The 576,716-nt window shown below is 40.1% G+C and overlaps 14 protein-coding genes and 2 long non-coding RNA genes across 27 annotated transcripts in view; 6 read left to right on the top strand and 10 right to left on the bottom strand.

The window, feature by feature from the left end:
- Positions 1 to 5,806: 5,806 nt before the first annotated feature.
- Positions 5,807 to 6,771, top strand: LOC129771432 (uncharacterized). The gene is made up of 3 exons (XR_008742372.1): positions 5,807 to 5,925; positions 5,986 to 6,135; positions 6,202 to 6,771. It is a non-coding gene; the product is annotated as an uncharacterized LOC129771432 (long non-coding RNA).
- Positions 6,772 to 26,646: 19,875 nt separating this feature from the next.
- On the bottom strand, positions 26,647 to 50,294 carry LOC129766359 (uncharacterized). The gene is made up of 2 exons (XM_055766881.1): positions 50,009 to 50,294; positions 26,647 to 32,060 (listed from the first exon to the last, which is right to left on the bottom strand). The coding sequence occupies exons 1-2, from the start codon at positions 50,292 to 50,294 to the stop codon at positions 26,647 to 26,649; spliced, it is 5,700 nt and encodes a 1,899-aa protein (XP_055622856.1).
- A 94,884-nt stretch (positions 50,295 to 145,178) lies between these two features.
- Positions 145,179 to 147,633, top strand: LOC129771543 (probable arginine--tRNA ligase, mitochondrial). Its single transcript, XM_055775293.1, has 5 exons — positions 145,179 to 145,331; positions 145,389 to 146,207; positions 146,260 to 146,581; positions 146,641 to 146,992; positions 147,085 to 147,633. The coding sequence occupies exons 1-5, from the start codon at positions 145,287 to 145,289 to the stop codon at positions 147,236 to 147,238; spliced, it is 1,692 nt and encodes a 563-aa protein (XP_055631268.1). The 5' UTR covers positions 145,179 to 145,286; the 3' UTR covers positions 147,239 to 147,633.
- Positions 147,224 to 233,260, bottom strand: LOC129771544 (28S ribosomal protein S9, mitochondrial). 2 transcript variants are annotated; one of them, XM_055775294.1, is made up of 8 exons: positions 232,875 to 233,247; positions 232,611 to 232,820; positions 232,377 to 232,550; positions 228,754 to 228,839; positions 228,446 to 228,690; positions 228,270 to 228,385; positions 147,452 to 147,614; positions 147,224 to 147,392 (listed from the first exon to the last, which is right to left on the bottom strand). In XM_055775294.1, exons 1-8 carry the CDS (start codon positions 232,941 to 232,943, stop codon positions 147,301 to 147,303), a joined length of 1,155 nt encoding a protein of 384 aa, XP_055631269.1. In that variant the 5' UTR covers positions 232,944 to 233,247; the 3' UTR covers positions 147,224 to 147,300. The 2 variants fall into 2 exon arrangements, with proteins under 2 accessions (XP_055631269.1, XP_055631270.1); XM_055775295.1 differs by lacking the exons at positions 147,224 to 147,392; positions 147,452 to 147,614 and adding an exon at positions 191,466 to 191,609 and having other exon boundaries at positions 232,875 to 233,260.
- LOC129771541 (transient receptor potential channel pyrexia-like) lies at positions 147,481 to 175,792 on the bottom strand. Its single transcript, XM_055775291.1, has 4 exons — positions 175,333 to 175,792; positions 174,560 to 174,907; positions 154,575 to 166,168; positions 147,481 to 147,614 (listed from the first exon to the last, which is right to left on the bottom strand). The coding sequence occupies exons 2-3, from the start codon at positions 174,667 to 174,669 to the stop codon at positions 163,345 to 163,347; spliced, it is 2,934 nt and encodes a 977-aa protein (XP_055631266.1). The 5' UTR covers positions 174,670 to 174,907; positions 175,333 to 175,792; the 3' UTR covers positions 147,481 to 147,614; positions 154,575 to 163,344.
- Positions 191,864 to 194,995, bottom strand: LOC129771542 (transient receptor potential channel pyrexia-like). Its single transcript, XM_055775292.1, has 2 exons — positions 194,838 to 194,995; positions 191,864 to 194,783 (listed from the first exon to the last, which is right to left on the bottom strand). The coding sequence occupies exons 1-2, from the start codon at positions 194,936 to 194,938 to the stop codon at positions 191,993 to 191,995; spliced, it is 2,892 nt and encodes a 963-aa protein (XP_055631267.1). The 5' UTR covers positions 194,939 to 194,995; the 3' UTR covers positions 191,864 to 191,992.
- Positions 233,261 to 242,622: 9,362 nt separating the features above from the next.
- Positions 242,623 to 251,022, top strand: LOC129768634 (uncharacterized). Its single transcript, XM_055770389.1, has 4 exons — positions 242,623 to 242,969; positions 243,027 to 248,252; positions 248,314 to 249,520; positions 249,971 to 251,022. Exons 3-4 carry the CDS (start codon positions 248,698 to 248,700, stop codon positions 250,522 to 250,524), a joined length of 1,377 nt encoding a protein of 458 aa, XP_055626364.1. The 5' UTR covers positions 242,623 to 242,969; positions 243,027 to 248,252; positions 248,314 to 248,697; the 3' UTR covers positions 250,525 to 251,022.
- LOC129768635 (uncharacterized) lies at positions 250,896 to 252,522 on the bottom strand. The gene is made up of 3 exons (XR_008741703.1): positions 252,343 to 252,522; positions 251,799 to 252,271; positions 250,896 to 251,717 (listed from the first exon to the last, which is right to left on the bottom strand). It is a non-coding gene; the product is annotated as an uncharacterized LOC129768635 (long non-coding RNA).
- Positions 252,523 to 267,369: 14,847 nt separating this feature from the next.
- On the top strand, positions 267,370 to 272,799 carry LOC129766360 (uncharacterized). Its single transcript, XM_055766882.1, has 4 exons — positions 267,370 to 270,171; positions 270,236 to 271,772; positions 271,818 to 271,943; positions 272,024 to 272,799. Exons 1-4 carry the CDS (start codon positions 267,370 to 267,372, stop codon positions 272,797 to 272,799), a joined length of 5,241 nt encoding a protein of 1,746 aa, XP_055622857.1.
- A 24,776-nt stretch (positions 272,800 to 297,575) lies between these two features.
- Positions 297,576 to 354,883, top strand: LOC129771292 (probable glutamine--tRNA ligase). Of its 3 annotated transcripts, XM_055774780.1 has the most exons (4): positions 297,576 to 297,864; positions 298,297 to 298,471; positions 298,595 to 300,107; positions 354,020 to 354,883. In XM_055774780.1, the coding sequence occupies exons 3-4, from the start codon at positions 298,601 to 298,603 to the stop codon at positions 354,826 to 354,828; spliced, it is 2,316 nt and encodes a 771-aa protein (XP_055630755.1). In that variant the 5' UTR covers positions 297,576 to 297,864; positions 298,297 to 298,471; positions 298,595 to 298,600; the 3' UTR covers positions 354,829 to 354,883. The 3 variants fall into 3 exon arrangements, with proteins under 3 accessions (XP_055630755.1, XP_055630754.1, XP_055630753.1); XM_055774779.1 differs by lacking the exon at positions 297,576 to 297,864 and having other exon boundaries at positions 298,466 to 298,503; XM_055774778.1 differs by lacking the exon at positions 297,576 to 297,864 and having other exon boundaries at positions 298,467 to 298,509.
- On the bottom strand, positions 309,246 to 311,162 carry LOC129771293 (uncharacterized). Its single transcript, XM_055774781.1, has 2 exons — positions 310,481 to 311,162; positions 309,246 to 310,438 (listed from the first exon to the last, which is right to left on the bottom strand). Exons 1-2 carry the CDS (start codon positions 311,150 to 311,152, stop codon positions 309,494 to 309,496), a joined length of 1,617 nt encoding a protein of 538 aa, XP_055630756.1. The 5' UTR covers positions 311,153 to 311,162; the 3' UTR covers positions 309,246 to 309,493.
- Positions 354,884 to 367,108: 12,225 nt separating the features above from the next.
- On the bottom strand, positions 367,109 to 370,063 carry LOC129766361 (uncharacterized). The gene is made up of 5 exons (XM_055766883.1): positions 370,011 to 370,063; positions 368,913 to 369,822; positions 368,064 to 368,825; positions 367,667 to 367,906; positions 367,109 to 367,423 (listed from the first exon to the last, which is right to left on the bottom strand). The coding sequence occupies exons 1-5, from the start codon at positions 370,061 to 370,063 to the stop codon at positions 367,109 to 367,111; spliced, it is 2,280 nt and encodes a 759-aa protein (XP_055622858.1).
- An 11,417-nt stretch (positions 370,064 to 381,480) lies between these two features.
- LOC129769796 (uncharacterized) lies at positions 381,481 to 390,835 on the bottom strand. 3 transcript variants are annotated; one of them, XM_055772269.1, is made up of 4 exons: positions 390,731 to 390,835; positions 390,382 to 390,643; positions 390,102 to 390,315; positions 381,481 to 390,045 (listed from the first exon to the last, which is right to left on the bottom strand). In XM_055772269.1, exon 4 carries the CDS (start codon positions 387,235 to 387,237, stop codon positions 385,621 to 385,623), a length of 1,617 nt encoding a protein of 538 aa, XP_055628244.1. In that variant the 5' UTR covers positions 387,238 to 390,045; positions 390,102 to 390,315; positions 390,382 to 390,643; positions 390,731 to 390,835; the 3' UTR covers positions 381,481 to 385,620. The 3 variants fall into 3 exon arrangements, with proteins under 3 accessions (XP_055628244.1, XP_055628245.1, XP_055628243.1); XM_055772270.1 differs by having other exon boundaries at positions 390,725 to 390,770; XM_055772268.1 differs by having other exon boundaries at positions 390,382 to 390,773.
- Positions 390,836 to 397,646: 6,811 nt separating this feature from the next.
- LOC129766362 (uncharacterized protein K02A2.6-like) lies at positions 397,647 to 401,504 on the bottom strand. The gene is made up of 6 exons (XM_055766884.1): positions 401,319 to 401,504; positions 399,678 to 399,975; positions 399,012 to 399,569; positions 398,714 to 398,961; positions 398,150 to 398,559; positions 397,647 to 398,103 (listed from the first exon to the last, which is right to left on the bottom strand). Exons 1-6 carry the CDS (start codon positions 401,502 to 401,504, stop codon positions 397,647 to 397,649), a joined length of 2,157 nt encoding a protein of 718 aa, XP_055622859.1.
- A 10,047-nt stretch (positions 401,505 to 411,551) lies between these two features.
- Positions 411,552 to 413,037, top strand: LOC129770658 (DNA-directed RNA polymerase II subunit GRINL1A). The gene is made up of 2 exons (XM_055773618.1): positions 411,552 to 411,763; positions 412,186 to 413,037. Exons 1-2 carry the CDS (start codon positions 411,630 to 411,632, stop codon positions 412,997 to 412,999), a joined length of 948 nt encoding a protein of 315 aa, XP_055629593.1. The 5' UTR covers positions 411,552 to 411,629; the 3' UTR covers positions 413,000 to 413,037.
- The window catches only part of LOC129770657 (protein unc-79 homolog), a 200,732-nt gene continuing 37,044 nt past the window's right edge, over positions 413,029 to 576,716 (bottom strand). Inside the window, exons 8-28 of one of the 7 annotated variants that reach the window (XM_055773611.1) lie at positions 568,974 to 569,069; positions 568,782 to 568,917; positions 568,513 to 568,560; positions 558,877 to 558,917; positions 541,512 to 541,629; positions 537,590 to 537,932; positions 537,362 to 537,534; positions 536,747 to 537,307; positions 536,619 to 536,690; positions 529,534 to 529,682; positions 528,710 to 529,477; positions 528,182 to 528,653; positions 527,460 to 527,950; positions 527,067 to 527,402; positions 526,830 to 527,008; positions 521,637 to 521,791; positions 521,250 to 521,581; positions 520,807 to 521,187; positions 520,510 to 520,688; positions 466,416 to 466,848; positions 413,029 to 413,389 (exon numbers count right to left, since the gene is read on the bottom strand). In XM_055773611.1, coding sequence (XP_055629586.1) covers positions 413,096 to 413,389; positions 466,416 to 466,848; positions 520,510 to 520,688; positions 520,807 to 521,187; positions 521,250 to 521,581; positions 521,637 to 521,791; positions 526,830 to 527,008; positions 527,067 to 527,402; positions 527,460 to 527,950; positions 528,182 to 528,653; positions 528,710 to 529,477; positions 529,534 to 529,682; positions 536,619 to 536,690; positions 536,747 to 537,307; positions 537,362 to 537,534; positions 537,590 to 537,932; positions 541,512 to 541,629; positions 558,877 to 558,917; positions 568,513 to 568,560; positions 568,782 to 568,917; positions 568,974 to 569,069 — 5,757 coding nt within the window. In that variant the 3' untranslated portion in view covers positions 413,029 to 413,095. Of the gene's footprint in view, positions 413,390 to 466,415; positions 466,849 to 520,509; positions 520,689 to 520,806; positions 521,188 to 521,249; positions 521,582 to 521,636; positions 521,792 to 526,829; positions 527,009 to 527,066; positions 527,403 to 527,459; positions 527,951 to 528,181; positions 528,654 to 528,709; positions 529,478 to 529,533; positions 529,683 to 536,618; positions 536,691 to 536,746; positions 537,308 to 537,361; positions 537,535 to 537,589; positions 537,933 to 541,511; positions 541,630 to 558,837; positions 558,918 to 568,512; positions 568,561 to 568,781; positions 568,918 to 568,973; positions 569,070 to 576,716 lie in introns of those variants that run through there. The other 6 variants (XM_055773610.1, XM_055773614.1, XM_055773613.1 and 3 more) reach the window with 6 other exon arrangements.

Genomic DNA, 576,716 nt, shown 5'->3' on the forward strand with positions numbered 1-576,716 from the left:
TAGACTTCCAATTTGGCTGAAGAGTGGTTTTAGCAAGTTGGCCCACCTTAGGATATACTTCTAGGCGCCTTGGTGTGGACCAAGGCGCCTCTATATATACCAGGTGAAACAATCATATGAAATGCACTTTCAGCCATATCGGAATTGCTGTCGGTATTGTTTACAAACAGCATCAGCACGCTGCCGGCGGCTTTCTACAAACTACTACGACGCTCATTCGAACGATGCCTACTATGTTCGGCTTTCGCGAATTTATGTGAAAAAGAAGGGATGATTTTGTAGAATTTCATTCTCATTCCCACTACAATCACATGTGGAAATGCAAAAATGGCGTATCCTAGCAATAACAAAACAAATAACCCCCGCTCCACAAACCGTAATCCCCTTCTTCATGAAGTGATGATGTTGTTTCACCTGTTATACATTGATATAAGCGCCTTGGTGTGGACCAAGATGTCTGGAATAAAGGTGTGACCGTGTCGTCAATAAGTGCGCGAGGGGAAACGATATAAATATACAGAGGACTGTGGAAAGGGATTTGACTGCAAATAGAGATGTCTAAATTTTTCGTTTATTCAATTGTCGATTAATCGTGGGGTCATTTTTAAATATTCGATTCATTCGAATAATTGTTTTTCAGTATTCGATTAACCGAGCGAATATTTATTTCTGGGAGGCGATCTAGCGTAGTGGTAACATCCATGCCTCTCACGCTAAAGGTCACGAGTTCAATTCTCACTCCCGACATTCTTCCAAAAATGGAAGTAAAAAGTGACGAACCAGCCAAATGAGTTGAAAATCACTATAATACAGATACAAAAAAAAAAAAAATATTTATTTCTTGTAATCAAAAAGAACAGACATATTTGTAATAAAAAAGTATGATGTCATAATTTTAAAAGTTACATTAAATATAATTTTGAAATAAACATAGTGCAGAATAATTGTTTTTGAATGAAATGGTACTTTAGTATATTGATAAATTTACCATTTCATGATTTTTAACTTCATGATTTTTAACAACAACATAAAAAATTTTCTGTTCAAAATTACCTGTTCTTTGAATGTTGAATGAAATAGCTGATTTGTTTAAATATTTCTGTTTGGTCCTTATAGCTACTAGTTCAAAAGAGGTACATTTATAGAATCATTGACCACTAGTATGGTATATTTTCCTCGGCACTCTGAATTTGAATACTACTATTTTAGAACGGGAGCTGAGACCACCTTCTTTAAGTCCGCATTTTACTCCTGCAGACCCTAAATTCTTCTTCCCAGTCTCCTCCAGCACCAGGGAATAATTTTTATGGTTCAACCGTAAATGATTTAGCATATCCGAAGAATTTCGACGAAACACCATGACGGTTAACACTTCTATACTCGCGCATAGGTCTGAGAGTCCAAGAAATCAATAATTCGTTCATTTCTCAGCAAAACATCAACACTACGACATTGCGATTCTCTCTAGCTTCGTCATTCGTTGTTCATCATCGTTTAGCGTATCGTATAAGTTGGTACGAAGGGGACGTATGCCACTTTATCACCACCTTCGGTCTGAGACACCGACGCGCGTACAGTACCTATTTTAGAATATTGTTCAATAAAATGTATAAATAATGTCAGTGGCGTGGAATATTTATTAAATATAATGCATAATATCATTTTCGAACTATTCTTATTTGATTTTAGTCCTTTTGTCACCGGATTGAACGGATTATTTGTCGATATACTCGCCGTTAGATTCATACGTGCAAAAGTAAAGTACAAATGTTTGACATTCGTATAGTTGTTCACTAAATATAATGGTCACGCATATACACACTTGTGAAATAAATGCACTTGCGGAAGAATTGTAAACTGTGAATTATAAATTAATCGGTGGTTTATGGTTATTTTTACAGTTGCAGCTTCGGGTTTTTTCTATAATATATGAGCTGAACAATATCGAGGATAAAACAAATCGCAGGAAGTTCCTAGAAATCCTTTTATATCATCTTTTATGCCCCATCAAAAACAGGCATTAGGTTTTTGTTAACCAAGAACACAGAAACAAAAAATATTAGATATAGGAAAACTTGAAATTCCAGAAACCTTACAATCGAATAATTAACCGACGTCTCTAACTGCAAAACGCGGGAAAAATACCTCCATCACCAACCGACACCGAAAGTCGATTTATTCTCTTGAGCTGAAACATATAAGATAGAGTATATTACAAACCTAACTTTAACCGTAAAAGACTTACCTTTCAACTTTTCAATGCTCTTATGCCCACCAAAACAATACCACACACAAAGAGCAAAAAAAAGATATTGCAAAATATTGCAGATTGTTTACATACAAAATCCAAGATGGCTGAAAGGCCTTTCTCATAAGTCGCGCTCACGATAGATACAATACGGTAGCGCGACTTATGAGAAAGGCCTTTCAGCCATTATGGATTTTGTATGTAAACAATCTGCAATATTTTGCAATATATTTTTTTTGCTCTCTGTGTGAGGTATTGTTTTGGTGGGAATGGAAGCATTGAAAAATTGAAAGGTAAGTCTTTTACGGTTAAAGTTAGGTTTGTAATATACTCTATCTTATATGTTTCAGCTCAAGAGAATAAATCGACTTTCGGTGTCGATCGGTGATGGAGGTATTTTTCCCGCGTTTTGCAGTTAGAGACGTCGGTTAATTATTCGATTGTAAGGTTTCTGGAATTTCAAGTTTTCCTATATCTAATATTCTTCGTTTCTGTGTTCTTGGTTAACAAAAACTTAATGCCTGTTTTTGATGGGGCATAAAAAGATGATATAAAAGGATTTCTAGGAACTCCCTGCGACTTGTTTTATTGTCGATATTGTTCAGCTCATATATTATAGAAAAAACCCGAAGCTGTAACTGTAAAAATAACTATAAGCCACCGATTAATTTATAATTTACAGTTTAAAATTCTTTCGCAAGTTCATTTATTGCACAAGTGTGTATATGCGTGACCATTATATTTAGTGAACAACTATACGAATGTCAAACATTTGTACTTTACTTTTGCACGTATGAATCTAACGACGAGTATATCGACGAATAATATATGAATCCATTCAATCCGGTGACAAAAGGACTAAAATCAAATAAGAATAGTCCGAAAATGATATTATGCATTATATTTAATAAATATTCCACGCCACTCACATTAATTTATACATTTCATTGAACAATATTCTAAAATAGGAAAAAAAGTCACTTGTCCAAAAAAGTTACTCCTTTACGCGCGTCGGTGTCTCAGACCGAAGGTGGTGAAAAAGTGATTTAGGTCCCCTTCGTACCAACTTATACGATACGCTAAACGATGATGAACAACGAATGACGAAGCTAGAGAGAATCGCAATGTTTTCTGAGAAATGAACGAATTATTGATTTATTGGTCTCTCAGACATATGCGCGAGTACAGGAGTGTTTTTTTTTTCCAAAATATATTTTTTATTAAGGCACATGTGGCGTTAGCCTGACGGGGCCGGGAGTCCAATATTTTGACAATTTTTGTCTTATAACTATGTTAGTAATATGTAACCGATTACTCGCGGTTGGCTCGAGGTTAGTATTACAAGTGTTCTCATAATTGGTATGTTGCAGTCTTCGATGCTCTATACGTGTGCCCGACACGGGCTACTTCCTATTGGGATGCAGCTAACCATTAATCAGCAACGCTCCCTAGTCTGTACCCCATATCTAGCGTGGTGCGTCTTTCTCGACTCGAGGAATCCAGGATAGAATGGTCACTAGCCGGCGCAATCATCAGTTCGTGTAGAGTTGTCATGAGCGGTACAACCTTTGGCTCTTGTTGAATGATCAGTGGACTGCACAACCTTCGGCCCGTGCATCTGTAAAGAGTGTGTGTATGTATTGCCGCGACTATGTAAAAGTTCATCGATCGGATAGGAGGGATATGAAACGGGGACACAACGAAGGAAACATCATTAAACGTTGACATCGGCGTTTCTGAGGAACAGGTATAGATGAAGCAGAAGATCAGGATCCCGGCTACCTAAGATATCCCGGACGGGGATATCCGATTTTCTGCCTTGTGCTCTCAGTGCTCTAGAGAGCTGAGAGCGAGCAGCATGGAACCGGATACACGACCAGACAACATGCTCGATGTCGTGGTAGCCATCGCCACAATCACAAAGATTGTTTGCTGCGAGCCCAATGCGATAGAGATGCGCGTTTAGGTTGTAGTGATTGGACATAAGCCGAGATATCACGCGAATGAAATCACGACCTACATTCAATCCCTTGAACCATGCACTCGTCGAGACCTTAGGGATAATCGTGTGTAACCAACGACCGAACTCATCTTCACTCCACATGCGCTGCCAACTAACGAGTGTGTGCTGACGAGGAATCTGAAAAAAATCATTATATGCAATTTGCCTTTCAAAACGTGTGCCTTCTGAAGCGCCCACCTTAGCTAGCGAGTCCGCTTTCTCATTCCCCGGAATCGAGCAATGAGAGGGAACCCATGCTAAGGTAATCTTGAATAATTTTTCGACCAAAACACTCAATAGATGTCTTATTCTTGTTAGGAAATAAGATGAGCGTTTATCAACCTTCATTGAGCGGATTGCCTCTATTGAGCTGAGACTGTCTGAAAAAATAAAATAATGGTCGATGGGCAGTGTTTCAATGATCCCTAGAGCATAGTATATCGCACCCATTTCTGCGACATACACGGAACAAGGATCTTTGAGTTTGAAAGAGGCACTGGAATTTTCATTGAAGATGCCGAAGCCAGTGGACCCGTTTATGTATGAACCGTCAGTAAAGAACATTTTATCAGATCCAACTTTCCCATATTTTTCCGAAAATATCGACGGAATAACATTGGAGCGTAGGTGATCTGGTATTCCATGGATTTTTTGTCGCATGGACAGATCAAAAATGACAGAGGAATTGCAAAAGTATGGGAAGCAAACTTGGTTGGAGATGCCTGGTAACCGTGTTAACCGTCATGATGTTTCGTCGAAATTCTTCGGATATGCTAAATCATTTACGGTTGAACCATAAAAATGATTCCCTGGTGGTGGAGGAGACTGGGAAGAAGAATTCAGGATCTGCAGGAGTAAAATGCGGACTTAAAGAAGGTGGTCTCAGCTCCCGTTCTAAAATAGTAGTATTCAAATTCAGAGTGCCGAGGAAAATATACCATACTAGTGGTCAATGATTCTATAAATGTACCTCTTTTGAACTGATAGCTATAAGGACCTAACAGAAATATTCAAACAAATCAGCTATTTCATTCAACATTCAAAGAACAGGTAATTTTGAACAGAAAAAATTTTATGTTGGTACAATAATAATATTGTGCATCATTCTCATTGTGCACTTTTTTTTTCAATCGTCCTCAAAATATCATGAAATGGTAAATTTATCAATATACTAAAATACCATTTCATTCAAAAACAATTATTCTGCACCATGTTTATTTCAAAATTATATTTAATGTAACTTTTAAAATTATGACATCATACTTTTTTATTACAAATATGTCTATTCTTTTTGATTACAAGAAATAAATATTCGCTCGGTTAATCGAATACTGAAAAACAATTATTCGAATGAATCGAATATTTAAAAATGACCCCACGATTAATCGACAATTGAATAAACGAAAAATTTAGACATCTCTATTTGCAGTCAAATCCCTTTCCACAGTCCTCTGTATATTTATACCGTTTCCCCTCGCGCACTTATTGACGACACGGTCACACCTTTATTCTACACATCTTGGATACAATACGGTAGCGCAACTTATGAAAAAGGCCTTTCAGCCATCTTGGAATTTGTATGTAAACAATCTGCAATATTTTGCAATTTCTTTTTTTTTTGCTCTTTGTGTCTGGAATTGTATTGGTGGGAATAAGAGAATTGAAAAGTTGAAAGGTAAGTCTTTTACGGTTAAAGTTAGGTTTGTAATATACTCTATCGCATTATATGTTTCAGCTCAAGAGAATAAATCGACTCTCAGTGTCGGTTGGTGATGGAGATATTTTACCCGCGTTTTGCAGCTAGAGACGTCGGTTAATCGTTCGATTAATTCAAATAATCGAATATCTGTAACAGTAATTTTATACCAAATAATGAAAAATCAAGGTATGAATACATCGAATAATTATCAAAGTAATCGCGATTAATGAAAAAGGGAACCATTTTTTTCAGAAAATACAGTGTAAAATTTGTTTAACCGTCATGGTGTTTCGTCGAAATTCATAGAATATGCTAAATCATTTACAGTAGAAGCTTGATTCCTAGGTGGTGGAGGAGACTGGGAAGAAGAATTCAGGGTCTGCAGGAGTAAAATGCGGACTTGAAGAAGGTGGTCTCAGCTCCCGTTCTAAAATAGTAGTAGTCAAATTCAGAGCGCCGAGGAAAAAATACCATACTAGTGATCAATGATTCTATGACCAAGCAGAGATATTCAAACAAATCAGCTATTTCAACAAACAACATTCGAAGAACAGATAATTTTTGAACAGCTTCGCCGTCCACCTCCTCCAGCACGTTAGGCAACGATGTTGTCTTGTCGATGTTCTCACGAAAAATGAATGTGTCTCACCACCAGAATATCGCTTAAGTATGCTTTTTGTGTGTGATTGAATCGAGAGAAGGTGTGGTTTACGATGGCAATTTGGAAGGCAAACTAGAGGGGAATGAACTCTCTGAGCTCGGAACTTTCGGCGACTGAGCAATAATCGATTGCGGGCGCATACAATATTGGATACGGAAATATCCTACTGATGGGGAAGAATAATCTTCTGAAGCTATCCTGTTAATTGCGATTGATTGAAAAACCACAAAACCAAATGTATTTGATCACAGTGTTACATGGAAAGAAAACATTCAAATAAACTCTTTCACATGAATATATTTTGAAAATGCCCAAAGGAACTGGCAGATTATTTTCAGTAACGATTAGATATTTCCACATTTTCCTCGATACTGGAAGCCCACCAGTGGTTAATGCCAACTCGATAACCACCTGTTAATAGCACTTGATTGAAACATATTTGGTCACAGCGTTACATCGATAGAAAACATTCAATTAAACTCTTTCACTTGAATATATTTTGAAAATTCCCAGAGGAACTGGCAGATTATTTTCAGTAACGATTAGTTATTTCCACATTTTCCTCGATACTGGAAGCCCACCAGTGGTTAATGCCAACTCGATAACCACCTGTTAATAGCACTTGATTGAAACATATTTGGTCACAGTGTTACATGGATAGAAAACATTCAATTAAACTCTTTCACATGAATATATTTTGAAAATTCCCAGAGTGTGGAGTCATGCCTCTTGGCGAAATAAATGAAGTAGCACAGCTCTATCATAGTGACAGCACTGGACGGAATGGCAGCACGGCGAGAGAGAGAGAGAGAGAGAGAGAGAGAGAGAGAGACAGAATAGAAATGCGCGACGTTGAGCGTGGAGGTGGAAAATAGGGAGAGTGAATGAACCAGTGAAAATTGATTGAGTAGTTATTATTGAATCTCGTGCAGACCCTACAAATTGGCGACGAGGACTGTGGAATCACGGTAAGGATTGGATACAATACAATTTTATCGTGAATATGAGGAAAGTATTGAAAAATATTTCGAACGATGAATTGGAAAATGGCGTTTTTTTCTTCTTCATAAAACGTCCACGGCTGCATGTCACATGCAACCCATGTAGTGCTGCGGATGGTAGTATTGGTGCAATGGTCTCAGTTGCAGTGCTCACAGATGCAGGTGACTTAAATTGTGCTGACTGTTGACATTGTTTATGTTGGAGTTGGGCGATTGGTGGCAACCGATATGGGAACGAATGTTCTGTAAAAAGAATGCTGAGTGCTTGACTTGAGTATTATATGCTGGTAGTACGAACCGAGCATAAGATTCAGTAATTGGGATTGTTTCAAAGAGTGATGAAGGATAATATGTTGGAGTATGTACCTGTTAGAAGAACAGGAGGGGAACAAAAGAATTTGTTCCCGGGCTCAAGCGTATTTATGGTTGTATCTGCCTTTCTGGCAAGAGGACAATATGTTGGAGTATGTACCTGTTAGGAGAACAGGAGGGGAACAAGAGAATTTGTTCCCGGGCTCAAGCGTATTCATGGTTGTATCTGTCTTTCTGACAAACGAATAATAAGTTGACGTATGTACCTGTTAGAAGATCAGGAGGGGAACAAGTGAATTTGTTCCCGGGATCAAGCGTATTCATGGTTGTATCTGTCTTTCTGACAAACGAATAATATGTTGACGTATGTACCTGTTAGAAGATCAGGAGGGGAACAAGTAAATTTGTTTCCGGGCTCAAGCGATTTATGGTTGTACCTGCCTTCCTGGCAGGAGGTGATTAATTCACGGGTGCTTCAAAAAAACTCGAAGAGCGTGCCTGTTATATGAACAGGAGGAGAACACAATCGAATTCTCGGGACGATCTATTGAACGTATAGAACGGATGTACCTGTTGTCTAACAGGAGGTGAACTTGTTTTAGTTCACGGGGCGCATATTATTGTTATACGTATATTTGTATATTGAAGATAAATCAGGGTTACAGAGCAAGTCACGCGGGAGGCTAATTCAGATTTGTAAAAGGAAGGACGGATAATTTTGTTGTTGCACTGGAAATCTAACAGATGTCGCCCACCTACCACTGGCTCTGAACGCATTCTTCGAACTGTATAACCAAGACTGTTTATCGAGATACAAGCTAAGATAAGTGAAACAAAAGGAAGGGGAGAGACTCGCTGATTTCGTTTTGCGGTTACGACAGCAGATATCCGATAGATGTTTCGCCAAGTATTCAGAAGACGTGAAGGCCACCTTGGTGGAGATATTCCCAGCCGATGCTATTATCGAATCACAGGAAATGTTGCGTAGAATACTGCAACAGGATTGTTCTTTCGCGTCATTAGGTGCATTGATAGGGATAGAAAATCAAGTAAAAAGTTAGACGAAAAAACAGACAATGCGGAAGTTAACCAACAGGTTCTTATAGTGAGAAAAACCTGTCCCGAGTTTCAAGAGAAGTTTTCAACATGCAAATGAGGTTAAGTGTAAGTTCGAGGACAAGAGTGGATACAACTGCTACAACTGTGGACGTCGGGATCAAGTTTCAACATCTGAAATGACCAGCAAAAGTCAAGGTGTGCCATGCCTACAAACGGGTTAGATACTTCGAGTCATAGAGTCGTTCCCGAAAATTGAATTAGACAATGAAAGTATATGTAGTTATGGAATCAGAAGCTGATTCTGAAGATAGCCGGAAAGTCGCTCCTGTTGAATCAACATCGGAAACTTATACGTTTCAACCAACGTTGTTTCATGTGATATTGGAGGCGTTAAACTAAATATGCTCGCTGACTCCGTCTCTCATGTGAATTGGGAGCAGCTTGAAACAGTGAAACATAGCTGTTATCAATGCGCCAAGGGCAGCGAAAGGGTGCTTAGAATAAGGTAACGCGAATCCTTTAACAATCCTCGGTATTTTTGTGACGGATGTTAAAGTTGAATTAGCTCCGGAATCCAAAGATACAACAACGTTTATTACTTGCAATGGACTTTTCCGTTTCAAACGGGTTGCTTTTGGATTAGTTATAGCTTCTGAACTGTTCCAAAAGATCATGAATAAAATATTAGTTGGGTGTGCAGGTACGTGCAGGTTTAGGAAACTACTTAAACAAATGTTTGTCTAATTTGGTCATACTAGACGAACCTTTACGGAACCTCACAAGAGAAGATTCAATCTTTCCTTGGACCAATGAACAACGAGAGTCTTTCGAGCGTATTTTAATCTGCAATGGCCAATAGCCAAAATGTGGGTTTCTTCAATGGAAAAGACCGTATCGAAGTAATGATTGACGCAAATCCAACAGATCTCAGGGCATTCCTGCTACAAATTGATGTGCCAGGGTGCAGTTGAATTGTACACTGTGCATCCAAATCGCTAACGGACAAGGATGTTTTGTCACGACTGGGCACACTCATATTACTCTTATTTTCCGTATAGAAACCAACAAGTTTTGTTATTGCTATGACGTTCTCCTTAAAACCGACAGAATTGTAATACCCACAGTATTACGAAAACGGGTATTGCGTGTTGTTCACCCTTCGGAATGCACATGATGAAATCACATCTGCGGAGCGCTGTATGGTGGCCAAAATTGGAAGGTGAATGGTGGAAGAATTTGTTAATAATGTCGTTCATGTACTTTGGTTGCTGCTCCTGAATCGTGTCGATGGTCCGAAAGAAAATGCCCTATGGACTCTGGGAAGAAATAGCGGAGGACTTATGGGGACCTCTACCGGACGGTCAAACGCTTTTTAACGTCGTTGACTATTACATTCGCTTCATTGAAGTATGTGAAATAACGCAAACTACTGCAAGGGAAACCATCCTGCTACTTTCGAGAATTTTGACCAGCTACGGTGTACTACTGGCAATACCTCACTGGTCACAACAAAACCGTTCCATACTGAACAGATTAAAGATTGCTCAGGAATTGGGACAAAAATGGACAAGGTCTTGGACTAAAACATATTGTCGTACCCCTCAACTCCTCATTCGATCACTGGTCGGTCTCCATTTGACTTGATGTGTGGAAGGAAAGTGCGCAACAGATTTCCTCAAGTTCCTCGCGAAGTTCACTGGGACGAAGAAGGTAGTGATTTCGACCAGCTTGAGAACATAAACGCCAAGGATTATCTTCCACACCAAAAATAAAAGAAAAAGGGGGATTGTGGAGTCATGCCTCTTGGCGAAATAAATGAAGTAGCACAGCTCTATCATAGTGACAGCACTGGACGGAATGGCAGCACGGCGAGAGAGAGAGAGATAGAATAGAAATACGCGATGTTGAGCGTGGAGGTGGAAAATAGGGAGAGTGAATGAACCAGTGAAAATTGATTGAGTAGTTATTATTGAATCTCGTGCAGACCCTACACAGAGGAACTGGCAGATTATTTTCAGTAACGATTAGTTATTTCCACATTTTCCTCGATACTGGAAGCCCACCAGTGGTTAATACCAACTCGATAACCACCTGTTAATAGCACTTGATTGAAACATATTTGGTCACAGTGTTACATGGATAGAAAACATTCAATTAAACTCTTTCACATGAATATATTTTGAAAATTCCCAAAGGAACTGGCAGATTATTTTCCAGCAATGATTAGATCTTTCCGGAACTTTCTCGATGCTGAATGGCATCCAAACGGAAAGAGTTCTGCGCGTGTATGTGTCGATCCTTCGCCGTCCACCTCCTCCAGCACGTTAGGCAACGATGTTGTCTTGTCGATGTCCTCACGAAAAATGAATGTGTCTCACCACCAGAATATCGCTTAAGTATGCTTTTTGCGTGTGATTGAATCGAGAGAAGGTGTGGTTTACGATGGCAATTTGGAAGGCAAACTAGAGGGGAATGAACTCTCTGAGCTCGGAACTTTTGGCGACTGAGCAATAATCGATTGCGGGCGCATACAATATTGGATACGGAAATATCCTACTGATGGGGAAGAATAATCTTCTGAAGCTATCCTGTTAATTGCGATTGATTGAAAAACCACAAAACCAAATGTATTTGATCACAGTGTTACATGGAAAGAAAACATTCAAATAAACTCTTTAACATGAATATATTTTGAAAATTCCCAAAGGAACTGGCAGATTATTTTCAGTAACGATTAGATATTTCCACATTTTCCTCGATACTGGAAGCCCATCAGTGGTTAATGCCAACTCGATAACCACCTGTTAATAGCACTTGATAGAAACATATTTGGTCACAGTGTTACATGGATAGAAAACATTCAATTAAACTCTTTCACATGAATATATTTTGAAAATTGCCAGAGGAACTGGCAGATTATTTTCAGTAACGATTAGTTATTTCCACATTTTCCTCGATACTGGAAGCCCACCAGTGGTTAATACCAACTCGATAACCACCTGTTAATAGCACTTGATTGAAACATATTTGGTCACAGTGTTACATGGATAGAAAACATTCAATTAAACTCTTTCACATGAATATATTTTGAAAATTCCCAAAGGAACTGGCAGATTATTTTCCAGCAATGATTAGATCTTTCCGGAACTTTCTCGATGCTGAATGGCATCCAAACGGAAAGAGTTCTGCGCGTGTATGTGTCGATCCTTCGCCGTCCACCTCCTCCAGCACGTTAGGCAACGATGTTGTCTTGTCGATGTCCTCACGAAAAATGAATGTGTCTCACCACCAGAATATCGCTTAAGTATGCTTTTTGCGTGTGATTGAATCGAGAGAAGGTGTGGTTTACGATGGCAATTTGGAAGGCAAACTAGAGGGGAATGAACTCTCTGAGCTCGGAACTTTTGGCGACTGAGCAATAATCGATTGCGGGCGCATACAATATTGGATACGGAAATATCCTACTGATGGGGAAGAATAATCTTCTGAAGCTATCCTGTTAATTGCGATTGATTGAAAAACCACAAAACCAAATGTATTTGATCACAGTGTTACATGGAAAGAAAACATTCAAATAAACTCTTTAACATGAATATATTTTGAAAATTCCCAAAGGAACTGGCAGATTATTTTCAGTAACGATTAGATATTTCCACATTTTCCTCGATACTGGAAGCCCATCAGTGGTTAATGCCAACTCGATAACCACCTGTTAATAGCACTTGATAGAAACATATTTGGTCACAGTGTTACATGGATAGAAAACATTCAATTAAACTCTTTCACATGAATATATTTTGAAAATTGCCAGAGGAACTGGCAGATTATTTTCAGTAACGATTAGTTATTTCCACATTTTCCTCGATACTGGAAGCCCACCAGTGGTTAATACCAACTCGATAACCACCTGTTAATAGCACTTGATTGAAACATATTTGGTCACAGTGTTACATGGATAGAAAACATTCAATTAAACTCTTTCACATGAATATATTTTGAAAATTCCCAGAGGAACTGGCAGATTATTTTCAGTAACGATTAGTTATTTCCACATTTTCCTCGATACTGGAAGCCCACCAGTGGTTAGTACCAACTCGATAACCACCTGTTAATAGCACTTTTTTTTTTTTTTATTTAATCGTTTATTTTTACAGGCTCAGTTACATAAGTTTAAAGGAGCCAAACTCCTATCTGTATAGTTACAAGTATACATAAACATTTTTTATTAATTCTAATGTTAATGAGGTAGAGAACCGATTACTCGCGGCTTGCTCGAGTTTAGAAGGGTGACATTTTGTTTCAGGAAAAGGATGGGATATAAGGATATGTTGACAATGTTCACACTCACATTCGCACTCACATTCATCATACTCAATTCTTAAGCCTATCTTATATCTAACATGTATTTACATTTCACCTTATTCTATTGTTAGTAAGAAGGGATTTGATTTCTCGCGAAGGAAAAGGAAAAGGAGAATATAAGGATATAAGGACAATCACACACGAAGATCGATAGCTTTTAGGAAGACATATATTTGGGACATGTAATCAAGGTCTAACCGAGCCAACACATCTCTCACCGGCACATTGGGCTGCCTTCCTCTAGCCCGAAGAGAGTTTTCTAAATTCGATCTGGCAACAAGATACTCCTCGCACGACCAAACAACGTGTTCGATGTCGTGGTAACCTTGGCCACAAGCACAGATATTGCCATAGGCAAGATTAAAACGAAAGAGTAGCGCGTCTAACGAACAGTGATTGGACATGAGTCGAGAGAAGGTGCGAATAAAGTCCCGACTTAAGTCCAGACTTTTGAACCATGGTTTGAGGCTAACCTTAGGGATAATCGAGTGGAACCACCGACCCAATTCATCTTCGTTCCACTTACGTTGCCAGTTAGCGATGGTATTTTTACGGACTAAAGAATAAAATTCATTGAAAGCGATTTGACGCTGATAAATATCGCCTTCAATTGCACCTACCTTTGCTAATGAGTCAGCCCTCTCATTACCCGGAATTGAGCAATGTGAAGGGACCCAGACAAAGGTAATGACATAACAGCGTCTGGTTAAAGCACTCAAATTTTCTCGTATTCTCTCAAGGAAGTACGGCGAGTGCTTTTCCGGCCTCACTGAACGGATAGCTTCGACAGAGCTAAGACTATCCGTTACAATGTAATAGTGTTCAACAGGTCGTGAGGCGACGCTGTCCAGCGCCCAATGTATTGCTGCCAATTCAGCAATATACACAGAGCAAGGATTCTGAAGACTGTGGGAGGTGCTAAAAAATTCGTTGAACACTCCAAATCCTGTGGACTCATTCATAGAGGACCCATCAGTAAAGTACATATTATCACAATTGACACGCCCATACTTTGCATTGAAGATCGTAGGAACGATCCCCGATCGATGATAATCTGGAATTCCATGGATTTTCTCCTTCATGAACAGATCAAAATGTACAGAGGAATTGATGTAGTCAGGAAAACAAACACGGTTGGGAGTATACGAAGAAGGATCAACCTGCATGGAGATGAATTCATGATATGAGCTCATGAATCCTGAATGAAAATTTAGCTCGATAAGCTGCTCAAAATTTCCGATCACCAATGGGTTCATAACCTTACACCGGATGAGGAACCGAAGCGATAATAAATTGAAGCGATCTTTTAGTGGGAGTAGGCCTGCCAAAACCTCGAGACTCATGGTATGCGTTGAGGGCATACATCCCAACGCAATACGGAGACAAAGATACTGAATTCGCTCGAGTTTAATGAGATGTGTTTTGGCAGCTGATTGAAAACAGAAACTGCCATACTCCATCACTGAGAGAATAGTTGTTCGATACAACATTATAAGATCTTCGGGATGGGCTCCCCACCAGGTGCCGGTAATTGTACGGAGAAAGTTTATTCTTTGTTGGCATTTTTTACTCAGATACCTAATATGGGCCCCCCAAGTACATTTGGAGTCGAACCAGACCCCAAGATACTTGAATGACATAGCATGAGTGATCGGTTTACCCAAAAGTTGAAGCTTTGGTTTTGCTGGTCTATGCTTCCTAGAAAAAACCACCATCTCTGTTTTCTCCGTGGAGAATTCGATCCCTAGCCCAATGGCCCAGGTTGAAAAATTGTTCAAAGTATCTTGTAAGGGTCCTTGCAGGTCAGATTCGTTTGATCCTACGACAGACACCACTCCGTCATCTGCAAGTTGTCTTAGGCTGCAATTTTGTGTAAGACAATTGTCGATGTCGCTTACATAGAAGTTGTACAAAAGGGGGCTTAAACATGAGCCCTGGGGGAGGCCCATGTAGGAGACCCGATTTACTGTCGAATCCCCGTGAGAAAAGTTCAACTGTTTCTCACAAAGCAAGTTATATAACATATTATTCAATAGAGGCGGCAGACCCCGAGAGTGTAATTTGTCTGACAGGACCTCTATTGAAACTGAATCAAAGGCCCCCTTTATGTCCAAGAATACTGAAGCCATTTGTTTTTTTCCGGCGTAAGCCATTTGAATTTCTGAAGAAAGCAACGCAAGACAATCATTCGTCCCCTTGCCCCTGCGGAACCCATATTGTGTATCTGAGAGTAAGCCATTCGTTTCAACCCAACGATCAAGGCGAAACAAGATCATTTTCTCCAACAATTTCCGTATACAAGACAGCATTGCTATTGGGCGGTACGAATTGAAGTCGGACGCGGGTTTTCCGGGTTTTTGAATAGCTATAATTCGCACTTGTCTCCAATCATCTGGAACAATATTATGCTCCAGAAACCGATTGAATAAATTCAACAAGCGATGTTTCGCCACATCAGGGAGGTTTTTTAACAAGTTGAACTTAATTCTATCCGTTCCTGGAGCCGAATTGTTACAAGAAAGGAAAGCAAGAGAGAATTCTACCATCGAAAACTCAGAATCAAGATCGCACCTATCTTGTGGTATATCTCGAACAATTTTTTGCACAGGAACGGAATCGGGACAAACCTTCCGTGCAAAATTAAAAATCCATCGATGTGAATATTCTTCGCTTTCATTCGATGAAGAGCGATTTCTCATGTTTCGAGCCACTTTCCATAAGTTTTTCATTGACGTTTCTCGTGACAAACCTCCCACGAAATTTCGCCAATAAGCACGTTTTTTCCCTTTGATCAAGTTTTTAAATTGATTTTCAAGGTCAAAATACGTTTGAAAATTCTCAATGGTTCCACGTTTCCGAAAAGCTTTAAATGCGTTCGATTTATCCTGATAAAGCTTGGAACATTGGCTATCCCACCATGGATTGGGAGGCCTTTGACAAAAAGTGGAGCCTGGGATGGGTTTCGTTTGAGCGCGAACCGCGCTGTCATATATCAAACGAGAAAGGAAGTTATACTTCTCCAATGGAGGCAAACCATCTCTGGAATTGATGGCTAGAGCAATTGCGTCCGCATATTTTTTCCAGTCAATGTGTCTTGTGAGGTCATATGCCATGTTTATAGATTCAGAAGAATTCGAACCAATGGTGATGGAAATTTTGATTGGCAAGTGATCACTACCGTTGGGGTCCTGGATTACATTCCACTTGCAATCTAACGATAATGAATTCGAGCAAAGCGAGAGGTCAAGAGCACTTGGGTTAGCAGGAGGTTTAGGAACACGTGTTGTTTCCCCAGTATTCAAAACGGTCATATTGAAGCTGTTACAAAGGTCATATATCATCGATGAACGATTGTCGTCGTACTGTTCCCCCCAGGCAGTTCCGTGAGAGTTGAAGTCTCCCAAGATCAATCGTGGCTCAGGAAGGAGTGAGCACATGTCAACAAGTTGCTTGCGGCTAACCGCAGCTCTCGGAGGCCAATACAAGCTGACAATACAAAGGTCTTTGCCTCTGATGTTTGCATGACAAGCAACAGCTTCGATCCCCCCAATAGGTGGAAGGTCAATTCTAAAAAATGAGTGGCACTTATTGATCCCCAATAGCACCCCTCCGTATCTGTCAACACGGTCCAAGCGTATAATATTAAAATCGTGGAAAGAGAGATCATCTCGCGAAGAAAGCCAAGTTTCGGACAGAGCAAAAACGTCACAATTGAAGTTATGAATTAAAAATTTGAATGTATCCAATTTAGGGATAAGACTACGACAATTCCACTGTAAAACAGTGATATCTCCGACCTCTCTATTTGAATTAGACATCAAGAGAGATAATCATTGCAAGGAGGGGCCATGTTTGCATCAATTGTTGCAAAATTGTCTTTAATACTGGAAGCATTGAAATGACAATGGTTCTGATGGAGTCGGAAACATTAAAACACTTGAAGATTTGGTCCAAAAGATCAGACAACTTTATAAATCCCGATTGGGGAGTTGAGCTGGACGGAAAAATAGGGACATTTGGGGTTTTTGATGTCCCCTCGAGTGCTGGGTCGTTCGAAGGTGAACTATTCCCACGGAAGCCAGGAGGAACCTGATTTTGCTTGTCCGCTGCACTCGATTTTTTAGGCATGCTAACAGGAGGTATAACCGGAGGGGCTTGTCCTTGAACTTTGGGAGTGGTCACATTTTTGCGCCGGGGATTCCCTTGGAAAATGAACGGTGTGCCCCCGTTAGCTGTGTCCGCTTCCATTTCGTCAACGGGCAACGTGGCGAAGACATTTTGTGTGATGATTGGTTGTTGTTGTTGGGCCAGTGGAGAAGCGCCCTTTAAAATATCCGCAAAAGTGCGTTTCGAGCGTTCCTTCAAAGAGCGCTTCTGTTTCTCCCAGCGACTCTTGTAAGTTTCACAAACTGAGAGCTCGTGTGGGGATCCCCCGCAATATGGACATTTATGCTCAGTCGCACTGCAGGATTTCCCCTCATGTTGCTCTCCGCAAGTGGCACAGCGCTCCTTGTTGGCACAATAATCTGAAGTGTGACCAACTGACTTGCATTTTTGGCAAGTCATGGGCTTTGGCACGAAGAGTCGCACAGGCAGTCTTAATTTGCCCACCATGACGTAGTCAGGGAGAGCGGAACCAGCAAAAGTTACTCGAAACGAGTCTGACGGCGTGAATTTAGTTTTTCCCTTTTCTTGGGATACTTTCCCTAGTTGGCGGCTGTCCAAAATTTTAACGCTCACCAACGGGAGTCTTTTAAATTTACCAACTCCTTCCTTTATCATTTCACACGTCAGACCCGATTCAGTTATCACCCCCGAGATTTCTACGTCATGGGACGGCACGTAGACACGATACTCTCGGGAGAATCTCTCGTCGATCACAACTGCATTTGCGTGTTTCCGATCACTCACGACAACACGCAGTTTGTTCGGTCTAACCTTAGAGATTTCGACCACGGAGGAATAATATCTTGCCAGATCTTTCGAAACCTGAATGACATTGATGGATTTTCCGTTCGGTTTGGGCCGGAAAAAAACAACCCATGGGCCAGCTCCAGGTGAATCTTCTGGATAGACCTTGACACGAGGAGAGGAAGCAACTGAGGGGGAGGTCGAGGTCGATTGTTGAGCGGGAGCGGGATCAGTAGGGCTGGGAGGCAAGTTCGGGAGTTGAGCGGAAACGGGAGCGGGAGAATGAGGGGGTGAAGAGGAAAGGTTTGCAAATTTTCTTGAGGGAGGCTTGTTGAGGTGAGTTAACTCTTCCTGTGAAGAGACATCTTCTGAGGGGGGAACGCGTTTAAGCGACTTCCCAGCACCCGTAGCTGGGGAGGGGGAGACAGTGGATTCGATATCCATGTCAACGCTTTCTTCCCCTTCTGCCATTTAAAATGGCAGATGTACACTTTCTTATAATTTTTGCAATTTTTTTTTATAATTAACCTTAACCTAATAACCTTAACCTATTAATTTCAGTATACTTATTATGCACACCAGTGCGGATTATTTATAACGGTGCTGCGTGTTGATCGTTCGGTACAGCTGAACCCGTGTATCGCACCACGCGGTGATGATGTCGAAGACGGTGCTACGGCGATAACACACCAGCACACAGCGCTCGCGTGCAGGGTTTCTTCCTCTCGCTTGTTGTGTCTGCTTCAATGAATTCACAGGGAATCCCGTTAGTGTCCAACACTCACTTCACCAGCCACGAAAATAACGGTATCACTTCAACGATGGACGATAACGATATAAAACCGTCCGGCGGCTTCGAGCTTAGGAAGACGAATGATGATTAATAGCACTTGATTGAAACATATTTGGTCACAGTGTTACATGGATAGAAAACATTCAATTAAACTCTTTCACATGAATATATTTTGAAAATTCCCAAAGGAACTGGCAGATTATTTTCCAGCAATGATTAGATCTTTCCGGAACTTTCTCGATGCTGAATGGCATCCTAACGGAAAGAGTTCTGCGCGTGTATGTGTCGATCCTTCGCCGTCCACCTCCTCCAGCACGTTAGGCAACGATGTTGTCTTGTCGATGTCCTCACGAAAAATGAATGTGTCTCACCACCAGAATATCGCTTAAGTATGCTTTTTGTGTGTGATTGAATCGAGAGAAGGTGTGGTTTACGATGGCAATTTGGAAGGCAAACTAGAGGGGAATGAACTCTCTGAGCTCGGAACTTTTGGCGACTGAGCAATAATCGATTGCGGGCGCATACAATATTGGATACGGAAATATCCTACTGATGGGGAAGAATAATCTTCTGAAGCTATCCTGTTAATTGCGATTGATTGAAAAACCACAAAACCAAATGTATTTGATCACAGTGTTACATGGAAAGAAAACATTCAAATAAACTCTTTAACATGAATATATTTTGAAAATTCCCAAAGGAACTGGCAGATTATTTTCAGTAACGATTCGATATTTCCACATTTTCCTCGATACTGGAAGCCCACCAGTGGTTAATGCCAACTCGATAACCACCTGTTAATAGCACTTGATAGAAACATATTTGGTCACAGTGTTACATGGATAGAAAACATTCAATTAAACTCTTTCACATGAATATATTTTGAAAATTCCCAGAGGAACTGGCAGATTATTTTCAGTAACGATTAGTTATTTCCACATTTTCCTCGATACTGGAAGCCCACCAGTGGTTAATATCAACTCGATAACCACCTGTTAATAGCACTTGATTGAAACATATTTGGTCACAGTGTAACATGGATAGAAAACATTCAATTAAACTCTTTCACATGAATATATTTTGAAAATTCCCAAAGGAACTGGCAGATTATTTTCAGTAACGATTAGATATTTCCACATTTTCCTCGATACTGGAAGCCCACCAGTGGTTAATGCCAACTCGATAACCACCTGTTAATAGCCGCGCGTGTATGTGTGTGTAGCGATGTCTTCCCAGGGAACCGTTTGTGGCATCACTCTCCTCCTGATAGATTCCCTTCTGGCCTAGGGTGCACAAACAGGCTCTTGGTGACACCGTTCATCCGCGCTTTCATGATAAATAAAGAGCTTCACCGCAACAGCGACAACATGCTCCAATCGCTGTTCAATTAGAACTGAGTGGATTTCCGAGCGCCGCTCGCTTATATACCGATTGGTGATTTCAATAGCCTGTTTTGAAAGCAATTTTAAGACTATTGAAACAAGTTTTTGGATCAAAAAGTAACAAGTATATAACGCGTAGACATTTTATCCTTCGAATGAAGTGTTTATCATACCATTTCGTTCAGTTGTTTAGGAGCTATTAACGCTCAAAATCTCGGTCTCCGGCGTAACGCTTTCGTTTTCGAAACTTTGATTTTACACCCCGGTATAGAAATGAAAGACGTAGTCCTACGTCAAAAAAATAATTTTTATATTTTAAGTATGACTTATTTCAAGAAGGAAGGTAACCTTTTAACGATAAGGTGAAATTTAAGTGGCTATTACATGTATTGCAGTGGGGTGAAAATCGTCATTTTTGAAGATTTTGCTTGAGTTTTCACCAGTTATATCGTTATATAGTTATTGCAGCCAAATTAAAAAAGCAGAAGTTGGGTGTCAAAAAACAAATTTTAGAGCGGTTAGAGAGCTTTAATTTGATTGATAGAAATGATCTAGTTCAATATAAATTTTCAGAATAAAATTAATAATAACACATTAAATATTATTAACTTTCAAGTTTTCCACTTCCAAAATGTTAAAATCCACTAATATAGATGTTCCACTACTATATCCTGTACAAAATTTCTCATATTTCAAATGAAAGCAACAGTAGTTTTTAAAGTAGAGCCAGTTTGAGGCAACAAGTCCGAAACAAAAAAAAATAGTTCTATAACTATTTCATTGTTGAAATTCGAACATATGCGTAGAAGGATTTTTATTCATCAAATATGCTCGTCTATTACCTCCTGAAAGAATCTGGATAAATTTATTTTTTTTCATGCGAGAAAGGTATTTTCTGACTTTGAGGGGGTGAATCAAAAATCAAATTCCTCTTTTATATTCAAGAAATGAAAAAATAACATACAAAAACAGGAAGTGGGTTATATCTATGGTATAATCGCAAGGGTGACGTAGGACTATCGTTGATTTAGAGATCATTTGTTTGAAGTTGAATCTAAATCCATTCTGAATGAATGAATGAATGAATATTTGGGAGACTTCGAAAACGAGAGCGTTACGTTGGAGGCACAAGGTTTTATGCATCCAATATAGGATACGAAAAACCTTGTTCTGAAGAATAATCTTCAGAAGCTAACATGCTAACTGTACTTGATTGACAAATCACAAACCCAAATGTATTTGAACATATTTGGTCACAGTGTTACATAGATAGAAAACATTCAATTAAATTCTTTCACATGAATATATTTTCAAAATTCCCAAAGGAACTGGCAGATTATTTTCAGTAACGATTAGTTATTTCCACATTTTGCTCGATACTGGAAGCCCACCAGTGGTTAATACCAACTCGATAACCACCTGTTAATAGCACTTGATTGAAACATATTTGGTCACAGTGTTACATGGATAGAAAACATTCAATTAAACTCTTTCACATGAATATATTTTGAAAATTCCCAAAGGAACTGGCAGATTATTTTCCAGCAATGATTAGATCTTTCCGGAACTTTCTCGATGCTGAATGGCATCCTAACGGAAAGAGTTCTGCGCGTGTATGTGTCGATCCTTCGCCGTCCACCTTCTCCAGCACGTTAGGCAACGATGTTGTCTTGTCGATGTTCTCACGAAAAATGAATGTGTCTCACCACCAGAATATCGCTTAAGTATGCTTTTTGTGTGTGATTGAATCGAGAGAAGGTGTGGTTTACGATGGCAATTTGGAAGGCAAACTAGAGGGGAATGAACTCTCTGAGCTCGGAACTTTCGGCGACTGAGCAATAATCGATTGCGGGCGCATACAATATTGGATACGGAAATATCCTACTGATGGGGAAGAATAATCTTCTGAAGCTATCCTGTTAATTGCGATTGATTGAAAAACCACAAAACCAAATGTATTTGATCACAGTGTTACATGGAAAGAAAACATTCAAATAAACTCTTTCACATGAATATATTTTGAAAATGCCCAAAGGAACTGGCAGATTATTTTCAGTAACGATTAGATATTTCCACATTTTCCTCGATACTGGAAGCCCACCAGTGGTTAATGCCAACTCGATAACCACCTGTTAATAGCACTTGATTGAAACATATTTGGTCACAGTGTTACATCGATAGAAAACATTCAATTAAACTCTTTCACTTGAATATATTTTGAAAATTCCCAGAGGAACTGGCAGATTATTTTCAGTAACGATTAGTTATTTCCACATTTTCCTCGATACTGGAAGCCCACCAGTGGTTAATGCCAACTCGATAACCACCTGTTAATAGCACTTGATTGAAACATATTTGGTCACAGTGTTACATGGATAGAAAACATTCAATTAAACTCTTTCACATGAATATATTTTGAAAATTCCCAAAGGAACTGGCAGATTATTTTCAGTAACGATTAGATATTTCCACATTTTCCTCGATACTGGAAGCCCACCAGTGGTTAATGCCAACTCGATAACCACCTGTTAATAGCACTTGATTGAAACATATTTGGTCACAGTGTTACATGGATAGAAAACATTCAATTAAACTCTTTCACATGAATATATTTTGAAAATTCCCAAAAGAACTGGCAGATTATTTTCAGTAACGATTAGTTATTTCCACATTTTCCTCGATACTGGAAGCCCACCAGTGGTTAATGCCAACTCAATAACCACCTGTTAATAGCACTTGATTGAAACATATTTGGTCACAGTGTTACATGGATAGAAAACATTCAATTAAACTCTTTCACATGAATATATTTTGAAAATTCCCAAAGGAACTGGCAGATTATTTTCAGTAACGATTAGATATTTCCACATTTTCCTCGATACTGGAAGCCCACCAGTGGTTAATGCCAACTCGATAACCACCTGTTAATAGCACTTGATTGAAACATATTTGGTCACAGTGTTACATGGATAGAAAACATTCAATTAAACTCTTTCACATGAATATATTTTGAAAATTCCCAAAGGAACTGGCAGATTATTTTCAGTAACGATTAGATATTTCCACATTTTCCTCGATACTGGAAGCCCACCAGTGGTTAATGCCAACTCGATAACCACCTGTTAATAGCACTTGATTGAAACATATTTGGTCACAGTGTTACATGGATAGAAAACATTCAATTAAACTCTTTCACATGAATATATTTTGAAAATTCCCAAAAGAACTGGCAGATTATTTTCAGTAACGATTAGTTATTTCCACATTTTCCTCGATACTGGAAGCCCACCAGTGGTTAATACCAACTCGATAACCACCTGTTAATAGCACTTGATTGAAACATATTTGGTCACAGTGTTACATGGACAGAAAACATTCAATTAAACTCTTTCCCATGAATATATTGTGAAAATTCCCAAAGGAACTGGCAGATTATTTTCCAGCAATGATTAGATCTTTCCGGAACTTTCTCGATGCTGAATGGCATCCTAACGGAAAGAGTTCTGCGCGTGTATGTGTCGATCCTTCGCCGTCCACCTCCTCCAGCACGTTAGGCAACGATGTTGTCTTGTCGATGTCCTCACGAAAAATGAATGTGTCTCACCACCAGAATATCGCTTAAGTATGCTTTTTGTGTGTGATTGAATCGAGAGAAGGTGTGGTTTACGATGGCAATTTGGAAGGCAAACTAGAGGGGAATGAACTCTCTGAGCTCGGAACTTTCGGCGACTGAGCAATAATCGATTGCGGGCGCATACAATATTGGATACGGAAATATCCTACTGATGGGGAAGAATAATCTTCTGAAGCTATCCTGTTAATTGCGATTGATTGAAAAACCACAAAACCAAATGTATTTGATCACAGTGTTACATGGAAAGAAAACATTCAAATAAACTCTTTAACATGAATATATTTTGAAAATTCCCAAAGGAACTGGCAGATTATTTTCAGTAACGATTAGATATTTCCACATTTTCCTCGATACTGGAAGCCCACCAGTGGTTAATGCCAACTCGATAACCACCTGTTAATAGCACTTGATTGAAACATATTTGGTCACAGTGTTACATGGATAGAAAACATTCAATTAAACTCTTTCACATGAATATATTTTGAAAATTCCCAGAGGAACTGGCAGATTATTTTCAGTAACGAGTAGATATTTCCACATTTTCCTCGATACTGGAAGCCCACCAGTGGTTAATGCCAACTCGATAACCACCTGGTAATAGCCGCGCGTGTATGTGTGTGTAGCGATGTCTTCCCAGGGAACCGTTTGTGGCATCACTCTCCTCCTGATAGATTCCCTTCTGGCCTAGGGTGCACAAACAGGCTCTTGGTGACACCGTTCATCCGCGCTTTCATGATAAATAAAGAGCTTCACCGCAACAGCGACAACATGCTCCAATCGCTGTTCAATTAGAACTGAGTGGATTTCCGAGCGCCGCTCGCTTATATACCGATTGGTGATTTCAATAGCCTGTTTTGAAAGCAATTTTAAGACTATTGAAACAAGTTTTTGGATCAAAAAGTAACAAGTATATAACGCGTAGACATTTTATCCTTCGAATGAAGTGTTTATCATACCATTTCGTTCAGTTGTTTAGGAGCTATTAACGCTCAAAATCTCGGTCTCCGGCGTAACGCTTTCGTTTTCGAAACTTTGATTTTACACCCCGGTATAGAAATGAAAGACGTAGTCCTACGTCAAAAACGATTAAAAACTTTTTTCTGACTCGATTATATACAGTGAAAAGGAATCAGAAACTATATATAATAGAGTCCGCCCTGTATTGTGCATCATTTTCATGGTGTGCTCTTTTTTCAATCATCCTCAAAAAATCATGAACTTCAAAATTATGACATATTTTTTTTATCATAAATGTCTGTTTGTTTTGATTACAAGAAATAAATATTCGCTCGATTAATCGAATACTGAAAGACAATTATTCGAATCAATCGAATATATAAAAATCACCCCACGATTAATCGACAATCGAATAAACGAAAAATTTAGACATCTCTATTTGCAGTCAAATCCCTTCCCACAATCCTCTGTATATTTATACCGTTTCCCCTCGCGCACTTATAGACCACACGGTCACAACTTTATTCTACACATCTTGGACGGGTCTATGGTACTAGGTGAGGCCGTTTCGTCACTAAGTTGGTTAGGGGAGCGGTATATGAAAACAGTACGGAAGAAAGCAAAAGGGGAATTATTTGCTTGAAGCGTGAAAGAGACAGACTGATCAGCGAGCTTCGGCACTAGCGTATTGTGTTTTATTTACAAACAAAACACAGTAGACTTCCAAGATGGCTGAAGAGTGGTTTTAGCAAGTTGGCCCACCTTAGGATATACTTCTAGGCGCCTTGGTTGAAGTATCCAGTGAATAGAGAACAGACACTCTGTTCATGTTAGAGGCCAATTACTTGTTCGATACTGGTACAAGTAACTTGAACAGAATGTCTGTTCTCTGTTCACTGGATACTTCAACTAGAGCGCTGACTGGCATCGTCTAAATCAGCCTGAAGTCGCGCTACCGTATTTTTTTTTCCAAAATATATATTTTCATCAAGGCTCATATGGCGTTAGCCTCACGGGGCCGGGAGTCCAATACTTTGACAATTTTTCTTATTATCTATGTTAGTAATATGTAACCGATTACTCGCGGTTGGCTCGAGGTTAGTATTACGGTATACTTCCTATTGGGATGCAGCTGACCGTTAATCAGCAACGCCCCCCTAGTCTGTACCTCATATCTAGCGTGGTGGAGATATCACGCAAATGAAATCACGACCTACATTCAATCCCTTGGACCATGCACTCGTCGAGACCTTAAGGATAATCGTATGTAACTGTTCGGACCCGTCTCGGTTTGATGGTCAGAGGGTCTGGGTTCACCTATTTCGATTCTTCCTTCTTCAGTACACGCACTCAAAAACGAAGCAATTTTCTCGAATAATTTATTTGCTACAATGTTCTATAGCGACCGACGCGGTTGGCTGTCTTTTTCCGAATAAAAATAATTTATTATCTCTATGGATACTAGAAAACAGGAAAAAGCAAAGCTTGCTTAGTAGTTTTTACGGGGGTGCTCGGAAGGAGCATTACATAGAATTCACGCGCGGCATATGATGTGCGTGAACATGCCGGCCACCTAAATCCGCATGAGGATTAACTAAATCTATATTACAATTATTTTATCTTCATCACTTGTTATGTCCTTGTGCTTCATAGTTGTGAGTAGGGGACGTCACGTCCCTCGGGGTTCCACTGGTTGACTGCAGAAGGCAGGAGGTTGATGGTTGCCCTCTCGAGTCCTTCTCAAACGGCAACAGGCAAACACGAGACGCCGGCCGTTTGTATATCCCTTGCGATGTCCTCAGAGTCACTACTCTGACCACTCCGTCCGGGCCAGGGTGGACTTCAGTGATACGGCCGAGGGGCCAAGAGTACGGTGCTTTGTCATCCTCCTTCAGGACGACCATCTGTCCGACCTTCAGTTTGATCGGTGGAAAGGCACGCTGGTTGACGTTATGGAGTTGCGAGATGTACTCCCTTCGCCAACGCTTCCAGTGCTGCTGGATGAGCTGTTGAAGTTGTTGGTAGTGTTCGAGCCTATTGGTTGGAACGCCTGTATAGTCCGGATCTGGAATCGCCAACAACGAAGATCCGGTGAGAAAATGACCCGGGGTCAGAACATCCAATTCGTCGGGGTCCTCGGAAAGGGGTGTCAAAGGGCGAGAATTCATTACCGCTTCAACCTGACCAAGAACGGTGGTCATATCCTCGAACGACAGCCGACGTTGTCCGAGAAGTTTCACCAGAGAAGACTTAGCGGATTTGACGGCGGCTTCCCAAAGACCACCGAAGTTTGGAGCTTTCGGTGGAATGAATTTCCACACGATTCCAATCTGAGCTGCTTCGTTGCTAATGGTGGTTGCGCTTGAGGAATCATTGAGCAGATCGTATAGCGCTCGGAGTTCGTTGCTAGCTCCTTTGAAATTGAGCCCGTTGTCCGATTGGATTTCGGCAGGAACGCCTCGTTTTCCAACGAAACGACGAAGAGCGGCGATGAATTTAGCTGTCGACAAATCGCCCACTAACTCCAAGTGAACTGCTTTGGTACAGAAGCAGACGAAAACAGCGATGTAGGCCTTCTGCGCTGCAGCTTTGCGGTGAACGGGTTTGAGGTAGATTGGTCCACAGAAATCTACACCAGTAGTGGCAAAAGGTCGAGCGGGAAGTGTTCGAGAACGAGGAAGCTGTCCGGGAGGTTGAGTGGCAGGGACAGGGTTACTTCGGAAACAGCGAATGCAATTCCGGTAAGTATAGCTTGCTAGAGACATGCCATTCAGGGGCCAATATTCCTGGCGGACTTGTGCGAGCGTCATACGTGGGCCAGCGTGAAGGGAGACCTGATGGTATGCAACAGCGACAAGACGCGAGAACGAGTGTTTGCTAGGGATGATGATGGGGTGCCTTACGGGAAACGATTCGTTCGCGGCTTCAAGCCGGCCACCAACACGGAGTACGCCTTGCTGATCGAGAAACGGGTTGAGGAGTTTCAGCGGTGAACGGACTGGGACGACGCGATGATTGGATAGCTCCTTAAGCTCTGTAGCGAACGCTTCCTGCTGCACCTGACGAACCAAAACTTGTTTTGCGACTTGCAGTTCTGCGACACTGATGTGAGAGATGTCAGGAATTTCGTTGTGTCGACGTTGACATTTCCGCGCGAAGCGTAAACAAAGAGCTGTTACTCGAAGCAACTTCCAGTACGATGAGATACGGTCGATTAGTGGATGTGGTTCCATATGTGTTAAAGCGGTTAAAATGATCCGTTTTCGTTCTAATTGGTCTTCCGGTGGATCTTCATACCGTTTGGGATTATTCCAGTGTTGGTCCAGCAACGATAACCAAGCAGGACCGTGGAACCAGTTTTGCAGATCGACAAAGTCCTTCGGTGTGACTCCTCGTGACACGAGATCGGCTGGATTCTCCGTCCCCTTGACGTGATTCCATCGATGACCTTTCGTCCATTCCTGGATTTGTGAGACACGGTTCGCAACGTACGTCGGCCAGACATAGGATGGTGATCTCAACCAGCAAAGGACCACCGTCGAATCAGACCAAAACCAAGCTTCAGTGTCGTCCATCTTTAGCGCATGTCGTACTTTTTGGTAGAGTTTCGCTGCGAGCAACGCCCCGCAGAGCTCCAACCTTGCGATGCTGACCCTTTTCAGCGGTGCTGGTCGTGATTTTGATGACAATAACTCCACCTTGATCAGTCCCGTTTGACTAATCGTTCGAGCATAAATACACGCCCCATACGCCGCCTCCGACGCATCTGAAAAGATGTGAAACTGCACCAGGTATGGCTGCGAGCAGAAGGCGAAACGATTCACCTTCACATTAGAGAGGAGAGGAAGTTGTTCGTAGAATTGAGCCCACCGTTCCGTTAATTCCTGTGAAAGTGGCTCGTCCCAATCTTGGGTAGCCACCCAGAGCTGCTGCATCCGAACCTTGGCCCATGTTATGACTGGACCAATGAGTCCGAGTGGGTCGAAAAGTCGTGCAATGACCGAATACACCTGTCGCCTAGTCCAGCAACCGATTATGCTAGATGTGGAGACGTCGATACCAAGTACATCCGGCCCCGGTTTCCAAATGACACCTAGCGCCTTCACTTGCTCTTCCTTGTCGAGCACCAATGTAGTTTGCGTTCCTAAATCTTCTGCAGATACGCCTTCCAGCACGCCTTCCGTACTGGAATTCCATTTGCGCAATCGAAAACCACCTTTTGGTAACAACTGCTCAAGTTCCTGTCTCAGTAATACCGCTTCTTCCACAGAATCAGCGCCTCCGATGTAATCGTCTATATAGAAATCGTCGACGAGCGCCGCTTTCGCTCGTGGGAACGCATCGCCTTCATCTTCCGCCAACTGCTGGAGTGATCGAGTAGCGAGGAAAGAAGAGGGCGCCAAACCAAATGTTACCCGTTGTAACTCGTAAGTCTTTATCGGATCGGATGGAGAGAACCGCCAGAGAATGCGTTGGAGTGGACAGTCGTCCGAATGCACCTTCACCTGTAGGTACATCTTTTCGATGTCTGCGACTAACGCTACCTTGTGCTTGCGGAAACGTAAGATCAGATCAATTAGTTGATCCTGAATAACCGGTCCCGTCATCAGTGCATTGTTAAGGGAATAATTACTGGTTGTCTTGGCTGATCCATCGAACACTGGTCGAATCTTTGTTGTCGTGCTGGTCTCCTTGATGACCGGATGATGTGGCAAGTAACACACGAGCCGATGCTCAGACCGTTCCTCCACATCTTCGACCAATAACATGTGCCCGTTGATCAAGTAGTCTCGTATGGAGTCACTGTACCGCTTATGCAAATCTTCATCCCGCTTAAAACGCCTCTCCAGCTGAATCAATCGCCGTACCGCCATTTCTCTTGAGTCTCCGATCATCTTTTCGAAACCCAATCGTTTTGGGAGCCGAACCACATATCGTCCTTCGGTGTCACGCGAAAACGTGACTTTATAATGATTTTCGCAATCGATTTCTTCTTGTGTTAGCCGCGGAACGTCCTGAATCTCCTCAATAGTCCAGAATCGCTCGATCTTCTGCTCCAATGAGTTGTCAACTGCCACATGACAAACGGGAACTGGATTCATTCGACCTAAGTTAACCTTTCCTGCTGCAACCCACCCGAATACTGTGTTGACGAATAGTGGACGCCCGTTGCCTATGCGCTGGATTTGAACCCGGCCACCATTGAGCAGGAGGAACTCGTAGAAATATTCCAATCCGAGAAGAAGGTCAATCGCACCACGTTTGTTGAACCCTGGATCAGCTAACTCGATGTCGGTTGGAAGATTCCAGTCTCCAATGGGGATAGTCGCTGATGGTTGGTCCTCAGTCACTTTCTTCATTACAAAGAATTCCATCGGTACTGAGTAATCGCTTATTCGAGATGAAATCGTCGTCGACACGGAATGTGAAACTCGAAAAGTAGAACTACCAATACCAGAAATCGGCACACTAACTCCTTTCCGAGGTAACTTGAGAATCTGACACAGACGATCCGAGATAAGATTTGCCTGTGACCCACTGTCCAAAAGCGCCCTTGCCAGATGTGACCGCCCGTTGCAGTCCTTTACCGACACCAGTACCGTGGAAAGGAAGACATGATACTCTCGATGTTCTGTCGCGACGTTGGAAGCGAAAATTGTGGCCACTGAACTCTGCACCGTTTGCAAAGAATCGTCTGTTGAAACCACATGTGTGGAAGGGCTTGTTTGTTGCCGATTCGAAGACGGCACCTGCGTAGTTGGATTAACAGTTGGAGTGAAAGCCGCCGCGTCTATTCCAGGGTGGAGAAGAGAATGGTGTTTCTTGCTACAAGTGCGACAACGGAAACGCAAAGTGCAGTCACGATTCAGATGACCTTGTTTCAAACAGTTACTGCACAGCTTCTTAGAGTTGACTACTTGGAAACGTTTCTCTAATGACATCTGGCCAAATGCAGGACAGCTTGTGAGGTAATGTCGACCGTTGCATTGAAGACACTGCATCGAGGGAGTGTCCGTGGTTGCATGCACAGAAAATTTGGAACCCGATTTCTTGAAGCTGGAGTTAGCGGTGGAGAAATGTGATGGCAGATTCTCCGAACGTCGATCGACCGCTACAGCATCCAGGATCCGTGTCTGTCCTTCAAGAAACTCCATAACATCTGCGAAAACAGGATCGTCTTTCTTGACCGCACGCTCCTCCCAGTCCTTCAGCGACTCATCGTCAAGTTTCGACACCAACAGCTGCATCAACATCGCTCCCCAGTCCGTAGTAATTTCTCCTAGTTGATCGAGAATTTTCGTATGTCGATCGAAGCATTCAATTAACTCGTGTATTCCATTTGCCGACCTCTTCTTCACTTTCGGGTATTGCAACATCGCGTTTACATGGCGTTTCTTCTGAAGGTATTTATTCGAATAACGTTTCACCAAGGCAGACCAGGCGACCCCATAACTAGCTTCGCTCATTTGGAAGGAATCCACCACCTTAAGTGCTTCACCCCTTAGAGACGCTCGCAAATGATGAAATTTTTGGATCTGATTTAAATCCGTGTTTTCATGAATCAATGATCGGAAAGTATCAAAGAATGGCAGCCATTTATCGTATTCCCCACTGAACTCTGGCAAGCTGATCTTGGGCAATCGAATGCCAGTACATGCACCCACATTCCTATCTCTAATGGAAGAAGTAGCGGTGGGAGAGGGTGGAGAGAATGGTAACTTGGACCTCAACCCTGCCTTTACCTTAAAAAACAGCTCCTCGAAATCCGCTCGAAACTGCTCATGGGCCGCCATGTTATTTTCATCCTCCTCCAATTCCTCAATGTCACCTTGGACGCTTTCAAATTCGCTCCACTTCTCATCCAGTTTTGCTATCCGTTCTTGCAGTTGGTGGACGTCGGTGTCAGCGTCGTAGTTCTTAACAAACTTTTCGGTCCGGTATACGAATCCAATAACAGCCTCTCGGAGTTGAAGGTTTGCCTTCATCTTCTTCCCCATGATGACGATGTTGATGGAAAGCAGACGAAATGAAACGACAGCTGCGAAACAAGGAACACAAACAAGCACCCACTGGAGAATAGTATGAGGATTGGAAAGAGGCTCACCTGCGAGCCTATGAAAATAGGCCTTGTATTTTGTTTAATTCTGATACAGGAACAATAATCCGGAAGCGTTGTTTGACCAATGCTGTCCAGGCAAGTGTGTCGGCATCGATTGGGTAACTCGTGAAAAAAGACCAATGCTCACGACGTAACGATGAACAAGGCCTCCCGTGATCGCGGGCAATTCGTTCAAGCGAGATAGTTTTCAAAACTCAAGCACCAAATCGCAGTAGCATGCGTTGAAATAGTTCAAGCCGTATTTGGAAATTTCGAGAAAGAAAAGTGCGCAGCAGGTACCGAGAAAGAAAGATCCGGTAGATCCAACAGAATCAGCATAAATTATTGGACAGGTACTCACCGTTTGAGCCTGTACAATAGGCCTTGTATGCTGATATTCTATGCTCCAATTTTAAAAATGCAGCAGGGTCCTTTACCCTATAGCTGGCATGTAGAATAGCGACGAACAAACGACCAAAAATTGCGTATCCGATAACCCTTTGACCTACAGCAAAATCCTGGTCACGGCACCAATGTTCGGACCCGTCTCGGTTTGATGGTCAGAAGGTGAACCCAGACCTATTTCGATTCTTCCTTCTTCAGTACACGCACTCAAAAACGAAGCAATTTTCTCGAACTAATTTATTTGCTACAATGTTCTATAGCGACCGACGCGGTTGGCTGTCTTTTTCCGAATAAAAATAATTTATTATCTCTATGGATACTAGAAAACAGGAAAAAGCAAAGCTTGCTTAGTAGTTTTTACGGGGGTGCTCGGAAGGAGCATTACATAGAATTCACGCGCGGCATATGATGTGCGTGAACAGTAACCAACGACCGAACTCATCTTCCAGCAATGATTAGATCTTTCCGGAACTTTCTCGATGCTGAATGGCATCCTAACGGAAAGAGTTCTGCGCGTGTATGTGTCGATCCTTCGCCGTCCACCTCCTCCAGCACGTTAGGCAACGATGTTGTCTTGTCGATGTTCTCACGAAAAATTAATGTGTCTCACCACCAGAATATCGCTTAAGTATGCTTTTTGTGTGTGATTGAATCGAGAGAAGGTGTGGTTTACGATGGCAATTTGGAAGGCAAACTAGAGGGGAATGAACTCTCTGAGCTCGGAACTTTCGGCGACTGAGCAATAATCGATTGCGGGCGCATACAATATTGGATACGGAAATATCCTACTGATGGGGAAGAATAATCTTCTGAAGCTATCCTGTTAATTGCGATTGATTGAAAAACCACAAAACCAAATGTATTTGATCACAGTGTTACATGGAAAGAAAACATTCAAATAAACTCTTTCACATGAATATATTTTGAAAATGCCCAAAGGAACTGGCAGATTATTTTCAGTAACGATTAGATATTTCCACATTTTCCTCGATACTGGAAGCCCACCAGTGGTTAATGCCAACTCGATAATCACCTGTTAATAGCACTTGATTGAAACATATTTGGTCACAGTGTAACATGGATAGAAAACATTCAATTAAACTCTTTCACATGAATATATTTTGAAAATTCCCAAAGGAACTGGCAGATTATTTTCAGTAACGATTAGATATTTCCACATTTTCCTCGATACTGGAAGCCCACCAGTGGTTAATGCCAACTCGATAACCACCTGTTAATAGCACTTGATTGAAACATATTTGGTCACAGTGTTACATGGATAGAAAACATTCAATTAAACTCTTTCACATGAATATATTTTGAAAATTCCCAGAGGAACTGGTAGATTATTTTCAGTAACGAGTAGATATTTCCACATTTTCCTCGATACTGGAAGCCCACCAGTGGTTAATGCCAACTCGATAACCACCTGTTAATAGCCGCGCGTGTATGTGTGTGTAGCGATGTCTTCCCAGGGAACCGTTTGTGGCATCACTCTCCTCCTGATAGATTCCCTTCTGGCCTAGGGTGCACAAACAGGCTCTTGGTGACACCGTTCATCCGCGCTTTCATGATAAATAAAGAGCTTCACCGCAACAGCGACAACATGCTCCAATCGCTGTTCAATTAGAACTGAGTGGATTTCCGAGCGCCGCTCGCTTATATACCGATTGGTGATTTCAATAGCCTGTTTTGAAAGCAATTTTAAGACTATTGAAACAAGTTTTTGGATCAAAAAGTAACAAGTATATAACGCGTAGACATTTTATCCTTCGAATGAAGTGTTTATCATACCATTTCGTTCAGTTGTTTAGGAGCTATTAACGCTCAAAATCTCGGTCTCCGGCGTAACGCTTTCGTTTTCGAAACTTTGATTTTACACCCCGGTATAAAAATGAAAGACGTAGTTACGTCAAAATAAAATAGTGGTCGATGGGCAATGTTTCAATGATCCCTAATGCGTAATATATCGCACCCAGTTCAGCGACATACACGGAACAAGGATCTTTGAGTTTGAAAAAGGCACTGGAATTTTCATTGAAGATGCCGAAGCCAGTGGACCCGTTTATGAATGAACCGTCAGTAAAGAACATTTTATCAGATCTAACTTTACCCCCATATTCTGCCGAAAATATCGGCGGAATAGGATCTGAGCGTAGATGATCTGGGATTCCATGAATTTTTGGTCGCATGGACAGATCAAAAATGACAGAGGAATTGCAAAAGTATGGGAAGCAAACTTGGTTGGAGATGCCTTGTGAAGGGCATCTCACTGGATACTTCAACTAGAGGTACTCATGGTATAAAGACATAAAACTTGATTGAGGAGTCAGTTGGAGTAGATTTTCGAAGTTATCAATCACCAATAGATTCATGATCTTGCAACGGATGAGAAATCTGTAGGATAATTCTGTGAACCGTATGGTTCCAGCCACGCATTCTCCTAGCCGTATTCCAAAGAGTGCTCATAGTGGTCTCCCTTGACAAACCATTGACGAACTTCCGCCAATATCCACGCTTTTTTGCTTTAATCAGACCTTTTAGTTTGGCTTCTAGAGCTTGGTACTTTCGAAACCATTCCACTAGTCCAGTTTTCCGGAATTTTTTGAAAGCGGACGATTTTTCAAGGTAGACCTTTGAACACTCCTTGTCCCACCAAAGTGATGGAGGACGACGTCGGAAAGTAGTGGCAGGTACACGTTTCCTTTGAGCTTGAAGTGCGCTTTCGTAAATCAAACTCGATTTAAAATTATACTCTTCGAGTGGAGGAAGTTCATGCATTGAAGCAAGTGCTTCAGATATTATTTCTGCAAATTTTCTCCAGTCAATATTTTTCGTGAGGTCATACGCAATATCGACTGACTCGCGAGAACCTAGTGGCGGAATCTGAACGGTCGCCAAGTGGCTGATCTGAACGGTCGCCAAGCGGCGGATCTGAAGGCATCGGTCCCGCCAACGGACTTTGTCATCGGTAAGAACAACACGTTCCGTCTTCGTTCTGAACTCTACCCTTCGACTGCACTACTGCACCCTCTTTATTCGACTCACAAGGTTTTTATCATTTCTTACATTTCCGTTTCCTTATTCTAAGTTAGTAAAAGAAATGAACATAAACATAAACATAGAAGTTTGGTTTGCTCGGCGCGTGTTTGTTATGTTTCATTGAGCGCGCATGGTCGTAAAGTGGGTCAGTTTAATACGCTCGCTTATGGTCGTAAAGTATGTGTCGCGCGCTGCGCTGCAATTATGCGTCAGCTTTACTTATGATGATTGAAAAATAATCAACATGACTCACAGTCATTGTTCCGCCTTAATCAGTATGTCGATTGAAACAGAATAATGTTAGTAAGCACATGTCTAGGAAATGAACTGATTTCGTTCCAAAATTATATGGGTGTAAAAGTCCAACTAAGTCATAAAGTCATAAATGATCGTCGGATGATTTATGCGTATGCTACACCTGCGTATTTGACAGCAAATTGTTCGCTTCAACCCACTTGTCCAAACGAAGTAGAATCATTTTCTCTAACAATTTACGAATACAGGATAACATTGCAATCGGCCTATACGAATTGTGATCGCAAGCCGGCTTGTTGGGTTTTCGTATGGCTATCACTCTCACTTGCCTCCAATCATGTGGGACAATATTCAGCTCCAGAAACTTGTTGAACAAGTTCAGCAAACGCTGTTTCGCCAAGTCTGGAAGATTCTTCAACAAGTTGAATTTAATCTTGTCCGACCCCGGAGCTGAATTGTTGCATGAGAGGAGGGCAATTGAGAATTCTACCATCGAAAAATTCTCATTGTCGCATTGGAGCGGAATGTCGCGTACGACGCTTTGTGCAGGAACGGAATCGGGACAAACCTTTCTTGCAAATTTGAAAATCCAACGATCAGAGCATCCCTCACTTTCATTTGTATGGTTCCAGCCACGCATTCTCCTAACCGTATTCCAAAGAGTGCTCATAGCGGTCTCCCTTGACAAACCATTGACGAACTTCCGCCAATATCCACGCTTTTTTGCTTTAATCAGACCTTTTAGTTTGGCTTCTAGAGCTTGGTACTTTCGAAACCATTCCACTAGTCCAGTTTTCCGGAATTTTTTGAAAGCGGACGATTTTTCAAGGTAGACCTTTGAACACTTCTTGTCCCACCAAAGTGATGGAGGACGACGTCGGAAAGTAGTGGCAGGTACACGTTTCCTTTGAGCTTGAAGTGCGCTTTCGTAAATCAAACTCGATATAAAATTATACTCTTCGAGTGGAGGAAGTTCATGCATTGAAGCAAGTGCTTCAGATATTATTTCTGCAAATTTTCTCCAGTCAATATTTTTCGTGAGGTCATACGCAATATCGACTGACTCACGAGAACCTAGTGGCGGAATCTGAACGGTCGCCAAGTGGCGGATCTGAACGGTCGCCAAGCGGCGGATCTGAAGGCATCGGTCCCGCCAACGGACTTTGTCATCAGTAAGAACAACACGTTCCGTCTTCGTTCTGAACTCTACCCTTCGACTGCACTACTGCACTACTGCACCCTCTTTATTCGACTCACAAGGTTTTTATCATTTCTTACATTTCCGTTTCCTTATTCTAAGTTAGTAAAAGAAATGAACATAAACATAAACATAGAAGTTTGGTTTGCTCGGCGCGTGTTTCTTATGTTTCATTGAGCGCGCATGGTCGTAAAGTGGGTCAGTTTATTACGCTCGCTTATGGTCGTAAAGTATGTGTCGCGCGCTGCGCTGCAATGATGCGTCAGCTTTACTTATGATGATTGAAAAATAATCAACATGACTCACAGTCATTGTTCCGCCTTAATCAGTATGTCGATTGAAACAGAATAATGTTAGTAAGCACATGTCTAGGAAATGAACTGATTTCGTTCCAAAATTATATGGGTGTAAAAGTCCAACTAAGTCATAAAGTCATAAATGATCGTCGGATGATTCATGCGTATGCTACACCTTCCCCCTGAGAGAAAAATGATGCAGCTACGCGAAGTCATTTTTAAAGAATTCCAAACCAAAAATCTTTACAGTAAAATCTTATTTCTAGTGTTAGTTGTTTATAATGTTTATATTTCCATATATTGAATTATTGTTATAAAGGTATTTCGGTTATAATGTATTATTGAGTATTTGTGCAATAATAATTCTTCTTTTTCTTTCTTTATTATTTTTATATTTGTATTGATATTATAACGATTCATATTGACATAATATATAATAGATATGACATTTGATTTTCATTACATTTATCTTTAATTTTCGCCTATAGCATAGGAATTGAAATTATTCATTAACTGGTTTTGAGAAGCTTTTAAAATTTTCGACATAATCTGTTGATACCTGTGTGTCTACCAATTGCGGAATCATGGTTTTCTTTTGATTATTTCTTCAACATTTTTGCTATCTGTTATTGGTTATTATATTCTTGTAAGCTTGGAAATTGTTAAAAATAGAAATTTAATTAGACTTGAATGTAATCGACGTCAACACGCTTGAATCTCTTCGTCTCTCGTCTCATCTCTGTCTAGAAGAGTGGACCTGTGAGGACGGAATAATAATATTGAACTACTCGGTACAATGCGCTCGAGCTATTGCCTTTCGTTCTTTTAATTTTGCCCATTTTTCTTATATATTATATATATATATATATATATATATATATATATATATATATATATATATATATATATATATATATATATATACGCAAGTCAGTTCTCATGCTGTTGCTCAGTTATTTCGGCCATTTCATCATTTCTTCTGATCCTCTTAAGGGATATTTCTATTTATTGGGACTTCATTTTTCATCGGTTTTATTTACCGGAATAATAGTATTCATTGGCGTCGTTGTTTGTCAGAAACAAAAGATATAAGTTTTAAAAATTTCGTGCATTTTGAATTTCGTGTCCTAACGTTGATCAAACATTTAGGCATTATCTTTCTAATTTGCACTAAATAAGTTTATAAGAGAAAATACAAGAAATAATGTGTGTGAGAGAAAGATTTTTCACGTTTCCATATTTCCGTCACATATTCATATCATATTTGTATTTTTAACATATTATTTTTTTTTTGGTAATTGTACCGGAATTCACTATTTCATATTCATATTTATAATTAAATTTTTGCTTCCCTGGTAATTTGTACCAGAATAGTTATTTGTTATTGTCATATAAGAGGCAAAAAAATGTATATATATATATATATATATATATATATATATATATATATATATATATATATATATATATATATATATATATATATATATATATATATATATATATATATATATATATATATATATATATATATGTGTCCATATAAGTAAAATAAAAAATGACATTATTTATTATAAACATCTTATTGCGTTACGTTATTAATTTTTTTTATTTAAAAAAAATAGCATATATATGTGTAAAAGAAAAAGGAATAGTTTCCAATAATAAAAAAAAATTACATTTGTACATTAATTAAATTATAAAGAAGCTACGCCGTTGGTGCAATTGTATGTGAGGGGCTCATGGCTAGCCTCGATTCAATTAACCAAACGAGCGCGCTTGATTTCTGCTTATTTTACATTGTGTACATATTTGTGCGCAAGCGCGGCGCGAGGGTTGTTTATTTTATTTATTTTTATTTTATTTTGCTGGCCTTAACCTTCGCTGAAGCTCGCGACTTGGTTTGCACTAAAAGAAAATAATACTTGCGACTTACATTTATTGTCACCTTCTTCTTGGCTCGCTGTTGCGTACATCTCGTAGGTGTCGCTTCCCATATCTCTTGGTTATCCATCTTGCGATGTTCCTCTCGGCTTGCCATAGGTGTGGTGGACTGGCCAGTTTTCAGTTTCCGTTCCTTCCTGTAACGCTTCCCGTATCTGCTGGCTGTACAGCTTCCATTGTCACCAATTAATCGCCTTCTCCGATCGATTATATTCACTGATTGATTACATCTGCTTTCTGTAAAGCTTCCTTTGTCACCGATTAATCGCCTTCTCCGATCGATTTTATTCACTGATTGATTACATCTGCTTTCTGTAAAGCTTCCTTTGTCACCGATTAATCGCCTTCTCCGATCGACTTTATTCACTGATTGATTACATGCTATGTTGGAGAGCGGGTTACACTTAGCGATGCTGTTGTTAGATAACACTACTGTGCTGAGGGTTGTCACTTGATGATTCTGGCATGTCTCTCACTGTTGTACGATTGTGAATTTTTCGATTGTCTCACTCGGGTAACACCATTTCACCAACCATGTCTTTTTAGAAAAGTTTTTCAATTGTCTCACACGGGTAACACCATTTCACCAATAATGTTTTTTTTTTGGGAGAGAAAAATCTCAACACATCCACACATCTGCGTGGTCAATTTCATACTTTTGCCAACATGGGCCACAAACAGTGATTCTTGATTTGCGCTAAATCTTTTACTTTTTCTTCTTCACTTATCGGCTCCATCGATTATGTTTGCACCGAAAAAATTCTTGATTTGCACTCAACTTCTCGCTTTTTCTTCTTCACTTATCGGCTCCATCGATTATGTGTGCACCGAAAAAATTCTTGAATTGCACTCAACTTCTCGCTTTTTCTTCTTCACTTATTGGCTCCATCGATTATGTTTGCACCGGGCAAAAAAAAAGCATAACGTGTTAACACTTTCACCGATTTTTGTATCTATTTTTGTCACGGTCGCCAAGTGGCGGAATCTGAACGGTCGCCAAGTGGCGGATCTGAACGGTCGCCAAGCGGCGGATCTGAAGGCATCGGTCCCGCCAACGGACTTTGTCATCGGTAAGAACAACACGTTCCGTCTTCGTTCTGAACTCTACCCTTCGACTGCACTACTGCACTACTGCACCCTCTTTATTCGACTCACAAGGTTTTTATCATTTCTTACATTTCCGTTTCCTTATTCTAAGTTAGTAAAAGAAATGAACATAAACATAAACATAGAAGTTTGGTTTGCTCGGCGCGTGTTTCTTATGTTTCATTGAGCGCGCATGGTCGTAAAGTGGGTCAGTTTATTACGCTCGCTTATGGTCGTAAAGTATGTGTCGCGCGCTGCGCTGCAATTATGCGTCAGCTTTACTTATGATGATTGAAAAATAATCAACATGACTCACAGTCATTGTTCCGCCTTAATCAGTATGTCGATTGAAACAGAATAATGTTAGTAAGCACATGTCTAGGAAATGAACTGATTTCGTTCCAAAATTATATGGGTGTAAAAGTCCAACTAAGTCATAAAGTCATAAATGATCGTCGGATGATTCATGCGTATGCTACAACCTGATTCATTGGCGATCGATAAAATTATTGGCAGGTGATCACTACCGTGGGGATCTTGGATTCCCTTCCACGTGCAATCCAGGGATAACGAAGAAGAGCAAAGTGATATGTCTAGTATGCTTGCCCGTGCAGGAGGGTTGGCTATTCTAGTTGCTTCCCCAGTATTCAAAACTGTCAATTTGAAGTTGTCGCACAGATCATAAATCAAAGTGGCACGGTTGTCATCGTAGAGTGATCCCCATGCTGTTCCATGTGAGTTGAGGTCACCTAAGATTAGCCGCGGCTCCGGCAATGCCTCGATGATATCAAAAAACTGATGGCGGCCAACCATAGTTCTTGGAGGAATATATATCGAGGCAATGCAGAGGTCTTTGCCATTGATTTGTGTCTGGCAAGCGACAACTTCAATGCCTGTCATCGATGGGAGAGTGACTATAGAAGGAGTGACATTTTTTGATCCCCAATAGTACGCCACCAAACGAGTCATTTCGATCGAGGCGAATAATGTTGAAATCGTGGAAATTCAGCTCGTCGGCTGAAGAAAGCCATGTTTCACAGAGGGAAAATACATCACTTAGAACTATGAACTAAAAATTTAAATTGATCTAGTTTAGGGATGATGCTTCTGCAATTCCACTGTATTACAGTGGTCAAATCCTTGACCTCTTGCACTGAATTAGGCATCGAGGGAAATGAACGCTGCTAAAAAACCACATTTTTCATTCAAAAATGTTCTCACAATCGGAAGCAAACATAATACTATGCTTTTAAGAGGGTCATTTATATTCAAAGCATTTAAAATGTTGTCCACCAGGTCAGAAAGCGCAAGCAAGCCAGATTGTGACTGTTGCCTCGACCGCGAAAAAGGAACAGACGTGTTGGGTTCTGCTCCGGGGAGTGCTGAGGACCTCTGGTGCGTAGAAGAACCGCCTTAACCAGGAGGTACTTGTTTCGGTCTATTCTCAGCACGTTTGATACGAGGTTTCATTCCAACTTGGGAAGTTTCGGTCTTCTTTCTGGGGAGTGATGGAAAAGAAGTAATTTTTCTTTTCCTGATGGCACCCTGCGATGTACCGGAACTTCCTGCATTGGGAGCGTCAGCAACAGGCTCGTCGTTCTGCAAAATGGAGTAGGGATTGTCCTGAGTCGTTGGAACGGAACTCTTAAGCATTTCTGCATAAGTCCGCTTGGAACGTTCCTTTAAGGAACGCTTGATTTTTTCCCCTCGTTGTATGTACACCGGGCATTGAGAAAGATCATGGGGGGCCCCGTCGCAATGAAGACACTTGCGCTCTTTTGCGCAAGAAGTCCCATCATGACTCTCTCCACAATCTGCGCAACGTTGTTTATTGCAAAAAAATGCGGCCGTGTGACCGAGTTGCATACATTTGTTGCACCGAACAGGTAAACGAAGTGCACCTATTGCAACGTAGTTTGGGAGAGCGGAACCCTCAAATGTCACACGAAAAGAGTTTGTCCGATTGAGAACTCGTTTGTCATTTTTAAGTGATACAGATTTCAGTCGATCGCATTCAAGAATCTTCACACTTTTAAGTGAGGAGTTTTTGAAGCGACCGACACCATCGAGTATCTCTTTTCGAGTCAAACCCTTTTCGTTTATTACACCGTCTATTTCAACGTTGCAACAGGGTACGTATATGCGATACTCGATCGCAAAGAGATCACAGCGCGTTATTTCATTCGCTTGGGTTCTGCTGGAGACGACAACTCGTAATTTGTCTGGCCCCATCCGAGTAATTTCAGTAACATTGGAAAATTTCTGCGTTAGTTCTTTTGAGATGCGAATGACATTAAGAGGTTTTGATTTTCGTCTAAAGTATACAATGAATGGACCTTTGAATCCCTCCGGGTATTCCTTTAGACGAAAATCATGTTTTTCATCAATTTCCTCATCTTCAGAACTTTTTACTTCATACACAGAATTTTCCTCCTCATCGTCTACTTCATCCTCCTGCTCTTCAGGAGGTGGGTCAGCATCAGAAACATTCAATGACGTGGATGGGGGATCCTCCTCGCCCTCAGCCATTATAATAAATTAGTCACCTGTTCGATGTGAACAGTATAGAATAACAATAAAAAAATAAAAAAAAAAATGAGTAAATAAATTATATTTCTATTCAAGGTATATATAAATTATATTTATTTCAATTTTTTATTGTATAAAATTCAAAAATGAAAAAAAGTTTCAACAAAAGTTCAACGGTAATGTAAGTAAAATGTCAATGCCCCTAATGCCAACGCTTGCCGATTCGGTAAATACAATGTTGGACAATGGTGTAAATCGTACACAGGAGGTTGAAGGAATGATATATGGAACAATAGAAAAATAAACTTCTACTTGTCGCTGCTGTGTAGCGTGTGATGAATGTGTGTACTGAACTGGATCCTCAGCGTCTCGATCGTGCACCACTTTTTATTGTGCTCGCTTCACTCGCAAGCGCTGATGAAAAAAACACAATATAAATCTGAGTGAAAAAACAGGAAGTGGGTTATATCTATGGTATAACCGCAAGGGTGACGTAGGACTCTCGTTGATATAGAGATCATTTGTATGAAGTTGAATCTGAATTCATTCTGAATGAATGAATATTTGGAGAACTTCGAAAACGAGAGCGTTACGTTGGAGGCACAAGGTTTTATGCATCCAATATTGGATACGGAAATATCCTACTGATGGGGAAGAATAATCTTCAGAAGCTATCCTGTTGATTGCGATTGATTGAAAAACCACAAAACCAAATGTATTTGGTCACAGTGTTACATGGATAGAAAACATTCAATTAAACTCTTTCACATGAATATATTTTGAAAATTCCCAAAGGAACTGGCAGATTATTTTCAGTAACGATTAGATATTTCCACATTTTCCTCGATACTGGAAGCCCACCAGTGGTTAATGCCAACTCGATAACCACCTGTTAATAGCACTTGATTGAAACATATTTGGTCACAGTGTTACATGGATAGAAAACATTCAATTAAATTCTTTCACATGAATATATTTTGAAAATTCCCAAAGGAACTGGCAGATTATTTTCAGTAACGATTAGATATTTCCACATTTTCCTCGATACTGGAAGCCCACCAGTGGTTAATGCCAACTCGATAACCACCTGTTAATAGCACTTGATTGAAACATATTTGGTCACAGTGTTACATGGATAGAAAACATTCAATTAAACTCTTTCACATGAATATATTTTGAAAATTACCATAGGAACTGGCAGATTATTTTCAGTAACGATTAGTTATTTCCACATTTTCCTCGATACTGGAAGCCCACCAGTGGTCAATACCAACTCGATAACCACCTGTTAATAGCACTTGATTGAAACATATTTGGTCACAGTGTTACATGGATAGAAAACATTCAATTAAACTCTTTCACATGAATATATTTTGAAAATTCCCAAAGGAACTGGCAGATTATTTTCCAGCAATGATTAGATCTTTCCGGAACTTTCTCGATGCTGAATGGCATCCTAACGAAAAGAGTTCTGCGCGTGTATGTGTTCTCCTTCGCCGTCCACCTCCTCCAGCACGTTAGGCAACGATGTTGTCTTGTCGATGTCCTCACGAAAAATGAATGTGTCTCTTCTTCTTCTTTTTGGTTTTAAGAGGGTTTAAACTTTTCAGTTCATTCGCCTCTAGCTCTGAGAAGAGCCATTGAGCACCAGTCTTGAGGAGGCTGGTGAAAAAGAAGAAAAAACCATATTCAGCGGACCTGTCTGCTCAGATGTAAAACCGGGCGAAGGCAGGAAAGGATCCTATGCCATATAAGATGTTTAATATGAGCTGTAACGTAATTGTATTGTTATTATTGAGTACCAAAGCGGCGACGAAGCATCGTAGAACCAAGCTCTAGAACAAAGGGAAATGTTGGTGGAGGGGGAGGTGGGGAGGATAAGGAAAGGATGGTAAGGAAAAGGGGTGGGATAGAGTGGGAAGGAATGATGTGATGTTGGATGTAGTTGAATTTTAATGGTGTTAGTAAAATGCTGGATAAGTATGAATTAGTGTGGTTAGAATTTAGTAAACAAAACAATAATATGTTTAAAAGGTATGCTGTTTGATTATGTAGTACTGCTGCATATGCTGGAAAAAGTTAATTTGTGAGTTATATATGGAAGATGTTTATGTTTATATATTTTTATTTGTTTTAATATTTTTGTATGTTATATGTTTATAGATGTATACACATACATACGCCATTTTTGTTAGATTTGTAATTTTGTACATAAACCTGTGCATGCATGCGCATGTACATGCATACATATATATACATTTTATTTACTTATATCTACATGTATATGCATACGCGGCGGTGAAGTGACTAACTGAAATAAGAGTGTATTTTAGATTTTACCAAAGAAGCCGGTTTCTTTCAGAAACGCAATCAAATTGGTTTCCTGTGTCTCGTCTCTACTGAGAATGTCTCGGAGACTCTGACCTATATTGTGTCGGACACGAGCATCTTTGGTGTGTTGGCATTCTAGTAGAAGATGCCTAACTGAAACTTGGGCTGAGTTACATGCGCAAAGTGGTCTTTCGGTTTTCTTCATTAGGTGTGAGTGTGTGAAAAAAGTGTGTCCAATTCGAAGACGGGTTAGCACCCGTCTTTCTTTGCTGTTGTTTTGATCAAACCAAGGAAGTGTGGTATTTTTGATTTGATGGAGATGGGTGGGAGGGCTATTTAACCAGCCTATGTTCCAGCTTTCGCGAATTTGCTGTTTGACCCAGCGAACTATATCAGTTCGAGGACAGGGTATAACTGGTGGTTCCATTTTGCTACCCTTACCGGCCAGTTTGTCTGCGGCTGTGTTTCCGAGGATTCCGGAATGACCAGGAACCCAACAGTAGGAGATGTTTTTTTCTGAAGCAGCCTCTTCTGTCTGTATTATCCATGGGTGTTTACTGTTTCCACTGAGCAGGTCTTGAAGACAGCTGGCTGAATCGGAGAAAATTACCGTAGGAAGGTGATCATGGGTACACTCTTGTGTAGCTATTAATAGAGCAAAAGCTTCCGCACTGAAGATGGAGCATTGCGGTGGAAGAGAAAAGCTACCGGTGTATCTGTTCTCGAAAATTCCACACCCAACTCCATCGCAGTTAACAGAACCGTCTGTGTAGACCTGGTGTTTGTTTTGAAAGTGAGTAGCCGTGAGATGGTTGAAGCAGGCTTTAATTTTTGGTGGAGGGTCGCCTGCACGGACAGTCTTGAGAAGATCAAGATTCACGTTCGGCGGTATGACGTTCCATTTTCTTTCCGTGGCAGTTGAAAGTGCACATATATCGGGAAGGTCTTGGTTCGTGAGGTCTTTGAACCAATTTATAGCTCGAATTACTGATGGTGCATTGGGGTCATTGTCAGGAAGTGAAAGTTGTCGGATGGCTTTGCCTGTGATGATTCTTGTTACAAGGTGTTTGAAAGGCAGATGACCACTTTCCGCCATAACAGCAAGAGTGGGGCTTGTGGTGAAGGCTCCTGTTGCTAGCTTTATTGCTTTGTTGTAGATGGGTTCAATGGCGTTGAGTACTCTGTCCCCACCACGGCTGAAGATGCCTACTCCGTAAAGGATTTGGGGGATCAACCAGATATTGATGATTTTAAGCAGTGTTTCTCTGTGTCCAGAGGATAAACTTCCTGTAATGGATTTGAGGATATTCATTTTCCTGCTGGCGGCTTTTTTTACCAATTGAGCATGATGTAAAAAGTTAAGCCTGGTATCGATGGTAACACCCAGTATTCTGAGTGTTCTCTTCTGAGGGATTTCGGATTGATTAAGCTTTAGGACGGATTTCTTTTTGAGTGTTTTGCCAATGTGAATGAATCGGGATTTTTCTGGCGAAAATTGGAATCCTATGTGTTGGGCCCAGTTTTGTATGGAATCAATTGTACTTTGAAGTCTCTTTCTCTGTGCTAGCCCAAAGCCACTGACAGAAACAAGAGTGATATCATCAGCATAAACAAAAATGTTTATACTGTCGGGAATTAATTCAAAAATAGGTTGCATGGCAACATTGAAGAGTGTTGGAGAAAGGACTGAACCTTGGGGAAACCCGTTTTCAAGAATTTTCAATGAAGACTTGTGATTGTTGATGATTGTTTTAAAGGTTCTGTTTTCCAGAAACCCTTTGATGAAGAAGCCTAATCTACCACGAACCCCCCAGTTGAAAAGATTTTTCAGAACTGGGTACCTCCATGCTCGATCGAAGGCCTTGCTAAGATCGAGTGATACAACATCTGCGTGCAGATTACTTTCAGCGGCGTCGTCTAGGACTTTTTCGAGAGCTACGAGGCAGTCTTCTGTACTTTTACCCGCGCGGAAGGCAAATTGTCTAGGGTCGAGCAGCTTGTTTGACTCTAAAAAGGTCGTTAAGCGCCGGTTGATAATTTTTTCCATGATTTTACCGACGCAACTCAGAAGAGTAATGGGACGGAAGTTGTCCAGCAGGTGATTATTCTTGTCTGGTTTAGGCAGAGAGACCATTAGGCCCTCTTTCCAGCAATTTGGGAAAATTCCACTGTTCCATACATTGTTGTAAAGTTTTAAAAGAACTTTTTTCCCAAGATAGGGTAGGTTTTTCAGCATTGGGTAGCTGATGTCATCTGGTCCAGTGGAGCCGCGTGTTGTTTTGTTTAAGGCCCATTCTAGTTCTTTGAGGGAAATAGTTTTGTTGAAGTCAAAATTTGCGTCGGTGTTAAAATCAATGGGGATTTTTTCGCATTTTGCCTTGCGGGTTTGGAAGGTGGTATCGAAGCTTTGGTTGGATGAGGTGGAGGCAAAGAAATCTCCGAAAGCCTCTGCTATAGTTTTCCGATCATTTGTATAATGACCGGCAATTAGAAGGTTGTATTCATTGTTCCTTTTTTTGCCATGAAGCCTGCCAATTTTGCTCCATAATTCCTTTGACGACGTGTTAGGATTAATACCGTTGACGAATTTAATCCAGCTGTTATGCTTGGCTGTTTTAATAATAGCTCTAGCATTGTTGCGAGCCCTTTGGAATTTCTCTAGCAGAGTGTGCTTAGATGGGTTATCCGGGTGGGCCTTTCTTAGCTTGCGTAAGGCTTTTCTTCTGTCTTTGATGGCTGTATTTACTTCAGGTGTCCACCATGGGACGCATTTTCTACCAGGATTTCCGCTGGTTCTAGGAATGTGTCGTATTGCAACCTCAAGGACGGCTTGGGAAAAGTCCTCGGGTGTCCAATCTTGTTTGGCTGAGAGGCAGCTTTCAATGTCACATTGATAGCCAGCCCAGTTTGCATATTCAAATTTCCATCTAGGCCTTGTTGAAACTTCTGGAGAAGGTTGGCCAAGGGAAATACATATTGGGAGATGATCGCTGTTGCAGCAATCATCGTGAGTGTTCCATGAAAGCTTTGAACAAAGTTGAGGGGATACGATGGGGAGATCTATGGCCGAAGAAGAGCCAGAAGCAGAATTGATTCTGGTGTGTTGGCCGTTGTTCAGAAAAGTGAGAGTATTATCGGAGAGAAAATCCTCTAAAATGGACCCTCTTCGATTGAGGTATGAGCATCCCCAGGCATACGAGTGAGCATTGAAATCACCCATAAGGAGAACTGGGGAGGGAAGTTGGTTGAGAAGATGTTCCAGTTGACCCCGTAGAGGAGCCACATCGGACGTAGGAGAAATGTATATGCTGGCTACTGTGATTGGAAACGGAAGGTTTATGCGTATTGCCACTGCTTGTAGAGCGGTGTTAACGGGGAGAAAATTGTGGGGGGTGCCGATTTTTATTGAAGTTGCAACCCCGTTGAATGAAGGGTTGGGTCCTTCTTTGAAATAAGTGGTGTAACCTTTGATAGAATCTTTGTGAAAATTTTTCTGCGTCATAGTCTCTTGAAGAGCTATGATTGTGGGATTATATTTATAAATTAATGTTTGTAATTCCGGAAAATTTCTTTGGAGACTTCGAATGTTCCATTGAATGGCTAGTTTGTTCGTTGGAGTGAATGTATTGGCGGGTTTGGTGGATCTTATTTACCCTTGGAAGGGGTGCTGTTCTTTCCGGATCTCTTGTCATTTTTGTTTTGTTTGTTGTTGTTTTGTTTGTTATTTTGTGTGTTGTTGTTCTGTGTGTTGTTGTTTTGTGTGTTGTTGTTTTGTGTGTTGTTGTTTTGTGTGTTGTTGTTTTGTGTGTTATGTGTGTTGCTGTTTTGTGTGCTGTGGTGTGGTGCGTTGTTTTGTGTGTTGTTTTTTTGTGGTGTGGTTTCCTTTGATTCCTGATTGTTTCGTGTCTTCTTCCTTTGTTTCTCTTTATTTTGTCGAAGTTCATCTTCTGAGGTTTTTAGCTCTTCTGAAGATGTGTTTTTGGAAGATATCTTCCTCTTGGTTTTTCTTGGGGCCTCAGATATTGTCATTGAAACATCGGAATCATATTCTGATTCGCTGGTCGAGGTATCAGATTCGGACATAGTAGTGTCAACTGTGGATGGAGTGCTTTCGCGACTTGTTGCCGGACTGTTTTCAGCTGAAACGCAACTACATTTGCACTTGTTGCAGCTAGCAGTCGGTTTTTGAATATTATTTATTCTGTCTTGTAGAACACTTGAATATGAAGGTCCATTATTTTTAATGTTGTACAGATCCTTGGCTTGTTTATATGAAATGCCTTGATCTATTCTAATCTTGGTTATGTTATTTTCTTTTAGCCATATTGGGCACTTCCTGCTTGAAGAGGAGTGGTCCCCTTGGCAATTAATGCAGTGGGCGACATCGTTACACGTTTTGATTTCTGTGCCATGTTCTTTGCCGCAATTTCGACAGAGTGGATTCTCGCGTTGGCATCGTTTCGACGTATGTCCAAAGCGGAAGCACTTGAAACATTGCATCGGGTTCGGGTAAAAATTCCGAGTCCCGATGCGAAGGAATCCAAATAAAATTATTTCTGGGATCACTGTCCCACGGATGGTCAGAATTAGGGTAGCTGTGGGGATAACTATATTGTTTTCCTTCCTAGTGATCCGCTTAACTTCGATCACTTGTTGGTCGGCAAGTTCAGTGAGAATTACTGATTCAGGTATTTCAATCACTTCACGGCATGTGACAACGCATTTGCGTTGATTTAATGTTGGGTGATATATTACCTCAACAGGTGTTTTATCGATGAGTTCATTTATTAAGAGGAGCTTACCGATGGTGTCCTCGTCTCTGGCCGTTAAGATGTACTGCGTTCTCTTCTTATCGTCCTTTGATGGTCGGGCGTTGTTTTTATCAAAATCTTTCACGAAATTGGCGATGGTTTTGCTCACAACAAATGGGTTGGATGGTAACACATGATCTCCTGTAGCACGCAAGAGTAAAATTTGAAGATTACCGTTCAGAGGGTCAACCCACTCTGGAGCGGTACGTTGAGTCGGCTTTCCTTGGTAAAAATTTGTAGCCCGGCCTCCCGGAGGCCCGGAGCTACTGGACGCCATGATATTGCCTAGCTACACCCTGGGTATAGCCGGCAGAATGGTTTCGGTTTACACAAACCTCACAAAACACTATTCGGATATGTGCGAGAAAACGTTTAACACACTCAATGGAGAAAAACGAAATAGCCCAAAACTGATTAACTGTAACGCGAAAATTTGGAAAAAACGTACTAAAATTTTTCAGTCGTATACACTTTCAGTTCAATCACTTCACCGTTGTAATTCGTTTGCGTATATTCACGCTATGTATTATTTGGTTCTAAACACTAAAAGAGGCACTATGAGGGTAGCGTCAGTGACGCCACGAAAGCGCGCGCTTTTTCCGGCAAGCCGGTGAGCGCCCGCTTTCCACGGTCGAAACGAGCTGATGCCTTCTCCTATTCGCCTTCTGCTTCCACGCCAAATGAATCCGCTTCAAAATCGCCAACGGGAGACGTCCCAGTCTGCTGTCCAAAACGCCAAAACGCCGAGCTGAAAAAGACGACCTTCTCGGTCGGAGGTAAAAATCAGTATGAATGTGTCTCACCACCAGAATATCGCTTAAGTATGCTTTTTGTGTGTGATTGAATCGAGAGAAGGTGTGGTTTACAATGGCAATTTGGAAGGCAAACTAGAGGGGAATGAACTCTCTGAGCTCGGAACTTTCGGCGACTGAGCAATAATCGATTGCGGGCGCATACAATATTGGATACGGAAATATCCTACTGATGGGGAAGAATAATCTTCTGAAGCTATCCTGTTAATTGCGATTGATTGAAAAACCACAAAACCAAATGTATTTGGTCACAGTGTTACATGGATAGAAAACATTCAATTAAACTCTTTTACATGAATATATTTTGAAAATTCCCAAAGGAACTGGCAGATTATTTTCAGTAACGATTAGATATTTCCACATTTTCCTCGATACTGGAAGCCCACCAGTGGTTAATGTCAACTCGATAACCACCTGTTAATAGCACTTGATTGTAACATATTTGGTCACAGTGTAACATGGATAGAAAACATTCAATTAAACTCTTTCACATGAATATATTTTGAAAATTCCCAGAGGAACTGGCAGATTATTTTCAGTAACGATTAGTTATTTCCACATTTTCCTCGATACTGGAAGCCCACCAGTGGTTAATGCCAACTCGATAACCACCTGTTAATAGCACTTGATTGAAACATATTTGGTCACAGTGTTACATGGATAGAAAACATTCAATTAAACTCTTTCACATGAATATATTTTGAAAATTCCCAGAGGAACTGGCAGATTATTTTCAGTAACGATTAGTTATTTCCACATTTTCCTCGATACTGGAAGCCCACCAGTGGTTAATGCCAACTCGATAACCACCTGTTAATAGCACTTGATTGAAAAACATATTTGGTCACAGTGTTACATGGATAGAAAACATTCAATTAAACTCTTTCACATGAATATATTTTGAAAATTCCCAGAGGAACTGGCAGATTATTTTCAGTAACGATTAGATATTTCCACATTTTCCTCGATACTGGAAGCCCACCAGTGGTTAATGCCAACTCGATAACCACCTGTTAATAGCACTTGGTTGAAACATATTTGGTCACAGTGTTACATGGATAGAAAACATTCAATTAAACTCTTTCACATGAATATATTTTGAAAATTCCCAAAGGAACTGGCAGATTATTTTCCAGCAATGATTAGATCTTTCCGGAACTTTCTCGATGCTGAATGGCATCCTACCGGAAAGAGTTCTGCGCGTGTATGTGTCGATCCTTCGCCGTCCACGATGTTGTCTTGTCGATGTCCTCACGAAAAATGAATGTGTCTCACCACCAGAATATCGCTTAAGTATGCTTTTTGTGTGTGATTGAATCGAGAGAAGGTGTGGTTTACGATGGCAATTTGGAAGGCAAACTAGAGGGGAATGAACTCTCTGAGCTCGGAACTTTCGGCGACTGAGCAATAATCGATTGCGGGTGCATACAATATTGGATACGGAAATATCCTACTGATGGGGAAGAATAATCTTCTGAAGCTATCCTGTTAATTGCGATTGATTGAAAAACCACAAAACCAAATGTATTTGGTCACAGTGTTACATGGATAGAAAACATTCAATTAAACTCTTTCACATGAATATATTTTGAAAATTCCCAAAGGAACTGGCAGATTATTTTCAGTAACGATTAGTTATTTCCAGATTTTCCTCGATACTGGAAGCCCACCAGTGGTTAATACCAACTCGATAACCACCTGTTAATAGCACATGATTGAAACATATTTGGTCACAGTGTTACATGGATAGAAAACATTCAAATAAACTCTTTCACATGAATGAATTTTTAAATTCCCAGGGGAACTGGCAGATTATTTTCAGTAACGATTAGATATTTCCACATTTTCCTCGATACTGGAGCCCACCAGTGGTTAATGCCAACTCGATAACCACCTGTGAATAGCACTTGATTGAAACATATTTGGTCACAGTGTAACATGGATAGAAAACATTCAATTAAACTCTTTCACATGAATATATTTTGAAAATTCCCAAAGGAACTGGCAGATTATTTTCAGTAACGATTAGATATTTCCACATTTTCCTCGATACTGGAAGCCCACCAGTGGTTAATGCCAACTCGATAACCACCTGTTAATAGCACTTGATTGAAACATATTTGGTCACAGTGTTACATGGATAGAAAACATTCAATTAAACTCTTTCACATGAATATATTTTGAAAATTCCCAGAGGAACTGGCAGATTATTTTCCAGCAATGATTAGATCTTTCCGGAACTTTCTCGATGCTGAATGGCATCCTAACGGAAAGAGTTCGGCGCGTGTATGTGTCGATCCTTCGCCGTCCACCTCCTCCAGCACGTTAGGCAACGATGTTGTCTTGTCGATGTCCTCACGAAAAATGAATGTGTCTCACCACCAGAATATCGCTTAAGTATGCTTTTTGTGTGTGATTGAATCGAGAGAAGGTGTGGTTTACGATGGCAATTTGGAAGGCAAACTAGAGGGGAATGAATTCTCTGAGCTCGGAACTTTCGGCGACTGAGCAATAATCGATTGCGGGCGCATACAATATTGGATACGGAAATATCCTACTGATGGGGAAGAATAATCTTCTGAAGCTATCCTGTTAATTGCGATTGATTGAAAAACCACAAAACCAAATGTATTTGGTCACAGTGTTACATGGATAGAAAACATTCAATTAAACTCTTTCACATGAATATATTTTTAAAATTCCCAAAGGAACTGGCAGATTATTTTCAGTAACGATAAGATATTTCCACATTTTCCTCGATACTGGAGCCCACCAGTGGTTAATGCCAACTCGATAACCACCTGTTAATAGCACTTGATTGAAACATATTTGGTCACAGTGTAACATGGATAGAAAACATTCAATTAAACTCTTTCACATGAATATATTTTGAAAATTCCCAAAGGAACTGGCAGATTATTTTCAGTAACGATTAGATATTTCCACATTTTCCTCGATACTGGAAGCCCACCAGTGGGTAATGCCAACTCGATAACCACCTGTTAATAGCACTTGATTGAAACATATTTGGTCACAGTGTTACATGGATAGAAAACATTCAATTAAACTCTTTCACATGAATATATTTTGAAAATTCCCAAAGGAACTGGCAGATTATTTTCCAGCAATGATTAGATCTTTCCGGAACTTTCTCGATGCTGAATGGCATCCTAACGGAAAGAGTTCGGCGCGTGTATGTGTCGATCCTTCGCCGTCCACCTCCTCCAGCACGTTAGGCAACGATGTTGTCTTGTCGATGTCCTCACGAAAAATGAATGTGTCTCACCACCAGAATATCGCTTAAGTATGCTTTTTGTGTATGATTGAATCGAGAGAAGGTGTGGTTTACGATGGCAATTTGGAAGGCAAACTAGAGGGGAATGAATTCTCTGAGCTCGGAACTTTCGGCGACTGAGCAATAATCGATTGCGGGCGCATACAATATTGGATACGGAAATATCCTACTGATGGGGAAGAATAATCTTCTGAAGCTATCCTGTTAATTGCGATTGATTGAAAAACCACAAAACCAAATGTGTTTGGTCACAGTGTTACATGGATAGAAAACATTCAATTAAACTCTTTCACATGAATATATTTTGAAAATTCCCAAAGGAACTGGCAGATTATTTTCAGTAACGATTAGATATTTCCACATTTTCCTCGATACTGGAGCCCACCAGTGGTTAATGCCAACTCGATAACCACCTGTTAATAGCACTTGATTGAAACATATTTGGTCACAGTGTAACATGGATAGAAAACATTCAATTAAACTCTTTCACATGAATATATTTTGAAAATTTCCAGAGGAACTGGCAGATTATTTTCAGTAACGATTAGTTATTTCCACATTTTCCTCGATACTGGAAGCCCACCAGTGGTTAATGCCAACTCGATAACCACCTGTTAATAGCACATGATTGAAACATATTTGGTCACAGTGTTACATGGATAGAAAACATTCAATTAAACTCTTTCACATGAATATATTTTGAAAATTCCCAAAGGAACTGGCAGATTATTTTCCAGCAATGATTAGATCTTTCCGGAACTTTCTCGATACTGGAAGCCCACCAGTGGTTAATACCAACTCGATAACCACCTGTTAATAGCACTTGATTGAAAAACATATTTGGTCACAGTGTTACATGGATAGAAAACATTCAATTAAACTCTTTCACATGAATATATTTTGAAAATTCCCAAAGGAACTGGCAGATTATTTTCCAGCAATGATTAGATCTTTCCGGAACTTTCTCGATGCTGAATGGCATCCTAACGGAAAGAGTTCGGCGCGTGTATGTGTCGATCCTTCGCCGTCCACCTCCTCCAGCACGTTAGGCAACGATGTTGTCTTGTCGATGTCCTCACGAAAAATGAATGTGTCTCACCACCAGAATATCGCTTAAGTATGCTTTTTGTGTATGATTGAATCGAGAGAAGGTGTGGTTTACGATGGCAATTTGGAAGGCAAACTAGAGGGGAATGAATTCTCTGAGCTCGGAACTTTCGGCGACTGAGCAATAATCGATTGCGGGCGCATACAATATTGGATACGGAAATATCCTACTGATGGGGAAGAATAATCTTCTGAAGCTATCCTGTTAATTGCGATTGATTGAAAAACCACAAAACCAAATGTGTTTGGTCACAGTGTTACATGGATAGAAAACATTCAATTAAACTCTTTCACATGAATATATTTTGAAAATTCCCAAAGGAACTGGCAGATTATTTTCAGTAACGATTAGATATTTCCACATTTTCCTCGATACTGGAGCCCACCAGTGGTTAATGCCAACTCGATAACCACCTGTTAATAGCACTTGATTGAAACATATTTGGTCACAGTGTAACATGGATAGAAAACATTCAATTAAACTCTTTCACATGAATATATTTTGAAAATTTCCAGAGGAACTGGCAGATTATTTTCAGTAACGATTAGTTATTTCCACATTTTCCTCGATACTGGAAGCCCACCAGTGGTTAATGCCAACTCGATAACCACCTGTTAATAGCACATGATTGAAACATATTTGGTCACAGTGTTACATGGATAGAAAACATTCAATTAAACTCTTTCACATGAATATATTTTGAAAATTCCCAAAGGAACTGGCAGATTATTTTCCAGCAATGATTAGATCTTTCCGGAACTTTCTCGATACTGGAAGCCCACCAGTGGTTAATACCAACTCGATAACCACCTGTTAATAGCACTTGATTGAAAAACATATTTGGTCACAGTGTTACATGGATAGAAAACATTCAATTAAACTCTTTCACATGAATATATTTTGAAAATTCCCAGAGGAACTGGCAGATTATTTTCAGTAACGATTAGATATTTCCACATTTTCCTCGATACTGGAGCCCACCAGTGGTTAATGCCAACTCGATAACCACCTGTTAATAGCACTTGATTGAAACATATTTGGTCACAGTGTAACATGGATAGAAAACATTCAATTAAACTCTTTCACATGAATATATTTTGAAAATTCCCAAAGGAACTGGCAGATTATTTTCAGTAACGATTAGATATTTCCACATTTTCCTCGATACTGGAAGCCCACCAGTGGTTAATGCCAACTCGATAACCACCTGTTAATAGCACTTGATTGAAACATATTTGGTCACAGTGTTACATGGATAGAAAACATTCAATTAAACTCTTTCACATGAATATATTTTGAAAATTCCCAAAGGAATTGGCAGATTATTTTCCAGCAATGATTAGATCTTTCCGGAAATTTCACGATGCTGAATGGCATCCTAACGGAAAGAGTTCGGCGCGTGTATGTGTCGATCCTTCGCCGTCCACCTCCTCCAGCACGTTAGGCAACGATGTTGTCTTGTCGATGTCCTCACGAAAAATGAATGTGTCTCACCACCAGAATATCGCTTAAGTATGCTTTTTGTGTGTGATTGAATCGAGAGAAGGTGTGGTTTACGATGGCAATTTGGAAGGCAAACTAGAGGGGAATGAATTCTCTGAGCTCGGAACTTTCGGCGACTGAGCAATAATCGATTGCGGGCGCATACAATATTGGATACGGAAATATCCTACTGATGGGGAAGAATAATCTTCTGAAGCTATCCTGTTAATTGCGATTGATTGAAAAACCACAAAACCAAATGTATTTGGTCACAGTGTTACATGGATAGAAAACATTCAATTAAACTCTTTCACATGAATATATTTTGAAAATTCCCAAAGGAACTGGCAGATTATTTTCAGTAACGATAAGATATTTCCACATTTTCCTCGATAGTGGAGCCCACCAGTGGTTAATGCCAACTCGATAACCACCTGTTAATAGCACTTGATTGAAACATATTTGGTCACAGTGTAACATGGATAGAAAACATTCAATTAAACTCTTTCACATGAATATATTTTGAAAATTTCCAGAGGAACTGGCAGATTATTTTCAGTAACGATTAGTTATTTCCACATTTTCCTCGATACTGGAAGCCCACCATTGGTTAATGCCAACTCGATAACCACCTGTTAATAGCACTTGATTGAAACATATTTGGTCACAGTGTAACATGGATAGAAAACATTCAATTAAACTCTTTCACATGAATATATTTTGAAAATTCCCAAAGGAACTGGCAGATTATTTTCAGTAACGATTAGATATTTCCACATTTTCCTCGATACTGGAAGCCCACCAGTGGTTAATGCCAACTCGATAACCACCTGTTAATAGCACTTGATTGAAACATATTTGGTCACAGTGTTACATGGATAGAAAACATTCAATTAAACTCTTTCACATGAATATATTTTGAAAATTCCCAAAGGAACTGGCAGATTATTTTCCAGCAATGATTAGATCTTTCCGGAACTTTCTCGATGCTGAATGGCATCCTAACGGAAAGAGTTCTGCGCGTGTATCTGTCGATCCTTCGCCGTCCACCTCCTCCAGTACGTTAGGCAACGATGTTGTCTTGTCGATGTCCTCACGAAAGATGAATGTGTCTCACCACCAGAATATCGCTTAAGTATGCTTTTTGTGTGTGATTGAACCGAGAGAAGGTGTGGTTTACGATGGCAATTTGGAAGGCAAACTAGAGGGGAATGAACTCTCTGAGCTCGGAACTTTCGGCGGCTGAGCAATAATCGATTGCGGGCGCATACAATATTGGATACGGAAATATCCTACTGATGGGGAAGAATAATCTTCTGAAGCTATCCTGTTAATTGCGATTGATTGAAAAACCACAAAACCAAATGTATTTGGTCACAGTGTTACATGGATAGAAAACATTCAATTAAACTCTTTCACATGAATATATTTGGAAATTCCCAAAGGAACTGGCAGATTATTTTCAGTAACGATTAGATATTTCCACATTTTCCTCGATACTGGAAGCCCACCAGTGGTTAATGCCAACTCGATAACCACCTGTTAATAGCACTTGATTGAAACATATTTGGTCACAGTGTTACATGGATAGAAAACATTCAATTAAACTCTTTCACATGAATATATTTTGAAAATTCACAAAGGAACTGGCAGATTATTTTCCAGCAATGATTAGATCTTTCCGGAACTTTCTCGATGCTGAATGGCATCCTAACGGAAAGAGTTCTGCGCGTGTATGTGTCGATCCTTCGCCGTCCACCTCGTCCAGTACGTTAGGCAACGATGTTGTCTTGTCGATGTCCTCACGAAAAATGAATGTGTTTCACCACCAGAATATCGCTTAAGTATGCTTTTTGTGTGTGATTGAACCGAGAGAAGGTGTGGTTTACAATGGCAATTTGGAAGGCAAACTAGAGGGGAATGAACTCTCTGAGCTCGGAACTTTCGGCGACTGAGCAATAATCGATTGCGGGCGCATACAATATTGGATACGGAAATATCCTACTGATGGGGAAGAATAATCTTCTGAAGCTATCCTGTTAATTGCGATTGATTGAAAAACCACAAAACCAAATGTATTTGGTCACAGTGTTACATGGATAGAAAACATTCAATTAAACTCTTTCACATGAATATATTTTGAAAATTCCCAAAGGAACTGGCAGATTATTTTCAGTAACGATTAGATATTTCCACATTTTCCTCGATACTGGAAGCCCACCATTGGTTAATGCCAACTCGATAACCACCTGTTAATAGCACTTGATTGAAACATATTTGGTCACAGTGTAACATGGATAGAAAACATTCAATTAAACTCTTTCACATGAATATATTTTGAAAATTCCCAAAGGAACTGGCAGATTATTTTCAGTAACGATTAGATATTTCCACATTTTCCTCGATACTGGAAGCCCACCAGTGGTTAATGCCAACTCGATAACCACCTGTTAATAGCACTTGATTGAAACATATTTGGTCACAGTGTTACATGGATAGAAAACATTCAATTAAACTCTTTCACATGAATATATTTTGAAAATTCCCAAAGGAACTGGCAGATTATTTTCAGTAACGATTAGATATTTCCACATTTTCCTCGATACTGGAAGCCCACCAGTGGTTAATGTCAACTCGATAACCACCTGTTAATAGCCGCGCGTGTATGTGTGTGTAGCGATGTCTTCCCAGGGAACCGTTTGTGGCATCACTCTCCTCCTGATAGATTCCCTTCTGGCCTAGGGTGCACAAACAGGCTCTTGGTGACACCGTTCATCCGCGCTTTCATGATAAATAAAGAGCTTCACCGCAACAGCGACAACATGCTCCAATCGCTGTTCAATTAGAACTGAGTGGATTTCCGAGCGTCGCTCGCTTATATACCGATTGGTGATTTCAATAGCCTGTTTTGAAAGCAATTTTAAGACTATTGAAACAAGATTTTGGATCAAAAAGTAACAAGTATATAACGCGTAGACATTTTATCTTTCGAATGAAGTGTTTATCATACCATTTCGTTCAGTTGTTTAGGAGCTATTAACGCTCAAAATCTCGGTCTCCGGCGTAACGCTTTCGTTTTCGAAACTTTGATTTTACACCCCGGTATAGAAATGAAAGACGTAGTCCTACGTCAAAAAACACCGTTATCGGATCGATTCTCAGATTTGTCCGATCAGCTCGCGAGTTCTCGAACGAATCCAACCGTATTGTATCTATCGTGAGTATGACCGTGTCGTCAATTAGTGCGCGAGGGGAAACGGTATACATATACAGAGGACTGTGGAAAGGGATTCGATAGAGATGTCTAAATTTTTCGTTTATTCGATTGTCGGTTAATCGTAGGGTCATTTTCAAATATTCGATTCATTCGAATATTTGTCTTTCAGTATTCGATTAATCGAGCGAATATTTATTTCTTGTAATCAAAAAGAACAGACATATATAATAATAAAAGTTTGATGTCATAACTTTAAAAGTTATATTAAATATAATTTTGTAATAAACATGGTGCAGAATAATGGTTTCTGAATGAAATGGTATTTTAGTATTGTGGTATCGTGCGATGGGCCCACTGTACTATGATTATATACTATTTACATTGGACCGTGCTAAAAGAATGAGCCATGGTTTTGACAGTGGGTTATATAATGTCAATGTATAGAACTAACGAGGCAGAATAAAGAATGGCGTATGAGTGACTAGTTCAATCTCAGATTTGTGCGCGTTATTAAGAAGAGTTACAATCCGAAAACCATCGACATCACATTGGCGACGAGGATAAAACATGTAAGTAAAATTTACTTAAAAAGAAATATTGTGTGAAATACGAAAATGAGTGCTATTTTTGGTCAAGTGAAGATCACATTATTCATAAGCTGGTCAGGGCTATGCCCCCTCAAGAGAAAATTTTCAGATGAAAAAGATGGCTGCCAAGATTACATATAGGCCACTATAGGAACGTTGCGCCGAAAAAGGCATCAGTACTTGTGAATTCTCGTATATATATATATTGGCGTGTTGCAAAAGTTTTGGAAAGGATGGATCAATACTTATACACTGCTTTCGGGGCCACATGTATATATTAAACAGTGGTCGGTAAATGGCTGAATACAGCGAACATAGAACTCATTATGATGATCCATTTATGATGGTAGCCTATGATTCAGCAACTCCTATCTCTACCTCCCCGTGGTACCGACTGGGATACGAGCAACTTTCGGAAAGATCGAGTAACCAACCTCGGTGGGACCTTAGGTCGTATGCAGACAGAGAAGGGGGCACTCGGGCCCCAAAGCTTAAGGTGTGTATACGATCCGTGCCGATAGTTGAATGGTGGAAGGGGCGATACAAATATGAAGCCGCGAACGGACCCTGTGGGGTACCGGGGCAAACCTCACAGTAATGTTGCCCTTGCTGTGGTAGTCCACAGTCGACCATATATTTTCCCTAGCGACTCGTGGGAACCACATGAAAAGCAAAACCAACCCAATGCGAAGATCGAAGCGTATTCGTCACCCTAAGAAGTGTCCTTGTTGTGCGAACTCAGTGGCATCGTCGTCCTCATCGTCATCATCGTCCTCATAATCATCGTCCTCGTCCTCGTCCTCGTCCTCATCGCTATCCCCTTCTCCGGTTATAGATATAAATCCGGATGAAGAATCGAAGAGCGAGCAGCAATGGTCTGACCACCCATTAGCACCGTCATCGCCATCCGAAAGGACACAAGACCCACTGTACGAAGAATCGAAGAGCGAACAGCAATGGTCTGACCACCCATTAGCATCGCCATCTTCATCCGAAATGACACAAGACCCACTACACGTGGAATCGAATAGTGAGCAGTGGTCTGACCAACCATTAGCACCGACATCGTCATCTGAAATGACACAAGACCCACTACACGTGGAATCGAATAGTGAGCAGCAATGGTCTGACCACCCATTAGCAACGCCACCCTTATCAGTATCATGGGAACCACTAGCATCTTCATTCAGAGTGATGCTAGAGCAACTACCCCAGTCCCCTTCTGTAGACATAGAGTCGTTTGATACACAGCAGACGATCCAATTAGACTCTCCGAAAGAACTCAGAGTTGTCCTAGAGCCGATAGATGCTAGTCAATATGATATACAAACCATAAGACTATCTAGAACTGAAACAAGAACGTTTATCTTGCACCACTACGACATGGGTGATTCAGTGTCGGACACCCTCTTGGCATTGAATTCCACATATGGACAAACTGTTACTCGTAGAACGGTTACGATGTGGTACAAAAGGTTCGATACCGTCAGGAACTGCGCGGATCGTCCACGCAAAGGCCGTCCGAAGGCAATCAATAACACAGCAACACTGCTTGCTGATGTGAAACAAAACAGCCAGCAATCTACGAGGTCTATGGCCCAGAAATACAACTGTTCGGCAGCGACTGTTATGCGATCGTTGCATAAACTAAACTATGTGCCCAGAAGAATGGGATACCACCCACACAAGCTAGACCCAGTCAACCTTGCAAAGCGGGTGAAACTAGCCCAACGACTACTCAGACAAAGTGAATTAGACCAGGGTATGCTCGATAATTTGGTCACTTGTGATGAATCGAAGATACCCATGTTTGCGCCTTACAGAGGCATACATTGGATCGAAAAAGGCGCCATGGCGAAGACAATCGCCAAAGACAGAATGAATCGCAAGTGGAACATGCTCTGTGTGTTTTGGGATCGACGAGGCATTATACACTGGGAATTGCTAGACAAGGGTGTATCTGTTAATCGTAAACGATATCAGAAGCAGCTGGAAAAGTTGGCTGGTATACTGGGAGTGAGTAAACATAGGCCGGTACCCCTACTACACGATAACGCTCCGTGCCATAGGGCACATGAAACGATAGATAAGGCGAGGAGCCTGGGATTTAACATAATGAACCATCCTCCTTACTCACCAGACATCAGTCCATCAGACTACCATTTATTCAGGTCATTGAGTAATAAGCTTAGGAATAAACTCTTCAAGACTAAGGATGAGATGAGCGCATTCCTAAAAGAGTTCTTCGAGAGCAAGCCTCCTACGTTCTATGCCAGAGGCATAGATTCCCTACCTGCGAGGTGGAAGCGGGTCATCAAGTACGGTGGTAAATACTGCTTCTAGGTCAGTGTTATGTCATGTATGTTATGTGTTGTGTATCGTCCAATAAAAAAGAGAGAAGCCCCCCTAAATGTGTGGGGCTTCTCTCTTTTTTATTAAATTCCCCTGCGCCTTAATCTATGCAACACGCATTACATCTGGTTCTACGGTCCCAGAAACGAGGTCATAAGTCGAAAAAATTCTAAGTCCTAACAATATTCTAAGTCCAAGAAATATGTTCCCGGATCACCCCCCATCGGAATCCGACCCACACCCGGCACTGGTACTGATTACGGTGTCCCAAGTTGCCCCGATCGATCGAGGTGTCTCTGCTAGCTGTATAAGCTGTGCACCATGTCCTGGAATGCAAAGTAGCATGTTTTGGAAAAGTCCCCCCCCCCAGCACAGCACAGCACAACAGCACAACAGTTTGTTCAATTTCTCACTGCGCGACCCAGCACGCAGTACGTGTAACAATGCCCCATCAGCATCGGCGCGGCACAGTAGCTTGTGCAGTCTTGCCCTTGCGATGCGCTATGTGATGGGCGGGTGCGTCGTGTCCCGTAAGAGAGAAGTCCCACCGTGGTAGCTTAGTGCTGCCCGCGCTGGCGGCTTCTCTCTTTTTTCATTAAATCGCATTGCGCCTGGTAGTATGCAATCGTGCGTGTGTGTGAAATCATCCCATGGCCTGGAATAACAACTGTCAAGTGTTGTCCCCCAGCACAACACAGCACACAACAGTCTGCGCGAGCCAACGCCCGCAGTACGCAGCATCGGCGATAAGTACGATAATGCTATAACACCAAGTGCGTGTGTGAAGCCATTCCCCTCGCTGGATATTACTTTACTTTTTTTTATTTCATCCTGCGCCTGGTAGTATGCAACCGCGTGTGTGTGTGAAACCATTCCATGTCCTGGAATGACAAGTCTCAAGTGCACAACACCCGCACACCAGCACCCGCAGTACGCAATGTGTATAACACTGCCCCGCCGACAATAACACTAAGGCAAGGCGCAAATTGAGAAGCGTATAGCGCTCGTAAACGAACACGAGACTACCAACACGACTCACACGTGCCACAAACGTAGCGTGGTGGAGCGCATATTCAGTCACAGTTTGGTGTAAATAACGTGCCACTCGCATACAATGTCTGATTCACACAGATTTGCGCGATATATTTATTTACTAACACAATCACCCGACCGGTACGACCACACAGTGCCAAACTCACCGCACTATATGATTGTTCACCAACACAACTACCACAACCGGTACGACCAGCACGAGAAACTGTGGTTCAGCCACAGCGTCACGCGAGTCACGAGCGCTCCACAATCTCGCGTCATCTGGCCAATTTGCGCCGTTCTATCTGTTTTCATTAGCCACAAAAACAGGCGCTATATCGCGGTAAGTTACACGCGCTATACGCGTCTCAATTTGCGCCTGGCGTAAGTCCCAGAAAGCGTCCAAGTCCCCCCAGCATACAGCACGCAACAGTTTGTTTAATTTCTCACTGCGCGAGCCAACCCCCGCAGTACGCAATGTGTAAAACACTGCCCCGTCGACAATAACACTAAGTCCCAGAAAGCGTCCAAGTCCCCCCAGCATACAGCACGCAACAGTTTGTTTAATTTCTCACTGCGCGAGCCAACCCCCGCAGTACGCAATGTGTAAAACACTGCCCCGCCGACAATAACACTAAGTCCCAGAAAGCGTCCAAATCCCCCCAGCATACAGCACGCAACAGTTTGTTTTATTTCTCACCCGCAGTACGCAGTATGTATAACATCGACATCGGCGCGTACATGACTATTGAAAAAAAACACATTCACACATTGGTCACACATCATCATCTTTACCTACGGATCAACTATTGGAAAAAAGTTCAACTATTGAAAAAAGTTCAACTATTGAAACAAGTAACCAACTATTGAAACAACCAACACCTTAGGCACGGCCCAAGTACAAGTACGAGTTCAATAGTAGGGTTACCCCCCATCGGAATATGACCGACACCCGGCACTGGTACCGATTGCGGTGCGTGAACATTTCCCGACCCAGCATGGTGTCTCGGCTAGTGGTACAAGTCTATCCAAGGCACCCCTATAACGATGCCCCCAGTGCGGTATATACCCATGCCGAGGCAACGTTGGTATGACCATGTTTTACACTATTGTGGGGAAAGTTGGTGAGTGAAAAGTTTGAGGCATAACTTGCGAAGCTTGTATGGATGTTCGGTAGTACGATGCCGTACGGGTGGGGTCAAGTTACTGTCGGTAGGGTCGAACGTCTATCGAATCCAGTGAGTCGGATGACAACCATCAAGGGGGTTAACCTCGGCGGTGAGCCTCTTCTGACTCTAGTAGCTGGTCGGCACCCGGAAGGGTAAACCTTTTGAGCTTGTATCGAATTCAGTGAGTTTCGAACCCCTACCCTCACTACGGGGTGAGACGTACGTACTCCAGTGTGTGGTGTCGTGTCGTGCGTTGAACGTCGAAGGGGCATAAGGCGATTGTGGCTTTCTCGTGTGCCATGCGAACCCTGTGCAGTACGGTGTGTCGAACATTGAAATACCTCCCATGTAAGACGCATCGCATCAGTGCAGCTAGTAGCACCACACGGGTAGTTACCGCTCTCTCGCTCCGAGTTTTTTTTCTCCCTTGTTATGCCTCCTCAGCGTATGCTGTAGGTATGCAGTAGGGGAAAAAAAGCGTGCGCTCGCTCGCTCGTCTGTGTGTGTTGGGTCGTTTACATCAATGTGGGGCAGCTACCTCGTGATAAGCGAGCGTGGACATGTGCACAATACCCCCTCTCACGCTTTTATGCGTGCTAGTACTTGTATGGGAATCTTTTGGCTATTGTATGGCTATCGTGTATGCGAACGAGGAACGAATTTACCGAGGATGAACGTTGTGGTGATGTTGTGCGAAGTTAATATACACCCCTATCGAATTGTTTGCGGGCCGGCGTGCCGCGCATCCATCAGTAGATAGTGATAGTGAATTCTGGTTGATCCTACCAGTAATATACGCTTGTCTCAAAGGTTAAGCCATGCATGTCTAAGTACAAACAGATTTAATGTGAAACCGCATAAGGCTCAGTATAACAGCTATTATTTACAAGATCATACAACTAGTTACTTGGATAACTGTGGAAAATCTAGAGCTAATACCTGCAAAATGCAGGGACCTCGCGGAACCTGTGCAATTATTAGGCAAACCAATCGTCCCCCTTCACAGGGCCGTGACGCTTGAGTTGAAATCTGGATAATTCCGCTGATCGTACGGTCTCGCACCGACGACGGATCTTTCAAATATCTGCCCTATCAACTATTGATGGTAGTATAGAGGACTACCATGGTTGCAACGGGTAACGGGGAATCAGGGTTCGATTCCGGAGAGGGAGCCTGAGAAATGGCTACCACATCCAAGGAAGGCAGCAGGCGCGTAAATTACCCAATCCCGGCACGGGGAGGTAGTGACGAGAAATAACAATATGAGACTCTTGAATGATGTCTCATAATTGGAATGAGTTGAGCATAAATCCTTCAACAAGGATCCAGTGGAGGGCAAGTCTGGTGCCAGCAGCCGCGGTAATTCCAGCTCCACTAGCGTATATTAAAATTGTTGCGGTTAAAACGTTCGAAGTTCTTTCTTGTCCAGCACGGGTGCTATTCCTAATGTTGGCAGTAGGTCACTGGTATTGCTGCGACTATAAGACTGGGTGCACATACACGGTGGCACTTTGTGCCCTTTATCGGGTGCGGTGTTTCCACCTGCCCAGCTGCGATTACCTTGAACAAATTAGAGTGCTCTAAGCAGGCCACACAACGGCCGAGAATGATCTTGCATGGAATAATGGAATATGACCTCGGTCCTGGGCTGGTAAAGCCAGGGTACAGCGCAATCCAGTGCCAATTATTGGCCCTTCAGCTTCCGCCCTGGAACTCCTATCCTTACCTCCCCGAGGTACCGGCTGGGGTATGAGCAACCTTAGGAAAGATCGGGTAACCAACCCCGGTGGGACCTTTGGTCGTACGCAGACAAGGAAGGGGGAAAACGGACCCCAAAAGTTAAGGTGTGATGCGACCCGTGCCGAGAGCTGAGTGGTGGAAGGGGCGATATAAATGAGAAGCCGTTAACGGAGCCTGTGGGGCACCGGGGCGCACCCCACAGTATGCAGCCCTTACCGTGTTACAGCAGGGCACTGACGCGGAGGACCCCACCTTTCCCTAGCGACTCGTGGGAATCACATGGAGAATAATAAACAAAACCAACCAAAACAAAAAACTGTATCGACGATGAGCGGAGTAGGAGGTAAAACTTACCTCAGCCTTACGGCAGAAAAAACCGATGGAAAGATAACAAGAAACCCCTTCTTGATATCAAAAACGCTATCCAAACTAACGAAAGACATCATAGAAATAAAGTACATAAAAAGAGACACAAGTTTTCTGATTGTTCTAGAGAACAACAGAAACGCGGAAAAGCTACTAATGCTTCAAAGCTTAGTAAACGGAGAAAAGATAAAAGTAGAATACCACAAGAACCTGAACATTTCAAAATGTGTGGTCTACAGCGAAGAAATGATGGAAATGGAAACGAAAGAGATACAAGTTGAGCTAGCAGACCAAGGTGTGCTAAACGTACACAGAATCACTAGGAAAAATGAAAAGAGAGAAACGGTTAACACGCCTCTTCTTATCATTACGATCAATAGATCAGAGCCTCCGGAGCATCTGAAATGTGGTCTACTAAGACTTAAAACTAGATACTATTTCCCGAAACCAATGCAATGCTTTAAATGCTACAAATATGGGCATACACAGAAGAAATGCCAAAGAGAAGAAGCAAGGTGCAAAAAATGCTCGAAAGACCATATAAACGCATCTTGTGAAGAACCACCATATTGCATCAATTGTAAAGGGAATCATGGGCCTGGCGACAGAAACTGCCCATTTTACAAACGAGAGAACGATATACTAAAAATTAAAGTATCAAGAAACATACCATATGGGGAAGCAAAAAGAACGTACGTAAACACACAAAGACAAACAAAAAGTTACGCTGATGTAGCCAAAAGCCAAGTTCAGCAAAGATTGGTGGTAAACAATGAGGTCATAAACGAGAATAACGCTCTTAAGGCCCAGATCCAAGAACTGAAGCAACAGATAGAAGAATTGAAATCAATCATTACAGAGATGCAGAAGAACAACATGATAAACAAGATTGTTCAAAACGAAGCCGATCTGATAAAACCTTCAACCAGCCATAGCGCTCCTGAGGGCATGAGAACGAGCGAACCTAATAACAAAGTGAACAAAAAACAAAAAAAGAGGAAAGAGAAAAGATCCTCTGACTCCTCGCCTCCGTCAAGGAAAAACAAGAAAAGCGGAAACTTTTCCGATTCCGAAATGTCACAAAGTGACACAACGGAGCTATAGTGAAACTTTTAATATTCCATAATGAGCTATCACAAATTCACAAACGAAACACTTATACTACAATGGAACATCTTTGGCTTCCGAGGCAGACTACACGAGCTACAGCTACTAGTAAACGAACACTATCCATCCATCATTGCACTTCAAGAAACAATGGTACCCAAAATACCGCAAAATGTACTAGGTGGTCAATATGACTGGAAAATATACAATGATCACAGTCACCCAAACAAAAACGGGGTTGCATTGGGAGTACTCCACGACGCACCTCATAAGTGGATAGATGTAAGTGGGATCGATAAGGTGCAAGTCGTAGCAGTAACTATACACCTCCCACTAAAACTTACGATCGCAAACATATACATATCGCCACACTATACAAACATCGAATATGAAAGGGCCATAATTGCAGAAATAACACACATTGCGAGACAACTCCCACAACCGTACATACTAGTGGGCGATTTCAATGCCCACAACGAAAATTGGGGATCATACAAAAACGATACAAGAGGCAATCTCCTCCTTGAGGAGACAGATAAACATCGATGGAAAATACTAAACGAAGGTAATCCGACTAGGATGCACCCAACCTCTGGTAAACCATCGGCAATAGACCTGATGATAGCCTCGCATAATTTGCCCAACAGCTATTTATGGAGAACTGACGAAGACACAAGAGGAAGCGACCACTTCCCTATTTTACTACAAAAACATGGCCAAACAACAGTACTTCCCACAAGAAGGAAAAGATGGGTAACAGAAGCAGCTAACTGGAACAAATATGACAGTGAAATCGAACGTGCCTTAACAGGTATAGAAAGTATAGACCCCATGGGACTAACAGATATCATAACAACTGCGGCTAGCAAAAGCATGAGGAAAACAACTGGCTACAAGCCAAAGAGAGAGGTCCCATGGTGGACCAGCGAAGTACACCAAGCCATAAAAAGTCGTAAAAAGGCACTCAGGAAGTTGAAGAACTCCAACCCTTCCTCACCTGAATACCAGGAAAACGCGAAAAAGTTCAGAATAGAGAGAGCAAAAGCAAGAACCATAATAAAGGCGGCAAGAAAAAAGAGCTGGGAGGAATACCTAGCAGGGATCTCCCCAAACACAAGCAGCTCCAGCATGTGGGCTAAAGTTAGAGCATGTAAAGGAGAATACAAATGTGAGAGAATAATAATGAATATTGACCAAAAAATAACAGATGACAATAACATCATAACAGAAGAACTTGCCAAGCACTTCACTAAAGTATCGTCAGATGAGGTCTACGAGACCTCCTTCAGAAACTTCAAAGAGAACGAGGAGAAAACAGTGGATATAAAAATAAGTGAAAATAATGAAATTTACAACAGAAGCTTCAACATGAAAGAACTCCTATGGGCACTGAACAGTGCCACAGGAAAATCCCCAGGTGAAGATAATATAACCTATCCACTACTACAAAATCTTCCAATTAAGGGTAAAGCTATACTACTAAAAACACTTAACGAAGTATGGCATACCGGCAAAATACCAAGAAAATGGAAAGAAGGTATTATCATACCCATTCCCAAAGTAGGCAGCAACACCATGAACCCAGATGGATATAGACCTATAACCCTCCTTAGTTGTGTGGGCAAAACATTAGAAAGAATGGTCAACAGAAGACTCATTGATGAGCTAGAGTACAGAAACCTGTTAAACGAAAGACAACATGCTTTTAGAAGAGGCAAAAGTACAACCACCTACCTAGCACACGTCGAGAGTATAATTAATACAGCCACAAGGCTAAATGCCCACCTAGACATGGTCTCGCTGGACCTGTCCAAAGCTTTCGATAGGACGTGGAGACTACCAATCTTAAAGCAAATGAAAGTATGGGGTTTTGACGGTCGCATTCTGAGCTTCTTTAAAGACTTCCTGACCGATAGGAAAATTAAAGTGTTTTGCAAAGGAGCATTGAGCTCATCTAGAACCCTACAAAACGACATACCGCAAGGTTCAGTCATGTCAACAACGCTATTTTTAATAGCTATGTAGTCCCTCTTCGAAAGGGTACCAAATAACGTGTCTCTGGTGGTATACGCAGATGACATTACACTTATTAACTACGGTGAAACGCCAGGCTGGAATAGAAGGAAAACTCAAAGAGCGATCAACCACATACAATGTTGGGCCGATGAAAGGGGATTCAAGATTAATCCCCAGAAATCAAAACTAGTACATATATGCAGAAGACGACACCATAGAAAGGCCCCCACGCTCCATCTGGGAGAATGCATAATCCCCCAAGATAGAAAAATGAAAGTACTGGGAGTAACAATAGATTCAAAATTAACCTTCAGACAACACTTCGAAGACGTTAAGAGAATAACACAAGGTTATATAAGAGTAATGAAAATAATAGCAGGAAGGTTCAAACCTAGCAACAGATGTACCCTAATAAAGGTAGTAAACGCTACAATATTAGCCAAAATATTACATGGAGCTGAGCTGTACTCAAGAGTAGGCGATAAAGCTACTAAAGCTCTAGAATCTGTATACAACGAAGGAATCAGAATAGCATCAGGTGCTTTTTGCACCAGCCCAGTACTATCAATTTATGCCGAATGTGGAGAGCTCCCTCTCAAATACCAAATCACTAGAAACATTTGTACAAAAGCATATCAACTGAAAGACAGGCTTACATCAGACCAATGGGAAACCCTCCCTCTATTGGAAAGAGCAAACTTCAGCTTTAAACAGCTTACAAATCAAGATCTACCTCAAACCGTAACAAATGTACCAACCAAACAAAGAACATGGGTACACCAATGTCCAATTATTGATTGGACAATAAAAGCCAATACTAAGGCAGGATGCCCAAATAACGTCGCAAAAACGAATTTCAGAATGTACACATACAATTACCCAGGAAGAAGCCTAATATACACTGATGGTTCGAAAACAAAAAATGATGTGGGGTATGGTATAACGATCCCCAACACAAACGTGTGCATAAACGGTAGACTACCAAAACAGTGTAGCATATTCTCCGCTGAGGCATATGCTCTCCATAAGGCAACCCAGGCTGCCAGAGAAGGTTCAATAATATTCACGGACTCGGCAAGCTGTCTGGCTGGGCTGGAAAGCGGAAACTGCGACCACCCATGGCTGAAGCAGGCCAAAGCAACAGCTTGGGAAAAAGGTATAAGATTTACATGGATTCCCGGCCATACTGGGATTGAAGGCAACGAGAAAGCTGACGTTTTAGCCAACGAAGGTCGATCCAAGCCACTTGAAGACAGAACCATACCTAAGGAAGATGCCATCAGGTGGATCAAAGAAGCAATAAAGGACGAATGGAACAAAACCTGGTTCCACTGCAGAGAACAGAAACTCAGGAAAATTAAATGCAGCGTAGAAAAATGGACCGAAGCAGACAACCCTAGGGACCAGAAGTTGCTTACTAGGCTCAGGATAGGCCACACCTGGATGACGCACAGCTCAATCATGAGCCAGAGACACCAAGATGGACCCACGTGCGAAACTTGTGGAACAGCTTTAACAGTAGAACATATCCTTGTGGAGTGTAGAAAGTACGACACTGAAAGACGGAAACATGGACTAGGAGACAACATCCAAATAATTCTGAAAAATAGCACTGAGAACATAAAAAGAACGTGTGATTTCATAAGAGACTGTAATTTGACTAATATGATCTAAGTTAGGGACTAGAGATAGGCCCACCATATCACGAATACTCAAAAAATGAAAAAGAGTGAACAGAGCAAAAAACGCCCGCTCAAAGTGATGGTGAACAGGAGTATAGGGAATATAGGGAATAATGTAAAAGAGATAAACTTAGGCGAATGACAGAGCAGCTAGTTACTGTAGAACAAATGTTAAAGCCTAATAAACAAGATATACACACACACACCTCGGTCCTGGGCTGGTAAAGCCAGGGTACAGCGCAATCCAGTGCCAATTATTGGCCCTTCAGCTTCCGCCCTGGAACTCCTATCCTTACCTCCCCGAGGTACCGGCTGGGGTATGAGCAACCTTAGGAAAGATCGGGTAACCAACCCCGGTGGGACCTTTGGTCGTACGCAGACAAGGAAGGGGGAAAACGGGCCCCAAAAGTTAAGGTGTGATGCGACCCGTGCCGAGAGCTGAGTGGTGGAAGGGGCGATATAAATGAGAAGCCGTTAACGGAGCCTGTGGGGCACCGGGGCGCACCCCACAGTATGCAGCCCTTACCGTGTTACAGCAGGGCACTGACGCGGAGGACCCCACCTTTCCCTAGCGACTCGTGGGAATCACATGGAGAATAATAAACAAAACCAACCAAAACAAAAAACTGTATCGACGATGAGCGGAGTAGGAGGTAAAACTTACCTCAGCCTTACGGCAGAAAAAACCGATGGAAAGATAACAAGAAACCCCTTCTTGATATCAAAAACGCTATCCAAACTAACGAAAGACATCATAGAAATAAAGTACATAAAAAGAGACACAAGTTTTCTGATTGTTCTAGAGAACAACAGAAACGCGGAAAAGCTACTAATGCTTAAAAGCTTAGTAAACGGAGAAAAGATAAAAGTAGAATACCACAAGAACCTGAACATTTCAAAATGTGTGGTCTACAGCGAAGAAATGATGGAAATGGAAACGAAAGAGATACAAGTTGAGCTAGCAGACCAAGGTGTGCTAAACGTACACAGAATCACTAGGAAAAACGAAAAGAGAGAAACGGTTAACACGCCTCTTCTTATCATTACGATCAATAGATCAGAGCCTCCGGAGCATCTGAAATGTGGTCTACTAAGACTTAAAACTAGACACTATTTCCCGAAACCAATGCAATGCTTTAAATGCTACAAATATGGGCATACACAGAAGAAATGCCAAAGAGAAGAAGCAAGGGGCAAAAAATGCTCGAAAGACCATATAAACGCATCTTGTGAAGAACCACCATATTGCATCAATTGTAAAGGGAATCATGGGCCTGGCGACAGAAACTGCCCATTTTACAAACGAGAGAACGATATACTAAAAATTAAAGTATCAAGAAACATACCATATGGGGAAGCAAAAAGAACGTACGTAAACACACAAAGACAAAAAAAAAGTTACGCTGATGTAGCCAAAAGCCAAGTTCAGCAAAGATTGGTGGTAAACAATGAGGTCATAAACGAGAATAACGCTCTTAAGGCCCAGATCCAAGAACTGAAGCAACAGATAGAAGAATTGAAATCAATCATTACAGAGATGCAGAAGAACAACATGATAAACAAAATTGTTCAAAACGAAGCCGATCTGATAAAACCTTCAACCAGCCATAGCGCTCCTGAGGGCATGAGAACGAGCGAACCTAATAACAAAGTGAACAAAAAACAAAAAAAGAGGAAAGAGAAAAGATCCTCTGACTCCTCGCCTCCGTCAAGGAAAAACAAGAAAAGCGGAAACTTTTCCGATTCCGAAATGTCACAAAGTGACACAACGGAGCTATAGTGAAACTTTTAATATTCCATAATGAGCTATCACAAATTCACAAACGAAACACTAATACTACAATGGAACATCTTTGGCTTCCGAGGCAGACTACACGAGCTACAGCTACTAGTAAACGAACACTATCCATCCATCATTGCACTTCAAGAAATAATGGTACCCAAAATACCGCAAAATGTACTAGGTGGTCAATATGACTGGAAAATATACAATGATCACAGTCACCCAAACAAAAACGGGGTTGCATTGGGAGTACTCCACGACGCACCTCATAAGTGGATAGATGTAAGTGGGATCGATAAGGTGCAAGTCGTAGCAGTAACTATACACCTCCCACTAAAACTTACGATCGCAAACATATACATATCGCCACACTATACAAACATCGAATATGAAAGGGCCATAATTGCAGAAATAACACACATTGCGAGACAACTCCCACAACCGTACATACTAGTGGGCGATTTCAATGCCCACAACGAAAATTGGGGATCATACAAAAACGATACAAGAGGCAATCTCCTCCTTGAGGAGACAGATAAACATCGATGGAAAATACTAAACGAAGGTAATCCGACTAGGATGCACCCAACCTCTGGTAAACCATCGGCAATAGACCTGATGATAGCCTCGCATAATTTTCCCAACAGCTATTTATGGAGAACTGACGAAGACACAAGAGGAAGCGACCACTTCCCTATTTTACTACAAAAACATGGCCAAACAACAGTACTTCCCACAAGAAGGAAAAGATGGGTAACAGAAGCAGCTAACTGGAACAAATATGACAGTGAAATCGAACGTGCCTTAACAGGTATAGAAAGTATAGACCCCATGGGACTAACAGATATCATAACAACTGCGGCTAGCAAAAGCATGAGGAAAACAACTGGCTACAAGCCAAAGAGAGAGGTCCCATGGTGGACCAGCGAAGTACACCAAGCCATAAAAAGCCGTAAAAAGGCACTCAGGAAGTTGAAGAACTCCAACCCTTCCTCACCTGAATACCAGGAAAACGCGAAAAAGTTCAGAATAGAGAGAGCAAAAGCAAGAACCATAATAAAGGCGGCAAGAAAAAAGAGCTGGGAGGAATACCTAGCAGGGATCTCCCCAAACACAAGCAGCTCCAGCATGTGGGCTAAAGTTAGAGCATGTAAAGGAGAATACAACTGTGAGAGAATAATAATGAATATTGACCAAAAAATAACAGATGACAATAACATCATAACAGAAGAACTTGCCAAGCACTTCACTAAAGTATCGTCAGATGAGGTCTACGAGACCTCCTTCAGAAACTTCAAAGAGAACGAGGAGAAAACAGTGGATATAAAAATAAGTGAAAATAATGAAATTTACAACAGAAGCTTCGACATGAAAGAACTCCTATGGGCACTGAACAGTGCCACAGGAAAATCCCCAGGTGAAGATAATATAACCTATCCACTACTACAAAATCTTCCAATTAAGGGTAAAGCTATACTACTAAAAACACTTAACGAAGTATGGCATACCGGCAAAATACCAAGAAAATGGAAAGAAGGTATTATCATACCCATTCCCAAAGTAGGCAGCAACACCATGAACCCAGATGGATATAGACCTATAACCCTCCTTAGTTGTGTGGGCAAAACATTAGAAAGAATGGTCAACAGAAGACTCATTGATGAGCTAGAGTACAGAAACCTGTTAAACGAAAGACAACATGCTTTTAGAAGAGGCAAAAGTACAACCACCTACCTAGCACACGTCGAGAGTATAATTAATACAGCCACAAGGCTAAATGCCCACCTAGACATGGTCTCGCTGGACCTGTCCAAAGCTTTCGATAGGACGTGGAGACTACCAATCTTAAAGCAAATGAAAGTATGGGGTTTTGACGGTCGCATTCTGAGCTTCTTTAAAGACTTCCTGACCGATAGGAAAATTAAAGTGTTTTGCAAAGGAGCATTGAGCTCATCTAGAACCCTACAAAACGGCATACCGCAAGGTTCAGTCATGTCAACAACGCTATTTTTAATAGCTATGTAGTCCCTCTTCGAAAGGGTACCAAATAACGTGTCTCTGGTGGTATACGCAGATGACATTACACTTATTAACTACGGTGAAACGCCAGGCTGGAATAGAAGGAAAACTCAAAGAGCGATCAACCACATACAATGTTGGGCCGATGAAAGGGGATTCAAGATTAATCCCCAGAAATCAAAACTAGTACATATATGCAGAAGACGACACCATAGAAAGGCCCCCTCGCTCCATCTGGGAGAATGCATAATCCCCCAAGATAGAAAAATGAAAGTACTGGGAGTAACAATAGATTCAAAATTAACCTTCAGACAACACTTCGAAGACGTTAAGAGAACAACACAAGGTTATATAAGAGTAATGAAAATAATAGCAGGAAGGTTCAAACCTAGCAACAGATGTACCCTAATAAAGGTAGTAAACGCTACAATATTAGCCGAAATATTACATGGAGCTGAGCTGTACTCAAGAGTAGGCGATAAAGCTACTAAAGCTCTAGAATCTGTATACAACGAAGGAATCAGAATAGCATCAGGTGCTTTTTGCACCAGCCCAGTACTATCAATTTATGCCGAATGTGGAGAGCTCCCTCTCAAATACCAAATCACTAGAAACATTTGTACAAAAGCATATCAACTGAAAGACAGGCTTACATCAGACCAATGGGAAACCCTCCCTCTATTGGAAAGAGCAAACTTCAGCTTTAAACAGCTTACAAATCAAGATCTACCTCAAACCGTAACAAATGTACCAACCAAACAAAGAACATGGGTACACCAATGTCCAATTATTGATTGGACAATAAAAGCCAATACTAAGGCAGGATGCCCAAATAACGTCGCAAAAACGAATTTCAGAATGTACACATACAATTACCCAGGAAGAAGCCTAATATACACTGATGGTTCGAAAACAAAAAATGATGTGGGGTATGGTATAACGATCCCCAACACAAACGTGTGCATAAACGGTAGACTACCAAAACAGTGTAGCATATTCTCCGCTGAGGCATATGCTCTCCATAAGGCAACCCAGGCTGCCAGAGAAGGTTCAATAATATTCACGGACTCGGCAAGCTGTCTGGCTGGGCTGGAAAGCGGAAACTGCGACCACCCATGGCTGAAGCAGGCCAAAGCAACAGCTTGGGAAAAAGGTATAAGATTTACATGGATTCCCGGCCATACTGGGATTGAAGGCAACGAGAAAGCTGACGTTTTAGCCAACGAAGGTCGATCCAAGCCACTTGAAGACAGAACCATACCTAAGGAAGATGCCATCAGGTGGATCAAAGAAGCAATAAAGGACGAATGGAACAAAACCTGGTTCCACTGCAGAGAACAGAAACTCAGGAAAATTAAATGCAGCGTAGAAAAATGGACCGAAGCAGACAACCCTAGGGACCAGAAGTTGCTTACTAGGCTCAGGATAGGCCACACCTGGATGACGCACAGCTCAATCATGAGCCAGAGACACCAAGATGGACCCACGTGCGAAACTTGTGGAACAGCTTTAACAGTAGAACATATCCTTGTGGAGTGTAGAAAGTACGACACTGAAAGACGGAAACATGGACTAGGAGACAACATCCAAATAATTCTGAAAAATAGCACTGAGAACATAAAAAGAACGTGTGATTTCATAAGAGACTGTAATTTGACTAATATGATCTAAGTTAGGGACTAGAGATAGGCCCACCATATCACGAATACTCAAAAAAATGAAAAAGAGTGAACAGAGCAAAAAACGCCCGCTCAAAGTGATGGTGAACAGGAGTATAGGGAATATAGGGAATAATGTAAAAGAGATAAACTTAGGCGAATGACAGAGCAGCTAGTTACTGTAGATGTTAAAGCCTAATAAACAAGATATACACACACACACCTCGGTCCTGGCTGGTAAAGCCAGGGTACAGCGCAATCCAGTGCCAATTATTGGCCCTTCAGCTTCCGCCCTGGAACTCCTATCCTTACCTCCCCGAGGTACCGGCTGGGGTATGAGCAACCTTAGGAAAGATCGGGTAACCAACCCCGGTGGGACCTTTGGTCGTACGCAGACAAGGAAGGGGGAAAACGGGCCCCAAAAGTTAAGGTGTGATGCGACCCGTGCCGAGAGCTGAGTGGTGGAAGGGGCGATATAAATGAGAAGCCGTTAACGGAGCCTGTGGGGCACCGGGGCGCACCCCACAGTATGCAGCCCTTACCGTGTTACAGCAGGGCACTGACGCGGAGGACCCCACCTTTCCCTAGCGACTCGTGGGAATCACATGGAGAACAATAAACAAAACCAACCAAAACAAAAAACTGTATCGACGATGAGCGGAGTAGGAGGTAAAACTTACCTCAGCCTTACGGCAGAAAAAAACCGATGAAAAGATAACAAGAAACCCCTTCTTGATATCAAAAACGCTATCAAAACTAACAAAAGACATATTAGAAATAAAGTACATAAAAAGAGACACAAGCTTTCTGATTGTTCTAGAGAACAACAGAAACGCGGAAAAGCTACTAATGCTTAAAAGCTTAGTAAACGGAGAAAAGATAAAAGTAGAATACCACAAGAACCTGAACATTTCAAAATGTGTGGTCTACAGCGAAGAAATGATGGAAATGGAAACGAAAGAGATACAAGTTGAGCTAGCAGACCAAGGTGTGCTAAACGTACACAGAATCACTAGGAAAAACGAAAAGAGAGAAACGGTTAACACGCCTCTTCTTATCATTACGATCAATAGATCAGAGCCTCCGGAGCATCTGAAATGTGGTCTACTAAGACTTAAAACTAGACACTATTTCCCGAAACCAATGCAATGTTTGAAATGCTACAAATATGGGCATACACAGAAGAAATGCCAAAGAGAAGAAGCAAGGTGCAAAAAATGCTCGAAAGACCATATTAACGTGAAGAACCACCATATTGCATCAATTGCAAAGGGAATCATGGGCCTGGCGACAGAAACTGCCCATTTTACAAACGAGAGAACGATATACTAAAAATTAAAGTATCAAGAAACATACCATATGGGGAAGCAAAAAGAACGTACGTAAACACACGAAGACAAACAAAAAGTTACGCTGATGTAGCCAAAAACCAAGTTCAGCAAAGATTGGTGGTAAACAATGAGGTCATAAACGAGAATAACGCTCTTAAGGCCCAGATCCAAGAACTGAAGCAACAGATAGAAGAATTGAAATCAATCATTACAGAGATGCAGAAGAACAACATGATAAACAAAATTGTTCAAAACGAAGCCGATCTGATAAAACCTTCAACCAGCCATAGCGCTCCTGAGGGCATGAGAACGAGCGAACCTAATAACAAAGCGAACAAAAAACAAAAAAAGAGGAAAGAGAAAAGATCCTCTGACTCCTCGCCTCCGTCAAGGAAAAACAAGAAAAGCGGAAATTTTTCCGATTCCGAAATGTCACAAAGTGACACAACGGAGCTATAGTGAAACTTTTAATATTCCATAATGAGCTATCACAAATTCACAAACGAAACACTAATACTACAATGGAACATCTTTGGCTTCCGAGGCAGACTACACGAGCTACAGCTACTAGTAAACGAACACTATCCATCCATCATTGCACTTCAAGAAACAATGGTACCCAAAATACCGCAAAATGTACTAGGTGGTCAATATGACTGGAAAATATACAATGATCACAGTCACCCAAACAAAAACGGGGTTGCATTGGGAGTACTCCACGACGCACCTCATAAGTGGATAGATGTAAGTGGGATCGATAAGGTGCAAGTCGTAGCAGTAACTATACACCTCCCACTAAAACTTACGATCGCAAACATATACATATCGCCACACTATACAAACATCGAATATGAAAGGGCCATAATTGCAGAAATAACACACATTGCGAGACAACTCCCACAACCGTACATACTAGTGGGCGATTTCAATGCCCACAACGAAAATTGGGGATCATACAAAAACGATACAAGAGGCAATCTCCTCCTTGAGGAGACAGATAAACATCGATGGAAAATACTAAACGAAGGTAATCCGACTAGGATGCACCCAACCTCTGGTAAACCATCGGCAATAGACCTGATGATAGCCTCGCATAATTTGCCCAACAGCTATTTATGGAGAACTGACGAAGACACAAGAGGAAGCGACCACTTCCCTATTTTACTACAAAAACATGGCCAAACAATAGTACTTCCTACAAGATGGAAAAGATGGGTAACAGAAGCAGCTAACTGGAAAAAATATGAGAGTGAAATCGAACGTGCCTTAACAGGTATAGAAAGTATAGACCCCATGGGACTAACAGATATCATAACAACTGCGACTAGCAAAAGCATGAGGAAAACAACCGGCTACAAGCCAAAGCGAGAGGTCCCATGGTGGACCTGCGAAGTACACCAAGCCATAAAAAGCCGTAAAAAGGCACTCAGGAAGTTGAAGAACTCCAACCCTTCCTCACCTGAATACCAGGAAAACGCGAAAAAGTTCAGAATAGAGAGAGCAAAAGCAAGAACCATAATAAAGGCGGCAAGAAAAAAGAGCTGGGAGGAATACCTAGCAGGGATCTCCCCAAACACAAGCAGCTCCAGCATGTGGGCTAAAGTTAGAGCATGTAAAGGAGAATACAAATGTGAGAGAATAATAATGAATATTGACCAAAAAATAACAGATGACAATAACATCATAACAGAAGAACTTGCCAAGCACTTCACTAAAGTATCGTCAGATGAGGTCTACGAGACCTCCTTCAGAAACTTCAAAGAGAACGAGGAGAAAACAGTGGATATAAAAATAAGTGTAAATAATGAAATTTACAACAGAAGCTTCGACATGAAAGAACTCCTATGGGCACTGAACAGTGCCACAGGAAAATCTCCAGGTGAAGATAATATAACTTATCCACTACTACAAAATCTTCCAATTAAGGGTAAAGCTATACTACTAAAAACACTTAACGAAGTATGGCATACCGGCAAAATACCAAGAAAATGGAAAGAAGGTATTATCATACCCATTCCCAAAGTAGGTAGCAACACCATGAACCCAGATGGATATAGACCTATAACCCTCCTTAGTTGTGTGGGAAAAACATTAGAAAGAATGGTCAACAGAAGACTCATTGATGAGCTAGAGTACAGAAACCTGTTAAACGAAAGACAACATGCTTTTAGAAGAGGCAAAAGTACAACCACCTACCTAGCACACGTCGAGAGTATAATTAATACAGCCACAAGGCTAAATGCCCACCTAGACATGGTCTCGCTGGACCTGTCCAAAGCTTTAGATAGGACGTGGAGACTACCAATCATAAAGCAAATGAAAGTATGGGGTTTTGACGGTCGCATTCTGAGCTTCGTTAAAGACTTCCTGACCGATAGGAAAATTAAAGTGTTTTGCAAAGGAGCATTGAGCTCATCTGGAACCCTACAAAACGGCATACCGCAAGGTTCAGTCATGTCAACAACGCTATTTTTAATAGCTATGGAGTCCCTCTTCGAAAGGGTACCAAATAACATGTCTCTGGTGGTATACGCAGATGTCATTACACTTATTAACTACGGTGAAACGCCAGGCTGGAATAGAAGGAAAACTCAAAGAGCGATCAACCACATACAATGTTGGGCCGATGAAAGGGGATTCAAGATTAATCCCCAGAAATCAAAACTAGTACATATATGCAGAAGACGACACCATAGAAAGGCCCCCTCGCTCCATCTGGGAGAATGCATAATCCCCCAAGATAGAAAAATGAAAGTACTGGGAGTAACAATAGATTCAAAATTAACCTTCAGACAACACTTCGAAGACGTTAAGAGAACAACACAAGGTTATATAAGAGTAATGAAAATAATAGCAGGAAGGTTCAAACCTAGCAACAGACATACCCTAATAAAGGTAGTAAACGCTACAATAATAGCCAAAATATTACATGGAGCTGAGCTGTACTTAAGAGCAGGCGATAAAGCTACTAAAGCTCTAGAATCTGTATACAACGAAGGAATCAGAATAGCATCAGGTGCTTTTTGCACCAGCCCAGTACTATCAATTTATGCCGAATGTGGAGAGCTCCCTCTCAAATACCAAATCACTAGAAACATTTGTACAAAAGCATATCAACTGAAAGACAGGCTTACATCAGACCAATGGGAAACCCTCCCTCTATTGGAAAGAGCAAACTTCAGCTTTAAACAGCTTACAAATCAAGATCTATCTCAAACCGTAACAAGTGTACCACCCAAACAAAGAACATGGGTACACCAATGTCCAATTATTGATTGGATAATAAAAGCCAAGTAATCGGTTACATATTACTAACATAGTTATAAGGCAAACATTGTCGAAATATTGAACTCCCGGCCCCGTCAGGTTGACGCCATATGAGTCTTAATAAAAATATATATTTTGGATAAAAAAAAATAAAAGCCAATACTAAGGCAGGATGCCCAAATAACGTCGCAAAAACGAATTTCAGAATGTACACATACAATTACCCAGGAAGAAGCCTAATATACACTGATGGTTCGAAAACAAAAAATGATGTGGGGTATAACGATCCCCAACACAAACGTGTGCATAAACGGTAGACTACCAAAACAGTGTAGCATATTCTCCGCTGAGGCATATGCTCTCCATAAGGCAACCCAGGCTGCCAGAGAAGGTTCAATAATATTCACGGACTCGGCAAGCTGTCTGGCTGGGCTGGAAAGCGGAAACTGCGACCACCCATGGCTGAAGCAGGCCAAAGCAACAGCTTGGGAAAAAGGTATAAGATTTACATGGATTCCCGGCCATACTGGGATTGAAGGCAACGAGAAAGCTGACGTTTTAGCCAACGAAGGTCGATCCAAGCCACTTGAAGACAGAACCATACCTAAGGAAGATGCCATCAGGTGGATCAAAGAAGCAATAAAGGACGAATGGAACAAAACCTGGTTCCACTGCAGAGAACAGAAACTCAGGAAAATTAAATGCAGCGTAGAAAAATGGACCGAAGCAGACAACCCTAGGGACCAGAAGTTGCTTACTAGGCTCAGGATAGGCCACACCTGGATGACGCACAGCTCAATCATGAGCCAGAGACACCAAGATGGACCCACGTGCGAAACTTGTGGAACAGCTTTAACAGTAGAACATATCCTTGTGGAGTGTAGAAAGTACGACACTGAAAGACGGAAACATGGACTAGGAGACAACATCCAAATAATTCTGAAAAATAGCACTGAGAACATAAAAAGAACGTGTGATTTCATAAGAGACTGTAATTTGACTAATATGATAAGTTAGGGACTAGAGATAGGCCCACCATATCACGAATACTCAAAAAATGAAAAAGAGTGAACAGAGCAAAAAACGCCCGCTCAAAGTGATGGTGAACAGGAGTATAGGGAATATAGGGAATAATGTAAAAGAGATAAACTTAGGCGAATGACAGAGCAGCTAGTTACTGTAGATGTTAAAGCCTAATAAACAAGATATACACACACACACCTCGGTCCTAATGGCTGGTAAAGCCAGGGTACAGCGCAATCCAGTGCCAATTATTGGCCCTTCAGCTTCCCCCCTGGAACTTCTATACCTCCCCGAGGTACCGGCTGGGGTATGAGCAACCTTAGGAAAGATCGGGTAACCAACCCCGGTGGGACCTTTGGTCGTACGCAGACAAGGAAGGGGGAAAACGGGGCCCAAAAGTTAAGGTGTGATGCGACCCGTGCCGAGAGCTAAGTGGTGGAAGGGGCGATATAAATGAGAAGCCGTTAACGGAGCCTGTGGGGCACCGGGGCGCACCCCACAGTATGCAGCCCTTACCGTGTTACAGCAGGGCACTGACGCGGAGGACCCCACCTTTCCCTAGCGACTCGTGGGAATCACATGGAGAACAATAAACAAAACCAACCAAAACAAAAAACTGTATCGACGATGAGCGGAGTAGGAGGTAAAACTTACCTCAGCCTTACGGCAGAAAAAAACCGATGAAAAGATAACAAGAAACCCCTTCTTGATATCAAAAACGCTATCAAAACTAACAAAAGACATATTAGAAATAAAGTACATAAAAAGAGACACAAGCTTTCTGATTGTTCTAGAGAACAACAGAAACGCGGAAAAGCTACTAATGCTTAAAAGCTTAGTAAACGGAGAAAAGATAAAAGTAGAATACCACAAGAACCTGAACATTTCAAAATGTGTGGTCTACAGCGAAGAAATGATGGAAATGGAAACGAAAGAGATACAAGTTGAGCTAGCAGACCAAGGTGTGCTAAACGTACACAGAATCACTAGGAAAAACGAAAAGAGAGAAACGGTTAACACGCCTCTTCTTATCATTACGATCAATAGATCAGAGCCTCCGGAGCATCTGAAATGTGGTCTACTAAGACTTAAAACTAGACACTATTTCCCGAAACCAATGCAATGTTTGAAATGCTACAAATATGGGCATACACAGAAGAAATGCCAAAGAGAAGAAGCAAGGTGCAAAAAATGCTCGAAAGACCATATTAACGCATCTTGTGAAGAACCACCATATTGCATCAATTGCAAAGGGAATCATGGGCCTGGCGACAGAAACTGCCCATTTTACAAACGAGAGAACGATATACTAAAAATTAAAGTATCAAGAAACATACCATATGGGGAAGCAAAAAGAACGTACGTAAACACACAAAGACAAACAAAAAGTAACGCTGATGTAGCCAAAAGCCAAGTTCAGCAAAGATTGGTCGTAAACAATGAGGTCATAAACGAGAATAACGCTCTTAAGGCCCAGATCCAAGAACTGAAGCAACAGATAGAAGAATTGAAATCAATCATTACAGAGATGCAGAAGAACAACATGATAAACAAGATTGTTCAAAACGAAGCCGATCTGATAAAACCTTCAACCAGCCATAGCGCTCCTGAGGGCATGAGAACGAGCGAACCTAATAACAAAGCGAACAAAAAACAAAAAAAAAAGGAAAGAGAAAAGATCCTCTGACTCCTCGCCTCCGTCAAGGAAAAACAAGAAAAGCGGAAACTTTTCCGATTCCGAAATGTCACAAAGTGACACAACGGAGCTATAGTGAAACTTTCAATATTCCATAATGAGCTATCACAAATTCACAAACGAAACACTAATACTACAATGGAACATCTTTGGCTTCCGAGGCAGACTACACGAGCTACAGCTACTAGTAAACGAACACTATCCATCCATCATTGCACTTCAAGAAACAATGGTACCCAAAATACCGCAAAATGTACTAGGTGGTCAATATGACTGGAAAATATACAATGATCACAGTCACTCAAACAAAAACGGGGTTGCATTGGGAGCACTCCACGACGCACCTCATAAGTGGATAGATGTAAGTGGGATCGATAAGGTGCAAGTCGTAGCAGTAAGTATACACCTCCCACTAAAACTTACGATCGCAAACATATACATATCGCCACACTATACAAACATCGAATATGAAAAGGCCATAATTGCAGAAATAACACACATTGCGAGACAACTCCCACAACCGTACATACTAGTGGGCGATTTCAATGCTCACAACGAAAATTGGGGATCATACAAAAACGATACAAGAGGCAATCTCCTCCTTGAGGAGACAGATAAACATCGATGGAAAATACTAAACGAAGGTAATCCGACTAGGATGCACCCAACCTCTGGTAAACCATCGGCAATAAAGTCTTGTCCAGTTAGAATCCGTACGGAAGAAATCATTTATATCTCGGAGATAGAATGACATACAAAAAAGAGTGATCAACCAAAAGAAAGATATATTCTTGCACTTTTACAAAAAAATGTCCTTAAAATTATTTTTCTTCATTTCTGATGAAACTTCTCACTTTTCTGGTGATTCCTCCCATCAAACGTTGCACAGCGGCAGTGTCGACCTCTGTGGCCAGTTTTTTTCCAGAATCTGGTCATCCCTGCAGCGTCCCGAGCCATTTTTCCGGTCTTCTTTAGCTTCCGCTTCATAATCGCCCAATATTTTTCAATTGGGCGGAATTGGGGGCAGTTTGGTGGGTTGAACTCCTTCTCGATAAAATCCACCCCGTTGTCGCGGTACCACTGGAGAACCTCCCGGCTATAGTGGCAACTCGCTAAGTCAGGCCAAAACTTAACGGGACCATTGTGTGCCTTTATGAAAGGCAACACACGCTCCTTCAGGCACTCTTCCTTGTACAATTTCGAATCCATGGTCTTTGTAGTGATGAAAACCGGCGTCTTCGCACCACAGGTGCATATACCCTGCCAGATCATCATCTTCTTGGCAAATTTGTCCATGAACATGAACTTGAATTTGGCGGGGACATCGCCTCGTGCCGTGGAAAGATAAAATTTTTGTCCCGGAAGTTGGCCGAAGTCCATTTTTACATAAGTTTCGTCATCCTGGAGCAGGCATCCATGGTACTTCGTTAGTACCTGATAATACAACTTACGAGCGCGAGTTTTCGTCACTAGACTCTGCTTCATCGTCCTATTTGGTTGCTTGATTGCTTTGTAGGAATGAAGTCCAGCTCGGTGAATGATTCGTCGAACGGTACTACGAGCGGCACCGTATTTCTGAGCGATATCATGTTCGGACAGTCCAGGGTTTGCTCTGACGGTTCTCAACACCTTCCAATTCAGCTGACGATCGTAGGTTCCGCTTCGACGCTTCTTTTGAACCGCCCGGTCCACGCTGTTCCGCTCGCGGAATCGTCTGAGCACATCACATACGGTAGTTTTAGCGATATCCAACTGTTTCGCGATCTTCGCACCCGACCACGTTGGATTGTCAACGTGGGTGTGCAAGATTAATTTTCTTCTTCTGTCTTCCATGTGGAATAACTCCGGACTTACGGCACGAAAAAATTTGAAACTTTTACCACCAGAAGAGGAAACATTTGTAAACAAACCGCTGTAAAAACTTTCTTGCAGCGGCCACTGACTGTGCCGCTGTAAAATGTGCAACGCGTACGGATTCTAACTGGACAAGACTTTAGACCTGATGATAGCCTCGCATAATTTGCCCAACAGCTATTTATGGAGAACTGACACAGACACAAGAGGAAGCGACCACTTCCCTATTTTACTACAAAAACATGGCCAAACAGTAGTACACCCTACCAGAAGGAAAAGATGGGTAACAGAAGCAGCTAACTGGAACAAATATGAGAGTGAAATCGAACGTGCCTTAACAGGTATAGAAAATATAGACCCCATGGGACTAACAGATATCATAACAACTGCAGCTAGCAAAAGCATGAGGAAAACAACCGGCTACAAGCCAAAGAGAGAGGTCCCATGGTGGTCCAAAGAAATCTACCAGGTGTTAAAAGACCGAAGAAAAGCCCTTAGAATACTCAGGAACTCCGATCCTTCCTCTGAAGAATTTAGAGAATACCTGAAAAAGTACAAAACCGAGCGCTCAAGAGCAAGACACATTGTAAACAAGTCACTGCATCAGTCTTTCGGATGGAGATAATTAACTGCTACGTTTGGTGTAGCTTTCTCGACTGTGCGGCCCAAGTGCCGCACGTTTGGTTTTATTCAATTATCTTATTTCCTATGTACCTAGCTATTTTACATATAATAATTTCTAGGCGTGGTCAGACGCACTCTAAAGAAAACCATGTGCGGAACATCTCTTCCGTATGCCAGAATTAATAACAAGGAAGACCGGCACCCAGCGGGGTTCTTGCACATGTGTTTACTATTCGTGGCCTTGCCGAGGCTAGCGGCAAAGCGGAAAGAAAGCAAATGTACAATCACGCTTGGTTCGCATCGAGTTACGCAACCATAAATAATAAACAGACCCTTGGCCCAGTAAAGAGGCTTGTAGTCGAATAATACTTATGCTTGCGTTGCTCGGCGTCTTCGTGGGGGATTTATTGCCTTAGGGGCATTGAACAATTTAAAATTTTGTTTATTATCGCGCGGGTGGTCTAGTAGTCATATTACACCTTCCCCCTTTTGGAGATTGATGTAATGACATGGAATTAATCGTACGTATTTAACTAGGGAGTTCGTCTGACCTTACAATTATAAGTTTTTAGCTTTGTGACATTAAAATTTCCTATTTATTGAGTACTGCATTTTAATGTATAATAGGTGAAATATAATAACAGAAACTTTTTTTCTTTTTAATTATTTTGTGTATTTATTTTATTTATTATTTTGGCTGAACCATAAAAGTAGATTAAAAAATTATAATTTCAAGTGTGATTTTATTTACAATGTTCTTGTTCATGTATTACGTGTAATAAAGTATATATTTACATTGCTTATGTTTTCACATTAAATGTATGACCCCTTCCTCCTTAGGTGAGGTGGTGCTTGTACATTATTAGTCTATTTTTATGTACAGTGTGTGTTTTCAATAATTTCTCATCCTGAATTGTTACGTTAGGATGGTCTATGTTTTTGACTATAAACGGTCCATCGTATATTTTATCCAACTTTTTTCTGTTTTCGTTCGTAAGCATAACTAAATCATTAATATTGACCTCTATGGGGTTTGATATCTTGTTCTGTGCTTCGTTTCTTTTACTTCTAACTCTGTTTATTATTTCCTTAGCTGTGTTGGATGCAAGATTTAATTTATATTGTAATTCTTTGTGGTATTGGTCTATATTATATATTGGTTCGATGTATGTAGCTGATTTCAAATTTTGGGGCAAGTTAGCATTTGTACCAAAAATTAATTCGTATGGAGTATAAGCAAAGTCCGTGTGAGGTGTTGTATTGTAACAAAAAGCATAGTAAGGTAACCATTCATCCCAATCACTATGTGCTTGGTTGACAAATTGCCTTACATACTCGTTGAGACAACGATGATTGCGTTCCAAATTAAAGGGACCAATTGTGTCAATAGATACGCAGTCAAATGCCTTTTGAGGTGTTTTGATTTCCGTAAAATTTTCGTTAGTGTGTATCGTATGTTTATTCTGTTTGCATTGTATGCAGTTTTTGACGTAATTTCTAATGTCGTTTTTCATATGTTTCCAGGTGTAGAGTCTACTTAGTTTCTTATATAGTCTGTTGGTTCCAATGTGTCCTCCGGTTGGAGTGTCATGATTATTTATCAGGATTTTAATTTCATCTGGATTCTGTATCACACGCTTGGGTGTGTACAATATTATTTGCAAGTCTTTTAGCACGTCATTACAGCTTTTCTTGAAAAGCTGTACATTGCATATTTGGAATATAATGCTTGATAGCGCTAGAGCTATCGAACTAATTCTCAATTTCTTGGCCATATTTTCTACTTGTTTCAGTACATTCCCTAGGTTTTCTTCATTATTGCTTGCAATTTTAATTCTTGTCGACATTAATTCTTTTGTACCTGATTTCTTTGTTAGTGCGCACTTAAATTCATGACTCACTTGGTTATCTATGTTCTCGCTAGCGTTTGTTCCGTTTTTCTCCAATACGCGTCCGAATTGGAGTTTTGGTAAGTTATACCATTCGTTTAATTCGACTGCTTCGTATGCTTTGAGTTGATCAGGCTCATTGCTTCCGACAACAGTGGTTCGTTTTGACGTAGGACTACGTCTTTCATTTCTATACCGGGGTGTAAAATCAAAGTTTCGAAAACGAAAGCGTTACGCCGGAGACCGAGATTTTGAGCGTTAATAGCTCCTAAACAACTGAACGAAATGGTATGATAAACACTTCATTCGAAAGATAAAATGTCTACGCGTTCTATACTTGTTACTTTTTGATCCAAAAACTTGTTTCAATAGTCTTAAAATTTGCTTTCAAAACAGGCTATTGAAATCACCAATCGGTATATAAGCGAGCGCCACTCGGAAATCCACTCAGTTCTAATTGAACAGCGATTGGAGCATGTTGTCGCTGTTGTGGTGAAGCTCTTCGTTTATCATGAAAGCGCGGATGAACGGTGTCACCAAGAGCCTGTTTGTGCGCCCTAGGTCAGAAGGGAATCCACCAGGAGGAGAGTGATGCCACAAACGGTTCCCCGGGAAGACATCGCTACACACACTTACACGCGCGGAATTCTTTCGGTTTGGATGCCATTCAGCATTGAGAAAGTTCCGGAAAGATCTAATCATTTCTGGAAAATAATCTGCCAGTTCCTCTGGGAATTTAAAAATACATTCATGTGAAAGAGTTTATTTTAATGTTTTCTAACCATATAACACAGCGATCAAATACATTTGATTTTGTAATTTTTCAACCAAATGTAATTAGCAGGAAAGCTTCTGAAGATTATTCTTCCCCATCAGTAGGATATTTCCGTATCCAATATTGTATGCGTACGCAATCGATTATTGCTCAGTCGCCGAAAGTTTCGAGCTCAGAGAGTTCATTCCCCTCTAGTTTGCCTTCCAAATTGCCATCGTAAACCACATCTTCTCTCGATTCAATCATACACAAAAAGCATACTTAAGCGATATTCTGGTGGTGAGACACATTCATTTTTCGTGAGGACATCGACAAGACAACATCGTTGCCTAACGTGCTGGAGGAGGTGGACGGCGAAGGATCGACACATACACGCGCAGAACTCTTTCCGTTTGGATGCCATTCAGCATCGAGAAAGTTCCGGAAAGATCTAATCATTGCTGAAAAATAATCTGCCAGTTCCTCTGGGAATTTAAAAATACATTCATGTGAAAGAGTTTATTTGAATGTTTTCTATCCATGTAACACTGTGACCAAATATGTTTCAATCAAGTGCTATTAACAGATGGTTATCGAGTTAGCATTAACCACTGGTGGGCTTCCAGTATCGAGGAAAATGTGGAAATATCTAATCGTTACTGAAAATAATCTGCCAGTTCACCTGGGAATTTAAAAATACATTCATGTGAAAGAGTTTATTTTAATGTTTTCTATCCATGTAACACTGTGACCAAATATTTTTCAATCAAGTATTATAAACAGGTGGTTATCGAGTTAGTATTAACCACTGGTGGACTTCCAGTATCGAGGAAAATGTGGAAATATCTAATCGTTGCTGGAAAACTAATCTGCCAGTTTCCCTTGGAATTGAAAATTACTTTCAAGCGAAAGAGTTTATTTTAATGTTTTCTATCCATAAAATATCCATATAATACATTTGGGTTTGTGATTTGTCAATCAAGTACAGTTAGCAGGAAAGCTTCTGAAGATTATTCTTCAGAACAAGGTTTTTCGTATCCTATATTGGATGCATAGAACCTTGTGCCTCCAACGTAACGCTCTCGTTTTCGAAGTCCCCCAAATATTCATTTATTCATTCATTCAGAATGGATTTAGATTCAACTTCAAACAAATGATCTCTAAATCAACGATAGTCCTACGTCACCCTTGCGGTTATACCATAGATATAACCCACTTCCTGTTTTTCAGTTTCATTTTTATCCTCGTTCAACTTTCTGGTCATTCCTCTTGTCTGTACCGCTAAAATGTTAATTGATTTCAGCGTTTCTGAATTTATATTAACTCTTGATAGTGCATCTGCTGCAACATTCAGTTTTCCCTGTACGTATTGTACCTCAAAATTGAACTCTTCTAAGTCAAGTCTCATTCTTGTGAGTTTTGATGACGGATTTTTCATTGAAAACAGATAAACCAATGGTCTGTGATCTGTTTTCACAGTGAATTTTCTGCCGTATAAGTATGGCCTGAAAAAAGTAATGGCCCAGTGAATTGCTGTCAATTCCTGTTCTATTGTCGATTTGTTAGCTTCTCCTTTAGTGAAAGCTTTACTGGCATACGCGATTGGTAATTCTACTCCGTCATGGGTTTGCGCTAGGACTGCACCACATGCAGTTTTTGATGCGTCTGTTATTAGAGTAAATTCCCGAGTAAAATCAGGGAATTGTAAAATTTTTGGACTTATAAGGGCATTTTTTAATTGTTCGAACGCATTTTGGCACTCGGTGGTCTATTCGAATGTTGTGTTTTTCCGTAATTGTTTGTTTAGCGGATGGGCAATATCTGCGAAATTTTGGATAAATCTTTTGTAATAATTACAGAATGCAACAAAACGTCTTACTTCGTCTGCACTGGTGGGTGTGGGGAAATTCACTACTGCTGAATATTTTGATTTATCTGGTTGTATTCCAGATGCTGATATATTGTGCCCGAGATATGTAACATCGGGTCTGAAAAATGAGCATTTTTGTGGATTTAATTTCAGATTGTAATTTCGCAACTGTTTGAATACTTTTTCTAGGTTACTTAAATGATGATTCACTGAGCAACCAACGACGATGATGTCATCGATGTACAAAAAGGCGCACTCTGGTGGTAAACCACTTAGTGCTATAGTCATCATCCTTTGAAAACTATTAGGTGAGATATTTAGTCCAAATGGCAGTCTGTTGAACTCATAATGGCCATTTGATGTTGAAAATGCTGTTAGCTGTTTTGAATGCTTGTCTAATTTAATTTGGTGAAAACCAGACATTAAGTCTAGTGTTGAAAAATATTTAGCTCTACCCAGGTGATCTAATATTTCGTCTATTCTGGGCAGAGGAAATTTATCGGGAGTAATTTTTTTGTTTAATTGCCGGAAGTCGATTACTAGACGCCACTTTTTATCTTGGTTGTTGGACTTTTTGGGTACTAAAAGGATTGGGGAGTTGTAGGGCGATACTGAGTGTTGAATTATTCTATTGTCTAGTAGTTTGTTAATCTGATTGCTAATTTCAGAAATTTGTGACTCTGGTGTGCGGTAATTTTTAATATAAACGGGTGTGTTGTCTTGCAGGTGAATTTTTTGTTTGTAAAAACAGGAAGTGGGTTATATCTATGGTATAATCGCAAGGGTGACGTAGGACTATCGTTGATTTAGAGATCATTTGTTTGAAGTTGAATCTAAATCCATTCTGAATGAATGAATGAATGAATATTTGGGAGACTTCGAAAACGAGAGCGTTACGTTGGAGGCACAAGGTTTTATGCATCCAATATAGGATACGAAAAACCTTGTTCTGAAGAATAATCTTCAGAAGCTAACATGCTAACTGTACTTGATTGACAAATCACAAACCCAAATGTATTTGAACATATTTGGTCACAGTGTTACATGGATAGAAAACATTCAATTAAACTCTTTCACATGAATATATTTTCAAAATTCCCAAAGGAACTGGCAGATTATTTTCAGTAACGATTAGTTATTTCCACATTTTCCTCGATACTGGAAGCCCACCAGTGGTTAATACCAACTCGATAACCACCTGTTAATAGCACTTGATTGAAACATATTTGGTCACAGTGTTACATGGATAGAAAACATTCAATTAAACTCTTTCACATGAATATATTTTGAAAATTCCCAAAGGAACTGGCAGATTATTTTCCAGCAATGATTAGATCTTTCCGGAACTTTCTCGATGCTGAATGGCATCCTAACGGAAAGAGTTCTGCGCGTGTATGTGTCGATCCTTCGCCGTCCACCTCCTCCAGCACGTTAGGCAACGATGTTGTCTTGTCGATGTTCTCACGAAGAATGAATGTGTCTCACCACCAGAATATCGCTTAAGTATGCTTTTTGTGTGTGATTGAATCGAGAGAAGGTGTGGTTTACGATGGCAATTTGGAAGGCAAACTAGAGGGGAATGAACTCTCTGAGCTCGGAACTTTCGGCGACTGAGCAATAATCGATTGCGGGCGCATACAATATTTGATACGGAAATATCCTACTGATGGGGAAGAATAATCTTCTGAAGCTATCCTGTTAATTGCGATTGATTGAAAAACCACAAAACCAAATGTATTTGATCACAGTGTTACATGGAAAGAAAACATTCAAATAAACTCTTTCACATGAATATATTTTGAAAATGCCCAAAGGAACTGGCAGATTATTTTCAGTAACGATTAGATATTTCCACATTTTCCTCGATACTGGAAGCCCACCAGTAGTTAATGCCAACTCGATAACCACCTGTTAATAGCACTTGATTGAAACATATTTGGTCACAGCGTTACATCGATAGAAAACATTCAATTAAACTCTTTCACTTGAATATATTTTGAAAATTCCCAGAGGGACTGGCAGATTATTTTCAGTAACGATTAGTTATTTCCACATTTTCCTCGATACTGGAAGCCCACCAGTGGTTAATGCCAACTCGATAACCACCTGTTAATAGCACTTGATTGAAACATATTTGGTCACAGTGTTACATGGATAGAAAACATTCAATTAAACTCTTTCACATGAATATATTTTGAAAATTCCCAGAGTGTGGAGTCATGCCTCTTGGCGAAATAAATGAAGTAGCACAGCTCTATCATAGTGACAGCACTGGACGGAATGGCAGCACGGCGAGAGAGAGAGAGAGAGAGAGAGAGAGAGAGAGAGAGAGAGAGAGAGAATAGAAATACGCGACGTTGAGCGTGGAGGTGGAAAATAGGGAGAGTGAATGAACCAGTGAAAATTGATTGAGTAGTTATTATTGAATCTCGTGCAGACCCTACAAATTGGCGACGAGGACTGTGGAATCACGGTAAGGATTGGATACAATACAATTTTATCGTGAATATGAGGAAAGTATTGAAAAATATTTCGAACTATGAATTGGAAAATGGCGTTTTTTTCTTCTTCATAAAACGTCCACGGCTGCATGTCACATGCAACCCATGTAGTGCTGCGGATGGTAGTATTGGTGTAATGGTCTCAGTTGCAGTGCTCACAGATGCAGGTGACTTAAATTGTGCTGACTGTTGACATTGTTTATGTTGGAGTTGGGCGATTGGTGGCATATATGGGAACGAATGTTCTGTAAAAAGAATGCTGAGTGCTTGACTTGAGTATTATATGCTGGTAGTACGAACCGAGCATAAGATTCAGTAATTGGGATTGTTTCAAAGAGTGATGAAGGATAATATGTTGGAGTATGTACCTGTTAGAAGAACAGGAGGGGAACAAAAGAATTTGTTCCCGGGCTCAAGCGTATTTATGGTTGTATCTGCCTTTCTGGCAAGAGGACAATATGTTGGAGTATGTACCTGTTAGAAGAACAGGAGGGGAACAAGAGAATTTGTTCCCGGGCTCAAGCGTATTCATGGTTGTATCTGTCTTTCTGACAAACGAATAATAAGTTGACGTATGTACCTGTTAGAAGATCAGGAGGGGAACAAGTGAATTTGTTCCCGGGATCAAGCGTATTCATGGTTGTATCTGTCTTTCTGACAAACGAATAATATGTTGACGTATGTACCTGTTAGAAGATCAGGAGGGGAACAAGTAAATTTGTTTCCGGGCTCAAGCGATTTATGGTTGTACCTGCCTTCCTGGCAGGAGGTGATTAATTCACGGGTGCTTCAAAAAAACTCGAAGAGCGTGCCTGTTATATGAACAGGAGGAGAACACAATCGAATTCTCGGGACGATCTATTGAACGTATAGAACGGATGTACCTGTTGTCTAACAGGAGGTGAACTTGTTTTAGTTCACGGGGCGCATATTATTGTTATACGTATATTTGTATATTGAAGATAAATCAGGGTTACAGAGCAAGTCACGCGGGAGGCTAATTCAGATTTGTAAAAGGAAGGACGGATAATTTTGTTGTTGCACTGGAAATCTAACAGATGTCGCCCACCTACCACTGGCTCTGGATTTATTTCAAACATGGGAAAAACAAAACCCTAAAATTATTTGGAACAGATAGTCTCTCGGGTAACAATAAAATATTGGTACGAAAGTTTCGTTCAAGTTATTGTTTCGTAAGTTCACCGTTTCGGAGGATTTATTTGAATTCTCAAAATCCCATGCATTCGAAAATTGTTTACTACCATCTCTGAACAGAAACTGTTCGAGGGTGGTGTGTTGGGACAAGCTAGACAAATCGGTTCATTTGCGATAATGCTGTTTAAAATTTACGTAATATGTTTTGAAAGTGTTGTGAGTTTTATTGCTAGTTAAGAACTCATATAATTTGTAATAATTTATTTCTAAAGAATGTGATAGCATATGAAATACCTTACATTTATTATTACTGATTATTTCATCTTTTGCTTTCGCTGTGATGAGATCGAATAGTAAAGGCTGTACAAAGATTCGATATCTTGCAAGGGTGCAACTACAACGTGTGTTTGCCAATTTACCGGACAGAGAAAGTTCTCCTTTAATGTCGCTTGAGATAGTACGATGTCGCAATCAATGCTCTGAACGCATTCTTCGAACTGTATAGCCAAGACTGTTTATCGAGATACAAGCTAAGATAAGTGAAACAAAAGGAAGGGGAGAGACTCGCTGATTTCGTTTTGCGGTTACGACAGCAGATATCCGATAGATGTTTCGCCAAGTATTCAGAAGACGTGAAGGCCACCTTGGTGGAGATATTCCCAGCCGATGCTATTATCGAATCACAGGAAATGTTGCGTAGAATACTGCAACAGGATTGTTCTTTCGCGTCATTAGGTGCATTGATAGGGATAGAAAATCAAGTAAAAAGTTAGACGAAAAAACAGACAATGCGGAAGTTAACCAACAGGTTCTTATAGTGAGACGAACCTGTCCCGAGTTTCAAGAGAAGTTTTCAACATGAAAATGAGGTTAAGTGTAAGTTCGAGGACAAGAGTGGATACAACTGCTACAACTGTGGACGTCGGGATCAAGTTTCAACATCTGAAATGACCAGCAAAAGTCAAGGTGTGCCATGCCTACGAACGGGTTAGATACTTCGAGTCATCGAGTCGTTCCCGAAAATTGAATTAGACAATGAAAGTACATGTAGTTATGGAATCAGAAGCTGATTCTGAAGATAGCCGGAAAGTCGCTCCTGTTGAATCAACATCGGAAACTTATACGTTTCAACCAACGTTGTTTCATGTGATATTGGAGGCGTTAAACTAAATATGCTCGCTGACTCCGTCTCTCATGTGAATTGGGAGCAGCTTGAAACAGTGAAACATAGCTGTTATCAATGCGCCAAGGGCAGCGAAAGGGTGCTTAGAATAAGGTAACGCGAATCCTTTAACAATCCTCGGTATTTTTGTGACGGATGTTAAAGTTGAATTAGCTCCGGAATCCAAAGATACAACAACGTTTATTACTTGCAATGGACTTTTCCGTTTCAAACGGGTTGCTTTTGGATTAGTTATAGCTTCTGAACTGTTCCAAAAGATCATGAATAAAATATTAGTTGGGTGTGCAGGTACGTGCAGGTTTAGGAAACTACTTAAACAAATGTTTGTTTAATTTGGTCATACTAGACGAACCTTTACGGAACCTCACAAGAGAAGATTCAATCTTTCCTTGGACCAATGAACAACGAGAGTCTTTCGAGCGTATTTTAATCTGCAATGGCCAATAGCCAAAATGTGGGTTTCTTCAATGGAAAAGACCGTATCGAAGTAATGATTGACGCAAATCCAACAGATCTCAGGGCATTCCTGCTACAAATTGATGTGCCAGGGTGCAGTTGAATTGTACACTGTGCATCCAAATCGCTAACGGACAAGGATGTTTTGTCACGACTGGGCACACTCATATTAGTTCCTTTTGACACTTCTGAGAAACTATTCAACAAGTAACGCTAGATGTTGTTACTGCTGCTGCATTCAATTGAAAAGAGATTGTCAAAGCATCCCGGGATGATTCAGAAATGCGTTATGTTGTAGAATGCCTCGATCTGAATGAAGTCTAAGCGTTGGCTCTTATTTTCCGTATAGAAACCAACAAGTTTTGTTATTGCTATGACGTTCTCCTTAAAACCGACAGAATTGTAATACCCACAGTATTACGAAAATGGGTATTGCGTGTTGTTCACCCTTCGGAATGCACATGATGAAATCACATCTGCGGAGCGCTGTATGGTGGCCAAAATTGGAAGGTGAATGGTGGAAGAATTTGTTAATAATGTCGTTCATGTACTTTGGTTGCTGCTCCTGAATCGTGTCGATGGTCCGAAAGAAAATGCCCTATGGACTCTGGGAAGAAATAGCGGAGGACTTATGGGGACCTCTACCGGACGGTCAAACGCTTTTTAACGTCGTTGACTATTACATTCGCTTCATTGAAGTATGTGAAATAACGCAAACTACTGCAAGGGAAACCATCCTGCTACTTTCGAGAATTTTGACCATACGGTGTACTACTGGCAATACCTCACTGGTCACAACAAAACCGTTCCATACTGAACAGATTAAAGATTGCTCAGGAATTGGGACAAAAATGGACAAGGTCTTGGACTAAAACATATTGTCGTACCCCTCAACTCCTCATTCGATCACTGGTCGATCTCCATTTGACTTGATGTGTGGAAGGAAAGTGCGCAACAGATTTCCTCAAGTTCCTCGCGAAGTTCACTGGGACGAAGAAGGTAGTGATTTCGACCAGCTTGAGAACATAAACGCCAAGGATTATCTTCCACACCAAAAATAAAAGAAAAAGGGGGATTGTGGAGTCATGCCTCTTGGCGAAATAAATGAAGTAGCACAGCTCTATCATAGTGACAGCACTGGACGGAATGGCAGCACGGCGAGAGAGAGAGAGAGAGAGAGAGAGAGAGAGAGAGACAGAATAGAAATACGCGACGTTGAGCGTGGAGGTGGAAAATAGGGAGAGTGAATGAACCAGTGAAAATTGATTGAGTAGTTATTATTGAATCTCGTGCAGACCCTACACAGAGGAACTGGCAGATTATTTTCAGTAACGATTAGTTATTTCCACATTTTCCTCGATACTGGAAGCCCACCAGTGGTTAATACCAACTCGATAACCACCTGTTAATAGCACTTGATTGAAACATATTTGGTCACAGTGTTACATGGATAGAAAACATTCAATTAAACTCTTTCACATGAATATATTTTGAAAATTCCCAAAGGAACTGGCAGATTATTTTCCAGCAATGATTAGATCTTTCCGGAACTTTCTCGATGCTGAATGGAATCCAAACGGAAAGAGTTCTGCGCGTGTATGTGTCGATCCTTCGCCGTCCACCTCCTCCAGCACGTTAGGCAACGATGTTGTCTTGTCGATGTCCTCACGAAAAATGAATGTGTCTCACCACCAGAATATCGCTTAAGTATGCTTTTTGTGTGTGATTGAATCGAGAGAAGGTGTGGTTTACGATGGCAATTTGGAAGGCAAACTAGAGGGGAATGAACTCTCTGAGCTCGGAACTTTTGGCGACTGAGCAATAATCGATTGCGGGCGCATACAATATTGGATACGGAAATATCCTACTGATGGGGAAGAATAATCTTCTGAAGCTATCCTGTTAATTGCGATTGATTGAAAAACCACAAAACCAAATGTATTTGATCACAGTGTTACATGGAAAGAAAACATTCAAATAAACTTTTTAACATGAATATATTTTGAAAATTCCCAAAGGAACTGGCAGATTATTTTCAGTAACGATTAGATATTTCCACATTTTCCTCGATACTGGAAGCCCATCAGTGGTTAATGCCAACTCGATAACCACCTGTTAATAGCACTTGATAGAAACATATTTGGTCACAGTGTTACATGGATAGAAAACATTCAATTAAACTCTTTCACATGAATATATTTTGAAAATTCCCAGAGGAACTGGCAGATTATTTTCAGTAACGATTAGTTATTTCCACATTTTCCTCGATACTGGAAGCCCACCAGTGGTTAGTACCAACTCGATAACCACCTGTTAATAGCACTTGATTGAAACATATTTGGTCACAGTGTTACATGGATAGAAAACATTCAATTAAACTCTTTCACATGAATATATTTTGAAAATTCCCAAAGGAACTGGCAGATTATTTTCCAGCAATGATTAGATCTTTCCGGAACTTTCTCGATGCTGAATGGCATCCTAACGGAAAGAGTTCTGCGCGTGTATGTGTCGATCCTTCGCCGTCCACCTCCTCCAGCACGTTAGGCAACGATGTTGTCTTGTCGATGTCCTCACGAAAAATGAATTTGTCTCACCACCAGAATATCGCTTAAGTATGCTTTTTGTGTGTGATTGAATCGAGAGAAGGTGTGGTTTACGATGGCAATTTGGAAGGCAAACTAGAGGGGAATGAACTCTCTGAGCTCGGAACTTTTGGCGACTGAGCAATAATCGATTGCGGGCGCATACAATATTGGATACGGAAATATCCTACTGATGGGGAAGAATAATCTTCTGAAGCTATCCTGTTAATTGCGATTGATTGAAAAACCACAAAACCAAATGTATTTGATCACAGTGTTACATGGAAAGAAAACATTCAAATAAACTCTTTAACATGAATATATTTTGAAAATTCCCAAAGGAACTGGCAGATTATTTTCAGTAACGATTCGATATTTCCACATTTTCCTCGATACTGGAAGCCCACCAGTGGTTAATGCCAACTCGATAACCACCTGTTAATAGCACTTGATAGAAACATATTTGGTCACAGTGTTACATGGATAGAAAACATTCAATTAAACTCTTTCACATGAATATATTTTGAAAATTCCCAGAGGAACTGGCAGATTATTTTCAGTAACGATTAGTTATTTCCACATTTTCCTCGATACTGGAAACCCACCAGTGGTTAATACCAACTCGATAACCACCTGTTAATAGCACTTGATTGAAACATATTTGGTCACAGTGTAACATGGATAGAAAACATTCAATTAAACTCTTTCACATGAATATATTTTGAAAATTCCCAAAGGAACTGGCAGATTATTTTCAGTAACGATTAGATATTTCCACATTTTCCTCGATACTGGAAGCCCACCAGTGGTTAATGCCAACTCGATAACCACCTGTTAATAGCCGCGCGTGTATGTGTGTGTAGCGATGTCTTCCCAGGGAACCGTTTGTGGCATCACTCTCCTCCTGATAGATTCCCTTCTGGCCTAGGGTGCACAAACAGGCTCTTGGTGACACCGTTCATCCGCGCTTTCATGATAAATAAAGAGCTTCACCGCAACAGCGACAACATGCTCCAATCGCTGTTCAATTAGAACTGAGTGGATTTCCGAGCGCCGCTCGCTTATATACCGATTGGTGATTTCAATAGCCTGTTTTGAAAGCAATTTTAAGACTATTGAAACAAGTTTTTGGATCAAAAAGTAACAAGTATATAACGCGTAGACATTTTATCCTTCGAATGAAGTGTTTATCATACCATTTCGTTCAGTTGTTTAGGAGCTATTAACGCTCAAAATCTCGGTCTCCGGCGTAACGCTTTCGTTTTCGAAACTTTGATTTTACACCCCGGTATAGAAATGAAAGACGTAGTCCTACGTCAAAATTGTTTGTTGTTAGTATGTCGTCTTCTAGTGCGAAAATATCATTATATTCCGTGCATAATTTTGTCAATTTCGCTTGCGCTTGTTGTGGGGTCTGGCTTAGATTAAGTTCTTTAGCCAGTTTGTCATGTCTAATTTTTGTATTTTCGAATTGTGTCGATTTGATATGGTTTATTGTGTAGTGCTCTAAAGGGATGATAGTAGGTTTGAAAGATTTAGGAACGGATACTTCTTGGGTATTAGTGTTGATGATTTTGATGAAAGAGGAGTCAGGGTTTATTATCGAGTTGGCGCAAAAAACGCCTTGTTTAATTTCTTGTGCTACGATTACCGAATCAGCTTGAACTGCAGGTATTTGAATGTTTTTGATGATTTGGCATCTGGCTGGTATGATATAGTGATCGTCCCAGTTATCTTGTATGGGTATTTCAACATAAGTATTGTCGATGGTAAAGGATAACAACCAAGTTTTAAGGCACAAATTGCATTCATATTTAGTTAGGAAATCGCGGCCTAAAATTCCATCAGTATGTATCGAAATTTTTTGTGTTACCACCTGAAATTGGTGGGGTATTTCCATATTATCCAAAGTTAAAGTGGTATTTGTACTGGCAAGAGTTTCGATTTTTCCCTCCGTCACGCCGTTTATTACGCAGTTGTTGCTATAGTTTACTAGTTGGTCTCTGTCTATTATATGTTCCTTTATGAGGGAGATGTCTGCTCCAGTGTCAATTATGAGGGTGCATGGCTTTTCGCACATGCTCAATTTTATTGTAACAAACATAGAACATGTTATGTTTATGTTATATATATTTATTGTTCGCTTTGGAACGGCCTTTCCCTTAATGTCCTTTCCTCCTGTTCTTGCTCCGGGACGGACTGGAGGTTGTCCGCCGGCGTCCCTGCGTTTCCCGCAATCCATACAAATCGTGTCGTTCGGTTGGAATTGTTATTTCCACGTTGGCCTCTGAAGTTTTGGGTTCTCTGATAGTTTGGTTGGGTGTATTGGTGGTTTGGTGTTGGTTGATTGAAATTTGGCCTATTCTGCCCATAGTTTTGACGAAAATTGGATGGTTGGTGATTATTATTTTGATTTCGACCCCTATAGCCGAATCTAGTGTTTGGTTGTCGAAAGTTATTGTTGAAGTTTCGACTTTGATTTACCCACGAGTACGTAAATATGGACGTATTCGGATTATTTAAATTCTCCTCCAATGCTTTTGTCATTGCATCGGAGTATGAACCGAAAGTTCCAGCTCTCACCACAAAAGAAGTTCTCTCGCATTTCAAACCTCTGGCTAAGTACTTTATGCCTTCTTTGGTAGCCATTGACCTGGCAATCTGAGGCGAAATACCCATTGCTATATAAGCGGTTTCCAGACTGAAAACCAGCTTTTCGAGCTTTAGGCAGAACGGTTCTATAGGGCCGATTTGCTTTAGATTTGCCATTTTAGCAATGACTTGCTTCGGAGGGCACGCAGAAATTTTTGCTTGCAATGTTTTCAATATATCGTTAATCGATTCTGGAACTTCGGCAAAAACGATTCTCGCCTTACCCTCCAATTTTGTTAAGATTACTTGAATTATAGTTGCTCTGTTTTCTGCCGTTTCTATTGTCTTGACTAAATTTACGGCGTCTGTAAATGCCTTAATTTTATCCACGTTTCCATCGAATTGTGGCACAATTGAGGATGTGGTTTTAATAATTTCAAGTAAATTCGCCATTTTAGAACGGCTTGGTAATTTTAACGTGAATATAATTGCCAAAACTATTTCTTTTAACGATCTTGGTTTTCCTTTTTCGATTGTTAATTTGATCGCGTTTAATAAAGAATTTGCTTTTTCAATGCAGATTAAGAGTTCTGGTTTTGGTTTGTCATTTAACTTGAATGAAGACAATCTTTTTATATTTTTCACAAGAGCTTCCGCTTCCCTGATACGTATTAACAAGGTGGACTTTCTTAACTTCTTCACGACTTCTGGATTGTATCGTGAATTGCTTTTAATTGTTGCAGGTTTGTGTATATCTGTTGAAGGACCTCATCCATTCAAAATCGGTTTATTTAAGGAAACGAAAAATAAATAATGGTGAAAAGTTATTCGTACATATGTATAATTGTTACTGTTTGTTTGTTTTTTTTTTTTAATTAACAATTTAGACAGAGTCAGTTACTGTCGCTAACGTTTTTGCCGCCTTCATGGCTTTCATGGCATGCGCATTCATGCATCCTTTGTAGGCTTTGTATGCCTTGGCTACTAATAACAGTATAGCTATGGCTAAGATAATACAAATAATGGTTCCTTGAGCCTCGTGAACGGTGCTGTGGTTGTCAAGATGGTTGAGTATCTGAACTTGGGCATCGCCCGTGTTTGTAACTGGTTTTGTACTAAATAGTCCCATAATGATCCAATTATGTCAGGAAAAAAGAATTTGTATATTTATATAATACTTTTCTTTTGCAAGAAAAAATAGAGAAAATAGAGACTGCACACACCCTTGGCTGAAACAAGCCAAATTAGAGGCTTTCAATAAAAGTATCCGATTTACTTGGATACCTGGGCATACAGGAATCCGAGGCAACGAGGAGGCTGATAGGCTAGCCAATGACGAAAGACACAAACAAATCGAGGAGCAGGCTATACCCAAAGAAGATGCCATAAGATGGATAAAGGAAGAAATTAAACAAGAATGGAATAGAGCATGGATTCAGTGTAGGGACCATAAGTTGAGAAAAATTAAAAGTTCCACTGAAAAATGGATAGAAGCAGAAAACCCGAGGGACCAAAAGATCATTACCAGACTAAGGATAGGTCACACTTGGATAACTCATAACACAATCATGAGCCAGAGACATCAGGATACACTCACGTGCGAAACCTGCGGTACCGACCTGACAGTAGAGCACATCCTAGTAGAATGCAGGAAATATGAAACAGAAAGAAGGAACCACAATCTAGAGGACAACATCCAAACGGTGCTAAGGAATAATGCTGAGAGCTTAAAAAGAACCATAAACTTCATTAAAGAGTGCAATCTAACAAAAATGATATAAATTACACAGAATAGAAGGTAGGTTCACCAAAAGAACACTCAAAAAATAAAAACGAGTATACAGAGCAAAAAACGCCCGCTCACTTGGTGATTAGGAGATTAGGGATGTAGGGAAAAATAAAAACAAAGAGAAACATAGGCGAATGACAAAGCAGAAGCTAGGTATTTTTCTGTAACTTTCAATTTGTTAAAGCCTAATAAATATATATACACACACACCTCGGTCCTAATATTCATTGGTTTGTAACCGGATCCGGAGGTAATGATTAACAGAAGTAGTTGGGGGCATTAGTACTACGGCGCGAGAGGTGAAATTCGTAGACCGTCGTAAGACTAACTAAAGCGAAAGCATTTGCCATGGATGCTCTCATTAATCAAGAACGAAAGTTAGAGGATCGAAGGCGATTAGATACCGCCCTAGTTCTAAACGTAAACTATGCCAATTAGCAATTGGGAGACGCTACTGTATGGTGCTCTCAGTGGCTTCCGGGAAACCAAAATCAGGTTCCGGGGGAAGTATGGTTGCAAAGTTGAAACTTAAAGAAATTGACGGAAGGGCACCACCAGGAGTGGAGCCTGCGGCTTAATTTGACTCAACACGGGAAAACTTACCAGGTCCGAACTTATTGAGGTAAGACAAATTAATAGCTCTTTCTCAAAACTAAGGGTAGTGGTGCATGGCCGTTCTTAGTTCGTGGATTGATTTGTCTGGTTAATTCCGATAACGAACGTGGCTCAATCAAATTAACTACAACGCTATCAGCAGTCAGACGTAGAAGCTGTCGTCCGGTTGTGATGTGTTCGTGTGGGGTTGGCTTTCGGGTCGGCTTCCGCGCGCGCTCGCTGGCGCAGTGTAGTATGACCTGATGACACGTCAACTCATCGAGGTTGACTTCTGCTTAATGGAACAACTTGTGTTAAGCAAGGTGAGATTGAGCGATAACAGGTCCGTGATGCCCTAAGATGTTCTGGACTGCACGCGCGCTACAATGTGGGCAGCAGCGTGTACCCTATTCCGAGAGGAACGGGAAATCACTGAAATGCCCACGTAGTTGGGATTATGGACTGAAACGGTCCATATGAACTTGGAATTCCCAGTAAGTGCTGGTCACTAGCCAGCGTTGATTACGTCCCTGCCCTTTGTACACACCGCCCGTCGCTACTACCGATGAATTATTAGGTGAGGCCTTTGGAGGCGAGTAATTTGCTGGTTCCTCGAGGGCTGCATTTGACATGCTGAAGTTGACCGAGCCTGGTTATTTAGAGGAAGTAAAAGTCGTAACAAGGTTTCCGTAGGTAAATCTGCGGAAGGATCATTATTACGTCTTATGATGACCTTTGTCGAACAGAAGACCGAACGCGTTGGGGTCTTGGTACATAGACACGCGTTACCCAGTGGTTGTTTTGCGAGGACTAGGAGTGGCGCCGTACTCGTACCTTTGTTGTGCGAACGTACGTTCCCATTAAAAATGCTCTCCTGGCGAGTCCGTTATGTTTCAATTCATACAACAAACCCTTTCATCTCGGTCTTCAGATCGATAAAAGGATTTACACTCCCTTACTGCACTAAAGGTATTACTACTTGGATGAAGGGCCGGGGCCTTCGAACTTTCATCCTATTGTAGGGGCCATACCTTGCAGTGTGTGCGCGGCTCGAAACTACTAGACCCGGCGTTATAGAAGGTCTCAAAATGAACGCCATCCTCTCATCTGTTGGACTAGGTGCAGTGTCTCGTACTTCGCATGTGCGCATATGAACGTACAGATGCCCCCTGGCGAGTCCCCATACTAGTGAGGTGGAAATGGAAGGAAAGGGTTGATCGTCTCGGTATTGCACATCGTACAATCATTGTGCGATGTACACATTTTTGAGTGCCTATATTTACCAATTTAACTATATGCGCTGCTTAGGTAGCGCATATGCGTAATGGTGTTTTTCGGCCTTCAGTGGTGGAAAAACATTGAAGATAGTCGAACGTGCGAAGGCCCCGGCGCACGGCTTGATGAACACACGTCACAAGATGAAAGTCTTTGTGTGTTCCATCTTCTCCATACATGAGATAGTTCTTATAGGCCTCAAATGATGTGTGACTACCCCCTCAATTAAGCATATTACTAAGGGGAGGAAAAGAAACTAACAAGGATTCCCTGAGTAGCTGCGAGCGAAAAGGGATGAGCCCAGCACGTAGAGGTGATGCGCGTTTGCGTGTCCACCGTGTTGCGTGGCACCTGGACACCTGAGACCTCCTACAAACGATAGGTTTACAGGCTGGGAGTTGCGAGTTGCAGAGAGGTGTACATTTCGATCCTCTCAGACTACCCTTGCTTGGAGGTTGGCCTTGTACGTGTACGGTTGTTGTGTTTAAAAGAGAAGTCCTACTGTAGCTTAGTGCTGCATGTGGTGAGTTCTCTTTTTTTTATTTAAACATTTTCGGGCGCTTGAAGGTCCATGCCGAGTGTCGGAGATAGGCATGTGGATGGGGTACGTGTACGGTTGTTGTGGTTAGAAGAGAAGTCCTACTGCAGCTTAGTGCTGCATGTGGTGACTTCTCTTTTTTTTATTAAAAAATTTTCGGATGCCCGAAGGCATGTGGATGGGTCACATTCGACTGCAACGTGGTGCGTGAGCGATGATATGTGCGGGTAGTCACACTGATCGCGCATAGGATGGCTTCTATTGATTTGTTTCAAAAGAACCTTCCTCGAGGTGCACGAACTTTCTCAACACTTGAGATTTCTTATGCTAAACATAAGATAAGCATGTGGATGGGTCGTATTCGACTGTAACACGGTGCGTGAGCGATGATAGGTATGGGTGGACATATCATTCGCGTGCAGGATAGTAGATGCTGAGCAAATCATAAACTTTTGAAACAGCCCAATATATATATATATATATATATATATATATATATATATAAACTGCGTGCTTCTGTCAATTTTGAGAGCGATTGTAGGGATAAAGATGTGCGGCTAAAATGTAAACAGTTCGAGTGGTGTTTGAAGTGTTCTAGGTTTTGTGTTTCAGTGACTGTTTATCTTGGTTTTTGCTAATGATTATTTTTTTCAGTGCGTCGAGTGAAGTTCTAAAAAGTGATGGTTCTGATTTCTTCGAAATAACAGTTGAATAATCAAGTAAGTAAATTTTAATGAGAATAACAGGAAAAAAAACAAAGTTTATGGACACAAGTGAAACGTTGTGGGGATAATGGATTAATCTATCGTGTGAAGGGAGAGGAGAAAATATAACGGGAACACTAGTGTTGGCGGGTTCGTCATGCTAAAAATAGTACAGGTATCAGCGGGTTCGCTTATGTTTGAGACGGCAGGATACTGCCAGAATACTGGAGAAAAGGTGGGTTCACTGCATACAGCTGGCAGGATTGCCAATAAATTTGAGAAATCATTTTTGCTGCACGGTAAAGGGCAGGATTGTCCAGTTGCTTTACATGATGGCAGGATTGCCTAGAGATTTGCGCAAAGAGGGATCGTTATCGTTATCGGCGCAATCATTAGCTCGTGTAGAGTTGTCATGAGCGGTACAACCTTTGGCTCTTGTTGAATAATCAGTGGACTGCACAACCTTCGGCCCGTGCATCTGTAAAGAGTGTGTGTATGTATTGCCGCGACTAAGTAAAAGTTTATCGATCGGATAGGAGGGATATGAAACGGGGACACAACGAAGGAAACATCATTAAACGTTGACATCGGCGTTTCTGAGGAACAGGTATAGATGAAGCAGAAGATCAGGATCCCGGCTACCTAAGATATCCCGGACGGGGATATCCGATTGTCTGCCTTGTGCTCTCAGTGCTCTAGAGAGCTGAGAGCGAGCAGCATGGAACCGGATACACGACCAGACAACATGCTCGATGTCGTGGTAGCCATCACCACAATCACAAAGATTGTTTGCTGTGAGCCCAATGCGATAGAGATGCGCGTTTAGGTTGTAGTGATTGGACATAAGCCGAGATATCACGCGAATGAAATCTCGACCTACATTCAATCCCTTGAACCATGCACTCGCCGAGACCTTAGGGATAATCGCGTGTAACCAACGACCGAACTCATCACCACTCCACATGCGCTGCCAACTTACGAGCGTATACTGACGAGGAATGTGGAAAAATTCATTATAAGCAATTTGCCTTTCAAAAAGTGTGCCTTCTAAAGCGCCCACCTTAGCTAGCGAGTCCGCTTTCTCATTCCCCGGAATCGAGCAATGAGAGGGAACCCATACTAAGGTAATCTTGAATAATTTTTCGACCAAAACACTCAATAGTTGTCTTATTCTAGTTAGGAAATAAGATGAGCGTTTATCAACCTTCATTGAGCGGATTGCCTCTATTGAGCTGAGACTGTCTGAAAAAATAAAATAGTGGTCGATGGGCAATGTTTCAATGATCCCTAATGCGTAATATATCGCACCCAGTTCAGCGACATACACGGAACAAGGATCTTTGAGTTTGAAAGAGGCACTGGAATTTTCATTGAAGATGCCGAAGCCAGTGGACCCGTTTATGAATGAACCGTCAGTAAAGAACATTTTATCAGATCCAACTTTCCCATATTCTGCCGAAAATATCGGCGGAATAGAATCGGAGCGTAGGTGATCTGGGATTCCATGGATTTTTTGTCGCATGGACAGATCAAAAATGACAGAGGAATTGCAGAAGTAAGGGAAGCAAACTTGGTTGGAGATGCCTAGTGAAGGGTGCACGTCGTGTGTAAGGTACTCATGGTATAAAGACATAAAACTTGACTGAGGAGTCAGTTGGAGTAGATTTTCGAAGTTATCAATTACCAATGGATTCATGATCTTGCAACGGATGAGAAATCTGTAGGATAATTCTGTGAACCGAAGAGTAAGCGGGGGTACTCCTGCCAAAACTTCGAGACTCATCGTATGTGTCGAATGCAAACACCCCATGGCTATACGCAAGCAACGATATTGTATTCTCTCCAGCTTGAGAATATGAATCCTGGCAGTTGATCTAAGCAAAAACTGCCATATTCTAACACTGATAATATCGTTGTTTTGTACAACTGAATGAGGTCTCCTGGATGGGCACCCCACCATGTTCCGGTAATTGTTTGGAGAAAATTGATTCTTTGCTGGCATTTCTGTTTCAAATACGCAATGTGTCTCCCCCAGGTACACTTAGAATCAAAATATACACCCAGGTATTTGAAAAACATAGAGTGTTAGATCGTTTTGCCGGATAGGTGAAGCTGGAATTGGGCGGGTTCGTGCTTCCTAGAAAAAACGACCATTTCAGTTTTCTCCGTAGAGAATTCGATACCCAGCTTGAGGGCCCACGTGAACAGATTGTTCAGGGTATCTTGCAACGACTTTTGCAGAACGACGGGATTAGTACCCGTGATGGAAATAACTCCATCGTCTGCAAGTTGTCTCAGCGTGCAGTCTCTAGTTAGACAATCATCCATAACATTGACGTAAAAACTGTACAAGAGGGGGCTTAGGCAGGAGCCTTGTGGTAGGCCCATAAAACTGTAACGAGAAGATTTCGAGCTGCCATGAGAGAAAATCATGTGTTTTTCTGACAGTAAATTATACAGGAATTTGTTAAGAATTGGTGAAAGTCCACGATTATGAAGCTTCTCTGAGAGAATTTCCATGGAAACTGAATCAAATGCCCCTTTGATATCGAGAAAAACGGAAGCCATTTGTTCTTTGCGAGCAAATGCGATTTGGATTTCAGAAGATAGCAGCGCGAGACAATCATTTGTCCCTCTACCTCGGCGGAAGCCAAACTGCGTATTTGACAGCAAATTGTTTGTTTCGACCCACTTGTCCAAACGAAGTAGAATAATTTTCTCTAACAATTTACGAATACAGGATAACATTGTAATCGGCCTATACGAGTTGTGATCGCAAGCCGGCTTGTTGGGTTTCCGTATGGCTATCACTCTCACTTGTCTCCAGTCATGCGGGACAATATTCAGCTCCAGAAACTTGTTGAACAAGTTCAGCAAACGCTGTTTTGCCAAGTCGGGAAGATTCTTCAACAAGTTGAATTTAATCTTGTCCGACCCCGGAGCTGAACATGAACATGAACATGAGAGAAGGGCAATTGAGAATTCCACCATCGAAAAATTCTCATAATCGCTTTGAAGTGGAATGTCGCGTACGACGTTTTGTGCAGGAACGGTGTCGGGGCAAACCTTCCTTGCAAAGTTAAAAATCCAACGGTCAGAGTATTCCTCACTTTCGTTTGTATGGTTCCAGCCACGCATTTTCCTAGCCGTATTCCAAAGAGTGCTCATAGCGGTCTCCCTTGACAAACCATTGACGAACTTCCACGCTTTTGACGTAGGACTACGTCTAACCGGAAGATATAGGGGGTGAAATGGAAATCTAGGCACTGAACAAGTAGGAAAAAATGCAAGATTTGGAACGCTTATAACTCGAACATTTCTCAATAGATCGCAAAGGTTTTTGCATCAATTGATAGGAAATATATCTACGCATCTATCATAACGAATAACATTTCATTTTTCATGAGATAAATAATTGAATAATTGTGAAATATCAAGCATTGTCAAAATGCCCTATGTGCCCATTTTTGATTGGTCCATTTTGTGCTCCTCAAATCGTACCGACCAAAACGGGCAACCAGAGCAGCAGCGGAATACAACGCAGCACGATTGGAAAGGAAAAAGAAAAAAAATGAACGAAACATTGGTCGCAGTCTCACACATGCGTAATTCTCGAGCCAGCCAGTCAGCTTAAAAATCCCCGCTCCGCTGCCGTAACGATCATTCTCATTCAAACCGTACACCACATCGGTTCGCATCACAACACATCAACAAACCAACCCAAGCAGCCATGTCTGGACATGGTAAAGGAGAAAAAGTGAAGGGAAAGGCAAAATCCCGCTCGAACCGTGTTGATCTGGAGTTCCCCGCAAGGGTAGCTAGGCCGAGCGCGTTAGTACCAGTGCACCAGTCCACCTAGCCGGCGTTATATAGTTTCGGCCGCCGAAGTGATCGAGTTAGCTGGCAAAACTGCTCGCGACGATAAGAAAACCCGCATTCGGAACAGAACACATTCGGTTCGGTGGACATCAAGACAACAGGCAGTTGCAGCGAGTGGCGAGTGGCAAACGCAATCGCAAAACGGCATCAGGTAGCAGAAGAAAAAAGTTTGTTCTTTATACAAACTGCTTTGGTGGCAAATCAAGAACAAGGCGGCATCGAGGGCGTTCGAAATGGGTTTTTTCAAAACCACGAGTACTAAGTTTTCTAAATTGTTTTCTAAAAATATAACAAGGCGCTCTTCAGGGCCATTAAACCTTCCAAAAAAGAGTTTACGAAATACAGTTCAATGCTTTCTAAAACATTATCCAAAATAATAATAAAACACAAATTGATTTTTTCATAATTTGTTTGCCAGGATCTGATGAGTATGTGAATTTGGCAGTTGTTCTGAGCTTATTGATAGTTGGGGACTTTACTGATTATTCAATTTTCACCAATTCTTAAATTGTTTCCAGATTGAAAGTACAGTAATTTACAATTAGTTCGACATTTAGCTAATTGGACGGACATGGAATGCGACATATTTAGTTGGACATTTTTGTAAACATAGAGATCCAAATTATGACCCCACATTGAAAGTCGACACTGTAACAATGTCATCGCAAATGTTCAATTACAGGTTAAAATCGCCTTCAATGCAATACCTAGTGGTGCTTCGGCACGTCGCATTGAATGTAATTTACTGTACAACATGTCACAAAGCTGGATGGGAAGAAATTTTCCAACTGTGAAAGCTGTGGCGAGTGGCAACAAATCGCTAAACAGGAAGGTTTAGCCGAACAAGATGGGGATATCGAGTGATAACAAAACAATAAACTCTTTAGATTGAAGATAATTTTGTGATCCTGAAAAGGACCCTTTTTAGCCTGCATGTGAATCCAACGAGCGAACAAATCGTAATGAATGTATTTTTTTGCCATCGCTCCCTTTTAACGCTCATTCGTTCGTCTCGTTGGACTCGCCCCTCTGGCTGAGTCTGCCGATTTGTCTCTATCCTGTGAGTGTGTACCGCTAGAGTATAAAACACGCAGACCCCAAAAAAATATCTTATTTTCTTTCAAACCGTAAACCCGTGTGGTTGTACGGCATCGGCATCGTGGACGTAACAAAGGAGGACAAGTTAAGGGAAAGGCAAAGTCTCACTCGAACCGTGCAGGTCTCCAGTTCCCTGTTGGTCGCATTCACTGATTGCTCCGCAAGGGTAACTAGGCCGAACGGATTGGTGCCGGAGCACCAGTATAGCACCAGTACAGCGATTATAGAGTTTCGGCCGTCGGAGTGCTCGAGTTGGCTTGCAAAGCTGCTCACGACAATCAGAAAACCCGCATCAAGAACAGAGCAGTTTCGGTTCGGCGCTCATCAAGGCAACATTTAGTTTCAGTGAGTGGCAAAGTGTTTCTCCGGCACGTCGCATTAAATGTAATTTACTGAACAACACAAGCTGGATGAGAAGAAATTTACCAACTGTGAAAGCTGTGGCGAGTGGCAAACGCAATAGCTAAACAGGAAGGTTTAACCGAACAAGATGGGTATATCGAGTGATAACAAAAACACAACACCAAAGGTTCTTTTCAGAACCATCAATATATTCATAAAGAGTAAACAGTAAACTAATCCATTTTTCAGGTAGATTACCTACCTATCACCTATCACGTAGGAGAAGAAAATAAAACAATATATTTAAAATATATATTTAACAAAAGCTGTCCCCTTTGTATAGTCCTACGTCACTCCGGTTATGTCCCCGACATTACCCACCCGTCTTTTTTTTTTTGCTTTAATCAAACCTTTTAGTTTGGCTTCTAGAGCTTGGTACTTTAGAAACCATTCCACTAATCCAGTTTTCCTGAATTTTTTGAAAGCGGATGATTTTTCAAGGTAGACCTTTGAACACTCCTTGTCCCACCAAAGTGATGGAGGACGACGTCGGAAAGTGGTAGCCGGTACACGTTTCTTTTGAGCTTGAAGTGCGCTTTCGTAAATCAAACTCGATATAAAGTTATACTCTTCGAGTGGAGGAAGTTCATGCATTGAAACAATTGCTTCAGATATTATTTCCGCAAATGTTCTCCAGTCAATATTCTTCGTGAGGTCATACGAAATATTGACTGACTCACGAGAGCTTGATTCATTAGCGATCGATAAAATTATTGGTAGGTGATCACTACCGTGGGGATCTTGGAATACCTTCCACATGCAATCCAGGGATAACGAAGAAGAGCATAGAGATATGTCTAGCATGCTTGCCCGTGCAGGAGGGTTGGCTATTCTGGTTGCTTCCCCAGTATTCAAAACTGTCAATTTGAAGTTGTCGCACAGATCATAAATCAAAGTGGCACGGTTGTCATCGTAGAGTGATCCCCATGCTGTTCCATGGGAGTTAAAATCACCTAAGATTACCCGCGGCTCCGGCATTGCCTCGATAGTATCAAAGAACTGATGGCGGCTTACCGTAGTTCTGGGAGGGATATATATCGAAGCAATGCAGAGGTCTTTGCCATTGATTTGTGTCTGGCAAGCAACAACTTGAATGCCTGTCATCGATGGGAGAGTGACTCTATAGAAGGAGTGACATTTTTTAATCCCCAATAGTACGCCACCAAACGAGTCATTTCGATCGAGGCGAATAATGTTGAAATCGTGGAAATTCAGCTCATCGGCTGAAGAAAGCCATGTTTCACAGAGAGAAAATACATCACAGTTAGAGCTGTGAACTAAAAATTTAAACTGATCTAGTTTAGGAATAATGCTTCTGCAATTCCACTGTATTACAGTGGTCAAATCCTTGACCTCTTGCACTGAATCAGGCATCGAGGAAAATGAACGCTGCCAAAAAAACACATTTTTCTTTCAAAAATGTTCTCACAATCGGAAGCAAACATAATACTATGCTTTTAAGAGGGTCGTTTATATTTAAAGCATTTAAAATGTTGTCCACCAGGTCAGAAAGCGCAAGCAAGCCAGATTGTGGCTGTTGCCTCGACCGCGAAAAAGGAACAGACGTGTGGGGTGCTGCTCCGGGAAGTAACAAGGGATCATCGAGCAGGTTCACGGCCCATCTCAATGGGTCTCTCCACTAGTTCCTTTTATGAAAGATTCTGGCGATGTTCGATTGTGTATCGACATGCGGCGTACCAATGCAGCTATGCTGCGTGAAAAACATCCACTTCCAATGATCGATGAGCTACTTGGTTCTGTCAGCGGGGCAAAGATGTTTTCGAAAATTGATATTAAAGACGCATATCACCAGTTGGAAATCGAAAAAAAAATTTTGTTTCACCCTCGCTCTCGCCCCTGTCCTAGAATCGAAAGATGGGTGCTACGGTTACAATCGTATGATTATGAAATAATCCATGAACCAGGTATCAGTAATATTGCAGATGCTTTGTCCCGCCTTTCGATATCACAAGCTGTGCATTTTGACGTGCCATCAGAAATCTACATACACCAACTTGCTGAATTCGCCGCGGCAAATGCTGTGAGTTTGAGTGATGTTGCTGAAGCAACGGTTGAAGATACTGTATTACAGGTGCTGCTGAAAGCTCTGGAATCAGGCGTTTGGACCGATCTAGTCAAACCGTTTAAGCAATTCAAATCGGAATTATATTCATCAGGAAACGTTGTGCTGAGGGGAGATAGATTAATAATTCCCGAAAAATTACAGCAGCAAGTAATGGATTGTGCACATGAAGGGTATCCGGGAATGTGTTTGATGAAAAGACGGTTGAGGCAGAAAGTTTGGTGGCCCAAAATGGATATTCAAGTGAAGAAGTATGTACGAAGTTGTCAATCGTGTACACTTGTGTCGTCCTTGTCTCCTCCAGAACCGATGTTAAGAACGAAAATGCCTGCCCGAACATGGGCGGCAGATTTTCTTGGTCCGCTCCCCAGTGGACACCATCTTTTGGTTCTCATTGATTACTTTAGCAGGTTTACTGAAGTAATTATAATGACCCAGACTACAGCTGGCCTCACCATTAAAGCCTTATACGAGACCTTTAGTCGGTTTGGGATTCCAGAAACTTTAAGAACAGATCATGGCCCCCAGTTTGTTAGTGAGTCCTTCAATGCATTCTGTAAAGAATACGGCATCAGACATCAAAAAACAACCCCCTACTGGCCCCAGGCAAATGGGGAAGTCAAGCGGATGAACAGCTCCATTCTCAAACGCTTGCGGATAAGTCAGGAATCAAATCAAACCGATTGGAAATGGGATTTGAGAAGCTTCCTTCTGATGTATTCAACACCGCATTCCACAACAGGGGTAGCTTCGTCAGTTTTAATGTTTGGTCGAATTCTTAAAGACAAGCTGCCGACTGTGAATCAAGCGTGGAATGATAAAAATGAGGAGACCAAAGATAGAGATTGAACGAAAAAAGTGCAAGGAGCAGAATCATGTAATGAGCGAAGAAAGGCTAAAGAATGCACGTTGAAAGAGGGAGATATTGTTATCGCCAAGAGAATGACTAAGGAGAATAAACTTACAAGTAACTTCAGCCCAGAACAGTATATTATAATCAGACGAAACGGAGCCGAAGCTGAATTTCGCTCAAAAATATCTGGGAAAACCTATTTTCGGAACGTATCACACCTTAAGCTGTTTTGCGGAAACACGACCGAATTCACTGAAGAGGCAGCAACCACGCGAGAGGATTCCAATGAAGCTGCTATTCCGATCACTCCTACAACGATGCCTGAACAGCAACCGATAAGTAAGGGGGGGAATGTGGTATCGTGCGATGGGCCCACTGTACTATGATTATATACTATTTACATTGGACCGTGCTAAAAGAATGAGCCATGGTTTTGACAGTGGGCTATATAATGTATTGACTATAGAACTAACGAGGTAGAATAAAGAATGGCGTATGAGTGACTAGTTCAATCACAGATTTGTGCGCGTTATTAAGAAGAGTTACAATCCGAAAACCATCGGCATCACAAGTATGTTGATAAATTTACCATTTCATGATTTTTTAAGGACGATTGAAAAAAGAGCACACCATGAGAATGATGCACAATATTTTTATTACACTAACATAATTCTTTTTTCTGTTCAAAATTACCTATTCTACGAATGTTGTTGAAATAGCTGAAATATTTCTGCTTGGTCCCTATAGCTACTAGTTCAAAAGAAGTATATTTAAAGAATCATTGACCACTAGTATAGTATATTTTCCTTGGCACTCTGAATTTGAATTCTACTATTTTTGAACGGGAGCTGAGGCTACCTTCTTCAAATCTGCATTTTACTTCTGCAGACCCTGAATTCTTCTTCCCAGTCTCCTCCACCACCAGAGAATCATTTTTATGCTTCAACCGTAAATGGTTTAGCATATTCGATGGATTTTGACGAAACACCATGACGGTTAACACTCCTATACTCGCGCATAGGTCTGAGATACCGAGAAATCAATAATTCGACCATTTCTCAGAAATCAACACTACGACATTGTGATTCTCTCTAGCTTCGTCATTCGTTGTTCGTCATCGTTTAGCGTATCGTATGAGTTGGTGCGAAGGGAACGTGTATCACTTTTTCACCACTTTAGGTCTGAGACACCGACACGAGTATAAGGAGTAACTTTTTTGGACAAGTGGCTCTTTTGCTATTTTAGAATATTGTTCAATGAATTGTATAAATTAATGTAAGTGGCGTGATATATTTATTAAATAAAATGCATAATATCACTTTTGCACTATTCTTATTTGATTTTAGTCCTTTTTGTCACCGGATTGAACGGATTCATATATTATTCGTCGTTAGATTCATACATGCAAAAGTATAGTTGTGAAAGAATTGCACTTGCGAAAGAATTGTAAACTGTAAACTATAAATTAATCGGTGGCTTATGGTTATTTTTACAGTTACAGCTTCGGGCTTCGGGAACAATATCGACAATAAAACAAGGAAGTTTCTAGAAATCCTTTTGTCATCTTTTTATGTCCCATAAAAAAACAGGCATCATGTTTTTGTTAACCAAGAACACAGAAACAAAGAATATTAGATATAGGAAAACTTGAAATTCCAGAACCCTTATCATCTGGTAACTCTAGATTCTAGATCTATCTAGATTCTAGAAGGTCGTTATACTAAAACACGCTACAACTGTATGAAATGTAAAAAATATGTTTGTCTCGATAAGGCCGTTATGGTGTGCTCTGATTCTTTTACTAATAAAATCTAAATCGATAAATACGTTTTTATAATATTTCATAGGTCTTTATACTTTCTTGAATTATATTCAGTTGCTTACTTTCAATTAATATCAGGAAAAAAGTCGAATTTCGTTGTTTGTGTTGAAGTATCAAAAATTTCTCTGTTTTGAAGAGGCTGAATTAGATGACTATTAAAACTGAATGAGGAAGAAGAAAACATATTTTCTGGACATTTTTCATTCAATTATATAAGCTAAAAAATAAAAGCTAAAAAATATACAATAGCAATATTACGAAGAAGTTCAACTTTCGGTCTGTGACACCATGCGCGAGTATATGTGTTATGACTTTGCAAGTACAGGAAGGTTAAACAATTTTTTTTGATATAATGGTTCCCTTTTCCATTAATCGCGATTACTTTGATAATTAGGGCGGGCTGCCATACAAATGAAACACAAATTTCTACATCACTCGAGAATTAATTAAGTGAATGAAACCAAATTAGGCAGATTGATGTTTCAGGGTTCAAGAATGGTTTCTAAGGTGGTTAGACTCTCCACCCCTCTCTCTAGGGGGGGGGGGGCTGCCATACAAATGAAACACAAATTTCTGCATTACTCGAGAATTATTCAATCAAATGGAACCAAATTAGGCATATTGAGGTTTTAGGGTGCAATAAATGTTTCTACGGTAGATAGACTCTCCACCCCCTCTCTAAGGGGGGCTGCCATACAAATGAAACACAAATTTCAGTTACATAGTGACAAGTGCTGTTAGTCTATTTGATGTTTGCGCTAGCGATCATCACGATCAAATGATTTTAATGTGATGAAACGCACTCCTACATCTTCTTCTATCTATATATAAAAAAAAACATAAGAGCAGAACTCGAGGAAAGAATCGTCTGATTTAGGGCTCTCTTTATTCTATCATATTTTCTGTAGAAACATTTATTCCACGTAACGGAGAAACATGTTATTTACAAGTGGTTGAAAAATCTTGAACGAGAATTGTGTCTGAAAATAATCTGATATTATAATGATGAGTTTTGTTAAAAATACTAGGAATTTTATAGTAAAAAGTAAATTCAACGGAGACGATTAGAATATCAATCAATGAACAGTTCTGCGATTGGACCCATGAACTTGCTCATAGTAAGAAAACGTGAATGTTTGAAGGTATTGATAACAAAAAACAAATTTTTGGCGGGACGAAGTTTGCCGGGTCAGCTAGTTTATAATAATAGTAATCAGAATTTAGTTGGATATGATTGAGAAAACAAATTGTACAGTGAAAATTGTAATAAAAATAATTTAAAATTGAGATAGTTTTATTGATATTAATTTTTTATTATTCCAGTTCAATGATATTATATATTTGGTTTGTATGATAGGGAAATCAAAGATAATTTTTTTTTGGAACATAGTTAAATGATAAAATCGGCAACCAGGAGTGACTGATCCTACTGCATAGAATGTATTAGGTTATATCATATCGAATCATATGTATAAGTTTTAACCGCTGTTGAATTTAATTTCAGATAGCCGCGTGAGATAGCTGGTGGATGATAATCCAGACGACCAGAGTTCGAACCCATATTGGAGCAGTTTTTACCAAACACCAATCTGTGCCATTTCAAACATTTATATTCCACTCCCAACACAAGGCAATTAAACAATTATTATTTCTACAAACATAAATACTCATATATAAAAATGGCGATTCGTGAGGCTATAATACACATTTCACGAAAATATTTTGTGCCATTTGTTTTTTTTTCTATGTCTGTAATAAATCGTATATGAGTATGGCAAAAGTCGTATTGAGTGCTTTGACAATTCATAAATATATTCATATTAGATCGCAATTCAATTTCAACATAATCGCTCTCATAACCGGTCAAAGTTGCATATTCATCCAAACAAATTCGGTAAGCATTTGCCATGTATGTATATGGCCTCCACTTTTGCATGCACATGCCAGTTAGGCGCATCCCAGCAAACAGTAAATCGTATAATTTTGCACGTGCCGAGTCTTACAAGAAATCCGAATAAATCATAATCGCATATAATATCAAACAAAGTACTCATCGTGTATATTTGAAATCGCATAAATTGTAAAAACTCGATTTTATATACCATTATCAAATTAAATCGCAATTCGGTATAATAAACATCAATTTTATGATGTACATTGTCGTAAAATATATTAAATCCGCATCATATGCGTATATTACGCTGATGCAGTTTGTGTGTCATATAATTTAAATCGATTCAGTACTGTAGTAAATCGTGTTGCATGCTGAAGAAAACCATGAAACGGTAAATCATAGTAGATCCTAATAAAGAACATATTACATCATATTGAAATGTCAATGAAATTCTGATGCACTCGAAAGTTTTAACCGCTGTTGAATTAAATTTTCAGATAGTCATGCGAGATAGCCGGTAGATGGTAATCCAGACGACCGGAGTTCGAACCCACATCGGAGCAGTTTTCACCAAACATCAATCTGTGCCATTTTAAAGATTCATTCAAGATTCAAGATTCATTTCAGTTCGGTCTGCAAAGAACTTTTCTGAACTCTAATCCATCAAAATTGGAGCCCTGAAAAAGGCTGTTGATTATATGATAAGCTAATAGCACGCTCTCCTCGGATACGATGGGCCAGCTGGATGTCCTTGGACATAATGTGATGCGCTTTGCGTGGATAGCACACAATTTGGTATCTTCGAAAAGGCCTCCTGCAGTGCCATAACCGCGGAACTTTGACGAGCAAGTCGGTTTTGAAGTCCTGGGCAAATCCACGAACCAAACGCTGCAAAGGTAGCTTGCGGATCAGCAATTTGGTCGACTTCTGATAGCGACAAATTTTACGCAAAGTTCCCGGTCGATAGCGATGTGGCTTCTTCACACTTCCTGCGGCTGGTGCGCTTATCCGAGCTGCTTTCGTGGTGCCTTACCACCGAAAGACTAACGAACTGTCTACTTGGTCCCGATGAAACGAGTCCTCACGGTGCGAGAGTAGAGTAAGAAATGAACGAAACGGTAACGGTATTGAATTAAAGAGACTTTAAACTCTGAGAGTTCATTCGTCTCTAAAGCGAAAGCAAAGGAAGCATCATATTATAGTCCAAAAAAGTATAGAATGTAAACCCCACCCTCTTTACTATATTCGTAGCCTAGCCTGAGAGAGAAACGAATAACATCGGAGTAAGTATACAGTAATGTATTTGAATCCGGGCACATTCCGTTACATTCAATATCATACCGCAGCCACAACGTGTTGAATTAATGCAATTGATTAGTAACTATCAAGTAACTATCAGTAACTATTAATCGCATAAATTCAACATGAAAAATATGTTATGACTGTGGTATGATATTGAATGTAATGCAAAGTGTCCGGATTAAAAAGCATTACTGTAAAAGAGAGTTAACTCGACTGAAAATTTTTCAGTTCGGCCTGCAAAAACGAAATTAATTGGAAGAGTACAGCATAATGCATAGACGTGAGTGTGAGCTTCCCCATCTCACATTCCAATAAGATAATGGGTTTCCAAGTGAGCGCACTACATACGGTTACGAATGATTTCAATAACCTGTTTTCAAAGCTATTATTAAGCTATTTAAACAATTTTTTCGAGTCTATAAATAGCAATCATATAACTCTTGGGCATTTTATCTTTTGTATGAAATGATTATCATACTGTTCCGTTGATCTGAAGCAGAATGAATCACGCTTAAAGAAGGAATGGTTTTTTTTGGAATTTACTCAGCAAAAATAATGCCCTTTCCCAACAATTAAAAACGACAAACGGCAAATAGTTTCATCAAAGTGATTTCTTCGATATGGGGATATATTCACTAAATCATGTCATATATGTCATATTCTTAATTATGAAATCCATATTCAAGGCACCTATCGGTATCGAATTATCGAAAATCGACACCACGATTTTCGCTAAATGCTTCTTTCAGTTCAGCCTGTAAAACACTTTTCTGAGCTCTAATCCATCAAAAAAAAGCTCTAATCCATCAAATCCTCCAACGTAACGCTCTCGTTTTCGAAGTCCCCCAAATATTCATTCATTCATTCATTCAGGATGAATTCAGATTCAACTTCAAACAAATGATCACTAAATCAACGATAGCCCTACGTCACCATTGCGGTTATACCATAGATATAACCCACTTCCTGTTTTTGATGGTACTCTCGAATTTCCATCTTTGATTCAACAATTGCCAATATTTATACAATTTTCACTACTGAAGGAGGTAAGAAAATAACATGTTATATATAAAATTGTGCAGAATTAAATTTCTTTCAAACTCATCGCAAATCGAACAATCTTTTATGATTATAACATTGTAATTTATGGAAAGAACTACAAACCTTTCATAAGCTCACATAGCAAAATTTAAAACCATCATCACTTTCACCGCAGCGCTGTCTAGGTGTAGATTTGTACGTTAGATCGCCAATACTTTTCACAACAATTTATGTTCACACTTTTTATAAACGAATTTTAATGTCTAGTGAATTTGTTCACGAATCAAAACGGTGCTTCTATGAATAATGAATAACGGTACTCAGTATAAACAAAAGTTGTTACTCATGCTTGAGAAAAGGCTTAATGCAAAATTGCATGCATTGCGACAATGTGTAGATGTTAAGAGCATTGTGTTATATGTTCAAACAGAAAGATTAAACGCGAAAGACATCAATTATTAAAGACGCAATAATTTTTGTGATATAACTGCGATTCACATACAACATCCACATCACGTTCACGTCCCGTCACATCACGTTACGTCAGTTATTCTACCATGCAATTCTTATGAAAATATTCACATTGTTTTAATTTTGGTTGTATTCTTTATCCCAACATATCTCTTAGTTCCAAATTTCGGAGTCAAAATCATTCGTGACTAGCTGAGAAAAATAGTCTATATATTATTATTGTTGAATAAGGATCGGGACTACGGGGTTTAATCATTTAAATAATATAATTCAATGATTTTCATTGAATTTTTCTAAATTTAGTACTGGTTCTAGGCATGTTGATTCGAAAGAGGGCATTGCAATTTAAAACTGTTGTAGATAACGAGGCCATGAATAACATTAAATAAATCATTCGTTTGAAATTCAACTTGACGGTGCTGCTGCAAGTAGTGATCCCCGATTTTTTAAATTAATCGTTCATCAGCTAATCGAATACTTTTCAGTAGTTTGTTATTCGATACGATTAATCGCCTCAAATAATCGATTAATCGATTAATCGTTACACTGAGAGAAATAATTCGTTAGAATAATATTTCTCATTTACTAGAAAGCCATCTGGAATCAAAAAGACGGGTGGGTAATGTCGGGGACATAACCGGAGTGACGTAGGACTATACAAAGGGGACAGCTTTTGTTAAATATATATTTTAAATATATTGTTTTATTTTCTTCTCCTACGTGAATACCTACCTATCTACCTGAAAAATGGATTTACTGTTTACTCTTTATGAATATGTTGATGGTTCTGAAAAGAACCTTTGGTGTTGTGTTTTTGTTATCACTCGATATTCCCATCTTGTTCGGTTAAACCTTCCTGTTTAGCTATTGCGTTTGTCACTCGCCACAGCTTTCACAGTTGAAAAATTTCTTCCCATCCAGCTTGTGACATGTTGTTCAGTAAATTACATTTAATGCAACGTGCCGGAGAAACACTTTGCCACTCACTGAAACTAATTGTTGCCTTGATGAGCGCCGAACCGAAGCTGCTCTGTTCTTGATGCGGGTTTTCTGATTGTCGTGAGCAGCTTTGCAAGCCAACTCGAGCACTCCGACGGTCGGAACTCTATAATCGCTGTTAGGTATACTGGTGCTCCGGCACCAATCCGTTTGGCCTAGTTACCCTTGCGGAGCAATCAGTGAATGCGACCAACAGGGAACTGGAGACCTGCACGGTTCGAGTGAGACTTTGCCTTTCCCTTAACTTGTCCTCCTTTGTTACGTCCACGATGTCGATGCCGTACAACCACACGGGTTTACGGTTTGAAAGAAAATAAGATATTTTTTTTGGGGTCCGCGTGTTTTATACTCTAGCGGTACACACTCACAGGATAGAGACAAATCGGCAGACTCAGCCAGAGGGGCGAGTCCAACGAGACGAACGAATGAGCGTTAAAAGGGAGCGATGGCAAAAAATACATTCATTACGACTTGTTCGCTCGTTGGATTCACATGCAGGCTAAAAAGGGTCCTTTTCAGGATCACAAAATTATCTTCAATCTAAAGAGTTTATTGTTTTGTTATCACTCGATATCCCCATCTTGTTCGGCTAAACCTTTCTGTTTAGCGATTGCATTTGCCACTCGCCACAGCTTTCACAGTTGGAAAATTTCTTCCCATCCAGCTTGTGACATATTTTACAGTAAATTACATTCAATGGCACGTCGCATTACCACCACTCATAATTCATAATTTCATAATTTGGACCCCGAACTCTATGTTTACAAAAATGTCCAACTAAATATGTCGCAATACAGGTCCGTCCAATTAGCTAAATGTCGAGATAAGTGTAAATTACTGTACTTTCAATCTAGAAGCAATTTAAGAATCGGTGAAAATCAATAAGCTCAAAACAACTTCCAAATTCACATACTCATCATATTCTGGCAAACAAATTATGAAAAAATCAATTTGTGTTTTATTATTATTTTGGATATTGTTTTAGAAAGCATTGAACTGTATTTCCTAAACTCTTTTTTGGAAGGTTTAATGGCCCTGAAAAGCGCCTTGTTTTATGGAATGGTTCCAATTTAGAAAACTTAGTACTCGTGGTTTTGAAAAAAACCATTTCGAACGCCCTCGATGCCGCCTTATTCTGGATTTGCCACCAAAGAAGTTTGTATAAAGAACAAACTTATTTATTCTGCTACCTGATGCCGTTTTGCGATTGCGTTTGCCACTCGCCACTCGCTGCAACTGCCTGTTGTCTTGATGTCCACCGAACCGAATGTGTTCTGTTCCGAATGCGGGTTTTCTTATCGTCGCGAGCAGCTTTGCCGGCTAACTCGATCACTTCGGCGGCCGAAACTATATAACGCCGGCTAGGTGGACTGGTGCACTGGTCCTAACGCGCTCGGCCTAGCTACCCTTGCGGGGAACTCCAGATCAACACGGTTCGAGCCGGATTTTGCCTTTCCCTTCACTTTTCCTCCTTTACCATGTCCAGACATGGCTGCTTGGGTTAGTTTGTTGATGTGTTGTGATGCGAACCGATGTGGTGTACGGTTTGAATGAGAATGATCGTTACGGCAGCGGAGCGGGGATTTTTAAGCAGACTGGCTGGCTAGAGAATTACGCATGTGTGAGACTGCGACCAATGTTTCGTTAATTTTTTTCTTTTTTCTTTCCAATCGTGCTTCATTCTATTTCGCTGCTGCTCTGGTTGCCCGTTTTGGTCGGTACGATTTGAGGAGCACAAAATGGACCAATCAAAAATGGGCACATAGTGCATTTTGACAATGCTTGATATTTTACAATTATTCAATTATTTATCTCAAGAAAAATGAAATGTTATTCGTTATGATAGATGCGTAGATATATTTCCTATCAATTGATGCAAAAACCTTTGCGATCTATTGAGAAATGCTCGAGTTATAAGCGTTCCATCTTCCATCTTGCATTTTTTCCTACTTGTTCAGTGCCTAGATTTCCATTTCACCCCCTATATCTTCCGGTTAGACGTAGTCCTACGTCAAAAAGTGTTCATCCCGCCTGAAAATCAATTATTATCGTTCACGCTCCCTTAGACTCGTAAACGAAGCTCAATTCGCGTTGACGGCATTGAGCTTCGTTGACCAGTTAGGGGATCGTCAAAGATAATGATTGATTTTCGGGATAAAACTGCAGCGACCGTACGTTTTTTTTCTCTGGGTTTGGATCGATTAATCGACGTAAATTATTCGTTCGCTTCGATTATTGGTTGCGCAGTATTCGTTCGATTAATATTCGATTTCTGTAGGAAGTATTCGATTAATCGATTAATCGAACGATTATCGGGGATCACTAGCTGCAAGCATAGACTGCATGTGTGAATTGATCGAGAAGGTGACGGAACGTGGATGTTCTTTTTCGTAAAGCGGACCTTACGCGGTCAATATTATTGACAATAAGATGACATTTGAGAGCCTAAAGCGGACCTTACACGGTCAACTTTATTGACAATATGATGACATTTGAGAGCATAATGACAGCTGAACATGGCCGACGACGCAGAAATCCGGATTTTCTGATTTTCGAGCATCAATATCGTGACATTTCATATAGATGCATGATGTTGACGTTTTACCTCACGGACTTCCAGACTGAGTTGCCAGATATGCAAGCGCACATTTAATTTTTGTTAGTCTTTTTTGTGATTGCAATTAAAATTTATAAACTACTGAAATTGTAGGAATCATAAATGGAAGCTTTTGGTTTGGAAAACCGATACTTTGAATAGCAAAATACGGTACTTTTCACGATACAAATCAAAACTTCAAAGTAAACTGACAATGTGATGGTGAGAGAGTGGATGAAACTTAACAACGTTTCAGGAATTTTTTAACGTTGAACTCGGTCATTCTTTGCGCTAGTGAGCGGGTTGTGTGTTTCTTCACACTCCGCTATAAAATTTGGAGAATGAGAAGATCTGGGGAAATCACAGATGAAAAAAACATCATGTGTTAATTCAAGCTACAGTAGAATCCCGATTATCCGCGGAATAGTCGGGCAAACTCACCGCGATTAACGAATATCGCGATGACCCATTAAAGGACAAAAAAATGCAAACACGAAAAGAGATGTTTCAACATAAAAACTATGTTCTATCAATACAGAAATCAATCAACTATCCATCTCTAAGGTCGTGTACACCAGTGGCTAAATAATGTAAAAGTCATGACCACAACAAAAGAGCATGGGATTACCACTCACTAACAAATTCCGGAAAGGCCTATTGATTTACTATGGATCTCGCAGTCACGAATAATCCGCAGGGCGGATCACCCGCTCGCGGATAATCGGGGTTCTACTGTCATAGTCTCATTTATGGAATAAAAACATTTGCTTGCAGATAAAATAACTTGCATATATTTTCGCAAACTAAAATAATCTGGCATCTCTGAAACTGAAAGGAACAGTCTGTATTTGTGAAACGAGTATTATGATGTATTTTTGAGAAGAAAAACCGAATTCTAAAGTGTAATTTATGAATGAAAATTAACTTTTACGAATCCAATTAGTATTCTATGTGAATGCAAATCACTTTTTTTCTGCAAGTGATGAGAAAATCCCATACAAAAATTGTGTCTGAAATTGACGTTATATTATAATAATACATTTTAGTAGGAATATCTGAAAATTCAGGGGAAATAGGTTAAGTTAAGGTTAGGACTACGCGCTTCAACTAATTAAATAATACCAAGTAGATATTTTCATTCAAATTTTACCAATTGAAAATTGCCTTTTAGCCTTCTAATCTGATAGAGAATAGTTTGGATCCCAAACTCGAATGTCGCCACTAGCCATCGCGGATATTTTCGTTGTCTCGGGTTGAGGGCGATATTGACCGTGTAAGGTGGAAAAATATTGATTGAGGTTAGATCAGATGTTGAAAGCCTAGCTGTCACGATATTGAAGACACTTATTGTCAATCCGGTTGATCGTGTATAGTGCCCATAATGACAGCACAGCCGATGACGCAGAAATCCGGATTTTCTGATTTTCGAGCATCAATATCGTGACATTTCATACAAATGCATGATGTTGACGTTTTACCTCACGGACTTCGAGACTGAGTTGACAGATTTCCAAATGTGCTGTAAATTTGCAGACATTTCATTTAGCCTTTTTTTTGCGATTGCAATTCCGAATCCGAAATTCTAGAAAGCATAAATGGAAGCATTTGGTTTTGAAAACTAATACTTTTAATAGCAAAAAACGGTACTTTTAGCAATACAAATCAAATCCTCAAAGTAAACTGACAATGTGATGGTGAGAGAGTGAATGAAACGTACACTGAGAGGAATAGTTAGTAAATACAACGAATTTTTTGGTACATGTTACCAATTCTCTAGTCATCTTCTACCCTACTAATCATTGGTACATATTACGAAAGAAAAATGGTAGGCACAAACGTCAAACAAACTACGATTTGTTGGTCCAACATTGGTGCAATATCAGTGAAAATTTTGCTTCTCATTTGTGAGAGATAATCATCAGGGATAATAAAAATGTTTTTTAATAATTATTTTTAATTTAATAAATTCTATTTGGTTACATTTAACTCCACATACTTAGAATACATTATAATAATAATATATAACTTATTCTATGAGCAACGTACACGAGGAAAGTTCCCGTTCCTCTTCCTGCTGCATCGCTCTAGTTTACATTATTTAGGGAGTGTCGGTAGCACCAGCACGTTTCATCCGCATTTTCTTCTCTCTATGTGTCTCTATGAAGAAAAGAAATACATATGTTAATAATATTAAATATGTATATATGTAATGAAACGTAACATCAACAAAATGTTTACCTCCGAATCGCTTCATCTCCAAAATAGAAATGGCGATTGCAAAGTGCGCACATCACAGATGTTAGGTATGACAAAAAAACAAAGTTACTAATGGTATGAAGTAAAATCTACGAATCTCTGGTAGGAACGTTCATTGCGTCTGACATCGCTTTTACGCAATTTTGGTAATATTTACAAAACATTTGTATATTTTACCAATGTTTTGGCTACTAAAGATTTGGTAGCTGCTTTTACTAAACTATTTCTCCAGTGTAACAACGTTTCAGGATTTTTTGACGTAGAACTACGTCTTTCATTAAGGGTGCTAAATCAGAAAACAGGTCACGTTTTTTGAAATAAAACTAACGTTAATAACTATTTTTGCCGCGAACGGATTTTGGCGATTCATGTACCAAAGGAATCGGAAATTCCTTAAGATTTGTTTGATATGCTATACATTACAATCCCATAGTCTGTATATGGTTTAAATTGATGAAAATTGGAAGCATTCCCATTTCCTCATACATTTGTTCTGTTCATTTGTGTGCTTTCGCGAACAGAGCTGTCAATAGCGAGCAACTTATCGACGACCAACGGAGGGGAAATCGTAGGATTTAATGTCTCCGTGAACAAAGAAAAGAAGAAGAATGAAGGGGAATTTTTGCCTAGAGTATAAACAGTGGATCTCGCTGAGGCAAACTTTCATTCGGCATCGGACTGTTGAGCAATTCAGTTCACTTTGCTTTCGCTGCGCTTCGGTAATTCAACTTGGATATCGTCGTGTGGTTTTCCCAGTTCGTTTTAAGCGTTATTCGTATCGTGTGTTTTTCTTTCCGCGTTATAAATTGGATGCATCGCATAGTGTGTGATGAGCAAGAAGAAGAGGAAGGCTGACTCGAGCCCTGCAAAAAACGAACGCATTGCCAGGGACAATAAAATTTCGAGGCAAGCGTCATCTATTGATGCACGCGATGTTGGTGCAGCGAAAAGCGCTCGCACTGAATCGAGCCTTCGCATCGAACAACAGCGAAGTAGGCGACTTCGGCGCGTCGGTCGAAAATGTAAACGCCGTTACCCAGGCAGCAACAAAAATCAAGCTTCCCCCGTTGATGGTGAAAGCGGTTGCTCTTGACAAACTCATCAGCGAATTCGCATCGGTGGGTGTTACAGTAGATTACAAGCTGTGTGGCATAATTCTGTCTTTTTCCAAGCAGTTAACATTGTTTGTTTTCCGTTGTGCGCCAAAAAATCATTTGGGGAATACCAAGCATATTGAATGTCGTACTGGAATGTTATAAGTTATTTGGGTTCGCGTGCCAGTCGAAAAACTGCCTTCAACTAGGATTGCATTTGCACTAGAATGAAGCAATGCTACTGTTTTCGAGGTTGTTGATATTAAAAAAAAGAGTTTATTTGGCTTGTTTAATCACCAAGAAAGTGAATGTCGTTCTGGTATATGATTAGGTTTCGCTTGCCAGTAGCAAAACTTCCTCCACTAAGGGTGACAGCTGTGCTTATCTCGAGTATGAGAAAGTAATGCAACTTTTTTCGAGGCCAGTAATATAAACAGAAGTGTTTCTTTTGAGAATAGCGCAAAATGATGAGAAGTGTTTATATTCCTAGTAGTTTCAAGGCAAGTCTATGTCAATTGCGAAAAAGGCCACCGGAATAGCGTTCGAGGTAAATTTTCAATGCACTGACATGAAATAAATTGCGACATACGATCAGCTAGTGTATTGTTCTGCGAAGGCAAGAATGAATCATCAGTCAATTATCGTCAACTGATTCTACAATGAAAAAAACATTTCAGAGATTATTCTACTAAGCAGTTGTTTCTGAAATTTCACAGCATTATAGAATAATATTAGAAGGTTTAAACAAGCGACTTTTATAATATAACAGCGTAGTTCTACGTCAACAATGTGGTCGTATCTTGGACACAACCTCCTATAATTTTTTAATGTTGAACTCGGTAATTTTTTGCACTAGCAGGTGGGGCTGCCACTTTAGTCTAAGTTTTGTGTTTCTTCACACTCCGCTATGAATTTTGGAGAATGGAAGATCTGGGAAAATCACAGGCGGAAAACATCATGTGTTATTTAAAGGTACAGTAGAATCCCGATTACCCGCGGAATAGTCGGGCAAATTCACTGTGAATAACGAAAATCGCGGATGACGCATCAAAGGACCAAAAAAGAGGTGCCAACACGAAAAAAGCTGCTTCAACATAAAAACTATGTTTTATCAATACAGAAATCATTGAACTATCTATCTATAAGATCGTGTACACCAGTGAAATGTAATGGGAAATCCATGACCAAAACAAAAGAGCATGGGCCTACCACTCACTAACAAATTCCGAAAAGGCCTATTGTTTTACTATGGAACTCACAGTTGCCAATAATCCACACGGCGGATCACTCACTCGTGGATAATGGGGGTTCTACTGTCACAGTTTTATTTATAGAGTAAAAACATTTGCTTGCTGATAATAAAACTTGCATGTATTTTTCGCAAACTAATATAATCTGGTATCTCTGAAACTGAAAGGAACAGTCTGTATTTGTGAAGCCAGTATTATGAAGTGTTTTTGAGAAGGAAAACGGATTTTAAAGTGAAAATTATGAATGAAAATTAACTTTTCTGAATCAAACTAGTATTCTATGTGAATGAAAATCGCTTTTTTATGTATGTGATGAGAAAAACCTATACAAAAATAAAAGTCTAAAATTAACGTTATATTCTAATAATAAGTTTTAGTAGGAATATCTGAAACTTCAGAGGAAAAAGGTGAAGTTTGGGTTAGGATTACGTGCTTCATGTAATTAAATAACACCAAATAGATATTTTCATTCAGATTTTACCAATCGAAAATTGCCTTTGAGCTTTCTAATCTGATGAAGAAAAGCTTGGATCCCCGACTCGAATGTCGCCACTAGGCATCGCGGATACATTCGTTGTCTCGGGTTGAGGGCGATATTGACCGTGTAAGGTGGCAAAATATTAATTGAGATTAGAGCGGATGTCGAATACCTAGCTGTCACGATATTGAAAACACTTATTGTCAATAATTTTGATCGTGTAAGGTGCATATAACGTTCTATGTGAATCGCACAATATGCGAAAAACAAGACTGCATTTTATGGACTGTTTCGAAAGATATCACACAAAGAAAAAAATCGACATGTATTCTTTATATGAAAGTAATACATTGAAATACATGTAAATACTTATCTGAAGTTTACAAAAAAAAATCATGTTCATCTTTCATTATCTCACAAGTTATGAATATACTGCATATAATCTCACAAAGTTATACATCACTGCTTTTTAAAAAGAAAATAATTACGACCAGTATGATACCCATGTTCAAATTTAATGCGACCGCAAAGGGTAAATTATTTTTTTGTGTGTAACAACTGAAAAGAACTCTCAAAACTAGGGGTACGACTAAAACGTCAAATCCCTCATATTGCCAGTGTACCCAATATTGCTCTAAAGCGGCCCATACATCTACAATATTATTGCACAACATAGGTGATTGTGAAATAATATTGAGGGTGTGTTTCAGATATTGAAATGTTGTACAATATATTGTATGATATCAAAAAATTTAGATATTTATTGTGCAACGCTTACAATATTGCATGATCTATGTGTGACGTTGGGGCCACGCCGATGCGGCCGCTACACCCCAACCGGAATTGTCGGACAACCTCCGGCATGCCGCGACCTGAGAATGATACGAGTAGCAGCGCCTTGGGTATGCAGGGCCCCAGTAGTGTGGACGTTACACCCCCTCCGGAACTACTGGACCACCTCTGCAGCTCAAGGACGAAGAACCAGTTATCGATGCAGAAAATCGGAACTCCGTGATAGCCCTCTGCAGCCGGGGCACCGTTAGTGCGGACGTTACAACCCCACCGGTACTGACGGACCACGCGGGAGTAGAAAGAGATCTCGGAACGCACAAGGGCGGAAACGCTCGTTCCCCGATGGACCACGCGGGAACACAAAATCTCAGGACGCACCGTTCCCTGAAGGACCACGTGGGAGTCGTATATGATCTCGGGACGCACAAGGGTGGAAACGCTTGTTCCCCGACGGACGGGATTTCTACGTCGTGCAACTGCATCGTTGAGACAGGGCCTGCTGTCATTGCTGTCGCCGAAGAACCAACCACCATAATCGATTGCCCTAAAAAAGCCGAACTATTTTTTCCTTCCGTCGGGTCATGCGGGCGGCTTTCGGTCGGAACCATTCCACCCGGCCGCTGCCTCCCTCTGTCTCGTTCGGCACTACCATCCACAACAACCTCCGCCAAGGGCCAAGCCGCTGATTTTTTTCCACCGTCGGGTCGGGAGGCCGGTCACTGGGAGATATCCGTCCTTACTCCTCTCGTTCAGCAACTCAGAGCGCGGGTGTTCCGTCCATGCCCGTCGAAGCACAATCCAATGCTGCTATCTACGACACATGGAGACATAGACTTGGAGACTTTGTACCAGCTTTAGCCGGGTCCTCCGGTCCCCTGTCAACAACGTCATCTTCACCTCCGTTGAGTTCCAGGGTATTTCAGAACACCCAGGGTGCTCCATCGAGTCTGGTCTCTGACAACAGTTGGATTTCACCGACCAACCACCACGTCATCAACCACCAGTGAGGTCCAACAGTCACCAGATCAACAAACCTGGCTCTGCAGTGGAATGTCAATGGTATGTATAACAACGTTGGAGAGTTGGAGATCCTAGACCGGGAACTGTGTCCTTTAGTCATCGCTCTTCAAGAAATAAGCAGAGTGTCTCCAACGAACGTCCAGAAGATCCTCGGTGGTAAATACCAATGGTACACAAAGCTGGGCTCCGTATTACAACATTCCGTGGCTTCGGGCGTCAAGAAGAGCATCCCCCATAAGCGCAAGCAGATCAACACCGACCTACCGATAATTGCGGTCAGAATAGAATCTCCAATTCCGGTAGTTATTGTCTCCGTTTACCTACCATGTGGCAAGATCCCGGATTTGAGACGCAAACTGCTAGAGGTGCTTGAGAGCTTGGAGGATCCTAAAATCGTTCTGGGGGACTTCAACGCTCACTACCACAACTGGGGGATGCAAGCAACGGACGTAAGGGGGAACATCATCGCTGATTTTTTCGAATCGTTGGAGCTCTCGGTCCTGAATGACGGTACCGACACCTTCTGTCAAAGTCGTAGCAGTTCAGCCATTGACATTTCCGCAGCTAGTATTGATTTAGTAGGTAAACTGGGTTGGAATAAAGCAGAAGACCTACACGGAAGTGACCAATATCCGATTTCAATTATCCTCAACGCACCGCCGCCTCAATCCACCCGAAGATCAAAGTGGATCTTCGACAAAGCTGACTGGGATTTCTACAGGGCTTCCTCCAGCCACCTGATCGCCCGAGACAACCCGACCACCATGCAGAAGTTCAACGAAATCATCACCGAGGTAGCAGAATCCGCCATCCCTAAAACAAAGCCCAACCCTGGAAAGAGAGCGCTGCACTGGTGGTCTGAGGACATCAAAAAAGAAATCAAGAAACGGAGGAAGTTCCTGCGTGCGACAAAACGAATCCAGCACGATGGTCCGGAGAAAGAAACGGCAATGAACAGATACCGAGCGCAGCACATAAGGGTGAAGCGAGTAGTGAGACGGGCCAAACTAGACAGCTGGACCGGCTTCCTGGAATCCATCAACGAACGGACCTATGGTGTTCATCCGACAGCAAAAAGCGGACACGAACTCAGTCGATCGATTCGTGGTTCCGAATGATCGGGTTGGAAAACCGTCCAACAAACCCTTCTCCGTCGAAGAACTCATCTTCGCTCTGCGCTCCACCAAAGGGGAGTCCACTGGTCTCGATCACATCGGTTATAAGATGATCAAGCAGCTATCCCCGTTAGGTCAAACCACTCTCCTCGACATTTTTAATGATCTCTGATTGAAGCACGACTTCCCAGCGGAATGGAGACATAGTATTGTGATCCCCATCCCCAAAGTCGGCCAGAACAGCTGCTCCGTGAAAGGATACCGGCCAATATCCTTGACCTCCTGTACGTCCAAGACCCTAGAGAGGATGGCGAACCGACGGCTCGTCACCTACCTGACCGAAAACAAGAAGTTGGACTGCCGACAGTTTGCCTTTCGACCGGGGATGGGCACAAACACGTATTTCGCATTCCTTGGAAAGGTGGTAGCTGAGGCCAGAAAAAATCGACAGCATCTGGAGATGGTAGCCCTGGATCTAGAGAAGGCGTACAACCGAACCTGGATTCCATTAGTTCTTAAAACACTGGCTGACTGGGGGGTAGACGGCAACCTGCTGCACTTTGTTCAAAACTTCGCGACAAACCGGACCTTTGAGGTAAAAGTCGGGAACACCAGCTCCAGGCGCCTTCATGAAGAAACTGGTGTACCTCAAGGTTCCGTCTTAGCCGTCACCCTCTTCCTGATAGCGATGAACAGCCTGTTCCGGGTTATACCGAAGGGAGTATGCGTATTCACGTATGCGGACGACATCCTTTTGGTAGTGGTGGGGAACACGCACAGGGCACCACGCATCAAGATCCAGGCAGCTACCAATGCTATCGATAAATGGGCTGTCGAACGAGGTTTTCGACTTTCGGCGCAAAAGAGTGGTCACATGGTGGTATGCAGTCACAAACACCAAGGTTGCAATTCGGGAGTAAAAATCTACAACTACAACGTTGAGAATCCTGAGAGTGGTGGTCGATTGCAACCTGAACTTCCAGCACCATTTCGACGAGGTGAAGAAAAGCTGTGCCACCCGGTTAAACCTCTTAAAAACCATCTCCAAACCTCACGGGAGTAACAACCGAACGATCCATTTACGGGTGGCCAAAGCCATCATCAATAGCCGCCTCACCTACGGTCTCGAAGTGACATGCCTGGCCAGAGATAAACTCCTAAAAACTATATCACCGATTTACGGATTATCTCTGGTCTGCTACCATCAACACCAGCAGCCTCGGTATGCGCCGAAATAGGAGAACCTCCGTTTGACATTTTTGTGGACGCGGCGATAGTTTCCAGAACTGCGAGCTTTCTCGCTAGAACCAGCGGAGGTAAGGAGACACACCTGACTGTTTTAACGAACGAAATCTTGCAGCAGGTGACACACTCAAACCCTCCATCGATAGCTAAACAGCTTTGGTTTGGGACTAACGACTGGAGGTTGCCGGTGGTCCAAGTGGATGATACAATCAGGAACAACTTTCGAGCTGGGGAGAGCTCGGTGGGTCTGAAGCAAACCTTTGTCGAACTTGTCTCAAGAAAATATCACAATTATGAAATTCGCTACACAGACGGTTCCAAAGGGATGCAAGGAGTTGGTTTCGGGGTAAGCGGTCATAATAACTCTCTTATTTCCAGTAACAAGCTCATCGACATTTGCCAGGTTTTCTCGGCCGAAGCTGCCGGAATATTTGAAGCTGAAGCTACCGTCAAGCAAATCGATCCTGATAGTTACCGACTCGACTAGCGTCACCGATGCCGTTGGCGCGGCTATAACTAGGCACCCATGGATACAAGCTATCAGGAGGTATCTGCTGCCGGATACAGTCCTCATGTGGGTCCCCGGACATAGTGGCATAGCCGGCAATGAAGCAGCCAACCGTTTTGCTGGAATCGGTCACCTTGGACAACTTTTGACGTGCAAAGTACCGCTAGACGACATCAGACTATCATCAGATCGCCAACACGTTCAAAACTTTTTGGGCGGAAAAATGGTCCGTTGAAGCGACGCTGTTCCTCCGGAGAATCAAAGGATCCATCACCAGATTCGAAGACGTCAAAACGATGAGAGAGCAACGAATCTTATCCAGGTTAAGAACCGGCCACTGCAACATGTCACACAATTTCAACAGAGGACCCTTTCATCCCCTTTGTGACTTGTGCGAGGTTCGCAATTCAGTCGAACACATCCTCTGTATTTGCCCAAAGTATGAGAACCTCCGGAACTTACACGGGATCAGCGGGAGCATTCTAGATGTGCTTGGCGACGACCCTTCACAAACTACTGCACTGCTCTGTTTTTTGAAAGATGCCGATCTGTTCTTTAAAATTTGAACAAAAAACTTGTGATTAAATCGAAGATCCTTGTTCCTTCCCCTTCGCGATAAGAGGAACAAGAACAGTCGGCATCTTTCTTCGAGTGGCGCGGATTCCCCATCTGTGGCCTGGGGCCATGGCAAGCGGACATCCTCGTCAAACCAGAGGGAAAAAAGCTCAAATGCGTAGAAATTCTCGTGACGAAATCTGTTTTTGTTTTATTGTTTTATTGTTAATTGCTTGTCCGTATGTGCATGTAAAATGAATAGTAAGCGCACTTCGCGGCATGGTTTCGGCCGTTTTTACTGAGACGAACCAGCCCAGGAGGCTGAAGGTATCATAAATATTTTTATTTTTTTTATTTTTATTGTCGTCAATCTAAATTGTAGACCGATACATTCTTAATACTACTTAAAACTACTTACTTCAAACTAAAAATCTAAAGAGAGCTGGCTGGATAATTTAAAAGACGATTTTAACAAGTTACAGAATCATTTTTTTTTGTTTATTTATTTCGTCAAACCAGCGTAGACTAAATATGCTGCCCAAATATTACAGTGAAATTTAACGATATCTTATGCTATTCAGATAGTCTTTGAGCATTGATCTTGACATGGTTTCATCAATTGTTTCACTGTGTTCGTTACAGAGGCTCATCATACGATTAATAGGACTATATTTGGCATAATTCGTTCTTCGATAATCTATGTAAAAAATGTTAGGGTTTTTTAGGTTCCTAATCGGTGCGTAAAAATTCAGGTTTCCTAATATTTCTTCTGAGTCCACTCGTTGTGATATGATATCAATAATAAATAGAATCATGGCAGAGTTCCGACGTTCTTTTAGGCTTTTAATATTGATTAGCATACAGCGTGCTTCATATGGAGGTAGATGATATGAAGACCAGCCTAGTTTACGAAGTGCAAATAACAAAAATTGTTTTTGTACAGATTCAATTCTGTCTTCGTGTGACGTTATGTAGGGGGACCATACAATACTACAGTATTCGAGAATTGATCTGACGTATGTAATATACAATGTTTCTATTGTGTACGGATCGTGGAAATGGTAACTAAAGCGTTTAATGAAGCTCAACATATTATTTGCTCTATGGATGATTGTATTATAATGATCCACGAAGGTTAGTTTCGAATCTAAGATCACACCTAAATCTCTTACTCGTTGACATCTACTGATGGGTTGATTACCCAGTATAACACCATTGTTCAATGGTGTTCTTCTTCTTGTAAAAGTAATCAAAGTGCATTTCCTAACATTGAGCTGTAATAAACTCTTAGTGCACCAATTATAAACTATGTCAACTTCATTTTTGAATGTTTGAGAGTCTTCTTCATTCTTTATTTCCATATACAGTTTCATATCATCTGCGTAGATAAGTGCCTTAACACTGTTAAGAAAAACGCAAACGTCATTAACAAATAAAATGAACAAAAGTGGCCCCAAATGAGAGCCTTGAGGAACTCCGGATGTAACAAATATTGGTTTTGAAATTTCCCCATTAAATCTTACCATTTGGGTGCGGTCAGTCAAATATGATTCTAGCCATTTCAATAGCTTGACTTCTATCCCTATTTTTTGAAGTTGAAGAAGGAGTAAGGGAGTAAGGGTATGGGTGCACCCGTGGCCGAGTGGTTGGCGTCTCACATTATCATGCCGGGTGTTCGGGTTCGATTCCCGTTCTGGCCGGGGGATTTTTTCGTCAAAGAAATTTCCTTCGGCTTGCACTGTGATCACGCGTATTCTAGAGCTTGCCCCTCGGAATACATTCAAGGCGTGTTATTTGGCTTAGAAAATCTCAACTAAGTATTAATAAATGACGCTAGTTAATGCATACGTTGAGACGGCAAAAGTTCCACAGGGAACGTTAACGCCATTCAAGAAGAAGAAGGGTATATCAACACGATCGAAAGCCTTACTAAAGTCAGTGTATAGAGCTTCAACTTGATTACCATTAGCCATTGCATTCAAAGTGAATGTGACAAATTCCAGCAAATTTGTTGTTGTTGATCGTCCTTTGAAAAAACCGTGTTGCTTATTCGTAATTCGTGTCTTTAGTTGTTGAAAAAGTTTTTGGTTTATTATGGCTTCAAAGAGTTTTGGAATGCAAGAAATAATTGCTACTCCACGATAATTTCTTACATCGGATCTATTACCGGATTTGAATATTGGTACAAGAAAAGAGTTTTTCCATATTTTTGGGAACCTTTCTGATTCCAATGACGTATTGAAAAGCCATAAAAGTGGATGAGTTAATTCAGATGCCAAATTTTTTATAAAAACCGGTGTTCAGATACCTTTGGATATTAGCGTCAGATTTGTATTTCTTATAAAATTTATGTGCCTTCTGTTTTTTATTTTTTAGATTCTTTATGCTTTGATTAAACCAAATCGGATATTTTGTGTTCATATTTCTCCTTTTTCGTCTTCTTGGTATCTCCTGCTCTATAATTTCATTGATCATCGAGTAAAAAGTCGTCACTGCTACTTCAATGTTTTCCACACTTCTAAATAAATCCTGCCAGTTGATATAGTTAAGCTTACACCTTATTGATTGGTAATTTGCTTTAGTGTAATCAGAGACTTCCTCAAATTCATAATCAAATGGTTTTTGAGTGTTATCTATAAATATAGAATATTCGATAGCTGTGTGGAAAGCTTCATTTTTCCACAGTGGAGTTAATGATTCGGTCACACAAAAATCTTCGGTCATATTTGTTAACAAGAAATCCAAGAAGCATTTCTGTCGATTCTGAACATTGTTTATTTGATTCAACCCAAGACCGGCTATTTTATCAAAAATAAATTGCAGAGTCTTATTATCACCAACAACTGGAAGCTAGATAAATTCATTTTCAGAATCAGTGATAAAGTCCGCATTTCGTTGATTGAAATCTCCGTATATATGGATTTTTGATTCTGGTGCAAAGGAAGATAAAATATTTTCAGCAACTTAATAAAGAATAAAAAAATAAATAAATATGTGTGACGTTGTGCAATATGGTGTCAGTTAATGTCAAAGCTCATGTTTACATTAGTGTTATCCTAAAAAAAAACACAGACTGTTTTTCGAGGATGCATGTGCCGCGATAGGTTGAGTTTATTGAGACTAATCGTTCACTTCCGGCATTGTGGGATATCAAGTGCCAGATTCCAACCAAGGCGCATGTATAAATGTAAAACAGGTGAAGCAACATCATCACTTCAATAAGAAGGGGATTACGGTTTGTGGAGCGGGGGTTGTTTGTTTTGTTATTGCTAGGATACGCCATTTTTGCATTTTCACATGCGAGAGTAGTGGATGAACTGGATAAGAATGAAATTCTACAAAATCATCCCTTCTTTTTCACATAAATTCGCGAAAGCTAAACATAGTAGGCATCGTTCGAATAAGCGTCGTAGCAGTTTGTAGAGAGCCGCAGGCAGCGTTCTGATGAATTCCTGTTCTTCCGACCGTGTAGAGATTTTCACCAGAGCTGTTTGTAAACAATACCGACAGCAATTCCAATATGGTTGAAAGTGTATTTCATATGATTGTTTCACCTGGTATATATAGAGGCGCCTTGGTTCCAACAAGTACTTGCGATGAAATATTGAACGTCAGTAGCCTGCCTTGCACAATATTCAGAACCGACTTCAATATCATCCCCAAATGATTCAATTTCATTGCACAAATATGACTGTGACGCCATAATATTGTACGTCTGTGGACAACCTTCAATAGTAATGTCAAAAAAATCGTACAATAGCTAGGTAGTGCGGACTGAATCAAAACGGCTGTCAAAAAAGATCCAATTGAAATGTCAAAAGAGATCCAACGATCAGGAGTGTTATTTTTCTTATGATAATCAACACTATAAAAAAGGTATTGTTATCAAATGCAAAAATAATTAAACTTATAAAATGAACGAACTTCATTTTTCCGTCAATTGTTTAATTGGCCATTGCATCTCTGAAAGAGAATCTCATATTGCAAGGTATCAGAACTTGACCGAATATCAACAAACTACAAATAACGCTTAGTTCACTCCAATATGCTCCGCCAACGGATTGGATGATAGTTTTTGCTGTACAAGGACAGCACACCAGTTCGATTAAAGACAGAGTGTACGCAACAGCAGCAAATTTGAAGCAGAATTTAAGAAGAAATTTAAGTGCTTGTATAATTTCATGTATATTTCTATAGTATTAAGTAAAATACAATGTACATAGTTATAGTAGTTTAAGTGTGTGTGTTGTATTTTGTCTCCGATGAAACGAGTCCCTCAATCTGCTACAGTCATGTGAATTTCCATGCGAATGGAAAATCCCCGCTGCATCACTGCAATGAAGGCAGTCTGCATCGCGCCCACGGGGGGATTTTGGGTTCTCACGTTGGGCAATCCGCATAAAGGCTGCTTTGGTATCTCGCAGCGGGATTAAGTAGCAGTTTTCACAGTCCACTGCATTAAGACGCTATCAAAATAATTCTGAAAATGTGTATGAAAGGTTTGCTACACTTTTGGTTTCCAATAATTCAAACATCGTACTTACTCCACTGATACGCGAATCCTTATTCGGAACTAGTTTGTCGTCTCCGCAAAAATCAACCCAGTGCGTCTGTAAATACGTTTCCGAAGCTATAAGAGCTAACGCGAACATTTTCACTCGTATTCGGGCAGCCTTTCACTGAGCAACGCATTTTTAATGTCCACTTTCCCTGATATAATTTTTCTCCGAATGAAATAAAAACAAACGAAGTCACAGTCACGTAAATGTTTACTCCTGTGATTTGAAAACATTCGATGAAAAGTGGAAAGAAGAGTTGCCAGATGATTTTTAAAAAAAGGCTGTAAACATATGAGAAAGTCTGTTAAAAATGTGGAAATGTCTGTAAAAGCGTGCGAATCTGTAGAAATCTCTTTTAATGTTAATTTTTCCAGATTCATTGATACTTTGTACATCGCGATGCACGCTAGATTGTCTTTTGTATATTATTGTATATTTTGTATATGTACATCTTTTATATATACAGCCATTCCATGCCAAACCGATATAGTGGTTCTCAGATTTCAATGAAAAGTGGTAGTTTTGTTCTTTATCGCAAAACATTAAACCCTTTTTTTTTCGTTAGGGTGACCATTTCCATTTTAGGGTGGTCCGAAAAATCATTTTTCCCCAGTTTTTCCCAAAACTGACTTTTTTCAAAAAATCATAACTTTTGAATCATTGAACCGATTTAGATTATCGACATATCTAATTGAAGCCAATGAGCTAGCTTTTCATTAAAATATAATATATTGAAATTGTAAGGAAAAAAAAGGATTTTGTTTTTGTACTTATCGATTGTATTTTTTTATTATTTTGAACTAGAGGGCGCTATATATTTTTTATACTTTTCTTGAAAGCTTGTTATACATAACATATCTCGATTTCAGAGATGCTTTTTTTTCGTTATTGGGTTTTGATTTTTTAAAGTTAACCGGTGGTCCGAAAAATCATTTTTCCTCTTGAGAACCACTTTATTGGCATGAAATGGCTGACAGACCTGTAATGCGACACGTTTAATTGGGCATTTTTACCTTTAATTGGACGTTTTTGTAAACATCAAGTTCGGGGCCTAAAATATGGTCCCAAATTGAAAGTCCCAACCAGGCGTCGACACTGTATCACTCTCATCGCCAATGTCTAATTACAAGTCAAAATAGCCTCCAATGCGACACTGAGTGGTGCCTCGGCATGTCGCATTAAATGTGAATAACTGTATATACACATACTAGCTCACCCGGTGAACTTCGTCCCGGGTCAGCTAGTAAATGTAGTATATGTCATATCATTATTGTTTTGATATGAATTCTATAGAACGAATTTCGAAACTTTTCCTCATCATAACATTGTTCTGTGGGCAGAATACCACAAATACAATAAAATGAAGACAGTCAAAAAAGGACCTTTCCTTCATCGGATTTGCGGATAAGCAACACATTTAGCCTTCCATTTTTATTCATATAGATAGATAAAAGATATAGGAATGCGTTGTATTGTCTGAAAATCCAGTTCCACTTTCGAACAAAGATCAACTTCGCTAGCGCAAATATTGAATGGACTAAACGCGCTTATCATGATGTAATTTTCGGTCATATGAGAATTCATTTTTCCGAATTTTCCTACATTCCTTCTGAGTTTTCCGGAAACTTTCCGATTTTGCTCTCCACTATATTGACCTACGGGAAGAGACGAATACAACAAAATAAAGAAGTCTAAAATCGGATCATCCCTTCTTCGAGGCTTGCTTACGAACAGATTTGGCCTTTCATTTTCATTTATATAGATAGATATAGGCTAACAGTGCGAGGTTGAAGGGATGCTCAAGGACTGGGATAAAACTCCGTGGGTTTCCATTTTCGCTCGGCTGTAGTCAATCTTAATATTACTCAAAAATGTGTGCTCCGCCGCAGTGCTACCCCTGTACGGAGTACTGCGCCGAAAAGTATGCACATCGCGCTGGTGTGATCGAAGAGCAGTATGAATTTCATGTCGTCTAAAGACGACGCTCGTACACACAGCTCGTCACGTGGTTGTCGTCAATAGACGACGCCCGTAACGAAAGGGTTAAGGCTTTGAGAATCAACTCACTGTCGTTTGCTCAAAGGATACCCCTCTAGGAGAGTCATTTTTTAGGAAATTAGCGACGCACATGTTGCACCGTACGTTTGCTAAAAAATGATTCGCTTGGCGGCGGCAGCGCTAATTTGGTTTACTTGGTTTGTCGTCGGCTGTTCTTGATATTCTCGGTAAATTACAATCTGTTAAGTTTTACCAATCTCATCGATAGTTCTCATAAGTTCTCGACTCTGTTCCCTCACTGTCATGAAATTTTGAAGTATAGTATAGATACATTTAATGCAATTTTTCATTCATCGTGAAGAATCGTAGTGTCTGTTTCGCCTGCAATGATTTCAGGGCAAATGAAATAATGAAAAACACTGACGTATACAATTTATTGTTACCAAACAAAACACCAACAGAATGCAAAAGATACTGAAGTACTGTCATCGGCCACTGAGCGATACTATGCTCACGACATCACTGCAATGCGACCTATTTTGCGCACGTAATCACTGTGGTGACACCGGCAGTTAGGCTCTAGTTTGCGCACATAACGACTGTGGTTACGCCGGACGACAAAGTGTTTATGAATTACTCAAAAAATAGGTCTAACGTCATGTGTATTCATATAAACTAAATATAAAAACTTTTTATGTATTAAAACTATGGGTAAATGTAATACGATGAGTCAAATATCTTTGATGTGATAAATAGAGTCTCTCATTTTTCAAAAACCTGTGAAATATTGTTGTATCCAAAAAGTCTGCAACAAAAATAAAAAGTATTTTACAGATATGTCTGTAAATTTACTAACATATCTATTAATCTGGCATCTCTGGTGGTCTGAGAATTTATTGCAAGAAATCGCTTGAAAAAATCCATAAATTTGCTTGAAAATGAAGTGGATTGAGTCCGCACTACTTAGTACAATAGTATTGTGCGTGTATGGGGCGCTGAAGACAAGATCAAGACGGGTCCAAGGCGCCTAGAAGTATATCCTAAGGTGAGGCCGTTTCGTCACTAAGTTGGTTAGGGGAGCGGTATATGAAAACAGTACGGAAGAAAGCAGAAGGGGATTTTTTTCCTTGAAGTGTGAAAGAGACAGACTGATCACGAGCCAAAGTACGTAGAATAGAAGGTAGTCCTCCCTGCTTTGATCATGTAGTGGTAGGCAAAGAAAAAAAGCAAAAAATTGTAATAAACCATCGATTGAATTCATATAAATTCGAACATTTTTGAATTTTTTTTTAAATTGTAATAAAAGAACTTTCTCAAAATATGTTTCCAGGGGATGAAACAACAGTTAATCATTTTAAAATTAAAAACAGTGAAATTATCGCATCTGTATTATAAAAATAACGCAAAAAAACGATGAACAAATGTGTGGAGAGGTTATATCGAAGCAGTGTCGTTCCCGCAATTTGATAATATGATGAAAGATGAACACTGCTGATTTTTTTGTCTTTCATTGAAGCATCCATCATGAATCATCGCGACGCTTTCATTGGTCTCAGTTTGGAGTGTTCAGCCGTAGTGGGGCCACTTAAGGGACCAAATTGGCGTTTCTGGAAAACGAGAAAAACATTTTCTCCATCCCGGATCATCTTCCGAAGTGATTGCAAATAAATATTTTGCACTTTCGCAAGAAGTGAATGTATAAATTTGGAATTTCGTGTGAAACCATTGAAACGGAACGTTTTGGAAGATCCAAGAAGCAAATGCATGAAACAGCTGAAAACATCTCCGATTAGTTTATCTCATCACAATTTATATAAAAAAAACACACATATCTCCAGTACGAAGACGTCTTCTTTGCTGATTATAGGTTAAAACAGTATCCCCAAAAGAATCCGGCGAAAAATGAAGCGAACAAACAAATATGTTTCGCGTATCGAACGAGCTGTTGTATTCGAAAAAGTTTAACCATTTCCGTCTCAACAATTTGTTGGTCGGAAAATGGTGAAAAGATATCCGACTTTCTTCAAAATTTTTCTGCTCCGACATCGCGGGACGTTGCACTTCGACATATTGCTGGAGTAAACAAACACTGTTCAGTATGAAATCGATAAAAAATCACATCAAACCTTACCTGCAGTGAAAATGCGGTACACTATCGTGATTATCGTCGGCTCGACCAACGATTTGGTCACTTTTTACGATTTTTTGAACTTTTCAAAACAAGAAATATTGCAAAAACTTCCGAACATCGAACAAATTGAGGATTGTTTGTATACACAGGTAATATCACTTACCTTCTATTCTACGTACTTTGATCACGAGCGAGCTTGGGCACAAGCGTATTGTGTTTTGTTTACAAACAAAACACAGTAGACTTCCAAGATGGCTGAAGAGTGGTTTTAGCCAAGACGGGTCTATGGTACTAGGTGAGACCGTTTCGTCACTAAGTTGGTTAGGGGAGCGGTATATGAAAACAGCACGGAAGAAAGTAGAAGGGGAATTATTTCCTTGTAGCGTGAAAGAGACAGACTGATCACCAGCGAGCTTCGGCAATAGCGTATTGTGTTTTGTTTACAAACAAAATACAGTAGACTTCCAAGATGGCTGAAGAGTGGTTTTAGCAAGTTGGCCCACCTTAGTATATACTTCTAGGCGCCTTGGTTTTAGCAAGTTGGCCCACCTTAGGATATACTTCTACGCGCCTTGCTCAAAACAACTATTCTGTAGTATTCAAATGTCAAAATTGACAGCTATCGGAAGTATTTGTAAACATGGAGCTTGGTAATACAAATTTGTTCTTTATTTTGCTGCCTCATATTTTGTGATAATCGGGAGGAAATTTACTACGAATAATATGAATCCCAAGATGTATAGCTATCGACAGATGATTGCGTGTAGGGTAACAAATTGATTCATATAATTACTTCTACATAATAAAAAAAAACCTATTTCGCAGCTGTCGCAAATAACTGGTCGAATAGCGGGAAACTTCAAAATAAATTTATGTGTTTCGAAAATCTCTCAAGACCCTGAAATACAATTGTTTCTTGAGCCAAATTTACTCAACACTGAATCCAATTGTAACCGCTGTATCCGATCTCTGGCCAATTTAGAAACGGATATAGAAGATGTGCGTTTGGACAGGAATGAAAATAAAATAGTGTTACGACTTCATCGTCAAAAATTTATTCAAAGCGCTTTTCATGATTTTACCTACAGTAGATTAAAGCTATACAAACGCCCGAAAACATCAATAGAGTTCAGTTCTCCCAATATTGCGAAACCTTTCCATGCTGGACATTTACGATCAACAATAATAGGCAATTTCCTTGCAAATCTGTACGATCATTTAGGTCATCAGGTTACGAAGATAAACTATTTGGGAGATTGGGGAACACATATGGGCTACTTGAAGCTGGGTGTTGATTTAAAAAACTTGACCGAAAATGAAATCAAACAAAATCCCATCGAAAAATTACGCCAAGCCTATGTGCATGCGTATAAGCAAGCAGAATACGATGAAGAACTTCATTCAAAAGCCAAGCAAATTTTCTGTGATTTGGAGAATGCAGAAAGTAATACTTTACATTCTTGGGACAACTTTCGAACCTACGCGGTGAATGAATTAGAACGAATGTATAAACGACTAGGAATATCATTCGATTATTATTATTGGGAGTCTCAGTATAGAGCCAACAATATATCGGATGTTATATCTCTATTAGAAAGCAGGAATCTACTTCACACCCAACATGACGGCAGTCGAACTATCAAGGTATACTTTTAGTATTAGACGGAAAAAAAAATCACAAATAATTTTCCTATAGGTTGAGAACCGTGTTGTACCGATGATGAAGTCAGATGGATCAACATTGTACCTAACGAGAGATGTAGCAGCACTGATCGATCGTCAACAGAGGTTTAATTTTGATAACATAATGTATGTTGTAGATAATGGACAAAGTGATCATTTCAATGCACTTGTGTCGATTGCACACCAGTTAAACTTACCGTGCGCATCTAAAATAAGTCATGTGAAGTTCGGAAGAGTGCTCGGGATGAGCACAAGGAAAGGAACTTCGGTGCTTCTCGATGATATACTGGATGAAGCAGACTCACTCATGAAGAACAAACAACTGAACACTAAAAGTATGTATCACATATCGCGATCAGTACCATTTTGCTCATGCGATCTCATTCATTCACAGCTACTAAAATCGATGTACATCGGAACCCGGAAGTGTCTGCAATACTAGGAACGACTGCCGTAATCATTAATGATTTGAAGCAGCAAAGAATGCGTAATTACGATTTCAACTGGGATAAGGCATTACAAGTGGAAGGTGATAGTGGCATAAAATTACAATATACACATTGTCGTTTATGGAGCCTGCAGCAAAATGTCGAATCTACGAATCAGACTGAATGCATACCAGAAATGTTTCCAGAGAAAGAGGCATTAGATTTGATTTGTACTATCGTAAAATTTGGTGATATATTAGTAGAATCGGAAGAAAAACGGGAGGCATGCGTTTTGGTGAACTATCTTTTTGGATTGTGGTAATTATCTCCTAAAATTAACCATAACTCACTGAAACTCTAGAAAGTCCTGGGCGTTAAGTGAAATCCATATTTTCACCTTTTTATTTCAGTAACGCTATAAATCGTGCTATGCGAGTCCTTCATGTGAAAAATGAACCATACAGAGAGAAACAGATTCAACGATTGCAGCTCTTTGTTCTGGCACGGAAGGTCCTGCAACGTGGGATGGAAATTCTAGGATTGAAACCATTGTTGAATATGTAATTTTGGGTTTATTCGTATCAAGCATTTGTTTCGTAGGAATAAAATTGATAGCTTAATACATTTCATCGCTTTTTCCACGTGTACTTTCTGCGGGCCCCAGCCTGTCCGGGTTTCTTTCGCTCCCTTCGACGATAGTCGCGTTGCAACAATCCGGCTTGAAGCAGAAGAAAAATTCATATTGATAGGTTGTAACGAAGGACATGAAATACTTACCTATTCTCATTCGATCAATGGTTTCTGTGTCGAGAAAACTGCGCAACGCCATGGAGATTCCCCAACGAATCGCTCCAGCTTGCCCAGATGAACCTCCTCCTTGAACGTTGCTCACGATGTCAACTTTGTTAATCATGTTGGTAAACACAAGAGGAAATAGTACCTAGAAGTGTAAATTTGTCAATACGTTCTGTATCTAATAAGGCAACTATCCAAATTTGCGATATGATTGTGTGCTTATTGATAAAGAAAATTCTTAATTTTGAACGATATAGGAAGACTCTTGTTACTCTTCACTTCATCAGCTGATGAACCATGTTTTAGCGATGTTGAATAAACATACAGTCAATCGCAAAACTAAGCATACAACTCGAGCTGATATGTTATTGTTCTTCTTCTTCTTTCTTTGTTTTTAAGAGGCTTTAAACTTTGCAGTTCATTCGCCTCTAACTGTTATTGTTGAGTTTTTCGGGGTTAAAAAATAAATGATAGAATGCGACTTATATTCATCGTAAAATCGATCCATTTTACTTTCATGTAGTGATAAGAAAAAAATTAAAATGGTCACATTTCTACTTCATGTTTAAAATACAAGCAAAAAATCTCCAATTAAGACATTCCAAAATTGAGTGTACAGTTCAAGCTTTTCTTAAAACGAAAATTGAAATCTTTTCAGAAATGTTAATAGATAACAAAAATCAATCCCCTAGTATTTGGTATGGCCCCCTTTTGGCATCCAGCACTTCTTGCAAAATCCGAGGCGAGATTTCTGGTCACTGTAGACGGAAGAACCTCTCAGATCTTCGTAATCGTCGTTTTGAGTTCCGCTTCGTTCCCTAGATTTTGATGGATGGATGGATGGATGGATGGTTCTTGATTTCCCACCATATATACTCAATAGTGTTCAAGTTCGGTAATTTCGAAGGTGTTTTGAGTTGATTGGGACATAATTGATCAGGCATTCCAGAACCACGAAGTCAGTTTGCTTCGGGTGCAGGTTACGTTTCAGCAAGATCAATTAAGCCATCTTGTCCATCGCCGAATCGATAAACACCATGGTTCCAGTTCCAGAAACCGCCAATGTACCATGCAACATCTGACTAACGCCGCCGTGTTTTACTGTGATAACCAAATGCTGAATCTAAAGCACCGATCCTGGTTTCCTCCACGCCATCTGCCTTCCATTCGATTCAAAGATATTGGTTTTCGGCTAATTCATATAGAAGATCTTGTCCCAGATATCCTTGGGTCTGTTTACATATGCTTTAGCAAAATGTAGTTGTTTTCTTCATATTCACTTTTGAGATGAAATATTATTCACGGCCAACACGACCTCTCAGATTGTTCCTGTATGTTGCTCTCCGGATAGTGTCTACGCAGACAAGTCTTCCAATGATGCCGGCCACTTCAGTAGTCAATTTAGGAATGTTTGGTTTAGGGTTCTTTCGCAATGTTCGAACAAATACCCGTTCATCATCAGAAGATAGGATCCGTTTGCGTTCTCTACCACTTCGTATTTCCACTTGTTTATGATATTCTTTACTGTCGAGTGGGTTCTTCCGACAGCAGCTGCTATTTCCTGCAATATCTTTGAACGACAATTCATACTTATTATCATTGTACATGTAACAATATCTATATGGTTATGTGTTGATACCAATTAATGATGAAAAAAGGTACGCTAATTCGCGGAGAAACTTACTTACAAGACTAATTTGTTCAGAGAAATTTAAGGTGTACACATAATTTGCGATGCCTAGATTAGACATTGTTTCCAATTTTTAGGAATAAACAATTAGCAGAAAACTTTTCTCGGAATTTTATTGCACATACAGCTAGTTAAATGTGTGAGTAATTAATATGTGAATATTACGTGTTTTTCTACTTTTATTTCGGAAATATGTCAATAATACGTGAAATAAAGGAGTTAGTGAACCATTAAAGTTAAAATAACGGAACTAATACCCAGCATTTTTTTTTTGTTTCTGTGCTGCAATGAATAAATATATACGTTAAGCTAAAATACCAGACTTCTTATGCGCGCGCTTTATTTTCGAGAGACGAGTATCGGTTTCCTCTTCCTCACAACCAGGGCTTGGAAATATTGAGCTTGTTATGTAATATTGAAAATATATTTTTATCAGTGTAACGCGTTTATTTTTCTTGTCGATGCTGCTGTCATTCATTCGACGGCGAACAAATTTTCAACTGTGTTCATTCATGTTCATTCTGTGCTATCTGAGCTTTCCCTAAAACTCGAGTCATGAGAATCCATTCACATTTATTAATTGCCATTAAATTGTCAGGAATAGAGGTGTGCAAATCAGCTCATCATGATGAACAGCTCTGATCATATCAGCTCATCTAAATGAGCTGTTCTTTATGAACAGCTCTTCAGCTCAGTTGTCAGTGCCGACTTTCAATTTGGGTCCCAAACTCGATAGCCACGAAGCCAGTTTGAAAATGTTATAATTCAAATGAAATTTTTCACACCATATTATTAATTACTTGAAACACGTATTCCAGACTATTATTTACAACAGACTCGGCGAGTACAACATTTCCGACATTTTTACTGAGGCTTTACATTACAATAGAAAGTTTTCTTCAAAAAAAAAAAAATCTTATGAGATTTTTGCACCGCCTGCAAACAAAGTGTTTTTCATTGAAATAGAATACTCATTTGATACACAGAAGTTAATTTTCATTAATAATTTGAATTTTAAAAACGTGTTCATTCTGCCTGAGAGCCAATTATTATTTTTGGCGCCCCCTAAACTGGTAAACAAAGCTCAATGCCGTCAACGCGAATATAACAGTTGAAAAGACGAGGGACAAATGAAACTAAACTGATGTCTTAACACGAAGAGCGAGAGACGGTCAGTTCATTTGAATCTTACAGCTCACACACTCTCTTCAATTCTACAGCTCTTTTCTCTCCTTCATCATCATCAAAGTGAGCTGAAGAGCTGTTTGATTTTTTTTGCGAGCTGTTCCGCGTCAACTCACTTCAAAGAGTCGATTCTTCGGAACAGCTCATGAGCGGATGGCACATCTCTAGTCAGGAATGTTGTGACTGTTCATTTTCAATATCCCGATATGTGTGTGATTTTCTCATTGAGTCATTGCCTTGCTTATTCAGTTATGTTTTAAGTTTCTCCGACAGGGCAACGCAAATCGGTGGCGCAAGCGGAAATGCCAACAAAAGAGTAAGATCTGCATGCACACTCACAGCTAAGGATTGCATAGGCTTGGGCGGCGAGGAGGCATTCTGCAGAATCGATCCGAGTAGCGAATGCAAACTTTGTCAGCCAAAGCTAGATGTTGGCAATTTCATCCGCTCATCCTATAGTACAGTTTGATCCGTTTGCAAAAGGAAGCTCGAAATATTCCCATTGCGTTCGTGTCTTGGACACCACCATTTTATGTTCGTGTGTTCGGAATTTGAGTCAAAAATAAAATGTTTGAAATTTGAGTCAAGACGGTATTTTTTTACATCGGAATTGGAGTCTTTTGAAGCATTTCTGTCAAGTGGAATTGGAATTGCATATTCACCATGTAAAATGAAAACATTTTAACTGAGACGGAAACCTTGTATGCTTGAACAATTGAATTTCTTGGAGCCGATCTGGCGTAGTGGTAACATCCATACCTCTTACGCTGAAGATCACGAGTTCAATTCTCACTCCCAACATTCTTCCAAAATTGGAAGTAAAAAGTGACGAACCAGCCAAAAGTGTTGAAAGTCACTATAATACAGATATAAAAAAAAAAAATTGAATTTCTTGTCACTATTATGAGCATTCTGTACATCGTTATCTTCCTCAACGAATTTCTCCGTTTCGTCAGTGTCCGAGAACGATGCTGATAGTGAATGAACTGGTATATTAATACCAATGAATGACAAAACTAGGGATGTTTTATTTTGCTCATATTCCGTAAACGCAGAACTGAACGAAAAAAAAATAACCAAAACTGGATGGATCAACTGTGAGAGGTGTTCAGACTTACGTGCGCGCGCCTAAATTTCGAGAGACGAGTATTGATTTTCTCTTCCGCGCAACCCCTTCATGTGCAAGCGATGAGACCGGGCTTTAGCACACGAGCCTGGATTTGGTTCCTTCTCTTCGCTTTCGTAACATATTGAGATGTGATCAAGAATACCTCGTTGCACCTCAACATGAGCGATGCTCGTGCATTAGTGCTCGCGAAACTTTCTCGCGTACCTGCCTCAAAGTGATATTTGGTGCTGTCGGGGAAGTTGTGCTTCTGGTGTTAAAATTTTAATCCTCGTAATATGGCATGTAGAAAAATTAGTGACGAAGAACTGTTTCACATAAATATCGCTGCTAAAGTCACCCAAACCATTCATTCATTTGTTGCACACAGCTCGCAATGATTGTGTGAGATACGAGGCTGAACATGACAAAGCACATTGTCTCTTCTACGTGCTGTGCGAGATCTCAGCCAAATGTCACTTTGAGGCAGTTACACGAGAAAGTCTCGCGAGCACTAATGCACGAGCATCTCTTCGTGTACACAACACATGTGCATCGTTCGCATCGAAACGCGACGGGACTTTCTTGAACGGATCGCAAAATTTTACGTAAGAGAAGAGAAAGAGCCAATTCCAAGCTCGCGTGCTAAAGCCCGGTCTCATCGGTTGCACATGGAAGAGTTGTGAGGAAGAAAAAATCGATACTCGTCTCTCGAAATTTAAGCGCGCACAGGAAGTATGCTCGCTCTGCTGCTTTCTGCCTCGCTCATTTGTTGCAGATAGCTCCCAATGACTTTGTGAGACGCGAGACTGGATAACGCAAATCACACTGTCTCTTTTGCATGCTGTACGAGATCTCGGAAAGTCTATAAAATACAATAGAAATAAACTAATTTAGACAAATTCATAATACCGTCCCTTGATACTTGCAAAGCTAACCCGTCACAGCCTCACTACTGTTGATACACTAGTCAATCCAGACTACCTTGTTATAAACATACCCTGGCTGCACCCAGTGTATTTTATCATCTCCGCTTTGCACCAACAATAATGATGAAGAAATGCAATGCAAACCCGTGTTTCACAGTATCCAATCAAAGTGGCAGAATAACTTGCTGGAGGTGTAAGAAAATATTTCATTCAAATGTGTTGGAATATCGGGCAATCAGCGAAAAATCATTCAAGATTGTGTTGGCGCTGTTTGGCTGTGTCCCCATTGTCGCGACCTGCAAGTTTGCTCGGATCAACAAAATCCTATGTTAAATATGATTTTTGCTCGCTTATCGTCGATCATGAAATAAGTCGGAGCACAAATCGACGTCACCCGATCTTTATATCGTGCATATGGAGAAAATATACCAAGACATAGTTGCTGCTATCGTTTTCCGTGTACAAATGCTACAACTAATAGAAATGCGTTCATTGAGGAGATCGACAATTTACAACTGGAATTTACGAATGTCTTCGAATCGTTTGCTGCCGATTCTGCTTCTGGAAACCACAATAAACGTAATGGTACCAGCAGTGATTCTTCGCTACAGCTTTTAGCTTCTCGTACGGCGAAAAGATTACGTACTGGTGCATCTGTTGACATCTGTTGAGATTTCATAAATGTTTCTGAAATCACTTGCTCCTGTTTCGGGCTCTTCAAGTACCGAATGCTCTTCCTACATTGTCTTTCGTCACCTCTGAGTCTGCTATTCAACCGCTCATTAACATGTGGAAGATGTCCAAGTGCTTGAAAAAATTCCTATGTTTTCCCAGTCTTCAAGAAGGGCAGCAGGAAAGATGTCAAAAGCTATAAAGGAATCGCCAGTCTTTGTTCCGTTTCCAAACTTTTTGAAGTTATATTTTTGGACTACATATCTCATGCATGCAGAAGTAATTTTTCCGAACAACAACATGGTTTTGTTTCCAAACGGTATACTTCAACAAATTTGGTTTTATACGCTTCATTCATCGCTTGCTCTCTACAATCGCGTCTGCAAGTTGACGCCGTGTATACTGATTTCTCGGCTGCCTTCGACAAAATCAATCATTCTATCACAGTCGTCAAGCTTCAACGTCTCGGATTTCACGGATCTTTTTTAAGCTGGTAGCATTCGTATTTGACTGACGGCATGATGTCAGTAAAAATTGGCGACACTGTATCATCTCCTTTTATAGTAACATCGGGCGTACCTCAAGGAAGCCATCTCGGACCTTACATCTTTTTACTTTATATCAACGATGTCAACACTTGCGTGAAGTGTCAAAAACTCTCATATGCTGACGATTTTAAGTTATTTACCCTCGTGAGCTGTTTTAACGACGCAGAACAGAATACTGCAATTCTACGCATAGTTGCCCCATGTTCCAAAATCAGCAACTGAGAAAAACGCATTCAAAGTTTTCTAGCATATTTGTCTACCAGAAGCTTTAAGCATTTGGTTTAGCAAAACACTGGGTTTTTTTTACGTATTTGGGTCATCCTTTCGTATCGTAGTGGAAGATATTTTTGTTCGAAAGAAAAAGCTTATAAGCTTATATGCTTATATTGTCATATGTTATACTGTCAGTCACCGGTGACTGACGCTGTTTAAGCGAAAACTTGGTGTCAGTCACCGGTGACTGACGTGGCAGGCAAAGCGTTAATGAAATATGAAAAGGTTATTTGAGTCAATCAATTTTGGTTACGGGCTTAAAAATTCATAATGGGACAGTTATGCCTAGAATATCAACATAAGACAATTTAACTTGATGTTGTTTTTTGAAATACTGGAAACAAACAATAAGTTTTTTGTGTTTTTCCGAAAGATTATGCATAAAAACATCGTTCTATGAAGATGGGAGTGATCTGCAATAATTTGAAGAATAAAAATCTCATTGTTTTTAGGCATTCGCTAACCAGGTGTACACGTGTTCAGTTATCTTGTATATCACCACAAAAGCATCCAGAATTCTGGGGTATATCTTTCGTATTACGAAACACTTCAAAGATATACACTGTATCAAGTCTCTATTGTGCATTAGTTTGCTCAATCCTTGAGTATGCGTGTGTTGTATGGTCGTCTTACTATCAGAATAATGTTCAGCGCATCGAAGCATTTCAGCGTAATTTAGTTCGTTTCGCTTTACGCAAGTTACCTTAGAATGATCCTTTAAACCTTCCAAGTTATGAAGATTGTTGTAGCTTGGTTGGGCTTGAATCACTGTGTTCACGAAGTGTACATATCTGATCTAATCCTATCAAACATAGAATGTTCAAATCTTCTCGAATCAGTAAATTTTAACATTAGGTCAAGAAACCTGCGCACTCACAATTTTCTTAATATCCCATCTTCACATACTAATTAATATCCCATCTTCACGGTACAACGAGCCCGTCTCAAGTACGTGTCGCGTTTTCAACCGTTGCTTCACATTCTTCGATTTTAATCACTCTCGTTCACATTTGAAGAGATCTTTCTCTAGCGTACCTAGACAATAAATCATACTTATTAGAATTAGATTAGATTAGATTAAATTAGACTTATCATTGGGGCACTCATGTTGAGGCCTGTTGGTAATAGTAAATGGAATGAAATGAAATGAGATACTAAAATAAAGCCACACATGATGACTAGCAATACGTGCCTTGAAACATTCTAATAGTAGTGACTAAAATAATAATTTGTGGTTTTCGGTTCAGTGTGCTTGAACATTGTTATTCAAACGAAAGACATTGGTTTACACATAAAACGATTATACGTGATTCGAAACACTATGCAAGGTATTGGAGTAATTTATCAATGTTCATTGTCACATAGGTAGTTAACCTAGTTGTGGTCTGAGACGTTATGATAGGTGTGACTGCTAGGTTCAAAAATGACACACCTAGCGGTTTTGCCCGCGTGGTAATCGCAAGAAAGGCTACAGCGCACTATAAGAGATTTCCATACAAGCGAACGGATTAAAATATGACAGATCTGAACGATAACATACAAACTCTCTTAAACTATATTCGTTATTTTTACTATTTACAAACTATGCTCTAGAAATAATTCATATGACAAAACAACGTTTGCCGGATCAGCTAGTTTTCTATATAGTTAGGAGTGTATTAGGGGTGGTTTAGGACCACCATTTAAAAAAAATATTTTTCATAATCTTGCATGTAGGGAAACTGCGGGTAAAACGGACAGTGGGAGTAATATGGACAGGTGCTTGATTTGTATAGTTACATTTTGAATTTCCGATTTCTGTTGATGAGAACACCTTCTACATGTTATTCTATAATATTTAAGCCACCATATGGCAATGAATACTGATCAAAAGTGAAAAAGGTAAACAAAAACCGAAAATCATACATGATTCCGAGTGAGGATGTTATTTTAGCTGCTACGATATTAAGCATTTTGAGTGGTTTAATATCAACATTCATTTCGCTGATGCTTATATTCCGGTTTGTGAGTTAACATAGAAGCAATATCAGATAAGTACGAGAAAATAAATTCATTTTTAAGTGAAAAAAAATTAATTTATTGAAATTATTGTACTGGTGGGGCAAAACGGACAGTTGCCAGTGAGAGTGAGATGAACTGTGAAAGGCCTGTTTAATCTATTCCTAAGGAATCCTCCTGCGTCTATAAATGGAAATGAAATCGCCAAATGTGGACTGTTTAGAAGCTGACCTGAACCAAAAGCAAAATAGTTGAGGGTCTGTCCGTTTATACTGCTGAAAAGCACGATATCGCTTCAAGTTGAATTAGTTTGATTTTTTCATTATTTAATGGACATTCGTGATTAGTTCAGACCTTGGTTTTAAAATTATTCCTCTCGCGATCGATAAACCTTTACGCTTCATATATTATAAACTTGTCCACATTACCCCCACTACATGTCCATTATACACGCATCAAAAAAATGTTGCACTTTTCGGTCTGTTTCAGTTTTGATTAAAACATTGAAAACACTTTTTTGTAAAATATTTGGCCAATTACATAGAAAAACAGCATTTTGAATTGCAAGAAACTGCATTAAAGTTTTGGGAAACATGAGTTTCCAAAGATATAATTGAAGTTCTTCATAACATATCCGTTTTACCTCCACCTTCCCTATTACTGTTTTTTCAATGAAAAATAATTCTGACCAGTACGATACCCATGCCCAAATTTAACACGACCGCAAATGGTTAAGCGTATTTGTACGGGGCAGAATGAGCATACCTGTTTGGGGCAGTATGAACAGGTAGGCGTAGTGGGGGCAAAGTGGTCACGTGGTGTAAAGTGGTCACCTGCTTGTTTGGTAGTATAACTATTGAGTATTGACACCATATTGATAGTCACCTTATGTTTGACGAATTGCATGACTTTTGAGTCACCCTGTACTTTAGTGGAGTTGTCGCATGTCCAAATATGAATAAAAACAAAAATCACTCTCTCGGTAGCCATTCGGCTGTAGTTTTATGCGTTTCTAATTTAAGAAATTTCTAGTGAAATTTTATTTATTTGACCTGATATTTTCGACACATCAACAGTTTGGACGACTATTCACACACTCTAGGAGAGGTGAACAGATATTTTGTTCAATCGCTGAATTTCGCATATTTCGCATTTCGTTGTTTGGGGGGTAAAGTGGTCAGTGTAGGATTACTACTGACAATGTTCTGTATTCAAAAGCTGATATACCTTATCACCTTCTGCTCCTAGAGGGATCCCTCTGTAGTTTTGACCCAGGAACAATATGCCACCCCAACAAAAACCAAGCCTCATTATGAAAAACATTATGTGTTTCCTACTACGTTTTTGTACATATGAGAAAATTTCAATTACGATTCTAGGTTATTCACTATTGGCCTAGCTCATTTCATACATGTACCCAGGGCCCGAAATCTTCGAAGGTGAAAAGTAAAGACCGACTCTCAGAAGCTTCGCTTCGACTAGAACTGATTCGGCAGTCGCCCATAACAAAAAATGACTTGACTAGAGAATGAATTGACTAGCGTCGACTAGCGAGGATGACTGGTAAACTAGTCCAGTCAGTGGTTATTTTAACTGACTCGACTAATGAATACAAATCTGCCCCTTCATTCAACTGACTTCAATCCACATTTCTACTCCCCTTGGAACGAAATTTATACCTGCGTACGCGATCTTATTTTTACGTTCATATAAAGAGGAACGAAAACATGACTTCTGATGCAAAAAAGAGGTTACCCCATCAATGGACGGTTTATTGTCTACCCATCGTGAACTCAAACCAACGAACTTAGGCGTTTATCTAGCTGACCCGACAAACTTCGTCCCGCCCAAAATTTGTTTTGTTATCAATACCTTCAAACATTTTCTTACTATCAGCAAGTTCATGGGTCCAATCACAGAACAGTTCATTGATTGATCTTCTATTCGACCCTGTTGAATTTACCTTTTACTATAAATTTCCTAGCATTTCTAACAAAACTCAGCATTGTAATATCAGATTATTTTCAGACACAATTCTAGTTCAAGATTTCTCAACCACTTGCAAATAACATGTTTCTCCAGCACTTGTTACTATGTAATTGTAGAACATATGGAAATTTAATTTTCCGAATTTTTTTTAAGAGTTTTCCAAAAATATTCAATTGTCATGTTTGGTTGGAATATTTTTGGTTGAAATACGTGTAATATTTTTATGGGATCCCCTCTCCATTTCAGAGGAGGGAGGGGTGTCATACCATTATAGAAACATTTCTCATACCCAAAAACCCACACATCCCAAATCGTGCTTGATTAGTTCTCGAGTTATGCAAAAGTTTGTGTTTCGTTTGTACGGCAGCCCCGCTTAGAGAGGGGGATGAGTGTATTCACCATAGAAACGTTTCGTGCTCCGAAAAACCTTCACATGCCAAATGTGGCTCAATTTGCTTGATTAGTTCCCGAGTAATGCAGAAATTTGTATTTCATTTGTATGACAGCCAACCCTTAGAGAGCGGGGGAGTGTCTAACCACCATAGAACTATTTATTGCATCCTAAAACTTCCACATGCCAAATTTGGTTTCGTTTCCTTGATTAATTCTCGAGTAATTCAGAAATTTGTGTTTCATTTGAATGGCAGACCCCCCTTAGAGAAGAGGGAGGACTATCTAACCACCGTAAAAACATTTATTGCACCCTAAAACCTCCACATGCCAAATTTGGTTTCATTTGCTCGATTGATTCTCGAGTAATGCAGAAATTTGTGTTTCATTTGTAATTTGTTATTTTAATGTTGATCGGTTCAGTAGTTTCCGAGTCCATAAGAATCAGACAGACAGACAGACAGAAAGACAGAGATCCATTTTTATATATATAGATGCTATAAAGGTCCTCGCGTTAGTATTAGTAAATAGCGTGCACACACACTGCACGCTATTTTATACGTGTGAATAATTTTCCTGTAGGATATAACAGAATCTAGCTCACCTGTAGCGTATGTCAAACATCGATACATGCACACGTACATGGGAGAGAGAAAGAGAGGAACGATTCTTTTTGGGGGAAGTCACTTCAAAATGCAATGAGGACAATTTGACTGGGAAGAATGAAATGATATAGTCGAGTCGGTAGAGAGAGAGAGATAGCGACTAAAGGTCCGACTGAGTCGTTTTGGCGGAGAAACTGTGCGAGGAAGCCAAAAGTCATTACTAACTGAATACGGATATAGTCAGTCAGATAGTCAGTTGATTATGACTATGCGGATCCCTGCATGTATCTACTATTTCAATAATGGTTTAAACAAATTTGGACAAGAAAACACGCATAAATCTATCCCTTCTAGCATGATATGTGCGAGTGATCACTTTGCCCCCCACAGGTGACCATTTCCTGCCTCATTCAAAAAAAAATTCGATTTTTCAACTTCTTTTATTAATAATAAAAAATGTACTATTTTCAATTTTCATAATAAGAACCGCTTTCTATCTTGAACTACAATAAGTTGAGCTACAATAATCTTCGAAGAACGGAAATTTTAGTGGTATGTGGACACAAGAAAGTGTGCTCCCGTGGCCGAGTGGTTAGCGTCATAACTAACATGCCGGGTGTTCGGGTTCGATTCCCGTTCTGGTCGGGGGAATTTTTCGTCAAAGAAATTTCCTCCGACTTGCACTGTGATCACGCGTATTCTAGGGCTTGCCACTCAGAATGCATTCAAGGCGTGTTATTTGGCATAGAAATCTCAACTAAGTACTAATAAAAATGACGCAAGTAATACTATGTTGAGACGGCGAAGTTCCTCTAGGAACGTTAGTGCCATTGAAGAAGAAGGACACAAGAAAAGGGCATGTTCCTTAGGGTGGCCCCAGTTTTCAATATAACCTGTAAATATTGCTGTCAAAGTTTGTTTGTAGTTGAAAATAGCTAGATGTGGAATCATGGTGCGGAACTATAACAGAACATACGATCGTAAAATATGTTCACAGACCGCGGCCATCGAAGCAGTGTAGAGTGGTACATCATAGCGACACGCAGCCTCAGTGCATTATATCCCGCGAGAAACACTCAAACGTTGTTTACTTGTGTAGATCCTTTGCAGCTCCAACGGTTCGGATCATTTGGTAATGTTTTTACGACGGAGCAATAGAACGAGCTTGTAGATTATATTATTGCTATGAAACAACGGTTCTACGGTGTTATGTCGAGAGAAATCCGGAGGCTGGCGTATGATTTGGCCGAAAGAAATTATATTTCTCACCCTTCCAATAGCCAAAAGCAATTAGCCGAAATAGATTGGTTGGCTGGTTTTCGAAAGCGTCATCCACAACCACAACTCACAACTCACTTCGGACACCAGAAGCAACCTCCGACGCCACTAGTCCCCGTAGTGCTTGCAATTGACGGAAATGGAACACATTTCCAATTTTCCATATAAATATTTTTTAACCCTTTGCGGTCGTAGACATACTCTCAGCCACCACACAAACGAATCATACTTATCTTATACTTTATTCAATCATGTATCAGTTTACACATTTTCTAAACGAACTTCAATGTCTAGTGAAACTGTTCACGAATTAATACGGAGCTCCTTCGAATAATAGATAATGGTACTCAATAAATAATATGATTACCGTGGAATTATAAGGGGATAGTCACGATCCTTGGGAGCTACGATAGCTCGGACACAACGAATATAGTGAAAAGAAAATAACGAGGCGGCACCCAAGCAAACCAAAATTTAAATATTTATTACAATAAGAATATGGGAGGAGTATAAAAGTTTGAACGAGAAAATGGTGGATCACCGTAATCCACGCGAAGGATAAAAACTTAATTTTCATATAAAAATATGACATTCAAACACATTGATCAGTAAATACATAGTTAAAGTTCACAAAAATAATAATCTTTCATTATATGTACCACTGCTATTCCAAGGGAAATTAATTCCCACCAGTACCCATGTCAAAATTTAATGCGACCGCAAAGGGTTAAAGCATATTCATACAATGTACATCGGTCAAAAAGGTTCCTACGTGATTTAGGACATTTCGTTCTTAGTGGGACTATGTTTGCCCTATCTACCCTATATATTTTAAAATGGGTTCCCGGAATAAATCGCTGCAGAAAACGACTGCAACAGAAACAACCAATCAGAAAAAGTGTAGTAGGTTAGAAATATTGGGGCGCGGTATTGTATTTCAAAACAAAAATTGACCGGGCAAACGCAATGTCCTGGAAAAAAGGTAATGAAGATGGTCGAGTTTCGAGCGACATAGCTTGCGCTGTCATAACTATTTCGCAAATAGGCGTTGTGTTTATCTTTGATTGCCCACAGCTTCTATGTAAAAATACTATTTTCAGGAAGTAATCTATCAATTAAAAACGTACATTTTTATAGAGCTCCCGCTGAATCACATCGCAAAAGACGGATAAAAGTGATATTACCATGTGCCATTTTCACTCCCCCACGTTCATAGAAACGAACGAAGTTTAATTATTTTACCGTTATGAAGTTGATGTTTCGAAGGCTCCCAGTGTCGGTGTTTGTAAAAATCGCAAATTAATCAAAATTTCACCGAAAATGTTACTGCTTTCGAGAACTAAGCATACGACTGCTCTCTGGACCTTTTAACCACATGAAAAATCGAAATAAGCCATAATATAATTGTCATCTGTAAAAAAACAACCAGTTGAATGATTTCATTAGAATTTTGGCTAAAATTATCATGCAACCGTGAGTACTTTCAACATTGTTTTGTTTCTTCCATATACATTCCATATTGAATGCAAATAATTACAACACGATATTTTGCTTGCCAATACCGATACACTTCGCCTACTGCTCCACCTCTATATGTACCTCATTGGGGCAAACGTATGTCCCGGGAAAATGTATGACTGTGCTGAAGGATCGTATCCTATGTTTCAAACTAACAGAGCAATCAATGGAACACAGGTTTGCGTGCGAGACACCGTCGCTTCCGACGGCGTGTCGGCTGTGCACTAGGAACGCGTCATCTTGGCGGCTTGGGCCGCCTCGATTCCTTATTCTCGTTAGATGAGGACTTCGTCCCCATTACTTTGACCTGAGATAAATTTTGAAAAACGAAAACGAGAATATAGAAATGTGAGCATTTATACACATGATGTTTTTTCCGCGCCACAATATTTCTAGCCTGCTACATTTTTTCTAAGTGCTGGTTTTTGTTGTAGTTGCTTACTGCGGCGATTTATTCCGGTCACGCTTAAAATGCAATGATTTTATCTCACATTCCATAGTCAAAGATTGTTAAAAAAAATCATTTTGGCAACATAATAAAACCAAAGCAAGCATTGCATGATATTTATTCTTCGGATCCAGTTTCTCACCAACAGCTCGTTTAAGTTACTGGTGTCTTTCTAGTATTTCACACGCGCCGGGCGTGTCTTTGTTTTTCGATCAGAATCCTGTGAATGGGCTGATAATAATAACATCTATTTGAAAAGTATATCACGTTTTATTTTTTGATAAAGAATGTTCAAGAAACTCGAGAACATGAACATCATGATTGTTGAATATGAGGCGAAAACAATCGAATTCAAAAATTGAAACGACATGGACAAAACTGAAACATTGAATTAATTGTATCGACAATAACAGAACGAAAGGAAAAATGATGAGTTAGAGGTCAATGTGAGGCGGGACGCAATTTATATGATTTCTCAGTATGGCGTTACTACATCAGCTAAAAAAAGACATACACATACTGGCGATTAATTTGTTTTTTTAACAATTCAAAGCAAAAACGATTTTCATTGTATTTTTTTATTCAACACATGTATAATATTAATATTCTATGGTAACATGGCTCACATAAAACGTCATACATGTAATTCAATAATAATACTTTGCACTCCTGGGAAAAGACTATAATTTTTTTCTAAGGTTTATCACAACCAATTCATTGAACGCTTTCATCATCGTCAAAACATATCAAGTTATTCATATCAATCAAATACCTGCTTCGAGTCCTAATCATTTTAAAAAGATTATTTTTGCTAATGCTCAATGTTAATAAGAGTATATTTAGATTGCAAAGCAATATAGATATTGCGTATAGTCTCTATTCCGCCGTGTACCAAATGGAGCTCCTTAAGGTGTTATTGTCTTTATTGAGAAGCACCGTTCTTATAGGTTATTATAGGTCCTATCTATCTGATCAAGCTCGCGGTTCAGTTGAATTTTGCATAAAAGTTCAATCTTTTATCACCGGCTAGCATTATGTTGATGCTTTGCTTTTACTCTATACTAGACCACCCTTCTTGTGCATAGCATTTAACTACGTTTTATTTTGTTCGACTTAAAATAAGGTTATGCATTGTTTTATAGCATCAAAATATCCTTTGCGTGACAACACTTCAAATTGTTCGTTCAGCTACGATCATATTTACCAACAAAAATGGTATGTGTCTTGTAGTTGCATACATTTTCTTCTCAATTCTCTGCTAAACATTTCCGCGATTGATGTTGTTGTTTATCCGTCAAAATGCAGAGTAATTGTTCAAGCACATGTTGATTCTTTTGCAGACTGGTTCTCAAGTCACGGATTTCATTTTTCAATAATTCGATTTTTTCAGCGTTTTCGTCGATTTTGTTTGTTAATGTACATATACTCGCAGTTTCAAATCCACAATCTGAATCTGCTGAACGATCGTTTGCTTCAAATTTGGTTTTCAAATTAATAAATGAAACCGCAGTGTTCCTGTTCAATGCGGTATGACCGAAATGTTTTCGTTGTTTAGCAACCTCATACGCTGCCATCATGATATCTCTAGGTAGACGTTTTTCTCCCGGATTCAATGGTTTCACACTCAATACAACGCGGTATGCTTGTGGTGATACTAATGCGGTGTAATGTAATAGACTTCGCAGCCAGTTCGGTAACCATCCATTGAATAGTGCCGATTCAATGTATGATATAAGCTTTGTTTGTCGAACTAACTTCGATAGCCCAGCAGTTTTCTTTAAGCCTTGTATGTCATGAACAGCAATTCCAATTAGAAGATTCATTAAGATAACCGTGACAAACAACAGAAACAGTACAAATGTTATTTGTGCGCTAATTTCTAGTAGAAAGGGCGGATCCTTGCCATCGGGATCGTTGATTAAAAGTTCTAAATCCTGTTCACCAGTCATCATTACTAGCACGGTGATAAAACCCATGAACGGATTGGCAAACGATGATGAGGACGGAAAAATCACACAAAAGCTTATTGTGAAGCCAATCAGCATACATGAGTATGCCATGAATAATTTTGCAAACTCCACCTGTACTTTGCGGTACATCGCGACATACGCCCCAAATACAGGTAGCTGCCCTATCATGAGCATCAAATTGGTCCAGCCGAGTAGCACAGCGAATGCACCAATGTGGTTCTGCCATGTGTATGTACGTTTCGTGTAAATGTATGAAATAACAAAAACGCTTACAATAATAAACCATTCAATAGCGTTTTCTGCCTGTGTGACATAGTGGCGAAATGATGTATAACCGGTGATTCCGTATATTTTCCGACAAATTTCAACTATAGTGATCGCAACCAAAACCATCCATTGCATTTCCATTACGAATGGATTATTGCGGAGCATATCGCCTAAAATTGATTGTTTCTGACATAGTTCCTGTTCTTGAATTGTTTCTTTCATATCTTTACTTCCATTGTAGCAATTGTGTGCCAATGCTGTCAATACATACAGTGTTAAAAAGAGCACGAATGTGAAGCAAAACAACAGTCGAGCTATATAATATTTTCTTATTTTCCCCCATTTTATGTATAGAAATGCTGAGCACAAGGGATGTTGTAAAATTTCTTTTTGGCCCTCATCAACAAACGTATTCAAATAACTGATCTCGCGTGGATGACAATGTTGAAGGATACTACGAAAGTCTAACTCCAATTCAACTTCCCGATTGGAAGAATCGTGCGAATGGGTTAGTGCTATTGCGGCATCGAGCTTATGATTGATTACTGCCAGAGATGACGGCGTTTTTCTAGTTATAACATTCAAAGCAGTAGTTCCTTTTTTCGATTTTGTAGTTACATCTGCCCCATGAAATAAAAGTATTTCCACGCAGTGTGCTAATCCGTCTAGAGCAGCCAAATGTAAAGCGGTAAATCCATACACATCCTTGTGATTTACATTAGCACCCCATGATATCAGTATATCCAGTATGTCTAAAGCTAAATCAGATTTGCCGACTGCCGCATGCAGTGGAGTGCGATGATCTGCATCCGCTGTATTAGGATCAGCATTTCCTATTCTTAATAACGCTTCTACGCTCTCCACACTGGCAGCACGCGCAGCCAAGTGTAGGGGTGTGAATCCCCGATGGTTTTTCGCCTTAGAATCAGCCCCCTTTGATAGAAGCAAAGTTATGCATTCTAAATTTCCCTCATCTGCAGCCAAATGTAACGCAGTAGTTTCTTTATCTTTAAATTGTACTTTCATGTTAGGATCGGCTTCCGGGCTTTCGAGTAACGCTTGTAAACATTGGGTGTGACCTAAATCTGCTGCTAAATGGATGGGACTACTTCCATTTTGATCTAACATATTCACACTCAATCCCTCTGCTATTAGTAACTGCACACACCCCAACGAGTTTGAACGCACCGCACAGTGTAGTAATGATTCTTGACAGTCGGGTTTGTTTGTATAAATATTCAAGTTTGAACCATTGTTAATCAATATTTTTGTTGTCTCAATAGAATTTCCAAGTGCTGCACAATGCAGTGGACTGAACCACTTGGGTTGCACGTTGACTTCAACGCCTTTCTCTATCAAATAATTGGTGCAGCTAACACTGTTGCTGAACGAGCTTAAATGGAGCGCAGTCAGTCCATTGCAGTCATAAAACATCACCTCAGCTCCACTATCGATAAGTCCTTCGAGTATTTCCAAACGATTTAGATATGCTGCCCAAAGAAAACTAATATTTTTCTCTATTTTTGATGATCCTTGATACACCTCCCGGACATTACCGCCATTGGTGGCACAATTTTCAACATCCTCCAATAAAGTAGTTCTTCCCGAGGCATTGCGGATTTGCTCTAGCAGTGAGGTGCGTATTGTTTCACCACACAATAAAGATGTAACGTCTGGACTAGGCTCTTCATAACTGTCGTATAGATTGGGAGCACTTTCTGCCGGAGGTGAAGGTCCCACTTTCATGTATTCGAAATCTACTCCAGGAAAAGCTCCACCGGTCATCATTTCTGGATCGTTTTGCCAACGTGCTTCAGCCGATAACGTTTTAGACCTAAACGAAAGGGTAAACAAAAGTCTCGAAAAGAAGCAGCAACGAAAATTTCTAGTTGAGAGATCAAGCAAGTCAGAGTCAACGAATTCTTATTTTATAATAATGCTAAAAGGAATTATAATGAAACTATGAACAACGCAGCAGGAGACATTAATGATTCAAACAAGTCTTCCAGAAAAAAGTTCCATATATGAATGTTGTCTAGATATATGTCTGTTAAAAATTACCGATCAACGTTAAAGCTTGATATACACAACGTGTTTTTCAAACATTACATAACTTTATTTTTAAACACAGATAAATGGTGTTAATTGACATTGTTGCAGTTTTGTCGGCTTTCTGATGTTGGACTACGTCTAACCGGAATATATGGTGGGTAAAATGAAAACCTAAACACAGAACATGCAGGAAAAAATGAGTGACTTCGAATGCTTATTACTCGAGCATTTCTTAATAGATCGGAAAGATGTTTGCATCAATTGATAGGAAATATTTCATCTATCACAATTAATAAAATGTTATTTTTCCTGAAATAAGCAATTGAATAACTGTCAAGCGCTATCTGAACGCCTTAACTACCCCGTTTTGATTGGTCACATTTACGGTTCCCCCAGCACAGCCATCAAAACCTAGCTGCCTGGGGAAATTGGTTTTGCAAATACATGCAAGTTGGGGTAACTTTTATTCCCACCGACTTATGCTCTTTAACACAGCCATCGAAAGCAGTGTACCTGGTGAATTGGCAATGCAAATACATGCAAGTTGGGAGAACTTTTGTTCCTACCAACATGTGTTCCTCAACACAGCCATCAAAACCAGGGTACCTGATTAAATTGACATTTCAAATACATGCAAGTTGGGGGAACCTTTGTTTCCACCAATGATTACAAAGCCAACGGTAGTCCCACGTCAACCTTGCCATACCATACCATATATATAACCCACCCAGTTTTTTATCTGAACAAGACATTCGACATATTTCTCTGTTGGCTCAGAGGAAATTCAATTTTTATCACTTTTTGCAGCAACTGAGGTGATAGCGTATACAAGTTGCGACAATTATATATAATTGACTTTTACTCTGCCAAACCAATATAGTGGTTCTCAGATTTTCGTAAAAATTGGTAGTTTTGTTCCTTATCGTAAAACATTAGACCCGTATTTTTATATATTTTCATAGGAGTGGCTATTTATATTTAAGGTGGTCTGAAAAATCATGTTTTTCTCCCATTTTTTCAATAATTATTTCTTTTTAAATTCATTACTTTGAACTAACTGGGTCGATTCACATGATATACTAAACAAATTTTAGCAAATAAGCCAATTAGAAACCATAAGATTGTCTCATCAAAATAATGAATCTAATCAAAATGGATATTAATATGGAGTTCCTCATAGCCCGTGAAAGATGTACAGGCAGCAAACCTGTTTTTGTCTGAGGGTTAAGGACCGCACAAAAAAATCGCATAATAAAAATCGTACTAAACTGAATCAGTTGCTGTAAAAAACAGTTTCCGTAATTTGAAAAAACTTTTTATGCGGTGGTTAGGGACCGCATAAAAATGTTTCCTCAAGTTTCCTTAAGTAAATAACTAACGATTCCATTCGCGATCAACGTTCAGTTTCGTTTTGTTTTCCTTCTATACATTGAGACATGTTGGCTTTTTGTTTTTCCGAGCGATTTTCTTTAGAAAATCGCACAAAAAAAAAGTACATAAAAAACCGCACAAGAACAAGTTTTACTGTATTAACTAAATTCAATCTAATTAGTTTATGAAATACAAAAGCAATCATCGAAATTGATTCAAATCTCTACGTATAACATGATAGTCTATGATTAGAAATTAGAATGAGTATCGATAATGTAACCATGTTACAGTCGCCATAAATCAATGTAGGCACATGGTAGTTTATTCGCATAGGAATCAGCCAAAGCACCATCTCTCAATGGATACGTGTCAAAAGTTGACAGCAATCGGTCGATTGGTTCGTGAGTTACAGCATTGAGAGTGAAGCAACAAAACGATGGCATAATTGCATTAATTGGACTTCGAATTGCTTCCGCATCCACCGTATTCAACAGCGACTATTTTCTGTTCGCAGACCTGAAGAGAATGCTCGCTGGCAAGAAATTCAAGACTGATGATGAAGTGATTACCGAAACTGAGGCCTTTTTCTAGGAAAAACCGAAAGAGTACTATAAAAATGGTATCGACAGGTTGCAAGATTGCTATAATCGCTGTATCGCCCTCGAAGGCAATAATAAAAATGAATTTTGTATCGCCCAATGTTGAATAATAAAAATGAATTTTGCAAAAAAAAATGTTTTACTGTGTTACATTATAAACTTTTCAGCCGAACTGCTAGTTCAAAAGTTATGAGTTTTAGAAAAAAAAGTCATTTTTGGAATAAAGATGAAAAATTATTTTTTGAACCATCGGTTAAATTTGAAAAATCATAACTCAAAAAATAAAAAGAACACATCTCTGATTTTGAGATATTATATGTAAAATCCTCAGCTTTCTAGAAAAAAAAATAAAAAATATAGCGCTCTTGGTCCCGAGACCATGAAAACCATAAAAATCAAATACAATTAATAAGAACGGAAACGAAATTTAAATTTTCTGTAACTGAAGTATTTTTTCCAAAAATATGAGGTGATTGGCTTTAATTTGATATATCAATCATTAGAATCGGTTAAGTAGTTCAAATGTTCTGAACTTTTGAAAAAAGTAATTTTAGGAAAAAAGTAAAAAAAATGATTTTTCGGAACACCTTAAAACGGAAATGGTCACCCTAACGAAAAAATAGAAAAGAACGTGTCTAATTGTTTGCGATAAAGAATAAATCTACCACTTTTGACGAAAATCTGAGAACCACTATATCGGTTTGGCATGGAATGGTTGAATATTGAACGAAGATTGAAAACATGTTTATTTTGAAAAATCATAACTCAGAAACGAAAAAAACAAATCTCTGATTTTGGGATATGTTATTTAAAAAGGCCTGAGCTTTAAAAAAAAATATTTAAAAGTATGGCACCCTCTGTCTCTAAACCATGTAAAATACAAGACAAGAACAAATACAATCAATAGATACAAAAACAAAATCGTTTTTTTTAATGTGTAATATTACTTCAAAGAAGGCTAGCTAATTGATATCAGTTTGGTATGTCAATATCTGAATCGGTTCAAAAGATATGAATTTAAAAAATTGGAAAAAAAAAGATTTTTCTGACCATTCGTTATCTTTGGAAAATCATAACTCAAAAACGAAAAAGAACACTTCTCTGATTTTTTGGATATGTTATGTAAAAAAACCTCGGCTTTCAGGAAAAAATGTAAAAAAATATAGCACCGCAGGTTCCGAAACTATGTAAGGCGTCGTGCATAAATTACGTAACGCGAGAAAGAGGGGGGGGGTGTTCGCGGTCGATGTTGGGTTACGTAATGTTACATAGGGGGGAGGGTGGCTGATCGTCCCGTGACAAAATTCCATTTTTAACCCTAAACAAATTCACACGCCCCTATATGCTTGAGCAGCTAGCTTCAATTCTGGGACAGAATGAAGCTATGACCAAAATTTTACATGAAATCAAAAATTTAATTTTCTTATGTTTATAAACAGAGGTAAATATAGTTCGACTATGTTGTAGTCCCAGTTATTTTAGCAACTTTCTATAACAAAGTTTTGGTAAGGGTAAGGGTAAGGCTATCACTATCAAAGATAGTCTTCGTAGCATAACTGATTGCGTGTCCGCTACTAAGCGAACGATCAGGGCCCTCAACTGATCATCTGTGTGTGTTATTCTAGTTACTACGTCCATGCAACAATCATCAAGTCAACAGTCCCGCTGTATATGGCCCAACTGTGAAAATTAGTTTTTTCTACCTTTTGAACTTTTTGAACCGATTTAGCGCTTCTCCTTAGTTGCATTAGGGTGACCACGAAAAAACGTTTTTATGTATTTGAAATATCGGTCAATGCTGATATAGATATTCGGTTTAATACTCGATCAGGCAAGGGCTGTCCCAGGTTGAAGATTTCATGAAAAATTATTCTCTTGCCATGCCACGCACCATTTAGCGTCCAGATAATGCCTTATTATGTTCTTGAGATTACGATTTTTTTTAAATTAAAAACTCGGGGTGGGTTTTATCTGTGATATAACCGCAAGGTTAACGTAGGACTACTTTTGGCTTAATAATCATCTGATTGAAGTTGCATTTGAATCAATTCTCAATAAATAAATGAATGATTTTTTACCTTCGATAGATTAGTACACGGTGTTAATTGTTTTTGCAATGGTATAGATATATTCAAACAGTACTTAGCTGCTCCTTGAGAAAGTGGATACGCAACGAACGCTTTATTAGGAAACACACGAAAAGATACTCTCGTAGCAGTTTTGAGAACAAAACACTTGTTGCCCAACCAAGCAATTTTTCTGAACCGAAAACAAATGAAGAGAAATCGTGACGAAAATCCTCATGAGTAGAAGCATAGTGATTGTTAAAATGTTAAAAGAAAGTCGAAATTTAATCACGTTCACCCTGAGTTATACGAGCTTGCTGGGTGTCTTTGAACATAACAGTAATACGCTTAGTATGGATGGATGGAAGAAGAAAACTTGCCGACAAGACAAGCGTGAGTGGCTTCCTTATTGTTACATTGCATTAATGTTCCAAGTGGAACTTTTACCGTCTCATCGTAGGTAGGTATTACGTAATTTTTTGTTTTTAAGTAGTACTCAGTTTAGAATTCTTATGCCAAATAGCACGCCTTGTATGTGCTATTGCGAAAAAAATGGATTCAAGTCGCATAGGAATATACATATTTTCGAAATCAAAATCCAACATTTTCGCAAATGTAATGTTTTTTCAAAACTCAAAAAGGTAATTGGCTTCAATTTGATATGTTGATCGTTACAATCGGTCCAGTAGTTCAACATTTAAGAATTTAAAAAAGTCATTTTTGGAAAAAAGAGAAAAAGTTGATTTTTTGGACTACCCTAAATTGGAAATAGGCACCCTAATGAAAAAATGCAGGTCTAACATTTTACGATAAGGAACAAAATTATCACTTTTCATGAAATATGAGAACCACCATATCGGTTTGGCATGAAATGGCTGTATATGCATATCATGTTCAGTGCAGACTTTGTACTGGCACGCACCAGCAAAGAAGCAAAGTAGAAAAATAATTTTACCACTTGAGCTCCAGCATTGCACCGTGCGAGAGTATAAAGGAGATATCATTTGCGTTTTTCTTTCTAGTCGCACTCCACTCCAGCAAGAAGCAATCGAAAGCATTTAGGCAATTGAAATTTTATAAAAATGTCTTTTCAAAAATTGCGTGATTAATATTCTAATTTTAATATGTTTTTGATTTTCTGATATACACTCTCACGCTAAAGATCACGAGTTTAAGTCTCACTCCCCACATTCTTCCAACGGAATAAAGCTGTTGGTCCAAGTGCCGACCCGGTCAAAAGACTGGAAATCACTATAATAAAGGGTGTGTCACATCAAATTGCATCACGGAAAAAACGCTGTAGAAATTCGCCCAGTAGACCGATCCTTTTGAAAATTTTAGACAGTAAAATAAAAACTATTAAACAACTTTTGGCATTTTCTTTTTATTCATACTTCGAGCCCAAGCCCGTATGCTCGCACCTTCCTCTTTACCCCGTCCCCGTTTTGAACAGAAATCCATTTTCTCTTGAAATCCGCCTCCGATTTGACAACTTTTGGGTTCTTCCGGAGGGCCTGCTTCATAATCGCCCAATATTTCTCTATTGGGCGAAGCTCCGGCGCGTTGGGCGGGTTCATTTCCTTTGGCACGAAGGTGACCCCGTTGGCTTCATACCACTCCAACACGTCCTGTGAATAGTGGCACGAAGTGAGATCCGGCCAGAAGATGGTCGGGCCCTCGTGCTGCTTCAATAGTGGTAGTAAGCGCTTCTGTAGGCACTCCTTAAGGTAAACCTGCCCGTTTACCGTGCCGGTCATCACGAAGGGGGCGCTCCGCTTTCCGCAAGAGCAGATCGCTTGCCACACCATGTACTTTTTGGCAAACTTGGATAGTTTCTGCTTGCGAATCTCCTCCGGAACGCTGAATTTGTCCTCTGCGGAGAAGAACAACAGGCCCGGCAGCTGACGAAAGTCCGCTTTGACGTAGGTTTTGTCGTCCATTACCAGGCAATGCGGCTTCGTCAGCATTTCGGTGTACAGCTTCCGGGCTCGCGTCTTCCTCAACATGTTTTGCCTTTCGTGGCGGTTAGGAGCCTTCTGAACCTTGTATGTACGCAGGCCCTCCCGCTGCTTGGTCCGCTGGACGAATGAACTTGACAAATTCAGCTTATTGGCGACATCCCGGACCGAACTTCTCGGATCACGTCTAAACTGCTTAACTACGCGCTTGTGATCTTTTTCACTGACGGAGCATCCATTTTTGCCGTTCTTCACCTTCCGGTCGATGGTTAGGTTCTCGAAGTATCGTTTTAGTACTCTGCTGTCCGTGGATTGGACGATTCCCAGCATCTTACCGATGTCCCGATGTGACAACTCCGGATTCTCGAAATGAATGCACAGGATTAATTCACGACGCTCTTTTTCGTTCGACGACATTTTTCCAAATTTACGAAAAATTGACAGTGAAGCATGGCCAACGTGATCTATACACTCTTATCTGATTATAAGCGAAAGCTGAAGATATAAATCCTAAAAATTAAATTTCTACAGCGTTTTTTCCGTGATGCAATTTGATGTGACACACCCTTTACAGTAAAAAAAAGCGATTTATGGATCAAGTATGAACTGTATTTTGTATGACAAGTTCTAGAACACGCAAGTATCAATGCAAGCCGGAACCATTTTTCTTTATGAAAAATCTCCCAACCTGAACAGGAATCGAACCGAAAACTCCGAAGGTATGATATGTGTGACACTAGCCTCTCCATCATAGATCTCGCCAAATGCAGTCGGCTCACATTCGTCGTATTCGTAAAAAAATCCATACAACGCCAGATAGTACACTGGAGTCACTTTTACGCGGAGATACGTGACGCGTAAACGAAAACCAAATAATATCAAAATCTGTGTAAAATCTAACAAACAGGGAATTATTAGTTTGAAATGCAACCCATATTCTAACAATTGATTATCTGTTTTTTTTTTTGCATGCTAACAATCATGATATCTGTTTCTCCTTTCATTTCTCAGCTACTAATCAGAGATACAATACAAATTTATTCCGTGAAAAGTCATATTAATTAGCACATTAAATCTGTTTACAATGGAGTCACTTTTCACGCGAATAATACGTGCGGCGTAAAAAAGAAAAAGAAAAAACCTTGTGATTTCCAAAATTCGCGTAAAAAAGCCGCGTATATTCCGAAATCCGCATGAGATAAACCGCGTGAATGAAGAGGAGACGATCTAGTGTAGTGGTAACATCCATACCTCTCCCGTTAAAGGTAACGAGTTGAATTCTCACTCCCGACATTCTTCCAAAATGGATGGTAAAAGTGACGAGCCAACATAAAGAAAAAAACCGTGTAATTTCCGAAAACGGATTAAAAAATCCGCGTAAAAAGCGACTTTAATGTACTCAGTTTCTAAGTAAAGTATGACCTTTTGAGGTAATGCATTGACAACATTTTTTTATATTTGTCAAAACTTTTACATGTTCATGAATCGGATACGTTTACATTGTATCATATTAGTGCACTCAAGCGCTGAAGAGGACACTAAACCGATTTATTATTACAAACCACGATGTGCGCCGTATGATATTTTGAATGAATAAATCATGACACGGAAACTCTTTTTTTATGTATCGATTAATTTCAAACTAAAACGTATCGTCAAAAAGTTTTATGGGGATATTGTATTGATCTGTTTTTCTCTCGAGAATTTGTTTCCGCTAATACCATCTATATAACGGTGAAAACAGAATCGTATACTTGATATAAGGTGTAATGAAAAAATCGTATAGTTTAGAGCATGTTCAAAGAATCGTTGAATTCAGTTGTAGAATTACAACTTATTTATAATTATATCTCAAACTTATACCACACCAAGCAGAATTCAAGTTACCACACAAAAAGGATCTGCTTATAAACCAAAACATTCATCAAACCAATGAACATAAATAATTGACAAGAGTTTTCAAAATTTTCATTGTCAAACTGTGAAATTAAATCATTGTGTCACTATACAAATAAACACAACTGTGTGTCACTGTAAATATAAACAGGATATTCAATCAATTTTCAATGGTTCACATATAATGATCTAATGATCCACGGCGCAAAAGGTGTTTTATTGTTTTTATGGCTTTTACTTGATCTCTCAGCTTAGATTCTGTCAATTATAAATGGATTCATACCTAGCGGTTAAAGTTAAAGGTACAATCCCATTACCGAAAACACTAGTTCCCCGTACGATCCGACTTTGCTTGAAAGTAGCGGGTTTTTCTGCGGGATCCGGATTCTTCATCGTAGCACAGATACTGTTTAATCGATCCACAACACCTCCAAATACATTAGCTGGTATTTCTGCATTTCATCTTAATTCTTCTCTCCTCTTGATGATCATTGCTAGCGTGATGCCGAACGTACTTAACAGTGCTCGGGACAGGTTTAGTTTTGTCTTCTTTACTTTTTGATTTCTCCTTTGTCTGGACAAATGGTGAAACATAACTTTGAATAAACGTGTAGATGTAAAATGTATACACCTGTAGATGAAACTCATTAATTCCTCAAAAAAAAAAATACAACACTACAACACTAGAACAAGCACTAGAACGATGTCATTTTTATGTTTTTGATCCACTGCTGAATGAGAATATTTTGTTTCCTCATTTTGGGTGAAAGTTTCACCAACCACACTGAGCAACAAAAACCAGAAATGTACTCCTTCCCTTCCTTCGAAACGGTATGTGGAATGTGGAATGACTATAGTTTATTTAAATACCGTTTTTGCACACCACACGTAAATAATTGCTCAATTTCAATTTTGTAATTTCGTGTTTTTTTTTGTTTTTTTTGTACTATTACAAAGTTCAATGTTAAATATAGTTATATAATACAATTGAGGAAATAAGCTGAGCTAAAATAATGGATAATATTATTTCAAATGTTGATTGCTTCCGATCACTACTATCAATTCGCTGTTGGAAACGAAATTTTGATCCAAATCGAATGTAGTTGAAATGCTCCTCAAATAATGTTCACAAACATCGCATTCAATAATCACTTTCAACCGTCACTTATGCACTGACTGAAGGATTACTTCGAATTATGTTTGATGTTCATTGGACAAAAGAACGTTTCCCCGATTATCAGTGATAATGCTGTGCAATATATATGCACTTATGTAGCGACCGGTTCTACGCGCGAGGCTCTATTCAGCATTTCAACGATTCGAGAAACGAAGATAAACTAACAGCCTCTACGCGGTCGATTCAATTTTTGAAACCACATGACATTCTTATAGCGAACATCGCTTCGCACACGACTGATTCAGACAAATATATAGAAACACACAAACATGAACATTCTAATGTACATATGCGTGAATCTGATAGTGTTCAAATTTTCAAATATGTATTGAAACTATTTGTAATAATTATCTAAAGCTAATAGTCACAGATAATGTGAATAACACAACAAAAAAAACAATCATATCAATTTTTGCATCTATTGAGCATCATATTTGTAAAATTGATTATGGTGGATTAGATAAACCGTGATCGTTTTTGAATCGTGTGACTCGGAAACATAAACATAATCAACGATTGAATAAATGTTCCCGAGTCATCATAGTTGCATTTCGTTTTAATCCGAGCCCACAGAATGCGCCGCGGTAAGCTTCGCGCTGTTGAGGTTCAAAAAAAATCAGAGACCATAGATCATGGCGCCCTGCACGGCCACTACCGTCAAAGGAGGTGAGTTAGTATTACGAATGTCATGTAACAAATGCCCAAACCTGCCACATGCGGCAAATTTAACCTTCAAACCTTTGAAAGATTATCATATGTTTACCATGGTGCTATCAAATTGTATAGCTTTTCAGAATATGCAACAGTGATGTGTAGTTTGTTGTTCCACTCACAAATTCTCGGTTGGCGACCATGATTTCTCCGGAAGCACTGATCCGTTTCTTATGAAATTTTTGCCACGTATTGTACACCTGAGTGGCACCAGCTACGACCGGATTGGAATTGAAATTTTTGTTTTTAAATGCCAAAACAGTGGAATTATAACTAACTATTTTTTAAGCGCTGTATCGGTTATTTCAAGAGGTAGGAAAAAAGCTCTGTTCTACAAAGGTGTCTCAAATGACTGGGACTACAGCATTGTCGAACTATGTTTACCTCTATCTATAAAAATACGAAAGTTATATTTTTTATTTCATCGATAATTTTGGTCACCCTATTTTTGAAAACATAAAAATGAGCGCTCGATTATATGTAACAACTTTGTCGAAGACAGTTTTTGTCTAGAGAACAACTGTCGAGCTCTAAATGCTAATTTCCATTTAAATGCACCTCCAGGGCCATTGTGCGTTGGTAAAAAAATATGCGCTTGCCGTTTTCAAGACGGAGGACTAAATTTATCATAACTAGGACCCGTTTATGAATTGGGAAAACAAGGAAACGCCATACAACTTCATTGAAGTACACTGGAGTCGCTTTTCACGCGGGAGATACGCGGGTCGCGTTAAAAAATCTCGCGTAAAAAAACCGCGTATATTCCAAAATCCGCGTAGAAAAGCCGTGTAAATATCAAAATCCGCGTAAAAATAAACCGCGTAAATTTCAAAATGCGTGTAAAAATCTAACTATCAGTGAATTATTAGTTTAAAATGCAACCTATGTTCCAACAATTGATTAACTGATTTTTTTCGCATGCTACAATCATAATATCAGTTTCTGCTTTTATTTCTCAGCTACTAATCAGTGATGCAATACAAATTTATTCCGTGAAAAGTCACATCAATTAGCACATAAAATCTGTTTACACTGGAGTCACTTTTTACGTGGTTGATACGTGCCGCGTAAAAAAACCCTCGTAAATTCCGAAATCCGTGTAAAAAACCACGTAGATTCCGAAATCCGCGTAAAAATAAACCGCGTAGAAAACGACTTCAGTGTACTCACATCGTTATTCTGAATTTGAAACACAGCCATATTGCTTCCTTTATTCAAGAAAATGGAGATAATAGATAGCTCGCAATGCTGCCAACATTGGCCATCCCGGTTATATTGGATATCCGTCTACGCTGGTGACGCATATCGTTGGTGAAATCTTTAGCAAAACGCTTTGTACATTTCCCATCTGCCATGTAAGGCGATTAAAGTTTCAGACCATCACATGTGATATGAACCATGTTTGTGGAATTGTGTGGCACGATTGCTGCATTTGCACAATCGATCTAATGGCAAAATGCAAAATTACAATACTTTCGGATATTTATGACTCGATCGGATTGCAGGACACGGATTGTAGGATTAGTAGACAGATCTGAAATTTTCGAAGAAATTATACCATCGATTTTCGCAGGGATTATAATGTCGACTAACCACGTGAGACCGCACACGTTCAATGTTGTAACTATGCTCATTGAAGATTTCATTTTTTGTTTGATAACGCGTGGTGCAATGTTATGACAATGCAATGCGTTTTGGCTTGGATTTGGCGAAGACTGTGTCGGCGTTGCTTGTGATAGCGTCTCGCAAATGAATGTATTTTTCTTCGCTTCTGTCGATTGTGTCACAGATATAATATTGGTAGCACAATATTTGTATACGGGCAATTCCAAATGAAATCGTCCAAAAAATGCAGATTTTAAAAACATTTATTTTTGATTCGAATGCAAGTTTGTATTCCGTTTGGGTTGGAGGATATATGAGTTTTCCACAGCAATTGGGAATTTTGTGACTCAATCGTAACTTTTGAAAAGGGCGTATCGATTTTAGTAGGAGAAATCTTTGATAATTTATATCTAAAAAACTATGAGTCGTACCGAAGTAGTGTCTTAGAAAGAGTTATAGCGTATTGATGTCTAAACACGAAAAAATATATACTGAGAAAAAAATTAGTACTCTTTTTTTATTTACAAAAAAAAACTTTTATTTGCAATATGCAAAATACATATTTTTTAATTTTTTCATATAAAATAGAAGTCATGTAGAAAATTTAAAAAATGGATCCAAGATGGTAGAACTATTTTTGACGAACTTTGTGGAACATCGGATTTCTATGAAATTCCGAAACTTCGAATTTTTGTATGTTCACAATCATTTTTAGCCACAAACTATGATTTCTGATGTGATTTAAAACAAAAAAGATCATTATAAATCTCCTTCTAAATGTGGCCATTCTCGAGATATTTAAAAAAATATTTTTAATTTATTGTCCTTTTTATAGTAAATATTCCCATTTAATATGTTTGTCGTGTTATACCGTCATATTCATGAGATTTTATGAATTTGCTTATAATTTCCAACAACTTTTCCAAATACATCATTATGGTAAAAATATATGTTTAGGAGCTACGTTGAAAAACATTTGAAGACATGTGGGTTAACAGAAAACGTAGCGATATCAAAAACTCTTTTTTTATCTTAATACAAACTTTTAACATATTATTCGTGTTACACTATCAAAACACGAACAGTAGAATTAAAATCCAAACAACAAATACACTTTGTTGATTCAACCGGACGTTATGGGTACAAATATAATTAACTTGTTTACGTTATGCCTAGATTATACCTGAAGTCAGGTATCTCAAAGCTACCTCTGTATTGGTATATAAAGTCAGGTATCTTTAAGCTACCCCTGTACAGGTATATAAAGTCAGGTACCTTTAAGGTACATCTATAATGTATATGAAGTTACCAAACATCATTCATCAGTCGAACAATCTTCCTTATAGAGTGAATAACAGTATACCACAATGGACTGTTGTAGACTTTTTCCGAAAAACGGTAAGAAATGTTCATCTGAAAAACATTTCTTCACCGTGTCAATGATTGAAAAACTCATGTCAATGGGATGCAATATCTTTTCAGATACATCTTTAAAAATTTGCGGATCATGCCGTTTATCTATATACTCTTCCAAACCAAAGCAGTGTAATACTGAGGAGCAGATCAGTACAGCAGTAGGAAATACTTTAGAAGAAGTACCAACAATAGTTTCAGTCGTTTCAGCATCTTCGCAAGATTCCCAAAACAGCAATATACCAGGGTATTCCCGAGTGTACAACATTGAGCTGTTCAACAAGGGTATCGCCGGTATTAACGTTTCACCAATAATGACGAAAAGACTTGGACAGGCTAGTTACCCCCAAACAAAAATTCAAAGAAATTTCTAAAGGTATTAAAAGAAATCTATTTTCCTTTTCACATGAAGAAGACGAAGAGTCGAACTTTAAACAAAAGGCAAAAGAGTTTGATGAGATTATCAATCAGCTCAAAGAGAAATTTGATAGCACAGAGACAACAAGATCAGAAAAAGTTAGAATTTTAACAGTTTTGCCTAAGTTTTGCCTAAGTTTTGGTCCGTGCAAAAAATGGAAGAAGAATTTGGCGTTAATAAATATATGGCAATTCAAGCCAAAAAACTGGCAAATGAAAAAGGTGTATTGTTGACACCACATAGCAAATATGAACCAAGTGAAGATGTTAAAAATCATGTTTCGGAATTTTATAATGACGACGATGTCAGTCGATCATTACCTGGAGAAAGAGACTATGGGCCTGATCACGAACGTCACTTCACGGTGAAAACGAAATGAATTGTATGCAATTTGTATACATTTCAACAACTCAATCCAAATTGCAAAATTGGATTTAGCTCTTTTGCATCAATGCGTCCGAAGCATTGCAAATTGCTGAGTAGTTCTGGAAATCATAACGTTTGTGTTTGTACATTCCACGAAAATGTAAACCTTATGATTCATAGTCTCAAAAAACATTCCTTCAACATTAAATGCAAAGAATATATGAAAAAAAATACTCTGTAACATATCAAATAGATCAAAATACTGTTACCTTCGTGAATGTAAAAAATGGCCAACAATGGACGAGTTTGGAAACTGGTTTCTAGATGAGCTTAAGGAACGCAATTTAAGTGAAACCACTTATGCACAATGGATTTCTACTGATCGATGCGACATAGAAACTCTTGTAAAACCGGTGGAAGGATTTGTATCGTATTTTTGCGAAAAAATAGAAAAATTACTTACTCATGATTACATTCAAACACAACAGTCCACATTTATTAACAATATAAAAGCCAATTTGCAAGAAAATGAGGTTGTTGTGACTTGCGATTTTTTCAAAAATTATTCATTTGTGCTTCAAGATGAAGTTCAAAGTCATCACTGGAACAATGACCAAGCAACAATCCATCCATTCGTTGTTTATTATAGAGATGGAAAAGGTTCTCTGGCAAATTTTAGCTTTGTATTTATATCTGAAGTTTTAAGTCATGACACAATAGCTGTGCAAGTATTTATTTCTAAATTAGTAACATTTTTGAAACAACAAATGCAGGTAAAAAGAATAAAATTCATGTCGGATGGTGCTGCATCTCAGTATAAAAATAGGAAAAATTTTGCGAGTTTATGTCAGTTTAAATCGAAATACGACATTGACGCTGAATGGCATTTTTTGGCAACATCACACGGCAAAGGACCTTGTGATGCAATTGATGGTACATTAAAACGGATGGCAACAAGAGCTAGTTTGGCTAGGCAGCATGAACATCCGATTACGAGTGCAAAAACGTTATTTGACTGGGCTAGCAAGCGAAAAGTAGACTATCTTACAAAATTGTACTTTTCATATATGTCACAAGAAGAATATGATCAGGGTGTGGAAGAGTTGAGTAGCATGTATGATAACACCAAACAAATTCCAGGTACCCAAAAGTATCATTCTTTCGTACCTGTATCCGAGAATTAAGTAGCAGCAAAGTTGTACTCTAACGACAATGCAGCAAGTTATCATAATGTGTATAGAAATATAAGAAAATAATGAAAAAATTAAATTATATACAACAAAATTGTTAGTTGATAAAAATAAATGCTAAAAATTCTAGTATTATTATTAGTATCTTATAAACTCCGATAAATATAGGTATTACTTGACCAAATTGTAGAGAATATATTTTATAATATATTAGAATTATATTTTTTCCTTTTATAAATGTTGTGTTCTGTTGGTGCAACATGTATAACATGTTAAAAATTTGTATTAAGATAAAAAAAAATAATATCGCTACGTTTTATATTAACCCACATGTGTTCAAATGATTTTCAACGTAACTCCTAAACATATATTTTTACCATGATGATGTATTTGGAAAAGTTGGTGGAAATTATAAGCAAATTCATAAATTTCATGAACATGACGGTATAACACGACAAACATATTAAAAGGGAATATTTACTATAAAAAAGACAATAAATTACAAAAAAGTTTCAAAATATCTCGAGAATGGCTGCATTTAGAAGGAAATTTATAATGAGCTTTTTTGTTTTAAATCACATCAGGAATCATAATTTGTGGCTAAAAATGAATGTTATCATACAAAAATTCGATGTTTCGAAAATTCATAAAAATTTCCAAAATTCAAATTCATAAATGTTCCACAAAGAACGTCAAAAATAGTTTTACCATCTTGGACCCATTTTTTAAATTTTCTACATGACTTCTATTTTATATGGAAAAATTTAAAAAAAAATAAAAAATATGTATTTTGGATATTGCAAATTAAAGTTTTTTTTGTAAATAAAAAAGAGTACTATTTTTTTTTCTCAGTGTATATTTTTTTCATGTTTAGACATCAATACTCTATAACTTTTTCTAAGACACTATTTCGGTACGACTCATAGATTTCTCCTACTAAAATCGATACGCCCTTTTCAAAAGTTACGCTTGAGTCAAAAAAATCCCAATTGTTGTGGAAAACTCATATTTCCTTAAACCCAAACGGAATACAAACTTTCATTCGAATCAAAAATACTCAAGCTTTGTTTTTTGCGGATACTCTGGATTTGAACATATTTGTACAGACCGGAATGTGTTTCGCTATCACGGAGAAATCTGACGCATTGGTCATTGATATCTCATCACCACGAGCTTCTAGCTAACAAAATGGAGGTTTTCAAGATCGTGAGTTTAGAATAAGTTTTATAAAGTGTCCTTTTCTAAGGTACCAAGCGAATGACTGAAGCAATTTAAAGTCTTCTTAATTCGAGACATCATCATCACCAAAACAACCCCGTCAAATTCACGTTTAGGAACGTTTAGATACAAAAACCTCAGTAGAGTCCCTTCACATTGCTCAATTCCGGGTAATGAGAGGGCTGACTCATTAACAAATGTGGGTGCGATTGAAGGCGACATTTATCAGCGTCAAATCGCCTTCAATTAATTTTACTCTTTAGTCCGTAAAAATACCATCGTTAACTGGCAACGCAAATGGAACGAAGATGAATTGGGCCTCCACTCAATTATCCCTAAAGTTAGCCTCAAACCGTGGTTCAAATTGAATAACGCGATCATGAACATCGATTGGGCTGAGATATTCCGCGGAAAGGACACGAATGAAACGGTACGTATATTTTATGAGAAGTTGTACAACATTCTAGGGTGATGTGTTCCGCGTAAAAGATGTCAAAATTATTGCTTCCGACAACGCCATTCCAATCATAAAATCTACGAAACTGAAATGAGAACAATAAAATTTGACTTCTCTCACACCCTGACAACCCTGGTGGACAAAATGTTGAACTCCCTTCCCCGTCAGGCTAACGCCATATGAGCCTTGATAAAAAAATTTATATTTAGGAAAAAAACCCCTGCTGGACACCTGAATTACAAAATCTCCGAAACATCGTTCGTAAAGCACGCAAGAAATATTTCAAAGCTAGAACTGCCGAAAACCGTACCAACTTACAGTCTTTAGAAACACGGTACACGAACCACCAGTACGTAGCTTTTAGTAGCTACATCGAACGTTTGCAGCAAAGTACGAGACAAAACCCGTCATCTTTTTGGTCGTTTATACGTAGTCGCAAAATTCCTAATCGAATTCCTGTCGAGATGACTCATGAACTCGCCTATCTCTTCACCTCACGAGATAGCAGACAGTTTTGCTGAATTCTTCGAGAATGTTTATAGCACAGCATCGCCAACATTCACCCCTAATAGTGTAAGAACCTGCCCTGCGTATAATCTGAGTTGTCCGCTTCCAGTTTTGAGCCCAAACGAAATATGTGTAACCCTGAGTAAGTTGGAAGTTTCGAAAGGGCACGGACAATATACCGCCACTGTTTGTAAGAGAATGTGCCGATTCACTGCTGATGCCACTGACGATAATTTTTAACAGGTCACCCAATGAAAGCGTATTTCCGGATGCCTGGAAGCTGGCCTCGATTACTCCGATCTTTAAAGTTTGCAACAATCATGCAGTTGAGAATTACAGAGGTGTCTCGGTTTTTTGTTCTCTGTCAAAAGTGTTGGAGCATTTGGTTCACGATGCTCTGTATGCCGCTTCCCGACCGTTGATAACGGAGCTCCAGCATGGTTTCGTAAAGAAGCGATCCGCTACTACCAACCTGATGTCCTACGTGAATTTCCTGTGTTCGAAAATTGAAAAACGACACCAGACTTCTCTAAGGCGTTCGACAAGGTACCTCTGGGCTTGGCAATTCCTACGTTTAAATATCTTGGCTCCCCTGATTGAATCACCAAATGGCTACGCTCGTATTTATCTGACCGGAGAGCATTTGTCAAAATGAACGGATTTCACTCACGCGTTTTCTCCATTACGTCAGGCGTTCATCAAGGTAGCGTTCTTGGACCGCGTATATTCATTTTGTTTATTAAAGATCTCTGTTTCCGGCTGAAATCGAGTTTGCTGATGTACACCGAACATCTGAAAATCTAAAAAGTGATATCATCTCATCTAAACTGTTGCGCACTTCAAGCTGATGTGGACGAGTTTTCTCTGTGATGTACTGAGAACGGGATGGAGCTTGACACCAAAAAGTGTAAATTTATTTTGTTTTCCCGCCGACAATCCCGATTAGATTTTCAATATTCCATCCATTCAGAGGTTCTGGAGCGTGTTGAAACTATCCGTGATTTAGGGGTCACGGTTGATAGCAAACTCCGGTTCAACGAACACAACCGCAGAGGCCTTTGCAGCCCTTGGTTTTATCCGACGCGATGCAAGTGGCTTCACCGATGCATACGCTCTTAAGGCACTATACTGTTCGATTGTCCGCAGCATCATGGAGTATGCTGCTCCCGTATGTTCACCTTATCATACAGTCCAGAGTATTCGGATGGGAAGGGTTCAACGCAGCTTCATTCGGTATGCTCTTCGACAACTTCCGTGGAATGAACCAACAAATTTGCCAGATTATCGGAGTCGCTGTAGACTTCATCTTGAAACTCTAGCCGATAGACGCAGCAACCTTCAGAGACTGTTTATATTTGACCTCATCATTGGAAACATTGCATTGGATTGCTGAACGGACGTGGTATCCACGGTGTGCTAAATACATTAGCCAGCGGATAGAAGCTTAACGGCTTGTGACAAGACGACTGCAAGGATTGTACAAATTATAAACGCTCATCTTATTTCCTAACAAGAATAAGACATCTATTGAGTGTTTTGGTCGAAAAATCATTCAAGATTACCTTAGCATGGGTTCCCTCTCATTGCTCGATTCCGGGGAATGAGAAAGCGGACTCGCTAGCTAAGATGGGCGCTTCAGAAGGCACACTTTTTGAAAGGCAAATTGCCTATAATTAATTTTTTCACATTCCTCGTCAGGACACACTCGTTAGTTGGCAGCGCATGTGGAGTGAAGATGAGTTCGGTCGTTGGTTACACACGATTATCCCTAAGGTTTCGACGAGTGCTTGGTTTAAGGGATTGAATGTAGGTCGTGATTTCATTCACGTGATATCTCGGCTCATGTCCAATCACTACAACCTACACGCGCATCTCTATCGCATTGGGCTCGCAGCAAACAATCTTTGTGATTGTGGCGATGGCTACCACGACATCGAGCATGTTGTCTGGTCGTGTATCCGTTTCCATGCTGCTCGCTCTCAGCTCTCTAGAGCACAAGGCAGACAATCGGATATCCCCGTCCGGGATATCTTAGGTAGCCGTGATCCTGATCTTCTGCTTCATCTATACCTGTTCCTCAGAAACGCCGATGTCAACGTTTAATGATGTTTCCTTCGTTGTGTCATATCCCTCCTATCATTTCATATCCCTCCTATCCGATCTATAAACTTTTACTTAGTCGCGGCAATACATACACACACTCTTTACAGATACACGGGCCAAAGGTTGTGCAGTCCACTGATGATTCAACAAGAGCCAAATGTTGTACCGCTCATGACAACTCTACACGAGCTGATGATTGCGCCGGCTAGTGACCATTCTATCCTGGATTCCTCGAGTCGAGAAGACGCACCACGCTAGATATGGGGTACATACTAGGGGGGCGTTGCTGATTAATGGTCAGCTGCATCCCAATAGGAAGTATCCCGTGTCGGGCACACGTACAGAGCATTGGAGACAGCAACATCCCAATTACGAGAACACTTGTAATACTAACCTCGAGCCGACCGCGAGTAATCGGTTACATATTACTAACATAGATAATAAGAAAAACTGTCAAAATATTGAACTCCGGCCCCGTCAGGCTAACGCCATATGAGCCTTGATAAAAATATATATTTTGGAAAAAAAAATCATTGGAAACATAGACTGCCCTTCTCTTCTGCAAAGTATTTACATGTACGCACCTGTTGATCTTCGATCAACATGACTAAAGATTTTCGAAATAATATCCTTCGGGACGGAAAAGAAATTTATACGGTCCGATTTTATATGGAGAATATAATTTACCTATAAGTTAATTCATATTTAAGTGATTTCGTTTACATAGTAATTCAATCTCTTACGTTTAGTTTCCTTCACAATTCTTCTAGTCCTTTGATTTCTGCTTCAACTAACTGACCAACTAGCGGGTAGTCCGTAACCTATATCATTAAGATTCAGCTTTTTATTATTTTATTTTATTTAGGTTGTAGGTTTAGAAATAGACTCACCACTAGTGTTAAGTAGAATAGTAGAATAATATAAATTTTAATTATATACTATATATACTAAGTAGAATAATACAATTTTTAACTATATAAGAAACGATCCTGTGATTCCAACTGTGATAATAGTTTTAATAGGCACTAACAAAAGACTCCTTCAACACGCAATGGTTTGTCCACTACTTGTATTCGGCTGTCACCGTTGCTTCCGCTTTGCTATCAATTGTTTCATCGTTGACGCTAGGTGCAATACCTTTGGTGGAAGGTTCGTATACAACAGCACCTTTCCGACAACTTCGTGAGCGTGTTTTATTTGTAGTTAACCGTCATAGAACAATGTATGGGTACAACAATCCTTTTGATAACTGTGTTAGATCGTTCGATGATGTAAGTGCTGTTTTTGATTTTAATTTGTCTAAATACGTGTTCAAAAGTAGATTAAGGAACTTAGACTAAGATTCAGTCTGTGGAGTTTTTAAAACTCGAGACCAAGTGTGAGCCTGTAAAAATAAACGGATTAATAAAAAAAGCCTCAGTAAAGTCAAATAATTCCCATTACGTTTTTCATTAACGAATCACAATATAAAATTTTATTTCAGATCACTTCGTCTTCGCATATCGATATCGGTTATAGTTCCTATATCGACTGCCGGTTTGGGCCTAAGAACGTGCGTCATAAGCCGATTACGAAGGAACATGTCACTTGACAGACAAGAGATAGGACTGTATTCGCTCATTTCTAGAAAAGAACAAACTCCCTGTGATCAGACAAATCATTGAATCGAACGAAAGGGGGTCACTCGAGATTGGCGAATATTGGGGGATGAAAATATCTGCTCCATATCGAGTAACGTCATTCCATCAATGAGTGCACTGTTTGACGCACTAAGCGTAGTGTCAGTAGAATCAAATATGTCCAGAAGGCGAACAATTCCAACAGAGGTCAGGCTGATTGTAGTCCCTGAACAATAGATGAAGATCATGAGGTCGCAGTTCCTCGGATATGGCCAGTACAGGATATAGAGGGATATATACTACTTCGAAATAAGCGAACTGTAACGTTTTGAAACGACAATGAGGACACCGTTTTCTCTAGTTTTAACAGTACTAATGGCATGACAGTCATTGCGGTAAACGTTGTATCCAGATCCAAATATATCCGTTGAATGATATTGTTCATTAAGCTACGTTTCACTTAATACAGCACGGACACGATTATATACAATCTTCGATTTCTTTTCACTGTATATAACGTTTGCATTGAAAAAATTGCTTTTTTCGGATGATGATAAAAAAGCTAAGACAGATAATTGAGTTTGATAAATTTGCCATGCAATGTAATTATATTAGCTTACTTGCAAAAAAAAATCTACACCCTTGCATGCGTGTAGGCATGTTTTTGAGTTCTTCCTTCCTTCCTTTTATTTATCAATTTTTTTTTTTTAATGATGATGGTCCTACCTCTTTCCCCTGCAAAGGTTTGAGCGGAACGAGTTATCTTATTGATAATAATTATATTACGGTATTTACATTTTTTTCATCAACTAACCAGTAGGCAAGCGAGATTGAAAAGAAAACGGACTGGTTATCTCGCAGGCATAGATTACTAGTCGAAAGAACAATTTAAGCCATTATATGAACGTATTTATTCCATGGCATGTCGAGGGAATTTCCAACCCGGGAAGACCCTAGACGGATCGGGAATTGAACCCAATACCTATGTCAGTATTAGCCAAGAATTTACAAGGAAATTCCCGCTTTATTAGATACCCGGCCACGATGCGATCGTTTCTGAGTTCAAGCAGCTGAGCAAACCCAAGCCTAACTCTAGCCGATACTTCAGGCCCATTACTTATCTCAAGGCATGTCAAGAAAATTTCCAACCCGAAAAAATCCTTGACCGATCAGGAATGAAACCCAATACCTATGTCAGCATTAGCCTTGAATTTACAAAGGGATTCCCGCTTCACTAGATACCCGACAACATTCTGCAAACGTGATCGAGACCAGAAAGTTGAGCAAACCTAAGCCTAATTCCAACCAATACTTCAGGCCCTACATTCAACCTGGAGTATAAACGTATCGACCAGAATCTGCAATGAGATCTGCCACAACACAGAAAAATCTCGATATAATTATCTGTCAAGAAGATGAATTTATGAGTATTCCGGTTGAGCTATCCCTAGCTTCCCTCTGGTTTTCACATTATACCCCTTGGATTGCTTCAATTTTTCCGCAAAAAACAGCTTTTGCTTATGTTCGATCTAAAGTATTTTTATGTCTGTCAACGCGCGCGGGCTCAAACTATTGCAGACTTCACAACTAATTTATTCTTTAAATTTATTTAAAAACTAAAAATGAAATACAAACAAAATCAATCAATACCATCATCATCAAAGTCTTGAAATAAAAAAAAAATTAAAGAAAAATACACAAACAAAAATACAAATCAATTTCATTTATGGTTTCGCGACAAATTATTGGAGTAGATCTTACGCTTTAGGTTTGCCCAAAAATTCTCGATGGAACGCAGGTGAGGGACGTTGGGTTGGTTCGCCGACTTGGGTACCACATCGATATATAGCCGCTCGAGTAGTGGGCAGACGCCAGATCCGGCCAGAACATCGCGTCTTCACTCATATGGTATTTTTTGATGAACGACACAACTTCCTGCTGGTACTTCGTACTATAAATTTCCCCGTTCACGGCCAATCCGGAGCTAAAGAGCGGCTTTGACATCCCCTTCTCGCTGCCACAACAGCACCTTCTTGGGGAACTTGGTATGTGAAATAAACTTCACTTCGAAGCTCACTTCCTTCGTGGGGGAAGTAAAATACGAAGTGTCCTGCCAGTCGTTGTCATCCAGGGTGATATAGGTTTCGTCGTCCATCACCACCGCCACGTCGCGTTTCACCGGGAAAATCTACTTGACTATCTTATTCAGTCGCTGCCGCTGCGCTGCCAAGATGTAGAAGCCGGAACGGGCGTATCCGGCTTCCACAAAGTGTCAGACGATGTCTGTTTTCGACGCAGCGGGGTACCGTTCTTTGAACGTTTTCGTTATCACGGTTAGAGTTCGACTGACAGAGCTGTCAAATTTTTTTTACTGACTCATGGGTTACTATGAATGATGCTGCATTGGGTAGTTTCGTCAGTTCGTGTTAAAGTAAACCCATGAAAAATCGTCAATTTTTGCCCATTTTTTAATGAAAACGTTAATTGAATCCTGTACATAATCGAGTCAAATTTTTTTATTTGTTTCTTATACACATATTTTTCGTTTTTGATTCTAAAAGAAGAATTTATTTTTTTATTATTCCCCTAAAGTCATAAAGTACCATTCTCATATAAAAAATCCTAATTATTTCAGGAGGTGATAGAGGATCACGTAATTATAAAAATTCTTCTACGCATATGTTCGAATTCCAACAATGACAGAGTTATTGAACTTTTTCTCTGTTTCGAGCCCTGTTTGCCTTAAACTGACTCTGATTCAAAAATTACGCCACGTAGGACAATTCTGTTGAAAAATTTGAAAGATAAGAAAATTTTATAAAGGATACAGTTGTGAAACATCCAAATTAGTGGATTTAAATAACATTTTCGAATTAAGTTTTATTACTTAGTTTATTACTTAGTTTTATTAAAAGTTTGTAGTTTTTAAGGAGCTACTCTTAATTTTATCCAAAAAAATACATAATAAACATGAATATTTATATCAACCAAACTGAGGCTCTCTAACTGCTCTACAATTTGTTCGTTCGCACCAAATTTTTATCTTTATTTTAAATTTCGCTAAAATATCATTTTGAACAATTCCTGGTGAATCTTCAACTAAAATCTACCATAATCACGATTTTTACATCACTGTACTCGCAAGCAATTTGACACGCGATAAAGCTGTAAGGGAACCGCGGGTAATACGGATAATGGGGCTAATATGGACAGGTAGTTGATATGTATAGATACATTTTGAATTTCCGATTTCTGTTAATGAGAACACCTCCTACATGTTATTCTATAATATTTAAGCCACCATATGGCAATGAATACTGATCAAAAGTGGAAAAGGGAAACAAAAACCGAAAATTATGCATGATTCCGCGTGTGGATGTAGTTTTAGCTGCTTCAATATTAAGCATTTTGAGTGGTTTAATATCAAAATTCAATTCGCTGATGCTTATATTTCGGTTTGTGAGTTAACATAGAAGCAATATTAGATATTTACACAAAAAATTTAAAAAAAATTATTTTTGAGTGAAAAAATTTAAATTATTGAAATAATTTTACTGGTGGGACAAAACGGACAGTTGCCAGTGGGAGGGACATGGATTGTGAAAAGTCTGTTTAATCTATTCCCAAGGAATGTCCTCAGTCTATAAATGGAAATCAATTCGCTAAATATGGACTGTTTAGAAGCTGACTGGAACCAAAAGCATAATAGTGGAGGGTCTGTTCGTTTATACCGCTGAATACGATATCACTTCTAGGTGGATTAATTCGATTTTTTCATCATTCAACGGACATTCGTGATGAGTTCAGACCTTGGTTGAATAAAATTATTCCTCTCGCGATCGATAAACCTTTACGCTTCATATATTACAAACCTGTCCATATTACCCCCACTACATGTCCATTATACCCGCATCAAAAAAAAGTTGTACTTTTCGGTCTGTTTAAATTTTTATAGAATAACATTGAAAAACACTTTTTTGTAAAATATTTGGCTAATTAAGTAGAAAAACAGTATGTTGAATTGCAAGAAACTGCATCAAAGTTTCGGGATACATGAATTTCCAAAGATATAATTGAAGTTCTTCATAACATATCCGTTTTACCTCCACCTCCCCTACTTGAATCATTGAGCGCTCTACTTGAATCCTGGAAACAACAATGATACTGACGAAGCAAGGAATGCACCGGAGACTCCACCTGCTCCATCTGGATGCCCGACTTATTCGGATGACTCAGGAACTCCCTTAGAGCTGTTGGCAATGCGCCGTGGGTTTAAACAATGACACCTGATGGCGGCTTGCGGATGTGGAAAAGTGAGCGCACCCTACGTTTCTTCTGAAGCTATTAACGGCGAACAACAAGGTACAAGAAAGAGTGTTTTCAGATAAGTCTCTTGCCATTTCCAAAGAAGTTCAACTTTGTTTTGGTTTGATCTAGCGTCCTTTCACTACGCTCAAAACACGCGTTGGACCGGTACGACGTCAACAATGTGAATTTTGTGCCAAAATAGGCGAGTCCACCAAATTCGCTGAAGCTTCGCCCTTTTGACCTATAAAGACAGCACTTCGTAAGCGTCACCCAATTATTGAAAACGAGTTGGAGTACTGGAGAGTTTGAATTTTAATAAAATTAAAAAATGGAAAAATTTGTTGTACAAAATTTGATTGATGAAAAAATAGAATATATAAAGCAAATATTTTCTGAGAGTTTCAGGAGAATCCGATAAAATACGCCAGTTCTGTGTGTTCGACGTTCGATGTAAGAGTTCACTCTGAAATGGACCACTGAAGAATCTTAACACAAAAACAAAAGCAACAAACTCATCTCTTTCGATACCGTATTTAACTGAAAATTTTATTTATGAAATTCATAAAAGTATGTATATCAATAATATACTTTTTAATATTTTATTGACAAATGTCTATACATGATTTATTTTAATAATATTTTTGATATTTTGTCGACCAAATTTTGATTGTATTTCAGAACTGCTTTCAATTCGGACAACTCTTTCGCCAGTGCATCTAGTTTTTCAGCACTTTCATCCATTTTTGTTGTGAGCGTACAAAAACTAGCAGTTTCAAAGCTATAGTCTAACTCTACCAGCCGATCCACTGGTTGGGTTCCGATAGGTGATATATTTATGGCATCCTTGGCATTCTGTGGGCGAAATTTATATCCAACCGGATTGGATGCATTTATATTTTTCCTTGCCTTCGCTATATCATATGCAGCCATCATGATTGTTCTAGGAAGCCGTTTTTCTTCTGGATTCAATGGTTTGATACTCAATATAACACGATAGGCTTGTGGTGAAACTAATGCGGTGTAGTGTAACAAACTTCTTAACCAGTTGGGAAGCCATCCATTGAAAAGTGCCGATTCAATATAAGATATCAATTTAGTTTGTCCGACCAGTTTCGAAAGTGTTGCCGTTTTTTTCAGTGCTTGTATATCATCGACCGCAATTCCAACTAAAAGATTCATCAAAATTATCGTGACGAACAGCAGAAATAGTACAAATGTTATTTGAGCACTTAGCTCTAGCATGAACGGGGGATCTTTCCCATCGGGATCATTGATTAATAATTCTAAATCTAATTCTCCAACCATCATTACCAGCACTGTGATGAAGCCCATGAAAGGATTCTCGAACGATGACGAGGATGGAAAAATTACACAAAAACTTATCGTGAATCCAACTAGCATACATGAATAAGCTATAAACAACTTGGCAAACTCTACTTGTACTTTGGTATACATCGCAACATAGGCTCCAAATACTGGTAACTGTCCAATCATAACCATCAAATGAGTCCATCCTAATAAAACTGCAAATGCTCCTATGTGATTCTGCCATGTATATGTTCTCTTGGTATATATATAAGAAATCACGAAAACACTAACTATGATGAACCACTCTGTTACATTCTCCATTTGCGTGACATATCGACGAATGGAAGAGTATCCAGTCATACCATAAAGCTTCCGACAAATTTCAACTAATGTTATTGCAACTAACACCATCCATTGCATTTCCATTACAAAAGGATTATTACGCAACATGTTCCCGAGAATTGACTGCTTCTGGCATAGTTCTTGTTCTTGAATTGTTTCTTCCATATCCTTGCTTCCGTTATAACAATTGTGTGCTAAAGCAGTTAGCACATATAGAGTGAGAAACAAAATAAAAATGAAACAAAACAACAATCTTGCAATATAATATTTACGGATCTTGCCCCATTTTATGTAAATAAACGCAGAACACAACGGATGTTGCAGTATTTCTTTCTGACTTTCATCAACAAGAGTATTCAAATAACTTATTTCCCTAGGATAGCAATGCTGTAAAATACTTCGGAAGTCTAATTCTAACACAACTTCTTTATCCGACGGATCTTGAGAATTAATCAGAGTGATAGCATCGTTGAATTTTCTTCTAATCATAGCCAACGAAGCAGGTGTTTTCCTTGTTATTACATTCAATGCAGTGGTGCCCTTTTTGGACTTCGTAGTTACATCGGCGTCATGATAGATTAAAATTTCCACGCAATGTGCCAGACCATCAAGCGCAGCCAAATGGAGCGGTGTAAATCCAAATATGTCCTTGCGGTTCACATCCGAACCCCAGCATATGAGCGTTTCGATAATGTCAATCGCGCTGTCTGATTTTCCGATCGCTGTATGGAGCGGTGTTCGCAAATCAAAATCCTCTGCATTAGGATCTGCGTTTCCCAACCTTAATAGTAATTCAACGCACTCTAAACTAGAAGTACGAGCTGCTAAATGTAAAGGAGTAAATCCTCGATGGTTCTTGAATTTTGCATTTGCTCCTTTGGCTAAAAGTAAGCTAACACATTCAACGTTTCCTTCGTCAGCAGCAAGGTGAAGAGCTGTTGATTCTTTTTCTCGTATTCCAATTCTAATATTCGGATCCGCTGTTGGAAAGTCCAACAATGCCTTCAGACATTGAACGAAACCCAAATCCGCGGCAAGGTGAATTGAGTTCATTCCACTCGGTTTCAATGAATTGACATCCATCCCCTCCGCAATAAACAGCTTCACACAATCGATAGCATTAGCACGAACAGCACAGTGTAGAAGCGATTCTTCACAATTTGGCTTTTTAGTATTTATATTTAGTCTAGCACCTCTAGCTATCAAAAACCGAGCAATCTCTATCGAATTCCCGAATGCTGCGCAATGTAATGGCGTAAACGATTTCGGTTGCATATTGACATCTGTTTCTCTAGTCACTAAAAAACTAGTACAATTGAGGCACCCGCTGAAAGAACTAAGATGCAATGCGGTAAATCCATTGCTATCAAAATAAATCAGCTCTGCTCCACATTCTAGAAGGCCTTCAAGTAGGTCCCAACGTTTCATAAATGCTGAAAATATAAAACTTATATTCTTCTCCGCTTGTGTAGCACCTTCGAACATTTCTTTTATATTAGCAGCTATTGTATTCCCTTGTTCAATATTGTCCAGCAACTTCAACCTTCCAGAGCACAACCGCATTTGTTCCATCAGTGAGGTACGGATTGTTTCGAACGAGAATTCAAATCCAAATTCTGCATTTGATTCTTCGTATTGATCAAACATATTTGGCGCACTTTCTGCAGGTGGCGATGGTCCTATCTTCATGTATTCAAAATCTTCAGCAAGCACTGCTTCATGATTATTACGCCAATGCACTGTAACGTCAGGCGTGAGAGAAAATCTAACAGAAAAAATCCTATAGTTGCAGACTTAGCCGATTTACTTATTCAAATACCTTGGTTTTAAAGGAAACTGTGTACTTTTCACTTTAATTGATCTTGATCCCATTCGGTATTTGGGTTTAGCCGACCCTTCCTTGTAACCAAAGTTTTCCATGGTTCTCGAAAACCTTCACGGCACGAATATCATATCACAACTGAACTCTGAATAATTTGATCCAATTTAATATCCGACATCATGAGCGAAGGCGAACACGTTGGTGAGAGCAAATAATAGCTAATGTGTAGTAGTTCTTCAACACATGTGTGAAGATAACACTGAATGCTATTGCATTCTAGTGATAAAAAGATAAGACGCATAATAAAATAAATTCACATCCTGGGATATGCGCATTGCAATATAAAGCAAGATTAATCCGCGTTGAGTATGCGAAAAGTCTAATCAACTTTGTCTCTTTCAACTTCGCTAGCATGTGAACTTTCTGACGTGTGTTCATGCAAAAAAATTATGCTTTCATTAGAATTGGGCATACTATTTGAACATGACGAATGATTCTAATTAGAGTGTTGTATCATTAGGTGAAATTAACAAAACAAGTAAAATGAATAGTAGACTCGAGAACTTTTGATTGTGATTCATATTGTTTTGTAAACAAACACTAGGATCAACAACAAGAATTGATTACCAGCTTCAATTTAAGTGTACGCCGTACGAAAAGAAAAGAATAGTAAAATTTTAATTCGAAATTCGAAATAACTTGAAATTAGTCAGAGTTGTTTGAAGTCACTACGCCCTCCTCAACCTTAATCTGCGAGCTATCTACATTCTGGTTCAGAGTTTCTTTCTGCAATAGCCTGTTCGATCTCCTCACGACATCGCAAATAAATAATAAGAAAATGCCCACTCGTCGGACCTGAACATCAACATTAAACACCAAATGTGTTTATTTATTTATTCAGTAACTAGCTGACCCGACAAACTTCGTCCCGCCCAAAATTTGTTTTTTGTTATCAATACATTCAAACATTCACGTTCTCTTACTGAGCGCAAGTTCATGAGTCCAATCGCAGAACTGTTCATTGATTGATCTTCTAATCGACCCCGCTGAATTTACCTTTAACTAAAAAAATCCTAGTACTTCTACCAAAACTCATCATTATAATACCAGATTATTTTCAGACACAATTCTCGTTCAAGATTTCTCAACCACATGCAAATAACATGTTTCTCCGTTACATGGAATAAATGTTTGATACAGAAAATATGATAGAATAAAGACAGACCCCTCCCCTCTTTTCCCCTTAGAAAGGGTGGAGGAGTGTCTATTCATCATAGAAACGTTTCGTGCCCCCTAAAATCTTCACATGCCAAATTTGGTTCCATTTGCTTGATTAGTTTTCGAGTTATGCTGAAATTTGTTTTTCATTTGTATGACAGCCTACCCATAGAGAGGGGGGCGGAGTCTCAAACAATCATGAAAACCTTCCCCGGCCCCAAAAACCCCTACATACCAATTTTCATGTCGTGACAACTTTGATGAACTCGGTGTTATTATGAATGCCACGATACTGTCACGTCACGGGGAAAAACAAGTATATTTATCACTTGTGTTTTAGATGGTGGAAGCTAGTCACGCGGAATGGAGTAAGTTTAATTTCGGATTTATTAAGCTTTTTTGCTAACATTTTGAATCTTGTCTTGCTTTTAGAGAAAGAAAAGATAAACGAACAGCAATTTACCCGCTTGGTGGCATTTTTAGAACGAAATCCTGAAGTATCCGGAGAACGTGAATTTGTTTATTTGGGTTCGATAAATGCGCTATGGGATATAATTGAGGACTAAAAATGTAGCTCCCGTAGACCGATTGAAACATGGTGAAAGGTCTAATTTCGATTGCCTTAAATGAATAGATTTTTTTTTGTTTCTATTTTAAAGATTAGACTAACAGAGAGTTGCAACCCCATAAAATGGCAATGGAAGCCACTGGTCCAGAACGATAATTATGATTGATTATGTATAGAATTTATTTGTTGATATTTTGAATATAAAATAATAACTGTAATGTTTTTCCAACATTGCAGAGCTGGTTTTTGTAATTCATACATTCGCAATTGGTGGACAAGACCCGAATTAGGACGATAGTTACATCGAATAAGGCCATTGATCTTTTGTTTTTACGTAATAGATATTTTCAACGATATTGTTTTGAAGACATACATGACATACTGATCATGAGATGGATAAATTCGGGTTTATTCTGAGATATAGAAGATATTATTATTCATCAAAATTGTAGAAACGGTTCTTAAAAAATGATTCTAACGTTGACTTATACTAAATTCTTCTCACTTTTCAAACGAGTAAGACAGAGCTGAGTACAAGAGTATGCGAGATATCAATTATTAAACTCATGATAGTCATGCTTTATCTCTAGAGTAATTTATAGAAAGAGGAAATAAAACAACATTTCCATATGTTTAACAACTACATTATTTACGAGCAACCAAGTATTCCTCCTAATCTTTGAAATAGCGTTTGATTCAGCAAACTAACGAACCAAGCAAATGATTCATGGAATGAGTCCGAATAGTTGGCATTGAAATACCGAATCATCGAGGTATAATCGCAAACTTGTCATTCTAAAACATACGTTCAATTGAATGGAATATTATCTCATACACTTATTAATTTTACCTACATAACGTTCAAACGTCCGAAATTATGCAACCGACATAACGTTCAAACGCCCGAAACTATGCAGCTGACATGTCTTTTATAAACGAAAATGAACTCTTCCACTTCACGGTGGAAACGGAATGAAACGCATTCGCGATGACAACGGTACGGTGTCGACATCTGGATGCGAGATTAGTTTCCCACTAAATTTATCATTATAATATCAATTTTAATCACTAATAATTTGATATTATAATGATAAATTTAGTTTCCCACTAAATTTATCATTATAATATCAAATTATTAGTATGAGAACACTTGTAATACTAACCTCGAGCCAACCGCGAGTAATCGGTTACATATTACTAACATAGTTGTAAGACAAAAATTGTCAAAATATTGGACTCCCGGCCCCGTCAGGCTAACGCCACATGTGCCTTAATAAAATATATATTTTGGAAAAAAAAAATATCAAATTATCTTCAGATGAAATTTTTGTGTGAGATTATTATATCACATGAAGAAAACAAAGTTTTCCACTCACATTGAATACCAGTTTGATACGAAGAAGTTAATTTTCATTAATGATTTTGTATTTGAAAAGTGCTCATTCTGCCTGAAAACTCATCATTATCATCGACACTTCACTAACTCGTAAAACGTAGTTCAATGCGTGCCGTTTATTTCGTTTCCACCGTGAAGTGTATTCGAGAATCAGGCCCAAAGTGAAGTGTAAGTGACGTGAAAGGGTTTGAGACAGTGATTTTCGTGATCAGGCCCAATAACTCACAATCACGAAGTTGAAGGAAAGACACATAAAACGAAACACAACAATGATGGATCCTTCTACACCCAAACTAGTGTTGTCAGAAAGCATTTCATTTTCGACAGAAAACATGTTATTTCGTGAATTGAAGCGTCAAATAAGCAAATAATGTCAGCTGTCCCCCAACGCTTTCAAATGTTTGTATGTATGGAAGCAGACATCTCTTTCTTTTTTCTTTTTTCACCTTTTTGGGGATTGCACAAAAAAAAATACAAACGACGTCAACGGAAATCGAACCAAGGACGGCTGGAATGCAAGACTGTTTCACACGAACACGCTATCCACATAGCTAATGATGCTGTTGGGGAGGAGCGTGATAATATTACATCTCATTACAAATTGAAGTTGGAAAGTGTTTTTTAATTTTACTCCGAGAAAACACTTTCCAGCATAAAGGAGATCTATATCCATCTCGGTCTGGGCCGTGTCCAAGTAGTGTGTGCTTATTTGAAACGTGTCTCTTGCTTCCCTCGCTCGTATTAAACTTATATTGCCGTACCATATATATTATACAAATGCTTACCAGTATTTGTGAGTCATGACATTTTCTGTCATTTTTACGCTCATTTAATGTAATAAATCGGAATGACAAAACATTAGCTAAAAATCAATTTTTGGTGTAGGGCTTAACCTGAGTGGGAATGAAGGTATGGAAAAAAATTATCGAATTTAAAGTACCGACCATGTACATTTTGTTTATTGGCCCAAAAATGACCTGTGCAAAATTTCAGCTCAATCGGACATGATTTAGGGGTGTCTCAGAGCACTCAATGTTTTGCTTTTTTGGCCTGAGTAGCCAGTCCCAAAAAGTCGATTTTCGAACAATTTTTTTTGGGATAAAACCAGATCTCGACGTTTTATGCATTTTTAAATCTTTTGGCATCGGAAAAAAAATCTTGAAACGCTTGGTTTGGCGATGGTTAGGTTAATATGTTCATTGAAACGCATTTTGCAATAGCGATCGCAGAAACAACATACTCCAGGGGTACCGGCACGATTGTATATACGAATTCGATTCGAGATTGTGCGATAGTTTGGCACTTTTCACATTCAAGTCCATGCCGTTCTCAAGACACTCTTCTTTGGAGGTCATTAATATCAGCCTAAAGTGCACATCAGTCGAGGTGAGATGTGACAGATATAAGGTTGGGGAAAAAGAAATGTCGTATTTCTGATCGAAATTTGACGCTTTATTTAACATACTTAAAATTATCCAATTTAAGTCAAATATGCACCGTTTTGTTCGCAAACTTGTTGCCATTTAGAAGGCCACTTAATTATACCCCCCCCCCACCACTTATACCCCCCCCCCTCCTTATTTACAAAAAACTCAGACAGCCAGTTTCGCAAGCCTCTTTTGAGGCCAACTTAGTATCACCAAGAGCGTTTTGCATGCATGGACCGGAAGAGATGATAATCACCAGGTCCAGGTCCGGGCTATACGGTGGGTACAATAAGAAATCCCATCCGAGCTCCCGTATCTTCTGGCGGGTCATCAAAGATGTGTGAGGCCGAGCGTTGGCCTGGTGGAAAACAACACCCTTCCTATTGATCATCCTGGCCGTCAATCCGGACTTGGCGATGGTTTGGGCTGGCTCACCGCGCTTCGACCACGACTTTTTTCGCCACTACATGGTTGTCAGGTTGTCGTACGTGATCCACTTTTCATCACCAGTCACCATCTTCTTCAAAAATGGGTCGAGTTCGTTCCCTTTCAGCAGTGCATCTCATCACCAGTCACCATCTTCTTCAAAAATGGGTCGAGTTCGTTCCGTTTCAGCAGTGCATCGCAGGCGTTGATTCGGTCTTTTGCGTCAACTCGTGTGGCACCCATACATCCAGCTTTTTTTTGGAATCCAATATTTTGCAAATGATTCCAAACGGTTTTATGGTCTATACCCAGTTCCTAACCAATCGAGCGAGTGCTCACATGCCGGTCTACTTGGATGATTTCAACGATTTTATCGGTTTCCACGACGACCAGTACGGAGTGTATCTTCGACAGGCACTACACCAGAACGAAATCGATCAAACCAACGCTGTGCTGTGCGAATCGTTACAGTATCGGGTCCATAAACTACACGATTTTTTTCGGCCGTTTTCGTTGTAGTTTTACCTCGCAGGTAGTAAAAACGTAAAATATGGCGAATTTCTTGCTTGGTGGACTCCATCCTTGACGCGCTAGAACTTGAGACTGAGAAGGACAATCACAACACTGTCAAAATGACACTTGTAGCACGTCTTTAAATAGCCGTATAGTATGACACGATGTGATAAGTACAACACAAGATATGTTTAAGTGTTGTCACATATTGACAATATATGACTTTTTTTTCCCCAACCCAATATCTTCAAATTGCATGAAACGTCGAGATCTACTGTCACCTCGAAAATCATTGACGTAGGACTACGTCTAACCAGAAGATATAGGGAGTAAAATGAAAATCTAGGCACTGAACATGGATGAAAAAATGAAAGATTTCGAACACTTTTAACTTGAGCATTTCTTAATAGATCGCAAAGCTGTTTACATTAATTGATAGCAAATATTTCTATCACAATGAATAACTTTTTTTTTCAGATAAACGAATAAATTATTGTGGAATATCAAGCATTGTACAAACGCAACATGTGCCTCGTTTCGATTAGTCCAATTTTCAAATGGGTTCGACCAAAAGGAGCAACCAGAGTAACAGCGGAATATAATCTGGATACAAGCAACGAATTATATTATAAGACACTACCCTTGTGATTTTACCGCCAGCCGAATAAAATTAATTTGGTTGTTGTTTTCCGAAAACATCATTCATTTTCTAACCGTAGAGCTGATGTGCTAAGGCCATCGTTACAGCATGTAGTGGCAGCAGCGTCAGGAGTGGCAGGAGTAACGACAGGAGTGGTAGAAGCGGTGGTAGGAGCAGCGAGATGAGTGGCAGGAGCAGTACATGAATGGTAAGGAGTGGCGGCATGAGAGGCAGGAGTTGCAAAAGCGGATCCAATTTTGCTGCATACACTAAGAGATTCCGCAGACTGCAGATTTAATTTTCGTTTGAGCTAGTAAAAAAACCGACCCAACTAAATAGATGCATTGTGCGCTAATGCATACCTCTCCGTACTATTGGACGATATGAAGTCTGCAGTCTGCGCTTCGTGGAATCGATCCAGCACACCAGTGCCTGTGATTGCATTCAGCCTGTCGAGAAAAGTCTTCTGTAAAATGAGGACAAAACTTTCGGCATCGTGAGAACGATACATAATCTATTGGCGTTTTTCAGGGCCACAAAATCATTCACAACAGAGTTGTTAGAAGTTATCTACAAAATACGATGGATTCTAAAGTGATATCCGAAAAATAAATTATTGGGGTCTTTCAGATCTATCGTTCAGTTTTTATAAATTGCGAATTAAAGGTGGCTTCAAAGTACAAGCGATTGTTTAATACGTTTGTTGCAAGTCGTTTCAAAGAAGAAATTTTCCAACAGTGCGTTGTGTTTGTCAATTGAGGTGAAAATTCGTTCCATTGCGATTGCTACAGTTGCCGCCAACATAATTGATCTCGGATACCCTCGGTTCTGCTAAACATACAGCTAAGTCGGCAAAAAAGCGACTAGAGCAGCAGCGAAATACACTTTGATGATTTCACTGGCATTGCGAAAACAATCGTAGCTTTCCACCGACAATATAAATCTGTTCAAGGGGAATGTGAAAATATAAATAATACGACAACGAAGCCAATAGACGCACACGCCAGTAATCTGCAGTCCTTTTCTATCCTTTTATTTCTTAAAGCTGCTAGTACATAAAACATCTCAATACAATTAAAATATGAAGAAAAGCAAAGTATTTTAATGTAAGCCACTCCCATTGTGATTCTACTGCCAGTCGAGTGGCTGGAGCGGTAGGAGTCAACGGGCAACGAGTTTCAATTTCATACTTGCTGCGCTCATACACTAAGAGCCTCCACAGACTCAGGGTGGCAACTTGATTTGGGTTTTGGAATACCTGTTTTTTCCCGATTTTCCTGGTAGATTTTTTGAAAAATTCCTGGTCTTTCATATATATGCAAAAACTCTACAAGTTCGCAAAACAAGATGAATTCATTTTTTTTTCATAGAACAAGAAAAATATTAAAACAAACAATAGAACTGTAAAAACGAGACAGAATCATTGAAAACAAAGTAAAATAAAATAAAACTCGCATATACAGGGAGAATATTTTGACGTAGAACTACGTCTTTCATTAAGGGTGCCAAATCAGAAAACAGGTCACGTTTTAATGAAATAAAGTTAACGCTAATAACTATTTATGTCGCGAACGGATTTTGGCGATTATATACTAAACGAATCGGAAATTCCATAAGATTTGTTTAATATGCTATACATTAGAATCCCCTGGTTTGTAAATGGTTAAAATTCAATTCAACTTTAAGCGTTTCCATTTTCCCATACATTTGTTCTGTCCATTTGTGTGCTTTCCCGAACAAAGCTATCAATAACGAGCAACTGATCGACGACCAACGGAGGGGAAAACGTAGGGTTTAAAGTCTCCTTGAACAAAGGAAAAGTAGAAGAATGAAGGGGAATAATTGCCTAGAGTATTAACAGTGGATCTCGTTGAGGCAAACTTTCATTCGGCATTGGACTGTTGAGCAATCCAGTTCACTTTGCTTTCGCTGCGCTTCGATCTAAGTTTGGACCCCACCAGAGGTAATCCAACTTGGATATCGTCGATTGGATCGTGGATTGGAGGAAGGCAAGCTCTAGCCCTGCAAAAAAACGATCGCATTTCCAGGGGCAATAAAATTTCGAGGCAAGCGTCATCTAATGATGCACGCGTTGTTGGTGCAGTGAAAAGCGCTCGCACTGAACCGAGCCTTCGCGAGTGTGACACCGCATCGAACAACAACGAAGTAGGCGATTTCGGCGCGTCAGTCGAAAATGTAAACGCCGTTACCCAGGCAGCAACCAAATCAAGTGGGTGTTACAGCAGAGTACAAGCTGTGTGGCATAATTCGTTTTTTTTCCAAGCTGTTAACATTGTTTTCCGTCATCATAAGGGCTCCGTTGGTGCCTTTGAGAATGCATAAAGATATTAGAGTGGGTTTAGACTAGTGATATATTCATGTGAAGAAATATAATGAGATTTATAGAAATCGTATCAACCGTTTACACTAGCGTGAACTTCTATAATGAATATGGGCCTGATCACGAACGTCACTTCACGGTGAAAACGATATGAAGTGCATACAGATTGCATACAATTCATTTCGTTTTCACCGTGAAGTGACGTTCGTGATCAGGCCATATATTCATATTTTCTATGAATTTATTCACCTGAAGTAGAACTGCATCAAACTTTAGTGATTTCTCACCAGTGAGAAATTTACAAGCGTTTACATATGCTGAATTTATTCAAGTTATATATACCTCGAATAAGTGTATTATATTTATTCTCACCCGTTTACAACTATTTTCACGTGAATAAATCCATCTACAGCTATAGATCTCCCCCAATGTAAACCCGCCATTAAACTGACGTTATGGCGAAGCAGGCGTTGAGATTGTGCGCCAAAAAAATAATTTGGGGAATATCAAGCATCTTGAATGTCTTACTTACTTATAAGTTATTTGGCTTCGCGTGCCAGTCGCAAAACTGCCTTCAACTAGGATTACATTTGCGCTAAAATTGATCAAAATGAAGCATTGCTACTGTTTCCGAGTTTGTTATTAACAAAAAGAGTTTATTTCGTTTGTTTAGTCACCAAGAATGTAAATGTCGTTCTGGAATTTTGTATGTGATTAGGTTTCGCTTGCCAGTAGCAAAACCTCCTCTACTGAGGGTGACAGCTGCGCTTCTCTCGAGCATGAGAAAGTAATACAACTTTTTTCGAGGCCAGTAATATTAACGGAAGCGTTTCTTTTGAGAATAACGCAAAATGATGAGAAGTGTTTTTATTCCTAGTAGTTTCAAGCCACCAATGTATGGCGACTTATATAAAATAACAGTGTAGTTCTACGTCAACAATGCGGTCGTATCTTGGACACAACCTCCTATAATTTTTTAAACGAGCGAGCAAAACTGTGTGATGACACAGTTTCCAGTATCCATATTAGCTCTGCCTTCGTCACATTTTCTCCAAGAATGTATCATTTCATGGGATCAGGTCTACCACTTGCTGAGGAAGATTGCCCAAATGAGCTCTCGACCTGACTCGTCTCTGTATTCTGCGTTTCAGTAGAAATGGACATTTTACAGTTGTTCTCAACTGTACCCGCGGCCCGACAGTACCCGTGAATGGAATGTTCTTGTTCACATTCACGTTCACATTGAATGTTCGCCAGTAAACGTGGAGTAAATAAACATCGAACTTCAATAAAGTAGTTCAGATAAAATATATAGTTGTTCACGAAGCAACGATGTTTTTCGACCCGTACAGAGATTCTATTGAATGAAATTGCCTCCATATAGAAATTGTGAACACGAACGGGGAAATATTTTGACGTCCATATTCACCAGATTTCACGTTCGTGTTCACCGATGCCGGCGGACTATGACGAACTTACCAACATCTAGATTCCACGATATCGTAGTGAAATAGTGATTTATTCCATTTTTATCAATATGAATTGTATTTAAATATGTTTTTCAGTTAGAACATGTTTCTTCGTATCATTTAAAGATATTTTCCTCGCGTTTTATATACGGATTGATGCATTATTAACAAAAAAAAATGTTCACGTTCACGAGAGGTCTAAACCTACGATAAGATCAGACAACTGACTTCTTACCCTTCTTCGTCGTCCAAAAACGAAGCCATGACATGAAGATGCCAGAGCTGCCAAATAACATAAAATTTCGGATTTTTTAAATTTCTGTTTTTATGAATCGTAACATTTGGTTACCATCTAATGATTTTGCATATTTTCAATTAGGCAATCTCAGAAATATGTTTTAAAAAGATGAAATGACGGGTGGGTAATGTCGGGGACATAACCGGAGAGACATAAGACATAAGTCCATTATTCGAATATCATGGAGCACAGATTCAAGAATTACCAACTTTTAGCACAAAATTAAAGAAAAAATTGAAAGGATAAAATAAAACCTCAGCACATTACAACTTTTGATTGTTTCGTATTTAAATCTAAACACTCAAACGCGGTGTCATAGGGATTATTGTTCAGCCGACAACGCACACAAACTTGATGACAAGCACATCGTAATAGGAATTAACGTTTGGTATCGTGATATAATTTGGTTTTGCATTCCTCATGAATAACTGTGTTCTACTAGTCAAGTCCTTCATTTGATACCCACATTGATTTGTATTTTTTTAATTTTTTTTGCTTTGAAAAAATATGTAATCCGCCATTTTGTACCGGCCGCCGTCTTGGATTTTCAAGATCATGAAATACGCAGTTTTATAATGACTGCAGAGATAAAGGTTGTGGAATTCCACGCCATAGCCCGGAATCAACCAACAAACGTATCGTCAGCCATCAAGAAGCACGTCTTACCTTATCGTCGTCGACCGTGTGAAAGGGGCGGAGTGATGACGGCACGCTCTGTGCTCGACGAAACGGGTTGTCGCTGACGCAGTCGACTACAGCTTGTCGATTGAAAGCAGTGTAACATATGCTTTGACCATTAAGCTGCAGTAACACTATTTGTGCAGTAAGCGCATACCACACATCTTCCCCCTTCTCAAAAAAAAGTCTAACATGCCATGAATAAAGATGATGTAGCACACTTTGTGGTTTGTAAGAACCCTTCATATTTTGCTAACTGACATGGCAAATTTTACTCATTCTTATAACTTTGACTTTGAGTGCTTGTAGTGTAATATATATGTTTGTATATACCCTCTATGAGGCTTTGTTTCATTAATAAATGTATAAGAAAACTAAAAAACTTGATAAAATGATTTAATTAATTTTCGTGTGATAATTTTTTTTTTATCTGTATTATAGTGATTTTCAACTCATTTGGCTGGTTCGTCACTTTTACTTCCATTTTTGGAAGAATATCGGGAGTGAGAATTGAACTCGTGACCTTTAGCGTGAGAGGCATGGATGTTACCACTACGCCAGATCGCCTCCACGTGTGATAATTAATTTACCAGTATATTCACCTTGTCGTGAAGTTTATTACATATAAAATAAATCAGTCACCAGGTGACACATTCACTGCGCACAGTCACAGGGGTAGCCAAATTTGACGTTTTGTGTAAAAACGATTAACGAAATTTTTAGTATATTTGGCAACTCTGACAATTCGTATGTTGTTGTTTATTTCTGTGCAACGATAAAGAGGACGACAAAAGAAAAAAAACAGAAAGGAAATTATATGTAAACTGACTGTTTATATTCTCTTGTTTTCATTTCCAATGTTTCTTTTTAGGATTGCAGTTTTCACCTATTGTACATAATCCTGAAGACGAACGGGAATTTTCTTAACGCGAGGATTCCGTCCAGTTGAATCACCCGGAATGGAAGGATTGCTGTTAAAATTTCCCACAACCGATTTCTCTTTCCGCCACCCAGAGACTTTCTTAATTTGTGTAACGTGGCGTTTTATTACGCACCCACTTCCATTACTGAGGGTAAGACTTCCGTTATTCTCTTCCATAACGGTATACCGAATTGGAGAGAAACGGGATTCTCCATTTCCGCGCGTGTGTCGCTCTACTATCACAGTGTCGCCGTGTTTAATTCGACAAAGCCGCGCACTCCGACGTTCATCTTCTCGTTTTTTGCCAGCTAACTTCGCCTCTCGGTCCCTATTGTTGAGAAGTTCTTCGTCTACAGCAACCTCCTCATAGTTCAACATAGGAAGTTTCCGTTTGATCTTCCGGCCACTCATGACCTCCTCTGGTGGTAATTTGGTCATGCTATGTGCTGCTGCGTTGTGCGCATGTATTGCTGCGCGCAGTTCATCGACGTAGTTGCTTTTATTAATCGTTGCACTAGCCATTGCTTTATTAATTACTTTCATATATCCTTCAACAAGTCCGTTTTGTTGAGGGAATAAAGGAGTAGAGATAGTGGATATGCCACGATCCATGCAATATTTTTTATACTCTTCTCCATTGAAAGGAGGTCCATTGTCCATTTTGATTGATTTTGGTATGCCTTCTTGATCGAAAACGGCTTCCAGAACTTTCCGTGTGTATTCAAAACTCGTGGATTTGACAGGTCGAGCGATGAGATATCGTGATCTATAATCAACAATGACTAATATCGAAATGCCTCCGAAATTAATATATGGACCGTTAAAATCCAAAGCTATCGTTTCCCATACGGCTTTTGGTGCAAAAACTCGGTGCATTGGGGTAGGTTTTTCGGGTTTTCCGTTTAACGCACAAGTTTCACATGATTCAACCCACTTTTCAACCTCGCTAGACATACTAGGCCACCGAACACGTTGTCTCAAAATGCTCTTGAGCTTGGCAGCCGAGGGATGACCATCGTGTGCTATCTCCAGTGTTTTTTCCCGTAATGCCGTAATGTCGGGATGACAATACAACCGGTTTTTATTAACATTCCGTCTCGTGTGGTCATGTCATTTTCTACTAGTTGGTACTGTTTCAAGTGCACAGGCCACTCTCCTGACTTAAGTGAACATAATACACCTTAAAGAATAGGATCATCGGATGTCGTTATTTTTATCTCATCATCTGTCAGGAACGTTCACCTCTAAAGTAGCTATTTCCCAAGGGCTTGTATTGTCATCGAAGACATCGTCCTCACCGTTGTAGAGCCTTGAAGGTGGATCAGCGATGTTTTCGGTTCCTCTTATATACTCCACATCATAGCGATATGGGCTCAATCGTAATGCCCAACCATCAGCGCGAGTTAAGGCCCTCTTCGACTCCTCTCGAGATCGATTTAGAATAAATGATACTACTTGTGCGTCAGTTCGTATTGTAAATTTTCGTCCCAATAAGAAATACGAAAAATGTTCGACAGCCCAAAACGCAGCGAGAGTGATTGGAGAAGTCCAGGTCAGGTCGACGTCTTTGGCTGGGGACTTTGCTCGGAAAAACTCCATTGCCTTTGTGATATCCGCAAGTACATTCTCGACTCTCTGAAGGCGATCGTCGGTACTACGCGTGGTGCAACTTACAATGTTAACTGGTGAAATTCTATTAGTCTCATCAGTTGCTTCACGAAAGTTTGCCGATTCGCCAGCTTGACTGTTGTTATTGGCGCCACCCTCATTGTGTGTGATGTTTAGGTGATCGTGGTCTCCTACTTCGGAATTCATGTCAGCTATAGAATCAGATACAGTCTTGGGATTATGGTCAACATCACTGCTCTCGTACTCCGAGACGGGTCTCGCACATACTTTCCCTCGTTTGCCATTTTGATAGATTTTGCTGTCCTTGATAACAATCTGCAATATTCGGAAAATGTTTAACAATATTCGTTATTTATCGATTTTTTGGTCCACTAAAGGAAAGAAAAAAGTTTGGCCATTGCTTTGACCTTTGCCAAAGGAATACGTTTCGTTCTTTTAATGACGTAACAAAAAGCATCATTGCAGATAAGCTGTTTCTGTGGTCTTACTATGCCACAGTAACTAAACGATATTTCCTATAATTGTTTTGGACTTACTGTGCCAATAAATTTCATTGGTGAACGTAGAATAACGTTACACACTGTGGTCTTACTATGCCACCTAGAGAATAATGAGTTCATACGCACGGTTTATATTTTTTTGAACGTTCTACTTGACACTGTGGTCTTACTGGGCCACTTAGACTATCAAAATCCGGAATTTTCCAACATGGTGGACTTACTGTGCCACTTTGATCTTTGCGAACTTTAATTCCCAAAGATGTCTGAACACGGTGGTCTTACTGTGCCACTTAGAACACTGTGGACTTACTGTGCCACTTCGAACACTGTGGACTTACTGTGCCACAAATTCTCAGGAATTTTGCGATTCCTATCTGAGCTAGATGCTTGGGCATCAACGTATTTCTTTGTCAACTTTGTCACTTTTTCACTTATATGCCGCATAGTGGGCATGTTGATAGTGCCACAGAAAACCGGAATGCGAAGAAATTAAAATGGCGTACCATCAAAAATGCTGGTTGATTCCTTTTATTCGAAATATTTAGCAAAATAAATATGTTGATTAAAACAAAAAACTAGGTTCTTCTACGTTAAAGTAAAGAAAAAAAAATGGACTGGCAGGATCGCCAATGTGGAATTCCACGCCATAGCCCGGAATCAACCAACAAACGTATCGTCAGCCATCAAGAAGCACGTCTTACCTTATCGTCGTCGACCGTGTGAAAGGGGCGGAGTGATGACGGCACGCTCTGTGCTCGACGAAACGGGTTGTCGCTGACGCAGTCGACTACAGCTTGTCGATTGAAAGCAGTGTAACATATGCTTTGACCATTAAGCTGCAGTAACACTATTTGTGCAGTAAGCGCATACCACACAAAGGTGTGTTCCAAATTTCAGATCAATCGGTCAACAAGAAGGAGGTCAAATTTCAATTAATGTAATACATCGCTATAGACAAGCATGTTATATACAAACATGCAACAGCTAAATAAAACCGTTTAAAAACTCCAGCATTCAATCAAATCGAGCGCGATTAGCCTCTCATTCACTCGGCGCGACGCTTCCAACCAGGGTTGCCAATAGTATTTTTGAAAAAAACTGGAAGATTGCTCTTGAAAAATTGGATCCTGTAAAACCTTTCTATTTTAAGAAGAACGGCTAATCTAAATTGATTTTTTTTACCCATTTCAATGCTTGAGAAATAGAATTTTTTATGCTGCGTGTAGTGTTTGTATGTAGTTCATAAAACGGTAACTGTAATTACTGTGAAACAATATTTGAGGGATTTTTTTATTTGGGCAAAACTTGAAGAGTTTCGTATTTATCGCTTCATAAAATCCATAAAATCGCTGATAGAAGAGCGTAGCGTATAGTTCGATACCTCAAAAAGGCACGGATCAGCATGAAATACGAGGTAAAATACCAAAAAAATACCATAAACAACTTCTCATAATGTTATTTCAATACTCAAATAACCACAAACAATGTTGCTTAAGTATTACTTTGGTATTGAAATTATCAAATTTTGGTATTGAGACGCTTTTTTCCTCATTTTTTTTTTGTATTATTCATTGCTAATTTACATCTTATATTAGGGTTGTACAAACCAAATTTCGGTATCAAGATCAAGATGGGGACCCTTAAATATTTCCTCTAGCTCGAGAAAGTACTTTTGACAAAATATGCATAGTATGCTTTCCTGCAAAATTTACACTATGGTTCACATGCATTTTATGCATGTTAGCTGTTAGCTATTTAGGGGAGTTTGTTTGCATTCATTAAATTAATTATATTTAGAACTAAAATTTCTTCGAGTGACTATGAGAAACTAATATCCATTTGCTGTAAACGGAAGCAAGGTTACTTGCGTTTTATATTCATATCAATTTAAGTCAATGGAAACCATTTATTCTATGACCTTCTGAACTTCAGGATGTTTTAGAGGATCTATAACATCTGATGTTTATATAAACTCAGAGCCTGCATAGCTCGCGGACTCTATGAACTATTTTGGGTAAGTTTTCTTTCTATGGACATTGTACCAGTCGCGAATGGAATGGTAGATCAATTGGTCTGAACAATTGGAACATCCGATATTTATATAAATTGAAACACAGTGTAGCACATTAATTCTTGTTAAATAAAATTAACAATTGAGTGATACCCTGTTTTCAAAGTAGTTTGATGAGTTTCCACCATTCGGGAAAGCTCTTCGTTTTGGAATTTTCGACAAAATACCGACCGATTGAACAAAATGGAAAGAACCGAATTACAACCTCGCCTGTCGTAGAAAAGAGAGATCGATCCAAGGTCGAATGATAAATCTAAGAAAATAGAATTACATAAGGGATAGGAAGAGGGAGGGACAGATAATATTTATCATTGTAAATTTATTTTACATAAAATGGATAAAACTAGGGTACACATATAAAAAACTGGATAAAACTGTACGATATTCCAAAAAACTGGAAGATTTTAGGGTTCAACTGGATGACTGGATCGAGAAAAAAAAACTGAAAGAATCCAGTTTAAACTGGAACATTGGCAACGCTGCTTCCAACGCTTTTAACACACTTCGATAAGCTCTCCTGCTCCACATCACATAGAAACTCCTGTCTCTCCCTCTTGCGATATCGCACCGCATTCATCCCCTACAAGTGCAGCGATATCTCTTAAACTCAAAATCAATCTCAAGATAGCGTCTTTCCTACTTGGCGTCCGATGATAGAATGTGGCCAATAGAGATGTGCCATCCGCTCATGAGCTGTTCATTCGAATCGCTTCATCATAGTGAACGGATTCGGATCGGCTCGCAATCAAAAAAACGCAGCTCATCAGCTCATTACGGAGCTGGAGCTGATGAGCTGTTGAGCTGTTGAGCTGATGAGCTGCTGAGCTGATGAGCTGTTGAGCTGTTGAGCTGATGAGCCATTGAGCTGTTGAGCTGATAAGCTGCTGAGCTGATGAGCTGTTGAGCTGTTGAGCTGATGAGCTGTTGAGCTGAAGAGCTGTTGAGCTGTTGAGCTGTTGAGCTGCTGAGCTGTTGAGCTGCATAGCTGTGGAGCGCAAAAGCTGCAGAGAGTGTGAATTGCGAGACGCGAAAGAATTTTTCGTCTCCCGCGCTTCATGGCATGACGTCAGTTTGTTTTCGTGTATCCCTCTTCGTACTTTAGCTTTAGCAGAGATGCCAGATAGGAAAAAAGGTTTTTGTTTTGAAGATATTCAATCGTTCGTTACTTCATTAAATTTTTCTTATATGGCCAAACAAAATAGTACACATTATTATATGCTTGTAAATAAATTTAATATATTACATTGTTATTTAAACATTACTGTGGAAACACATACATTTATTTCCGCGTGCTGAATGAAAACAATACAGAAAACCACCAGGCATAAATGTTGATACTGGTCCTTTTGTAACCTTTGTGATCGCGAATAATTATTTCTCGTTGCACCTATTAGTGGATTTATTTTTATATCCTCGGATGCAAAAAAAAATCTCGATGGTTTTTTTTCAAAAAACGTTGTCTCGGCCAATATTCCTGGAGGCATTCTATTTGGCTACTGTTGGTTTTTCTGTTGTTTAAGTTCAGCATATCCTAAGCATCTTCTATGTTGGATTTCAGCATACAGTATTTGTTGTATATTATATTATTAGAATTCATATCAGTTTTAGTTTTTGTACAATTACGAATTAAATTCGTTTATTTTTTGCTTTCCGTCTATTAAAAAATGCACACTATGCAATGTCCCATGGTGATTACGTTTCATATGCAATTGTGTGGACAACTGCAAAATTGAACTGAGCTGAAGAGCTGTTCCAAATGAGCAGCTCACTTGTATGAGCTGAACGGCTCTGAGCCGCTCACCATGATGAGCTGATTTGCCCATCTCTAGTGGCCAAGCACCACCATCGCTTACTTTATATAGCCATATAGTTAAAGTTGTAGCGACCGCCTATATTTATTCATAATCTCTTTTTCGTCCCCCACTTTCACCTTGTCTATACGTTTCGCCCGTACCCGTGGTTGTTTGTTATGAATTGCTGTTCGCTGCGGGAGCGCAGACAAAATGTATGGGAAAGTAGGGAATTCTTTCTTCCAATTTTTCATCAATTTGAACTTTATATGAGCTGATAACCCGTAATGTGTAGCATATAAACAATTTCTGAGGATAGTTCCTATCAATGTGTGTATTTGGAACCAAAATCCATTAATTAATTGAGGAGGTATTAGCGTTCGAACACTTTTTCACACTGAAATATTGAAATGGGCCTCTATATTGAACGGTTAGACGTAATCCTATGAAAACTTTCCTCGACAGAACAGAACAAAATTCGTTGTTCTGTATAGCTGGTTCCATTAGAGATGTGCCATCCGCTCATGAGCTATTCATTCGAATCGCTTCATCATAGTGAGTTGAGCTGATGAGCTGTTGAGTTGAAGAGCTGCATAGCTGTGGAGCGCAAAAGCTGCAGAGAGTGTGAATTGTGAGACGCGAAAGAATTTTTCGTCTCCCGCGCTTTTTATATGACGTCAGTTTGTTTTCGTGTGTCCCTCTTCGTTCTTTAGCTTTAGCAGAGATGCCAGATAGGAAAAAGGTTTTTGTTTTGAAGATATTCAATCATTCGTTACTTCATTAAATTTTTCTTACATCGCCAAACAAGATAATAAACATTATTATATGCTTGTAAATGAAATTACTATATTATATTGTTATTTAAACATGACTGTGGAAACACATAAATTTATTTCCGGGTGCTGAATCAAAAAAATTTAGAAAACCACCCGGCATAAAGTTTGATGATTGATAATGGTCCTTTTGTTACCTTTGTCATCCTGAAGAATTTTTTCTCGTTGCGCCTATTAGTGGATTTATTTTTATATTCTTGAATGCAAAAATAATATCTCGGTAGTTTTATCAAAAAACGTTGTCTCGGCCAATTATTCTGAAGGCATCTCATTTGGCTACTGTTGGCTCTTCTGTTTTTTAAGTTCAGCATATCCTAAGCATCTTCTATGTTGGATTTCAGCATTCAATATTTGTTGTATATTATATTATTAGAATTCATATTAGTTTTAGTCTGTGTACAATTACAAATTAAATTCGTTTATTTTCCTGCTTTCCGTCTATTAAGAAAATGCACACTAGAAAATGTCCCATGGTAGTTATGCAATTGTGTGGACAACTGCAAAAATCAATTGAGCTGAAGAGCTGTTCCAAATGAGCAGCTCACTTGTATGAGCTGAACGGCTCTGAGCCGCTCACCATGATGAGCTGATTTGCCCATCTCTAGGTTACATCATCAAAATAAGTCAACGGGAAAGAAAATGTCAACAGTGTAACAAGAGATTGGTAGTCAGCAAAACACAACATGGATTGTTTCAACCATCTCTTATCAACGTTTAATGATGTTTCCTCCGTTGTATCCCTGTATCATATCCCTCCTATCTGATCGATGAACTTTTACTTAGTCGCGGCAATACATACACACACTCTTTACAGACACACGGGCCGAAGGTTGTGCAGCCCACTGATCATTCACCAAGAGCTGAGGATTGTACTGCTCATGGCAACTCTACACGAGCTGATGAATCTGCCGGCTAGTGATCATTCTATCCTGGATTCCTCGAGTCGAGAAAGCCGCACCACGCTAGATATGGGGTACAGACTAGGGGGGCGTTGCTGATTAATGGTCAGCTGCATCCCATAGGAAGTATCCCGTGTCGGGCACACGTACAGAGACTGCAACACCCCAATTATGAGAACACTTGTAATACTAACCTCGAGCCAACCGCGAGTAATCGGTTACATATTACTAACATAGTTGTAAGGCAAACATTGTCGAAATATTGAACTACCGACCCCGTCAGGCTGACGCCATATGAGCCTTAATAAAAAAATATATTTTGCATTAAAAAATTTTTATGAATAGAAAGCGTATAGCTTGGTGCATGGCGGATGACGCATGTGTAATTTTTTATGGTTGTGTTTGTGGGAAGATGAAAAATCAAACTTGCGTCGATTTGAGACTCTGACTCTAGACGGGACTCAAGCGTCGACGAAAGCTCCGTTGACTGATTGAGTACCGGTAAGTTTCTTCGTTTTTTCAAAAAATAATGCTTTATTCTTTATTTATTGTTACAAATTTAATATTCAAAGTATTTCCCATCGCTAGTCCCAACTTTTTCCCATCCTTCTGGCAATTCACTGATCCCTTTGCGGAAATAATCGGCCGGTTTGTCGGCCATCCACGAATCGATCCAATTTTTGATTTCATCAAAATTGGAGAAGTGCTGGTCAACCAGGCCATGTTGCATCGATCGAAAAAGGTAGTAATCGGATGGAGCAATGTCTGGAGAATACGGCGGTTGGGATAGGACCTCCCATTTCAGCGTTTCCCAGTATGTTTTGACCGGTTTCGCGACATGCGGCCGAGTATTGTCGTGCTGCAAAAAAACTTTATCGTGTCTTTGTTCGTATTGTGGCCGTTTTTTCTTCAGTGCACGGCTCAAAGGTATCAATTGTCGTCGATAGAGGTCCCCCGTAATGGTTTCATTCGATTTTAGCAGCTCATAGTACATCACACCAAGCTGGTCCCACTAAATATACAGCATAACCTTCTGGCCGTGACTATCCGCGCGGCCGTCGATGTTGATGCATGGCCGGTGTATTCATACGTTTCCCGACGTTTAGGATTGTTGTGATGGACCCACTTTTCATTGCCAGTAACGATTCGAGGAAAAAAAAACCCTTTGTTTTATGTCGTTGGAGCAGTTGTTCGCACGTGAAAAAACGGCATTCGACGTCTCGTGGCTTCAATTCATACGGCACCCAATGTCCTATCTTTCGGATCATTCTCATTGCTATTAAACGATCGGATATGATTTGCTGAGCTACTCCAAGTGTATCTGCAAGTTCTTGTTGAGTTTGTGACGGATCTTGATCGAGTAAAGCCTCCAGTTCTTCATCTTCAAACGTTTTTAGCGGTTCGGAACGTTCTTCGTCTTCCAAGACAAAATTACCACTTTAAACCGTGAAACCCACGTCTGACACGTTCGCTCTTCCACCAAAATGCGATGATTTTCCGCAGCCTCTTTCTTCATATTGAAGTAATGAAGTAACACTCCCCGCAAAACATTCTCGTTGGTACGAAATTCGACATATTCGAAGTGGCAAGAAACTATGTTGTTTACACTTCAACTTTTTGATATGAAAACTGAAAAGACGCGCAATGACAGTAGCTTTCCAACGAATGTCTGGAAATTTTATTAAATGGAATAATAATCAAGTTACGCCATCTGTTGTAAAATCGAAGGAACTTACCGGTACACCTAATATATAAAACACTAGCTGACCCGGCAAACTTCGTCCCACCCAAAATTTGTTTTTTGTTGTATACCTTCAAATGAGCAAGTTCATGGGTCCAATCGCAGCACTATTCATTGATTGATCTTCTATTCGACCCCGTTGAATTTACCTTTTACTATAAAATTCCTAGTATTTCTAACAAAACTCATCATTATAATATCAGATTAATTTCAGACACAATTCTCGTTCAAGATTTTTCAACCAATTGCAAATAACGTTTCTCCGTTACATGGAATAAATGTTTTATACAGAAAATATGATAGAATAAAGACAGTCCTAAATCGGACAATTCCTTCCTCGAGTTCTGCCTTATCAACACATCCGTCGATCCATTTTTTTTTTGTATAGATAGAAGAAGATATAGGAGTGCGTTTCATCACATTAAAATCCATTTCCATTTTCGAACAAAGATAAATTTCGCCAGCGCAAACATCAAATGGACTAACAGCACTTGTCACTATGCAATTGTAGAACATATGGGAATTTAATTTTCCGAATTTTCCCTTTTTCTTTCAGAGTTTTCTGAAAATTTTCAATTGTCATGTTTGGTTGGAATATTTTTGGTTGAAATATGTGTAATATTTTTATGAAACCCCCTCTCCATTCCAGAGGAGGGAGGGGTGTCATGCCATTATAGAAACATTTCTCATACCCAAAAACCTCGAGTTATGCAGAAGTTTGTATTTCGTTTGTCTGGCAGCCCCCCTTATAGAAGGGGAGAGGATTGTATTTACCATAGAAACGTTTCGTGCTCCGTAAAACTTTCACATGCAAAATTTGGCTCCATTTGCTTGATTAGTTTTCGAGTTATGCAGAAATTTGTGTTTCATTGGATGACAGTCCACCCTTAGAGAGCGGGAGAAGTGTCATTTGTATGGCAGCCCCCCCTTAGAGAGGGGGTCGGAGGGTCTAACCACCATAAAAACATTTATTGCACCCTAAAACCTCAATATGCTTAATTTGGTTTCAATGGCTTGATAAATTCCCTACTAATGTAGAAATTTGTGTTTCACTTATATGGCAGCCCCTCTTAGGGTGGGGGGAGGTGTCTCAAACTATCACGAAAACCCTCCCCGGCCCCAAAAACCCCTACATACCAATTTTCATGTTGATCGGTTCAGTAGTTTCCGAGTCCATAAGAATCAGACAGACAGACAGACAGACAGACAGAAATCCATGCTTATATATAGATACAGGTACACTACATTTAAATAATAATTTGAAAAAACTAATCAATCATATTTTTCCTGGTTTGTTTGAAAACTCCCGGTTATTTCCCGGTTTTCCCCTGTGAAAAAAAATCCTGGCTATTTCCCGGTTTTCCCGGTTGAGTTACCACCCTGCAGACTACAGACATTCCATCGACCGAAAATTTTGGACAGTTTTGGCTAGTGCAAACACCGACCCAACTGAAACGATGCATTATGCGCGAATGCATACCTCTCTGTACTCATCAGACTATTGGACGATTGAAAGTCTGCAGTCTGCGGGGGCTTCAAGGCCACTGTTCCACGAATATCATCAACAACGACCAACGAGCTTTCAGCACACAAAATGACAAAATGAGGACAAAAATTCGACATCGTGACAACAAAAATGAATCTATAGGCGTTTTTCAGGGCCACCAAAACTTTCACAATAGAGTTATTAAAAGTTATTACAATACGATGCGGTTAAGAAAGGTAACGATTACGAAAGTTATGAAACTTAAATTTCTGCATTACTCGAGAATTAATCAAGTAAAAGCAACCAAATTAGGCAGCTTGAGGTGTTAGGGTGCAATAAATGTTTAATGTATTGAAAACAAAAAACAAATTTTGGGCGGGACGAAGTCTGCCGGGTCAGCTAGTTATTGAATAAAAATGAAAATATCGATATGAAAATATGAATATGAAATCATTTTCTTTTTTTGATAAAACTAAACAACCTATCATTGAGAAATACTTTTTGGAAAGCCTTGCTACTTGGATGAATTGGATGTCTGAATCGTGAATGACTAATTTGTTACTTTTTAAATTTTTCAACTTTCGTGATTTCATTGTTTTCGGGTTGAAAGCGATTCAAGGTATTTTTCAACGTTGAGAGTTGTGTTCTTCGATGAAAAACTGAAGTTGAAGTTTTGTTTAATGGTATTGCTTACGCCTCCACAGCCACGACATAACAGGTTCGGATTTTCTGTTACAGTTCTGCGTCTGCTGAGATGTTTTGTTCTGCGTTGGAGAAGTAATTTTGCTAGGAGATACCGAACAACTACTCAGATATTCAAGAAATTGATTATTCCAATTTCAGTGCTCTAGACAGCGAGCAACCAACAGTACATGTTGATCCTTAGAATTAATTTGACAATCTTCTCAAATCGCTTCGCGGAGCGTTCGCGCCCCTCAGTCAATGAAAGCATACATTTGTCGGCCCTTGTCATTGCTATCAAATATTTGTATCAAAGAGTTTTATCGGCATTCTGGATGATTCAGTCAATATAATAGTTTTCTTTTTTTGTCTTTATTTAAGAGGCTTTTCGCCATAATAGTTGTCGTGTTCCTCACGCCAAGTCCAATGTCATCGATCATACATATTTTGAGCCAAGTGAACCAGACTGAGCTTACTCCTGCTTAATTGAAGGTCTACATCAGAAAAGTGGAAACTTCCTAAACTGAGTACCACCAATATCATCAACAAGTGATGGCAAGTATTCCACCCAACCAGCGAAAGGATCAAGATCCAAAGTTACTGCTTTTAGAAACGTTGCACGAAGAGGTGTCAACCATTCTCGAAACCTGGCTAGAGAAATTGACCGCACCTCAACCGAATCATCTTCACCAAGCAATGCCATTAGCAGTGTATCAACAATCCGTCGTGATCCAGCAGCCCCTTCCTCGTGTCATTCCCATGTTTGAAGGAAAGTACGAGAACTGGGAAAATTTAAAATCATAAAAACGAAGCACCACGTATAAAGCTGTACCACCTTGAGAAAGCTCTGGTGTGTGACGCAGCAGGAATAATCGACGTGAAAACAATTAGCGACGGAAACTACGAGCACGCCTGGCAACTATTGGAAGAACGATTCGAGGACAAACGGTGAATGATTTACATTCATATCGCTGGCTTACTTGATACGAAGAAATTGCAGACACAGGATTACGTTGAGCTACGATTGCTGGTCGAGTCCATCAGTGGTTACGTGCAGAATTTAAAATTCCTCAACCAGCAGTTCACCGGAGTATCGGAGCTAATTGTCGTTCATCTGATCGCACGTGCATTGGATGCTACTACAAAGAAACAGTGGGAGTCCACCATCAAGCGAGGAGAGTTTCCTACCTACGAGAATACCATCCGATTCTTGAAAGACCACGTCTCAGTTCTGGAGAGATGCCATGGTTCTTGTGAAGAATCTAGATCCCAACGACCGACAACGAAGCAACGCAGCTACAACGGCGGATCAGCGATGTGAAATGTGTGAAGAGGCCCATCCAACATTCAAGAGTTCGTTGTTCAATAGGCTGTCCAAAGACAGGGAGAAAAATGCCTGCTTCAACTGCTTAAGGCGTGGACACAGCGTGAAGAACTGCCGTTTGAAGAAATCGTGTTTCAATAACCAACTAACGGTAACAGCAGCACACTCCAACAACCGGAATAATCCAGCGAGTCAGGTGGTGTTGCTCACTGCTCTCGTTGATATTTATGATGATCAGCAACGTCCTCGTGTGTGTAAAGCTCTGCTAGACTGTGGTTCCCAGGTGAGTTTTATAATCCAATCATTTGTCACCTCATTTGGTATTGATGTGGAAGAAGTAAGTGACCCGATAACAGGCATAGGCAGTGTAAGGTCAACTATCAAACAAAAATGTACCGTGCACGTCCACTTTAGATGCGAAGATTTATCCTTCATTGTGAATTGCTTGGTCTCACCATCGGTGAAAATAAATTTGCAAAATTCGGAACTTCCACAACTGGCTGATCCATCCTTCAATGAGCCCAGCCAAGTTGATTTGTTTATTGGAAGGATTGGTTTTACGACATCATGAAGCAAGGGTGTTTGATACTGAACGACGACCTCCCTAGCCTTCACAACTCTCAATTGGGATGGTTAGTGGGAGGCAAGCTGCGCGAAAGTTCCTCTTCCAATCTTGCGATTCATTCTCGTGCTGTTAGTGTTGGTCCAGTTGATCCAGAAATTCCGAGAAATGAAAGGTGTGTCACCAGAAATAGTTCCATCGAGCGAGTAGGAGCAATGTGAATTTTTGCTGCAACCCATAATCAAGAAGACAGTGGTCGTTTCATCGTGCATCTTCCATTGAAAGACAACGCTTTCCAGCTGACAGATTTTTGAATAGACCAGAACCCTGCGGATACCGTATCGCGAAGACAATCTGCTGAAGAGTTAGGTGAAAATGATATTGGGTGGAATGTATTGCAAACAAACAATTACCAAGAAGAAACACCAGTCACACTAACGGATCGTGAAATTCCTGAGCTGAGGATTCCATTGATCGCATTATCAGTGAAGAACTACGACGAATTCCCGTTGCTGACTAAAATCAATTCGTTCCGAAAATGTCAACGGAATTTGGCATACATACTACGCTACGTGTCAAATGCTAAAACGAAGAAAAAAGACCGGTTGCTCTCGCCATAGCTCACCATACCTGAACATCAAGCGGCTTCACATTTGATGAGAAACAAGAGTTTGCGAAAGAGATCGAGTGCATCAGGTCAGGAGAGTCCAACTACCGTCTAAACAACTTTAGACCGTTTCTAGACAAGCATTGCTTCTACGAGTAGGTGGTCGTATCAGCAATTCAAAACATCCTTTCGAGATGAAACATCGACGGAGAACGATTCCACCCAGTGCGCCACATTTCGGTGGGCTTCGGGAAGCTAAAGAAAAGCGTGTGAAAACAGTCTAAAGAAAGTGTACCATTCAACGTCGTTACCGCTATTCTAGTTATCCACCCAGTTATGCCAGACCGAAGTTAAGAATAGTGAATGTCCAGAGGAAAACAGATACATTTAGATGACCAATACACAAACTTGCACCTTTGCCTATAGTCAATTACCTTATTTCCGAATCTTCCACTTTTTACCTGAGGGAGAATGTTCAGTTCCGAACAGAACCATCCGAACTGAAGTGACAACATATCGCAGCATGCAGAATTTGCACACCACACACCACGTGCACCCTTTCCACATTGCCACTATGAGCGTGCCATCACTAAAATACGCTGTGCTCGATGGCATATAAGACAGTGCTACCCGCGGCATTTGATTCAAGGGACGAATGACCTTTGGGTTAGTCCCTGTAAAAACAAGAACCGAACCGGCATTCGATTCAGTTTTGCGTGAGCAGTGGGGCAGTACACAGAGAAGCAAGCAGCAGCAAGAAGAATAGCAACATCAGCAGCAGCAATGAAACTGCACCGTCGGCAGTAAGAAGCTGTACCGTCAGCGGCAAGAAGAAACCCGTTTCTGTGCAACCATAAGGCCAAGCGCAAATTGAGACGCGTATAGTGCGAGTAACTTGGCGCGATATAGTCCCTGTTTTTATGGCTAATGAAAACAGATAGAACGGCGCAAATTGACGAGGAGACGCGAGATGGCCCAGCGCTCGTGAGACACGACTCGCGTGACGCTGTGGCTGAACCACAGTTTCTCGTGCTTGTCGTGCCGGCTATGATGGTTGTGTTGGTGAACAATCATATAGCACCGTGAGTCTGGCACTGTATGGTTGCGCCGGTCGGATTGTTGAATTAGTAAATAAATATATCGCGCAACTCTGTGTGGATCAGATATTGTATGCGAGTGGCACGTTGTTTACACCAAACTGCGAATCAATATGCGCACCGCCACGTTACGTTCATGGCACATATAGGCACATATGAGTCGCGTTGGCCGTCTCGTATTAGCTCACGAGCGCTATACGCCTCTCAATTTGCGCCTAGCCTAAAAGTGACGCGCCCACAGCGGAGCGCATCTAGTGATCCCCGATTTTTTTAAATAAATCGTTCATCAGCTAATCGAATACTTTTCAGCAGTTTGTTATTCGATACGATTAATCCAGCCGTATGACACCCGCCATGTTTTTGGTGCCAACATCTCCAACGTCAAAAGTATTTGTTTTCTTCAAAATAGCGATCCGCGTTGACGGCATTGAGCTTCGTTTACTAGTTTAGGGGAGCGTCAAAGTATAGCTGATTTTCAGTCGGAATGAACGTTTTCAGAATTAAAATTATGAATGAAAATTAGCTTTTCTATATCAAATTAGTATTCTATTTAAATTAAAAACACTTGAATTGCAGGTGGGGAAAAGGTCTCATACGAATTTTTTTTGTGAAGATAACTTTATATTATAATAAAAAAATTCAGTCACAATGTTGGAATTGTATAGCCATATGGTTGAATGAAAGTCAGAAATACATAATAACATGATGTGGAAATTTTCATTCAAATTTTAAAATTTAAAAACCGGCTTCGCGTCTTCTAATCTGATATTAGAGGCGAATGAACTGAAAAGTTTAAAGCCTCTTTAATTCAACATCATCATCATCATCTAATCTGATAGAGATCACACTAACGAATTTGGGACCCAAATTATGGCCCTAATTCGAAGTCGCCACCAGACGTCGACACAATGCCACTGTCGTCGCGAATTACCAATTTACCACAAACTGACATATCGTGATGTCGATGATGAACTTTTTCAGCAGAGGGATAGTGAGATAGGCGGTGACGGTAGGTAGAATGAGATAGCGAGAATCGTGCCATACACCTGTGTTAATCGCCCCAAATAATCGATTAATCGTCACACTCAGAGAAATAATTAGTTAGACTAATATTTCTCATTTATAGAAAGCCGTCTAGAATGAAAAAAGTGTTCATTCCGCCTGAAAATCAATTATTATCTTTTACGCTCCCCTGAACTCGTAAACGAAGCTCAATTCGCGTTGGTTGGCTCGAGGTTAGTATTACAAGTGACTCAATTGAGCAGATTCGTCCCCAGAAGAATTATCTTCTTTTTGAGGGACTCGTTTATGTTTTTTCCCAGATCTTAAATGGGATTCATTATCGGAGATCTCCATCTCTGGAGATCCTCCACTATCCTCCATTTTACAAAAATTTCTGTCTTATTTCTAATATATTATTGATTTTAACAATAATCTCGAAAAAAAAAAATAACAAAACAAAAATAAATTATGATAATAATTTATGTTCATTAAACAATGAACAAATGAGTTGAATAATAATATTAATATTAAATAGGTGTACCTTAATATAAAAGTTGTTCCGATACTGCGCTCTACTGCCCTAACCAGGGAGAGACAGAGGCTACGCGCTATGGATCAACACAATAGCGCAAGAATAGCTCACACGGTTACGTGATGATAATTCCCGTTAACGACAGCCACACGATGGCGATCCCGTTATGCCGATGTTCAACAGCCGCCAAGGGCTGCAAGCTGCAAGAGCGCTGCTTCCTTTGTTCCACTTCACAAAAGGTCAATTCGAAAGCGGACAGCAATGACCTTCACTCGTACACTATACCAATCGCACAATAGTAAAAGTGGCAACGCACAATAACGACACTGAACTTTACTCGTCAAGAGTTGGATAGCGAATGGATGCTAATCAATATGAAATGCTTAAAAGAACGTCGGAACTCTACCATGATTCTATTTATTATTGGCATCATATCACAACGAGTGGACTCAAAAGAAATATTAGGAAACCTGAACTTTTACGCACCCATTAGGCACCTGAGAAACCCTAACATTTTCTACATAGATTACCGAAGAACGAATTATGCCAAATATTCTTCTATTAATCGTATGATGAGCCTCTGTAACGAACACAGTGAAATAATTGATGTAACCATGGCAAGGTCAAAGCTCAAAGACTATCTGAATAGAATAAAATATAGCTAAATTTCACTGTAATATTTGGGCAGCATATTTGGTCTACGTTGGTTCGACGAAATAAATAAATAATAAACATTTTTGCTTATGTAACTCGTTAAAATCCTCTTTTGAATTAAACGGATAAATTATCCAGCCAGCTCTCTTTAGTTTGAAGTAAGTAGTTTTGAGTAGTATTAAGAATGTATAGGTCTACAATAGATAAATAAATAAATAACCGATCATTCATTGCAAAACATTCTGGTAGCAGTTCGCTGGAAATAACTTCAAAGCCGAAACAAAGTACTTAAATCCATAAATATCAAAATCGATTGCCAAATTTTTCGTTCGCGCATCATTCGAAAACGGACTGTCTAATTTGAGGTGCCTTTTTATGTGTTACTAGCTGACCCGGCAAACTTCGTACCGCTCGAAATTTGTTTTTTTTTTGTTATCAATGCCATTCAACATTCACGTTTTCTTACTAAGGGCAAGTTCATGAGTTCAATCGCAGAACTGTTCATTGATTGATCTTCTAATCGACCCTGTTGAATTTACCTTTTACTAAAAAAAATCCTAGTACTTCTACCAAAACTCATCATTATAGTATCGAATTATTTTCAGACACAATTCTCGTTCAAGATTTTTCAAACACTTGCAAATAACATGTTTCTCCGTTACATGGAATAAATGTTTGATACAGAAAAAATGATAGAATAAAGACAGATCCCTCCCCCCTTTTCCCATTAAAGAGGGGGGAGGAGTGTCTATTCACCATAGAAACGTTTCGCGTCCCCAAAAATATCCAGACGCCAAATTTGGATCCATTTGCTTGATTAGTTTTCGAGTTATGCAGAAATTTGTTTTTCATTTGTATAACAGCCCACTAGGGTGCCAATGAATGTATGGGAAAAAATCGACCCTAAAATTTCAGAAAGTTACCCTATACAAAATGTTTACCACCTCGAAAAAACACCCTATTTATTTATTTATTTATTTTTTTGGAGTGAGGGAGAAGCCAATTTAAGTGTAGCTCATGGCTCATTTTTTCTTAAATGGGCATAAAACCTCCTCCTTTTAAGCATCGACAGATTTAAATAATCCTAATGACACATACTGTACTTAAATTTAACATCAGATATCTTATTCTACAGGGTTTTCCAACTTTAAATTCCGAAAGTAAATTGAAATAAAACACACTTAGAATTCGAATTTCGATGAAACTTTTATTTCAAATTAAAGTTTGGTTTATGCCATTATGTGTGAAATACAACATCATTCAAATGTCCGCCTAGGGCTTCCTCGCACACCTTGATCCGGAACAGGTAATTTTCGATGACTTTTCGACACATATGGGGCGGTATCTCGGTCATAACTTCACGAATGTTGTCTTTCAAATGTTCAAGAGTTTGCGGAGAGTTGGCATAGACAAGGTATTTCGCATAACCCCACAAAAAAAAAGTCTAGCGGGTTCAAATCGCATGATCTGGAAGGCCAATTGGCATCACCAAAACGCGAAATTATGCGTCCCTCAAATTTCGTTTGCAATATGGCCATGTTCGGTCGTGTTGTGTGGCACGTGGCGCCGTCCTGCTGAAACCACATGTCATCCGTATCCATATCTTCAAATTGTGGCAAAAAAAAATCGGTTAACATGCGGCCATAGCGCTCATCATTCACAGTTACCGTCTCGCCGTCCTCATTTTCAAAGAAATACGGCCCGATGACTCCACCAGACCATAATGCGCACCAAACAGTGACTTTTGGCGGATGCAATGGCCTCTCAACAATCACGTGTGGATTTTCTGAGCCCCATATACGGAAATTTTGGGTGTTCAAATAGCCACCGAGCTCGAAATGTGCCTCATCGCTGAAGAAAATTTGATGCGAAAATTCAGCATTTTGCTGCTGTTGTTCGTTCACCCAATCGACGTATGCCCGACGCATTCCATGGTCACCACGCTCTAATTTTTGTACCAGTTGGACTTCATATGGATGTAGGTGCAAGTCCAAATGCAAAATTCGCCACAATGATGTGTTTGACAAGCCCAATTGCTGAGCACGCCGTGGAATCGAAACATTCGGGTCATCCTCCACACTGGCAGCAACAGCAGCAATATTTTCGGCCGAACGCACATTACGATGATGCACAGGTTTCACAATATCCGCTACGGATCCAGTTTGTTCGAATTTACGCACTACATTAGCGATTGTGTGCTCTGTAGGCCGTCCATGACGACCAAAATCCGTTCGTAACGCTCGAAAAACATTTGCCGGTTTTCCTTCATTTTTATAGTATAATTTAACAAAATTAACACGTTGTACAATGCTAAAACGATCCATATTGTAAAATGGCAGACATTCAACTAACGATATGACGCTTTGGTTGACAGCTATGTCAAACGGTTGTCAGCGCAGGGCTGTATACTTTCGGAAGCCCGAAATGGAAAACCCTGTACTTAATGGTAAACCTAGACTAAACTAATGGGACACAATATAATAAGCTAAACTAAACTAACGGAGCACTTCACGAAACCTACTTTTATTAGCAGAGCGGGACAAATGGAAATCAAAAACGCAATAACAAAGATTAAACACACGATACATACTACTGATTGGCTCATTGTGGCCGTAGTTCGTGCGGAATGTCGGAATTCGAAGAAAATCGTGCGTAATATTTTGCATAGGGTACATTATTGTGCAAATCAACATTTCGTAGCAAGTTCCGAATGGAAAATCGAGATAACTATTTTTATTATCACCCTAAACCATACTTTTCGTTTCGCATGCCGAAAAAAAGTCCCAAAGTGTCGATTTTTGACAAAAAATGTTTTGTCAAAAATGCAATGTTTCATGCAATTTTAGGACATTCGGCACCAAAATTTTTTTTTTCGAAAACCCTGATTTCCTTTACTCGCTTGGGTGATTTTTCGATTTTCAAAAAACTCAAACTTTGACCGCTTTGCGCCACTCTCCCTTAAGTCCGATTGAGCTAATATTTGGCATAGGGTGTTTTTTCGAGGTGGTGAACATTTTTTATGGGGTAACTTTTTGAAACTCGAGATGACCATTTTCATTGGTACCCTACAGCAAACCCTAAAAGAACGGAGAGGAGTGTCGAACCATAGAAACATTGCATTCTAAAACCTCCACATGCCAAATTTGGTTTCGTTTGCTTGGTTAGTTCTCGAGCTATGCAGAAATTTGTGTTTCATTTGTATGGGAGCCCCCTTAGATGGGGGGAGAAGTGTCGAGCCACCTTAGAAATGTTTCTTCCCTATAAAACCTCCACATGCCAAATTTAGTTCCGTTTGCTTGATTAGCAGAAATTTGTGTTGCATTTGTATGTATTTGTAAACATTTATTGCACCCTAAAACCTCCACATGCCAAATTTGGTTTCATTTGCTTGGTTAATTCTCGAGTAATGAGAAAATTTGTGTTTCATTTGTATGGCAGCTCCCCTTAGAGAGAGGAGTGGAGTGTCTAACCACCATAGAAACATTTCTTGCACCCTAAAACCTCCATATGCAAAATTTGGTTGCATTTGCGTGATTAATTTGCGAGTAACGTAGAAATTTGTGTTTCATTTGTATGGCACACCTCCCCCCCCCCCCCCCTTAGAGAGGAGGGAGGAGTATCTAATCACCGTAAAAAATGTATTGCACCCTAAAACCTCCACATGCCAAATTTGGTTTCATTTTCTTGATTAATTCTCGAGTAATGCAGGAATTTGTGTTTCATTTGTTTTTTACTAGTTTTACGGTTTTTTACTAGTTTTTTTTCTGACGCGGAATCTTCCATTTCACGAGGTTTTTTAACGCGATCCTTGTGCAAAAAAAACTGAAAAATATCACATCTCTCCCTAATGCTCCGTCAGAGCACATGGTGTTAATTAGTATTTGTGACGGAACTTAGTGCTTATGATCAAAATCAAACCAATCAAATTAAACAGTCCTTTCAAGAGTCACCAAATTATTATCGAAGACTTTAATGATAAATAACGACACAATCAATATGCAGCACGTGGCCTAACATAATCCTACGTCAACTATTCGGTTCTGTTTTGGACACAAGCTTCCTGTAACGTTTTCAACCAGGCTTCTCGTCCCATAAATCATACATCAAGAACTAAACATAACATACCTGTTCTCTCGACTGCACATCTTCGAAGTAAGTAATATCTTGTCCATTTACGCTAATCTTGCCGGTTCCAGGGAAATAAACTGTTACGTCTCCTCGTGCTGACTTCCTAAGACACTCTATACACAAAAAAACAATAATTTGACTTTTGAATTGAACATTTGAATGTTTGTACATACCATAAACTGTGATGAAACTCCTTCCGTTTTCATCGATATGTGGTTTTGGTATTTGGCTTATGTGTGTTTTGGTTAATAATGGCTTTCGATAATTTTCGATAAAATATTTTTTTGTATATGAAATGGGATGCTGCATGAGGCGTGACATTGCATTTACAAAGTTCTCATACTCTTTATCAGAAATATCTTCAAGTAGTTTCTTCTCTAAAATATTTTTTGAAATCCATTCAGATCCTACGGCACTTCTACGAATAAAAAACAACAGATAGTTAATATACAGCAATGTTTGTGTTGAAAAAAGTCCTCACAATTTTTGAGAAAGGTCCGGATCCACATGTTTTACCACAATTCGATTTTCTACTTCATTCAAACTATGGATGCTTTCGTGTATATCCTGAAACAATATTTTCATTGATTAAATGGCTTAATTGGTCGGGGTTCTGTCAAAATGAACCAAGCGCCATTTTTTCAGAATTGAGTCGACTGTATCGACTGTAAAATGACCATGTTATTGGGATAATTTACAACCGTTCCAAAAGAAAAATTCTGTCCAAAGCGAACCTTAAATCCACAATATGGGGAGGCGATCTGGCGTAGTGGTAACATCCATACCTCTAACGCTAAAGGTCACGAGTTCAATTCTCACTCCCGACATTCTTCCAAAAATGTAAGCAAAGTGACGAACCAGCCAAATGTGTTGAAAGCAATCTTCCATGTTTCACAAAAAACACTGCGTCCGGAATAAACATGTCCACGCTGCTGTTCACAGTTTTGTGTTTGAGTACAAACATGATTTTTTCGTACCTATATTAGAAAACGTGACATGTTTGTATTCGTGGTTTGGACATACGATGTTTAATCCCAATGTTTCACATGATGTTCGAACATGGTGTACAGTTTCTCTTGCATTTTCACCCCAAGCACCGGCAGTGCGTAGAGTAGAAGTAGCGAATCGGACACCACACCACCACCACTCAACGCGTGGTGTGTTGGTATGTTGACATGGAAAAAATGCTTTCCTTTCATGACAATGGGTGCTTCATCAAAAATATTGGGCAAATAAAATAAACCTCTTTTTCTGTTCTGAACAAAATAAACATCGATTGATATGAGAGTTTTTCACATTTGAGATCATTATTTAGTGCACGCATCAATTTATTTATTGAATTCATGTAACATTCGCTATTATTAGCTATTTGAACAAGTACTAAAATTGAATTATTCAGCAGTGACATGTTAGGCGTGACGCTAACCACTCGACCACGGGAGCAACAATTTTGTCTGGATCTTTGAATACAAATGGCCAATACTGCTTGTTCGCGACGATCGCGACCCGAGCTATAAAACGAGCGGAGAAGAGGAGAAGAAAGGATGATGCAATCGCATGCACACATAGCATATGTAGTGCAGTGTAAGTGTAGCTTTTAGTTTTTTCCTTCATTCAGTTTGTGATAACATCGAGAAATTAATGGTGTGTTTTAGCCGCTTTAATTTCTCTGCTGGTTCTGCTGTGTGCCGCTGGAGGTTGCATCTAAAACTAATTTTTGGGTACATTAAACATTCACTAACTGGGCGAAAAGGGAAGACCACTTATCGACATTCGCGTTTTAACTGGTCCGGCATGTTAAACGTCAAATAAAATCGAGGGAAACTTCAATGAATTGTTTGATTCGCATTGCTCCTGTAATTGGATAAACAAAAGGATTCCAATGAAAGTTTCGCATTGAGTGCGACAACAGGTATGACATATGATTTGAGAAAATTATTTTTCTGTAGTTTAATCAATGTTTTTGTCGTTCGAAAATAATGTCTATTTTCATAACATTTAAAATTACATTCGAATGCCCCTCACAGCAAATCTTTCATTTGAATATGGCGTCGATTGTTTACGAAATTCTGATTTTCAACTGGTCCAAAGACCAGTTAACGTTCGCCCAGTTAAACAGCAGACCAGTTAAACCAGGACCAGTTAAACCAGGACCAGTTAGCGAACGATTACTGTATTTATATTTTTGGTCAGCATTTGTACGACATCGCCCGCTATGCAGTCGGCTCTTCTTCTTCTTCTTATATGGCACTAACGTTCCTAGAGGAACTCCGCCGTCTCAACGTAGTATTACTTGCGTCATTTTCATTAGTACTTAGTTGAGATTTCTATGCCAAATAACACGCCTTGAATGCATTCTGAGTGGCAAGCTCTAGAATACGCGTGAACACAGTGCAAGTCAGAGGAAATTTCTTTGAAGAAAAATTTCCCCGACCAGAACGGGAATCGAACCCGAACCCCCGGCATGTTAGGTTTGACGCTAACCACTCGGCCACGGGAGCACATGCAGTCGGCTCACCAGACTTTAATTGCCAACATGCACGCAAAAAAATAGAAAGCTTCTTTCTATTCAGAGAATGTTTTCTTTGAACGAAACCAAGGATTATTTAATCAGACTTGCAAAATGTGCATAAACGATCTATAAACTTTTACTTAGTCGCGGCAATACATACACACACTCTTTGCAGATACACGGGCCGAAGGTTGTGCAGTCCACTGATGATTCAACAAGAGCCAAAGGTTGTACCGCTCATGACAACTCTATACGAGCTGATTTTTGCGCCGGCTAGTGATCATTCTATCCTGGATTCCTCGAGTCGAAAAAGACGCACCACGCTAGACATGGGGTGCAGACTAGGGGGTCGTTGCTGATTAACGGTCAGCTGCATCCCAATAGGAAGTATCCCATGTCGGGCACACGTACAGAGCACTGACGACTGCAACATCCCAATTATGAGAACACTTTTAATACTAACCTCGAGCCAACCGCGAGTAATCGGTTACATATTACTAACATAGTTGTAAGCAAACATTGTCAAAATATTGAACTCCCGGCCCCGTTAGGCTGACGCCATATGAGCCTTAATAAAAATATATATTTTGGTGCATGAACTTATAGCCTCTTAGTTCGTGCAATTTTTGAAATGCGAACTGTGAAAAAGTATTCTACGAAGAAATGTTTTGGGATGAATAATTTCTTTCCGTGTATGAAAAAACGAAACGAAAGCAATGAATACTGCGACATCGGGTGATATGTTTGTACATGATGTTCTTGAATTATAAATATCGTGTTTGTTTTCACATGTCTATGTTTGTGTATCATTGTTCGTGTTGGGGATAGACACTCAACACTAGCGAGAATCATGTGCGAATTCAAACAAAAACATGGAATTTTCACATCGCGTGGACATGTGTAAGTGTTTTTCGGAAGACTGGTTGAAAGTCACTAAAATACAGATAAAAAAACCCACAATATGGCATCGGACGATTTCTCCAAGTTTTCTCCAAGAAGGCAGATCCGAATCTTTAACAGATTTTTTTCTGTTTCGGACAGCTCCTGCAATCAGATGTCATCGGGATCTGGTAAGTAAGACAACCTAAGGGCTGCCATGAAGTGTAGAAGCACTGATCTGCATTTTTCAAAATTGTGTTCAAGCACAACGAACCATTAAGATATTATTTTGTCAAAAACATCAAAAGTGAGTCAATATATATACCATTCATGAAATTAGTCAAGAGCCGTTACAAAATACTAATGTGTTGTGTAATGATATTATGTTAATAGCTAGCATATACTTGGTTCACTCTGGCTGCAAAGAGAACGAAGTTTTTCGTGTCTAGCAGCAACATAATTTTGTATTTTCCATATTTCTAAAGGTTCTGAAACAGAAATTGACGAAGATGTGTGCTCACAGCATGAAAGGAAGTATTATGTTTCACATTCTGTTTGTAACGCGTGAGCGATAAAATGATAGATTTGATTTGATAAGTTAATTAGTGGGAGCCCAAACTTCAAATGAAACAATCTCAAAATAATGTTTTTGGCGCTTGGTTCGTTTTGGCAGAACCCCGACCAATTGTCAATGAAATTGTCAAAGTACTTACAAATAAGAGTTTGTAATAATTAGGCCTTCCGGTGAAAAACAAACTGTGGTATGGTCTTCCAGTTTCATCGAATTCGGCAGCCTTCCTCTGAGGAATTATATCTGCAGGTGTTTTCATCATCGGTTGCGCTTTTTTATCATACAGCCCCGACGGGAATAGATACTCAATAGCCTCCTGCAGTTACATAGATAATTAATAGTAAGATAATTAAAAGTAGTCTCAAATAATATTTACGTCAATTTGATCTTGGTTGAACGTTTCAGGGTCTTCTCCCATCATATTGGCTAGGTGGCGTTTGCCAAGATTATATTCTAAGTTTTGCACTTTCATAAACTCATCATGACCTCTCGCACGTTCCAGGTATGATTTCATAGCTTTACTTATTTTCCTCTGTTTAGTTACAGACGCATCGTCCACTTTGGGCGTTGAAGTGGTTGTGCAATACTATAAATATTGATTCAGTATATATTAAATTTGTAATTCAAACAATATTCCTACCAATAGGTTGTTTAATGTAAGCGGAGATGAACGAATAAATCTGGACGAAACACCCAAAATCCATGACATTTTCAGTTATTCTTTTCTGGTGGTTTAGCTAAATATCGTGGTTTATCCAGGGGTTAGACATCAATTGAATATGTCTAATCAAAATCAAAATCAATATGGCGTCATTTGTTTATCAACATATCATTTACGAGGATTGAAATCGAAAAATGCGCTGCTTTTTTCTAACTGCATGAGCGATTTTCATATTCCGGTTTCACATGGAGGTGTTCACATTTAACATGGAGTTTAAAGTTAGCTACTATTCGACTATATAACCGCACCGAGTTGTACACAACAGTAATTGATTGAACCAAAATGTCAGTAAACCGCAGCAATATTGGGTACACTGGCAATATGAGGGATTTGACGTTTTAGTCGTACCCCTGGGTTTATCGGACTACCGTGATTTACATTTTGTTTACTAAAATAATTATACCCATATGGCGCTTTTCTACGCACCATTGACTTTTCATGAAAGCATGTTCTGATCAATATACCTGATTATAGAAGGTGAGACCACTTCTCCTTTGCTAAGAGCATCCCCACCGGTGGGTTGCTTTAAAACGGACCTTACACTGTCAACTTTATTGACAATATTTTTTTTAGAGCATAATGACAACTGAACATGGCCGACGACGCAGAAATCCAGATTTTCTGATTTTCGAGCATCAATATCGTGACATTTCATAAGCGGACCTTACACGGTCAAATTTATTGACAATATGATGACATCTGAGAGCATAATGACAGCTGAACATGGCCGACAACGCAGAAATCCGGATTTTCTGATTTTCGAGCATCAATATCGTGACATTTCATATGGATGCATGATGTTGACGTTTTACCTCACGGACTTTCAGACTGAGTTGCCAGATTTGCAAGCGGACATTTAATGTTTGTTAGTCTTTTTTGCGATTGCAATTAAAATTTATAAACTTCTGAAATTGTAGGAATCATAAATGAAAGCTTTTGGTTTGGAAAGCTGATATAGTAATTTACATTTAATGCGACATGCCGGAGAACCAATCAGTGTCGCACTGGACGCGATTTGACCTGTAATTGGACATTGAAGATGAGAGTGGTACAGCGTCGACGTCTGGCGGCGAATGTCAATGTGGGGCCATAATTTGGGCCTGAACTCGATGTTTACAAAAATGTCTAACTAAACGTGTCGCATACAGGTCTGTCCAATTAGAAAAATGTCGCATTAAATGTAAATTACTGTACCTAAAATAGCAAAATACAGTACTTTTCGCGATACAAATCAAAACCTCAAAGTAACTGACAATGTAATGGTGAGAGAGTGAATGAAAATTAACAACGTCTTAGGAATGTTTTTAACATTGAACTCGGTCATTCTTTGCGCTAGCGAGCGGGGCAGCCACTTTAGTCTAAGTTGTGTGTTTCTTCACACTCCGCTATAAAATTTGGAGAATGAGAAGATCTGGGAAAATCACAGGTGAAAAAACATCACGTGTTAATTCAAGTTACAGTAGAATCCCGATTATCCGTGAATAGTCGGGATGATTTTTAAACATAGAAACTATGTTTTATCAATACAGAAATAGATACAGATACAGATAATCGGGGTACAGATACAGATACAGATAATCGGGGTTCTACTGTCATAGTCTTATTTATCGAATAAAAACATTTGCTTGCAGATAATATAATTTGCATATATTTTCACAATCTAAAATAATTTGGCATCCCTGAAACTGAAAGGATCAGTCTGTATTTGTGAAGCGAGTATTATGATGTGTTTTTGAGAAGGAAAAACGAGTTTTAAAGTGTAAATTATGAATGAAAATTAACTTTTCCAAATCAAATTAGTATTCTATGTGAATGCAAATCACTTTTTTTCTGCATGTGGTGAGAAAATCCCATACAAAAATTGTATCTGAAACTGACGTTATATAATAATAATAAATTTTAGTAGGAATATCTGAAAATTCATAGAAAATAGGTTAAGTTGGAGTTAGGACTACGCGCTTCAACTAATTAAATAATACCAAGTAGATATTTTCATTCAAATTTTACCAATTGAAAATTGCCTTTTAGCCTTCTAATCTGATGGAGAATAGTTTGGATCCCAAACTCGAATGTCACCACTAGCCATCGCGGATATTTTCGTTGTCTCGGGTTGAGGGCGATATTGACCGTGTAAGGTGGCAAAATATTGATTGAGGTTAGATCGGATGTCGAAAGCCTAGCTGTCACGATATAGAAGACACTTATTGTCAATCAGTTTGATCGTGTAAGGTGCCCAATATGGATGCATGATGTTGACGTTTTACCTCACAGACTTCCAGACTGAGTTGCCAGATATGCAAGCGCACATTTACTTTTTGCTAGTCTTTTGACGTAGGACTACGTCTAACCGGAAGATATAGGGGGTGAAATGGAAATCAAGGCACTGAACAAGTAGGAAAAAATGCAAGATTTGGAACGCTTATAGCTCGAGCATTTCCAAATAGATCGCAAAGGTTTTTGCATCAATTGATAAGAAATATATCTACGCATCTATCATAACGAATGACATTTCATTTGTCTTGAGATAAATAATTGAATAATTGTGAAATATCAAGCATTGTCAAAATGCACTATGTGCCCATTTTTGATTGGTCCATTTTGTGCTCCTCAAATCGTACCGACCAAAACGGGTAACCAGAGCAGCAGAGAAATACAATGAAGCGCGATTGGAAAGGAAAAAGAAAAAAATGAACGAAACATTGGTCGCAGTCTCACACATGCGTAATTCTTGAGCCAGCCAGTCAGCTTAAAAATTCCCGCTCCGCTGCCGTAACGATCATTCTTTGTGTGGACACCGACTGGACAACATCGTTGCTGGACGAGCTGGACGGCGAGGGATCGAGTGCCTTTCTCAAGGCAAGAGGGCGGAGGTGGTAGCGCTGGAGTAAATAGAGTAGAGTTTTCAAAGGGCCTTTCTCAAGGCTAGAGACGTATGAACTGCAAAAGTTTAAAGTCTCTATAATACAAGACCTTCCTTCCTTCCGTAACGATCATTCTTTGTGTGGACACCGACTGGACAACATCGTTGCTGGACGAGCTGGACGGCGAGGGATCGAGTGCCTTTCTCAAGGCAATGGGGGCGGAGGTGTAATGCAGGAGTTAGAGTAGAGTTTTCAAAGGGCCTTTCTCAAGGCTAGAGACGAATGAACTAAAAAGTTTAAAGTCTCTATAATACAAAACCACCACCACCGTAACGATCATTCTTTGTGTGGACAACGACTGGACAACATCGTTGCTGGACGGCGAGGGATCGATTGCCTTTCTCAAGGCAATGGGGGCGGAGGTGTAATGCAGGAGTTAGAGTAGAGTTTTCAAAGGGCCTTTCTCAAAGCTAGAGACGAATGAACTAAAAAGTCTCTATAATACAAAACCACCACCACCACCACCGTAACGATCATTCTCATTCAAACCGTACACCACATCGGTTCGCATCACAACACATCAACAAACCAACCCAAGCAGCCATGTCTGGACATGGTAAAGGAGGAAAAGTGAAGGGAAAGGCAAAATCCCTCTCGAACCGTGTTGATCTGGAGTTCCCCGCAAGGGTAGCTAGGCCGAGCGCGTTAGTACCAGTGCACCAGTCCACCTAGCCGGCGTTATATAGTTTCGGCCGCCGAAGTGATCGAGTTAGCTGGCAAAGCAGCTCGCGACGATAAGAAAACCCGCATTCGGAACAGAACACATTCGGTTCGGTAGACATCAAGACAACAGGCAGTTGCAGCGAGTGGCGAGTGGCAAACGCAATCGCAAAACGGCATCAGGTAGCAGAAGAAAAAAGTTTGTTCTTTATACAAACTGCTTTGGTGGCAAATCCAGAACAAGGTGGCATCGAGGGCGTTCGAAATGGTTTTTTTTCAAAACCACGAGTACTAAGTTTTCTAAATTGGAACCATTCCATAAAACAAGGCGCTTTTCAGGGCCATTAAACCTTCCAAAAAACAGGAAGTGGGTTATATCTATGGTATAACCGCAAGGGTGACGTAGGACTATCGTTGATTTAGAGATCACTTGTATGAAGTTGAATCTGAATTCATTCTGAATGAATGAATATTTGGAGAACTTCGAAAATGAGAGCGTTACGTTGGAGGTACAAGGTTTTATGCATCCAATATTGGATACGAAAATATCCTACTGCTGGGGAAGAAATAATCTTCAGAAGCTATCCTGTTAATGGCAATTGATTAAAAAATCACAAAACCAAATGTATTTGGTCACAGTGTTACATGGATAGAAAACATTCAAATAAACTCTTTCACATGAATGTATTTTTAAATTCCCAGAGGAACTGGCAGATTATTTTCAGTAACGATTAGATATTTCCACATTTTCCTCGATACTGGAAGCCCACCAGTGGTTTATGCTAACTCGATAACCATCTGTTAATAGCACTTGATTGAAAAATATTTGGTCACAGTGTCACATGGATAGAAAACATCAAAATAAACTCCTTTACATGAATGTAATTTTAAATTCCCAGAGGAACTGGCATATTATTTTCCGGATCTTTCTCGATGCTGAATGGCATCCAAACGGAAAGAAATTCCGTGCGTGTATGTGTGTGTGTAGCGGCTACTTCGATGGTCACCTTCTCTTCTCCTGAAGGATTCTCTGTGCTCCCTCACAGTTTCAAACAAACGGCTCGCGTTTCAGGGCATATCTCGATCCGTCGCCGTCCAGCATCCTCAGCAACGATGTTGTCTTGTCGATGTCCTCACGAAAAATGAATGCGTCTCACCACCAGAATATCGCTTAAGTATGCTTTTTGTGTGTGATTGAATCGAGAGAAGGCGTGGTTTACGATGGCAATTTGGAAGGCAAACTAGAGGGGAATGAACTCTCTGAGCTCGGAACTTTCGGCGACTGAGCAATAATCGATTGCGGGCGCATACAATATTGGATACGGAAATATCCTACTGATGGGGAAGAATAATCTTCAGAAGCTATCCTGTTAATTGCGATTGATTGAAAAATCACAAAACCAAATGTATTTGGTCACAGTTATGGATTTGGTCACAGTTATGGATGTTACATGGATAGAAAACATTCAAATAAACACTTTCACATGAATGTATTTTTAAATTCCCAGAGGAACTGGCAGATTATTTTCCGGATCTTTCTCGATGCTGAATGGCATCCAAACGGAAAGAATTCCGCGCGTGTATGTGTGTGTGTGTGTGTGTGTGTGGCGGCTGCTTTCGAGATCTTCCCGGGGAACCGTTTGTGGCATCACTCCCCTCCTGATGGATTCATGTCTGGCCTAAGGTGCACAAACAGGCTCTTGGTGACACCGTTCATCAGCGCTTTCATGATAAACGAAGAGCTTCACCACAACAGCGACAACATGCTCCAATCGCTGTTCAATTAGAACTGAGTGGATTTCCGAGCGGCGCTCGCTTATATACCGATTGGTGATTTCAATAGCCTGTTTTGAAAGCAATTTTAAGACTATTGAAACAAGTTTTTGGATCAAAAAGTAACAAGTATAGAACGCGTAGACATTTTATCTTTCGAATGAAGTGTTTATCATACCATTTCGTTCAGTTGTTTAGGAGCTATTAACACTCAAAATCTCGGTCTCCGGCGTAACGCTTCCGTTTTCGAAACTTTGATTTTACACCTCGGTATAGAAATGAAAGACGTAGTCCTACGTCAAAAGAGTTTAGGAAATAAAGTTCAATGCTTTCTAAAACAATATCCAAAATAATAATAAAACACAAATTGATTTTTTCATAATTTGTTTGCCAGGATATGATGAGTATGTGAATTTGGCAGTTGTTCTGAGCTTATTGATTTCCACCAATTCTTAAATTGCTCCTAGATTGAAAGTACAGTAATTTACACTTATCTCGACATTTAGCTAATTGGACGGACCTGTAATGCGACATATTTAGTTGGACATTTTTGTAAACATAGAGTTCGGGGTCCAAATTATGACCCCACATTGAAAGTTGACACTATACCACTGTCATCGCAAATGTTCTATTACAGGTTAAAATTACCTCCAATCCGATACTGAGTGGTGGTAATGCGACGTGCCATTGAATGTAATTTACTGTAAAATATGTCACAAGCTGGATGGGAAGAAATTTTCCAACTGTGAAAGCTGTGGTGAGTGGCAAATGCAATCGCTAAACAGAAAGGTTTAGCCGAACAAGATGGGGATATCGAGTGATAACAAAACAATAAACTCTTTAGATTGAAGATTATTTTGTGATCCTGAAAACGACCCTTTTTAGCCTGCATGTGAATCCAACGAGCGAACAAATCGTAATGAATGTATTTTTTTGCCATCGCTCCCTTTTAACGCTCATTCGTTCGTCTCGTTGGACTCGCCCCTCTGGCTGAGTTTGCCGATTTGTCTCTATCCTGTGAGTGTGTACCGCTAGAGTATAAAACACGCGGACCCCAAAAAAATATCTTATTTTCTTTCAAACCGTAAACCCGTGTGGTTGTACGGCATCGGCATCGTGGACGTAACAAAGGAGGACAAGTTCCCTGTTGGTTGCATTCACTGATTGCTCCGTAAGGGTAACTAGGCCGAACGGATTGGTCGGCACCAGTATACCTAACAGCGATTATAGAGTTTCGGCCGTCGGAGTGCTCGAGTTGGCTTGCAAAGCTGCTCACGACAATCAGAAAACCCGCATCAAGAACAGAGCAACTTCGGTTCGGCGCTTATCAAGGCAACAATTAGTTTCTGTGAGTGGCAAAGTGTTTCTCCGGCACGTCGCATTAAATGTAATTTACTGAACAACATGTCACAAGCTGGATGGGAAGAAATTTTCCAACTGTGAAAGCTGTGGCGAGTGGAAAACGCAATAGCTAAACAGGAAGGTTTAACCGAACAAGATGGGAATATCGAGTGATAACAAAAACACAACACCAAAGGTTCTTTTCAGAACCATCAACATATTCATAAAGAGTAAACAGTAAACTAATCCATTTTTCAGGTAGATAGGTAGGTATTCACGTAGGAGAAGAAAATAAAACAATATATTTAAAATATATATTCAACAAAAGCTGTCCCCTTTGTATAGTCCTACGTCACTCCGGTTATGTCCCCGACATTACCCACCCGTCTTTTTTTTGCGATTGCAATTAAAATTTATTAACTACTGAAATTGTAGGAATCATAAATGGAAGCTTTGTGTTTCTGGTTTGATTATATTGTGGTTGAATGATTTCAACCGAAAATCTAAATTGAAAGTACAGCAAATGAAACATTTTTCTCAGTGGTATTTGGTTACTTTTTCTCTCAACAACTCAATTTTTATTTTCGTTTGATGAGTTCAGTTGTGAAGATATTTATAGATAAATTGTCTGGCAACCATCACTTGCGTTCATCGCGGCAAAACACTCCACACACAGTTTCGCCGCATTGGAATCGCGTTCGCATCGCGTTTACTATGTCAGGTCCGGGCGGTTTAATTTCCACATTCGTGAACGAAAAAGCTTTCCCGCAAACGAGTCCGCACTCGCGCCCGTGTCGCATCGCGCTCACTATGTCCTTGACCTAAAACTAAGACGCAAGCGGAAAACTTTTCGTCTCAATCTAAGTCATACGGGGTCAATTAAATTTATTTTTCTAGTTGATTTTACATGAAAAAACTTGCAACCCTTTTTCCAATGCACTGTCAAATGTTTATCCGTCAAAGGAACAAAAGATTGTGTGACTCTGTAAATGAACAACGTTTTTGGTCGACGCAACGAGAAGTAAACTTGAATTGAAATTAAGTTTAGAACACTTCAAAAGTACTGGAATTTCAGTTTCTGTTAAAATGTAGGGCACTTATGATTTTGAACGCTTGGATTGATTTAGGAAAAAAATAGTTCGTTCATTTCATTTGCTTATTTTTACTTTTAATAACAACACTTTTCCTATGAAGTGGGCTATTATAAGAAAAGTACATAAACATAAATAAACAAAATCTGTGACGCCACCGATTTGAAAAATCTTCCCATCTTTCATTTTCCATCTCGATGCGGATGGTCCCGAACAATGTCCTGGGAAAAAAGGTAATGAAGATGGTCGAGTTTCGAGCGACATAGCATGCACTGCCATAACTATTTCGCTAATAGTGACGTCAGTCGTGGTGTTTATCTTTGATTTTCCACCGTATCCATGTAAAAATGCTATTTTCAGGAAGTAATTTATCAATTAAAAACGTACATTTTTATAGAGCTTTAGACTAGGTTTAGACTAGTGATATATTCATATGAAGAAATATGATGAGATTTATAGAAATCGCATCAACCGTTTACACTAGCGTGAACTTCTATAATGAATATATTCATATCTTCGGTGAGAAACCAGTGAGAAATTCACAAGCGTTTACATATGCTGAATTTATTCAAGTTATATATACCTCGAATAAGTGTATCATATTTATTCTCACCCGTTTACACCTATTTCACGTGAATAAATCCATCTATAGCTATAGATCTCCCTAATGTAAACCCGCCATAATGTGATAGCGTGAAGTGAATATTTGTGAAATCACGTCGAAAAAGACTGATAAAAGTGATATTTCCATTTGCCATTTTCACTCTTCCACGTTCATAGAAACAACCGAAGTTTCATTTACCGTTATGAAGTTGATGTTTCGAAGGTGCCGGTGTGTATGTTTTGAGATTATAATCGCCAATTAATCAAAAATTTCACCGAAAATGTCACTGCTGGCGAGAACTAAACATACGACTGCTCTCTGGACCTTTTTACCACATGAATAATCGAAATAAGCCACGATATAATTGTCATCTGTTAAAAAACAACCAGTTGAGAATTTTGGCTCAAATTATCATGTAACCGTAAGTACTTTCAACATTGTTTTGTTTCTTCCATATACATTCCATATTGAATACAAATAATTACAACACGATATTGGGCTTGCCAATCCAGATACTCTTCCCCTACTGCTCCACCTCTATACCCTTAGAAAAATCCTCGGTCGAAAACTACTAAATACATTTGGTAATACAAAATTAGTAGAATGTACAAATTTTTTGTACATATTGTCAACAAACCCGCATCCCTACCAGAGATTAGTATATTTTACTCGATAACATTAGTATGCTTGGATATTGTCATATCTGAAAACTGGTGAGAAAAGCGCGTATTAACCATTTTCATTGTTCCCATAAGGCAATACGGAGGTATACACCCTTATTCTCATTTACGGCCGTATCCGTATATTGATTCGTCGGATACGATACGTCGTCAAAGAAAAAGCCAAGGCGCCTCTATATATATACCAGGTGAAACAATCACATGAAATGCACTTTCAGCCATATTGGAATTGCTGTTGGTATTGTTTACAAACAGCATCAGAACGCTGCCGGCGGCTCTCTACAAACTGCTGCGACGCTTATTCGAACGATGCCTACTTTGTTCGGCTTTCGCGAATTTGTGTGGAAAAGACGGGATGATTTAGTAGAATTTCATTCTCATCCTGTTCATCCACTACTCTCGCATGTGGAAATGCAAAAATGGTGTATCCTAGCAACAACAAAACAAACAACCCCCGCTCCACAAACCGTAATCCCCTTCTCATTGAAGTGATGATGTTGCTTCACCTGTTATACATTTATACAAGCGCCTTGGAGAAAGCTATCCTCATTTACGGCCGTATTTCTGTGTACTAGATTTGTTTGGTAAACTGTTTTATCGACATCGATGAGAGATGTTTTTTTTATTTTTTCACTTCTGTTTTGTTTTCATTTGAGATTCCTACATTGTGTACAGTTTTTGTCGGGAAAAAACGGAAATTCCCGGTTTTCTGAGTGATCCGCAGACATTTTACTGTGCGAATGTCGATTATGACCAAGTTATTCGGGTTAATTCATAACAGCACGATTGATCCAATGTGACAACAAATCGATGATATGTGAATGGAATCCGCCGGATGATAAATGCATTAGTGTAGTCGCGTGAAATTCATGTCAGCTTGCGTGTGTAACTGCATGCGACATTTATTATATCAAAATTGAAGCAGGCAAGTCGGAGCACTAGAGGTATGAAACGGCCAATTGCACATGTTCACAATAATAACCTTCTTTTCCCTCCCTCAGCACTGTCACATTCACCCTTGAACGAAAGCTCCAGCCGTTCGGAACCATTCGGCAGCGGGTTTCTCGAATGTCAAGAAGGAAGTAAATCATATGTGCTCACTTAATGCCGGAACGTATCAGGACAGTTCGGCTCTTGGAACCGAATATTCAGTTATTCTTGGTACAATTAATGAAATTCAAAAGCTGCACATTCGAACGGTACAAATAGGAACAGGAAGCTTCTCAATAGTTTGGTATTATAACGGTGCGAATGGATCTTCAGGACTCGAGTGGTCTGACTCCTTCGAGACAGAGCACGTGACTCAGACGACAAATGTAACTTACTCGAGCAGCATGGCAATGCTTAAGCCAGGAGCCAGCAGTGCCGAGTTTGGTCAAGAAGTTGAAATTCACAATCTACTTATCATCGATCAGAATACGTTCGAGTTGCTACATGCACATCAATTCATGCAAACGGAGTATACTATGTCACTGATTTCGGCGAAGTTGGGTAACGACTCGAATACTTATTGCATCGTCGGCACAGCACTAGTACATCAAGTGGAACCGGAACCCAAAGTAGGAAGGATTATCATCTATCACTACGCGGATGGAGCCCTCACTCAAGTTAGCGAGAAGGGAATCAAGGGCGCGTGCTATTCTCTCATTGAGTTTAACCGTCGTGTATTAGCTAGCATCAATTCAACTGTACGATTGTAACCATTTCATTAACGTGTTGGCATTATATTGTAAAACCAAGGGTAAACAAGATTAATCGGCCTTATTCTGCGTGGCGTGTGAGGTGAGATGACAATTGTCACTTATGTCACGCGATTCCACCAGGCGTATGCCGTGAGAAATCTCACTTTAATTAAACTCTCACTTTATTCCCGCTCTCAAATATACGTGACGATTGTCACATGAACTGGGATTTCTAGGTGACAATCGTCGACATGTCTTGAGGTGTCGACAGTGCATGAAAACAAATGAAAAATTGAAGAGGAATAATAAGTGTTTTTTGGGTCGTATAGAATCGATAGTAATGGTATTATATGTATCAATAAATTCAATTTATCTTCAATTTTCACAGTACGAGAGACAAATTGCAAGTAGTTTGTTTTTTTTTGTTGTGAAAGCGGTAGTGATTCTGTTATTCCTCAATTGGACGAATAAGCACACCGAAATTATTTTCATTTCATGAAATCTATTTATTTTCTCTAAAATATATCTATCACATGGATCTTGTGTTTCATCTATCTATCCGCGAGTCATCGTCACCGAACTGCATATCCATTTCAGAAGCCGTGGTATATGCCCGAGCCGGAGCCAGAGCAACAATTTAACACTGAGAGTGCAGAGAGCAGCAGCAACTACGACCAAAACAAACAAAAATGCTAAACTTTACAGGATGCAATCAACTGTTTCACCAAATCTAAATCAAATACCTGCAAATTCGGCAGAATGTCCTGATACACTAACAACAGGCCAGGTTAAATCAGATCTATAGATACGGTACTGACTGCAGCAAAACAAATATCTGACCTCTCTGAGCGAAACAAATAAAATTCTGGGATGCCAGATGTTTTTTCTCAAATATATGCGATAAAAATTTGAAATATTTGTAAATATGTGCTAATGTCTGACATACTGACCAGCTTCGTTTATCATATGGAATCAATAATGTTTTGTCACTATTTTAAATAGCCTGCAGCAGGAATAAAAGGTTGTGATAAAAGTTAAATGTCTGCAAATTCGTGAACAAATGTGCGAATGTGGCATCTTTGATCAGATTTGGCAACCAGCAGAATGAACGCCTTGTCACTTGCTGTTCATCCTCTCACATACATCAAATGAACCTCTCACGGCATCCGAAACGACTGTAGGAATAGAGTGAGGAGAGTTGCGTGATGGTGATGTGACAATTGTCATCTCACCTCACACGCCGCGTAGAATCAGGCCGAATAACTTGGATTCCTCAGAGTAGTGGTTTTTTTACAGGCGACTTCATTTTGGTGGGTGATTTGATGCGATCGTAATTTTGAGGAGATCGCTCGCGACTATTAACCAAATTGGATGACAGTGATTTCCTCGGGCGGATAACAGAACAATCTATTTGTTTGCCTAAAAGATGTAAGTAAGATTTCCGTAGCTCTGTTTATAATACGAACAATTTTTGTTTTTATTTGAAGGGCCGCAGCAACGGACGACGAACGATAGCAAGTACCAAAGGTTGCTCAATGCGATCTCGGTGATATGGTCAATGTATTCCGCTACGGTTCGCTCGTGATGCAAAACTTTGGTGAGCGAACGACGGCGACAACGGGTTGTGTGCTATTTGGCATAGTTATCGATGCAATTGGTCTGGTCACACAAATACCACCCGATTATTATGAATTATGAATTTCTTCGAATATTTTTTTTTCAGTGAACGTATTGTTTACTACACATTATTTTAATTCGAATAGTCATGAATATTGTATTGGAGGAATATTAAAATATGTTATGGGATACAATTTATATTTCATTCAAAGTGATCAGGTATACCTATAAGGTTGGATATTTCCTAGCGTTCGTATTTTCTCATCGGACTTGACACTTTCAAGTGTCAAATCATATTCTGAAGAAATATCGACCCTACGAATTAATAAATAGGTTAGTTGATCTTGGAATGCGATCATATTACTTATTCTTATTCGACAGCTTGTTTCGCTCAAGCTGATCCTGCAGCGCGATGTCTTTCTTGAACTCTTCCTCAAGCGAACGTATTATGCCACCACCACCGTGGCTTTCATCACTGAGCAGAACTGAAAGACCAGTTGTACCCGCAGATGACAACAGGAAAATGTTGCTGCTGTTGGTGCAACTGAAGCTGGTGGTGGTTTCCCACTAAAGCATATGTGGATTGGAATGGGCGACCATTTGGGCGAATAGGTGCCACCACTATCGTCCGGACCCTCCTGAGACTAACGCTTACTATCGAAACCTCCATCACTTGTGTTGTATCCAGAATCGAAGTGAGCACGTCTGTTCCGGGTATCGTCCAACAGGCTACCGGAGGAATTTTTCGACGAGCGCCGACCTCCGTAAGGAAGTTTTTAGGCAATATACAACGCTTGGTTTTGCAGAAAATATTTAGCGATTGTAGTGTCAAAAAATAACAAAGCGAAAAAAAATTAACATTCGTTTCTATAATTTACAATCGTCTTATAATAATAAACTTGATGGGAAAATCTAACGACAAATCAATCGGTGCAATTTTGCAGAATATAAATTAGATAGTGAGAATTTGTATCGAAATTCCGCTTGCATAAAAAATATAACAATGATAGAACGAAGCACGTTATTAAGAAAAACCACAAACATATAAAAATACAATCATGAGGAACGGTAATATATAGTACAAAACATCATTAACTTTGAATGTTACAAAATATAACCATTTCTGCACTGGTAAATGCATTGTAAGAATCCAGTTCTCTCGTAACATGTAAGAATTGATCTGTACAATTCGATGTTTCCTAAGTTCTAGCGCTCATGGGACCACGTTTCTGTTGACACAATTTTTGCGTGACGGAGAGTAGTTGCTCCTGCAGTCGGCTTTGCAGAGAAATATGTACCATATTTGTCACCGGCCGGTTAGCAGTTTGACTAAGAACCAAAAAAACTGACTAAGAACGTTGCATGTTTAGACGAATCGATTGTACGAATTGCTGCACAACTGTATTTGGTTCACCGTTGTTAATCACAGCGGTAGCGGCAGCAATTCGACTGTTCTGATCACAAAGCGCCTTGCGTTGATTCTGCAGTTTTTTACGGAGTAAAGCTTTCTGCATTATGGATTGGGTATGGAACTAAAGCTCACGTTGGGATGGATAACGCGGCTGTTGGGTTGATTTGTGCTGTTGTTGCATTTGTGGAGGATCAGTTGCATTCTCAACGTTGTTTTTTTATGAGCATTCGGCGACTAATCGATTGGCGAGGCCTTGATTGAAGTATCTTCATCGAATCCACAAAGTTCGATTGTGCCCAGGCGAGAGGTATGTCCTGCCGACACCCATTATGGCTCTTCCTCGTTTGCTGTATCTTGGTGTCGTTGTTCATCTGCACTTATGAAGTTTTTCACAGTAACATGTTGGTTCCGGTTGTTGAACTCGTAATTGCGACGGAACCTTGCTGCAAATTTTTACACATAGTCATCTACTGCTACCGGACGGCGGTTGCATAGCAGGGATTTTTTCAGTGCCAATAGCTTACTAGTCGTCGAATGGGGCGGACACACACGTTTTGCATGTCCGATAGTATGATAGCCGGCAATCCGCAATTTGGAATAGCCGGATCTTATTCCTCTAGCGGAAGATTATCTGCGTTCAACAATTTCGAACAATCATATTATTCAGAGTACAAATCGTCCGGACATGTTTTAAGAAATCTTACCAGTTTTATATCTCGTTTTTATTAAGCTGCACAAATCAAAACCACACAAATAAACTCAAACGTTCAGATAACTCTGTATCATAAATTAAACACGATCTAGAGTGCCTATAAGGAGAGTGACGACATTCTATCCCGAACAAAATAAATGTCTTTGGCAACAATGAAATTTACAGCTGGTAGCACTGGTTCAGTTTAAGCCTTCAAGTGGCTCTTGCGAAATGATGCTTTTGTTTACTTTTTGTTGTACTTTGATTGTCGCTTTAGTGGTTTATTGCGTTTAGTTTGAGTGAGAAAGCATAAGAATTTGTTCGAAACAATGAAGTGTTTTGCTAAATATTGCACAAATAAAACAACACCGGGATTCAAGAACATCGGGTTCTTTCGATTTCCAGCGGATGAAGACCTGCAAGTTGCATGGAAAAAGTTCTGTGGATTCCCAGATCATTTCGAAATTACAGCTAGTTGTCGAGTGTGCAGCGTAAGTAAAAATCGTTGAAGCATAAGAAGCTAACTAAATATTTGCGAAAAACAGTTTCACTTTCTGCAGGAGGATGTATATTTTGCTTCCGGCCAAGGAAAAATTATGCGGCGACGTACGGCAGTCCCAGTGTACGATTGCGTTCCACAGATCGCCGACTTTACTCTCGGAGAAGATGACCTGACCGCGGACGTATCGAATGCGAGCAGTACCATTGAGGAACCTGGTTCGGCAGTTAACACAGAGGTGTCCTTCGAAAATATGATTCCAGTAAACTGCTCCCCGTATGACGAACACCAAGCTGTTTGTGCTGGCACAAAGAGGAAATATGAGAGGTAAAAGTTTGTACATAATGGGTTTCATTTGGACTTATGATTCGTAAATAAAACATTTCAGTTACTTGAACAATGTAAACCGGGAAGTAGTCGAATTAAAGAAGCGCTGCCATGGTCTCGAAAAAGTTGTCAACCAAAAGGAGCACTTGATTACACAACAAGCGAAAACTACTGATCTGGCTCTAAACGCTCTCAAAAGGACATTTAACTCCGATCAAGTCGACATGCTTTTGTACCAGAAAAAACGACCAGGGCAGTGGAGTAATGAGACTGTGACAGAAAGCCTTAAGAAAAATTCGTGTGCGGAACGAAGGGTTACGAGCACCAGCGGAGTAAATATCCTCTTCCATCCGAACGCACGTTGCAACGAAAGGTGGAAGATTTGTCTTTCAACCCAGGAATTTTGGACGATGTATTGGAGCTTTTGAAGCTGAAAGTCAGTACAATGCCTCCAGAAGATCTCGACTGTGGGCTCATTTTTGATGAGATGTCCATCGAAGAAGCGAAGAGCTTTTGTGTGTCTACCAGTCAGTTCTATGGTGACATAACCATCCCTGGTCAATCTGGACTGGCAACTCATGCGCTTGTGTTTGTTTTGGTGGGAGTAAGAGCCAGGTGGAAGCAAACCGTCGGTTATCACTTCACGGGCAACAGTATCCCGGATAATGATCTGAACGAGATCATCTACAAAATTATTCAGGAAGTGGAGTCATTTGGATGTAAGGTGCATTTTCTCACCTCAGACTGCGGTCCAAAGAATAAAAAGTTGTGGAACGCTCTGGGTTTGAAATTCCACAAACATGTAGTGCTCAATAGTGAGGCTATCGAGCACCCAACAGTTTCGTCGAGGAAACTGGAAATCATTCCAGACGTAGTCCACGTTTTCAAGTCGGCTGTTCAAGGATGGATTAAAAATGAAGTGCTGTGGCTACCACCGGATGTGGTGGCATCTAATGGGTTCTGTTCGAATGAAGTCAATATTCAACACCTTCACGATCTCGTACACTACGAACAGCAAAACTTGCTTAAAGTCGCCCATAATCTAAAACCGGAGGATGTAGAATTCGAAAAGAAAAGGAACAACTTTGATGTGATGAAGGTCATCAATTCTGAAAAAATTGTAAACCGTAATGTTTCGGCCGCACTTCGATTCTACAGCCATGCTGCAAACCGACCTGAAGTTCTACCAACCGCATATTTCATAGAAACACTATCACAATGGTTTCAACTCTCGAAAAATAGATCGATGAAAATGGCTTTGAGCAAAGGTGAGCAAAGATTCTGTAGTACTCTTAATGATTCAGTTAATATAGAGAATAATTTGGCTAGGGGTCATCCACAAAATACGTAATTTGTTTCGAAACCACCATAGAAGAATTTCCTGCCTCCTAAAACCCCCACATGCCAAATTTGGTTCAATTTGCTTGATTAGTTCTAGAGTTATGCAGAAATTTGTTTCATTTGGGAGTCTGATACCAGCATAGAAAAATTTCTTGCCTTCTAAAACCCCCACATACCAGATTTGGTTCAATTTGCTGGATTAGTTCTCCCCGGTCACAAACCATCACAAGAATCTTCCCTGTCCCAAAAACCTCTGCATACTAATTTTTACTAGTTTCCAAGGCTATATCTATAAACTATATCTGAGGACGAAATTACATTTTCTTAGACTCTTCGTATGTTTTAGATTAACTCATTTTTTTTTATTTATATTTTAGAAAATTCGCAAAAGTATAAGGAGACGCTGCAGTTCTATATTTTTTTCAAAAAATTCATTTACGCTGTGGAGGTAGGACATAAACGGTATTGGAAACCATGGCAGGCATCCATAATTCTAGCAACGAATGCCATACTCAGGTTGCAAGACATGTTCTTGAACGTGAAAGGGTACAGCTTCCTATTTACAGCGAGATTCACTCAAGATTGTGTCGAGAATATCTTTTCTCTAATTCGAATACGACAGAAGAAACCTACCGCCTTGCAATTCAAATGCTTCCTAAAATCATTAACCATTTCACAGTATTTGACAGTGGTTTCCGGGTCATCTTATGAGACAGACGACACAGATTGGCTTTTGAACTTTCCCTCTAACGTGAAGCAATTGAAGGAGAAAAAAGCCATTGAGGAGCGGAAAGTACCTGATATAAACGAACTGACTAAGATAGACACGCAGGCAGCATTGAAGGAAATTAACGACAATGAGAAGAATGTGGTCTATCACCTTGCTGGAATGGTCGTTTATAAAGTGGCAAAGCATGGCGCAGTTTGTTAACATAGTGTTGAAAAATGCTTAGCCACTGAACCATTTATCTCGGATTACACAAAACTAACCATTACTAAAGATTTCACAGGTCAAGCATTGGTATACGTGAATGAACCAACCTTTATCTTTTTTTTTTGAAACTGGAAATTGTATTCAGAAGCGAGTTGAAAAATATGGAAAACGATACCGTGTTTGATGTAATTAAAGCGCAACTCGCAAACATTCCAGCTACACATTTCAATGAATGTCATGATTTAAAAAAGAAACTAATAAGGCGGTTCTTGTATTTCCGGTTGAAAATTCATCAGCCATAGAAAATTCATAAGAATAAGTACGATAGTAGATCGATGGCAATGTAACTCTATTGATCGACAGGTTAGATGTTCCAGAAAACAATAAATAGTATAGTATAATCCAACTCTTGTTCATTCATTTCATTTTTGCCATTCCTGTAAAACCGAAAGTTTAATTTATGGATAACGAACAGATTCTTTTTTATTTTTTTAAACACATGCAGATTGGTCAAAATACATCATTTACTCTAATATGAAATGTATTAAAGTATGTAATAGGATGTATTTAATACTTTTAAAGGAATACAAGAGCTTGGCCATCAATTAATGCACTTAACCTCCATTTTTGGGGCTGTCCATACACCTTGGTATCTTTTCGAAGGATTTCGACAACCTCCCTACACCTCCGTGAAAAAAATACCCATATAAATTTTGGAAAATTTATATGAACCGTTTACATTATTTTGCTTACCTCATGTCTCTCTATATCTGTCTACGTGGTATATGGACAGCCCTTATCATGATTCTGGTCATAATATTGTATTGTACCTAATTGTATTCTATACTGCAGAATGCCCATAGACGACACCTAAATAAAACTATCAGAGCTAGAATGGAATTGTTCGGCAACACGACAAACCGGATATCGCAATCCACCTTTCCTCAAATATCAACCGCAGATCGCTTTCCACAGGTCAAGGGACATATCATACGGAAAGAATGTCTTTTGGGCAGCTACTGTGGTCAATAGTCTCGTAGTATAAAATATGCAACAATGCATGTGTATTCTCGCAGTACAATCTACATTTACATCTGTTTCACTCCATAAAAAAATCTTCCAGTTCCCAAGATATAGAATTAGCGACATGGGTAGGTGCCTGCAGGATTTCATTCCTTTTTATGCGAAAACTAAATCACGCATATGGATGAATGAAACAAAGAAAACACTGTTAACTCTTGAGGAAAAAAAAATATGAAGAATGAACTTACCGATGTTGGAGATTGGTGTTTGAATAATCCACAATGAAGTATTTTTCCTGACTCAGTATGTAGATTCCCAGTTCCAGGTGCAGCAGCAACATCACTACGCCGAAACACTTCCTGAAGCTTTTGCTTTCCGGTGCCCGGTCTCGTCCATCTCTATTTTGTAGGTATTCCAGATTTCATTATTGTTGCTTAGATTTAGCAGCCTCACACGCACTGGGATACTGTTCCGACTATTCCATAGTTGTCTTCACAATTCGATATTGATTTTACTTCGAAAGGAACCAGCATCAGATAAAATCACTCCCGGATAGCGGAACCAGACACCAGCATATCCCAGTAGCAGTAGTTTATTCGCTGGCTTCCGAGCAAAATAGACTAGCAGCAGGACAAACTCTTTTCGGCAGTAGTTTGCAAAACTACCTTTCATCCCTTCTGGAGAAGTTTTCCGCAGCTGCTCGGGCAAGCGCTAGTTCGCGCTATTCCATGGAATTATCAATAAAATAATTGGCGATCATAAAAACATTGGAATTATAATGAATCTACTTACTGTAGTCGAGCAAAGGGATACAAACAGTTACAAACATTTTGCTATTTTAAAATCACAATGAGCACAATACTCGCAATTTATTTTTCTTCTCAGGCTGAATTTGACAGATCATTTGTTCGTTTGGAATGACGCTGACAGCTCAACGCTGTTCCAATTTTGACATTGGCGTCACTCTTCTTATAGGCACTCTAACACGATCGATACGTAAACACCTCCTGACTGTCAACGATGTCGATAATGTAGTACACCAATAACTTGATCTAGTACGACTGTAAATTGAAAATACGACGAATGGCTCGTACGAAAACAAGGATGGGATTTGCGTACGTATCCTATTCGTTCGAAAACTATGATAAGGCCGATTACACATTATCCGGTTTCTGCCGGACCGGTTTGAAACCCAAATGGCAAATTTCGATCGGACCAACCTTTTTACGGCGCCGTGATGCAGCCGTCTACAGCGACTGCAATGTCCGGTGACCGGACAAGCATTATACGCGATGACCGTAGAATAGTGTCGACGTCTGGTGGAGACATCGGTTTGGGAAAACAAATCATTCTCTATAAGATTATCACACCTCAAGACAGTTTTAAGTTGTTTAAATTTTTAATGAAAACTTTTACTTCATATTATTTGATTGCTCAGAACCTGTGGTATTGATTCTTCCTTAACCATTTTTGTATAGTTTTCTTGATATTTTAACTAAAACTCATCATTGTAATATACAATCATTATCAGACAAAATTATTGTTCAGGAGGTTTCCCAACTTGCAAAAGAACGTATTACTTTATTACATAAAGAACACATTTCATGAGAAGAAGTTAATTTTCATTCATAGTTAACTTCTAAGATATGTGTTTAATGCACCTGAAAATCCATTATCACTATCATTTCCCAAAAGCGGAGCACGAAGCTCCATGCCATGAAAGCGAATTGACAGTTGTTTGTCATGTGATATGCAAGTGATATGGATGCTGAAATTTTTATTTCACTTCTTCAACAACTACCAGTGTTGTGGAACTAATTCTGTGATGCAAGTTTCTTCTCAAAGAGAAGCAATGGTCACAGGTGCACGATGTCATCATTTAGCATATTGCCACGGACTGTGTTATTAACGGTGAGTGGTGTCTTTTGACAAGCAGATCGAGTTATTTAATTGACTTCTATTTTTTGTTCACAGGCAACATCCCTTATCTGAAATAATTATTGAACGAGTTCGGGGATGTCAAACAAATCTTCAATCGGTTCATGGAGGGGCGGATTTCGAGCGGCTTTATCGAGCTGAATGAGAAGGTTAGTTTTTGTTAATTTGAACACACTAAAAATAATTCTCTCGTCTGATATTCTTTGGGTATTCCAGTTTGACCTGACCGGCGACGCGATCGACGAAGAGACCAAGGCACTCCAGCCAAAACTGTCAGATATGTGCTCTGTGGTCTAAATGTTCCAATGCCCGACGCCAAAGCATCGGGTCTGTCAGAACGAAATTCCAGCTTATCTGATTCGGTCATTCTTTGCCCCGGATCCGCGTATTGATAGCTGTGATGCGAATTGGGCTCGAGAAGCTGCCCATGCCCCAGGATTACGTGCTCGAGGAATTGCGTCATATGTTGAGCTCGTTCTTCGACGAGGATCAGCGGAAGTAGCAATGGAATAGTGTTTGAACGAATTATGTTATTTTATTCGTAATTTGTTTACTGTATTAATGAAATAAAAAAAAACTCTAGAATGAATGGATGTGTATACATTCTCTTGTAGGTAAATTCCAAAATAATCACAGAAAGTGAACACATTATACATATAAATAAATAGTGCCTCTGGCTTGTAACGGAATGTTACTATTATTGGTTCATGAGACTGTTGAAAAATTATGTGGCAACAGAGCGTGTGAAATAAATCATACTATTCGTGTATGCTTGGAAACGAAATAATTATGCGTATGAATGAATAAACCGCAGCTGGACTAAAGTTAGTTTTTTAAACGTATTCTGAAGTGGGGCGGAAGTATTCACGATAGGTACGGTAAGAACGCCGTTATGATGCAGGATGTGTGTAATGTCCGTGAGGCCTTTTCTAACTTTGATCATGCTCATGGTGTGCTACACTCCAACATTCGGCCTTATGTGATTTCCAAGGAACATACATATGAGAACGCTCGTGGTTGCCGCAGCAGCTGTGGGTTTAAGGTTTTCCGTCTGCACTCAGCTGCATGTAACCGGAATATTTGAAGCAATGTTTACCTGTCAAATCCACATATAAATAAATGCATATATGTGTTTGTGAGAGATGTACGGTTTTGTGTAGCGCGAGGTCTCTTTCACATTGTTGTCCGGTTTTCCGTCCAAACCCAGCGGCGCTTATTGAAACCGGTCCGGCAGAAACCGGATAATGTGTAATCGCCCTAAGGGTGATAATAAGGATATAATTCTGATACGTGCATTTTCGGCGAGAAAATGTAGCCGATATTGGGCTTACGAATCATGGTTCTGCTTGACATATGTGTTTATTAGTACGGTCGAAAATGACTATCACCCTTATTCTCATTTACGGCCGTATCCGTATATTCATTCGTCGGATACGATACGTCGTCAAAGAAAAAGCTATCCTCATTTACGGCCGTATTTCTGTGTACTAGATTTGTTTGGGTAAACCTCATTATCGACATCCATGACAGATGTTTTTCATTTTAAACATCGGCATCAACGAAACATCGGTTATTCGCGTTGACGGCGGAATGGTGTCGACATCTGGATACGATATTAGTTTGTATGAGGTCAACTATTCTCTATCAGATTAGTCGACCCTAAGGCAGTTTTAAATTGCTAAAATTTGAATGAAATTTTTTTCTTTGCGTTATTTGCCTTCTATAAGTACGCTGTTCTGACCCCAATTTAAACTATTTTCTATCAATTTTCAGATATTCTCACCAAAACTTGCCATTATAATACAAAATTATCTTTAAACACAATTTGTGTATGATATTTTTTTACTACTTGCAAGCAAAAGTGATTTTAGTTTACCTAGAGTACTAATTTGGTTTGGTAAAAATAATTTTCATTCATAATTTTTATTTTAAAAGCACGTTCATTTCTTTTGCAAACCCATATTGTCATGCCTGCTCCCCCATTTCGTAATACGAACCTCAATGCCGTCAACGCGGATGGCACGGCAGTGGAACTTCATACAAATCACTCGTCGAAAAGTGTCTCCTTTTTCACTGCTTGTTTACATCGACGAATATATTTTTTTCCACTATGTTTCGTAGGAGAGTGTATGCATACTGACAGATTTCTACTACGAGGTGTTTAATGAAGGATGAAAGGTGGGAATGTTTATGTTTATATATGATTTATCGTACGATTTAATTGAATGCATAAAAGTTGTCAACAAAACTGGAGTTAAGCACATTTTTAAATTTGAACGAATATTGATAAGAGATTCCCAGCAATTCTTGATGTTTATTGCGTGATTTGGTAACTGTATAAGTTGTTTGAAATGAAGGTTTAGTGTAATTATTTTATTTTGAGGATTATATTCACAAACATACAAGTATGATTAATATATATTGCATGTATATGATGCGCCTAGCCAGCCCATACATGCAATCGTGGAGATCATACAAGTAATGTGTCTTAGATGTATGTATATCGCCTCCAATTTTAGATTTTTAACGTAGGACTACGTCTTACATTAAGGGTGCCAAATCAGAAAACAGGTCACGTTTTTATGAAATAAAGTTAACGTCAATAACTATTTTTGCTACGAACTGATTTAAACGTTTTGTATACCAATCGAATTGGAAATTTTCTAAGATTTTTTTTGTTTGATATGCTATACATTACAATCCCATAGTCTGTATATGGTTCAAATTGATGAAATGGGAAGCATTCCCATTTTTCCATACATTTGTTCTGTCCATTTGTGTGCTTTCCCGAACAGAGCTGTCAATAACGGGTAACTTATGCAGCCGCTAGAACAGAAACAACGAAGGGGGATCGAATAGAAAAAATTTGCGAAGTAAACTCCACCCTTGCATAGTATTAAGCTGTCGCTAGCGTATAAGTATTGCATCTCCTCTGAGGAAAATTCTCAGAATATTTCTGTGCCCGAAACAACAAAGGTCGCTTATTCTGCTCGTTTTGTGTTTAATGTATCCCTTCGAGCTGTGAAGGTTAATGAATATTTCACTTGAAGTGCATCTGGCATTGCAATTAACACAACCATCCGAGGCATGGCAAAGCAGGCGAAAAAAGAGAAGAGTACAAATGATTTTAGGTCGCTTCTAAACATCAGTGTTTGGTTTTTTTGTGTGTAGCTTGTTTTCATTGCGCCAAACAAAGAACTTAGAAACTTTGTTGACGGTATCGACCGAGAGTCGAAAAACGATTTTTCATAAACGGTCATTCTTGTGATGTTTCATTTTTAGCACTGCAACTGTATGCATCTGTTAGACCCGTTTTTGATGCTTGTTGAATGGCGATGCACTTCTTCTTCTTCTTCTTCTTCTTTTGAATTATAGACACTTGAAACTCAGAGAGTTCATTCGTCTTCGATGGCGATGCACGGAAGATGCCACTCGTTAATATTCAGTGCAATGCGTGCATTGATATAAAGAAACGAATTGCGACATATGACCATAGCATATTGTTCTCGCAAGGGCAAAAAATGATCGTTGCTTCTCGAAATGAGTCTACAAAACTACGCAAGCCATTAAACATTTTCAGGGTCCCTAGAACTTTTTACTAAAGAGTTATTTATGAAATTTCGACGTATTCGCAAATAATATTCGAAATGATAAACCATCAAATTTCAAAAGAAAAAAGATTGCGTAGCCCTACGTTCTAAGCGGTCGTATCTCTGATACAACCCTCGAATTTTTTTTTACGATTTAATGTTTGCTGGGCAGGCCCGAAGGCAGTTTTAAATTGTTAAAATATGAATGAAATTTTTTACTTCATGTTATTTGATTACTTGAAACATGTAGTACTGAATTTTATTTAACAATTTCTATATAAATTTGTAATGAAGTATCCGAGTGCAACTCTTTCGTATCATATGTAACTTTAATTGCCCTAGAATCATATTTCAGGTAGCCGTACGAGATAGCTGCGGCTTGATAATCCAAACAACCGGAGTTCAAATCCCATCGGAGCAATTTTATAAGCGTGGCCCCACTCATATCAAATATTTATATATCTGAAAGTCAATTGATTGATTCCTATTTGTACAAACATAATGTTTATAAAGGTTCTATATACATACAAAAATGGTGATTCCCCGGGCCGAACATTTTACTTTAATATTTTCCGCCATTTTTTATGGCAGTGATGAATCGTATATTCGTATGACAACAGACTTATTATGTTATTAGGTATTGCCTAATAACCTTGCATGTACAGTAAATTACCTCTAATTCGACATTTAGTTAATTGGACAGACTTGTAATGGGATACAAATAATAGGACTTTTCCTTCTCTAATTGGATATTTTGTAAACATCGAGTTTGGTACCCGAAGTATGGCCCCAGATTGGAAGTCGCCACAAGACGTCGACATTGTACCACTATCATTGTGAATGTCTAATTACAGGCCAATCACCTCTAATGCGACACTGAGTAGTGCTTCGGTATGTCGAGGATTAGAGGTAACTTACTGTATATGCTATTTAGGCGCATCATATACCACCCAAAATATCAGATATTCGATGCTCTATATACGATAGTTATACGATTGAATGTTTGCTGGGATGGCATACTTGGCAGCTTGGTTTGTCAAGTTCATAATCTCATGTCTACAGTTTTGAGTTAAGTGCAATTGAATGACGAAGTTGAACTAATTTATTTTGTCACTATGTTTATCAGAACTCAAAAGACCGGCAAACAGATAATCTTTCGTTCTTAAAAGTTAAAAATAAAAAAAGCAACTTTAACTTTCACTTTTCTTAAAACCGGAAATATTCTGACTTAAAAATAATTTTTATCGTAATATTCCAAACATACATGTATTTACAAGAATCTATATTAATTATCATAATTATTAAGAACGTTTTCCGCCATTCGTTTTTGGGTTGTCTGTAGTAAATCGTATATACGCATGACAATAGTTGTACTAGATGCATGTAGGATTCGTATATTCATCCATCCAATCATCGTGAATACTGTTGCAAGTGGAAAATAAATGTGTGTTCATTGCTTATGACATTATGCATTATGACATATGCATTATGACATAAATAACAACATAATACAGTAATTTAAATTTAATACGACATGCCGAGGCATCACTCAGTGTCGCTTTGGAGGCGATTTTGGCCTGTAATTGAACATTGGCGATGTGAGTGGTACAGTGTGGACGTCTGGTGGCAACTTTAATGTGGCGCCATAATTTGGTCCCCGAACTCGATGTTTACACAAATGTCCAATTAAACGTGTCACATTACAGGTCTGTTCAATAATCTAAACGTCGCATTAAATGTAACTTACTGTATATAAACAATATTTATTCCCAGCTGTTTTGAGGCATCTCGCACAAATTGACAATATCATTCAGTTGTCAGCGCAAGTCGGTTCGATTTTTAGAGTGTAAAAAAAGTTCACTGTTTACAAAAAGCAATCTCGAATCGGTCCCACTTTTTTGCTTGAAGTTACTATCCCCTGGTTATGGTGAAATTTTGACGATCTTCCAGCTGCTTCGCAGCATTGTTCAAAGCACAAATATAAGCATATTATCCAAAGACATTCGACGCTCATATGGAGAAACATTTGGAGTGAGTATTTTCACATTGGTAAAATCTATTGAAAATAAAGAAAACCCATTGTAGAAGGAAGCAATTTCCAATGTGACATGGAATTCGAAACTAAAAGAGTTGGACAAACACAAACGTCTCGAGCATCGCGACTTGTATGCGACACATGTGGATTATCTATCGAGCAGAAATTTGCCCTAGAAACTCACAGGAAGCGACATGAGAATGTGAATATATGGAGTGAATGTATGGAGTACAATGGAGTACTACACTCGTCCGGAAATGTTTCCCTACGTGAAACAAGTCCACCTGAATGCTTTCCAAGTGAAATGTCCCTATTGCGGGCTTAGCTTCTAGACGAAATAGATGATGATGATGATGATGATGGCCCACCTCATACCCCTACAAAGGTTTGAGCAGGACGATTTATCTTATAGATAATAATTAAGTTTAAAAATATCAAGAGACCAGTACTATAAAAAAAAACGAAGCGAACTGGATCTGTTGCAGGCATAAATATCTATTAATAGAACAGTAAAAATAGGCACAAACTGCGAAAAAACAAACAATGTTCCTATCCATATTGACATTGCCATAGTCATAGTCTCAACTTCAGGCCCAATGTTTTTTCTGAGGCATGTCAAGAAAATTTCCAACCCGGGAAGATCCTTGACTGATTGGGAATTGAACCCAATATCTAAAAGTTTCTACTTAGAACATGAAAGAGATCTGCTACAATCAGAAATAATCGATATAACCATCTGATGAAAGATAGTTTACGACAATTCCGAATGAGCTATCCCAATTCCAGTTTCCACTCCAGACCCTATATAAAAATTTCATTATGTGTCAGTTTTCTGCCAGTGTTCATTATTAACATTTGTCCAGACCCACCAAACGCGCGCGAGGCTCAAACTTTCGTAGACAACGCTAATTTTTTTTTTTTTTTTTTTTTAATAATAATCTACAATTTTAACAAATTTAACAATACAAATTTAACAACAAAAAAAACATCATCATCATCAGTACGAACATGGCAGTTTGAGATACCTGTAAATATTTTTCTAATTTCAATTGATATTAAACATAAATAAATCATTTGACAAAAAATTACGAGAACCTGTTTACAAAACAGATTTTACGTGGGAAATACACATTCTCTTAAACTCTGCCATTGTTGCCGCACGTTTTATTTCTCTGGGCATCGAATTGAAAAAATGTATTCCTTTGTATAACAACGAGTTCTGCGACCTACTGAATATAAAGTTAGGTGTTCTTGCATCATCCGCGTTTCTAGTATTGTATCTATGAACATCACTTCCTCTTTCAATTCGATCACACAAGTATCGAGGCAGCATACCGTTTAAAATTTTGAAGACGAACACCATTGTCAAGTAATAAATTCTTTGCTTCACAGATAGCCACTGTAGCGCGTCCAACATCAAATTAGAGGAAGTGTATCTACTACATCTTAAAATCAAACGCATAATCTTATTTTGTAAACGCTGCAATCTCGTTAATTGTGTATTGTTTGCAAGGAATAGGATCGACGAGCAAAAGTCTATGTGCGGTGAGATCAATGATTTATACAATTTAATTTTACTGTTCACCGTCAGTTCTTTTTTCAAACGACACAAAACGCCGTATTTCTTGGCAATCTTCTTGATGACATTATTAATGTGAGACTTGAAGGTTAAATTGTCATCAATGATAACTCCTAGGTATTTGATTTCATTCACGCGTTCTAATGTCTCACCATCTATTTCAAAATTTACGTCAATACTGGAGTTCACTGAAGAAATCAGCATGTATTTTGTTTTGCCAACATTTAATTTCAATTGTTTAAATTTAAGCCACTGAGCCAGAGAATGCAAATCTTCGTTTATGTGATCCTCGGTTTCTTTTATATCCTTAGCTGCGATGAACAGGACAGTATCATCCGCGAACAAATTAATATCACAATATCGTAAAACCCGTCGCAGATCATTTATATATAAAATAAACAAAATGGGCCCTAAGACACTTCCCTGCGGCACCCCGAGTGAGTTGCCGATGGGATCGGAAATAGAATCATTAAAACGAGTCTTTTGAGTTCTGTCGCACAAATAGCTTTCGAACCATTTGTACGACATTCCTACAATTCCATTGCGCTCCAATGTTTGTAACAATAAGGGCCTAGAAATTGTTTCAAAAGCGCGTTTAAGATCCAGAAATACCGCAAATATAGTCTCTTTCGCTTCGATATTCTCTTTCCATTTTGCTAACACCAGATTCAGAGCGGTTTCACAAGAGTGTCTCTCTCGATATCCCGACTGTTCCGGTATTAGCAAATTGTTGTTATCTACATAATGCATCAGCTGGACTTTCACAACAAGTTCTAGTATTTTTTCTAATGTGTGCAACATGTTAATAGGGCGGTACTCTTCGGCTTTATCCGTCCCATTAACTTTGGGGATCGGAATCACAAGGGATCCCTTCCAAACCGTTGGCACGTGCCCAGTTAGTAAAGATTCATTAATTAGGTCCAGTAGATCGTGTCCAATGACATGAAAGCAATCTTGTATCACTTTTGCGTTGACATTATCGATACCAGCCGATTTTTGCAATGAAAAACAAATATCTCTTAACTCAGCAAAAGTGATGGGTGAAAAACAATCTAGTCTACAATTGATATTAATCGGCTGTATTATTTCGTCAGGTTCGCTGACCAAGTCAATACTTTGGTTGATCAGCAGAACACTATTGACGAAATAACTGTTGAATTTATCGGCAATAGTTTGGTCTGACTGTTCTTCTGACCCTTCGAAAACTATGGATCGCGGTGTACTATTTTTAGAATTTAATAACTTTTTTAATAATTTCCATAGTTCTTTGCTATTATTTTGATGTTCATCGATTTTCCTCTGTATATATTCACTTCTAGTCCTTTTCAAGACCTGTGAATATATATTCCGCGCGAAGGTGTACCTATTCCAATCATTTTCTAAATTAGTCTTTATAAACTTTTTGTACTTTTTATCTCTTTTGCGTTTGAGACGCAGCAGATCAAAAGAGTACCAGCTGTTCGAATTGTTTAATTCAATATATTTTTCAACCACTAATTTATTGGTACACTCTCTCAGAATATCGGTCAGAACAGCTGCTTTATCATTCAGGTGTCCCGTCATTGCTTCAAAATCCAGGCTTGTCGAAACAAGCTGAGACATGGCTTCTTTGGAATATCTATTCCAGTTTTTAATTTTTATTCTATTTCCGTCACGGTCATACTGTCCATTCTCAATGTAAACAAAAATTGTCTCATGATCAGTTATTTTTAATTTGGCCTGTGTAGAAGAATGGACAGTGGCAAAATTAGAATACACGTGATCTATTAGAGTTCTACTATATTTAGATATTCTAGTGGCTTCGTTAACAGATTGTTTTAAGGTAAAGTAATGTGATAATTGTTTCAATTGATTCGAACTTCGGGCATTAAGCCAGTCAATGTTAAAATCACCAGCAATTATATTTAACTTACTGCAATCAACAATGCTTTCCCACCAGTTTTCCAAAATATCTAGAAAACGCTGGTCACTAGAACTGGGGGAATGATATATAATTCCATAATTTCCCATCTGCATGCCTCTTTCAACTGAAATAGCCAAGAACCAGTTATTTTCAACAGCTTCGTTTGAAAGAGTGTTGAATTTGACTGATTCTATTGCATAAATTGCAACACCTCCAGTGTGTTTGGAGTGCGACAAGCAAAAAGCAACTTTATAGCCCGGAATTTTGTACTGATCATATGATTCTCCATCGATTATGTGAGTTTCAGAAAGAAAAACCATCTGAGGACGCATGCTTTCTACAAGATATCGCATTTCTGCGTAATTTGTAGAAAGCCCAGCTATGTTCAGATAAATTATTGCTAACTTATTCACACATTTTTTTTTTTTGGATTGCTATTTGGTTTGAAAAATGACGCTTTTTTTCTTCTCCAGCAGTCTCCGATAGACAGGACACTGGGTGCTATAAGTTGGATGATTTTCATCCAAATTCAACTTCTGTTCATTATTAACTTTGATACAATTTATGCATTTCAATTCAGTTGATGAGCACTCAGATGTTTTATGTTTCTCATTACACCTTGAACATGTTTGTTCTTTCTTGCAATCTGTGCTCTTATGCCCAAATTCTCCACATTTAAAACAGCGCAAAACACTAAAGGCCTCAACCACGCTACATTTATCCCACCCGACACTTACTTTACTAGCAGTCATCAGGTTTCTGTAAGTATCATGGTCAACTTCAATTATCGTGTTGTATTTATTATACTTCAAGCGTGGATTTTCATATTCAACAACGACCTTGACATCCTTGATCGGAATGTTTTCATTTTGACTCTTTAAGTAGTCAATGAAAACATCAGAGGAATATCGATCACTCATCCCAATAATTTTTAATTTTGGTTTTATTGGCTTTGGAATAAAAGTACTAAACCCTTTTCCAAGATTGCTTTCAATTCCACTTTTCACTTGCTCAATATTATCCCCTGCTGCACACTCAACAATAATCGAGCCATCTTTACCGTTCCTGAAATTCTCTATTTTGTGTATTTTAGGATCTAATTTAGTCTTCAACATTTTTCTTGTATCATCATTTTTCTTGTCAGACTCTATTGGCTTTACCACAATGACTGGACGAGCCTTACGAGCCACGACATTAGATATCGAACAATTTGACTTTTAGATTCAAGTATATTTTGTCTGTAACATTTGTTTGCAATTTGAATTGTATCAAAAAACAAATTTCGTATGCGTAATCCGTACAGCTGCTGTTGGACACGGTCATCTTGATCGGGGTGCCATCAGGAATGGGTATTTTACCATTGCTCATTGGGGAACATCCCACCGAGGCGGCACTCATCGAGAGATGATGGTTCCCTTTCAGATGGTTAGTAGACTGTTCCGCCTGATATGTGGATATTTTTCGCTAAGCGATGACTTTCTGCACCGGTCGTTTGTTAGGTGTCGAAGTGGTACTGTTACCGTTATTGTTGGCACCTTCAACAAACGATGGCAAAATGTTTCGAACCTATTATGTCACCACCACTGAGCAGACCTGAAAGTCCATTTGCACCTGCAGATGAGAACAGAGGACACATTAGAATGACCAGCTGTACCTGTTCCTGCTGTTGGTGCACTGAAGCTAGTGGTTGTTGTTTTGAATGGTGGTGGTTTCCCACTGAAGCCTGTTTGAATTGAAATGGGCGACCATTTGGGCGAATAGATACCGCCACTATCGTGCGAGTTTTCCTGGGACCAACGCTTACCGTCGAAACCACCATCGCTTGTGTTATATCCAGAATCTTCGTGAGCACGTCTGTTCCGGGTACCGTCCAATAGACTTCTGGAGTATTTTCTCGACGAGAATGCCGACCTCTGTAGGGTAGCGTCCCATCGAGACCACTCTTCGATTTCTCCTCTTTGGCTGCCGTTGTTTCTAGATACTTGAACACGAGACCTCGAACGCAAAGTTAGGGGTAAAAGTTTTACATGAGAATAATTGAGACAGTTTTGAGTCAATATACGAGATGCTAACGCTTGCTGGTGATGAGCGTCAACAACGGCTTTTCCAAAAAATATTTAGCGATTGCAGTCTCAAAAAATAACAAAACAAAAAGAATGAACATTCGTTTCTGTAATTTACAAACAATCGTCTTATACTAAGAAACATGGTGGGAAAATCTACCACAAATTAATCAATGCAATTTTGCAAAATATAAATCAGACAGTAAGAATTTGTATAAAAATTTCGCTTGCATAAACAATGTGACAATGATGAAACGAAGCACGTTATTATAAAAGATAATAAAATAAAAAAGAAAAACCACAAACATGTAAAAATGTGATCACGAGGAACGGTAATATATAGTAGAAAACAGCATTAAATTTGAATGTTGTAAGAGATAACCATTTCTGCAATGGTAAATGCATTGTAAGAATCCAGTTCTCTCGTAACAAGTAAGAATTGATCTGTAGAATTCGATGTTTTCTAAGAACTTCTAGCGTCCATGAGACCACCACGTTCCTCTTGATACAGTTTTTGCGTGACGGAGGGTAGTTGCTCCTGCAGAGTCGGCTTTGCAGAGAAATATGTACCATTAGGATATTTGTCACCGGCTGGGAACAGTTAATTGAAGGGATTACAATTGTTAGCAGTTCGGCTAAGAACCGAAAGACTTCGCTGCATATTCGGACAAATCGATTGCTGAGCAATTATGTATTTGTTGACTTGATATCGTGCTAGCATATCGATTAATCGATTGAAGGCAGTATTCGTCTCAGAAATGATGATTATTCGGTCCAATGTAATTAGTCTGCAAACTTCGGTTAAAACGTTGATGGTAGTTCTGCGGTGTTTGGTTGCGATCGTCCTCGTTCATTAGTTGAACCGAACGACTGATCATACGCATTACGTCTGCTGAACCATTTGCTAAAGTGCGAACCTGGAGAGCTGATGTTTGTTGCTTTATTCGCCTCAAGCAACGAATCAAGCTTTATGGATTCCTCAAAGGTCATATTGTTCATATTCAGGCTAGCTTGTCTCGGTTGCTGATGAAATTTAAGGTAAGAATCATTAAGCTTTTCACCGGTCATTTGATTTTGTCGGGGTGCTACGAGCTGGCGGTAGTGAGTTAGTATTGGATGAAGCAACACTTTCAATATCATGTTCACGTACGGATGTGTCACTCTAATTCGAGATACTGTTACCCCGTTCACCTTGCGCGTGTTCATAGTGATTCATCATAAAACGATATAGGTTTCTCGGAACTTTTACCGGTATTTTTTGCTTTCTCCAATGAAGATGACGAGGTGTTGATTGAGGCATCTTCGTCGAACCCACCAAGCTCGATTGTGTCCAGGCGAGAGGTAGGTCCTCCCGACACCCATTTTGGCACTTCCTCGTTTGCTGTATCTTGTTGTTGTATCTGTGTTGTTGTTCATCTGCACTTATGAAGTTTTTTCATAATAACATGCTGGTTTCGGTTGGTAAACTCGTAATTGTGACGGAACCTTGGAGCGACGAAAGTTAATTAAGTTGATTAAAGCCAATTAAAATCGTTTTTAGGTCCGGTTTATGTTCATATAGTTTGTCATACCTTCGCTTTTATCAAATCCATAGTCTTTCGAGTTAACTTTGAAACCTTTTGGATTGTAGACTTTTCTCAATTTATCAGGTCCAAATGGCAACATTTGACACAATATGGTCATCTGCTTCTCCCGGATGGCGGTTGCAGAGTAGGGATTTTCTCAATGCGAACAGCTGACTATTCGTATAGCGGATTGTCACATCCCTATCGGTCGACGCTCCTCATCGAAGCAATCTGGATCGTGCAGCCATTGGGAGAGATTGAAACGTCAAGGTGAAAAAATATCATTGTCACGATTTTGCCATTACTATCCATTACCTGAAGAAAATTATATTATTATTGAATTAGAATGCAACGATTATAAGAAATTATGAAGAGGAGAAAAATAGAGACAGAAGGAGAGAATAAGGAAACTAAACGTAAGTGAATTAGAAATGAAGTTGTTTCAGGGAATAATATGAATTGTTGTCTGCAGGAAATTTTTAATTTTGTGAATACAATATTAATTATACGGAACCCGCCTTATTCTTTCGTCTAACGAGTAACATTAAAAATTTCGTTTAAATCTGACGGAAGATGCTTGGTAGAACACCAATCAAGACTAGAAGCAAGGCCGCTCTCTGCGAAAGCCGTCGTCATGGTAACAAAGGCGATGAAAGTAATGTTCGTCACTGCAAAGCTTGTATGGATGAGGACGATACTGATATGGTCCAGTGTGATGATTGTGATGACTGGTACCACTTCAAGTGCGTAGGAGTCAACCAAGAGATCGCACACCATGATTGGTGCTGCAGCCACTGTCAAACAAATAAGGAAGCAAAGAACAATACCTCCACGAATGTTTCTGCTCCACATTTGGTAACTGAACCGCTACCCGTATTAAATTCGAACATGCCGTTAGAGCTGTCAAAGCACCATTCCCGAAACAAGAAGCAAGGTTTCAGGGAAAACGCATGCCAGCACTCGGAAACATCGAAGAAGTCAACAGTCGAAACACAGTTGCAGTTGGAACTACAAATGCTTGATGAAGAGAGGAAGTTACAAGAATGTGAAGAAGCGAAAAAGCGGGAATATCTTCATAAACGGTACGAATTGGTGAAGGAGATTGCCAGTGAGACGTCGTCAGTGATAGAATCTGAGTAAGAAGAGATGGGTGAAAAAGTTAGTAGGTGGTTAGAAGATGAAATTGATATCAATCGTGTTCCTGTTCATCAAGTAACGCAACCTCGCCAACCAAAGGTAGAATCAATCTTTCCGCCGCCTATCATGCAACAAGGACAAGGTCAACCGAAGTTCATTCTGCGAAACCCACGCAACGTGCAACCGAATTCTCAACAAAACCAACAAGAATCGTGCCTACAACGAATCACAACGCCCGCATTTCGACAACAAGGTCTATTCACTCAGCAAATCGAACCAAAATTTGTTCCGGAAATAAGACGAATGAAAATACAAGATGATGAATCATTTATTGATAATCAACAGTTAGCAGAGTCCAATTTTCCGCACCAAATCACTTCAAGACAATCCCTCCCAGGAGATAACGCAAGTAACTTAACGCGTAATCAGATCGCCGCTCGTCAGGCTGTATCGCGCGAGCTTCCGATATTCAGTGGAACACCAGAAGAATGGCCATTGTTTTCTTCCACATTCACTACCACAACCAGTATGTGTGGATATACACAAGAAGAAAATCTAGTGCGTTTGCAGAGGTGTCTAAAAGGGAAGGCGTACGACGCAGTGAAATGCATGTTAATGCATCCCTCAAACGTTCCGGTTGTAATCTCAACTCTCAAGATGCTGTATGGAAACCCAGAAGCCATCGTACAAAATTTAATGATGAAGATTAGTTTAACACCGGCTCCTAAAGTTGATAGATTGGAAACTATTATCGAGTTCGCTCTTGCCGTACAAAATCTATGTGCAACGATCGAAGCTTGCCATCTGGACGAGTATACATACAATATTGCACTCCTTAGGGACCTTGTAGAAAAGCTTCCACCATCTATAAAGCTGGATTGGGCTAGGCATCGACGAAATTTTTCAAGTGTAAATTTATCCATTTTTTCCGCATGGTTGTATGAGCTCGCTGAAACTGTCTGTCCGTTTGCACAAATGTCTACTGAATCTAAAACAAACCGAATTGGGAAAAAGAATCTGTCGTTCCTGAATACTCACGTTGAAGATGAGGAGGATGAAAGCGTTACAGTTGTTCCTCAGTCTCCGCTACCAGTGAAACAGAATTCTGTGGATAGAGTGTGCCTCGTTTGTAAGTTTAGCTGCCCCAGTATCGATAAATGCCAACGATTCGTGGGGCTAGAATACAATTCCCGGTGGGCCATGGTGAAAGATATAGGTTTGTGCAGGAAATGCCTCAAAAAACACAAAGGAATGTGCAAACTTCAAAAGGAATGTGGAATGAATGGATGTACATTTAAGCATCACCACCTTCTTCACAACTACCTACGTGCTGATCCCAGAACGTCCGAAAAAGATGCAGATTCCGTCGTAACGAACTCACTTGAGCGTGAATGCAACATACATCAAAATATCACCAACAAAGGGATGTTTCGAGTCGTGCCAGTTATCGTCTACGGTTCGGAAAAACATTTTAAAACCTTCGCCTTTCTCGACGATGGCTCTTCGCTCACATTGATTGATGCTGCTCTAGCGACAGAGTTGAACCTTAATGGGAAACGGGAACCGTTATGCCTAAAATGGACAGGAAATAAATGTCGCGTGGAGAATGAATCGATGATGTTAGACATCCAGATATCCGGAACAGGAACAAACCATAAGCAATATCGCCTTCAAGGAGTGCATACAGTGTCAAGCTTAGATTTATTTCATCAAACTGTTGACGCGGAAAAGCTCGCAGCTCAATACAAACATTTGCGTGGAATACCAATGGAGTCCTACGAGAATGTGCAACCCCGTCTCTTAATAGGAATAGATAACGCTAATCTCAGCTATGCTCTAAAGGGGCGAGAGGGAGAAATGTATGAACCAGTGGCCACGAAAACCCGACTTGGATGGGTCGTTCACGGAGGTTCAGAAAAACACGACACGTTTGTCGGGCACCATACCGTTCACACATGTCCGTGCCTTCTAGGAAACGTTGACACGTTAGAACATTCAGTGCAGGAATATTTATCGTTAGAAGGGATTGGTATCACAAAACCTGCGGTAGCTCTAACATCGAAAGAAGATCAGAGAGCGCTTCAAATCTTGAAAAGAATTGTCCAGACGGACAATGGACATTATGAAACACATCTACTGTGGAAATACGACAAATTCCGTCTGCCAAACAGCAAACCAGTTGCTTTACGACGATTCTACTGTTTAGAAGCTAGGATGAAAAGAGAACCAGCGTTAGCCGCAGTTCTAAGAGCTCAAATTGACGATTATCGAAGAAAAGGCTACATACGAAAGCTTACGAAAGATGAAGAATTGAAGATAGAAACGCAACCAGTGTGGTACATCCCAATATTTCCCGTATTCAACCCCAACAAACCGAATAAGGTGAGAATCGTGTGGGATTGCGCTGCCGAAACCAGAGGCATATCATTGAACTCAATGCTTTTAAAGGGCCCTGACCAGGTGATTCCTCTCGATGTCGTTTTGTACAAATTCCGAGAAAATAAAGTGGGACTCAGCGGCGACATAAGAGAAATGTTTTTACAAGTATTAATTGCAAAAGCAGATCAGAGTTTCCAACTATTCCTGTGGAAGGATCCGGAAGACGAGCAACCGAGCACGAATGTGGCACAAGTGATGACATTTGGAGCTAGCTGTTCGCCAATCTGTGCCCAATATGTCAAAAACCTTAATGCGGAGAAATACGCTGTACTTTTTCTCAGGGCTGTTGAGGCAATTACCAAGCGGCACTACGTGGACGACATGTTGGTGAGTGTTGAAACCGAGGAAGAAGCCATTCAACTAGCGTGTGAGGTTCGCCATATTCATGCACAGGGAGGTTTCGATATAAGAAACTGGATTTCTAATTCTTCTACAGTTCTCCATGCACTTGAGGAAAAGAAAACCGACGAGAAAAGTCTTCATATCGGAGCAGAGATGGCCACTGAAAAAGTGCTCGGAATGTGGTGGTGCACTGCCACAGATAACATATAAATTGTCGAGGAAACACGATGCTGATCTACTAGCAGGAGAACGTAAACCAACAAAACGGGAAGTCCTACGTATGTTAATGTCCATATTTGACCCGTTGGGCTTAATATCGAATGTCCTTATCATCCTCAAAATATTGTTTCAAGAAGTGTGGAGATCTGCAATAGGCTGGGATGACGAAATCCCAAATAGCATACACGACAAGTGGGACCAATGGCTGCAGGTCCTTGCTAAAGTAAAAGAAGTTAGTATACCTCGATGTTACCGTTACATGACGACGATAAGTTCACCAATCATAGTCCAGCTTCACACGTTTGTTGACGCAAGTGAATTAGGCTACGCAGCGGTTGTGTATTTGCGTTTTGAGCAGGGTAACACTGTGGAGTGTATGATAGTTGGAGCGAAGTCAAGAGTAGCGCCATTAAAATTCGTTTCCATCCCACGTCTTGAGCTGCAAAGCGCTATGATAGGTGCGAGACTGGCGAATACCATCTCTAAGGCTTTAACATTTAATATCACGGAGAAGTTTTATTGGACCGATGCCCGCGATGTCCTATGTTGGATACGTTCAGATCATCGTCAGTACTCTGTATATGTAGGCTGGCGAGTAAGCGAAATATTGGAAACAACAGATGCCAGTTGCTGGAAATGGGTTTGCTCCAAAGACAATGTAGCGGATGAAGCCACCAAGTGGAAGCGACAGCTGAATATCAGAAGCGACAGTAGATGGATAAGGGGTCCTAATTTCTTATGGCAAGCAAAGCACGCTTGGCCTACGGAACCATTCAACACTATCTCTACCACGGAAGAACTGCGGGCACACCTACTTTACCACAATGTGGTGCAGGAGCCATTGCTACAAGTGGATAAATTCTCCAGTTGGCATCGGTTGATGCGTATAGTAGCTACGGTTCTGCGATTTGTAGAAAACTTGCGCTATAAAGCCAGAGGCAAAGACAGAAAGATAGGTCCATTAACCAACGATGAACTACGAGGCGCTTCCAATCTTCTATATCGACAAACACAAAGCGAATCTTTTCCTGACGAAACAGCTATTCTGTTCAACACTGACACAACTGAAAAAAGAATACCCAAATCAAGTTCTATCTTCAATTTGAATCCATTCCTCGACAACCAAAACGTTATGCAAATGCACGGAAGGATCCACGCTTGTGAATATGCTAGCACCGATGCCCGAAATCCAGTTATTCTACCAAAGGATCATCACATCACTAAATTAATAGTTAATGACTACCACTGCCGTTACCATCATCGTAATCATGAAACCGTGCTGAACGAGCTGAGACAGGTTTTTCGAATTCAGAAGCTACGGGTGCTGTATCGGAAAGTCAGAGCAAATTGCCAATTGTGCAAAAACCAGCGTGCATCACCACAACCACCTCCTATGGGCGACCTCCCGAGAGGTAGGTTGGCGACATTCACAAGACCTTTCTCCTTCATCGGGATAGATTATTTCGGTCCACTTTCTGTAGCGGTTGGACGCAGAATTGAGAAGCGTTGGGGTGTACTTATAACCTGCCTGACCATTAGAGCAGTGCATTTAGAAATTGCACATTCGATGGACGCGGACTCTTGTATTAAAGCGTTGAGAAATTTCATGGCGAGGCGAGGAGTTCCGATTAAAATATACAGTGATCGGGTACCAATTTTACAGCGGCCAACAAGGAGCTCAAAGCGGCACTTAAGGAAATAGATCATAATAAAATAATCCAGGAGATAGTAAGTCCACAAACCGAATGGGAATTTCTTCCACCAGCATCCCCACACATGGGGGGTTCCTGGGAACGATTGGTGCAGACTGTGAAAATTAACTTACAACAGATGAAACCTGGGCGCAATCCTAGCGATGAAACTCTTCGGAATTTATTAGCGGAGATAGAGAATCTGATCAATTCCCGTCCATTGACCCACGTACCGGTAGATGATCCTGACGCACCAGTCTTAACGCCGAATCATTTCATCTTAGGCTCATCAAGTGGATTAAAACCTGGGACATGTCTAGACGATAGCGCTGTTGTGTTGCGGCGGTCCTGGCGGGCGTCACAGGTGGAAGCAAATATTTTTTGGCGAAGATGGGTTAGGGATTACCTCCCGGAACTCACGAGAAGAACTAAGTGGTTCAACACAGTAAAATCAATAGAAATTAATGATGTTGTTATTGTGATCGACCCGGAATTGCCTCGCAACTGTTGGCCTAAAGGAAGGATAATCAGTGTAAACCAAGGGAAAGACGGACAGGTGAGGTCAGCAACGGTTCAGACAAAAAGTGGAATTTATGAGCGTCCTGCTACGAAGATCGCTGTTTTGGACGTTCGTCGCGAAGAACCAGTAAGCCAGGAGCCTGGCGTACGTGGGGGGAGTGTCACATCCCTATCGGTCGGCGCTCCTCATCGAAGCAATCTGGATCGTGCAGCCATTGGGAGAGATTGAAACGTCAAGGTGAAAAAATATCATTGTCACGATTTTGCCATTACTATCCATTACCTGAAGAAAATTATATTATTATTGAATTAGAATGCAACGATTATAAGAAATTATGAAGAGGAGAAAAATAGAGACAGAAGGAGAGAATAAGGAAACTAAACGTAAGTGAATTAGAAATGAAGTTGTTTCAGGGAATAATATGAATTGTTGTCTGCAGGAAATTTTTAATTTTGTGAATACAATATTAATTATACGGAACCCGCCTTATTCTTTCGTCTAACGAGTAACACGGATAGTGCATACACGGGCTGTATGTCTAATAGTATGATAGCCGGCAATTCGTAATTTAGAATAGGCCAATCTAGTTCCTCTTGCAGAAGATTTTATGCGTTTAACAATTTTGCATCATGTGCTGTGAGCGTCTCCGTTAAAGCATTGTTTTCGGTTACCGTTGGCTGTTTTTTTTTTCGCCCGGGTGTGCTTTTTTCGCGCGTTTTCGAACTGTTCGAGATATCGTAAAACGCAGTGTGAACTCGGAATTAGTGAGAAAAGCAGAATCATCAAAGCCTGGCAAGGCCAGCCGGCTTTCAGTTTTCGCCGATTTCTCGCCATCGCAATCGAAGTCGGACATCGGTGCTCAGTTGCACGCACACAATACCAGCGCGATTCGCTGTTCACTTACAGCAGTGTGAAGGAGAGCATCACTTCCTAGTGGTGTGTGATAGTGCCGAGCGCTCAAGCGCTCCGATTGAGAAGCAAGCAGCGGTTGCCAGTTCATCAGCACTGGGTGCATTGTGGTGAATAGAAATAAATAAGATATAAGATTTTTTTTTTAGACTTATCTCACTTCTTAACTAGGCGAACCTAGCCAGAATTTTCACCTGCCCCCGGGCTTCTGAATGCCAAAGGGGGACTAGGCTCTGCGGAATGCACGTATCTGCATGCTCGTGCTGTTTCAGTCCTGACCGAGAAATTGTCGGACAATCGCGCAGGTGCTAAGGATGACCGAATTTTGGATGCCGGCCAATTCCTTCTCCATATTCAACACCTTTAGCGCTTCCAGAAGTGTCTTCGGGACAATTCCAGTTCCAGAGAGAACGACTGGAACAATTCTTGGGACCTCCCTTAGCCACCACAGTTCCTTGAGCTCCACGGCCAATGGTCGGTACTTGCAGATTTTGCGACCGTGGGTCTCCTCCAGATTCTGGTTCAGTGGAATAGCGACATCGATGATGGTGACTTTGCGGTCGCTCTTGTCGTAAACCATTATATCTGGGCGGTTGTGGTGGATCGAGAGGTCGGTCAGAACAGTGCGATCCCAGTACAGCTTGAAACGGTCATTTTCCAGGACAGGTGCAGGCAGGTACCGGTAGTTTGGTACGTTGTCTTCCAGTAGAGCACATTGGAGCGCCAGTTGTCGATGAACAATACGGGCCACGTTGTTGTGGCGCTCGGTGTAGGCTGCGTTGGCCAAAACGGGACAGCCTCCCATAATGTGCTCTATGTTTTCACCTGGTTGATTGCACATCCGGCAAATGTCATCAACGTCTTGATGCCAGACGTACCGCCTGCAGTTTCTCGTCGGCATTATCCTGTCCTGGATGGCTATCATGTCGGCTTCTACTACTGAAGAGAGTTCATCACGCGTTAGCCACAGATTAGATGCGGCCTTGTCGACGTGTGGCCGATCCAGTTGATGGGGGTGGGCACCATGCACTGCCTTCTGCTTCCAAGCTGCAATCTTCTCCTCCACTGTCTGCAGATTGCAGTTGAGTTGGTACTCCGCTTGCGCCAAGTGCAGAGCGCTGTATCCTCTGTCGGCGGCGCAGACAGCCCGGTATAGCGCGTTTTGGTTGGCGCGTTCTGCGAAGTACTCGCGCAGTTGTCGTACCTGGGCAACACACAGTGCAGATATGTCGACTATTCCAAGTCCCCCTTCTTTGCGTGGCAGTGAAACTCTCTCCAGTGCCGATTGAGGATGGTGCATTCCGGCCTCTTTAAATGCTTTCCTCATCCTCCTCTCAAGGTCCTCTAGGTCAGTTTTGCTCCATTTGACTACACCAAAACTGAAGGTCAGCAGGGGAACCGCGAATGTGTTGATCGCGCGTACCTTGTTCCCCGCGTTGAGGAAAGTCCTCAGGACACAGTTCACTCGACTCAAGAACTTGTCTCGCAGCTCCGTCTTGATGTCGGAGTGGCGAATCCCGGTGAGCTGTCGGAATCCAAGATATTTATAGGATTCGCCACGAACCATGTCTCTTATGAACTCGCCGTCATAGACCTCGTAACCTCCGGATTCGGTAAGCTGCCCTTTCAGCATATGGACACAGCGGCACTTGTCAAGGCCGAACTCCATGCAGATGTCCCTGCTTATGTCTTCGACATCCCGGATAGCTACACCTAGACGCTGACGTGAATCAGCGTAGACCTTGAGATCATCCATGTAGAAGGTATGGGTCACTTCTTCGTGGGCGCCGTCGCCATACCTTATTTTATAGCCATGACCGTTTCTATTGAGCGTCCTACTGAGGGGGTTCAGTGCCAGACAAAACCAAAGCGGGCTGAAAGAGTCGCCTTGGAATATCCCCCTCTTTATCTGCAGCGTTCTAGACTGCAACACATTTTCCCCATCACTAAGGTGTAGAGACGTACTCCACTGCCTCATCGCATGCTGCAGGAACCTAACGACGACGGGATCAATTTTGTAGAGCTCCAATACCCGGACGAGAAACGAGTGAGGTATGGAGTCATAAGCCTTCCTGTAATCGATGTAGGCCATACTTAGGTTCCGCTGGTTATATACCGCCTGGCCGACTATGGCTGCGTCGATGATGGCCTGGTCTTTGTAGAAATGCGTATTTTTCCTGCATCCTTTCTGCTCTTCTGCGATGATGTGATGCTGTTCGCAGTGAGCAGAAACTTTGGCGGTAATTATGCTGCTCAGTATTTTGTACAGACTCGATAGGCACGTTATCGGTCTGTACTTTGATGGGTTCAATGTGTTGCTGTCTTTCGGGAGGAGGAAGGTGACGCCACGGGTGGCGAATTCAGGAAGGTTGTGTGGGTCACGTAGCACCTTGTTGAAGCACTCAGCTATCTTTGGATGTGCGACGGTCAGCTTCTTGTGCCAAAAGTTCTGGACACCATCGGGGCCCGGTGCTGCCCAGTTCCTCAGGTACCGCGAGGCTTCGCGGACATCGTTCTCTCCGACGATGATAGCTGGCATCTCTCCAATTTCACCACAACTCTCCTCCTCCCGTCTTAACCACATTTGCCCGTCGCGATGTTCTACTGGGGTCTCCCAAATACCAGCCCAGAAGTTCGTCACATCGCTAATATCTGGCAAACCTTCGCGGTAGTCGGGCTTCTCGTCGCTAATGTGGTCGTAGAACGCTTTCTCGTTATCTCTGAACATCCGATTTTGTTCCTGGCGCTTTGCAGAGTCAAAGTAACGTTTCAGCCGTTTTGTAAGGACGCTCAATTACTGTACCAGTGTGTCGAGTTTTTCCGTCAGCTGGTGAGCTCCCAGCTGGCGAAGTTCAGTAGGCCGCACGATCACAGCAACTTGGCGACATAATTTCACCGATCTGCTGCCTCTTTTGTACGCCATCAGTCTTCCAATTGCGGCGCGCTTGTTTAGGATCCGTTGCTCCAATCTCCTTCGCCATGGAGGCTCACGCCTTTCACGGAGATGTTGGAGCAGTCCGCCTCTTGGCCTAATACGGTATCCTAAACTTTTGGCGGTCGCCACAGCAGCACAGTAAACTTTCAGTTGCAGCTCCTCCATGTTCTCAGCATCAACCAAGTGCAGCGGAAGAACGTGCTCGTTCATGAGCTTTACTGCACTTGTCAGCCTGCGGGAATGCTGCAACTTCGGGATCCTGGGGCGCGACAAAGGGTCCGTGTCGCGGAACTGTGAGATCGCCTCGTCGTAATGGAAGACCAGATCGCGTAGTAGTTGTTGATCTGGCTGTGGATCTTCCGGCTCAGAGGGTTGTTGTACTGTGGCCTCCACTGGTGCTGATTCGCGTGCCCCACTCGCGAATGAATTGCTCAGCCGTACTGAACTTCGTCTCGACACATCGCTTGCTCTGCTTGTTCTGGAGCTTAGTTCTCTCTGCACCTGCTGCTTGATCTCGTCGACTTGCGTTTGGGAGAGCATATTGTTGCGTACAATCGCTCTACGCCTCGCGTTCATCGCGTTTTGGTCAAGCCTCCCGACGAACTCTGGATACGCTTCCTCGAACATTGCGAGTATTCGAGGGCGACCGCTCATGTCCGTCTCCAAAGCAGTGCAGATGTAATAGGCGCGGATCACGAATTCGTTCATTTCGTGTGTCCACATGATCCGTCGCCTAGTAGTACCCACAAGTGTGGACGACTGTCGTCTGACAGTCGCAACACGCCTCGTAGGCGCAGCGTTTCGTTGGTGATGTCGATGGCTGCTGTTTCCGTGTGGCGCTCTTGCACATCGCCCTCCAGCCGCTGGCCGCTCGCTCTTACGCCCGTTCCAGGACCAGCTCCAGTTCGGGGACCCTCCTCGGGTGATCGCATTCGTAGTATTCGTCTTGACCTTAGCTCCATTGTCTGGGTGTATCTCCTTTGCCCGGGAGACAGCGGGTTGGCAAGGCCTCCATGACCCGGGAGGCCTTCCCCGGGAGAGATATAGCGCTCTGACTCGCTCGCACCCCCTCACTTAGCCACTTTCGACACCCGTTCTCGGAGCCAAGACCAGGTGTGTGTTTCCAGTTCACGCCCGATCTAAAAATGTCGTCATATGATCTTCGTGGAGGCGTGAGATAGGAACATTTGAGACCAACAGGTAGGCTCCTACCCTAGTGTTGATCCCCATTTGAGAACCAATTTATTTTTATTTTTATTTTTTTTTTAATTATTATTATTATTAAAACAAAATATTAGATTATAAGTACCAATTACAGAATGGCAGAAGGAGGGGGAGGATCTCCAGATATGGAGATATCTGATGATGACTCCCCTCTGGTTGAAAAAACAAATAAAGGAACAGCGAAGACACTTAAACGCGTTCCTACATCAGAGGATGTTTCGTCCGGGGACGAGTCTGCTAACTCTAGCAAGCCCCCCTCTAAAAAACCTGCAAATATCTCCTCTCCAAACCCCCTCGCTCCTACCCCAGCTCAGATTTCGCCTCCCCATCCTGTTGTCCCCGATCCCCTTCAATCCTCGTCATCTCCTTCTCCTCCTGTTGTCTTCTCTCCACGTGTCAAGGTCTATCCTGAAGATGCACCTGGAACTGGTCCGTGGGTTGTTTTCTTCAGGCCTAAGCCAAACGGAAAAGCACTTAATGTTATTCAGATCATGAAAGATCTGGCAAGATACTCCTCCGTGACAGAAATTACGAAGGTTAGACCGACCAAACTGCGTGTTGTCGTGGCTGATCGGAAAGACGCAAACGGTATTGTCGTCGACCAGAGGTTTACCCTGGAATATCGTGTCTACGTGCCTTCCCATGACGTAGAAATCTCGGGGGTGATAACCGAAACGGGTCTGACGTGCAAATCAATTATGGAAGGAGATGGCAGATTTAAAAAGCTGCCTTTGATTAAGGTTAAAATCTTAGAATGCCGACAACTCGGCAAAGTCTCCCAGGAAGGGAAAGAATCGAAATTTACGCCGTCCGACTCGTTTAGAATCACTTTTGCTGGCTCCGCCCTCCCTGACTACGTTATGGTGGACAAATTGAGGCTACCGCTGCGACTCTTCGTGCCAAAGCCCATGACTTGCCTGAAATGCAAGTCAGTTGGTCACACAGCAGCTTACTGCGCCAACAAGGAGCGCTGTGCCACTTGCGGAGAGCAACATGTGGACAAATCCTGCAGTGCGATTGAGCAAAAGTGCCCATATTGCGGAGGAAATCCGCACGTGCTCTCGGCTTGTGAAACTTACAAGAGTCGCTGGGAGAAGCAGAAGCGCTCTTTAAAGGAACGCTCGAAGCGCACTTTTGCGGAAATTTTGAAGGGCGCTTCTCCATTGGCCCAACAGCAACAACCTTTAACCGCAAACAATGTCTTCGCTTCGCTGCCAGTTGACGAAATGGAAGCGGATACAGCTAACGAGGGCACACCGTACATCTTCCAAGGGAATCCCCGGCGCAAAAATGTGACCACTCCCAAAGTTCAAGGACAAGCCCCTCCGGTTATACCCTCTGTTAGCATGCCTAAAAAATCGAGTGCAGCGGACAAGCAAAATCAGGTTCCTCCTGGCTTCCGTGGGAATAATTCACCTTCGAACGACCCAGCACTCGAAGGGACATCAAAAACCCCAACTGTCCCTATTTTACCGTCCAGTTCAACTTCCCAATCGGGATTTATAAAGTTGACTGACCTTGTGGCTCAAATCTTCACATGCTTTAATGTTTCCGACTCCATCAGAACCATTGTCATATCAATGCTTCCAGTATTAAAGACAATTTTGCAACAATTGATGCAAACATGGCCCCTCCTTGCAATGATTATCTCTCTTGATGTCTAATTCAAATAGAGAGGTCGGAGATATCACTGTTTTACAGTGGAATTGTCGTAGTCTTATCCCTAAATTGGATACATTCAAATTTTTAATTCATAACTTCAATTGTGATGTTTTTGCTCTGTCCGAAACTTGGCTTTCTTCGCGAGATGATCTCTCTTTCCACGATTTTAATATTATACGCTTGGACCGTGATGACAGATACGGAGGAGTGCTATTGGGGATCAATAAGTGCCACTCATTTTTTCGAATTGACCTTCCACCTATTGGAGGGATTGAAGCTGTTGCTTGTCATGCAAACATCAGAGGAAAAGACCTCTGTATTGTCAGCTTGTATTGGCCTCCGAGAGCTGCGGTTAGCCGCAAGCAACTTGTTGACATGTGCTCACTCCTTCCTGAGCCACGATTGATCTTGGGAGACTTCAATTCTCACGGAACTGCCTGGGGGGAACAGTACGACGACAATCGTTCACTGTTGATATATGATCTTTGTAACAGCTTCAATATGACACTTTTGAACACTGGGGAAACAACACGTGTACCTAAACCTCCTGCTAACCCAAGTGCTCTTGACCTCTCGCTTTGCTCGAATTCACTATCGTTAGATTGCAAGTGGAATGTAATCCAGGACCCCAACGGTAGTGATCACTTGCCAATCAAAATTTCCATCACCATTGGGTCGAATTTTTCTGAATCTATAAACATGGCATATGACCTCACAAGACACATTGACTGGAAAAAATATGCGGACGCGATTGCTCTAGCTATCAATTCCAGAGATGGTTTACCTCCATTGGAGGAGTATAACTTCCTTTCTCGTTTGATCTATGACAGCGCGGTTCGCGCTCAAACGAAACCCATCCCAGGCTCCACTATTCGTCGAAGGCCTCCCAATCCATGGTGGGATAGCCAATGTTCCAAGCTTTATCAGGATAAATCGAACGCATTCAAAGCTTTTCGGAAACGTGGAACCATTGAAAATTTTCAATCGTATTTGGACCTTGAAAATCAATTTAAAAACTTGATCAAAGGGAAAAAACGTGCTTATTGGCGAAATTTCGTGGGAGGTTTGTCACGAGAAACGTCAATGAAAAAATTATGGAAAGTGGCTCGAAACATGAGAAATCGCTCTTCATCCAATGAAAGCGAGGAATATTCACATCGATGGATTTTGAATTTTGCACGGAAGGTTTGTCCTGATTCCGCTCCTGTGCAAAAAATTGTTCGAGATATACCACAAGATAGGTGCGATCTTGATTCCGAGTTTTCGATGGTAGAATTCTCTCTTGCTCTGCTTTCATGTAACAATTCTGCTCCGGGATCGGATAGAATTAAGTTCAACTTGCTGAAAAACCTCCCTGATGTGGCGAAACATCGCTTGTTGAATTTATTCAATCGGTTTCTGGAGAATAATATTGTTCCAGATGATTGGAGACAAGTACGAGTTATAGCTATTCAAAAACCCGGAAAACCCGCGTCCGACTTCAATTCGTACCGCCCAATAGCAATGCTGTCTTGTATACGGAAATTGTTGGAGAAAATGATCTTGTTTCGCCTTGATCGATGGGTTGAAACGAATGGCCTACTCTCAGATACACAATATGGGTTCCGCAGGGGCAAGGGGACGAATGATTGTCTTGCGTTGCTTTCTTCAGAAATTCAAATGGCTTACGCCGGAAAAACAAATGGCTTCAGTATTCTTGGACATAAAGGGGGCCTTTGATTCTGTTTCAATAGAGGTTTTGACAGACAAATTACACTCTCAGGGTCTGCCGCCTCTATTGAATAATATGTTATATAACTTGCTTTGTGAGAAGCATTTGAACTTTTCTCACGGAGATTCGGCAGTAAGTCGGGTCTCTTACATGGGCCTCCCCCAGGGCTCATGTTTAAGCCCCCTTTTGTACAACTTCTATGTAAGCGACATCGACAATTGCCTTACACAAAATTGCAGCCTAAGACAACTTGCAGATGATGGAGTGGTCTCTGTCGTAGGATCAACAGAATCCGACCTACAAGAACCCTTACAAGATACTTTGAACAATTTTTCAACCTGGGCCATTGGGCTAGGGATCGAATTCTCCACGGAGAAAACAGAGATGGTGGTTTTTTCTAGGAAGCATAGACCAGCAAAACCAAAGCTTCAACTTTTGGGTAAACCGATCACTCATGCTATGTCATTCAAGTATCTTGGGGTCTGGTTCGACTCCAAATGTACTTGGGGGGCCCATATTAGGTATCTGAGTAAAAAATGCCAACAAAGAATAAATTTTCTCCGTACAATTACCGGCACCTGGTGGGGAGCCCATCCCGAAGATCTTATAATGTTGTATAGAACAACTATTCTCTCAGTGATGGAGTATGGCAGTTTCTGTTTTCAATCAGCTGCCAAAACACACTTTATTAAACTCGAGCGAATTCAGTATCTTTGTCTCCGTATTGCGTTGGGATGTATGCCCTCAACGCATACCATGAGTCTCGAGGTTTTGGCAGGCCTACTCCCACTAAAAGATCGCTTCAATTTATTATCTCTTCGGTTCTTCATCCGGTGTAAGGTCATGAACCTATTGGTGATCGGAAATTTTGAGCGGCTAATCGAGCTAAATTTTCACTCCGGATTCATGAGTTCATATCATGAATTCATCTCCATGCAGGTTGATTCTTCTTCGTATATTCCCAACCGTGTTTGTTTCCCTGACTACATCAATTCCTCTGTGCATTTTGATCTGTCTATGAAGCAAGATATCCATGGATATTCAGATTACCAACGATCGAGGATCGCTCCAACGATCTTCGATGAAAAATATAGGGGTATCAATTGTGATAACATGTACTTTACTGATGGGTCCACTATAAATGAGTCCACAGGATTTGGAGTGTTCAACGAATTTTTTAGCACCTCACACAGTCTTCAGAATCCTTGCTCAGTGTATATTGCTGAATTGGCAGCAATTCATTGGGCGCTGGACAGCGTCGCCTCACGACCTGTTGAACACTATTACATTGTAACGGATAGTCTTAGCTCTGTCGAAGCTATCCGTTCAGTGAAAAGCACTCGCCGTACTTCCTTGAGAGAATACGAAAAATTTTGAGTGCTTTATCCAGACGCTGTTATGTCATTACCTTTGTGTGGGTCCCTTCTCATTGCTCAATTCCGGGTAATGAGAGGGCTGACTCATTAGCAAAGGTAGGTGCGATTGAAGGCGATATTTATCAGCGTCAAATCGCCTTCAATGAATTTTACTCTTTAGTCCGTAAAAATACCATCGCTAACTGGCAACGCAAATGGAACGAAGATGAATTGGGCCGGTGGCTTCACTCGATTATCCCTAAGGTTAGCCTCAAACCATGGTTCAAAAGTCTGGACTTGAGTCGGGACTTTATTCGCACCTTCTCCCGACTCATGTCCAATCACTGTTCGTTAGACGCGCTACTCTTTCGTTTCAATCTGGCCGGCAGCAATATCTGCGTTTGTGGCCGAGGTTACCACGACATCGAACACGTTGTTTGGTCGTGTGAGGTGTATCTTGTTGCCAGATCGAATTTAGAGAACTCCCTTCGGGCTAGAGGAAGGCAGCCCAATGTGCCGGTGAGAGATGTGTTGGCTCGGTTAGACCTTGATTACATGTCCCAAATATATGTTTTCCTTAAATCTATCGATGTTCGTGCGTGATTATCCTTATATCCTTATACCCTCCATTTCTTCCTTTGTGAGTAATTGGTCCGCTTGCTATAAACAGAAGAATGAAATGTAAATTCACAACTGATGTACGAATTGATTTAAGAATTGAGTGTGTGTGATTATCAACATTGTAATAATTTCCTTATACCCCATCCTTTTCCTGAGAAAATGTCACCCTTTTAATCTCGAGTCCACCACGAGTAATCGGTTTCCCACATTACTAACCATAGATTTAAGAAAATTGTTCATATATATAGTTTTAAAAATATATTTAAGATTTCGGCTCCTTTAAACTTATGTAACTGAGCCTGTAAAAATAAACGAATTTATAAAAAAAAAAAAAAAAAACAATTTTGCACAATCAATTTATAAATTTAACACGTTTGATATGAAAACACCTCCTAACTGTCAACGATGTAGATAATGTAGTATACCAATAACTTGATCTAGTACGACTGTAAATTGAAAATACGACGAATGGCTCGTACGAAAACAAGGATGGGATTTGCGTACGTTTCCTATTCGTTCGAAAACTATGATAAGGGTGTATAGATTGGTAGTATTTACCAAAAAATTCGTTATATTTACTAATTATTTCTCTCAGTGTATGTACACATTGGGTCCCAAAGGTTCCGAACTTGAAAATTGACACCAAGGAAATTGAAGTGGAAGCAGGGGATAGTAAAGGCTGATTTAGACGATGCCAGTCAGCGCTCTAGTTGAAGTATCCAGTGAACAGAGAACAGACACTCTGTTCAAGTTACTTGTACCAGTATCGAACAAGTAATTGGCCTCTAACTTGAACAGAGTGTCTGTTCTCTATTCACTGGATACTTCAACTAGAGCGCTGGCTGGCATCGTCTAAATCAGCCTTAACTTCAAGCAAAAAAGTGGGACCGATTCGAGATTGCTTTTATGTAAACAGTGAACTTTTTTTATACTTATGACAGACATACAGCTGTACTTGCGTTGTACTTCGAAAATTGTATGTCTGTCACCATGTACAGCGCTAGAACCATGCAAGCACAATCGCTGTACCTGTACCGACCTGTTTTACCGCTGTACATGGCTACAGTTGTACTGTGCGCAGCGCCATAGACGGTTAGTGGTGGGTAGCATAAACAAGCAGAATCAAATCACTTGATAAACGTTCTTTTCATTGACTTTCTTTTAAGTTAATAACCCAGATTGGAAACTTTTTTGTTGTGTTTGATAGTTTAGACACTAAATAAAAACCTTTTCCATTGAAATATGTGGTGGAAATTGGAAAAATATCTGATTGTCAGTTTGACATACGGTACAATGTACAACCAAAGTATGTCTGTCATGGTACGATGGTACCTGTACAACGCTGTACACGTACAACGCAAGTACAGCTGTATGTCTGTCCCTGGTATTACATTTTAAATTGAACCGACTTGCACTGACAACTGAATGATATTGTCAATTTGTGCGAGATGCCTCAAAACAGCTGGGAATTAATATTGTTTATATACAGTAAGTTACATTTAATGCGACGTTTAGATTATTGGACAGACCTGTAATGTGACACGTTTAATTGGACATTTTTGTAAACATCCAGTTCGGGGACCAAATTATGGCGCCACATTAAAGTTGCCACCAGACGTCGACACTGTACCACTCACATCGCCAATGTTTCATTACAGGCCAAAATCGCCTCCAAAGCGACACTGAGTGGTGCCTCGGCATGTCGTATTAAATTTAAATTACTGTCTTATGTTGTTATTTATGTTCGCATCATAAGCAACGAACACACATTTATTTTCCACTTGCAACAGTATTCACGATGATTGGATGGATGAATATACGACTTATACATGCATCTAGTACGACCATTGTCATGCGTATATACGATTTACTACAGGCAACCAAAAAAACGAATGGCGGAAAACGTTCTTGATAATTATGATAATTATTATAGATTTTTGTAAATACATGTATGTTTGGAATATTACGTTAAAAATTATTTTTAAGTCAGAATATATCCGGTTTTAAGAAAAGTGAAATCTTTTTTTTTTATTTTTAACTTTTAAGAACAAAAGATTATCTGTTTGCCGGTCCTTTGAGTTCTGATAAACATAGTGACAAAAATAAATTAGTTCAACTTCGTCATTCAATTGCACTTAACTCAAAACTGTAAACATGAGATTATGAACTTGACAAACCAAGCTGCCAAGTATGCCAACCCAGCAAACATTAAATCGTATAACTATCGTATATAGAGCATCGAATATCTGATATTCTGGGTGGTATATGATGCGCCCAAATAGCACATACAGTAAGTTACCTCTAACCCTCGACATACCGGGGCACTACTCAGTGTCGCATTAGAGGTGATTGGCCTGTAATTGGACATTCACGATGATAGTGGTACAATGTCGACGTCTGGTGGTGACTTTCAATCTGGGGCCATACTTTGGGTACCAAACTCGATGTTTATAAAATTTCCAATTAGAGATTAAAATGTCCAATTATTTGTGTCCCATTACAGGTCTGTCCAATTAACTAAATGTCAAATTAGAGGTAACTTACTGAACATGCAAGATTATTATGCAATACCTAATAACATAATAAGTCTGTTGTCATACGAATATACGATTCATCACTGCCATAAAAAAAATAGCGGAAAATATTAAAGTAAAATGTTCGGCCCGGGGAATCACCATTTTTGTATGTATATAGAACCTTTATAAACATTTATGTTTGTACAAATAGGAATTAATCAATTGACTTTTAGGGATATAAATGTTTGATATGAGTGGTGGTGACGGTTATAGAATTGCTCCGATGGGATTTGAACTCCGGTTGTTTGGATTATCAAGCCGCAGCTATCTCGTACGGCTATCTGAAATATGATTCTAGGGCAATTAAAGTTCTTACATATGATACGAAAGAGTTGCACTCGGATACTTCATTCCAGATTGTTTTTTGTGCTTTAGTAGAAATATCGCAAAATTTATATAGAAATGGTTAAATAAAGTACAGTACTACATGTTTCAAGTAATCAAATAACATGAAGTAAAAAATTTCATTCATATTTTAACAATTTAAAACTGCCTTCGGGCCTGCCCAGCAAACATCAAATCGTAAAAAAAATCGAGGGGTTGTATCCGAGACACGACCGGTTAGAACGTAGGACTACGCAATCTTTTTTATTTTGAAAATTGATGGTTTATCATTTCGAATATTATTCGCGAATACGTCGAAATTTCATAAATAACTCTTTAGTAACCCTAAAAAAGTTTAATGGCTTGCGTAGTTTTGTAGACTCATTTCGAGAAGCAACGATCATTTTTTGCCTTTGCGAGAACAATACGCTATGGTCATATGTCGCAATACGTTTCATTATATCAATGCACGCATTGCACTGAATATTAACGAGAGGCATCTTCCGTGCATCGCCATCGAAGACGAACGAACTCTCTGAGTTTCAAGTGTCTATAATTCAATAGAAGAAGAAGCACAAGTCCATGGCCATTCAACAAGTATCAAACACGCGTCTAACAGATGCATACAGATGCATACAGTTGCGAAATGAAAACATACTACACACAAAAAACCAAACACTGATGCATACAGTTGCGCAATGAAAACAAACTACACACAAAAAACAAAACACTGATGTTTAGAAGCGACCTATAATCATTTGTACTCTTCTCTTTTTTCGCCTGCTTTGCGATTTTTTTTATCCAAAACATATATATATATTTTTTTTTTATCCAAAATATATATTTTATTAAGGCTCATACGGCGTCAGCCTAACGGGGCCGGGAGTTCAATATTTTGACAATGTTTGCTTAGACTATGTTAGTAATATGTAACCGATTACTCGCGGTTGACTCGAGGTTAGTATTACAAGTGTTTTCATAATTGGTATGTCGCAGTCTTCGATGCTCTGTACGTGTGCCCGACACGGGATACTTCCTATTGGGATGCAGCTGACCATTAATCAGCAACGCCCCCTAGTCTGTACCCCATATCTAGCGTGGTGCGTCTTTCTCGACTCGAGGAATCCAGGATAGAATGGTCACTAGCCGGCGCAATCATCAGCTCGTGTAGAGTTGTCATGCGCGGTACAACCTTTGGCTCTTGTTGAATGATCAGTGGACTGCACAACCTTCGGCCCGTGCATCTGTAAAGAGTGTGTGTATGTATTGCCGCGACTAAGTAAAAGTTTATCGATCGGATAGGAGGAATATGAAACGGGGACACAACGAAGGAAACATCATTAAACGTTGACATCGGCGTTTCTGAGGAACAGGTATAGATGAAGCAGAAGATCAGGATCCCGGCTACCTAAGATATCCCGGACGGGGATATCCGATTGTCTGCCTTGTGCTCTCAGTGCTCTAGAGAGCTGAGAGCGAGCAGCATGAAACCGGATACACGACCAGACAACATGCTCGATGTCGTGGTAGCCATCGCCACAATCACAAAGATTGTTTGCTGCGAGCCCAATGCGATAGAGATGCGTGTTTAGGTTGTAGTGATTGGACATAAGCCGAGATATCACGCGAATGAAATCACGACCTACATTCAATCCCTTGAACCATGCACTCGTCGAGACCTTAGGGATAATCGTGTGTAACCAACGACCGAACTCATCACCACTCCACATGCGCTGCCAACTTACGAGCGTATACTGACGAGGAATGTGGAAAAATTCATTATAAGCAATTTGCCTTTCAAAAAGTGTGCCTTCTAAAGCGCCCACCTTAGCTAGCGAGTCCGCTTTCTCATTCCCCGGAATCGAGCAATGAGAGGGAACCCATGCTAAGGTAATCTTGAATAATTTTTCGACCAAAACACTCAATAGTTGTCTTATTCTTGTTAGGAAATAAGATGAGCGTTTATCAACTTTCATTGAGCGGATTGCCTCTATTGAGCTGAGACTGTCTGAAAAAATAAAATAGTGGTCGATGGGCAATGTTTCAATGATCCCTAATGCGTAATATATCGCACCCAGTTCAGCGACATACACGGAACAAGGATCTTTGAGTTTGAAAGAGGCACTGGAATTTTCATTGAAGATGCCGAAGCCAGTGGACCCGTTTATGAATGAACCGTCAGTAAAGAACATTTTATCAGATCCAACTTTCCCATATTCTGCCGAAAATATCGGCGGAATAGAATCGGAGCGTAGGTGATCTGGGATTCCATGGATTTTTTGTCGCATGGACAGATCAAAAATGACAGAGGAATTGCAGAAGTATGGGAAGCAAACTTGGTTGGAGATGCCTGGTGAAGGGAGCACGTCGTGTGTAAGGTACTCATGGTATAAAGACATAAAACTTGACTGAGGAGTCAGTTGGAGTAGATTTTCGAAGTTATCAATTACCAATGGATTCATGATCTTGCAACGGATGAGAAATCTGTAGGATAATTCTGTGAACCGAAGAGTAAGCGGGGGTACTCCTGCCAAAACTTCGAGATTCATCGTATGTGTCGAATGCAAACACCCCATGGCTATACGCAAGCAACGATATTGTATTCTCTCCAGCTTGAGAATATGAATCCTGGCAGCTGATCGGAAGCAAAAACTGCCATATTCTAACACTGATAATATCGTTGTTTTGTACAATTGAATGAGGTCTCCTGGATGGGCACCCCACCATGTTCCGGTAATTGTTTGGAGAAAATTGATTCTTTGCTGGCATTTCTGTTTCAAATACGCAATATGTCTCCCCCAGGTACACTTAGAATCAAAATATACACCCAGGTATTTGAAAAACATAGAGTGTTGGATCGTTTTGCCGGATAGGTGAAGCTGGAATTGGGCGGGTTCGTGCTTCCTAGAAAAAACGACCATTTCAGTTTTCTCCGTAGAGAATTCGATACCCAGCTTGAGGGCCCACGTGAACAGATTGTTCAGGGTATCTTGCAACGACTTTTGCAGAACGACGGGATTAGTACCCGTGATGGAAATAACTCCATCGTCTGCAAGTTGTCTCAGCGTGCAGTCTCTAGTTAGACAATCATCCATATCATTGACGTAAAAACTGTACAAGAGAGGGCTTAGGCAGGAGCCTTGTGGTAGGCCCATAAAACTGTAACGAGAAGATTTCGAGCTACCATGAGAGAAAATCATGTGCTTTTCTGACAGTAAATTGTACAGGAAATTGTTAAGAATTGGTGAAAGTCCACGATTATGAAGCTTCTCTGAGCGAATTTCCATGGAAACTGAATCAAATGCCCCTTTGATATCGAGAAAAACGGAAGCCATTTGTTCTTTGCGAGCAAATGCGATTTGGATTTCAGAAGATAGCAGCGCGAGACAATCATTTGTCCCTCTACCTCGGCGGAAGCCAAACTGCGTATTTGACAGCAAATTGTTCGTTTCGACCCACTTGTCCAAACGAAGTAGAATCATTTTCTCTAACAATTTACGAATACAGGATAACATTGCAATCGGCCTATACGAGTTGTGATCGCAAGCCGGCTTGTTGGGTTTCCGTATGGCTATCACTCTCACTTGTCTCCAGTCATGCGGGACAATATTCAGCTCCAGAAACTTGTTGAACAAGTTCAGCAAACGCTGTTTTGCCAAGTCGAGAAGATTTTTCAACAAGTTGAATTTAATCTTGTCCGACCACGGAGCTGAATTGTTACATGAGAGAAGGGCAATTGAGAATTCCACCATCGAAAAATTCTCATAATCGCTTTGAAGTGGAATGTCGCGTACGACGTTTTGTGCAGGAACGGTGTCGGGGCAAACCTTCCTTGCAAAGTTAAAAATTCAACGGTCAGAGTATTCCTCACTTTCGTTTGTATGGTTCCAGCCACGCATTTTCCAAGCCGTATTCCAAAGAGGTCTCATAGCGGTCTCCCTTGACAAACCATTGACGAACTTCCGCCAATATCCACGCTTTTTTGCTTTAATCAAACCTTTTAGTTTGGCTTCTAGAGCTTGGTACTTTAGAAACCATTCCACTAATCCAGTTTTCCTGAATTTTTTGAAAGCGGATGATTTTTCAAGGTAGACCTTTGAACACTCCTTGTCCCACCAAAGTGATGGAGGACGACGTCGGAAAGTGGTAGCCGGTACACGTTTCTTTTGAGCTTGAAGTGCGCTTTCGTAAATCAAACTCGATATAAAGTTATACTCTTCGAGTGGAGGAAGTTCATGCATTGAAACAATTGCTTCAGATATTATTTCCGCAAATGTTCTCCAGTCAATATTCTTCGTGAGGTCATACGAAATATTGACTAACTCACGAGAGCTTGATTCATTAGCGATCGATAAAATTATTGGTAGGTGATCACTACCGTGGGGATCTTGGATTTCCTTCCAAATGCAATCCAGGGATAACGAAGAAGAGCATAGAGATATGTCTAGCATGCTTGCCCATGCAGGAGGGTTGGCTATTCTGGTTGCTTCCCCAGTATTCAAAACTGTCAATTTGAAGTTGTCGCACAGATCATAAATTAAAGTGGCACGGTTGTCATCGTAGAGTGATCCCCATGCTGTTCCATGGGAGTTGAAATCACCTAAGATTACCCGCGGCTCCGGCATTGCCTCGATAGTATCAAAGAACTGATGGCGGCCTACCGTAGTTCTGGGAGGGATATATATCGAAGCAATGCAGAGGTCTTTGCCATTGATTTGTGTCTGGCAAGCAACAACTTCAATGCCTGTCATCGATGGGAGAGTGACTCTATAGAAGGAGTGACATTTTTTAATCCCCAATAGTACGCCACCAAACGAGTCATTTCGATCGAGGCGAATAATGTTGAAATCGTGGAAATTCAGCTCATCGGCTGAAGAAAGCCATGTTTCACAGAGAGAAAATACATCACAGTTAGAGCTGTGAACTAAAAATTTAAACTGATCTAGTTTAGGAATAATGCTTTTGCAATTCCACTGTATTACAGTGGTCAAATCCTTGACCTATTGCACTGATTCAGGCATCGAGGGAAATGAACGCTGCCAAAAAAACACATTTTTCTTTCAAAAATGTTCTCACAATCGGAAGCAAACATAATACTATGCTTTTAAGAGGGTCGTTTATATTTAAAGCATTTAAAATGTTGTCCACCAGGTCAGAAAGCGCAAGCAAGCCAGATTGTGGCTGTTGCCTCGACCGCGAAAAAGGAGCAGACGTGTTGGGTGCTGCTCCGGGAAGTGCTGAGGACCCCTGGTGCGTAGAAGAACCGCTTAAACCAGGAGGTACTTGCTTCGGTCTATTCTCAGCACGTTCAATTCGAGTTTTCATTCCAACTTGGGAAGTTTCGGTCGTCTTTCTGGGGAGTGATGGAAAAGAAGTAATTTTTCTTTTCCTGATGGCACCCTGCGATGTTTATTGTCTATTCATCAACAGGCTGTGAAGGCCCCAATGATGTTACTTATATCTAAACATGAATGTTACACTACATAAGTTCGTCACATAATAAAACTAACATCGAAACTAAAAACCTATGGTAAATTAAACTAGTTCAGAAAAAAAAGAGCTAAACCTCCGGCGAAGAAGCGTTCGGGATAAATGGAAGTCGTACAACATGGTCACTCTGTTGAATAATCTTTGCAAACCACTAAATCCACCAAACATGCTGTAGTTCGTACGTTGTACGGGCAATCTTAGCATCGCATTATTCCGGAGAGCTCGAGGTCGGACGTTGATATTGATGTTCTCCAAGAGAACGGGACAGTCGATGCGTCCTTGCAAAACATCAGCTATGAACAGAGCTCTGGCTGTATCTCTACGGACCGATAAAAGTTCCAGGTTAATCAACTGACAACGACTCTCGTAACTCGGTAATCGGAAGGGGTCCGTCCACGGCAATCTGCGGAGTGCTGATCTCACGAACCTTCGTTGAACAGACTCAACTCTTTCGACGCCATTGTTATAGTGAGGAGTCTAAACTGCAGAACCATACTCTAAAACAGAGCGAGATAGAGAGCAGTAGAGAGATTTGAGGCAGTAGATGTCAGTGAAATTTTTGGCAATTCTGAAGATGAATCCTAGAGTTCTGGTCGCTTTATTGACAATGAACGAGATGTGCGGTTTGAACGAGAGTTGCGTGTCCAATATTACCCCTAGGTCTTTGACTTCACTAACGCGCTCGATTTCTGAGTCACGCAAGACATACGTATACAATATGATCTTTCTCGTGCGCGAGAACGAGATGACGGAGCATTTAACGGGGTTTACATCCATGCGGTTGAGCATACACCAATCGGCGAAAGCATCCAACTGTCTCTGAAGGAAGTGACAATCTTCAATTGAGCAGACCCGAAGGTAAATTTTCAGATCATCTGCGTATGACAGTCGTGGTCCTTCAATCACCAAATTTACGTCGTTAAAATAGATCAAAAAAATCAGCGGACCCAGATGACTACCTTGTGGTATGCCAGAAGTAGCAGAAAATAGAGAGGATTGACAGTCGCCAATAACGACGGCTAGTCGGCGGCCAGTGAGGTATGATTGGAACCATTGCAGAAGGTTGCCGTTAATCCCAAGCCTGTCGAGTTTGGCAACAGCTATACGGTGGTTCAATTTATCAAAGGCCGCAGTCAAATCTGTATAAATGGCGTCCGTTTGAGCGTATTGTAACATAGAATTGGTAATGTAGGAGGTGAGACACAGTAAATTTGTGGTGGTGGAGCGACCCGTCGTGAATCCGTGCTGGTCAGTGCTAATGTACGGCTTGCTGAGAGCGTTGAGCGGTTCCATAATAACGAGTTCAAACAATTTAGCCAAAGCGCAAAGCGAAGTAATGCCACGATAATTATTGACGTCCCGTCTATTTCCTTTCTTATGGACTGGGAACATATACGATAGTTTCCAACAGGTCGGAAAAACGCCAGTAGACACGGAAAGCTGGAATATTTGGAGCAGCGGGGTCAACAAGTCATTCATGTGCGTTTTGAGAAAAGCTGATGGGATTGCGTCAGGTCCCGGATTGAACGACGCTTTGAGTTTCGAGAACGACCTAGAAATCATCTCCAAACTGATGTCAACTCTACTCAGGGTTTGGTTGGAGAGAGGGACGTAGCCAGCAGCATGCCTGATATGTTCGTCGCTCAAACTCTCATCGGTGAAAACGCTGGCAAATTTATCTGAGAAAAGGTTGCAGATATCCCGTTGCGTAGAGGCCACGATTCCATTGAATGCCATAGACGATGGCAAACCGGCTGGCGCTGCTCGTTGACAAATTTCCAAAACTGTTTGGGATGTGATATGAGTTTTCTCTGTACACGACGCTGATAATGTAGGAAAGATTGCTTCGCAACACGTTTATATTCGTGGTTGATTCGCGCATATTGATATTGAAGAATTTGTGTGCGGTGTGTGGTGAAATTTCTCAAGGCGGCCCTCTTCATTGATTTCAGTCGTCGAAGCACACAGGTCTGCCATGGTTTGCGGTATGCATGGTGGCATTTCTTTTTCGGCACATATCTATCGATAACATATGCCAGAACGTTGGAGAATGTTAAAGCTGCAGATTCGACGTTAACGGTGTCTAGTATATCGTCCCAGTTGAAGCTAGAGAGTAACTGGCTGATACCACAATGGTCGGCATTACGAAAGTCATAAGAAATTGCTACAGGTGAGATATCGAAATCCTGTGACAACTTAGTACCAACGGTAACCAGCAGAGGTGGATGATGAGGAGTGTGCTTAACAAGAGGAGCAGGAGCTCTGCATAGGAATGGGGCTGTGTCCTGCGCACTCACAAAGCAGAGATCCAGACTACGGTCATTCTGATGTACCGGAACTTCCTGCATTGGGAGCGTCAGCAACAGGCTCGTCGTTTTGCAGAATGGAGTAGGGATTGTCCTGAGTCGTTGGAACGGGACTCTTAAGCATTTCTGCATAGGTCCGCTTGGAACGTTCTTTTAAGGAACGCTTGATTTTTTCCCCTCGTTGTATGCACACCGGGCATTGAGTAAGATAATGAGGAGTCCCGCCGCAATGAAGACACTTGCGCTCTTTCGGGCAAGGATTCTCATTATGGCTCTCTCCACAATCTGCGCAACGTTTTTTGTTGCAACAATAGGCGGCCGTGTGACCGAGTTGCATACATTTGTTGCATTTCATTACCCGGGGTACAAACAACCGAACAGGTAAACGAAGTGCACCTATTGCAACGTAGTTAGGAAGGGCGGAACCCTCAAATGTCACACGAAAAGAGTTTGTCCGATTGAGGACTCTTTTGTCATTTTTAAGTGACACAGATTTCAGTCGATCGCATGCAAGAATCTTCACACTTTTAAGTGAAGAGTTCTTGAAGCGACCGACACCATCGAGTATCTCTTTTCGAGTCAAACCCTTTTCGTTTATTACACCGTCTATTTCAACGTTGCAACAGGGTACGTATACGCGATACTCGATCGCAAAGAGATCACAGCGCGTTATTTCATTCGCTTGGGTTCTGCTGGAGACGACAACTCGTAATTTGTCTGGCCCCATCCGAGTAATCTCGGTAACTTCGGAAAATTGCTGTGTCAACTGTTTTGAGATGCGAATGACGTTAAGTGGTTTGGATTTTCGTCTAAAGTATACGATAAATGGGCCTTTGGCGCCATCAGGGATAGACGAAAATCCTGCTTCTCGTCTTTTTCCTCATCTTCAGAGCTTTCTATCACGTAAACAGAATTTTCCTCCTCATCTTCTGTTTCATCCTCCTGCTCTTCAGGAGGAGGTTCATTATCTGATATATTCTTTGGCGTGGATGGGGGATCCTCCCCGCCCTCTGCCATATTGATAAAAACGAAGAAGTAGACAACTGTTCGATATGAACAGAATATAATAATTTGGAAAATATAAATTAGTAAAAGAAATTATATTTCTATATTAGTTATTGTTGAAAATTTTATTTATTTCAATTTTTGTTATTATGTGTAATTTGAAAATGAAAAAAGTTCCAATAATAGTTCAACGGTGATGTATCAAAATGGACACCCCTAATGCCAACGCTTGCCGATTTGGTAAACACGAAGTTTAAACAATGGTGTAAATCGTGCACAGAAGCTATACAGAATGATGGAAGAAGAAAGAGGAAAATAAACTTCTACTTGCCGCCGCTGTGTAGCGTGTGTGATGATGTGTCTTGCTGCCGGATTGTCTCGATAGCGCACCACTTTTTATGAGCTTTACTTCGCTCGCAGCGCACCAGATGAAAAAATACACACTAGAAACGGATGTAAAAAAACACCTGTATCGGATCAAATATAGGTTCGACCGATCTGCTTGCGAGTTGTCGAAGCAAAATGACCTGCCTGCTTTGCGATGTCTCGGATGGTTATGTTAATTGCAATGCCAGATGCACTTCAAGTGAAATATTCACTAGCGTTCACAGCTCAAGGGGATACATTAAACACAAAACGAGCAGAATAAGCGACCTTTGTTGTTTAGGGCAGAACAAATGTATGGAAGTATGGAAAAATGGGAATGCTTCCCATTTCATCAATTTGAACCGACTGAACAGACTATGGGATTGTAATGTATAGCATATCAAACAAAAAAATTGTAATGGGTTGTATCTAAGACACGACCGCAGTTTTCGACGTAGAACTACGGAATTATATTATTCAATTCACTTGTTAATCACTTCGAATATTATTTTAGAATATTTTCGAAATTTTTGAAATAACTTTTTAGCTATTTAGTTTTTTATTACTTGAGTACCCAGCAAACATTAAGTCGTATGAATAGCTATAATTGGAGGCGATATAAATACAACCAAGACACATTTGTATGATATATGATGCAGATAACTAGCATATACACACAAAAGTGGAGGCGATATACGTATATGCCATATTTTGTACGCATATAAAGCCGTATATAACGATATGCGATGCTTTTTGGACTGATATGCGATTTGATACGACAACGTTACCACTCAATCCATCGATGACATGAAAAATCGTGTTTTTGCATTTTATGCGATTTCAGATATATATGATCGATATTTTGATTGATATTTTATGCGATTGTGATTTGATACGAAATTATATGTGACTTATCATGTGCAAAGTTATACGATTTAATGTTTGCTGGGTAGACTCGAAAGAGTCCAGTAGAGTCGAAAGCTATCAGCACTTCTCATTTATTTGGTTCAACTAGCATCAGACTTTCTTTTTCCAACTCGATACAGAGGGCTTCCTCTCCTTGTATATGTATATAGTATATCAAACAAATCTTGGAGAATTTCCGATTTCATTGGTATGCAAATTTTCAGAATTTGTTCGCTGTGAAAATAGTTATTAACGTTAACTTTATTTCATAAAAACGTGACCTGTTTTCTGATTTGGCACCCTTCCTGAAAGACGTAGTTCTACGTCAAAAAATATTAGAAAATTTTCAATTCGATTGGTATACAAAACGTTTAAATCCGTTCGTAGCAAAAATAGTTATTAACGTTAGCTTTATTTCATAAAAACGTGACCTGTTTTCTGATTTGGCACCCTTAATGTAAGACGTAGTCCTACGTCAAAAATCTAAAATTGGAGGCGATATACAAACATCTAAGACACATTACTTGTATGATGTGTATAACTGGCATATGCATATGAAATATACATGTATATGGGGTATCTGATGTAATATAAACGATAATTATACGATTTATTATTTTCTAGGATGTATGTATATCGCCTCCACGTTTGCATGTATGAGCTGGCTAGACGCATCATATACATGCAATTTATCTTAATTATGAATATAATCCTCAAAATAAAATCATTATACTAAACCTTCGTTTCAAATGACTTGTACAGTTACCAAATCACGCAATAAACATCAAGAATTGCTGGGCATCTCTTATCAATATTTGTTCAAATTTAAAAATGTGCTTAACTCCAGTTTTGTTGACAACTTTTATGCATTCAATTAAATCGTACGATAAATCATTTGTAAACATAAACATTCCCACCTTTCATCCTTCATTAAACACCTCGTAGTAGAAATCTGTCAGTCTGCATACACTCTCCTACGAAACATAGTGGAAAAAATATATTCGTCGATGTAAACAAGCGGTGAAAAAGGAGACACTTTTCGACGAGTGATTTGTATGAAGTTCCACTTAGTGATCCCCGACTTTTGAAAATAATCGTTCATCAGCTAATCGAATACTTTTCAGCAGTTTGTTATTCGATACGATTTATCGCCCCAAATAATCGATTAATCGATTAATCGTCACAATGAGGGAAATAATTAGATAGACTAATATTTCACATTTGCTAGAAAGTCATCTGGAATCAAAAAAGTGTTCATTCCGCCTGAAAATCAATTATTATATATTACGCACCTCTTAATTCGTAAACAAAGCTCAATTCGCGTTGACGGCATTGAGCTTCGTTTGCGAGTTGAGGGGAGCGTCAAAGATAATGCTTGATTTTCAGGATAAAACTGCAGCGGCCGTACGTTTTTTTTCTCTGGACTTGGAACGATTAATCGACGTAAATTATTCGTTCGCTTCGATTATTGGTGGCGCAGTATTCGTTCGATTAATAATCGATTTCTGTAGGAAGTATTCGATTAATCGATTAATCGAACGATTATCGGGGATCACTAGTTCCACTACCGTGGTGGAAGGTAAAACGTAATGTCAGAATTGCCGTTCGGACGTATCCCGTAAGTTTGAACTTATTTACATAGATGGTATCCAAACAACACTAAACATTGACTACAGTTTCGCCGGCACGGTTGATTGCCGTTATGAACCAGCACAAAAAACAAAGTTGCAAATTATGCGCCAGTGGCGGTACCACGATCAAAGCATTCCCTGAATCACATTAGCCGAGCCAGCTGGCGGAAGCATATGCATAAAGGTTACTAGGTTACTATTTTCAACGACAACTGTTTATTTATTATACTGCTTTAAATACCTTCGACGAAATCAAGTGTAACCATACCAACGTAAGTAATAACATAAACAAATCCAAACTTTTCGTCTTGCCATTCCTCATACGTCTTTTCTAAATTGTGTAAATTACGAGCCACCTGTTAACTCCGCCATCTTGGTTGCCACCAGATGTCAACACTGTACACGGCTTACAGAGACAAGGCTAGCTACTCCGGATCAGTCATTTTTAGTGACGTCATCTGAGTCGTTGAAGTAAATAATGTGTTCTTATTTTTTATTTTTCGTGCTTTGTAAGTTTGTGCGTTGATAATATAGTTGATTATATTTAACACCATGAATAATTTGATAAAACATTTATCCACAAAGAACATAATTCTCGGTTTTTCGGAAAGCGAAAGAATCTCTTTTTTGGCTCGATAATGTCATTTTCATAATTTATACACCCGCTCACAGCGCATTGAACCATTTTCGATTTTTCATTTCAGGAACATTCGGAAATCGGAAAACAAAATACAACTAGCGACTGTTTACACTGACGAATCAGATGACGTCATCAAAAAAAAAGTTTACTCGCTAAAGAACTAGCCTTGTCTCTGTACGCCTTGAACACTGTACATCTGTCATCGCGGATTCATTCGTTCTTTGACAACGCGGCGAGTGGTAAGTTTTGCGTAAGCATATTTGCCAAAATGGTAATGGTAATGAATTAGAGAGACTTTAAACTCTGAGAGTTCATTCGTCTCTTATATATTTGCCAAAACTAAATATCTTTTCTTTTTATAGGCAAAAATGATGCCTTCTGATAACATCATAGAAGAGTTGATTAAGTGGGACTTAAGCGAAAATAAAGCTAAAGAAACGTTGAAAAATGCTGCTCTCACTAGAATTGTTCAAATGGCTCTTTCATATGTGCCCAAAAATCACGTCTATGAAAAGGGAAAAGGCCAATTGCTATATCATGTATGTACAAAGATAAAACAACAAATAATAAGCCACCTGGAGTTTCTGGTTCAGGAAATTCTCAACAAACGCTTGGATACAGTGATTCGAATTGATGCTGCCCTCGAATTTCTATTGTCGAATGTCACAAGCACGATTAACATTGTTGAGTTTGAAAAGGCCTGTGGCATTGGGATTGTTGTTACACCAGAAGAAATTGATCGTGTGGTTGAAACTGTGATCAATCGTAATAAGGAGGCGATCACCACTCAAAGATATCGTTTCAATGTTGGAAAGCTGCTTGCTGAAATACGTTCTATTTTGCCTTGGGCAGATGGGAAGGCTGTCAAAAATGAAGTTGATGTTCAAATATTTGATATGCTCGGGCCGAAAACTGAAAGTGATTCGATGCGACTACCGAAAGCAGACAAGAAAAATAAGGAAAAAAATAATTCTCTTGCATGTGAAATAAAGAATGAGTCGATTGAATCGACTGCCATTTCGGTCCCAGAATTAATGGCATCAGTGCACTTCCATTCGCCAGGTCAAAATCATAAAACCGACGGTTATGTTATCACAGATCAAACTGAGCGGCTAATGCGAGAGCATTTGATACGAACAAAAGGTCTAGTTCGTACGCGGTTTCCTCCGGAGCCTAACGGTATTCTACACATTGGTCATGCAAAGGCCATAAACATTAATTTTGGATATGCACAGGCCCATAATGGAGTTTGTATTTTACGTTACGATGACACCAACCCGGAAAAAGAAGACGAAAAGTTTTTCATCGGAATTAAAGATATGGTTGAGTGGCTAGGATATACTCCTTATGAGATTACTCACTCTTCGGACTATTTTCAACAACTTTATGAATGGGCAATATTGTTGATAAAAAAAGGATTAGCATACGTGTGTCATCAGAAGGCGGATGAGATGAAAGGTTTCAATCCAGAACCATCGAAGTGGCGTAATCGTCCTGTCGAGGAGAATCTTCGACTATTCGAGGATATGAAAAAAGGAAAAATTGACGAAGGAGCAGCAACTTTGCGCATGAAAGTAACCCTTGAAGAGGGGAAAGTTGACCCGGTTGCATACCGAATCAAATTTATCCCTCACCATAGGACCGGAACTCAGTGGTGTATCTACCCTACGTACGATTACACTCATTGTTTATGCGATAGCATTGAGCATATTACACATTCTTTGTGCACTAAAGAATTTCAATCAAGACGTTCTTCATACTATTGGCTTTGTAATGCTCTCAACATTTACTGTCCAGTTCAGTGGGAATATGGTCGATTAAATGTGAATTACACTGTAGTTTCGAAACGGAAAATAGCAAAGTTGATAACAGAAGGTAAATATATATATAGAACAATTCGATTTCATGTTTAGAAAATGATCTGATATTGATAGTTTAATGTTTTGTCTAATTCAAGTGCTTGGGAGGTTTCACAAAACGTCATATAGATTCAGTGTTTCTTCTGAATTATACTTACATTACATTTGTGTAAACAAATACTGCAGAACATCAGTTAGTCTCATCCATTTTCCTCGATTCCTACCATATTCGGTACATCAGCGTTTGTCATACTGTGCGCCACTCTGTGATTTGTCTTGGGTTTGTTATTACGCGAAAAGAATCACAATACACCCATACCTCGCTATATGACCGCTCTTTATACGGCATTTCGCTATAACGGCCATCATCAATTAAGGTATTTTTCGATTTACGGCCCAAAATGATTCGCTATAACGGCAAAAAAACTTTTTTTCGATGTCGATATGCAGCCATTCCATGTCAAACTGACAAAGTTGTTCTCAGATTTTCGTGAAGAGTGGTAGTTTTGTTCCTTGTTGAAAAATATTAAAAATATTATTTATTTTTTCACTAGCAGACCGTCCCGTCCAAAATTTATTTTTCGTTATCACATTCACGTTTTCTTACAAAGTGCACGTTATTGGGTCCAATCGTAAAACTATTCATTGATTGATCTTCTAGTCTACCCTTCAAAATTACCTTTTACTATAAAATTCCTAGTACTTCTACCAAAACTCGTCATTATAAAGTCAGATAATTTTATGGCAGCCCCCATGGGGGGTAGGTGTGTCGAACCACCATAGAAACGTTTATCGATCCCTAAAACCACTATATGCTAAGTTTGATTCCATTTGTGTGTGTAGTTCTCGAGTTGTTCAGCAACAGAAATTTGTGTTTCATTTATAAGGCAGCCCCCCTTAAAGACGGGGGTGGAGTGTCTAACCACCATAGAAACATTGATTCCACCCTCATTCGGTTTCATTTGCTTGATTAATTCTTGAGTAATGCAGAAATTTGTGTTTCATCTGTATGGCAGCCTCCCCTTAGAAAGGGGGGAGGGGTCTCAAACCATCGTAAGAACCTCCCCCGACCACATAGAAGCTCGCTTCCTTATTGGCAAAAAACTCGGATAGTCAATTTTCACAGGCCTCTTTTGTGGCTGCACTTCTGACTACCTAGCTCGTTCGCCATGAACAAAAACAGGTAGTAGTCACTTGGTGCAAGGTCCGGACTATACGGCGGATGCAAAAGAACCTCCCATCCGAGCTCCCGGAGCTTCTGGCGCGTCACCCAAGAAGTGTGTGGCCTGGCGTTGTCCTGATGGAAGACAATGCGGCCTTTGTTTATCAAATATGGCCTCTTCTTCACGAGTGCTACCATCAAGCGGTCCAGTTGTTGGCAGTACAGGTCCGAATTGAGCGTTTGGCCATAGGGAAGCAGCTCATAATAGATTATTCCTTGACTATCCCACCAAACACACAGCAGAACCTTCCTGGCCGTTAATGAGGGCTTGGCCACCGTCTGAGCCGCTTCAGCGGGCTTCGACCACGACCGTTTGCGCTTCACGTTGTCGTAAGTGACCCACTTTTCATCGCCAGTCACCATCCGCTTCAGAAACGGGTCGATTTTGTTGCGATTCAGCAGCGATTCACATGCGTCGATACGGTCAAAGATGTTTTTTTGCGTCTACGTATGTGGCACCCATACATCGAGCTTCTTTGTGAATCCAAGCTTCTTCAAATAGTTAATAACGGTTTGATGACTTATCCCCAGCTCTTGGCCGATGCTACGGCTGCTTGTATGCCGGTCTTTCCCGGCTAATTCAGCGATTTTGTCGCAATTTTCGACGACAGGCCTTCCGGAGCGCGGCTCATCTTCGACGACCTCTACACCAGAACCAAAACGTTGAAACCATCGTTGTGCGGTGGAAATGGAAACTGTATCGGGTCCATGAACTGCACAAATTTTATTGGCAGCTTGAGATGCATTTTTGCCTTTGTCATAGTAGTACTGTAAAATATGTCGGATTTTCTCTTTATTTTGCTCCATATTTGCGACACTATAACTCACGAACGACTTAACCAAACAAAACACTGTCAAGGACTATATTATAGCGCTATATTATAGGACTATATATTCCAACAAGCTATAGTATGACACGATACAATATATATATATATATATATATATATATATATATATATATATATATATATATATATATATATATATATATTTATATATTTATATATATATATATATATATAAATATTAGCTAACCCGGCAAACTTCGTCCCGCCCATTTACTTGATTAATTCTCGAGTAATGCAGAAATTTGTGTTTTATTTGTATGGCAGCCACCCCTAAGAGAGGGGGGAGGGGTATCTAACCACCATAGAAACATTCATTGCATCCTTAAGTTTCCATATGCCTAATTTGGTTTCATTTGCTTGATTAATTCTCGAGTAATGCAGAAATTTGTGTTTCATTTGTATGGCAGCCCCCCCTTTGAGTGGGGGAAGGACTGTCTAACCATCATAGAAACATTTATTGCACCCTAAAACTTTCACATGCCAACTTTGGTTTCGTTTGCTTGGTTAATTTCCGAGTAATGCAGAAATTTGTGTTTCATTTGTATGGCAGCTCCCCCTTAGAGAGGGGGGAGGGGTCTCAAACTATCACGAAAACCTTCCCCGGCCCCAAAAACCCCCACATAGCAATTTTCATGTCGATCGGTTCAGTAGTTTCCGAGTCTATAAGAATCAGACAGACAGACAGACATCACTCCATTTTTATATAGATATATATATATATATATATATATATATAGAAAACGTGGATGTTTGAAGGTATTGATAACAAAACACAAATTTAGGGCGGGACGAAGTGTGCCGGGTCAGCTAGTATATATATATATATATATATATATATATATATATATATATATATATATATATATATATATATATATATATATATATATATATATATATATATATATTATATATATATATATATATATATACTTTTATTTACCGATCTTTGGATTATAAAGTCAACTTAGATACTAACTCTAGTTCCCTGTCGCTAAGCCTTATATAACTATCAATTTCTAAGTCAGCATAATTAATTCAATCTTGGTTGGTTCCCGTTCATGATGTGTCGTGTTGCATCTGGTTCTCCGGATTCTGCTGACGATGTCTTCTATGGCGATAGCGCTGGAATTTGTTTTGGCATCGTACGGTTCGTTGGAAATGTTTACATGATGACTGCGTGGCACGATGATTATCTGACCTTGATGTGTAGTGTGGATTGTTGTGCTGCTGGGCTGGTTTCCGTACATAACTATATATATATATATATATATATATATATATATATATATATATATATATATATATATATATATATATATATATATATATATATATATATATATATATATATATATATATATATATATATACATATACTAGCTGACCCGGCACACTTCGTCCCGCCCAAAATTTGTGTTTTGTTATCAATACCTTCAAACATCCACGTTTTCTTACTATGAGTAAGTTCATAGGTCCTATCGCAGAACTGTATATTGATTGATCTTCTAATCGACACCGTTGAATTTACCTTTTACTATAAAATTCATAGTATTTCTAACAAAACTCATCATTATAATATCAGATTATTTTCAGACACAATTCTCGTTCAAGATTTTTCAACCACTTGCAAATAACATGTTTCTCCGTTACATGGAATAAATGTTTTATACAGAAAATATGATAGAATCAAGACAGCCCTAAATCGTTAAATTCCTTCCTCGAGTTCTGCATCTATCAAACACATCCGGCGATCCTGTTTTTGGTATAGGTAAAAGAAGATATAGGAGTGCGTTTCATCACATTAAAATCCATATCCAGTTTCGAACAAAGATCAATTTCGCTAGCGCAAACATCAAATGGACTAACAGCCATTGTCACCATGTAATTGTAGAACATATGGGAGTTTTTCGAATTTTCCCCTTTTGCCTTCAGAGTTTTCCGAAAATTTTCAATTGTCATGTTTGGTTGGAATAGGGAGGGGTATCTTACCATTATAGAAACATTTCTCATACCCAAAAACCCTCACAAGTATACAGCCCTGCGCTGACTACCGTTTGACATAGCTGTCAACCAAAGCGTCATATCGTTAGTTGAATGTCAGCCATTTTACAATATGGATCGTTTTAGCATCGCACAACGTGTTAATTTTGTTAAATTATACTACAAAAATGATGAAAACCCGGCAAATGTTTTTCGAGCATTACGGACGGATTTTTTTTTCCGTAGCGGATATTGTGAAACCTGTGCATCATCTTAATGTGCGTTCGGCCGAAAATATTGCTGCTGTTGCTGCCAGTGTGGATGATGACCCGCATGTTTCGATTCCACGGCGTGCTCAGCAAATTGGGCTTGTCAAACACATCATTATGGCGATTTTTGCATTTGGACTTGCTCCTACATCCATATAAAGTCCAACTGCGAGGACTTTATATGGATGTAGTTGTATATAACTTATCGCGATGCGATGTCGTCAAGAGTGAAATATGATGCGCGCGCCACTTTATGCTGATGTGTCCTGTTGAGCCAGGTGTTTCTGCTTTCTGCTGTGCGGGATGATAACGGTGTTGATTGATTTACGCTTTGTTTATGTCGTTGGTTCTCATGGTTAATTTAATGAATGGTGGAATTGTATGGCTTCTTCTATGCGCGATGGTGATTCAATTTCCCTTAGCGCGACTGCTACTTTTTGCTGTTCCAGCGATATTGATTCTAGCCATTTTGAGCTGTTTTCCGTTGAAGGCGATTTGATAATGTCGTTCTCAACTACTTCCTCCTTTGAAGAAGAATCGTCTCAATTCGAAAAAAAAACTTATGTTCGACATTTGGAGTATCTATGGGCGATTGATGGTTTTGTTGTATTTTGATTTGTAGTTTTCTATTTCTCGTGATGAAGACAAGTGTTATGATGCCGAGGATCATACTTAGGCTGGATAAGCTGATTGATGTATAATTATGAATTCTATGCTGTTTATCCAGCATTTTCAGTTGAATTCTGTTTGTAATATTGAGCGTTTTGATGTCTAGATTTGGTTCAAATGAGATTTCCTTTATCTCAAGGCCGTCCATCGGAATTACTAGTGTACGAACTCTCAACGAACAATTCCAATATTGGAGAATTCTGATACTTTGATAATTATGGAACAATTGCGGTATTCTATGAGAAATGTTCCGTTAAGGGATCGGCTATCTATTCCACAGGTAGATTGTTTCTTTAGGTTTATGGTTTGTATGGCAAGTATTAAGTTGCTTGTCAGAGCTTTTATGGTAGAAACGGAATTATGGCTTACGAAATTACAATCTCCAGATAATCCTTTTAGTAACATAGAGAAACATTTGTCATCTGTGAAGTTTAGCAAGTTTTCATGGCTGCATATTGTTGTTTTCTCGATGAGTGGACATTTCGTTGCGATGAAGATGTGGTTTTCATTGACTATAGCTCTTTTTGCAGGTAATTTCATTATCTTATTGTTTATTGGTAATGGCTCTAACAAAACACTCGAATATTTTTTGTTTTCCGTATGGGGTATTAGTATACCAAAAATTAGTTGGCTGTTGTTGAAAAATACATTGAGTTCTAGGAATTCGTACATTTGTGTTGTATGTGTTACTTACTCCTCCCGCTTTAAGCCTATTGCTTGCAAAACTTAATTCTTCAGGAGAGAGAATATTTTTTGATATTATTTTTATTCTGGCAAAGTGTATGGCTTCCTCGATGTTTTCTAGATGTTCGTTTAATTGGTCTAGGCCCATTACCAATTTTATGGATTCCCTTAAAATAACTACGTTTTCCTTACTATCTTTGCGCTCTCTGGCGGCAATAAGATTATTCGTTATTGTATTTTGTTGTTCATTTAGTTGTTGTATAATTTTATTGATTCTATCTTGGAAATTTGAATTTTATTGTATTATTTTCCTGAACTAACACTGTATTGCTTCGTCTTATTTCTTGTATATTACTATTGATTTCGATTAAATCATTTTCATCGAGGTTGCCTGTAATTTGTTTCATGCCTGTACCCAAAAAATTTAACAGGTCTCTTTTAGATCTATTGTGCGGATGCAAGTGATTTGATGTCTACTTGTACAGCTTAGACATCGAGGGACGTGGTATTAGCAATGTACTACTCGCCATGATTTGAGGTGTAAGAATGATTTTATTAACTCTCTCAGACATATTCTACCATGCATGCGGCGATGCCTACGTGACACTTTCTGCCGCAGTCAGCATAAATCGCAATCGCCTGTTCTCGGAACTTTGGACTCTTGCTAATTCTGCTGATCGCGCGCCTTGAATGTATCGTTAAGGCGGGCATCCACCACACGCCCTTTCTTATAAAATTTAAAAATTATGCTATAGTTTAATTTTTAAATCAAGTTTAAAGTTGTTATAATCTTCTTCTTATTTATAGTAGTATTATAAGCAATATAATAAATTGAGTTGATGATAAATTGTTATTAATTGATATTGTAATTGATTACATTGATATTGTATTGATATTGAACTGTTAACGCTAAAAATTAATATTGTATAAATATATTTAATTGAAGATCATTTAATGTTTCAAATAGAGTGTTACAATGAATTATTATGGTGAATTACAATTATGGCATATTATAATTATTATTATTATTATTATTATTGTTATTGTTGTCATTTTCTAAACATCCACCACACGTCCTATGTATGGTTTGACTCTACATTTATGCACTAAATCTTGTTTTCCTTGAATTAAAATTTTTATGTTTGGATCTAAATCTTCCAATACTTGAAATGGACCAGAATATTTCTCATCCAATTTCCTTGCTGTTTCATTTTTTAGTAGGATTAAATCTCCTTGTTTATGATTCCTTATTTTCGCGTTTCCATTTATGTGTTCTGTCCTGACGGTTTTTTCTCGTATTAATCTTTCCTTTACTTCGTTGTGACATATTTGTAGTCGTAGTTTCATGCGTTTACTATAATCGTCAAAGTTATAAATAGGTTCAGGTTTGTTGTCTGTAAGGTTTGATGGCATTCTAGACTGTTGGCCATACACGAGATAGAAAGGTGTAAATTGTGTAGTAGAATGAACCGTATTATTATAGGCAAATTCATAATATGGTACCCAGTCTATCCATGAAAATAACTTGTTATCACACTGGATTCTTAAGAAATTTCCAAGTGCTTTGTGTGAGTTTTCTAATGCTCCTATTGATTCATGGTGGTATGCTGTGCTATTTAGTTTTTCAATATTCAGGAGTTTTGCAACTGATGTGAACAGTTCCGACATAAACTCTGTTCCTCTATCAGTCGCAATCCTCTCTGGCACGCCATATTTTAATACGACGCTTTTTACGAAAGCTGAGGCTACTGTTTCAGTTGCTTTGTCCTTTATTGGAGTAGCGGTAATGAATTTTGTCAACTCGCACTGCGTTGTCAAGATATACTCATAACCTACTGAAGGAATCAACGGTCCAACAAGGTCTAAATAAATCTTTTCAAACGCTGCGCCAGCTGTTGTAGTAATTGTCATAGGAATTTTCTCTTTGTTGATTGATTTATATTTTTGACATTTTACACAAGATTTAACAAATTTCGCTACATCTTGGTTCATGCCTTTCCAGTAGTATTTTTGTCTGATCGTGTTTATTGTTCTTTTGATGCCTGCATGTCCTGCGGTTGGCAACAAATGATAGTCATTAAGGATCAACTTTTTAGTTAATTCGTCCGTTATAATTTTCACCTTGTTTGAGATTTTGATTATATTTGGTATCCCTTTGATTAAATCATGATTTATTATTTTTTCATAGAATTTGTGCGCACATTCATTGTTGATTTTTATGTATAATTCGTCGACGTTATGAATTTTGCATATTGCTCCAAGTTTATCCATTGTTCGTCGTAACGATACCAAGGATTCTGTTGGTTTAATAATTATTTCTTCTTTCTCAGGGATCCACGTTATGTTCTCTTGAAAATCATTATTTTGTATTTTAATTTGAGCTTTCTTTCCATGTGAAGTATCATGGCCATTGATCACATCACCTGTGGAAGATTCCGATTTTTCTTTTCTAGCTTGCATTCGGGTTGTTATGAATGCATCTTGGCTTAATTTTGTATTCATGTCTTTCAATTCAGCTGTTGAAATACGTGATAGCGCGTCCGCTACTACGTTCTCACAACCTTTTATGTAATAGACATCGAAATTGTATTCTTCAAGAGCTAGACGAAACTTCGTCAGCCTGCTTGAAGGGTCAGTTAATGTAAAAAGGTACACTAAAGGCCTGTGGTCTGTGTACAATTCAAATTTTCGCCCATATAAATAGGTACGGAAATGTCGGACTGCCCAAACCACAGCCAAAAGTTCCTTCTCTATAGTTGAATAATTTTTTTCTGCGCTATTTAGCGTCTTGCTTGCAAAGGCTATTGGTTTGTCATTATTGTTACTGAGTACTGCACCTATACCATAACCTGAAGCGTCAGTATGTAGTTTAAAAATATTTCGTTCGCTAAAATCTGGATAATCTAACACCGGTGGGTTTATAAATTGTTCCTTTAATTTTTGGAATGCTGTTTCTCATTCCGAAGTCCAATTGAATGGAATGTTTTTTCTCGTAAGGAAGTTTAATGGAATACACGTTTCAGCAAAGTTTCGAATGTGTTTCCTGTAATAGTTGGCGAATGCTACGAAGCGTTTAACTTCGTCAGCATTTGAAGGGCTTTTCCAAGTTTTTATAGTTTCAATTTTTGAAGGGTCAGGAAGGACACCTTCTTTTGAAATAAAATGTCCTAGATAAAGCAGTTCTTGCTTCAAAAAATTACACCTAGAAGGATTAAGCTTCAAATTTACTCCTCGAAGTCTTTGAAATATAGAAATTAAATTTTCATTGTGTTCGTCAAATGTTTTACCAAACACAATAATATCATCAAGGTAGATTAAACATCTTTCCAAATTAAGTCCCGACATCGCTACGGTCATCAATCGTGAAAAAGAGGATGGGCTGGTTTTTTTTTATTCTTTATTTCAGAGGTTTTCAGCCTCCTGGGCTGGTTCACCTCTTTATCGACGGCATTGCCGCAAGGTTTCGTTAGGAACAGATTGCACATAAATTATCACATAAAAATTGGACGTAAAAATTTAACACATATAAATCCTTTTGCGAGACATGACTTAACAAAGAACTTGCTGTTTGCTTGTTGGACCAGATGGCATGGATGTCCTCGGACCATGGCTCCAGGCCAGTGGAGAGGAAGCCGTGCCGTTGAAGATGCCGGCGTGTTCTTATTCCCCTTCATCGTGGAGGGGAAGGAACAAGGATCTTCTTGACTGATCCATTGTTCAGACGCTAGATCTTAAAAAATAGTTCGGCATCTTTTAGGTAGCAGACAAGTGCTGCTACTCTTGCTGGATCGTCCTTCAAGATTTCCCTTACACTCCCGCTGATTCCATGTAGGTTTCGTAGATCATCGAATTTCGGGCAACCACACAAGAAGTGCTCGACGGAGTTGTGGATTTGGCAGAGGTCGCAGAGTAGATGGAAGGGTCCTCTATTGAATCCGTGTGAGACCGAGCAGTGACCGGTCCTCAATCTGGACAGGATTCGTTGTTCTCTCATTCCTTTAACATCGTCAAACCTGACAATCGTGCCCTTGACTTTTCTGAGGAACTGCCCCCTCTCTGCAAACCACCTTTCGGTCCAAAAGGTGCGGAAAGAGTTGGTGATCCACAACTTCACATCGTCAAGCGGCACATCCCGAGTGAAGAACGGTCTGGTGTGACCAATTCCGGCAAACTGGTCGGCCGCTTCATTCCCTGCGATGCCGTTGTGTCCGGGGACCCACATGAGCACAGTGTCGGGCAATATGTTCTTCCTGATGGCCTGTACCCATGGATGTTTGGACCTGGTCGCACCGATGGCATCAATGGCGCTTGCCGAGTCGGAGACGACCAACAACGGCTTGGAAGATGAAGTTGTAGTTGCCTCGAAGATGCCGGCCACTTCGGCCGAGAAGACCTGGCAGATGTCCGCGAGTTTCTTGCTGGAAATCAGACTATTATTATTATCGCTTACCCCAAATCCAACTCCCGATGGTCCTTTTGAGCCGTCCGAGTATCTGATCTCGTGGAGACGGTATTTTTCTGCTATGATGGCCTTGAAATATTCTAGCAGACCGATCGAGCTCACCCTGGCTCGAAAGTTGTCCCTAATACCGTTCTCGACGAGAACAGTTGGGAACCTCCAGTCGTTCGCACCAAACCAGGATTGTTTTGCCACTGGGGGGAGGTTGGCGTGCGCCACCCGCTGCAGGATCGTGTTGCTAAGGGCGGTCAGGTGGGTCTCCCCTCTACCGCTGGTTTTCGACAAGAAACTGGCAGTCCTGGCTACGATCGCCGAGTCTATGATCAGATCGAAAGGAGGTTCTCCAATTTCGGCGCAGACAGAGGCAGCTGGTGTTGATGGCAGGAGACCGGAGACAGTCCGTAGTGCTTTGTTGTAGATCGGTGCCAGAGATTTTGGGAGCTTGTCTCCAGCCAAACACGTCAGTTCAAGGCCATAGGTGAGGCGGCTGCTGATGATGGCTTTAGCCACCCGTAGCCGAATATTTCTGTTGTTGCTCCGGTGCGGTTTGGAAATGGTTTTCAGAAGGTTCATCCGGGTGGCACAGCTCTTCTTAACTTCCTCGAAATGGCGGAGGAAGTTAAGTTTGTGGTCAACAAACACTCCAAGGATCTTTAGCGTTTTTCGGCGGGGAATGTTGTTTTTGTATAGCTGGACCCTGGAGTTGGGACCCTGATGTCTATCGCTGCAAATCACCATATGGCCGCTCTTCTGCGCTGAAAGTCTAAATCCTCTCTCGGCCGCCCACCGGCCGATGGCATTGGTAGCTGCCTGTATCCTGATGCGTGGAATCCTATGGGTGTCACCCACTGCCATCAGAAGAATGTCGTCCGCGTAGACAAACACGAAGACTCCCCCAGACAGGACCTGGAACAGGCTATTCATGGCGACGAGAAAGAGGGTGACGGTACTCCTGTTTCCTCGAAAGCTCGGGAACTGATCTTACCAATTTTGACCTCAAAGGTTCGGCGTGTGGCGAAGTTCTTGATGAAGTGCAGTAATTTCCCGTCAACGCCCCAATCTGCCAGAGTTTTCAGCACTAACGGAATCCATGTTCTGTTGTATGCCTTTTCTAGGTCCAGTGCTACCATCTCCATGTGCTGACGGTTCCTGTTGGCTTCGGCTATCACGTCTCCGAGGGTCGCGAAGTAATTGTTGGTGCCCATACCCGGTCGGAAGGCGAACTGTCGATAGTCCAATTTCCTATTTTCGGTTAGAAAGGTGACCAGGCGTCTATTCGCCATTCTTTCCAGGATCTTAGATGAACAGGAGGTTAAGGAAATTGGACGGTAGCCTTTCACGTTGTTGCTGCTTTGACCGACCTTAGGTATTACTAGGCTGTGTCTCCAACCCTCGGGAAATTCGTGTGTATTCCACAGGTCGTTAAAGATGCTGAGAAGGGTGGACTGTCCGAGCTGAGACAACTGTTTCAGCATCTTATAGCCGATACCGTCAGGGCCAGTTGACTCACCTTTTGCGGAACGTAGGGCAACAGAAAGTTCCTCGATGGTGAAGTTCCGGTTGAGAGGATTATTAGGACGACTCATAGGGACCACAAAGTTGCTGACCGAAGTGATACCCGCTCCCTGTCGACGGATGAAATCGGGCTCATATTCGGAGATCGAGGACAATCCCGCGAAATATTCGCCGAGCGTGTTCGAAGTATCTACCGGATCGCTGAAGGTTATACCATACACTTGAAGAATGGGATTGTATGGCCTTCTCTTCCCATTTAGTGCATTTACTCTGCGCCAAAGATCCGCAGAGGACTGGTTTTCGTTGATAGACTCCAGAAAACCAGTCCAACTGTCTAACTTCGCCTTCCGGATTAACCGCCGTACTCTGATGTGTTGCGCTCGATACCTGTTCATAGCAGCTTCCTTCATTGGGTCTCCTACTGGTAGTCGTTTGGCCGTACGCAGAAACTTTCTCCGCTTCTTGACCTCCCACTTGATGTCCTCGGACCACTAATGCAGCGCTTTTTTCCCCGGAGTGGTTTTCGTTCTTGGGATGGAGGCTTCGGCCGCCTCCATAATGGTTTTGTTGAAAGTGGCAATGGTGGTTGGGTTGTCTCTAGATATCAAGAAGTCGGAGGATGTTTGAAAGGCTGTCCAGTCAGCTCTTTCGAAGATCCATCTTGGTCTGCGAGTAGTGAGCGGCGGCGGGCCGTTAAAGCTAATGGTTATCGGGTGATGATCGCTGCCATGAAGGTCGTCGGCTTTGTTCCACCCTAACCTATCCACCAAGTTGAGACTAGCTGCTGAAATATCAATGGCTGTGTGGCTCGTTCCTCTACGGAAAGTGTCAGTGCCGTCATTTAAGACCGAGAGCTCCATCACCCCCAAGAGGTCGGCGATGATATTCCCTCTGACGTCTGGTGTTTGCATTCCCCAGTTGCGGTGATGAGCATTGAAGTCCCCCAAGATGATTTTTGGGTCCTCCAAGCCTGCTACCGCTTCAAGCAGCTTCCGTCGTAGTTCCGGGATTACGCCACACGGCAGGTATATACAAATGATGGTCACCGGAATCGGGGCCTCGATTCGGACTGCTATTATTGGCAGGTCAGTGGATATTTGTTTTCGCAAATGGGGAATGTTTCTCCGGACACCCAAAGCAACGGAGTGTTGCAAAACAGAGCCCCGCTTAGTGTACCAGTGGAATCTACCCCCGACAATTTTCTGTATGTTCGTTGTGGAAATTCGATTTATCTCTTGGAGTGCGATGACGGACGGACATAGCTCTCGGTCAAGGATCTCCAGTTCTCCCAAGTTGTTGTACAGTCCATTGATGTTCCATTGCAGAGCGAGGTTGGTGGACATACTTTCCTGGTGATGGGCGGTGTGGTGGGGTATCAGAGGTGTAGTGGTACTGAATGTGACGATTCCCGGTGGAACTCCACCGACGATAACAGGTTGGGCAGCCATTCCACTCGGAAGCAGCCGAGGAAAGGTGGTGAGGTTCGTTGGGGAGCTGGAACTCCCGGCCATAGCTTGCGTGAAATCTCCTCGGCTACGTCTCCATGCATCATAGATATTGGCATCGGACCTCGCTTCGGCTGGTATAGGCGAAACAGGCCTGTCATGAGCTTCCAGTGGAGTGGTTGTGGCGGCCGGCTTAGCCCTGGCGGCGAGACGAGCGGATCTTCGGCGGATTGGGATATTAACTGTGGATGGTGTTGTGTCGGCAGCTGGAAAGATCGCAGTGGCAACGATACGCGGTGTTGTCGAACAAGACAGCGGTGCGCGGCGACTGGGAGTAGAACTCTCAACCAGCGTTCGTTCACTTGACCCGACGGCGGGAAAAAACGGTTCGGCGTCACTGCAATCCTCTGCGCTACTTTGTGATTTGGCGGTGGATACTTCGGTGATAATGGCACAGGGTAGCGGAAGTTGCACAATGTCGGCAGAAGAAACTCCAGTGAGATCGATCGGGGAACGAGTGATTCCACCCTTGTGCGTCCCGAGATCTGATGCAGTTCCCACGCAGTCCTTCGGGGAATAGACGTTGCCGCCCTTGTGCGTCCCGATTTCTGGTGCTGGTCCCACGTGGTCCTTCGGGGAACAGGTGTTGCCACCCTTGTGCGTCTCGAGTTCAGGTACAATTCCCACGTAGTTCGTCGGGGAATAGGTGTTGCCACCCTTGTGCGTCCCGAAAGCTGGATCGTAAAATACTGCATCTCCCTGGCGCCGGGGGTAGACCGTCAGTACCGGTGGGGGTATAACGTCCGCACTGACGGGGCCTCGACTACCAGGAAATATCGCTGGGTTTCGTTCTTCATCGACGTTGGTTTGTTTCTTCGTCCACAGGCTGCAGAGGTTGTCCAGCAGTTCCGGTGGGGGTGTAACGTCCGCACTGCTGGGGCCCTGCATACCTGGGGCTCTGCTGCTTCAGTCAGCGACAGTTCGCGGCGAGGGATGCCGGAGGTTGTCCGTCGATTCCGGTGGGGCTGTAGCGTCCGCATCTACGGGGCCCCGACTATCCCTACCGGAGAGCTGATTGGTGGAGTAGTGGTTGGCGACAGGTGAGGTCGAAACACTATTTGGGCTGACGGTCCTTACCGCTAGTCAGCGGTGGGTATGGAGAGTCTGATCGCTGATTAGATCGAGGGTTATATGGAGGCAAGGCGGGTTGCTTGCCTACTGTTGACGATCTCTGACGGATGTCCTTCGGTGGTTGTATAAGCGGGGATTCAGGTTTTCTTTTATTCGAGGGCGTTGCATTTGTAGTTCGATCTCCAGACTGGGCGGTAAGAAGTACTGGTGTAGACGGAGATGGTGTTCTCGTAAGCGTGTCATCTAGTTCGTTGGATTCTATGTCGGAGTCAGAGGAATTGACCAAGCTGGAGTTTTGTGGTAATATGCTTGTGGATTTGGCCAGTCGGGAGGATGTAGGGGTGTTTAACAAGGAGGGAGGGCTGGAATGGGTGACTTTTATTACCTCGGATGTTTCGACACTTTTTGTTTGGGGCAATAATGACCTGGCTTTAGATATCTCCTTCTGTTGCAGAGTGATGATTTTGTCCTTCTGGGTCAATCGTTGCTCCATGGCCGCTAGTGTATTGGCCATCTGATCGATTTTATCCACCAGAGACTTGATCATCTCCGTGTTTTTTAACGCCTCGATACGTTGTAACTCCATTGAAGCGGCCATGTTCGCGATAGTAAGATCTTTTTCTTCTATTTTTTCACCAGGTCATTTGTTTTTCGATCCGGGGCTGCCTCCTTATTTGGTATGTGGTCGGGTACTCTGTCTCCTCTGACAGCTTGGGCATAGCTTACCGAGCGACCATTTTCTGCCTCAAAGATTAATCTTGCCATTTTGTAATCGACGTCCCTGTCCACTTTAAGCTTTTGTATTGTATTCTCCTTCTGGTATTCCGGACAAGAACGGGAAGCAAGATTGTGACCTGCGGAATTGCATCTGCTGCAGAACGAGGGCTGCTGGCATTTGGGACCTTCCGCCGGAATCGCATGGTTAACGGAACAATTCCCACAGGTTGGCGTATTTTGTCTACACTTGATTTTTGTGTGACCGAATGCCCAGCATTTAAAGCATTGCATGGGCGATGGGTAATACGGCCTCGTTCTTACTCGCAGATAGCCAAAGTAGATGAATTCAGGTGTACATGTACCATTCACTGTCAGGATTAACGCAGGAGTGTTTTCTACTGCGTCTGGACCGGTCCGTCGTTTGAGTCTTCTAGCCGCTGTCACTTTTTGGTCTTTGAGGCAGTCCACAATGTCCTCCTCCGACATATTAATTGTTTGTGCGCAACTGACAACACACTTGGTGCTGTTCAAGTGTTTGTGGTAGGTGACCTTGACGTTTGTACCATCAGATAATTGTGTCAGCTGTAGTAGAGCATCCGCTTTTTTTTTATTACGAACTTTGAGAGCGTAAGCCGCACCATTGCTCTCTGGGAAGGCGCCCTCGATTTTCTTAACACAGCTCTCAATAGATTTACGAATGAGAAAAGGTGCGGGGGGAAGGTCCTTATCTTTACCGTCATCGCCAACACCAGTAATGCGCAGTACAATAAGCTCACCGTGTTCACCATCCGGATCCATATGTTCTGGTAACGTTGCTCCCGAATAACTGCCTTGAATATTGCGGTAGTTCCCACCGCCTTTATGGCCCCACACCGTGGGTGCGGGGCCGGGGACATCCGCCATGGCGGCGGCCCAGCGAATACTCAATCACTGCCAAACACCACTAAAATGTTTTTTGTTATCACGCACTACGGGGGAGGCCCGACCCTTACCCGACAACCGGTACGGCTTCTATGTCCACAAACAGCACGAAAATTATTTGTTTTGTACAATTAAAAAGTGTTACAAATTGTACACCAAACAGGATAACACAAACGATATGTCCAAAAACTTGTGTACGGCGCTGTAACCGCACCAGCGCTAGCTACTCAACAAACGTAAACAATTGTTCACAATACTACTGGTACACACGATATTCGCGGCGGATAAACAGGCGGTACGGACACAAACTAACGACGGTAAAACTCACTTCCACGGCCTGCGTGGTGCCCCGTGAAATTTACACGTACAATTATATATAATGTTAGACAAAATAAACATAAACTACGATTATTCGCAGCGGGAGAAAAATCTATGTCTACTCGCTTGCGATATAACAATGGCTGTGAGGATGGGCTGGTTTTCAGTCCCATCGGCAGTCGGGTCATCTGATATTGGCCCGACGGTGTTGAAAAAGCAGTAATGTGTCTGTCTTCAGGCTTTAGGTTACATTGGTAGTAGCCTTGCGACAGATCTAAATGAGTAAAGTATTGCGCACCTGCTAGTGAATCAATCACCTCCTCAATGTTTGGAAGAGGGAATTTATCATCTTGAAGACTAGTGTTGACTTTTCTATAATCAATCACCAATCTCCACTTCTTAGTATCATCACTTGATTTTTTTGGTAAAAGCAATAATGGACTGTTCCACTCTGACTTGGCTTCTTCAATAATTTTTTCCTCTAACATTTTGTCAATTTGTCGACAGATTTCATTCTTCTGTGAGACTGGTAGTCTGTATTGTTTACTAAACGCTGGTTGACTATTGGGTTTGGTGGTCAATGAAGGACAATAAACATTGGTGGTTCCAAGTTTATCTCCCTTTACACAAAATATATCTGAGTACTTCAGACAAATTTGCTTAATTGTTTTTTCATCATCCCCAGATAGATGACTAAGTTTCAATTCTTCCAATAGTTTTTCCGCTCGTGTTTTGTCAATATTATTCTCTTGTTTTTTAAATTCGATAACATTGTACTTTTCAGCTGATGTTATCTTCGGTTCCAGTTGCTTGATTATTACTGGTTTATTTTTTAAATTGATTATCCTAACAGGTATTGAAAATTTCTTTCCTGACAATTAAAGAAAATTTTACGCTTTTTCGCGTGAGTTCGTGGTTTAAGACTCACTTTATTTTCCAAATATGTACAATATATATACAGACATTCTTAACCTAAAGATGAGGAATATCTCCTCTCTCTTTCATGAAACCGATACACATCGGTTCCATTTTTCTTAGATCACCCACATGGACAATCTTCTACATTATCTCCACGCGACGACCACGTGGTCGTCACCGTGGGCCTATCTTATTTTCGAGTTGGCCCTTTCCATCCTTCGCCCTAAAAATAAACCTGAACAAACATCATCTTATATTTTATTACACTCTGCTGGCGTATCTAGCCGAGCGCGCAGCTAGGGATGGAAAGGGTAATAAATGCATCCTAAGTGATGCGTGCATTAAATTGTTTACCAGACGCAATCTAAATATTCGTTGCTCTTACACATTTTCCTTCGCTCAGCTGGGGTCTTGTTTAAAATGTATATTTTGTCTTACTTATTTCGTAGCCTATCTGTCCGCGACATTCCGGACCCCGTAAATATATCCCATAGATTTACAATTACAGACAACTATCGCGGTTTACAATCATAGGAGGATTTCTTGATGTTGATTCTTCTCGTAATCCATTTAGCCTTATCATTTCTAGAATAGAACGTGGTGGTTCGTTATTTTCATTATGTTGTCTGTTCCTTCTCGATTTTTTCTTTATAAACATGAAAATTCCTATTATCATAATTACCGATATGATGCTTATTGCACCGCCGAATGTAAAGACATGCTTCCTTTGAATTAGATCATTTTCAGGGATGCTTATGCCTCTATGTTCAAATTTTTATATGGATTTTCATTCGAGATTGTTTTGTTTAGTTTTACATCTGCGTCTAATTTTACAATATTATATGGAAGCTTTTCTATTGATTTGAAGAATATTTTTGATTTTGTATCATTTCCTGATATTTGGGCGTATAAAACGTTATTCTCAGTTAGAATTTTACAGTCTGGGGATAATTCTACAATCGCAACCTTATAGGGTGGTGATATCACTGTATTATCGCAATGAATTATAATTGTCTTAGAATGGCTGGTTATATACACTATTGAATTAACTTTGCTTAGTTGTATCAACGTTGCGTATGGCTCCTGTAGTGTTTTTGTTATACACATGTTCTTTGTAGATTTATGGAATACAGCGCCAGCTATACAATCTATTGTTCTAATAAATTCTGGTTGATTTATTATATAATGACTATTATTAAATTTTACTAAATTTTCGTTTGGGTAGAAAAATTCTTCGTTATCGTTTATTGCTATAGTAGGGTGGTCTATCTGTACAATACTTCCATTCTCAGGAATCGAGATTACTCTTAAGAGTTCGAAATTGTTCTTAAAGATAATAACATTTTCCATTATTATGTGTATAGTTCCATTTTCATTCTTAAGTTCATATTTGACTGCTAGCGGGTCCCCAAGGATAGTGTATCCTCTCGGCAACTGCCGTCTGATTTTCTCAGTTGTTTTTTGCATTTCATCGTTAGTTAAGGGGTGGGTTTTTAATGTTCTATACTTTTGAGTTATTCCTTCAATCAGTCGTGAAGCTAATATTGTTGTTTCAAAAAACTTTTCTGTAAATTTATTAATTTTTTCTTCCGAGTACTTTTCCTTCAAGGCTGTCATTCCTAAATTAAGGTTAAAAAATTCTCTTGCTTAATTCGTCTCCCATATTTTTGCTTTTCTCATTTAGGGTTCTCATCGTCTGTGAAATTTCATGAAGCTTCTGCTCTTCATGGATGCGTAAAGATTGTACTTCGTCTTCCACGTCATTACTTCCGAATAGTAAATCCTTCAGAAAACCAAGTATTCCTTTACTTCTTTTTAGTCGACGTAAAAGAGTTATTTCTTGTTTAGCGTTATTACATTGTCGTTCTATTGACATAGTTATTTCTGCTAAAGTTTTGTCTCTAGTTACGTTTCCCAAAAATGTCAAGGCTTCTGCTAAATTCGAATGAATTGAATCAAGCATGGATATATCGTCATTAGGTGCTATATTGGATACGATGTTCGTCCTCCAGATTCCACGCTTTACTAGGCAGGATCCTAAATGGTCGAACATCAATCCTCCTCCTTCGAGAGGCTTAATGCTCACGGCACTTGTTAAATTAACTAATGCCAAAACTGCTAAAGCAGTTACTAATTTGTTTTGTATTGAGCCAGTATATGGTCTCATTTTCCCTGTAGCTTTCTGTTTTTGATTTTGTTTTGACTTGAAACTCGATGCAAGTTCTTTTACATGTTTGTCGTCAGCTGTTTTCCTTATTCCCCAGTTCGGAAACTTTTTTCGTTCTCCCACTTCCATCTTATTCTCTGGTGCAGCTTGTATTACACCAACAAAGTTGAGAGGCGATGAAAAAATATTATTTTCTGGCGAGCTCTTAGTGTGGTCTGTATCGTTTCGAATCACCTCTAATACTGCTAATTTCACAGCTGGTCTAATAAATTCCCCTTTTATTGTTTTTACGGTTGCGGATCTAACTTGTCCGTCCGTATTAACAACGGTTTTAATCACCTTGCCTTTATGCCATTTGCCTTTTTTCTCCTCATCGGCGAATACAACTATGTCGCCTTCCTTCATAGGTTTAACTTTCTCCAACCATTTGTTTCTTTTAGTTAATGTTGGAAGGTATTCCTTTACCCATCGATCCCAATATCCTTTGACAGTTAATTGCGCTCTTTTCCAGTGCTGCCGAGTGGCCTCCGCCTTTGAGACATCGTCGATAGAAGCTACCGCTTCACCAGCGCATCCCAACAAAAAATGATTGGGAGTTAAAACTTCGTCATCCTCAATATCTAGTGGAATATGTGTTAATGGTCGATTGTTGATAAGAAATTCTATTTCGGTTAGAACCGTTCGGAGCTCATATTCTGGCATTGTTCCTTGCCCTTGCGGCAGCAAACTTTTTATTTCTTTTACCATTCTTTCCCACGCTCCGCCGAAATGTGGTGAAGCGGGAGGATTGAAGTGCCATTTAACTTCGTCATTCGATAATTTTATAAGCATTCTGTCGAACTCGTTTTTGACTCCAATGAAATTAGTTCCATTGTCGCTAAATAATTCTTGTACTTTACCTCTACGATATTGTAGATTTCGAAAGCATATAATGAAAGAGTCTGTGCTCATATCTTGTGCTAGTTCAAGATGCACTGCTCTAATGGTCAGACAGGTGAATAGGCATCCCCAGCGTTTTTCTACTCGTCTGCCTATAGGTACGCAATATGGCCGAAATAGTCTGTTCCAGTAAACGTAAATGGTTTGCAATATGGCGTAACTCTACATGGTGGTAGGACTGACATTATTGGGGGAACAGGTTTCGCGGACATGTTTTTACAGTACTGACAGTTTCTTTTAACGGTTTTAATTGCGACTCTTATGTTTGTGATCCAAAACTTTTGTCGTACGGCTGCTATCACCGTTTCGCTTTTTCTATGCCGATATTTCTCATGGTAATGGCGTAATATTAATGTGCTTACGTAGTGTTTGTAAGACAGTATGATAGGCGTTCTAGCTGAAGTAGGTAGACAGTTAGCATTTTCAATGCGTCCTCTTGATCTTATCAGTCCGTGTGCGCAGAGCTCAGGATTGAGCGTTCTTATCTCGCTTTTTTGGTGGATTTTCTCTCCCTTCTGTAGTAGTTCCATTTCGCTGGGATATGACTCCCATTGCGCTTTTTGAATTAAGATGCGTTCGGCATAATCCAAATCAACTTTCTCGATGGTTTTGTTGAATTTAATTTTTCTCACTTTTGATTTTAACCAATCAATATATTTGAATACAATGGCTAGTGATCGCTTTAGCCTTGTAAATTCCGAACACCAATTTATGTGAATATTATCAAGACCATTGATTTTTTTCGATTTGATAGGGTACATGGGTCTAATTTCTTCGGAAGTATCAATTTTTTCATCTTCCTTGGGCCAATTTTCCTCATTGGCATGTAAGAACTCGGGACCAGAGAACCAGATCGAGTAATGTTTTGTATATTTCGTAGCTTCATCAGCTGGATTATTTTTGCTATTTACCCATTTCCATTGGTTTACATATGTTGTTTCTAAGATTTCTCCAATTCTTAAGGCAACAAACTGCTTATATTTGCGTGGTTCTGAGCTAATCCACGCTAATACTGTTCTTGAATCTGTCCAAAAAACTACTCTTTTTATTGATATGCGCAGTTCGTCTTTCACCGTCTTTACCAACCTAGTTCCTAATACCGCGGCTTGTAATTCAAGCCGTGGTACAGAAATAATTTTAGTTGGTGCTACCCTTGCCTTCGCGGCTACGATATTGATGTCAGTGCATGATTCATATATATTTTTAAGGTACACTACAGATGCGAAGGCATTCTCTGATGCATCTACGAATACATGTAGCTCTCGTTCCTTAGGGTAAGAAAATTTACTATATGAGCGTGGTATTTTGGTCGATTTAGCTTCTTCGAGTCTTTGATGCCATTTTTCCCACTTAACCTTCATGGTTGAGTTAATTGGTTCATCCCATGTAATTCCACTTTTCCAAAGCTCTTGCATTAAGATTCTAGATTGAATTGTTATATGCGAAAGTAATCCTAGCGGGTCATAAACACTCATGCTTTGTGAGAGCAATCGTCGTTTAGTAAATTCTTGAGTAATAGGGATTTCTACTTTGTAGCTTATACAATCTTCTTTTGTATCCCAGTATATTCCAAGTACTTTCTCGTATGATTCCTCGCGTTTTTCGAACAACTCTTTTTTAATTTCAGTCCTATTTTCCATTGGAATTTTTTCTAGCTATTGGATATTGGATGTAAAGTTCCTAATGTTAAAGTGGCCATGTTTATGTATCGCAATAACCTCGTTTACGATTTTTGACGCGTCTTTTGAGTCATTGAAACTATCTAGGTAGTCATCCACGTAATGGTTGTTTTGTATAGCTTCTACCGCTTGTGGGTGAGCCTCTCTAAATTTCTCTGCGTTTGAATTCTTCACGAATTGTGCACAAGCTGGTGAGCAAGTAGCTCCAAACGTCATTACTTGCATCACGTATACTTCGGGATCTGTATCAAAATTCTCCCTAAATAAGAACCTTTGAGCATTTTGATCCTCTTTTCTTATTTTTACTTGATGGAACATTTCTTGAATGTCCCCAGCAATTGCAAATTTTCCCTCTCTAAACCGTATTAAAACTCCTTGCAGCGACGTTGTTGCGTCTGGGCCTGATAATAGCTTTGTGTTTAGAGATTCTCCTTTAACCTTTGCAGCAGCATCAAATACAAGTCGTGGTTTTATAGGGAATTTATTTGGGTTTACCACTGTAAAGTGTGGTAGATAGAAGTTTTCAGGATCGTGTTTCTGTTGCTCTTTAGAAGTGAGTTTTCTTGCGTATCCCTTGATTACATACTCTTTAATTTTGTCCACGTACCATTTTTTCAAGGCTGGATTTTTACTCATCCTTGATTCCTGACCGTGAAGTCTGTTCAAGGTTGATTGATAGCTATTTGGGAACTGTACATTATCATGTTTCCACAACAGTCCGATTTCATACCTTCCTTCTTGATAAGTCAGAGTTTTATTCATGATGTCAATCGCTCTTTTCTCATCGTTAGACATCAATGCCTTCACAGGTGCTTTTGCTCCAAAGTCTTCTAAACTGAAGTAACCTTCCATCAGTCTGTTGAATAGATCTGATGAGTCAATTTCGTCATTGGTGAGTACATGCTCTTTTTGTGTTTTACATTCATTTGTCTGTCCAAATAGCACCCATCCGAGCTTAGTTCTCTGAGCAACTGGTTCATTGAACCTACCCGATCTCGCCTCACTACCGCTTATCAAATATGCGTGTGGGAGACCCAACAATATTTCTGGTTTGGCGTTATTATATCCTTTTAAGGCTAAACCTTTTAAATGGTCATATTTTTGTTGCAATTCATCAACACACATTGATTGAGACGGAAGCGATAAATCTGATACGGTTCTCAGATTTTTCAAATAGAAATGTTGATCATTGCTCCCGCATATACCTACAGTAACTTCTTCACTGTCTAATTCTTGTTGAGTTTCGCCATTAGTCCAAATCAATGTCAATGGATTATTCCGACCCTTCATTCTTAGTTTGGTTTTAATGTCATCGTGAATTAAGCTCACAGACGACCCTGGATCAATAAATGCGAAAGTTTGAATCTTCTTACTTCCGTTGTCTAGCGTTACCGGAATAATTTGATACAAAACTTTCTTCTCCTTATTCACGTGACAATTGACGAACTCCTGAGGAACACTGTCCTTGCCTTTTTCGCTACTTCTGTGCAATAGAGGATGGTGTTTGAATTTACATCCATCAACTCCACAAGGCTTTGCTATCCTACAGTTCTTTGCCATATTGTTCGTGAAATTACAGCAGGCTAAACATAGTTTATGTTTATAAATGAAATCATATCTCTGAGGAACATTAATTTTTTCAAATTCTGGACATGCTGATGTTTTGTGATCACGTTTGCATAAGAAACACTTAAGCGGACGCTTGTGTTTGGAATTCGTTTGCCTTGTAACAAGGGAGTTTAGACGATCAACTCTAGTATTTCGCTCGTTATTTTCCGAGAGTAGCATTGTAGCTAATTCTTCATGCGGTTTCAACCAGTCATTAAAATCTTCTAATGTTGGTATGAATGGGTCTATATCTACTCTATCTCTCTTTGAATCTGACACGAATTTTATCCATTGAAAATGTAGGGGTTTTGGGAGTTTTGCAACCAAGTCACGAATCAATCTTGGATCATTTAGATATTCATCATGTTTTAACATTTTAACGTTTGTTACGAAGCAGTCGATCGACGTGACAAAATCAATGACTGTTTGTGGTGACTGAAAACGAGGGTTCTTGACATTTATCGCATCTTTCAACAAATTTGAGTATATTGTTTCTGGGTTACCAAAACGCATCTCTAATTTCTCCATTATTTTGGGAACGTTTGATTTATCTATTAAGAGCGCACTTACTAACCTCAGTGCATCTCCTTTTAGATGCTTTTGAAGGCGATTTATATTTTCTAATTCAGAAAATTTTCCTTGAAGGGTGGTTTCCTCAAAAGTTATTTTAAATCTAGGCCACACTCTGTGTGAGCCGTCAAATATTGGAAGATCTGAAAGAGATTGTCTTACCATTAATCTAGATAGATCGAGATCTTCTTCTTTGTTTTCCGTTTTAACGTTTTGGAAAGATTCTACCAGAGTTTGTATCGATTCTCTGTGAATTCTCATAAGATCCTCTAGTGAAGTTGCAGACTTTGATTGGAGCCTAAGCAACTCACTTTCTATGCGTTTACATTTGATACATAACCATCTTTCATTTTTGGCAGGTGTATCCGCACATAAGATTTAATTTTGATGGATTTGAACTGTATTTTATTCACAGGCAAAAAATCTTATCTTCTGATAATTATGGAAATCGATCTATTTCATACGATTGCAGATTCCAGACTAACTAATTCTGTCGCTTCTATCCTCTGTAGAACCTGGCTTGAGTAATTGTTCGCCTATTGTTACAAATATTACAACTTTCTCTCTTATCTAGACTGGATTTAGATCAAGAGCAGAACGATCGGTTATGGTATGACAATGGAAAAGCTTTCATCTCAAGCTAAGCGTGAGAGATAACGGCGATAAGCTTTAAAATGTAGGGTGGTTCATGAAGTTCCCTTTTTGGCGTGAACATACCGCCCGCCTTGAAATAGCGCATATTTCAACTAACTATTGATAACATATTTCAACTAACTGATTCATAACTATTTGGTTCTAACTAATGATACAATTTCAACATTGTCATTTTTAAATTCATATACAATATAACTCGATGTTGCTGATGAGGAACTGCATTTGCAGTTGTACTGTTTGGGTGCCCTTGATATGCTGCGTTTCCTGTGTCTCTGCGAGAGCCATATAACTCCTGTGGTACTCGGAATTGGAACTCTTCTCCTTATATCGGCTGGTGGCTGGTGTAAGGTAAACTCGTCTGCTGGTACGTTCGATTTCGCTGGTGGATGGTGGATGCTCCTGTGGTTTGGTATCTCGTGACTACGGACCGTTCCAAACCACCCTGGCTGGGGTGGATCGACATCATTGCTGGGAAAGAAAATAGAGGGCTTTTTCAAACTGAATTAAAATAAAATAAAAAGTCTTCCCTGTACCGGGGGCCCTCTGGCCCCCGGCTCCGCCGTCTATGGCAGAGATGATGCTCCTTCGTTGTCTTCTATCGCAAAGGAATCTAGTGGATAGTGTGGACGGATAGTCGGTACTGCTTCGACGGTCGGTGATAACTCTCTGGTATTGCTTTCTGGTAACTTTGATATCTTCTTCTTGGTTGGTAGAATTCGAAGCTGGATGGGTGATCAATCCTCCTGTTCGAATTCCTTAATGGGCGAGATGTATCTCGTACAAAATGACAAACATTAGTTTGATTTCACGGAAAATTCGTTGAATTTTTCTATGACGTAATGGTTAATTTCATCCTTCAAGTGGTCAAATTAATCGAACGTTAGCAGGACTCCACAATGGAAATTGTAGCTGGGACCTTCACCAAAACATGCGTAGTGTACCTTAGGAGCAGGATCTATTCGACAAGACGTCAGGGAACATTATATCGGCTCGGTTTCGTGAAGTGTATAAATTTTTGATTGTACGAATGTATATTTGATGACAGAATTAATTTCCTCCGTCGCTTGAATTAATATTGTCGCGAATGGGAAGGACGCACACCTTGGAAATCGCTCTCTTGAATGTTCCTCCTTGTGTGCGAATCGTCACGACCCGAATGTTGTTATCAGATCCACGAAATATTTCTGTAACACGGCCAAGAGGCCACTTTAGCGGTGGTAATCTTTCGTCCATTAAAATGACCATGGTTCCAATAGCTATATTGTTGCGTTGCTTGGTCCACTTTGTCCGATTATGAAGATCGGACAGATAAAGTGTGGTCCATTTTTTCCACACCAATTGGATGTAGTTTTGGGCTCTTTGCCAGAGTGATAATCGATTGGTTGGAACAGATTCTAGGTCAGGTTCAGCAACTGCTGTTAGTTGTCTTTGCACCAAAAAATGACTTGGGGTGAGGGCCTCTAAGTCGCCCGGATCATTGCTTAAAGGAGTTAATGGTCTCGAGTTTAAAATCGCCTCGACTTGCGTAAGCACCGTATGCATTTCGTCGTACTGCAGAACTCTTGTGCCGATCGTTCTTTTAAAAGCGCCCTTGAATAATTTGACAGCAGCTTCCCAGAGCCCACCGAAATTCGGAGATCGAGCTGGGATGAATTTGAAGTCGATTCGATCTTCTGCCATTTCCTTGACGACCGAATTTTGAAATTGCTGTTTGTAAAACAGATTTCTCAACTCCTTGAGCTCACGGTTTGCCCCAACGAAGTTCTTCGCGTTGTCGCACATCATAGTAATGGGTTTTCCGCGCCGTGCGATGAAACGCTTTAGAGCAGCTAAAAACGCTTCGGTGGTCAAGTCGGCTACTAGCTCTAAATGAACTGCCTTCGTGACGAGGCAGACGAAAATCGATATAAAGCATTTCATTGGACTTCCTCGTCGATTGGGATAGGTTACATGAAAGGGGCCACAATAGTCCACTCCTACCCTGAGGAATGGTGGAGCTGGAGTGACACGTTCTGGGGGAAGATCTCCCATCAGTTGTTCAGTAGCTCGAGGTTTGGCCCGAAAACAAATCACACACTTGTGGATTACCTTCCGAGCAAGTTTTCGGATATTTGTGATCCAAAATCTCTCTCTAACACTGGCGATAAGCATTTGTTGTCCTGCGTGGTACAACTTGATGTGATAATAGTCGAGGATCAACTTAGACAATGGATGGTGATTGTCCAGAATTATAGGATGCTTCCGATCTTCTGGCACTGAGGCGTGTCTAAGACGCCCCCCGACTCTTATTATGTCATCTTGTAGCAGTGGATTTAAGGAACGAATTCTCGATGAATGTTCCACTTGTTTGTTCTTCGCTAAGTTGAGATATTCACGGTGAAAAGATTCCTGCTGTGATAATCTAACAAGATGTTCGATGGTTATTTCATACTCGTTGGAATTTATCGGTCCGCCAATTCGGCAATAGCGATGCCTTTCTTGAGCATTATGACGAAACCGGCGAATGAGAGCTATTAAACGAACCAGTTTCGGGAAGCTAGATCGTAGATAAAATATATCGTTCCGGCAAGAATGCTGTGTAACCATTGACACATTGACTTTTTCTTCCAAAATCGCAGAATCAAAATATTCAACCGTTGAATGTGCCTCTTTTGGCCAGTTGATCGGATGTTGATGCAGCCATGCTGGGCCATTGAACCAGCTGTGTTGTCTCTGCAGCTCCTGAGGAGTTATCCCACGAGAGAGAATGTCAGCGGGATTTTCCGTTCCCGGAACGTGATTCCATACACCATGTTTTGTCAGGTGTTGGATCTCTGACACCCTATTAGCGACGAACACCTGCCAACGCGATGGACTAGACGCCAACCAGCATTTCACAATTGTGGAATCTGTCCAGAAATACGCCTTTTCTGTGACAGGAATGTTACGATGAACTTTGTCGAAAAGGTGACTGAGCAAAAGGGCAGATGATAGCTCCAGTCGAGGAATCGATTGCTTCTTTCGTTTCCTTCTGGTCTCGTCTAGAGGAGCTACTCGTGACTTAGAAGTCATCAGTTGAATAGTGATTGAACCATCTAATTGTGAACATCTCAGATAGATGCATGCTCCGTACGCCTTCTCAGATGCGTCACAAAAGCCATGCCATTGTACGTCGACGCAATTGCGTTTGAATCCGCTCCAACGCGGAATGAAAAATGTCTTTGATGAGGTGAGATTTTTCCGGTATTCGCTCCAGTACTCTTGGAGATCTTCCGACAGCGGGTCATCCCAATTACTGTCTATCGTCCACAATTTTTGCATAAAAATTTTTGCCTGCACTATAACAGGACCAATGAGACCTAAAGGGTCAAACAATTTCGAAGCGTCAGACAAAACTATCCTCTTGGTAATAATCGGAGATTCGTTCCACAATGGGACTGAAAATGTGAAACAATCGTTGACCAGATCCCATGTGAGACCCAAAGTTTTCACGGTGGATGATGCATCAATTGCAATCAAGCTTCGATCATCTCGAAGATCGTCGGGAATTTCAGTTTTAACACTTTCACAATTTGAATTCCATTTTCTCAGTATAAACCCAGCGGTGTTGAGAAGATCAATCATTTCGATTACCAAACGCTTTCCTTCCTCAGGCTCGTCTACCCCCGTGATTAGATCGTCTACGTAAAAATCGTTTCGTAGAATTTTTGCAGCAATTGGATGCGAAGATTCTCCATCGATTGAGAGTACGGTTACGGTGGTGAGCTCGAAAGCTCGTAGCATTTCACCAGGATTTTGTCTCCAGAGGATTCTTTGCAGTCTATGGTCTTCTTTCTGTACGTTGACCATCCTATACATTTTGGCGATATCTGCCGTTATAGCCACCTGATGCATGCGAAAACGTGAAATTAGTGACATGAGATCGTCCTGCACAGTTGGCCCAACCATCAAGCCATCGTTGAGTGATAGTCCTGACGTGGTTCGACAAGACGCGTCGAAAACAACACGTAGCTTCGTTGTTGTAGAATCTGGCCGCAACACTGCATGATGCGGCATGTAATATGCTACGTCACTGATATCGCTTTCATTGACTTCAACCATGTGACCCATGGAACGATATTCAGAAATGAAATCACAGTACATCTTTTTAAGCTGTGGGTTGACGGCGAAACGTTTCTCCAAATTAAGAAAACGTTTCTCTGCAATTCGTCTTGAATCTCCAAGCCTTTCGATCACGCCTTGTTTCTTTGGGAGACTTACTCGAAAACGTCCACTGTCATCTCTAGTTGTCGTTTGATTAAACATTTCCTCACACGCGGATTCTTCGATTGAATTGGTACTTTTCACGTAGCATGTTTCCAGTTCCCAAAACTTGCTTAGTTGATCTTGAAGTTCGGCTGTCGAACAGGCGTATGAAACGGTCGTTGCTGTCAGGTCGTGTGGATCTGGCAGTGGCCCAGAAACAATCCAGCCGAGTGAGGTGTTCTGGATGATCGGACCAGTGTCGAACAATTTCATTTTCCCATCTTGCAATAGATCTAGGAAGAATTCTGCTCCTATGATCATATCAATCTCTCCGCTTTCAAAGAAACCTGGGTCTGCTAAATTTATGTTTTCTGGAATATTCCAATAACTCACATCGAAGCTTTGAGATGGTAGTGGAATAGTGAGTTTTGTAAGAACGTTGAAGTAAATTTCTTCGTTGAAATTGGAGATTGATATCATTCGAGGTTTGATGTTCACTTTCACAACTCCTTTAGATGAACTGCGATGGGTTCCGATTCCTTGTATTACCATCTGGTTTGGAAACTCTTTCAGTTTGAGATTGCGACAGCAGGTTGATGTTATGAAGCTATGTTGAGAGCCGGAATCCAACAAGGCTCTCACGAGGTTTTCGTTACCGTAGCAATCAGTTACGCGCACAATAGCGGTAGATAGTAAAATTTGACACGTAGGTATACTACTGTGCGCAGGAAGTGCGATAAGGTTGGTGTGGGGTACGTGTAGGTCTGTGGTTTGCTGTGGGTGAGTGTTATGCGACAATGTGTGGGCAGCATGTAGTGATGTTGTACCGTGTTCTCTCGGCCATGTATATTGTGTGGTGAGCTGGTTTTGCGGTCTCGTCTGTGGTTGTTGTGTCTGGTGGCGTTGGCTGTCTACTGTAGGTCGATTCGTCGGTTGTGGAACGGAGGTACATTGTGGTGCATTGTTCGAGGATTCGTTGGATGTATGTAGCAGCGTATGGTGTTTTCTTCCACAATTACGACAGGATCCCTTGGTGCACTGTCGAACCATATGCCCTGGTGAAAGACAATTCAAACACAGTCTGTGTTTTCTCACAGAGTCATATCGATCGGAAAGCTTCATTTTCTGGAATTTCTTGCAAAGGAAAACGGAGTGAAATGGTTCAGAACAAAAAAAGCATCGACCTGGCGTGTGAGTGGATGACTGCGTTGACGGATGACTCACCACAAGTTTTGCTTTCCTAGCTTCGGCTTGTAATGGTTTGGCTGAGCCCACTGATTGCAGTACTGATAAATGATTTTTCAAATATGTTATCAAGTTTTCATAAGCAGGTACCTCTTTAGAATTGTGATTGGTCTCCCACAATCTGAGAGTAACAGGATCGAGTCTGGCACAAATCATGTGAACTAGAATTGTGCTCCAGCCATCTGTATGCTCTCCTACCTTACTCAACATCTGGAGGTTTTTGTCGAACTCGGATATTACGTGGTTAAGGGACTCGAAACTTTCTCGTTTCATTGTTTCGATTGCAAACAGTGCATCTAAATGGGCTTTTACAATAAGCTTTTTATTTTGATATCTCGTTTGTAATACATTCCAAGCAATAGAGTAATTTAGAGCAGACAATTCTAATGAACCGATTTGTTGAAGTGCTTCCCCAGAAAGCGACGATCGTAGGTATGTAAATTTATCTACCTCCGAGAGTCTTTCATTCTGGTGAATGAGGCTCTTGAAGGCATCTCTGAAGGTGACCCATTCGTGTAGTCTTCCAGCGAAGAGTGGTAGTTTGATCTCTGGAAGTTTTATCGTTGACATCGTGGTAACTGGCGCTGATTGTGGGTGATTTTCCTTGGTGTCTTCCGTCCGGTACTGCACTAGTAAGGCCTTGGTACGGCAGTACAAATCTTCGACTTCTGTGAGAATCGCGGCATCTTCAGCTTCTCGTTTCTTCGTTGCAGCCTCCAATCTTGCTCGGCGTACAGTCGTTGTTTCCTCCAATCCTTCATCTTCGTCTTCTGCAGTTTCATCCATTATGAAACCAATCTTTTCTCGCACTTCACAGAACACTTTGAATGCATCTTCTAGTCGTTCTAATCGAATTTCTATTTGATCTTTATCATCCTCCTCACTGAAATTATCCGCGAAACTGAAGACTGCGTCCATCGTGGTACGTAGCCTCCGTTCCCGTTTCAAAAGCTCTCTCAAGCTATTATTCATCTTGAAACGAATATTTTATTCTCCCACGGAACGATTGGATTCTGCAATGCACTTCACTTAACTCACTGAGAACTTGGTTAGTTGAATCAATTGTGTAGTATTTAATATTCATAAAATTGACTGACAACCCAATAGACAATAGCCAACCAGAGAGAAACCAAGCCAATAAAAACCCAGCAATGTTCCGAGACAAGAACAGGGACCACGATGTGTAGAAATCAAACTAGTTTGTTCATGCTTATCAATTCTCTTTATTTTGTCGCATTTGATCAACTCAACCCAAGCACCAATGCAATCCTTGCATGCAAAAGGACCACATACCATTTACCTCAAATTCCTATTCTTGGGAAACTCCGAATGATCCGCCTTGTCTGCCAAGCACTTCCAAAGAATCTGCCACGTGGATTGTTACAGCAACACAACTGGAATATTGTTCCTTTTATTCGTGGAATAATTGTTTTTTGTTCAATTGTGCTAGCACAACACAATGCACTATTGTTCACTGCACGAACAAACTATTGTTTTATGACAAACGCGAATTGTTCCACTGTTCAATTTTCACACCGGAATATGATCCGGTTCGAAGGACCACTTTATGTATCCGCACATAAGATTTAATTTTGATGGATTAGAACTGTATTTTATTCACAGGCAAAAAATCTTATCTTCTGATAATTATGGAAATCGATCTATTTCATACTATTGCAGATTCCAGACTAACTAATTCTGTCGCTTCTATCCTCTGTAGAACCTGGCTTGAGTAATTGTTCGCCTATTGTTACAAATATTACAACTTTCTCTCTTATCTAGACTGGATTTAGATCAAGAGCAGAACGATCGGTTATGGTATGACAATGGAAAAGCTTTCATCTCAAGCTAAGCGTGAGAGATAACGGCGATAAGCTTTAAAATGTAGGGTGGGTCATGAAGTTCCTTTTTTGGCGTGAACAGCAGGTTTTTGTTTTAGACCTGCGCATGTCAAATTAAACCATCGGTCGCATTCGTCACACGCTACTAGGTCATCCCTAGAGTCGGGTTCATTGCACAATCGGCAATTTCCATTCTTATTATTAGTGAATTGTACAGACATTTTCCTTACTTATTTATATGTTTGAATTTTATACCTGTTTCCGGTGAAGTCGTCTTGTACTAAGTCACTCTGGTTTCGATCCTACTGCGATGGTTTTCTACTGCTGCTGCTACTGCTGATGCTGCTACCGTTGCTGCTGTTGATGCTGACTGGTTGTCAGTTCTCCCCTGCTGGTGTGGTGCCTGGTTCGACCGCCCGTCGCTCCCAGGTCTTTGTTCAACAGCTACTTCGCTGCTGCAGTTGGTTCGTTTTCAACTGTTTGTGACACCGGACACTGGCAAATTGAAACTCTTTTAGACTTTTCACTGGCTATCACCGCCAATTTATTTTTGTTCGCAATCGACAAGCACTGTTAATTTTTGAAAAAATCACTTGGCAATCACTGCTGTTTTAGCTTTTGTTCACAATCGACAATCACTGTCAATTTTTTTGAAAAATCACTTGGCAATCACTGCCGTTTTAGCTTTTGTTCACAATCGATAATCACTGTCAATTTTTTTGAAAATCACTTGGCAATCACTGCCGTTTTAGCTTTTGTTCACAATCGACAATCACTAACAATTTTTTTTGAAAAATCACTTGGCAATCACTGCCGTTTTAGCTTTTGTTCACAATCGACAATCACTGTCAATTTTTTTGAAAAATCACTTGGCAATCACTGCCGTTTTAGCTTTTGTTCACAATCGACAATCACTGTCAATTTTTTTGAAAAATCACTTGGCAATCACTGCCGTTTTAGCTTTTGTTCACAATCGACAATCACTGTCAATTTTTTTTGAAAATCACTTGGCAATCACTGCCGTTTTAGCTTTTATTCACAGGTCGCTTATGGATGAGTCAGGAATCAGCACTGAAACTTTCACATTCCTCTCTGGAGCCACCATGAAAATACATTTGGCATAACCTGTTCGCTAAGTACTACACACGTGTTGCAAAATTTTGTTTTTACATTGGTAGTTATTTCTGTTCTTGGTGGTATAACAATCGACACAGTTCCATTAAGTGTTAGGGGTATCTGATTCATTGTATTTTGGTTGTTTCTTAATGTCAAATTTAAAGCTTCAAAATCAATATTGGCTTTATATTTCAATAAGAAATCCGTGCCTATCAATCCTGCTATGCTGCTCGGCAATTTTGGAACAACATTAAATTTAATGTCGAAATAGTCATTACCGAACTGCAATACAGTGTTGACGGACCCAACGGATTTTGTTAATCCATTTATTCCTTTAATTGAGATTATATCTTGTTTGTCTATTCTCACATTTTCAGGTATGTGTTTTATATCAATAACACTGCACGATGCTCCGCTATCAATAATAAAACTAATAGTATTGTCAAAAATGGTAAATGCTGTTCGGGGTGACGAGCTTAATTTTCCTTGATTCAAGTCAACGAAATAACTCGATCAGATTAGCTTCCTCTGTAGGTTGCTGTGCTGCAACTGATGCATTCGATTGCTGAGGCTCGTGATCTGCCAAATGTGCATGTTGCCTATGGTTTTGCTGTTGCGAATGTTGTTGGAAATGATTATTACCGTTCCCCTGGTTTTGGTAATTACCGCGTCCTCTTGAGCCTTGATAATTACCTCGACCTTGGTAATTACCTCGTTGTTGTTGTTGGTGGTTACCACGGCCTCGGAAGTTTCCCCTTCCACGAGAGTATCCACGGCCTCGTGGATTTCCACGGCCTCTTTCATTGTTGTTGTATCCTCCTGATCTGTTTGAAAACCCAAACCAGAAAGCATTTTCAGTTTTTGACGCTTCTGGTGCACATTCTAGTGCGTCTGAGATCGCCTTATTTAAAGTACTAGGGTTTCTAGCCTTTAAGAAAAACATGGTCTGGGGATTTTTCAATCCTTCTATGAAAGCTTGTACAGCTATTGGCTGAACAATACTGGATGCAGCAGCTTCCGATGTGAAGGTATTGTTCGACACGTGTGCCGCTGCTAGTTTTGTCGCTAGCTTTTCAATATCAGCGCCAAACTCGCTGACAGATTTGTTCTGTTGTCTTAATTGACGAATCTCGCTCTCCACCGCTCTAGGGGTGAGGCGTATGGTAAATTTGTCTTTCAGAACTTGCTTAACTTGTCCTAACGTAGTCACATTTTCAATGGAGCCATGGGCTGCTCCTATTAATCGAGTTTTTAGGAATTTTATGATGGATGCCTCAGGAACATCTCTCGAATATTCTTTGAGCAGATCCATCGTTTCTAAAAATAATGATAGCCCAGTTGGCTCGCCATCATATTTTTTAATAAGTTTCATAGCTATTCCAAGATCTTGCGTAGCCATTTTGGATGGTTCAGGTTCAGATTCACTTGTTTCCTCTTCTGATAAGTCTGAAAATTCACTATTCTGTTCTTCCTCTTCTTCTTGTTCCAATTCTACCTCTTCTTGCTCTTCGACTTCGTCTTCTTCTTTGTCTTCCTTATTTTCAGTATTTTCCCCAATTTCTAAATCATCATCCTCTATAGCTGTGCATTCGAGGTCGTTTGATTTCAATATTACCAAACACTCCCTTGCTATGTTTTTAAGATCGATGTATCTGTTTTTGAAAGCTATCTGATTTTCCGTTCCTCTAGCATCAATCACTACAAGTTTAACTTCTAGCAATAGCTGTTTGATATCTTTAATTTTTTGTTTCTTTGTGGGTAGCGTATATGATTTATGCTTTTTTAAATTAGTTAAAAGCTTATTTAATCTATCCCCCACTGTAAAAATAAAATCCATTTACTTACATTAATTTTCGTTGTTTTGCTTTGTACTAATCTACATGGTCGTTGAACTGATTGAAGAACACTTCACTGGCGGTCGTCTGAATCAGGTTTCCGGTTGCTCGTTGTTTGGGTGCGGCCTGCGGAGGCGCTCTCCTCTACGCAGCCTGTTGATAATGTTGCTGTTGGCCTGCGGAGGCGCTCTCCTCTACGCAGCCTGTTGTTAATTTTGAAGTTAGCTTGTGGATGCGCATTCCGCATTGCGTCGTGAAATGATAACAGGACAATGTTGATGGTCGCATGCATTCACTGATGTTCGCTGCGGTTGATTGTTGCTGCTTTAAACCGTTCTGCTGTCCCGGTGCTCTCATTCGGTCACAGTATTTTGATAATTAAATTAACTGTGTGCTATTTTTCGTTTTGAATTTCGCACTACGGTGCGGCTGGTCTGAGTCTTTATGAATTATTCACTTTATGGTCTTTATGATTATTCACTTCACAGGTCACATAGCACAAACGTTAAACATCGTTAGAAGTTTAAGGGTTAAACGTTCGCTGCTAAATTGTTCATTTGAATGGTCCGGTTGGCCACTCGCTCTGTCTGTTGGCGGTGCAATTTCGCAATTAATTTAATCGCGATGTATCCCACGGCGGCTGCCGCAAGTATGCAGATTGCTATCGTCTGTGCGTGGCTGTTTTCGGCTGTGCTGTTAATTGCTGCCGGCGCGACGATCTCGTCGCTGCTAAACCAACCCATTGTTGGTCGGTAATTAATGATTGCTGTGATCGATTTTTCTTCTGCCACTTATCACTCGACTTTTGCACTGTTAAAACTCAACTTTTACTCTGTTAAAAAGGTTAACTTTTTACTCGACTGGCGAGGGATCGCCATGATTTGATGTCTACTTGTACAGCTTAGACATCGAGGGACGTGGTATTAGCAATGTACTACTCGCCATGATTTGAGGTGTAAGAATGATTTTATAAACTCTCTCAGACATATTCTACCATGCATGCGGCGATGCCTACGTGACACTTTCTGCCGCAGTCAGCATAAATCGCAATCGCCTGTTCTCGGAACTTTGAACTCTTGCTAATTCTGCTGATCGCGCGCCTTGAATGTATCGTTAAGGCGGGCATCCACCACACAAGTTATGAAGTAAGCGGTGAATATTGCTCAATTTCGTATCCAATAGTGTTGTCAAATCGGAACTGTTTGGAAAACATTTCATTCCATTTATTATTATAACAGATAGATTGTTAAAAATTGGGTCATAAGCATTTAAGTCAATTATATGGAATAGCTTATGGTTCCCTATTTAAAAAAAAATATTTCCTGTATTTATTGTTAGAAGTCCTGGATTTTTTGTTAAATCTGAAATTAAAATAGTCGTTAATAATGATGTAAATAGAGCTGTGAGCAGGATAATGTGGAGTGTGGGAGCTGTCATGGTTTTACCTAAAATTATAAGATTCCATTAGTATGCAAGATAATTGATAACAATAAGGGCTTATTAAAAGAACAAAATAATGTTATTTTATTTCTCATTCGTTTGTTATTATTGATGAATATTCGTGCTTAAAATCATTGTTTTTTTTCTGTGACTACACAATTTTCTTTATTAGTCGATGTTGTTATTTATTGGGTTGATTATTTTCTTTATTTTTGTCTGTTAGGGCATATATTGGTACATAGTTTTTCTAATTGGGTTCCAATAAATTGGCTTCCTGGTTGAGATACTCCTTAATGGTGTCCATTATAGCGAAAAGATGGTCGGTTATTTCTTTCGTCATGTCACGATTCACGGCAATTCCTTTTTTTTTTTTTTTTTTTTTTTTTCTTTATTTTTGAGACTTTCAGCCTCCTGGGCTGGTTCGTCTCAGTAAAAACGGCCGAAACCATGCCGCAAAGTGCGCTTACTATCCATTTTACATGCACATACGGACAAGCAATTAACAATAAAACAATAAAACAAAAACAGATTTCGTCACAAGAATTTCTACGCATTTGAGCTTTTTTTTCCCCTGGTTTGACGAGGATGTCCGCTTGCCATGGCCCCAGGCCACAGATGGGGAATCCGCGCCACTCGAAGATGCCGACTGTTCTTGTTCCCCTTATCGCGAAGGGGAAGGAACAAGGATCTTCGATTTAATCACAAGTTTTTTGGTCAAATTTTAAAGTACAGATCGGCATCTTTCAAAAAACAGAGCAGTGCAGTAGTTTGTGAAGGGTCGTCGCCAAGCACATCTCGAATGCTCCCGCTGATCCCGTGTGAGTTCCGGAGGTTCTCATACTTTGGGCAAATACAGAGGATGTGTTCGACTGAATTGCGAACCTCGCACAAGTCACAAAGGGGATGAAAGGGTCCTCTGTTGAAGTTGTGTGACATGTTGCAGTGGCCGGTTCTTAACCTGGATAAGATTCGTTGCTCTCTCATCGTTTTGACGTCTTCGAATCTGGTGATGGATCCTTTGATTCTCCGGAGGAACAACGTCGCTTCAACGGACCATTTTTCCGCCCAAAAAGTTTTGAATGTGTTGGCGATCCATAGTCTGATGTCGTCTAGCGGTACTTTGCGCGTCAAAAGTTGTCCAAGGTGACCGATTCCAGCAAAACGGTCGGCCGCTTCATTGCCGGCTATGCCACTATGTCCGGGGACCCACATGAGGACTGTATCCGGCAGCAGATACCTCCTGATAGCTTGTATCCATGGGTGCCTAGTTATAGCCGCGCCAACGGCATCGATGACGCTAGCCGAGTCGGTAACTATCAGGATCGATTTGCTTGACGGTATAGTGGCAGCTTCAAATATTCCGGCAGCTTCGGCCGAGAAAACCTGGCAAATGTCGACGAGCTTCTTGCTGGAAATAAGAGAGTTATTATGACCGCTTACCCCGAAACCAACTCCTTGCATCCCTTTGGAACCGTCCGTGTAGCGAATTTCATAATTGTGATATTTTCTTGAGACAAGTTCGACAAAGGTTTGCTCCAGACCCACAGAGCTTGCCCCAGCTCGAAAGTTGTTCCTGATTGTATCATCCACTTGGACCACCGGCAACCTCCAGTCGTTAGTCCCAAACCAAAGCTGTTTAGCTATCGATGGGAGGTTTGAGTGTGTCACCTGCTGCAAGATTTCGTTCGTTAAAACAGTCAGGTGTGTCTCCTTACCTCCGCTGGTTTTAGCGAGAAAGCTCGCAGTTCTGGAAACTATCGCCGCGTCCACAAAAATGTCAAACGGAGGTTCTCCTATTTCGGCGCATACCGAGGCTGCTGGTGTTGATGGTAGCAGACCAGAGATAATCCGTAGTGCATTGTTGTAAATCGGTGATAGAGTTTTTAGGAGTTTATCTCTGGCCAAGCATGTCACTTCGAGACCGTAGGTGAGGCGGCTATTGATGATGGCTTTGGCCACCCGTAAACGGATCGTTCGGTTGTTACTCCGGTGAGGTTTGGAGATGGTTTTTAAGAGGTTTAACCGGGTGGCACAGCTTTTCTTCACCTCGTCGAAATGGTGCTGGAAGTTCAGGTTGCAATCGACCACCACTCCCAGGATTCTCAACGTTCTACGGCGGGGAATGCGGTCGTTGTAGATTTTGACTCCCGAATTGCAACCTTGGTGTTTGTGACTGCATACCACCATGTGACCACTCTTTTGCGCCGAAAGTCGAAAACCTCGTTCGACAGCCCATTTACCGATAGCATTGGTAGCTGCCTGGATCTTGATGCGTGGTGCCCTGTGCGTGTTCCCCACCACTACCAAAAGGATGTCGTCCGCATACGTGAATACGCATACTCCCTTCGGTATAACCCGGAACAGGCTGTTCATCGCTATCAGGAAGAGGGTGACGGCTAAGACGGAACCTTGAGGTACACCAGTTTCTTCATGAAAACGCCTGGAGCTGGTGTTCCCGACTTTTACCTCAAAGGTCCGGTTTGTCGCGAAGTTTTGAACAAAGTGCAGCAGGTTGCCGTCTACCCCCCAGTCAGCCAGTGTTTTAAGAACTAATGGAATCCAGGTTCGGTTGTACGCCTTCTCTAGATCCAGGGCTACCATCTCCAGATGCTGTCGATTTTTTCTGGCCTCAGCTACCACCTCTCCAAGGGATGCGAAATACGTGTTTGTGCCCATCCCCGGTCGAAAGGCAAACTGTCGGCAGTCCAACTTCTTGTTTTCGGTCAGGTAGGTGACGAGCCGTCGGTTCGCCATCCTCTCTAGGGTCTTGGACGTACAGGAGGTCAAGGATATTGGTCGGTATCCTTTCACGGAGCAGCTGTTCTGGCCGACTTTGGGGATGGGGATCACAATACTATGTCTCCATTCCGCTGGGAAGTCGTGCTTTAACCAGAGATCATTAAAAATGTCGAGGAGAGTGGTTTGACCTAACTGGGGTAGCTGCTTGATCATCTTATAACCGATGTGATCGGGACCAGTGGACTCCCCTTTGGTGGAGCGCAGAGCGACGATGAGTTCTTCGACGGAGAAGGGTTTGTTGAACGGTTTTCCAACCCGATCATTCGGAACCACGAATCGATCGACTGAGTTCGTGTCCGCTTTTTGTTGTCGGATGAACTCGGAATCGTATCCCGAAATCGAGGACAGTTCAGCAAAATATTCCCCTAGCATGTTCGCGGTGTCGACTGGATCGCTGTAGGTCGTGCCATTCGCTTGCAGGATAGGGGTTTGGAATCTTCTTTTCCCATTCAGCGCGTTAACACGTCTCCATAGGTCCGCAGAGGACTGACTTTCGTTGATGGATTCCAGGAAGCCGGTCCAGCTGTCTAGTTTGGCCCGTCTCACTATTCGCCTCACCCTTATGTGCTGCGCTCGGTATCTGTTCATTGCCGTTTCTTTCTCCGGACCATCGTGCCGGATTCGTTTTGTCGCACGCAGGAACTTCCTCCGTTTCTTGATTTCTTTTTTGATGTCCTCAGACCACCAGTGCAGCGCTCTCTTTCCAGGGTTGGGCTTTGTTTTAGGGATGGCGGATTCTGCTACCTCGATGATGATTTCGTTGAGCTTCTGCATGGAGGTCGGGTTGTCTCGGGCGATCAGGTGGCTGGAGGAAGTCCTGTAGAAATCCCAGTCAGCTTTGTCGAAAATCCACTTTGATCTTCGGGTGGATTGAGGCGACGGTGCGTTGAGGATAATTGAAATCGGATAATGGTCACTTCCGTGTAGGTCGTTTGCTTTATTCCACCCCAGTTTACCTACCAAATCAATACTGGCTGCGGAAATGTCGATGGCTGAACTGCTACGACTTCGACAGAAGGTGTCGGTATCGTCATTCAGGACCGAGAGCTCCAACGATTCGAAAAAATCAGCGATGATGTTCCCCCTTACGTCCGTTGCTTGCATCCCCCAGTTGTGGTGGTGAGCGTTGAAGTCCCCCAGAACGATTTTAGGATCCTCCAAGCTCTCAAGCACCTCTAGCAGTTTGCGTCTCAAATCCGGGATCTTGCCACATGGTAGGTAAACGGAGACAATAACTACCGGAATTGGAGATTCTATTCTGACCGCAATTATCGGTAGGTCGGTGTTGATCTGCTTGCGCTTATGGGGGATGCTCTTCTTGATGCCCAAAGCCACGGAATGTTGTAATACGGAGCCCAGCTTTGTGTACCATTGGTATTTACCGCCGAGGATCTTCTGGACGTTCGTTGGAGACACTCTGTTTATTTCTTGAAGAGCGATGACTAAAGGACACAGTTCCCGGTCTAGGATCTCCAGCTCTCCAAGGTTGTTATACAGACCATTGACATTCCACTGCAGGGCCAGGTTTGTTGATCTGGTGACTGTTGGACCTCGCTGGCGGTTGATGACGTGGTGATTACTCGGTGAAATCAAACTGTTGTCAGATACCAGACTCGATGGAGCACCCTGGGTGTTCGGAAATACCCTGGAACTCAACGGAGGTGAAGATGACGTTGTTGACAGGGGACCGGAGGACCCGGCTATAGCTGGTAGAAAGTCTCCAAGTCTATGTCTCCATGTGTCGTAGATAGCAGCATTGGATTGGGCTTCGACGGGCATGGACGGAACACCCGCGCTCTGAGTTGCCAAACGAGAGGGGTAAGGACGGATATCTCCCAGTGACCGACCCCCCGACCTGACGGTGGAAAAAAAATCAGCGGCTTGGCCCTTGGCGGAGGTTGTTGGGGATGGTAATGCCGAACGAGACAGAGGGAGGCAGCGGCCGGGTGGAATGGTTCCGACCGAAAGCCGCCCGCATGACCCGACGGAAGGAAAAAATAGTTCGGCTTTTTTAGGGCAATCGACTATGGTGGTTGGTTCTTCGGCGACAGCAATGACAGCAGGCCCTGTCTCAACGATGCAGTTGCACGACGTAGAAATCCCGTCCGTCGGGGAACAAGCGTTTCCGCCCTTGTGCGTCCCGAGATCATATACGACTCCCACGTGGTCCTTCAGGGAACGGGCGTTGTCGCCCTTGTGCGTCCTGAGATTTTGTGTTCCCGCGTGGTCCATCGGGGAACGAGCGTTTCCGCCCTTGTGCGTCCCGAGATATATTTCTACTCCCGCGTGGTCCATCGGGGAACGAGCATTTCTGCCCTTGTGCGTCCCGATTTCTCGTACAACGGAAGCCACTTTTCCCCGGCGCCGGGGGTTATCCGTCAGTACCGGTGGGGTTGTAACGTCCGCACTAACGGTGCCCCGGCTGCAGAGGGCTGTCGCGGAGTTCCGATTTTCTGCATCGTTTATCTGGTTCTTCGTCCTTGAGCTGCAGAGGTGGTCCAGTAGTTCCGGTGGGGGTGTAACGTCCGCACTACTGGGGCCCTGTATACCCAAGGCGCTGCTACTCGTATCATCCTCAGGTCGCGGCATGGGATGCCGGAGGTTGTCCGACGATTCCGGTTGGGCTGTAGCGGCCGCATCGGCGGGGCCCCGACTATCCCTTCCGGAGAGCTGACTAGTAGTATGGTGTGGAGCGACATGTGTGGATGTGTGTTGGTTCAGGTGAGGCATTGTGGGATACATTTTTAATTATTCGCTTCTGTCGGATGCCAGGGGGTAGCTGGTCGCTGGTTCGACCGACTGGTGTCTGGCGGCGACGTGGGCTGCTGGTCTGTGGCCAACTGTCTTTTGCGGATGTCCTTTGGCGGTTGAGTGAGCTGGGAGTCCGGTTTTCGTTTTTTCGAAGGCGTGGCGGGTGCGACTACGTTATTTTTTGGTTGAGAAGAACGGTATACTGGCGTGGGCGGCGAGGTGATGTCCTTAAATGTTGCCGTTTGATCGTCGGAATCGGCAATTCCGGCAGCCAATGTAAAAATGTGTTTAGCTTATATAAGTTTAGCGGATGCCTCTTCAAGGCTAGGGTAATATTCCATGTTTTAGCATTCATTTTTCATATCGTGTAACTGTGATAAGCAGAGGCTATAAAGCATGTCGTCTCTGCTTTTCTTATTCATTCTGGTTCTGAAAGGATAAAAATCGATTTGATTTACTTTCTTACACGACGTATGTTATTTTTGTGCAATTTCTTTCCATCTTCAGTTAGAAAGGTTTGTACTTGATCGTTTTGGACGATCGTCGATTTATACTGATCCTGTCTTTTTGATTTAACTCCCTGACGTTTTGATAAGATTTCTTGTCCTGCTTCGAGGTGCGGTGGTTCTTCACGCTGAGTATTGTGGTAAGTATGTTGTTTATTCTTATTAGTTGTCAATGTAACTACAATTTCATCATAGAGTTTGTTTCGTACATCCAGTAATTGTTGTCTGTCAAGTGGTCTTTCTTCGCCGTCTTTTATTTCGTAGAAGGCTTCCCGTGGTTTGAGATTGATAGAAGAATGTATTGCAATATTGTATAAAGTGCAGGATAATTGGAACATTTCTTTGAGAGTTAGGTTTTCATTTTTTTTTCCAAAATATATATTTTTATAAAGGCTCATATGGCGTTAGCCTCACGGGGCCGGGAGTTCAATACAATTTTTCTTATTATCTATGTTAGTAATATGTAACCGATTACTCGCGGTTGGCTCGAGGTTAGTATTACAAGTGTTTTCGTAATTAGGATGTTGCTGTCTCCAATGCTCTGTACGTGTGCCCGACACGGGATACTTCCTATTGGGATGCAGCTGACCATTAATCAGCAACGCCCCCCTAGTCTGTACCTCATATCTAGCGTGGTGCGTCTTTCTCGACTCGAGGAATCCAGGATAGAATGGTCTCTAGCCGGCGCAATCATCAGTTCGTGTAGAGTTGTCATGAGCGGTACAACCTTTGGCTCTTGTTGAATGATCAGTGGACTGCACAACCTTTGGCCCGTGTATCTGTAAAGAGTGTGTGTATGTATTGCCGCGACTAAGTAAAAGTTTATCGATCGGATAGGAGGGATATGAGACGGGGACACAACGAAGGAAACATCATTAAACGTTGACATCGGCGTTTCTGAGGAACAGGTATAGATGAAGCAGAAGATCAGGATCATGGCTACCTAAGATATCCCGAACGGGGATATCCGATTGTCTGCCTTGTGCTCTTAGTGCTCTAGAGAGCTGAGAGCGAGCAGCATGGAACGGGATACACGACCAGACAACATGCTCGATGTCGTGGTAGCCATCGCCACAATCACAAAGATTGTTTGCTGCGAGCCCAATGCGATAGAGATGCGCGTTTAGGTTGTAGTGATTGGACATAAGCCGAGATATCACGCGAATGAAATCACGACCTACATTCAATCCCTTGAACCATGCACTCGTCGAGACCTTAGGGATAATCGTGTGTAACCAACGACCGAACTCATCTCCACTCCACATGCGCTGCCAACTTACGAGCGTATATCGACGAGGAATGTGGAAAAAATCATTATGAGCAATTTGCCTTTCAAAAAGAGGTTTTCATATTTGTGTTTATTATATCTAAATATTTCGGCTAAAGTGGAATGAAACCTTTCCACTATTCCATTAGTTGCACTATGATTTACTGGGGTAAAGTATTGTTGTATGTTCAAATCGTTAAGCATTCCTCGAATTTCGATAGATTTCAAGGCTGGTTCATTGTCAGATACAATGAGCTCTTGCTGGCCATAAATGGAAATGTACTTGATTATTGCTTTCCGTATATCGGGCGTCGCTCTTGATTTGACCGGGATTAATGTTCCGAATCTGGAAAATTTGTCTGACTGAAAGAAAGATGCACGGTTGTGAAATAAAAATGTCCATGTGAACGATTTCTAAGGGTTTCTTAGGGATTGGCGTTCCTCCGAGAATATCCTTGTGTGGTTTTCTTTCGTATTTCATTTTGTTACACATTTTGCAAAGATTTATATATTTCCTTATTTTTATCTTTATTCTGGGGAAATAAAACTTTCTAAGAATTTCGATTTCGTTTTTATTAATTCCTCGATGAGAAGTTTCGTGAGTATTTTCAATTATCCGTTCTTGTTCTTCAACGTCGGGGATATCGATGAGTATTTTTTGGGAAATCTTCACACGTAGTTTTCGTTAACGATTTGGATGGATGGAATAAGGCACAAAATACAATTTTGTTTCCTCAGATCCATACATTCTTATATTAACATTCTGATTAGTCTTGGTACTCCAAAGTTTAATTTAGTTATTGTTCGTCTATGGACGTTAGGGAAAATTTCTTCATATGTTTCGAAATCTTCATCTCCTATTTTGAGGATAATTTGGTTATGGAAAAAGTTGATCGGAAGTTCGGTACATATTATGAATTCTGATTGATCAGTGTCAGCGGAATGAATTGAGCTGTTGTCTTCACTAGTTTCATTCATATTAATTTCCGTAGGAATTCTTGAAAGTGCGCCGACCACTACATTCTGTTTTCCTGGTCTGTGTTTTATTTCGAAGTCAAATTCTGTCAGTTGTAATCTCCACTTGACTAATTTTGAATTGGATGTTTTCAGATTAAGAGCATACGTAAGAGGTTGATGGTCGGTGTAGAGTGTAAATTTTTTCCCAAACAGGTACGGTCGGAAATGTTTAACTGCCCAAACTATAGCAAGTAGCTCTTTTTCTATGGCTGAATAATTTTCTTCTGTTTTGGTTAAAGTTCTACACTGAGAGAAATAATTAGTAAATATAACGAATTTTTTGGTAAATACTACCAATCTATAGTCATTTTCGACCGTACTAATAAACACATATGTCAAACAGAACCATGATTCGGAAGCCCAATATCGGCTACATTTTCTCGCCGAAAATGCACGTATCAGAATTATATCCTTATTATACCTCCGTATTGCCTTATGGGAACAATGAAAATTGTTAATACGCGCTTTTTTCACCAATTTTCAGATATGACAATATCCAAGCTTACTAATGTTATCGAGTAAAATATACTAATCTCTGGTAGGGATGCGGGTTTGTTGACAATATGTACAAAAAATTTGTACATTCTACTAATTTTGCATTACCAAATGTATTTAGTAGTTTTCGACCGAGGATTTTTCTAAGGGTAGATGCATACGCAACAGGACGGTCTTTTCCAATTTGTTCTTGGGATAAAACTGCTCCGATTGCGAAATTACTAGCATCAGTGGTCAGTATGAAGGGACGCTCAAAATCTGGGTACTGTAAGATATCACTCTGTGTTAATAAAGTCTTGCAAAATTCAAATGTCTTGATAAAAAGAGGGGTATGTTCTATTTGTTCTCCTTTTCGAAGTTGGGCGGTTAGTGGTTTGGTGATTTTGGCAAAATCTCGCACAAATCTTCTGTAGTACCCTAGAATTCCTAGGAATCCTTCCAACTGTTTCTGATTTTTTGGTAAAGGCCATTTCTGAATAGCGTATATTTTGCTGGGATTAGGTTTCACACCTTGATCAGTGACAATATGTCCTAGAAAAGAAACTTCCATTTTCAAAAATTCGCTCTTGTCTAGTTGAACTTTTAAATTGCATTTTTTCAGGGCAGCAAGGACAGTGACTACAGTTTTTTCATTGAGTTTTGTATAGTCAACAACTAGTCGCCATTTCTGTTGGCCGGAAGCATCAATTTTTTTTGGCACGATCCAAATTGGAGAACACCAGGGTGAAGTGCTCGGCTAAATAATTCCTTTAGAAACCATGTCGGTTATTTGCCGTTGCACTTCTTCTTTATGAATGAAGGGATAGCGATAACTTTTGCTATGAATAGGGATATGGTCTTTAGTTTCACACACACACTCCTAGTTACGAATCGTTCGTTCAGAGAGTCGCGTAGGATTTTGTATTTCTGATACGATTGCGATTAAATGCTCCTCTAATTTACTCCAAACTCCAAAAAATCGGCTAGAAAAAACGGCTGAACGTATCAATACGTATCAATATGGATTATTGGCTGTCAAAAACGTCCTGCGGTATTTTTTTTGAATTTTTATTTGTTCATAAAATTAGTTACAATCATCTGTTTTAAGTCAAATATGCGCCGTTTTGTTCGATGACTTGTTCCCAACGAGATGCCAACTTCATAATACCCCTGTTACAGAAGCTCGCTTCCTTATTGTCAAAAAACTCGGATAGCCAATTTTCACAGGCCTCTTTTGTGGCTATCTTCTCACTACCTAGCTCGTTCGCCATGGACAAAAACAGGTGGTAGTCACTTGGTGCAAGGTCCGGACTATACGGTGGATGCAAAAGAACCATCCGAGCTCCCGGAGCTTCTGGCGCGTCACCCAAGAAGTGTGTGGCCTGGCGTTGACATGATGGAATACAATGCGGTCTCTGTTTATCAAAGATGGCCTCTTCTTCATGAGTGCTACCTTCAAGCGGTCCAGTTGTTGGCAGTACAGGTCCGAATTGAGCGTTTGGCCATAGGGAAGCAGCTCATAATAGATCATTCCTTGACAATCCCACCAAACACACAGCAGAACCTTCCTGGCCGTTAATGAGGGCTTGGCCACCGTCTGAGCCGCTTCAGCGGGCTTCGACCACGACTGTTTGCGCTTCACGTTGTCGTAAGTGACCCACTTTTCATCGCCAGTCACCATCCGATTCAGAAACGGGTCGATTTTGTTGCGATTCAGCAGCGATTCACATGCGTCGATACGGTCAAAGATGTTTTTTGCGTCAACGTGTGTGGCACCCATACATCGAGCTTCTTTGTGAATCCAAGCTTCTTCAAATGGTTAATTACGGTTTGATGACTTATCCCCAGCTCTTGGCCGATGCTACGGCTGCTACTATGCCGGTCTTTCTCGGCTAATTCAGCGATTTTGTCGCAATTTTCGACGACAGGCCTTCCGGAGCGTGGCGCATCTTCGACGACCTCTACACCAGAACGAAAACGTTGAAACCATCGTTGTGCGGTGGAAATGGTAGTAGTACTGTAAAATATGTCGGATTTTCTCTTTATTTTGCTCCATATTTGCGACACTATAACTCACGAACGACTTAACCAAACAAAACACTGTCAAGGACTATATTATAGCGCGCAAAAATACCTTTCCAACAAGCTATAGTATGACTCGATACAATGAATACAACTAGAACTACGCGCTTACAACGACACCTCGCGGAAATACCGCAGAACTTTTTTGACAGCCTAATATATACAGCCATTCCATGCCAAAGCGATATAGTGGTCCTCAGATTTTCGTCGAAAGTGGTAGTTTTGTTCTTTATCGCAAATTATGAGACCCATATTTTTTTATTTCGGGTAGGGTGAAAAAATTTTTTTTCGAACCACCCTGAAATGGAAATGGGTAACCTAACGGGCTATCCACATACCGCGTGGACAAGCGTGGACATTTCTTATACCCATCCGCTTTTGTCCACGTGGACATTTCTAATTTTTTTGGAAAATAATTGTTGATTGCGTTTGAATTACGTTTCATTTCAATTTTTTGTTTTTTTAAACAAGAATATTTAAGGGTTGTTTCCGAACCATGATTAAATAGTTGACGTAGGATTACTGTGAGATATTTGTTGTATGTTGAATTTGAATATCTTCGAACAAGATATGATGATGTTCAGAAAATGAAGTAGTCACGGGTCGAGGTTATGTAATTTTGGATCGTTGAACACCCAAGTTGTCGCTCAAACTCAAAGTCGTCAATCAGTGGCCAATTTCAGAGCCCATTCACTTAGCTGATCTGCAGATTCATCATTCCATTGAAATAAATTTGGAATTGGTAGATGCTATTTGGTATCGTCTTAGCAACAATGATACACCTCGCCACTACAGAACACAAAACTAGGCTGAGTAGTGTACCTATGATCTTCCTGTGTAACTTCTTAGGAAATATTTGACTGGTCGGAAAACTCGCGCCGGTTTTAAGGAAAAACTTCAATATATATTTTCTACCGGTTTGTTCCACAATCTTTCGTCAAAAAACTATCATTGTGTTTTCTATACTATCCAAAGAGTCGCATTTCTTGCGATTAAGGAGGGACCCCTGTCTGAAAGGTAGGAAAGTAATGAACTTTCATGAATTTTTTCGAATGTTAGGAATAAAGTGAAATGTTTGGGTATTTTGGTTATCGTTCAAGGTATATTTGAAGGTGTATTTTCCATTTTTTGAGTGCACGAATAATGATTTTTACGTTGTTGACATCTGGATGCGTAGATGTTGTCTGCAATTCGGTACCTTTGGTATCGGATCTGAAGCAACGGGGTGTCGCAGAACAAATTCCAATAAATATTTTGAAACATTAGGACAATATCTAAAACGTTACATAGGGATTTTTTAAAATTCCAAAAATATCCAAAATGTCCGTCATTTCCTGATCCTGAGATCCTGTAGATCCTGAGATATCTATACCAACTGTTGAAAAAATATGGTTTCGAATAAAACGTGTTAAACATTCGTACAGCAATACTATATCCCTTGATCCCTCAAATATCACGAAATCCTTTTAGGACAACATGTCGGAGGGCATATGCTTCCCAAAAATGCCAAAAAAAAATGGGTGGGTTATATCTAAGATATAACCGCAAGGTTGACGTGGGATTACCTTAGCTTAGCAATCATGTGTTTGTATTGATTAAATTTTTGATTGAAAGAAACAATTTCCGAGTTCAATTGAATCCAATATATTTGCTTTGTGAGTAAAAAGATTATATGATGCCATGTAAGGTCAATTCATGCAATGTGATAGATTGTGTTCTTCATTACAAGTAAATTTAGGACTGTCATCATTTTACGTTTGGTATGATGACATCTTTGTTTTGAAGCCTTTGTTTGGCAAACACATTTCAGTCGTAACAAAAATGCCCCCGATTTTCATGAATATGCAATGCCAATTTCCCCAGGCACCTTGGTTCTGATGTCTGTATTGGGGAAACACATTTTAGTCGGAACAAAAATGCCCCCGAATTACATGTAGTGATCCCCGATAATCGTTCGATTGATCGATTAATCGAATACTTCCTACAGAAATCGATTATTAATCGAACGAATACTGCGCGACTAATAATGCGAACGAATAATTTACATCGATTCATCGATCCAAACCCAGAGAAGAAAAAAACCTACGGCCGCTGCATATTAATCCTGAAATTCAATTATTATCTTTGACGCTCCCCTAAACTTGTAAAAGAAGCTCAATGCCGTCAACGCGAATTGAGATTCGTTAACCAGTTTAGGGGAGCGTAGAAGATAATGATTGATTTTCAGACAGAATGAACACTTTTTTGATTCCAGATGGCTTTCTATGATGATGAGAAATGTTGAAATGAGAAATATTAGTATAACTAATTATTTCTCTAAGTGTAACGATTAATCGATTATTTGGGGCGATTAATCGTATCGAATAACAAACTGCTGAAAAGTATTCGATTAGCTAATGAACGATTAATTTCAAAAATCGGTGATCACCACTTACATGTATTTGCAATGCCAATTTCCCCACGCTCCATGGATTTGAAGTCTGTGTTAGGGAAACACATTTCAATCGGAACAAAAATACCCCCAACTTTTATGTATTTGCAATGCAGATTTCCCCAAGGCTGCTTGGTTTTGTTGGCTGTGTTGGGGAAACCGTAAATCGGTCCAATCAAAACAAGGCAGCTAGGGCGTTTTGATAACGCTTAACATTTTACAGTTATTCAATTGTTTCTCTAATGAAAAATAACATTTTACTAATCGCGATAGAAGCGTAGAAATATTTCCTATCAATTGATGCAAACATCTTTCCGATCCAGTAAGAAATGTTCGAGTTATAAGCATTCGGAATCTTTCATTTTTTCTTGCATGTTCTGTGTTTAGGTTTTCATTTTACCCCCCATATACTCCAGTTAGACGTAGTCCCACGTCAAAACAAAAATTCGATTTTTTCGTTTTTCCAGAGCTGGGTCCCCCCTTGAAAGAATTGGACAGTGGTCTGTATAAGTAATAATCTGAAGGTTCAATATCAGGTGACCACGGTGAGTGGAATAGCGCATTCCAGCCAAACTCCAAAATTGTTTCCCGGAATGTCAAAGAGACATGAGGCCTTACGTCACTCTGGTCTAACACGACGCCCATCAGATTGATTAATACTGAACGGATCACTGGCCTCGATTCGTCCAGTTGCGAACTTTATTTATTGTAATTTATCGAGTGATTGTTTTATAGAAGTTAATAATTCCTTTTCAATTCCACCAGACACAGAGCATAACTTTCTTCGAGAAAAGACCGGTTCTTAGAGTAGCTAAAGGTTTCTGTCCATTTTCCCAAGATCTTTCCATTCAAAATTGTTGTTACGTTTTGCAACAAGAACGACAAACGGAAGCTGAATAGAAACCCGCAACTAAGAAAACAATGTCGAGCATTTTTATATTACCATACTAACAGTATGTAGTGATATTTTCATCCTGGTGGAATGAATGATCCTCTACTAACAATCAGTCTTTAGAATGCAACACGGTGCTGATGCGCAACAAAATTTTTGTACCCAGTTAAGCTCCCACTCTTTGTGTACACTTGCGCTCTGGCGAATGAACACGCTCGAAACACAGATGGAATGTTTTGTTGTCAGCGCCCTTTTTGAGTTTTGAGTTTCACGCCGAATTTTGCGCCGTATTTCTATACTCCGCGCTTGAATCTGGATTGCTCTCTCTGTTGAGATATTTTTGCAAGAATGTTATGTGTATGTATGTGTGTGCACAGAAATAGACGCGCATCGCACAAGTCATGCCGAGGCAGTACAGGTCGGACTCGATTACATATAGTCGACCATTTTTTTCAACAATTATTTTCAAATCCTATACATAATCGAATCTCAAGAAAACTATTTTTTCATTAATGTATGAATGTCAAACATTAAAAGAAAAATAGCTTTTTTGTGATTCGATTATGTATTGGATTCGAAAATTAACGTTGAAAGTGAAATTGCGATTATATATAATCGAGTCTGGCCTGTATTCAGAACAGTGGTCACTAATGGTCACCATCGTATGACTGTTCATGGAGACGTATGTGCTGTGTCATTAATGAACATCATAAAATGAACAGTCAAAGAACCGTCGAACTAAAAATGTCATATGACATTTCGGCTTTTTTTCGTCCTATACATTAGATATTCATCGCCCCGTAATTAAACAACAGTGTTCACGGGGAACGCTCACCGCTGAAAACGTTCATTCAACACATTCGCACTTGATAGGGGAGAGTTCGACGGTTGCTTTGATATAGCAATCCGTCTGAATACCATCCATCGTGTATACGGATGTGTGAGTGAGCAGGTGGATGTATATGTGCAGCTACGCTTGAATGCAGAATAAAGGGAGAAAAAGAATGCACACCACTGCAGTTTTAATGTCAAATGACAATAAAACTACAGTCATATTAGCCGGAATTGAGGGATGGTTATGAGCACGAATGGTAGAATGGAAATAGCATATTTTCATCGCTCTTCTTGGTACGGTCGACAGAAAGAGAAAACATATAAACGTTCAATTGAAAGTCGTGTTTGCGGCTGTGCGTTTATTTCTGATGTGACTGTTAGAACCGAGCAATGCATTCTTGGTTACATTCGCAATACATATTGAGCCGTAACTCTTGAGCAAGGGCAGTATGTGATGGTTGAGAGAAATGTCGACCGTTTACAACACTGATTCAGAAACCATACGCAGCGCAGCGCTAGAGTTTTATTTTCATCGGCGCGCGTTCAAAGCAAACACGTGTTGTTTCTTGGTGCGAGGTGCACAAAATTCATAAACACGACAGCGCAAAATGTACGCGGCGCAGAATTCAGATACCAAACATCTCTTCTATATACACACACACATACACATCAAATTCTAGTGCCCGCTGTGTATTCGCTCGTTCTAAGCAAAGCATAAAAACAACAGCGCATCTCCATACGAACCGTATACGCTTGTGCGAAGAAAAATATCTCAACAGAGAGAGCAATCCAGATTCAAGCGCGTAGAAAATATAGAAATACAGCACAAGCACGGCGCAAAATTCAGCGTAAAACTCAGCGCAAAACTGGGCGCAAGAACGGCGCTGACAACATTTCATCTGTGTTTCGGAGCGTGCATCCTGTCGAATCCTGTCGTAGAGACGCGGGCTGATCCGTCCGTTCAGTACGTTGCAAAAAAAATGTTATGTCTGCAATTTTGTGCCTGCTGCTGATGGTATCCAGATCTACCAAACAGCAGAGATCTTTATATGGTGGCCGGGGTTCTTCTCTCCATCCCAGATTTCTCAGCGCAAATTTGAAGAACTTCTTTTGAACATTTTCAAGTCTGAATTTGTAGATCGTACTGCGATCGCCACACCACACTAGCAAAGTCGAGTTTGGATCGTACAAGGCAGGTGTAAATTTTTAGGATTGTGTGCGGTTCGGTAAAGTCCTGCCTGAAACGACGAGTGAGTGCAAATAGTTTCAGCGCTTCTTTCCGATTCGCTCTAATTGGCAATTAAACGAAAGAGATCCATCCATCGCCTAAGTCACGAACATTCTCTACTTGTTGTAGATTCGAGCATTTGTTAGGGTTTACGCTCAGTCCATTGTTCTCGACGATCCTCTCAAAATTGTCCAAATCCTGCTGAAGCAGATGACAGTCAGCGATGTGTTTCACTGACTGGAAAATCTTTAAATCATCCGCGTAAATAAGCACTACTGCGCTGGTCAAGAATGATGGAAGACTATTCATGACCATGACAAACAGGATAGGCCACGAATGATTGGTCGATTGGTCGAATCAATTAGAAACGAGAATCTTACAGATCAGACGTAATGTATTTAAGAAAAAATCATTTAACATGACGACGTGGAAATTATATCTACCCCGTGGTCAAGCGTGAACAGTTTCGTAACCGCTAAATTCCCCCGGCCCCTCCCACGTTGTATGTGGACATCCCGTAATCAAAAAAATAAAACGAGTCTAATATTTGCGTTAAGGAACAAACCTACCAGTTTTAACAAAAATCTGTGAACCACTATATCGGTTTGGTATAGAATGACTGTACACATACACATTTTATGTAACAAGAACACAATAACATTTTTGTTTATGGGTTATTGTTGGTTTTCGGGGTCTGTTATTATTTTATGTACAAATATATGAACTTGTTATGTATGTAATCTTGATTTAAATGAAATAAAAAGATAAAATACATTTTAAATGATAAACTATGTTACTTATTTTATAAATATGGAATCAATCCGATTGAATTTGTATTAGAATAATTGTGTCGCCTAGTTGCAAAACCAGCCAGTTCTACAAGTTTGAGAAATTCGTTTTTAGATTTTTTTAGACCTTAGATATATTTTTCACTTATTGGTAGTGAGAATCAATATCGATCGATTCCCTATAAAATACAATTTGAAAATCATGATGTGCTGCAAAACCGGTGGCATGATGTGTAGCAAATTCTTTCCTGTAAAATTTTTATTTTTGGAGTTGGCCGGTTTTGCAACTAGACGACTCAATTGATTCTTTATACGGCTTTTCGTTTTGCGGCCAAGTTTCGTGGGTGTATAGTGTGAACTACTAGTGAAACAACATAACGCATGAATTTGATGAATCATTAAATTTGATTCTTATGCAGGTTCTTTTTTTCATTCACAGGCATCGTAGAGGACTGGGATGATCCGAGATTGTTTACCTTAACCGCTTTGCGGCGACGTGGTTTTCCGGCGAACGCTATCAATAATTTCTGTGCGCAAATGGGAGTAACTGGTTCCCAGAGTTCAGTGGATCCATCAGCCCTAGAAGCATGTGTTCGAGATGTACTAAATGTCAAAGCCCCACGCACACTGGCAGTGTTGGAACCACTGAAGGTTACTATAAAAAACTTTCCTTACGAAGCTCCACAGCAGATCGTGGTGCCAAATTTTCCTGGCTATTCTGAAAAGGGTTCACATAACATCTGGCTAGATAAGCTAATCTATATAGAGCGTTCGGACTTTGCTGAAATACCACCAAAAGGTTATCGCCGTTTGACACCTTCTCAATCCGTTGGACTCCGTTACGCCGGTTTAGTTATAACAGTCAACGACATACTGAAAGATCACGAAGGATCTATAATTGAACTCGTGTGCATTTGTGAAACCAGTGACGCTGCCCAAAAACCACATGCGTATATACAATGGGTATCAAACCCACTAGAGATTGAGGTACGTTTGTATGAAAAACTTTTCAAACATATGAATCCTGAGGATCCAAATGAAGTACCAACTGGATTTCTGAGTGATTGTAACTCTGAGTCATTGAAAGTTGTCACTGCGTATGGAGACAGGTCAATCGAGAGCGCTAAAGTTTACGACCAATTTCAATTCGAGAGAATCGGCTATTTCACCGTAGATCCTGACACACGTGAAGGTCATCTAGTTTTCAACAGAACAGTAACGTTGAAGGAAGATTCAGGGAAAAAATAGTGTCGACCAGTGTATTTTTGTCTTGGCAGTAATAAACTAAGAATTCGAATTACTATTCTAATGGACATATTACTGATTTCGAACGCAAAGCTCTAAGTTTAATTAATCTGTTGAGTGAATTTATTTTGGCATACGATGACAACATTTGGCGTGTGGAGGAATTTATCAAGACCGCCTCTGTGTACACGACTTAAATGGTGCAGAATGACGTGAATTTGTATGAATAAAATGAATAAATATGATTGATTCCTTGGTGCAAATCGAATCTTCCGCTCAGGGTGCGAAATCTTCATTCGACACCACTGATGGTAGTAGAACAGAAAATGCACAATTGCTGAGATCTCTCATCATCGAATTAAAAGCAATAGTTAAAGAACATCAATATTTCCCCAGCGACAAAATAGGTTGTTTATCTTGCTTCAAGAACCATGGAAATGAGTTACATTTTTTCCTTGTCACTCTTGACCTAGCATTTTGCATACAAAACAGGCGTAATATTGAATGGTATGGGTGCATTCTACGAATTGTTATTTTATTTTTGCGTGTTATTAAGATTTTGAGAAACCACATGATTATTCAGCCATTCCATGCAAAACCGATATAGTGGTTCTTAGATTTTCGTGAAAAGTGGTAATTTTGTTCTTTATCACAAAACATTAGACCCGTATTTTTTATTTTGACGTAGGACTACGTCTTTCATTTCTATACCGGGGTGTAAAATCAAAGTTTCGAAAACGAAAGCGTTACGCCGGAGACCGAGATTTTGAGCGTTAATAGCTCCTAAACAACTGAACGAAATGGTATGATAAACACTTCTTTCGAAAGATAAAATGTCTACGCGTTATATACTTGTTACATTTTGATCCAAAAACTTGTTTCAATAGTCCTAAAATTGCTTTCAAAACAGGCTATTGAAATCACCAATCGGTATATAAGCGAGCGGCGCTCGGAAATCCACTCAGTTCTAATTGAACAGCGATTGGAGCATGTTGTCGCTGTTGCGGTGAAGCTCTTTATTTATCATGAAAGCGCGGATGAAGGGTTTCACCAAGAGCCTGTTTGTGCACCCTAGGCCAGAAGGGAATCTATCAGGAGGAGAGTGATGCCACAAACGGTTCCCTGGGAAGACATCGCTACACACACATACACGCGCGGCTATTAACAGGTGGTTATCGAGTTGGCATTAACCACTGGTGGGCTTCCAGTATCGAGGAAAATGTGGAAATATCTAATCGTTACTGAAAATAATCTGCCAGTTCCTTTGGGAATTTTCAAAATATATTCATGTGAAAGAGTTTAATTGAATGTTTTCTATCCATGTAACACTGTGACCAAATATGTTTCAATCAAGTGCTATTACCAGGTGGTTATCGAGTTGGCATTTACCACTGGTGGGCTTCCAGTATCGAGGAAAATGTGGAAATATCTAATCGTTACTGAAAATAATCTGCCAGTTCCTTTGGGAATTTTCAAAATATATTCATGTGAAAGAGTTTAATTGAATGTTTTCTATCCATGTAACACTGTGACCAAATACATTAGGTTTTGTGATTTTTCAATCAATCGCAATCAACAGGATATCTTCTGAAGATTATTCTTCCCCATCAGTAGGATATTTCCGTATCCAATATTGGATGCATAAAACCTTGTGCCTCCAACGTAACGCTCTCGTTTTCGAAGTTCTCCAAATATTCATTCATTCAGAATGAATTCAGATTCAACTTCATACAAATGATCTCTAAATCAACGATAGTCCTACGTCACCCTTGCGGTTATACCATAGATATAACCCACTTCCTGTTTTTTCGTTAGGGTGACCAATTCTATTTTAGGGTGGTTCAAAAAATTAATTATTTCCTCTTTTTCCCAAAAATGTCTTTTTTTAAAATTCATAGCTTTTGAACCACTGAACCGATTTAGATGATCGACATATCAAATTGAAGCCAATGAGCTTTTGTTAAAAAATATTGAGCTTGCAAAAGCTATGGGTTTTGTTTTCATAATTATTGATTGTAATTGCTTTTTGTTGTTTTCATGGCTTTAGAATAGAGGGCGCTATATTTATTTATATTTTTTCTGGAAAGCTGAGTTTTTTTTACATAACATATTCCGATTTCAGAGATGCTATTTTTTCGTTTTTTAGATATGATTTTTCAAAGTTAACCGGTGGTCCAAAAAATCATTTTCCCCCTTTTATCCTAAAATGACTTTTTGCTTTCAAGAAAAAACATAAAAAAATATAGTGCCCTCTAGTCCAAAGCTATGAAAACAACAAAAAACAACTACAATCAATAATTACGAAAACAAAAACCATTGAGTTTGGTAGTTAGATATTTTTAAACAAAAGGCTAGCTCATTGGCTTGAATTTGATATGTCGATCATCTAAATCGATTTAGTGATTCAAAAGTTATGTTTTTTAAAAAAAGTCATTTTTGGGAAAAAGTTGAAAAAAATGATTTTTTTAAGCGTTTCCATTTTTTATACATTTGTTCTGTCCATTTGTGTGCTTTCCCGAACAGAGCTGTCAATAACGAGCAACTCATCGACGACCAACGGAGGGGAAATCGTAGGATCTAAAGTCTCCGTGAACAAAGGAAAAGTAGAAGAATGAAGGTATAAATAGTGGATCTCGCTGAGGCAAGCTTTCATTCGGCATCGGACTGTTGAGCATTCCAGTTCACTTTGCTTTCGCTGCGCTTCGATCTAAGATTGGACCCCACCAGTGGTAATCCAACTTGGATATCGTCGTTGGGTTTTTCTGTTCATTTTTCGCGTTATTCGTATCGTGTGTTTTTCTTTCCGCGTCATAAATTGGACGCTTCGCGTAGTGTGTGATGAGCAAGAAGAAGAGGAAGGCAGGCTCGAGCCCTGCAAAAACGAACGCATTGCCAGTGGCAATAAAATTTCTAGGCAAGCGTCATCTAATGATGCACTCGATGTTGGTGTAGTGAAAAGCGCTCGCACTGAACCGTGCCCTCGCGAGTGGGACACCGCATCGAATAACAGCGGAGTAGGCGATTTCGGCGCGTCGGTCGAAAATGTAAACGCCGTTACCCAGGCAGCAATCAAAATCAAGCTCCCCCCGCTGGTGGTGAAGGCGGTGACTCTTGACAAACTCATCAGCGAATTCACATCGATGGGTATTGCAGCAGAGTACAAGCTGTGTGACATAATTCAGTCTTTTTCCAAGCAGTTAAGATTGTAAAAAATATAATTGAAAAAAATTGAACATACGAAAATAAATTGCGACATACGATCAGCTAGTGTATTGTTTTGCGAAGGCAATAATGAATCATAAGTCATTTATCGTCAACTGATTCTACAATGAAAAAACCAATTCAGAGATTATTCCACTAAGCAGTTGTTTCTAAAGTTTCACAGCATTATAGAATAATATCCGAAGGTATAAACAAGCGACCTGTATAAAATAACAGCATAGTTCTACGTCAACAATGCGGTCGTATCTTGGACACAACCTCCTATAATTTTTTTGACGTAGGACTACGTCTTTCATTTCTATACCGGGGTGTATAACCAAAGTTTCGAGAACGAAAGCGTTACGCCGGAGACCGAGATTTTGAGCGTTAATAGCTCTTAAACAACTGAACGAAATGGTATGATAAACACTTCATTTGAAAGATAAAATGTCTACGTATCATATACTTGTTACTTTTTCATCCAAAAACTTGTTTCAATAGTCTTAAAATTGCTTTCAAAACAGACTATTGAAATCAAAAATCGGTATATAAGCGAGCGCCGCTCGTAAACCCACTCAGTTATGATTGAACAGCGATTGGAGCATGTTGTCGCTGTTGTTGTGAAGCTAATTTCGTTTATCATGAAAGCGCTGATGAACGGTGTCACCAAGAGCCTGTTTGTGCACCTAAGGCCAAAAGGGAATCCATCAGGAGGAGAGTGATGCCACGGTTCCGCTTGAAACATCGAAGCAGCCGCCACACACACACACACATACACGCGCGGAATTCTCGTTGCTATCATCGTTGCTGAAAAATAATCTGCCAGTTCCCCTGGGAATTGAAAAATACATTCATGCGAAATAGTTTATTTTAATGTTTTCTATCCATATAACACTGTGACCAAATACATTTGGTTTTGTTATTTTTCAATCAATCGCAATTAACAGGAAAGCTTCTGAATATTTTTTTCCCCATCAGTGGAAATTTTCGTATCCAATATTGGATGCATAACATGAAAAACGGAAAATGTTTCACATCGCGAAAATCAAGTCATTTTCGAGCGATTATTTGCTTTCTACTCATACAATGCTGCGACCAAATACATTTCGTTTTGGATTTTTTCAATCAAGTGCGATCAACGTAGGACCACGTCTTTCGGCAATTTATTAGAGGTGCAATGAATCTTTAGGAATTCCCACTCTACGCGCACTGGCAAACAATGTTTACTCAACAATTTCTCAAACTAGAAATGGGTGTTGTGAGAAAGGATTAGCGAACGCGAAAACGACAAACGGGAGAAAGATACGTTTGGAGGTTGAAGGAAATTGGCAGAAAACTTCTTCATTCTATCATTCAAATAATGTGATTCATACCACATCGTTTTGCCAGAAAGAGATTATCGGTAACGAATTATTTCGAAACCACGATTTTCGCTAAATGCTCCTTTCAGTTCGGCCTGTAGAAAACTTTTCTGTACTCTAATCCATCAAATTTGGAGCCCTGAAAAGGACCGTTGATTATATGCTAAGCTAATAGCACGCTCTCCTCGGATACGATGGGCCAGCTGGATGTCCTTGGGCATGATGTGACGCGTTTTGCATGAGCACACAAATTGGTATCTTCGAACAAGCCTCCTGCAGCGTCATAGCCGCGGAACTTTGGAAGCGCAAGTCGGTTTTGAAGTCCTGAGCAATTCCACGAACCAAATGCTGCAAAGGTAGCTTTCGGATCAGCAATTCGGTCGACTTCCGATAGCGATGAATTTCACGCAAAGTTCCCGGTCGATAGCGATGTGGCTTCTCCACCTATCCTGCTACTGGTGCGCTTATCCGAGCTGACTTCGTGTGCCTTACCACCGAATGACTAACGAGCTGTCTGCGAAAGACTAACGAGCTCGAGTCCTCACGGTGCGAGAGTAGAGTAAGAAATGAACGAAAGCAAAGGAAGCGTCATTTTATAAACCATAAAAGTATAGAATCTAAATCCCACCCTTATCGATTATTGCTCAGTCGCCGAAATTTTCGCACTCAGAGAGTTCATTCTCCTCTAGTTTGCCTTCCAAATTGCCATCGTAAACCACACCTTCTCTCGATTCAATCACACACGAAAAGCATACTGAAATGATATTCTGGTGGTGAAACCGATTAATTTTTCGTGAGGCGTCATGCACAAATTACGTAACGCGATAAGGGGGGGAGGGGGTAGATGTTGCGTTACTTTCTGTTTATTAGAGATAGGAAATTGCGTTACGAAAGGGGGGGGGGAGAGATGGTTCAAAATTCGGATTTTTAGCGTTACGTAATTTGTGCACGACGCCTGAGGACATCGACAAGACAACATCGTTACTGAACGAGCTGAACGGCGAGGGATCGAGGGATTCATTACCTGGCCTGACCTGACCTGAAATGCAATCAGTTTGTTTTAACTGTGAGAGAGCGCAGAAAAGCCGATGCTGATACTCTCGTGAACAAGAGAGTATCAGCATCGAAATACGGTTCCTCGGGAAGACATAGAAGCAGCCGCCACACACACACACATACACGCGCGCAACTCTTTTCGTTTGCTGGTTATCGAGAGGAAACCTGGAAAGAAATGATCGTTACTGAAAAATAATCTGCCAGTTCCCCTTGGAATTGAAAATTACATTCAAGCGAGTTTATTTTAATGTTTTCTATCCATATAATACTGCGACCACATACATTTGGTTTTGTGATTTGTCAATCAAGTGCAGTTAGCAGGAAAGCTTCTGAAGATTATTCTTCAGAACAAGGTTTTTTGTATCCAATATTGGATGCATAAAACCTTGAGTCTCCAACGTAACACTCTCGTTTTTGAAGTCACCCAAATATATATTTATTCATTCATTCAGGATGGATTTAGATTCAACTTCAAACAAATGATCTCTAAATCAACGATAGTCCTACGTCATTCTTGCGGTTATACCATAGATATAACCCACTTCCTGTTTTTATTCAAATCGTTTATTTTTACAGGCAACCTATGCATTTAAAGGAGCCGAAATCCTTACTGTATTGTTACTAGTATATATACATTTTTCCTTAATTCTAATGTTAATAATATAGGAAACCGATTACTCGCAGTCGACTGGAGTTTACAAGGGTGACATATTTTCTTCAGGAAAAGGAGGGGATATGAGCATATGTTGACAATGATCACACTCATCACACTCAATTCTTGAACCTATCTTATATCTAATATGTATTTACATTTCATCTTATTCTTAAGAAGGGATCCGATCTCTCACAAAGGAAAAACTAAGGGTATACAGACAATCACACACGAAGATCGATAGCTTTAAGGAATACATATATTTGGGACATGTAATCAAGGTCTAACCGAGCCAACACGTCTCTCACCGGCACCATGGGCCGCCTTCCTCGGGCCCGAAGGGTGACTTCTAAATTCGATCTGGCGACAAGATACAGCTCGCACGACCAAACAACGTGCTCGATGTCGTGGTTACCTTGGCCACAAACACAAAGATTGTTGTCGGCAAGATTAATACGAAAGAGTAGCGCATCTAACGAACAGTGATTGGACATGAGTCGGGAGAAGGTGCGAATAAAGTCCCGACTCAAGTCCAGACTTTTGAACAATGGTTTGAGGCTAACCTTAGGGATAATCGAGTGGAGCCACCGGCCCAATTCATCTTCGTTCCATTTGCGTTGCCAGTTAACTATGGTATTTTTGCGGACTAAAGAATAAAATTTGTTGAAGGCGATTTGACGCTGATAAATATCGCCTTCAATTGCACCTACCTTTGCTAATGAGTCAGCCCTCTCATTACCCGGAATTGAGCAATGTGGAGGGACCCAGATAAAGGTAATGACATAACAGCGTCTGGATAAAGCACTCAAAATTTCTCGTATTCTCTCAAGGAAGTACGGCGAGTGTTTTTCCGGCCTCACTGAACGGATAGCTTCGACAGAGCTAATACTATCCGTTACAATGTAATAGTGTTCAACAGGTCGTGAGGCGACGCTGTCCAGCGCCCAGTGTATTGCTGCCAATTCAGCAATATACACTGAGCAAGGATTCTGAAGACTGTGGGAGGTGCTAAAAAATTCATTGAACACTCCAAATCCTGTGGACTCATTCATAGAGGACCCATCAGTAAAGTACATATTATCACAATTGATATCCCCATACTTTGCATCGAAGATCGTTGGAACGATCCTCGATCGAAGATAATGTGATGTTCCATGGATATCCTGCTTCATAGACAGATCAAAATGCACAGAGGAATGTAGTCAGGAAAACAAACACGGTTGGGAATATACGAAGAAGGATCAACCTGCATGGAGATGAATTCATGATATGAACTCATGAACCCAGATTGAAAATTTAGCTCGATCAGCTGTTCAAAATTTCCGAGCACCAATGGGTTCATAACCTTACACCGGATGAGGAACCGAAGAGATAATAAATTGAAGCGATCTTTTAGTGGGAGTACACCTGCCAAAACCTCGAGACTCATGGTATGCGTTGAGGGCATACATCCCAACGCAATACGGAGACAAAGATACTGAATTCGCTCGAGTTTAATGAGGTGTGTTTTGGCAGCTGATTGAAAACAGAAACTGCCATACTCCATCACTGAGAGAATAGTTGTTCGATACAACATTCTAAGATCTTCTGGATGGGCTCCCCACCAAGTGCCGGTAATTGTACGGAGAAAGTTTATTCTTTGTTGACATTTTTTACTCAGATACCTAATATGGGCCCCCCAAGTACATTTGGAGTCGAACCAGACCCCAAGATACTTGAATGCCATAGCATGAATGATCGGTTTACCCAAAAGTTGAAGCATTGGTTTTGCTGGTTTATGCTTCCTAGAAAAAACCACCATCTCTGTTTTCTCCGTGGAGAATTCGATCCCTAGCCCAATGGCCCAGGTTGAAAAATTGTTCAATGTATCTTGTAAGGGTTCTTGCAGGTCGGATTCGTGTCTGTGTCTGGTGTCTGTCGTTGGACCACTCCATCATCTGCAAGTTGTCTTAGGCTGCAATTTTGTGTAAAGCAATTGTCAATGTCGCTTACGTAGAAGTTGTACAAAAGGGGCTTAAACATGAGCCCTGGGGGAGTCTCATGTAAGAAACCCGACTTACTGCCGAATCTCCGTGAGAAAAGTTCAAATGTTTCTCACAAAGCAAGTTATATAACATTTTATCCAATAGAGTTGTTCATGCGTTAGAACCTGAAGAATAGTTGGACATCTCTTAAGTAGCAAAGAAGCGCTGCTACTCTTGCTGGGTCATCGCTTAAGATGTCTCGTACGCTCCCGCTGATTCTGTGTCCTAGTTCTTCTCGTGAACTTACTTCTGCTGGTGCATTAGGTCTATCTTCTAGAATAGTTACGTTTGAAGAATCTACATTGCTATCATCAGTTGCATTTGACACTATCAATTTTAAATAGGTGGATATGTCTAACTGAATCTTTAGATAACATCTGAACCTTTCTATTCTATCACTGTGAATTCTTCTGGACTACAATTTGATATAAGCTTACTATCCCTAACCATTTGGCTCGGCGACGTCGATCAGAGTATCCAGTACTTTTAAGCTTTTGTTTCTTGTCCCTATCCCTCACTTCTTCCAAAATCATATTATCTTGGAACCTTGGAAAGCTGGGAGTTTGTCTGTCATGACTTGTGGCGTTGAATTCTACATCAATACGTACATACGCAGATCTTATTTCCAATCCGTATTTTCAGCTTGACTAATCTTGAGATGTTTTTTTATCATACTATTCATACTTTCGACTTCTCCATTTGCCACATACGGTGTAGTTTTACTCCCTTCTATCCCAAATTGTTCGCAAAAAACTCAGAAATTCCTCACTGATAAACTGCGGTCCGTTATCTGTTTTTAATGTTTCTGGCATACCAAAACGATAAAAGGTATTGCTGGTAGAACACCTGGAACCGATAAGCTTGGACACGTAAAACCCATCTTTCAATCCGAAGGCATGGTTTAGATAGATGGCTGAAGAGAAAATTCAAAGGCTTGCAATCCGTTTTAATTTGAAGTTCGTTCCTAGCAGATAAAGACGAAATTTCTCGATGGCCCATACCAGAGCCAGAGCTTCCCTTTCAGTTTGAATTTTTTTTTCTAATTCGGTCAGAGACTAACTAGCAAATGCAATGATTCTCTTCTCGCGCTTTTAATTTTCCTGTAGTAAAACCTCTTCAAGTCCGGTAGGGCTTGCATCTGTAACTTGGACACTCGTATCCTTTGGATCGAAGTAGCCAAGAAAACCTACATTAGCTATTTCAGACTTGATAGCTTCAAAAGTGGATTGATGTTCCTCTTTCCAATTGAACGAAACTTCCTCGCGCAAAGGATTCCTCAGTGGATCACTTTTGTTAGCAAGATTTAGTACAAACCTTCCATTAGTTCCAAAAAAAACTACGCAGTTCAGCAACACTAATAGCAGGACGGAATTGTTGGATAGCTTGAATTCTACTATCAGTTGGTATCAGTGGTTTGTGTTCGGATTCGGATCTAAAAATCGGTATTCGGTCGTCGGTTCTAGAATTGTGGACTGTATGAAAATCTTACACTTGTAGGTGTCCACAAAGGATTACCACTGGTGGGGTCCTATCATGGATCTACAAGCTAAGTCCGGTCGGAAACAAGGCACAACGTTTGAAAATAACACACTTCGGTAGTTTAACTTATTTAATAGCTCTACTTTTAATATTGTCGATTTGAATGTTGGAATAAGACTGAAATTTATGCATTTGCACACGCGCTCGCGTTGCTCACAGAATTGTTGTTGCAGTTGTGTGCGTTTCTGCACTCCCTAGGGGTGGGGCTTATGGTTTACGCTCATACACTCGGCGGTAGACGGAACATTCTCCCCCGGGTGATGTATCACATCAATGACACAAGCTGGATCCATTAGAATTGTCCTCGGTTGGCAACACTGAAACCTTGGTGATTGGTCGCCTGTACGTTGATCCGTCTGCGAAGACATCAACTGTTCGAACCAGACCATCATCGCCGGGATAGACGCATGTAATTCGACCCAGTTTCCAATTGAGTGGCGGCAGATTTTTGTCATGGAGTAGGACGATCATTCCTGGACGAAGATTTGGCATCGTTCGTAGATTATTCTTTCGTGGTTGAAGAGTGTTGAGATAATCTCGGGTCCATGCGCGCCAAAAATGTTCGCGCATCAGCTGCAAATGTTGCCATCTATCTAATCGGGTAGCCTTTACATTTTCCAAGGATGGTTCTGCTGAAGTTTAAAGGTCTGGCGTTTAAAACTGCTTCAATCTCAATTAAAACAGTGGCCAACTCTTCAAAAGTCAACTTTGCGGTTCCGGCAATTCTTTTCAAATGCGTTTTTGCAGATTTAACAGCGGCTTCCCAAAGTCCACCAAACTCTGGAGCATCTGGTGGTATGAAATGCCATTAGATTTCACGTTGCTGACAGAATTGTTGAATTCGATTTGAATCCTGCTGGTTTTGGAATTGTCGGTAAATTTGATTGAGTTCGTGGTGGGCACCTCGAAAGTTAGATGCGTTATCGGAATGTATCTGTTGCACTAATCCTCGTCGTCCAATTAGTCGTTTGAGAGAGGCGATGAAAGTGTCGATCGAGGGATTGGAACCTGCTTCCATGTACACAGCTTTAGTTGACATACACACATATACTGCAACGTATGCTTTAATTAATCTCGGACGTCGTGCTCCTTCCTTTATCCAAAATGGACCGACATAGTCGACACCAGTTACTGCAAGTGGTGGGGACGGAACTACACGAGATCTTGGCAGGCTCCCCATAAGCTGTGTAGTATCGGTCGTATTTGTTCGGAAGCAACGAATACAACTGCGGGGCGGGTTACCTTACGAACTGTAGATCGAGCGTTAAGTAGCCAATATCATCGCTGCTGAATGGCATTGATAAGTCCTGTTTGGCCGACATGGAGTAATTCTTCGTGCATCGTTCTTATGAAAGCTTTAGTTATCGGATTCTTATCGGGTAAAATAATCTGATGTTTGGAAGCAAAAGGCTATGTTGAATTATCCAATCTGCCTCCAACTCGAAGCAAGCCATCATTGTATACTGGTCTCAAATTTCCTATTCGTTTACACGGTTGATTGGATAGAACTCATTGAATCTCATCACTGAGATGTATGTGATGCAAAATCTTAAATATTGCATCGGTTGTTCGTCGTAGCTCGATGACAGTGTGATGATTTGATTTTCTGCGATCTAGCGGATTTTTCTGTCGGCAGTTATTGACAAATCGAATAATATGCGACATAATTCGTTGAAGTTTGCGAAAATTATTGTGTTTGTGTAGGAAGCATGAAGGTTCTATACTTAGCGTTGATGTTGCTACCACAGCTGTTAACTCGGGCAGGAGCTGATCTGGAACATGCGCTATTTCGTCGACGGGATAATCCGGACCTTCGAGGAATTTCGGTCCGTTCCACCAAAGGTAGTTCTGGCACAATGTTTCGGGTAATTGTCCTCGTGAAACTATATCTGCTGGGTTCGATTGGGATCGTATATAGTTCCACTGACATTCTGCGGTGAATTTACGAATTTCTGCGATGCGATTACGGACAAACTGTTGAAGTTGATCAAGCGGTTTTCGCATCCAGGCTAAAACAATCGTACTATCTGACCATAGCACAATTTCTCGCATTTCCATCTTCAAGGCAGGAATCACTCTTTGTAATAATCGTGAGAGCAGAAGAGCAGCACACAACTCTTTTCGTGGAATCGAAAGCTCGTGAAGTGGTGCTACTTTCGATTTGCTGCTTAACAGACGTAGTTTAGCGGAACCATCGGCAAATTCATTGCGCAGATAAATACAAGCACCATAGGCAACTGAAGATGCATCTGCAAAATCATGGAGCGAAAATGACACCACATTGTCGAATGTTACACACCTGAGTACGTTGATATGGGTTAGCAGTGGTAATTCCGTTTTAAGTTCCTTCCATTGATGTAAGCACTCGATATTCACTGGCTCATCCCATTCAAGTTTCGCTTTCCACAATTGCTGTACTAAGAGCTTCGCTGTCACGATGACTGGAGCTATTATTTGATGAAGATTTTGTCATTTCGTGGATCCCACAGTAATCCAAGCAACTTAATCGCTTCGTTTGCTCCATATTCCGGAATCGGCATTTGTTTCTCGCGGCATTCTTCTGGGATGTTAGATAAAAAATCTTCGGAGTTGGAGCACCATTTATGTATGGTGAAACCACCTTTGCTCAGCAACTTCTGCAACTCTTGCTGAATATCAACGGCGTCGTCGATTGTGTCTGCACCAGACAGTGCGTCATCCATATAAAAGTCTTCTTGCAGAACGCGAGCTGCAGAAGGTGTTTCGGCGGATTCGTCTTCGACGAGCTTCATCAGGCAACGGCTGGCTTAAAACGGTGCGGATGCTGTACTGTACGTCACAGTGTTGAGTTGCAGCACTCTTAGTGGATCGGATGGACTTTCTCTCCAAAGTATGCGCTGATATGTTCTGTCTTCTGGAGTAACTAGTATCTGACGATACATTTTCGTTATGTCAGCTGAAAACACGTACCGGTATTTCCTAAAGCGTAGTATAATCGAAAATAAATCGCTCTGCACTACAGGACCTACCATTAGGACGTCATTAAGCGATAGGGCTGTTGGAGACGATTTAGCACTCGCGTCAAACACTACTCTGCACTTAGTGCTACTACTAGTCGGACGTAAAACTGCGTGATGTGGCATGTAATACTTGCTTTGATTCGGTGTTTCGTTGGTTGGTGTAACTTCCTGGCAATGTCCAAGGTCTTCATATTCACGGATGAAATCTTGATATTGAGTTCGTAGATTGGAATCCCGTGCAAGTCGTTTCTATAACGACAAGAAGCGCTTCAATGCTAGTGCATAGCAGTCATCTAAATCACTAGAGTTCTCCTTCAATGGCAGCAAATCTACCGCTATCGTCTCGTTTACATGTATTCACGAAATGCTCTTCGCATGACCTTTGTTAGGTCGAATATTGACTTACGTTCGGAACATCTTCGATTTCCCAAAATCGGTGCATTCTGCTTTCGATGTCATCAATAGAGGCTAGATTTGAATGCTGTAATGTACCTGATGATGAATTATCGACGACACCAGCTACAATCCATCCTAGGCAAGTCTCTCGTAGTTGCGGTAAATTCTCAGCGAGGTTCAATTGTTCGGGTTTCATCAGTTCGAAGAACAGCTCTGCACCAATCAGCAAATCCACTTTGGCTGGCAAATGAAACTCTGGGTCAGCTAGTGCAAATCCATTCGGAATCTTCCAACGTGTGATATCAATTTTACTTGTGGGTATCGTTCCAGTCACTTTCGGTGTTATCAAACATTCTATTTGGTTTCGGTATTCACTGTTGCGGGAGCGGAAATGTACAGTAACCTTATCGCGTGCGAGTGTTCGTAGAGCGTTGATTCCAGTAATCGAAATATTTGCGCTTTTCTTCGGAATACCTAAACGGTCAGCCATCTGTTCGGTGATGAAGTTAACCTGTGATCCACTGCCTAGCAGAACGCGACACAGGTGCGGATGATTATTCCTGTCAAAGACGTGAACCACTGCTGTGAGCAGCAGTACCGTTTTCATATCCTGTGTACAGTTGCAGGAACAGGTCGTAGAAATTGGTACTTTTCTTGTGACTGGTTTCGGAGCAGCAGCTGGCGGTTGGTGTTCTCTTGAAATAGCGGCATTCAAGTTCAGATTGCGATTTACAGCTTCTGTATCACCGTGTAGTTGTGTGTGGTGTTGCTTCTAGTATTTATGACACGTCTTGGACGAAGGACAATCTCTGGAGTGTCCTTTTCGGAGACAGTTAAAGCAAATTCCCAATGCTCTAACCTTTTCATTCTTCTGAGCTGCGGATAAATTATTTAATTTGTTGCACTGGGAATTCATGTGCTGTCCACCACAGAAAGCACAAGCGTTGACGATGGTATTTATTTCGGCAGGTTTTGTAACGACTGCATGGCTCCTAGTTGTCGGTAATTTCGCAGTAACAGGAACAGTTTTCGATTTCGGTTGTAATCCTGACGACTGAGTTGCATTTTCACAGTTTTCGAGGATCTGGCATCTGGATTTGAGAAACGCAATCGTCGGTTCGTATTTCGGCAGCTCGGCTTTCCTCAAACTTGATTCCCAAGCTTTGCGTGTGGGCCTATCAAGTGCATTGACGACCAAATACACAACCATGTGTTCGGATACACCAGCGAGATGTTGTTGTAGGTAACGAAGACTCTCAACATGACGGGTTGCTTCATCAAGCAGGGTTCGTAAATCTTTGCATGATTCTGTTGACATCTTGGGCAGACTAAATAGTCCTCGGATGTATGACTCGACAATCACTCGTTGATTTTCATATTGTTCTGTCAACACTGCCCATGCTTGATCATAGTTACCCTCGCTCATTATTTTCGCGTCAAGTGCACCAACAGCGGATCCGATGAGAGCCTTATCGAGGTGAAATAATTTAATGACGTCGGAATCACCTGACATCGCCATCAGATCTTGAAATATAGCTTTGAATTTAGGCCAGGCTGAATAACTTCCATCGAAAGTAGGAATTGGCACTTTCAATGGCTGTTGCTGAATTATTACTTGCGGCTTATTCATCGAAATAGAATTTTCATCCTTGGCAGTCAATATCAAATCTTCAACAATAATCGACACAAAATTGTATAGATTTTCGAAATCATCGTATATTTCTTCTTGTGCGGCAAGCTCGTCATCAGAAATCAGTTCCACTACTTTGCTGTGAAAACCACTAAATTCGGTGTACGCGGCTGATAAGTTTTTCGCAAAAACATTCAACTGCGCCAATCCTACGTTTTGTTCCCCTTGCAACGATTTCTGTATGCGCACAATTTTCAGTTTTATTTGATTACGCTGGCGAAAAACTGCTGCTAGCTCTTTCGAATATGCTAAACTCGTAGCACCCACATTATTTTCGTTGTCTGGAAATCCTCGAAATAACCCGCTTTGCTGCTCGCCATCATTACACTTAGAAAAATCCTCGGTCGAAAGCTACCAAATACATTTGGTAATGCAAAATTAGTAGAATGTACAATTTTTTTGTACATATTGTCAACAAACCCGCATCCCTACCAGAGATTAGTATATTTTACTCGATAACATTAGTAAGCTTGGATATTGTCATATCTGAAAACTGGTGAGAAAAGCGCGTATTAACCATTTTCATTGTTCCCATAAGGCGATACGGAGGTATAATAAGGATATAATTCTGATACGTGCATTTTCGGCGAGAAAATGTAGCCGATATTGGGCTTCCGAATCATGGTTCTGCTTGACATATGTGTTTATTAGTACGGTCGAAAATGACTATAGATTGGTAGTATTTACCAAAAAATTCGTTATATTTACTAATTATTTCTCTCAGTGTATGCTGTTCGTCAGCATTTTGCTGCTTCTTGTTCGGCGAATGCTCTAGCGGCATCGTTGATTTCACCTAACACTGACACGTTATGGAAAACAAAACACACTATGCAAGTTTGAACACGTTACGACAATCGTTTACTGCACGTAGCGAATCACTATTAAAATTCAAACACGTTAAGAAAAAACGCAGCACGGGGCGAATGTTCGAATCAAACAAATTCAAACGTGTTGCGACAAGTTCAATCACTTTTTTCGCGACGTAGAAACTTCTTCTTCTTGCGGGAAACACTTCAAGTCTATCGGTTCTGTAATCCGGTTCGAAGGACCAAATTATGTTCGGATTCGGATCTAAAAATCGGTATTCGGTCGTCGGTTCTAGAATTGTGGACTGTATGAAAATCTTACACTTGTAGGTGTCCACAAAGGATTACCACTGGTGGGGTCCTATCATGGATCTACAAGCTAAATCCGGTCGGAAACAAGGCACAAAGTTTGAAAATAACACACTTCGGTAGTTTAACTTATTTAACAGCCCTACTTTCAATATTGTCGATTTGAAGGTTGGAATAAGACTGAAATTTATGCATTTGCACACGCGCTCGCGTTGCTAACAGAATTGTTGTTGCAGTTGTGTGCGTTTCTGCACTCCCTAGGGGTGGGGCTTATGGTTTACGCTCATACACTCGGCGGTAGACGGAACAGTTTGTGCTTGCCTCTTAAATGCCGGCCACCTTTGCCGAGGAGATCTGGCAGATGTCCGCCACCTTTTTGCTGGAAATCAGTCTGTTATTACCCTCGCTTACCCGAAATCCAACCCCTGATGGCCCTTTGGAGCCGTCCGTAATTTCGAGGAGACGGTATTTCTCTGCTATAATGGCCTTGAAATGTTCTGGCAGACCGGCCGGAGCTCGCCCCGGCTCAGAAGTTGTTCCTGATACCGTTTTCCACAAAAATCGTTGGGAGCCTCTAATCGTTCACCCCTAACCAGGATTGTTTTGCCACCGGGTTGGAATGCACCACCAGCTGCAGGATCGTGTTGCAAAGGGTGGTCAGGTAAGTGGAGGGTGCGTTATGTGGAGGGCGCGTTATGTTCGAGAGCACTATCTAATCGGCGCTCTATTGGGAAGAGAAACCCCGCAAGAGTGGCCGTGACGAGTTGCGCTTCAAGTTGGAGGGCAATAAACGGAAGCTTGTGCAATTGACGAGCGTTGCGGAGAACAAGGGAACGTGAATGAGATAAATAGAAAAAAAGGGTAGGAACAACGTTAGTTAGCGTTATAGTCTCGTGAAGTGCATGAGCACAGCCCCTCCCCGAAGTAGTCGCCTTGATGTGGTCCCGGGGGGAAAGAGGCAACGAGTAGAGGGTTTGGTTTTAGTGAGTGAGTGCCCCATTCGACGTCTGGGTTAACTCTTCCCAGATTAGGCTGGTAGAGCGTTCCTCACCTCCCTGGGTCTCGTTCTGTTTTTGTGACTGCTGAGAATTGCAGTGTCATCTGCAAGTGTTGTAGTTACAGTAATTTACATTTAATGTGACATACATACCGATACCACTCAGTGACGCATTGGAGGCGATTTTGGCCTGTAAATGGACATTGGCGATCAGAGTGGTACAGTGTCGACGTTTGGTGGCGATGTTTACAAAAATGTCCAATTAAACGTGTCGCATTACAGATCTGTCCAATTAGCTAAATGTCGCATTAAATGTAACATGTTGTATTTAGTTTTGCGCGATCGGGAGATCAGCACAACACAAATCTGCGGCATAGTTTGCCCAGAAAAACATTTAGAATCATTATTTGATACATTCGCTATCCAACTCTTGACGAGTAAAGTTCAGTGTCGTTATTGTGCGTTGCCACTTTTACTATTGTGCGATTGGTATAGTGTACGAGTGAAGGTCATTGCTGTCCGCTTTCGAATTGACCTTTTGTGAAGTGGAACAAAGGAAGCAGCGCTCTTGCAGCTTGCAGTCCTTGGCGGCTGTTGAACATCGGCATAACGGGATCGCCATCGTGTGGCTGTCGTTAACGGGAATTATCATCACGTGACCGTGTGAGCTATTCTTGCGCTATTGTGTTGATCCATAACGCGTAGCCTCTGTCTCTCCCTGGTTAGGGCAGTAGAGCGCAGTATCGGAACAATTTTTATTTTAAGGTACACATATTTAATATTAATATTATTATTCAACTCATTTGTTCATTGTTTAATATTATTATCATAATTTATTTTTGTTTTGTTATTTTATTTTTTTTCGAGATTATTGTTAAAATCAATAATATATTAGAAATAAGACAGAAATTTTTGTAAAATGGAGGATAGTGGAGGATCTCCAGAGATGGAGATCTCCGATAATGAATCCCATTTAAGATCTGGGAAAAAAACATAAACGAGTCCCTCAAAAAGAAGATAATTCTTCTGGGGACGAATCTGCTCATCCTTCCAAGCCCCCCTCTAAGAAAATAGCAAGCCTCCCTTCTGAACCGACTGTTACTTCCACTTCCCCTCTCCCATCATCAATTTCGCTTCCCCCTTCTGATGTTTCCGATCCAACCAAATCCTCGTCCTCGTCCTCGTCCTCATCTTCTCCCTCTGTTGTTTCCGCTCCACGTGTCAGAGTTTATCCAGAAGATGCACCTGGAACTGGCCCGTGGGTTGTTTTCCTCCGGCCAAAACCAAAAGGAAAAAGCCTTAACGTGATTCAGATCATGAAAGATCTGGCCAGATACACTTCTGTATCTGAAATTCGCAGGGTTAGACCGAACAAATTGCGGGTTGTCGTGAATGAACGGAAAGACGCAAACGAGATTGTTGCTGACCAACACTTCACTCTCGAATATAGAACATTTATACCCTCCCATAACGTAGAAATTGAGGGGGTGATAACTGAAACGGGTCTGACGAGCGAACAAATAAAAAAAGAAGGAAAAGGCAAGTTCAAGAAGCTTCCCTCAATGGAAGTAAAGATCTTGGACTGTCGCCAACTCGGGAAACTCTCCCATGATGGGGACCAAACTAAATTCACGCCGTCAGACTCGTTTCGAGTCACCTTTGCTGGTGCCGCCCTCCCTGACTACGTTATGGTGGACAAATTGAGACTACCTGTGCGACTCTTCGTGCCAACGCCCATGACTTGCAACAAATGCAAGTCAGTTGGTGACACTTCAGATTATTGTGCCAACAAGGAGCGCTGTGCCACTTGCGGAGAGCAACATGAGGGGAAATCCTGCAGTGCGACTGAGCATAAGTGTCCATATTGCGGAGGATCCCCACACGCGCTCTCAGCTTGTGAAACTTACAAGAGTCGCTGGGAGAAACAGAAGCGCTCTTTAAAGGAACGCTCGAAGCGCACTTTTGCGGAAATTTTAAAGGGCGCTTCTCCACTGGCCCAACAACAACAACAACCAATCTCAACACACAATAGCTTTTCCACGTTGCCAGTTGATGAAATGGAAGCGGACACAGCTAGCGGGGGCACACCGTTTATTTTCAAAGGGAATCCCCGGCGCAAAAATGTGACCACTCCCAAAGTTCAAGAACAAGTCCCCCCGGTGATACCCCCAGTTAGCTTGCCTAAAAAATCGAGTGCAGCGGACAAGCAAAATCAGGTTCCTCCTGGCTTCCGTGGGAATAGTTCACCTTCGAACGACCCAGCACTCGAGGGGACATCAAAAACCCCAACTGTCCCTGTTTTTCCGTCCAGCTCAACTTCTCAATCGGGATTTATAAAGTTGTCTGACCTTTTGGATCAAATCTTCAAGTGTTTTAATGTTCCGACTCCATCAGAACCCTCCAGTATTAAATCAGAATGCTTCCAGTATTAAAGACAATTTTACAGCAATTGATGCAAACATGGCCCCTCCTTGCAATGATTATCTCTCTTGATGTCTAATTTAGATAGAGAGGTCGGAGATATCACTGTTTTACAGTGGAATTGTCGTAGTCTTATCCCTAAATTGGATACATTCAAATTTTTAATTCATAACTTCAATTGTGATGTTTTTGCTCTGTCCGAAACTTGGCTTTCTTCGCGAGATGATATCTCTTTCCACGATTTTAATATTATACGCTTGGACCGCGATGACAGATACGGAGGGGTACTATTGGGGATCAATAAGTGCCACTCATTTTTTCGAATTGACCTTCCACCTATTGGAGGGATCGAAGCTGTTGCTTGTCATGCAAACATCAGAGGCAAAGACCTCTGTATTGTCAGCTTGTATTGGCCTCCGAGAGCTGCGGTTAGCCGCAAACAACTTGATGACATGTGCTCACTCCTTCCTGAGCCACGATTGATCTTGGGAGACTTCAACTCTCACGGAACTGCCTGGGGGGAACAGTACGACGACAATCGTTCATCGTTGATCTATGACCTTTGTAACAGCTTCAATATGACCGTTTTGAATACTGGGGAAACAACACGTGTTCCTAAACCTCCTGCTAACCCAAGTGCTCTTGACCTCTCGCTTTGCTCGAATTCACTATCGTTAGATTGCAAGTGGAATGTAATCCAGGACCCCAACGGTAGTGATCACTTGCCAATCAAAATTTCCATCATCATTGGGTCGAATTCTTCTGAATCTATAAACATGGCATATGACCTCACAAGACACATTGACTGGAAAAAATATTCGGACGCGATTGCTCTAGCCATCAATTCCAGAGATGGTTTACCTCCATTGGAGGAGTATAACTTCCTTTCTCGTTTGATCTATAACAGCGCGGTTCGCGCTCAAACGAAACCCATCCCAGGTTCCACTATTCGTCGAAGGCTTCCCAATCCATGGTGGGATAGCATATGTTCCAAGCTTTATGTAGAAAAATTGAATGCATTTAAAGCTTTTCGGAAACGTGGAACCCCTGAAAATTTTCAGACGTATTTGGACCTTGAAAATCAATTTAAAAACTTGATCAAAGGGAAAAAACGTGCTTATTGGCGAAATTTCGTGGGAGGTTTGTCACGAGAAACGTCAATGAAAAACAGGAAGTGGGTTATATCTATGGTATAACCGCAAGGGTGACGTAGGACTATCGTTGATTTTGTTTGAAGTTGAATCTAAATCCATCCTGAATGAATGAATAAATAAATATTTGGGTGACTTCAAAAACGAGAGTGTTACTTTGAAGACTCAAGGTTTTATGCATCCAATATTGGATACAAAAAACCTTGTTCTGAAGAATAATCTTCAGAAGCTTTCCTGTTAACTGCACTTGATTGACAAATCACAAAACCAAATGTATGTGGTCGCAGTATTATATGGATAGAAAACATTAAAATAAACTCGCTTGAATGTAATTTTCAATTCCAAGGGGAACTGGCAGATTATTTTTCAGCAACGATCATTTCTTTCCAGGTTTCCTCTCGATAACCAGCAAACGAAAAGAGTTGCGCGCGTGTATATGTGTTGTGGCGGCTGCTTCTATGTCTTTCCGAGGAACCGTATTTCGATGCTGATACTCTCTTGGTCACCTTCTCTTCTCCTTCTGATCGATCGGCTTTTCTGCGCTCCCTCACAGTTAAAACAAACTGATTGCATTTCAGGTCAGGTCAAGCCAGGTAATGAATACCTCGATCCCTCGCCGTTCAGCTCGTTCAGTAACGATGTTGTCTTGTCGATGTCCTCAGGCGTCGTGCACTAATTACGTAACGCAAAAATCCGGATTTTGAACCTCCCCCCCCTTTCGTAACGCAATTTCCTATCTCTAATAAACAGAAAGTAACGCAACATCTAACCCCTCCCCCCTTATCGCGTTACGTAATTTGTGCACGACGCCTCACGAAAAATGAATCGGTTTCACCACCAGAATATCATTTCAGTATGCTTTTCGTGCGTGATTGAATCGAGAGAAGGTGTGGTTTACGATGGCAATTTGGAAGACAAACTAGAGGAGAATGAACTCTCTGAGTATGAAAATTTCGACGACTGAGCAATAATCGATTGAAAATTATATAATTTTGGCGATACGAAACATTTTCCGTTTTTCATGTTATGCATCCATTATTGGATACGAAAATATCCTACTGATGGGAAAGAATAATCTTCAGAAGCTTTCCAGCTAATTACACTTGATTGAAAAATTACGAAATCAAATGTATTTGGTCGCTGTGTTCGCCATATAATTAGAAAACATTAAAATAAACTCTTTCGCATGGATGTATTCTTCAATTCCCAGGGAACTGGCAGATTATTTTTCAGCAACGATTAGATCTTTCCGGAATTTTCTCGATGCTGTATGGCATCCAAACGAAAATTCTCGTTTCAGTTTGGCCTGCAAAAAACTTTTCTGAACTCTAATCCATCAAATTTAGAGCCCTGAAAAGGGCCGTTGATTATATGCTAAGCTAATATAGCACCCTCTCCTTGGATTCGACGGGCCAGCTGAATGTCCTTGGGCATGATGTGACGCGTTTTACGTGGATAGCACACAAATTTGTATCTTCGAATAAGCCTCCTGCAGCGTCATAACCGCGGAACTTTGGAAGCGCAAGTCGGTTTTGAAGTCCTGAGCACGATCCAAAAGCTGCAAAGGTAGCTTGCGGATCAGCAATTCGATCGACTTCCGATAGCGATGAATTTCACGCAAAGTTCCCGGTCGATAGCGATGTGGCTTCTTCACCTATCCTGCGGCTAGTGCGCTTATCCGAGCTGCTTTCGTGTGCCTTACCACTGAAAGACTAACCTGCTATCTGCTTGGTCCCAAACAAACGAGTCGTCACGGTGCGAGAGTAGAGTAAGAAATGAACGAAAGCAAAGGAAGCGTCATTTTATAACCTGTTTTCGAAGCTATCATTAAGCTATTCAAACAATTTTCCGACTCAATAAATAGCAATCATATAACTCTTGGACATTTTATCTTTTGTATGAAATGATTACCACTGTTCCGTTTATCCGAAGTAGAATGAATCACGCTTAAAGAAGGAATGGATTTTTTCTTGGAATTTACTCAGCAAAAATAATGCCCTTTCCCAACACTTAAAAACGACAAACGGTAAACAGTTTCATCAAAGTGATTTCTTCGATATGGGGATATATTCACTACATCATGTCATGTATTTCATATTCTTCATTATGAAATCCATATCCATGGCACCTATCGGTATCGAATTATCATCGACACCACGATTTTCACTAAATGCTCCTTTCAGTTCGGCCTGTAAAAAACTTTTCTGAACTCTAATCCATCAAATTTGGAGCCCTGAAAAGGGCCGTTGATTATATGCTAAGCTAATATAGCACGCTGTCCTCGGATACGAGGGGCCAGCTGGATGTCCTTGGGCATGACGCGTTTTGCATGGATAGCACACAAATTGGTACCTTCGAATAAGCCTCCTGCAGCGTCATAACCGCGGAACTTTGGAAGCGCAAGTCGGTTTTGAAGTCCTGAGCAATTCCACGAACCAAATGCTGCAAAGGTAGCTTGCGGATCAGCAATTCGGTCGACTTCTGATAGCGACGAATTTCATGCGAAGTTCCCGGTCGATAGCGATGTGGCTTCTTCACGCTTCCTGCGGCTGGTGCGCTTATCCGAGCTGCTTTCGTGGTGCCTTACCACCGAAGGACTAACGAGCTGTCTGCTTAGTCCCGATGAAACGAGTCCTCACGGTGCGAGAGTAGAGTAAGAAATGAACGAAAGCAAGGGAAGTGTCATTTTATAAAACATAAAAGAATCGAATGTAAACCCCACCCTCTTTATTATATAAGCTTACTGTATACTCACGAATATAATAAGGGTGGGATTTAGATTCTATACTTTTATGGTTTATAAAATGACGCTTCCTTTGCTTTCGTTCATTTCTTACTCTACTCTCGCACCGTGAGGACTCGAGCTCGTTAGTCTTTCGCAGACAGCTCGTTAGTCGTTCGGTGGTAAGGCACACGAAGTCAGCTCGGATAAGCGCACCAGTAGCAGGATAGGTGGAGAAGCCACATCGCTATCGACCGGGAACTTTGCGTGAAATTCATCGCTATCAGAAGTCGACCGAATTGCTGATCCGCAGCTACCTTTGCAGCATTTGGATCGTGGAATTGCTTAGGACTTCAACACCGACTCGCGCTTTCAAAGTTCCACGGCTATGACGCTGCAGGAGGCTTATTCGAAGATACCAATTTGTGTGCTATCCATGCAAAACGCGTCATGCCCAAGGACATCCAGCTGGCCCCTCGTATCCGAGGAGAGCGTGCTATATTAGCTTAGCATATAATCAACGGCCCTTTTCAGGGCTCCAAATTTGATGGATTAGAGTACAGAAAAGTTTTTTACAGGTCGAACTGAAAGGAGCATTTAGCGAAAATCGTGGTTTCGATAATAATTCGTTACCGGTAGGTGCCATGGATATGGATTTCTTAATGAAGAATATGAAATACATGACATGATGTAGTGAATATATCCCCATATCGAAGAAATCACTTTGGTGAAACTGCATTATAAAATTATTTGTGTACGAATGCCGCAATCGATAGTCGACTCTAATTTGCGCTGAGTAATTTCCTCGGAGGATTCGATTCCTCCTTTGAACATTAATAATCTCTTTCTGGCAAAACGATGTGGTATGAATCACATTATTTGAATGATAGAATGAAGAAGTTTTCTGCCAATTTCCTTCAACCTCCAAACGTATCTTTCTCCCGTTTGTCGTTTTCGCGTTGCCGAAAGACGTGGTCTTACGTTGATCGCACTTGATTGAAAAAATCCAAAACGAAATGTATTTGGTCGCAGATTTATATGAGTAGAAAGCAAATAATCGCTCGAAAATGACTTGATTTTCGCGATGTGAAACATTTTCCGTTTTTCATGTTATGCATCTAATATTGGATACGAAAATTTCCACTGATGGGGAAAAAAAATATTCAGAAGCTTTCCTGTTAATTGCGATTGATTGAAAAATAACAAAACCAAATGTATTTGGTTGCAGTGTTATATGGATAGAAAACATTAAAATAAACTCTTTCGCATGAATGTATTTTTCAATTCCCAGGGGAACTGGCAGATTATTTTTCAGCAACGATGATAGCAACGAGAATTCCGCGCGTGTATGTGTGTGTGTGTGTGTGTGTGTGTGTGTGTGTGTGTGGCGGATGCTCCGATGTTTCAAGCGGAACCGTGGCATCACTCTCCTCCTGATGGATTCCCTTTTGGCCTTAGGTGCACAAACAGGCTCTTGGTGACACCGTTCATCAGCGTTTTCATGATAAACGAAATTAGCTTCACAACAACAGCGACAACATGCTCCAATCGATGTTCAATCATAACTGAGTGGGTTTACGAGCGGCGCTCGCTTATATACCGATTGATGATTTCAATAGCCTGTTTTGAAAGCAATTTTAAGACTATTGAAACAAGTTTTTGGATGAAAAAGTAACAAGTATATGACGCGTAGACATTTTATCTTTCAAATGAAGTGTTAATCATACCATTTCGTTCAGTTGTTTAAGAGCTATTAACGCTCAAAATCTCGGTCTCCAGCGTAACGCTTTCGTTCTCGAAACTTTGGTTTTACACCCCGGTATAGAAATGAAAGACGTAGTCCTACGTCAAAAATTATGGAAAGTGGCTCGAAACATGAGAAATCGCTCTTCAACGAATGAAAGCGAAGAATATTCACATCGATGAATTTTGAATTTTGCACGGAAGGTTTGTCCTGATTCCGCTCCTGTGCAAAAAATTGTTCGAGATATACCACAAGATAGGTGCGATCTTGATTCCGAGTTTTCGATGGTAGAATTCTCTCTTGCTCTCCTTTCATGTAACAATTCTGCTCCGGGATCGGATAGAATTTAGTTCAACTTGTTGAAAAATCTCCCTAATGTGGCGAAACATCGCTTGTTGAACTTATTCAATCGGTTTCTGGAGCATAATATTGTTCCAGATGATTGGAGACAAGTACGAGTTATAGCTATTCAAAAACCCGGAAAACCCGCGTCCGACTTCAATTCGTACCGCCCAATAGCAATGCTGTCTTGTATACGGAAATTGTTGGAGAAAATGATCTTGTTTCGCCTTGATCGATGGGTTGAAACGAATGGCCTACTCTCAGATACACAATATGAGTTCCGCAGGGGCAAGGGGACGAATGATTGTCTTGCGTTGCTTTCTTCAGAAATTCAAATGGCTTACGCCGAAAAAAAACAAATGGCTTCAGTATTCTTGGACATAAAGGGGGCCTTTGATTCAATAGAGGTTTTGTCAGACAAATTACACTCTCGGGGTCTGCCGCCTCTATTGAATAATATGTTATATAACTTGCTTTGTGAGAAACATTCGAACTTTTCTCACGGAGATTCGGCAGTAAGTCGGGTCTCTTACATGGGCCTCCCCCAGGGCTCATGTTTAAGGCCCCTTTTGTACAACTTCTATGTAAGCGACATCGACAATTGCCTTACACAAAATTGCAGCCTAAGACAACTTGCAGATGATGGAGTGGTGTCTGTCGTAGGATCAAACGAATCCGACCTGCAAGGACCCTTACAAGATACTTTGAACAATTTTTCAACCTGGGCCATTGGGCTAGGGATCGAATTCTCCACGGAGAAAACAAGGATGGTGGTTTTTTCTAGGAAGCATAGACCAGCAAAACCAAAGCTTCAACTTTTGGGTAAACCGATCACTCATGCTGTGTCATTCAAGTATCTTGGGGTCTGGTTCGACTCCAAATCAGAAGTCGACCGAATTGCTGATCCGCAGCTACCTTTGCAGCATTTGGATCGTGGAATTGCTTAGGACTTCAACACCGACTCGCGCTTTCAAAGTTCCACGGCTATGACGCTGCAGGAGGCTTATTCGAAGATACCAATTTGTGTGCTATCCATGCAAAACGCGTCATGCCCAAGGACATCCAGCTGGCCCCTCGTATCCGAGGAGAGCGTGCTATATTAGCTTAGCATATAATCAACGGCCCTTTTCAGGGCTCCAAATTTGATGGATTAGAGTACAGAAAAGTTTTTTACAGGTCGAACTGAAAGGAGCATTTAGCGAAAATCGTGGTTTCGATAATAATTCGTTACCGGTAGGTGCCATGGATATGGATTTCTTAATGAAGAATATGAAATACATGACATGATGTAGTGAATATATCCCCATATCGAAGAAATCACTTTGGTGAAACTGCATTATAAAATTATTTGTGTACGAATGCCGCAATCGATAGTCGACTCTAATTTGCGCTGAGTAATTTCCTCGGAGGATTCGATTCCTCCTTTGAACATTAATAATCTCTTTCTGGCAAAACGATGTGGTATGAATCACATTATTTGAATGATAGAATGAAGAAGTTTTCTGCCAATTTCCTTCAACCTCCAAACGTATCTTTCTCCCGTTTGTCGTTTTCGCGTTGCCGAAAGACGTGGTCTTACGTTGATCGCACTTGATTGAAAAAATCCAAAACGAAATGTATTTGGTCGCAGATTTATATGAGTAGAAAGCAAATAATCGCTCGAAAATGACTTGATTTTCGCGATGTGAAACATTTTCCGTTTTTCATGTTATGCATCCAATATTGGATACGAAAATTTCCACTGATGGGGAAAAAAAATATTCAGAAGCTTTCCTGTTAATTGCGATTGATTGAAAAATAACAAAACCAAATGTATTTGGTTGCAGTGTTATATGGATAGAAAACATTAAAATAAACTCTTTCGCATGAATGTATTTTTCAATTCCCAGGGGAACTGGCAGATTATTTTTCAGCAACGATGATAGCAACGAGAATTCCGCGCGTGTATGTGTGTGTGTGTGTGTGTGTGTGTGTGTGTGTGGCGGATGCTCCGATGTTTCAAGCGGAACCGTGGCATCACTCTCCTCCTGATGGATTCCCTTTTGGCCTTAGGTGCACAAACAGGCTCTTGGTGACACCGTTCATCAGCGTTTTCATGATAAACGAAATTAGCTTCACAACAACAGCGACAACATGCTCCAATCGATGTTCAATCATAACTGAGTGGGTTTACGAGCGGCGCTCGCTTATATACCGATTGATGATTTCAATAGCCTGTTTTGAAAGCAATTTTAAGACTATTGAAACAAGTTTTTGGATGAAAAAGTAACAAGTATATGACGCGTAGACATTTTATCTTTCAAATGAAGTGTTAATCATACCATTTCGTTCAGTTGTTTAAGAGCTATTAACGCTCAAAATCTCGGTCTCCAGCGTAACGCTTTCGTTCTCGAAACTTTGGTTTTACACCCCGGTATAGAAATGAAAGACGTAGTCCTACGTCAAAAATTATGGAAAGTGGCTCGAAACATGAGAAATCGCTCTTCAACGAATGAAAGCGAAGAATATTCACATCGATGGATTTTGAATTTTGCACGGAAGGTTTGTCCTGATTCCGCTCCTGTGCAAAAAATTGTTCGAGATATACCACAAGATAGGTGCGATCTTGATTCCGAGTTTTCGATGGTAGAATTCTCTCTTGCTCTCCTTTCATGTAACAATTCTGCTCCGGGATCGGATAGAATTTAGTTCAACTTGTTGAAAAATCTCCCTAATGTGGCGAAACATCGCTTGTTGAACTTATTCAATCGGTTTCTGGAGCATAATATTGTTCCAGATGATTGGAGACAAGTACGAGTTATAGCTATTCAAAAACCCGGAAAACCCGCGTCCGACTTCAATTCGTACCGCCCAATAGCAATGCTGTCTTGTATACGGAAATTGTTGGAGAAAATGATCTTGTTTCGCCTTGATCGATGGGTTGAAACGAATGGCCTACTCTCAGATACACAATATGGGTTCCGCAGGGGCAAGGGGACGAATGATTGTCTTGCGTTGCTTTCTTCAGAAATTCAAATGGCTTACGCCGAAAAAAAACAAATGGCTTCAGTATTCTTGGACATAAAGGGGGCCTTTGATTCAATAGAGGTTTTGTCAGACAAATTACACTCTCGGGGTCTGCCGCCTCTATTGAATAATATGTTATATAACTTGCTTTGTGAGAAACATTCGAACTTTTCTCACGGAGATTCGGCAGTAAGTCGGGTCTCTTACATGGGCCTCCCCCAGGGCTCATGTTTAAGCCCCCTTTTGTACAACTTCTATGTAAGCGACATCGACAATTGCCTTACACAAAATTGCAGCCTAAGACAACTTGCAGATGATGGAGTGGTGTCTGTCGTAGGATCAAACGAATCCGACCTGCAAGGACCCTTACAAGATACTTTGAACAATTTTTCAACCTGGGCCATTGGGCTAGGGATCGAATTCTCCACGGAGAAAACAAGGATGGTGGTTTTTTCTAGGAAGCATAGACCAGCAAAACCAAAGCTTCAACTTTTGGGTAAACCGATCACTCATGCTGTGTCATTCAAGTATCTTGGGGTCTGGTTCGACTCCAAATGTACTTGGGGGCCCATATTAGGTATCTGAGTAAAAAATGTCAACAAAGAATAAACTTTCTCCGTACAATTACCGGCACCTGGTGGGGAGCCCATCCCGAAGATCTTATTATGTTGTATCGAACAACTATTCTCTCAGTGATGGAGTATGGCAGTTTCTGTTTTCAATCAGCTGCCAAAACACACCTCATTAAACTCGAGCGAATTCAGTATCTTTGTCTCCGTATTGCGTTGGGATGTATGCCCTCAACGCATACCATGAGTCTCGAGGTTTTGGCAGGCGTACTCCCACTAAAAGATCGCTTCAATTTATTATCTCTTCGGTTCCTCATCCGGTGTAAGGTTATGAATCCATTGGTGATCGGAAATTTTGAGCAATTGATCGAGCTAAATTTTCATTCTAGATTCATGAGTTCATATCATGAATTCATTCATTTCATATTTATTCTTATTTTGCAACGTAAGACCAAGTCTTTTTTATGTTACATTGAGTTGTTCCTAGTAGAAAGTGCCATTTATCAATTTGGATTTACGAGTTTTAAGTTATACAAAATATTAAAAATTTCTTATCAAAAAATGCTCTTTACAATACACAAATATACTAACTTAACTGAAATACTCTTTACATCCTCGTTTGAAAGCTAAGAATGATTTTTGATTGGAAAGATATACAGGTAATGAATTCCAATGTACGACACCTCGAACAAAAAATGAGTTCCCGTACTTGGTTGTACGATACCGCGGTAATATGTATTTTTTGTAACGATTGCTCCTCATAATTTGAAGTTTACTGTGCAAATAATTCGGTTGTTTTGTACTCGCGATGTTATGCAAAAGAAGGCAACAACGAAGTTTGCTGAAATGTATTAATCGACATCCAATAAGTATATGCTGCAGATGTGAAACGCTAGAATACCGACTTAAATTAAAAACGTAGCGTATACATGAGTTTAAGGCGACCTTTAATTTATTGAAGGTCGCCACATAAATAGAGTCAAGTAAAAAATCGCATGCTATAAAATACGGGAGAATTAAACTTTTAAATAGCATCAGTTTTGTAGCAGTGGATAAGAATGAAGAAGTTCTGGAAAGAGTTCGCAAACAGGCATATATTTTTCCACATTGTGACATTACATGATTGTCCCATTCGAAGTTTGATTCGATACGTATACCTAAACTGATTGCGCTGTCGACGAATTGAACAATCTCATTGTTCAACAACAAAACCGGTTTTAGTGAATCGTTTAAAGAACCACCAATAAAAATTGCATTTGTTTTATTAGCATTCAGTGCTAGTTTATTTTTGCACGCCCATTCATAAATTCTCACTATGTCTTCATTAATTTCCTGAGATATTTTAATTGCACATTTTCCTAAACAATTGTAATATATTTGCGCATCATCGGCGAAGAGGTGGATTTCGCAATTTTGAATTACACAAGGGAGGTCATTTATGTATAAGGAGAATAAAATGGGTCCTAATATTGAGCCCTGAGGAACTCCTGATGTTATGGAAAGAAATGACGAAAAAACTCCATTATTGAAAACCACCTGCGATCTTGAACACAGATACGATTTAATTAGGTTAACTGCATGATCTGAAAATGTAAATTTCGTTTTTAATTTTTGGCACAGTATTTCATGAGAAACGGTGTCAAACGCTTTGGAAAAATCTAAAAGAACTAGGACTACTGGCCTTCCGTTGTCAATCACGACTCCAATAACATCAAATACTTTGAGCATTGCTGTTTTTGTACTGTGTTTCGCTCGATAGCCGGACTGAAATGGACTTAACAGGTCATATCTTTTTATATAATTACTTATATTAATTTTGATTATTTTTTCGAACACCTTTGATAATGCACAAAGGATACTGATAGGTCTCAAGTTGTCCAATGAGCTCAAATGGGTTTTTTTCTTTATGGGTATAACTTTGGTTTTTTTTCCAAGCATCTGGAAACACGCTCGTAGTAACTATGTGGTTGAATAGGTGCGTTATTGGTTCAATTAATATCGGACAAATAACCTTCAAAAATTTTAATGGCAACATATCTAGCCCAAGAGCATTTGATTTGATTGCATTCATGGCATAAATAACGTCTTCTTGGTTGATACTATCAAAGTAAAAAGATTCACGCTCCACATACGTTGATTCATTAGAATTATGAATTATTGTGTGATTATCAGTAAAATTTCTGCAAAAAGAGTGATTGATTTCATCAGCAGTGAACTTAATGACAGTTTTTGTCTCCGGTGTTTTAATTCCTAGCTTCTTGACATTTTTCCATAATTCTTTTGTTTGCAAACTCGTGTTTAGCCTGGCTGAAAAATAGTTTCGTTTGGCAGATCGTATGAGCTCATTTACTTTGTTTCGTGCTCTTTTAAAATCAAGAAGAGCATTGGGGTTTTTAAGATGTTTCCATCTCTTATATAACAAATCACGATTAACAATTTCTCTACTTATGGTAGAATTGAACCAAGGATTGACCTTCTTCTTAGAGTAGATTGTACGAATAGGGACGAACATATCGTGTAAATCCGTTAACAAATTATTGAAAAACTCCAATTTTTGGTTGGAGTTATATGTGTTGTAAAAATAACTCCATTCTGCTGAGTGAAAAACATCTATCAATGAGTCAAACTGTATGGCATTATATTCACGGAACTGAATGTTCCTTGGACATAAATTATGATTAAAATCAAGAGATGCAAATACAAGATCGTGGTTGGACAGCACAGGAACTTCTATCTGGTTGAATCTCAAAACTTTAGAAGCATCGTTGGTCAAAATCAAGTCCAACAGTGATGCACCGTTCCGATGAAAAAACGTTGGCTCGCTTCCCAAGCATTGTACCGAATGTGTAGATAGCACGTTACGTAACCTATCCGACTTCGGTGAGTTTACTAAGAGATTAGTGTTAAAATCACCAAGGAAATAAATAAAGTTGTATAAACTTCCATATGTCAATAACAAATGTTCAAGTGATTCATTGCATTCTATTTCTGGTGGGTTGTAAAGCGCAGTCAGTAGTATTTTTTCGTTTTCCAGAAGTACTTCAATTGTGATAAATTCAGTATTAGTCACTCTGAATTGATTATTGGACTTCATGATCAAATTGCAGGTTATACCATTTTTTATGTAAATTAATACACCACCTCCCAAAAGACCTACTCTGTCATGTCGAACAATATTATATCCATCAATGGATATAATAGAATTGTCAATATTCTCATTCAACCACGTTTCACTAACACACAGTATATCAACATTACTTATTTTAACAATCAGACGCAATTCCTCAATCTTGCAAAGCGCACGAGCACAAATACTTTGACAATTCACACAGCATACAGAGAGCTTATTTTTAATTAACGCAGATTTCATCACAGTACCTGGAATGCACCAGTTTGTCGAGGTGTTAGAATTGGAATTATTAGCCATTGGATAAATAGAAGGACTTAGCTATCAAAGGAGGATAATAAAAGAGCATTTCGTAAAAATCTACATTCTTCATTATAACAAACATCCTAGAAAAAGCATCAACATCATATTTTTTTGGCACAAACAGAAACAAGAAATATATGGATCGCCGTATACAGGAACAGTCAACAGATCTCACACAGCAGCAGAATATCATTTGGCAGCAACAGCAGCAACGCGAACCGACTTTCAGGAGGGGAATCATGGAAGAGAGGGAAGGAAAGAAGGATAAACAATAATTCATTAGGAAGGGTTTCACGATAGATGAAAATCATCGTCCGTGGATATGACGATCTCTTTCTCATCGCCAGTTCTCTTCACAAATAGGATACCATTCCGTGTAAATACTCCTCGCAGCCTCCCATCCTTCTTCAGTTGTAGTGCCTTGGATCGTAGTTTTCTGACGTTGGGTCCCAAATTTTCGTTGATATATATTCGTTTGGCAACCGAAAAACCGATATCAGAGAGCGACAGTGAACGTGAGCGAAGATACCGAGAGTAGAAGTCGTTACGCTGGACAGTGATGGCAAATTGTATCAGGATCGTATACACGCTTCCAGCCGTTAGCATTCCCTTGGAGAGTCTACGGATATCGACAAGCGGATAATTTGTCTCAGTATAGCCGAACGTTTTGCACCATGTGTGAAAATATGATAACAGGTTTTCTCCGTCCACATACGGGACTCCGCTCACCACAAGATCGTTTATTCGAGCAGATCTATCCAATGCCAGCGATGTTTCCTTCTTTGCGGCATCGATTGACGAAGTTAACTTGTCAAATGTGCGGTTGTTCTCATCTCGCAGCTTCTCAATATCCGAAGTAATTTCTTTTCGCAATTTGCTCATCTGTGTTGTAAGCGACGACAGGGAATCTCCGAGCTTTTTGAAGTCTTCCTTCACTGTACGTTGATAACTGGCTAGTTGTGATTGCATAAGATTGGCAAGGTCTGCTACAGTCATATCGGCTTCAGTACTCCTACCACCAGATCGTGCTAGGTCACTCCGTAGACGCATTTGACTATCTTTTTCAGTCATGTTGGTATCGATGGCGCACACAACTTAGATAACTGTTCGAATCTTTGTCTCTTTGTACCCCACACAATTGTCGTTCTGCGGTTGCACAAATAAAGAAAATGATCTTTTACACGGTAACTACCGTATATATTTGCATGAAACGACACGACACGAATTGGTACACTAAATCGGTGAATTGGTCAGCATTCGGCGATTTTACAGTTGGGAAAAGTAGCTTGTTTCACTGTTTGTACCGAGACGGAATATTTTTACGTGCACTTCATTCTACTACGCACACACACAATTCACCTCTATGCAGGTTGTTCCTTCTTCGTATATTCCCAACCGTGTTTGTTTTCCTGACTACATCAATTCCTCTGTACATTTCGATCTGTTCATGAAGGAGAAAATCCATGAAAATCCAGATTATCTTAGATTGGGGTTAGTTCCTACAATCTTCAATGCAAAGTATGGGCGTATCAATTGTGATAATATATACTTTACTGATGGGTCCTCTATGAATGAGTCCACAGGATTTGGAGTGTTCAACGTATTTTTTAGCACCTCACACAGTCTTCAGAATCCTTGCTCGGTATATGTTGCTGAATTGGCAGCGATATACTGGGCGCTGGACAGCGTCGCCTCACGACCTGTTGAACACTATTACATTGTAACGGATAGTCTTAGCTCTGTCGAAGCTATCCGTTCAGTGAGGCCGGAAAAGCACTCGCCGTACTTCCTTGAGAGAATACGAGAAATTTTGAGTGCTTTATCCAGACGCTGTTATGTCATTACCTTTGTCTGGGTCCCTTCACATTGCTCAATTCCGGGTAATGAGAGGGCTGACTCATTGGCAAAGGTAGGTGCAATTGAAGGCGATATATATCAGCGTCAAATCGCCTTCAATGAATTTTATTCTTTAGTTCGCAAAAATACCATCGCTAACTGGCAACGCAAGTGGAATGAAGATGAATTGGGCCGGTGGTTTCACTCGATTATCCCAAAGGTTAGCCTCAAACCGTGGTTCAAAAGTCTGGATTTGAGTCGGGACTTTATTCGCACCTTCTCCCGACTCATGTCCAATCACTGTTCGTTAGATGCACTACTCTTCCGTTTCAATCTTGCCAGCAGCAATCTCTGCGTTTGTGGCCAAGGTTATCACGACATCGAGCACGTTGTTTGGTCGTGCGAGGTGTATCTGGTCGCCAGATCGAATTTAGAAAACTCCCTTCGGGCCCGAGGAAGACAGCCCAATGTGCCGGTGAGAGATGTGTTGGCTCGGTTAGACCTTGATTACATGTCCCATATATATGTTTTCCTTAAAGCTATAGATCTTCGTGTGTGATTGTCCCTACATCCTTATACCCTCCTTTCCTTCCTTTGCGAGTAATTCGTCCCCTTGCTATAAATAGTAGAATAAGTTGACATGTAAATAAACTATAGATATACGAATAGATTTAAGAATTGAGTGTTCATCAACATTGTTACAATTTCCTTATATCCCATCCTTCTCCTAAAAATATGTCACCCTTCTAAACTCGAGTACACCGCGAGTAATCGGTTTTCCACCTTACTAACCATAGATGTAAGAAAATAGTTTATATATATATATATATAGTTTTAAAAATATATTTAAGAATTCGGCTCCTTTAAACTTAAGTAACTGAGCCTGTAAAAATAAACGAATTAATAAAAAAAAATTATTTGATAGCACTTTGACTCGAGTTGTACGGTGCGCGAAACCGTCCTATCGATCTGTAATTATTATGGATTAGTTGTAAATATGAAAACACGCCTGAAGCGGTACAAACATTTTGATAAATTAACTGATAACTTCGAAGATTGGTTGAGGCTGCCGATATTGTTGAGAGGACAGTCGGTTCACTGCTTCTTGAAAGTCCTGCGGCGGTTTTGTAGGTTCAGGTCGGAGGCGAAATGTGTCTAATGGCTGAGAGACAGAAGCTGGAGGATTCAGTTGATTTTGTGTGGATGCATCTTGTGGAATATATTGAAAGCCTGAACCCGCTGAATGGTGGAAAAACATTGATTAAACAAGCCTTGCAACACATTTTTATATAAAAAGACACATACATTTACCCAGAAGGTGGTTAAAATCATAACTCTTTCTGGATGCAAAAGTTTTGGTGTTTTTGCATCATTTTTCTTCGATAGGTAGATGATACATCTATGAACATTCCCGAGAAATCAGCTGCGTCCTGTTCCGCTTCCGCGTGTGTTGGAATGTACTTCCTCTTACCCATACAGGGCATTTTTGTCCACAAAGCAGTAGGTTTCGAAGCCGACAGCATCGGAGTCACTGCTTCTAATGTTTGCACTACGTTGAAGTAATTTCCTAAAATGAATAAGATTAGATGTACTATTACATTTATTATAAACAGTGGTTAATCTTTATTCATTATTTAAACGTAATCACACGGACAAGTAAATGCTGAATCAGCCTTTAGACGATGCAGTCAGCGCTCTAGTTGAAGTATCCAGTGAATAGAGAACAGACACTCTGTTCCAGTTAGAGGCCAATTAAGGCTGATTTAGACGATGCCAGTCAGCGCTCTAGTTGAGGTATCCAGTGAACAGAGAACAGACATTCTGTCCAAGTTACTTGTACCAGTATCGAACAAGTAATTGGCCTCTAACTTGAACAGAGTGTCTGTTCTCTATTCACTGGATACTTCAACTAGAGCGCTGACTGGCATTGTCTAAATCAGCCTTTACTTGTTCGATACTGGTACAAATAACTTGAACAGAGTGTCTGTTTTCTGTTCACTGGATACTTCAACTAGAGCGCTGACTGGCATCGTCTAAATCAGCCTTAAAACGCTAAAGGCTGATTTAGACGATGCAGTCAGCGCTCTAGTTGAAGTATGCAGTGAATAGAGAACAGACACTCTGTTTAAGTTAGAGGCCAATTACTTGTTCAATACTGGTACAAGTAACTTGAACAGAGTGTCTGTTCTCTGTTCACTGGATACTTTAACTAGAGCGCTGACTGGCATCGTCTAAATCAGCCTTAAGACAAGACGTGACCAGCGTTGCCAATGTTCCAGTTTAAACTGGATTCTTCCAGTTTTTTTTCCTCGATCCAGTCATACAGTTAAACCCTGAAATCTTCCAGTTTTTCAAATATTGTCCAGTTTTATCCAGTTTTTTATATGGTTGCTTCATTTTACCAGGTTTTTGTAAAATATATTCATTATGCATAAACATTATCCCTCCCTCACCCTTCCTATTCCTTGGCCAATTTTGTTTTTTGACATTTTTCGTTCGATCGATAGTATAATATAATAAATAAAGGGAGATCCAAAGTGTACATTTTCTTTTCTTACGTACTCCCAGTATTATTATTTTTTTTTACATCCGAAAATCAATACGGTTAGCGTGCAGTGCAGTTATATAACGTCTTAACATCAGACGTGATAGGTCCTCCAAATAATTCTAAAGCTCAGAAGATCATACTGTCAATGTGCTCCATATTTTTAATTGATATGAATATGAAAACCAAGTAATATTCCCTCCGTTTACATTTGTTTACATCAATCGACCATTTGACGAAATGAAAATCCGAAAATATCATTTATTACAACATACGGGAAAGATTATTTTTAGGTAATCTGAAAAGGAAAACCTGTACAATTATTTGGATCGGTTATACATTCCATTATTTATCGCATCTTTTCCCATCGAAATCCAATCGCAACGTTGGAAAATTAACTGTGGGAAACCTGAGAAGGTAACTGAGAGAACTTCTCGAAAATCAATCATCCCGGTGTTATTCATAGCGTATACACTTTATAGAATTCCATTCGCGACGGCGGAGAGTTATTATTAGGAAACCTGGAGAGATAACTAAAACTAATCGGACCGGCGATATATCGAACTCTAATCTGGAAGGGGAGAGTTATCTTTTGGAAACCTGAGAATCCGAGAGAACTCCTCTAGAACCTTGAAGATATTATGCATCGCGCATACGCTTTATAGGAATCTCATCGGGACGGAGGAGAGTGATTTTTTGGTAACCTGAGAAGGTAACCGAGAGAACTCCTCTAAATTCAATATTCCCGGCGATATGTTCCGTTATCAATTGCGCGTACTCTGTATCGAACTTCAGTCGCAACGGTGGAGAGTTATCTTTCTCTAGGTAGTAGCCACGAATAGCAACTTACAACCGTTCTCCTTATGGGCTTTGGGATGTTTTATTCGGACTTGCTACTATAGAGATCCGCCGTTGGCAGGTGAAGTTTTTTATTTCATATTCTTCGTGAATGCGAAAAACATAGCTATGAAGATGGTCAAAAAACACAACAGAAATGTCAAAATTCGAGAAGGAAAAGAACAAAAAATTCAGGTTAGGTTTGATGCAGTAATCTATAACCAGAAGCCGTGTAATACGAGATTTTTTAAGTTTTATCCAAAAAAAAACATATTTTTTAGAGGGTTTACAAGAAAAATTGCTCAAATGTTGTTTCACAGTAATGTTCGAGTGGTGGAAGACGTTATTTTGATATTTTGTTTATTTCGCTATTTTATGATCTACTATACGCTTTGAAGGGAATACTATTTCTCGGACATTGGAATAAGTATAAAAAATGATTTTAGATGAATAAAAGTCGAACTTCTTAAAGTAAAACGATTTCACAGGATCCAGTTTTCTTCCAGTTTTTTTTAAAAATATTATTGGCAACCCTGGACGTGACAACTGGCTTCTTATTCTTCTTTCTGCATTTTCGTCGACCAAGTGCTAGATAAAAGGAAAGCGAGATGTGAAGGTTGCCAAATGTTATAAAATTTCGGAAGATTATTTTCCAATGAAAAACATGTGTTCTTCGTATCATGTATTTTCTGAGCTGCACAATTTTTTTGTATTAATTCTTCAACCGAATGTCACATATTTCAAACAATAAGTACTTTCCTGTTATTTTGGTATGCAAAAAAAATTAAATGTGAAGAGATAGAGAAAACTAGAAAACGTAGATTTGATAGTAGGAGTATATGTTGAAATACATGAATTAAATTCATAGTTCATTTTATTTATCAAGAGATTATGGGCCTTACCGTTTACACTTCACGATGAAATAGAAATGAACGAAGCGCCATTAAATTTAGTTTAACGAGTTAAAGAAAATTATGGGTTTTCAGGTAGAATGAACCCTTTTCAAATATAAATTATGAATAAAAATTAAATTTTCCGTATCAAATTAGTGTGAATGTGAATGTGAATGGAAAACTTTGCTTTCTACATTTGGTAAAATAATCTCGTACAAAAATTGTATTTGAAGATAATTTTATATTATAATGATAAGTTTTAGTGAGAATATCGGAAAGTGTATAGAAAATAGGTCAAGTTAGGGTAAGAAACACGTGCTTCAAGTAAATAAATAACGCCAAGCAAAAATTTTCATTCAGATTTTAGCAATTTAAAAGTGCCTTCGGACTGAGTAGTAAGGCTTGCTAAAAACTAATTTCGTATCCAGATGTCGGCACCGTATCGTTGTTATTTGTTATTTGATCCTAATTTTATTGCTAACTGCTTTACTTCTCTGCTAGGCCGCTGCTATTATGCTATGCTAGATGGCAAGAGAATCACAAAAAGATGTAGGGTGGAAATTCCGATGCAATGTCTCCCTCTCTTCAGGAACTGAGCACCGGACGTAACAGAAACGAAAATATACAAAGAATCCATAATAGAAATTTTCGCTAAAATGAAATGTGAATGCAACTATTATTCAATTTTGAATATATTTGGGAACACTGTGAAAAGGTTGGAAATCCCACTTTTGTATATTTATCTTCGTCAATTGTTTTCCTCATCAACCAATCAGAAGCCGAGTTGCAAGTGGTCCGAGTTTGACAGAAGAAGTGGTCCGGAATCGGTCCCCTGTTGTCATGTCTCGTCTCAGGTAAAACGGAAACAACTACTTTCGTAGCAGATTGTAAACAAAAACGAATTTGACAGTTTGTGTGCAGTATTCAGAGTACCGTCTAGCCGAGATGAACAATAGAAGGTGGGAAGATTCACGGGTTTCGGTTGTGTTGAACTTTTATGTTAGTAGCCAGGAAGATAGGAAGTTCACATACCAGGCATACCAGTCAGTTACTCGAATGGTACAAAATTGAATGTGTCAACGAATAACGTTGAAAGAGGATATACAGAAGCTAATTACAGATTTCCAAATTATTATTTTCGCATAATAAAAAAAAACAGAACATATCACGAACTAAAATGTTTAATTTTTTCTTTGATTTCAGAAATAGTATTCTAATGTCTACTATGTTTGGATTCTAGAGCAACTTCATGGAAGTTTGACTTTTGTCAGCAACTTTATTTACTTTTTTCACAATTAGGGTGCTGAAAACTTCAGTCGTCTAAAACTAAGACGCAAACGGAAAACTTTTCATCTCAATCTAAGTCATACGGAGTCAATTAAATTTATTTTTCAAGTTCATTTTACATGAAAAAACTTGTAACCTTTTTTTCCCATGCACTGTCAAATGTTTATCCGTCAAAGGAACAAAAGATTGTGTGACTCTGACTTTGTTCGTATACGTTTTTGGTCGACGTAACGAGAAGTAAAATTGAATTGAAATTAAGTTTGGACACTTCAAAAATCCTGAAATTTAAGTTTCTGTTAAAATGTCGGGCCCTTATGATTTTGAACGCTAGCATTGATTTAGGAAAAAAAATTTCATTTGCTTATTTTTACTTTCAATAACAACACTTTTCCTATGTAGTGGACTATTATAAGAAAAGTAACATACATAAACAAAATCTGTGACGTCACAGATTTAAAAAATCTTCCCACCTTTCATTTTCCATCTCGCCGTGGAGCAGTGTACGTCATAACATTTCTCCAACTGTAAGACCCCCCGCATACTACAGACTTTCTGTCAACCAACAGTTTGGTCGAGTCGGCCTTCTGGTGCAAAAATCGACCCAACTGAATCAGCGTAATGTGCGCACATGCATACCTCTCCGTACTGATTTAGGCGGCGGTGACACTGGATGCTAGAGGTGTGCAAATCAGCTCATCATGATGAACAGCTCTGATCATATCAGCTCATCTAAATGAGCTGTTCTTTATGAACAGCTCTTCAGCTCAGTTGTCAGTGCCGACTTTCAATTTGGGTCCCAAACTCGATAGCCACGAAGCCAGTTTGAAAATGTTAAAATTCAAATGAAATTTTTCACACCATATTATTAATTACTTGAAACACGTATTCCAGACTATTATTTACAACAGACTCGGCGAGTACAACATTTCCGACATTTTTACTGAGGCTTTACATTACAATAGAAAGTTTTCTTCAAAAAAAAAAAAAAATCTTATGAGATTTTTGCACCGCCTGCAAACAAAGTGTTTTTCATTGAAATAGAATACTCATTTGATAAACAGAAGTTAATTTTCATTAATAATTTGAATTTTAAAAACGTGTTCATTCTGCCTGAGAGCCAATTATTATTTTTGGCGCCCCCTAAACTGGTAAACAAAGCTCAATGCGAATATAACAGTTGAAAAGACGAGGGACAAATGAAACTAAACTGATGTCTTAACACGAAGAGCGAGAGACGGTCAGTTCATTTGAATCTTACAGCTCACACACTCTCTTCAATTCTACAGCTCTTTTCTCTCCTTCATCATCATCAAAGTGAGCTGAAGAGCTGTTTGATTTTTTTTGCGAGCTGTTCCGCGTCAACTCACTTCAAAGAGTCGATTCTTCGGAACAGCTCATGAGCGGATGGCACATCTCTACTGGATGCAGAGAAGTGATCGTACGAATTGTATGCAATAGTGAAAGTAAACAACCACATTGAGTTGTATTGGTGTGGTTACATTGCTTCCCCCTTGCTTCGTTCGAATTCGTCTGTTTCTATCGAACAAAATTGTTTGTTTCTATTCGTACAATCAAATTTTCGTGCGTACTCCTATCCAAAGTAACCTTAGCCTTAGAGCCCCCGCACACTACAGACTTTTTTTCAGCCGACAGTTTGGTCGGATCGGGCTACTGGTGCAAAAACCGACCCAACTTAATCGGTGTAATGTGCGCACATGCATACCTCTCTGTACTGATTAAGAAGCCGACCGAACTATCGGTCGACAAGTCAGTCTGCAGTCGGCGGGGGCTCTAAGAAGCCGACCAAACTATCGGTCTACAAATCAGTCTGCAGTATGCGGGGGCTCTAAAACGGCTTTTGTTCAATACATGACGTATTACTGGAATAAGCAATAGCGGCAAGCGTTTTTGAAGCTTTTGTTCGACTCCGTTATTTATACAGTTTCGTTGACCAATTATTCCGTTGAGAATGTTCTGCTGTAGTAGTAAGAAAGATTTAGATTGAATCTTTAAGTGGTCTAACGGAGCAAAAGGTTCGATGGAAAATTATCGATGCAAACATCATGGGTTTGAATCCCGGCAGTAGAGAAACTATATGTGTTGTATAAAATATTTATAATTTTTTTTTACAGCCAAATACATGCGAATGAGGTTCATAGCAAATGGCAAAGGGCTGATTGAAAAAGGGTGCAACAATTATACATTTTATTTATTTTTTTAACGCTCATCAAAAGCTGAACAAATTTAATCTAGTAGCTGTAACAGACTCTAACAAGCGTATGGTCAAGGTGCGGCGGCAGCGGTATTGAATTAAAGAGACTTTAAACTCTGAGGGTTCATTCATCTCTGATGGTCAAGGTGTTAAAAAACAAATTCTATTTATAGAATTTCCGTAAACGTTGCTGGTTCGCATTTGTGTCAGGTGGAATAAACGTTGGCGAGGCTGAACTGGTTCTAGCTGAGGAGTAGCTCTTGATGAGATGAGGGAAGGATTTCGATGACTTGTCCTAGGTTCGGGAGCTTCGAGAAGCTGACTCTCGAATGATGATGATTGTGACTCTGGATCAGGCTCCGGTGCAGCTGCATCACCTGCTGCTGGTAGAAGCCCACACGAATCCAGAAGAAGGTTGAATGGGATTAACGCTGGCTGCTGCTGCTCAGTCAACTCGGTTTGTTCACATGTATATCGCCTACGTAGTTGGTTGCAGTGAGTCCTAATGAGATTCTGTTTACTCTGTAGCCAGACGTTGTATAGCACTCGACCGACTCTTTCCAATACTTGTCCTGGTTCCCAAGACCAAGCATTATTGCTATGTACTTTTGCACAGACAAGTTCTTTCACATCGTAATTCATCGGTTTTGCACCATTTTTTTTGTTAAACTGAGCGTTCTGCTTGGAATCTGCAACTTTGTGGAATGGTGTAGGTGGCATCAACAGTGAAGTTCGGAGTTGCCGACCTAGTAGCAGCTCCCCTGGTGATTTACCCTGGGGTGCGCTTCGACACGCTTCATGCTTCGCGGAGGGCCTCTTCCCCCGATGTGATTTTTTTCAACGTCCTCTTGAACGTGTCTACGAAGCGTTCAACAAGACCGTTGGATTGTGGGTGATATGGCGGTGTCTTCAGATGGAGTATGCCGTTCTGCTCACAATAGCGTTCGAAATACTCGCTGATGAACTGACGACCATTGTCAGTTACCAGCGTCTGTGACATACCGTGGGTTGCAAAAATTTCTCTGAACATGGTGAGCGTTGCATCAGTGGTGATTCGCTTGGTTGGTATCACCTCAGGCCATTTGCTGAATGCATCCACCACGATAAGGTAGTAGAAGTCGTCCACAGGTCCAGCATAATCTGCATGTACGCGTTGCCATGGTTTTTGCGGCGAAGGCCAACTCTCCAGGATTACTTTACTGCTGGTTTTCGTTGCCTTAGCATTCGGTGCATGAACGAATGAGCTGCGTGATCTGCTCGTCGATGCCAGGCCAATAGACATAGTTACGTGCCACCGACCTCATACGCTCCACGCCGGGGTGTCCTTTGTGGAGTTGACGGAGGACACGGGTCCGAAACTTGGATGGAATAACTGAACGTTCTCCGTACAACACGCAGTTGGAAACCACTGAAAGACTGTCTTTACGCTGGTAGTATTGTTGCAGCTGAGGGTCGCTGAGATCGGACTTGTGTGAAAGCCAACCAGATTGTATGTACAGCGCCACCTGTTTGAGAATTGAATCCGACTGCGTTTCATTTTGGACCATCTTGAAGGTGACGGGGAAATCTTCCAGGGACTGCTTGATTATGTTCTGCATGCAGTCCTCCAACTCGATCGATGCAATGACGTATTCTTCATTCGGCCGAACATGGGTGTTGATCAGCCTAGATAGAATATCTGCGTACCCGAAACTCTCCGTTTTGACGTACTGGATATTGAAATCATACAGTAAAAGTGTAAGTGCCCAACGCTGTAGTCTGTTCGCGGTATACACCGGGATTCCTTTTCTGGTGCCGAATATGGCCAACAATGGTTTATGGTGTAAATTTTCGACCAAAAATCATCCGATGAAAGTGAGTTACGGTGAAGATGAGTGCGAGACCCTCCTCCTCGATTTGGCTATAGTTGGACTCTGCTGGTGTGAGACTGCGAGAAACATAGGAAATCGCTTTAACTGTTCCGTCCGGGAACTGATGAGGAATGCGAGCGCCAATACCGTGCTGTGAAGCGTCTGCCGAAGCTATAAGACCCAGTTTTGGATTGTAGTGGGCAAGTGCTAGCGGAGACTGCAGAATGTCACGGAATCGATCGAACGAGCGCTTACATGCATCTGACCATTCCCATTTCACGCTAGCTTTTAGTAGTTGGTCCATCGGGTACCGTAGTTTGCGCATCTCCGGGACTGTTGAAATGCCCCCGGCGCTGACTTGATGCTCGGGGTAATACGGGTGTAGCGAAACAATCCCTTATGCGTGTTGATGGTGAGTAAATGCTGGTCTCTGGGATCGACTTCCACCTGGAGGTATGCGTCCGACAAATCAATGTGGCTATACCAACTGCAGCCTGCCATTTTCTCGAAAATGTCCTCAGGTAGTGGTAATGGATACTGGTTCGGCTCTAAAGCGTAGTTGAGCCCGGTGTAGAACTCAGCACAAATGCGGACGGTGCTATTTGATTTGCGCATAACCAGGATTGGTACTGCCCAGTCAGAATGGTCGACAGGTTCGAATGGTGCCCAGGTTCTGTAGACGCTGAATTTCGTCTTCCACAGCATTCTGCCGCTGTATGCCACGGGACGTTTAGGACGGAAAATTGGTTTTGGGTCCCCTTTCAGTGTGAGCCGAACTCTTGTTTTGATGCATAGACCCAAGTTGCTGGTGAACACCTTGGGGAACTGCGATTGCAGCGCCCGAACGCCATTTGAGGATGAACCGCTGTCTTTGCGGCAGAATGATCTGAACTGGATGTCCTACAGCCCAAACAATTCAATCCAGTCTGCACCTAAAATATTCAGACTCAGGTTAGCGGGTGCTACACGGCACAAACCTCGTTTCGAAATGCCGCCAATTTCCGCGTCACACCAGAATTCCAATATAAGGTCCAGTGGTTCTCCAGAAGCGGTTTTAGCTCTGCAGGAGGGTTGGACTCCCGGAGGCTGACCAATCTGCTTCCAAAGTTGCTCGGATATGATGGTAATATCCGATACTGAGTCGATCTCTAGTCCTGTCGGAACATGATTCATCCGGACCTCGGCAAAATTTCTCCCCTGGCTGATATTTATGACGGAAACAATATTCACTTCCTTCTTGCTCTCTCCTACATTCTTCTTGACGTAAGCTGATTTCTTATGGCGGGTTTACAGTAGGGAGATCTATAGCTATAGATGGATTTATTCACGTGAATATAGGTGTAAACGGGTGAGAATAAATATGATACACTTATTCGAGGTATATATAACTTGAATAAATTCAGCATAAGTAAACGCTTGTGAATTTCTCACTGGTGAGAAATCACTAAAGTTGGATGCAGTTCTACTTCAGGTGAATAAATTCACCGAAAATATGAATATATTCATTATAGAAGTTCACGCTAGTGTAAACAGTTGATGCGATTTCTATAAATCTCAACATATTTCTTCACATGAATATATCACTAGTCTCAACCCACCCTTATAGCGAATTCGTTTTTGTTCAGTTTCAACCCCAGTGCCGCACTAACTGCTGTCAAAACGTTTTTTTATTCACTCAGTTGCGCACTCAGTGTCGCACTAGTTCGCCCCGAAAGCTGCTAGTTTCGCTCTGAGATGCTTCACGGGTTGGCACTCGGGTTCACCAATACAACTATACTGAACTGTCAAGTTCCGAGTATTGTTTTGGAAAATCTAGAAATGAAGACTATGAAAATGGAAAAGCTACTGCTCTTGTTTTTGTATTATTGTAATCGTAATCCAATTCGGATTCTGATTTTGAAGAGTATATTCGTGTAGACGGCATTAAGCTCCGTGTGCTTTCATTGGGAGGCGAAAATTATTATGGATATTCAGGAGGAATAAACATGCTCTCAAAATCAAAATGATGAATGAAAATTTACTTTAACGTATCGAATATTTATTTTATGTGATGGCATAAGAGGGTTTTTTTTCCGATATAGCAGAAACATTGAACGAAAACTGTGTCTAACGAAGATTTTATATTATAATAGTAATTATTTGTGGAACAAACAGGAAATGCATCGACAAATGGTTAAGTGAGTGTCAGGACTACATGTGTTAGGTAATCAAACAATATGAAGTAAAAAATGTCATTCAAACTTTTATATTTTTACACTGCACTTGGCCCTTCTTATCTGATAGAGAATAATTTACCTCCCAAGCACTAATATCGCCACCAGACGTCGACACTGTACATTTGTCGTCGCAAATATAAACAAATCAGACTATATAACGCACACCAACAAACCACCGCATTCGTGAAACTGAAAACGTTTTTTTATTACAGAGTCAGTGTGGCACTGACTCAGTTTTAAAAACGAATTCGCTATTAGAGAAGCAGGCGCAGTATCCTTCCTTATGTCCCTTTTTCTTGCAGTCACGGCACTGATGTCCCCGAAACTGACAATTCTTCGAAAAATGCATGCCCCCGCATGACCAACATGGTGTTTTAGGCTGCTCGTTGATAAATCCACTACCGAACGTCTGCTGTTTGAACTCGTGCTTGGGTTTTTGCGGCTTCCGTTGAACCTAGAGCTGCCCTGCTGATGAACCGCATGTACTGCTACCGACGCAGAAAATTTTTCCACGAGGCTGGTGTCCTTTTTGAGGTTAACCATGCTCTGACACTCTTCGACGACTCTTTCCAAGATTATGTCCGCCATGTCATTCAGCTTGGTTATCAGACGATACAAAAGATAAGCGTTTTGAACTGCTCTTCCGTCAAATCACCCAGCTTGAAGTTCCAACATGCTTTGTTCACTTTGCAGGAGTATGAAACAAAATCGTCTTTGGAAGTTTGCAGACACTGGTAGCGTCGGTGGAAGATGGAGGTTGTCGCCCCGAAAGAGGTTTTTAACTTCTCGATGGTTTTCTGGAACGTGAAGTCCTTTGGCACTTTCGGAAGAGTAAAGCTGGTGTATCGCTCATGTGCTGATGGATTCAGTTTCCTTAGAAGGAACCGGACTTTTGCTGCCTCATTCAACTTGCCTTCGTCTTTGTCGAATAAATCGATATATCACGAGTACCACGTATCGAAGGTGCACCCATGTTTCGGATCATAGACAAATTCGATGATGTTACTGGAGAGCAAATCTAGCGCGATTTCCACTCTCGATAACTCATTGAGGGCCAGCTGGGTCGCTGACATCTGATCTGTGAGTTTCGTCATCAACGTTTGCTGTTGAATCAGGATCTGCATAAGCATCATGGTAGTGTTCGATGCTTGGTTGGATGCTCCTGATTGTGTTGATTCCATTGTTCGGGTAACCGTACTTTTGACGTAGGACTACGTCTAAGCGGAAGATATAGGGGGTGAAATGAAAATCTAGGCACTGAACAAGTAGGAAAAAATGCAAGATTTGGAACGCTTATAACTCGAGCATTTCTCAATAGATCGCAAAGGTTTTTGCATCAATTGATAGGAAATGTATCTACGCATCTATCATAACGAATAACATTTCATTTTTCTTGAGATAAATAATTAAATAATTGTGAAATATCAAGCATTGTCCAAATGCACTATGTGCCCATTTTTGATTGGTCCATTTTGTGCTCCTCAAATCGTACCGTCCAAAACGGGCAACCAGAGCAGCAGCAAAATACAATGAAGCACGATTGGAAAGGAAAAAGAAAAAAAATGAACGAAACATTAGTCGCAGTCTCACACATGCATAATTCTCGAGCCAGCCAGTCAGCTTAAAAATCCCCGCTCCGCTGCCGTAACGATCATTCTCATCGAAACCGTACACCACATCGTTTCGCATCACATCACATCAACAAACCAACACAAGCAGCCATGTCTGGACATGGCAAAGGAGGAAAAGTGAAGAGAAAGGCAAAATCCCGCTCGAACCGTGTTGGTTTGCAATTCCCCGTAGGTGTATTCACCAATTGCTCCACAAGGGTAGCTAGGCCGAGCGCGTTAGTACCAGTCCACCTAGCCGCCGTTATATAGTTCCGGCCGCCGAAGTGATCGAGTTGGCTGGCAAAGCTGCTCGCGACGATAAGAAAACTCGCATTCAGAACAGAACACATTCGGTTCGGTGGACATCAAGATAACAACAGGCAGTTGCAGCGAGTGGCGAGTGGCAAACGCAATCGCAAAACGGCAGCAGGTAGCAGAAGAAAAAAGTTTGTTCTTTATACAAACTGCTTTGGTGGCAAATCCAGAACAAGGCGGCATCGAGGGCGTTCGAAATGGTTTTGACGTAGGATTACGTCTTTCGGGAACATATTGGGGTACAAATTGAAAGTCGACAATCGAGCACATCGTGAAAATTGTCCAATTTCAAACGCTTATTGCTCAGTCATTCCATGATGGATTGATGAAATTTTCGCGTCAATCGATTTCGGCACTCCATAACAATTTTTCATATTGAAGAAAAAAATATATGTAATGAAACTAACTATCGAACAATTGAAAAATCTCAAACCCTATCCTAACGGAAATATCCACTTCTGATTGGTCGAAATTGATGACACATGTGACGGGTCCCTAACAGAGACATCAAAACCAAGCTGCCTGGGGGAAATCGTCATTGCAAGTATATGCAATTCGGGGCATTTTTATATTGCAAGTAAGATGAGTGATACGATTAATTCTAGCAAATAAAATTTAAATTTAGAACTTTAATGTTGGTCGCTTCGTGAAATTTCATATCAATGACCGATCGTGTACTGTGAAAAATTTAGCACAAGTGTAAGCGTAAAATTGTATATGGTAGCAGTTTTGTTAAAAATGACTTGATATATGAAACGATTTATTTCAATTTTCATAAGTAAAAACCAAGGTGTGTTTCGGCTCGAGAATGAGTCGTTTGGTTTGAGCCGTCTGTTTTGTTGTGTTCATTTTCACCCAAGGAAAGTTTATACGGCGAGAAATAATGGAAAAGTGAAGAAAATTAGAGGAGGGTAGTGATTTCCCATATACTCTACATATAGTATTAAGTGTTGTTAGTCCCATTAAAATTCGCATTGAGTTGAATAAACACTCAGAAAGTTAAAATTATAAAATAAAATTACCTTTACTATTTCAAATATTTTTTTCTCTATATTAAAGTATTATGTTCTTAATGATGAGAAAAAATGATTATTGTGTTCGGTATTGGTGATTATTTCATATTACATTGATGAGTTTTTTTTTTCTTTGTTTCATCCATACATAACACAGGATGCATCTCGTCTAGGATCACAGAGGGCGATTTTCATCATATCTCGATCCACTCCGGTATCTTTTATCTGATACGCGACATCCAACGACTATTTACCATCCTTCTGTCATCATCACTCGGTAAACACTGGTGGAGTGAACAAACAATACCCAACAACCAAACAAAAAGGCTCTTTTCAGGACCACCAAATCATTATCAAAGGGTTTAACGATGTAATTCTTCAAACATATCCAAAACCAACAGATAGCCTAACGGAATCCTACATCAACTATGCGGTCGTGTCTCGGACACAACCCTCCTGTGACTTTTTTTTCAAAACCACGAGTACTAAGTTTTCTAAATTGGAACCATTCCATAAAACATGGCGCCATTAAACCTTCCAAAAAAGAGTTTACGAAATACAGTTCAATGCTTTCTAAAACAATATCCCAAATAATAATAAAACACAACTTTATTTTTTCATAATTTGTTTGCCAGGAGATAATTTGTTTGAGTATGAGAATTTGGCAGTTGTTCTGAGCTTATTGATGGTTGGGGACTTTCCCGATTATTCAATTTTCACCAATTCTTAAATTGATTTTAGATTGAAAGTACAGTCATTTACATTTAGCTCGACATTTAGCTAATTGGACGGACCTGTAATGCGACATATTTATTTGGACATTTTTGTAAATATAGAGTTCGGGGTCCAAATTTTGACCCCACATTAAAAGTGGATACTGTACCACTGTCATCGCAAATGTTCAATTACAGTTTAAAATCGCCTCCAATGCGACACTGAGTGGTGTTTCGGCACGTCGCATTAAAAATAATTTATGTTGTACAGTAACTCACAGTCACAGTCACAAGCTGGATGGGAAGAAATTTTCTAACTGTGAAAGCTGTGGCGAGTGGCAAACGCAATCGCTAAACAGGAAGGTTTAGCCGAACAAGATGGGGATATCGAGTGATAACAAAACAATAAACTCTTTAGATTAAAGATAATTTTGTGATCCTGAAAAGGACCTTTTGACGTAGGACTACGTCTAACCGGAAGATATAGGGGGTGAAATGAAAATCTAGGCACTGAACAAGTAGGAAAAAATGCAAGATTTGGAACGCTTATAACTCGAGCATTTCTCAATAGATCGCAAAGGTTTTTGCATCAATTGATAGGAAATATATCTACGCATCTATCATAACGAATAACATTTCATTTTTCTTGAGATAAATAATTGAATAATTGTGAAATATCAAGCATTGTCAAAATGCACTATGTGCCCATTTTTGATTGGTCCATTTTGTGCTCCTCAAATCGAACCGACCAAAACGGGCAACCAGAGCAGCAGCGAAATAGAATGAACCACGATTGGAAAGGAAAAAGAAAAAAATGAACGAAACATTGGTCGCAGTCTCACACATGCGTAATTCTCGAGCCAGCCAGTCAGCTTAAAAATCCCCGCTCCGCTGCCGTAACGATCATTCTCATTCAAACCGTACACCACATCGGTTCGCATCACAACACATCAACAAACCAACCCAAGCAGCCATGTCCGGACATGGTAAAGGAGGAAAAGTGAAGGAAAAGGCAAAATCCCGCTCGAACCGTGTTGATCTGGAGTTCCCCGCAAGGGTAGCTAGGCCGAGCGCGTTAGTACCAGTGCACCAGTCCACCTAGCCGGCGTTATATAGTTTCGGCCGCCGAAGTGATCGAGTTAGCTGGTAAAGCTGCTCGCGACGATAAGAAAACCCGCATTCGGAACAGAACACATTCGGTTCTGTGGACATCAAGACAACAGGCAGTTGCAGCGAGTGGCGAGTGGCAAACGCAATCGCAAAACGGCATCAGGTAGCAGAAGAAAAAAGTTTGTTCTTTATACACACCTCTTTGGTGGCAAATCCAGAACAAGGCGGCATCGAGGGCGTTCGAAATGGTTTTTTTTTTCAAAACCACGAGTACCTAGTTTTCTAAATTGGAACCATTCCATAAAACAAGGCGCTTTTCAGGGCCATTAAACCTTCCAAAAAAGAGTTTAGGAAATACAGTTCAATGCTTTCTAAAACAATATCCAAAATAATAATAAAACACAAATTGATTTTTTCATAATTTGTTTGCCAGGATACGATGAGTATGTGAATTTGGCAGTTGTTCTGAGTTTATTGATAGTTGGGGACTTTCCTGATTATTTAATGTTCCCCAATTCTTAAATTGTTTCCAGATTGAAAGTACAGTAATTTACAATTAGTTCGACATTTAGCTAATTGGACGGACATGTAATGCGACATATTTAGTTGGACATTTTTGTAAACATAGAGTTCGGGGTCCAAATTATGACCCCACATTGAAAGTCGACACTGTACCACTGTCATCGCAAATGTTCAATTACAGGTTAAAATCGTCTGGAATGCGACACTGAGTGGCGCTTCGGCACGTCGCATTGAATGTAATTTACTGTACAACATGTCACAAAGCTGGATGGGAAGAAATTTTCCAACTGTGAAAGCTGTGGCGAGTGGCAACAAATCGCTAAACAGGAAGGTTTAGCCGAACAAAATGGGGATATCGAGTGATAACAAAACAATAAACTCTTTAGATTGAAGATAATTTTGTGATCCTGAAAAGGACCCTTTTTAGCCTGCATGTGAATCCAACGAGCGAACAAATCGTAATGAATGTATGTTTTTGCCATCGCTCCCTTTTAACGCTCATTCGTTCGTCTCGTTGGACTCGCCCCTCTGGCTGAGTCTGCCGATTTGTCTCTATCCTGTGAGTGTGTACCGCTAGAGTATAAAACACGCGGACCTCAAAAAATATATTATTTTTTTTCAAACCGTAAACCCGTGTGGTTGTACGGCATCGGCATCGTGGACGTAACAAAGGAGGACAAGTTAAGGGAAAGGCAAAGTCCCACTCGAACCGTGCAGGTGTGCAGTTCCTCGTAGGTGTATCCGCCAATTGCTCAGCAAGGGTAGCTAGGCCGAGCGCGTTAGTACCAGTGCACCAGTCCACCTAGCCGGCGTTATATAGTTTCGGCCGCCGAAGTGATCGAGTTGGCTGGTAAAGCTGCTCGCGACGATAAGAAAAACCGCATTCAGAACAGAACACATCAAGACAACAACAGGCAGTTGCAGCGAGTGGCGAGTGGCAAACGCAATCGCAAAACGGCATCAGGTAGCAGAAGTAAAAAGTTTGTTCTTTATACAAACTGCTTTGGTGGCAAATCCAGAACAAGGTGGCATTGAGGGCGTTCGAAATGGTTTTTTTCAAAACCACGAGTACTTAGTGGTTCTAAATTGGAACCATTCCATAAAACAAGGCGCTTTTCAGGGCCATTAAACCTTCCAAAAAAGAGTTTAGGAAATACAGTTCAATGCTTTCTAAAACAATATCCCAAATAATGATAAAACACAAATTGATTTTGACGTAGGACTACGTCTAACCGGAAGATATAGGGGGTGAAATGGAAATCTAGGTACTGAACAAGTAGGAAAAAATGCAAGATTTGGAACGCTTATAACTCGAGCATTTCTCAATAGATCGCAAAGGTTTTTGCATCAATTGATAGGAAATATATCTACGCATCTATCATAACGAATAACATTTCATTTTTCTTGAGATAAATAATTGAATAATTGTGAAATATCAAGCATTGTCCAAATGCACTATGTGCCCATTTTTGATTGGTCCATTTTGTGCTCCTCAAATCGTACCGAACAAAACGGGCAACCAGAGCAGCAGCGAAATAGAATGAAGCACGATTGGAAAGGAAAAAGAAAAAATATGAACGAAACATTGGTCGCAGTCTCACACATGCGTAATTCTCGAGCCAGCCAGTCAGCTTAAAAATCCCCGCTCCGCTGCCGTAACGATCATTCTTTGTGTGGACACCGACTGGACAACATCGTTGCTGGACGAGCTGGACGGCGAGGGATCGAGTGCCTTTCTCAAGGCAAGAGGGCGGAGGTGGTAGCGCTGGAGTAGAGTAGAGTAGAGTTTTCAAAGGGCCTTTCTCAAGGCTAGAGACGAATGAACTGCAAAAGTTTAAAGTCTCTATAATACAATACCTTCCTTCCTTCCTTCCTTCCGTAACGATCATTCTCATTCAAACCGTACACCACATCGGTTCGCATCACAACACATCAACAAACCAACCCAAACAACCATGTCTGGACATGGTAAAGGAGGAAAAGTGAAGAGAAAGGCAAAATCCCGCTCGAACCGTGTTGATCTGGAGTTCCCCTCAAGGGTAGCTAGGCCGAGCGCGTTAGTACCAGTGCACCAGTCCACCTAGCCGGCGTTATATAGTTTCGGCCGCCGAAGTGATCGAGTTAGCTGGCAAAGCTGCTCGCGATGATAAGAAAACCCGCATTCGGAACAGAACACATCCGGTTCGGTGGACATCAAGACAACAAGCAGTTGCAGCGAGTGGCGAGTGGCAAACGCAATCGCAAAACGGCATCAGGTAGCAGAAGAAAAAAGTTTGTTCTTTATACAATCTGCTTTGGTGGCAAATCCAGAACAAGGCGGCATCGAGGGCGTTCGAAATGTTTTTTTTTTCAAAACCACGAGTACAAAGTTTTCTAAATTGGAACCATTCCATAAAACACGGCGCTTATCAGGGCCATAAAACCTTTCAAAAAAGAGTTCAGGAAATACAGTTCAATGCTTTCTAAAATGATATCCAAAATAATAATAAAACACAAATTGATTTTTTCATATTTTGTTTGCCAGGATCTGTTGAGTATGAGAATTTGGCAGTTGTTCTGAGCTTATTGATGGTTGAGGACTTTCCCGATTATTCAATTTTCACCAATTCTTGAATTGCTTCTAGATTGAAAGTACAGTAATTTATGTTTAGCTCGACATTTAGCTAATTGGACGGACCTGTAATACGACATATTTAGTTGGACATTTTTGTAAACATAGAGTTCGGGGTCCAAATTATGACCCCACATTGAAAGTCGACACTGTACCACTGTCATCGGAAATGTTCAATTACAGGTTAAAATCGGCTCCAATGCGACAATGAGTGGTGCTTCGGCACGTCGCATTGAATGTAACTTACTGTACAACATGTCACAAGCTGGATGGGAAGAAATTTTCCAACTGTGAAAGCTGTGGCGAGTGGAAAACCCAATAGCTAAACAGGAAGGTTTAACCGAACAAGATGGGGATATCGAGTGATAACAAAAACACAACACCAAAGGTTCTTTTCAGAACCACCAACATGTTCATAAAGAGTAAACAGTAAACTAATCCATTTTTCAGGTGGATAGGTAGGTATTCACGTAGGAGAAGAAAATAAATATATTTAAAATAAATATTTAACAAAAACTGTCCCCTTTGTATAGTCCTACGTCACTCCGGTTATGTCCCCAACATTACCCACCCGTCTTTTTTCATAATTTGTTTGCCAGGATATGATGAGTATGTGAATTTGGCAGTTGTTCTGTTCTTATTGATTTTCACCAATTCTTAAATTGCTTTTAGATTGAAAGTACAGTAATTTACTCTTATCTCGACATTTAGCTAATTGGACGGACCTGTAATGCGACATATTTAGTTGGACATTTTTGTAAACATAGAGTTCGGGGTCCAAATTATGACCCCACATTGAAAGTCGACACTGTACCGCTGTCATCGCAAATGTTCAATTACAGGTTAAAATTACCTCCAATCCGATACTGAGTGGTGGTAATGCGACGTGCCATTGAATTTACTGTAAAATATGTCACAAGCTGGATGGGAAGAAATTTTTCAACTGTGAAAGCTGTGGCGAGTGGCAAATGCAATCGCTAAACAGAAAGGTTTAGCCGAACAAGATGGGGATCGAGTGATAACAAAACAATAAACTCTTTAGATTGAAGATAATTTTGTGATCCTGAAAAGGACCCTTTTTAGCCTGCATGTGAATCCAACGAGCGAACAAATCGTAATGAATGTATTTTTTTGCCATCACTGCCTTTTAACGCTCATTCGTTCGTCTCGTTGGACTCGCCCCTCTGGCTGAGTCTGCCAATTTGTCTCTATCCTGTGAGTGTGTACCGCTAGAGTATAAAACACGCGGACCCCAAAAAAATATCTTATTTTCTTTCAACCCGTAAACCCGTGTGGTTGTACGGCATCGGCATCATGGACGTAACAAAGGAGGACAAGTTAAGGAAAAGGCAAAGTCTCACTCGAACCGTGCAGGTCTCCAGTTCCCTGTTGGTCGCATTCACTGATTGCTCCGCAAGGGTAACTAGGCCGAACGGATTGGTGCCGGAGCACCAGTATACCTAACAGCGATTATAGAGTTTCGGCCGTCGGAGTGCTCGAGTTGGCTTGCAAAGCTGCTCACGACAATCAGAAAACCCGCATCAAGAACAGAGCAGCTTCGGTTCGGCGCTCATGAAGGCAACAATTAGTTTCAGTGAGTGTCAAATTGTTTCTCCGGCACGTCGCATTAAATGTAATTTACTGAACAACATGTCACAAGCTGGATGGGAAGAAATTTTCCAACTGTGAAAGCTGTGCCGAGTGGCAAACGCAATAGCTAAACAGGAAGGTTTAACCGAACAAGATGGGAATATCGAGTGATAACAAAAACACAACACCAAAGGTTCTTTTCAGAACCATCAACATATTCATAAAGAGTAAACAGTAAACTAATCCATTTTTAAGGTAGATAGGTAGGTATTCACGTAGGAGAAGAAAATAAAACAATATATTTAAAATATATATTTAACAAAAGCTGTCCCCTTTGTATAGTCCTACGTCACTCCGGTTATGTCCCCGACATTACCCACCCGTCTTTTTTCTTTTTCCTTTCCAATCGTGCTTCATTCTATTTCGCTGCTGCTCTGGTTGCCCGTTTTGGTCGGTACGATTTGAGGAGCACAAAATGGACCAATCAAAAATGGGCACATAGTGCATTTTGACAATGCTTGATATTTCACAATTATTCAATTATTTATCTCAAGAAAAATGAAATGTTATTCGTTATGATAGATGCGTAGATATATTTCCTATCAATTGATGCAAAAACCTTTGCGATCTATTGAGAAATGCTCTAGTTATAAGCGTTCCAAATCTTGCATTTTTTCCTACTTGTTCAGTGCCTAGATTTCCATTTCACCCCCTATATCTTCCGGTTAGACGTAGTCCTACGTCAATATAACCAAAATCAAAACAAAGCGGAGACACAAAAACCCAACGAACCGTCCGTCTCCGTGAATTATTCTTTTCTACAAATCCTGCTGGTCATTTTCGTTGGACGTTTGCTAACGAACCGTTACGTTGCCGGTGTATCTGATTGTTTTCTTAAGAATTGTATGGTAGAATAATTGACGTAACGTGACGTGACGGGACGTGAACGTGACGTGGATGTTGTATGTGAATCGCACTTAATTGTGTGCATCAATATGAAATCACACATCTTGAAAAGAAGCTGTAAACGCGACGCAATGCACAACGCGTCTTTTAGGCCAACCTACGCCTTTACATAATCGCTTTCCTTTTTCGATTACTGTCAACATTGGTCCACCTTTTATAATGATAATAATCCTATATCGATTTACTGTCACTACTGTTGCAACATTCGTAATTTTGTCGGAAGTTTGTTATTCTACAGGTTGATCTATTTTTTTTTTCAAAGGATGATGTTAAATTCCGTCAATGTAATGCCCAATAATCGAAAAGAAAAGCAGGGATATATTGACGATATCAGCAAGCTAAACAGAGCAGAGCTTACGGACTTGAAAATACGACAAGAATTCTTGCTTCGGAACAGGTACGCAGATGTTGCTGCTTCTCCAATGTTTTCCTTTTGAATTTCTATTGAAAATAAACTTAGGTTTAAAATGTTTTGCGGTTTACTTTCCTAATTTTACGGATTTAGACAATCTAAACAAGTCTCAAAATTTATATGAGGTGAATCAGTATATAGCTTTCACTTATATTTTATGTTGTTCGCATCTTATGCGTATAAAAACAGTGTTCTTTAAACATTTTGTCAAGTCGATAGTTGTTTATTTCTAAAATACCAACTATATACATTATTATACATGTTTTATTGTGATTCATTGCTTACGGTCTTCTGTAAACAAATTTGTATTGAAAATTATACAACTAGAGTGTGTTTTTGGCTTTAAAATCTCAGCAAAGTTCTTTTAGGAACGTTTATGATATTATTTCTTACATGTCTTATTATAGGAAACGACTTTCAAAATTACCAGACAAGGGTGTCAAGATTCGTAGTTTTTACGAACGAATCGTGGAACAGCTAGGAAATCATGGAAGTATTAAGCGTGAACCTACTTCAGGCATTATTCTGGGCGAACAAAATGTATTGAACAATCTGGAGTGGAATAAACAAAACGAAACGAACACTGATAGTGATCATAATTGCGATGTGGATGAAACTTCAACAATAAAAATAAAAAAAGCCTCTGCCAATTGTAACGAAAACGCTGAAAAAGAGATGGCTCCGACGAAAACTCAAAAAGATATAAAACAAGACGAGCTGGAATCCTGCGCAGATGTAATTGAGCTTGAGTTGGCGCAAACCATTCATAAGTTCGGCGATTTGCTTAAAAAAAGACAGCATGAAGAAACATCTGACGATCCCATAGTAAACGGCTATGTTAAAGGTTATTGCCAAAGGGAAAAAAACAAGGTTCACACGCAAAAGTATTTACCATTTAGAACAACAAAATCCAACGTACATGATCCAGACAAGAGAAAGAATTGGCATGTGAAATCCTGGGAAAACACATCAGCCACTCCTTCGCCATCAATTCACGCTCCTGTGAAATTACTTTCACTTGAAGAGTCAATACAAATTCAACTAGAGAAGAATAGAAGTCTACAGCGTTTAGAGAAAAAATACGCCGAAGAGCGACTGAAACGACGTGAGGAAATTAAGGAGAGTATGATGAACACCGCACAACAATCTGTGATGAGTGATTTGGTGTCTTATCGTGAAGTCACTGATGACGAAGATGATACAAGTAGTGATGATAACTGAATGTGATATATAAATAAATAACTGTTGAATAGAATCCAGATGATTTGTATTATTCCAATGTGGCTAATGTAAATGTCAACAGAAAGACGTTTTCCATTATATAGAGTAGAACTGTGTTGCTGTTGACGATTGCAGCTCGATTTGACCCATTTTGAACTGTAGACGTTGTAGCCACTTTAGTAATGCTTCAGAAGCATGGCATTCTTGGTCAGATGCGTTTGGAACAGCGTCACGGCAGTTCTGAAGACGCACATGAAGTGTGCCGGATAGTTGGGCATTGGATGTCAGCACAGGAGTCCATAAGGGCAGTAGCTTTGCTAGCATGGTTGAGCGAGTTTCTTTGAGGGCTTCCAACAAGCTGAGGAAATGCAGATTAACACTTTCCGAAAGCTGAAAATGTTTGAGATGGGTTTATATGGTTGTAAAAAGATGTCGGTTAATGTAAAAATAATCAAATTGATCTTTTTATCCCATTTGTTCATTTTATTAGGCTAATCCGTATTTCAGATATACCAAAGCCGGATTTAATCTTGTTCATGTTTATCGTATCGATACATATGGTAATTTTTACCGTCAACGAAATTTCTCCCATTTGCACTTTTCATTAAAGCCGCGGGCCGCAATGATTTTTTTCTTACTACTGTTTTGACGTAGGACTACGTCTTTCATTTCTATACCGGGGTGTAAAAACAAAGTTTCGAAAACGAAAGCGTTACGCCGGAGACCGAGATTTTGAGCGTTAATAGCTCCTAAACAACTGAACGAAATGGTATGATAAACACTTCATTCGGAAGATAAAATGTCTACGCATTCTATACTTGTTACTTTCTGATCCAAAAACTTGTTTCAATAGTCTTAAAATTGCTTTCAAAACAGGCTATTGAAATCACCAATCGGTATATAAGCGAGCGCCGCTCGGAAATCCACTCAGTTCAAATTGAACAGCGATTGGAGCATGTTGTCGCTGTTGTGGTGAAGGCTTCGGTGTCACCAAGAGCCTGTTTGTGCACCTTAGGCCAGAAGGGAATCCATCAGGAGGAGAGTGATGCCACAAACGGTTCCCCGGGAAGATCTCGAAGCAGCCGCTACACACACACACACACACACACATACACGCGCGGAATTCTTTCCGTTTGGATGCCATTTAGCATCGAGAAAGATCCGGAAAATAATCTGCCAGTTCCTCTGGGAATTTAAAAATACATTCATGTGAAAGAGTTTATTTGAATGTTTTCTATCCATGTAACACTGTGACCAAATATGTTTCAATCAAGTGCTATTAACAGACGGTTATCGAGTTAGCATTAACCACTGGTGGGCTTCCAGTATCGAGGAACCCTAGCAACCTAGTTTGTTATTTTGTTTAAATGTTCACTTCACTAGTTTCACTCCTCAAGACTAGTCGTCTTTATTTCAAGCTTCCTGAAATCTTCCAAATTGTTACCACTCAAGAGGTTATGGGTGTAGTTACTTAACAATCGATCCCGGGATAGGAACAGTCAACATTATACGATGTTTCGATTAAAAACGCGAAAAATACTCGGACTGTTATTTAATACGTTTTGTTTAATTTTTTTGGATTGCTTTTTCATAGGTCAATATACATTGATAAAGGAAGGTATGATATCTCTTAGTGCAATGTTTACTATTTGCAAGGTATGGTGAATTGCTCAAACTATTACGTCTCTACACCTCCTCTCAAGTTCACCAGTCCCAATCCTCTACGATGTTCAACAAACAAGACTTTGCCTAAGGCTTTAGTTAATGTATCTGCCACCTGACTCTGGGATGAAACCTTCACTAGCTTTAGGATTTTTTCGTGTACTTTTTCTCGCAGAAAATGGTAGCGCACATCGTAATGCTTTGATCGTCGTGTTTCAGGATTTTCCGAAACATTAATGCATCCGGAATTATCCTCGTACATTTTCACCGGAAGCTGTACCTGGAGATTCAAATCAGCCATGACTTTAAGTAGCCACAGCACTTCCTTTGCGGCGTCGCAAGCTGCAACATACTCGACTTCACAGCTAGAGAGAGCTACAATGGCCTGTTTACGGCTGCACCATTGTACGATGTTTCCATAAACCTTAATGAAGAATCCAGTTGTTGATTTTCGATCCACAAGGCCGTTGGCCCAATCTGCGTCAACGTAGCAGCTGATTGCCGGATCGTCTTGATGTTTTGTGTAGAGAAGGCCAACGTTGATAGTCCCACTAAGGTACCGCAAAATTCGCTTTAAACACTGCCAATGCTCTTGCGTCGGGTTCTCCTGGAAACGAGATAGGTACGTCAGCGCAAAGCATATGTCGGGTCGGGTACCTGACATAAGGTACATCAGACTGCCTACCAGTTCACGGTAGGGCTCGTCGACTTTATCATCTCCAACGCCAGGCTTTAGCTTCAGGTTTTGTTCCATTGGGGTCGCTGCGGTATTGCATCCAGACATTCCGAATTTCTCCAGCAACCGCTCGGTATAAGCTCCTTGATCGATCTGCTAAACTCCTTTCTCTGGATACATACGAATACAAAGTCCTATGAAGTTGCTTGGTTCCCCCAGATCCGTCATACGAAACTCTCCAGCAAGACTGTCACGTACTTCATCTACTACCGCTGCATTGCTTCCGCACAACAACATATCGTCCACATATATTACCAAGTAAACAACAGTATCCCCATTGATTTTATAGTATAGACAAACATCTGCTGCTGACTGCCGGAAGCCTAAGCTGGTGATGAAGTCATGGAACCGATCATTCCAACATTTTGGGCTCTGCTTCAAGCCATACAATGAGCGACGCAACTTCAAAATACACCCCGGCCTCAAGATCGTTCCATCGGGTGGGTGCATATACACGTCTTCTTTGAGCATTCCATTGAGAAACGCAGTTTTAACGTCAAGATGTCGGAAGTGAAAAACGTTTTGCACGCCAAGAGCCAACACAAATCGTATCGTGGGAAGACGAGCTACTGGTGCATACGATTCTGCAAAATCCACTCCACGTTTCTGCAGAAATCCACGTGCCACCAGTCGCGCCTTGCATTGCTTTAGATTTCCATCACCTGTGTCCTTTCTTTTAAACACCCACTTTGAGCTAATGACCTTTACGTTTCCCGGATCTTTCACAACCGTCCACGTTTCATTCATTTCCAATGCTTCCATCTCCGATTTGACCGCTTGCATCCACTGATCTTCATCCACTCGACCTTTAATGTCCTGATATGATTCCGGTGCATCCGAAACGAAGCATTCAAGGGCCATTGCAAGGTTCGCCGAAAGATCGTACTCCCCGCTTCTCATCCAGGTAGGCGGCTGACGGTTTCGTCCTGGATTTTGGCTATCTTCCGGTGGCTCCTCCTCTGGATATTGCACTTCTTCCGGAAAAACGTCTTCCATATCATCAAACCCATCCCCAACTGACAAAAATTCGTCCGGATCTTGATTTTCGTTTTCAGGTCTCTTACTAGCTTCAATGTCACTCACGTCAACCACAAGAGGTAGTTCTTCATGAACTTGATTTCTGATCGCACCTTTTTTCAGCTCGTTAAACTTTACACTCCGCGAACAAATGATTTTCTGCCTGGCGGCATCCCACAGTCTCCAACAATTCACCCCGTAACCGAGAAAAACACATTCCACGGAGCGATCGTCGAGTTTCTTCGTTTGTTCCTTCGGGATCGTCGAGAACGCCTGACATCCAAAAATTCTGAGATTCGACAAGTCCGGCTTTCTTGAAAACCAACCTTCAAATGGTGTCTTTCCCTGCACAGCTCGGGTTGGGCTCCGATTGGTGAGATAAACAGCGGTGTTCATTGCTTCACCCCACAGCCTTTTGTCCAAGGCGGCATCGAACAACATCGCACGAGTCTTTTCGCAGAGGGTGCGATTTATTCGCTCAGCCACACCGTTTAACTCTGGAGTGTAAGGAGCGTAATACCCTCAGCAACACAGAATTCCTTCATCTCTCTGCTTCGGTATTCTCCGCCATTGTCGCACCGGATTCGCTTCATTTTGGTCTCAAAATGCGTCGTTGCCATTGCGTGGAATTCCTTCAATTTCGAAAAAGTTTCATCTTTCGTCCTCATCAGATACACAACAACCATGTGCGTCCAGTCGTCGGTAAACGTTATATAGTATTTATACCCATCATAGGTGGTGGGCGTGATTGGACCGCACACGTCACTGTGTACTAGCTCAAGCGGTTTTGTGGCTCTGGTTCGTGTACCACCGATGTGTGCTCTCGTCTGCTTTGCGCGGGCACAATCCTCACAAAAATCCAACTTTTCAGACAACTTGTCTTCTACACCAGTGACCATGCCGTGTCGAACAAGTGAGCAGACACTCTCCATGTTGAGATGTCCTAGACGACGATGCCATATGGAATTGACGTTCACTTCGGCCACTGCTGCTTGCGCTGATAATCGCCGCTGTGCTTTAATCCTCAACCAGTAGATGCCGTTCTTCACAACAGCTCGAGCAAACACCACTCCGTTTTTCGAAATACTAGCGCCCTGCCTGTCAAAGACGACTTTGTTGCCACGTTCTATCAGTTTTTGCACCGACAACAAGTTATCCCTGCATTCCGGAACATAAATCACGTCATGAAGAGTCACCTTTACTTCCTCCTCTCCATCCGCTATGCATCCCACTATGTGGCCACCCATGGTGCCACACATCTTTACACCATCCATAGCGATGGCGATCTGAAACGGTGACGTCAACTCCGCCACACCGGAAAACAGCGTTACATCGTTAACGAGGTGTTCAGAACACCCTGAATCGAGAATGAACCAAGTTTCGCTCACCTGCGAGAAGCTGGAACTGTGGACTGCCATGGCAAATGCTCTATCCTCGCTTTTGACAACTGCTGCTCTGCCGTCTGTGCCGGTACTCGCTTTTTGCGGACAATTTGCCATCAGATGCTGTTCAGATTCACAGATGAAGCACTTGCGTTTCTGTCTTACCACTTTCTGCTTTCGTCCTTGTAGGCTCATAGCTGATGAAGTCGCCTGCGACGATGCATCTTCCGATATCGAACAACTAGCAGCGCTCATACGGAGTTCCTCCTCCAAGAAAATAGATTTTGCCTTCGTCAAAGTCAAAGCTTCTTCGTCCATAGTTTGCAACGCAGCAATGACCGGTCGAAACTTTTCCGGCAACAACATCAACAATCGCACCACCTTATCAATTTCATCGAACTCTTTCCCAACGTCGCGCAGCTCCCGGATGATTTTTTCGAAACGCATGAAGAATGTTTGCAGTTTTTCATCTTCACGAAGTTTGAGGTTATGTAGCTCCATTTCCAACAACAAACGTTTGGCTACACTCGACCGGTTGAATGTGTCCTTCAAGACCTTCCACACATCGAAGGTCGTGGTACAGTCACGAGTCATGTCGAGAAGATCGTCATGGATACACCGTATGACCAAGCCTTTTGCCTTCTTGTCATCCCGTTTCCATTCATCCTCCGGCTCCTCCGGCTGTTCCCCCTTCACATGTTCCAGCAAACCTTTTTCGTCGAGCATAACCTCCATTCGATAACTCCATTCCGCATAGCCAGCTCCTGCAAACTGCCGGATTCCAATTCTTTCGACGCTTTCTTCGGCCATTTCGTGCGGGTCCATAACCTGTAGTTACTTAACAATCGATCCCGGGATAGGAACAGTCAACATTATACGGTGTTTCGATTAAAAACGCGAAAAATACTCGGACTGTTATTTAATACGTTTTGTTTATTGACGTAGGACTACGTCTTTCATTTCTATACCGGGGTGTAAAAACAAAGTTTCGAAAACGAAAGCGTTACGCCGGAGACCGAGATTTTGAGCGTTAATAGCTCCTAAACAACTGAACGAAATGGTATGATAAACACTTCATTCGGAAGATAAAATGTCTACGCATTCTATACTTGTTACTTTCTGATCCAAAAACTTGTTTCAATAGTCTTAAAATTGCTTTCAAAACAGGCTATTGAAATCACCAATCGGTATATAAGCGAGCGCCGCTCGGAAATCCACTCAGTTCAAATTGAACAGCGATTGGAGCATGTTGTCGCTGTTGTGGTGAAGGCTTCGGTGTCACCAAGAGCCTGTTTGTGCACCTTAGGCCAGAAGGGAATCCATCAGGAGGAGAGTGATGCCACAAACGGTTCCCCGGGAAGATCTCGAAGCAGCCGCTACACACACACACACACACACACATACACGCGCGGAATTCTTTCCGTTTGGATGCCATTTAGCATCGAGAAAGATCCGGAAAATAATCTGCCAGTTCCTCTGGGAATTTAAAAATACATTCATGTGAAAGAGTTTATTTGAATGTTTTCTATCCATGTAACACTGTGACCAAATATGTTTCAATCAAGTGCTATTAACAGACGGTTATCGAGTTAGCATTAACCACTGGTGGGCTTCCAGTATCGAGGAACCCTAGCAACCTAGTTTGTTATTTTGTTTAAATGTTCACTTCACTAGTTTCACTCCTCAAGACTAGTCGTCTTTATTTCAAGCTTCCTGAAATCTTCCAAATTGTTACCACTCAAGAGGTTATGGGTGTAGTTACTTAACAATCGATCCCGGGATAGGAACAGTCAACATTATACGATGTTTCGATTAAAAACGCGAAAAATACTCGGACTGTTATTTAATACGTTTTGTTTAATTTTTTTGGATTGCTTTTTCATAGGTCAATATACATTGATATGGGAAGGTATGATATCTCTTAGTGCAATGTTTACTATTTGCAAGGTATGGTGAATTGCTCAAACTATTACGTCTCTACACCTCCTCTCAAGTTCACCAGTCCTAATCCTCTACGATGTTCAACAAACAAGACTTTGCCTAAGGCTTTAGTTAATGTATCTGCCACCTGACTCTGGGATGAAACCTTCACTAGCTTTAGGATTTTTTCGTGTACTTTTTTTTTTTGGATTGCTTTTTCATAGGTCAATATACATTGATATGGGAAGGTATGATATCTCTTAGTGCAATGTTTACTATTTGCAAGGTATGGTGAATTGCTCAAACTATTACGTCTCTACAATGGGTACTTCAAGCAAGGATTCGGTGCACGGAATACCCCAGTTCAGCGGAGGTCCAGGATTTCACAACTGGAGTTTCCGGGTACGGATGTTCCTGGACGCACAAGGAGTGGTCAAGACGTTGACAGATGATCCCCCAGCGGACACTGCGGAGGCCGCGGTGAAGACGAAATTTGACGAGACGGACAGAAAAGCGAAGTCACTGTTGATCGGTTTCCTTGGCGATGACTTCCTGGAAATCGTTCTAGATAAAACTTCTGCGAAAAAAAATGTGGCAAGCTCTCGAAAATTCCTTTGCTAAGAAGTCTCTGGTGACGCAGGACCTGAATCGGAAGGGTATTTTCGTCGTCTTCAAGACTGGCTGAGCCGATCGTTATTCAAGTTGCCAAGGACGGCGAAACACTCGTGGCGAGAACGAAGGGCGTGATCGATGGCTGCAGCAACAAAGGTATTCGGGTAAATATCAACGAGGTGCTGTATATCCCCGACCTACGGGATAACCTGATGTCCGTTAAACGACTGGCAATTGCTGGAATTTCGGTGCTGTTTGATGGTCGTCAAGCAGTGTTACGGAAGGAGAACCAAGTGATTGCCACAGCCCATTTGAAGGGCAGTTTGTATGAGCTGGAAATCAACGTGGATCCACCGGCAGCAAACATGTGCGATGCAGAGGTGAGCGGATTGTGGCATCGTCGACTTGGCCATCTCAATGAAATGGCGATGGCAAAACTGGTGCAGCACAACATGGTGAATGGCATCAACGTGAAACCAAAGGCCATTGGGTTCTGCGATCCCTGTATACAAGGTAAGCAGAGCCGCGAACCTTTCAGCGGAACTAGACAGCGAGCAACCCGGGTTTTGGAACGAATCCACTCGGACGTCTGTGGTCCTATTGATCCACCGGCGTGGGACGGGTCGCGATATTTTGTTTCATTTATCGATAACACACGGACTTCGTGGTTATCTACCTGATGAAGAAGAAGTCCCAAGTTTTCGAGAAATTCCGTGAGTTCGAAGCAATGGCTACAGCGGCGACAGGCAAGGCGATTTCCAGACTGACCGTAGATCAAGGAAGGGAGTACTGCTCCAACGAACAGAAGGCGTGGTACAGATCCAAAGGCATTCAAGTGGAGCCAACGGTCGCTTATACTCCCCAGCAGAACGGTGTAGCAGAACGTTTCAACAGGACGCTCATCGAGAAGGTACGTGCTATGCTCTTCGATTCACAAGTCCCAAAGAATTTGTGGTCTGAAGCCGCCTACACCGGAGTGTACCTGCTGAACCGAAGTCCTACGGCAAGCCTCCAGTGTGAAAAGACGCCAGCTGAACTGTGGTTCGGTACGAAGCCAAGTGTAGAGAAGGTTCGCATATTCGGATGCAAGGCATTTGCGTGGATTCCAAGCCAGACAAGGAAGAAGCTCGATCCGAAAAGCGTGGAGGTAGTCATGATGAGGTATGCCCCTAATGGCTACAGGCTCTGGGACAGAAAGCATCGGAAGATCATCGTAGCCCGAGATGTCAAGTTTGACGAAACACGTTTTCCTTATGGTGCAGAACCAGATGAATCATCACAAGCTCCCCTGGTCGTCGTATTCCCGCTTGAACAAGAGGGGGAAGCTGAAGATGTACAAGCTGACGTGGCAGAATCAGGTAACGATTCCCAAGAAGAAGATCCGCAGTCCGACGACGAAGCTCAACCAGACGAGCCTGACGATCCGACACCACCAGCGCTCCCTTCGCAACCAGAACACTGCGAGTCCGACGGACAAACGCAAGTGAGGCGCAGCGAACGGGAGCGCACGCTCCCTGGTAAGTTATTTGATTACTTTACCTGTTACGGAGCAACTTCTGGCGGTCTACTTTCCATAGATACTCCACAAAGCTATGATGAGATAGCTGGACGAGATGACAGCAAGGATTGGTTACGTGCAGTCAAAAGCGAACTAGGCTCTCTGAAGAGGAACAACGTGTGGCAGTTAACGACGTGCCAGGCTGACGTGAAACCCCTCAAATCGAAATGGGTCTTCAGACTGAAGGAGGACGACAATGGTAGGCCCGTTCGCTACAAAGCACGTTTAGTGGCGAAGGGCTATCTCCAGAAGCCGGAACAAGATTTCGAGGAAACCTACGCACCGGTGGCAAGGCTGGCCACAATCCGAGCTGTGCTGGCCGTCGGAGTTCATCATAAGTATCATTTTCATCAAATGGATGTACGGACTGCTTTCCTGCATGGAAGTTTGAAGGAAACCATCTACATGGCCGTTCCGGATGGAGTTCAAGCGAAGCCTGGTCAAGTTTGCAATCCGGTCAGAGTTCCGATGGAGAAAGGCCTCTCACTGGAACCGACAGGCCAACGCACCGACGAACCATATCGCGAGCTTTTGGGAGCCATATGTATCTCATGCTGTGTGTTCGACCTGACGTATGTTTTCCGGTTGGATATCTGGGTCGTTTCCAGCAAAACCCTACGACTCAACACTGGCAAGCACTGAAGCACGTGGTCCGGTACATTCAATTAACCAGAGGTATGACGCTACTATTCCGGCGAGAGGAATCGAGCGTACCATTGGTCGGGTACGCGGATGCGGATTAGGCCTCCGATGTCACCGATAGGAAATCTGTTAGCGGTTACCTGTTCAAGGTGTTCGGATGTCCCGTCTCCTGGTGTAGAAAGAAGCAGCAGACAGTAGCAACATCATCCAGCGAGGTAGAATATGTAGCTCTGAGTCTGGTGGCGACTGAAGCGATTTGGCTGAACGGAGTTCTGGAGGATCTGCAAAAAGCTAGCGCACCGGTTACTATCTACGAAGATAACAGGGGCTGCATCTACATGGCGAAGAATTTGGAGATGAAGAGCACCAAGCATATCGACGTCAAGCATCACTTCCTCCGTGATCACGTGGCGTCTGGATCCCTGAAAATCGAACCTATCAAGACCGAAGATCAGATAAGCTAGCGCACCGGTTACTATCTACGAAGATAACAGGGGCTGCATCTACATGGCGAAGAATTTGGAGATGAAGAGCACCAAGCATATCGACGTCAAGCATCACTTCCTCCGTGATCACGTGGCGTCTGGATCCCTGAAAATCGAACCTATCAAGACCGAAGATCAGATAGCGGATATATTTACCAAGCCGTTGGAGTCTACCTGTTTCAAGGCTCTACGATCAAACCTAGGATTAACTGTTTGAGAGGGGGTGTTGAAGTGTAGTCATCCAGTCTAAGCAACCCTATGTTTATTTGTACCGACTACCAACCTTAGACCCCTAGCAACCTAGTTTGTTATTTTGTTTAAATGTTCACTTCACTAGTTTCACTCCTCAAGACTAGTCGTCTTTATTTCAAGCTTCCTGAAATCTTCCAAATCGTTACCACTCAAGAATTTGAATGTTTCCTATCCATGTAACACTGTGACCAAATGTGTGGGCTTCCAGTATCGAGGAAAATGTGGAAATATCTAATCGTTACTGAAAATAATCTGCCAGTTCCTCTGGGAATTTAAAATTACATTCATGTGAAAAAGTTTATTTGAATGTTTTCTATCCATGTAACACTGTGACCAAATACATTTGGTTTTGTGATTTTTCAATCAATCGCAATTAACAGGATAGCTTCTGAAGATTATTCTTCCCCATCAGTAGGATATTTCCGTATCCAATATTGGATGCATAAAACCTTGTGCCTCCAACGTAAGCTCTCGTTTTCGAAGTCCCCCAAATATTCATTCATTCAGATTCAACTTCAAACAAATGATCTCTAAATCAACGATAGTCCTACGTCACCCTTGCGGTTATACCATAGATATAACCCACTTCCTGTTTTTATTAAATGTAAAATACATATATTTAACTGGTACTTTTTTTTTACGTACGCGGTGTCGGAGTGGCCGTGTACATAACGTACAAATGAAACACGCACGAACCTAATTAAAACTATTTTATTAGACGGACTAAAAACATACTGTGTACATCGTGCGATTACAATGTTATTGTTTTGTTTATGCTGTTGCGAACATCTACGGGTGACTACGGGCTTAGCTGCCAACAGTGAGCTCAGCAGTATTGATGTTGATCATGGTCGTAAGGGATGTCCATGTTCCCTACATCTCCCCTCTTAATACAGCTGGTACGGGTCAAACCTTATCGGCGGTCTTCGGAGACTTGAAGAGCGGCGAGGTACCTGTACAGCTGTCTCTTTTCTCTGTATTTCTGGTTGATTTAATGCCTGTTACAGAAGACGAAAGTACGTTGCTGAAAATCGCTGGAAAAGCTGATCGATATTGGACAGCTGTTGATTTGACTGCAGAAATGATCCATAGGCACCGATCCGAAGTTGAACATGTCGAGTAAATTCACCATTTCATTCCACCCTTACGATTTTTTGACGTAGGACTACGTCTAACCGGAAGATATAGGGGGTGAAATGGAAATCTAGGCACTGAACAAGTAGGAAAAAATGCAAGATTTGGAACGTTTATAACTCGAGCATTTCTCAATAGATCGCAAAGGTTTTTGCATCAATTGATAGGAAATATATCTACGCATCTATCATAACGAATAACATTTCATTTTTCTTGAGATAAATAATTGAATAATTGTGAAATATCAAGCATTGTCCAAATGCACTATGTGCCCATTTTTGATTGGTCCATTTTGTGCTCCTCAAATCGTACCGACCAAAACGGGCAACCAGAGCAGCAGCGAAATAGAATGAAGCACGATTGGAAAGGAAAAAGAAAAAAAAGAACGAAACATTGGTCGCAGTCTCACACATACGTAATTCTCGAGCCAGCCAGTCAGCTTAAAAATCCCCGCTCCGCTGCCGTAGCGATCATTCTCATTCAAACCGTACACCACATCAGTTCGCATCACAACACATCAACAAACCAAACCAAGCAGCCAAATCTGGACATGGCAAAGGAGGAAAAATTAAGGGAAAGGCAAAACCCGCTCGAATCGTGTCGGTCTGGAGTTCCCCGCAAGGGTAGCTAGGCCGAGCGCATTAGTACCAGTGCACCAGTCCACCAAGCCGGCGTTATATAGTTTCGGCCGCCGAAGTGATCGAGTTAGCTGCCAAAGCTGCTCGCGCCGAAAACAAAACCCGCATTCGGAACAGAACACATTCGGTTCGGTGGACATCAAGTCAACAGGCAGTTGCAACGAGTGGTGAATGGCAAACGCAATCGCAAAACGGCAGCTGGTAGCTGAAGAAAATAGTTTGTTCTTTATACAATCTGCTTTGGTGGCAAATCCAGAACAAGGCGGCATCGAGGGCGTTTGAAATGGTTTTTTTTCAAAACCACGAGTACAAAGTTTTCTAAATTGAAACCATTCCATAAAACAAGGCGCTTATCAGGGCCATTAAACCTTTCAAAAAAGAGTTTACGAAATATAGTTCAATGTTTTCTAAAATAATATCCAAAATAATAATAAAAAACAATTTGATTTTTTCATAATTTGTTTGCCAGGATCTGCTGAGTATGTGAATTTGGCAGTTGTTCTGAGCTTATTGATAGTTGGGGACTTTCCTGATTATTCAATTTACACCAATTCTTAAATTGTTTCCAGATTGAAAGTACAGTAATTTACAATTAGTTCGACATTTAGCTAATTGGACGGACATGTAATGCGACATAATTAGTTGGACATTTTTGTAAACATAGAGATCCAAATTATGACCCCACATTGAAAGTCGACACTGTACCACTGTCATCGCAAATGTTCAATTACAGGTTAAAATCGCCTCCAATGCGACACTGAGTGGTGCTTCGGCACGTCGCATTGAATGTAATTTACTGTGCAACATGTCACAAAGCTGGATGGGAAGAAATTTTCCAACTGTGAAAGCTGTGGCGAGTGGCAACAAATCGCTAAACAGGAAGGTTTAGCCGAACAAGATGGGGATATCGAGTGATAACAAAACAATAAACTCTTTAGAATGAAGATAATTTTGTGATCCTGAAAAGGACCCTTTTTAGCCTGCATGTGAATCCAACGAGCGAACAAATCGTAATGAATGTATTTTTTTGCCATCGCTGCCTTTTAACGCTCATTCGTTCGTCTCGTTGGACTCGTCCCTTTGGCTGAGTCTGCCGATTTGTCTCTATCCTGTGAGCGTGTACCGCTAGAGTATAAAGCGCGCGGATCCAAAAAAAAATATCTCATTTTCTTTCAAACCGTAAACCAGTGTGGTTGTACGGCAACGTTTAGCATCGCATCGCATCACATCATAAAAAGAAAACAAGCAGCAACGTGGACGTGTTGACGTAACAAAGGAGGACAAGTTAAGGGAAAGGCAAAGTCTCACTCGAACCGTGCATGTTTCCAGTTCCCTGTTGGTCGCATTCATTGATTGCTCCGCAAGGGTAACTAGGCCGAACGGATTGGTGCCGGAGCACCAGTATACCTAACAGCGATTATAGAGTTTCGACCGTCGGAGTGCTCGAGTTGGCTTGCAAAGCTGCTCACGACAATCAGAAAACACGCATCAAGAACAGAGCAGCTTCGGTTCGGCGCTCGTCAAGGCAACAACTAGTTTCAGCGAGTGGCAATCGCAATCGCAAAACGGCAGCAGGTAGAAGAAAGAAAAAGTTTGTTTATACAGACCACTTTGGTGGCAAAACCAGCCACCGTAAAACACAGCGCTTTACAGGGCCATTAAACCATTCAAAATAGAGTTATTAAAAGTTTTTCACAATACCAATGCATTCTAAAGTGACATAATATGACATATAATATAAACTGTTTTGTTTTGTTTATGCTTGTTCTTGAACTGGTTGGGGTTTTTTAAATTGATCATTCAGTTTTCACCAACCCATGTATAATTTCCGAATTAAAAGTGGCTTCAAATTACAACACATTGTATGCAGGATGGCATAAACGAATTTTCTCGGTAGCAAGAACTGCTTTCTTTGGTTGACTGACTGACGTTACATCTGCATTGTATAGGAAAATAACTAAGGAGCAACATGATGAGCTATGTATTTCCTGCTGCTCTGTTCTTATTTTAAGTTCTTATAGTTCGTTTATTTTTCAACAGATCGTCTCCAAAACCTCAGTTCTTTTTTATTTTTATTTACTTTGTTTACGGATACTACAAATCTTACAATTCATTCGTCTCCGAAACCACAGTTTAAGGTACGGTAATGTGCTCAATAATGAAATATATGATAGTGAATGAGTTGATGACTACCTATGCATTCCCTATCACAGCCATCATTTTGATTGTACGATATATGCATACGCCGAAAGATGCCCGGCGTTGAGCATTTAATAAGTACAAAGCCTTTAGAAAAAAATCAAGAATCAAGTTTGTAAAAAAAAAAACGCAAAAACACAACACCAAAGGTTCTTTTCAGAACCCCCAACATGTTCATAAAAAGTAAACAGTAAAGTAATTCATTTTTCAGGTAGATAGGTAGGTAGAAGAAAATAAAACAATATAATTAAAATATATATTTAGCAAAAGCTGTCCCCTTTGTATAGTCCTACGTCACTCCGGTTATGTCCCCGACATTACCCACCCGTCTTTTTTACGTTAGTTACATACGGTTCATTAATGAAAGAAGATGACATTATAAAAAAACCAAGTTGAGCCGTACTTTTTGAGTTAAAGGGGTGGTCCAAATCACCCCGTATGTCCGTGTTACCCTACATGCACTCTTCTACCGGCTGAAATGAGTGCCGCTCGCCTAGCGATTTGGCTTTACTGGCGCTAGTACAGCATCCTTCTTTGTGGCCCACCTGACCACAATCCTTGCATCGATTCTTGATGAAAGTACAGTCTTTAGAATAGTGTATGGCACCACAGTTCCAGCATGGCGTTGTTGGACTGAAACTTCGCTGATTTGGGGATCTTGATAATGGTGATCTTCGTCCTGAGCGGGAATGCTTCCCACCAAACTGCTTCCGCCTAACTGCTTGCACTGCTGTCGACGAAGACGGTGCCTCTATCATCGCTGTGTCATGCCAGAGGTTCAGAAGCCGTTGGCATTCATCCGAAATTTGTTCCAACGTTATATCATTCCGCTCTTCGATTCTGCTCAGCTGGTTCTGACTTCCGCATCGCTTTCTGCTTTCAGTCGACATACGAACACGAAGCATTTGAACTGATCCTCCGAAAGCTTCCACAGTTCGAATTCGACAAACAGCTTGTTTATCTGACAGGCGAATGTCTTGTAGTCTTCGGTGGCTTGCTTTGTGACTTGCAAGCAATGGTACCGTTTGCTGATCACGGATTCTGGGATGCCGAATAAACTTTTAAGTTTTCTCACCGTGTCGTCGAACTTAACTTCGTAACTAGAGCTTGCCCCTCGGAATACATTCAAGGCGTGTTATTTGGCTTAAGAAATCTCAACTAAGTATTAATGAATGACGCTAGTTAATGCATATGTAGAGACAGCAAAAGTTCCACAGGGATCGTTAACGCCATTCAAGAAGAAGAAGATGAGTTTTTTTTTTGCATCGTTCCAGACATATTCTCTTCAATCTAGGCATCAATAAATGACTCACACATCGAACAGTTAATTTATTCAAATCATTCGATTGATGAACACTTTTGTTTCCGAAGAGGATTACGTTGAATGCGTTCATGAACAACATAGATAACATTGTGCAATCGTACCGACCTCGGGCGTCCCTTTTTTGGACCTATCACCCACATCAGCTGTTTCTTTGTACTGTTGTAGTGTACGGAACACGAATCGTTCATTGATAGAAATCGGTTTCAGCAGCTCGTAGATCTGTTTTGACGTTTTCTCACACTTAAATAACGTGACCTTTGCCACACGCTTCTCGTACAGTCCGAACTTTATCGTTGCTAGGAAACCGAACAAGTACTGATGAAACCACGAAACTTGGTGAGTGAAACATCGAACCAAACGACTGCAGTGTTACCACTTTTCTTCGCTCCAAATTTCTCTGTTGAGAGCAGTCGTGATTTCATTGACAGAATTATGTCTATACTTGATACGGTGAATACTGTATCAATATTAAATTGGGTGTTCTTTCAATCATCAAAAAGTTTCTACAATATTTTTTGTTTGTTTCAATATAGAAAATCCTTAAATACAAACATACTCCAACACAGTTTCGATTTCACTCGAACTATAGGGCTCTTGCTACACATACATGCAGAGCATGTGTTGGGCACACATCGCACCGGATTTATTATAGATCGGCGTTCTTGTAGATGATTTAAATATAGTTGCGGTCTTTCTATTGGCACGAAATTTTTCATAGAACTGACATGGACTTTGTGAAACAGTTAGGCAAGCTGTTTCAAGAACAACAGTTTTTGTGTGATGCATATTATCTAATTTAATAGCACCTATTTCGCGATGTCCATTTAGCGAATTTTCCACTAGATTTGAATAAAAAAATTGACAGAAAAGGGATGTTCAAAATTTTCGCACCTAGATCAAAGTCACAAAGGCTCGAGCTCACGATCGAAAGCTTCCTTGTATTTTACATGAATTGGCTAATCGATGGATTTTCTCCGTTTCCGATTATTTTTTTTTTTATAAACATATTTAACTTCTACGAAGAGCATTCAGGTACTCGGAAATCATATCTGAAAGTTGGTTGATCTTTTTGGTTGAACATGTCCTTAATTTCAACATAATAAACTGCTTTTTTTGCGGAACTAACCACCAATTAACGATATATGCACACGAATGTTCACACACGAATGTTCATTTAATTCATTATAAGTCACGACCAGCATTCCAGGGCAAAAAGCACAAAGCCTGAATGGGAACACACTTCACCTAATCCGGCTATACAATACGCAGTTTTTACTGTTTCTGTGAAACTTTTCGATTAATCCATCTGCTTCCATTGATATGGATCATAGCCATAACAGACGTTTCTATTTTTCTCCGTGTATATGCCTTGACCCTAAAAGTAAATATGTTTATGTAAAGAAACATATATAACCCTGGGGGTCGCAGGTTGGCCACCACTGTTCTAGAGCTTTCCGATCAGAATACATTCAAGGGACATACAAATCTCAACCAAGTACAGGAAAACCTGATTTTTTACAATTTTTTTGTGCGGTTCTTTCTTATCGTCGGTTCTTATCGGTTCTTATCGTCCATTTAGTTTTTTCGATGGTTTTTTATATAACTCTAAATCTCGACATGTCATGCAATTTCAAGACATTTGGCATCAAATTCTTTTTTAAAAACCCTGATTTCCGGGGATTTTTTAGTTTTCAAAAAACTGAAATTTTAAGTTTGTGACACCAGTGAATGAAGCCCGAATGAGCCAATATTTTGCATAGGGTATATTTTATTTTTTTTATTTTTTTATTTTTTTATTTACCATTTTTATTTACCGTAATGCACTTCTTATAAAACGTTTCTGGATTTTTTCGATACGTGTTACGTGCACACTGTGATACGGGGCCCAGATCTGCACTCCATACTCTAATACGCTGCGAACCAGAGAACAGTACAGTGACTTCATGGCATGTACGTCGTCAAATTGCGCTGTATTTCTTCTCAGGAAGCCAAGCATGGAGTTTGCTTTAGTGACTGTCATCGATATGTGCTCGTTGAATCCCAATTTCCTGTCTAAAGGTAGCCCAAGGTCCTTGATAGAGCATACTCTCACAAGCGGTGACTCATTCATCGAATAATCGAACGTGACCGGTGTTCGACTTCGGCTGAAGGTGATGATTTTGCATTTGGCTGGGTTTGCCAACATTCCGTTCATCTTACACCACGATGACAAGCGTTCAATATCAGCTTGCAGTCGTCATCTGCATACAAGAGCTTGCAGCAGCTTAGGTGGTCGCATACATCGTTTAAAAAAAGTATAAAGATGAGAGGACCAAGGTGACTACCCTGAGGAACCCCGGACGGTAGTTGAAATGCATTCGATGTGGCATCGTGAACCTTCACGAAAGCTTTCCTGGACGAAAGGTACGATTCTATCCAGCGAACAATCCACGAAGGAAGACCGAGGCGGCTCAGTTTTGTGATAGCGAGACCATACACGGCATCAACCTGACGACGCTTCTCGATGGCACCAACCAGAGTGTTAGTGAAGGTCATCAGATTGGTAATGGTGGAGCGTTTCTTCATAAGCCCGTGCTGAAATTCCGAGATTAACGATCGGACTGCCGTGTACAGCTTATCGTGTAGCAGTCTTTTCAGGACTTTCGCCAAACAGTCCAGTATCGAGATTGGACGGTAGTTTTCCACGCTGTGAATGTTTCCAGATTTGAAGATCGGGGTTATGGATGCTAGCTTCCATGACTCAGGAAAGACGCCGTCAAGAAGTGATCGATTGAAAATAAACTTCACAGGGATGGTCAATGATGCAGCACAATTCCTAATGAAGGAAGGTGGAATTCGATCCGGACCAGGACCTTTCGAGGCGTCAACAGAAGTGAGGGCTTTGAAAATATCGTCGTGGCTGAAGGTGATTCGCTGTAGACGAATATCAAAACTCGGCAAGTTATCGATGTATTCCTGCGGAGTCGGAGCCTGATCGACTTCGTAAACGGTTCGGAAGAATTCCGCAAAGAGATTAGCAGAGCTAGCAGCGTCAGAGGAGCTTTGACTACAGTATTTAACGTCCACTGGAATACGTGCAGAGCCTTTTCGGGAATTTATGAAATTCCAGAAAGATGATGGATTTATCTTGAAACTACTCTGCACATTGTCAATGTACTGCCGAAAGCTAAGTTCATGTAAACCACTATACTCGGCTTCAGCCAACTGTACAGCAGTTTTATTTGCAGCTGTTTTGAAGCGGAAATAACGTTTCCGAGCTTTTCGCAGACCGTTACGTAGATTACGGAGTTCGGAATTCCACCATGGTTGTGTGAAATTTAGGGAGGGCTTACATCTTTTAACAGGAACGGTGTCTTGAATTATTTGATATATGTTGTCGTAGAAGGCAGAGACGGCTGCATCGATGTCAGAGAGGTCAAGAAGCTCTGTCCAATTCAACGAGCCGATTCGCTCGTTGATAGCGTTAAAATCACACCGTGCAAAGTCATACTCACTGCGAGCTGCTGGAACACCGGGCGGGCGGATCTGGCCAGGCGAATGGACGTCAAGTTTTAAAAGTAACGGCTTATGATGATCGTCGATTTTTAAAATAGCAGATGGTGGATCAAACAGCTCAATACCGTCTGAATCGCTAACGAATACCAGGTCAAGTAACTTGCCATTCACATTGACTAGATCGTTGATTTGCTTGAGTCCAACGGACAAAATGGACTCGACAAGAGCAAGTTCTTGTTCAGACGATGCATTGAGTGGCAACAGGCCGTTGATCTCTTCTTCGAAATTCCACACTAAATTTGGTAGGTTATAATCACCCACGACGATAGTTGAATCATGAGGCTTTGCCATATATATAAGTTGTTGCACAGACTCGGCGTGTTTGGTATAAATATCCAGATGGCTGTTGGGACGAATATAGATGCAGCATAGGAAGCGCGATCGATGTAGAAGAACAATTTGTACGGCAATTTGTTCAAGGTTCTCACTGTCTAACAGATGCACAGATTTGCAATTAAGTCTGGGATTGGCAGCAATCAAAACGCCGCCGCCGCGTTGAAATGAGCTGGTGCGAGAATTCCGATCACAACGATAGATTGTATAGTTAGCTGCCAACTCGGTATTCGCAATGTCGGAATGAAGCCACGTTTCGGTGAAAATTACCACGTCGAAATCACAGGAGAGCAACGAGTGAAGCAAAGCGTTCGTTTTAGTACGTAAACCACGGACGTTTTGATAATAAATGGTCAAGTAATCACGAGTGCTGATTGAGGTTGGCAGAATTGTTACGTCGACGTTGCTCCCGGGTCGGCTATTGGCACAGGTTTCCAAAAATGCCGTGTGGAGGTGCCATTGTCCACGAATTCGCGAAATTTATATTATCGTGCAAATCAAAATTTCGTAGCAAGTTCCCAATGAAAAATCGAGATAACTATTTTTTATTGGCACCCAAAACCATACTTTTTGTTTCGTACTCCGAAAAAAACAAATTCCCAGAATGCCGATTTTCAACAAAAAAAAATGGGTGGGTTATATCTATGATATAACCACAAGGTTGACGTGGGACTACCTTAGCTTATCAATCATTTGTTTGTATTGATTAAATTTTTAATGGAATGAAACAATTCCCGAATTCAATTGAATTCAATATATTTGATTTGTAAGTAAAAAGATTGTGAAATATCATGTAAGATCAATTCAAACATTGTGATAGTAAATTTAATGACGGTTGGTATGATGCCTAGAACAAAATTTGTGAACGGGAGAATTTTCAAACGATTATTTTATTTTACATTTGCTTCTGAAGTTTGCATCTCTCAAGTGTACGTACTTATCGAACCGCGAATTCGCTTGATTATATGAACTTCAGGCCCTCAGTTCCGATTTTGACATGTATGTCGAACGCATATTGTTTAATGAATAGGCGTTATCGCAGCAAATGGTTAACAACATTTTGCCTCATCATCAAATGGTATGCGTAGAAATTCAATGAGCGGAAGATATGAAGGTATATCCTTCAATACAATAATGAATAACCGAGCCAAAGCGTTGTGTTCGTACCCGCTTTTGTAATCCGTGCTAGGAAAACACAGGACACAAACTTCAACTTCTACTTTTTATGCTATAAAGGATTTAAACTTGAAAGTTCATTCGTCTCTAGTGTCTGCACGATTTTCCCAGGTTCCTAAGTTTAGGAGACCGTGTTAAAGAAATATATTCTAGTTTGCACAAAGGCAAGCGAGTTCAAAAGTACTCGAAGCTTGCATTTATTTGCAGAGCCGATTTTCCCAGACATTTTGGTTTTGAAGTCTGTGTTAAGCAAATACATTTCAGTCGGAACAAAAATGCCACTGACTTGCATGAATTTACAATGACAATTTCCTCAGACACCTTGGTTCTGAAGTCTGCGTTGGGGAAACACATTTCAGTCGGAACAAAAATTCCCCCGACTACATGGATTTGAACTCTGTGTTAGGGAAACACATTTCAGTCGGACCAAAAATGCCCCAGACTTACATGTATTTGGAATGCCAATTTCCCCACGCTCCTTGGATTTAAAGTCTGTGTTAGGGAAACACATTTCAGTCGGAACAAAAATACCCCCGACTTTCATGTATTTGCAATGCTGATTTACCCAAGGCTGCTTGGGTTTGATGGCTATGTTAGGGAAATCGTAGATCGGACCAATCAAAAATTGTGTTGTGTTTTGGGGTTTTTAGATTCAGATTTTGAAGATATGGAGATTGATTCAGCTCTTAGTAATATGAGGCTGCAATCTTCCACTTCTATAAGCATTTCATTCGCATTCTTCCTCTTTTTGAATTATAGAGGCTTTGAACTTTAAGAGTTCATTCATTTCCTCATCAGTCTCTCGGAGTATCAAATTTAAAAAATTACTACTAGAAACATAATAATCTAACTAATTTAGCTTTACTCCCAGCAATTTTTTGAAAATTTTATTTACCCATTTTATGCCAACAGTCCGAAAAATCAACCACTTTGATAATTTTTCAACTCTAACATCAAAAATTACTGAACGAAATCAAAATTGCACGTAATTAGCAATATCAGTGGCATGGTTTGGATTTTCACCTTTATCAATGAAAAACTGTAAAATGTACCGAATTTTCTCTTTGTTGACTTCCGTTGTTCACACTTTGTAATACCATAGACAGATATACAGTCAATCCCAAAATTGAGTATACACCTCGTGCTGCTTTGTTATTTTTTAGTTTTTCGGGGTTAAAAAGTAAATAATTAAATGTGACTCATATTCATCGTAAAATCGACCCATTTTACTCTCATGTAGTGATAAGGGAAAAAAATAAAATGGTCACATTTCTACTTCATGTTTAAAATACAAACAAAAAATCTGCAAATAAGACGTGGCAAAATTGGGTGTACAGTTCAAGTTTTTGTTAAAAAGAAAATTGAAATCAGTTCATAAATGTCAACAGATAACAAAAATCAATCCCCTAGTATTTGGTATGGCCCCCTTTGGCGCCCAGCACTTCCTGCAAGCGCCGAGGCAATATTTTTGGCCACTGTAGACGGAAGTGCCTCCCAGATCTCCATAATCGTCGTTTTGATTTCCGCTTTGTTCCCTGGATTTTTATTCTTCAGATGGTTCTTGATTTCCCACTATAGATACTCAATAGTGTTCAAATCCGGTGATTTCGGAGGTGTTTTGATTTGATTGAGCCATTATAGAGTAGGTATTCTCGCACGATGAGGTCAGTTTGCTTCGGGTCATTATTCTGTTAAAAGTAGTAATTACGAGAGAGACCCATTTCTGAACGGGAGACTGCAGGTTACGTCTCAGGAAGATCAATTAAGCTCTTGTCGAATCGATAAACTCCATGGTTCCAGTTCCAGAAGCCACCAATGTACCATACATAAACTGACTACCGCCACCGTGTTTTACTGTGGGAACCAAATGCTGAACCTCGAGCACTGATCCTGGTTTCCTCCACACCATCTGTCTTCCATCCGATTCAAAGAGATTGGTTTCCGGCTCATCCGCATAAATTTTTTTTATAAATTTATTTGCTGACGCTACAGTTCTGTTCATAGCAGCTAAAAAATTGGAATCAGCAGCATTGCACTTGAATGGGGATTTACATTGTCTCAATATTTGATTGAACTAGAAGCGGTTAAAATTAAATGTTGGAAAAACCAAATACATGGTATTTTCTTCGAGATATTACAACACCGAGTGTTTTGTACAAATAAATGGTGAGACACTTGATCGCGTTAGAGAGATAAAGTATCTCGGTGTTACCATTGATGACAAACTGCTTGTTAAGTCTCACATAGAAAATGTCATCAAGAAAATTGCAAAAAAATACGGTATCAACACTTCCTCGGCTCTTATGCGAAACACACTTCAATGGCTATCTGTGAAGCAAAGGATTGTGTTTTTAACCATGGTGTTCGTTCGTTTTTAAAATCATAAATGGATTGCCGCCTCGATATTTGTGTGATCGAATTGAAAGAGGAAGTGATTTTCATCGATATAATACCAGAAATGCTAGCGAAGTACGAACACCTAACTTTTTAAGCAGACAACCCCCTATTTTTTAAAGGTGTTACTTATTTCAATTCGATGCCTAGGCACAACTACAATAGCTGATTTTAAATGCACTGCTGTTTACATTTTTTCACATGTCAAAAATGTAATATGTACAACAATGTCTTTAGTAGATCTCGTTTCATTCTGCGGCAGCATCAAATCAATTCTTGACCGAATCTGACGGCCAAATATCAGCATGGACGGTGATTGACCCGTGGAAGGATGTAGCATCTAATCAATATATGTATAGTCAGTATGTAAGCAATATGTTCGGCCTTCAGCTTTTGTCTGCACATAGCGTTTTGCCTGCCCGTTCGTTGATGGATGATACGGCTCTCCCATTTTGCGCACAACACCGTTCATTCGCAGGAACTGCTGGAACGCATCCGACGTAATTGATGCTGATTGACATTCAGCACAATTCGATACCATTTGTTCGATTTCACGATCCATTCCTACCCACCAGCAGTATCCTCGAGCTAGGGACTTGGTACGGGTGGTTCTGAAATGGGTGCAGTGTAATTCTTCCAGTACCTTTATCCTAAGCACTGGTGGCACGTATACTCGTATTCCTTTCAGCAAACAACCTTTTTGTATCGAAAACTCTGTTTGTTCCACCCCAAATCGATCTTTGGGATCCACTGGCTGGCCGTATTTAATCCCCTGCAAGAGATTTTGTACCGACTGATCCTCAGCTGAGTCAGTTCTGCTGCAGTCACAGGCAATGTTTCGATCTGGTTCAGCTCGATGACATCAGCCTCCTCAATAATGTTCTCCGGGTCTGCTTGAGGCAGAGGAATTCAAGACATTGCATCCGCGTTAGCATGGTCTTTTGATTTTCTAAAACGAATCTCGTAGTCGAATGACTGCAGATAAGTTGCGTAATGCTGCATACGTATAGCTGACATCACAGGTGGACCCTTATCTTCACCAAAGATCTTGGATATTGCTTGGTTGTCTGTGATCAACATAAACTTTCGACCGTACAAGAACTGAAAGAATTTCATCACTCCGAAAATGATCGCATATGCTTCCTTGTCCACCTGCATGTATTTTTGTTGAACTCGGTTGAGCGTTTGGGAAGCAAACTGTATCGGACGCTCCGTTCCGTCCGGCATCAGGTGACTAAGTACAGCCCCCACCCAGTGGGGCGATGCTTCTGTTGCTAATAATAATGGTAGTTCTGGAGAATAATGAGCAAGACATTTCTCCGATTGCACTTGACTCTTCACATTCCTAGCACTGTCTAGTCCACTTGATTGGTGCGTCGTTTTGACGTAGGACTACGTCTTTCATTTCTATACCGGGGTGTAAAATCAAAGTTTCGAAAACGAAAGCGTTACGCCGGAGACCGAGATTTTGATCGTTAATAGCTCCTAAACAACTGAACGAAATGGTATGATAAACACTTCATTCGAAAGATAAAATGTCTACGCGTTATATACTTGTTACTTTTTGATCCAAAAACTTGTTTCAATAGTCTTAAAATTGCTATTGAAATCACCAATCGGTATATAAGCGAGCAGCGCTCGGAAATCCACTCAGTTCTAATTGAACAGCGATTGGAGCATGTTGTCGCTGTTGCGGTGAAGCTCTTTATTTATCATGAAAGCGCGGATGAACGGTGTCACCAAGAGCCTGTTTGTGCACCCTAGGCCAGAAGGGAATCTATCAGGAGGAGAGTGATGCCACAAACGGTTCCCTGGGAAGACATCGCTACACACACATACACGCGCGGCTATTAACAGGTGGTTATCGAGTTGGCATTAACCACTGGTGGGCTTCCAGTATCGAAGAAAATGTGGAAATATCTAATCGTTACTGAAAATAATCTGCCAGTTCCTCTGGGAATTTTCAAAATATATTCATGTGAAAGAGTTTAATTGAATGTTTTCTATCCATGTTACACTGTGACCAAATACATTTGGTTTTATGGTTTTTCAATCAATCGCAATTAACAGGATAGCTTCAGAAGATTATTCTTCCCCATCAGTAGGATATTTCCGTATCCAATATTGTATGCGCCCGCAATCGATTATTGCTCAGTCACCGAAAGTTCCGAGCTCAGAGAGTTCATTCCCCTCTAGTTTGCCTTCCAAATTGCCATCGTAAACCACACCTTCTCTCGATTCAATCACACACAAAAAGCATACTTAAGCGATATTCTGGTGGTGAGACACATTCATTTTTCGTGAGGACATCGACAAGACAACATCGTTGCCTAACGTGCTGGAGGAGGTGGACGGCGAAGGATCGACACATACACGCGCAGAACTCTTTCCGTTAGGATGCCATTCAGCATCGAGAAAGTTCCGGAAAGATCTAATCATTGCTGGAAAATAATCTGCCAGTTCCTTTGGGAATTTTCAAAATATATTCATGTGAAAGAGTTTAATTGAATGTTTTCTATCCAGGTTACACTGTGACCAAATATGTTTCAACCAAGTGCTATTAACAGGTGGTTATCGAGTTGGCATTAACCACTGGTGGGCTTCCAGTATCGAGGAAAATGTGGAAATATCTAATCGTTACTGAAAATAATCTGCCAGTTCCTCTGGGAATTTTCAAAATATATTCATGTGAAAGAGTTTAATTGAATGTTTTCTATCCATGTAACACTGTGACCAAATATGTTTCAATCAAGTGCTATTAACAGGTGGTTATCGAGTTGGCATTAACCACTGGTGGGCTTCCAGTATCGAGGAAAATGTGGAAATAACTAATCGTTACTGAAAATAATCTGCCAGTTCCTCTGGGAATTTTCAAAATATATTCATGTGAAAGAGTTTCATTGAATGTTTTCTATCCATGTAACACTGTGACCAAATATGTTTCAATCAAGTGCTATTAACAGGTGGTTATCGAGTTGGCATTAACCACTGGTGGGCTTCCGGTATCGAGGAAAATGTGGAAATATCTAATCGTTACTGAAAATAATCTGCCAGTTCCTTTGGGAATTTTCAAAATATATTCATGTGAAAGAGTTTAATTGAATGTTTTCTATCCATGTAACACTGTGACCAAATACATTTGGTTTTGTGGTTTTTCAATCAATCGCAATTAACAGGATAGCTTCAGAAGATTATTCTTCCCCATCAGTAGGATATTTCCGTATCCAATATTGTATGCGCCCGCAATCGATTATTGCTCAGTCGTCGAAAGTTCCGAGCTCAGAGAGTTCATTCCCCTCTAGTTTGCCTTCCAAATTGCCATTGTAAACCACACCTTCTCTCGATTCAATCACACACAAAAAGCATACTTAAGCGATATTCTGGTGGTGAGACACATTCATTTTTCGTGAGGACATCGACAAGACAACATCGTTGCCTAACGTGCTGGAGGAGGTGGACGGCGAAGGATCGACACATACACGCGCCGAACTCTTTCCGTTAGGATGCCATTCAGCATCGAGAAAGTTCCGGAAAGATCTAATCATTGCTGGAAAATAATCTGCCAGTTCCTTTGGGAATTTTCAAAATATATTCATGTGAAAGAGTTTAATTGAATGTTTTCTATCCATGTAATAATGTGACCAAATATGTTTCAATCAAGTGCTATTAACAGGTGGTTATCGAGTTGGTATTAACCACTGGTGGGCTTCCAGTATCGAGGAAAATGTGGAAATATCTAATCGTTACTGAAAATAATCTGCCAGTTCCTCTGGGAATTTTCAAAATATATTCATGTGAAAGAGTTTAATTGAATGTTTTCTATCCATGTAACACTGTGACCAAATATGTTTCAATCAAGTGCTATTAACAGGTGGTTATCGAGTTGGCATTAACCACTGGTGGGCTTCCAGTATCGAGGAAAATGTGGAAATATCTAATCGTTACTGAAAATAATCTGCCAGTTCCTTTGGGAATTTTCAAAATATATTCATGTGAAAGAATTTAATTGAATGTTTTCTATCCATGTAACACTGTGACCAAATATGTTTCAATCAAGTGCTATTAACAGGTGGTTATCGAGTTGGCATTAACCACTGGTGGGCTTCCAGTATCGAGGAAAATGTGGAAATAACTAATCGTTACTGAAAATAATCTGCCAGTTCCTCTGGGAATTTTCAAAATATATTCATGTGAAAGAGTTTAATTGAATGTTTTCTATCCATGTAACACTGTGACCAAATATGTTTCAATCAAGTGCTATTAACAGGTGGTTATCGAGTTGGCATTAACCACTGGTGGGCTTCCAGTATCGAGGAAAATGTGGAAATATCTAATCGTTACTGAAAATAATCTGCCAGTTCCTTTGGGAATTTGTGACCAAATACATTTGGTTTTGTGGTTTTTCAATCAATCGCAATCAACAGGATAGCTTCTGAAGATTATTCTTCCCCATCAGTAGGATATTTCCGTATCCAATATTGGATGCATAAAACCTTGTGCCTCCAACGTAACGCTCTCGTTTTCGAAGTTCTCCAAATATTCATTCATTCAGAATGAATTCGGATTCAACTTCATACAAATGATATCTAAATCAACGATAGTCCTACGTCACCCTTGCGGTTATACCATAGATATAACCCACTTCCTGTTTTTTCAACAGATTATTCAAAGGGTACAGCACCGTATTGAGATTCTCGAAAAACTTTCCGTAATAGTGATCCATCCAACGAATGAACGAACTTCGTCCTTACTCTTGGGTTGAGGCATATTATGAATGGCAGTGACTTTCTCCTGTATTTTGTGTATACCATCCTTATTAATGAGGTATCCACAGTATTGTATTTGATCCGCAAAGAACTCGCATTTATCCCTGTGCACCCGGATACCGGAGAACGGAGAACCTCCTCCAGCCTTCGAAGATGCATTTCGTCGTTATGAACCGTAACCTTAATATCATCAAGAAAAACACTCACTCCGTCGATACCTTGTAAAATCACTTCCATCTGCCGTTGCCAGATTGCTGGTGCCGATGCGACACCGAACATGAGTCGATTTGGACGATACAAGCCACGATGAGTGCTCAACGTTAATATTTCTCGGTCTTCCGGTACAAATTCCAGTTGTAAGTAAACTTGAACGCGGTCAATTTTGCTAAATTTCCTCCCTCCAGCCAACGACGCGAAAAGCTGATCCACCGTAGGTAGTGGATGCCTATCCACGATCAAGTTCGGGTTGACCGTCTGTTTATAATCGCCGCAAATCCACACACGTCCTTGAGTCTTCTTCACCGGAACGATCGGAGTAACCCAGTTGCTTTGGTTCAACTTCGTCAGAACACCTTCCGCTTCGAGCTTATTCAACTTGTTCTCCACAGTTTTCTGTAGGTTGAAAGGAATCTTCTCGCTTTCAGAAAAAAAATGATGATGATGACCCACCTCATACCCCTACAAAGGTTTGAACTGGCCGATTTATCTAATAGATAATATTTATATTTAACCAAATTAAGATATCAGTATTATAAAACAAAACAGCGAACTGACTCTGTTGCAGGCATGAATTTCTATTAATCGAACATCATAAATAGGCAAAAACTTTAAAAGAAAAACAATGGTCCTATCCTTATCGACATTATCATAATGATAATCCCAACTTCAGACCCAAAGTTTTTTTAAGGCATGTCAAGAAAATTTCCAACCCGGGAAGATCCTTGACAGATTGGGAATCGAACCCAATATCTAAAAGTGTCTACTTAGAACATGATAGAGATCTGTCACATTCACAAATACTCGATATAACCATCTTATGATAAGATAGTTTACGACAATTCTGAATGAGCTATCCCCATTCCAGTTTCCACTTCAGACCCACATAAAAATTTCATTATATATCAGTGTTCTGCCAGTGTTCCATTAACATAGTCCAGGCCGACCAAACGCGCGCGAGGCTCAAACTCTCGTAGACAACGCTTATTACTTTTTTTTTTTACAATATACATAAACAAAACAAAAAAAAAAATCATCATCATCAGTACGAACATGGTAGTTTAACCTGTAAATAAATTTTATTAATTTTTATCAATTGCAAACATAAATGAATGATTTAGGAAAAATTATAAAACCTGTTTACAAAACAGATTTTACGTGTGAAATACACATTTTCTTGAACTCTGCCATTGTTGCCGCACGTTTAATTTCTCTGGGCATCGAATTGAAGAAATTTATACCTTTATATAACAACGAGTTCTGCGACCTACTAAACATAAAGTTGGGTGTTCTTGCATCATTCGCGTTTCTTGTATTGTATCTATGAACATCACTTCCTCTTTCAATTCGATCACACAAATATCGAGGCAGCATATCGTTCAAAATTTTGAAGATGAACACCATTGTCATGTAATAAATTCTTTGCTTCACAGATAGCCACTGTAGCGCGTCCAACATCAAACTGGAGGAAGTGTATCTACTACATCTTAAAATCAAACGCATTACTTTATTTTGTAAACGCTGCAATCTCGTTAATTGTGTATTATTTGCAAGGAAGAGGATCGACGAGCAAAAATCTATGTGCGGTGAAATCAATGATTTATACAATTTAATTTTACTGTTTATTGTCAACTCTTTCTTCAAACGACACAAAACGCCGTACTTCTTGGCAATCTTTTTGATGACATTATTGATGTGAGACTTGAAAGTTAACGTGTCATCAATAATAACTCCTAAGTATTTGATTTCTTTCACGCGTTCTAATGTCTCACCATCTATTTCAAAATTTACGTCAATACTGGAGTTTGCTGCAGAAATGAGCATGTATTTTGTTTTGCCAACATTTAACTTTAATTGTTTAAATTTAAGCCACTGAGCCAGAGAATGCAAATCTTCGTCTATGTGTTCCGCGGTTTCTTTTATATCCTTAGCTGCGATGAACAGGACAGTATCATCCGCGAACAAATTAATGTCACAGTATCGTAAAATTCGTCGCAGATCATTTATGTATAAAATAAACAAAAGAAACACAGGTCGCATATTATTTTTCAACGGCTGACTGGCTTGTACACTGCAAATCTTTCCGAAGGAATCGTCAAGCACCTTCGGAAACTTTGTCAAAAGCTGCATCACGAATAGGAGCGGCATTGATAATCGCATTTACCGCATCCGTATTCTGGAAAACGTTATTCCAGTCAACCGATATCGTATTTAACCACTCGCGCCCGAGAAGTGGATGTTTATCAGAGTCCACAATATACAGTGGTAATGTAACACTTCGATTTCTGACTCAACACGCACATCAAGAATTCCCAGCACATCAATACTGGTACCGCAGAAGCTCACGAGATTTGTACTGCAGCCACGTAGCTGCGCATTCGAAAAAAATTTGTTCCAGTACTTCGCACTAACGATACTAACTGGCGATCCAGTGTCTACTTCGGAACGAACGTTTTTACCGTTCACACGCACGGCCAACCACAATCGCGCACTACCGGAATTCGAGTCCACGGTACACACTTCCCGCACTTGTGTACTTCCGCGTTCGGCACCATCATCGAATTTATGCAAATGCTTGAACTGCATTCGATTTGTTCCCGGCACGATTATCCGTCTTTACGGATGCAAACTTTTTCAAGCACACTTTCATCAAATGACCTTTCAGTTTGCAGAATGAACACACTGTATCTTTATGTCTGCACGTATTTGCAAAGTGAGACTTATCTTCTTCTTCTTCTTCAATGGCACTAACGTTCCTAGAGGAACTTCGCCGTCTCAACGTAGTATTACTTGCGACATTTTTATTTGTACTTAGTTGAGATTTCTATGCCAAATAACACGCCTTGAATGCATTCTGAGTGTCAAGCTCTAGAACACGCGTGATCACAGTGCAAGTCGGAGGAAATTTCTTTGACGAAAAATTATCCCGACCAGAACGGGAATCGAACCCGAACACCCGGCATGTTAGTTATGATGCTAACCACTCGGCCAAGGGAGCACTAACGTAGACTTATCTCCGCAGCGTAAATAACAAAAATCGCTTGTGTTTTGTCTCATTTTAGTAAAAGACTTTCCCCCTGTGTATTTTGATTTGTTTTCCCTTTTTACCTTTCTCTCGATGGACTACATTTACCTCCTGCTTGCCCAGATTTCCCTCGACTTCCGCACCGCCTTTCCGGGATAGCTCTATACTGACCGCTATATCCCGGGCATCTCGAAGAGTTAACTGTCTCCTCTCCAGCAGCCGGCTCCGGATGTCGTTCCGTTTGATACCGAAGACCAGTTGATTCCGCAGTGCCGTTTCGAGGTACGCACCAAAATTGCAGGTGACGGTAATTCGTCGTAGCTCCACTAAGTACTCGTCCACCGTCTCATCAGGGGAAGCAGCATTATTATCGCCTTGTCGGCAGCACTTGAACCGGAAATTTTCACTTATTTCCAATGGTTGTGGGTTGAAAAATCCCTCGAGCAACTGAACAATCTCGGCGTATATTTTTTCTCGAGGAGTAACGGGTGCAATTTTGTCGCAAACGACGTCGTACGTTTCGGGACCCATATGATGCAGCAGCAAATTTTTTCACATTTCTTGATGGGCGATCCCGTAAATGGAAAAAGCATTTTCCAATCGCTCTACTCATCGTGCCCACTTCAACTTTTTCTTGTCGAAGGGGTCGTGCTGGGGCTCCGCCGGCAGCAGAATTTCTTCCTGCTCCAGCAAGTTCACCCGTATCAGCACCTCCACCGGTAATCATCCTCGTCGCCAGAACTGTTGTGACTGGCCGAGTAAAATACACAACAGCTATTTAACTTAATAATATACTTTGTTGAATAACCGTCTCCATTGTGCGAAACCACATGGAAAAGAGAGCGTTTCAGAAGCAAAGTAATATGTAGATAAGGTACAACGTATCAATGGTATGAAGCAAAGGTAATACATATAATAGTAGTCAATGTAAGGTATAACAAGTTTGTTCTCATAGTAGAATTGATACAAAGGATTGCTATGATTGAGGTTTGGTTGAAGATCGAGAGAGCAAACGTTGTCAATTAAAGCAACTTGCAGCTCCTCCAACGGCTGCGTGAGAGAGTGTGGAACTAAACCAGTAGCAGAAATCACTACTGGTATAATACGGATGTCTTTCAAATGCCACATTTGTTTTAGTTCTTCTGCCAAGTCGTGATACTTGGTTATCTTGGCAGCAAACGTAGATTGTAGATTGTGGTCTAAGGGTATTGCAATGTCTATTATCAGCACTTCTTTCTTATTTTTATCGTAGACCACAATATCAGGGCGATTACCTGGTATTCGGACATCCGTAATAATCTCGCGATCCAAGTACAACTTGTAGCAGCTATTTTCCAAAACCGGATCCCGAATATACTTGTAGTAGGGTCCCAACTGATTTATCAAGTTGCGTTTTGATGCTAGCAGTTGATGAACAATCTTGGCAACCGAGTTGTGACGATTGAGATAAGCTGATTCGGCTAGCGCTCCACAGCCGGCTTTATTGCACTTTATGCAATAGTCGACAACGTTTTCATGCTGTACTTCCGGTAGTTTTTGGACGCTATTATCCGATCATGGATGGCTAACACAAACCCTTTTGTCTCAGGAAAGAGTTCACCTCGCACCAGCCACGTGTTCGATAATGTTTTATTGATTTGCGCTTGCTCTAAACGATGGGGGTGCATCCCATGAAGTTCTTTTGACGTAGGACTACGTCTAACCGGAAGATATAGGGGGTGAAATGAAAATCTAGGCACTGAACAAGTAGGTAAAAATGCAAGATTTGGAACGCTGATAACTCGAGCATTTCTCAATAGATCGCAAAGGTTTTTGCATCAATTGATAGGAAATATATCTACGCATCTATCATAACGAATAACATTTCATTTTTCTTGAGATAAATAATTGAATAATTGTGAAATATCAAGCATTGTCAAAATGCACTATGTGCCCATTTTTGATTGGTCCATTTTGTGCTCCTCATATCGTACCGACCAAAACGGGCAACCAGAGCAGCAGCGAAATACAATGAACCCGATTGGAAAGGAAAAAGAAAAAATATGAACGAAACATTGGTCGCAGTCTCACACATGCGTAATTCTCGAGCCAGCCAGTCAGCTTAAAAATCCCCGCTCCGCTGCCGTAACGATCATTCTCATCCAAATCATACATCACATCGTTTCGCATCACAACATATCAACAAACCAACACAAGCAGCCATGTCTGGACATGACAAAGGAGGAAAAGTGAAGGGAAAGGCAAAATCCCTATGCCGAGCGCGTTAGTACCAGTGCTCCAGTCCACCTAGTCGGCGTTATATAGTTTCGGCCGCCGAAGTGATCGAGTTGGCTGGCAAAGCTGTTCGCGACGATAAGAAAATCCGCATTCAGAACAGACCACATTCGGTTCGGTGGACATCTAGACAAGAATAGGCAGTTTCAGCGAGTGACGAGCAGAAGATAAAAGTTTGTTCTTCATACAAACTGCTTTGGTGGCAAATCCAGAACAAGGCAGCATCGATGGCGTTCGAAATGGTTTTTTTCAAAACCACGAGTACAAAGTTTTCTAAATTGGAACCATTCCATAAAACACGGCGCTTATCAGGGCCATTAAACCTTTCAAAAAAGAGTTTACGAAATACAGTTCAATGCATTCTAAAATATTATCCAAAATAATAATAAAATACAAATTGATTTTTCATAATTTGTTTGCCAGGATATGAAGAGTATGAGAATTTTGCAGTTGTGCTGAGCTTATTGATGGTTGGGGACTTTCTCGATTATTCAATTTTCACCAATTCTTAAATTGCTTTCAGATTGAAAGTACAGTAATTTTAGTTCGATAATTAGCTAATTGGATTTTTGTAAACTCTATGGGGGTCCAAATTATGACCCAACATGTCCCAAGCTGGATGGGAAGAAATTTTCCATCTGTGAAAGCTGTACCACTGTCATCGCAAATGTTCAATTACAGGTTAAAATCACCTCCAATGCGACACTGAGTGGTGCTTCGGCATGTCGCATTAAATGTAATTTACAGTACAACATGTCCCAAGCTGGATGAGAAGAAATTTTCCAACTGTGGCGAGTGGCAAACGCACTCGCTAAACAGGAAGGTTTAACCGAACAAGATGGAGATATCGAGTGATAACAAAACAATAAACTCTTTAGATTAAAGATGATTTTGTGGACCTGAAAAGGACCCTTTTTAGCGTTTGCTTCCTTCTCCTTCTTCTTGTCGGTTTCCGAGATATTCTTCTGCGCCGTGCCGAACTTTTTGGCGGCTTTTCCACTATTCCACTAGTCTTCGGTGCCTTCGTGTTTGTTAGAAACACCTGCATGTGAATCCAACGAGCGAACAAATCGTAATGAATATATTTTTTTGCCATCGCTGCCTTTTAACGCTCATTCGTTCGTCTCGTTGGACTCGCCCCTTTGGCTGAGTCTGCCGATTTGTCCCTATCTTGTGAGCGTGTACCGCTAAAGTACAAAACGCGCGGATCCGCTGAAAAATATATCATTCTCTTTCAAACCGTAAATCAGTGTGGCATCGTTTCACATCACATCGCATCAACGGATTGGTGCCGGAGCACCAGCATACCTAATAGCGGTTATAGAATTTCGGCCGCCGGAGTGCTCGAGTTGGCTTGCAAAGCTGCTCACGACAATAAGAAAACCCGCCTACAGAACAGAGCACATTCGATTCGGTGGCAACAATCAGTTTCAGCGAGTGGCAAACGCAATCTCAAAACGGCAGCAGGTAGAAGAAGGAAAATGTTTGTTTATACAGACTGCTTTGGTGGCAAAACCAGCCACCGTAAAACACGGCGCCTTTCATGGCCATTAAGCCATTCAAAGAAAAGTTATTAAAAGGTATTCACAATACCAATGCATTCTAAAGTGACATAATATGGCATATAATATGAACTGAATTATTTTGTTTATGCTTGTTTTTGAACTTATTGGTGGTTGAGGTCTTTTAAATTGATCATTCAGTTTTCACAAACCCATACATGGTCTCCGAATTAAAAATGGCTCCAAATTACAACACATTGTATGCAGGATGGCATTAACGAATTTTCTCGGTAGCAAGAACTGCTTTCTTTAGTTGATAACTGATGTTGAAAATTGACTGACGTTACATCTGCATTGTATAGAAACATAACTAAGGAGCAATATGATGAGCTATGCATTTCCTGCTACTCTGTTCTTATTTTAAAGGACTTTAATTCGAAGGTCATCCGTCCCTGTATTCACATTGATTTTTCAGAACGTTTATAGCTCGTCTATTCCTCGACAGATTGTAGAGTTCGTCTCCAAAACCTCAGTTCTTTTTCATTTTTATTTATTTTGTTTGCGGAGACTACAAATATTACAATTCATTCGTCTCCGAAACCACAGTTTAAGGTACGGTAATGTGCTCAATGAACTGACGACCACCTATGCATTCCTTATCAAAGCCATCATTTTGATTGTACGATATGTGCATACGCCGAAAAATGCCCGGCGTTGAACATTTAATGAGTACAAAGCCTTCGGAAAAAAAATCAAGAATCAACTATAAGACAGTGAGAAAAAAATGAGAAATTTTTACAAAAAAAAAACGCAAAAATACAACCAAAAGGTTCATTTCAGAACTCCCAACATGTTCATAAAGAGTAAACAGTAAACTAATCCATATTTCAGGTAGAGAGGTAGGTATTCACGTAGGAGAAGACAATAAAACAACATACTTAAAATATATATTTAGAATAAGCTGTCCCCGTTGTATAGTCCTACGTCACTCCGGTTATGTCCCCGACATTACCCACCCGTCTTTTTTTCTTCCACGACGTTATTTTCTCTTCAGTAGTCTGCAAATTGCAACTTAGCTCATACTGCTCCTGCGCCAGATGCAGGGCACTGAATCCGTGGCCCGCCTTACAAACAGCGCGATAGATATCGTGACGGGTCTGACTTTCTTCGAAGTATCTCCGCAACTGCTGGATCTGGGAAACGCAAAGCGCTTTGATGTCAATGACACCTCTTCCTCCTTCAACACGTGGCAAGGTGAATCTTTCTATGGGCGACTTTGGATGGTGCATGTGCTGCTTAGTGAATGTTACTCTCATCGTTCTTTCAATGGTTTATAAATCGGTTTTTGTCTACTTCAGCCCCCCGAAACTGTACGTGAGTAAGGGAACAGCAAACGTGTTGACGGCTTTGATCTTTTTGCCGCCGCAATGGTTTGTTCTCAAAACCTGATTGATTCTTATCAAGAATTGTTCCTGGAGTTCCTTCTTGATTTTTTGACGTGGGACTACGTCTAACCGGAGTATATGGGGGGGGTAAAATGAAAACCTAAACACAGAACATGCAGGAAAAAATGAAAGATTCCGAAAGCTCATAACTCGAACATTTCTTACTGGATCGGAAAGATGTTTGCATCAATTGATAGGGAATATTTCTACGCTTCTAACGCAAATCATAAAAAATTATTTTTCATTAGATAAATAATTGAATAATTCTAAAATGTTATGCGTTATCTAAACGCCCTAACTGCCTCGTTTTGATTGGCCCGATTTACGATTTCCCTAACACAGCCATCAAAACCAAGCAGCCTTGGGGATATCGGCATTGCAAACACATGAAAGTTGGGGGTATTTTTGTTCTGACTGAGTGTGTTTCCCTAACATAGACTTCAAATCCATGGAGCGTAGGGAAATTGGCATTGCAAATACATGCAGGTCGGGGGTAATTTTGTTCCGATTGAAATATGTTTCCCCAACAAAGACTTCAGAACCAAGATGTCTGGGGAAATCGGCTTTGCAAACAAATGCAAATTGCGAGTACTTTTGTACTCGCTTGCCTTTGTGCAAACTAGGAAATGTTTCCTCAACACGGTCTCCTAAACTTAGGAACCTGGGAAAATCGTGCACACACTAGTGGCGAATGAACTTTCAAGTATAAATCCTTTATAGTATAAAAAAAAAGAAGTTGAAGTTGTTGATTCATGCAAGCCGGGGTACTTTTTTGCTCTCCGAAAAGTGTTTTCCAAACATTAATTACAAAAGCTGGTACGAAGACAACACTTTGGCTCGGTTATTCAAGATTGCATTGAAGGATATGCCTTCATATCTTCTGCTCACTGAATTTCTACGCATACCATTTGATGATTAGGAAAAATGTTGATAACCATTTGCTTGATTAAACAATATGTGTTCAACGCACATGTCAAAACTGAAACTGATTGCCTGAAGTTTATTAAATCAAGCAAATTCGATGTTCGAGAAGTACATACACTTGAGAGATGCAAATTTCAGAAGGAAACGTAAAATAAAATAATCGTTTGATTATTCTTCCGTTCACATATTTTGTCCTTGGCATCATACCGAACGTAAAAGGACTGTCATTAAATTTACTTGTAACGAAGAACATAATATATCACAATGTATGAATTGACCTTACATGGCATTATACAATCTTTTTACTCACAAAACAAATATATTGACGTCAATTGAATTCAGAAATAGTTTCATTCAATCAAAAATTAAACCAATCCCAACAAATGATTGCTAAGCTAAGGTAGTCCCACGTCAACCTTGCGGTTATGTAATAGATATAACCCACCCATTTTTTGTGACAAATACCTTTCAATTGCAGAAATCCCAGGTATTTATAGGATTCGCCCTTCACCAAATCTTGAATCACCTCACTCTCGTTTATGCGGAATCCTCCACTCTCCACCAATCGTCCACGATGGAGCTGTACTGATTTACACTTTTCTATTCCGAGTTCCATCCGCACATCGGAACTGAAGTCGCTAACGCATTGTAGTAGAGTATGTAGCGCTTCTGTTGATTCCGCGAACAGTTTCAAGTGGTCCATATAGAAGGTATGGTTTATTGTCGTTGTTCTGTTGATATGGTAGCCATGGCTGCTTCGGTTGAGTGTTCTGCTCAAGGAGTTCATTGCAAGGCAAATATATTCCCCTGCGAATATTCCAAGGTAGTTCTGGATCTCAACATAGTTGTTCCGTCGGTGATATTAAGCGAAGTGCTCCATTTTTGCTTTGCGTGTTCCATAAACCTGATGACGCCATCATGTATCTTTTTAGTACCTTTATGAGGTACGTACAACGCTGTACACGTACAACGCAAGTACAGCTGTATGTCTGTCCCTGGTATTATAATCAACGTACGCCATACTCAGGTTCCTTTTGTTTCGGCTAGCTTGTCCGACGATGACTGCATCGATAATGATTTGATCTTTGCAGCCTCGTGTTTTTTGTTTACAGCCTTTCTGTTCTTCTGTTATAATTTCGTTAACATTGCAATGGTTTTGAATTTTCCTATTAATCACCGACGTAAGTAGGTTGTACAGGCTCGTTAGACATGTTATTGGCTTGTACTTCACCATATTCGCTGTGTCTTGATCCTTTGGCATCAGATGAGTAATTCCCCTGGTCATGAACTCCGGTGTTGTTTGGGGATTTTCTAGTACTCTGCCATTCGCCCATGAGTTGAAGAAAAATTTTTGTACAAGAAATTGTGCACGAAATCTGGTCCTGGAATATCGAATGGCTTCGTTGATATCATGGGCAGTTACCACAACGGCAGGCATTGCTTCAAGTCCGTTTCCATATTCCTCTTCTTCTGCCAGCCACAACCTGTTACTTCGGTGATGAATAGGGTTCTCCCATAAGCCTAACCAAAACTGGGTAACTTCGTCAATCTCAGGGAGACCACCATCGTAATTACTTCGTTTCTTTTTGATGCGGTTGTAGAACTTCCTTTCGTTCATACTGAACATACGATTATCCGCATGCCTTTTCGTACATTCCGTATAAAGTCTTAACCTTTTTGATAGAGCACTCAACCGTTGTACATGGGTGTCGAGGATCTCAATAATGCGGGTTTTATTAAGATTAGAGAGCTCTGCCGGCTTCACAATTTCAGCAACTCCATGAATCAGCTTTCTTGATCGACTTCCCCTCTGGTACTGTGTTAGTCGACCGATTTCTACTCGGAACGTTTGGATACGACCTTCCAGGCGTCTCATCCAAGCTGGTTTCGTTTTTGGAGAGTACGCGGTTCTGTCTCCACCGTCGTGATTAGAGCTCCATGAAGCGTACGGGTGATGAATAACGGAACATATCGCGGGGTCGATAGGTTTTAAAAAAGTTCTTTGAAGTATATTGTCGGTCGATTGTCGTCATTGGATTCTATAAGTATGTGCAATAAATAATAGAATATATAGCCGGTCCACTTAATACCACAGGTTTTCTTTCTCAAGATACCCAAAGATAATATCTCCCGCGTGTTATTATTCATAGGATTTTCTGACTTTCGTTTCGTCAAGCGGTCAATAGTTCGCGTATACATAATCACATCATGATTCATACCTCTTCCCACTAACAATTATCCCTCCCATGATATTCGCTAGGGGACCACGCTATAGAGGCGACCCTTCTGGCCTTCGGGCGACGAATATCATACTAACATTCTTTTCCTTTCCCTGGTGACTGTAAGGACGTGGCCGGTGTCGTTATTGACCATTTAAAGCTCGAATCACCGAAAATTGCACAACGAGAATGATTTGCTAGTCCCAAGCGTCATTCTGTGTGTTCTTTGTGCAATTTGGTTGGTTCAGGTCAATCACGGAGAGCAACTACGAATTGTACAGTCTACCCAAGCTCAAGCTCAAGCTCAAGTATCGTCAAGTAGCATGAGTATACTCAATTTTGGGATTGACTGTACAGCTGTACTAGTGTTATACGTGTACAGCTTTGCACGGGTACCATCGTAGCGTGACAAACATACATTGTACCGCATGCCAAACTGACAATTTGAAATTTGATCAATTTTTACCACAAATTTCTATGAAAGAAGTTTTGACGTAGGACTACGTCTTTCATTTCTATACCGGGGTGTAAAATCAAAGTTTCGAAAACGAAAGCGTTACGCCGGAGACCGAGATTTTGAGCGTTAATAGCTCCTAAACAACTGAACGAAATGGTATGATAAACACTTCATTCGAAAGATAAAATGTCTACGCGTTCTATACTTGTTACTTTTTGATCCAAAAACTTGTTTCAATAGTCTTAAAATTGCTTTCAAAACAAGCTATTGAAATCACCAATCGGTATATAAGCGAGCGGCGCTCGGAAATCCACTCAGTTCTAATTGAACAGCGATTGGAGCATGTTGTCGCTGTTGTGGTGAAGCTCTTCGTTTATCATGAAAGCGCGAATGAACGGTGTCACCAAGAGCCTGTTTGTGCACCCTAGGCCAGAAGGGAATCTATCAGGAGGAGAGTGATGCCACAAACGGTTCCCTGGGAAGACATCGCTACACACACATACACGCGCGGCTATTAACAGGTGGTTATCGAGTTGGCATTAACCACTGGTGGGCTTCCAGTATCGAGGAAAATGTAGAAATATCTAATCGTTACTGAAAATAATCTGCCAGTTCCTCTGGGAATTTTCAAAATATATTCATGTGAAAGAGTTTAATGTAATGTTTTCTATCCATGTAACACTGTGACCAAATATGTTTCAATCAAGTGCTATTAACAGGTGGTTATCGAGTTGGCATTAACCACTGGTGGGCTTCCAGTATCGAGGAAAATGTGGAAATATCTAATCGTTACTGAAAATAATCTGCCAGTTCCTTTGGGAATTTTCAAAATATATTCATGTGAAAGAGTTTAATGTAATGTTTTCTATCCATGTAACACTGTGACCAAATACATTTGGTTTTGTGGTTTTTCAATCAATCGCAATTAACAGGATAGCTTCAGAAGATTATTCTTCCCCATCAGTAGGATATTTCCGTATCCAATATTGGATGCATAAAACCTTGTGCCTCCAACGTAACGCTCTCGTTTTCGAAGTTCTCCAAATATTCATTCATTCAGAATGAATTCAGATTCAACTTCATACAAATGAACTCTAAATCAACGATAGTCCTACGTCACCCTTGTGGTTATACCATAGATATAACCCACTTCCTGTTTTTATTTAGCGTCTAAACTATCAAACACAACAAACAAGTTTTCAATCTGAGTTATTAACTTTCCTGTACTCGCGCGTGATTGGGGTTCGAGATCAGCAGCGTACTGGAGTAGACGTGTGCTTTTTCGCTCCGTGATTGTAGCTTTTAAGTACTTGTGTGGATGTATCGTTTGTCAGTTTTATTGTTTGTTAAACGGATGAAAGCTGCTATCTGCTCAACGGCGTTAAAAACCTGTGAAGTTTGATTAAATTCCATGAAGACACAGAAAGTTATAAATGAGAAAGTTATGGACATATGGATTTTATCAGCCGGAATTAATGTACACACTACGTTTAGGTTAAAGAAAAGAACTAAGTTCACACTTGTTGGTTTTTCTCTAGAGTGAAAAGAATGCAATATGGCCGATGACAGGAATGCGGTAAAGGGTTCGGCCACTGTGGTCGAAAGGAGTGGATTAGGAAATTGTATTCCAACAAAAGTGACCTGATCAATCGGGTGAGGCAATTTTTTCAGTCCGCATTGCAATGAGAGTTGTGTACTTGATCGATGCGCTTTCGTTTTCGCAGTGCTCTCTTGATCAACGCGCTCTCGGCATCGCTATGTGTCGTTTCTTTCTTCGTCGCATGTGTACGGTTGTGTTAGTTAATTTGTGCTTGGCTTTTCTTGGTTTGATTCAGACTTTAATGAACCGTTCAGTGACCAACCGTTCACTTTAGTGAACTAGTTCTTTTGAGCAGTTCACTCACTCTTGTACATTAGAGGGATATGCCAAAGCAAGTATAAAAAAGTGTGAGATGTTATGTAGGACTGTTCTTTTCATTCATAAAATGCTGTTTGTTAGCAATAATTATATGTCCGAATATTGTTAAAAATATCTTAGCAGAATAGAAAATCAAACTATGATTTTGAAATTTTGATTTAGTTTGAGCCGTGATTCATTCTTATCAGCACAAACAAGCGTTGCGCAGCCCCTCCTTAGAGAGGGGGGTGGAGTGTCTAGCTACCATAGAAAAAAATATAAAAAACCTCCACATGCCAAATTTGGTTTAATTTGCTTGATTAATTCTCGAGTAATGCAGAAATTTGTGTTTCATTTGTATGGCAGTCCCCCTTAGAGAGGGGGGGGGGGGGCGGTGGTAGAGTGTCTAACTACCATAGAAACATTTATTGCAACCTAAAACCTCCATATGCCTAATTTGGATTCATTTGCTTGGTTAATTTCCGAGTAATGCAGAAATTTGTGTTTCATTTGTATGGCAGCCCCCCCTTAGAGAGGGGGGAGGGGTCTCAAAATATCACGAAAACCTTCCCCGGCCCCAAAAACCCCTACATACCAATTTTCATGTCGATCGGTTCAGTAGTTTCCGAGTCTATAAGCATCAGACAGACAGACAGACATCACTCCATTTTTATATATATAGATAATGTACTAAATGCTAGAAAATAATTAGGCAAGTAGCAGTTAGTAGCTATTACACCTCTTCCTTCACTAATCCAGTGCATTGATGACACTAAAATATAGAATTTTCCAACCTTCCTTCAGAGTTTTCCGATTTTTCTCTCCGCTATATTTTTATCTACGGCAAGAGTCGAGTACAACAAAATAAAAACAGCTCAAATCGGACCATTCCATCCTCGGGTTTTGCGTTTACCAACACATTTGGCCTTTATTTTTTTTTTATTTAAATTTGAAAGTGCATGAAAATGGTGTTAACGAAAATTTTGTTTCGATGCCAAATGTCTTAAAATGAAACGCATGAAACGTCGAGATCTACTGTCATCTCGAAAAAAATATTTTTGTCAAAAATCGACTGGGACTGGGACTGGGAGTTTTTTTTTCGGATTTCGAGCCAAACCACATGGTTTAGGGTGCCATTGAGAATGTCCATTTCGATTTTTCAAATGGAACTTCGTGCGAATTGTTGATTTTTATGATAAAACACTCAGTACAAGATATTAGCTCCATGTCGCAGACGTTAAAATTTATTTTTTCAAGCCGCAAATTCACCATAAATCGGGGTTTTGAAAAAAAAATTGATGCCAAATGTCTTTAAATTGCAGGACAATTGAACTTTAAGTTAGTGCCCATCTTTCCGTCCTAGTGTCCGCTTTTTCCGACTCTTTCTTATTATTATTATTATTTTTTTTCAAAGATGCCCGACATATTAGTTTTGCAGAATTTCTGCCTCAAAAACAATTGTCATTAGAAAAAGAAACCTAGACTATCGATTCGTGGTGGGATAGCTCTATTTCTTTTTTTATGGGAGACATGATTTCTCATGGGAGAAATCAGCTTTTACTTAAGGTGTCCGTTTTTACCACCCTTCCCCTATGTACTGTAGGCACCTTAATACTTATGACAGACATACAGCTGTACTTGCGTTGTACTTCGAAAATTGTATGTCTGTCACCATGTACAGCGCTAGAACCATGCAAGCAACTCGGTACAATCGCTGTACCTGTACCGACCTATTTTACCGCTGTACATGGCTACAGTTGTACTGTGCGCAGCGCCATAGACGGTTAGTGGTGGGTAGCATGAACAAGCAGAATCAAATCACTTGATAAACGTTCTTTTAAGTTAATAACTCAGATTGGAAACTTTTTTGTTGTGTTTGATAGTTTAGACACTAAATAAAAACCTTTTTCATTGAAATATGTGGTGGAAATTGGAAAAATATCTGATTGTCAGTTTGACATACGGTACAATGTACAACCAAAGTATGTATGTCATGGTACGATGGTACCTGTACAACGCTGTACACGTACAACGCAAGTACAGCTGTATGTCTGTCCCTGGTATAAGGTAAAGGTGGAAGCTAGCCACAAATGGCTGCCACAATGGTGCTCATTTCTTTCAACTCCTTCCCTCACCCTTCGCCCGAAAATCAATAATTTTGCGAAACAGTGTGAAGAAAATGATCGTTTTTCCACACTCCCCATCAAGTAATATCAACCAAACTCTAATCGATTTGTGAGTAATAATCCGATACTTCCGATAGTTTCATCTCCTGTCGCACTGTATAGTGAAAAACGTCGTAAAACTCGAGCTAGTGCTCTGAAAGTTAAATTTTCATTTCTCAATCTTCGGCAATGGTTTTGTTTGTATTGTTGAAAGCATCGTTATTTTTTCGACACTGATGCCAGACAAGATCGTCGAAACAGCTATAAAAACCACTCAATAACATGTTATTCCTGAGTAATAGCGTTTCATGTCATTAAAATCAATAGAATAAAATTGTGTTGATATCAATACAATTATTATTTCTACGTTTAATGGGTCTATAATGTAAGTTTTAGCAACTTTAACATTGGGTAAGAAAAATGTATTGTAGAGCTCGGAACACCGCCTATGCTTTCAAAAACAGTAAACGGAAAAGTATTACATTCAATCAAAATGCCTCGGCCAACGAAGAGCGTTAAGGCTCTCCAACGTGAATATGTGAAAACAATACGATCAACGAAGGAAAACATTAAGGAATTATCAACATCGAGTTACTATGCGGAAGAACTTGTTAATACCAAAAGGGCCCCAATTCGCATGTGTTATAAATTTGCTCATGTTACGCTCGCGTATAATCAGAATTTTACTTCATATGCAGATGCACCTTCTATACATATTTATATCTGCAATTGTTCATGGGAACATATCGTTCGTACATTTTACATTTACAGTATAGTATATTGTTATTTTTATTTTTTTTGAATTCATTCAAAGACTCGTGTCAATGTAGCGCCACACAGTCTGATAAATGAATTGATCTATTTACGTGTGCTTTGCTCTTCTCTCACAAACACTATTACCCAATTTTTACACGTGGGTTTACCTATACTACCACCATGGCTAGCTTCCACCTTCACCTTAAGTAGAGGCAAAGAACAAAATTGGCAACCGCGTAGAATTGATTTGTTTACAAAAATCAACCAATCACTGGTGGGGGCTCCCCATCTATTGGCTGGTCTCGTCTCAGACGCCACGGGGTCAGCTGGATACACTAATGAAATTAGTTGTAAAAATTGAAACATTTTATGTAGTTCTCAATTTCAATTCTCAATCCCGCTCGAATGTTTCTATCGACAGAAACACGAAAGTATACTGTATATTTTACTATGTGCAACGGTTTACAAAATACAATCGAATACAAAATTATAAAAAAAAACCAAACTAACAAACAAACAAAAAATACAAAATGAAAAAATCGTTTGTATTATTTGTATTATTAAGCCAATTGATATGCGAGTTGGTATGTGGTGTGAGTCAAGGTTTTTACACTTTTGCGTACAATAATACAGTACATACCAATACCAAATATACACCTTTTTATTTAGTACTAGCTAACCCGGCAAACTTCGTCCCGCCCATTTACTTGATTAATTCTCGAGTAATGCAGAAATTTGTGTTTTATTTGTATGGCAGCCACCCCTAAGAGAGGGGGGAGGGGTATCTAACCACCATAGAAACATTCATTGCACCCTAAAGTTTCCATATGCCTAATTTGGTTTAATTTGCTTGATTAATTCTCGGGTAATGCAAAAATTTGTGTTTCATTTGTACGGCAGCCCCCTCTAAGAGAGGGGGAAGGAGTATCTTAACACCATAGAAACATTTATTGCATCCTAAAACCTCCACATGCCAAATTTGGTTTCATTTGCTTGATTAATTCTCGAGTAATGCAGAAATTTGTGTTTCATTTGTATGGCAGCCCCCCCTTTGAGTGGGGGAAGGACTGTCTAACCATCATAGAAACATTTATTGCACCCTAAAACTTTCACATGCCAACTTTGGTTTCGTTTGATTGATTAATTTCCGAGTAATGCAAAAAATTGTGTTTCATTTGTATGGCAGCCCCCTCTAAGAGAGGGGGAAGGAGTATCTTATCACCATAGAAACATTTATTGCATCCTAAAACTTCCACATGCCAAATTTGGTTTCATTTGCTTGATTAATTCTCGAGTAATGCAGAAATTTGTGTTTCATTTGTATGGCAACCCCCCCCCCCCCTTTGAGTGGGGGAAGGACTGTCTAACCATCATAGAAACATTTATTGCACCCTAAAACTTTCACATGCCAACTTTGGTTTCATTTGCGGGGTAATTTCCGAGTAATGCAGAAATTTGTGTTTCATTTGTATGGCAGCTCCCCCTTAGAGAGGGGGAGGGGTCTCAAAATATCACGAAAACCTTCCCCGGCCCCAAAAACCCCTACATACCAATTTTCATGTCGATCGGTTCAGTAGTAGTCTATAAGAATCAGACAGACAGACAGACATCACTCCATTTTTATATATATATATATATATATATATATATATATATATATATATATATATATATATATATATATATATATATATATATATATATATATATATATATATATATATATATATATATATATATATATATTATATATATTATATATATTAGAGCAATTACGAATTGTACAGTCTACCTAAGCTCAAGCTCAAGCTGTGTATTTTTAGGCGTTATTGGAATTTGTTAAAAAAAAGGATATAATAACTTAAGTGCCACGGTTTTATAGCGATTGTATGGAAATTTTTAAACGTATTAGGGCCATCGTTTCTTGTCGTTATGGAAGGTATTTTTGTTCGAAAGGGAATGCTTATAAGCTTATATGCTTATATTAGATACCTTTATTATCATATGTTATACTGTCAGTCACCGTTAACAGCCTGAACGAAAACTAGGTGTCAGTCACCGGTGACTGACGTGGCAGTCAACGTGTTAATAGTCGTTTAATTCAGCACCCTCATTGATTCTCTGTCTGTCAGACCGTATGCACGAGTATAGGAGGGTTAACTCAAGAAAAAGACAATGAAAAGAATGTTTACCAAGTGTTTTGATTCGGTTTGTTCATGCTACCCACCACTTCCCGTCTATGGCGCTGCACACAGTTGGAGTTGTCAAGCTGTAGTCATGTACAAGGCGTTGTACTATAGGTGGACCGCAATGTCAAAATTGCTGTTCGGCCATTGCTCGTGAAAAAACAAATTTGTTTACAAAACAAGTCGTATCTTTTGGTGACAAATGCATTCGTTGGCAAAATAGCTGCTCGCGCTTTATTGTCGAATCAAATGCAGAAGGATGTTTTAGTATATCTTTTCGCCTTTCTTTCCAAGCAAAATGTACTTCTGTTTGGCTCCCATCGGCGGGGAAAGGGTACTATCAGCTTACGGCGATGGTGACAAAAAATAACGCTGATTGTGGCTCCACTGATTTCGCTCAGGGAGGAGGAGAATGCTGTGCATATACCGGGAAGGAGATCCGGAAAGGGCCGTTACAAGTAATTGGCTAGAGCAAAAGGAGGTTGTGCACTATATTCCACGAATATATATTTGTTTATTTTTTCCTTCAATTATTTTCCTTAGCGAGTTGACATTGAAATCATAACCACAAACCCAAACAAAAAGTAAATAATTCTGAAAGTTACGTCTCGCTACTCGTCTCACGTCATGTCCTGAAAGTGTCAATAACGAAACACCTATAGTTCAGCATCTTGGTCATGTACAACCGAGATGGAAAATGGAAGGTGGGAAGATTTTTTAAATCTGTGACGTCACAGATTTTGTTGATGTAGGTTACTTTTCTTATAATAGTCCACTACATAAGAAAAGTGTTGTTATTAAAAGTAGAAATAAGCAAATTAAATGAACGAACTAGTTTTAGCGTTGAAAATCATAAGGGCCCGACATTTTAACAGAAACTGAAATTTCTGTGTTTTTAAAGTGTTCTAAACTTAATTTCAATTCAATTTTACTTCTCGTTACGTCGACCAAAAACGTAAACGAACAAAGTCAGAGTCACAATCTTTTGTTCTTTTGACGGATAAACATTTGACAGTGCATGGGAAAAAGGTTGCAAGTTTTTTCATGTGAAATCAACTTGAAAAATAAATTTATTTGACTCCGTATGACTTAGATTGAGACGAAAAGTTTTCCGCTTGAGCCTTATTTTTAGACGACTGAAGTTTTCAGCACTCTAAGAGCCCCCGCAGACTGCAGACTGATTTGTCGATCGATAGTTCGGTCGGCTTCATAATCTGTACGGAGAGTTATGCATGTGCGCACATTACATTGATTCAGTTGGGTCGGTTTTTGCATCAGTAGGCCGATCCGAACAAACTGTCGGCTGAAAAAAGTCTCTAGTGTGCGGGGGCTCTAATTGTGAAAAAAGTACAGTAGAACCCTCGCGGATCGCCCGAGGTTCCACTGTAATTCCAATTGCTGACAAAAGTCAAACTTTCATGATGTTGCTCTAGAATCCAAACATAGTAGACATTTGAATACTATTTCTGAAATCAAAGAAAAAATTAAACATTTTAGTTTTCGATATGTTCTGTTTTTTTTCCTAATGCAATTAGCTTCTGTATATCTTCTTTCAACGTTATTCGTTGACACATTCATTTTTGTACCATTTGAGTAACTGACTGGTATGCCTGGTATGTGAACTTCCTATCTTCCAGGCTACTAACACAATCAAAGTTCAACACAACCAAAACCCGTGAATCTTCCCACCTTCTATTCTTCATCTCGATGTACAACGGTGAAACAGCCCGGAACAGATACAGCGATTGTACCGAGTTGTAGAGGTGTGCAAATCAGCTCATCATGATGAACAGCTGTGATCATATCAGCTCATCTAAATGAGCTGTTCTTTATGAACAGCTCATTTAGATGATCCTCGTGTCAATTATCAATTATCAATTATTTACTTTTTGTTTGGGTTTGTGGTTATGATTTCAATGTCAACTCGCTAAGGAAAATAATTGAAGGAAAAAATAAACAAATATATATTCGTGGAATATAGTGCACAACCTCCTTTTGCTCTAGCCAATTACTTGTAACGGCCCTTTCCGGATCTCCTTCCCGGTATATGCACAGCATTCTCCTCCTCCCTGAGCGAAATCAGTGGAGCCACAATCAGCGTTATTTTTTGTCACCATCGCCGTAAGCTGATAGTACCCTTTCCCCGCCGATGGGAGCCAAACAGAAGTACATTTTGCTTGGAAAGAAAGGCGAAAAGATATACTAAAACATCCTTCTGCATTTGATTCGACAATAAAGCGCGAGCAGCTATTTTGCCAACGAATGCATTTGTCACCAAAAGATACGACTTGTTTTGTAAACAAATTTGTTTTTTCACGAGCAATGGCCGAACAGCAATTTTGACATTGCGGTCCACCTATAGTACAACGCCTTGTACATGACTACAGCTTGACAACTCCAACTGTGTGCAGCGCCATAGACGGGAAGTGGTGGGTAGCATGAACAAACCGAATCAAAACACTTGGTAAACATTCTTTTCATTGTCTTTTTCTTGAGTTAACCCTCCTATACTCGTGCATACGGTCTGACAGACAGAGAATCAATGAGGGTGCTGAATTAAACGACTATTAACACGTTGACTGCCACGTCAGTCACCGGTGACTGACACCTAGTTTTCGTTCAGGCTGTTAACGGTGACTGACAGTATAACATAACAAACAAAGCCTGCAAACAAAGTGTTTTTCATTGAAATAGAATACTCATTTGATACACAGAAGTTAATTTTCATTAATAATTTGAATTTTAAAAACGTGTTCATTCTGCCTGAGAGCCAATTATTATTTTTGGCGCCCCCTAAACTGGTAAACAAAGCTCAATGCCGTCAACGCGAATATAACAGTTGAAAAGACGAGGGACAAATGAAACTAAACTGATGTCTTAACACGAAGAGCGAGAGACGGTCAGTTCATTTGAATCTTAAGCGGACCTTACACGGTCAACTTTATTGACAATATGATGACATTTGAGAGCATAATGGGCACCTTACACGATCAACCGGATTGACAATAAGTGTCTTCAATATCGTGACAGCTAGGCTTTCAACATCTGATCTAACCTCAATCAATATTTTTCCACCTTACACGGTCAATATCGCCCTCAACCCGAGACAACGAAAATATCCGCGATGGCTAGTGGCGACATTCGAGTTTGGGATCCAAACTATTCTCTGTCAGATTAGAAGGCTAAAAGGCAATTTTCATTTGGTAAAATTTGAATGAAAATATCTACTTGGTATTATTTAATTAGTTGAAGCGCGTAGTCCTAACCTTAACTTAACCTACTTCCTCTGAATTTTCAGATATTCCTCCTAAAATGTATTATTATAATAAAACGTCAATTTCAGACATAATTTTTGTATGGGATTTTCTCACCACTTGCAGAAAAAAAGTGATTTGCATTCACATAGAATACTAATTTGATTCGTAAAAGTTAATTTTCATTCATAATTTACACTTTAGAATTCGGTTTTTCTTCTCAAAAATACATCATAATACTCGTTTCACAAATACAGACTGTTCCTTTCAGGTTCAGAGATGCCAGATTATTTTAGTTTGCGAAAATATATGCAAGTTATTTTATCTGCAAGCAAATGTTTTTATTCCATAAATGAGACTATGACAGTAGAACCCCGATTAAACGCGAGCGGGTGATCCGCCCTGCGGATTATTCGTGACTGCGAGTTCCATAGTAAATCAATAGGCCTTTCCGGAATTTGTTAGTGCCCATGCTCTTTTGTTGTGGTCATGGCTTTTACATTATTTAGCCACTGGTGTACACGACCTTATAGATGGATAGTTGATTGATTTTTGTATTGATAGAACATAGTTTTTATGTTGAAACATCTCTTTTCGTGTTTGCATTTTTTTGTCCTTTAATGGGTCATCGGGATATTCGTTAATCGCGGTGAGTTTGCCCGACTATTCCGCGGATAATCGGGATTCTACTGTAGCTTGAATTAACACATGATGTTTTTTCATCTGTGATTTTCCCAGATCTTCTCATTCTCCCAATTTTATAGCGGAGTGTGAAGAAACACACAACCCGCTCACTAGCGCAAAGAATGACCGAGTTCAACGTTAAAAAATTCCTAAAACGTTGTTAAGTTTCATCCACTCTCTCACCATCACATTGTCAGTTTACTTTGAAGTTTTGATTTGTATCGTGAAAAGTACCGTATTTTGCTATTCAAAGTATCGGTTTTCCAAACCAAAAGCTTCCATTTATGATTCCTACAATTTCAGTAGTTTATAAATTTTAATTGCAATCGCAAAAAAGACTAACAAAAATTAAATGTGCGCTTGCATATCTGGCAACTCAGTCTGGAAGTCCGTGAGGTAAAACGTCAACATCATGCATCTATATGAAATGTCACGATATTGATGCTCGAAAATCAGAAAATCCGGATTTCTGCGTCGTCGGCCATGTTCAGCTGTCATTATGCTCTCAAACGTCATCATATTGTCAATAAAGTTGACCGTGTAAGGTCCGCTTAATGACAACTGAACATGGCCGACGACGCAGAAATCCGGATTTTCTGATTTTCGAGCATCAATATCGTGACATTTCATATAGATGCATGATGTTGACGTTTTACCTCACGGACTTCCAGACTGAGTTGCCAGATATGCAAGCGCACATTTAATTTTTGTTAGTCTTTTTTGCGATTGCAATTAAAATTTATAAACTACTGAAATTGTAGGTATCATAAATGGAAGCTTTTGGTTTGGAAAACCGATACTTTGAATAGCAAAATACGGTACTTTTCACGATACAAATCAAAACTTCAAAGTAAACTGACAATGTGATGGTGAGAGAGTGGATGAAACTTAACAACGTTTTAGGAATTTTTTAACGTTGAACTCGGTCATTCTTTGCGCTAGTGAGCGGGTTGTGTGTTTCTTCACACTCCGCTATAAAATTTGGAGAATGAGAAGATCTGAGGAAATCACAGATGAAAAAACATCATGTGTTAATTCAAGCTACAGTAGAATCCCGATTATCCGCGGAATAGTCGGGCAAACTCACCGCGATTAACGAATATCGCGATGACCCATTAAAGGACAAAAAAATGCAAACACGAAAAGAGATGTTTCAACATAAAAACTATGTTCTATCAATACAAAAATCAATCAACTATCCATCTATAAGGTCGTGTACACCAGTGGCTAAATAATGTAAAAGCCATGACCACAACAAAAGAGCATGGGCCTACCACTCACTAACAAATTCCGGAAAGGCCTATTGATTTACTATGGAACTCGCAGTCACGAATAATCCGCAGGGCGGATCACCCGCTCGATGATAATCGGGGTTCTACTGTCATAGTCTCATTTATGGAATATAAACATTTGCTTGCAGATAAAATAACTTGCATATATTTTCGCAAACTAAAATAATCTGGCATCTCTGAAACTGAAAGGAACAGTCTGTATTTGTGAAACGAGTATTATGATGTATTTTTGAGAAGAAAAACCGAATTCTAAAGTGTAAATTATGAATGAAAATTAACTTTTACGAATCAAATTAGTATTCTATGTGAATGCAAATCACTTTTTTTTTCTGCAAGTGGTGAGAAAATCCCATACAAAAATTATGTCTGAAATTGACGTTATATTATAATAATACTGTTTAGTAGGAATATCTGAAAATTCAGAGGAAGTAGGTTAAGTTAAGGTTAGGACTACGCGCTTCAACTTATTAAATATTACCAAGTAGATATTTTCATTCAAATTTTACCAATTGAAAATTGCCTTTTAGCCTTCTAATCTGATAGAGAATAGTTTGGATCCCAAACTCGAATGTCGCCACTAGCCATCGCGGATATTTTCGTTGTCTCGGGTTGAGGGCGATATTGACCGTGTAAGGTGGAAAAATATTGATTGAGGTTAGATCAGATGTTGAAAGCCTAGCTGTCACGATATTGAAGACACTTATTGTCAATCCGGTTGATCGTGTAAGGTGCCCATTACAGCTCACACACTCTCTTCAATTCTACAGCTCTTTTCTCTCCTACATCATCATCAAAGTGAGCTGAAGAGCTGTTTGATTTTTTTTGCGAGCTGTTCCGCGTCAACTCACTTCAAAGAGTCGATTCTTCGGAACAGCTCATGAGCGGATGGCACATCTCTACCGAGTTGCTTGTATGGTTCTAGCGCTGTGCATGGTGCTAGAACAGTTGTATGTCTGTCATAAGTATAAAACAAGATATCGCTTAAGAAATCATTCAAATGAGCATCCCAGTATCACGTATAATCACTATTTTAGTTTTGTTGAATTCAAATTAATTAATGATTTCCCATTTGAATTGTTTGTGATTTCGCGTTTATTACAATTCTGGGTTCAGTAATGTTTTCATTTATCGTTTCTATGAAACGTCGCGCAACATGCTTCAATAGTCTTCGTTCGACACTGTTCTTTATTTTATCAGCGGTTCATATTCCCGCAAATGACACTACTTAATCGGAAGCATTAGCTTTTTCGCGTATAGATGTCGTTGTTTCAAAATAATTGAAATATATCAGCTGCCATAAACTGGTTCCCATAATATACAAATGCAAAAAATTACCTTGGAATGTGAAACCAACTGCAATATACATGGTGTTACTTTAGCCCAGAATTCAAATAAGATTGCCATCGTGACGTTATGAGATTCTGTAGATGGCGTTGTCGCACAGGCAATTTGTTCCAGGTAAAGAGTCCATAGTTGACACAATGTGAAGGCATGAAACAGTGAGGACATGTGTAACACAGATGTTTTAGATTGTTCAGCAAATCCAGCAAATATGACTTGAATGTGATCTGCAATGTGACAGCTGGATTCTTGTGGTACAGGTTGGGTAACAGTATTGACAGGATGTTGAAGGTAATAATGAACTGTCGATCCATGGTGTCCGATGTTTCCGCCACGTTTATTCATTAGTGCAGTATGGGTCAGAGACCCCAGTAAAAGCCAAGACAAAAGTCGCATGTGACCGACGCATTCTGTAAATTCTTTTGGCCTGAAAAAGAAAAATGAAAGCATTAATATGGATAGGTTATATATTATATAGGTTATATTCAATTTGAAATTTAGGCTCCCACTAATTGACTTATCGGATCCAATCTATCATTTTATCGCTCACGTGTTACAAACAGAATGTCAAACATAATACTCATTTTTTCATGCTGTAAACACACATCTTCGTCAATTTCTGGTTCAGAACTATTAGAAATATGAAAAATACAAAATTATGTTGCTGCTAGACACGAAAAACATCGAAAAACTTTGCAGCCAGAACGAACCAAGTACATGCTAGCTATTAACATAATATCATTACACAACAAATTAGTATTTTGTAACGGCTCTAATTTCATGAATTATATGAATTATATATATAATTATATATATATATATATATATATATATATATAATATAATATATATATATATATATATATATATATATATATATATATATATATATATATATATATAATATATATATATATATATATATATATATATATATATATATATATATATATATATATATATATATATATATATATATATATATAAATATATTGACTCACTTTTGCTGTTTTTGACAAAATAATATCTTAATTAATGAAAATAATTGATTGAGGAATGCACTTGGTTCGTTGTGGTTGAACACAATTTTGAAAAATGCAGATCAGTGCTTCTACACTTCATGGCAGCCCTTAGGTTGTCTTCCAGGAGTTGTCCGAAACAGAAAAATCTGTTAAAAATTCGGATCTGCCTTCTTGGAGAAAACGATCACTATCGTCCGATGCCATATTGTGGGATTATGGTTCGCTTTGGTTGAACGCAATTTCGTTTTTTTACAGTCTGCTACACAGAATTTTTTTTGGAACTGTTGTAAATTATCCGAATGACATGGTCATTTTACAGTCGATAGATTTTTTCTGCATCCAATCGTGTATGTAAATCAATTTTGAAAAAATGGCGCTTGGTTCGTTTTGGCAGACCCTCGACCATATTGGGGAAATATTCCTAGTCGTATGTATTTTTTCTACCAATGTAATTATATTCTTATTATCAGAAGACACTTTAAAGTTAAGATGCTGAAAAGACGGTGAATTTATTTTTCGTTAACACATTCAGGTTTTTTTACTAAGCAAACGTTCATGGGTCCAATCGCAGAACTGTTCATTGATATTCTAATCTACCCTTTAAAATTACCTTTTACTATAAAATTCCTAGTACTTCTACCAAAACTCGTCATTATAATAACAGATTATTTTCAGACACAATTCTCTTTCAAGATTTTTCAACCACTTGCAAAAATTTCTCCGTTACATGGCATAAATGTATGACACAGAAAATATGATAGAATAAAGACAGCCCTGAATCGGACAATTCCTTTCTCGAGTTTTGCTCTTATCAACACATTCGGCGATTCATTTTCATTTATATAAATAGAAGTAAATATAGGAGTGCGTTTTATCACATTAAAGAACATATTGTAGAACATATGCGAATTGAATTTTCCGAATTTTCCCATTTCCTTCAGAGTTTTCCGAAAATTTTCAATTGCCATGTTCGGTTGGAATACGTTTGGTTGAAATTTGTGTATAATCATATAAAAAAAAATTCGTACCCAAAAACCCTCACATCCGAAATTTGGCTCCATTTGCTTAATTAGTTCTCGAGTTATTCAGAAATTTGTGTTTCATTCGTATTGCATCCCTCCCTTAGAGAGGTGGGAAGTGTGTTGAAACACTTAAGAAACGTTTCTCCTAAAACCTCCATATGCTAAATTTGGCTCCATTTGCTTGTTTAGTTTTCGAATTATGCGGACATTTGTGTTTCATTTGTATGGCAGTTCTAAGGAGCTCTAACTATCATAAAAACCTTCTAAAATCACCTACATACCAATTTTCATGTCGATCGGATTTCCGAGTTCATAAGAATCAGAAAGACAGACAGAAATCCATTTTTGTATATATAGATTGTAGTGAGCTCGGAAATGTCTGCAACATGTTTTGAATATGTTCCGCTTTACTTTCGTTAATCGCATTCTTATGTTTTGCTGTAGTTGAGGTCAACTGACAAATTGGAAAAAAAACTAGTTTTTGCGCATAGATGTCGTTGTTTAAATGCAATTGAAATATATCAGTTGCCATATAAGAAGTTACTTTCCTGGCTATATGCCAAGGAAATTTTACTTTGAATGCGAAACCAAATGTAATGGTAACGGCAACGGCGTTATTTTGGCCCATGAAATTCTGTAGATAGCGCTGTGTAGAGTTCAGAGAAATGAGCAATATTCAGAGAGCGAGAGAATTAGGGACGAGAGAGTCATTCACGCTTCAGGCGAAGATGTGCCGAACAAGTTTAGTTTAGTTTGAACTAGAGGCGCGCAAACCAGCTCATCATGAACAGCTCAGATCAACTCAGCTCATCTAAAAGTGCTGTTCTTTATGAACAGCTCTTCAGCTCAGTTGCCACTGTCGTCTGGTGGCGACTTTCAATTTGTATCCCAAACTCGATAGTGTAATCTCTATCAGACCAAAAGACACGAAGCCAGTTTTAAAATTTGAATGAAATTTTTCACACCACGTTATTAAATTACTTGAACCACGTATTCTTGACCCCTATTTAACCATTTTTCTATACGTTTCCGACATTTTGCTGAGACTTTTCATTATAATATAGAGTTGTTTTCAAAAACAATTTTCTTATGTGATTTTTTCACCTACAAACGCCTACAAACAAAGTGTTTTTCATTTAAATAGAATACTAATTTGATGCACAGAAGTTAATGTTCATACATAATTTTAATTTTGAAAACGTGTACATTCTGCTTGAAAGTCAATTTTTATCTTTGGCGCCCCCTAAACTGGTAAACACAGCTCAATTGACGAATTTACGTTGGATTTATAACCAGATGGCGCAGCAAGTAAAATGAGGATGTTTTGTTTTTTTGGTATGAAATTCGTTCAAATTTTCTAGAAAAATCAGAATTTATCTTCAAATTTCTCGGTTTCATGTATTCTTTTTACGCTGAAAAAATTAGTTAGAAAATCATAATTTTATAATGTGCTATGTATATTACGAGAAATGGCTTGTTATAAGTATTGTAACTTTAATTTTTTTCAACTAAGTAAACGATGAATAAGGTGTTTTGCGCTAAAAATACTGCAAATCCTTTTCGTATCGGCCCCTACATAATCAATTAACCATAGTATCAATAACCGGTATGCATAATCAAACTTAAAACTTTCGAAGATTATCTATGACTTTGGTCAAATCGCGTGTTGAAACCATCGTAAATATACAAAACTCCAACTTTCTTACCTTATACTGACGACATTCAATGGCTGAAATGAATCTAAATTGCAATAAAATGAATAATCACCACCGAATCTTGCTTTTCAGTGCGTAAAATAAACAAACACCCTCACTTTTGTGGTTCTGAGCTCTAATGTAGATGTCGCGTGAGTTGATTCAGCTTTGCGTAAATTCGTCAATACCGTCAACGCGAATATAGCAGTTGAAAAGACGGGGAACATCTGTAAGGGTGCTCATACACTGTTTGACCGAAGCCAAATATTTGACCCTTTTTGACAGATAAAATTTGGTGAACGTGTACTGATCAAATATTTTCTACACTAAACACGACAAGCAAATATTCAATTATTGGATGCCTAAAATATTTTTTCAGTCTGTTCTTCGAACCTGTCGGTACATGGTTAGGTTACCTTGAATATTTCAGTTAATTTTTTCCATGTTTGGTGTTTGATATTGTTTACTACTGTTGAAAATTGAAGAGTGGCAAACAAAATAGTGTTTGTACAAATATCAAATCAAACCTTATCTGTCAAAAAATATCAAATATTTGACCTCCGGGCAAACAGTGTACGGCCACCTTAACTGAACTGATGTCATAACACGAATAGTGATCCCCGATAATCGTTCGATTAATCGATTAATCGAATACCTTCTACAGAAATCGATTATTAATCGAACGAATACTGCACAACCAATAATCGAAGCGAACGAATAATGTGCGATTCACATAGAACGTTACGGAGAAGAACGTCTACGTTCCGTCAACGTCTACACCAATTCACACATGCAGTCAATACTTCCACCAACCCGTCATGCAAATGTCAAACGAATGATTTATTTAATGTTATTCATGGTGTCGCCATCTACAACAATTTTAAATTGCAATGCCCTCTTTCGAATCAGCATGTCTAGAATCAGTCCTAAATTTTGAAAAATTCAATGAAAATCATTGAATTAAAATGCTTGAACCCCGTAGTCCGACCCTTATTCAACAATAATATATAGACTATTTCTCTCAGCTAGGCGCGAATGATTTTCACTCCGAAATTTGGAACTAAGAGATATGTTGGCATAAAAAGTACAGTATGTTACTTATAATGCGACATGCCGAGGCACCATTTAGTGTCGCATTGGAGACAATTTTGACCAGTAATTGAACATTTGCGACAGGTGGCGACTTTCAAAGTGGGGCTATAATTTGGGCCCCGAACTCAATGTTTACAAAAATGTCCAATTAGAGGTAAAATATCTAATTAAACGTGTTGCATCACAGGTCTGTCCAATTAGCTAAATGTCGAATTAGATGTAAATTACTGTACAACCAAAATCAAAACAAAAGCCGTGACACAAAGCCCAGACAAAAACCAAACGAGCCGTCCGTCTCCGTCAATTATTCTTTTCTACAAATCCTGCCGATCGTTTTCGTTACGTTGCCGGTGTATGTGAATGTTTTCATAATAATTGCATGGTAGAATAACTGACGTAACGTGACGTGACGGGACGTGAACGTGACGTGGATGTTGTATGTGTGTAATCGCACTTAATTTACGTCGATTAATCGATCCAAACCCAGAGAGAAAAATACATACGGCCGCTGCAGTTTCATCCTGAAAATCAATCATTATCTTTGATGCTCCCCTAAGTTCGTAAACGATGCTCAATGCCTTCAACGCGACTTTAGGGGAGCGTAAAAGATAATAATTGATTTTCAGGCGGAATGAACACTCTTTTCATTCCATATGGCTTTCTAGCAAATAAGAAATATTAGTCTAACTAATTATTTCTCTTCGTGTGACGAATAATCGATTAATCGATTATTTGGGGCGATTAATCGTATCGAATAACAAACTGCTGAAAACTATTCGATAAGCTGATGAACGATTAATTTCAAAAATCGGAGATCACTAAACGCGCTCAGTTCATTTGAATGTTATTAAGATAAGATCACACAATTTTACGGACCAAATTTCTGACAGATAAGGACCAAATTTCTGTCAGTTGTTCTGATTTCTGATTGGCTGATTTTGATAAATTTTGTAAACAAAGCCGATTTTTTCAGTGTTGCCAATAAAAATAAATAGCGTTGGATTCGTATTGAAATTAGAAATGGTGAATTTAATGAATATTACGATATTTAGTTTAAAGGAAATGTGAAGGAATTATATGCTAGTTTATGTATGTGTTTTTTCACAATGGAGTAAAGTGAACGGTAAAACACTCTTTTGTTAGATTTAGCTTTAGTTAGGTCCCTAATGCGATTTCATATTTCGGAATATAATTTCCATTGCTAAGAAGAAATGGAAAGTCTCATCATTCACGATGCAGATGGGAGAGTTGTAGCTCTAGCTCGTAAATATGAAAAAAGAGATGGTTGATACCATCCAGTTTGTGTTTTGCTGACTACCAATTATTACACTGCTGACATGTTCTTTCCCGCTGACTGATTTTGATGCTACGAGTTTTATTCTGTTCTGTCGAGGAAAGTTTTTGCTTCATCGACGGTGTACTCATAGTCGAATTCAATATTCATGTCATCCACATTGTCACTAAAATTAGATGAAGCTGAAATTCGATATGATGTCGATGCTGCTTCACTGTCCATCAATTTCTGGGCTGAATATTCTTCTCACCGCTTTGATAGCAAGTCCATCAATCCAACAAAATGTTCTTGTGTATCGGCTGTATGCGAAGCATTCGGTACGACGGTCATGTATTGCGAAAGAGTCACGATTTTCAAGTTGTTTCTGAATAACAATGGGGTTGAGCGCCGTTGTTTTGCACGAATCAACGAGAAAAGATTCTCCAGACAATCTTGGAAGAGTTGTTATGGATATCATTATTATATTATAGACATGGTTATTTAAAAGACTTATTTTATCCTTTATCCTTTTTGAGATTGCCTTACTGAAAATATGCAAATTCATTAAATTCGCACCAACCAAATCCGAAGTTTTATAATATTTGGCAGCTCTGGCATCTTTATATCATGGCTTCGTTTTTGTACGACGAAGAAGAGTAAGAAGCCAGTTGTCTCATCTTGTCTTAGGAATGTTACAGCTCAGTGTGTGCAATTTTACAGCTCTTCTCTCTCCTGCATCATTATCTAAGTAAGCAGAAGAGCTGTTTGTTTTGACGTAGAACTACGTCCTTCATTAGGGGGGCCAAATCAGAAAACAGGTCACGTTTTTATGAAATAAAGTTAACGTAAATAACTGTTTTTGCCGTGAACGGATTCTGGCAATTTACATACCAAACGAATCGGAAATTCCCTAAGATTTGTTTGATATGCTATACAATACAATCCCATAGTGTGTATATGGTTTGAATTGATGAAAATTGGAAGCACTCCCATTTCCTCATGCAGTTATTCTGTCCATTTGTGTGCTTTCCCGAACAGAACTGTCAATGACGAGCAACTTGTCGGCGAGCAACGAAGGGGAAATCGTAAGATACAAAGTCTCCGTGAACAAACGAAAAAGAAGAAAAACGAAGGGGAATATTTGCCTAGAGTATAAACAATGGTTTTTGCTGAGGCAAACTTCATTCTTCGTGAGAACACCGACTGGACAACACCGTTGCTGGGCGAGCTGGACGGCGAGGGATCGAATGGTTTACTCAAGCCAATGGAGGTGGAGGAGTAATATGAGGAAAGAGTATAGTTTTCCGAGGACCTTTTTGAAGGCTAGAGACGAATGAACTGAATAAGTTAAAAGTCTCTTTAATTCAACAAGGAAAGGAAGGAAAGGCAAACTTCCAGTGTCGTTCTAGATACGAAACAATGAACATCGCTTGTTCTTCCTTGTTTTGCGCCGTCGCATGTCTTCGTTTCGGACTGAGCTGTGGACGCGACCAAATTACTCACTCGCTGATGTCTCACATTGCAACCATTGCATCAAACTGACGCCATTCCATTGCATTGATGTTTTGAGCTACACAATTGTGTGGCGAATCCTCAAGCTAGGCTATCGCCAGCTCACTATGAAAAAATGTTCTGGAATTTTGTCAGTGATTTGGTTTCGCATGACTGTAGCAAAACTCTCTTCACAAAGGATGACAGCTTAGCTAATCCAGACTGGCAATATTAACAGAAAGATATTTTGTTGAGAAGAGCGCAAAACAGAGATAAGTGTGGGTATATTTAGTTGCTTCAAGCCATCGATATATGGACATTTGTGTGCGTACGTGCGTGCTTCATAACCCGTACGTAAAAATAGTGCATCTTCGCTACGCTGAAACCCCATTTGTAATGATAAATATAAACAAGGAGGGGAGATAGCGGGAGGGAATTATTTTGCTGAGGCAAATATTCAGCCTTTTTCCAAGCAGTTAACATTGTTTGTTTTCTGTCATCATAAAGGCTTCGTTGGTGCCTTTGACATTGCATCAATGCATTGAAACGACGTTATGGTGAAGCAGGTGTTAAGGTTGTGCACCACAAAAACTATTTGGGGAACACCAAGTTATTCAATAGGTTATAAAATGTATTTATTTGGGTTCGCGTGCAGATACAGTTTATTTCGCTTATTTAGTCACCAAGAAAGTAAATGTCGTTCTGGAATTTTGTATGCGATTTGGCTTCGCTTGCCAGTAGCAAAACTTTCTTTCTATCTCGAGCATGTATTGTTCTACGAGCACAAGAATGAATCATCAAACAATTATCGTTAAATGGTTCTACAATAAAAAAAAACATTTCAGGGCGACCAAACTGGTAGAATGGTATTTAAAAATTTTCGTAGCATTATTAAATATTATCCGCAGTTATAAACAAGCGACTTGAATTAAACTACAACGTAGTTCTACGTCAACAATGCGGTCGTGTCTTGGACACAACCTCCTATAATTTTTTTTGCGAGCAGTTCCGTGTCAACTCGTTTCGAAGAATCGATTCATTCGCTCCACTCATGAGCGGATGGCACATCTCTAGTTTGAACTGTTCGTGAGTTTGGGCGACAAATATAGAAGTGGAATAAAGTATATTCGTGAGTTGTAATTTGGAAATATTGGAGAACACCTTGAAGGTATTTGGCCGGATACTACAAGTGTTGTTGTGGACTGGACCCAAGCGTTTTTTGTGCCTTAGTGTATTTAACTTTAAAAAGTTGGAAAGGGACATGGAAGGTGATTTCTAGCCAAAATGGACGTTGGTCATTAAGTCACCAATATGTTTTCGATGGCGTACCGGTTGCACATACTCACATGAAGTGAACAAAGACTGAATTTTTCACCCATACAAATGTGTCAACTTGTATGCCGGTAGCAAGACGGGTCTATGGTACTAGGTGAGGCCGTTTCGTCACTAAGTTGGTTAGGGGAGCGGTATATGAAAACAGTACGGAAGAAAGCAGAAGGGGAATTTTTTCCTTGAAGTGTGAAAGAGACAGACTGATCACGAGCGAGCTTGGGCACAAGCGTACAGTAGACTTCCAAGATGGCTGAAGAGTGGTTTTAGCAAGTTGGCCCACCTTAGGATATACTTCTACGCGCCTTGGCCGGTAGTACCCGAGATGAAAAATAGAAGGTGGGAGATTCACGGGTTTTGGTTGTGTTGAACTTTGATTGTGTTAGTAGCCAGGAAGATAGGAGGTTCACATACCAGGTTTCACCAGGCATACCAGTCAGATACTCAAATGGTACAAAATTGAATGTGTCAACGAATAACGTTGAAAGAGGATATACAGAAGCTAATTACAGATTTCCAAATCATATTTTTCGCATTATGAAAAAAACAGAACATATCACGAACTAAAGTGGTTTTTTGACGTAGGACTACGTCTAACCGGAAGATATAGGGGGTGAAATGGAAATCTAGGCACTGAACAAGTAGGAAAAAATGCAAGATTTGGAACGCTTATAACTCGTGTATTTCTCAATAGATCGCAAAGGTTTTTGCATCAATAGGAAATATATCTACGCATCTATCATAACGAATAACATTTCATTTTTCTTGAGATAAATAATTGAATAATTGTGAAATATCAAGCATTGTCAAAATGCACTATGTGCCAATTTTTGATTGGTCCATTTTGTGCTCCTCAAATCGTACCGACCAAAACGGGCAACCAGAGCAGCAGCGAAATAGAATGAAGCACGATTGGGAAGGAAAAAGAAAAAAATGAACGAAACATTGGTCGCAGTCTCACACATGCGTAACTCTCGAGCCAGCCAGTCAGCTTAAAAATCCCCGCTCCGCTGCCGTAACGATCATTCTCATTCAAACCGTACACCACATCGTTTCGCATCACAACACATCAACAAACCAACCCAAGCAGCCATGTCTGGACATGGTAAAGGAGGAAAAGTGAAGGGAAAGGCAAAATCCCGCTCGAACCGTGTTGATCTGGAGTTCCCCGCAAGGGTAGCTAGGCCGAGCGCGTTAGTACCAGTGCACCAGTCCACCTAGCCGGCGTTATATAGTTTCGGCCGCCGAAGTGATCGAGTTAGCTGGTAAAGCTGCTCGCGACGATAAGAAAACCCGCATTCGGAACAGAACACATTCGGTTCGGTGGACATTAAGACAACAGGCAGTTGCAGCGAGTGGCAAACGCAATCGCAAAACGGCATCAGGTAGCAGAAGAAAAAAGTTTGTTCTTTATACAAACTGCTTTGGTGGCAAATCCAGAACAAGGCGGCATCGAGGGCGTTCGAAATGGTTTTCTTCAATACCACGAGTACTAAGTTTTCTAAATTGGAACCATTCCATAAAACAAGGCGCTTTTCAGGGTCATTAAACCTTCCAAAAAAGAGTTTAGGAAATACAGTTCAATGCTTTCTAAAACATTATCCAAAATAATAATAAAACACAAATTGATTTTTTCATAATTTGTTTGCCAGGATCTGATGAGTATGTGAATTTGACAGTTGTTCTGAGCTTATTGATAGTTGGGGACTTTCCTGATTATTCAATTTTCACCAATTCTTAAATTGTTTCCAGATTGAAAGTACAGTAATTTACAATTAGTTCGACATTAAGCTAATTGGACGGACATGTAATGCGACATATTTAGTTGGACATTTTTGTAAATATAGAGTTCGGGGTCCAAATTATGACCCCACATTGAAAGTCGACACTGTACCACTGTCATCGCAAATGTTCAATTACAGGTTAAAATCGCCTCCAATGCGATACTGAGTGGCGCTTCGGCACGTCGCACTGAATGTAATTTACTGTACAACATGTGACAAAGCTGGATGGGAAGAAATTTTCCAACTGTGAAAGCTGTGGCGAGTGGCAACAAATCTCTAAACAGGAAGGTTTAGTCGAACAAGATGAGGATATCGAGTGATAACAAAACAATAAACTCTTTAGATTGAAGATAATTTTGTGATCCTGAAAAGGACCCTTTTAGCCTGCATGTGAATCCAACGAGCGAACAAATCGTAATGAATGTATTTTTTTGCCATCGCTCCCTTTTAACGCTCATTCGTTCGCCTCGTTGGACTCGTCCCTCTGGCTAAGTCTACCGATTTGTCTCTATCCTGTGAGTGTGTACCGCTAGAGTATAAAACACGCGGACCCCAAAAAATATCTTATTTTCTTTCAAACCGTAAACCCGTGTGGTTGTACGGCATCGGCATCGTGGACGTAACAAAGGAGGACAAGTTAAGGGAAAGGCAAAGTCTCACTCGAACCGTGCAGGTCTCCAGTTCCCTGTTGGTCGCATTCACTGATTGCTCCGCAAGGGTAACTAGGCCGAACGGATTGGTGCCGCAGCACCATTATACCTAACAGCGATTATAGAGTTTCGGCCGTCGGAGTGCTCGAGTTGGCTTGCAAAGCTGCTCACGACAATCAGAAAACCCGCATCAAGAACAGAGCAGCTTCGGTTCGGCGCTCATCAAGGCAACAATTAGTTTCAGTGAGTGGCAAAGTGTTTCTCCGGCACGTCGCATCAAATGTAATTTACTGAACAACATGCCACAAGCTGGATGGGAAGAAATTTTCCAACTGTGAAAGCTGTGGCGAGTGGCAAACGCAATAGCTCAACCGTTTAACCGTTTAACCGAACAAGATGGGAATATCGAGTGATAACAAAAACACAACACCAAAGGTTCTTTTCAGAACCATCAACATATTCATAAAGAGTAAACAGTAAACTAATCCATTTTTCAGGTAGATAGGTAGGTATTCACGTAGGAGAAGAAAATAAAACAATATATTTAAAATATATATTTAACAAAAGCTGTCCCCTGTGTATAGTCCTACGTCACTCCGGTTATGTCCCCGACATTACCCACCCGTCTTTTTTTCTTTGATTTCAGAAATAGTATTCTAATGTCTACTATGTTTGGATTCAAGAGCAACTTCATGGAAGTTTGACTTTTGTCAGCAATTGTAATTATTTTTTTCACAATTAGGGTGCTGAAAACTTCAGTCGTCTAAAACTAAGACGCAAGCGGAAAACTTTTCGTCTCAATCTAAGTCATACGGAGTCAATTGAATTTATTTTTCAAGTTCATTTTACATGAAAAAACAGGTGGGTTATATATATGGTATAACCGCAAGGGTGACGTAGGACTATCGTTGATTTAGAGATCATTTGTATGAAGTTAAATCTGAATTCATTCTGAATGAATGAATATTTGGAGAACTTCGAAAACGAGAGCGTTACGTTGGAGGCACAAGGTTTTATGCATCCAATATTGGATCCTACTGATGGGGAAGAATAATCTTCAGAAGCTATCCTGTTGATTGCGATTGATTGAAAAATCACAAAACCTAATATATTTGGTCACAGTGTTACATGGATAGAAAACATTACAATAAACTCTTTCATATGAATGTAATTTTAAATTCCCAGAGGAACTGGCAGATTATTTTCAGTAACGATTAGATATTTCCACATTTTCCTCGATACTGGAAGCCCACCAGTGGTTAATACTAACTCGATAACCATCTGTTAATAGCACTTGATTGAAACATATTTGGTCACAGTGTTACATGGATAGAAAACATTCGAATAAACTCTTTCACATGAATGTATTTTTAAATTCCCAGAGGAACTGGCAAATTATTTTCCGGATCTTTCTCGATGCTGAATGGCATCCAAACGGAAAGAATTCCGCGCGTGTATGTGTGTGTGTGTGTGTGTAGCGGCTGCTTCGAGATCTTCCCGGGGAACAGTTTGTGACATCACTCTCCTCCTGATGGATTCCCTTCTGGCCTAAGGTGCACAAACAGGCTCTTGGTGACACCGTTCATTCGCGCTTTTATGATAAACGAAGAGCTTCACCACAACAGCGACAACATGCTCCAATCGCTGTTCAATTAGAACTGAGTGGATTTCCGAGCGGCGCTCGCTTATATACCGATTGGTGATTTCAATAGCCTGTTTTGAAAGCAATTTTAAGACTATTGAAACAAGTTTTTGGATCAGAAAGTAACAAGTATAGAACGCGTAGACATTTTATCATTCGAATGAAGTGTTTATCATACCATTTCGTTCAGTTGTTTAGGAGCTATTAACACTCAAAATCTCGATCTCCGGCGTAACGCTTTCGTTTTCGAAACTTTGATTTTACACCCCGGTATAGAAATGAAAGACGTAGTCCTACGTCAAAACTTGCTTTTTTCCCATGCACTGTCAAATGTTTATCCGTCAAAGGAACAAAAGATTGTGTGACTCTGACTTTGTTCGTTTACATTTTTGGTCGACGTAACGAGAAGTAAAATTGAATTGAAATTCAATTTAGAACACTTCAAAAATACTGAAATTTCAGTTTCTGTTAAAATGTCGGGCCCTTATGATTTTGAACGCTAGCATTGATTTAGGAAAAAAACTAGTTCGTTCATTTTATTTGCTTATTTTTACTTTTAGTAACAACACTTTTCCTATGTAGTGAACTATTATAAGAAAAGTAACATACATAAACAAAATCTGTGACGTCACAGATTTAAAAAATCTTCCCACCTTTCATTTTCCATCTCGGGTAGTACCTAAGAAACCGTGAGAAAACATGATGAAAAATCATCGCAGCAAAAGATCAAAAGCATTAAAATTATTGGAGTTCACAAAATTGTGCAGCACACACACATTGAGCCAATGGAATTACTGCAGGTGATTTTTTTTTTTTTATCCCATTTATTTATTTATCAGGCTCATTAGCATTTTATCTGTAACAGAGCCGAGTTTTTATCGTGTATATGTACATATGTTTATGTTTCTACAAATTGTAAATTACGTAGTAGAAGTAGTAGCCATTTAGGCGTTAGATTTTCTGTTCCATTACATTATGGTAAATTACACTGTAGTAGCCATTTAGGCGTAAGGGTATTCTATCTGTTCTTCCATTGTTCAGCAGACCGGACAGCGGAGACATTTGATATTGATCATTGTTGGGTTATTTATAGAACAGCAGCCCGATGTTTCTTGCAGAGCAGAACAGTTGTATGGATGAATCGATCTTTGTTCCACCATGGATCGATCTCCATAGCTGATTGATGGTTGCGTGGACGTAGTTATTCTATAACAACACAAAGATGGTCAATTGAGGGCCCTGAGTTTGAACTCACGATCGATCGCTTAGTAAGCGAACGCGTAACCAAGTGGCTACGAAGACCCCCTACTGCAGGTGATGTTCTGCTCAAATTTAATTTCCACACTAGCGCGGTATGGTTTTGAGAACGGTAGAAGTCGAAGCGAGCAGAGGAAGAGAGACCGATTGTTCATCATAGCAAAAGAGTCCGATACAATCGAAGCGAGTTACAAATGAAAAAGTCAAGTTTGTTAATAATAGTGCAACATACACATTTACACACTTTGAATCTGGTGAGATCATAGTATATGGTTTTCTGGTGAAGTCTACGCACATCAATGTGCGTCAGTTATGATACTGGCAAAACCGAAGCAAGCATTAAAAATTAATGAGACCGATTGATATTCGTAGGAAGAGAGTCCGATATAGTCGAAGCAAATTAGAAAGATCAAAAGAAAATTTGACAACAAGACAGTAAACACATACATATACTTTGAGACCGGTAAGTTCACAGCAAATGATCTTCTGTTTCAGTCTGATGTAAAAATACATACACACATCAAAATGCGACAGTTTTGAGACCGCTAGAACCGAAGATAGCATTTGAAAATAACTATGGATGGGTTATACCTATGATATAACCGCAAGGTCGACGTAGGACTGTCGTTGGCTTAGTAATTATTTGTTTTTTTTTTCAAATAGCAATAATGGCACTTCGAATGTTCCTCATTGGGTACGATATCGCCGCTGCGCAAAGCTATTGATTAAACTAGTGAATGAATAAAACAATTTACGACTTCAATTGCAAACAAATCCCAATTTAGGTCAATTCATTCAATATGGCAGTGGTTATCGCAGCAAATAGTTATCAATATTTTGCCTAATCATCCAACGGTATGCGTAGAAGTTCAGTGAGCTGGCGACATGAAGGGACATGCAGTCTTGAATAACCAAGCTGAAGCATTGCATTTGTACCTGCTTTTGTAGACCGTGTTAGCAAAACGCATTCCGGAGTGTAAAAATGCATGGGAGTATAAAAAGTACTGCCGAGATCTGGAATGCCGATCTTCCTAACTTATTGGTTTCGGAATCTGTGTTGGGGAAACATTCCGATTTGCAAAAACGCAAACGAGTACAAAAGTACCCGCTGCTTGTATCTATTTTGCAATGCCAATTTCCCTTGGCTCCATGGTTTAGATGTCTGTGTTAGGGGAACATTCCGATTTGCAGAAATGCAAACAAGTACAAAAGTACCCGCTGCTTATATCTATTTTGCAATGCCGATTTCCTATGGCTCCATGGTTTTGAGGTCTGTGTTAGGAAAACATTCCAATTTGCAAAAGCGCAAACGAGTACAAAAGTACCAGCAGCTTGCATCTATTTTGCAATGCCGATTTCCCCTGGCTCCATGGTTTTGAAGTCTGTGTTAGGGAAACATCCATTCATTCCTGCGATGGTACCTCAATCGCTGTTCAATTATAACTGAGTGGATTGCCGAGCGGCGCTCCCTTATATACCGATCGGTGATTTTGAAAACAATTTTAAGGCTACTGAAACAAGTTTTTGTACCAAAAAGTAACAAGTATATAACGCGTAGACATTTTATCTTTCGAATGAAGTGTTTATCATACCATTTCGTTCAGTTGTTTAGGAGTTATTTACGCTCAAAATCTCGGTCTCCAGCGTAACGCTTTCGTTTTCGAAACTTTGATTTTACACCCCGGTATAGAAATGAAAGACGTAGTCCTACGTCAAAAAGAAAACGATTAATATTCGTAGCAAGAGAGTCCGATACAATCGAAGCAAATTAGAAAGAGATAAAGAGGTTTTCTAACGAAAGGGCACACGCACATTCTTGATCCCGGTATGATCAAAGCAAATGGGTTTCTGTTTGAGTCTGATATACATACAAAACTGAGTTACTTCTAAGCGCGGTAAAGCCTGCAGCAAGCGTAGAGGGAATAATGAGAGACCGATTGTGATTCGTAGTAAGAAAGTCCGATGCAATCGAAGCGAACTGAAAATAGTTTAAATACAGTTTACAAATATGTAGCGGTACACACACGCACACATTGAGCCGGGTACGATTGAATAATACTTCGTCGATGGTAAGAATTGGTGTTTGAACGGGATCTTCATCTAGTTGAGTTACAGGGGGGGTCCAATTGGATTGAAACCAGCGAGCAGGGGAAGAGTAATAAAGTATGTTTGTATCCATCAAAATGATTTCCTTATGAGCTCTCGACACATATTATCACAATGTTTGAGGAATGTACATGTTTGGAAAAGTAAATGAAATTTTGTGAAAATGTGTCATACAATTGATTTCTTTTGAAGTTGTTTATTCTATTTCACTCAGTAATAGAGGTATAACACTTTTGTAGCGAATATCTTATATACATATACGAAGAGATTTAACTTATTTTGCAAACTATTCGTTTTATCTGTCATGCAGAAAACATGGAGGACAAAGACAAAGCCTCTTTCTCCTTTCAACGAGGTAGTTGACTCATCGGATCTCAGAACAGAATGGGAGGAGTGGCATCGCTCATTCGAACTTATTTTGGAGATGAAGGGAATTAAATATCAACACGAAAAGTTAGTTTTGCTTCTTGCTCGTAGCGGTCATGGACTTCAACGTATTTACTACAATTTGCGTCCCGCGGCAGTAGAGACATAGCCTGAGACAGTGATGATTCCAGTGTTGCCGAAAGAGACACCAGAATACGATAATGTAGTGCTAAGGCTGGCCAATTTTTCATCGGGAAACGGAACATTCGTGTTGAGTTAGAACTATTCCGCACTCTTAAACAAGCTGAGTCGGAGCCGTTTAATCGATTTTTGTTGAGATTGTGTTCTCAAGCTATACGGTGTGAGTTTCATGATCGTGAAGAAATTGAGATCTTGCAGCACGTGACGATGGGAGCGTTTGACGAACGGGTACGAGATAAAGGGCTGGAAGGAACGTTTAACCTCGATGAGCTTACAAACTATGCCATAAACAGTGAGATTCTATTCAAGCAGAAAGAAAAAGCCAAGGCATCGAACGGCGAGTCATCCATTATATCAGTTGTGAAGCAAGAATGGAATGGAAAAACAGCTTTGCGCCACTAGTCGAGCTTTGTAGCGCACAATGTTGCCGTGTTCGTCTAGCTTGCGCTTGAATATCCATTTGGATTCGATTGCTTTCCGATCGGCGGGGAGATTTACCAGCTCCCACGTGCGGTTTGCATGGAGCGAATGCAACTCCTCCTCAATTGCTGCTTTCCATTAAGCACTTTCAGGACTCTTGAGAGCTCCTTCGTGCGTTCTTGGTTCAGGTGGGATATTTTTCACAATACTACTCGTTTCTCGGTACCGAATAGGTGGTATTCCCTTCGTGGTGCGTTTCGATATGCGTATCGGAGTGGATGGCTCAATGACGTCCTCGTTCAGAGATTCTGCACCAGACTCATATTCAGCATCCTAATCGACATCTTTATCATCGGACTGAATACAACTCGTTCGACCTTGGACAGGATGTCAAGGGAGACGGCGACTAAATCTCGATTACATCGGTTGGCTTGACTGAGCGCTTGTGTGACTTCTCACCCTCACGAAACCGTGCGTCTTTGCTGTACACCACCTTGTCGTTGGATAGATCGATAAAGCGGTACGCTTCATGCTGATCGGAATATCCTACCTGCGTCTTTTTGACAGCTTTTGGCTCCAATTTTGACCTTTTCTCCGATGTAATATGAACGTACGCTTGACTTCCGAACACGTGCAAGTGATTGACATCCGGTTTCCTACTATACCACGCTTCATATGGTGTTACCTCCGTCGACTTCGTTGAAAGAAGATTCTGCAGATAAGCAGCGGTATTAACTGCCTCGGCCCAGTATCGATATCCCATCTCACTGTCCAGCAGCATACAGCGCGCCATCTCTACCAAACTTCGGTTTTTCCGCTCTGCAACACCGTTTTGCTGTGGTGTGTAGGCGGTCGTGAACTGAGGGGAAATCCATTTCAGGCGATAAAATTTGGACTTATACTCTTCTCCTTGGTCGGACCGGATTATTGTTGGATATCTACCAAAACGCGTGTGCACCAATTTGACATAACCTTCAATTCTTTCGACAGCTTCAGACTTGCGTTTCAAAAAATATACCACAGTAAATCGACTGTGGTCGTCGATCAGAGTAATGAAATAACGCGCTCCTCCTGACGTCAAGGTGTTCATCGGGCCGCAAATGTCGGTGTGAATCACTGTCAAGTCACCTCCATTGACCATACTGCTTCGGAAACGGGAGTCTTGCCATTTTACGCTTATACCACAATTACGCAAACAAACACTAGTTGCGAGACCCTCGCGTACCAGCCGTTGGATAGCATCCATGTCACGGTGCCCAAACTTGCGGTGCCAATCGTGCAAGCAACTTCGTATGATTCGTTACGACGGTTTCGAGTTCAGACTACATACATTCAGGTGGTACGTACCACCGTTCTTGGTGGCCACTGCTGCTACACGCGACCTGGATGCTGGATGACGCGACTCTTCCACCACATCGTCCTCCTACGATGTAATACGCGCCTTCGGTTTTGGTTGCTTTGTGACGTCCTTCTGCTTGTTGTTTTTCTTGCTCAACGAAGGACAATTTCTTTTCCTGTGCCCTGGTTGCTTGCAATGGTGACACACGATGGACTACTTGACTTCGACACGTAAAATGGATTTACCTCGGCCGGAACTCTCACTCCGCCTGAGAACTTCATCCAGCAATTTCCTTTTCGCCATGTCCATCGTCAATTCTTCTTCCGGACGACTCTCCAATGCAGTTGTCAGAGCTTCGAACGATACGGACAAGCTTCTCAGAATAAGCACAACTGTCAGTGTGGCTCCTAATTCCAACCTGGCATTCACTAACCGCTGTAAGAAATCCTCCATCTCGTGCAAATGGCGTTCCATATCGTAGCCATCCGAATGGCTACGTGAAAACGTGAGATTACAAATCCACTTCAGAATCGAAACTTTCGATGTCAGCGAGGTTTTCTGATGATGGTTCCTGAGTGTCTCCTAAATCTGCTTGGCAGTTGTGTACTTATGGATTAGTGACTGCTGCGTGATCCTGACGAACAGTGAAATTGTTCCTTATGTCTTGGCATCTCCCTTTGTCCACACCTCGGTGAGCGGCTCCGGCGCATTGATGGTGACATATTTCCACAATTCCTCCCGCATCAGCAAACTTTTCAGCTGAAAACTCCAACTCTCGTAATTGTCGCTGCTGAGTTTCTCCATACTAAACTTTTCCATTTCGTCGGTGACCGGTAAATCCAATTGCGACAAGTCCTCGACCGAAATTTGCGATTTTTCGGTACTTCACTCGCGACAGTAACCGAAAAAAACTAATAAAAACTACTTTTACTTTCTCCTTAACTTCCAGAAAGGCCCATAACCTGTTGGAATGGCCATAGATCGGAGAAGAAATAAAAACACGTGTGTGTTCTTCAAACTGTAACGGAAAAGTGAAACTTTATTCCTAGAACTTATTCTTCTTCTTCTTCTTCTTTGTTTTTAAGAGGCTTTAAACTTTGCAGTTCATTCGCCTCTATCCTAGAACTTATTGACACAGTATAATAGCAAGGTGTCACATTTTGATGTATGACAGTTGTTTGATGACGTCACAAGTAACTGATGTCAAAAACACTTATTGGGTAAGTAACCCGCATGGTATGCTGCGTCTTACGTCGTCATCTCCTACAGTTCGACTTTGTGTAAACATGAAATACCCTAATGAAGCGATACAAAGAGAGCACTTTTCTGAATGAGATTCGTGGAGCCGCGTTCTTTTCAAGACTAGATATGACCTCAGTCTATTATCACTTGGAGCTCCATCCGGAGTCACGTGATATAATTACATTTATGACTAATCGAGGCTTGATGCGGTTCAAAAGGCTCATGTTTAGGATATATTACGCGCCGGAAATTTTCCAGCGAGTGATGACAGAATTACTGGAATTATTACCTAGGAATCTCTCCGTCTGAAGAGAAGGTTTGTGCAATCAAGAACTTCCGAATGCCAAATTCCAAAGAAGAAGTTCGGAGTTTCTTAGGACTTATAAACTTCGTCGGCCACTTTATACCAGATTTGTCCGCCCGTAAGGAGCCATTGCGTAAATTCATTCGTGGAGAGACTTAAGGGAAAATCAGTGTGCAGCGTTCAATGACTTGCGGTAGAAGCTAACAAACAAGGTACGGAAGTTGGGATTCTATGAGGATAGGATTGTTTTACCATTGAAATTGCGGAAAAGGGCACTAGAAATTGCTCACCGAGGACATCCGGGAATTGTTGCTATGCGCAGAAATCTTCGGCAGCACGTGTGGTGGCCATGCATGGATCGTGATGTTTGCAGTGCTGTCAAAGAGTGCATTGGGTGTACTGCTGTTAGCAGCCAGTGTGCCCCAGAGCCGATGACTCGTAAGGAAATGTCTGACCGAGCTTGGCAGGAAATCGCCATCGACTTTCTATCAGCCAAAGAATGTGGTACTTTTCTTGTTGTAGAAGATTACTACAATCGATTTACTAAAGTAGTAGAGATGTAGAGAGCCTTGCTATCAGGATTTTGTGATCGACACGGTCGAAGCAAGGCTGAACAAACTAGGCATTTTCTCGAGATTCACGATATGGTTGAACTCTTATCTAACAGATCGGTGGATGTGTGTCAAAATTGGATCTGCGCAATCTGCGAGTTTCTCCAATCATTCGGGAGTGCCTCAAGGAAGCAACTTAGGCCCACTGTTGTTCTCATTGTTCATCAATGAAGTGTCCTTATTACTTCCACCTGGCTGCCGCTTATTTTACGCCGATGATGTGAAAATTTTTATAGTTATCAGGAATGCTCTTGATTGCTTTAGACTTCAAAATATGGTCGACTGTTTTGAAGAATGGTGCTCAAGAAATATAATGTCGCTCAGCATCACGAAATGCAGTACTATTTCGTTCCATCGTAAGCTAAAGCCAATTGTGTTTGGCTACTCCATCTGTGGCCAAGTTCTGTCGCGAGTAAGCCATATCCGAGACCTTGGAGTGACACTCGATAATGCACTCAGCTTTCGACAACACTTCAGTGAAATAATCGCTAAAGCCAACCGGCAGTTAGGATTCATCCTTAAAATTACAAGGGAATTCCGTGATCCACACTGTCTCCGATCTCTCTACTGCTCGCTAGTTCGATCCATACTGGAGTTTAGCGCAGTTGTGTGGTGCCCATTTTAAGCAAATTGGATTTCAAGGATTGAGTCTGTCCATCGGAAATTTGTACGACATGCTCTCTGGAACCTTCCGTGGCGGGATCCACTAAACTTGCCACCATACGAGGCGCGTTGTCAACATTTGGGACTGGAGACGCTGGAAAGAAGGCGTTTCAACGCTCAAGCTATGTTTGTCGCTAAACTTTTGACCGGAGGAATCGACTGCCCTGCACTGTTGACCCAAATCAATATTTATGCGCCTGAACGTACTCTTCGTGTCAGAAACTTCTGTATCTCGATAGACGCAGTGTGAACTATGGGTTGCATAATCCTGTCCGTTTCATGTCAGTCCGTTTCAACGAAGTTTTCGACTTATTTGACTTCAATATTTCCTCGGACACCGTTTATAGACGACTCATTCATAGATGACTTATTTTGTATTTTGTATCGTTTTTATTCCGTATGAACAAAGTATTATATGTAGTTGTGACGTTTAGTTTTAAATAATCATTTAGACCAAATGTGAGTCAGATGATTCAAAGAAATAAATAAAATAAATAAAATAAAATGAGAAGTATAGCTGCATCTAAGACAATAGAGGTACTGGAGAGCCATTTTAAAGATCACACGTATCCTGAGAAACTTCGCGCTGACAACGGACCTCCGTTTTCTAGCTTTTGTGTTAGCAGAAACATCGAATTCACGCATACCATACCATATTGGCCTGAAATGAATGGTTTAGTGGAGCGTCAAAACCAAAGGATCCTGGGTGCCCCAAAAGGCACTAGAGAGGAGAAAAAACTGAAAGATGATTATTATTCCAAGGGCCCGATACAAAAACGTGCTATCCGAATAAAGACAGTGCCGAAACGCTATTTAGAGGAGATGTGTCTAAAACGCGCCTGCTGGACAATTTCACCCGCCTGATTTTCTCCTAAACCAGCAAGAATAGAAATGCAATGGGTATAGGCAATCGTGCTAGTTAATGATAGAATCCAACCATGCATGTTTTACATTTGTAACATGCTTTAAAAAAATAAGAAAAATATTTTTTTGGAAGCGATTTTCGATGTAATTTTCTACTTCATTTCTATAAGGTTTTTGTTGCTTGAAACCGATTCAGAGGCGATAACTGTGGGTCATATTTATTGAGTCGAGTTCCCAGTTAGTTCCAGATGAAAAAAATGGTAAGAAAGGATTCATTTTCTTCTCAATTTGATATTTTCCGTATCAGCTTACCATCGGCCAGTATGGCATACCCTCGATCGGGCAATTTGCTTGCTTTCGGCCGAATGAATAATAAATGTCTTCAAATGTAATCATAATGAACAAAAATGAGCAAACCATCACGATATTTCTAAATCATGTTCGATAAATCAGACAAACAATTGTTTTCACATACTTTTAAATGACCTCAGTATGTTTTCACAAAATTAAATGTCTTCAAAACGAAAACATCTGGCATCTATATTATGTGTTCAGAGAATGCAGGAAAACGCGGACTGGATAATTAATGCACGAGAACAGAACACGTGGGAGAACACGTTCACCGGAAACGGTTTCTTCTCTTCGCTGATGGGCATAAAGGGAATAGAGTTTCTCTGAGCTTTATAGTATTTGAGAGAAACAACTTATGATCATATTATACTTCTGCAGGGCCATTCAACACCGTATGATTGGAAATTTACAAAATAAAATTCGTAGCACTTGTGTTATCCAGTATCTAAAATACAGAACGATTACAGATAATTGAGGGTTAACTAATCTACGTACTTACGTAGTTGTTACCATAAATTTTAAGAGCACGGTCAAGATAAATCCATTCACGCTTAGGGGGTGCGTATTACACACTTCTCTTATAACACATTTTTTGTGTACTCATGTTTCTTTAATTTTTGTGAGAGTAGAAGAAGGATGTAGAGTTCAGAGAAATGAGCAATATTCAGAGAGCGAGAGAATTAGGGACGAGAGAGCCATTCACGCTTCAGGCGAAGATGCACCGAACATGTTTAGGGCCCGATTCTCGAATACACTTCGTATACACTTCACGGTGGAAACGGAATGAAACATATCTGCGATGACAACGGTACGGTGTCGACATCTGGATACGAAATTAGTTTCCCACTAAACTTATCATTATAATATCAAATTATCTTCAGATGAAATTTTTGTATGAGATTATTATATCACATGAAGAAAACAAAGTTTTCCACTCACATTGAAAACCAGTTTGATACGAAGAAGTCAATTTTCATTAATGATTTTTTATTTGAAATGTGCTCATTCTGCATGAAAACTCATTATTATCTTCGACACTTCACTAACTCGTAAAACGTAGTTCAATGGCGTGCCGTTTATTTCGTTTCCACCGTGAAGTATATTCGAGAATCAGGCCCAATGTAACCTAAAACTCAAAAACAAATCACGTATATTTTACTTCCGGGCTTTCCAATGTAGTTCTCACATGCAGGAACCATGCATTCTTCTACTTGTTTTTGATTATGCTCCAAACCTCCCATAAACTCACATGGCAAAATTTAAAACCATCATCACTTTCACCGCAGCGCCGCCTAGGTGTAGATTTGTACGTTAGATCGCCAATATAAAAAATGGATTCCTGTGGTAGAGATTGCGTTACATTTTTGAAAATAAAATGAAGGGAAAAATAGTAGATATATGCTTTCCGATGTTTCCACGATGCTTTTGGGGGTGCAAACGGAAGGTGTTATTAAATAAGGCATCCGATTTGTTTCGTCACAAGAAGATAATAATTACTTGCATCAGGAAATAATCACAATATGCCTTGTATGGTTTCCCGAATAGGACTTGTTTCTAAATATGTTCAATGTTTGCTTATTTTCTTTAGTTTTTCAATTTGGATATTCGATTTTTAATACATACAATTTCGCAATTTCGATTTTTAATACATACAGTGCCTGATTTTTATTTTTTTTTTCTTTCTTTATTAAAGAGATTTTCAGCCAAAGGCTGGTTCATCTCTAAAAGTGCCTGATTCTCGAATATACTTCACGGTGGAAACGAAATAAACGGCACGCCATTGAACTAGGTTTCATGAGTTAGTGAAGTGTCGAAGATAATATTGAGTTTTCAGGCAGAATGAGCACTTTTCAAATAAAAAAGACGGGTGGGTAATGTCGGGGACATAACCGGAGTGACGTAGGACTATACAAAGGGGACAGCTTTTGTTAAATATATATTTTAAATATATTGTTTTATTTTCTTCTCCTACGTGAATACCTACCTATCTACCTTAAAAAAACAGGAAGTGGGTTATATCTATGGTATAACCGCAATGGTGACGTAGGACTATCGTTGATTTAGAGATCATTTGTTTGAAGTTGAATCTGAATTCATTCTGAATGAATGAATATTTGGGGGACTTCGAAAACGAGAGTGTTACGTTGGATGCACAAGGTTTTATGCATCCAATATTGGATACGGAAATATTCTACTGATGGGGAAGAATAATCTTCAGAAGCTATTCTGTTAATTGCGATTGATCGAAAAATCACAAAACCAAATGTATTTGGTCACAGTGTTACATGCATAGAAAACATTAAAATAAACTCTTTCACATGAATGTAATTTTAAATTCCCAGAGGAACTGGCAGATTATTTTCAGTAACGATTAGATATTTCCACATTTTCCTTGATACTGGAAGCCCACCAGTGGTTAATGCTAACTCGATAACCATCTGTTAATAGCACTTAATTGAAACATATTTGGTCACAGTGGTACATGGATAGAAAACATTCAAATAAACTCTTTCACATGAATGTATTTTTAAATTCCCAGAGGAACTGGCAGATTATTTTCCGGATCTTTCTCGATGCTGAATGGCATCCAAACGGAAAGAATTCCGTGCGTGTATATGTGTGTGTAGCGGCTGCTTCGATGGTCACCTTCTCTTCTCCTGAAGGAAGGAAGGAAGGTCTTGTATTATACAGACTTTAAACTTTTGCAGTTCATTCGTCTCTAGTCTTGAGAAAGGCCCTTTGAAAACTCTACTCTACTCCAGCGCTACCACCTCCGCCCTCTTGCCTTGAGAAAGGCACTCGATCCCTGGCCGTCCAGCTCGTCCAGCAATGATGTTGTCCAGTCGGTGTCCACACAAAGAATGTTCTCCTGAAGGATCGGCTTCTCTGTGCTCCCTCACAGGTTCAAACAAACTGCCTGCGTTTCAGGGCAGATCTCGATCCTTCGCCGTCCAGCACCCTCAGCAACGATGTTGTCTTGTCGATGTCCTCACGAAAAATGAATGCGTCTCATCACCAGAATATCGCTTAAGTATGCTTTTTGTGCGTGATTGAATCGAGAGAAGGCGTGGTTTACGATAGCAATTTGGAAGGAAAACTAGAGGGGAATGAACTCTCTGAGCTCGGAACTTTCGGCGACTGAGCAAAAGTCGATTGCGGGCGCATACAATATTGGATACGGAAATATCCTACTGATGGGGAAGAATAATCTCCAGAATCTATTCTGTTAATTGCGATTGATTGAAAAATCACAAAACCAAATGTATTTGGTCAGTGTTACATGGATAGAAAACATTAAAATAAACTCTTTCACATGAATGTAATTTTAAATTCCCAGAGGAACTGGCAGATTATTTTCAGTAACGATTAGATATTTCCACATTTTCCTTGATACTGGAAGCCCACCAGTGGTTAATGCTAACTCGATAACCATCTGTTAATAGCACTTGATTGAAACATATTTGGTCACAGTGTTACATGCATAGAAAACATTCAAATAAACTCTTTCACATGAATGTATTTTTAAATTCCCAGAGGAACTGGCAAATTATTTTCCGGATCTTTCTCGATGCTGAATGGCATCCAAACGGAAAGAATTCCGCGCGTGTATGTGTGTGTGTGTGTGTGTGTGTAGCGGCTGCTTCGAGATCTTCCCGGGGAACAGTTTGTGACATCACTCTCCTCCTGATGGATTCCCTTCTGGCCTGAGGTGCACAAACAGGCTCTTGGTGACACCGTTCATTCGCGCTTTTATGATAAACGAAGAGCTTCACCACAACAGCGACAACATGCTCCAATCGCTGTTCAATTAGAACTGAGTGGATTTCCGAGCGGCGCTCGCTTATATACCGATTGGTGATTTCAATAGCCTGTTTTGAAAGCAATTTTAAGACTATTGAAACAAGTTTTTGGATCAGAAAGTAACAAGTATAGAACGCGTAGACATTTTATCTATCGAATAAAGTGTTTATCATACCATTTCGTTCAATTGTTTAGGAGCTATTAACGCTCAAAATCTCGGTCTCCGGCGTAACGCTTTCGTTTTCGAAACTTTGATTTTACACCCCGGTATAGAAATGAAAGACGTAGTCCTACGTCAAAATGGATTAGTTTACTGTTTACTCTTCATGAATATGTTGATGGTTTTGAAAAGAACCTTTGGTGTTGTGTTTTTGTTATCACTCGATATTCCCATCTTGTTCGGTTAAACCTTCCTGTTTAGCTATTGCGTTTGCCACTCGCCACAGCTTTCACAGTTGGAAAATTTCTTCCCATCCAGCTTGTGACATGTTGTTCAGTAAATTACATTTGATGCGACGTGCCGGAGAAACACTTTGCCACTCACTGAAACTAATTGTTGCCTTGATGAGCGCCGAACCGAAGCTGCTCTGTTCTTGATGCGGGTTTTCTGATTGTCGTGAGCAGCTTTGCAAGCCAACTCGAGCACTCCGACGGCCGAAACTCTATAATCGCTGTTAGGTATACTGGTGCTCCGGCACCAATCCGTTCGGCCTAGTTACCCTTGCCGAGCAATCAGTGAATGCGACCAACAGGGAACTGGAGACTTGCACGGTTCGAGTGAGACTTTGCCTTTCCCTTAACTTGTCCTCCTTTGTTACGTCCACGATGCCGATGCCGTACAACCACACGGGTTTACGGTTTGAAAGAAAATAAGATATTTTTTTGGGGTCCGCGTGTTTTATACTCTAGCGGTACACACTCACAGGATAGAGACAAATCGGCAGACTCAGCCAGAGGGGCGAGTCCAACGAGACGAACGAATGAGCGTTAAAAGGGAGCGATGGCAAAAAAATACATTCATTACGGTTTGTTCGCTCGTTGGATTCACATGCAGGCTAAAAGGGTCCTTTTCAGGATCACAAAATTATCTTCAATCTAAAGAGTTTATTGTTTTGTTATCACTCGATATCCCCATCTTGTTCGGCTAAACCTTGCTGTTTAGCGATTGCATTTGCCACTCGCCACAGTTTTCACAGTCGGAAAATTTCTTCCCATCCAGCTTGTGACATATTTTACAGTAAATTACATTCAATGGCACGTCGCATTACCACCACTCAGTATCGGATTGGAGGTAATTTTAACCTGTAATTGAACATTTGCGATGACAGTGGTACAGTGTCGACCTTCAATGTGGGGTCATAATTTGGACCCCGAACTCTATGTTTACAAAAATGTCCAACTAAATATGTCGCATTACTGGTCCGACCAATTAGCTAAATGTCGAGATAAGTGTAAATTACTGTACTTTCAATCTAGAAGCAATTTAAGAATTGGTGAAAATCAATAAGCTCAGAACAACTGCCAAATTCACATACTCATCATATCCTGGCAAACAAATTATGAAAAAATCAATTTGTGTTTTATTATTATTTTGGATATTGTTTTAGAAAGCATTGAACTGTATTTCCTAAACTCTTTTTTGGAAGGTTTAATGGCCCTGAAAAGCGCCTTGTTTTATGGAATGGTTCAAATTTAGAAAACGTAGTACTCGTGGTTTTGAAAAAAACCACTTCGAACGCCCTCGATGCCGCCTTGTTCTGGATTTGCCACCAAAGCAGTGTGTATAAAGAACAAACTTTTTTCTTCTGCTACCTGATGCCGTTTTGCGATTGCGTTTGCCACTCGCCACTCGCTGCAACTGCCTGTTGTCTTGATGTCCACCGAACCGAATGTGTTCTGTTCCGAATGCGGGTTTTCTTATCGTCGCGAGCAGTTTTACCAGCTAACTCGATCACTTCGGCGGCCGAAACTATATAACGCCGGCTAGGTGGACTGGTGCACTGGTACTAACGCGCTCGGCCTAGCTACCCTTGCGGGGAACTCCAGATCAACACGGTTCGAGCCGGATTTTGCCTTTCCCTTCACTTTTCCTCCTTTACCATGTCCACATGGCTGCTTGGGTTGGTTTGTTGAGTTGTTGTGATGCGAACCGATGTGGTGTACGGTTTGAATGAGAATGTACGTTACGGCAGCGGAGCGGGGATTTTTAAGCTGACTGGCTGGCTCGAGAATTACGCATGTGTGAGACTGCGACCAATGTTTCGTTCATTTTTTTCTCTCCAATCGTGGTTCATTCTATTTCGCTGCTGCTCTGGTTGCCCGTTTTAGACGGTTCGATTTGAGGAGCACAAAATGGACCAATCAAAAATGGGCACATAGTGCATTTTGACAATGCTTGATATTTCACAATTATTCAATTATTTATCTCAAGAAAAATGAAATGTTATTCGTTATGATAGATGCGTAGATATATTTCCTATCAATTGATGCAAAAACCTTTGCGATCTATTGAGAAATGCTCGAGTTATAAGCGTTCCAAATCTTGCATTTTTTCCTACTTGTTCAGTGCCTAGATTTCCATTTCACCCCCTATATCTTCCGGTTAGACGTAGTCCTACGTCAAAATCATTAATGAAAATTAACTTCTTCGAATCAAACTGGTTTTCAATGTGAGTGGAAAGCTTTGTTTTCTTCATGTGATATAATAATCTCATACAAAAAATTATAAGAGGTTGTGTCCAAGATACGACCGCATTGTTGACGTAGAACTACGCTGTTATTTTATATATGTCGCTTGTTTATACATTCGGATATTATTCTATAATGCTTTGGCGCACCTTAACGTCTGCTTGCCATAACGTCAGTTTAATGCATTGATGAATTCTCAATGGCACCAACGAAGCCCTTATGATGTCGGAAAACAAACAATGTTAACTGCTTGGAAAAAGACTGAATTGTGCCACACAGCTTGTACTCTGCTCAAACACCCATCGATGCGAATTCGCCGATGAGTTTGTCAAGAGCGACCGCCTTCACCACCAGCGGGGGGATCTTGATTTTGGTTGCTGCCTGGGTAACGGCGTTTACATTTTCGACTGACGCGCCGGAATCGCCTATTTCGCTGTTGTTCGATGCGGTGTCACACTCGCTAAGGATCGGTTTAGTGCGAGCGCTTTTCACTGCACCAACATCGCGTGCATCATTAGATGACGCTTGCCTCGAAATTTTATTGCCCCTGGCAATGCGTTCGTTTTTTGCAGGGCTAGAGCCTTCTTCTTGCTCATCACACACCACGTGAAGCGTCCAATTTATGACGCGGAAAGAGAAACACACGATACGAATAACGCGAAAAACGAACAGAAAAACCAAACGACGATATCCAAGTTGGATTACCACTGGTGGGGTCCAATCTCAGATCGAAGCTCAGCGAAAGCAAAGTGAACTGGATTGCTCAACAGTCCGATGCCGAATGAAAGTTTGCCTCAGCGAGATCCACTGTTTATACTCTAGGCAAGTATTCCCCTTCATTCTTCTACTTTTCTTTTGTTCACGGAGACTTTCAATCCTACGATTTCCCCTCCGTTGGTCGTCGATAAGTTGCTCGTTATTGACAGTTCTGTTCGGGAAAGCACACAAATGGACAGAACAAATGTATGGGAAAATGGGAACGCTGATAGTTTTCATAAAGTTGAACCCTTTACACACCAGGGAATTGTGATGTATAGAATTTCAATCAAATCTTAGGGAACTTCCGATTCGTTTGGTATGTAAATTGCCAAAATCCGTTCGCGGCAAAAATAATTATTAACGTTAACTTTATTTCATAAAAACGTGACCTGTTTTCTGATTTGGCACCCTTAATGAAAGACGTAGTTCTACGTCAAAATTTCATCTGAAGATAATTTGATATTATAATGATAAGTTTAGTGGGAAACAAACCTCGTATCCAGATGACGACACCGTACCGTTGTCATCGCGGATACGTTTCATTCCGTTTCCACCGTGAAGTGTATTCGTAGTGTATTCGAGAATCAGGCCCACAATTGACGAATTTACGCAAAGCTGAATCAACTCATGCGACATCTACATTAGAGCTAAGAACCACAAAAGTGAGGGTGTTTATTTTACGCACTGAAAAGCGGGATTCGGTGGTGATTATTCATTTTGTTTCAATTTAAATTCATTTCAGCTATTGAATGTCGTCAGTATATGGTAAGAAAGTTGGAGTTTTGTATATTTACGATGGTTTCAACACACGATTTGACCAAAGTCATAGATAATCTTCGAAAATTTGAAGTTTGATAATGCATACCGGTTATTGATACTATGGATAGCTGCGATGAAATCGATATCATATCAAATTAGCTGATATCATTGATTATGTAGGGGTCGATACGAGAAGGATTAGCAGTATTTTTAGCGCAAAACACCCTATTCATCGTTTACTTAGTTGAAAAAAATTAAAGTTACAATACTTATAACAAGCCATTTCTCGTAATGTACATAGCACATTGTAAAATAATGATTTTCTACCCTTTTCAGCGAGGAAAGAATACATGAAACCGGGAAATTTGAAGATAAATTATGATTTTTCTAGAAAATTTGAACGAATTTCGTACCAAAAAAACAGAACACCCTCATTTTACTCGCTGCGCCATCTGGTCCAACGTAAATTCGTCAATATTGTAACCACGTAATCGTAAATTGATTCATATTCACCATTCAGGGTCAACATGTGCCTAGTTGTCGCGAGTAGTGAAATGACGTGCAACATTATGTTTGAATACTTCCACTCTCTTCTCTCATTAAGTACTCTCATTTTACTTTGCAGCTTGTTGTTATATGAGAGACAACTGCTACGTCGGAAGCATTTTTTGCGAATAGATGTCGCTATTTAACGGATTTGAAATATATCAAATGAGATGCAAGAAGATTGTTACCAGAAAATATGCTACCGAAAATTACATATGAATGAGAAATATACATGTTTTAGCACAAAATTCAAAGAAAACTACCACCGTGATTCTGAAAGATATGGCATGTAACACAGATGTTTCAGATTTTCAACAAATCCAGAAAGTGTAACCTGATTTTGTCGTGAATGTCGTCAGTATATGGTAAGAAAGTTGGAGTTTTGTATATTTACGATGATTTCAACACGCGATTTGACCAAAGTCATAGATAATCTTCGAAAATTTTAAGTTTGATAATGCATACCGGTTATTGATACTATGGATAGCTGCGATGAAATCGATATCATATCAAATTGGCTGATATCATTGATTATGTAGGGGTCGATACGAGAAGGATTTGCAGTATTTTTAGCGCAAAACACCCTATTCATCGTTTACTTAGTTGAAAAAAATTAAAGTTACAATACTTATAACAAGCCATTTCTCGTAATGTACATAGCACATTGTAAAATAATGATTTTCTACCCTTTTCAGCGAGGAAAGAATACATGAAACCGGGAAATTTGAAGATAAATTATGATTTTTCTAGAAAATTTGAACGAATTTCGTACCAAAAAAACAGAACACCCTCATTTTACTCGCTGCGCCATCTGGTCCAACGTAAATTCGTCAATATTGTAACCACGTAATCGTAAATTGATTCATATTCACCATTCAGGGTCAACATGTGCCTAGTTGTCGCGAGTAGTGAAATGACGTGCAACATTATGTTTGAATACTTCCATTCTCTTCTCTCATTAAGTACTCTCATTTTACTTTGCAGCTTGTTGTTATATGAGAGACAACTGCTACGTCGGAAGCATTTTTTGCGAATAGATGTCGCTATTTAACGGATTTGAAATATATCAAATGAGATGCAAGAAGATTGTTACCAGAAAATATGCTACCGAAAATTACATATGAATGAGAAATATACATGTTTCAGTACAAAATTCAAAGAAAACTACCACCGTGATTCTGAAAGATATGGCATGTAACACAGATGTTTCAGATTTTCAACAAATCCAGAAAGTGTAACCTGAATGTGTTCTGTAATGTGGCAATTAGGTTCTTGTGGGTTACGTTACATTATTAACAGGATGTAGATTATTAAAATGTTGAAATATACTGTCCGATGTTGAGGGTGTGCAAATGAGTTATGTTAGTAATTAAGAGCACTCGATTTGTTTTGTCACTTCAACAAGATAACAATTCGCGTTGACACACTTTCAAATAAAAATTATGAATGAAAAAGAAATTCTTCGTATCAAATTAGTATTCTATGAAAAAGAAAAAACACTTTTTTGCAGGTAGTGAGGAAATCTCATACGAAAATTGTGTCTGAAGACAATTTTATATTATAACAAAGAGTTTCAGTGAAAATATCGGAAATGCATAGACAAATGATTAGATAAGAGCCACGATTACGTGTTTTAAGTAGAGATGGGCAAACCGATCACGAACGGTACGAAAGAACTAGTTCGCTGAAAAGAGTGAACGAGCGAACGGTTTGTGAACGAACGGAATGAACTGATTCCGTAAGAACGGTTTGCGAGTGAACTGTTTGAGAGTGAACTGTTGGAGAGTGAACTGTTTGTGAACGAACTGTTTGAGAACGAAGTGCTTGCGGCCGAACTGTTTGCGAACAAACTAGTGCAGCTGAACTGATTTGCGCTGGACGGAATGGATATATAACGAGAATGCTTGTAAGGAAAATAAAACGATATATCATTTATGAGCAAAATACATGTAACTCATGGTTTATTTTGTTAATGTATACTCAATTTTGGGTTAAAAATTAAATTAGGTTTTCGTAGTTTTAAAAACAAAACTATATATTTTCAATTTCATGTATGTTTTCAATTCCGCGTAACAATCATATACTTTCTGATTATCAGAAAAAAGCTGGGGCGATTCATGGATTAGGTAAACATAAAATATTATAGTGAGGGCATGTTGAGAAAAAAGTTTTTTCGTTGCTTTAAATTCATTGTTTGGCCTATTGCGTGTACGTGTTATCGTGATTGTTTGTATGATTGATTGTTAGTGAAAATCGCTGCTGATTTTTTTTGCCTGAATGAAAATTATAAAATATGATCTTACATGGAACCTGTGTGTTGTCCAAAAAGAGAATTGAAAAATTGCACATATGTTGTGCGCATCAAATTATTACATAAACTTTTGTCGATCGATAAACATATTTTCACATACAGTTTGCGACTTTTAAAGAAGCAGCTTATCTTTCCCCTCTAAATTTCAAAAATATAAATCCCATACGTACACTATCCAATTCAACGATATCAATTAATAGCTGTCTATTGATGTTGGGTTCCTGCTAACATTCTATGTTGTTCTTAATACCGCTGAACGAAAAAGCGAAAGAACGGTTCAAAAGAACTGATTCACTTAGATGAACGGTTAGTGAGTGAACCGTTCATCAAAGTGAACTGATTTGGCCATCTCTAGTTTTAAGTAATTAAATAACATGATGTTAAAACATTCTTTAAAATTTCAACATTTTAAAACTGGCTTCGTGCCCAGTAATATGATAGAGATTAAACATTCGAGTTTGCGACCCAAACTTATGCCACAAAACTTCGACACTGTACAACTGTCATCGCGGATTACTCGCATTACATTATGCTTCATAGGGTTTCTCAAAAAGGACTGCCATTGAGGTATATTTCAGCTAATTCAATGTTTGATTTTTTTCTTTGAATTTATAGGCATTTTGTGTTTCAATACATACAAAGTTCTCCAACGACGTAATTGTAAATTGATTTATATTTTCCATATCAGTGTTAATTTGTGTTTTAAGTTGTCGCGAGTTGTGAAATATCGTGCAACACGGTTTGGAAGCATTAACTCTGTTCTCTACTTTCATTTTACACAGAAGCTAATACCTCTCTGAGAGACAACTGCTGAATCGGAAGCATAATTGTTTTTCGTATAAATGTCGCTATACAATGTGTTTGAAATGTATCAGTTGATATTCAAGAAATGGTTGTTTCCAGAAAATATGTTACAGAAAATAACATAAGAATTCAATATGGGCTGTAATGTACAGTAATCGTTCGCAGGCAGAATTTCGTAAACAGTCGACGCCATATTCAAATGGAAGATTTTCCATGAGGGGCATTCGAATGTAATTTGAAATGTTATGAAAATGTTATGTTTTCGCATGACAAAAACATTGATTAAATCACAGAAAAATAATTTCCTCAAATTATATTTCATACCTGTTGCCGCACTCAATGCGAAACTTCCATTGGAAACCTTTTGTTTACCCGATTTCATGATCAACGTGAATCAAACAATTCATTGAAGTTCCCCTCGATTTTATTTGACGTTTTACATGCCAGACCAGTTAAAAGGCGAATATCGATAACTGGTCTTCCCTTTTCGCCCAGTTAGCGAATGTTTACTGTACATAGTGATAGGCTGCTAGCCCAGAGTATAAAAATTCGTTAAAATTCGATAGTTTTGACGTAGGACTGCGTCTTTCATTAAGGATGCCAAATCAGAAAACGGGTCACGTTTTTATGAAATAAAGTTACCGTTAATAACTATTTTCGCTGCGAACGGGTTTTGACGATTTGCATTCCAATCGAATCGGAAATTTTCTATTATTTGTTTGATACGCTATACATTACAATCCCATAGTCTGTATATGGTTTAAATTGATTAAAATTGGAAGCATTCTCATTTCCCCTTACATTTGTTCTGTCAATTTGTGTGCTTTCCCGAAAAGAGCTGTCAATAACGGGCAACTTGTACAGCCGCTAGAATAGAACCGATGGAGGGGGAAAGCGAAAATAGAATATTTGCGAAGTAAACATCACCTCTGCATAGGGAGTAAGCTGTCGCTAGCGTATTAGTATTACATCTCCTCTGAGAAAATTCTCAGAATCTTTCTGTGCCCGAAACAACAAAGGTCGCTCATTCTGCTCGTTTTGTGTTTTATTTTTCCCTCGAGCTGTGAACTCTAGCGAATATTTCATTTGAAGTGCATCTGGCATTGCGATTAACACAACCATTCGAGCCATGGCAAAGCAGACGATAAAAGAGAAGAGTGCAAATGTTTATAGGTCGCTTCTAGCCATCAGTGTTTGACTTTGTGTGTGTTGTTTCTTTTCGTTGCGCGAACCTTAGAATTTGTTCATTTCTTGTACATGCTTTTAGTTGCCATTTGTATTTGCTATCGTGCGCATCGGCTCTGTTCTGATGCAATTGATCCTTGCTTTGTTGACGGTTTTGACCGAGAGTCGAGTCATAAACGGTTATTCTCGCGTTGTTTCGTTTTTATCGCTGCAACTGTGTGTATCTGTTAGACGCCTGTTTGATGGTTGTTGAATGACGATGCAAGGAAGATGCCTCTCGTTAAAAACTCAGTGCAATGCGTACATTGATATAAAGAAACAAATTGCGACATATGACCAATTAGTGTATTGTTTTCGCAAAAACAAGAAAGAATCGTTGCTTCTCAAAATGATTCTAAAAACCACACAAACCATTAAACCTTTTCAGGGTCCCGGAACTTTTTACTAAAGAGTTATTTATGAAATTTCAACGTATTCGCAAATAATAACCGAAATGATAAACCGACAAATTAAAAAAAAAAGACACAGGAGGGTTGTGTCCGAGATACGACCGCATAGTTGACGTAGGATTCCGTTAGGCAATCTGTTGATTTTTTATATGTTCGATGTATAAATGTATATTTTTTTATCCTAACCTTCCTATTTCCCTAGTTCCCTACTCTTTTTGTTTCACACGTTACTCACGGTGTTTGTGTATTATAGTGTCTGGGCCCGCTTCTGAATCCTTGCTCTGCTGTGGTACGGTTCCGGTCCGGAAGATTATTCCGGTCACGATCCGCTGCTTCACTGGAGTATAATCTCAGTTCTTCTGGGTGGGTTCAGTGTGCTAGTGCACCTGCTCGTCCGATTTCCGCTCCTTGTCTGGTGTACAGGAGACGAGAAGTTGGAATCGGACTCGTGGAAAGCACAGGTCCTCACTATCTGCTGCTCAACCGATAGTAAAGCGATACAATTTTCGCTACAGAACTTCCTCCGTAAACGGGGACTTTTGTGCGGTTGGAACGGGAAGGAACGAGTGTTTCTGAGTACGTTCTGTCCGGTGGTTCAAGCTTAAGTGCCCCTCGAGCATGGCGGAACTCTGTCAAACCCGCCAAGAAATATTCGGGTCTAGTTACACCGACAATGGTACACTTTTGCCAACTGTTGCGATGTGGTTTGTGGCGTATAGTGTTGTGTTGGCTGAACATAAATTCTAGTTTGTGTTGTGGTAACCCTGTGCCGTCATTTTAATCTAGATAGCTTATATAATTTTTTTTTATAATCCTTTAAGATTTTATTTATTTTAGGTATATGTTTGTTTTTTAATATCCTAGCTAGCTTCGTTTTTTGAATACTGGTGTGTTTGCCTCTGTTATTATATTCACTATTTGCCGTGGGAGGAGACAGAGCCTCGAACAACCCGAGCGAACAAGGTGACTTGTCACACTACCGCACCGCTCAGGTTAAAAAATAATTAATGAAAGTTAATAATTTTTTAATAACAATCCCCGCAGTGCCGCACCTGTACCAGTAATCGTCAATTACCGAACAAGTAAAATAAATTCTAATACTAAAAGCAAGCAAGAAAACGAACAATCAACTGACAAATGAACTACATAACTGAGACAAGTATAACAATAGTACCAATTAAACAAACAAAAATGACCGAGAATGACGACTAGATGTAATGATGAAGAAAATTAATAAATAATATGTTTATCATTTAATCTAAATCTACTTTCATTGTATCGGTACAAAATTTCATAATAATTAAGTCATGCGAGTCATGAACATTGAATGAAGCTTCGGGGCATCAATAGATTGAATTGCCACGGAGTGCGTACACAGAGTGTGAAGCAATAGACAATCTATTACATACATGCGACGTACTAGAGCAATACGGATAATGTTAGCTACGGATTCAAATGATTGGGTTCGGTTTACAAAATAATTATCCATGGGACTGTAAGATTGTTCAAATGATTGGCCAAATATCATTCCGTGATGGTTTATCTCACAATTCAATTCGATTAATTCGTGAACAGAAGCAAATCAACTTTTATAAAGATGAGTTGATGAAAATTAATCGGTCAAGTGCGCTGACCGATTGTGTATTACGATACTTTAATTCAACTTTAATCATCCACGAGCCAGACGGCCTTCAAGGCTACGTCCTTGGACATTGTAATAGGTGTATGATTGTGTTAGTACCTTTATATGATACGATACAACTTGTGTGCTATCAATAATTGTCGCGTTGTCTAATTTCTCTGACAAACACGCGTTCGCTGTCCATAACTGCGCTACTACTGGTCTCAAAATGATCAGAAAATTTTTGACGATCGAATATGAGAGGTAAGTAGGCATTATTTAGCGTAATAGAATTTTAATTGAATTCTCTGTTCAATATTCTCTTTTTAGCTTTTCAGGTTCCTGATTAATGTCTTTTCCAATGCTTGGATGGATGGATAACGTTAATTCCCGGGAATATTTTTCTAATTTTCTATATTCAAGGAACATATGTTCTCTACGGTTCTCTTCTTCTGAGAAATTACAGTTTGGTTGGAAAAACTTCCAGAATTGGGATCAATGAGGAATCGATATATAATCACGAAAGAAAAAGTTACCATGGATAAGTATATACGATTCGACAGACAAATTCACATTAGTTCACTAATTGAAGGTTTACCTATTTAGTACATTCTCTATATTTGTAGGGATCATCTTGTGCCTCAATCGAAGTGAGATAAATGTCATATGGAGTCGTAAAATTGTACGGACAATAACGATATTCAAAAATACCACATAGTCTATTGTGTTTCAAGTACCTTCATTTATAAAAAGGTAAAACGCGTAAAAAGATGCGAAGCTAACATGCTAGATATTCAGTTCTTCTGAGAATGCAAAGAATCGATTCTACTCGAAAGCTCCAAATTTTCCTCGCGTTCGTTTTGTTGATTCTTTTGTTTTATCAAATTTTATTTCTAACACATTTTCTTCTATATCTCTTTTTAGCTCAGCTTTACACTTTGGTCTCAATGTTGTTCTTGAAACTGAGCAGGTGGCATGGCGACAAATAATCAGCTCATGAAACAATACTCCGTTCAGCAAATGGGCATCATTGACCCTAGTGTTTCGTGAGATAAATTGATCCATAGCGAGAAGAAAATGGTGGAAATAAAGGGTGTGTCACATCAAATTGCATCACGGAAAAAACGCTGTAGAAATTTAATTTTTAGGAATTATATCTTCAGCTTTCGCTTATAATCAGATAAGAGTGTATAGATCACGTTGGCCATGCTTCACTGTCAATTTTTCGTAAATTTGGAAAAATGTCGTCGAACGAAAAAGAGTGTCGTGAATTAATCCTGTGCACTCATTTCGAGAATCCGGAGTTGTCACATCGGGACATCGGTAAGATGCTGGGAATCGTCCAATCCACGGTCAGCAGAGTACTAAAACGATACTTCGAGAACCTAACCATCGACCGGAAGGTGAAGAACGGCAAAAATGGATGCTCCGTCAGTAAAAAGGATCACAAGCGCGTAGTTAAGCAGTTTAGACGTGATCCGAGAAGTTCGGTCCGGGATGTCGCCAATAAGCTGAATTTGTCAAGTTCATTCGTCCAGCGGACCAAGCAGCGGGAGGGCCTGCGTACATACAAGGTTCAGAAGGCTCCTAATCGCGACGAAAGGCAAAACATGGTGGGGAAGACGCATGGACGGACGACGAAACCTACGTCAAAGCGGACTTTCGTCAGCTGCCGGGCCTGTTGTTCTTCTCCGCAGAGGACAAATTCAGCGTTCCGGAGGAGATTCGCAAGCAGAAACTATCCAAGTTTGCCAAAAAGTACATGGTGTGGCAAGCGATCTGCTCTTGCGGAAAGCGGAGCGCCCCCTTCGTGATGACCGGCACGGTAAACGGGCAGGTTTACCTTAAGGAGTGCCTACAGAAGCGCTTACTACCACTATTGAAGCAGCACGAGGGCCCAACCATCTTCTGGCCGGATCTCGCTTCGTGCCACTATTCAAAGGACGTGTTGGAGTGGTACGAAGCCAACGGGGTCACCTTCGTGCCAAAGGAAATGAACCCGCCCAACGCGCCGGAGCTTCGCCCAATAGAGAAATATTGGGCGATTATGAAGCAGGCCCTCCGGAAGAACCCAAAAGTTGTCAAATCGGAGGCGGACTTCAAGAGAAAATGGATTTCTGTTCAAAAAAAACTACAACCTGACGTTGTACAGAACCTTATGGACGGGGTAAAGAGGAAGGTGCGAGAATACGGGCTTGGGCTCGAAGTATGAATAAAAAGACGGGTGGGTAATGTCGGGGACATAACCGGAGTGACGTAGGACTATACAAAGGGGACAGCTTTTGTTAAATATATATTTTAAATATATTGTTTTATTTTCATCTCCTACGTGAATACCTACCTATCTAACTGAAAAATGGATTAGTTTACTGTTTACTCTTTATGAATATGTTGAGGGTTGAAAAGAACCTTTGGTGTTGTGTTTTTGTTATCACTCGATATTCCCATCTTGTTCGGTTAAACCTTCCTGTTTAGCTATTGCGTTTGCCACTCGCCACAGCTTTCACAGTTGGAAAATTTCTTCGTATCCAGCTTGTGACATATTGTTCAGTAAATTACATTTAATGCGACGTGCCGGAGAAGCACTTTGCCACTCACTGAAACTAATTGTTGCCTTGATGAGCGCCGAACCGAAACTGCTCTGTTCTTGAGGCGGGTTTTCTGATTGTCGTGAGCAGCTTTGCAAGCCAACTCGAGCACTCCGACGGCCGAAACTCTATAATCGCTGTTAGGTATACTGGTGCTCCGGCACCAATCCGTTCGGCCTAGTTACCCTTGCGGAGCAATCAGTGAATGCGACCAACAGAGAACTGGAGACCTGCACGGTTCTAGTGAGACTTTGCCTTTCCCTTAACTTGTCCTCCTTTGTTACGTCCACGATGCCGATGCCGTACAACCACACGGGTTTACGGTTTGAAAGAAAATAAGATATTTTTTTGGGGTCCGCGTGTTTTATACTCTAGCGGTACACACTCACAGGATAGAGACAAATCGGCAGACTCAGCCAGAGGGGCGAGTCCAACGAGACGAACGAATGAGCGTTAAAAGGGAGCGATGGCAAAAAAATACATTCATTACGATTTGTTCGCTCGTTGGATTCACATGCAGGCTATAAAGGGTCCTTTTCAGGATCACAAAATTATCTTCAATCTAAAGAGTTTATTGTTTTGTTGTCACTCGATATCCCCATCTTGTTCGGCTAAACCTTTCTGTTTAGCGATTGCATTTGCCACTCGCCTCAGCTTTCACAGTTGGAAAATTTCTTCCCATCCAGCTTGTGACATATTTTACAGTAAATTACATTCAATGCAACGTACCGAAGCGCCACTCAGTGTCGCATTGGAGGCGATTTTAACCTGTAATTGAACATTTGCGATGACAGTGGTACAGTGTCGACTTTCAATGTGCGGTCATAATTTGGATCTCTATGTTTACAAAAATGTCCAACTAAATAAGTCGCATTACATGTCCGTCCAATTAGCTAAATGTCGAACTAATTGTAAATTACTGTACTTTCAATCTGGAAACAGTTTAAGAGTTGGTGAAAATTGAATAATCTTGAAAGTCCCCAACTATTAATAAGCTCAGAACTACTGCCAAATTCACATACTCATCAGATCCTGGCAAACAAATTATGAAAACATCAATTTGTGTTTTATTATTATTTTGGATAATGTTTTAGAACGCATTGAACTTTATTTCCTAAACTCTTTTTTGGAAGGTTTAATGGCCCTGAAAAGCGCCTTGTTTTATGGAATGGTTCCAATTTAGAAAACTTAGTACTCGTGGTTTTGAAAAAAAAACCATTTCGAACGCCCTCGATGCCGCCTTGTTCTGGATTTGCCACCAAAGCAGATTGTAAAAAGAACAAACTTTTTTCTTCTGCTACCTGCTGCCGTTTTGCGATTGCGTTTGCCACTCGCCACTCGCTGCAACTGCCTGTTGTTGTCTTGATGTGTTCTGTTCTGAATGCGGTTTTTCTTATCGTCGCGAGCAGCTTTACCAGCCAACTCGATCACTTCGGCGGCCGAAACTATATAACGACGGCTAGGTGGACTGGTGCACTGGTACTAACGCGCTCGGCCTAGCTACCCTTGCGGGGAACTCCATATCAACACGGTTCGAGCGGGATTTTGCCTTTCCCTTCACTTTTCCTCCTTTACCATGTCCAGACATGGGTGCTTGGGTTGGTTTGTTGATGTGTTGTGATGCGAACCGATGTGGTGTACGGTTTGAATGAGAATGATCGTTACGGCAGCGGAGCGGGGATTTTTAAGCTGACTGGCTGGCTCGAGAATTACGCATGTGTGAGACTGCGACCAATGTTTCGTTCATTTTTTTCTTTTTCCTTTCCAATCGTGCTTCATTCATTTCGCTGCTGCTCTGGTTGCCCGTTTTGGTCGGTACGATTTGAGGAGCACAAAATGAACCAATCAAAAATGGGCACATAGTGAATTTTGAGAATGCTTGATATTTCACAATTATTCAATTATTTATCTCAAGAAAAATGAAATGTTATTCGTTATGATAGATGCGTAGATATATTTCCTATCAATTGATGCAAAAACCTTTGCGATCTATTGAGAAATGCTCGAGTTATAAGCGTTCCAAATCTTGCATTTTTTCCTACTTGTTCAGTGCCTAGATTTCCATTTCACCCCCTATATCTTCCGGTTAGACGTAGTCCTACGTCAAAAGAAAATGTTTAATAGTTTTTATTTTAGTGTCTAAAATTTTCAAAAGGATCGGTCTACTGGGCGAATTTCTACAGCGTTTTTTCCGTGATGCAATTTGATGTGACACACCCTTTAATATATAAAAGAAATTATATTTCACTGAATATTTTCACTCGATATTTTTTTTAATAAGGCTAGGAACTCTCCTGTTTTTTTCATTTCTGTTAGAAACTACTCGAGAGCTTGTTGAGATTGGAGATTGGCACTTCTGAAACACGTTTGTCTACAACCATGCAGTCTCTATATAAAGAGTTTCGTCAACTTTTTGTTCACAATTTACGCAATTAGTATCGAGATGCTGTTCTTTTTTTTCTTTTTCTTTTTTTGCTCGGCAAAGCTGCATGGAATCAATCACCAGAATCACCGACGAAAGCAATAATTAAATTATTGGTTTTCCCTCCCCGAGCTAACCTAGAAAAATGTGGGAATTTTTCGTTGGTCGCCAATATGTAACAAGGCTCTGTTACGCCCTAGCTGCCCGCATGGACTCTGTGGTTCCTCTCAGGGTCGGCTCAATCACAGCCTATCTAGGTTAACCCGAAAGAGGTTATAAAAAGGGAAAACACACGTGTCTCTATTGTTTACGACGGCAATTTATTATATTTTTTATCCTAACCTTCCTATTTCCCTAGTTCCCTACTCTTTTTGTTTCACACGTTACTCACGGTGTTTGTGTATTATAGTGTCTGGGCCCGCTTCTGAATCCTTGCTCTGCTGTGGTACGGTTCCGGTCCGGAACATTATTCCGGTCACGATCCGCTGCTTCACTGGAGTATAATCTCAGTTCTTCTGGGTGGGTTCAGTGTGCTAGTGCACCTGCTCGTCCGATTTCCGCTCCTTGCCTGGTGTACAGGAGACGAGAAGTTGGAACCGGACTCGTGGAAAGCACAGGTCCTCACTGCTCAACCGATAGCAAAGCGATACAATTTTCGCTACAGAACTTCCTCCGTAAACGGGGACTTTTGTGCGGTTGGAACGGGAAGGAACGAGTGTTTCTGAGTACGTTCTGTTCGGTGGTTCAAGCTTAAGTGCCCCTCGAGCATGGCGGAACTCTGTCAAACCCGCCAAGAAATATTCGGGTCTGGTTACACCGACTATGGTACACTTTTGCCAACTGTTGCGATGTGGTTTGTGGCGTGTAGTGTTGTGTTGGCTGAACATAAATTCTAGTTTGTGTTGTGATAACCCTGTGCCGTCATTTTAATCTAGATAGCTTATATATTTTTTTTATAATCCTTTAAGATTTTATTTATTTTAGGTATATGTTTGTTTTTTAATATCCTTCGTTTTTTTGAATACTGGTGTGTTTGCCTCTGTTATTATATTCACTATTTGCCGTGGGAGGAGACAGATCCTCGAACAACCCGAGCGAACAAGGTGACTTGTCACAACCAATTAGAAGTGAATATATATATTTCCGTTAGGATAGGAGCTGAGATTTTTCAATTGTTCGATAGTTAGTTTCATAACATATATTATTTTATTCAATATAAAAAATTGTTATGGAGTGCCGAAATCGATTGACGCAAAAATTGCATCAATCCATCATGAAATGACTGAGCCATATGACCCACAGTTATCGCCTCTGAATCGGTTTCAAACAACAACAACCTTATAGAAATGATGTAGAAAATTACTTCGAAAATCGCTTCGGGTTGTATCCGAGACACGATCGCTTAGTACGTAGGACCACGCAATCTTTTTTGACGTAGGACTACGTCTAACCGGAAGATATAGGGGGTGAAATGGAAATCTAGGCACTGAACAAGTAGGAAAAAATGCAAGATTTGGAACGCTTATAACTGGAGCATTTCTCAATAGATCGCAAAGGTTTTTGCATCAATTGATAGGAAATATATCTACGCATCTATCATAACGAATAACATTTCATTTTTCTTGAGATAAATAATTGAATAATTGTGAAATATCAAGCATTGTCAAAATGCACTATGTGCCCATTTTTGATTGGTCCATTTTGTGCTCCTCAAATCGAACCGACTAAAACGGGTAACCAGAGCAGCAGCGAAATAGAATGAACCACGATTGGAAAGAAAAAAATGAACGAAACATTGGTCGCAGTCTCACACATGCGTAATTCTCGAGCCAGCCAGTCAGCTTAAAAATCCCAGCTCCGCTGCCGTAACGATCATTCTCATTCAAACCGTACACCACATCGGTTCGCATCACAACAACTCAACAAACCAACCCAAGCAGCCATGTCTGGACATGGTAAAGGAGGAAAAGTGAAGGGAAAGGCAAAATCCGGCTCGAACCGTGTTGATCTGGAGTTCCCCGCAAGGGTAGCTAGGCCGAGCGCGTTAGTACCAGTGCACCAGTCCACCTAGCCGGCGTTATATAGTTTCGGCCGCCGAAGTGATCGAGTTAGCTGGTAAAGCTGCTCGCGACGATAAGAAAACCCGCATTCGGAACAGAACACATTCGGTTCGGTGGACATCAAGACAACAGGCAGTTGCGGCGAGTGGCGAGTGGCAAACGCAATCGCAAAACGGCATCAGGTAGCAGAAGAAAAAAGTTTGTTCTTTATACACACTGCTTTGGTGGCAAATCCAGAACAAGGCGGCATCGAGGGCGTTCGAAATGGTTTTTTTCAAAACCACGAGTACTAAGTTTTCTAAATTTGAACCATTCCATAAAACAAGGCGCTTTTCAGGGCCATTAAACCTTCCAAAAAAGAGTTTAGGAAATACAGTTCAATGCTTTCTAAAACAATATCTAAAATAATAATAAAACACAAATTGATTTTTTCATAATTTGTTTGCCAGGATATGATGAGTATGTGAATTTGGCAGTTGTTCTGAGCTTATTGATTTTCACCAATTCTTAAATTGCTTCTAGATTGAAAGTACAGTAATTTACACTTATCTCGACATTTAGCTAATTGGTCGGACCAGTAATGCGACATATTTAGTTGGACATTTTTGTAAACATAGAGTTCGGGGTCCAAATTATGACCCCACATTGAAGGTCGACACTGTACCACTGTCATCGCAAATGTTCAATTACAGGTTAAAATTACCTCCAATCCGATACTGAGTGGTGGTAATGCGACGTGCCATTGAATGTAATTTACTGTAAAATATGTCACAAGCTGGATGGGAAGAAATTTTCCAACTGTGAAAGCTGTGGCGAGTGGCAAATGCAATCGCTAAACAGCAAGGTTTAGCCGAACAAGATGGGGATATCGAGTGATAACAAAACAATAAACTCTTTAGATTGAAGATAATTTTGTGATCCTGAAAAAGACCCTTTTAGCCTGCATGTGAATCCAACGAGCGAACAAACCGTAATGAATGTATTTTTTTTCTTCTTTCTTTGTTTTTAAGAGGCTTTAAACTTTGCAGTTCATTCGCCTCTACGTGTATTTTTTTGCCATCGCTCCCTTTTAACGCTCATTCGTTCGTCTCGTTGGACTCGCCCCTCTGGCTGAGTCTGCCGATTTGTCTCTATCCTGTGAGTGTGTACCGCTAGAGTATAAAACACGCGGACCCCAAAAAAATATCTTATTTTCTTTCAAACCGTAAACCCGTGTGGTTGTACGGCATCGGCATCGTGGACGTAACAAAGGAGGACAAGTTAAGGGAAAGGCAAAGTCTCACTCGAACCGTGCAAGTCTCCAGTTCCCTGTTGGTCGCATTCACTGATTGCTCGGCAAGGGTAACTAGGCCGAACGGATTGGTGCCGGAGCACCAGTATACCTAACATCGATTATAGAGTTTCGGCCGTCGGAGTGCTCGAGTTGGCTTGCAAAGCTGCTCACGACAATCAGAAAACCCGCATCAAGAACAGAGCAGCTTCGGTTCGGCGCTCATCAAGGCAACAATTAGTTTCAGTGAGTGGCAAAGTGTTTCTCCGGCACGTCGCATTAAATGTAATTTACTGAACAACATGTCACAAGCTGGATGGGAAGAAATTTTCCAACTGTGAAAGCTGTGGCGAGTGGCAAACGCAATAGCTAAACAGGAAGGTTTAACCGAACAAGATGGGAATATCGAGTGATAACAAAAACACAACACCAAAGGTTCTTTTCAGAACCATCAACATACTCATGAAGAGTAAACAGTAAACTAATCCATTTTTAAGGTAGATAGGTAGGTATTCACGTAGGAGAAGAAAATAAAACAATATATTTAAAATATATATTTAACAAAAGCTGTCCCCTTTGTATAGTCCTACGTCACTCCGGTTATGTCCCCGACATTACTCACCCGTCTTTCATTCATTCGGATATTATTCATCATTTCGGATATTATTTGCAAATGCGTTGAAATTCCATGAATAACACGTTAGTAAAAAGCTCCGGGGACCCTGCTATAGAATCATTTCGAGAAGCAACGATTCTTTCTTGCCTTTGCGAGAACAATACACTAATTGGTCATATGTCACAATTCGTTTATTTATATCAATGCACGCATTGTACTTTTAACACGAGACATCTTCCGCGCATCGCCAATCAACAAGCATTAAACACGTGTCTAACAGATACACATAGTTGCAGCGATAAAAATGAAACATCGAAACATACTTCATGTGAAATATTCGCTAGCGTTCACAGCTCGAGGGAAAACATAAAACACAAAACGAACTGGATAAGCGACCATTGTTGTTTCGGGCACAGAAATATTCTGAGAATTGTCCTCAGAGGATATGCAATACTCATACACCAACGACAGTTTACTCGCTATGCAAGGGTGGAATTTACTTCCCAAATATTCTCTTTTCGCTATCCCCCTTCGTTGTTTCTATTCTAGCGGTTGCATAAGTTGCCCGTTATAGACAGCTCTGTTCGGGAAAGCACATAAATGGACAGAACAAATGTATGGGAAAATGAGAATGCTTCTAATTTTCATCAATTTAAATCATATACAGTCTATGGGATTGTGATGTATAGTATATCAAACAAATCTTAGAAAATTTCCGATCCGATTGGTATGCAAATCGTCAAAATCCGTTCGCAGCAAAAATAGTTATTAACGTTAACTTTATTTCATAAAAAACGTGACCTGTTTTCTGATTTGGCGCCCTTAATGTAAGACGTAGTCCTATGTCAAAAGACAATTGATGACTGAGATTTCTAGACCGGAATCCGAACCATTCGTTCCGCAAACCTGAAAACATCAGCAGCTTTTGGACACGCAAAATAGCATTGTAGCTTGGAATGGTTACTGTTAGCTCGCTTGGATAGTCAGCAATACAATTAATTCTAACCATTCACTATTCATCACAAATACAACAAAATATATAAAGCAATAGCAAAAATGTGTAATGCAATGGTTTTGTATCACAACCACACATACAAATCTTTCTGATATTACATGGATGTTTGCACCGGTCAAATGACCCGTTGCGGTAGTTAGGGCAGATTACATATATTTCCCAGTAAGAAAAATAACAAGAGAGGAGTAAACACTGAAAAATACATTTGATGTATGTTTTAGGAAAAGTAGTGTAGGCAAATGATGTTGTGACAATGTAATTTTCAAGAAAATTTTGTCTAAAAGTTTAAAATGGGTCATTTGACGCCTCGTGGTAGGTTTACTGTTGAAAACGAAAAAAAATTCTAAGGGGTTGTATCTAGGACACGGCCGCGTATTTTCGACGTAGAACTACGCAATTACATTATGCAATCCACTTGTTTACTACTTTGAATATTATTTTAGAATGCATCGTTTTTTTTGTAATGGATTACGTTACAAATAAATTTTGATGAACGTCTCTTTACGTTTGATATGGTGGCTAGGATTATCAAAATATGTGAACGGAAGAATTGTCGAACGATCATTGTATTTTCCCTCTGGAATTATTGCACATCTCATGTTTACGTAGTTCTCAACCCGGGAAAATTCATTCATCTGTAGTATCTGAAATGAGGATTTTCTCAGTTTAAAAGCACGTTTTAGGGAAACTTATTCCGGTCTGCACAACGACAATCGAGTACAAAAGTACTCAACACCAAAAAATACCCCCGACTTGCATGTTTTGACAAAGCGGATACCCCCAGGCACATTAAATTTGAAGTCCGTGTTAGGGAAACACAGCTCTGTGGGAACCAAAATACCCCTGATTTGCGTGTATATTTGCAAAGCGGATTTCCACTAGTACATCGATTTTGAAGTCTGTGTTGGGGAGACCGTAAATCAGGCCAATCAAAACATGGCAGTTAGGGCGTTTAGATAACGCTTGACATTTTACAGTTATTCTATTGTTCATCTCATGAAAAATAATATATTATGAATTGTGATAGACGCTTGAAATATTTCCTATCAATTGATGCAAACATCTTTCCGATCTATTAAGAAATGTTCGAGTTATAAGCATTCGAAATACGGGTAGGGTTAGCACACAAATCGGCAGAACAAATGTATGGGGAAAAAATGCTTCCAATTTTCATGAATTTAAACCGTTTAGAGATTAGCGAATTGTAATGTATAGCATATAAAACAAATCTTAGGAAATGTCCGATTTAATTGATGTGCAAATCATGTGAATTCGTTCACAGAGAAAATAGTTATTATCGTTAGCTTTATTTCATAAAAACGTGAAATATGTTTTCTGATTTCGCACCCTTTCTGAAAGACGTAGTTCTACGTCAAAAATAGCATCTCTGATATCGAGATATGTAAATTATGTAAAAAAACTTCAGCTTTCAAGAAAAAAAATATATAGCGCCCTCTAGTCCAAAGCCATGAAAAGAACATAAAAAGGACTATAATTAATAATTACGAAAACAAAATCCATTTTTTTAATGGTTCAATAATTTTAATTAAAGGCTCATTTGCTTCAATTTGATATGTCGATCATTTAAACGGTTCAGGTTCAAAAGCTATGATTTAAAAAAAGTCATTTCAGGGAAAAAGTGGAAATAATTTTCCTAACCACCCTAAAATGGAAATGGTCACCCTAATGAAAAAATAAAAAATACGGATCTAATGTTTTGTGATAAAGAACAAAATTACCACTTTTCACGAAAATCTGAGAACCACTATATCAGTTTGGCATGGAATGGTTGTATATCTATATTTAGCATGATATGTGCGAGTGATGACTTTATTCCCACCAGGTGACCTGGTAAGCAAGCTGACCAGTCCAGAATCTGAAGCCCTTTTTCACTAAACATGACATAGCGATCCAGGTACTACGGATGAGAAAACTGTTTCGGGTTTGATATTTTTTCTTCAATTTGAATGTTCTATTACTTTAATTACCCCCCATGGGTAATATGAGACGAGTTGGCTTATTTTGTTCGATAAAACGAAAGAGATTATCCCTACACGCAGTGGCGTCGACGTCGATTTAACGAGGATAAGGAACCGAAGCGGCAGCAAGCTAAGGTGATGCAATCCGAGTCGGCCGCCGTCCCGCCTTCGGAAGCGGCGGCCTCTCGCAGGCAAACCTGTGTTCGACCGATTGGCCGGTTGGTTCGAAACATAGGAGACGATCCTTTAGTCAGGTGGGAATGGGGGGGAATGCTATACAAATGAAACACAAATTTCTGCATTACTCGGAAGTTAATCAAACAAACGAAACCAGATTTGGCATGTGGAGGTTTTAGGAGGCAATAAATGTTTCTATGGTAGTTAGACACTCCTCCTCCCTCTCTGAAGGGGGGCTGCCATACAAATAAAACACAATTTTTTGCATTATTCGGAAATTAAACATAATCAAGCAAATTGAGCCTAAATTGGGATGTGAGGGTTTTTGGGTACGAGAAATGTTTCTATAATGGTATGACATCCCTCCCTCCTCTGGAATGGAGAAGGGGTCCCATTAAAATAACACACATATTTCAACCAAACATATTCCAACCAAACATGACCATTTAATAAGTTTCGGAAAACTCAGAAAAATTGAAAAGTTCGAAAAATTCAATTCGCATATGTGCTACAATTACATATTGAGAAGCGTTATTAGTTCATTTGATGTTTGCGCTAACGAAATTGATCGTCGTGATAAAATGATTTGATAATGTGATAATACGCACTCCTATATTTTCTTCCATCCATATATATCCATATATATATATATATATATATCCATATATATATATATCCATCCATATATATATATATATATATATATATATATATATATATATATATATATATATATATATATATTTTATATATATAAAGGGTGTGTCACATCAAATTGCATCACGGAAAAAACGCTGTAGAAATTTAATTTTTAGGAATTATATCTTCAGCCTTCGCTTATAATCAGATAAGAGTGTATAGATCACGTTGGGCATGCTTCACTGTCAATTTTTCGGAAATTTGGAAAAATGTCGTCGAACGAAAAAGAGCGTCGTGAATTAATCCTGTGCACTCATTTCGAGAATCCGGAGTTGTCAAACGATACTTCGAGAACCTAACCATCGACCGGAAGGTGAAGAACGGCAAAAATGGATGCTCCGTCAGTGAAAAAGATCACAAGCGCGTAGTTAAGCAGTTTAGACGTGATCCGAGAAGTTCGGTCCGGGATGTCGCCAATAAGCTGAATTTGTCAAGTTCATTCGTCCAGCGGACCAAGCAGCGGGAGGGCCTGCGTACATACAAGGTTCAGAAGGCTCCTAACCGCGACGAAAGGCAAAACATGGTGGGGAAGACGCGAGCCCGTAAGCTGTACACCGAAATGCTGACGAAGCCGCATTGCCTGGTAATGGACGACGAAACCTACGTCAAAGCGGACTTTCGTCAGCTGCCGGGCCTGTTGTTCTTCTCCGCAGAGGACAAATTCAGCGTTCCGGAGGAGATTCGCAAGCAGAAACTATCCAAGTTTGCCAAAAAGTACATGGTGTGACAAACGATCTGCTCTTGCGGAAAGCGGAGCGCCCCCTTCGTGATGACCGGCACGGTAAACGGGCAGGTTTACCTTAAGGAGTGCCTACAGAAGCGCTTACTACCACTATTGAAGCAGCACAAGGGCCCGACCATCTTCTGGCCGGATCTCGCTTCGTGCCACTATTCAAAGGACGTGTTGGAGTGGTATGAAGCCAACGGGGTCACCTTCGTGCCAAAGGAAATGAACCCGCCCAACGCGCCGGAGCTTCGCCCAATAGAGAAATATTGGGCGATTATGAAGCAGGCCCTCCGGAAGAACCCAAAAGTTGTCAAATCGGAGGCGGACTTCAAGAGAAAATGGATTTATGTTAAAAAAAACTACAATCTGACGTTGTACAGAACCTTATGGACGGGGTAAAGAGGAAGGTGCGAGCATACGGGCTGCCAATGCCAAATGTTGTTTAATAGTTTTTATTTGACTGTCTAAAATTTTCAAAAGGATCGGTCTACTGGGCGAATTTCTACAGCGTTTTTTCCGTGATGCAATTTGATGTGACACACCCTTTATATATATATATATATATATATATATATATATATATATATATATATATATATATATATATATATTTCCAAATATATATATATATATATATATATATATATATATATATATATATATATATATATATACATATATATATATATATATATATATATATATATATATATATATATAAGTTAAAACCGAAACATCAGTCACTAACAAAGAAACACCACTCATATCGCACATCCAGCTGGACCCGATACCAATATAGTGTTTCTCTCCACTACACATCGGAAAATTTTTCGTAAAACTCTGAAGGAAGGTCGGAAAATTCGGAAAATTTAATTCCCACATGTTCGAAAATTACATCATAATAAGAGTTGTTAGTCCGTTCGATGTTTGTGCTATCGAAATTGATCTTTGTTCGTAAGTGGAAATGGAATTTCAGGCGAAATAACGCATTTCCATATCTTATATCTATATAAATAAAAATGTAAGACAAAATCTGTTGGTAATCGGAAAACCCGAAGAAGGGATGGTCCGATTTTAGCCTACTTTATTTTGTTGCATTCGTCTATTCCCGTAGATCAATATAGTGGAGAGAAAGGTCGGAAAACTTTCGGAAAATCCTGAAGAAAGGTCGGAAAATTCGGAAAATTTAATTCCCACATGTTCGAAAATTACATCATAATAAGCGTTGTTAGTCCATTCGATATTTGCGCTATCGAAATTGATCGTTGTTCGTAAGTGGAAATGGATTTTCAGGCGAAATAACACATTTCCATATCTTATATCTATAAATAAAAATGGAAGGCCAAATATGTTGGTAAGTGCAAAACCCGAGGAAGGAATGGTTCAATTTGAGTCATCTATTGTTCGCTGTATTCGTCTCTTCCCGTAGATCAATTTAGCGGAGAGAAAAATCGGAAAATTCGGAAAATTGAATTCCCATACGTTCTACAATTAGTTAAGCGTTGTCTATTTGTCTATTTGACGTTGGCGCTAACGAAATTGATTTTTGTTCGAAAGTGGAAAAGGATTTTCAGACGGAATAACGCATTCCTATATCTCCTATCTATATAAACAAAAATGGAAGGCCAAATGTGTTGGTGTGCCCTAAACCCGAGGAAGGAATGGTCCGATTTGAGCTGTCTTTATGTTGTAATATTCTCTGTATCAAACATGTATTCCATGCAACGGAGAATCATGTTATTTCCAAATGCTTGAAGAATCTTGAACGAGAATTGTGTCTGAAAATAATTTTATATTATGAGGACGAATTTTTGTACTAGACAATTTATAGTAAAAGGAAACTGTAGAGGGTCAAAGGGTAATCAATCAATGAAGAGTTCAGTAATTGGACTCACTAACGTTCACTTAGTAAGAAAACGTGGATGTTTGAAAGTATTCAAATAAAAAAATCTACTTTGGGCGGGACGAAGTTCGTCGGGTCAGCTAGTATATAAATAAAAATGGAACGCTGAAAAATCTTGAACGAGAATTGTGTCTGAAAATAATTTGATTTTATAATGACGAGTATTGGTAGAAGTACTAGGAATTTTAAAGGGTAGATTGAAAGATCAATCAATGAACAGTTTTGCGATTCGACCCATTAACGTGCGCTTAATAAGAAAACGTGGACGAAAAATAAATTTTGGGCGAGACAAAGTTTGCCGGGTCAGCTAGTGAATGGATATACTTCATAATACGTTATAAACTGCATTCACTTTTCATTATTTTGAAAAGGATTTTATTCAACGACACTATTTCTCAAATTGCACTACCCACGAAAAATACTTTTTGAATGGAAATGAACGTACGAGACAAATATGATCTTGATATAACACTGATCAGAAATAAATATACAAATACTTCCTAATAACAAAATTTGCGTATTATTCGATTATATCCTTCTTGCGGGTAAGTGACGCATTCGGGTAGATGTTACATTCGGGTAAAAGTTAAATTCGGGTAATTGCTACATTCGGGTAAATGTCGCATTCGGGTAAATGTAGCATTGGGGTAAGCGTCAGTTTGGGTAGATGTTACATTTGGGTAGCTGTCGCATTCGGGTATTTGTTACATTCGGGTGAGTGGAATTCGGGTGAGTGGAATTCGGGTGAATGTCTGTCGGGTAACTGTCGTTCGGGTGAGTGGGTTTCGGGTAAATGTGACACAATCGCAGAAACACCTCTACATTAATAAATAATTCATTATTCGGCATACACCATATACAGATAGCAAGGAGGGAAAAGGTGCAACCAACCCAATCAGACTTCCCTCCGGGAGCGCATGCTTCACTCGACACCACTGCCTACATGGAAGAAACAAAGTTTTTGTTGAGTGTGTAAAATAGCGTACCCTTGTTGCACAGATGATGGCGCATTGTTTAACCATGGTAGATATCTCGATACAGTACGACTGTCCTTTGAGTTTCCACGTGATAGTTCCAGAGCAAGGTACTGCGCCACAGCTCCTTTCAGCACTCCACCTAGAGTATCCTCGCTAAGCCCCGTAGTGATGGTTCCGGTTTTAACATTCTGTTGTGAAATGAGAAAAATACAATTTTACGTTTAGTGTTGTTAGTGTATGGATATTTTTTATAACGATGGTTTCTATGAGAGAGTAATAAAAGATTTAACGTCGGAAAATACTTGCCTTGATTTTGCTGAGCGTGTGGAAATCAGCGAGAAATTCTATCACATCATTCAAGTATGTCTGCCGCATGCACTCTGCTATATTACAGTTAAGTGAGAGCGTCGCATCCGGTAAATCGTTGATTACGCCTGGGAACATAGCACCGCCAGCGTCGTGTAACAGAATAGCAACTAATAACAAAAGGTTGTTGTCTGGAATACTCGTTTTGAATTTAAGTGCTTGTACGAGTTCAAATACTATTTGTCTACACAACTGCATTTTATCGCGTTCTTTTAAAAATGCTCGATTATTCAAAGAACACAAATCTACAATAATTTTGTGTGTAATTGGGATGTTTTGTATTGCGTAACTGAGGACTTTAGAAAACGGTTCCAGTACACTCTAAGATTATAGAAGTATATGAAGTATGTGTGATTTGTTCATAACATAATTAATTAAAGTACCTTGGAAAGCTGTGGGATTTTCAACATTGAAATCATAATGTGCAGTAAATGTTCCGGTTCATCTAAGCTTTGAAGTATGAAAATTATCCGTCGGATAAGGTTATCAATACCTTGTACCGCAATAGACCATGTGTTACCGCTGATATTATCAACTGGAACACATTGAAGATACTCGGATAAGTTTCTGAGTATAATGGATAGCATATCAGCCGGTAGAGTTTTTTTAGAGTTTAGGGTTTCTGTCAAAAGTTGCACAGGACTAACTGGACTCAGGTCGTTGAAATCATTGAGACTAATGACAATACTCTTGAAGAAGTTTCTGCGCACGGTCTCTGTTAAAAATATTATATTAATTTATTATTATAATATTTATTCGATGGTTCGTACCATTAGCCTGTGAAAGAAATATTTGATAAAATACTCCGTTAGGAGACAATTGATGCAAAACGCAACGTATGAACTGATGTGCTACTGACATTGACCCTCCTGGTAGGTGGGTTGTACTTTCACATTGCCACGGATATGTTGAATGAAGAGCCACCCTAAAAATGATAAGAACAAGAAAACACTCTTACACTGAAATGGTATACATTAGGATCTTAGGAAAAAACTTCGGCCAGACCTCGGGAATTCAGCCCAAATTTTATAATTAGTTCTATAGATTTTGATACCGAATAAAGTGTGATACACATGCAAAGTCAATGTTAACGTAAGTTCCCGACCACCTCGCTCGTTGGGTTCCTCTTCTTCTTCTCATCCTCACTGGAGTCGCTGCGAACACCATCGACGCATCTTTACGGGCCTGTTGTCTGGCAGTCTTGCAACATGTTCCGCCCATGGCACGCCTTGCAAACTTTCTGTATTTATCCTCCTTTTCAACACTCCGTTTTCCTGTACAGCGTTTTCCTGTACAGCTACCTCAGTGTAAAAACCAACCGGTATGAATCCGACCTGACTTCCCACAAATCTGTTTATTATAGGCGATAGACGGGATATAATTTTATAGGCACCATTCAGGATTGTGATAGCCCGGTAGTTCTCATAATCCACATTGTCGCCGAGGCCATTAGTTTTTTGAAGAACTTCCTCGATTTTCGAGAATCATGAAGCAGCTCTTTCACTTCACTCACTCTGTCTCAGGTGGCGGATATTTTTCCTAAAGAAATGATGTTTTTGTTGCTTTGCTTCTGTAACCGTTTGTTACAGTTTGGTTAGTGTTTTTTTTAGTTTGTTGTTGTTTTGAAAATATTGTCATCTTTTTGTAAACTTTTAGTAGGGAATATATTTTGTTAAGTGGGGAAGTAAATGCAATGTATTCTTTTTTTTGGAAAACCGGGTGAACGGTGGCGTGTCGATATGGCAGAACACAGCTTAGATTGCGAGAGAGAGAGAGAGTCAGCGATGAATTGCATAAAATGGACGCTGTACCCCGAAAAATGCAATGAGAAGTCTCGAGGAAGAATCTGCCATCAAAAACGGGGCTTTTTGGATTCAGGCGCGGTGTGTGACGGACGTTTGTTTAAGAGTTCTGTCGAATAGTTGAGACATAGTTACCTTGACGAACTCCCGGTTGACCGGCACGCCATTCAGCCTATTGGACCACTACTACGCCTAACCGTAGAGGACCAGTGTGCACCCTCTGGTCAGGTTGACCATAAACGTTAAGGAGGGCCCATCTCGGCGGTGCCACTCCGGTGTCGTCCTGTGCCTGTCAATAGCCGTCAAGGAGAGAAGACGCTGAGCAACGGTCAACTGTCCACGTGACAGCCTGCCATGGACTCCGGCGCAGCCTGGCTTGCAGCAGAACAACCAACCACAGTAGCGTCCGCCATCCGTCTCTCTCGCCACCGTAGAACAACCAAGGACAGCCAGAATCGTTAGCAAATAAAACAAAAGTTGTTCAAGAAGAAGGTGAGAGTATTGGTTGGTCTCGAAAAATCGGATTATCCCTGTACCAGATTCCATCCGTGTATCATACGAGTATAAAACGGCAACCGTTAAGGCTATACTCATGTTTATCGCTTGCGGTTTTTTCGTTAGGCTTTGGGCGTTAGGCTCTTATTCCATTGTTTTGAATTCCCGCCGCAGTATTGTAGTTTCCGGTACTGAATAAAACACAGAAATTTGATCACGTTCCTCTCAATTCGCGAGTTTGGTATATTATTAAGAGTAAATCCCCATTTTATCCCGTCAATTTGTTCAACACAACGTATTCGGGTCCTATACCGCAGTTTAAGTGGATGAGTAGCAACTATCATCATTGGATAATTGTCGTTCCCACGCTCCCACGTCATCCCGATATTCACTGAACGGACTTCCGATTACCTGCAATTTGGATAGCGTCAAATCCCCATCCCCTGTGTCGACACTCCGGAGGCTGTATCCAACAAATATTGTCTTTTTATTTGATCGCGAAGCCCCTCCAATTACCCAGTAGTAAGCCGACCCTGAGTCCCAGTTCGAGGGGTCTCTTGCTGCTGCTGAGATTTCCGGGAAGACACAGTAAATAGAAACACTTCAGTCGGTATCGTTCAACGTTTTGTGGAGTCGCTGCTTGCAGCATGACGGTGCGTGCTGTATCCTTCTCGCTCAGAAGCACTCGGCACTCGTCTTCAAACAATTCATTTCGTTGTCCACGTTGCTCATACTCGATGACGGTCACTTCTGTGCTGCTAATTCCAGGTGTAATGATATTTTAGGCTGGAAGAAGGTGCTACATGTGGCCATGCTCTTGGAGGCAGCAAATTCGATAAGTCTTAAGCCATTTTCGTTGGTTCGCGGTTGGGCGATGAACCTACCAATTACTTTTTTCTGAGTTTCAATTTCTAGTCTGTCTTCTTTGATTAGGATTAGACCAAACAGCCTCCCATTCATTCCGCGCGGCGAGTGACGTTAGATTCCTGCATTCCTGTAGGCGAATGATGTGACTATAGTTTGTCACTAAGTGAGATTTGAAGCCGTGTCCTCATATGCTATCGACTCGGGTATCAAAAAGGAGCTAAAAAGTAAGATCGCTCCCAGAATTAAGTGATGAACTTTGCTATCTTACGTCACTTCCGACGCAGAATAAAGGGGCCTATCTGGAATTTCCTTGTGAATTTTCCTGTGAGTTCCATTTTTACGGATGAATTGCAGAGCCTGCACCAACCCCTTGTCTCACCGGAGAACCATCATGCACAGTTATGTTCAGAGTCCTACGCTAGCACGAGGGCAATGATCAGCCACGTGAAAACCACTTGACGAATGAATGAATGAATTTTCTTTTCCAATAAACCAAAAAGATTGTAGATAACGGCTAAATGCAATTAAAGGCAATTGCAATGAACAAAGATGGAATCCTGGAATTGATCAACGCCTTCGAAATCGAATTGAAATTTCAACTAGCGTACGAATACGAGTTTGAGTGAATTTTCATACATTCGCTAACCTACAATCATATTTTCGTGAAATAAAAAGCATCTTTCTAGACACAGATAGCATACGTTTTAACTCTCATGTAACATTATGACTTTAGCTTGTTTTCGCTTGGGTGCAGTTAAGGAGGCCAGCTAAAGAACAACAAAGCAGCTGGTAAGGATGACCTCGTAGCGGAGTTCTTCAAGGGAGGTCCGGTAAAACTTGTAGAGTGTATGCACCGGTTCATAATTAGAATCTGGGACACAGAATAGATACCGGAGGAGTGGAACGGGGTAATCTGCCCCATCTATAAAAATGGTGACAAGCTAGATTGTGGGAACTATCGTGCCACCACAGTCCTGAATGGTGCCTACGCAATTCTGTCTCAGAACCTTGTTCGCCTTCTATCGCCAATAGTAAGTAGATTTGTGGAAAGTCATCAGGCCGGATTTTTGCCCAGTTGCTCGACGACGGACCAGATTTTTACACTACTGCAGATCCTCCAAAAATGCCGCGAGTATCAGGTCCCTACGCACCACATTTCCGTTGATTTCAAGGCCGCATATGATACAATCGACCGACGACACTTATCGAGAATCACGGACGAACACGGGTTTCCCCGAAGCTGACAAGACTGATTCAGGCAACTATGAACGGTGTGCGGTGCAGTGTGCAGATCTCATCGTTTGAGACTCACAGGGGACTTCGACAAGGCGTTGGACTCTCCTGTCTGGTGTCCAACGTCGCGCTAGAATTTGTTATGCGGAGAGCGGGCTTCAACATGCGGGGCACGATTTTCTACAAGTCTAGTCAGTTTATCTGCTTCGCCGACGACGTGGACATAATCGGAAGAACAAATACGACGGTAGCCAACTTGTATACCCGAATGAAACACGAAGCAAGGTTGATTGTGCTTGGGATCAATGCGTCTACGACTAAATACATGCTAGCAGGAGAGGCTGCTCGTAACAGAATTCTTCTTGGTAGTAGTGTTGTGATCGACGGCGATGAGCTCGAGGTGGTTGAGGAATTTATCCACTGTTCTGAATTATATTTCGGACAACATCATATTTCGGACGCTTTGCTTCAATATCTTGAAATCCTTAATGCACTGATGATATAACTATAAAATTAACATCACAATTGCTTCTTTAGAGTAATTCTCATATGAAATGATAGTGAAACATCATTTCATATGAGAATTACATTTGAATTATAACATAATCGGCAAAAATCTGAAAACACTTCTCATTATCGTTTGTGTTTGACGTTTGCTTCGCGGGAGCACTTAGAATTTACCCCTTCATAAATATTTAAATTTCTCCTGTGTTTCATCAGTTCACATCATCGTTAACAGTTTACTGTGATTGCTTGGTAAGTGTTTTACAGTTGACTATAAAATATAATCAAGTGTAATGTAGTTTTCGTCCAAAAAAATTACAACATAAAGTGTCTGAAATTTGATTTAGTGTCCGAAGTTTGATTCCTATTCGATTCATTTGAGAAGCCTTTTATTCGATGATTTTTTTATGTTTTCAATCAAATATGTACCGTTGATAACAACTGACAACAACAACAGCCGTGAAATCGAAGACTCACAGTCAATGGAAGTCGTGCAGCAAATTCTGAAAGTCCTATAAATTCCGACCCCGTACGAAATTTACCGTGTACAAATTCCTAATTCGACCGGTTGTTCTCTATGGGCATGAATCATGGACGATGTTTGAAGAGGACTCGCAAGCACTTGGTGTTGTCGAACGCCTAGTGCTCAGAACAATATACGGTGGTGTAGAAGGAGAATGAACCAGGAACTGATGATGAAGATGGTGTTTGCATCGAATCCGGTACGAATAAGAAGGAGAGGAGCTCACCGAAGGAGTTGGTTGGACCAGGTGGAGTAGGATTTGGCAAGAATCGGTGCGGTCGGGAGTTGGAGAACTGCAGCCATGGATCGGATTTATTGGCGAAAAATTGTGAAGAAGATCTAATATCTCAATGGGATGTAGTATCTTTATAAATAAATTATAGAAGGCTTAAAAGATTCAATAGGTAAATGAACAGTTTGTTACGATTCACAGAAATGAATCGATTTACTCAGTTCCAGTTTAGGCAATTACACACAATCGTTTGAATAAGTTGACAGCGATTGTTTTGAAACATGTATTTGAGAAGAGTTTGGCATACCTCGACACAATAGTTAAAATTTCTGGTAGAAAAGGTGCTGCCAACGTGGGTTCTCGGTGTATGAATGTACTAAGTAGTACCAACATAATTCCCATCTCCTCGTCTGTGTATTCCTCTTTGATAGCACCACATTCTGAACATCTTTCGCATACACATTCATCCCCGATTCTTGAAGCGCTCTGTAATCAATATATATCATCCAATATTTGTTAATAAAATATAAAAGGGACAGCGTACAGGTTTCTCGAAGTTCAAATTATTTCCTAGGTTAGCATCCTCTCTATCAGAATCGTCCCTATTGGAAGGAATCCAATTCCCAGCGTATCCCATTCTTATTTCGTTGTTACTGATTGATCCGATCGCAAATGGTCCAACTTTCCGTAACCGCTGTCTTGGCTGTTTACCTATATTTTCACGATTTGATGTTTCATTTTTGGTATCGTTTGGCACATTTCTTGTATTGTGTACATCTGGTACTTGAGATGGGTATTCAAGGGCTACTTGCTTGATTAATTTACGCGGTGAAGTTCCTTGACTACTAATGACCACATCATTCTTATTACCTTCAAGACTCTGTAAATACAACCATACACTATTATTTCTATCGATCGATGGCAACTCAACGCTTACGTCTGATTTATTGAAACTGCCATATTTTAAATGATTAATGGCAGGAATTGTGAGAACTTCTCTGACTTTATCAACTAACGCGGAAATCCCTTCGTTGCCATGTTGTCCAATAGGTAGCAATCGTTCAGGCGTCGGAATTTCCAGTTGGGCAATACTTTTCGGGCTCAATTGGCTCTCTTCTGTTTCTGCTGAGGGTGATATCATTAGATTCATTTTGGAAAGGGGGGTTTCTGGTGAAGCATAGTTGAGTGAATCCTCAAAGTGTTTGACATGATTTTTGTGAAAATTTTTCGATACTTCATCTCCTATACACTGAGGGGTACCATTATTTGATATTGGTGTGCTAGCTGGTGTTAGACTTGGTTCAATTATTCGTTTTTGTCGCCCAAGAGCTTTTTTCGTTGGCGATATTGATATTTCCTCACTCCAACTCGATGAATCAATTTGACTCGTTTCTGGCTTGCTACATTGGATGTTGTTCAATTTATTCACTGTAACGAATATAAGATCTATAGTTGTGCGGAAAACATGTACTTTTTTAATTTGTTAGTTTTCTGGATTTGGGTTGGAAACCTATGAACTATATATGAGTATCAATTATAAAATTAGCTTATGAAATTACGCAAATAACCGAGAGAATGTGTCAGAATAATCCCTAAAAATGTTGTTAAGCACTCGATACGAATTTAATAAAGGTATCACTCTAGATAGTGGGAGCTTACCAGTTGATTTTGTTGGTTGTTGTGCAGAACAACTAGACAATTCCAACACAGTCACATCTTTTGACTTGGTAATAGGACCCGACACGTTTTGAGTTACTACAATCGCTTTTTGTACGTTTGCCGAAGGATTGAGTATAGCTTGAGCTTTCGGTTGGCCAAGCATTGAAGATGTTACCATCATTCGGACGCCTTCCTGAACGGAACATTTTTGTGTGGACACCATTTTTTGGTTAATTGCTGTGTTTTCACTCTGATCTGCAGAAAAATTGTCGTTTCCACTAGAAGATATATTTTTTTGTAATTTCCTAGATAACTCTAACTTGTTATCCTTTTCTCCTGTTGTTATAGTTGATATTACGACTTGTGCTGTTGTTAAATTCGCGGTTGTCACATGACCAGTTTTTTTTCGGCCCAGTTCTGACTTCATTGGAGCACAGACGTCATCAAAATACATTGTATCATCAAATGAACCCTAGAGTGGATTAGAAATTCAATGAATTTAATTTATTCAATTTTGATCGTGAATACCGGTGCACTGCTTCCTTGTAGTGTGCTATCGGAAAGATCACTTTCTGGAATAGCCACTAGTTCTGATTCTGTATCGTCAGTTTCCAAACTTGAATCGGGATATTTTTTAAATCCCAAAGTGTTTGACTTCGACGATTTTTGCTTGGAAGAATGATAGTGTCCATGAGAAGGTCCTTCCGATGGGAATAGAGGACTTGGCGGTGGAGTTTCGTGTAGTTTATCTTCTTGTTCTGCAGCCAGTGATGGCTGACTGAAATCTCGCGAACGTGTTATCGGCATATCCATCACCACAGTAGCAGGTATTCTTCGACATTGATGAAAATGTGAGTCCAAAGAATTGATAACAATTTTTACCATGTTTTGCATTTGATCTGAATGAGATGGTTGATTATATTGGTACTTATAAAGTATGACTAACAAGGACATCATCCAGCTACGTCTTACGTGACTTTCCATGTACCATAGGGAGAAATTGTGTACTATATTAGACATCGACTCAGTGCCAGATTGTAATAATCCATTTCCTTGATTTGGGGCATATAGCATCACTTGCATAATTGTGGGTAGCAACAACCATCCCATCATATAATTCTGATCTAAAACTTGTGGTAAATTGGCAATAAACGAATTGAATACAGGGGAGGTTCGTAATCTTGCAGGAGGGATGTGGAAAATCTTTTCAGTTTGATTGTATCCAAGAAGAAGATAAAGATGACGTAGGACAATAAATTGCTGTTTGACCGTTGGTTTTTCATCAGTTGGATAAGCCTGGAATGGAAGATTAATTTAGTTTTTGCAATGGGTAAAAAGGCAAGCAATATTACGAGATCTGCACGTGACATAAATTGCATCAATAGAAAAACTAACAGATGAATCGTTTCCTTATCTGCTTCTTCTAAGTCTATTACACGGTAAAGGCTTCCCGACATATTCAAATCATCGCCTTGTCCTCCGATTGAATGAATATGACCATCTATAATATAAAATAATGAAAACTTTAATTGTGCAACCTATAAATAATATGAAAAAATCACTAGATAATTTTCTTCTTGTAGAAGTACGGCGATTGCAGAAAGCCCCGACAGTGATTACCAGGCGACACTGAACAAGGAAACTGGAGAATACCACATGGGCTTAAAAGTCCCGGGATTTCTAATGAAAATTATCGTTTTTTGGGCAGGGGTGAGTTTCCAACATTTCGATTCCCTTTCTGTAGTACGAAATGTCTAAGTCTTCGAAATATCACACAGTTGATTTCGACGCTTTTTCTACACGCTCCTCGATAAGTTATAATTTCATTGCGAAAACATAATCGTTTCGCTAAAAAATTGTGCAATCATTAGAACGCGATTCCTGTGAAAACATTTGTTATAATATCAACCGGAATCTGTACGCGATAATATCACTAATTACGGTTTTCAACATCGTTCAAGTGTCACACAGTGCCATTGTACCCGCTTAAGCCAAGCAAAGCTAAAGCGTACAAAAGAAATAAAACTCAGTTGTGATACCCGATTTCACCTTTCTAGTGTGTGAGAATGGCAAAGAGATGCGAAGCAAACCCTTGCTTTACAGCATCTGCTCGAAGCAGCAGAATCGCCTGTTGGAAATGCGACAAGCCGTACCATCTCAAGTGCGCCGGAGTCTCGGGCAACCAGCAGAAGATAATTCGCGATTGCTCCGGTGCAGAATGGCTATGCGTACATTGTCGCAACTCTAAAGATAGCATCGATCAGCAATCTACAGTGTTAACCCAAATAAACGAACGCCTCTCGTCCATCATTCGGCTTATTTATGCACAGGTTGATGTGATTCGCTCCCTCTGTCGTGCATACGGCCAAAATCTGCCACGCTCGAGCTGCTGTAACCACATCGGGCCTCGGGCCTCCAATTCAGCTCCTGTTCTATTTTCATCACGTACAAAAACCACCACGCCTGGCACTCGGAACAACAACTCAGTTCAGCCGATTTTGTCCACTGTCAATGGTAAGACTCCTGCTAGTATATGTCCGGCCGTAGCCAGGCAAGATACTACACCACTGATTTGTGATTCCATCATGCAGACATCACCTGTTCCAGCTCCCCCGTCAATTGTTACCAACCTTGTGAAAGATAAGAGACCTGCCAAAGATGATTGACGTGAATGGATTGGTGCTATTTCGTCAGCGTCATCACAGCCTCGCAACATTTATAGCCAACGCCCAGTGGCCTCAACGAGTTCAACTGTTCCAGCATCCACCACACAACTACCCAGATCAAGACGTCAGCAGATCATATTGAGTGATCACCACCCTACACCTCAATCGACGAGAACTCAAGGGTTAGTAGTTAGCTCTGAGAACATAATATTATATGTTTCTGGAAAATGCAAGTATGAACCAACCCTGGTTAGGTGCCACAAACTACTACGTCAAAAAAGAGAGGATAGTAGACCGATAACTTTCCTGTCATTCAATTTGAATGTGCCTGAATCGTTGGAAAGCTTTGTCTGTTCCATGAACTTTTGGCCTGCTGGTGTTTCGATCAATCTTTTTGACGTAGGACTACGTCTAACCGGAAGATATAGGGGGTGAAATGGAAATCTAGGCACTGAACAAGTAGGAAAAAATGCAAGATTTGGAACGCTTATAACTCGAGCATTTCTCAATAGATCGCAAAGGTTTTTGCATCAATTGATAGGAAATATATCTACGCATCTATCATAACGAATAACATTTCATTTTTCTTGAGATAAATAATTGAATAATTGTGAAATATCAAGCATTGTCAAAATGCACTATGTGCCCATTTTTGATTGGTCCATTTTGTGCTCCTCAAATCGTACCGACCAAAACGGGCAACCAGAGCAGCAGCGAAATAGAATGAAGCACGATTCGGAAGGAAAAAGAAAAAAATGAACGAAACATTGGTCGCAGTCTCACACATGCGTAATTCTCGAGCCAGCCAGTCAGCTTAAAAATCCCCGCTCCGCTGCCCTAACGATCATTCTTTGTGTGGACACCGACTGGACAACATCGTTGCTGGACGAGCTGGACGGCGAGGGATCGAGTGCCTTTCTCAAGGCAAGAGGGCGGAGGTGGTAGCGCTGGAGTAGAGTAATAGAGTAGAGTAGAGTTTTCAAAGGGCCTTTCTCAAGGCGAGAGACGAATGAACTGCAAAAGTTTAAAGTCTCTATAATACAAGACCTTCCTTCCTTCCTTCCGTAACGATCATTCTTTGTGTGGACACCGACTGGACAACATAGTTGCTGGACGAGCTGGACGGCGAGGGATCGAGTGCCTTTCTCAAGGCAAGAGGGCGGAGTTGGTAGCGCTGAAGTAGAGTAGAGTAGAGTTTTCAAACGGTCTTGCTCAAGACTAGAGACGAATGAACTGCAAAAGTTTAAAGTCTCTATAATACAATACCTTCCTTCCTTCCGTAACGATCATTCTCATTCAAACCGTACACCACATCGGTTCGCCTAGCAGGCGACATATAGTTTCGGCCGCCGATGTTATCGAGTTAGCTGGCAAAGCTGCTCGCGACGATAATAAAACCCGCATTCAGAACAGAACACATTCGGTTCGGTGGACATCAAGACAACAGGCAGTTGCAGCGAGTGGCGAGTGGCAAACGCAATCGCAAAACGGCAGCAGGTAGCATTAGAAAAAAGTTTGTTCTTTACACAATCTGCTTTGGTGGCAAATCCAGAACAAGGCGGCATCGAGGGCGTTCGAAATGGTTTTTTTCAAAACCACGAGTACTAAGTTTTCTAAATTGGAACCATTCCATAAAACAAGGCGCTTTTCAGGGCCATTAAACCTTCCAAAAAAGAGTTTAGAAAATACAGTTAAATGCTTTCTAAAACATTATCCAAAATAATAATAAAACACAAATTGATTTTTTCATAATTTGTTTGCCAGGATCTGATGAGTATGTGAATTTGGCAGTTGTTCTGAGCTTATTGATAGTTGGGGACTTTCCTGATTATTCAATTTTCACCAATTCTTAAATTGTTTCCAGATTGAAAGTACAGTAATTTACAATTAGTTCGACATTTAGCTAATTGGACGGACATGTAATGCGAAATATTTAGTAGGACATTTTTCCAACTGTGAAAGCTGTGGCGAGTGGCAACAAATCGCTAAACAGGAAGGTTTAGCCGAACAAGATGGGAATATCGAGTGATAACAAAACAATAAACTCTTTAGATTGAAGATAATTTTGTGATCCTGAAAAGGACCCTTTTTAGCCTTCATGTAAATCCAACGAGCGAACAAATCGTAATGAATGTATTTTTTTTGCCATCGCTCCCTTTTAACGCTCATTCGTTCGTCTCGTTGGACTCGCCCCTCTGGCTGAGTCTGCCGATTTGTCTCTATCCTGTGAGTGTGTACCGCTAGAGTATAAAACACGCGGACCCCAAAAAAATATCTTATTTTCTTTCAAACCGTAAACCCGTGTGGTTGTACGGCATCGGCATCGTGGACGTAACAAAGGAGGACAAGTTAAGGGAAAGGCAAAGTCTCACTCGAACCGTGCAGGTCTCCAGTTCCCTGTTGGTCGCATTCACTGATTGCTCCGCAAGGGTAACTAGGCCGAACGGATTGGTGCCGGAGCACCAGTATACCTAACAGCGATTATAGAGTTTCGGCCGTCGGAGTGCTCGAGTTGGCTTGCAAAGCTGCTCAAGACAATCAGAAAACCCGCATCAAGAACAGAGCAGCTTCGGTTCGGTGCTCATCAAGGTAACAATTAGTTTCAGTGAGTGGCAAAGTGTTTCTCCGGCACGTCGCATTAAATGTAATTTACTGAACAACATGTCACAAGCTGGATGGGAAGAAATTTTCCAACTGTGAAAGCTGTGGCGAGTGGCAAACGCAATAGCTAAACAGGAAGGTTTAACTGAACAAGATGGGAATATCGAGTGATAACAAAAACACAACACCAAAGGTTCTTTTCAGAACCATCAACATATTCATAAAGAGTAAACAGTAAACTAATCCATTTTTCAGGTAGATAGGTAGGTATTCACGTAGAAGAAGAAAATAAAACAATATATTTAAAATATATATTTAACAAAAGCTGTCCCATTTGTATAGTTCTACGTCACTCCGGTTATGTCCCCGACATTACCCACCCGTCTTTTTTTTAGAGCGATCAGCAACTCGGGCTCGTCGCAACCCCACCACTCCTCTAACACAAAACCAACACAAATTCCAAGAAGAATATCAACAACTCCCAATCGGATCTCCTGCTCGATTGCTACCATCAACCAACCTAGAAATGCAGCATGCAGCAGCTCTCCCTCGATCACGCTTCAGAAACACCAAACCGGATGTTGAATCATCAACGCGTCGCTGTTTTTGGTAGACGGTCAGCAAACGCGGCACCCATCGCGCGGATAGCTTTTTCATTCCAAAATGTCTTTCAATGTATCCCACTCGTTCTTTTGAAATGCCTACGGCCTCAGCTAACCCGCGTAACTTCACTTTACGATCGTTCCAAGCGAGTCGATGCACTTGTTATACGATTTCTGGATTCGTAGCCTCTTTTGGCCGTCCAGAGCGAGGTACATACGATATTCCACTTTTCACATTTTCTACACAAATGCTCAGGTAGTGACACTTAAACAACTGTAGTTTGTGAAAAAATAGACGAAATTTCATGAAACTTCACACATAAGCTAGTGACAAATGAACCTCTCGAAATAAATCTTGTTCTTTTTTTAGTGGCGCTATCTATCGAAAAATCCCGGGACATTTCAGTCCATGTAGTATAGGAGGTGCTGACAATTTCATTAATATCCCGAAATGATATACCTAAGGCCCATTGGCGTAGCGTGACCGGGTGACACACGGGGCGGGTCAATAGGGTGTCAGGCCTCCAAACTTATCTAAACATAAAACGTATTTACATATAGAATGCCGCAATGTGCTGTTTGTGTCGAGCTTGGAAATTAATTTCCCAAAAAGAACCGGAAGCTGTTTCCGAATTCAGCGGATATATTTGCAGTCCTATGAAGAACGTGTCGGTGTCCGGTTATCGCTATTTTATGACCGTCATCGACTGTGTCCGATTCAATGTCCTGTATCTGTTGCGCATGAAGGAAAAAGATTCATGATTAACCGCAAACTCATTGATCGCGATCTCTACAGTTTGGGATTAACGATGAATCCTCCCGCTTCCCACTAAAATGATGTTCTCTTGATTTATTTGAGTTAATCAATACATCGCTAGGCTGAATCTAGATGGGAGAGTCGAGTGATTCTTTCCACTTGGTTTGTGTCCACATCGCAGCAGTAATTTGTTCCACGATGACAAGCGTCTCTAGGACTAGGATTAGGTTGGATGAAGAGATGTTCATGAAACAGCCCTCTGGTTACAAAACTGGAAACCGAGCTAATATGTGTCGTTTCAAGCGGAGGGCTTACACAAGTGGCCCGTGTCTGGATCAAAACGGTCGACAATGTGTTCAAGCAAGCTGGATTCGTGTAATCGTCCGCAGATGGGTGCCTCTACGTTCAAACGAGACAGAGACTCGTTTGAACGTAGAGTCTCGTAGAGACGTAGAGTCTCTGAAAGTCTCGTACCGAGACTTTCAGCCGTAGGCTGGTTCATCTCTTGGCAGGGACGACAGTCATTCATCCTTATTTACTCGGACGATCGACATCCTCGTGCCATGTTCCAGGGAGTCTGAATTCGCAGAGGTAGTTGCTTACCTTCAACGATGCTTCATGCCGACTGTGTGGGGAGACGTCAAAAACTTCGTTGGGATCAAGGTAAATAAGCACTGTGACGGATATCTTATTATTCAGCTATTGTATATTGAGAAGTTGACTACAAGGTTCGGCTAGATGGATTCGAAAGGTTCGAAGATCCCGATGGACCCTGGACACCAACAAAAGGAGGAGGACTCGGCTGTACCAAAGCCTGTAGGTGGTTATTTTGCGTCCGCATGTTTCGATCAGCACGTCAATTCTAGAACGATCTGTTAGTCAGCCCCTCGCTAGGATCTGGACTGAAGCGAAGAGAGTGCGGAAGTATCTTTTTCACGCTCGAAGTTGTCAATTTAAGTTAGAATCTGTCGTAAGTTGAGTCTTCAGGAAGCAATCGTGCGTTAGACTGTCATTCACAGAATCGGAATTCATCGCTCTTGCCATAGCCATTCAGGTAGTTCAATGGATTTTGATTGTTGATTTTTTTTTATTCTTCATTTGAGAGTTTTTCTTCCATTCCACATACAGAAAAACCAAAATTGTATCCGACAGGTAGTGAATGAAAAGGTGAACCATTCACCTCACACAGCGATTGAAGTCCGGGGATACAAAATACCGCTTCATCAAAAACCTTCGAAGCATGAACATAATCGGTTTTCTGTATTGTCCCACGGAAGTTCATTTGGAATATTCAATAATAATTATATTGATATAAATTTTACAAATCACTCCGAAACCCATCACCTATTCATAGATTCGTTTCATCATGTTCTTGAGTAATCAAACCAAACCTGAACCACCCCATTTCCTGACATGATCTGATCAAACCAAATCTGATCTTACGATAACGATCATTTCATAACTATATAACCAATTTTTTTTTAATTTCCGAAAAGAGGTCAAAGCCCTTTTCACACATTAAGGAGCGCACGTTTTGGGGAAAACTTGAATGCTTCATTTGTTCAGATGAAGAATGAGATCGTTTCCTTCGTTGTGGATGAGACGAAGGCGAGCTATCGGTAGGCCTTGTTTGATTCTTGGTAAACCAAGTATTTAACCTTCAAGTGTAGATAACACGGGTTATTTCGTGATCCATCCGTAACAGACGGAACGTGAAACACGAGAAAACTCGTGAGCGGTCCGCAATGTGCTAAGTGATGTATATAGGTTGGAATATATAAATTAAAATGACAAAAAACATACAAACTGACCTAATCCGAAACGTGAACTCTTCCTTTTCAAAATTGGTGCTGACGTTTGACGGCTGTAGATTTTTTCCTTCTCTGTAGAAAAAAAATTTAATGTATATTTTCATCAAATCAATTTCATACTACATTACCTGCTCTAGATTCTTGTCTTGGCATTATCGTTGCTGGAGCTGACATCGTACGCTTATATGGCCATTTGGTTCCAAACGATGCACTTAATGTTTTCGACATTGCACATGATGTGTCTGACTGACTTAATGCTTCTCTAGCTTTATTAATTTTAGTTGACAAAATTTCGCTACCATTTTCAGAGTTTCGGAGATCACGTAAATGGGAAATGTCACCATTTTTCTCTAGATTTAGTTGTGCTTCCACGAACAATGTGTCGAAACGATTGAGGAAAAATTCCCATGTCAATACTTTCCGATCAGAAAGCATATTATGTAATTGATAGACTGATTGTAGTACGACTGGTCTGTCGACAATGAACATATCGAATTGAGATTCCAAGCAATATAGTAATGCATGAATAGCTTTGTCATGTATTGTGCCCAAGTATAACGTCGCGCGTTGCGCTACATGTACGTTCAGATCATCACATGCGGCGATAAGATGACAGAATGCAGCTGCGAGGGAAGCTTGTAGATTAATCTCTGAGCGAAGCGGTGTGGAATCCATGAACCTGGTAATAACTATTACACCCGATTTTATTCTCTGTTTCAATTGTGCTATAGCGAGACACTTACCTGTTACACGTTCTACTGCTTGAAACCTCACACGCCAATCACTATCATTGAAACCATCCTGAACCACCTTCCAGAAGACGTCAGAACCAAGAGGCAGTGTGATACAATGCAACAAAATTGGTACAGCCACCTCACATATATGGGAATGTTTAGCATTGCAAATTTCCCAGAAACTGGAAATATGAGTTTATGAATTTACCAATTTGAATAACAAATAAATATAATTACTTTTTTATCAGTAAGTTTTCTTGACACCAAATAAAGAAGCCACGATCATCACGAGCAGCTTTGGTGAACGCATCTCCATGTAATATCATAACTTTCAGACATTGTAACGTGTAGAACATAATATCTGGTTGTTCTATAGTGGGAATTTCTTTTAATAACTGGTATATATACTGCAAAGATTGTGGTAAGCTGTCTATTGAAAATTTGAATTTTCCAACCGATGTGTGCCAGAAGTCGTCGCCTTCGTCTGCATTGTAGTGTGAATCGGTTTCTACAGATTCCTTCAATTCATCATTGTTATCGTCGACAATAGTGGGCTTTGCAATCTGTACGGTAGCTGTAGCTGTTGAAAAAGAATAAGCAATTGAATACAATAGAATGCAATGGTTTCCTTTCAATTTAGTGATTGTTTTTAATTCCGAGGAACTTTATTAATTTTAACAGCCGCCACAGACTGCAGACTTTTTATCGGCCGATAGTTTGGTCGGTTTCTTAATCAGTACGGATATGCATGTTCGCCCATTACTCCGATAAAGATATTGGCAGATAAAAACAAGTTTGAAGGGTTTCTCGCACTAACAGCCCAACCCGACTAAACTAACGCTCGATGAAGAGTCTATAGTCTGCGGGGAAATTAATTGCTCATAGCGAACATAGCGGGCTCTGTAAATCTGACATTGGAAGTTATTTGTTCTTAGTCAGGTTGACTAAGAAATCGAGTCAAACTAAGAATTAACCTTCTAAAAATCCGAAAGTATTGGAACATTGCATATTTATACCTAGGATGAAATTACCAAAAGTCCCCATAAATGTCTAGTTCTAACGGCAACTAGCGAAAAAAATGGTACTGTTTTCGTTAATATCTCGAGAACCGTTCGTTTGAGGTAACGGAGGTTCGTCCGGAATCCTTTAGCTCTATTAGGTCGTGTCTCAAAGTTCGATAATCTTTTTAAACTGAACCATGATTTCGTAAAAAATCTGAACAATTTGCAGGTGTTTTTCAGGAGCTAGTATATTTACGATGTAACAGAACATATTTATGTATATTTATGATGAAATCGAACTTAACACAAAACAAGCCAAAATGGCGCACATATTAAAAGGTGTTTCAAACATAATGTTATATACCTCTATAAAACACTATTTACATATAAAGTAATAAAAAAAAGACGGGTGGGTAATGTCGGGGACATAACCGGAGTGACGTAGGACTATACAAAGGGGACAGCTTTTGCTAAATATATTTTTTAAATATATTGTTTTATTTTCTTCTCCTACGTGAATACCCACCTATCTACCTGAAAATGGATTAGTTTGCTGTTTACTCTTTTTGAACATGTTGGGGGTTCTGAAAAGAACCTTTTGTGTTGTGTTTTTGCTTTTTTTTTACAAACTTTCTCAATTTTTTCTCACTATCTCATAGTTGATTCTTGATTTTTGTACTTATTAAATGTTCAACGCCGGGCATCTTTTGGCGTATGCACATATCGTACAATCAAAATGATGGCTGTGATAGGGAATGCATAGGTGGTTATCAGCTCATTCACTATCATATATTTCACTATTGAGCACATTACCGTACCTTAAACTGTGGTTTCGGAGACGAATGAATTGTAAGATTTGTATCTCCGCAAACAAAGTAAATAGAAATGAAAAAGAACTGAGGTTTTGGAGACGAACTCTACGATCTGTCGAGAATTAAACGAGCTATAAGCGTTCTGAAAAACCAACAGTAAATTAACACAGGATTAAAGTCCTTTAAAATAAGAACAGAGCAGCAGGAAATACATAGCTCATCATGTTGCTCCTTAGTTATTTTTCTATACAATGCAGATGTAACGTCAGTCAATTTTCAACATCAGTTATCAATCAAAGAAAGCAGTTCTTGCTACCGAGAAAATTCGTTAATGCCATCCTGCATACAATGTGTTGTAATTTGAAGCCACTTTTAATTCGGAAACCATGCATGGGTTTGTGAAAACTGAATGATCAATTTAAAAGACCCCAAACCAATAAGTTCAAGAACAAGCATAAACAAAATAAATCAGTTTATATTATATGTCATATTATGTCACTTTAGAATGCATTGGTATTGTGAATAACTTTTAATAACTCTTCTTTGAAAGGTTTAATGGCCCTGAAAAGCGCCGTGTTTTACGGTGGCTAGTTTTGCCACCAAAACAGTCTGTATAAACAAACTTTTTACTTCTTCTACCCGCTGCCGTTTTGCGATTGCGTTTGCCACTCGCTGAAACTAGTTGTTGCCATCGAACCGAATGTGCTCTGTTCTGTAGGCTGGTTTTCTTATTGTCGTGAGCAGCTTTGCAAGCCAACTCGAGCACTCCGGCGGCTGAAATTTTGCGTTTACCACTCGCCACAGCTTTCACAGTTGGAAAATTTCTTCTCTTCCAGCTCGTGACATGTTGTACAGTAAATTATATTTAATGCAACGTGCCGAAGCACACCTCAGTGTCGCATTGGAGGCGATTTTAACCTGTAATTGAACATTTGCGATGACAGTGGTACAGTGTCGACTTTCAATGTGGGGTCATAATTTGGATCTCTATGTTTACAAAAATGTCCAACTAAATAAGTCGCATTACATGTCCGTCCAATTAGCTAAATTTCGAACTAATTGTAAATTACTGTACTTTCAATCTGGAAACAATTTAAGAATTGGTGAAAATTAAATAATCAGGAAAGTCCCCAACTATCAATAAGCTCAGAACAACTGCCAAATTCACATACTCATCAGATCCTGGCAAACAAATTATGAAAAAATCAATGTGTTTTATTATTATTTTGGATATTATTTTAGAAAGCATTGAATTGTATTTCCTAAACTCTTTTTTGGATGGTTTAATGGCCCTGAAAAGCGCCTTGTTTTATGGAATGGTTCCAATTTAGAAAACTTAGTACTCGTGGTTTTGAAAAAAAAACCATTTCAAACGCCCTCGATGCCGCCTTGTTCTGGATTTGCCACCAAAGCAGTTTGTATAAAGAACAAACTTTTTTCTTCTGCTACCTGCTGCCGTTTTGCGATTGCGTTTGCCACTCGCCACTCGCTGCAACTGCCTGTTGTCTTGATGTCCACCGAACCGAATGTGTTCTGTTCCGAATACGGGTTTTCTTATCGTCGTGAGCAGCTTTACCAGCTAACTCGATCACTTCGGCGGCCGAAACTATATAACGCCGACTAGGTAGACTGGTGCACTGGTACTAACGCGCTCGGCCTAGCTACCCTTGCGGGGAACTCCAGATCAACACGGTTCGAGCGGGATTTTGCTTTTTCCTTCACTTTTCCTCCTTTGCCATGTCCAGACTTGGCTGCTTGGGTTGGTTTGTTGATGTGTTGTGATGCGAACTGATGTGGTGTATGGTTTGAATGAGAATGATCGTTACGGCAGCGGAGCGGGGATTTTTAAGCTGACTGGCTGGCTCGAGAATTACTCATGAGTGAGACAGCGACCAATGTTTCGTTCATTTCTTTTTCTTTTTCCTTCCCAATCGTGCTTCATTCTATTTCGCTGCTGCTCTGGTTGCCCGTTTTGGTCGGTACGATTTGAGGAGCACAAAATGGACCAATCAAAAATGGGCACATAGTGCATTTGGACAATGCTTGATATTTCACAACTATTCAATTATTTATCTCAAGAAAAATGAAATGTTATTCGTTATGATAGACGCGTAGATATATTTCCTATCAATTGATGCCAAAACCTTTGCGATCTATTGAGAAATGCTCGAGTTATAAGCGTCCAAATCTTGCATTTTTTCCTACTTGTTCAGTGCCTAGATTTCCATTTCACCCCCTATATCTTCCGGTTAGACGTAGTCCTACGTCAAAATACGCTGTTGTTATTTCGGCAGTGAACAGGAACTTTATGAAATTGCGTTCCATTATAACAACTAAATATCTTACCGACATCCGCATCCGAAAGAGTGACTGACCGTGCTACGGCTGTCACAACTTTTTCAGAAGGAATGATCGCTGCCAAATCAAGCTGCTCGGAAACAGTCTCTACAGTGGCTGTCATTATCTGTAAAAATAAAATAAACAATTAGTTGAACATGTTTTCAGTTTACGCTAATATTTTATTTTTATGAAGAAACATTTTTACATCGGCTATGTACGAGTAGTTCAAATGGTAGTGAATACATAAACACATTTATTATCATAACACAAACAAAGTTTATTGCTTCTTAATCGTGACCGGAAAAAATCCGAAAGAAAATAACAGCAACCGAAATAATCAGACAGAAAAAGTAGGCTAGAAACATTGTGACGCGGAAAAACATCAGGGTTATAAATGCCTCACAGAACAAAGCGTAATTTTTATTGTAATTTTTTTTTCGCTTTCGTGTTTTAAAATATATTCTGAGGTCAATGTAAAGGAGGCGAAGTCCGCATTTAACTAGGATAAGGAATCGAGGTGTGATGATGCGTTCCGAGTCGACCGCCGGCCGACCCGCCTTCAGAAGCCCAAGCAAACCTGTGTTCCACTGATTGCCGGTTAGTTTGAAACATAGGATACGATTTTTTAGTTAGGTTAATTTTTTGTTTTGAAATATATTATTCATTGCAATTCAAAACTATTGCACTAAGATCTGAAGAAATTTCCACAATTATAGGTTATAGGTATTAGGTAATTATTGGTTTTATGGCTATGTACTCGCGCGCAAAATCATAACTCGTATTCTCGCGCACCATATCAGAATATTAGAATGTAATCAGCATATCTATAGACTACTTGTGACATTATGCTTTTTTCTGTCCGGTTATTTCTCTTACTCTTGGTTCCTTCCCGATTTTATCCGGTAATCGTTCTTAATAGATAAAACCGATTTTAAAGGCAAATCACATGAATCATCATCGACTACTGACGGTGTTATTCATCGTGCTGCCGTCATAAATGGGGAATTGTTGAATTCAATCTTTGAAGCTCCCAAAATTCAGAAGTAGTAAGTTTAGAATTGGGTAAGATAATGGTGGAAACAAATAACTATTGACGACTTTTGAGTGTGTTTTCCTGGAAGTGGTCGATAGTTACTAGTAACATTACACAACAGTAACGGAAAGACACCAATTAATCACAACAATTCTAATTGTAATGTGTTCCATATTTAGGATGAGTGGATAATTGTTATCATAATAAAATACATGAACATGCAAATCAATGGTACTCCAAACCGTTGCGACACATAACACCTAGATGGAGTTTTGTAGAATGTGAAAATGAAAAAGTTTTTTGTGCGTGTCGAAATCTATGTAATGTAATACTGCAGAGTCTGGGATTCAGAAAAACGTGAGTTTTGTTTTCTTATTACTATCGAATAATATTTTTTTAATTGGTTAGATAAATTTAATCATGTAATACTAATATCAAATATACTTCTTCATTCATTTGTAGCACAGAACAAGAACCATTACAGTTTTAAAGCAGAACAGTTATCGTTATTGTCGATATTTTAGGAAAAGCGGTACCCTGTCACATATTGGTGAATCCACTTATGCGGGCGCTATACGATTCGTCCAACGTTTCACTCGAATGTTGGACTCAAACATTTGACTCGATGAATCGTCAAATGTTGTGACAAATGTGCTGCTACACGGTGAAGTGAATGTTCGATTCGAAGCAATCGGCCCAAACAATCGGCGAGTATTTGGATCGAATGTTTATTGTTTTTATTTACCATCAAAAACGTTAGGAAACTGAATGACGATGCGAGTACTCAAATCGCTGCCGAAGCAATTGTACTGATATCGGACTGTAAATTAAAAATGCTTCAAATCAACATTATTAGAATGCAATATTTCGCCGAATATTTTGAACTTTGAGAATCGATTTCACAGTTCCTTCACCTAAAACTTGTAAACAAACCAATCTGTCAAAGATAGATTCGGACGAATCGTGTAGCGGTGTATCGAATGTCATCGAGTGTCGAATCAACGAATGACAAAAATCCTTTGATTCGTGTCACTCGCGTTGGAAGGTAATCCACAACGAACGGATTACCTTCCAACGCGAAAATTCGACACTCGACATTGGTGGTTCGTAGCTCGTCAGTCGACTACACGATGCGTCGAATCATCGAGCGTCCAGCATTCGAGGGTGTCCGTAGCATCGTGCCAATCGTAGCAACCCTGTTGTGTACAGAAAAAAACAGACAGCGTTATCAGTTGATTTGCAGCGGACACATCGAAAACACTACCATGATGGCATTCTATGTTTTTGACATAGGACTATGTCTTTGATTTTTGAGTGTGATTTTTGAGTGCCTTCGAAAAGTGTTTGTTCAGAAAGGCTGAAAGTTTATTTTTTCCTTTTATTCGCCCAATTGCCCAATTTATCGAACCGGCTCAGACTTTTTCGCGTGTTTTCTCTCCATCTGGTTTAGTGCGAAGTGTTTATGTGTGTATATGTCGTAGTGCATTTATCACCGCGGAAGAAACTGCAGGCGTTATGCCACATCGTGAGTTAAGTGCTTCTCTTAATTTTTTGACGTAGGACTACGTCTAACCGGAAGATATAGGGGGTGAAATGGAAATCTAGACACTGAACAAGTAGGAAAAAATGCAAGATTTGGAACGCTTATAACTCGAGCATTTCTCAATAGATCGCAAAGGTTTTTGCATCAATTGATAGGAAATATATCTACGCGTCTATCATAACGAATAACATTTCATTTTTCTTGAGATAAATAATTGAATAATTGTGAAATATCAAGCATTGTCAAAATGCACTATGTGCCCATTTTTGATTGGTCCATTTTGTGCTCCTCAAATCGAACCGACCAAAACGGGCAACCAGAGCAGCAGCGAAATAGAATGAACCACGATTGGAAAGGAAAAAGAAAAAAATGAACGAAACATTGGTCGCAGTCTCACACATGCGTAATTCTCGAGCCAGCCAGTCAGCTTAAAAATCCCCGCTCCGCTGCCATAACAATCATTCTCATTCAAACCGTACACCACATCGGTTCGCATCACAACACATCAACAAACCAACACAAGCAGCCATGTCTGGACATGGTAAAGGAGGAAAAGTGAAGGGAAAGGCAAAATCTCGCTCGAACCGTGTTGATCTGGAGTTCCCCGCAAGGGTAGCTAGGCCGAGCGCGTTAGTACCAGTGCACCAGTCTACCTAGTCGGCGTTATATAGTTTCGGCCGCCGAAGTGATCGAGTTAGCTGGTAAAGCTGCTCACGACGATAAGAAAACCCGTATTCGGAACAGAACACATTCGGTTCGGTGGACATCAAGACAACAGGCAGTTGCAGCGAGTGGCGAGTGGCAAACGCAATCGCAAAACGGCATCAGGTAGCAGAAGTAAAAAGTTTGTTCTTTATACACACTGCTTTGGTGGCAAATCCAGAACAAGGCGGCATCGAGGGCGTTTGAAATGGTATTTTTCAAAACCACGAGTACTAAGTTTTCTAAATTGGAACCATTCCATAAAACAAGGCGCTTTTCAGGGCCATTAAACCTTCCAAAAACGAGTTTAGGAAATAAAGTTCAATGCTTTCTAAAACATTATCCAAAATAATAATAAAACACAAATTGATGTTTTCATAATTTGTTTGCCAGGATTTGATGAGTATGTGAATTTGGCAGTTGTTCTGAGCTTATTGATAGTTGGGAACTTTCCTGATTATTCAATTTTCACCAATTCTTAAATTGTTTCCAGATTTAAAGTACAGTAATCTACAATTAGTTCGACATTTAGCTAATTGGACGGACATGTAATGCGACTTATTTAGTTGGACATTTTTGTAAACATAGAGATCCAAATTATGACCCCACATTGAAGGTCGACACTGTACCACTGTCATCGCAAATGTTCAATTACAGGTTAAAATTACCTCCAATCCGATACTGAGTGGTGGTAATGCGACGTGCCATTGAATGTAATTTACTGTAAAATATGTCACAAGCTGGATGGGAAGAAATTTTCCAACTTTGAAAGCTGTGGCGAGTGGCAAATGCAATCGCTAAACAGCAAGGTTTAGCCGAATAGAGATGTGCCATCCGCTCATGAGCTGTTCCGAAGAATCGACTCTTTGAAGTGAGTTGACGCGGAACAGCTCGCAAAAAAAAAACAAACTTTCTATTGTAATGTAAAGCCTCAGTAAAAATGTCGGAAATGTTGTACTCGCCGAGTCTGTTGTAAATAATAGTCTGGAATACGTGTTTCAAGTAATTAATATTATGGTGTGAAAAATTTCATTTGAATTTTAACATTTTCAAACTGGCTTCGTGGCTATCGAGTTTGGGACCCAAATTGAAAGTCGGCACTGACAACTGAGCTGAAGAGCTGTTCATAAAGAACAGCTCATTTAGATGAGCTGATATGATCAGAGCTGTTCATCATGATGAGCTGATTTGCACACCTCTATAGCCGAACAAGATGGGGATATCGAGTGATAACAAAACAATAAACTCTTTAGATTGAAGATAATTTTGTGATCCTGAAAAGGACCCTTTTTAGCCTGCATGTGAATCCAACGAGCGAACAAATCGTAATGAATGTATTTTTTTGCCATCGCTCCCTTTTAACGCTCATTCGTTCGTCTCGTTGGACTCGCCCCTCTGGCTGAGTCTGCCGATTTGTCCCTATCCTGTGAGTGTGTACCGCTAGAGTATAAAACACGCGGACCCCAAAAAAAATATCTTATTTTCTTTCAAACCGTAAATTAGTGTGGTTGTACGGCATCGGCATCGTGGACGTAACAAAGGAGGACAAGTTAAGGGAAAGGCAAAGTCTCACTCGAACCGTGCAAGTCTCCAGTTCCCTGTTGGTCGCATTAACTAGGCCGAACGGATTGGTGCCGGAGCACCAGTATACCTAACAGCGATTATAGAGTTTCGGCCGTCAGAGTGCTCGAGTTGGCTTGCAAAGCTGCTCACGACAATCAGAAAACCCGCATCAAGAACAGAGCAGCTTCGGTTCGGCGCTCATCAAGGCAACAATTAGTTTCAGTGAGTGGAAGTGTTTCTTAAGTGTTCTTAAGTGTTTCTTAAGTGTTCTTCTTTCTACGGCACGTCGCATCAAATGTAATTTTCTGAACAACATGTCACAAGCTGGATGGGAAGAAATTTTCCAACTGTGAAAGCTGTGGCGAGTGGCAAACGCAATAGCTAAACAGGAAGGTTTAACCGAACAAGATGGGAATATCGAGTGATAACAAAAACACAACACCAAAGGTTCTTTTCAGAACCATCAACATATTCATGAAGAGTAAACAGTAAACTAATCCATTTTTAAGGTAGATAGGTAGGTATTCACGTAGGAGAAGAAAATAAAACAATATATTTAAAATATATATTTAACAAAAGCTGTCCCCTTTGTATAGTCCTACGTCACTCCGGTTATGTCCCCGACATTACCCACCCGTCTTTTGACGTAGGACTACGTCTAACCGGAAGATATAGGGGGTGAAATGGAAATCTAGGCACTGAACAAGTAGGAAAAAATGCAAGATTTGGAACGCTTATAACTCGAGCATTTCTCAATAGATCGCAAAGGTTTTTGCATCAATTGATAGGAAATATATCTACGCATCTATCATAACGAATAACATTTCATTTTTCTTGAGATAAATAATTGAATAATTGTGAAATATCAAGCATTGTCAAAATGCACTATGTGCCCATTTTTGATTGGTCCATTTTGTGCTCCTCAAATCGTACCGACCAAAACGGGCAACCAGAGCAGCAGCGAAATAGAATGAAGCACGATTCGGAAGGAAAAAGAAAAAAATGAACGAAACATTGGTCGCAGTCTCACACATGCGTAATTCTCGAGCCAGCCAGTCAGCTTAAAAATCCCCGCTCCGCTGCCGTAACGATCATTCTTTGTGTGGACACCGACTGGACAACATCGTTGCTGGACGAGCTGGACGGCGAGGGATCGAGTGCCTTTCTCAAGGCAAGAGGGCGGAGGTGGTAGCGCTGGAGTAGAGTAATAGAGTAGAGTAGAGTTTTCAAAGGGCCTTTCTCAAGGCGAGAGACGAATGAACTGCAAAAGTTTAAAGTCTCTATAATACAAGACCTTCCTTCCTTCCTTCCGTAACGATCATTCTTTGTGTGGACACCGACTGGACAACATAGTTGCTGGACGAGCTGGACGGCGAGGGATCGAGTGCCTTTCTCAAGGCAAGAGGGCGGAGTTGGTAGCGCTGAAGTAGAGTAGAGTAGAGTTTTCAAACGGTCTTGCTCAAGACTAGAGACGAATGAACTGCAAAAGTTTAAAGTCTCTATAATACAATACCTTCCTTCCTTCCGTAACGATCATTCTCATTCAAACCGTACACCACATCGGTTCGCCTAGCAGGCGACATATAGTTTCGGCCGCCGATGTTATCGAGTTAGCTGGCAAAGCTGCTCGCGACGATAATAAAACCCGCATTCAGAACAGAACACATTCGGTTCGGTGGACATCAAGACAACAGGCAGTTGCAGCGAGTGGCGAGTGGCAAACGCAATCGCAAAACGGCAGCAGGTAGCATTAGAAAAAAGTTTGTTCTTTACACAATCTGCTTTGGTGGCAAATCCAGAACAAGGCGGCATCGAGGGCGTTCGAAATGGTTTTTTTCAAAACCACGAGTACTAAGTTTTCTAAATTGGAACCATTCCATAAAACAAGGCGCTTTTCAGGGCCATTAAACCTTCCAAAAAAGAGTTTAGAAAATACAGTTAAATGCTTTCTAAAACATTATCCAAAATAATAATAAAACACAAATTGATTTTTTCATAATTTGTTTGCCAGGATCTGATGAGTATGTGAATTTGGCAGTTGTTCTGAGCTTATTGATAGTTGGGGACTTTCCTGATTATTCAATTTTCACCAATTCTTAAATTGTTTCCAGATTGAAAGTACAGTAATTTACAATTAGTTCGACATTTAGCTAATTGGACGGACATGTAATGCGACTTATTTAGTAGGACATTTTTCCAACTGTGAAAGCTGTGGCGAGTGGCAACAAATCGCTAAACAGGAAGGTTTAGCCGAACAAGATGGGAATATCGAGTGATAACAAAACAATAAACTCTTTAGATTGAAGATAATTTTGTGATCCTGAAAAGGACCCTTTTTAGCCTTCATGTAAATCCAACGAGCGAACAAATCGTAATGAATGTATTTTTTTTTGCCATCGCTCCCTTTTAACGCTCATTCGTTCGTCTCGTTGGACTCGCCCCTCTGGCTGAGTCTGCCGATTTGTCTCTATCCTGTGAGTGTGTACCGCTAGAGTATAAAACACGCGGACCCCAAAAAAATATCTTATTTTCTTTCAAACCGTAAACCCGTGTGGTTGTACGGCATCGGCATCGTGGACGTAACAAAGGAGGACAAGTTAAGGGAAAGGCAAAGTCTCACTCGAACCGTGCAGGTCTCCAGTTCCCTGTTGGTCGCATTCACTGATTGCTCCGCAAGGGTAACTAGGCCGAACGGATTGGTGCCGGAGCACCAGTATACCTAACAGCGATTATAGAGTTTCGGCCGTCGGAGTGCTCGAGTTGGCTTGCAAAGCTGCTCAAGACAATCAGAAAACCCGCATCAAGAACAGAGCAGCTTCGGTTCGGTGCTCATCAAGGTAACAATTAGTTTCAGTGAGTGGCAAAGTGTTTCTCCGGCACGTCGCATTAAATGTAATTTACTGAACAACATGTCACAAGCTGGATGGGAAGAAATTTTCCAACTGTGAAAGCTGTGGCGAGTGGCAAACGCAATAGCTAAACAGGAAGGTTTAACTGAACAAGATGGGAATATCGAGTGATAACAAAAACACAACACCAAAGGTTCTTTTCAGAACCATCAACATATTCATAAAGAGTAAACAGTAAACTAATCCATTTTTCAGGTAGATAGGTAGGTATTCACGTAGAAGAAGAAAATAAAACAATATATTTAAAATATATATTTAACAAAAGCTGTCCCATTTGTATAGTTCTACGTCACTCCGGTTATGTCCCCGACATTACCCACCCGTCTTTTTTTTTGAAAGCGGATGATTTTTCAAGGTAGACCTTTGAGCATTCCTTGTCCCACCAAAGTGATGGAGGACGACGTCGGAAAGTGGTAGCCGGTACACGTTTCTTTTGAGCTTGAAGTGCGCTTTCGTAAATCAAACTCGATATAAAGTTATACTCTTCGAGTGGAGCAAGTTCATGCATTGAAACAATTGCTTCAGATATTATTTCCGCAAATGTTCTCCAGTCAATATTCTTCGTGAGGTCATACGAAATATTGACTGACTCACGTGAGCTTGATTCATTAGCGATCGATAAAATTATTGGTAGGTGATCACTACCGTGGGGATCTTGGATTACCTTCCACATGCAATCCAGGGATAACGAAGAAGAGCATAGAGATATGTCTAGCATGCTTGCCCGTGCAGGAGGGTTGGCTATTCTGGTTGCTTCCCCAGTATGCTTCTCTTAATTCTTTTATTTTTTTTCATAAATATTTGGATGCGATAAAAGATGCAAGTCCCTTTGGTGAGGAGGTGGTTCCACAAGTGTCGCGTACAGTGAGACCTCTATTTTTGTGTTATGAATTCCCAGCACCGTTGCAATTCTGTGTAGCCATTTACTTCTTGCAATTGCATAAGATTCGTGCAGCCCAGTTTCGCCGCATGTTGGGGTGTTTTAGCTTGTTCCGTCCCATTGTAATTATTTAATTCCTTTCTGTAGAATGGTGATTCTAAAAGTAGTGGAGGATTTGACAACGGCTTTCTCATGCTAGCAACGAGTGCCGGGAAGTCTTCTTCATCAGCTGTAACATGAACCGACATGTTTTTGCACTTTATTGGAACGATTGAGATTGCTATGGAGTGGTACGGAGAGGGAGCGGATTTTCAGATGTGCACTTTTTTCATTTGATTAGATGGTGTTGGTACGCAGTTCAGCGTTTTTGTTGCTCTCTTCACTTGTCCTCAGTGTTTGTGCAAGTTTTCTTTTGATGTAGAACTACGTCTTTCATTAAGGGTGCCAAATCAGAAAACAGGTCACGTTTTTATGAAATAAAGTTAACGTTAATAACTATTTTTGCCGCGAACGGATTTTGGAAATTTACATACTAAAGGAATCGGAAATTCCGTAATTTGTTTAATGTGCTAAACATTAGAATCCCTTGGTTGGTTAAAATTCATGAAAACTTTAAGCGTTTCCATTTTCCCATACATTTGTGTGCTTTCCCGAACGGAGCTGTCAATAACGAGCAACTTATCGACGACGGAGGGGAAATCGTAGGATTCAAAGTCTCCGTGAGCAAAGGAAAAGTAGAAGAATGAAGGGGAATACTTGCCTAGAGTATAAACAGTGGATCTCGCTAAGACAAACTTTCATTCGGCATCGGACCGTTGAGCAATCCAGTTCACTTTGCTTTCGCTGCGCTTTGATCTAAGATTGGACCCCACCAGTGGTAATCCAACTTGGATATCGTCGTTTGGTTTTTCTGTTTTTCGCGTTATTCGTATCGTGTGTTTTTTTCTGCGTCATAAATTGGACGCTTCGCGTAGTGTGTGATGAGTAAGAAGAAGAGGAATGCAGGCTCGAGCCCTGCAAAAAACGAACGCATTGCCAGGGGCAATAAAATTTCGAGGCAAGCGTCATCTAATGAGGCACGCGATGTTGGTGCAGTGAAAAGCGCTCGCACTGAACCGAGCCCTCGCGAGTGGGACACCGCATCGAATAACAGCGGAGTAGGCGATTTCGGCGCGTCGGTCGAAAATGTAAACGCCGTTACCCAGACAGCAACCAAAATCAAGCTCCCCCCGCTGGTGGAGAAGGCGGTCGCTCTTGACAAACTCATCAGCGAATTCGCATTGATGGGTGTTACAGCAGAATACAAGCTGTGTGGCATACTTCAGTCTTTTTTCCAAGCAGTTAACATAGTTTGTTTTCCGTCATCATAAGGGCTTCATTGGTGCCTCTGAGAATGCATCAATGCATTAAACTGACGTTATGGCGAAGCAAGCGTTAAGGTTGTGCGCAAAAAATTTTTTGAGGAATACCAAGCATCTTGAATGTCTTACTGGAATGTTATAACTTATTTGGGTTCGCGTGCCAGTCGCAAAACTGCCTTCAACTAGGATTGCAATATTGACCATAATGAAGCATTGCTACTGCTACTTCTCGAAAAGGTTGTTATTAACAAAAAGAGTTTATTTCACTTGTTTAGTCACCAAGAAAGTGAATGACGTTCTGGAATTTTGTATGTGATTGGGTTTCGCTTGCCTCCACTAAGGATGACAGCTGCGCTTCTCTCGAGCATGAGATAGCAATGCAACTTTTTTCGATGCCAGTAATATTAACAGAAGCGTTTCTTTTGAGAATAGCGTAAAATGATGAGAAGTATTTATATTCCTAGTAGTTTCAAACCACCAATGTATGGCTCTGTATGCATGCTATGGCGAACGCTTGTTTGGCGCTTGGTTTACGTTATACGAACGATGCCTAGAGATGCGATTCCTTTGAGGCAATACTAAATAACATGTAGCATGAGATTTGATACTTGCAAGTGTTGTCATTGTTGTTGTTTCCATGCGGTGCCAAAGATATATTGATGTAATTATGAGATGTGGAATAATGGTGCTGGTGCAACATGTATATAATCGAGTCTATTTCAATTGCGAAAAAGGCCACTGGAATAGCGTTCGAGGTATGAAATAAATTGCGACATACGATCAGCTAGTATATTGTTTTGCGAGGGCATGAATGAATCATCAATCAATTATCGTCAACTGATTCTACAATGAAAAATCCATTTCAGAGATTATTCTACTAAGCAGTTGTTTCTAAAATTTCACAACATTATAGAATAATATCCGAAGGTATGAACAAGCGACTTATATAAAATAACAGTGTAGTTCTACGTCAACAATGCGGTCGTGTCTTGGACATATAATTTAATTTTTTTTTTTTTTTTAATTTTTCACCTATAATTTTTTTCTATTTCTGGAGTTCATCGCTGGTATTTTGTTCTTTTCAATGTATGTTTTGTTTTCTTTCGTTTAGGGATGTTTCAATCCATCGTTGTTTATCTGATGTATTGGGCGGATGATAGGGGGCCTGATAGCGAGCGTCATTTCGCGTTGGGAACTAGATGATTTGTATGCAATGTTAAATACACTTCGTCTCGTTTCACTGGAGGGTGGCGTTCATAGTCAGCCCCATGGTTTAATTATGTTAGAGATTTTTAATCTCAGAATTTCATAATTTGAGTCAATTGCAATTAATGCAATTTAACTGGCTGCTAATTTAGAAGTTCGAAATGGTATACTCACGCATATCAGATTATAATAGCTTGAGTAGTGGCGATCTTCATATCACGTTCCTCATAGGGGTAATGGGGGCAAAGTGGTCACCTGCTTGTTTGGTAGTATAACTATTGACTATTGACACCATATTGATAGTCACCTTATGTTATGTGAATTCCATGACTTTGAGTCACCCTGTACTTCAGTAGAGCTGTCGCATGTCAAAATATAATTAAAAACAGAAATTGCTCTCTCGAAAGCCATTAGGCCGTAGTTCTGTGCGCACGGTATCTAAGGACTTTCTCTTGAAATTTAGTTTATTCAATCTGATGTATTGGACAAATCATCAGTTTAGACGACTGTTCACAAATTCTAGGAGAGGTGAATACATATTTTGTTTAATCTCAGCGATTAATTAGCATAGACATTACTTTGATGTTTGAGGGCAAAGTGGCCATAGGTGACTAGTGACTTACAATGTTCTGTTTACTAAAGCTGAAATGCCGCATCACATTCTGCCCTTGAAAAGGATCCTTTTGTGGCTTAGACCCTGGATAAATATGCCACTCCAACTAAACCAAGCCTCATTATGCGGAACGTTATGTGTTTCTTACTACGTTTTTGGATGTATGAGAAAATTTCAATTGTGACTCTAGGTGAATAGGCCAAGCTTATTTCATACATGTATCTACTATATCAAATATGATTTGAACAAATTTGGAAGAAAAAAACAGGAAGCGGGTTATATCTATGGTAAAACCGCAATGGTGACGTAGGACTATCGTTAATTTAGTGATCATTTGTTTGAAGTTGAATCTGAATTCATTCTGAATGAATGAATAAATGAATATTTGGGAGACTTCAAAAACAAGAGCGTTACGTTGGAGGTACAAGGTTTTATGCATCCAATAGTGAATACAAAAATATTCTACTGATGGGGAAGAATAATCTTCAGAAGCTTTCCTTCTAATTGCACTTGATTGAAAAATCACAGAACTAAATATATTTGGTCGCAATATTATATGGATAAAAAACATTAAAATAAACTCTTCCACTCGAATGTAATTTTCAAGTCTGGTCTGGGACTGGCAGATTATTTTGCAGTAACGATGACATCCTTCCGAATTCTTCTCGATTCTTCTCGAAGTTCACCACCAGTGGTTAATCCCTTCCCGTATTATTTGATACGTCATACATCAAGTGATTTCACTAGCTTGCTGAGCGTTCTAGCGCCCTATATTATTCAAGTACCCACGAGTGAGACTCGATGTTGTACGGGAAAGGGTTAATGCTAACTTGATAACCACCTGTTAATTGCACTTGATTGAAAAATCACAAAACCAATTGTATTTGGTCGTAGTATTAAATGGATAGAAAACATTACAATAAACTCTTTCGCTTGAATGTATTTTTCAATTCCCAGGGAAACTGGCAGATTATTTTTCAGCAGCGATTAGATCTTTCCAGAATTTTTTCGATGCTGAATGGCATTCAAACGAAAAAAATTCCGCGCGTGTATGTGTGAGTGGCGACTGCTTCGATGTCTTCCCGGGGAACAGTTTTTCGATGCTGATACTCTCTTGGTCAGCATCTCTTCTCCTTCTGATGGCTCGGCTTTTCTGCCCTCCCTCACAGTTCCAAACAAACTGCATGTCTTTCAGGTTAGATCAGGTTAGGTAACGAATCCCTCGATCCCTCGCCGTCCAGCTCGTCCAGCTCGTTCAGTAACGATGTTGTCGTGTCGATGTCCTCACGAAAAATGAATGCGTTTTGATGATGATGTTGAATTAAAGAGACTTTAAACTTTTCAGTTCATTCGCCTCTAAATGCGTTTTACCACCAGAATATCGCTTAACACATTAAGGACCGCACGTTTTGGACCATACTTGAACGCTTCATTTGTTCGGATTCCACGAATGAGATCGTTTCCTTCGGTGTGGATGAGACGAAGGTGAGCCATCGGTAGGCCTTGTTAGAATCTTGGCAAACTAAGGATTTATCCAGCAAGTGCAGAAAACACGGGTTATTTCGTGATCCATCCGTAATAGACAGAACGCGAAACACGAGAAATCTCGTGAGCGGTCCGCAAAGTGTTAAGTATGCTTTTTGTGCGTGATTGAATCGAGACAAGGTGTGGTTTACGATGGCAATTTGGAAGGCAAACTAGAGGGGAATGAACTCTCTAAGTTTGAAACTTTCGGCGACTGAGCAATAATCGATTGAAAGTTATACAATTTTCGAGATGCGAAACATTTTACGTTGCGCGCGCATACAATATTGAATACGAAAATTTTCTATTGATGGGGAAAAATAATTTTCAGAAGCATTCCTGTTAATTGCGATTGATTGAAAAATCACAAAACCAAATGTTGGTTGCAGTGTCATATGGTTAGAAAACATTAGAATAAACTCTTTCGCATCAATGTATTTTTCAATTCCCAGGGGAACTGGCAGAGTATTTTTCAGCAACGATCAGTTCTTTCCAGATTTTCCTCGATACTCGAAGCCCACCAGTGGTTAATGCTAACTCGATAACCACCTGTTAATAGCACTTAATTGAAAAATATTTGGTCGCAGTGTTACATGAATAGAAAACATTAAAATGAATGTATTTTTCAGTTCCCAGGCGAACTTGCAGATTATTTTTTAGCAACGATTGAATCTTTCCGGAATTTTCTCGATGCTGAATGGCATCCAAACGAAGAGTTCCGCGCGTGTATGTGTGTGTGTGGCGGCTGCTCCGATCTCTTCCCGGGGAACCGTTTGTGGCATCACTCTCCTTCTGATGGATTCCCTTCTGGCCTAAGATGCACAAACAGGCTCTTGGTGACACCGTTCATCCGCGCTTTCATGATAAACGAAGAGCTTCATCACAACAGCGACAACATGCTCCAATCGCTGTTCAATTATAACTGAGTGGATTTCCGAGCGGCGCTCGCTTATATACCGATTGGTGACTCCAATAGCCTGTTTTGAAAGCAATTTTAAGACTATTGAAACAAGTTTTTGGATCAAAAATCTTAAATATCTTTCGAATGAAGTGTTTATCATACCATTTCGTTCACTTGTTTAGGAGCTATTAACGCTCAAAATCTCGGTCTCCGGCGTAACGCTTTCGTTTTCGAAACTTTGATTTTACACCCCGGTATAGAAATGAAAGACGTAGTCCTACGTCAAAACGCATAAATATATTCCATTTAGCTTAATATGTCGAGTGACCACTTTGCCCCCAATAGGTGACCACTTTACCTTCCCTTATTCCCTAAGAAGCCCTAAGAAGCCGTTTCACTACCTCGAATGCACTTGCCCATTCTCCTTTCGCTTCCCTATACATAAGCAGAGGTTAGCACCCAATTGTCACATCTCATTCTCAGTTCACTATAGCAGCTACACGAACTTCCAAAGTGAGCACTCATGGCCATACGATACTCAATACACCTGGCTGGTTGTAAAGTTATTACAACCCCCTACGAAAAATGTTCCGGACAACGTGGCTACGAAGAAGAAAATGCTATTTTTATCTATAATAGTGATAGATTTATTTGACTTAGGCTTATATTTATGTAGATCCTAACTATTCAGACTTGAATGAATTAATTAATGATGACTCCTTGTCTTCTTCTGCATAATTGAATAAACAGAAGAAAAGGGTAGTAATAGATTTAATGGTATTTCTGTGTACGGATTCTATCACGTTATCTCATCTAATCCGTTTAAAGGATACAAGTTCATACAGGAAATGGTTTTCTTCATGGCGTCTATTTGATGTATCAAAAGAGAAAAAAATTACAGATTTTGAACAATGAAAAAAATCAATTCAAATGCAATTACTACACAATTACAGTCTTATTTCCCGTCCGTGTCCCTGGGCTCAGACCCATCAACTTTTTTTTTTCTAAATTTCACTGAATCAAGTGTATAGAATGGGAGGTCTTCGTAGCCACATTGGTTGCGTGTTCTGTCTCACAATCAAACTATTCTGTTACAGATGAAATGCTAATGAACCTAAATAAATAAACAAATGGGATAAAAACAGGCATATAGAATCACAATGTCTACTGTGGTCCTCAGAATAAGTTCATTTGTTTACATCATGACTTCGCCGGAGCAAGCGCCTCACGATTAGATCCTGCACGCACGAAACGAAAAATCCCGGAAACACGAAAGCTAGCATTGAGGGAAGCGGCTAAAAACGCAAATGTTTCACAATCTTACGTCCAATGAGCGAAGAAGAGTACTGGATTGGGAAATGTTAAGGTTCGGAATGCAAATCAGAATTTGAAGGCAAAAAGGCGTTCAAGGAAACTGTTTTGTTTATTTACAAAAAAAATAATAGCGTGGTATTTCTGAAGCAGCATGAATTCAAGTTTTACACACGGAATATGGAAGTAAAAGAATGGATTCTTAGTTATTCAAATTTTAGTGTTAATGCAAACAAAATATTTTTTTCATCTTTTATCTTGAGTGTTTTATTTGTTACATAACAACTTAGGCAAACAATTAAAAATGAAGTTCATGCTAATGTGCTTATGAACTTTTATAAAAATAGTCTTGAGTCAAATACGCTCGATAAAAAAATTAGAGGAACAGAGTGCGATGTCGAATTTTTTGGTTATTTTTGAAATGCTGTAGCTTCGTGAAAAACCAACGCATGAAGATGGGATGTACACCATTTGCGGTGCGATAATTATTTATTGAATTATCCATCATCAAATGTGAATGGAATCATTCAAACTGAATTATCTTTGTATTGGATGGTCCTACAAGAACATTATAGGGATCAAATGGAAGCTTTACATTAAAATGGTGTTTTCAAAAAAATACCATTTTAATGTAATTTGATACCAAATATCTTAAAATTGCATGAAACGCCGAGATCTACTGTCATCTCGAAAACTTTGTTTTGTCTGAAATCGAAATTCTGGGTCTTAGTTTTTTTTCGGAATACGATGCATATGGTTTAGGGTGCCAATGAGAATGATCATCTCGATTTTTATATGGAACTTGAAAACCGAAAAATGACCGGAACCGGGTTATTGAAAAAAAAAAGTTTGATGCTAAACGTCCTAAAATTGCATGACACGTCGAGATTTACAGTCATCTCAAAAATTATAAAATTATCTCTTTGTTCCCTTCAATGTGCTCCTGCCTTAAAAGAAACATAACAAAGCATAATTAGCAGACACAGTACCTATGTAGAGTGATGGAATACATATCAATGATCGAAAAAAACTAAATTACTAAAAACTGCATCAATGTTTCTTTTTCAAGTACCACACAAGAAAAATTGCACAAAAAAACACACAATAAAGAAATTGCACAAAAACAGGTTTTACTCCACTACATGTATCGGGACATATTAGGTATGATCAATGCTGACAGCGAGAGTATTAAAATTTAATCGTTTGTTTCAAATTGAATTATGGTAGCCTTAAGTTCTGTCATTCCATTTATCATTGAAAAATTTCCATCCATTTATAGCGTAATAGGACGACATTTGTTCTACTATCTCGGTGAGATCTGACCATTTACTGTTATCAATCAGCAAACTAGATTTGTGAATTTTCTTTATAAGCTTACGCACACAATAAGTCTACGAAAGATTTTTTTTCTGAAATTTGTACTGCCTTCAATACCCATTTTAAGGTTTTTTTTTAAATACTTCTAAATGTCATTAAAAGGTAAATCGATCGATTTCGTACCACGAAATTTAAAAAATAATTTTCTGTCAATTCTGAAATATGCCAGTGACAAAATGAAATGTGATCTAAGAGACCAGATGAAGCCGCTCTTTATAGACGAACTCAAAAAGCTATTTCAAAAACAAAACTATTTCAAAAACAAAACGAATTTATACTTGAGGATTGTTATAACAATAACTTTCACTAAAATAATTCGTAGTTTGTACGTTATGTGGAACATGACTTGCTTAATCTTTCCTTATAAAATAAAATAGAGAAATAGGAAAATAAAATCCAGTATACATACAGAACAAACATGCGGCATATGCACTAATACGCCACCAACCGAATGAGGTTCAGGTTGAGGAACCGCAACTGGAACAGGACCTGTGGAAAGAAAATTTATTAGAATGAATTATTTTTTTAAATTTTAAATAATGTTAGGTATTATTGAGAAGAAGCATAAGAAAGTATCATGAAAATAGAGATCACTCAGAAAAGATGTGCAAAAATTTGAATTCTGTCTACTCTAAGTCATGCTGGATTGATAGTGCTTATTGGAAACGTATTAAATAATCTTAAAAAAAAGCTCAGTTACACATATACGTAGAGTTCAATCTCCTAATTGTTTCTACATCTTAATGCTACATCCGAAATCGAATCGAAATTCGTTGAATCTATGACTAGTTCAATTATGTACGGTGAAATAGGAACATAAAACTCGGTTTGGAATACTGCAACAAAAATCCAATATCGAATAAGAACAGCAAAATTTGTTCATGCACTTTTCTGTCTAGATTGCTATGTTATTCGTTTATTAGGAATTTTTCTTCAATTGTGAAGCTTAATGCACTTATGATATAACTATAAAATTAGTATCACAATTGCTTCTTTAGAGTAATCCCTCGATTTTACTATCACTTCATTTCAGAATTACATTCGAATTATTACATAGTAGGAAAAAATCCATCCAAAATCCACTCATTATCGTATAATTTACCCCTTCATCAATATTTAAATTTATCTCGTGTTTCATCAGTTCTCATTATCGTTTTCAGGTTACTGTGATTGCTTGGTAAGTGTTTCGCAGTTGATTATAAAATATAATCAAGTGTAATGAAATTTTCGTTCAAAAAAATAAAAAATTAAGTGTCCGAAATTTGAATTCAATCTGTCCGAAATTTGATTTTTTTATAAATGGTATCCGAAGTTTGATTCTTATTCGTTTGATTTGAAAAACATTTTATTCGATGATTTTTTATATTTTCAATCAAATATTTACCAAAGTAGAAAGCTTAAAAGCATATTGAACTAATTTATTAAAAATATCAACCAAATAATACCTGTGCATAAAGTTGAGATCTGTTTCCTGCATCATATGCCTTAAGCGTCCGAAATATGATTCAGAATGGTATTCCATTTTTCGGATCACCCGAAAAATCGATACAACAGAATGTTTAGGTGTACCAAGTAGCCTCAAATTCAACTTAGTTCTGCAATAGCAAACCGCAAGCGCAAACCTTGCGACGAAGCGACCTATGCTTCCTTACTGTGGTGAGTGTTATTCTTTTCATCTCCTATCCGGTGGTGTATCACTAGCCGGAGAAGTTTTCATCTTTTTGATTAGATTACGAAATAAATCACGCTCTGAAAGATCGTGATCCTCGCGGCGACATGCTCCCTATGTTCTTTGCTTAGGTCTAGTCCGATTTTTCTATTTCGAATTTCCTTGTGATGTTTTCTTCTTTTTTTCTTTATTATAGTGACTTTCAACACTTTTGGCTGGTTCGTCACTTGTACCTTCCATTTTGGAAGAATGTCGGGAGTGAGAATTGAATCCTCTGATCTGATTTTTCTTGTGCGCGTTTCAACCCTCTGTGTGACCAGAGGATTATCGTGCACAGCTCTATTTAGAGTCCCACGCTGGCACGAGGACAATTATCTTCAGACAGCCATTCCATGCCAAACCGATATAGTGGTTCTCAGATTTTCGTCGAAAGTGATAATTTAATTCTTTATCACAAAACATTATACCCGTATTTTTGAATTTTTTCATTAGGGTGCCCATTTCCGTTTTAGGATAGTTCCGAAAAATCAATTTTTTCCACTTTTCCCAAAAATGACTTTTTTGCAAAATTCATAACTTCTGAACGACTGAACCGATTTAGATAATCGATATAAATTGAAAGTTATGTAATTATTTATTGAATTAATTTTTCAAAGTTTTTCAAAAAAAAGGGAGAAAATTTGTTTTTTCGAATCATTGGTTAACTTTGAAAAAACCTTTCTCAAAAACGAAAAAATTGCAGCTTCGATATCGAGATATATTTTGTAAAAAATCCTCAACTTCAAGGAAAAATATATAAAAAAAATTAAGCGTTCTCTAGTCCAAAGCCATGAAAACAATAAAAAACGACTACAATCAATGATGACGAAACCAAAATCCATTTTTTTTCGCAAGTTCAATATTTTTCAATAAAAAGCTCATTGGCATCAATTTGATATGTCGATCATCTGAATCGGATCAGTGGTTCAAAAGTTATGAAGTTTTGAAAAAAGACATTTTTGGGAAAAGTGGAAAGAATTGATTTTTCGGATCTTTAGGGTGATGGAAATGGGCACCATAATAAAAAAAATTAAAAAAAGGGTCCAATGTTTTGCGATAAAGAACAAAATTATCACTTTTGACAAAAATCTGAGAATCACAATATCGGTTTGGCATGGAATGGCTGCAAAGATGAACAGACGTTTGGATAGGCTCTCTTCGCTGTCAACATAGGACCAAGATCACACCGGGGTTGGTTACCTGATATTTACTATGATTACTCTTAGTCGGCACCGCGGAAAGATAGGTATGGGATTTACTGAACATGAAGCTAAAGACCCCGAATGGGGTCTACTTTATGCCTTTAGGTATATGAAGTACCAATGATATACTTTGTCCAATCGTTTACCAACGATATTTACGTACGGCTTAGAGTAATGTCTATTTGTGCTCCGATCAGTCCCATCAGCACAATCAATGTCAGTCGTATGTCAGTATGTCAGTCGAAGAAGGAGAAATACGACAAATAGAGCGTATCAATTCCGGACCAGCACTATTTTAGATGATTTTATACTGATTACCTGAGAGTCCTACACATTCCAATTGGAATTATTTCACAAACTTTCGGCAGTTCATTTTATTGATACAACTAGAAGCCGTGAAATACGGGTTTGCGTCGCATCATTTCATTATGAACATCCCCAATAAACTGGATTCCTCGAATCGAGAAAGACGCACCACGCTAGATATGGGGTATAGACTAGGGGGGCGTTGCTGATTAATGGTCAGTTGCATCCCAATAGGAAGTATCCCGTGTCGGGCACACGTGCAGAGCATTGAAGACTGCAACACCCTAATTATGAGAACTCGAGCCAACCGCGAGTAATCGTTTACATATTACTAACATAGTTGTAAGCAAACATTGTCGAAATATTTGAACATTAATCAATGGAGAATCCTTGGACTGGACCCACGGTCGTTCGCTCAATAAGCGAAAACACATCCGAACACACGGCTAGATGCAGACAAACTTTGTAGTTTAAAGCCTGTTTATCATAAAATCTATCTATTTTCATTTTAGTCTTGCTCCAGCTCCAGCTTTGATTTTAAAATGATTGAACCGACTTTTTGAAGGCAGCGAAAGCCCCCCTATTGTTCGTGTGCGAGCATTTTGCATATCAACGCGAGTTATTTTTTGTTCATTCTGAAGTAATATCCAAATTGATAAAACAGTGAGTTGAATGTAATAATTTCGTATTTCTAAGTCTACGTACGATCGTGTTTTGGATCTGATTATCTCTGTTTTTTTTTAATTTTTAGGCCGTTCTCTAAACGTTTATATATTTTTAAGACAGGATTATTATATTGAAGATCCTAGAAGAGCCCAACGGAAATAGAACACCAGGTATATTATATCGCAAAGAAGCTAATTTTAAAAACACTGTTAATGGTCATAGAGGATGGTCTGAAAACTATTTTTTTTGTGTACCACTACATGAAAAGAGCGGAGAGTAATATACCTGGTATTCTTTTTACTTCCAGAAGAACCGATGAAATAATTTTTTCAATTTTAATATGTTACTTCGTTTTTAATTGCGTCTGTTTACACCAGGCGCTTTCATGACACACACTCACACGTTTGTGATGAATGGTCTTTTGCCGTCTCAACGTATGCATTAACTAGCGTCTTTTATTAATACATAGTTGAGATATTTTAAGCCAAACAACACGCCTTGAATGTATTCAGAGGGGCAAACTCCTGTTCAGTCAAACACTATCATGTGGAACTTTTCCAAAGGCATGGAAAAATTCTTTTGTTTTCCCGGTCTTCAAAAAAGGCTGCAAAATAAATGTCAATAACTATAGAGGAATCGTTAGCCTTTGCTCGGTTTCCAAACTTTTTGAACTGGTCTACATCTCCCACGTCTGCAGCAATTACATCGCTGATGAACAACATGGTTTCGTTCCCAAACGATCTACATACACAAATCTAGTATTGTATAACTTATTCATCGCTCGCTCTCTACAGTCACGCCAGCAAATTGATGCTGTGTAAATATACAGATTTCTCAGCTGCATTTGACAAGTTAAACCATGAAATTGCCGTCGCCAAACTACAACGTCTTGGATTTCATGGCAACTTTTTGAACTGGTTACGTTCGTACCTGACCGATCGTGTTATGTCAGTGAAAGTCGGTGACACTGTATCTTTTCCATTTCGAGTTACATCGGGGTACATCAAGGAAGTACATCTTTCTACTCTACCTCAACGATGTTCATCTCTGTCTGAAGTGCCACAAAGTCGCTTACGCAGATGATTTCAAACTATTTTGCACCGTTAATTGTCTTGATGACGCAGCATACCTGCAGCAGCAACTCAACATTTTTGATGAATGGTGTGACATCAACAGGATGATCTTGAATCCAGCAAAATGCTCAATTATCACCTTTTCGTGGAAACGTTCAGCTCTACCCGTATAAAGATCATGGCGTCATTCTCGATTCTAAATTTACGTTTAAAGAACACGTAGCACGTACACGTAGCGCGTTACGAAAGATTTCAGGGACATACATTGTTTAAAGTCTCTATATTGTGCTTTGGTCCGCTCAATCCTCGAGTATGTTTGTGTGGTATGGCCGTCTTATTATCAAAATGGCGTTCAGCGAATCGGAACGATTCAACGCAAATTCGTTCGTTTTGCTCTGCGAAATTTGCCTTGGAACGATCCTTTAAATCTTCCAAATTATGAAGATCGCTCTAATTTAATTGAACTAGACTCACTAAATCTACGTAGAGACGTCGCTAAAGCGCTAAAGCTGATTCTCTCGAACATCGACTGTTCTAATCTTTTCCAATTAATAAATTTTAATATAAGGATACGAACTTTGCGTTCTCATACATTCATTTGTGTCCCCTCTTCACGCACTAATTACGAGTATAATGAACCCGTTTCAAGTATTTGCCTAATTTTCAACCGCTCGTACACTTCGTATGATTTTAACTTGACCCGTTCATATCTGAAAAAGATTTTTTTCTAATGTCCTTAAATATTAAGTAGAATTTAAGTTAGATTTAGGTATATCATTAAGGCACTCTTGTTCAGGCCTGTTGATAACAAATAAATAAACATAAGTCAACACTCTGTCTTTCTCTCTGTTTCCACTTGCACTCAGTTAAATGAACACGCACCGAAATATATGTACAATGTTTTGGTGTCAACACCGCTTGTCTTGGGGTTCAAACATCGTTCGTTGAACGCCGTGCAACTTTGTTCCTATCCTGGGTGCATATCTTGGGCGTCTCATTTGTGTTGTTATGGGTGTAGCATTATTGTTTTTTGTGCTTTGCTTGATCGGATGATCCACGAACGCGAATTCTTAAAAAAATACCTGGTCCTGGCTCCGAGAATGGGTGTCGAAAGCGGCTAAGTGAGGGGGTGCGATTGAGTTAGAACACGAGGCGTGTTGCGACTGCCAGACGACAGTCGTCCTCACTTTAGGTACCACTATGCGACGGATCATGTGAACGTACGATATGAATAGAGACGTGATCCTTGCCTATTACATCTGCACTGCTATGGGGACGGACAAGAGCGGTCGTCCTCGAATACTCACAATGTTCGAGGAAACGTATCCAGAGTTCGTCGGGAGGCTTCATAAGAACGCGATGAACGCGAGACGTAGACCGATTGGGCGCAACAACATGTTCTCCCTAACGGAAATCGATGAGATCAAGCAGCAGGCGCAGAGAGAATTTAAGCTCCAGGAACAACAGAGCAAGCGATGTGTCGAGACGGAGTTCAGTATGGCTTACTGTGGTCCATGAGAAAATTTAGGCGGCCAAAACCCAAAAAATGAAGTTGCATAAAAACATAAAAATCCTACAGTCCCTTATTCTGGGATGTTCAAGGCATCTAGGATGACATGTTTCACCCCATTCCGCGCTCGCATCATTGCTCTGGCAACGCAATTAGATACCGGTTTCGCATGCTCACCGGTACCACTATTTCGCGTGTGTATTTCTAACATGTGTTTTGGTGAATTTTTTAAAAGATTTTGTTTGGCCCATTCTGTTTCTTGAAGCATTTTGACGGAGAATTTGAATTTGTAGTCAGTTTCAAAATTCGGTTGGTTGTAGTATGTGTTAACTCCACACAAAGTAAGTACTATTTTGGAAGTTTAATTTTGTTTCGGATGGACCTATGAAACTTGTCCCGAATTTCCCCGCCAAACTTTTCTAATGAAAGTGTTGCTCACAGTGTCTTTTATCACTCAGCTTTTTTTTTCACCCGAAATCTCCCCTTTTAGATTTTTCTCAATATTAACCCGAAATCAGCCATTCCATGCCAAACCGTGGTAGTGGTAGTTTTGTTCTCTATTGAAAAACCCGTATTTTTATTTTTTCAGTAGGATGACCATTTCCATTTTAGGGTTGTCCGAAAAATCAACTTTTTCCTCTTTTTTCCAAAAATGACTTTTTTCAAAATTCATAACTTTTGAACTACTAAACCGATTCAGATATCAAATTAAAGCCAATGGTCTTTTTTGAAAAATACTAGACCTGCAGAAAATTCGAAATCTGTTCTCGTTATTATAGATTGTATTCGTTTTTTTATTGTTTTCATAGTCTCGGGACCAAGGGCGCTATATTGTTTTTCATATTTTTTCAGAAAAGCTGAGGATTTTTCACATAATATATGTCGCACCAGTGGAGAACACAGTACAACAACACCATGAGTCGGAAGATCCACACCCATATCAACAGCTACAATGCGACCTGGTCTTCCATTATGACGAGGCGATTTCACAGTTTCGCGGCACGGACCCTTTGTCGCGCCCCAGGATCCCGAAGTTTCAGTATTCTCACAGGGTGATAAGTGCAGTAAAGCTCACGAACGAGCACGTCCTTCCGCTGCACTTGGTCGGTGCTGAGAACATGGAAGAGCTGGAACTGACAGTTTACTGGGCCCCTGTGGCGACCGCTAAAAATTCAGCATATCGTATAAGGCCAAGTGGCGGACTGTTCCAACATCTCCGTGAAAGGTGTGAGCAAGCCTCCATGGCAAAGTAGATTGGAGCAATGCATCCTAAACAAGCACGCCGCGATTGGAAGGCTGATGGCGTACAAAAGAGGCAGTAGATCGGTGAAATTATGTCGTCAAATTATGCTGAGATCGTGCGGCGTACTGAACTTCGCCAGCTTGGAGCTCACCAGCTGACGGAAAAACTCGACACACTGGCACAGCAATTGAGCGTCCTAACAAAACGGCTGAAACGTTACTCTGACTCTGCAAATTACCAAGAACAACATCGAATGTTCAGAGATAACGAGAAGGCGTACTACACCCACATTAACGATGATAAGTCCGATTACAGCGAAGGTTTGCCAGATACTGGCAAATACGCATCCATGGTCGGACAAGCGGTATATAATCAGCGGAACCTGAGCATGGCCAATATCGACTATCGGAAGGCTTATGACTCCATACCTCATTTGTTTCCTGCAGCATGCGATGACGCAGTGATAGAGAAATGTGTTACAGTCTAAACGCTGCAGATATAAAGGGGAATATTCCAAGGCGGCTCTTTCAGCTCGCTTTGCTTTTGTCTGGCACTGAACCCCCTCAGAAGGACGTTCAAGAAAAACGGTCATGACTATAAAATTTTCTACATGGATGATCTCAAGGTCCACGCTGATCAACGCCAGCGTCTAGGTGTAGCTATCCGGGTAGTCGAATACATAAGTATGGACATCTGCATGGAGTTCGGAGTAGTCAAGTAGGTGCGAAACTGATCTGGAAGACTTTGAGAGGAGGATGAGGAAAGCATTCAAAGAAACCGGAATGCACCTTCCTTAATCGGTAATGGAGAGAGTATCACTACCACACAAAGAAGGGGAACTTGGACTGTGTGTTGTCTAGGTACAACATCTGCGCGAGTACTGCGGAGAACGCGCCAACCAAGAATACAGCGCTCTGAACTTGGCGCAAGCGGAGTACCAACTCAACTGCAATCTTCAGACAGTGGAGGAGAAAATTGCAGCTGGGAAGCAGAAGGCAGTGCATGGTGCCCACCTCCAACAACTGGACTGGTCACAAGGCTGCATCTAATCTGTGGCTAACACGTGGTGAACTCTCTTCAAGTAGAAGCCAACATGATAGCCATCCAGGACAGGATAATGCCAACACGAAACTGCAGGCGGTACGTCTAGCATCAAGACGTTGACGGCATTTGTCGGATGTGTAATCAACCCGGAAAAACATAAGGTACATTAAGGGAGGTGTTTTGACCAACGCAGCCTATACTGAGTGCCACAATAACGTGGCCCACATTGTTCATCGACAACTGGCGCTCCAATGTGCGCTATTAGAAGACAACGTACTCAACTACCGATACCTGCCCGTACCTGTCTTGGAAATTGACAGTTTCAAGCTGTACTACGATCGCATTGTTCTGACCGATCTCTCGATCCGCCACTACCGTCCAGATATTACGGTATACTACAAGAGCGAGCGACACGTGGAACTCAAGGTACTGTCAGGACTAAACAGCACGAGCATGCAGATACGTGCATTCCGCAGTGCCTAGTTCCCCTTTGGCATTCAGAAGCCCGGGGGCAGGTGACTATTCTGGCTAAGTTCGCAACTCAACAACTCTGTTAAAAAATAAATTGATATAAAAAAAATTAAATTGCACGTGTTTTAGTGTTACAGTATCGGCACTATAAACACCTTTCATAATTTCAGCGGCCTGCTTTGTAAAAAAGTTAAATGTACCGCAATTTCTCTTTACTGACTTGTTAACACCCCGTAACTCACAATTGAACGGAACAAACCAAAACAGCGAAAGATTTTTAGTGTGCTAAATGACAGCCTAAACTTGAGATTGTATGATCGATATTACGCGAGATATCGATCACTACAGCTAGCTTCCGAGAAAAAAATGAATTTATTTTCCTCAATCTAATATAATACAAGCACAAACAAGGACATATAAAAGTTTTGTTGTTGGCGCTTGTATTAAATTAGGTTCCTTTGAGAATGAAATTTTATATTTTTTGTAGAATTCATGTTCGTAGACCATCCGATCATAATGCGAACGTTGAAAATGGCTGACGGGATTATTGTACGCTGCCTGCGTGGAAACATACACAGCGCTGCGCTTCCAGCGCTTTCCTGAAGGCTGACTACATATTATTTTTGATATGTTTGTAAAAGTTGTGAAAAAATGTAAACGTTAGATCATGCTACAAAGCAACAACTGAGTTTGTCTATATTGTTCTTCTGTGGTTTTTTAATAACATAAAACTTTTCTCTTAGGTAAGCGAAATAATCCACGAATCAATATTAAAAAACATAAAAAACTATGTAAGTCTTTCTAGTATATTGTTTTTAAGACAGAAGCGATTGTTCTCCAATATATTTTTTGTTCATTCACCTGCCATAATTATAATTTTTCCAACGTCGTCTAAAATAGACGGTACAACTATTTTTCACACATTTGGTAGATATAGTACAGAATATGTATGTGGATTGGAAGTAATAGATAGAAATAGGAAAAAAAGTTACTAATTGTGTGCTATGCATATAGTGATAGATGTGTTCTCGGGAGATAGTTCTTATTTTCACATCTGAAGTCTAAGACTGAACTGAATGGTCTATGGAAATTTATGAATTTGTTTTCAATAAATGTGCAGTTCTTCTCACCTAACGGTCCTAATGGTATGGGTAATGGAGCCATCGAGAGAGAGACGTCACGGTCACGATTTTTGCTCTCCTTCTCTGATTCCGGAGGGCTTTTTCTCGACGGTTTTTCGTCGTCGAGAACTTCTTTTAAGGGGGACTGAAAAGAATATGCTTGAATAGTTTGAATGAATGTAATACGACAATAAACTTTACATCAGGTGGTCGGATAGGTTCCAGCGGTGCCAAGTATTGGACAAGTTTCGTTGACAATTGGTGCCACATCACAGATGCTTCACAATAACCACACTCCTATAACCCGTCGCCGCACAAAAATAAGTTATTATACTTAAGTCTATTTTATTTACAACGATACAGTATATAAACTGAGAAAAAAAAGTTAATATATTTTTGTTTCTCAATGGATATACCAAAAGAGCTGATGGTCAGTCAGATGATCGATGATCAATGAGGAATGAAGGGATGAGAAGATACTGTTCATCTACTTATGAAAAATTGTAGGCTAGGCAGAGCAAAATATTGTTGGAAATTTAATGCAACAATTTTCTATAGTAAATTACATGATTTATGAGAAATTGAGGATTTTAGAAAAAAAAATATTGTGGTACTCTTCAACAATAACCTAATTAGTTTTGGTTCATATTGCCAGGCAACTTGACTCCTTAGATTAGTATCCCCATGCTAATCTTATCATTTAGGATGACAGACATATGTTAGCAGACGCACGAAAATTGGGTGAATATGCCGACACGCGTCCGCAGCGTAAAAAGGCTTGACCGGTTTTTTGCCGACACCCGCCCGCAATAGGTTAACAAGTTAAATTTTATTTTATTCAACCCTCGAGTAGAATTGTCATGAAAGAAGAGCAGGAAAGCAGGAGAACCTTACGTGGAAAACAAAAAATGTTAAATGTTATTCCACGTATTCCATATGTTGAAGAATGGTTCCTCATATATTGAGTCACTTTCCATTAAGTTCAAATCGACATTTCGCTTTCAAAACCACGGAAATATACTCTTTCCTCCCTTTGATCAAGTTTTCAAACTTACTCTTAAGGCCTAAATAAGTTTGGAAATTGACATTGTTGTGTACACTGGCTATCCCAACATGGATTTAAAGGTCTCCGATAAATAGAGGTACCTGGGATCCTGGGACTGTGATCAAAATAATAATATATTTTGTTGATTTTTTTCCAGTATATATAAATATATAATATGTCAAATCATATAAAAGACATTTCCTGTCTGATGTATAGTATGGAAAAATGTTCACATGAACAACAGGTGGAAGATAATAGTCTACGCTTGTCCACGAAAAGGGAGAGGGGTCTAGAATCGTGCTTTTTTGTCCACGTGGGACATCCTTTTGCACTACTTTCTATACTAGAAAAGCTCTGGATTAAGCGTGACATCGTGATATGCATGATAGACGTATTTTTCGTGCAATCAGAAAGTACCATAATACATTTATACTGATGACTATGTTCAGTTAAGTTAGGAGTGTTTTTCTGAAAACGGTTCTGTAAAAGCCCTCCACACTCTACGTAAATAAAATGACGTTTCTGAAATATTTATGTGTTTTTTTTTTGACGTAGGCCTACGTCTTTCATTAAGGGTGTAAAATCAGAAAATAGGTCACGTATTTATGAAATAAAGTTAACGTTAATCACTTTTTTTTGCTGCGAACGGATTTTAACGATTTGAATACCAATTGAATCGGAAATTCTTTAGTATGATATGCTATACATTACATTCCCATAGTTTGTAAATGGTTTAAATTGGTGAAAATTCCCAATTTCCCATACATTTGTTTTGTCTATTTTACTGCTTACCTAACTGTACCTAACTGTTAATAACGGGCAACTTATGCAGTCACGAGAATAGAAACAACGAAGGGGATAACGAAAAGAGAATATTTACGACTTAAACCCCACCCTTATATATGTATGTATATTGTCGTTAACGCTAGAATATTGTATCTCATCTGAGAACATTGACAGTCTATTTCTATACACAAAACAACGAACATCGATTATTCTGCTCGTTTTGTGTCATATTCATTTCCCCTCTAGCAGTGAAGTCATTATAAGCGAGCAAATATTTCACTTAATGTGTATCTGGCATTACAATCAATACATCGAGCCGAGCCATGGGTAATCATAATGTTTTTCGCCACATCATGGTTGAATGGCGATGCACAGAAAATGTCTATATGTGCCTTAACAGTGGGGCAATACTAAACAAAATGAAACATGTCATTTGAAACTTGCAAATATTGCCAGTGCAAGGGTGGCCAAAGTTTTGGGCATCACGGGCTTAAATGCTATGTTTAAATGCTAGGCTGCGGTCTACCAACGTTAACTGTATCAAATAGTCTTTAGAAAATGAATGTAGTATTATACAACAAAACAAAGTTCCAACCCTTCTGTATTCGCGCGTAAGATCATAAATCGTATATTCGCGCAAGGTGTTACAAACAGTGCGTGTCTTTGTAATTTTTCTATTGTGTATTTTAGCCGTTTTTTCGCATTTATAAAATATAATTAAATAAAAAAGTACTCCAGAAAATATTTTTTCTTCAATTTCATGCAGTTTCCTCAAAACAAAATTATTGATTCTCGGTATGTGAGACCGTATGCTCGAGTATAGAAAAGTTAATTAGAGGAAAAACATAGGTCATACTAATAAATATTCAATGATGAATTATTCTATAAAATAAAAATTCTTATCAGTTACTAAATAATTGATAAGTAATACTTTATTTTCTTTAAAGTCTCATCAATCAATATCGTTGTTTTTTTTTCAAGAAGATTGCCATTTATGAGCATATAAAGCATTTAGTTTTCATAAAAATTCCCTCATGATGATTATTATAATCCTCAATTAACTATATTGGTATATGAACTATCTGTCGGAAATATTGGCCCCTATTATATAAATTGAATCGAACGATCGATCCGATCACTCCAACTATCACATCGAACGAATTTTCGTATTTTTTAAATCGAATCGAGTTTTTTCTTGAACGTCGGCGAATTACATATTTTGAAATGCTGCCGAAATGTTTTCCAAAGTAAAACACCAGGAATGCAACAGGCGAACCAAACAACTCGAAAAATTATGCCGACTGTATCTATTACAGCAAAATAGAGCTAACCAGCAAAATTATGTTCAACTACAATGGGCCCAATATTAAATTTTAGAAATTTCTAATTTCTCATTCATCACTGTTATACTCAGGCATTCCATGCCAAATCAATATAATGGATACACCTCATTAAACTCGAGCGAATTCAGTATCTTTGTCTCCGTATTGCGTTGGGATGTATGCCCTCAACGCATACCATGAGTCTCGAGGTTTTGGCAGGCGTACTCCCACTAAAAGATCGCTTCAATTTATTATCTCTTCGGTTCCTCATCCGGTGTAAGGTTATGAACCCATTGGTGATCGGAAATTTTGAGCAGCTTATCGAGCTAAATTTTCATTCTGGATTCATGAGCTCATATCATGAATTCATCACCATGCAGGTTGATCCTTCTTCGTATATTCCCAACCGTGTTTGTTTTTCTGACTACATCAATTCCTCTGTACATTTTGATCTGTTCATGAAGGAGAAAATCCATGAAATTCCAGATTATCTTCGATCGAGGATCGCTCCTACGATCTTCAAAGCAAAGTATGGGCTTGTCAATTGTGATAATATGTACTATACAGATGGGTCCTCAATGAATGAGTCCACAGGATTTGGAGTGTTCAACGAAATTTTCAGCACCTCCCACAGTCTTCATAATCCTTGCTCAGTGTATATTGCTGAGTTGGCAGCAATTCACTGGGCGCTGGACAGCGTCGCCTCACGACCTGTTGAACACTATTACATTGTAACGGATAGTCTTAGCTCTGTCGAAGCTATCCGTTCAGTGAGGCCGGAAAAGCACTCGCCGTACTTCCTTGAGAGAATACGAGAAATTTTGAGTGCTTTATCCAGACGCTGTTATGTCATTACCTTTGTCTGGGTCCCTTCACATTGCTCCATTTCGGGTAATGAGAGGGTTGACTCATTAGCAAAGGTAGGTGCAATTGAAGGCGATATTTATCAGCGTCAAATCGCCTTCAATGAATTTTATTCTTTAGTTCGTAAAAATACCATCGCTAACTGGCAACGCAAGTGGAACGAAGATGAATTGGGCCGGTGGTTCCACTCGATTATCCCTAAGTTAGCCTCAAACCATGGTTCAAAAGTCTGGACTTGAGTCGGGACTTTATTCGGACCTTCTCCCGACTCATGTCCAATCACTGTTCTTTAGATGCGCTGCTTTTTCGTTTCAAGCTTGCCGACAGCAATCTCTGCGTTTGTGGCCATGGCTACCACGACATCGAACACGTTGTTTGGTCGTGCGAGCTATATCTTGTCGCCAGATCGAATTAAGAAAACTCCCTTCGGGCTCGAGGAAGGCAGCCCAATGTGCCGGTGAGAGATGTGTTGGCTCGGTTAGACCTTGATTACATGTCCCAAATATATGTTTTCCTTAAAGATATCGATCTTCGAGTGTGATTGTTCTTACATCATTTCCCCCCCCCCATTTTCTCCTCCTTTTCGTCCTTCGCGAGCTATCGGTTCCCTAACATTAGAATAAGTTAAATTGTTAATACATATTAGATGTGAGGATAGTATAAGAATTCAGTTTGATGTGTGAGTATGAATGTGAAAGTGAGTGTGAGTGTAGGTGTGAACATGGTTACAATCTCCTTACATCCCATCCTTTTCCTAAAGAAAATGTGTCACCCTTCTAAACTCGAGTCGACCGCGAGTAATCGGTTTCCTATTTCATTAACCGTAGAATTAAGAAAACATGTTGATAGTAAAAGTATAGTTGAGAGTTTGGCTTCTTTAAACCTATGTAACTGAGCCTGTACAAATAAACGAATTATAAAAAAAAAATATATAATGGTTCTCAGATTTCCGTGAAAAGTGGTAGTTTAGTTCTTTATCGTAAAATTTTAGACCCATTTTTTTAAATTCTTCATAAGGGTGCCAATTTTAATTTTAGGATGGTCCAAAAAATCTATTTTTGCGCCCTTTTCCCAAAAATAACTTTTTTAGAAAACTCATAACTTTTGAACTACTGAACCGATTTCGATTATCGATATATCAAAACCAATTAGCTATTCTTTTCTGAAAAAATGTTACGTTTGCCGAAAATTGGATTTTGTTTTATTGATTGTATTTGTTGTTTATTATTTATATTAATATATTTAAAAATCAGAGATGTGATTTTTTTCGTTTTTAAGTTATAAATTTTCAAAGTTAACCGATGGTCCGAAAAACCTTTTTTTGCCTTTTCTTCCAAAAATTCCTTTTTAAAAAATTCATAACATTTGAACCAGTGGACCGATTCATATGATCGATATACGAAATTGAAGCCAGTCTGAAGCTAGTCTTTTTTGAAAAATTTCACACCTGTGAAAAAAATTAATTCTGGTCGCATGGATCTACTCTAGTTGAATAGGAATATTGAACGAAGAATGAAAACAAGAAAAATTTGAAAAACCATAACTCAAAAACAAAAATAAAATCCAAAAATCTAAGACGTATCATCTTAGATTTTTGGATATGTTTTGTTAAAAAACCTCAGCCTTTAAGAGAAAATATAAAAAAATATAGCCTCTTCTATCTTTAACCGAGAAAACTATGAAAAACTAACTCAATCAGTAATCACAAAAACGAAAATCAAGATTTTTCGCAAATGTAATATTTTGTCAAAGAAGACTAGATCATTGGCTTCAATTTGATATGTTAATCATCTGAATTGACCCAGCATTTCAAAAGTTCTGATAGCGCCCTCTAGTTCAAAGCCATGAAAACAACAAAAAACATATACAATCAATAACTACGAAAACAAAATCCAAATTTTTGGCAAGCGTAATATTTTTTCAAAAAAATATAGTTGGCTTCAATTTTATGTATCCTTCATCTGAATCGGTCCAGTAATTCAAAAGTTATGAATTTTTGAAAAAAGTCATTTTTGGAAAAAAAGGCGAAAAAATGGATTTTTCGGACCACCCTAAAATGAAAATGAGCATCCTGATAGAAAAATAAAAAATACGAGTTTAATATTTCGCGATAAAGAACAAATCTACCACTTTTCACGTAAATCTGAAATCCGCTATAATGGTTTGTATTACTATATTTCTTGAAAGAAATCTGATCAATTAATTCACATTACATTATCAGAGTTTAAAATTAAAATAACAATACTTTATTAAAACTCGCATACGCAGTTTTCAAAGGCGAAGTTTTCTCTAAAAATTTAGTTTTTATTAATTTTTGAAACCTTATGCTGGATGCTTCAAGCATTTTCAATTGGTCATTTAACTAATGATATGGAAAAAACATTGTTGAAATGGTTCCTAGTGACATTTTGTTGCTTTATTACAAGTTATGCTTGAACAACTAAATGTGTATTAAATGACTAACAATTTGAAAGGAAATATTAAAACGGAAAATTCAAACAAGAAATATCTACTTTTACAACTAATATGTTTTATTGAGGTCAGCATACACACATTATAAAATGTTCATGGCAATCCTTTGCGTTTGGAGGTGACACTATCCTAGAGCAGCTGGCGGGCGCCTAGGAATACATATGCGGGCGACCGGTAGACCACGGACTACCGTTTGGCCACCCCTGATATAGTGGAATGGTTAAAGAATATGGAATAACACACCGTTAGATAAATATTTAATCGCATATGGCCGAGAGTGTCTGTGTCAAATGCGAAAAAGACCACCGGGAGCGCGATAAATGATCAGTGCAATTCGTGCATTGACATGAACAAACAATGGACTAGATTTTTACACATGATTAGTTCGAGTAATGTTCTCGCAAAGGCAAGAATGAATCGCTGCTTCTAGTACTGTAGAACAAAGCCACCCAAGTCCTAAGCGGTCGTGTCTTGTATACAACCCCTTATGATTTTTTTACGTTTCGAAACATGAAACTCCGTATAACCAATGAACAAACAAACAAACAGCACTTGTGTTCGCAAACAAAATCCATTTTTTATAAAGTCAGAAATTCAAAGAGAATTTTATTGTTCTATTGTAAGAACGACCAATGGGCTCAATGAATTAATCTATAATGCAACTTGTAACTATACAGTCATTCCATGCCAAACCGATATAGTGTATAACGTTTGGGCGTCGCTTAAATAAGGGTCTCTATGAGAAGGCTCGACTGACAGCACACGCAACGCGGCGCTTCACGTCCATGTCAACGCAGGGGTTAGACATCAATTGAATATAGGCTACCCAAAATCAAAATCAATATGGCGTCATTTGTTTATCAACATATCATTTACGAGGATTGAAATCGAAAAATGCGCTGCTTTATTCTAACTGCATGAGCGATATTCAAATTTCGGTTTCACATGGAGGTGTTCACATTTAACATGGAGTTTAAAGTTAGCCACTATTCGACTATATAACCGCACCGAGTTGTACACAACAGTAATTGATTGAACCAAAATGTCAGTAAACCGCAGCAATATTGGGTACACTGGCAATATGAGGGATTTGACGTTTTAGTCGTACCCCTGTGTCAACGGCGAAACTGCCAACCGCTCGGAGAAAAGAAAAAAAAAAACAACTGTCAAGCGGAGAAAAGAGCGAAGGCATTCGAGGAGTAAATTTGGTGCCGGACAGACGGCCAGTCGCGTGTGAATCAAATTTGGTGATTTTTGCCTCGTAGCAGGCCAAGTGGTGGCCATTAGTAAGCCCAAGGGCATTGTGCTTGGCCCAGAGGGCATAAAAGGTGATTGGTGTGGCCCAAAGGGGGCACAATTCTCAGCACCCAGTAGGTGCGCTTGGTGTGGCCAGGAGGGCATTTAGCACTCACGGCGTCAAGGCCACGAGCGTGGTGGCCGATATTTGTTTGGTGG

Source organism: Toxorhynchites rutilus, chromosome 2 (genome assembly GCF_029784135.1).
Source record: "Toxorhynchites rutilus septentrionalis strain SRP chromosome 2, ASM2978413v1, whole genome shotgun sequence".
Lineage (NCBI taxonomy): Eukaryota > Metazoa > Arthropoda > Insecta > Diptera > Culicidae > Toxorhynchites > Toxorhynchites rutilus.

Bases quoted from the DNA above. Each gene is read 5' to 3' on its own strand.
- LOC129766359 (XM_055766881.1), bottom strand. From the start codon at position 50,294: ATGGCGTCCAGTAGCTCCGGGCCTCCGGGAGGCCGGGCTACAAATTTT. The intron at 32,061-50,008 runs GTAAGCTCCTCT...CTTGTTTCGCAG, and splicing joins CAGAGACGAGGACACCATCG to CTGTCGTTTCATTTCGTCTG.
- LOC129771543 (XM_055775293.1), top strand. From the start codon at position 145,287: ATGAATCCCAAGATGTATAGCTATCGACAGATGATTGCGTGTAGG. The intron at 146,208-146,259 runs GTATACTTTTAG...ATTTTCCTATAG, and splicing joins ACGGCAGTCGAACTATCAAG to GTTGAGAACCGTGTTGTACC. The intron at 146,993-147,084 runs GTAATTATCTCC...TTTTTATTTCAG, and splicing joins AACTATCTTTTTGGATTGTG to TAACGCTATAAATCGTGCTA.
- LOC129771541 (XM_055775291.1), bottom strand. From the start codon at position 174,669: ATGAAGAATCCGGATCCCGCAGAAAAACCCGCTACTTTCAAGCAAAGT. The intron at 166,169-174,559 runs GTATGAATCCAT...CCTTTCGTTTAG, and splicing joins CCTTTAACTTTAACCGCTAG to GTCTAAAACGTTATCGGCTG.
- LOC129771542 (XM_055775292.1), bottom strand. From the start codon at position 194,938: ATGGAAAACTTTGGTTACAAGGAAGGGTCGGCTAAACCCAAATACCGA. The intron at 194,784-194,837 runs GTATTTGAATAA...TTTTTCTGTTAG, and splicing joins CAGTTTCCTTTAAAACCAAG to ATTTTCTCTCACGCCTGACG.
- LOC129771544 (XM_055775294.1), bottom strand. From the start codon at position 232,943: ATGTCATGGATTTTGGGTGTTTCGTCCAGATTTATTCGTTCATCTCCG. The intron at 228,386-228,445 runs GTATGTACAAAC...TTTTGTGTATAG, and splicing joins GAGTTTCATCACAGTTTATG to AGTGTCTTAGGAAGTCAGCA. The intron at 147,615-228,269 runs GTATGTTATGTT...TTACACTTCTAG, and splicing joins ATGTGCAGTCGAGAGAACAG to GTACTATTTCCTCTTGTGTT.
- LOC129768634 (XM_055770389.1), top strand. From the start codon at position 248,698: ATGCCTCCAGAAGATCTCGACTGTGGGCTCATTTTTGATGAGATGTCC. The intron at 249,521-249,970 runs GTGAGCAAAGAT...TTTATATTTTAG, and splicing joins GAAAATGGCTTTGAGCAAAG to AAAATTCGCAAAAGTATAAG.
- LOC129766360 (XM_055766882.1), top strand. From the start codon at position 267,370: ATGGGTGAAAAAGTTAGTAGGTGGTTAGAAGATGAAATTGATATCAAT. The intron at 270,172-270,235 runs GTTCGCCATATT...ATTCTTCTACAG, and splicing joins CCATTCAACTAGCGTGTGAG to TTCTCCATGCACTTGAGGAA. The intron at 271,773-271,817 runs GTAGGTTGGCGA...TCATCGGGATAG, and splicing joins TATGGGCGACCTCCCGAGAG to ATTATTTCGGTCCACTTTCT.
- LOC129771292 (XM_055774778.1), top strand. The intron at 300,108-354,019 runs GTAAATATATAT...TTTCATTCACAG, and splicing joins AGCAAAGTTGATAACAGAAG to GCATCGTAGAGGACTGGGAT.
- LOC129771293 (XM_055774781.1), bottom strand. From the start codon at position 311,152: ATGAATAGCCTGTTCCAGGTCCTGTCTGGGGGAGTCTTCGTGTTTGTC. The intron at 310,439-310,480 runs CTGACCGCCCTT...CGGGTGGCGCAC, and splicing joins GCGGTAGAGGGGAGACCCAC to GCCAACCTCCCCCCAGTGGC.
- LOC129766361 (XM_055766883.1), bottom strand. From the start codon at position 370,063: ATGGCGAGCAGCAAAGCGGGTTATTTCGAGGATTTCCAGACAACGAAA. The intron at 368,826-368,912 runs GTTAGAGCATTG...CATAAATACTAG, and splicing joins CAGCTCAGAAGAATGAAAAG to AAGCAACACCACACACAACT. The intron at 367,424-367,666 runs GTAGGTCCTGTA...TGCCTGATGAAG, and splicing joins CGCTTAATGACGTCCTAATG to CTCGTCGAAGACGAATCCGC.
- LOC129769796 (XM_055772269.1), bottom strand. From the start codon at position 387,237: ATGGCTAATAATTCCAATTCTAACACCTCGACAAACTGGTGCATTCCA.
- LOC129766362 (XM_055766884.1), bottom strand. From the start codon at position 401,504: ATGGCGGACATAATCTTGGAAAGAGTCGTCGAAGAGTGTCAGAGCATG. The intron at 398,560-398,713 runs GTAACTCACTTT...TTCAATATCCAG, and splicing joins GTCTCGCACTCATCTTCACC to TACGTCAAAACGGAGAGTTT. The intron at 398,104-398,149 runs GTCGGTGGCACG...ATCGACGAGCAG, and splicing joins CCCGGCGTGGAGCGTATGAG to ATCACGCAGCTCATTCGTTC.
- LOC129770658 (XM_055773618.1), top strand. From the start codon at position 411,630: ATGATGTTAAATTCCGTCAATGTAATGCCCAATAATCGAAAAGAAAAG. The intron at 411,764-412,185 runs GTACGCAGATGT...GTCTTATTATAG, and splicing joins GAATTCTTGCTTCGGAACAG to GAAACGACTTTCAAAATTAC.